At 49.8% G+C, this 555,409-nt stretch overlaps 8 protein-coding genes, 7 long non-coding RNA genes and 1 other non-coding gene across 44 annotated transcripts; 7 read left to right on the forward strand and 9 right to left on the reverse strand.

Annotated features, from left to right (window-relative positions):
* The first annotated feature begins 12,702 nt into the window (after positions 1–12,702).
* Positions 12,703–63,630, forward strand: LOC127490301 (uncharacterized). Its single transcript, XR_016229252.1, has 4 exons — positions 12,703–12,902; positions 28,295–28,389; positions 59,044–59,095; positions 63,377–63,630. It is a non-coding gene; the product is annotated as an uncharacterized LOC127490301 (long non-coding RNA).
* LOC103347637 (uncharacterized) lies at positions 60,403–62,892 on the reverse strand. Of its 2 annotated transcripts, XR_016229251.1 has the most exons (3): positions 62,757–62,892; positions 62,039–62,243; positions 61,504–61,837 (listed from the first exon to the last, which is right to left on the reverse strand). It is a non-coding gene; the product is annotated as an uncharacterized LOC103347637 (long non-coding RNA). The 2 variants fall into 2 exon arrangements; XR_516214.5 differs by lacking the exon at positions 62,757–62,892 and having other exon boundaries at positions 60,403–61,837; positions 62,039–62,428.
* A 303-nt stretch (positions 63,631–63,933) lies between the features above and the next one.
* On the reverse strand, positions 63,934–69,291 carry SH2D6 (SH2 domain containing 6). Its single transcript, XM_089327058.1, is given in 9 exon segments — positions 63,934–64,456; positions 64,458–65,032; positions 65,141–65,493; positions 65,846–65,876; positions 65,966–66,035; positions 67,314–67,463; positions 67,720–67,780; positions 68,853–68,997; positions 69,265–69,291. Coding segments are annotated over 9 exon segments (1,623 nt in total). The 3' UTR covers positions 63,934–64,245.
* A 4,600-nt stretch (positions 69,292–73,891) lies between these two features.
* LOC149128032 (uncharacterized) lies at positions 73,892–78,168 on the reverse strand. The gene is made up of 3 exons (XR_016229253.1): positions 78,031–78,168; positions 76,789–76,903; positions 73,892–74,030 (listed from the first exon to the last, which is right to left on the reverse strand). It is a non-coding gene; the product is annotated as an uncharacterized LOC149128032 (long non-coding RNA).
* Positions 78,169–78,242: 74 nt separating this feature from the next.
* CAPG (capping actin protein, gelsolin like) lies at positions 78,243–101,935 on the forward strand. 7 transcript variants are annotated; one of them, XM_070068851.2, is made up of 11 exons: positions 78,243–78,402; positions 86,668–86,723; positions 94,214–94,249; positions 94,419–94,588; positions 94,687–94,841; positions 95,000–95,167; positions 97,034–97,183; positions 97,498–97,590; positions 98,318–98,450; positions 100,430–100,518; positions 101,754–101,935. In XM_070068851.2, exons 3-11 carry the CDS (start codon positions 94,227–94,229, stop codon positions 101,817–101,819), a joined length of 1,047 nt encoding a protein of 348 aa, XP_069924952.2. In that variant the 5' UTR covers positions 78,243–78,402; positions 86,668–86,723; positions 94,214–94,226; the 3' UTR covers positions 101,820–101,935. The 7 variants fall into 7 exon arrangements, with proteins under 7 accessions (XP_069924952.2, XP_069924949.2, XP_069924951.2 ...); XM_070068848.2 differs by lacking the exon at positions 78,243–78,402 and adding an exon at positions 78,951–79,121; XM_070068850.2 differs by lacking the exon at positions 78,243–78,402 and adding an exon at positions 85,498–85,610.
* Positions 101,936–104,968: 3,033 nt separating this feature from the next.
* Positions 104,969–136,116, reverse strand: ELMOD3 (ELMO domain containing 3). Of its 10 annotated transcripts, none has more exons than XM_089326195.1 (13): positions 135,984–136,116; positions 134,558–134,720; positions 133,315–133,589; positions 128,090–128,167; positions 127,550–127,619; positions 121,328–121,396; positions 120,258–120,349; positions 118,675–118,798; positions 118,337–118,459; positions 112,130–112,260; positions 106,575–106,651; positions 106,269–106,396; positions 104,969–105,826 (listed from the first exon to the last, which is right to left on the reverse strand). In XM_089326195.1, exons 3-13 carry the CDS (start codon positions 133,366–133,368, stop codon positions 105,624–105,626), a joined length of 1,149 nt encoding a protein of 382 aa, XP_089182321.1. In that variant the 5' UTR covers positions 133,369–133,589; positions 134,558–134,720; positions 135,984–136,116; the 3' UTR covers positions 104,969–105,623. The 10 variants fall into 10 exon arrangements, with proteins under 10 accessions (XP_089182321.1, XP_089182325.1, XP_008252401.2 ...); XM_089326199.1 differs by lacking the exon at positions 135,984–136,116 and adding an exon at positions 135,597–135,719 and having other exon boundaries at positions 104,969–105,673; positions 106,575–106,648; XM_008254179.5 differs by lacking the exon at positions 135,984–136,116 and adding an exon at positions 135,597–135,719 and having other exon boundaries at positions 106,575–106,648.
* Positions 135,749–146,968, forward strand: RETSAT (retinol saturase). 2 transcript variants are annotated; one of them, XM_002709678.6, is made up of 11 exons: positions 135,749–136,092; positions 138,184–138,366; positions 138,698–138,939; positions 139,375–139,576; positions 140,233–140,430; positions 141,106–141,225; positions 142,782–142,920; positions 143,164–143,273; positions 143,374–143,540; positions 143,748–143,907; positions 144,150–146,968. In XM_002709678.6, exons 1-11 carry the CDS (start codon positions 135,927–135,929, stop codon positions 144,287–144,289), a joined length of 1,827 nt encoding a protein of 608 aa, XP_002709724.2. In that variant the 5' UTR covers positions 135,749–135,926; the 3' UTR covers positions 144,290–146,968. The 2 variants fall into 2 exon arrangements, with proteins under 2 accessions (XP_002709724.2, XP_089182320.1); XM_089326194.1 differs by lacking the exons at positions 135,749–136,092; positions 138,184–138,366; positions 139,375–139,576 and having other exon boundaries at positions 138,803–138,939.
* Positions 146,969–150,368: 3,400 nt separating this feature from the next.
* On the reverse strand, positions 150,369–155,330 carry TGOLN2 (trans-golgi network protein 2). 2 transcript variants are annotated; one of them, XM_008254181.5, is made up of 4 exons: positions 155,255–155,330; positions 154,213–155,021; positions 152,350–152,433; positions 150,369–151,061 (listed from the first exon to the last, which is right to left on the reverse strand). In XM_008254181.5, exons 1-4 carry the CDS (start codon positions 155,298–155,300, stop codon positions 151,056–151,058), a joined length of 945 nt encoding a protein of 314 aa, XP_008252403.1. In that variant the 5' UTR covers positions 155,301–155,330; the 3' UTR covers positions 150,369–151,055. The 2 variants fall into 2 exon arrangements, with proteins under 2 accessions (XP_008252403.1, XP_008252402.1); XM_008254180.5 differs by having other exon boundaries at positions 154,213–155,024.
* Positions 155,331–155,342: 12 nt separating this feature from the next.
* LOC127490299 (uncharacterized) lies at positions 155,343–156,173 on the forward strand. Of its 3 annotated transcripts, none has more exons than XR_016229248.1 (3): positions 155,343–155,461; positions 155,702–155,857; positions 155,944–156,173. It is a non-coding gene; the product is annotated as an uncharacterized LOC127490299 (long non-coding RNA). The 3 variants fall into 3 exon arrangements; XR_016229250.1 differs by having other exon boundaries at positions 155,793–155,857; XR_016229249.1 differs by having other exon boundaries at positions 155,343–155,453.
* Positions 156,174–164,032: 7,859 nt separating this feature from the next.
* On the reverse strand, positions 164,033–335,019 carry TCF7L1 (transcription factor 7 like 1). Of its 3 annotated transcripts, XM_008254182.5 has the most exons (12): positions 334,366–335,009; positions 334,218–334,281; positions 333,868–333,995; positions 189,949–190,032; positions 169,173–169,305; positions 168,269–168,371; positions 167,997–168,080; positions 167,267–167,410; positions 166,820–166,979; positions 166,622–166,729; positions 166,159–166,240; positions 164,033–165,429 (listed from the first exon to the last, which is right to left on the reverse strand). In XM_008254182.5, exons 1-12 carry the CDS (start codon positions 334,606–334,608, stop codon positions 164,996–164,998), a joined length of 1,767 nt encoding a protein of 588 aa, XP_008252404.3. In that variant the 5' UTR covers positions 334,609–335,009; the 3' UTR covers positions 164,033–164,995. The 3 variants fall into 3 exon arrangements, with proteins under 3 accessions (XP_008252404.3, XP_089182328.1, XP_089182329.1); XM_089326202.1 differs by lacking the exon at positions 189,949–190,032 and having other exon boundaries at positions 334,366–335,019; XM_089326203.1 differs by lacking the exons at positions 333,868–333,995; positions 334,218–334,281; positions 334,366–335,009 and adding an exon at positions 193,993–194,150.
* Positions 206,458–210,130, forward strand: LOC149128033 (uncharacterized). The gene is made up of 2 exons (XR_016229255.1): positions 206,458–206,544; positions 206,737–210,130. It is a non-coding gene; the product is annotated as an uncharacterized LOC149128033 (long non-coding RNA).
* Positions 335,020–389,765: 54,746 nt separating the features above from the next.
* LOC149128034 (uncharacterized) lies at positions 389,766–391,152 on the reverse strand. The gene is made up of 2 exons (XR_016229256.1): positions 390,297–391,152; positions 389,766–390,111 (listed from the first exon to the last, which is right to left on the reverse strand). It is a non-coding gene; the product is annotated as an uncharacterized LOC149128034 (long non-coding RNA).
* Positions 391,153–407,327: 16,175 nt separating this feature from the next.
* On the reverse strand, positions 407,328–493,575 carry KCMF1 (potassium channel modulatory factor 1). 5 transcript variants are annotated; one of them, XM_051842704.3, is made up of 7 exons: positions 493,281–493,575; positions 435,629–435,796; positions 431,252–431,391; positions 422,422–422,523; positions 419,323–419,497; positions 414,434–414,716; positions 407,328–409,389 (listed from the first exon to the last, which is right to left on the reverse strand). In XM_051842704.3, exons 1-7 carry the CDS (start codon positions 493,294–493,296, stop codon positions 409,128–409,130), a joined length of 1,146 nt encoding a protein of 381 aa, XP_051698664.1. In that variant the 5' UTR covers positions 493,297–493,575; the 3' UTR covers positions 407,328–409,127. The 5 variants fall into 5 exon arrangements, with proteins under 5 accessions (XP_051698664.1, XP_089182330.1, XP_051698665.1 ...); XM_089326204.1 differs by having other exon boundaries at positions 419,323–419,501; positions 420,681–422,523; XM_051842705.3 differs by lacking the exon at positions 493,281–493,575 and adding an exon at positions 492,514–492,933.
* Positions 464,381–464,512, forward strand: LOC127490455 (small nucleolar RNA SNORA51). Its single transcript, XR_007918404.3, has one exon. It is a non-coding gene; the product is annotated as a small nucleolar RNA SNORA51 (small nucleolar RNA).
* On the forward strand, positions 492,941–540,526 carry LOC149128035 (uncharacterized). 3 transcript variants are annotated; one of them, XR_016229257.1, is made up of 5 exons: positions 492,941–493,233; positions 518,289–518,672; positions 523,156–523,303; positions 531,078–531,181; positions 534,155–540,526. It is a non-coding gene; the product is annotated as an uncharacterized LOC149128035 (long non-coding RNA). The 3 variants fall into 3 exon arrangements; XR_016229258.1 differs by lacking the exon at positions 492,941–493,233 and adding an exon at positions 513,354–518,215 and having other exon boundaries at positions 518,450–518,672; XR_016229259.1 differs by lacking the exons at positions 492,941–493,233; positions 531,078–531,181 and adding an exon at positions 513,356–518,215 and having other exon boundaries at positions 518,450–518,672.
* A 7,181-nt stretch (positions 540,527–547,707) lies between these two features.
* TMSB10 (thymosin beta 10) lies at positions 547,708–548,754 on the reverse strand. The gene is made up of 3 exons (XM_017340446.4): positions 548,692–548,754; positions 548,292–548,402; positions 547,708–547,997 (listed from the first exon to the last, which is right to left on the reverse strand). The coding sequence occupies exons 2-3, from the start codon at positions 548,389–548,391 to the stop codon at positions 547,963–547,965; spliced, it is 135 nt and encodes a 44-aa protein (XP_017195935.1). The 5' UTR covers positions 548,392–548,402; positions 548,692–548,754; the 3' UTR covers positions 547,708–547,962.
* Between the last annotated feature and the right edge of the window lie 6,655 nt (positions 548,755–555,409).

Here is a 555,409-nt window from a genome sequence, read left to right on the forward strand (position 1 = left end):
GGCCCTGCACCCGCATGGGAGACCAGGAGGAAGCACCTGGCTCCTGGATTCGGATCGGCGCAGCGTGCTGGCCGTAGCGGCCATTTGTGGAGTGAATCAATGGAAGGAAGACCTTTCTCTCTCTCTCTCTTTCACTGTCTAACTCTGCCTGTCAAAAAAAAATGTATACAATAGTCCCCCTTTATCCATAGAAGATATGTTCCAAGACCCCCAGTAGATGCCTGAAGCTGCAGATAGTACTGAACTCCTTATTTACTTGTTTTCTCCTATACCTAAATACCGATGGTAAAGTTTAATTTATAAATTAGACATCATAAGAGACTAACAACAATAATAAAACATTTATAACAATATGCAGTTTGGGGGATGGCACTGTGGTGTAGTAGGCTAAGCCTCCACCTGCAGTGCTGGCATCCCATTGGGCACTGGCCCGTGTCCCAGCTGTTCTACTTCCAATCCAGCTCTCTGCTACCACCTGGGAAAGCAGAGGAAGATGGCCCAAGTGCTTGGGCCGCTGCACCCACATGGGAGACCCAGAAGAGGCTCCTGGCCCCTGGCTTCAGATGGGTGCAGCTCCAGCAGTTGTGGCCATTTAGAGAGAAAAACCAGTGGATGGAAGACCTCTTTCTCTCTCTGTCTCTCCCTCTCTGTTTCTCAAATAAATAAAATATTTTTAAAAATATGCAGTCACCTGCCACACAGTGTGTCAGTCAGCAATGGAGGGCATATGTAGTAGTGGTCCCATGTGATGGTACTGCCTAGTGACATCTTAGTTTGTGTAGGTGCACTCTGGGCATTCCATAAAATCACCCAGCAACACTTCTCAGAATGCACTCCTGTTCAGTGACTGACACATGACGTAAAAGTTATGCAAATCTTCCCTCTCAAAAACATGGCACTGTGCTCAGCCTCCTTGTGAGGATGTGAGATGCTACAACGGCTAGGTGATGAGAGGAAGTGCGGTAGGCATTGTGCGGCAGCACTAGCACTGGTCCTACTCTGTAAGGATGACTTGAACACAAGCTTTGCGATACCGTGAGAGTCGATTTGCTAACTGAGATGGCTACTAAATGATTAACAGGTAGGCAGCATATACAGAGTGGATACACTGGATGATTCACATCCTGGTTGATGGCATGATACTTGATCACATTACTTAGAGCAGTGTGTAATTTAAAATTTATGGGGGCCAGTGCTGTGGCTGAACGGGTAAAGCCACCAGCTGCAGCACCAGCATCCCATATGGGCGCTGGTTCAAGACTCGTCTGCTCCACTTCTGATCCAGCTCTCTGCTGTGGCCTAGGAAAGCAGTAGAAGAAGGCCCAAGTCCTTGGGCCCATGCACTCATGTAGGAGACCCAGAAGAAGCTCCTGGCTCCTGGCTTCGGATCAGCACAGCTCCAGCCATTGCAGCCAACTGGAGAGTGAACCAGAGATGGAAGACCGACCTCTCTCTCTGCCTCTGTGTCTGTAACTCTGCCTTTCAAATAAATAAATAAATCTTAAAAAAAAAAAAACACTTATGGAAGGTGCATATTATGAAAAAAGATAAAAATTTGTGCATTTTTTTATTTCTGGAATTTTTTATTTAATATTTTCAGGCCACAACTAACCACAGATAACTGAAACATTGGAAAGTGAAATTGTGGATAAAGGAGAATTAATGTATTTTGCTGCCAAAGTGTCTACCCCTCTTCCTATCTACTTTTCTTCCATTGCCACTTAAAAAAGCTCTATTTTCTTAAATAAAGTTTTTCAAAGCTAGAACACTTTAAGAACGAAAACTTTAATCCTTTGTTTTCTGCCCAATTTGATGATTTAAGGATAATTGTTAGCTGATAGATCATTAAGCAAAATTTTGGGCAGTAGATCACTATGTGGGCTTTATTTATTAACATTTAACTTGGAAGGAATTTGATTTAAAAATTAATAAAATTGCCCCGACAAAAAACTTCCACACTCTGGCCTCAGAACCAGCCCTTAAGACATTCTGGTCTGGCTGAAAAGCCCATGAGAGCATTTCAGACATGGAAAGGCAAGACACTGTGACAAAAAAAAAAAAAATGTCCTACATGAAGGACCTCTGTGGGTGAGACCCCAAGGGAAAGCAATGGCCATAAAAGAAGGATGTACTTTTTTCTGAAGGGAGGAGAGAACTTCCATTTTGCTTATGGCCTTGTCTAAATATTGACGGAGTTTGTGGTTTCAAAAGGCTTTTATAGGCCGGTGCCACAGCTCACTAGGCAATCCTCCGCCTGCAGCGCTGGCACCCCGGTTTCTAGTCCCGGGAGCTTCTTCCCAGTCTTTCATGTAGGTGCAGGGGCGCAAGGACTTGGGCCATCTTCTACTGCTTTCCCAGGACACAGCAGAAAGCTAGATCAGAAATGGAGCAGCCGGGTCTCGAACCGGTGCCCATATGGGATGCTGGTGCTTCAGGCCAGCGCTTTAACCCAATGTGCCACAGTGCCAGCTCCAAGATTCATTTTCAATTAATTTTAAAAACAGAAGACCAACTCTATACTAAGTAAAGATTTCAACAATTTGTACACACACCAGAAAAAAAGAAAAAGAAAAATCTACTTGAGAACGAATTTTACAGTTAACTCTCATAATACAACTTATTTAGGACAGAAGTCCTGCATGGGAAGCAAGTGCACAGTAACTCCTGTTTTATGCTCCTGTTTTATGTATGATGTCAGTGACCACCCAAGGCTCTTGACATGAGCTGCCTAGACTATAGAAGCCCTTTTTTTTTTTTTTTTTTTTTTTTTTTTTTTTTTTTGACATGCAGAGTTAAACAGTAAGAGAGAGAGACAGAAAGGTCTTCCTTCCATTGGTTCACCCCCCCAAAGTGGCCGCTATGGCTGGTGTGCTGCAGTCGGCACGCTGCGCTGATCCAAAGCCAGGAGCCAGGTGCTTCCTCCTGGTCTCCCATGAGCGTGCAGGGCCCAAGCACTTGGGCCATCCTCCACTGCACTCCCGGGCCACAGCAGAGAGCTGACCTGGAAGAGGGGCAACTGGGAAAGAATCTGGCGCCCCAACCGGGACTAGAACCCAGGGTGCTGGTGCTGCAGGTGGAGGATTAGCCTAGTGAGCTGCGGCGCCAGCCTGTACTTATGAAATTTATACGCATTAAATAAAAGGTTTCTTGGGGAGGGGAGAGGCTTCTGTAACCATCTACATATTCATGTGAAAGAGATTACTTAGTCCTTGCTTCTATGAAAGCAAAAATAAGATTGGAATCAATAATGAACCATGTCTTTAGCAATAGGTAATATTTTTCTTTTTTTTTTAATTTTTTTGAGAGGCAGAGTGGATGGAATATTTTTCTTTTTTAAAAAAAGATTTATTTATTTATTTGAGAGGCAGAGTCACAGAGAGAGGGAGAGACAGAGACAGAGAGCGAGAGAAAGAAAGAGGTCTTCCATCCACTGGTTCACTCCCCAAATGGCTGCAATGGCTGGAGCTGAGCTGATCCGAAGCCAGGAGCTTCTTCCGAGTCTCCCATGTGGGTGCAGGGGTCCAAGTACTTGGGTTGTCTATTGCTTTCCCAGCCGCATTAGCAGGGAGCTGGGATGGAAATGGAGCAGCTGGGACAGGAACTGGTACCCATATGGGGTGTCATTTCCACAGGCAACGGCTTTACCCCGTTATACCACAGTGCTGGCCCCAATATTTTTATAATAAATGATTTATTTTAACATAAATAAATTTATATGATATTTGTGTTCCATTGGGCATTGTGACAGCTGTGTTCCATTGGCACAAAGTGACAGCTTTATTTGAAATGCCAGTATTTACAATATGCTGAAAATGACAATCTTATCAACTGTATGTATGATGGGAAACTTTCTATGTCCACTTAAAATGTGGTGGATGAACCAGAGTTGTGCCATAGTGGGTAAAGCCACCACCTGTAATGCTGGCATCCTATATGCTTGCCAATTCAAACCCCAGCTGCTCCACTTGCAGTCCAATGCTAGTGTACCTGGGAAAGCAGTAGAAGATGGCTCAAGTGCTTGGCACCTGCACCTGCACCTGCACGGGAGACCTGGAAGAAGCTCCTGGCTCCTGGCTTTGGATCAGCCCAGCTCTGGCTGTTGCGGCCATTTAGGGGAGTGAACCAGTGGATGAAAGATCTCTCTCCTTCTCTGACCCTTTCTTTCCCCCTCTCTCTGCAACTCTGCTTTTCAAATAAATAATAAAAAATCTTTTTTAAAATGTTATGGTAGCATAATTTTTTTTTTTTTTTTTTTTTTTTTTTTTTTGACAGGCAGAGTGGACAGTGAGAGAGAGAGACAGAGAGAAAGGTCTTCCTTTGCCGTTGGTTCACCCTCCAATGGCCGCCGCAGCCGGCGCGCTGCGGCCGGCGCACCGCGCTGATCCGATGGCAGGAGCCAGGAGCGAGGTGCTTTTCCTGGTCTCTCATGGGGTGCAGGGCCCAAGCACCTGGGCCATCCTCCACTGCACTCCCTGGCCACAGCAGAGGGCTGGCTTGGAAGAGGGGCAACCGGGACAGAATCCGGCGCCCCGACCGGGACTAGAACCCGGTGTGCCGGCGCCGCTAGGCGGAGGATTAGCCTAGTGAGCCGCGGCGCCGGCCGGTAGCATAATTTTAAAAAATTTGTTTGGGGTAAAAAGCCACAATAATTTGAAGACCACCTATTTAGACACACTGAAAAGAGAAAATGTCTGAAGATTCAACCACAAATTGTTGAGAAATGGATTTCTCTGAGTTTGTGTGAAAGCAATTGTAAAAGATACAGCCCAGGATGGCGCAGGCAGAAATCACATGATACCTGGATCAGGAAGCCTGTAGAAATATGGTCAAAATTGTGATCACTCTCTGGTTCCAAACGACGTGAAGATGCTGTTCATCAGCTAATTCTCCAACCTTGACACAGTGCACAGTTCGTGTTGCATATTTCTTTTTTTATTTTTTATTTTTTTATTTGAAAGACAGAGTTACAGAGTGAGGTAGAGACAGAGAGATTGTCCATCTGCTGGTTCACTCCCCAGATGGCCACAACAGCCAGAGCTGCGCCAATCCAAAGCCAGGAGCCAGGAGCTTCTTCCTGGTCTCCCACTTGGGTGCAGGGGATCAAGGCCTTGGGCCATCTTCTACTGCTTTCCCAGGTGTATTAGCAGGGAGCTGGATCGAAAGTAGGACTTGGACTAGAAGCCCGTATGGGATGCTGGCACTGCAGACTATGACTTTATGCACTGCACCACAGAGCCAGCCCAAAACTTTTAATAATAGGAAGATTCCCATGTTTTCCTCTTGGATATTGAACAATCAATATAGATATCTTTTTCTATTTATTTATTTAAGGTTACTTTTTTTTTCATATAAAATAAAGCATTTTAGGGGCCAACACTGTGTCCTTGCAGGTAAAGCCACCGCCTGCAGTACCAGCATTCCATATGGGTGCTGGTTCGAGACCCAGCTGTTCCACTTCCAATCCAGCTCTCTGCTATGGCCTGGGAAAGCAGTAGAAGATGGCCCAAGCCCAGTTCTGGCTGTTGCAGCCATTTGGGGAGTGAACCAGAAGGTAGAAGATCTCTCTCTCTCTCTCTCTCTGCTTCTGCCTCTGCCTCTGCCTCTCTGCAACTCTGCCTTTCAAATAAATACATCTTTGTTTTTAAAGCACTTTAAAGAAAGTTTTGAGGAATAGGATTAAGAACCTAGAACTAAACCCACAGGTAGATTATGGTCGACTGATTTTGGAGCTCCTGACTTTGGCCTGACCTAGCCCTGCTGTTGCAGCCATCTGGGGTATGAACCAGCAGATGAGGGATGCCAGTGTTGAAAGCGGGTGACTTAACCTACTGCACCACAATGCTGGTCCCTTAACTTTTAAATAGTAGTCAAAATGTGGTATGTCCATGCAATGGACCATCATTGGCTGCAAGAAGGAATGAAGTACTGATACATGCCACAGCACGGAGGAATCTGTGTTCATGTTTCACCAAGGCTTGCTGTAAAAAGCCAATGACAAGGATGGTGCCGCGGCTCACTAGGCTAATCTTCCGCCTTGCGGCGCCGGCACACCAGGTTCTAGTCCCGGTCGGGGCACCGGATTCTGTCCCGGTTACCCGTCTTCCAGGCCAGCTGTCTGCTGTGGCCCGGGAGTGCAGTGGAGGATGGCCCAAGTGCTTGGGCCCCGCACCCCATGGGAGACCAGGATAAATACCTGGCTCCTGCCATCGGATCAGCGCGGTGTGCCGGCTGCAGCGTGCAGGCTGCGGCAGCCATTGGAGGGTGAACCAATGGCAAAGGAAGACCTTTCTCTCTGTCTCTCTCTCTCACTGTCCACTCTGCCTGTCAAAAAATAAAAAAATTAAAAATAAAAAAAATTAAAAAAAGCTAATGACAAAAGACCATACACTGTTAAGAGTCCAATTAGATGAAATGCTCAGAATAAGCAAACCCACCCATATAAAAACATAGATTAGTGGTGACCAGGGGCTAGGAGAAGGGATGGAGAGTGACTGCTAATGGGTATGGAGGTTTCCCTTGTTTTAGGAAACATTTACTGGGGCCAGCACTGTGGTGTAGTGGGCTAAACCTCCACCTGCGGTTCTAGTCCAAGCTGCTCCTCTTCTGATCCAGCTCTCTGCTATGGCCTGGGAAAGCAGTAGAAGATGGCCCAAGTGCTTGGGATTTATTTTATTCATTTGAAAAGCAGAGTGGCCAAGAGAGGGCAGGGGGGAGAGAGAAAAATCTTCTATCTGCTGGTTCACTCCCCAAATGGCCACAATGGTTGAGACCAGGACAGACTGAAGCCAGGAGCCAGGAACTCCATCAGGGTCTCACATGTGGGTGATAAGGGTCCAAGCACTTGGGTCATCTTCCATTGCTTTCCCAGGTGCATTGTGGGAGCTGGATGGAGAGTGGAACAGGCAAGATTTGAACTTGTGTGAGCTACATACAATATGGGATGCTGGAGTCTCAGGTGGTAGTTTAACCCACTTGGCCACAGTGCTGGCCCCAGAGGGTTTATTTTATTTTATTTTATTTTATTTTATTTTATTTTATTTTATTTTTGAGGTGATGAAAATATTCTGGAAATAGAGATGATGAATGTGCCATGATTTTGCTAAAATTTACTAACACACTAAAAAGAATTTTATGGTATATGAATTTATTTCAATAGAAGACTATTTTTTAGTTTGGAAAAATAAAAGAAAAAGCACCTAGTCAGTAGCTTTTTAGAAAATTACTATTAACATTCCCTTTGCTTTGCTTTTTAATTGTACTGTAAATAATATATATGCAAATGTTAGTTTCATCCCATGTTAAGTGATTTTCTCATTAGCATTTTCCATGTCCTCACCCAGTCTTTGTATTAACAAGTGCAAAGCACTCAATAATGCATACAGAGAACTGACTGATGAATTTCCTTCTTGTTAGACATGCAGGCTGAGTGTAGTCTTCCATTATGTAAGTGTTCATGAAGTTCTTGCGTATACATCTTTTTTAATATTTGGAATTCTTTCCTTAGGAGAGACTCCCCTAAGTAAAATACTGGGTGGAGGTAGAAGTTCAGGTTCAAGTGTATTGATCTGAGTCTCTTGAGGAGCCTGGCCAGTTTCCTTCCACGTGTTCTTGATGTTACGCAGCAATGGGGGAAGCAGAAGGAGGTGAGGGCTCCACGGTGAAGGGAGCAGGGAGCAGCCGGCTGGTCAGTGGAACACCAGTGGACAGAAAGTGCTGCGAGTGGTCCCGTCTTGAACTCTCTGGGGCTGCTCAGTCCTCTTTGCTTGCCTTCGGCCTCTACTTGGGCAAAGGTGAACTTCATGTATTCCTATCACTCTGTTAACTTCCCCAGGCGACAAGGTGACGGTTCAAACATCCAGACTTACTAACATAGCTATCCTACAGGGGATATGAACTATTTATGAGCAATAAGAATAGCCAATACATATGTGGGAAAATATCCACCCTCACTCATAGTCAAAGAAATGCAAAGTAAAACTAGATTCCATTTTTTATCAGATTGGAAAACAAACAAAAGTTTGGTAATGCCCAGTGTTTACAGGATTATGAAGAAATAGGCACTCTCCTACCTGATTGCTGGGAGTGTAAACAGATTGAGATCTTCTGCAGGGTAATTTAGCAATGTCTGTCAACATTTTGAAAACTCATACCCATTGACTCAGCAATTCTACCACTAGGAATGTGCCCTAGGGAAACATTGACAGAATTATACCAAAATCATGTGCAGGGATGTCCACTGCAACACTTTCGTAATAAAAAGCACATCCATCAGCAGAGGGTCAGACACCAACACTGATGTCATGGAAAAGTCTGCAGTCATTAAAACCTGAGGTGGAACCGCATATGCTGATCTGGAAAAGAACTTTGAAATATATCACGTTGGAAAAAAACCCAATGTACATGGCAATATGATTACATTTGTGTTAAATTTAAAAAATAGGTATACAGGTAAATGTAGACTTGTTTTCAAAAGGAATCCACAGCAAATGGTCATAACTTTTGGAAAATGACACTGGTGGTCAGAGGGAGAAGATAACTTTTGTTTTTTGTTTGACAATCCACCCCAATTTTTTTTATTAAGATTTATTTATTTGAAAGGCAGAATGATAGTGAAGCAGAGGCAGAGAGAGAGAGAAGGAAATCTTTCTGCTGGTTCTCTCTCCAAATGGTTGCAGCAGCGGAGCTGAGCCGATCTGAAGCCAGGAGCCAGGAGCTTCTTCCCAGGTCTCCCACGCAGGTGCAGGGGCCCAAGGACTTGGGCCATCTTCCACTGTTTTCTCAGGCCATAGCAGAGAGCTGGATTGGAAGTGGAGCAGCTGGGACTCCAACTGGCGCCCGTATGACATTCTGGTACTGTAGGCAGCGGCTTTACCTGCTACGCCACAGCACCAGCCCTGGCACTTTTTTTATAATACTTGGACTCTTACGCCAGGTGAATATAAGACTTCTAAAAAATATTTATATATTCATATTAAAGGTAGAGTTACACAGAGAGAGGGAGAGACAGAGAGAGAGAGAGAGATCCTCCATCTGCTGGTTCACTCCCCAAATGGCCACAACAGTTAGGGTTAGGCCAGGCTAAATTCAGAGCCAGGAGCTTCATCCTGGTCTCTCATGTGGGTTCAGGGGCCCAAGCACTTGGGCCATCTTCCACTGCTTTCCCAAGTGCATTAGCAGGGAGCTGGATTGGAAGTGGAGTAGCCAGGACTAGAACTGGCACCTAAACAGGATACCTGAATTGTAGGTGACAGCTTTACCTGCACACCACAACACTGGCCTTTATAAGACCATTAAAAAAATATAGAGATTTTGAAAACAGACAAGGAACGTATAGAGCTCAAGATGAGAGATCCCAGGACCGGCGCCATGGTGTAGTGGGTAAAGCCGCCGCCCGTGGTGCCATCGTGCCATAAGGAGACTTTGGAAAGTTTTTGCAACAGGGCAGGGCTCTGATTGGAAGGGATGGTCGGGGTGGGAGGATGGTCAGAAAGGGAAAGTGGTAGCCTTGGTGACGAAGAGGATGAGAAAGCGGCTGAATGAAGGAGGTGGCCCAAGCACCCGAGGAAACAGTCAGGAGGGGGCAGAGGGTTAGAGGCCAGAGGACGCAGGAGAAGCAAATATTGAGTTCACTTTTATTGCTTTTGTTTTTGAAAGGCAGAGAGACAGAGAAAGAGCACTCCTATGTGCTGGTTCACTCTCCAGTTGCCTACAATGGCTGGGCCGGTCCAGGCCCAAACCCTGGAAGTCCATCATGTCTTCCATGTGGGTGGCAGGCACCCAGTTGCTTGAGCCACCACGGTTGTCTCCTAGAGTCTGTGTTGGCAGGAAGCTGGATTCAGGAATTGAACTCAGCTCTCCGAGATGGCACATGTGTGTCTCAACCGGCATCTTAATCAGCAAGCCAAAAGCCTGCCTGCACCGTGGATTCACTTTTGAATGTGGTAAGCTGAGGGCCATGTTGAGTCCAAACTTGTTGCATTGGTGTGTGGATCTGGAGCGCAGAGAATGCTGGGTTGGAGAAGGACAAGCAGGATCAGGTGTGGGCCAGGCTGCTTCTGCAGACAGCAATGTCAGGTAGCGTGCAGTTGAAAGTAAGTGTAAGGAAATTGTGTACACCAAAACGAGGCCTAGTTCAAGGTGAGACTCTGGAGATCCCTGATCCTAAGGGTTGGATAGAGGAAGAGAAGAGGGGCTGAGAAGGCGGGATGAGAGCTGTGAGTGGAAAACCAGGGGCCCGTAGGGTCACACATGCCTGTTTTCTGCTCCTGGCTGGACACCATGACTGATTTTTTTTTTTAAGTTATTCTCCCACCAGTGCCAATTCTCCTGCTCTTGTCACATCCGCACAGTAAAATCCCAACCCTAGATTTTCTGCTTATATTCCTAAAGAGGCCACCCAACCAACAAGCGTGACCCCATGCTGGATTCACGGCTTATACCGCCATGCCACCTTCAAGCCTTTTTCTGATGCAACACTTCTCCTTGACGGTTCTGACTGACTCCCCAGCTAAATATTCCCTTGCTTCACTCTCATCTCTCACTTCCACTCTCATCTTTATGGCCGATTTCATCTCCTCCTTCAGGCTACTAACGAGACTCTTAGGAGTAAACACCTTTAACAGCTCAGCCCTCTCCCTGTTTATGTGGTTAAAACCCAGTTACACCCCACAACCCAGTGCCAGATGAGAAAACCAAGCTCAACCTCTCCCAGTGCTCTCAATATTATCCCTCTCTCCCCTACCTGATCTTTCAACAAGGGAGGTTCGTTTTGACTTTCTGTAAATTTTAAAAACAAAATAAATATAGTATGTACTGTTTTTTTTGATCTGCTTTTTTAATCATCATGGTGTTTGCCAGATACATCCATATTGTTTCATGCTGTCATTTCCCTTGCCACATAAACACTCCATTGTATGAATAGACCATAACTTCCGTATCCACGCAAACACAATGGCAGTTTGGGTAGTTTCCAGTCTGGAGGTATTGTATGGTAGAAGATACGGTGGAAGGTATGATGGAGATAAGAACAAAGTGGGTCAGACTTCATTCATCTTTGTGGGTCCAGTACCTCACACATGCCTGGTGTAATGGTTTAGGTATAAAAATGTGAGGGAGGTAAAGTGGCACTTGTCCACTGTTTGGATGGTGAGATAATTACTGCAATATTATGTTCATTCCTGTGGACCACGTTTAAATGTCTAAGAAGGCTTATTGATACCTTGACTTGCCTATGGAGGGCAGCCCTGGAGGTGTGTCTGGAAGCCATGCTATGTCAGGTGTGGTGGGAGGCGCTAAAGACAGTTCTCATGGAAATAAGAGCAAAGGGAATGAGATGAGGACTGGGTTCCTCTTGAAGACAGCCTTGGGCCAATGGCTCGAAATTTTGGGCAAGCAGCTTTCAGCTCAATAATGATACTGGGTAATATTTTTTGGAGTATCTGCCATACACCAGACCCTGGCACATGCTCAGGGCCGGGATCCATTGTTTCAGCACAAGAAGGGCTTTTAAAATGACGAGACTTGAACATGAGCTGCGTGGTGAAATGGTGATCACTTTGTAACGGCAGCTACGAGCCCCCCCAGACCCACTCGTCTCCCTCTCCTGACAGCACTACGTCTTACATCTCTCCAGCAGCCACCTGCAGGGCCTCCGCGGGCTCCATCAGCACCGGCACAGCACAAAGCGCCTCTGTTAGAGGAGTGGTTCCGGGCCTTTCCAGTCTCCCCAGGACGGCTCTCCAGCATTGCTCGGACTCATAACCTGCGTGTGCGTGTGTGTGTGTGTGTGTGTGTGTGTGTGTATGAGTAGTGGGGAGAAGCAGAAAACGTCTCTCATCGATCTGTCCAGTTTGTAACTTTCGGCCTCAGAAAGAAAAGCCCAGACAAGTAAATCCGGGAGGCTACATGCACAAAGTGTTTGTTAGAAGCAAAATGTTGCCGTCCTTGCAGGGGACACGGTGCTGCTGGCTCGGGGACAGGATACAGGACGCTTTATCTCTCCATTGGCGCCTGAGGCCTAAGCCTGGCGGCTGGCTGCAGGATCACAAACAGGCAGCGGCCAGACAGGGATGGGCAGGCTGTGGGGCGCTGGGCCCGCTGCCCATTCGCCGCCCCAGAACCCTGCTCTCTCATCACTCGTGTTTCTTCTGGGTCCTCTGGTTTCATTTGATTGCAAGTTTCAGGAAGCTGGGTGACAATGGGCAGACCCCCCCACCCGCTTCCCCTGCAAGTCTGGCTCCCCTCCTCTCCTGCAGCCCTAATTCATGGCTTATTTCACCTCCCCTGCTGGACAGAGCCCCACGCCCACTAACAGTGCTAGCATGATAAATATCAGCTGTGCTGACCTTTCGCTCTGGGTGCCGGAGTGGCCCCGACTCCTGAGCGCTGACTTCTTTGCGCTTAAAGTGGATTTAAGTGGCTGCAGGGCCCTGTACTCGGGCTTGATGGAATCAAATAGAGATTGCCTTATTTGACTGAAAAAAAAAATTTCCACTTGAAAGCTAGAGTCCTCCAGGGAAATTCACCCAGGGCATACACATATACAACTTTAAATTGGATTTTAAAAATACTTCGCCAGCTGTTTGCTAGGTCGTGCTTTAGGTTCTTGCTCTTGATTGCTGTTGGGTCCATTTGGGGTGGGGTGGGGGGAAGGCCAGGAGGGCGTGGAGTAGCTGCCAAGGCTGCAGGGCCCCGGATGCCAGCGGACTTTCCCAGGAGCCCTGGCAGCTGTTGCCATGGGCCTTTAGAAACCCTCAGACCCCTGGCACCAAAGTCTGCATCTCGCCCAGAGAAAACAGCCAGAGGGCTCAAGCCACCTCCCCCAGCCCTGGCCCCAGCCCTGCGTGGTCGCTCCTGAGCCAAGGCCTGGAAGAAAAGAAGTGAAGAAGCACTCTTCTCAGCTGGTAGGGGATTTTGCGCTTTCTGTGGCTAAATATTTCTTTCAGCTCCTTGTGTGACCTTCAAGGCTGCACAGGTGGGGCCTCTGTCTGGAGCCGTTGTCCCCCTCCTCTCTCCCTGCTTGACTTCCCGTCATCCTCCGGTCCCGGCCGGCTGTCACTGCCGCAGGGAGTGGTGCTGAAGAACTCCGGGGTGCTGGGGTTTGGGTCCTGGCCTAGCACTTAGGAGCTGTGTGACCTTGAGCTAGTCCCTTAACCCCTCTGTGCCACTCAGTGTTCTCTTCTGTAAAAGAGAGACGATGGGAGCACCTACCTCAGTGAGGCCATTGCAAGGTGAGGATTCAATGAGTTAATATACGGTGTGTAGGGGTCAGCACTGTGGCGCAGCAGGTTAATGCCCTGGCCTGCAGGGCCGGCATCTCATATGGGTGCAAGTTCGAGTCTTGGCTGCTCCACTTACAATCCAGCTCTCTGCTATGGCCTGGGAAAGCAGTAGAAGATGGCCCAAGTCCTTGGACCCCTGAAACCCACATGGGAGACCCGGAGGAAGCTCCTGGCTCCTGGCTTTGGATTGGCGCAGCTCTGGCTGTTGAGGCCATCTGGGGAGTGAACCATTGAATGGAAGACCTCTCTGCCTTTCCTCTCTCTGTGTAATTCTGGCTTTCAAATAAATAAATAAATCTTATATATATATATATATATATATATGGTGTGTAAATCACTGTTGTAAAATGCTCACAACGTGGCCTGGCACACACTATGCCTCCGTATGCCTCTCCTAAGTCCGCGTCGCCAGGCTGGGAAGCCAGCTGCTGCCCTGAGCTCTCCCAGCCTCCTGCACTTTTTCTATGCAGCACCTGCCCTCGTTCACCACCTCTGTCCCTTCCACCAGGGAAGGAACTACGTCTGTCTTGTGCTCTACTGTCCAGTCCTCCTGACCTAAACCATGCCTGGCGTATGAGAGCCTTAAGAAAGCCTTGTGACTGCAATAGTAAATGACACATAGAGAAGAAGAAACGCTACAAGGCAAATGTGATGCAGAAGGCCGAGAGACTCTGGGCTCTTGGGTCACGTTTTTCCATCCATATTTGCTCCATATATAAACTTGGCCTTTTCATTTTGTTTGTCTGACTGTTAAACAAAGAGAGAGATGATGAATTTTGAGTTTCGGGATTATAAGGACAAGGTTTTATAATCACATCCTTTGCCGGGAATCTCTGCCTCTATCTAGTTTTTCTAGATTTAATCAAATATTAAATGTATGCAAAAGAATAACGTGGGGCCGGTGCTGTGGTGTAGTGGGTAAGGCTGCCGCCTGCGGTGCCAGCACCCCATATGGATGCTGGTTTGAGTCCCGGCTGCTCCACTTCCAATCCAGCTCCCTGCTTTGGCCTGGGAAAGCAGTAGAAGATGGCCCAAGTGTTTGGGCCCCTGCACCCGTGTGGGAGACATTGAAGAAGCTCCCGGCTCCTGGCTTCAGATCAGCTCAGCTCCGGCTGTTGCAGCCATTTGGGGAGTGAACCAGCAGAAGGAAGACCTCTCTCTTTCTCTTTTTTTTTCTCTCTCTCTCTCTGCCTCTCTGAAACTCTGCCTTTCAAATAAATAATTAAATCCTTTTTTAAAAAAAGAATAACTTACAAAAGCAGAGCATGAAAAATGAACACCCAACGATGTACAACCCATTTAAGATGTGGATCACAATGCACACCCCCCCAAACCCCTCCCAAATTTTTGTTAGTCATCCTCTCACTTTTCTTTCCACTTTTAATCCCAAAATAGGCATCTCTGAATAATACGCTGGTATTGCTTGTCTTTTTTTTTTTTTTTTTTTTTTTTTGACAGCCAGAGGTAGACATAGATAGAGAGAAAGGTCTTCCTTTTCCGTTGGTTCACCCTACAAATGGACACTACGGCCAGCATGCTGTGATCCGAAGCCAGGAGCCAGGTGCTTCCTCCTGGTCTCCCATGCACGTGCAGGGCCCAAGCACTTGGGCCATCCTCCACTGCCTTGCCGGGCCACTGCAGAGAGCTGCACTGGAAGAGGAGCAACCGGGACAGAATCTGATGCCCCAACCGGGACTAGAACCCGGGGTGCCAGCGCCGCAGATGGAGGATTAGCCTAGTGAGCTGCGGCGCCAGCCATTATTGCTTGTCTTTTAACATTGCGTAAAATACCTCATGCTGTCTGTTTTCTTCAGCTTGCTGGAGACTCAGCAGGTTAAGCTGCCGCCTGGGGGTCCTGCATTCCCTATTAGAGTGCCTGGAATTGAGTCTCGCCTCTTCTGACCCAGCTTCCTGCTAATGTGCTTGAGAGGCAGCCGATGATGGCCCAAGTACCTGGACTCCTGCCACCCACCTGGGAGACTTGGGTAGAGTTTCTGGCTTTTGGCTTCAGCCTGGAGTAGCTCTGGCCTTTGAGGGCATTTGGGGAGTAGATCAGTAAACAGAAGACCTCTTTTTTTTTCCTCTCCCTCTCTCTTCCCTTCTTTCTCTGTTGCTCTGCCTTTCTAATGACGAACTGTTTTCAATAATAATAATAATAAAGTATCTTTATGCAAACTTTGCTTTGCTCACCTCCCCACATGACGTGTGTGGTATCTGTGACACTTGCTGTGGCCGTCCTGTCTCATGTTCCGATACGTGAGCACTCTGCGCTATCAGTGGCCGTTCGGGCTGCTGGCAGTTCTGGGTTTTTGCTGTTGCTTACAGTGCTGATGTGAACGTTCCTATGTGTGGCTGCTGGGCCCACGGTCAAGAGTTGTTTTGGGAATTTTCCTGCGTCCTCAAGTTTGCACGTTTTGAACTTGTCTAGACGAAGCTCAGTTGATTTTCTCAAGGAATTCCCCGGCTTTCCATCTGGTCCCAAGCCTCAGGTTCCGCTGTGTCCATCTTCTGGCTGCATCGGGTGGGTTGGGAAGCGGCTGTGAGCAGGGCCAGGAGGAGCCTATTGGTTGCGGCCCCACCTCTGGGGGCAGGAGGGGACGACTTGGCCCGGTGACTCAGAAGATCTGCACTTGAGGTCCGTTCCCTCCTGCCCACAGGCCCCACACAGAGCCGCACAGACAGGAGCAAACTCTGTTTATCCAGAGCCAAAATGCTCAGTGAAAACCAAACATAGCTGGGAACAGCAGTGCTTCTGAATAATCCATTTTTTTTCAAGCTCATGAAAGTTAACATTTTTCTCAACTAAGTGAAAGTGGTACCAGTAACTTCCTTTTGTAGCCTGCCTTTGAACCCATTGTTTTAAAATTCGAAAGTGCATTGTAGTAGGGTTTCAAGAAAGATTGAATTGTGCCTGCCTCTGTGTGTGTGTGTGTGTGAAGCAGACACAGAATTCTCTGTCTGCTGGTTCACTCCCCAGAGGCCTGCAAACCCAGTCCCAGTCTCCCACTTTTTTGGCAGGGATGCAACTATTTGAGCCATCTCTGCTGCCTCCCAGGGTGCACATTAGCGAGACGTTGGAATTGGGAGCAGAGCCAGGACTCTGAGATGCGATGCAGGCTTTCCAAAAAGCATCTTAACTGCTATACCAAACACCTGACCCAAAGTTTGTGTGTGTGTGTTTTAACGTTCATTAAATTATTTTATTTGAAAGGCAGAGTGACAATGAGAGAGCAAGAGACGGAGATCTTCCATGTAGTGGTTCACTCCCCAGATGGCCACAACAGCCAGATCTGCACCAGGCTGAAGCCAGGAGCCAGAAATCCTATTCCGATCTCCTATGTGGGTGGTAGGTGCCCATGTACTTGGGCCATCTTCTCTTGCCTTCCCAGGGACAACAGCAGGAAGCTGGATGGGAAGTGAAGCAGCTGGGACCTGAAGGAACTGGTGTTTCCACATAGGATGCTGGCACTACAGGCCAGAGCACGTGTGGCACCACAGCGCCACAATACCAGCACTTGAACTCTGTGGGGCTCAAAAATATTTTTTTGAGTTGTGTTGTCTCCGTCAGTAGTTCAGGGATCTATTTGCAAAACCAAAAGTAGTTCTTTCTTCCAGGCCAGCATTGTGATACAGCAGGTTAAGCCACGCCTGCAACACTGGCATCTCATGTGGGCGCTGGTTAGAATCCCAGTTGCTCCGCTTCTGATCCAGCTCCCTGCTAATGAGTCTGGGAAAGCAACAGAAGATGGCCCAAGTGCTTGGAACCCTGCCACCCACATGAAAGACCTGGATGGAGTTCCAGGCTCCTGGCCTCGGCCTGGCCCAGCCTTGGCCATTTTGGCCATCTGGGGAGTAAACCAAGGGATAGAAGACATCTCTCTCTGTCTCTTTCTCTCTGTAATTCTTCCTTTCAAATAAAAAAAAATTCTTTTAAAAAAGCACACACACACACAAAACAAAAGCAGAGGAGCTGACCTCCGATAGAGGATGAGGGCATCAGAGGCCGCAGCCTAACTGCTGTGCCAGACCCTGACCCCAACCTCAGTGAGGTGCAGAAATAAGCCCCAGGGAAGGCAGACATTTGGCTCAAAGGCTGCGTCGCCACTCGGGACACCTGCACCTATATTAGGGTGCCTCGTTCTAGTCCTGGCTCCTCCACTTCCACTAGTCAGTGCCCTGAGACGGCTCAAGTATTTCAGCTTCTACCACCCACATGGGAGACCCGAACTGAGATCTGGGCTCCTGGCTTCAGCCAGAATCAGTCCTGGCTGTTGCAGGAATTTGGGAAATAAACCAGCAGATAGAAGATTTCTGTCTCTTTCTGCCTCTGCCTTTCAAATAAAGTGAGAAGAAATAATTCAAAATAAAATTAAATAAATGAGCTATAGAAATAAGTACCAGGAGGGGTAGACCTTTGGTGCAGTAGTTAAGACCACTGGCAGCCATTGCAGCCATCTGGGAAGTGACCCAGTGGACAGAAGACCTCTCTCTCTCTCTGTAACTCTGCCTCTAAAGTAAATGAATACATCTTAAAAAAAAAAAAAAAAAAGGAAAGAAAGAAAAAGAAAAAGCCCCTCTTGGATGCCTACATCCCATATCACAGTACCTGGGTTTGAGTCCTGGCTCTACTCTCATTTTTTTTTAAAGATTTATTTACTTACTTGAAAGAGTTACACAGAGAGGAGAGGCAGAGAGACAGAGAGAGACAGAGAGAGAGAGAGATGTCTCCATCCGCTGGTTCACTCCCCAGATGGCCACAGCGGCCAGAGCTGCGCCGATCCAAAGCCAGGAGCCAGGAGCCTCTTCCAGGTCTCCCACGCGGATGTAGGGGCCCAAAGACTTGGGCCATCCTCCACTGCTGTCCCAGGCCATAGCAGAGAGGTGGATCAGAAGTGGAGCAGCCAGGTCTTGAACCGGCACCCATATGGGATGCCGACGCTTCAAGCCAGGGCATCAACCTGCTGCGCCACAGTGCCGCCGCCCCCTTTTTTTTTCTTACAGGCAGAGTGGACAGTGAGAGAGAGAGAGAGAGAGAAAGGTCTTCCTTTGCCGTTGGTTCACCCTCCAATGGCCGCCGCGGCCGGCGCACCTCACTGATCCGATGGCAGGAACCAGGTACTTATCCTGGTCTCCCATGGGGTGCAGGGCCCAAGCACTTGGGCCATCCTCCACTGCACTCCCGGGCCACAGCAGAGGGCTAGCCTGGAAGAGGGGCAACCGGGACAGAATCCGGTGCCCCGACCAGGACTAGAACCTGGTGTGCTGGCGCCGCAAGGCGGAGGATTAGCCTAGTGAGCCGCGGCGCCGGCCTCTCATTTTTAATTTATTTTGAAAGTCAGAGCTCCAGAGAGAGCGAACGAGAAAATCGCTTCTCAGCCTTTTGGCTAAGATCAAGTGAAGAGAGAGTGAGAGATCCTCCATCCACTGTTTCACTCCCCAAATGACCCCAATCGCTGGGGCTTGGCCAAGCCGAATCTAGGAGCCCAGAGCTTCTTCTGGGTCTCCCATGTAGGTGCAGGGACCCAAGCACTTGGGCCATCTTCTGCTGCTTACCCAGGCCATAGAAGAGAGCTGGATCAAAACTGGAGCAGTGGCCGGTGCCGCGGCTCACTAGGCTAATTCTCCACCTGCGGCGCTGGCACAGCGGGTTCTAGTCCCGGTCAGGGCGCTGGATTCTGTCCTGGTTGCTCCTTTTCCAGTCCAGCTCAAAACAAATTTTAGGGGCCAGCGCCATGGCGCAGTAGGTTAATCCTCAGCCGGTGCCAGCATCCCATATGGGTGCCAGTTCTAGTCCCAACTGCCCCTCTTCCAGTCCAGCTCTCTGCTATGGCCTGGGAAAGCAGTAGAAGATGGCCCAAGTCCTTGGGCCCCTGCACCCATGTGGAAGACCAGGAAGAACTGCTTGGCTCCTGGTTTTGGATCAGCACAGCACCAGCCATAGTGGCCATCTGGGGAGTGAACCATCGGATGGAAGACCTTTCTCTCTGTCTCTCTCTCTCTTACTGTCTGTAACTCTAACTCCTAAATAAAATAAATAAAAATTTTTTTTGACAGGCAGAGTTAGACAGTGAGAGAGAGAGAGAGTGACAGAGAGAAAGGTTTTCCTTCCATTGGGTAACCCCCCAAATGGCTGCTACGACTGGTGTGCTGCGCCGATCCAAAGCCAGGAGCCAGGTGCTTCCTCCTGGTCTCACATGTGGGTACAGGGCCCGAGCACTTGGACCATCCTCCACTGCCTTCCTGGGCCACAACAGAGAGCTGGACTGGAAGAGGAGCAACCGGGACTAGAACCTGGTGTGCCAGCAGTGCAGGCGGAGGATTAGCCAAGTGAGCCGCAGCGCCGGCCAAGAAATAAAATCTTTAAAAAAAAATTTAAGTTTCTCCAGTACAATTAAAAAAAGCAAGCCAGTATTGCACATAAATGTAGCTACACTTGCCCAGACTGTGTTCCTCCTGCCTGTCCCTTTGCTGTATCCATGCCTATGCCACAGGGACTAACATCATCTAAAAGCATTTCCCCACCCGAGCTGCTCCCCTCTTAATTCACCTCGCCTGGATCAACCTTAAATGATAAGAACCAAAACAGCAGCAACAACAAAGACACCCATATGCAAAAATTTCTTACCCATGATCCCTCTCTTCTCCACTCATCCCCAAACTCATTGACTCCCACAGAATAAAATCAGCCCAGGTATGCAAAGCTTTCTCCAAACTCCCTTGACCCCTTTGGCCATCTCCGCAGACATCTGCACAGACACCCCATTTAAAGCTGAGTTTCAGGGCTCAGGATCCCTGGAGCCGGCCACAGACGCTGGGGCCCGAGGCGCCGGGCAGCAGCACAGCCCTGCCTTCATGCCCTGTCATCAGCTGTCTGCACCTCCTGCTGCAGGCTTCAGCCACACCTGGCCCGTGTCAGCTCCCAGAGCTTCCCAGTGCCAGTCTCCCCGCCTGGAAGCCACCCACTCTGCTGTTTCCAGGCCCTACCCGTCCTCAGGGCCCACCTCCTCTAAACCTTCCCTGACCGCCATCCCCCTCCTCTAGACTTCAGAATCCAGGGCAGAGCGTGGAGCTAGGCTGAAACCCCAGAGGGCAGGAATAATGGCGTTCCCGCGCCCAGGGCCTTCTGCGTGAATGCAGACAAAGCTCACGGCATTTCAGCACAGGGTGGCGACGGTGATGCTGCAAGGAGAAGTACTGAAAATAAAAAGCAGGGCCGGCATTGTGGCGCAGCGGGTAGCCACACTGCCTGTGACAGCGGCATCCATGTCAGAGCCCCAGTTTGAATCCCACCTGACCCAGCTCCCTGCTAATGCGCCTGGGAAGGCAGCAGAGGATGGCCCCAGGAACTGAGCCCCTGCCCTGTCTGGATGGAGTTCCTGACTCTTGGCTTCAGCCTGTCCCAGCCCCAGCCATTGCGCCCATTTGGGGAGTGAATCAGCAGACGGAACATCTCTCTGTCACTCTGCCTTTCAAATAAATAAACAAAGAGAGAAAAAAAGAAAAGAAAGAGAAAAGGAACATTCCCTCTTTCTCTAGTTCCGATTAGGTCTTCCTTCCTGTCCTCTCCCCCTAACAGCACCTGCTGGAAAACACCCAGGGTACCTTCTTGATTCTATTACTTAAGGAAGCAAATAGAGAAGTTGAAAAAAGCAAACTAATACATTTCTTTTAATGACTCAGATAGCCTAGGAGAGGTAAACAAAAGGGCAATGCCCTCAGGGAGGCCGTCCAGGTGGCTCTGAGAGGAGCTGGCCAACGCCTGGCCCGCAGAACCACTCAGCCGCTGCTGCTCCCCAGGTCTGAGGGTGAGTCGGTAAAGGAAATGGGTCGAATCAGAGGTGGGCTCTGGCAGGGCCTGGCCTGTACTTGAGGCACCCACATCCCGTTTCAGAGTGCTTGGGGCTTGAGTTCTGGTCCTGCTCTCCGAGGTGATGGCTCAAGTACTTGGGTCCCTGCCACCCACAAAGGCTACCCTAACACAGTTCTGGGCTCCTTCACTCCTTTGCACCTGTGGCGTCTTAACCATTACGCCAAATCCTGCCCCTCCATCTGATATGGAACCTGAGGGCCATGTCAGTCACCTCACAATAGTCCATGGGAGCTTCTTAAGAGTAGCGTTTTTTTCTTTCTTTCCTTTTTAATATTTATTTGAAAGGCAGAGTTAAAGAGAGGGAGAAAGAGGAGGAAGATCTTGCTTCTCCTGGTTTACTTTTTTTTTTTTTTTTGACAGGCAGAGTGGACAGTGAGAGAGAGAGACAGAGAGAAAGGTCTTCCTTTTTGCCATTGGTTCACCCTCCAATGGCCGCCGCAGCCGGCGCACCGCACTGATCCAATGGCAGGAGCCAGGTGATGCTCCTGGTCTCCCATGGGGTGCAGGGCCCAAGCACTTGGGCCATCCTCCACTGCACTCCCTGGCCACAGCAGAGAGCTGGCCTGGAAGAGGGGCAACCAGGACAGAATCCGGCGCCCGACCGGGACTAGAACCTGGTGTGCCAGCACTGCAAGGCGGAGGATTAGCCTAGTGAGCCGCCGCGCCAGCCTCTACTGGTTTACTTCTGAAATGGCTGGCAAACCCCGGGCCAGGGTGAAGCCAGGAGCCTGGAACTCCATACTGGTCTCCCACTTGAGTGACAGGGACCCAAACACTCAGGCCGTCTTATGTGGTTCTCCCAGGCACGTTAGCAAGGAGCTGGAAGGGAAGTAGGGAGCCAGCACGGAACCAGCTTCACAGGCAGTGGCTTTACCTCTTTGCACCACAACTGGACTTACAGCCCTGGCCCATCTGACCCCATTCTACCTCCCTAAAATCATTGCCACCTCCCCACAGGCAGCACACCCCCCCTGCAGTCAGCCCTTTCCTGCTGCCCGAGGCAGACACCCCCCAGTGGAAAGACTGAGTGAACCCCACAGGCTAGGGAGTGGGACGGCCTTGGGGATCATTCTCCTTTCACACTGAGCTTCCCGGCCGAGGGCGAAGTCCTGGGGGGGGGGGGGGAGGAACTTTACTCAGTCACCTCCGGACTCACTTCTGCATCTGCACCACGGCCATCACAGTGTGCCTGAACACCCCTTCACTGCTGGGTCCCTGTGGACATCCGGCCCTCCTCCAAGACCCAGGCTGCCCCTCCCAGCCCTGGCCGTCACTGCCCCCAATAGCTTAATCAGATAAGAGTAATCAGAGCTGACCCTGTTTAGAGAAGCCTTGGAGAAGGCAATCACAATAGCCCAATTTCTTTTACAAAGGATCATTGCTTTAATCTCACCACAAACACTAGGGAGGCAACTCTTAGAGATAGAAACACAGGAGGGATTAACACTCTGCTGGAAGTCACACCGGGGCAGGCACTCACCAGGAGGCCAGGTCTGCAACACCTGACCTTGGCCTCTGTCCTACCCCAAGCTGCCCCTCATAATAACAAAGCTATCTTTATTTCCCTAAAATGAAAAATGTGCTAATATTTTAATTGGGAACTTTTCCTAGTAAAATGTTAATTTTACTAGAAATTAGTACTACTACCCTGCCAGGTTAAAATACTAAAAATGAGGGGCTGGTGCTATGGCACAGAGGGTTAAGCCACTGCCTGTGACACCAGCATCCCATGTGAGGCCCAGTTCAAATCCCGGGTGCTGCTCTTCCAGTCCAGCTCCCTGCTAATGTGCCTGGGAAAGCAGTGGAAGATGGCCCAGATGCCTGGGTCCTTGTCACCCACATGAGAGGTCTGGGTGGAGTTCCTGGCTCCTGACTTCCACCTGGCCCAGCCTAGGCCATTGCAGCCATTTGGGAAATGAACCATGAATGGAAGATCTCTCTCTCTCTCTCTCTCTCTCTCTCTCTCTCTAACTCTTTTTTTTTTTTTTTAAGATTTATTTATTTATTTGAAAGTCTGAGTCACACAGAGAGAGAAGGAGAGGCAGAGAGAGAGAGAGGTTTTCCATCCACTGATTCACTCCCCATTTGGACACAAGGACCAGAGCTGAGCCAATTCAAAGCAAGGAGCCAGAAGTTTTTCCGGGTCTCCCATATGAGAGCAGGGGCCCAAGCACCTGGGCCATCTTCTGCTGCTTTCCCAGGCCATAGCAGAGAGCTGGATCGGAAGTGGAACAGCTGGACTTGACCCGGCGCCCATATGGGATGCCAGCACTGCAGGAGGTGGCTTTACCCGCTACGCCACAGTGCCAGCCCCCCAAAAAAGAATTTTCTAAAGCAAAATATTGAAAATGTTTTTGTCTTAAGCTGTCTCATCTTCCTGAATTCAGGATAGACTTGAGGATTAAACCATGATTAGGCCACCTAATAATGTGTTTATATTTATGCTTATCACACTGAAATCTACTAAACCTTTTGGATATTTAATAAAAATGCAGGTACATTTGAGAAAAAAAAAAAAAGAAAAATTACTCAGTGTGCCTGCATATTGGCAACAGCAACTTGCCATACAAAAGATAGCATGTTATTTTTAGGCATTCCTGAAATTGTGAAACTCAGAAAGCACATTTATATTATAAAAACATTATGTTTGTTAGTACTTTATATCTATTATAATCCTCATGAAATCCCTCTGCAAGAACTGGCATTTTTGTCTCCACTTATTTATTTTATTTATTTATTTGAAAGGCAGAGTTACAGAGAGGCAGAGGGAGGGTGGAGGAGGAGAGAGGGAGAGAAGGAAAGTCTTCCATCCACTGGTTCACTTCCCAAATGGCTGTGACAGCCAGAGTTGGGCTGATCCAAAGCCAGGAGCTTCTTCTGGGTCTCCCACATGGTACAGGGGCCCAAGCACTTGGGCCATCTTCTACTGCTCTCCCAGGCCATAGCAGAGAGCTGGATTGGAAGTGGAGCAGCTGGGTCTTGAACCGGCGCCCATATGGGATGCTGGCACTGCAGGCAGTGGCTTTACCTGCTGCGCCACAGTGCTGGTCCGTGGTCTCCACTTTGAAGATGAGGAAACCAAGGCCACAGGGCCTCAGCTGTGTGACCTGCTCATCAGCGCACGAGTGGCTGCCACAGTCAGGGTCCTGGCAAGAAAGGTGCACTCCACTCGGGTGACTGCAGAATTCAGTAAAGAAACTGTGATGGCCGGGACAGAGGTACAGCTGTTTGGCCTACCCCAACTGGAACAACTGCATCCCATACCAGAGGGCCTGGGTTTGAGTCCCAGCTACATATCCTGATCCTGGCTTCCAGCTAACGAGCACCCTGGGAGTCAGCACCCTGGGAGTAGTTGGGTCCCTGCCACCATGTGGGAGACTCTGCTTAAGTTCTGAGCTCCAAGCTTTGGCCAGGTCCACCCCCAGTTGTCCCAGGCATTTGGGGAGTGAATCAGGGGGTGGGACCTTTAGGTCTCTCTCTTAGTCTTTCAAAAAAATAAAATAAAATAAATTTTTTTGAAGTAGAGGCAGGGTGTAGGGAAACCACGTGGGCAGTGTACTGTTGGGGGGAGCTACCCAGCCTGTGCGGGAGAGCAGACGTGGAGCAAGGAGGCCAAGCCCAGGGAAATCTGCAGTCCTAGGACTTGGGGGCCACAGCAGCCTCCTAGCTCTAAGAACTCAGGGGAATTAACTCCAGCCCCGCGGTCCCCCGACCCTTGGGCCCCCCGTGGGGTGGTCTCCTCGCCTCTCTGGACACCAGAGCACAGGAGCCCACACAGGTCCACAGACGGGCCAGCCTCTGGGGCACAGGGCGGCGCTCTGAGGTTGGGGGGGACAAGCAGAGCCCGCGCAGAACAGTCCATGCTTAGACCTCAGATTTAAAAAATTAAAAAACACTGAAAAAATGAATGACACCTGTGGGCTGACACGTTCACTGTCCTGATTCGTATGATCATAATGGACACCTGTATCAAAACATCCAGTTGTGCACCTTAAACATACCATTTTTATTGTCAATTATAATGCAATAAAGCTTTAAAAAAAAAAAAAAACTCAGACTTCCCGTCTCCTATTCCTGGGAGTTTTTACAACCCTTAGGCTTACGCACACTGAGCCCTGGCAGAAAATTCCAGAGAATTCCAGAGAAGATCCCTGGGGAGACCACCCCAAGGCCCACAACCTCCCTCAGCACCAAACGTGAAGCTGGTGTCCTAAAAATGCTACTGTGGGCATTAAGCTCCACGAGAGGATGGACAAGCAATGGCGTGGGAGCTGCAAACCAGAGGGTGGCAGGCAGCCGGCCCGCGAGCTGGCAGGCCGAGACGGCTCACTCTGAAGTCCTCGCTGGTTCTTGGCCACCACGCCCTGGCAGAAACACCCGGCAGCCTTGAATGCAGCCACAGTGGGCATTAGCCACAAGGCTGGCCAAGGCTCAAGGAGAAAAGAACCCCTTTTCCTATCTTTTTCGCCTGGCAATTAAATTATCCAGAAAGACAGACTCTCAGTCTTGTTTCTGACTTCCCGGTTTGCGCTTGGGCAGCCTGGGTTAATTTTCACGTAATGCCCCTGGCACAGGACTCCAGATCTTAATGACAAGGAAGCATCTGGGGGAGTTGGAGCTTGCTGTCTTGGAGAAATTCCTTTTTCACCTTTATCCCGGGTTCTCTGGGGGCGAAAGTTATGCCAGAGTTTAACGACGGTGACCTTTTCCAAACCCAGGAGCTATGCGGGCAGTGTAATGAGAAATGCAAAGCCTGATGTTCTCATGGAGCAGAAGCTTGCCGTGAGGTCATGGCCAAAGAATTCTCGGTTCCTATCCTAGCAGAACTGCTTCCAGAGAAATGAGGCGATGGTCACGTGTAGCCCTTATGGTCTGAGTGGCCACGTTCCTGAAAAAAACTGTAACTGCTGGAGTCTATGATGACTTCTCTACAAGGTTAACCAAGTCAGGTTCACTCCCCTGCTCCTTACCCAAGTGAGGCCCGAGCACTGTGGCTGGGAAGATTTTGCTCAGCTCCACGCTTCTGGAGCGCCAGTTTCCCCGGTTCTGTTGGAATTGACCAAAGCAGCATAGAGCCGAGCCAATGGGTTCTTGTGAAGATGACTCTGGCACAGTGCCCCGAGCATTGTGCCTGTCTCTGGACTTTTGCTCTTGCTCTTGGATCTTGGCATGGCTCACCTCCTCACCTCCTCACCTCCTCGCCTCCGCCAGGACTTTGCTCATATGTGGCTGCCTCAGTGAGACTTTTCCTCACCATGCCTTCCCCTGACTTACCCATTTTTTTTCCCATAGCACAACATCTAACTTACTCTCCCCTCTTATTTATTTACCTATTTTTATTGTGGTAAAGTATGCATAACATAAAATGTACTGTTTTAACCATTTTGTTATATTATTTGAGAGGCAGATGGCGGGTAGAGAGACAGATGGACAGACCACTCTCACCTGCTGGTTCAGTCTTCTAATGCTTACGATGGTGAAAGCCAGGAGTTAGGAACTCAATCCAGGTCTCCCACACTGGGGGCAGGGACCCACCTACTTGAGCCAAGTGCCTCTCAGCGTCTGCCTTGGCAGGGAGCTGGAATGAGGAGCTAGAGCTCCGACTTGAACTCCAATACGGGATGTGGTGTCTTAACTGCTAGGCCACTTGCCTGGCTCCATTTGAACCATTTTTTAAGAGTTCATTTCGGTGGCACAAAGGACATTCATATCACTGTGCAACCATCACTGTCGTCCATCTGCAGAACTTTGTCATCTTCTCCCAGCCGAAACCGTGGACCCATCAGACACTGCCTCCCTGTGCCCTCCCTCCCTTAGCCCTTGGTGCTATGGTCTGGATGTGGTTTGTCCCCCAAGGCTTAGTCCTCTGTGTGGTGGCCTTGAGGTTGTGGAAGCTTTAAGAGGAGGGCCCTACTAGGAGCCCCTTAGGTCGCTGGGGGCACTGCCCTCGGATGGGATCACTGTAGTTCTGACGGTACCCTTCTGCCAATTCTCAACAGAGGTTTTTCTGAAAGAGCAAGCCTGGCCCCACCCAGTCCTACCAGGCTTCCTGTCTGGCCATGTGATCACTTCCCCTGGCACACAGGTCTGTCATTGTGCTGCAGCTGACATGTGGTCCTCACCAGAGCCAAACTAATGCTGACATCGCACCTTTGAATCCCCAGAACTGGAGATACATAAATCTTTTTTTTTTTTTTTTTTTTTTTTTTTTGACAGGCAGAGTGGACAGTGAGTGAGAGAGACCATTGGTTCACTCTCCAATGGCTGCTGTGGCCGGCACACCGCGCTGATCTGAAGCCAGGAGCCAGGTGCTTATCCTGGTCTCCCATGGGGTGCAGGGCCCAAGCACTTGGGCCATCCTCCACTGCACTCCCGGGCCACAGCAGAGGGCTGGCCTGGAAGAGGGGCAACCGGGACAGAATCCGGCGCCCTAACCGGGACTAGAACCCGGTGTGCCGGCACCGCAGGAGGAGGATTAGCCTAGTGAGCCACGGCGCCGGCCAAATCTCTTTTCTTTCTAAAGTTACCCAGCCTCAGGTACAAGCGTTTTGTAATAGCAACAGAAAATGGACCATTGGTGACCATTATTCTAATTTCATTCTCCATGAATCTGAGTATATTATCTGACTCTATTTTCCAGTCGTGTGTGTTGTTTATTTCACTCAGCATAATGCCTTCACGTGTTTATATATATGCTGTAGCATGGGCCAGGATCTCATTCCTTTTTTAAGGATGAATAATATTTCATTGAATGTATGCACCACATTCTGTTTGTCCACTCATTTGTCAGTGGGCCCCTGACCTTTGGGCTATTGTGAAAAATGCTGCTGTGAGTGTGGGGCACAAATATCTCTGAGTCTCTGTATATATGGGGGGTGGATCTTCAAAAAGTTCATGGAAATGTATACTATGAAAAAAACTATGCTTGGATTTTCAAAAAATTTTTGCACCAAAATAAACTTATCTTTTCACTCCATTTTCTGTGAACTTCCTACAGTGCCTTCATATACCCAGAAACAGAATTGCTGGGCCAAATTCTACATTTAATTTTGGAGGAATTTCCATGCTGTTTTCCACAGTGGCCACACCATCTGCATTCCCATCGAGCCATCTAACCTTACTTTTGCTTCTGTTCTTTGTTTAGTGCTCCCCACCTTCACTGGAGTATAGTCCCATGAGGTTAGAGACTTGCTTCCCAAGTATGTGGAACCTGGCTTGGTGCAAGTCAGTCAATGACCGGTAAGTACGCGTGGGGCGAATGAGCTGACTCGGTGCCTCTGGCCTCTTTTGTACCACCCTGAACTCCTTCAAGGGCCAGGTGCCAACGGAGACTTGAGAGGCCCATCTCCCCAGACGACTCTGTCCCGCTGTGTGCGCGCCATTTACAACTCTTCCCCATTTCTGCTTCTCTTTCCGGTTGTCTGTGAACTTGCCCCATCTCTTCCTCTGAATTCTGACTTCTTTAATATTTGGGAGCTTGTTTATTTACTGTGTGTCTTTTCTTATCTTGTTTTCATCATCTCTCTGGCCCTTCAAAGCATGGAGACTCAACACATTATATTTTCTTAGTGCGTTTTCTCTTGCTATAACAAAATTCTTGGGCCCGGGTAACTTATAAAGAATGGAGATGTGAGCCGGCGCCACGGCTCACTAGGCTAATCCTCTGCCTTGTGGCGCTGGCACACCAGGTTCTAGTTCCGGTCGGGGCGCCGGATTCTGTCCCGGTTGCCCCTCTTCCAGGCCAGCTCTCTGCTGTGGCCAGGGAGTGCAGTGGAGGATGGCCCAAGTGCTTGGGCCCTGCACCCCATGGGAGACCAGGAGAAGTACCTGGCTCCTGCCATCGGATCAGTGCAGTGCGCCAGCCGCAGCGCGCCAGCCGTGGCGGCCATTGGAGGGTGAACCAACGGCAAAAGGAAGACCTTTCTCTCTGTCTCTCTCTCACTGTCCACTCTGCCTGTCAAAAAAAAAAAAAAAAAAAAAAAAAAGAGCCGGCGCCGTGGCTCAATAGGCTAATCCTCCACCTTGCGGCGCCGGCACACCAGGTTCTAGTCCCGGTCGGGGCGCCGGATTCTGTCCCGGTTGCCCCTCTTCCAGGCCAGCTCTCTGCTATGGCCAGGGAGGGCAGTGGAGGATGGCCCAGGTGCTTGGGCCCTGCACCCCATGGGAGACCAGGAAAAAGCACCTGGATCCTGGCTCCTGCCATCGGATCAGCGCGGTGCGCCGGCTGCAGCGGCGGCCATTGGAGGGTGAACCAACGGCAAGGGAAGACCTTTCTCTCTGTGTCTCTCTCTCTCACTGTCCACTCTGCCTATCAAAAAAAAAAAAAAAAAAAAGAATGGAGATGTGGTGCTGGCACTTGGTGCCACAGTTAAGGCACCACTTGGGACGCCTGCGACCCTCATTGGAGTGCCTGAGTTCGAGTCCTGGCTCTTCTTCCACTCTGACCCAGCTTCCTGCTGCATCCTGGGAGGCCACAGACGACGGCTCAGGTGCTGGAGCCCCGACACCTGTGTGGGAAACTCACATTGAGTTCTGGGCTCCCAGCCTCGGCCTGGCCCAACTCTGCCTGCTGTAGACATCTGGGCAGTGAAGCAGCAGATGGAAGATCTCTATTTCTGTCTGCTTTTCAAATAAAATGAAAATTAAGCCACTGGTTAAAAAAGTAGAATAGAGGTTGATAGTCCATGCTTCTGGAGGACTCTCAACTGGAGGACTATCTGGAGGTTGGTCCCAGATTATTATTATTGCCGCAACATACCACGGTGAGAGGGAAGGCGCATGCTAGCTGGAACCTCTCTTCCTCTTACTAAGCCATCATGGCCTCGTGACCTGCTCTACTCAAAACAACCTCCAGGCCGGCGCCGCGGCTCACTAGGCTAATCCTCCGCCTAGCGGCGCCGGCACACCAGGTTCTAGTCCCGGTTGGGGCGCCGGATTCTGTCCCGGTTGCCCCTCTTCCAGGCCAGCTCTCTGCTGTGGCCAGGGAGGGCAGTGGAGAATGGCCCAGGTGCTTGGGCCCTGCACCCCATGGGAGACCAGGATAAATACCTGGCTCCTGCCATCGGATCAGCGCGGTGTGCCGGCTGCAGCGTGCAGGCTGCGGCAGCCATTGGAGGGTGAACCAACAGCAAAGGAAGACCTTCCTCTCTGTCTCTCTCTCTCACTGTCCACTCTGCCTGTCAAAAAATAAAAATAAAAATAAATAAATAAATTAAAAATAAAAAAAAAACAACCTCCAAAAAGCACCACCTCCACACATGCTAACACACGAATGGGGATTAAGTTTACATACATGAACCTCTGGGGGACTCATTTAATGCACAGCACGCACGCGCGCACACACGCACATATCAAAGCCATGTCCTAAATGCCCAAGGTGAGTAGCGACACTGCAGACTGGGCTCAAGGCATTCAGAGCTCTCTGAAGCCCACCCCTCACAGGGTCCCTGGCTCCATGACCTTGGCATGAACCTCATCCTTCAAATCTGATCCTCCTGTGTCGGATGAAGGGGTTGGACCAGTGACCTCTCAAGGACACTGCGTGCGCTGTGGGGCCAACCCTTGGGCAGAAAGCAGGGCTATGGGGTCCTCGCCTTGCCTTTGGGAACCCCTTAGTCTGATGTGGATAAAACAAAAATGGAAAGCGAGGTTAAGGGACCCCAGAGGAGCCCTGTGCCAGCGCAGGCCTTGCCTGGGTGGGAGGGTGTACCCAGCTTCGTTCCCCATGGCTCGCACTACAGGGCATGGAACCCTCTGAAGTGCAGGGAGACCGAGAGGCTACATCCTTAGAACCCATGTGGTTTTGTTTGGTTATTTTAAACTGTTTGTCTTTCTGGCCCTGCCCCAGGGAATGAACATTTAGGGGCAAAACAAAATGGACTTGGGCCTCCCCTCCCCCCACACCCTTGGCACAGCTATTTGTGTATAAATAGGACTTAAGTGTAGTCTCTAAAGACTTGCGGCCCAGCCCCCACCGCACTCCCCTTCTTTCTGAGAGGCTGAGAAAGAATGAGTTTTACACCCAAGAGTGGAATGTTTCCACTAGTCTTACATATTTCAAAAATATTTACCGTTCAAGTTCATAAGCAATGCACTGACGATATTCACCGATTCCTTAAACGAGTCACAATCCAACAGCCCCAACGTGACTCTGCATTTTTACCAAGTGTCTTCCAGTTTTCCCCGCAGGAAGGCCGCGTCCACAGCGTGGAGACCAGGCCATAGTTCCTTTGTGGTTCACATTTTCTTACTAACATCAGTAATCCCACACGCTTTCCGAAAGCGTGTCTTCGTTCAATGTCACAGCTTGGTAAATCCAGGTGGACTCCATCACGGATGGATGGCCCTGGGCTAACTCTGGGTAGGCTATGGAGAGGTGAGGGCTGGCTCAGAGATAAGACATCCACCCATGAAACAAGCTGGGACAACAGCTAACTGTGGAAAATTGTGACCAGGCACTCACGAGGCAGCGTGCGCGGTGGGGGACGGCTGCCCAGCTCCGGGGAATGGGAGGCAGATACCTGGCTTTGAAGATGGGGGAGTTGATTCAGCTGTGGCCAGTAGCTTTGTAGGCAGGGAGGCAGGTCAGGTCCGGGAAACTGGAGGGAGGTGTAGAATACAGGGGATACACAGTTTGGGGCCCCCCACGGCAGATTGGCCCAACAGGCACTGGAAGGGAAGAAGGAAGAGGAAAGCGAGGGAGGTGCTGGGAATGAGAGAAAACTTCAGAGCTTCCCAAAGGGCTAGCGAGAAGGGGAGTTGCTGCTCTTGGCATCCCTGAGGGGCAGCGGGTGAATTCGGTCCTGTGGCCCCCGTTGGTCTGGGAGGGTGGCTGCTGTTTTGTTTTTGAACTGAAAAGGACCAGGGCTGGTGCTGTGGCGCCAGTGGGTTAACGCCCTGGCCTGAAGCGCTGGCATCCCATATGGGCACCGGTTCAAGACCCTGCTGCTCCACTTCCGATCCAGCTCTCTGCTATGGCCTGGGGAAGCAGTAGGAGATGGCCCAAGTCCTTGGGCTCCTGAGCCCGCGTGGGAAGACCCAGAGGAAGCTCCTGGCTCCTGGCTTTGGATCGGCAAATTGGGGAAGTGAACCATCGGATGGAAGCTCTCTCTCTGTCTCTCTCTCTCTCTGCCTCTTCTCTCTCTGTGTAACTCTGACTTTCAAATAAATAAATAAATCTTTACAAAAAAAAAAAGGACCTAGCCTGCTGTAGCCAGCCAACAGAGGAGATTTAAGCTGTCAGAGAGCAGGAGGTCAAAGGGGAAGCAGGCACCTCAGGCCTCTCACATACGGTAACACTACAGGTGGAGCGAGGACCTTGCCCTCTCCTCCCCGGCTCCTTCCTGGCCAGAACGGTGCCAGTGCAGAGGAGGTCCCGGTTAAGCATTTGCAGCCCGAGAACTGAATCACGCCTTGCTGTGCAGGATGTCTGCGCCCAGGTTGGCACATCGCGTCCTGCCCCAGGCCCCTTCGTCACTGAGGTCACACAGGGAGGCAACTTCTCATGGTCCTTTAGGGACAGGTCAGGCGGGCAGACCGTGTGAGTCTCCAGAGGCATAAGCCTAGCTTTGCTGAGCCGTGTAAGGCTTGGCGCTGGGAGCTGATGACTCGAGATCCCAGTTAGTCATCCTGGCAGCTGCTTCCCGCCCCCCTTCCCTGTCGCCTTCCGCCTTCCGCCGGGGCTTCTCAGGTGCTAAGCGGATAGTGCCTGGACTCATCCATTATTACTGCTGGAAGGCAGCTTACGCGGCAGCTCGTGCGCCTGCCGCAGCACACAGATGGACTGAGTCAGGCCCACAAGGGAGCAGGGCTGACCCAAATCGTGTGGCTGCTTGGTGTCGGCTGTGGCAAGAAGCCCATCAGCTCCACTCCAGCCTCCTTCGTTCAGGCACCTAATGAATGTCACTGAGCGCATGCCGTGTGTCAGGCGCCACCTCGGTACTGGCAACACAGCAGCGCGCAGACAGATTAAAAATGCTCGGGTGGGGCGACCAGCCATCAGTGAGATAAGTGAAGTGGACGGTGGGAGGTGCCCAGGGAAAGGCAGGAGACTGATAGGAGCTGGCAAGCGCAGAGGAAGTAGCTAAGGGTAGCCGGTGCCCGGCTCACTAGGCTAATCCTCCGCCTTTCGGCGCCGGCACACCGGGTTCTAGTCCCGGTCGGGGCGCCGGATTCCGTCCCGGTTGCCCCTCTTCCAGTCCAGCTCTCTGCTCTGGCCTGGGAGTGCAGTGGAGGATGGCCCAAGTGCTTGGGCCCTGCACCCCATGGGAGACCAGGAGAAGCACCTGGCTCCTGCCTTCGGATCAGCGCCTCATGCCGGCCGCAGTGCACCGGCCGCGGCGGCCATTGGAGGGTGAACCAACAGCAAAAAAGGAAGACCTTTCTCCCTGTCTCTCTCACTGTCCACTCTGCCTGTCAAAAAAAAAAAAAAGTAGCTAAGGGAGGCCTTGGTGAGAAGGTGGCATTAAAGGGGTTGGCACTGTGGCCTAGCAGGTAGAGCCACCACCTGCAGTGCCGGCATCCCGTATGGGCACCGGTTCAAGTCCTGGCTGCTCCACTTCTGACCCAACTCCCTGCTAGTGTGCCTGGGAAAGCAGCAGAAGATGGCCCAAGTGCTTAGGCCCCTGCATCTACATGAGAGACCCTGAAGAAGCTTCTGGCTCCTGGCTTGGCCTGGCCCAGCCTCGGCCATTATGGCCATTTGGGGAGTGAACCAACAGATGGAAGACTTTCTCTGCCTCTCTGTAACTCTGAGTTTCAAATAAATAAATATTTCTTTAAGATGACATTAGAACAAAGGGCTAAACAGGAAGTGGGAAGGAGCATGGGGCTATCTGGGTCAACAATGACACAAAGGCACCAAGGCAGGAGAGGCCCTGGCATGTTCTAGGTGCAACAGGGAAAGGAAGAGGCAATGAGCCGATGGGATATCAAGGCAAGTCAACATGGGGTCTCCGAGTCCACAGCGAGGACTTCGGTCCTCCTAGTTGCAGCCCAGGGACCTAAGTCATGACCTGCCTTTCCCTGTTGACTCTGCAGGAGCAGCAGTGAAGGGGGCCAGCCAGCAGGGCTTAGAGCAGTGGTGTGGGAAGCTACTGCCTGTACCCCCCGTGCTAGTCCACCCCCGTGTACCCGCTCCAGAAGTCCTCCGGGTACAGGGCGGCCTTCCGGCTCAGGTTAAGGAGCAGACGCCAAGCCAAGCCAAGCCGAGCCAATTAAGTACGCAGAAGCTACAAAATGCCTGCAGGGGGGCAAGTTCACAGCTGAAGTCAGTGAAAAGAGCTGAGTCAGAGCCCCGGAGCACCCAGGCCCTGAATGGGTGAAAGGCAGAAACGGATACGTGGACCTGCCTGGCTGACAGTGTTGTCCTTAGGGCTTTGCATTTTATTAGCCCAGGTTTCTAATTTCTCCCTGCCCCATGCTTCCTGCCAGCACTCCATGCCCACACAAGTGAAGGCCTCTTCTCGGGCTGGCTCGCTAGGGACCTGTGTGGATCCCAGGCCCTGGGTGGGCAGCTGAGGCCCTCGGTTGATTAGCTCCTGCCTGCCAGGAATCCCACCTCCCAGAAGAAGGAGTTACACCTGGGGCAGAGCCGGGTGGAGAGAACGTTTCCCTGGGTGTCATAGTTTCTCCAGGGGACCAGACCCCTCTGCTGTATGGGGGCTCCAAGGGTCTGTGTAGAGCCAGGCCGAGAGCAATGAGGCTGAACTTGGACTCTGGTTCTGGCTGTGGTCCTCATCTGCGAGGCCCCTCTTCCTCCCCCAACAGAGTCCAGAAGTCAAGATCAATTCCATTCCACTTTCACTTCCCGCGTTAGATGGCCACGCACACTGTTGCAAGGGGTTGATAAGGCATGGATCTTCCCTTCAGGGAACATTGAATCTATTGTGTGTTGGGGACAGGTGCACACACATGTGTGTGTATATGTGTGTGCACTAACTCACACATGCTTGTGGGAGGCAGCCCAGGGTGTTAGTAGGAAGGGTGCTGAGCTAGAGTGAGATGGCCTCGTCCCAAATTCTGGTTACCCAACCTACTTCCTGTGGGCCTTTGGATCAGCCACCTGTTTTCTTAAAGTCCGGCCTCCCACTGCTATCCAACAGGGACAATGACATTTGCTCCATCTGCACGGGGGAAGGATCCCGATGTAGCAATGTCTACACGTGGTAAAGTACTCGATACACATAAGAGGTGTACGCTCATGACTGTTAGCAGCACGTATGTTAGAAACATACAACGTATTAGCATTGGGCAAAAAGAACAGGCTAAAATGAAGGAGCAGAAACTCCAGAAGCTGCTGTGGACATGTGTGGATATGTTGGTTGATGCAGGGCTGTGCACTGCCAATTCTGCCAAAGACCCTCTAGAGAGACCCCACAGCTCTCTGGCAGAGCAAGAAAGCCCCCTTTCAGCACAGAGGAGGCTGCCTCCTTCCCAGACCATTGTCAAGGCCATCATTGTCGTTAGCCACAGACATTACATGCTAAGACTGAATGAGGCATTGGGCCAACAAGGAGAGCTAACATTTGTCTTTTTAAGATCTTATTTATTTATTTGCGAGGTAGAGTTACAGATAGTGAGAGGGAGAGACAGAGAGAAAGGTCTTCTTTCTGTTGATTCACACCCCAAATGGCCACAATTGCCGGAGCTGCGCTGATCTGAAGCCAGGAGTCAGGAGCCAGGAGCTTCTTCTGGGTCTCCCACCCAGGTGCAGGGGTCCAAGGACTCGGGCCATCTTCTACTGCTTTCCCAGGCCATAGCAGAGAGCTGGATTGGAAGTAGAGCAGTCGGGACTAGAAATGGTGCCCATATGGGATGCCAGCACTGCCAGCGGCAGCTTTACCCACTACACCACAGCGCTGGTCCCCCACGTATTTTATAGCTAACGAAGAACCCAGCACTCCCGCTCCGTTTGCTTGTCTTGTCGCTCTGCTGATGCCGCCTCTCCCACACGGCTCTCCACGCCCAGCTGACTTCCCAGTTACCCTGTGAGCCAAGAGCAAGTAGACCAAGCAGGCAACTCGCTTCTCAAGTGAGGGTACAGAACTCCTGCCCTGTTCATCTCCGTTCTCCAAGCGCTGTGGGGAGAGCTTATCTCGGGTTTGCACTTGCAGGACCCAGCAGAAACTGCGGCCGTCGTGAGCCAACTCCTCGTGCCTCCACGTGGAGATGAAGGGCCAGAAATGCCCAACCTCTCCCGTTCAGGAAGAGCACCCGAGAAATCGAGTGCCAGCTGCCTTCCCCGCTGTCGGAGTGCCGGCCGCCCGGCTCCCAGACAAAGCCAGCGAGGCGAGCCTTCCTTTACAGTTGTAAGCTATTTCACATACCTACCTTTTTAAATATTAGATTGTTGTGGAAATCGTGTATCTGTCAGATTTACCCTTTGGGGTTTTTGTGTTTGCAGTCTTGCCTGGGAAGGGCTTTCGTAATCACAAAAATTAAAAAAAAAAGTTTTGTTTCTAATACTTTACTATGATTTAGCTTCTGAATCCATCTGGAATATTCTGGGGTCTTTCCCCAAACTGATACGTCAGTCCCTCTAGGAGCATCTGCTGCTTTATTTGAAATGCCCCATATGGCAAGTAGAATAGTCTTTTTTTAAATTTTTCTTAGATTTATTTATTTACTTGAGAAGCAGAGTTACAGAGAAGGGAGAGAGGAGAGAGGGAGATCGTCCATCCACTGATTTGCTCCCCAAATGGCCGCAGCAGCTGGGGTGGGCCAGACCAAAAGCCAGGAACCAGGAGCTTCTTTTGGGTCTCCCATGCGGGGGCAGGGGCCCAAGCACTTGGGCCGTCTTCTTTTTTCTTTTTTTTTTTTTTTTAAAGATTTATTTATTTGAAAGGCAGAGTTACAGAGAGGCAAACGCACACACATAAACACAAACAGAGAGAGAGAGAGAGAAAGAGAGAGAATCTTCCATCTGCTGGTTCACTCCCCAAATGGCCACAATGGCCAAAGTTGGGTTAATTTGAAGCCATGAACCAGGAGCTTCTTCTGGGTCCCCCACATGGGTGTAGGGGCCCAAGGACTTGAGCCATCCTCCACTGCTTTTCCAGGCCATTGACAGAAAGTGGGATTGGAAGTGGAGCAACAGGGACTCATATAGTATGCCCATATGGTATGCCGGTGCTGCAGGCAGAGGCTTAACCTACTATGCCACAGCACCAGCCCCTAATTTAACATATATTGATTATTATGTCTCTTTGGTCTCACATACATTACTTATGTTTTAAAAATTTTTTGTGCTTTTTATTTTTTAATGAAATTGCTTCTTTAAAAAAAAGATTTATTTATTTATTTGAAAGTCAGAGCTACACAGAGAGAGGAGAGGCAGAGAGAGAGAGAGAGAGAGGTCTTCCATCCAGTGGTTCACTCCCCAGTTGACTGCAATGGCCAGCACTGGGCCAGGCTGAAACCAGGAGCCAGGAGCTTCATCCAGGTCTCCTACGTGGGTGCAGAGGCCCAAGCACTTGGGCCATCTTCTGCTGCTTTCCCAGGCCATAGCAGGGAGCTGGATCAGAAGTGGAGCAGCCGGGACTCAAACTGGCGCTCATATGGGATGCCAGCACTGCAGGCGGCGGATTTACTGGCTCTGCCGCAACAACTGCCCCTCACGTATGTTACTACTCCCAAAGAAAAAACATTCCTCAGCTCTGTGTCCTTGTTCTTCAGGGGACTTCTGGGAGCCCTGAGAGCTGACATGTAATGCTGTATGCATGCGTGCACATGTGGATGAATATGTGTGCTTTTTTCTGGGAAGGGAATTCAAAACATTCTGGGCCGGCGCCGCGGCTCACTAGGCTAATCCTCTGCCTTGCGGCACCAGCACACGAGGTTCTAGTCCCGGTCGGGGAGCCGGATTCTGTCCTGGTTGCCCCTCTTCCAGGCCAGCTCTCTGCTGTGGCCAGGGAGTGCAGTGGAGGATGGCCCAAGTGCTTGGGCCCTGCACCCCATGGGAGACCAGGAAAAGCACCTGGCTCCTGCCATCGGATCAGCGCGGTGCGCTGGCCGCGGCAGCCATTGGAGGGTGAACCAACGGCAAGGGAAGACCTTTCTCTCTGTCTCTCTCTCTCACTGTCCACTCTGCCTGTCAAAAAAAAAAAAAAAAAAAAAAAATTCCGTAGATTGCCTGGGTGATAATCCTCCAAAGGTTGAGAACCAGCAGTGCAAAGAGAGTAGACGATTGCCTTGAAGAGGGAGAAAAGCCAAACTCCACGGCTGAGCACAGTCGCCCATGAAGGGGCTTTTGGGGGGAATGACACGGTCAGGTGACGTGAAGTCTTTGTTTCTAATTTGGGGAAAATAATATCAGTCTATCAACCCCAGTGGAAAGATGCATATGGAAACACTCAGCACCACCAAAGTGCATTAAAATCAATGCCAACGTTAGTTACTAAGGCTTCAGAGAACCCGGACTTCTGAGACCTTGGCATATAGACCTCCATCACGGTGCAGTGAGGACATATGAAGTCTTGGGCTGGTTTTATTTTTTTGCAGTTCCCCCTCTCGTCACACTCTGGGTGATACAACACAAAGACAAGGTCTGGGCTGGTACCTTACTTGGGTTGACACCTGCATGCTCACTGCTCAGTCGCTCTTCCTTGTCTGACTGGGACCCGATTGGTGGCTGGCTGTGCTCCCGTCTACAAATGGGCTGGAACAGGAATGGGCTGAGCCTTGTCATTCACTTCCAGGGAAGCCCTTTCTCCGAGACCTCACAGCCCCGCTCTCACCAGAGGTACCTTGTGCAAGTTACCGTCGTCCCTCTGAATCCACACGGGCTTCGTTCTAGGACTCTCAGAATCCTTGGATGTTCAAGTCCCTTCTATAAAAATGGCTTCGTATCTGCAGATAACTACATACCTCCTCCCATGTACTTTAAATCATTTCTAATTGGCTGCCGCCGCGGCTCACTAGGCTAATCCTCCGCCTTGCGGCGCCGGCACACCAGGTTCTAGTCCCGGTCGGGGCGCCGGATTCTGTCCCGGTTGCCCCTCTTCCAGGCCAGCTCTCTGCTGTGGCCAGGGAGTGCAGTGGAGGATGGCCCAAGTGCTTGGGCCCTGCACCCCATGGGAGACCAGGAGAAGTACCTGGCTCTTGGCTTCAGATCAGGGCAGTGCACTGGCCGCGGCGGCCATTGGAGGATGAACCAACGACAAAGGAAGACCTTTCTCTGTCTCTCTCTCTCACTGTCCACTCTGCCTATCAAAAAAAAAAATCATCTCTAATTACTTACAATACCTCATGTGGTGTGTAAGTTATGTAGACAGTTGTCAGACTGTATTGCTAAGGGAATAATGACAAGAAAAAATGTGTGTATATGTATTGAAAACAGGTGTTTTCAACCTACAGTTGAATGAATCCTTGGAGCAAAACCCATGGATACAGAGGGCCAGCTGCACTTCAGTCATCTCCCCAGGGACAACGGCAAACTGACTCTTCCATGCTGTTCCTGGAGGCTTTGGAATACTGGGTACTTATAAGGGAATTTGTAGACAGGGCAGAACTCGGGGGTGAAGGGGCTGGAATCAGGGCGCTGGCTTCCTTGGCCGCCACTGCAGGCAGGTGAGGTAAAAATGACGAATGCCACGCAGCCTATGAAGCCAGAGCCTGCCTCCACTGGGGGTTTCGAACTGAGGAAAAAGCTATAAACCGTATGATCTTTGTTTCAATGAAAACACATTCCTTATTGATAATAAGCTTAGGAAGATTGCATTGGACGAATTCCTACGAATACTTCCTCCAAGTTCTATGCCAACTTTTGTTCTCCAATGCCTGGTGTGAATTTCCCAATGTGCTATCTTTAAGAAACATGACGAGTTTAAACACAGCCATTTCATTATTGCTCATGTCTGAATTCCAGTTTATGTTCTCAAAATGGATAAAAACAAAGTAATACCTTTTAAAAGGTGCTAATTAATCTCTCAATAGCCTTCTACTTAATAGCCAGGAACTTGACCAAGTTATGTGATCCTTATAAAACCTCAGACTATTTGGGAGCCAGTAGAAGATGAAGTCCAACAGGTGTGAGTTTGGATTAGCTGGTGACCTAATAGTTGGTAAGCTATTTAACATCTCTACGCCTTCAGGTTCTCACTTGCAAAAGCAGAACACAGAATTCATTCAACAAATACATTTTATTATTTAAAAAGATTTATTTATTTGAAAGGCAGAGTTACAGAGAGGCAGAGAGAAAGAGAGAGAGAAAGGTCTTTCATCTGCTGGTTCACTCCCCAAATGGCTGCAACGGCCGGAGCTGCACCGATCCGAAGCCAGGAGCCAGGAGCTTCTTCCTGGTCTCCCACGCGGGTGCAGGGGCCCAAGAACCTGGGCCTTCTACTGCTTTCCCAGGCCATGGCAGAGAGCTGGATCAGGAGTAGAGTAGCCAGGACTTGAACTGGTGCCCATATGGGATGCCAGCACTGCTTTCGGCAGCTTCACCCGCTACGCCGCAGTGCCAGCCCTGACTGTATGTTTTTAAGACCCATGGGCTACCATGTGCAGTCAGAGGGTCCCTCCTTTTCATTAATGAATTGTTCCAGTGTACGACTATGTAACACTGTATTTACCCATCCTCCTGATAGCAGTCATCTGTATGTTTCTAACCCTTTCTTTCTTTCTTTTTGAGAAAGAGATAAAGTTCCCATCTTCCATTTCACTCCCCAAATGCCTACATGGCCCCAAAGCCAGGGGTCAAAGCCACAAGCCAGGAACTTAATCCAGATCTCCCGTGTGGGTGACAGGAGCCCAGTTACTTGAGCCATCACCGCCTCACCTCAGGTCTGCATTAGCAGGAAGCTGGAGTCAAGAGTCAAACCCAGGTACTGTGTGTGCTGAAGGATTCAGACCCCTTAGCTGCTAGGCTGAACGCCTGCCCCTGCTTCCAGCCCTTGCTGCTGCAGGCAAGTTTCTGCACCTTGAGGAACCAGCACGACCTCAAATTGCTAAATAAAGAGAAGGGCACCGTTCTGGAGGGCCCAGCTTCACTGCCCATTGTTTGCGGCCAGAAGCCAGCAGCTGGATGACTCCAGAGAAGCCAGCTCCGCCTCCAGGACACAGGCAGTGGGGGAGGTGGAAATGGCGGAGCAGCCCTGTTTAGTTGCCATGGCAACTGCCTAGGTCCCAGCCTCCCGGGGGGAAACAGCCGAGGACAAGCAGAGGGAAGGAGAGAGCGGTAGCGACCAGCAGTCTGCCTTGGGGGCTCTGGCCGCACTGACCGTCAATATCCTGAAGACTGTGGGGAGATGGCCCCAGGCAGGACAGTGAGATTTAGAGGTTTATCTCATGCGGAAATTACTACACGAATGTTCATGGCAGCTCTTTCATAACAGTAAAAAGGAAAAACAGCAATACAACATGGTGGTTCTATTTAACAACAATGCATCCTATACCTGAAAACTGTCACAAGCATAGATAAGTGTTCTTACTCCAAAAAAAAAAAAGTATAATAATAAAATAAAGTATGTGGGATGAACATTTGGCAGAGCGGTGAAGTCACCACTGGGGTGCCCACAGAGTGTCTGGTTCGAGTCTTGGCTCCTCTGCTTCCAATCCGACTCCGGCTAATGTACACTCTGGGAAAAAGCAGATGATGGCTCAAGTAGTTGGGTCTCTGTCACCCACCTGTAAGATCTGGATTGAATTCTGGGCTCCTGGATTCAGCTTGGCCCAGCCCTGACTGTTGTGGGCATTTGAGGGGTAGACCAGCAGTTGAGAGATCCCCCCCCCCCCACCATGCCTCTCTGCTTTTCAAACAAAGTGAAAACAAATGAAAAAAAATCTTAAAGTATGTGAACTGGGGGCTGACACTGTGGCTCAGTGGGTTATCCACTGCTGCTTGGGGTGCCAACATCCTGTATCAGAGTGCTAGCTTAAGTCCTGGCTGCTCCACTTCTGATCCGGGTTGCCTGCTCAAGTGCCTGGGAAAGCAGCAGTTCATGGTTCAAGAACGTGGCCCCTGCTACCCACCTGGGAGACCAGATGGATATCCTGGCTCTTGGTTTCAGCCTGGCCCAGCCCTGGCTGTTGTAGCCATTTGGGGAATGAACCAATGGATGGAAAATCTATCTCTCTCTATGTCACTCTTCATTTTAAATGAAGAAATCTTAAAAAAGAAAAAAAAAGATAAAGTTGAAACACATTTTTTAAAAAAGTGACTCAAAAGTGCTAAATTTATCTTTTTTCCTAATTGAAAGGACTATCTTTAGGAAAGCTGTATTTCTTGCTGTCAAGAGAAATTTTCTGAAGTTCAAAAATTCCTTCAGTTTTTTCTCCTATTAAATGTCATGCTTTTGTTTTTTTTTTTTTTCAAGGAAATGTGATCCCATTTTTGTAGTGCTATTGTGAGTATTTCCATTCTCTGTAGAACTACTTGTCTTTTCACCCACATGCACAAACATTTTCTTTCATTATCATTCTTAACTGTACAGTTGCAAAAAGAAACATTTGGAATGGGCTACTGTTGTGGAACAGCTAGGTAAGCCACAGCCTGTGATGCCAGCATCCCATATGGGTGCCGGTTGGTGTTCCAGATGCTGCACTTCGGATCCAGCTCCCTGCTAATGCACCTGGGAAAGCAGCAGAAGATGGCCCAAGTCCCTGGGCTCCTGCCACCCACATGAGAGACCTGGCTGAAGCTCCTGGCCATTGCAGCCATTTGGGCAGTGAATCAGTAGATGGAAGATCTATTTCTTTCTCTTTCTGTCTCTCCCTCTCTCTCAAATAAATAAACAATTTTAAATGATTTATTTATATATTTGAAAGGCAGTTACACAGAGAAGGAGAGGCTGGAAGCACCGATCTGAAGCCAGGAGACAAGAGCTTCTTCTGGGTCTCCATGCAGGTGCAGGGGCCCAAGGACTTTGGCCATCTTCCACTGCTTTCCCAGACCATAACAGAGAGCTGGATTGGAAGTGGAGCAGCCAGGACTCAAACCGCCGCCCATATGGGATTCTGGCACTGCAGGCGGCGGCTTTACCCACTATGACACAGCAACAGCCTCAAATAAATAAATCTTTTTTTTTTTTTTTTTTTTTTTTTTTTTTTTTACAGGCAGAGTGAACAGTGAGAGAGAGACAGAGAGAAAGGTCTTCCTTTGCCGTTGGTTCACCCTCCAATGGCCGCCGTGGCCGGCGCACCGCGCTGATCCGATGGCAGGAGCCAGGTGCTTCTCCTGGTCTCCCATGGGGTGCAGGGCCCAAGCACTTGGGCCATCCTCCACTGCACTCCCGGCCATAGCAGAGAGCTGGCCTGGAAGAGGGGCAACAGGGACAGAATCTGGTGCCCCGACCAGGACCAGAACCCGGTGTGCCGGCGCCGCAAGGTGGAGGATTAGCCTATTGAGCCACGGCGCCGGCCCCAAATAAATAAATCTTTTTAAAAAATTCTGAAATAATGGTTGCTAAATATCAACAGTGAATTGTTTGAGTGGTAGCATTAGGATAAATTTATTTTTGTTTTCTTTTATTTTTATTTGGACATTTTTGATATGGCTCAAATTTTTTTTAAAGATTTATTTATTTGAGAGAGAGAGAGGGAGAGAAGGAGTTTTTTCTATCCAGTCATTTACTACCTAAATGTCCATAATAGCCAGAGCTAGACTGGGCTGAAGCCAGGAGCCAGGAACTCCACCTGCGTCTTCCACATGGGTGGCAGGAACCCAAGTCCTTGGACCATCACCTGCTGCTTCCCATCCACATTGCCAGGAAGCTGGACTAGAAGCAGAGGTGGGGCTTGATCTCAGGCCCCATCTGGTATGGAATGTGGGGAGTCCAAGCAGTGTCTTCTTCTTCTTTTTTTTTTTTTTTTTAAGATTTATTTATTTATTCAAAAGGCAAAGTTATAGAGAGGCATAGAGAAGTCTCCCATCTGCTCTTTCACTCCCCAAATGGCCACAACAGCTGGAGCTGGGCTGATTCAAAGCCAGGAACTAAGAGCTTATTCTGGGTCTCCCACTCAGGTGCAGGGGCCCAAACACTTGGGCCGTCTTCTACTGTTTTCCCAGGCCATAGCAGAGAGCTGAATTGGAAGTGGAGCAGCTGGGACTAGAACTGGTGCCCATACCGATGTCGGCACTGCAGGAGGCAGCTTTACCCACTATGCCACAGTGCTGGCCGCATCCCAAGCAGTGTCTTAATCAGTGGGCCACAACTCCTGCCTGGATATAATGATTTAAGTAATCCCTATCATTCTAATATTTGGTTCAGTTATACTGTAAATGTAATTGGATATAATAACAACAATGTACAATGCAGATTATAATTAAGAAGCCTTTAGGGACATCCATATCTCAGATATGAGTGCCTGAGTGCAAGTCCCAGCTCCACTCCCAGTTCCAGCTTCCTAGGAGGAGGCAGTAGGTGATGGCTCAAGTAGTTGGGTCTCTGTCAGCCATGTGGGAGACCTGGACTGAGTTTCCAGTTCCTGCTGTTGTGGACATTTAGGGAGTAGGTTGGTGGATGAATTCTCTCTGTCTGCCTCTTTTTGTCTCTCTGCTTCTCAAACAAATATTTCATATAAAAAGAGGTAAGTTGGGCCTGGCGCCGTGGCATAGTAGGTAAAGCCGCTGCCTGCATCCCCCATGGGTGCTGGTTCAAGTCCCAGCTGCTCCACTTCCCATTCAGCTCTCTGCTATGGCCTGGGAAAGCAATGGAAGGTGGCCCAAGTCTTTGGGCCCCTGGACCCGTGTGGGAGACCTGGAAGAAGCTCCTGGCTTCTGGCTTCGGATTAGCCCAGCTCCAGCCCTTGCAGCCATTTGGGGAGTGAACCAGTGGATGGAAGACTTCTTTCTCTCACTCTCTCTTTCTCTCTGCCTCTCTGTAACTCTGCCTTTCAAATAAATAAATAAATCTGAAAAAAAAAAAACAGAAATAAGTTTATTTTGTTGCAAAAATTTTTGGAAATTCATGCATAATTTTCATAATGTGCATTTCCCATGAACTTTCTAATGAAAAAAGTGTTCCTAGATTCTGAAATTTTTTGCATCCCCAAATTCATATTTTCTTGTTTGCATATTTATTTTTTATTTGAGCAACAGAGAGAGTTAGGAGAAAAAGAGCAATCCCATCTGCTGGTTCATTCTGCCAAAATGTTTATAATGGTCAGGATTGGGCCAGGTTAAACAGGAGGTGGAAACTAAATCCTGGTCTCTCCTGTGGGTGGCAGGAACCCATAACCCATACCTGGGCCATCACTGCTACCTCTCTACCTCTTAGGGACTGCATTAGCAGGAATCAAGAGTCAGGAGCCAGAGCCAAGAATGGAACCAGGCACTCAGGTATGGGATGCAGGCATCTTAACCACGAGGCTAGATGATTACTCATGATTTGGGTTCTAATTCCAATTTTCCACCAACATTTTGAAGTAGCCTCGTGTTCCCAAGGTGTATCGTGTTCGTATATGGCCAAATTGCCTTCTAGAAATATAGGGAAACGAGTGTAGATTGGTGCCTCCTCACACAGGGCATCAAAGTGTAAGAAATAGGGGCGTAGAACAGAGAGGAGACAGAATACGAACTCGCAGCCAGACCGAATTGATTCAGAGAAAATAAATCCGCAGAGTTTGACCCACTGCCATCAGGCCCACAGAGCGAACATGTGGCAGAGGCCTGGCCCCCAGCAGGCTGGGCCCTTTTGTATCTTAGGTGGGCTAGGGGTGGGGGTAGGGGAACAGTAGGCAGAGATGAGTTTCTCCGTACTGGGTCTTCAGGTTTGCCCCACCTGCTTCCAACCTGGGGAGGACTGCAGGGCTGGGGTGAGGAAAAGACCAGGGCGTGAGACAGAACTGACCTCCTGAAAGAAGGCGGGGGTAACAGGAAACCTAAAGTGGCGGAGGCTTGTGTCCTTGTTCCATCAAGAAAGACCTCGCTAACTGCACATTCTCACTGAGAAGTTCTTGGCTTCCAGCGCCATTGCTATCAGGAGACACTATTCAGGCCACATGAACTTTGAACTTTCTTCTCAGTTGGCTGGAGAGATGTCCACACAAATACAGACCTAGGGTATATGTGTGTGTCTACAGAACGGCCAGCTGGGGGGGGGGGTCATCTGAAGAAAGTTCAGTGCAGCACAGCGGCCCAGTGAATGGCCGCATGGACAGTCTAGCCCCAGCCCCCGGGCCTCGCTTCGTCCTCATCTCCCATTTCCTCCCCAAACTCGGCTTCTTGGAGTTGCCTCCACGTGGTTACCGCTTGCACCTGACCTGCACTGCGTTTGCATTGCTCAGTTACTTTGTGCCCCCAGTCTGGAGTTCCAGGAGGACCAGGAAGCACTTCTGCCTCGCCCACCATGGTCAGTGCCAGGCACGAGGAGAAGCCTGTGATGGACGCTCACTGAGAGCCAGAAGTCGGTGAGGAGTTAACCAGACACCTGCAGATCCTACCTGTCTCTGCCTTGGCTCTGTCTCTGTATCCAACATGTGATAAGTCAGCATTTCTCTCAAAACCATGCCCTCCTGCTCGTCTCGCACGGCCCCTGGCTAGTCCATGTCTTTAGCCCATGTCCCTTGAGCAACCAGCTGACCCTTTGGCCAGGTGCTTTGCTTCCCAGTTTCACTCCCTTGCATGGCTCTGTATTGACCACCAGAATCAGATTCCATGATGCCCCTGCTTATCAATTTAGAGCTCCTTGTTCCCTCTAGAATCACTGACCTCCGTGCTGCGGAGCTCTGGAGCCCATCACCACCTTATTTTGACCTTATCTTCCAGGAGAACGCTGCAGCCCTGTTTTGCCGACCTATACACATGAATCAGAATCCCCCCACCCCGCCCCGAGTCCATCTGTTTTTCTGCATCTCTCGGTGGATGCTCTTCCTGCACCTGGAACGCTTCCTCTTCTGCTCTGAGTTTCTGTTCTGTTTAAGGCCCCGCCTTGTCACCTGCTCAGTGAATCTTCCTGTGTCTCCCTAGGCTAGACTCGGGACTACTTCATTTCTAGCCCCACCATTCTTGATTCATAGGGCTACAAAATGTTTCTTTTTTAGCTTTTCCAGAAAGAACAGATCTTTCTTTTACTTTATTTTGTTGTTACTGTATTTATTTGAAAGACAGAGACAGATAGACAGACAGACAGACAGATAGACAGAGTGATCTTCCATCAGTTGATTCACTCCCCCAAATACTTGCCACAGCTGGGACTGGACCAGGCCAAAGCCAGAAGCCGGGATCCCAGTCTGGGTGTCCTACATGGGTAACAGGGACCCAAACACTTTTGCTGTCACCTGTTGTTTCCCAAAGCATGCGATAACAGAAAACTGGAATTGGGAGTGGAGCTGGGACTTCAACCCAGGCTCTCCGATGTGGGCATCCCAAGCAGCAGCTTAACCGCTGGGTCAAACGCCAGCCCCAGAATATTGTTGCTCGTTCTACAACATGCTGTGGACTGTCAGTGCTTCTTAAAAGCGGTGACTTCCTCAAGGGACTTCCTCAAGGGCCAGGACTGTGCTGCCTTCCTATTTCTTGAGCCCAGCAGTATTTGCCACATAGTGTTTGTTGCAGAAGCAGCCAACAGCTTTGCCACAGCGTTCATTCATGCACTCAGCTAAAAGGCTGCATTCCCCAGATGCCTTTGCAGCTAGGTGTCCATGTGACTACATTCAGGACATTAAAATGGCCACAGGAAGAGTCTGGGACTTCCTTAAGTTTGCTAAACAGAGAGAAACGCCCTTCTGACTCCTCACCTTTCCTTCTACCTGGAAGGCAAACATGACTGCGACAGCCGGAAAAGCCACATCTAACAACCAGGGACCTCAGGTCCCTGTCGACCACAAAGGTGCCACATGAACCCCAATTTCCCCCACGTTTTCTAGACTTCTTTTACCCTTAAAAGAAATGCAGTGTTTCTGGGTTTTCTTTTTAACATGGTCCTGATTGATTCATACTCCATAAAAGTTTGTCGAATGTGGAGTAACTGCAAAATTAAGTGATTTCCATTTTGTCTTATCTCCTAATGTACTTGGAAATAAGATTTAGCCTGTCACAGCACCAAGTTATCACCACAGGTTCCTTGAATTCTTCAGGCCCTTTAATTTGAGTTTTGGGTCTGTAGTTTAAGATGGATTGATTTATTTATTTGAAAGACAGAGATCGCCGGCGCCGCGGCTCACTAGGCTAATCCTCCGCCTTGTGGTGCCTGCACACCGGGTTCTAGTCCTGGTCGGGGTGCCGGATTCTGTCCTGGTTGCCCCTCTTCCAGGCCAGCTCTCTGCTGTGGCCAGGGAGTGCAGTGGAGGATGGCCCAAGTACTTGGGCCCTGCACCCCATTGGGAGACCAGGAGAAGCACCTGGCTCCTGCCTTCAGATCAGTGCGGCGCGCCGGCCGCAGCGCACAGGCCATGGCGGCCATTGGAGGGTGAACCAACGGCAAAAGGAAGACCTTTCTCTCTCTGTCTCTCTTTCTCTCACTGTCCACTCTGCCTGTCAAAAAAAAAAAAAAAAAAAAAAAAGGAGCGAGAGCGAGAGAGAAACAGAGATATCTTTCATTTGCTATCCACTCCCCAAATGACCACAATAGCCAGGAGCCAGGAATCCCATCCGAGTCTCCCCCGTGGGTGGCAGACCCCCACGTTTTGGGGCATCTTGCACTGCTTTCCCAGGCACATAAGCAAGGAGCTGGAGGCAAAGTGGAGCAGCTGGGACTGGAACCAGTGCTCCAATATGGGACGCTGGTGTCACAAACAGTGGCTTAGGTACTTGTCTTTGTTTATATTTTAATAACTTTGTAAAGTTGATTTAAATTCATTTAAGATGTAAGTGACATATAAATTCCTTTCAAAAATCAGCTTGCGATTTAAAGGTCAGGCAATTAAAGCTGGAATTCCAAAAGCGGGGAACAGTAGAATCACGCCTGAAGCCCACGATCCTGGGCTCTGTTCACCCAGCCCTGCCCCCACTGGTTGCCTGGGCGGCCCTCTACTCAGGGTTTCTCAACACCACTCACGGTGACACAATGCAGGGCAAGGGCACACACCCTCAGAGGAGGTTTAGTGTTGGTAAGTGGATGTGGCAGACGCTGGTAGAAGGCTGAGTAAGGGGTGGAGAGAGGTGGTGAACAGGTCAACTGGTGAAGCAGGTACAGACTCAGAAACCAGGCAGGTGCCTGTTACATGGGTGAGAAGCCCATGGCCCAGGGAGGGGAAGTGAAGTGGCTGAGATGATGACGCACACGTCTTGGCTGTGATTCTTTCCATTTCAAGCATAGAAGATACGTCTGAGGAGCGTAACCCATTAAGTCCCAAGTTTTCAATTCTGTAAATATTTTAGTGACATAATATTTATTTCAAAGTTACCGTACGTGCTTTATTTGTTGCTCAACTGAAGCCTTTATACACTGAGGATGATGGAACATAATGGATATCAGCAAAAGGGGGTGTATTAGAAAGCACGTGATACGGCTCTGGCTCCCAGGAAGGGTTCTGTGCTCGCCACTCCTGCTATGGAGGACAAGGACTGGCGTTTCACAGACCACATCCTGTCCCCTCCCCCAGCCTCCCAATCATCCCAATGGATTAGCTTTTCCTTCTGTTATCCTCCGAATTACTGAAGTCATGGTTTCCTTTGCTGGCTGTCTATGCACTTGTTGTTAGTTCAGCTTTCCCCTAGAGTGGTATAAATCTCCTCTCGGTAGGTTCAGAAGCAGTGAGTGTTGCATCCGTTTCATCATCTTGAAGAACTCTCTCCCAGGGCCTTTGACCTGCTCCCATCTGCTCAGGCCTGCTGTGCAAGGTGGTCCCGTGATCTCACTTGGTCACGATCGTGGGGACTTCTTGTCTGCACGCACATTTGAAAGTGGAGCACGGCACAGCTCCTTGAAAGCCCCATGTGCATTTGTGGGGCTCGTTAGCTGGAGACTTTACACAGTGATCTGGCTGGGCCAACTCATCGGGAAACCTCTGATGCCAGTATCTGTAGAGCCTTTTTTGGGCAGGCTTAGTCAGAGTTCCCAGAAACGTGTCTTCCAGTCTCCCACCCAGAAAGAATAGGTCTGCCAGCCAGAGCTCTGGTTGCTGAGTGGGGGAGAAGAGCCATAGGCAGCCTCATTTAGTGTGTAGTTGACCCTATTCCTATGCCCTCAACTGTGACTGATGTCTCCCAGGCTAGAAAATCCATTTTATCGTCTCCTAGTGGGAGTCTGTAGTGTTTGAGTTTGTTGATGGGGAGCAGTGACAATCACTCACTGAAGGACAGTGGGGGAGGGAGTAGGGCACCTAACTGCTAGCTAAACAGACACTTAGCTAGCTTCCTGTTTTTAGATCCAGTTCTTCTTCCTCTTCCTCTTCTTTTGAGAGGCAGAGAAATAAAGAGAGAGAAAGAGTGAGAGAGAGATCTCATCTGCTGGTTTGCTCCCCACATGTCCGCAACAGCTGGGGCTGGGACAGGCTGAAGCCGGAAGCCAGGCACTCAGTTCAGGTCGCCGCATGGGTGCTGGGCACTCCACTACTTGAGCTCCTCAGAGTCTGCATCTGGAGCCGGGAGCTGAGCCGGGTATTGAACCTCCGCACTCCGATATGGTTCCTGGGCATCCTAACTGGAGTCTTGGGTGCTAGGCTGCACGCACACCCCTTTAGGCCCACCTTTTAGCTTACTTCAGGTGATACCTGGTGCCTCCAATTGCATGCCTCCGGGAGGATCTGTGGTGTACATGAGTTGCTTCTGGGTTTTTCCTAGAGCCAACAGGATTCAGCCTGTCTTCTTGGATCTTTTAGCTCAGTTACCACTCATTTCCACCTTCCAAAATTCTGTTGCTATGACTCCTCCCAGGTTTCCTTCATTCTTATTCATTTATGCCTATTTCCAAATTCCTCTATCATCATTTTTAGTGAATTCCAAGATTGATACTATTCAATTTTCTGCTTCCTTTCTGTCACTGCCTTACATTTTGTGTGCAGAAATACACTCTCTTCTCTCTGTGGAAGTGACTCATTGGTCCAGTTTGGGTCAGATGTGCCCGCTAGACCAGTTAATTTTGGCAAAGGAAGTAGAGTTCCATGGTTGGTCTGGGAGTAGACCCCTGAAGCAGTAGGGCACCCAGAGCTGGCAAATTTGACAGCTCCTAGGGCCAAAGAGATGGGGAAGCACAGCTCCTAGAGAGTCCCGTAGGTTTGACTACAGCTAGGAAACAGGAGATTGAAACCTATGGGTTCCGGATCCAAGTTCAGGGCTCTTTCTAGTCTCCCCGTCTTGCTGCTTAGCCACAGTGAGGACCAGAATAAGGAGGGAGGACAGAGGAGGACAAAGGCCACTCGTTCCTGGGGTAAGAGCTGGATGGCCACAGGAAACTCCTGGTTGTCCACTGCTACTGGACTGGATGAGGAAGATGACAGGGCCTCCCTGTGACTGGCTGTGCAATCCTATTTGGAAATATCATTGAGTTTAAAATTGAGAGCCAAGTCCAGCTGACCTCCTGCCTCAAAGCCCCCTCCATGACAGGGGCTGGGAAGAAGCCACTGGGACCCGAGAGGGATCACAGCTTGAGAATCTGGTCAAAATATCCTCTCCTGGGAACTTATCCGGCTACATGGGTGGACAGGGGTGTTCCCCATCATGTTATCCTCAGTTGTCTAACAGATCCAGCAATTACAGCTATATGAGTAGCTCTCCACTCTCTTCCCCTATCTGCCTGCTCTGGTGAACCTCAGTCCACACTTCCACCAGCCTAAGGGACAGTTCCACCCTCTTGCCCCTCCAAAGTTGACCCCAAAGTTCAGACTTCATCATTCTTGCTCCCCCTAGGCTTGAAACATAGGAATTATTTTCAACTTCCACCCGCCACTTGGCATGGGTACCCCGTGAGTCACCACGGCGTAGTCCCTGGCTGCTGTTAATGGCTTTCACACTCATCCCATTGTCTCTAGCTCTGAGGTGGCTGTGGGTGTAAGCCTGCCACACAGAGCAGGCAGAATGGAGCCCCACCTGGAACAGGCTGGCGTCAGCACAGACGTCTGTTACAAACATCAGAAGCGATTTGTGTTGTGGGGCCAACAGGAGATGGAAAGACATGATTAAGGCCAATGCCAGCTGCTCAGGGTGACAGTGGACCAGATAATCAGGACAAGCGTAAGGACTGAAGTCAGGAGCCAAGTGCAGAAGTGGTGGGGGCTTATAGGACACAGCGTGGGACTATCCTCCACGGACAAAGCTGTGCTCGCTGAAGCTGGGGGTGATAATCCCCTAGAAAAGCCCAGCTCTGTGTTCTCTTACGTGTGTCACGGTCAGGCTTCACGGAAATGCGCGCCCCCAATGCATTCTCTTTTCAACCTCATGCCTCCACCCGTCTGCAGTGACCCCTTACTTGTCTGACATTGGGAACAGCCTCTCTTAGCAGTCTCCCTTCCAGGTATCGGACCATTATGCTTTGAACCCTGGGGCATCTGGAGGAAAAACAAGTGACAGTTATCGTACACCTGCTGAGCCAGCCACACCCTTTGTATATTTTATTTTTATCACATGCATCCTGGCAACAACACTTGAGATAGATGGTCAGTCTGACATTTGCTAAGTGTCTTTGGTTTCTGTTATATTTTCATGCACGCTAGCTCATGTGATCCTGTGATAACCAGTGAAATGGCTGAGCCCTGTCTGCTGGGTGAGAGAACTGGAACCTAAAGAGACCAAAGTAACTGCCCAAAGTCACCATGTCCTCATTACTGAAAGTATGGTCCACCCACATTGCCTCAGAGCTTGTTAGAAACATGGGACCAGGGCTGGCAGGGCACAGTGGGTTGAGCCGCTGCCTAGGAGGCCAGCTTCCAATATGAGCACTAGTTCAAGTCCTGGGTGCTCCACTTCTGATCCAGCTCCTTGCTAACGGACCTGGAAGAGCAGCGGAAGTTGGCCCAAGTTCTTGGGAACCTGCCACCCACGTGGGAAACCTGATGCAGTTCCTGGCTCTTGGCTTCTGCCTGGTCCAGCATTGGCTATTGTGGCCATTTAGGGAATAAACCAGCAGATGGAAGAGATCTGTCCCCGCCCCCTGTAACTCTGCCTTTCAAATAAATAAAATAAATCTTTAAAAAAAGGAAAGAAAGAAAAAACCAAGTCTGTACCTATGCAGTATGGATGCAACCATCATAGCACTACTGCATTTTCTATGCAGTCTTGGTTGAATCCACAGAATAGAGTTCACGCATACCAAGAGCTAACTGTATTTTGAAGGTAGAACCAAGAGTATCTGCAGATAGAGTGAATGTAGACTGTGGGTAAAGAAACATGTCAAGGAAGAGATCCTGGTCTGAGCATCGGAAGGCAGGGGTGTCATTCGTCAAGCTAAGGAAGGCTGCAGACGGGGCAGGAGTGGGTGGAAAGTGAAGGTGTGATTTTGGATATTACGTTGGTAATGTCTTTTAGACATCAGGTCAAGGTGTTGAACTGAATAGGCAGTTGAGTATTCAAGGAGGAAGAGACGTCAGCTTTGGAGCAGTCAGCACAGGGAGATGGATCTTAAAGCCGTGAACCTGAGGGAGGCCATCTAGCTTGTGAGCAAGGACAGAGAGAAGGAGAACTCAGGCCTGCCTGGGCTCACCCGGGTTTCAACACCAGGAAGACGAAGAGCAATCAGAAAAGGACGTGGAGAAGAGGGGAGTCCCAGAAGCCATGTGAGGGTGCGTTTGGTAAACGTGAAGCCCCGTGTCGCTGTTGCTAGGGTTGCTGAAGGACAGGCCAGGCCGGTAGTGGGAGGTTCCTCTGCAGGAATATGTCATCGTGGCAACAGACAGGCTGCCATGTTTAATGGCCAATGGTTGAACCAAGCGATTCCATCCGATCTGGTGCAGAAGTCATTCTCTTCCCCCGAGTGGGTTTATCCTGACGCACACAGCCTCCTGCAGTGGAAGTCAGGAGGGAAGAAAGCAAGGGGGGTGGGGCGGGGGCACACGGAGCTTCAGGCAGGCGGGCGGGCGGGATCCGGCTGTGGCCTAGACAGCCTGTTTAGGTGCCTTCCTGGTGAATTCCTGGCCCAGCAGGATGGTGACACCTCGAGCAGATTGAGGAAGAAGGAAGGGCAGCAAGTTGTTGGAGCAGATGAGCACTTTGGGGAGTGTACGATTTCCAGGTGGCGGCGGAACGCCCAAGCGTGCCCTCAGATGCCTTCTCCGTGACCCACGACCTCTGCGCCTTTGCTCCACCACGCCCTCAGCCTTCTCCGTGGCCAGGGACAGCCCTGACTCCCTCCTGTCCTCTTTGCAGAAGTTGCCAGCTCTCTGGTCCGCGGGCCTCTCTCCCTGGGGCTCCTCACCCCCACCCCAGACCTGAGCTTGAATTCACAAGAAAGAGGCAACTGAAACAAAGAAAACGCCTCCCACCTTGTTCCTGCCTCCTCACTAACCAGGCACAGCGCACACCCTCTGACGCCGCAGCCCTTCCTCCTCAGCCTGTTTCCTGAGCACCTAATCCTTCTGAGAACTCTGACTTTCAGAGGGACACCTGCTTATTGAACTTAGCCCGGACGTCAAAGGCAGAAAGGGAGGGTAGATGACGGGTCGCCCCAGCATTCCCCCAGGGATCGAGGTGGTGGAGTGAGGAGCGAGTGGCCGGTGGCAGGGGGCGGGGATCACCAAGAAGTCACCCCAGCCGCTGCTGTGCGCTTTGCGTTTCAAGGAGGCACAGTCTCTTTTTGCCATTCGCTTGTCATCGGCAACACTGTACAGTTCACGGGCAAGGAACAGAATGTTTCGCCACAGGGATTATCCTGCCCCCAGGGAGCAGCCCACGGCCTTGGCCTCCTGGATGGCGTTGACTGAGCCAACTGTGGGAAACAAGACTAGTGAGGCCCAGGGCTGCGGGCCAGTGAGTGTGGGTGTCTCAGATGTGAGTGCGACCAGATAGAAGCCTCGGGTGCACCTGGAAGAACCACAGACTCACTCTCTCTTTCCTCTGTTCAGCCAACATTGCCGACCCCGCAGATCGGCTGCTCAAGGGCTCAGCTTCAGAGTTCAGCTCATGGGAAGAAGGGGTGGGGGGAGTGGTGACAAAGGAACAGGAGTCCTTGATCCTGTCCTTGAAATGTCCATAGAGGGGCATGGAGAGGTGTTTTAAGAACTGGAGGTCAGCCGGCGCCACGGCTCACTAGGCTAATCCTCCACCTAGCGGCGCCAGCACACCAGGTTCTAGTCCCGGTCGGGGCGTCGGATTCTGTCCCGGGTTGCCCCTCTTCCAGGCCAGCTCTCTGCTGTGGCCCAGGAGTGCAGTGGAGGATGGCCCAAGTGCTTGGGCCCTGCACCCCATGGGAGACCAGGATAAGTACCTGGCTCCTGCCTTCGGATCAGCGCAGTGCGCCAGCCACAGCGTGCCAGCCGCGGCGGCCACTGGAGGGTGAACCAAAAAGGCAAAAGGAAGACCTTTCTCTCTCTCTCTCTCTCACTGTCCACTCTGCCTGTAAAAAGCAAAGCAAAACAAAAGAAAACAAACAAACAAAAAAACTGGAGGTCATGTACACAGCACAGAGAAAATATGAGGGAGTGGGTGATGGTCTGGGAAAACGGGGGGTGCCCTAGCCAGTGTGTGACCTTGGGTCTCCTTAATGTCAGCTTCCCTAAGAAACTCAGCTTCGCTAAGAAACGAGGCCAATGCCATCTGTCCTCTTTGCTTGTGCCTTGGCATCCAATGGAGTAACAGGTGGAGGGGCGTGGAGGTTGGGGCCAGGGGAGAGTTTATCCCTGGTCATTTCCTACTCATTCCCAAGGAATGTTCGCGGCGGAGGTACGTGTCCTCCCTCACCCCAAGCAGACAGTTAAGCACGATGTGACCTTGCTGTGTGTCCCCAGGAAATCCGAAATCCAGCAGTTGCTCTAGCCTCCATCTGAAGAGTCACAGGGAGCCCCATGACACCGCTGGCCTCTGGGGAGGAGGACGGGCAGCTGAGCGACCCACATGGGAGGCTGAGTTGCTTTCCTCTGTAGTATACTCTTTAGAGCCTGTTAGATGTATTGCCATGTTTTTGTAATACATATAACAGACAGAATTCGAATGTGAAAACGATGTCCTGGGGGAAGGGAGGAATGGGGGAGACGGATGAATGGGTACCGAGCTGCCGGCAGACAGGAGTAAGAAGTTCTGGGATTCCAGTGCACAATAGGGTGGCTCCAGCCGGTGATAGTGTGCTGAATAGGCTGCCCTGCCAGGATGAGAGGCTGATTCTGGGCGCGGCAGGTGCAGCTGGCACAGGCTGTACCCTCCACACAGGGCACTGTGTGCTTACTTGCCAATAAACCTGGACAGCCTGAACTCACCAGCCTCAGAAATTGCATCAGCTGCCAGAGCTGCTGATGGGAGGGTGGGAGGGTGGGCGAGGGGTCATGAAGGTGGGTGTAGGGCCACCTCCAGGAGGGTCAGCCATGGCTGAGGACAAAGGGGGCAGACGTCAGAGGGACACCAGTAATGGCCACTGCCGCTGGGCCTGGGCCGGAAGTGGAGGGGCCCACCGTGAAGCCAGCCTCTGTCCTTAGCCCCGCTGATGCCAGCCTGAACTTGGTGTAAGCAATGAGCAAATTACTCCCAATGCTCCTAGGAGCCCTCCCACAGACCCAAGTGCTCCCCTGAGTGGCTCCGGTCCCCTCCCCGACAGGCATGGCCCCAGCATGCCCATGCCCCAAACCTGGGAGTCCTGGCCTCCCAGCCTCCCCCACCTTTCCCCAGCTGGCCACGAGAAACATTCCTTTCCGCCCCTCTGCCTCAACTGGATCTCCAGCAACAGGCGAGCCTGCCCAGCACATGCTTGTGGGGCAGGATTAAGGGAGCGTGAGGATGAGCAAAAACCCCGCGGCTATGACTCCTGATTCTGCCGCGTCCACTCCCCGGGCCTCGGCTTCTCCATCTAGAGCCTGCCAACGGCACGCACTGTCACCCGGAGCCCCTGAAGCACTACTTCATCCTGAGAGCGCTTTGTAAGAGGCGGCTCACACGCAGTATCGTCATTTAGTTACTACCTGCCAAGTCCTTCCTGCTGGGCTGTTGGTAGATGGATGCTGAATACACAGTGGTCCTGAGCTGGGGACACCTTGAGGGCCAGCGATTTGCTGTAGGCCCTACCTTGGTCCCCGGCATCAGAAGTAAGAGAGGCCGGCAGGTGGAGGAAGGCCCCACCTCCTGGAGGAAGAAAGCCTGGAGGGTGCCCGGGGCTGTCTGACCTCTCCCTGAAGAGGGAATGGGCTGGCATGGACAGAACTGAGGGTCAGAGCCTGAAGCAGGGTTCAAGTCCTCCATTTTTCCTGGACAGGTTCCCTGGGGGATGGGGAGGGCCCCTGGGTTCCAGTGCAGGAGAGTAGAGTTGACTCAGAAGTCCCCATGGAGGAGCCGGTGTTGCGGTACAGTGGGTGAAGCTGCCACTTGGGGTGCCACATCCCATATCACAGTACGTGGTTTGAGTCCGGGCTACTCTGCTTGTGATCCAGCTTCCTGTTAATGCACCTAAGGTGGCAGCAGATGGTGGCTAAAGTACTTGAGACCTCCCCCACCCCCAACTTCATGGGAAACCCGGATGGAGTTCCAGGTTTCTGGCTTTGGCCTGGCCCTGCCTCAGCTGTCGCAGGCATTTGGGGAGCAAACAAGAAGATGGAAGATCGATTGATCTCTTTCTTTCCCCCAACCCCTCTAAATCTGCCCTTCAAATAAATAGTTGTCTAGAAAGGAAGGAAGGAAGGAAGGAAGGAAGGAAGGAAGGAAGGAAGGAAGGAAGGAAGGAAGGAAGGAAGAAAGAAAGAAAGAGAGAGAGACATGCTCAAGGATATCCCAGCCCTAAGACAGCTCGCTTCCAGAACCCTGGTTGCCAGGCTATGCTATCAGAGGAATGGAGCCGGGACCCAGCAGGCTGAGGCAGGGGGTGGCCGTGAATAGATGTGTTTTCCAGGGTGGACGGGTACGAGAGGCCCCAAGTGCTGGGGACAGGCTGAGCTCAGCCACCCCAGGCCTTGCATCAGCTGCAGGGCCAGCTGCCAGGCCTTGGGAATTCAGCAGGAGACTCCCAGGAGCTCCCTGGCCTTGCTTCTGGCTCTCAGGGAGAGGGTGGCAGAGGAGCAGGCAAGCCCAGGGCTCGGCAGCCACGCCATTCCCAGGCCTCCCAGCTGCCTCAGCTCCCAGCTTCAAGAGCCTGCACAGCTGGGGTCCTGGCCCGCACCCAGCCCGCCCAAGGCCTCTTTACTGGAAGCCTTCCGAAAGGCACAGCCGGCTTCTCCAGGGAGGATCTGGGAAGTGGGGGCCCGAGCAGGGACACTTGTAACGTGGCTTTGGCTTAGGGCTGTTGCATCTGAGACCAGGAGGTGACAGGGGATTCCCAGAAACGACATCTGGTTCTGCTGGTGTTTGGGATCCACAGCTGCCCTGCTGGCGACTCTCCTGTCCCGGATCCTCCGGGGGTGTGCGCGGGGGAGAGGAGTCTGCTCCAAGTGTGTGACCGCAGGAACAGTTCCCCGGGGCCACTCTCTTCCTGCAGCCTCTCCGCAGGGCAGGTTGAGCTCAGAGACTGAGAATCAGGCCGCTCTCACGGTGGCTCGACCTCTGTGGGTCCTCCTCACCCCCAGCCAGTGCTCTCGGGCCAGCCTCCTGCTCCAGGCCCACCAAGAGGAACCCCAAGGAGGGGCTGGGGCAGAGAGCAGGCTGGGGAGCAGGAACCCAGAACCCATCGGGGGCTGGGCCAGTCATCACTTAGGGTTTCTGCCCTCAGCCTGCAAGTCTCTCCCTCAATTCCGGCTGAACTGGTCCATACCCCTCCCCCCATCCAGAGACTGCTCTTGAGGCCTTAACTGTCTTGTCTCTAAGGGGGGAGACAGGATGAGGCGCCCAGGGGCTCCCCAGCTCAGGGAGCCCATGTTATTCTCCAGCCACAACGTCCATCGCTTCCCATGCCCTCTCCTGCCAGCCCTCACCCTGGTGTTTGTTGCCTGCCCTTCTGTCTTTTTTGTTCCCAGGCCCTACAGGAGGCTGGTGCCAATCCACGTCTGATCCCAGGACAAACACCAGGTAAGCTGTGTCAAGCCCACGCCCGCCTTTTATAAGCTCTGTCTCCTGGCTAATCATTTAACCCCGGGTGCCTCACATCTCCCCAGAGGGCTCACAGCGGCCAACCTGGTGGGGCAGAGCACGGAGGGAGGGGGCGGGGAGGCGGAGCCCAGGGACAGTGCTGGGAATACCAGAGTTGGAAGGCCCTCAGGGGACTGCTAAGCCAATCACTGAGCCCCTCTTATCCTATGACCAATCACCGAGCCCCTCTCATCCTACGCCCCAGCAGAATCAAGTACATTAGGCCCTCTGTATCTGTCGGTGCCACAACCATAGGATTGAGAAAATATAAGAAACAAAAATTGCATCTGTAATGAACACGCAAGCTTTCTTTCTTGCTATTATTAACATCAAAAAAAAAAAAAAAAAAAGGAGAGAGAGAAACAACTTGATTTCAAAGGAAGCCCTTTAAATGGAATGATTTTGCTTCTGGAAATGCTCACTTCATCAGTTGTGGGTTTTGGGTTTTTTTTCCTTTTTTTTTCATCATGGTCTACAGGTGGTCTGAGGTCCAATTTGGAAGCCATTGTCCTGGTATCTTTCTGCTCCCACTGGACCCCTCCTCAACAGGTTTTATTTTTAAATTGTTTAAAAAAAGATTTATTTATTTGAAAGTTAGAGTTACACAGAGAGAGGTCTTCCTTCCATTGGTTCACTCCCCAACTGGCCGCAATGGCCAGAGCTGTGCTGATCCGAAGCCAGGAGCCAGGAGCCTCCTCCGGGTCTCCCACGTGGGTGCAGGGGCCCACCAGGCCATAGCAAAGAGCTGGGTCAGAGTGATGCCGGCGCTTCAGGCCAGGGCTTTAGACCACTGCGCCACAGCGCCAGCCCCCTTATTTTTGAAATTTAAAACTCAACAGGATTTATTTTTAAATTTTTAAAAAGAATTATTTATTTATTTGAGAGGTGGAGTTACAGAGAGAGAGGAAGAGACAGAGAAACAGAGAGAGAGGCCTGCAGTGCCAGGCATCTTCTAATTAGCCACAACCTTGGCGGGAGCTGGGCCAATCCAAAGCCAGGAGCTTCTTCCAGGTCTTGGACTTGTGAGTGCAGGGGCCCAAACACTTGGGTCATCTTCCACTGCTTTCCCAGGCCATAAAATGGGAGCTGGATTGGAAGTGGAGCAGCCAGGACTTGAACCCGTGTCCATATAGGATGCAGTGGCGCAAGCAGAGGCTTAGACTACTACACCGCAGAGTCGGCCCCTCTTTTTATTTTTTTTTAAACAGTTTTCAAAAAAAATAAAGAAAGAAAGAAAGAAACACCCAGGAGATCAAAAGCCTTTTATAGGGTTTTCAAATAAATGAAAAATAAAAAAATTTTTTTTAAATGAAGAGATTGAGATTATGATTAAACAGGAGGTGAGCAACTTAGGCAGAATCAAACTTGAGACCTTCTACCCATGTTTTTGTCCAAAGCCAGCTGCCTCTTCAGAAACCAAAGCCAAAAATGTGCCGGATGGTTGTTTAGACACACTCTGAGGCCCAGCAGGTGCAGCTGTGCCCAGCCACGGCTTCCAAACCCTTCCCAGCTCCACGCCGCCTCGGTTCCCCTCGCCCTACAGGCCTTCCCTGGCCAACGGACCTATCAAAACCAGCGGCTGTCATGCAGGGGCTTCTTCACCAAATGGCTTCTCTCAGTTCCTTCATGCCCCAGAGGGTAACCTTGCCTAGAATCTTCTAGAATCTGGCCTGTTGGCTGGGAGGAAATGGGGATAGGGTCCTTAAGAGGAACACTAGCACGGTCAGAAAACAAAGAGCATCATCTCTTGCCTGATTGATGGAAATGCCTGCACCCCTAACTGTTCTTGCCTCTGCGTGCCTTTCTGGCCCCTGCAGCATACACAACTACACAACATATACAACACCTTAAAATGCCATCCCCTGGGGACGGCGCTCTGGAGCAGCAGGTTAAAGCCCCAGCCTGCAGTGCCGGCATTCCTTATAAACACCGTTCCAGTCCCGGCTGCTCTTCTTCCAATCCAGCTCTCTGCTATAGCCTGGGATGGCCCAAGTCCTTGGGCCCCTGCACCCATGGTGGGAGACCCGGAAGAAGCATCTGGCTCCTGGCTTCGGATCCGCACAGCCATTTGGGGGGTGAACCAGCAGATGGAAGACCTTGCTCTCTGTCTCTACCTCTCTAATTCTTTCAAATAAGTAAATAAAAATAAATCTTAAAATAAATAAAATGCCATCCCTCCTGCACCTCTCCCCCCCCCAGAACCTTAAGGACTCCCCATTACCTACACTCCTTAAAGGGACCACCCAAGCTTCTGCAGACCCAGCCCTTCCCCAGCTGTCTCACTACTGCCCTCTACACACACAAACACACACACACACACACCCTTAGGACAACAGCCACTAGCTAAATATGGCTAGTTAAATTTAAATGAATTAAATTATTAACAAACAGTTCAGTTCCTCAGCCATCCTGGTCACATGGCAAGTGCTCCCTAACCTCTTGCGGCTGGTGGCTACTGTACTGGACAATGCAGAAACAGGTTTCTATCGCCGCGCCGCAGAAAGCTCTGTTGGATAGGACGGCTTGTACTTTTAACAAAGGACGTCTTGATAAACGAATGTTACCAGCTTAGAGGAATCCAGGATAGACTTGACCTATTTTGGTGAATCTTTCAACAAAGATTCGCCACCCACAGTCCTCTGGGCCGGAATTCACAAAAGTGGGCAGTGGCGGCCGCTGGTCCTAGGAGTGAAAAGGCAGCTGTAAGGGAGTGCCCAACGCGCCTACACCCAAACCGGGGGGCCAGGGGCGGCTCCTGGAACCGGGAGTCTCGATGCTGAGTCTGAGCACCGTTCTGTCTGCCCTGGGGTCCCTAATGATGTATCGGCCCCACCGCCTGGACAGCGCCTCCCCGGGGCGGGTGTGAGGAGGAACTGAGGCTACCTTTTTGAAGTGAGTCCCAGTCGGCCATTACCCCCAGAGCTCTGGCCCTTGCTCTCCCAGCACAGGCGTCACGGTCAGTGAAGACAGGCCTCAAGGCTTTTGTGGCCTCAGAGCAGAAAACTCCCGCAGGGAAGTCCAAGGCTGGTGAGGGGTGCAACAGGTCTCACTGTACCCAGAGCCCTCCAACAGCCACAGCCACTGGTTCCTGCCAGGGGAAGCCGGGGAAGGAGGCAGGAGAGAGGCTACACCCACCGAGGCCCGGAGGGCGTCAGGACTGCATTAACATGGCCGAGGGAGGGTCTTGGGGGGTCTCCCGTCTGCCAGCTTCTACGAGATGGAGATGCTAATTCCCTCCTCGCCCTCCCGGCCCAGCCATCCGGCCCGTCCCCCGCCCCTTCCTGACGCCCGGGCCGGAAGCGACTTCCCTGCGGTGACTTTGACCGTGGCAGCTAATTGACGGGAATTCAGCGCGCGTTTACTTGCGAGCTGGCGGGCAGCCTTCGGCGCCTCCTTCTGTGGCACGCCCCACTTAGCCTCCTTCCGGAGGTCCATTGCGTAGGAGCCGTCAACCTCCCCACATCACGGGATGAGGAAGTGGAGGTCCGGGGAGGGGACCTGCCAGCGCACGGAGCGCGCCCCCGCCCCCGGCCTCGCACTTGGCTCTCACGCGTCCTCCTGGTCCGCTCGCCCTCCCTCCCCAGCTTCCCGGGCTCCGCACATCCTTGCCCGGCCAGAGCCCGGCATCTGTCGGGAGGCTGAGTGCCCTGGGTCGTGGGGCTGGGCTGGGGTCGGGGCCCTCCGTGCCAGCCCCAGCGTGAGGCCGGCGCGGAGCCGCCCTTTTGTTTCGCGGCGCTTGCGACTTCTGCGGAGTCACGGTCACGTGGCGCTTCCGGCACGGGGTGTTCCGGGCGCCGCGCCAGGGCCGGGGACCCCGCCCGGGACTTGCACAGGCCGCCGGCCTGTCTCAGCCCCCGGCCCAAGCTGGGCCTTCCGGGTCTCCACCGCCCCCTAGCTCGGGCGGCCTCCGGTCTTCGAGCGCCACGTTCAGCCGGCCCTCACTTTTGATCCCTCACTGGGGCGTCCAGACCCGATTGTCTGCTCGGTCCACTGTCTCCCCCCTAATCTAGACTACGCCAGGTGCTCACAGTCAGGCTCATCTCTCCCTCGGGAACACTGGACCGCAAGTGGGCGTTGGACGAGGAGTTAATGGGCTCCATTCTCAGCCTTAAGGCGGTGGTGGCCAGGGTGGTTCTGAGACTCACCCTTGATGGAACAGGGACATAAGCCTCAGCCGTTTTAGAGTTCTTGTTACCCCCCCACTTCCGTGCCTTCTTTCAGGTCAGTTCCACCCCCCCCCCTGCATTCTTCCCCAGGCTGGAAGCAGGTGGGTCAAACCTGAAGAACCAGTATGGAGAAGCCCATCTCTGCCTACTGTCCCCCTACCCCCACCCCTAGCCCACCTAAAATACTAAAGGGCCCAGCCTGCTGGGGCCCAGGCCTCTGCCTTGTGTTCGCTCTGTGAGCCTGATGGCAGTGGGTCGACCTCTGCAGATTTACTTTCTCTGAATAAATTTTGTCTGGCTGCGAGTTCACGTTCTGTCTCTTCTCTGTTCTGCACCCTTTGCCTAACATTTTGGTGTTTGAGAAGGCACCAATCTGCCTAACATCTCCCTTCCCCACCAACCCCCACAAAGAAAGCAAACATCTGCCGCCTGGCTTTTGTCCTCTTTGGCACAGACCATCTAAGGGCGGAGGGCCCAATCCAGGCAGAAACGGGACTTGGCGCTTTGTGCTGTGGCCTGGCCTGTTGCAGCTGCATGAGTGGCTGCCAATCAGTCGTCCCTGGCACACTTGAGAACCCCGGAGTCTGCTTCACTCGGATTCAAGGATTGGTTCGACAGATGTTTATTGAAAGTGTACCATGTGCAGAGCACCCCAGCCCCTCCCCCAGGAGAATGTGAAAGGGTACCTTTTACTGTCCCTGAGGCTCAGCTCCCAGGAGCAGGCCGACCTCTCTAGACCCCAGCAGTCAGGGAGGACCCCCTGCCATTCCTGGAGGCCTCTGGGTGGGGGCCTTCAGGACCCTTCCTCTCTCCCAAGGTTTCTCATGCAAGGGCTGGGGAGAGTTGGAGAGAGGGAGACAGGAGACAGGGAGACAGCTCAAGGTGCGACATGGCCAGGAGCAAAGGTGGATGTGTACCTGGCCCTCAGGGCTTGGTGGGGAAGAGCAGGCAGGTGAGCCCCCAGCTGCCACAGTGCCTGTCCACAAGGGGCAGGGGGCGCTGCTGGTAGTGCTGGACCTTGGCCACCACGGAGGAGAAGAGCTGTGCAGGGAGACAGGCTCTGGTGAGCCCCTTAAACCTCGTGTGTGAGAAACTTCCTGAGGCAATGGCATGGCTCTGGCCAGGGGGCTCGTGCACATTTGTTTAGATATTGTCCTTCCTGTTTGTCCCATGAAGCTCCAGTTCCAGCTGCCTGATTGCAGTTTTCCTTTAACCGTGCCCATGGGCAGGCACGCTGCTGGCCAGGCTCAGAGTCCAAGGAAACAACTTCAGGCCCCGCTCTGCCCTGGCTCTCTGGTGTGGGCTGACTGCAAATGCTGGGGTGCAATGCTGAGTTAGTAGACAAGAGCCTGGACAACCTGGATCCTGCCCTTCTCCCAGCTGGATTCATTCTAGGTACAAACACCCCCACCCCAACTGTGCAGCCTGAGCCATGGTGGGAGGAGGCCACCTCCCCCAGAGCAAGATGGGCCTCTCCCCAATGTGCCAAAGGTCTCGGGTGGAGTTCAGGGCTGTGGCCTTTGTCATTTTGACCCAGCCCAGGAAAACAAATGGAGTTTTCCCCTAGGCACATGCTTTTGGCTGGGCCCAAGGGGCTGCTCTGCTGGGCCAGGGCATAATGGCTCCTACCATCCAGGCTGCGGATGGGAATGTTGTAGACTGGGCCTCAGAGCACAGCCATGGTGAGGGGCTGGGAGCTGTAGGCCCCATCCTGCTCGGGAGAGCCCAGCTGTCTGGCCTTCAGCCCTGACCATGGGGTAGAGAACCGGCCGGCTGGCCCTCCTGCTCCTGCCAACTCATCCAGTCACGGCCTGGGAGCAGAAGGGATTTTAGAGAAGACCCGGGATCTGTGGCTGCCCACCTTGTGGAAGCAGAGCAGGGCACTCTCAACAGCCTGACGGTCTGAGTTGGTCGAGTACCAAGGCCGCCCCAGCAAGCCGCCATCCGCACCCGCGTGCACACGCACGCGCGCACACACACACACACACACACACACAGCTGCCGAGGGCACTGGGTCTGCCGGGGGAGCAGGAGCAGAGAACCCTGGTCCGCCCACCTCGCCCGAGTCCCATAGCAGAGCAGAGAGGCACAATGGCAGTGCTCCTCGCAGGGGCACCTGCCTCAGCCCGGGAGGGTCCCTGGGCGGGGAAGCTTGGCCTCTGCCCCCAGCTCCTCACCTCAGCAGCTGAGGTGCTGTGGGTGGAGGCTTCAGAGGGAAGAGACAGTCTCCTTCCTGCTGGAAGCAGCGATCCCGGAACGGGCGCTGGGAGGGGTTTTGGCAAAGGAAGTGAGTAGGGGATGGGGGCAGTTGTAGGCCTGAAGCCCAAAGCAGGGCACCTGGTGCTCCCCACCCGGCTAGGCCTCAAGTGACCTCCAAACGAGGAGTGATCTTGGGACACTGACTAGGGGCCTCCTGATTGGGTGCCGATGCTGGAAAATGCCCAAAACGCTCCCCTCGGGCCTGATCACAGCTGGACGTGGGCCCCAGGACTGCCCAGCTCATGCTGAAGGTGCCTGGACTCACCTTTGGAGGTGCTGCCCCCTGCTGCTGCCCCCTGGAACACAAGAGGTCTGGTCACAGCCGGCCTGCTGCCGGGGCTGAAGTCCCACCCTGAGCCCCCTCCTTCCCCCATTTCCAGCTCACTTCTCCCCCGACCACCAGCCTCTTCCATCCCGAGCTTCCTGAGGAGCTGTGGTGGGCTGCAGAGAGCAAACTGGGGAACAGAGCACAGGGGCTTAGCTCCCTCATGAGAAAGGGCCCAGTGAGCCCCGTACCCCAAGCCATCCCCTTCTTGCCACCACTGCCAGCACCCTGGGACAATGCAAGAAGGTCACATCCCAGGGTCTGGGCTGGGGAAGCCTGAGCTGCTCCTCTCTCTCTCTCATATGTGTAAACTGGATTGGGTCACTCCCCTGGGAGCATCAGGCCTAGGGAGCTCAGATCCCAAGTCAAGGCTGAGACTGAAACAGAGAGGGCAGGCTGCGCTCAGCTGGGTGCCGGGTGAGGAAGCCCAGGCGTGCTGAGAACAGCTGCAGAGGCCTGCTGTGAGTCCTTCCAGCTGGAGAGAGACCCCACCCAGGCCATGCTCCAGGGGTCACCTCCCTGGTTGATGCAGCTTAGGTCAGCCTGGACCAAAGGCGGAAGTGTGGCTGTCCACACAGGTGTCCGAAGGCCAATGTGTGACTGTAGGGTGGGGAGAGGAGAAAGGGAAGAAGACGGAGCCAGGAGTGTGTGGCGTTGCGGGCAGCTGACAGTCTCAGGGCCAGGGTGGGTCTGGAGTGGAAGGAGACGCTCACCTGGGCCCGGCTCAAGCCCCAGGTAGAGGTCCTCTTCGGGTTCCTTTGGAGGGCCTGGGCCCTGGGGAGGGGTGTGTGGGGCCATGGGTTTGACCAGCAGTGGGGCTCAGCTTAGGGTAGGGAGGGCTCCAGCAGTGAGGGCAGGACTGAGTAGGGCACTGCCTGCCCACAAGGCACCTCTCTTTCTGGGAGCCAGCGTGGTGACGAAGATGCTCCTCTGTATGAGCGGGGTCCCTTCAGAGGCTCCCGCAGGCCCCAGCTCTCAGCGAATGTGGCTTTCAGGAAGGAACGCTTGGGACAACTGGCTTACGCCTACCAGGGGCCTGTGGCAGACGAGGGGCTGTGCCCTGGGCCTTGTGCCTTGGTTTTAGGGGTATCTCCTTGCCTTAGGGCCCCACCCCGACAACTTCCTAGCCGGAACTCTAAAATGTGCACTGCGGCTGGAAGGGCCACTCCCCACTCTCTGGGAGGAAAGGGAAGGACCAGCCAGTCACGAACAGCAGGGCGGGGGAGGGAGCTCAGCGACACGACACGGAGGCTGCAGAGTGAAGGGTTCTCAGTGTGGCTCTGAGGGGCTCCCTGAGCCGTCTTCATCCGCTGGCCCACCACATGCCTGGCTTGACCTCCCAGCCCATTTGCCAGACTTGCTGCCAGGTGACTTCAGGCTGCTCCAAAATTAAAGTCACCCTCAAGGTCATTCAGGTTTACCAACCACTGGGTAGGAGGCGGCTTCCCTCCCTGGGGCCTCTTGTGTTGGCTCCCTGTCCTGACACAGGGGGAGGTCTCTGCTCAGCCAGGGCAGCGGTGACACGGATGGAACTGGAGACAGGTAGCCCGACGCGGCCCTGCAGGAAGGGTGAGGGCCCTTAGGAAGGACAGAGGCCCCACCAGGGGCAGGACAGGGCAGGGGGGTCAGGGACAGTGCTTCTGGGTGATCGTAAGCATAGTAGTCCATGTTTCCTCATTGGCACTGCCCACCTTAGGGGACTGGCAGGTAGGAGAGGGCCCAGCTGGGGGGATGCAAGGCAGCCTCACCTAGCTCTGCCCCCCTAAGGGGAGGACTCCCCTTTCCAGGGTGGAGAGGAAGGGTGGCCCCCTTACCTTGCTTCCCAACGATGGGCTCCTGTGTCCTGACCACCTGTAGGTTCATGGCTGCCTTCAGCTGTGGACACAGTGGGACCAGTGAGGGAGGTTGGGGGAGGGGAGCTGAGCAGGGGGGAGCGCAAGGATGGGGGGCAGAGGTGTGGAGGGCCGTGGGCATCTGTGCAGTTTCCAAAACCCACACCACAGCACTCGGGGAGGTGTGCACAAGAGGCGGTGCTGCTTGCCTGGATATTTTTCTTTTATTCCCACATAATGTATGATGAAAGCAGTAGCTTTCAAAGGCCGCAGCCAGGGAATGGAATGGTGGGAATGGAACGGCTGCACAGCGAGGGCTTCTGAGGCCCCAGAGTCTGGGTGAGGGACAGCAGAGCCCGCTCCCGGTGGTGGCGGTGGCACAAGGCCGGCTGAGAGGCCCAGCCAGGCGACGAAGGCTCCACACGCCTGGGAACGGCTCTCTGGCTCTCCAGCTCTCCGCTCTCCAGAGCAGACAGGGGCCTTTTGAATGCAAATACGGGCTTGTAGTAAAGTAGACTCTGCTAGGATCTACTCAGCGGGAAAGGGCAGCCTGGGGAGGGAGGGGCTGGTGGGGGGGTGCTCCTCACCACAGGTCCGAGGCAGTGCGGGCTGTTCCTGACTTGGGCCCAGGGGGCCAGAGGGATCTGGAAAAGACCACGTGCGTCGTGGGCTGCTGGGTTCCTCCCCCAGCCTCAGCCTCCATCTCCTCCTCCCTCTCCGGCTCCCCTGCCTTATTGGCTCCCTGACAGCCCCGTCTCCATGGCAACAGGAGGTGGCCAGCTTCCCAGCCCCCACCGGGCACCTCCGCCCTGGCACTCCTGCCCGGCCTGAATTTGTGCTGGGCTCTCAGAGGGGGACCATGTGAGGCCTCCGGCTCTCCCTCTGTTGCCTGGGATACGGCACCTCACAGGCCCCTCTCCCCTTCCCACACTCCTTCCTCCTTCCTCCCTCCCTCTCTCCCCTCTCCCTTCAGCCCTGTCCCCATGCCCAGCACAGAGGTGGTGGAGGCGCAGGCAGAGGAAGCAGAGGTGAGGCCTGTGCTCTCTTCCCTGGTGGGGACCCTCAGGCCCTGCCCAAGCACCCACCCTCCCTCCTTCTTGTTCCCCAGCCCTCACCCAGGTACAAGGAGCCCTCCTCGGTACCAGCAAGGTGGGCAGGGGCCAGACGGAGGGGCAGAGCCTCACATGGCAGCAGCTCATATTTGTCCTCCTCCTCTTCCTCCTGCTGGGCCTCCAAGAAGGGACGCTGAGTACAGGGAGGCTCCTCCAGACCAGGACTCCCGGCCCGGCCTCAGCAGCTGGACTTACCCCCCACACACACACCCTCCCCCTTTCCAGGCCCCTGGAGCAGCTGAAGAGCTGGGCTGGCGGCATCTTCTTTCCAAGCTGGAGAGTCTGGACAGACAGGCTGGCCTCACCTCCTCCCAGCACACAGGCCTGACTCTCCCCAGAATAAACCACCATCTGCACTTGACCTTGGGCTTCAGTCCTTCACTCAGAGGCACCCCTTGTGATGGGCACTCGCTACAGGGTAGCAGGCCAGTGAGGTAGGCATTCTGGAAGACAGAAGGCCTCCCAGCTAGCTGCCTGTGCCACCTATGCCAGTCCCTGGCCCCTGCACCCCATGTTGGACCTAGGCAGGTGGAAGAACCAGGCGCTGGTGACTTAGTGGTGCTGGACTCTGGTGAGCAGGAGCTACCTATCCAGAGGTACCTGAGGGAAACCCAGCTCGTAGTGGCCTACCCTGCCACTTGCCGGTGCCTCTTGGGGGTGGGCCACAACCTGCAAGCAGACTCTAGTCAACTGTGCCCAAGGAACCCCTGAGGTTATGCAAGCCAGACACTGCACTCCAGGAGCCCTGAGCAATGAGACTACGATTGGGGGCCAGGCGGTGACACAGAGCAGCAGGGCAGCAGCAGGAGGCTGGGAGAGAGCTAGGGCCCAGGAGGGCACAGCTGGACAGGTCGGTGCCCTGAGAAGCCAGGGGTGGGGAGCCCCAGTGCTGCTGAGGCGGGGGTGGGGGGCACTTGAATGCTCTCACTGGGCGGGGAGGCCGGGGCAGAGTCAGCCCAGCTCCTAGGATGGCCTTGTCCTGCAAAGAACGGGTGCGGGGTGGAGACCAAAGAGGGGGCGGCAGGATAGAGAGGAGCCCAAGGGCTCACCAGGGCTTGATCCTACTGAGCTTGTCCTGTAAAGAGCCAGAGAGGGAGTGGAGGCAGGGGCCAGTGCAACTGGGAGGCCTCTCCCTGCCCACAGTCGTGGGCCCCAGGTTCCAGTCTCACCACGGCAGAGGTAGAGGTGCAGTGCCTCCTTGGGACCTGGATCCACCATAAACAGCCTGCAGACAGAGACAGCCCCACTGTCCCTGTGATTTGCATCTCTAAGCACCAGGAAGGTGGGTCTACAGCTTCCTATCCCAGATCAGCCTTTCCCTGAACACTCCCAGGGCCTAGCCCCAGCTTTCCTGGAGCCCTCCCCTCACCCCCAGGCCTGCTTCCCCCAGCTATGGTCTCCAGGCTCTGCCTCGGGAAGAGCTAAGCTGGCCCAGGGCTCACAGCTCTATGCTGCCTTTCCCAGTTCACCAACAACAGAAAGTTAACGCACAGATCCGATTAGAAATGGCAGCTGTGGGGTGGCCACCATGGTACATGGGTTAAGTCACCGCCTGTTGCACTGGCATCCATATGGGTGCATGTTAGAGTCCTGGCTGTTCCACTTCTAATCTAGCTCTCTGCTAACGTGCCTAGGAAAGCGGTGGAAGATGCTGCACCCAAATGTGTGACCCAGATGAAGCTCCTGGCTCAGCCCTGGCTGTTGTGGCCATTTGGGAAGTGAACCAGTGGATGAAAACTCTTTCTCTCCCCCCCACTCTAACTCTGCCTTTCAAATAAATAACTTTTAAAAACAAAGGAAGAAAGAAAAGAACTGGGGGGCATGCAGGCCCTTTTCTTTTTCTTTTCTTTTTTTAAAGATTTATTTATTTATTTGAAAATCGGAGTTATAGAGAGTGAGGAAGAGAGGCAGAGAGAGAGGTCTTCCATCTGCTGGTTCACTCCCCAATTGGCTGCAATGGCCAAAGCTGTGCAGATCTGAAGCCAGGAGCCAGGTGCTTCTTCCGGGTGTCCCACATGGGTGCAGGGGCCCAAGGACTTGGGCCATCTTCTACTGCTTTCCTAGGCCATAGCAGAGAGCTGGATCCAAAGTGGAGCAGCCAGGACTCGAACCAGTGCCCATATGGGTTGCCAGCACTGCAGGCAGCAGCTTAACCCACTATACCACAGCACTAGCCCCAGGCCCTTTTCTTAGCCCCTTCACTACAGTTGTCATTTTCTGTGGATCAGAAATTAGTGATCAAGGAAAAGAAGGTTAGCAAAAAGCTAAGAAATGGGCTGTGACATTCAACGTGACAGCTGCCACTTCTGATGGATGAATTTATGCAGTGGGTATTTAGCGAACATCCACTGCAGACGAGACATTGTTCCAGGTGCTGAAGGTGCTGTAGCAAAACTAAACTGGCAGGCATTTCACATATATTTCCTCATTGCATTCTCAAAATAACCTGATGATGCAAGTATTGATTTTATCCCTGCTTTTCAAATGAGGAGACCAAGGGTTAGTCAGCGCCAACCGCCACACACCAGAAACTGCGGGGCTTACACAACAGAAATTTCACTTTCTAGTAGTCTGAGATGAAGGTGCCACGAGGGTTGGTTGCTCATGCAGCCTCTCTCTGGCTTGTGCACAGCTGCCTTCTCCCTGTGTCCTCACATGACCTATTGCCTGCAGGCAGACAGCAGCCCTGGGGACGCTTCCTCTTCTGTGAAAGTTTTATTTTCATCGTATTCGAAAGGCAGGTAAAGAAACACACACAAACATCTTCCATCTGCTGGTTCCTTCTCCAAACGCTCACAATAGCCAACAGCCCAGAGCCCAGAACTCAATCTGAATCTCCCATCACCTTCTGCTTCCCAGGTGCGTATTAGCAGAAAGCTGGAATCGCAAGTAGAGCCGCGACTTGAACCCAGATAGTCTGATATGGGATGTGGGCATCCTAACGCTCAGCCAAATGCCCACCCCTCTTCCTCTTCTTACAAAGATACTGGATTAGGGCTCCCTCTCGTGACCCCTTTAACCTTACCACCTCCCCTGAAGCTCTGCCTTTAAGTGCAGCCATATTGGGTGGGTGGAGCTTCCACACACAAGTGGGGAGAGAGGGTGCGGGGACACAGCTCAGTCTCCCAGAGGTTGAGTAACTTTCCCAAGGTCCTGCTAGAGACAACCTTCAGTCTGCGGTGTGCCTGGCCCAGAGCCTGTTTGCTAACCAGGGAACATCTAGCACCTCCTGTAGGGTCGTGTGGACCCTCCTGCTGGGGATAGCATTAGGCTCATCGGGACTCAAGCCTCCTTAAGCAGCTGCCTGTGACTTCCAGAGGCTCCGTCCCTCCAGTGAATTTTAGATGCCTGACTTCTGAGAAGCGCTGGGGGAAAACGGAGGACAAGGGTCCTGGTAACTAACTCTGCTTAACCCAGAGTGCGTATGTGAGGACAACACACCAGGGCCTGTGAGACCATGTAGGGCCCTGGGCCTCTCTCGTGCTTGTGACCTTGTGCTTGTGACCTCTGGCTGCCGGGCCAGAGGCGGCGTGAAGCCCGTGTGTCTGTGTCCTTGGGGGCCACAAGGTTGGGCCACTGCTGGCACAGCCTTAAGAGAAGACCAGCTGGCTCCTGGGACCTGCAGGCAAAGGGACACTTAGGAAGCCCTAAGGAGTCATTGTGCTGGCTTAACAGGGAGCCCAGGCAGCAGAGAGGGAAAAACGAGAGTCAGGGACTGGGCCCAGTCCCCCACCCCACAGCTGCCCTTTCTTCCATGTTCGGTGTGTAAGGCAAGGGGCGACTTCCCTCACCCAGGAGGACCTCCCAGTGGGCCAGAGTGAGAAGGCGGCTCTGGTCACCACCTCACTCCATGACAAATCTGAAAATAAGTTCCCCAGGCCCCACCACTATCTCCTCCCTCTGCTCAGGTCTTTGCATAGGCAAATGCCACAGCTGGGAAAATGCAAGGCCCCAGGCAGCGGATGCACTCCACCTGTGCCATCTGGGCAGGGGCATGGCCTGCACAGACCTGGGGGAGGGGGCCTGCTTCAGTGGCTGTGCCTCCCGCCAGTCACAAAAGTACATTTGGTCATCCTCTTTCCCCATCTTTGGCATCAGATTGGTTTGAATATGCCACAAATATTCCCTCGGGATGAATTCCTAGAAGTACAATTATTAGAAACTCACACTGAGGTCAGTGGTGTAGTGGGCTAAGCCTCTGCCTGCTGCACTGGCATCTCATATGGGTACCAGTTCAAGTCCTGGCTGCTCCACTTTTGATCCAGCTCTCTGCTCTGGCCTAAGAAAGCAGTGAAAGATGGCTCAAATGTTTGGGCCCCTGCTTCCACATGGGAGACCCGGAGGAAGCTCCTGGCTCTGGGCTTTGGATTGGCCCAACTCCAGCTGTTGTGTCCAGTTGGGGAGTGAACCAGTGGATAGAGGACCTTTTCTCTGTCTCTCCCTCTGGCTGCCTATAACTCTACCTCTCAAATAAATAAATAAAATCTTTTTTTAAAAAAATCACATTTTAAAATATTTATCTGAGAGAGACAGATAGAGATCTCCCATTCACTGGTTCACTCTCCAAATGCTCACAACAGTCAAGACTGGGCTAGTCAGGGGCCTGTAACTCAATCCAGGTCTCTCCACATGGGTGGCAGGGACCCACCCACTAGCGCCATCACTGCTGCTTCCCAGGGTCTGCGTGAGCAGGAAGTTGGAATTAGAACCAGGTCTGAAACCCAGCCATTCCCTCGTAGGAAACAAGTGTTCCGATCAGCATCTTTTTTTAAAAAAAGATTTATTTATTTATTTGAAAGTCAAAGTTACACAGAGACAGAAAGAGAGGCAGAGCGAGAGAGGTCTTCCATGCAATGGTTCACTCCCCAATTGGCCGCAATGGCCGGAGCTGTGCGGATCCGAAGCCAGGAGCCAGGAGCTGTGCGGATCCGAAGCCAGGAGCCAGGAGCCAGGAGCCTCTTTTGGGTCTCCCATGCAGTTGCAGAGGCCCAAGCACCTGGGCCATCCTCCACTGCTTTCCCAGGTCATAGCAGAGAGCTGGATCAAAAGTGGAGCAGCTGGGACTTGAACCGGCGTCCATATGGGATGCCCCTACCAATCAGCATCTTAACTGCTAGGCCAAAGGTCTGCCCCTCTTATTAGTGTCTTGATAGGTCAGTCCATACAGGGTTTCAACTTACTCTAAAATAAATAAGTAAGCAGAAAAGTGCCCAAAGCACATTAAATGAATGACTTCACTAGCAGAACTTGAATAGCACTATAAAATAATCAACATAGGTAGTGTCCAGTCCCTGTGACAGGCTGCTGGGGAACTGATGAGAGTCAAGGGGCCATTTTGTGCACTGTCACTGTGACGTCATGGTGTCTCTGAATCACAATGTTCCCATTATCTGACTCTAGACACACCGCAGAAACATCAGTGAGATCAGAGGTTGGTAGCTGCTTGCTAGACTAGAACGGACAAGTACATCACCGCAGGATGTGCAGCTGCACCCCGAGAAGCCCAGATTAAGTCCTTGTGAATCTGTTCACAGGACGCCAGCAGTGGGCCGATTCTTCACTGTGTCCTCGGTCACCTCGATCCCACCCAGGACCCCACAGCAGGTCCCATCCTGCTTCTACCTAAAGAATATATATTTGGGAGGACCGGTGCCGTGGCACAGCTGGTTAAGTTGCCACCTGCAGCATTAGCTCCCATGTGGGTGCCAGTTCAAGTCCCAGTGGCTCCACTTGTGATCCAGATCCCTGCTCATGCACCTAAGAAGCACAAGATGGCCCAAGCCCTTGGGTCCCTGCCATCCATGGGGGAGACCTGGACGAAGCTCCTGGCTCCTGGCTTCGGCCTGGCCCAGCCCTGGCTGTTGTAACCATTTGGGGGAGTGAACCAGAAGATGGAAGCTCGCTCTCTCTGTCTCTCGCTTTCTCTCTGTAACTCTTACAAATAAATACAAACATTCAAATGAATACATTTAAAAAAAAAAAACTCTAAAAAAGAACATATTTTTTTTGAAAAAGGGACATTTCTCTCATTTTAAAGATTTATTCATTTCATTTATTGGAGAGATGGACAGACATTAAAAAAAATCTCTCATCCACTGGTTCACTCCCCAAATGCCTGTAACAGCCAGGGCTGGGCCAGGCCAAAATCAGGAGCCCAGAGCTTCATCCGGGTCTCCCATGTGGGTGATGGGCTCAAGCCCTTGAGTCATCACTGCTGCTTCCCAGGGCGCAGTCAGCTGGGCACTGGGAGTGGACCTGGGACCAACACTCGGGCACACTCCCATGTGGATGCAGGCATCTCAAGGGGCATCTTAACTGCTGTATCAAATGCCCACCCTGTACAGAATTTTTTAAAAAAATTTATTTTCATCTACTAGAAAGGCAGAAAAACAGAGATCTTCCACTTAATAACTCACTCCCCAAATGCCAAAGCCAGGCTGAGGCCAAAAGTGCAGAAGTCAATCCAGGTCTCTCGTGTGGGTGGCAGGAAGCTAAGTACCCCCCTGCTGCCTCCCAGGGTGCATACTAGCACGAAGCTGGATTGGGAGAGGGGCCAGGACGCAAACCCAGGCACTCTGGTATGGGATGTGGGAGTCCAAGTGGGGGTCTTAACCACTGAGCCAAATGCTTATCCCAGAATATTTTTAATAACCTATTTTTCAGCCTAAACCAGCAAGAGCCAGGTTCTCTCCTACTCTGCCTGAACAAGTCTAATCCAGAGACGCAGTGGCAGCCTCAGTGGGATCACCAACAGGGAGACAGGTGTGGGTGTCTCCTGAGAAGGTGGGGCTGGGTAGAACTAGAGTTTTATATTTATATATAAATATGTATTTCTATTTCTCTACTTTTATGACTTTTTAATGAAATGCATGGATCACTTTTACAATTAGGTAAGTCGATCATGACAGATAGAAAGGGTGGTGTCCTGGATTTCCAATATGAGGAAGTACAGGGGGATTGTGCACTGGGGAAGGCGGCCCCTGGGAGAGGGAGGCCCGGCCATGGGCGTGTCACGGCGGTGAGGGCTGCTGCAGGACAGCCAGGCTCCCTTAGCCAGCAAAGTCGGGGAAGAGGAGGAAAATCGCAAAGGGTGCTACTGACGCAAGGGTGCTTCTCCAGGGTGGGGGGAACCCACAGGGCCTAGTGGCAGTTTAGCTGAGGGTAGAAAGGGTGAGGGAGAACTTTCTGAAGTTCTAACATGAAGTTAGGACCAAGTGGGTGGCATGGAGACAGGGAGAGGAGAGCCAGGGTAGACCAGGAGGCCCTGCAAGGGGTAAGCAGCCCTGGGTCCTCAGGATATTTTTGCCAGAGCAGGTGGTTGAGTTCAAGGCCCAAGACATTCCTGGCGGATGGGCCAGAGGCCATCTGAATTCTGCAGGGCGGAGTTCAAGTTCCCATCAAGGACAATTCTGGAGGAAGGCAGTTGGTTTGGGGACACGGGGCTGGTTTAGCACAGCCTGGCCGCTGCCCACCCAGGCCTCTGACTCAGCTTACTGGGGTGACAGCTGCGATGGGTGATGGAGGGCCAACAGACGGAGGGACTGACCACTTCCAGAGGGCTCCTTGGCCCTGGCCCTCCCTGGTGTGCTGCCATTTATGGCTGCAGCTTCAGAGGTCTGTGACAGGGCCTCCCTCCACTCCCCTGAACGTGGGCAGAAAGCCTCTCATGCCTGTGTTTTCCTGGCTTGCACTGCTCTAGCTGGGTCAGGTCCTCCCAGGGGCAGCTGCCACTCCTGCCAGGGCGGTGCACTTCCGTCCCATTCACCCGCATGCCCTGCCCTGTTCCCAACCTTTGCCCGTGTCCCAGCTCTGCCTAAAACACTAGGGCGACTCCCACGCTCCCTGAACGGAGAGGCCACGTGCACCTTGTGCCTCGCAAAATCACACCCAGCCTGCTTTCCCGTGGGGCCCTGCCATTGTTTCCCAGGGACTCACTCACATCACTCTCTGCAGCTCCAGGGTGAGGGGGCTCGGCGGCCCCTTCTGCATCCTGCTGACCTAAGGACATTTCAGGTGGAAGAAACTGAGATCCTTACTCAATCCTTAACAAGGTTCTGAAAGATAGCAACAGAGTAAACAGGGGTGAAAAAGCACTCTTCCACATGGGACCATACTTCTAACAATTCAACAACAACAAAGCGACCCAGGCAGCCTCCCCTCCCCCGCCCCAGCCCTCCTCAGCTGTCTTTTAGCTTGAGCCTATGGCCCAGATTCTACAGAGAGAGCGCGCCAGCAGGTGACCCAGTGGTGGGGGAGCCAAGGACAGGAGGCAGCAGGTAGGGGAGTCGGGGTTGCAAACACACAGACCGATTGATCCATGGCTTCCTTCAACCCTTTCCAGCCCCACCCCCACCCTGTCAGGCTCCATGGGAGGGGGGGGGCTGCACTCTTGTCATTATTCTGCAGCTCTTTGCCCCTATTCAGCAGGCCCCAGCATAGGAGGTAATCTTTCCACCGTGGCGGGGAGGGGGATGGGGGGGAGTTGGGGCAGCCCCCAGCCCCCACCCTCAAGACCCCCACTTTAATTAAATCCACAGGTTTGTTTCACAGCTAGAACTAGACGCCCACATGTGCCTGAAGGCTGTATAAACTGGCAGCCACTGTGTCCTGCGGGTTCACGTCACAGCCCAAACCCAGGCCCCAGCCCACAGCTGGCACCCAGCGGGCCCTCGATCAGTATTTGTGGAAGCTGCCTATTCAAGCGGCACTCATCGTCACTGCCTGCTCAGAGCCCGCCTCCCCACATATCCTTGGTCTCTCGTCTTCGAAAGGCCCATGTCTTGTTCCTTTCCTGTCCATATGTCACCAACCACCAGGCCCAGACGTGGGCACCATGCCCTGGGGGACTCCTCTGTCTGCAGAAAACAAGCCCCTTCTCTGAGTGCAGTCCTTTCCTCCATCTGCCTTCCTGAGGGGGCACCCACTCCTCCCCCACCCTCCCAGTCACCTAACGTGGCCCTGCCTGGACTTCCTCCTATGGTTCAGCACCCAGAGCCTTGCATCTCCCGCTCCCACGGCTTCCCTCTGGTTCCCTTCTCCCAGGAGAGGTCAGGAAAACAGGCTCAGTTTCTACCCTTCCCCCTTCACTCAGCAAAGACCAGACACTGCAGCTGACGGATGTGTCTCCATCCCCACATCCTTCCTGGAGGGGCGTGGAGGCCCCCGAGATCACCGTCCCCACCTTTTATCAACGGAAGAGGCGAGACGAAAGAGGCGATGGACGCTGGGCCTGGAGCCAAGGGCATCTAATTATGCACACAGGGCCAAAGCCAGCAGGCAGTCCTCTCGCCCTGCTCCCAGGCCACGGTAGGAACCTGAGCAGTCGCTCCACGGGAGAGGGCGACCCCTGGCGGTCACGAGGAGCGTGGCGGCATGTGGCTCAGTCCCAGAACTGAGGGTGACAGGAAGCAGCCTGGCCAGCAGGGAGATAGAGGCCCTTCGGGGAAAGAATTTAACCTTTGCTGCACCCTTCCCCACAGCCACATTCCCTGTACTGACCTACTTACACTGTCTCATGGCTGCAGCCTGTGCTCTAGATCTTCAGGAAAAAGGGGTAAGCGTTCCACGGCTCTTGGACATCACAAGTCACAGGAGCTCTTTTTGATTCAGGAGAATGGTGCTCTGAGCCCTGGAATGCAGATCGCTTTTAACTGCTAAGATTCCTAGTAGTTGTTAAAGAGCCCGGGTAATGCGGCAATGGCCGTCCCCAGGTTTCTATGGTAGCTATCTCTCATCTCAGTCAAGTGCTGGCTGCCTTAACAGAAATAGTCAGAAAAACAAGCCTTCAAGAACTCCCTGGGCAGTCATAGGCCCTTTGGAGACCACCCCTGCTAACCAAGAGTATCAGCAATCTGCTCCGACGACCCCCTCTGCAGCCGCGTCTAATTGTTTCGGGATTAAACGGAACACGTTTAGGATGTAGCTGGTCTCGACCTAGGCACGAGGGAAAGCTCGGGCTTTTGAGCCACAGCCGTAGCTCCCCGGGCCAGGTGCTTTCCTATACCCCCTTGGTGAGCAGGGATGCAACAGTGTATGCCCCACCAGGAAGTGCAGAAGCTGAAAAGGGGTTGGAGACAAAGTCCAATGTGTTCCCGGGCCACTGTGGTGTCACTGCTCCTGATAGGAATGTAACCTGAGTCCCCACCTGGGAGCCAGAAATCAGCTGAGACGAGGCCTCGGGAGAGGCTGCCCTGGCCCGAAGGGTGTGGATGAAGCGGGGGCCTCGGCACGGCGCATCCCACCGAACAGGCCGACTTGCACCTAAGGGTTTGGGTAAGTCCCTTCCGGGGCGCCTCCGAGGCTCCTGGGGCAGCCTGGGAAGATGCGCAAGAGTCGGACACCTGGCCTTAAGGTGTGAGCAGGGCGCTCCGAGACAGGGCGCCGCGGCAGAGTGCCGGCAGCCCCCCAACCCATCACCGTGGCTCGGCCCGGGAAAGCTGACCCCTGGGCACACGCGGGCTGCCCAGGCCGGGACCAGGTCCCCAGGACTTCTCCACGAGACGTGCAGGCCGCACGGGGATCCTAACAGAGCTATTCCTGCGGCAGGGTCCAGGAAGCAGAGCTCGCTCCTGGGGATGGAGAAGGGCCTGGGAGGCTCAGTACCAAGCCCCAGCCGCCCTCCTCGGCCCCGGCGTCTTCCGGAGGGCCGGGCGGGGCTCAGGTTCACGGGAGAAGGGGTCGGGCCCGCGGCCTCAGGGTCGAGCAGCGCGTGCAGGGGTAGAGGGCCGAGTTAGCGAGGAGGGAAAAGCCGCTCCTCCACAGCCGGGAGCCCCACCGCGCGAAAAGGGACTCCCACCACGTCGGAGCCGCACCCAACGCCCGCTGCCTGCTGGGATTTGTAGTTAGTCAGGGCGGGACCAGGGCGGCCGGAGCGCTCGCGAGACGGTGCGTGCGCGTGCGTAGTGCGTGTTCTAGGAGTGCGTCCCGAGGTCCGCTCTGGCGACGCGTCCTCCGGACCTCGTCCCCGAAGGTCCTTTGCCCGCTGCCTGCTGGGATTTGTAGTTCGTAGCGGCCTGGTCCTGGACGGGACCCCGGAGGCCAAAGGCTTTTGGCGGCGCCCTTCTCATGCGTTGTTTACTCCGCGAACCCTGGATCTGGACAGATGCTTAAGGAGAGGCGCGCTCTGGCCAGTTCATCCCTTGACAAAAGCGGAGTAGGATTGGAAGGCCTGGCCCAGGCCTGGAGGGCAAAGATGGACAAGGCAACGTTCCTGAGTTCTTTCAGTGGTTTAAAATTTACTGTATTTGTTTGAAAAGCAGAGTGACAGAAAGGAGAGGAAGAGAGAGAGAGAGAGAAGGCGAGAGAGGGGGGAGGGAGTGGGGAGGGGAGGGAAGAGGAAGGGGGAGAGAGATCGTCCACCTGCTGCTTTATTTCCCAAATGCCTAGAACAGCTACAGCTGGCTCAGGACAGAGCCACGAGTCAGGAACTCCATCCAGGTCTCCCATGTGAATGGCGGAGGCCTGAGTACTTGAGAGTTTATCTGCTGCCTCCCGATCCAAAGCAGAGGGGCTGGGATGCAATGGACACTCTGATATGGGATTTGTCACCATGCCCACCCCCAGTGCAATGCTTTAGTATATTCACAGGGTTGACCATCATCACAGCCTAACTTTGGAACATTTCCATCACACCCAAAATAAACCTGTACCCACTAAGCAGTGAGCTCTGCCAGACTGCCCCCTCATCTCCTCCAGTGTCAAGCACTAATGGACTTCCTATGGACTCTTTATTCTAGATATACAGTATAAATGGAACCATACAATATGTTTTGTGTTTTGTGACTGGCTTCCTTCACTTAGTATGATATTTTTGAAACTCCTTAAGGTTGTAGCATATAATTTTTTTAAAGATTATTTATTTATTTGACAGGTAGAGTTACAGACAGTGAGAGAGAGACAGAGAGAAAGGTCTTCCTTCCGCTGGTTCACCCCCCCAATGGCCACCATGGCCGGAGCTACGCCTATCCGAAGGCAGGAGCCAGGTGTTTCCTCCTGGTCTCCCATGCGGGTACAGGGCCCAAGGACTTGGGCCATCCTCCACTGCCTTCCCGGGCCACAGCAGAGAGCTGGACTGGAAGAGGAGCAACCGGGACAGAATCCGGCGCTCCAACTGGGACTAGAACCCGGCGCCTATATGGGATTCCGGCGCCGGAGGTGGAAGATTAACCAAGTGAGCCACGGCGCCAGCCCTGTAGCATATAATATGTCTTCCACACTATTTATGCAACTTTTTGTTAGTCTATAATTGTTTGGAATGAAACTGTCACGGGAAGTGAGTGAATTCACTAGATTCAGGACTGTGGACAGAGCTAGGCTTACTGAACACACTGCACACAGACTGTGATCAGCTGTGGTAATCAGGGGTATACCTGTAGCAGCAGTCCCTTCTTAGGGTGACTGCGACCATATACTTGCATCAGAGCAGTGCCCAGGACAGCCAGAGACTGTCCATTGTCCATATGGGCCACAACCCAAGAAACACTTGTAACTGCAGTATTTCCTAGTTAGGATGGGCTTTCTGTGGCCCAAGAGATTTTCTCAGGTAGGTGACTTGCATCTCTGCAAAAAACTGGGAATTTTATATATCTTAGCTTAGGGGACTCCCACCAAATGCTCTGGGGCCACCCTATACACAAAATTATTATTATTTATTTATTTGAAAGTCAGGGTTACACAGAGAGAGGACAGGCAGAGAGAGAGAGAAAGGTCTTCCATGCGATGGTTCACTCCCCAATTGGCTGCAATGGCCGGAGCTGTGCAGATCTGAAGCCAGGAGCCAGGTGCTTCTTCTGGGTCTCCCACGTGGGTGCAGGGGCCCAAGGACTTGGGCCATCTTCTGTTGCTTTCCCAGGCCATAGCAGAAAGCAGGATCAGAAGTGGAGCAGCCTGGACTTGAACCGGTGCACATATGGGATGCCGGTGCTTCAGGACAGGGCATTAACCTGCTGTGCCACAGTGCTGGCCCCAACACAAAATTATTTTTAAAAAATTATTTTACTGGGCTGGCGCCACGGCTCACTAGGCTAATCCTCCGCCTTGCGGCGCTGGCACACCGGGTTCTAGTCCCGGTTGGGGCGCCGGATTCTGTCCCGGTTGCCCCTCTTCCAGGCCAGCCCTCTGCTGTGGCCCGGGAGTGCAGTGGAGGATAGCCCAAGTGCTTGGGCCCTGCACCCCATGGGAGACCAGGAAAAGCACCTGGCTCCTGGCTCCTGCCATCGGGTCAGCGCAGTGCGCCGGCCGCAGCGCGCCAGCCGCGGCGGCCATTGGAGGGTGAACCAACGGCAAAAGGAAGACCTTTCTCTCTCTCTCTCTCTCTCTCACTGTCCACTCTGCCTGTCCAAAAAAAAAAAAAAAATTATTTTACTTTGTAGGCCAGCGCCACGGCTCACTGGGCTAATCCTCCACCTTGCGACACCGGCACACCGGGTTCTAGTCCCGGTCGGGGCGCCGGATTCTCTCCTGGTTGCCCCTCTTCCAGGCCAGCTCTCTGCTGTGGCCTTGGAGTGCAGTGGAGGATGGCCCAATTCATTGGGCCCTGCACCCCATGGGAGACCAGGAGAAGCACCTGGGTGTGCCGGCCGCAGCGCGACGGCCATTGGAGGGTGAACCAACAGCAAAGGAAGACCTTTCTCTCTGTCTCTCTCTCTCTCACTGTCCACTCTGCCTGTCAAAAAAAATTATTTTACTTTGTAAAAAGTTTATTTTTATTTATTTGAAAGGCAAAGTGACAGAAAGAGAGATCTTCCACCTACTGGTTCGCTATGCAAATGCCAGCAACAACCAGAGCTAGGCCAGGCAAAGCCAGGAGGAGCAGGAGCTCCAACCAGCTCTCACATGGTAGCGGGGACCCAAGTACTTGGCCAGCATCTGCTACCTCCCACAGTGCACGTTAGCAGGAACCTGGATCAGAAGTGCAGGCAGAATTCCATCCCAGGCACTCCAACATGGGATGTGACATCACCGGTGGCAGCTTAACCCACTGTGCCACAATACTAATTTCTTTATTTTACTTTTAAAAATTTTATTTGAGGGGTCGGCGCGGTGGTGCAGTGGGTTAACGCCTTGGCCTAAAGCGCCAGCATCCCAATGTGGGCACCCGTTCGAGACCCGGCTGCTCTGCTTCCTGTCCGGCTCTCTGCTATGGCCTGGGAAAGCAGTAGAAGATGGCCTAAGTCCTTGGGCCCCTGCACCCACGTGGGAGACCCGGAAGAAGCATCTGGCTCCTGGCTTCAGATCCACACAGCTCCGGCCGTTGTGGCTATCTGGGGAGTGAACCATCAGATGGAAGACCTCTCTCTCTCTCTCTGCCTGTCCTCTCTCTGTGTAACTCTGACTTTCAAATAAATAAATAAATAAATCTTTAAAAAAAATTTGAAAAGCAGAGAGGTAGAGACAGAGATTTCCCATCCATCTACTGGTTCACGCCCCAGATGCCCTCAACAGCAGGAGCTGGACCAAGCTGAAGCCAGGAGCCAAGAACTCAGTCTGGATCTCCTACTTGCTTGTCAGGGACCCAGTTCACTGTGCTGTCATCTGATGCCATTAGCAGGAAGCTGGGATAAAGAGCAGAGTCGGGACTCGAACCCAGGCCCTCTGACATGGGATGCAGGTGTCCCAAGTGGTGTTTTAATTGCTCTGCCAAAAGTGTGCCCCTGGGCTGGTTTTTTTTTTTTTTTTTTTTAAGCAAGGTATGTAGCATGCTAGCCTTAAGTTAAAGAACTCACAGCTAGTGCTAGCATTAAGACAAGCTCGGGCGGGCTCAGGATGGTATTCGATGGTGGGCCTTGGGAGTGGAGGTGGAGGGGAAGAGAAGAGCATGCCTGGGAAGAGTGGTGGGGACTGAAGTTTAGGAGGGAGGTGTAGGCCCCCGCCACATGGCTCCCACCCACCCTCTTCCACTTTCCAAGTGGGTCCGAGAGCAAGATTTCTTCATCTGCAAAATAAAGATAGTAACAGAATCTGTGTTAGGAAATGGTAGCATGCAATGAGAAAAATCATGAAGGTACTTCAGAAAATTGATGGGGAAAATGGAACTAAATGTATGAGTTTCCTCTGGTATTAACATTTTTGAAACTGGGGACCAGTGCTGTGACACAGCGGGGTTAAGCCGCCATCCCATCCCATATGGGTGCCGGTTTGAGTCCCAGCAGCTCCACTTCCAATCCAGCTCTCTGCTAATTGCCGCCTGGGAAATCAGCGGATGATGGCCCAAGTCCTCTGAAAGGGTTGTCTCATTGTCTCCTCACAATCACCCAAGGTGGGCGGGCTGGGGTTTCTGCCCCTGCTTCCCAGAGAGGAACATCTGGCTTGGAAACTTCAGCTGTTTCCCTAGGGTGACAGAGGCTGGGGCGGTACTGGAATGTGTGGAATTGCTTTCTTTTTTTTTTTTTTTTTTTTGGTAAAGATTTTTATTTATTTTATTTGAGAGTTAGAGTTACAGACAGTAAGAGGGAGAGACAGAGAGAAAGGTCTTCCATCTGATGGTTCACTCCCCCAATTGGCAGCAAGGCCGGAGCTGCGCCAATCCGAAGCCAGGAGCCAGGCGCTTCTTCCTGGTCTCCCACGCGGGTGCAGGGGCCCAAGCACCTGGCCATCTTCTACTGCTTTCCCAGGCCATAGCAGAGAGCTGGACGGGAGGTGGAGCAGCTGGGACTAGAACTGGCGCCCATATGGGATGCCGGCGCCACAGGCGGAGGATTAACCTGCACCATGGCGCCGACCCCATGGAATTGCTTTCTAATCTGCTACCACCTTCAGGAAAATTCTTCTGAGGGCCTGTTACCTGCTGTGTGCTCTGCTGAGTGCAGAGGTTTCAGGGTTGACTGGCCACAGGCCCTGGGCTGGAGGTGCTGACCGTGAAACGTGGTGGTGAGGGAACATTCTGTGGTGCTGGGAGTTTTGTATCTGGGTCAGGATGTGGGTTACATGGGTGTTCTCTCTGTCAAAACTCATTGAGCTGTACACACAGGATTTGTGCACTTGGCTGTAAATGTGGGGACTGTGGGAGGACCATGCCCAGCAGGGCCGTGCAGGGCCAGCTGTCAGGAAGCTGGCCAGCGGCCTACAGGTCGCTCCAGGATGTAAACCCACCCTTGCTAGCAGAGTGTGGCTGCAAGTTTCCCCAGGAGGTCTGTAGACCGACCGGCCGGCTCAGAGCACCTGGAGGAGACACTGTGAGAGGAGGGGTGTGCAACCTGGTCCTGCAGGGTGAGCAGAGGGGGTCAGAGCAGGGCAGTTTCGAAGCAGGCCTCAGTGGAGTGTGGTTACCCTGGGTTGACCAGATGGATAGGGCTTGGATGGTCTCCCCTGTGGTAGGCCCCATCTGTGGGCCTCAGATCAAATCATCCTGGTTGGACTTTTCCATGGTGCCTCAGAAGAAATGGAAAAAAAAAAAAAAAAAAGAGGGGTCTTGCCTCTGCACCCCAAGGCCACAGCCTGGTCCTGATGCTCTGGGTCAGCTGACTGCCTGCGTGGGTTTGCTGGCCACACTGAGAAGCCAAAGGGGAAATATGGGCCATGTGCTGTCCAGCACATGACCAGAGGGCCCAGGCAGGGGTGCAGACTAGAGAAGGCGAGGGCCGCCTCCTGGTTCTGGGGCCGCCTCCTGGTTCTGGGCCTCAGCCAGCATCCTCCCTGCCCTCTGTGAACCTCCCCCGCTTCCCCATCTAAGCAGCAGAAGTAACCGTGGTAGACGAGAGGTCGCACCAGATGGCATTTAAAGCACTGCGCACACAGTAGGTGCTCAAGGAACAGTAGCACACAGTAAGTGCTCAAGCATGACTGAGGCCAGGGCTTCGGGCTGAATAGGAAGTGAACTCTATTATAATCTCACAGCTTCCAGAAGGGCATGGCTTCCCCCGAACAGCGCCCCTACACCCCAAGCCCCCGGCTCGGCCTCTTTCGGGACCTAGACTTGCCCAGGACAGATGATCCCGGGCGGCGGACTCAGGGGCGCCCCCAGCCAGCTCCCCAGTCCTTCCCTGTGACTCACTCAGGAGGCTTCTGCCGCTCGGCCCCGGGGCGGGCAGGGGCGCGGCCGGGCGGCGGCGGAGACCGCCCAGAGCCCAGAGCCGGAACCGGGCTTGCAGGCAAGTGGCGCGCGCTCCGGGGTTGACACCGGGAGTCGGGGGCCGCGCCTGGAGATGGCTGCTGGGGACGCCCCATCTCCCGGCTTCCCGTAAGGAGGGGCGGAAGAGGCCGGGGCCGAGCCTAAGAAACACTTTGTTTTATTGAGTTTGGAAGAAACTGCTGGAGGGGCCGGGGAGCGGGAAGCAAACTGCGGTTCCGGTGAAAAGCAAATTCTGGGGTTCTGTTCCCAGATTCTTCTTTAGCGCGTGTGTTATTCGAGTGCCTGGCGGAATGGAGTTTTACCTGCTCTTTTGCTTTCGATGTTAATTTGCAAACCTCTTCCTCGCCCCGCCTCCACCCCCCGCGGCGATGGTGCCACCTCTGGCCTGGGAGATTCCCATTCATCCTTGTTCCCCGCGCGGGTGCACAGAGTCGGGACCCAAGAGCCATCCAGGTGTTCCACAGATGGGCACGGAATCCACCGGCCTCGCCAGGGCTGGGACTGCAGGAAGGTGTGGCCGGAGGAGGAGTGATCCCTGGCTTCACCTGCTCTCCCCGACGGAAACCCTGAACTGGGGGAGGGGCAGGGCCCTGGTGACACAGGTGCATTTACTAGACTGAATTCTCCACTGCGATGAGCAGACAACTACAGAGAAGAGAAGGAAGTCTGATTTATTGAGCACCTATTATTTGATCATTAATCATAGGGTCTTATTTAATCTTCACATTTCTCTGTATACCCATTTCACAGATCCTACACACAAAGCCTGCAGCGGGTGAAGTAGTTTGCCTGAGGAAGTGCAGCTGGTGAGTAGTGAAACTGTCCAACTGTTTTTTTTTAAAGATTTATTTATTTTTAAAATATTTATTTATTTATTTTTGAAAGAGTTAGACACAGGGAGTGAGATCCTCCATCCACTGGTTCTCTCCTCAGAAAGCCGAATTGGTTGGGGCTGGGCCAGGCAGGAGCCAGGAGCCTCCTCAAGTCTCCCATGTGGGTGGCAGAGGCCCAAGTACTTGGGCCATCCTCTGCTGTTTTTTCCAGGCCACCAGCAGGGAGCTGGATCAGAAGTGGAGCAGTCAGGATAGGAACCCGTGGCCATGTGGGATGCGGTGCTGGCCCCGAACTGTCCAAGCCTTACCCACTCTGCCAAGTTACCTGGTTCTCACAGGTCGAGGGCCCGCTGGAATCTGGATTTCAGATTGGCAGTCTGCCGGTGGAGACGCCGGGGTGCCAGCTGTCAGCTGTGTTCTCTAGGGAGAGCATTTCATTTCCTGTCTTGCTCTGAAGACATTTTGGCACGGATGAGAAAAGTTCACCCGGCACTCTGTTTTTTCATACTTTCTCGGCCAGTCAAATAATGAGGTTTGCTTTGAAGGTCAGCTTGCTGGGAAGCCTTGTTCCAGATTTTGCTCCACTGCCCCCCCCCACACACACACCTTGGCCCCTGGGTGGGGTCTCCACCTTGAACCCGCAGTTGAACAGCAGACTGGCCAGGGCCCTGGGCGGAGGAGCTGGCGTGTGGCTGCATAACTGGGCACTCGCTTTCTCACGACCCCCACAGGTCTCCCCTACCACTTTGTGACCATGGCAGTCACCTCTCCCAAGCTGTGAGTTCCAGCAGAGTAGCTCCTGGGCCCCGGGACTGTAGGAGGGGTGGCCGCCCTGGGTGCAGCCTAAGCCGGGTTCATTTCCATTGGCGTGGGCCAGAGTACCCAGTGCCCGGACTCTGGCAAACAGGCAGTGCGTGTCCTGCTGGCCGCCGCCGTGGTGTAGGCGGGAGAGACCTCCTGTCCAAGGAAGCCCCCCCCCCAGCCTTGCCCTCAGAACGGGGGCCTTAAGGACAATCAATGCCTGCATTCAGGAGAAGGCCGGGGGAGGAGGAAAAAGCAGTGGGGAGCCAGTGACCCCGCCCAGGACTTGTGACTAACCCAGCCCCAGCCGCAGAGTGCTGGCTGGGGCTGGTGAGTGGGATACGTGGCTTTGCCTGCCGGTCCCCAGCCCCAGGCGGTGTCCAGGGTGGCGTTCGGCTCGGGTGGGCCTCCAGCCCCGCTGTGGGCCCCTCGGAGGAGCCGGCTCTGCAGCACCCTCTGCCCAGGCCCAGTGCCTGCAGTGCTCCCAGCAAAGTCTGCTCCTCCAGGGTGGGGCAGGTGGGTGGGGCAGCCCGGAGAAGTAAGAGGGAAGTGAGAAGCTGGGGTGGGGCCGGCTGGGAGGAAGAGCTGAGGCAGAAGCGGGAGGAAGAGGAGTGTGGGAAGGTGTGAGCGGGACGCGGGCCTGGGTGGTGGCCCCTGGGAACAGGGCTGGCTGCCAAAGTCCAGAAACAAAGCCGGGAGCGGTGCTCCCTCGCCTGCTGTCCCTGGCGCCGTGCGCTAGGCTCCAGGTAGGTTACCTCGGAGGACGGATGGGCTTGGGTCAGGGCTGGCCTGGCTTCTGAGCGGTAGCTCCGGGCCTCCTGAAGGCCCTGCGCCGGCCCGGAGGAGGACCCAGGTTTGGTGATGCTTGTCCTCAAGTGGGCTGGAGGGACTCGGGGGAGGGGGCAGGCAGCCCGAGCCTGGCCATTTGAGCTCAAGCTGTTGGGGCACATTGACTAAGATCCCAGTGTGGGTGTGGCCTGGCTGCCCCAGCTGGGGTGGGAGAGGGAGGAGACCCACAGTGTGAGGGGAGAGCACTGACCCACAGCCCCTGAGAACTGACCACAACCCAGGTGGGGCGGGGGGTGGGGGGTATGGGGGCGGGAGGTGTCTGTGTAGTCACCAACCTCTCCACGCCTTGTCCAGGAGAGGGCCAGATGCTGTTTCCTCCTAGCTCGAGGCAAACAGGGTCTGTAAAGTGAAGGGACCCACTAGAACCAGGATCTAAACAAGGACAAAGACAGCACTGGTGCCTGGCAGGATTGTGTCACTCTGATAACCATCATCCATTTCCCCCCACCCCCGCCCAGTGTGTCTCCAAAGTGAAGGGTCAGGTGTTTGGTGCAGCCGTTAAGACGCACGCACATCCCACATCAGAGTGCTGAGTTTGGGGCCCGATTCCATCCTCCTGCTATGTGCACCCTGGCAGGCAGCAAATGCCACCCATGTGGGAGACCCACATTGAACTGTCTGCCCCTTGGCTTCCACCTGGCCCAGTCCTGGCTGTCCCGGGCATTTAGAGAGTAAACTAGAGGATGGGAGCTCTTAGTATCTGTCTTTCACATAATAAAATGAATGAGTAAATTGTGAAGAGACGGCCTTAGTGTAGCCAGCAGGGCGTGCGTTCTTCCCCACCCTCAGCGCCTCTGCCTCCAGGGCTGCTGCAGCCGGTCCCAGCCTGTTGACATCCTGGGCTATCCCACAGGACGGGTTCCCACAAGTCCAGTTAATCAAATGCATTTTTTTTGAACACCTGCAGGGTGCATGGGCCCAGCTAGATCCATAGAGGCAAAATACAGCCCCTGCACAAAAGGCCTGACAGTCTAGTTTATAATTCACCTGCTGTGGCCGAGGCTGTCTCGTAAGCGGTTGCTGACGGGGGGTGTGGGGTGTTCAGGAAGGATTTCTGCAGTGTGTGTTTATGAGTGTGTCTTGGGAGGTGCGTGTGGTATCCATCCAAGATGAGACCATCTACCATGTGTGTCAGAAAGCCAAAAACACGGAAGCTCTGATTTTTTGCAGAGAGCATATATTACAGGGAGGTCGAGTAAGGGGTCAGGGGTAGTGCTCAACTCTGGCCTCTGGCTCAGGGGCCTGGGGAAGGCTTTTGTGGGTTAGGTAGGAGGGAACTGGCGTGCAGGTAAGTGCTGGTGAGAGGACTTCCAGCTGGAGGGGCTCAGAGTCAGGCCCGCACAGTGCTGTTGTGTTTGGAGTAGGTCTCCCAAGAAAGCAGGGACTTAGGCACACATACGATTAGACCCATGGTTAAAGCAGAAAATGGAGGAACTTGCAGGAAAAGAATGGGAAAATATCACAGAGTCTTTTCAGGTTGGGCATCAGGGGAAACCCGGCCAGGGGCAGTGGGATGTCTGGGGGCAGTGGGCTGTCACGTGCCGAGCAGGACTAGATAAGGGCAGAGGATCTCGTGCAGCTGACGCTGCAGTTCTGTGGCTTTGCTGCCCAGGGGCAGTTGCTGTGGTCTTGAGGGTGTGCCTCCCGGCTTCATGGTACCCTCCAGCTGGTCCTCGTCACCCCAGCCTCCCCAGCCCTAGAGCCCCCTTAACTGCAGTTGAATAGACTCGGGTGGGCAGCTTGAGGACATGGAGGTGTCAGGTGTACCCCCTGCCCTGGTTGAGGCCTGAATGAAGCATTGCTCGTGCTAGGAGACAGCCCGTGAGTAGGGGCCGGGATGTGTGCTCCCAGGTGAGAGGGGGAAGAGAGAGAGGCCAGGTGCATGGTGGACACTCACCTGAAGAGTCTAGGAGGCTGACCTAGAGCTTCTGCAGGGTTTGCCTAGGGAGTCTGAGTTTAGCTGGTACAGTATGGAAGCTAGGCATTGTTTATATGTGAAAGGCAGCGAGAGCAAGAGAAGCAGACAGACACACAGATGACAGAAGAGAGCGCACATCAGCTGGTTCATTCCCCAAATGCCCTCAGCAAGTAGGGCTGGCCCAGGTCAAAGCCAGGAGCCTGAAACTTGAACCAGGCCTCCCAGGTGGGTGGCGGGGCCTCCGCTCCTTGAACCATCACCTAATGCCTCCCAGTTGCACATTAGCAGGAAGCTGGAATTGGGAGTAAAGAAGGGTCTCAAACCCAGGCACTGGGGCCGGCACTGTGGCATAACGGGTAGAGCCACCGCCTGCAGTGCCGGCATCCCATGTGGGCACTGGTTCAAGTCCTGTTCCGCTTCCGATGGACTGGAATAGTAGAAGATGACCTAAGTCCTGGGGCCCCTGCACTCATGTGGGAGACCTGGAAGAAACTCCTGGCTCCTGGTTTTGGATAGGCCCATTTGGGGAGTGAACCAGCGGATGGAAGACCTACCCCCACCCCCGCCTCTGCCTCTCTGTAACTCTGCCTTTCAAATAAATAAATAAATCTTAAAAAAAAAAAAAAAAAAGGCAGGCACTCCAGAATGGGGTGCAGGTATTCCAAGCAGCCTCATAACACTGCACCACCAAGCATTTACCCTGGTATTGGGTTTCTTTGAAAGCCTGCAGGTGACCCCAAGGTGCAGGCAAAGTATGAGATGCTGCTCTGGACAGAGAATTCACTGGCAACATCAGCATCCCTTTGACTGTATTTTCAGTATGCGGGCGCAAGCCTTCTCCCAGACCTGTGGACTCAGAATCTCCAGGTCTGGGTAAAATGCAGTCAGCTTGATGTTTCCCATTAAGGCACGGGAAAGAAGGCCGTATTCAGGGCCCTCGCTGCAGGTACAGAGACCCCTGCACCTCCCTGTCTTGCACTGGGGGAGACAGTTTGGGCTCAGCTCCAAGTGTAGCCTGGGCAACTGGGAATTTATAGCCAACGAGCCAGGGGCGGAGCCCCGCGGGTGAAAGTGGCTCAGCAGGAGCATCAGGATTGGGGAGTTGTGGGGGAGGGTCCTGGTCAGCCTGACCTTCCAGGATTCCCGCTGAAAGCAGGCGGGGGAGGTCAGCCCTCCCCTGGGGCTGGCAGTGGTAGAGGATGGGAGCCTGCTCCGATATCAAAGGTGATCAGTTCTGGCTGATCTGACTTAGCAGGGGTCTTCTGCTGAAGTTGGATGTTGTGGGTATATGCACAGAGGGGCCCAGGAGAAGGTTCAGAAGCCTGGCCAAGCAGACTAGGTTTTAATTAGGTCCCAGGTAATTCCTGTGAGCAGCCAGGGTGTCGGAGGAGTAGGCGGCGACCCCCTCGCGTGCAAACCCTGCAGCAAGTGGCTCCGTGCGTGGCCGGCCTGCTTCTGAGGACAGGGTGCGTGCTCATCTCAGTACCACAGAACGTAAAAGTAAAGCTGCCGGCTGGCTCACGGCTGGCTCACGGCATCCTCGGGCCACGTTCTCACCCCTTCACCCCCTCAGCCCGGAGTCGCCGCTGGCCTGCCCCATGCAGGGGAGGTGGGTGGAGCATGTGACCCCTGTCGCAGGGAAAACCAGTGGTTTCCCTTCTCCAGGCCTCCCCCTCACTGATTTCCACATCAGGGAAGTGTGGGGCCAAAAACGCCTCCTTGCAGGTGGGGAATGGGAAGGGAAAGTCCCAATGCCCACTGCTCTCAACCTCACCCTTACTTTCTGTTCATACTCAGCTCTCTTCCCTCTCAGCCAAAGATTGCTCTTCTCCCCTCCTGCTGCCCAGCCCCCAAGAACCTCCCAGTGGTGCTGATTTGCATTTTCCCTTCAACCCCTATCCCCCAAGGCTCACCTTACAAAAACTCTGTTGGCTGGATGCACAGCACACAGTCTTGTGGGTATGTGGTTGCCGCATTGTAGGCCAAAAAAAGAAACTGTCTGGTGATGGAGCCATGTGAAATAGACACTGAGTGAAGTGGCAGTGACTACACATCCGGGAAAAAATATTTTTAAAGATGTTTATTTGAAAGCCAGTGTTACAGATAGAGAGGGAAAGACATACATACACACACACACACACACACACAGATCTTCCATCTGCTGTTTCACTTCTCCTATGGCTACAATCGCTGTGCTGGGCCAGGCCAAAGCCAGGAGCCAGAAACTACATCCAGGTCTTCCACATGAGCGACAGGAACCTAAGTGCACCTTTGCTGCCTTCCCAGGTGCACTAGCAGAGAGCTGGACCAGAGGCGGAGTAGTAGGTCTTGAACCAACGCTCTGACGCCGGATGTGGGCATCACGTGCACCACTTAACCTGCTGTGTCACAACACCAGCCTCTCCTGAATATTTTTTAAAAAGATTTATTTATCTGAAAAACATAGCGACAGAGAGATAGACAGACACACACCCAGACACACAGACGGAGAGACCGAGAAGTGAGCACATACTTTTCTCTGCTGGTTTATTCTCCAGATGCCCACCACAGCTGGCTCAGGGCCAGCCCACAGCAGGAGCCAGGAACTCCGTCCTGGTCTCCCACGTGGGTGGCAGGGCCAGCATATGCTGCCTTCCCAGGTGCGTTAGCAGGAAGCTGAACTGGAAGCACGGAGCATGTGGGACTCAAGCCAGGCACTCCGATGTGGGATGGGGGCATTCCTAGTGGTGTGTTGAGCACTCTGCCAGATGCCCGTCCCGTTTTACTACTCCTCTCATTGGGGAAGCCTAAGTCATTAATTTTAATGTAAAATTAATTTTACATTAATTGTAAATAACGTAAGCAGTTATTGCTGAGAGAGCTGTGTCCCAGCCTTGTGCAATAGCAGAGCTCAGAGGTGGGAGGCAGAAGACAGGCGTGGCCAAGAGCTCCTGGCGCGGTGCAGACTCTGGCCCGGGGCACCGCTCTGATTTTTTCTTTCTTTCTTTTTTTTTAATTTAGTTGACAGAGGGCCGGTGCCACGGCTCACTAGGCTAATCCTCTGCCTAGCGGCGCTGGCACACCAGGTTCTAGTCCCGGTTGGGGCGCCGGATTCTGTCCCGGTTGCCCCTCTTCCAGGCCAGCTCTCTGCTGTGGCCAGGGAGTGCAGTGGAGGATGGCCCAGGTGCTTGGGCCCTGCACCCCATGGAAGACCAGGAGAAGCACCTGGCTCCTGGCTCCTGCCATCGGATCAGCGCGGTGCGCCGGCCGCAGCACGCCGGCCGCGGCGGCCATTGGAGGGTGAACCAACGGCAAAGGAAGACCTTTCTCTCTGTCTCTCTCTCTCACTGTCCACTCTGCCTGTCAAAAAAAAAAAAAAAATTTAGTTGACAGATAGAGTTAGACAGTGAGAGAGAGACAGAGAGAAAGGTCTTCCTTCCGTTGGTTCACCCTCCAATGGCCGCTACGGCTGGAGCTACATCGATTGGAAGCCAGGAGCCAGGTGCTTCCTCCTGGTCTCCCATGTAGTGCAGGGCCCAAGCACTTGGGCCATCCTCACTGCCCTCCCAGGCCACAGCAGAGAGCTGGACTGGAAGAGGAGCAACCGGGACTAGAACCTGGTGCCCATATGGGATGCTGGCACCGCAGGCGGAGGATTAATCAAGTGAGTCACGGCGCCGGCCCCAACAGCTCTGATTTTCTTGAGCTGCTCACCGCCTGTGTGACCTTGGACTTAGAGTCTGAGCCTCACTTTCTTTGCCTGCATCAGAGAACCAGGGATGCTCTCCTCTTGGGCTCCTGGGCATGGTGGAGTGGATGAATGTGGAAAGACTGGGCCACCAGGGGGTCCTCCCCAGACCAGCGTGAGAGAGGCTGCTGTTAGGACGTGTGTAATGATGCCGCCTTCTCTTTGCAGATCTGAGACCAGCATGTATACCCCTGTCTCCCAGAGGTAGGCTGTGGGCCCCATCCCCTCTCCTCCCATCAGCATTCTTCTCTCCCAAGCTCTGCCCCCCCCCCAGCCTTCCTTCATCCCCCAGACCCCTCTGTCCAGGGCTCCACTCGTGGGTCCATTCCCCATGGGCCCTGGCTGCCACCAACCCTCTCCCTCCCATTGGCAGCTCTCCGTTCCCAGCCTTGGTGCAGGATCCTGGCCTGCACATATGGCGGGTGGAGAAGCTGAAGCCGGTGCCTGTGGCACGGGAGAACCAGGGCATCTTCTTCTCGGGGGACTCCTACCTCGTGCTGCACAACGGCCCGGAAGAGGTCTCCCACCTGCACCTGTGGATCGGTAAGGTGGGCTGGGCTAGGCGGGTCGTCTGGTCTGGGTGGGGGCTGGAGCTGACGTGGGTCTCAAGGGCTTGCCCTGCCACTTCCCACCTGTCCCAGGCCAGCAGTCGTCCCGGGACGAGCAGGGCGCATGCGCCGTGCTGGCCGTGCACCTCAACACGCAGCTTGGGGAGCGGCCGGTGCAGCACCGGGAGGTGCAGGGCAATGAGTCGGACCTGTTCATGAGCTACTTCCCACGCGGCCTCAAGTACCAGGTCAGAGCCCGCCCCCTGGCCCTCCGCCCCGCCTCTGGCTGGTTCCTGCCCTCTCAAGCCCTGGTGGCTGGGTCCCTTTCTCCCATCTCCCAGTGGCACGGGGTTGGGTTGGGGGGAGGCTCTCTGGAATCCTCTTGGACGGACTGTCTGGGCTGCAGGAAGGCGGTGTGGACTCTGCGTTTCACAAGACCTCCCTTGGGGCCGCCCCGGCTGCCATCAGGAAGCTGTACCAGGTGAAGGGGAAGAAGAACATCCGAGCCACCGAGCGGGCGCTGGGCTGGGACAGCTTCAACACCGGGGACTGCTTCATCCTCGACCTGGGCCAGGTGGGCAAACCGGCGCTGGCCTTTAACGGGGCGGGGAGCAGGTGGCCAGGGGAGGGGCAGAGAAGCGGATGCGCCTGCGCATTCCTCCCTTGGCACGCCTGGGGGATGGGTTCCAGGACCGGCCTGCGTGCCCAATCCCTTCTATAAAGTGGCGCAGTGCTTGCAAATCACCTGTACCCATATATATATATATAAACATTTTAAGCTTTTTATTCAGTGAGAGAAATACATAGGAGAGTGAGGGCCCTGTCTAAAGGAGAGAGGAATCTGGATTCATACCGAGTACCAGGAGCCAGCCAGTGGAGGAGCATGTAGGCCAGGAAGCACGGGGCTGGTGGCCCAAAGGCCACACGCCCTGGAGGCACAGGGCCACAGGGACCCACACTGGCAAAAGGCCAGAAAATGAAAGGGCCACAGGGCCCATCTTCTCATATACTTTAAACCTTCCCTAGGTGACATTTATTTCAAATATTTATTTATTTGAAAGGCAGAGTTACAGAGAGAGAGGAAGGGAGAGAGAGCTTTCATTCGTTGGTTCTCTCCCTTAATGGCCTCAACAGCTGGAGCTGGAGCAGCTCAAAGCCAGGAGCCTGGGACTCCATCCAGGTCTCCCATGCGGGTGCAGGGGTCCAAGCACTTGGGCCTTCTGTTGCCTTCCCAGAAGCTAGATTGGCAGCAGAGCAGCTGGGACTCAAATCAACGCCGTATGGGATGCCATCATTGCATGTGGCGGCTTAACCCGCTGCGCCACAGTGCCGGCCTCCTTCAGTAAATGCTATGGCAACAGCTGCAATGCTGTACTGTTTAGGCAATAATTACAAGAAAAGACAACCATCCATGTTTCGTGCAGGCAATATTATTTTTTCTGAAGCTTTGTGGTCTGTGGTTGGTCAGGTCCACGGGTGTGGAGGTGCAACTGTGTGTGAGGACGGGGCCAGCCTTCCTCTGAGGCCTGGCACTGCCTCCAGACTCCGGGAGCTCACTCCCTCCTTCTCAGGGCCTCTGGGAAGTCACTGTGGCTCTGAGCGGCTCTCCAAGGCTCTCTCTGAGCCAGCGTGGGGAGCATCACAGCCTGTCCTGGGGAGACAGCCAGGCCAGTCTGGTCACTTGGGGTGGGCTGGAAGGAGGGCGGTGGCCATGTGCTGGGGCAGCTTGGGATGGCAGAGCGGGGGGCCTCTAGCCTGAGCCGACCTCCTGCCCCGAATGGGTGGGGGAAGGTTGCAGGCAGGAGCGAGGCAGCAGAGAGGGGTCTAGCGGGATGGGACCTGAGCCAGGAGCAGTGGGAGTGTGAATTGCTGGGGAAGGTGGGACTGGGTCAGGAGGACACTGGATTTCTGAGGGCTGGGGTGGGCTGAAGACTCGGGGGCGGGAGGATGAAGCTAGGAGGAGATTGTGAGGAGTGGAAGTGGGGGGGAGCCACAGGGGTCAGGGCGCACTGCTCACCATCACCCGTCCAGGAGAGGAGGGGAGGGCTCTGCCTGGATGGCCCTCGCTCTCTCACTCATTCATTTGTTCATTCATTCAGTCGTTCAGTAAGCATTTACCTTGTGCTAAATATCTTGCGCGTAGCAGTGAACAGAGGGAAACAAAGCATCTATGCCCTAAGGAAGCTTATTTTCTGGTTGGGGTGGTAGGCTCTACACAAGATACGGGTAATTATATAGTTACGTTGGCATACGCGGCAGTGAGTGACACAGAGAAAAATATAGAGGAGGCAGGTGTCATTATCGCCGTCCTCTGAGCGGTGTCTGAGGTCTGCCTCTGCCCCCCTGATCCCCTGATGGTCCTGCCCTGGGGACAGTGAGAGGGAGACGGGGCGGGACCCGGGCAGCTGGCTCTGACCTGAGCCGCCCTACTTCCCTGCAGAACATCTTTGCCTGGTGTGGCAGCAAGTCCAACATCTTGGAGCGCAACAAGGCGAGGGACCTGGCCCTGGCCATCCGGGACAGCGAGCGGCAGGGCAAGGCCCAGGTGGAGATTGTCACCGACGGGGAGGAGCCTGCGGAGATGATCCAGGTTGGGGATGCTGGGCTGGGCAGCGGGAGCCTCTGTGGGGATGAGCTGGGGGGACCCGAGGGTGGCTGGGGGATGGCAGGGGCACCTGGCGCGCGCGGGAATGTGCCTTTGTGTGCGGAGGATAAGGCGTCCCTCTGGCTGGATGCAGTCTTGAGGTGAGCAGCCTGGCTGACGGGTGCTGGAGCCAGGCCCGACTCACTTCTGTCCGGTGCCCCTGTGTAGGACAGGGTGCATCCCACAGAGGCAGGGGCTTGGGAGGTTTCGGGGCAGGAATCCCTGTCAACCCGGCCCCGGCCCCGGCCCCGGCCCTGCAGGTCCTGGGCCCCAAGCCTCCTCTGAAGGAGGGCAACCCCGAAGAAGACCTCACAGCCGACCAGACGAACGCCCAGGCCGCGGCTTTGTACAAGGTGGGTGTTCCGGGGCTGCCCGGGACCGGGTGGGGGTGGGAGCCAGCATACACAGCAGCATGCACATGGGGCTGCAGGGTGAGGAGAGACTGTGGGAGGGGTGAGGTTTGTGCTGGGCTTGGAGACTGAGGAGGGTGGGCAGTGGGCCTGTTCTTGGTGAGGGTTTGAAGTCAAAGCTGAGCTTTCCTTAACGATTTATTTATTTGAGAGAGAGGGAGGGAGGGGGAGGAATAGATCTGTGTCTTCCATTCACTGATTCACTCCCCAAATGGCAGAAAACAGCTGGGGCTTGGCCAGGCAAAGTCAGGAGCCTGGGACTTCTCCAGGTCTCACGTGGGTGCAGGGGCCCAGACACCTGAGCCGTCATCCACTGCTTTTCCAGGTACATTAGCAGGGACCTGGATTGGAAGTGGAGCAGCCTGGACCTGAATCAGGGCTCCTGTGGGATGCTGGCTTCACAGACAGCAGCTTAACTCTCTGTGCCACCTGTCGGCCCCTGAGCGTTCCTATTTTGAATCCTGCATATTTATCTGTAATTTTGGAATCCTCATTGCCAGATGGGCTCAGGGCCCTGTGCCACAGTGGTTGAGGGTGATGGGAGGGACCAGAGGCTATTTCTCTGGGTCTGGAACAGTGGGGTAGGGGTGAGGGCAGGGCAGAGGGAGTTGGGGAGGGCCGGTGTGTGTCAGGGACAAGGGTGAGGTCTGGAGCTGCCCTTGCTCCCCAGGTCTCAGATGCCACGGGACAGATGAACCTGACCAAGGTGGCAGACTCCAGCCCCTTTGCACCCGAGCTGCTGGTGTCCGATGACTGCTTTGTGCTGGACAACGGGCTGTGTGGCAAGATCTACATCTGGAAAGGTGGGTGTGGCTCCTGCACACTGGCCCCAGGTCCCCGCAACCCTCCGTTCCATGGCAGGGCCCACGCCTGCTTGGCCGCTTGCGAGAACGCCTCAGCTGCTCCGAGCTGAGTTTTCTTGTTGCCCTTCCCACCCCTGAAACCAGGGCAGTGGTTCTGGGACCACAGCAGGCCTCACACTCAGCCCAGGGCCTGTTCCAGCAGGCCCCAGGCCCCCATCCAGAGACAGTGATTCACCAGGTCCGGGTGGGGCCTGTGAGGCGCGTTTCTCACCCAGCGGTGCCTTTGCTGCTGGTTCCAGTGGCCATACATTGAGAGCCACTGTCCTGGCCCATTCCCAGGCCTTCAGGGTCACGGGGACCCCCGATCCGAGGATTTAACTTCGAGCTGTGTTGGGAGATAAATTTTAGACCACAAATCACTTTCCACAGTGTGTGTGTGTGGGGGGGGGGGGGGGGGGTGATGTGAACTTGCAGAACTTGTTTTTCCAAGAGATTCTATCAGCTGGAAGTAGAAATACCGCAAACACAAGCTGGTCTGATGATTCGAAAAAGGGGAAGTGACACTCGGAGTCTCCATGTGACCTGGCCACCTGGGGACTTCTCCACGTTGCCTTTTCTTGAGCATGTGTCTGGACCAGAACAGAAGCTTTTTGAAAGCAAGGAACATGCTCGCCTAAGGGTCTTGACAAAGTAGCATTTGCTCAATGAATAGTTGTGCAGTCAATGAAAGCCTAGAAATTGTCAGCCCCGGGTCTGGTCAGGGAGAGGGAGAAGTGGTTAGGGTCCTGGGACAGCTGCTTCTCACTCGCATACACAGAGGCCAAGGCGAGGGGTGTGCAGCAGCCAGCCACTATGCAGGTTACTAAGGGCTGAAGAGTGGGAAGAGAGAGGTTTGTGCTACTGTGGCTGCCTGGCTCCCGCAGAGGGTGAACGCCCCATAAAATCAATGCCAAGCATAGAAGGGCTCCCAGGGAAGCTTATAAAACCCAAGCAAGGAACGGAACCATTATGGAAAGAGACACAGAGAAGCAGGAAGTGTAGGAGGCCAGGAGGAGAAGTGTTAGCAGTTAGGATTTGGAGTGCAGCTGGTTAGCTCACAATGTGCCCTTCAGGGGGGCTTTGTACCCTGGCTGGAGAGCCAGCCACTGGTCACAGCATTGGTTTCCTTGGGAAAATGCCTTCAGTGGCAGCATAGCTTGCATTCCAGGGCCAGCCTGCAGAAGCAAATGCATTGCATATGGTCTTCATTTTTTTTTTTTTTTTTAAGATTAAAAAAATCTACTTGAAAGGCAGAGTGACACACACAAACACAGAGATATTGTTTTGCTTATTCCCTCCTCAAATGGCCACCAGAGCCAGGGCTGGGCCAGGCCAAAGTTATGAGTCAGGAACTCCATCTGGGTCTCCCACATGGGTGGCAGGAGCCAAAGCACTTAGGCCATCCTCTGCTGCCTTCCTAGGCAAACAGGAAGCTGGATCTGAAGCAGGGATCTCAAATGGCAGAGTAGCTTGTGCCAAAACACTGGTCCCTGGTCTTTATCTTCACAAGCATCCAGCTAGCATCAGCACTGGGCCAACGTGGGTTTGCTGGCATTTTGGGAGTCAGTTCACCTCTGTCATAAATTGCACCCTTTGTCCTGATTCTGTGGAAAAGGTGTGATAATAGTACATGGGGGGACAGGGGGACCTGACCCTGGAGTTGGATGCCAGGGAGAAGATCCCTTTTCCTCCCTGAAGAGTCCCTGGGTTATGGTGATGAGACCCTGGCAGGGGAGCAGTGATCCTGCAGCTTGGAGCTACCAGTTTGGGACCAGCCTGAAGGGACTGACCTCACAGCTCCAAAGAGCCCCTCGGCAACCTCGGGTCCACTTGGATTAAAACTCCAGCTACTCTGCAGGCCCCCGGAGATTTTCTCATGAAAAATAGGATGGGTGCTAGAGGTCCCTGCTCTTTCTGGAAACCTTTTTCCTGTGACCCAGGACGGAAAGCCAATGAGAAGGAGCGGCAGGCGGCCCTCCAGGTGGCTGAGGGCTTCATCTCCCGCATGCGGTACGCGCCCAACACTCAGGTGAGTGGACGCCTGTGCCCCCAGCCCTGCTCCTGGGACTCCTCTGGTGTCTCCCACCCCTCCAACTGGCCATGGGCACAGTCAGGAACAATCCGGCCTCCGTCTCAGACCCATCCAGTGGTTGGAAACCCTCTGGATCTTTAGATTTGTAAGAGGATGTCGGCTGTGCTGCCCTGGGAACCCAGGGAACTTCCTGAGCCTTGGGCAGCTTGGGCTCCTCCTCTGGGCTCTTGTCTTTGGCTGGTGCCACCTCTTCGAGTTCAGCCCAGGGCATCCACAAGTCCTTGCCAGGGGAGCTGAGGCTGCTCATCTGTAACTGGGGGCATCTCTCAGACAGTGCACACAAATTTTTGAAGCAATCTGTTTTCTTGGCTTTGTCCCAATGGTTTTTTTTTTTCTTTTTTTTTCTTTTTTTTTTTCCTTTCTCATTATTATCTTGAAAGGCAAAGAGAGAGAGAGAGAGAACCTGGTTCACTCCCCAAATACCCTCAATGGCTGGGTCTGGGCCAGGCTAAAGCCAGGAGCCTGGAACTCCACCCAGGTTCCCCATGTGGGTGGCAGGGGCCCAAGCACTCAAGCCACCTTCCACTGCTTTCCCAGGCACATGAGCAGGGAGCTGGAAGGGAAGTGGAACGGCTAGCACCTGAATCAGTGCTTGGATATGAGATGCTAGTGATGCAGGCAGCGGCTTAGCTCTCTGCGCTACATCACAGGCCCCTGTAATCTTTTTTTTTTTTTTTTTAAGATTTATTTATTTATTTGAGAGGCAGAGGCAGAGAGAGAGACAAAGAGAGAGGTCTTCCATTCGCTGATTCACTCCCCTCGCTGGTTCACTCCCCAAATGGCTGAAATGGCTGGAGTTGGTCCGATCCAAAGCCAGGAGCCAGGAGCTTCTTCCTGGTCTCCCATGTGGATGCAGAGGCCCAAGGACTTGGACCACCTTCTACTGCTTTCCCAGGCCATAGCAGAGAGGTGGATCAGAAGTAGAACAGCTGGGACTTGAACCAGTGCCCATATGGGATGCTGGCACTGCCAGAAACGGCTTTATGCACTACCCCACAGTGCCAGTCCCAGTCCCAGGCCCCTATAATCTTGCTGCTTGTCCCTGGCACATTGCTGACCTGGATGGTGTGTGAACTCAGTAAGGCCTGATGCCCTGCACCCTCCCCTGTTCTCCCTGGCTGGGGCAGAGGTGGCAGCCTGTGAGCCCGACCTCTCTCCCGCTGTTCTTGCAGGTGGAGATTCTGCCCCAGGGCCGTGAGAGTCCCATCTTCAAGCAATTCTTCAAGGACTGGAAATGAGAGCACCCCTGTCCTCTTCCCCAGCCACCCCCTCCTGCCTGCTTTGCCCTCCTCTGGCTGCGTGGTCAGTGCTGAGGCGCCCCCAGCAGATGTTCAATAAAGCAAATGAGAACTTTCCCAGCCCTCCTGCACTGACCCTCCTGGGGCAGAGGACACAGCTGACAGTGTCACAGCCTCCAGGCAGCCAGCACTGGCTTTGTGCGGCTGAGACTAAGAGGCCAGGAGTCCCAGCAGGACTGGCACGGTGAACCTGATACGGAGGGGGCACCATGCCAGGCCTCAGGATCGCTTTCAGCCGGGAGCTCAGCTCAGTGTCACATTCCCACCCAGGAGCAAGGGTGGCCATGGGCTTGGGATGCATCCCCATGGAAGCCAGCCTTCCCTCAGCTGCCCCAGGCAACCAAGGAGAAGCCATGAGCAGGACCACACGAAGCCTGGCTGTTCCCCTAGAGGCGGGCTGCATCGTGTGCTTGGCTGATGGGCCCAGGGCTGCTGTGCAGTCGCGGGGAAAGCGCTGCGCTAGGGTGGGGAGTCCTGGGTCTGGTGCCCACTCTGCGCCTATGTGACCTTGGCCAAGTCACTTTCCCTAGGTCATGCCCTTGTATAATGCGGAGGTGGTGGACTATCAGAGGCTGCGGAGCCAGGGAGTGGGGAGAAGGGAGAGCTAGGGAGGCACGAGCAAAGTGTGAGCCGCAGGGCCTGGCAGGGCTGCAGCTGCCCTCACACATCCTGCCCCTGCATCCTAAAGGCTACGTGGCTGCCGAGCTCTGACACGCTGGATTCCTGCATCTCCAACAAAACCAAACCGAGCCGCTGACCAAGGCTACCTTCCTGATTTTGTGCCAAGAAGCCTAGGAAAATCAGCTCCCCTGCATATCTCCCTCCCTCTCTTCTCTGCACAGACCTCCTAGCCGTCACCATGGGCCACCCTCTGCTGCCCTCCCAGGCACATTAAGGAGCTGGATCAGAAGCAGTCAGGACTTGAACATGCTGGTGTTGCATGTGGCAGCCTAACCTGTGGTACAACTAGCAGGCCAGGCCCTAGGGATTTTTTTTTTTTTTTAATTTGACAGGCAGAGTGACCAAGAAGGAAGCAGAGACAGAAACAGTTAAGTTCTTCCACCTGTTTATTCACTCCCCAAATGGTCACAACAGGGCTGGTCCAGGCCAATGCCAGGAGCCTGGAACTCTATCTGGGTTTCCTACATGGGTGCAGGGACCTGAGTACTTGGGCCACCTTCCACTGCTTTCCCAGGTGTATGAGCAGGGAGCTGGGTCAGAAGTGCAGCAGTTGGGACTTGAATGGTGCCGACATGGGATGCCAACACTACAAGCAGCAGCTTAACCTGTTGTGGCACCATGCTGGCTCTGGAAGTAGTTTTCAAAAGTGGCAAGAGTAAGTGCTGTGCTCAGTGGCTTTGACAATATTTTTAGATTTATGGAGTATTGTTAAGTCTCCCGTGAAGGACCTAAGCCCTTTTCTTTTCTTTTTTTAAGGTTTATTTGAAAGGCAGAGTTATAGACAGGCAGAGGCAGAGAGAGAGAGAGAGAGAGCGATCTTTTATCCACTGGTTCACTCCCTAAATGGCCACAACGGCCGGAGCTGGGCCCATCTGAAGCCAGGAGCCAGGAGCTTCTTCCGGGTCTCCCACGCTGGTGCAAAGGCCTAAGCACTTGGGCCATCGTCATCTGCTTTCCCAGGCCATAGCAGAGAGCTGGATCAGAAGTGGAGCAGCCGGGTCTCAAACCGGTGCCCATATGGGATGCTGGCACTGCAGGTGACAGTTTTACCTGCTATACCACAGTGCCGGTCCCTAAATCCCTTAAGAAAAATGTGCAGATTGGGGCCAGCGCTGTGGCATAGTAGGTAAAACCACTGCCTACAGTGCTAACATCCCACATGGGCACCAGTTAGAGTTCTGGCTGCTCCACTTCTGATCCAGCCCTCTGCTATGGTCTAGAAAAGCAGTACAAGATGGTCTAAGTCCTTGGGCCCCTGTACCTGTGTGAGAGACCCAGAGGAAGCTCCTGGCTTCGGATCAGCACAGCTCTGGACGTTGCAGCCATCTGGGAGTGAACCAGCGGATGGAAGACCTCTCTCTCTGCCTCTCTGTAACCTGTAACTCTGCCTTCAAGTAAATAAACAAATCTTTAAAAAAAAAAGAAAAATGTACAGATTAAAATTTCTGCACCTGTTTTCAGAGGGTCCACACATCTCCTCAAACCAGTCTGTCCACCAAGATGACTACAACTTAAAAACTTCAGCCTGCATTGCTGTTGATGTCCCAAGGTCTGACGCCATGAGCATGATGTGGTCTGGAAAATATTACCCAGGGCGTGCCCAGGGCGCTTGCTCCTCCCCTGCAAGGGGCTCCCAGGACTCCTGTGGACCATGAGCCAAGGGCAGCACATTCAGGGCTGGGCGGCTGCGTTAGCCTCACAGGCTCGGCAAGCTATGGGGATTTGGGGGAAAGGAACCACCTGACTTGACACTCACCCCAGAGTGGAGGCTGAGCTGCAGCTCCGCCTGCCCACCCCACCCCACCCCAGCCATCTCATTGTCAGCTGAAGGCCAGGCTGGAGAAAGTGACAGGAATGAAGGATTAGCTCAGGCTGGGCAAAGATGGCCCAAGGCCACCTGCAGGGTTTGGCAATAGTGCATGCCCGAGGCATCCAGACACCAGCCAGGGGTTCCTTTCCATCCCCGGGTGGCCGTCGGTGGTCCCTGCCTCTGTGATGGGTCTGCCTCCCGTGAGTCAGACTTGGTAACAGTCTTCCATAGCTCCACTTGAGGACAGGACAGGGGAAGTACTCTGGCCTGGAGGCCCTTTCATGAGGGAGCAACAGAGCCAGGCTGCCCCAGAAGCAAGTGCAGGGAAGGCCCTGTGCGGTACCTGCCACCGTGTGATCCTAGCAAGAGCCAGGGCCTCCTCAACCGCCAGCTGGCGTGTGCGGGGAAGCTGGGGCCTGCGAGGGCAACCAAGGTGGGGTGGACGTCACTTGAACTCAGTGGGAATTTGCCCACGGCATAGGCAGCTTCTCTGCTGGAGCACACGGCCGGGCTGGGGCCTCCATACACCCCATGCATGCAGTACCTGGCTCTAGCCCGGCCCTGGAACGACGGGGCCAAGGGAAAACACTTGTGACCCTTAAACGAGAAGAGTTCTTTATTGGAAAAGTGCCGGTGTGCAGACTTCCTCTTCCCTCCACCCACTGGAAAGACGCCCTCCTGACACAGTGCCTAGCCTCCATGGGAGGAAGCCCCAGCTCCTGGCTTGAGGACAGGGCAGCCCCCAGGGGCTGAAAGCCCATTTCTAGATGGTAAGTACTGGAGGGGGGGGCTGAGAAAGAGCAAGGTGGGAGGTGTGAGGCCTGAGGGCCCAGAGGGGCCCTGATGCTGCCCTGTGGCTGCAGGAGAGGAAGGCCCACGCTCACTGGAGCTCTCAGCACCTTGCCCTGGGCTATGCTGCCCCCTGCTGGCTGCTGCCACTGCCCTCTTCCCTGTCTCAATTCTACCTAATGCCCAGCTGCCAGTCAGAACTGTGGCTGCCTTGAGAATCCTTTCTGTGTGGGGCTATGTGGAGGATGCACACAGTGGTATTGCACCTCATGGCTTGGAACCCACCCTGCAGCTGGCAGCCCCACTGATACTGAGGCAAGATTCTCCCCGCCCCAGAGGCAGGTCTGCCCTCATGCCTCCTGCCGGCCCAGGGTGTTCTGGACATGGCCTGCCATGCGCTGCTCTGAAAGCCCCTGCGGCCCAGCCTTCAAGTCTTTCCGTTGCTCCGCTGCGGTGGGGCAGCGTCAGATCAGCCCGGAGCCTTCGGCTGAGTGAGCCTGCAGGTCACACACGCCTGTGAAGGTGAGGTCCTTGGCGTGAGGGGCTTGTGGCCCAGGGCACTTCTGGGCCCCCAACAAGGAGGCCTGGCCCTTTGACACCCCAGCCAGGTAGATGTCCAGGGTCTTGAGCAGCCGTCGTGGGCTCTTCTTGGCCAACACTTCCAGGTCTGGAGCAGAGAGGATTAAGGGAGGGAGGCTGGGGAGCGCTTTGGACAGCACAGTCGTCAGAGCCTCCAGCCTAGCACTTCTAGGGAATAGCCACAACCCCTACCAAGAGAGAGAAAGGCAAACAAGTCTCCAAAGACAGAGGGCCCACTGGAGAGGGAGGAGGAGGACACTGGCCTCGGAGACCACACACTCCACGTTGTCCGGGAAAATCGTGACTGAACGGTCAGGCTGCCTGCCAGCCCCTGGCTTCCAGGTTAGATTCATGCGATCACCTCCTCTTCATCAGGCCCGAAAGGGAGGAGGGTGGTGGTGGACAGCGGCCAAGGGCAGACTCCAGAGGAGGCCGGATGGATGGAGTGGGGTGGGGAACTGCAGCTCCAGACAGTGGCGCACCCGCCCTGGGGTGTCTGAGCCTCGGCCACCGCAGGAGAGGGAGCTCACCTTTGAGGACAAAGCCCGAGTCTGAGATGGTCTTCTCCTGGGTCCTCCAGACATGGGCGAGCCGGAGGAAAGTGGCTGCATAGAAGCTGTTCACTACGGGGATGACCTTCTGCTGCCGGTTACACTCCCTAAGGACAGGGAGATGTCTGCTCAGCTCCCGCAGGGGAGCCAGCCCGGACCCAGGACACCCCCTCCTCTGGGGCCGGGGTGTCCAGGCCCCCCAGTTCCTGCAGGTGAGGAACAGGCTGAGGAGCTGGAAGCAGGCAAGGGAGCGAATCAGGTTCCGCTGGGCCTCTCACTACTCACCTGGACAGACACTCCTCCCTCAGGGCCTGGATGGCGATGCGGGTGATGTTCACGGACATCAGACAGAACGGGAACTGCTGCAATGGAGGGGCTGGTGTGTCAGTGGCAACCCCAGCCCCAGCTCTCACTGGCAGCCTCGCATGGCCCGCAGGGAGTCACGGCCCCAGAGGCCAAGCCGACATTGTTGTTGCTCGCACTTAGTTTTCCAAATAATCTTCCCGTCTTCCAGAAGGGAAGCTAAGGCTCCATGCCCTTACGTAACTTGTGCAAGGTGTGGGAACCGGGTTCCACCCGGGCTGGTTGCTCCGCCGCAGGCACGCAGGAGCCCTGCGGAGCTCTCCAGCCTCCTCAGCAGCTCCGCTCCTTAGCTCTCCGTGGCCGTCCCCAGCTGTGCTGCTGCTGGGACCAGGCCAGCTCTCGGCGCTGGGATGAACACGGAGGAGTGGGACTCAGCCCTTTAACTCCGCAGTCCTCCAGGTGATTCTGGTGATCTGGCTGCTCAGGGGTGCCCCATGTGGAAGCACACAGAGAAGATGCAAGCAAGCAGAAAGCCAGTCTCACTAAGGGCACCCCACCTCTCCACAACACACACAAGGGCTATGCAGGTCCAGCCGGGAGGATGTGGCAGGGAGCATGGCAGGGGTCTTCACCAAGACGGCCTCGGCATCCCCTGGGAGGGTCCACTTTACTGCTTTAGTTTTGGAGAGGCAATTTCCTTTATTTTTTTAAAAAAATCATTTTAGATGCGTGGGGCAGAGGGTGGGGGGCAGGCTGCTCCTGTCCTCTGGTTCATTCTCCAAATGGCCACAACAGCCTGGCTGGGCTACACATAAGCCAGGAGCCAGGAGTTTGGTCCAGGTCTCCCACAGGAGGGGCAGGGACCCAACTATTTGAGCCATCATCACTTCCTCCCAGGGTCTGCATTAGAGGTAGCTGTAGTTAGGAGCTGGAGCTGGGTACTGAACCTGACATTGACATGAGACATGGTGTCTTATGCAGCATCTTAATGGCTAGGCCTAATGCCTGCTTGACAGGTTCCTTCTTATTCTTTAACAACAATGAAACAAAGTAAGCATGATTTCTAAATGGAAGAGCTTCCCCTGGGGAATCTGTAGACCTGACTTACTAGCTTCCTCTGGTGCAAATAAACAAGAACGTCCACTGTGAGGGCCATGTGGGTCAGTGTATTCCTGGGTGCAGAAGAGAGCCAAAGTCTATGTACCCCACCTGCTTCCCAAAAGAAAAACCCACTATATACGACACAGAACTAGGCTGTCCAGTAAGCCAGTACCTGCTAATGTAGTTATATAAGAGTAAACTAATTAAAATTAGGGCTGGCATGGTGGTGTGGTAGGTAAAGCTGCCACCTGCAATGCTAGCATCCCATAAGCGCGCCAGTTCAAGTCCCAACTGCTCCACTTCCGATCCAGCTCCCTGCTAATGGCCTGGGAAAAGCAGTGGAAGATGGCCCAATGTTTGGGCTCCTGCCACCCACATGGGAGACCCGGAAGAAGCTTCCGGCTCGGCTTCAGTCTGGCCCAGCCCTGGCTACTGCAGCAATCTGGGGAATGAACCAGCAATGGAAGATCTCTCTCTCTCTCTGCCTCCCCCTCTCTTGTAACTCTGACTTTCAAGTAAGTTAATCCTTAAAAAATTAAATCAGGTAAAACATCCAGCTACTGAGTTGCATTACTCAAATTTCAAGTACTCAGTAGTCTCATGTGCTTAGTAACTATTCATTTACTTAAAATGACATTTATTAACATATTTATTTACTTAAAGGTTTTATTTTACTTTTAAAGATTTATTTTGAAAGAGTTATATATATATATATATATATATAGAGAGAGAGAGAGAGAGAGAGAGAGAGAGAGAGAATTTTCCATGTACTGGTTCACTCCTCAGTTGGTCACAATGGCCAGGGCTGGGCCTGACCAAAGCCAGAAGCCAGGGTCTCTCCCATGTGGGTGGCAGGGGCTCAAGAAGTTGGGCCATATTCCACTGCTTTTCCTAGGCCATTAGCAGGGAGCTTGATCAGAAGTGGAGCAGCTGGGACTCAAACTGGCACACATATGGGATGCCGGCATCATAGGTGGCAGCTTTAATCATTACAGCACAATGCTGGCCCCTTTAATGCTTTAAATATTAATTTATTTATTTGAAAGGCAGAGTAAAAGAGACAGGGAGAGAGAGAGACAGACACAAATCGTTTATCTGTTGGTTTATTCCCGAAATGCCTATAAAAGCCAGGGCCAGGCAAGGCTGACCAAAGCCCAGGGCCTAGACCTCCATTCGGGTCTGCCATGTGGGTGGCAGAAACTCAAACATTTAGGCCACCATCTGCTGCCTCGCAGGTGCATAGCAGGATGCTGGGTCAGAAGTAGAGGAGCCAGGACTCAAATCAGCACTCTGATGGGTTTTGGGAATCCCAAGCATAACCTGCTATGCCACACCCCCATCTCTAGATGGCGCACGTCTGTCCATCAAGTAGACAGAGCATTTCGATACTGCAGAAAGCTCTAATGAACAGCCCCGGATGCAGGGCTGCTGGCTGCACAGCCTTTCTCAGGCTCTTCCATGACACCCTGGTTCCAGATCTTGGCCTGGCGACCTGCAAGCTATGTGTCCCTGGGAAGGCCACCTAACCCCTAGGGCCCTCAGCCTTCCCATCTCTAAAAATCAAAAAGGAAATAAACTGAGGGCCATGTAGGAAAGAGTAAAGGCTTGATGCAGGAGATGTGAGACTGCTATCTTTAGAAAGCCCTGCTTACAAGGTTGGTCCATGGTGGCATCTAGGTGCTTGGACTCTGAGATGGCTCCCACCATTCCCCAGCTGATAGGCGTGGCTCACTGTTCCTGAACTGCTTGTACTGGACACCTGCCTTCCCTCTGTGACTCTGGAATTCTGGTATGTACTAGGCAGAGACTGCCGACCCAGGCAGACCCCAATAAAAACCTTGGGGACTGGGGGCAGGCATTTGGCATAACAGTTAAGTTGCTGCTTGGGACGCCTGCATCCCATATCGGAGTGCTCCTCTGCTTCCGATCCAGCTTCCTGCCAACCTGTACCCTGGGAGGCTGCAGGTAACAGTTCAAATATTTGGGTTCCTGCCATCCACGTGGAAGACTAGGATTGGCCTCCAGGCTCCTAGCTTTGGCCTGGCCCAGCCCTGGCTATTGCAGGCATTTGGGGGGTAAGCCAGTGGATGAAAAATCTCTCTCTTTCTGCCTTTCAAATAAACAAAAAATTTAAAAACAGATTTTTAAAAAAGATTTATTTGTTTATTTATTTGAAAGTCAGAGTTACACAGCGAAAGAAGGAGAGGCAGAGAAAGAGAGGTCTTTCATCCGCTGGTTCACTCCTGAACTGGCCGCAATGGCCGGAGCTAAGCCGATCCAAAGCAAGGAGCCAGGAGCTTCTTCCGGTTCTCCCACACAGGTACAGGAGCCCAAGGACTTGGGCCATCTTCTACTGCTTTCCCAGGCCATAGCAGAGAGCTGGATCGGAAGTGGAGCAGCTGGGACTCATACCGGTGCCCACATTGGATGCCAGCACTGCAGGCAGTGGTTTTACCCGCTATGCCACAGTGCCGGCCCCCATAAAAACAGATTCACTAGGTGTTTCTCCCAAAAATATAGAAATAAAAAATTATCTAAGTGGCAGAAACTGTATGACTATTTGTTTTGCATTCAAGAAGTTTTGGTTTCAAGAAGGGATCTACATGGCCGGCGCCGCGGCCCAATAGGCTAATCATCCGCCTGCGGTGCTGGCACACCAGGTTCTAGTCCTGGTCGGGGTGCCGGATTCTGTCCCGGTTGCCCCTCTTCCAGTCCAGCTCTCTGCTGTGGTCCAAGAGTGCAGTGGAGGATGGCCCAAGTACTTGGGCCCTTCACCCATGTGGGAGACCAGGAGAAGCACCTGGCTCCTGGCTTTGGATCAGCGTGGTGCGCCAGCTGCAGCGGCCATTGGAGAGTAAACCAATGGAAAAGGAAGACCTTTCTCTCTGTCTCTCTCTCTCACTGTCCACTCTGCCTGCCAAAACGGGGCCAGCGCTGTGGCACAGTGGGTTAATGCCCTGCCCTGAAGCGTTGGCATCCCTGGGATAGCAGTAGAAGATAGCCCAGGTCCTTGGGCCCCTGCACCCATGTGAGAGACACAGAAGAAGCTCCTGGCTCCTGGCTTTGGATCGGCACAGCTCTGGCCATTGCGGCCATCTGGGGAGTGAACCAGCGGATGGAAGACCTCTCTGACTCTAGCTCTCTCTGTAACTCTTTCAAGTAATAAATAAAAAATAAATCTTAAAAAAAAAAAGAGAAGGGATCTACTTTACTAATGCATGTATTTGTGCAGACTTGTATCCAGCTGATTTAAAAAATATAAGATGTGGGGCTGGTGTTGTATTGTAGTGGGTTAAACCGCTGCACGTGACACAGCATCACATATGGGCTCGAGTCCTGGTTCGAGTCCCGGCTGCTCCACTTCCGATCCTGATTTATGCTATGGCCTGGGAAGGCAGTAGAAGATGGCCCAAGTACTTGGGCTCCTGAACCTACATGGGAGACCCAAAAGAAGCTCCTGGCTCCTTGTTTTGGATTGCCTTAGCTCTGGCCATTGCAGCCAATTGGGGCATGAACCAGTGGATGGAAGACTCTCTCTCTGCCTCTCCTCTCTGTGTAACTCTTTCAAACAAATAAATAGATCTTTTTTTTTTTTTTTTTTTTTTTTTTTTTCCAAAAAGCTTACTGCCTTGTGGCTGGCGTGTTACAGTAGATTAAGCTGCTTCTTGCAACATTGGCATCCCGTATTGGAGTCCCAGTTCAAGTCCCGGCTGCCCCACTTGCCGATCCAGCTCCCTGCTAATGTGCCTGGGAAGGCAGTGAAGATAGGCCCTGGCACCCATATGGGAGACCGGGATGGAGCTTCACACTCCTGGCTTCAGCCTGGCCCAGGTCTGGGCATTGTGGCTATTCAGGGAGTGAACCAGTGGATGGAAGATATTTTTCTCTTTGCCTCTATCTCTATGTCAATAAAACTTTCAAATAAATAAAACGGAACTTGACTGAATGAATTCCAGGTCCCACAAGTCTGGGATAGATAAATGGAAGGAACACAGGTCAAATCTGTTTCCTAAAATGGCGGCACCATCCCCTCTTACCGCTTAGGAAAGCTATCAGACCCAACCCCAAAGGCAGGTCCGGACAAAGCCCCAGGGGCTCCCTCTCCTATGGAGTCAGGAGGAGCTCCCAGCGCTGCCAGCACTTCCTCAGGGAGGGCAGAGAGCTGACACAGCGACACCCCTGCTGTGCCCAGTGCTTTCGTGCACTGGCTCGAGTCATTTTCCCAGGGAGCCAGCTGAAGTCTCTATACCCACCTTGCAGGTGAGGAACCAAGGCTCTGAGGAGGTAAGGGACTTGCTTCCACACACAGGTAATGAGTGGGCAAGGGCAGAGTCCAACCCAGGTCAGACAGGGTTGGTTTTCCTCTGCTGTCCTCAGAGCCCTCAGCAGCCACAGCTCCCCCAGTGCTCAGGTCCTGGCTCCCCACCAAAGCCCACCTGGATGTGATGCCGAGACAGGCGGAAGATCTCCTGTGCCATCAGCCAGGTCTTTGAGTCCATCACCAGGTAGAGCAGATGCAGGAGGGCAAGGAAGCCTGCCCCTCTCAGGTCTGTGGCTGGATTTGCTCCTGTGAGAGAAACCACAGGACGCGGGATGCCAAGGTGAGCAATACTTAATGAAGTTCTGCTCCCTTGACCTTCAAGGGCTTGATCTGGAAGGCTGCCCTGACAGTGGCCTCTTCCCTGCCCTATAGGAGTGCAAGAAGTACAGGTCCATACAGCCCTGTGGGACCAAACAAGGGGTCGCCCAGAGCTCCGCGGGCAGCCTCCTGCAATCTTCTTGCTGCTACATGTGATCCCATGCATTCTTTCTCCATACAACGGGGCACATCCTTCACAAAGCAAGACTGAACTTCTGGTTCTGGGGCAAGATGAGGAATGCAGTTCTCCCTATTCTCTTGCTGCTACAAGCCGCGGACACTAATACAGGAAGCAGTCTTTCAGACGACTCTAAAAGGTGCAGGAGGAGGCCAGCCTGGCTGGGGACCTTGAGAGCTGATACACGACATTGAGTTTCCCGGGTCTCATTATGTCTGATATGTCCTGACTGTGCCAGAGAAGGCAGCGACCCAGGAATGTCAATGGAAGCAGGCTACAGCTTGAATGTGGAAACGTAACCCCTAATTCATCTGGTCGTAACGTTTGGAGTGCGGCCTTTGGGAAGCAACTGGGATCAGATGAGGGCTCCCTGGTGTCTTAGAGGAGGGCAAAGTGGAGCTGACACAGTTGCAGTCTCACCACGTGATGCCCTCTGTGTGTTATGATGCAGTAAGAAGGCCCTCACCAGGTGTGTAATCCCCTCCCTCAAGATATCCATGTCCTAAGGGGTCAAAAAGGATAAAGACTGCAGGGAGAATGAAGGCTGCAAATCAGCGGTTTACCCTGGATTATCTGGGTGGATCAAGGTAATCAGAGGGTGCTTCAAAGTGGAAGAGAGAGGCAGAAGCATAGAGCCAGAGAAAGACATGAGGAGAGAAGGAATCGGGCCCAGAGACACTGTCTCTGGCTTTGAGGATGGAGGAATGCAGGTGGCGCTCAGAATCTGATCTGGAAGACAAGAGCTTCCACCCAGGAACCCAGCGCTGCGGGATCTGTGTCAGGTTTCTCCACTACAGACCAACAAGCTAAGCAATAAGTTTGTGTTGTTCCATTTATTTTATTTTATAAAAATATTTATTTATTTGAAAGGCAGAGTGACAGAGAGAGGGAGAGAGATACATATATATATAGAGAGAGACAAAGAGTATAATCTTCCATTTTGCTGGTTCATTCCCCAAATGCCTGCAAGAGCCAGGGCTGGGTCGGGCTGAAGCCAGGCTGAAGCCAGGAGCCAGGAGCCAGGAGCACTATCAGGGTCTCCCACATGGGTGCAGGGACCTAAGTACTGCGGCCATCATCCACTGCCTTCCCAGGCACATGAGCAGGAATGCTGGATCAGAATCAAACAGCAGTCTGATCTGGGGTGTGAATGTCCCAAGTGGTGTGATACTCAGCTCTGGCTCCTTCAGCTTCAGCTTCCTGTCAGTGTGGCAGTGATGGCTCAAGTAATTGGATTCCCGTCATCCATAATCCAGGAAAACCTGGATTGATCCTCACAATGACCCAGTCCGAGTCACTATGGGAATTTTGGGAATGTACCAGCAGATGGAAGCTCCTCAATCAATCAATCAATAAACAGTCAATGATTTAGCATTTGTGTCAAAAGTAAACACAGCTGAAATTTTACCAAATTTCGCAAGACATTAAATCTATAGATTCAAGAAGTTGAGCTGGGGCAGGTACTGGGGCACAGCGGGTTAAAGCCCTAGCCTGAAGCACCGGCACCCCATATGGGTGCCAGTTCAAGACCTGCCTGCTCCATTTCCAATCCAGCTCTCTGCTATGGACTGGGAAAGCAGAAGATGGCCCAAGTCCTTGGGCCCCTGCACTCGTGTGGGAGACCCGGAAGAAGCTCCTGGCTCCTGGCTTTGGATCAGCACAGCTCCGGCCGTTGTGGCCAATTGGGGAGTGAACCAGCGGATGGAAGACCTCTCTCTCTCTCTCTCTTTCTCTGCCTGTCCTCTCTCTGTGTGTGTGACTTTCAAATAAAAATAAATAAATCTTTAAAAAAGAAGTTGAGTTAACCCCAAGCAGGATAAGCCCAACGAGGTCCACACAGTGACCACTAAAGACAAAGAAAAGAGGCCGGCGCCACGGCTCACTAGGCTAATCCTCCACCTTGCAGCCCCAGCACACCGGGTTCTAGTCCTGGTCGGGGCGCTGGATTCTGTCCCGGTTGCTCCTCTTCAAGGCCAGCTCTCTGCTGTGGCCAGGGAGTGCAGTGGAGGATGGCCCAAGTGCTTGGGCCCTGCACCCCATGGGAGACCAGGAGAAGTACCTGGCTCCTGCCATCGGATCAGCGCGGTGCGCCAGCCGAAGCACGCCAGCCGTGGCGGCCATTGGAGGGTGAACCAACAGCAAAAGGAAGACCTTTCTCTCTGTCTCTCTCTCTCACTGTCCACTCTGCCTGTCAAAAAAAAAAAAAGAAAAAAAAAAAAAAAAAGAAATCAATCTTAAAAAAAAAAAAAAGACAAAGAAAAGATCTTGAAAACAAGGGAGAAGAAAAGTAACTCCTTACCTGTGAAGGACAAAGCAGTTACAGGGAAATGAGTTTCTCAAATAAATAAATCTTTAAAAAATTCTTAAATAAAGAAAACTAAGATGATTTATTGCCATTAGATCAATCCTAACAGAACAGCTATTCTTTTTTTTTTTTTTCCAAGAACAGGAAGTTCTTGAAGGAAAATGAAGATAGGATCTTGGAATATCAGGAAGAAAGAAAGAACATGCAAATAACTACACAGATAAATACAATAGACTTTCAGGCCGGCGCCGTGGCTCACTAGGCTAATCCTCCGCCTAGCGGCGCCGGCACACCGGGTTCTAGTCCTGGTCGGGGTGCCGGATTCTGTCCCGGTTGCCCCTCTTCCAGGCCAGCTCTCTGCTGTGGCCAGGGAGTACAGTGGAGGATGGCCCAAGTGCTTGGGCCCTGCACCCCATGGGAGACCAGGAGAAGTACCTGGCTCCTGCCATCGGATCAGCGCGGTGCGCCGGCCGCAGCGCGCCAGCCGCGGCGGCCATTGGAGGGTGAACCAACGGCAAAGGAAGACCTTTCTCTCTGTCTCTCTCTCTCACTGTCCACTCTGCCTGTCAAAAAAAAAAAAAACAATAGACTTTCCTTCTCTCCCAGAGTTTTAAAAATTATGATTGATGATTGAAATACAAATCATAAAGCATTATATTTCTTTTTAATTTATTTATTTTTTAAATTTGAAATTTATTTATAAGGCAGAATAACAGAAAAGAGGACACAGAGACAGCAAGCAATCTTCCACCTGCTGGTTCTCTCCCCAAATGGCTGTAATGGCTGGGGCTGGGCCAGGCTGAAGCCAGGAGCCAGGAGCTTCTTCCGGGTTTCCCACATGGGTGTAGAGGTCCAAACACTTGGTCCATCCTCTGTTGCTTTTCCAGGTACATCAGCAGGGAGCTGGATTGAAGTGACACAGCTGGGTCTTTGGGTCTTTTTTTTTTTTTTTTTTTGACAGGCAGAGTGGACAGTGAGAGAGAGAGACAGGGAGAAAGGTCTTCCTTTACCGTTGGTTCACCCTCCAATGGCCGCTGTGGCTGGCGCGCTGCAGCCGGCACACTATGCTGATCCAAAGCCAGGAGCTGATCCGAAGCCAGGAGCCAGGTGCTTTTCCTGGTCTCCCAAGCGGGTGCAGGGCCCAAGCACTTGGGCCATCCTCCACTGCACTCCCGGGCCACAGCAGAGAGGTGGACTAGAAGATGGGCAACTAGGACAGAATCCGGTGCCCCGACTGGGACTAGAACCCGGTGTGCTGGTCCCGCAGGCGGAGGATTAGCCTATTGAGCCGCGGCGCCGGCCACAGCTGGGTCTTGAACTGGGGCCCATACGGGATGCTGGCATCGTAGGTAGAGGCTTAACCTGCTATGCCACAATGCCGGCCCCAGATCATAACATTATCTAAAGTGAGTTTAAATACAGAGAGGACATATTTAATATAGTTACATTATAGAAGAGGGAGAGGACAGGGGTATAAATATGCTGCCAACATGAATAGATTACCATGAAGTATGAGTGTCTAAATTAAGATATTTTCTGGGGTGGGGATTTGGCACAGTGGTTAAGATGCCACTTGGGATGTCTGCATCCCATGTCAGAGTTGCTGGGTTCAAGTCCAGGCTCCACTTCTAATTGCAGCTTCCTGCTAATGTGCACCCTAGGAAGCACTAGGTGACGGCTCAGCACTTACATCCCTGCCACCCACATGGAAGATCCAGATTGAGTTTGGGGCTCTTGGCTTTAGTTTGGCGCAGCCCTAGGTGTTGTGGGCATTTGAGTGGTGAACCAGTGGATGGAAGATATTTCTTTCAGTCTGTTGCTCTTTCTCTATAACTCTTTCAAATAAATAAATCTTAAAAAAAAAAAAAAGGAATTCCAGGTGGGTAGGTATTGTGATGCAGCAGGTTAGGCTGCCACTTGGGACTCCTGCATCCCACGTTGAAATGCCAATCTGGGGCCGGCGCTGTGGCGTAGCGGGTAAAGCAACTGCCTGCAGTGTTAGCATCCCACAAGGGCGGGCGTGTTCGAGTCCCGGCTGCTCCTCTGCCAATCTAGCTCTCTGTTATGGCCTGGGAAAGCAGTGGAAGATGGCCCAAGTCCTTGGTCCCCTGCACCTATGTGGGAGACCCAGCAGAAGCTTCTGGCTCCTGGCTTTGGATCAGCAGAGCTCCAGTCATTGCAGCCAGTGGAGGAGTAAGCCAGTGGATGGAAGACCTCTCTCTTTCTCTGTAACTACATTTCAAATAAATAAAGAAATCTTAAAAAAAAAAAAATGGCAATCTGAATTCTGGATACTTTGCACTTCTGTTCCAGCTTCCTGCTAATGCTCCTGAGAGGCAGCAGATGATGGCCTGGTGACTTGAGTCCCTGCCACCCACATGGAGACCTGATGGAGTTCCTGGCTCCCGGCCTTCGCCTGGCCCACCCTGGGATGTTGCAGGCATTTGGTGAATGAATCAGTAGATGGAAGATTGGTCTCTCTCTTTCTCCTCTACCTTTCAAATAAATAGGTAACTCTTTATAAAAAAAAATTCTAGAGACTGGCATCAGGGAGTCAGCTAACTGGCTGGATAGATACGGGGCAGGTGTTTGGTACAACAGTTAAGTTACCACTTGGGATACCCACATTCTATACTGGAGTGCTTGGGTTTGAGCCCTGGCTTCATTCCTGAATCCGGCTTCCCAGGAGGCAGGAGGTGATGGTTCAAGTAGTTGGCTCCCTGCCACTAATGAATTCTGAGCTCCTGGCTTCAATCTGACCCAGCCACAGATGTTTTTTGGGCATTTGAGGAGTGAATGAGTGAATGAGATCTCTCTCTCTTCCTTTTAAATAAATAAAATAAATATATACATACATATTTAAATTGCTGGACCTCAGATACAGAAAGACTTTAGGGCACCAGCCTTAAATAGTCAAGCTGAACACAAAAGGAACCATTGTCTGGCCTGGAATTCACGACCAGCAGCTATAAAGGGCAGAGGTCAGTGACAGATAGGCTACCACCTGGCCAGTCTCAAGACGCTTATCAGAACGGACCAGGGGAATCTGCCCACAGCCAACAAAGTGGTTATCTTCCTGGAGCCCCCCTCAACCACCCTCTCTCCTTTAACAAGTCCTCCTGCTAACTAGAGAACCTGAGATGGTCTTTGGGATACAGAGTCCACCATCTCCTCAAGTGGACAGCCTCTTGAATAAGCCATCAACCTTGTCCCTCGAGTACTGGCTTCAGTACAAATCATTTTAACTCAAAAAATACTATATAATAAAATTTTCATCAGTATTCAATAACAAAGAGGAAAAAAAGCCTCCAAATAAGCCAAATTCTGTCCATATCACTAGATATGCTTCACAATGGCCTGCAGGGCATAAGGAGACCTTTCTGGTCTCAAGAATGCTGTACCTCAGGGCCTTTGCATGCGCTGTGCCCTCCTCCTGGAACTCTCCCCCCCAATCCTGGCCTCTCACTCCAGCCCTGGAATGGGGGCAAAGGAGAGAAGATGAGCCGCTCCTCCTCTCTTACCCTGAAAGCCCAGGTCTTCCCAGTGGTCTCCGTGCAGGGCGCAGTCAAACTTGGAGCCAGTCAGCTTCTTGTAGATGGTCTGCAGGACTCGGCCATGCATTGGGTCTTGGCTATCCAGGCCACCTGCCTCAAAACATACCCACAGTCTGCTAGATTTCCCGTCACGGAACACTGGGTGCTTCTCAGAGAGCGGTCGATGTGGACTCTGCTAAAGACCCTTCTTAGCTCCCCTCTCACCCACCAACGAGGCACATGCGAGAGCCCTGGTTTTGCCTTAGCCACAGGGTGGACAGACAGCGCTCTCCGCCTGACCACACATGCAGCCCCCACGCACTCACACTGAGCAATGGTCAGAACCAAGTCCCTTTCTTCCCGAAGGCCCTGGTGGAGCTTTGGAGGCCCGAAGAGGCAGTGCCGGAGGGCAGCGAGCCCAGTCCTTCGAACGGTTGGCTGGATTCTTTTCTGGGGAGGAAGGAGCAGGTAAGAGGCTGAGTGCTGGGTCTACCCGCCTAAATGAACTCACCCACCGCCAGGCTTACACCAGCTAGCCCCCCATCTAAGCGGCTGGTCACTGGACCAGGGAAAGGGGGAGGGTGCTGTGAAGCACAGGCTGAGTATCTGGAGTCAGGTCAGGTTCCTCCAGGCCCCAGATTCTGCTTCTTCTTCTTCTTTTTTTTTTTTTTTTAAGAAAGAAATTTGAATACAAATTTCATAGGTACAGCTTTAGGAATACAGTGGTTCTTCCCCCCATACCCACCCTTCTACCCTCACTCTCATCCCACTTCCTACTCCCTCTCCCATCCCATTCTTCATGCAGATTTGTTTTTAATTATATACAGAAGACCAACTCTATACTAAGCAAACATTTCCACAATTTGCACTCACACAAAGTATAAGGTATTTTTTGAAAACAAGTTTTACAGTTAATTCTCATAATACAACTCATTAAGGACAGAGATTCTACATGGGGAGTAAGTGCGCAGTGACTCCTGTTGTTGACTTAACAATTGACAGCCCCCAGGTTCTTTGCAAGGAGGCAGACATGGCCCCAGCTGTAGGCATTACCAGCCAGTTCTTTTCACCTGGTTTTTGGGCTTTTCCACAGCTACCTATTCCGCTGACTCCTTTGGAGGCTACAAACACGCAGGTCAGGGTTTCCCAGCGCGGATACTGCCACTCTTTGCAGGTCTCTCTTTTTCTCTTTGTGAAGGACATCAACTATACAATCTAGCATCCCTGTCAACTTCCGTATGGACAGGGCCCGTGGGGGAGGGAAGTTTAGTGGGGACTCACTAGGGTGAGATGCCTCTGAGGGGTGGCTGGAATCTTCTGGCCATGACCAGCACTTCCTAACTAGGCTAAGCCAGTTCTCATGGCTCAGGGCCACTGGTGCGGGCTTTAGAATATTCCATCTTCTCAGCCTCTCTGTCCTGAGCAGGATTTTAGGTTGAAGATCTGAAATCGCATTCCTCTAAACTTACTACTGATCACTCAAAATGTCACCAAAAGCCTTCCAACTCCAAATATTCTTTCTTTTTTCAACTCCATGTCTTTCATAAATTTCCAAGTGGCTTCCGGCTCCTTGAAGGAATGGAAGATTTTCCTCCACTGGCCATAAACTATGACAGTCTGCCTGGCCTGCCCAGGGAGCCACCTAGTATTTGACGCCACACCTCCCCACCCTTAAGAAAGAAGAGTAGGGACACAGCCACAAGAGAGCTATGAGCTCAGTCCCACAAAAGTGACCAAGGCCCTGCACGAAATCATGATCTTTGGCTATCTGTGATTCTGTCGCGAAGATTTTAGGTGAGGCACAGCCCTCAACTGGAAGCTTCCATCTTGCATGGTGCATCTGGTAGGATGGAAACCTGGCTCCTGAAAGACGGTGCTGTTTGCAGCCCCAGACCCCCTACTGCCGTACCTTGAAGGAGGAGAGGTCCACTGTCTGGAAATGCTGCAGAGCCTCACTGAAAGAGACCAGCTGCCCAGGCTGCTCTGCGCGGGCCCGGCTCCCTGTGGCAAAGGGAAGACACAGCATTTGTGATGGAAGCCATTCTGTCAGCAGCATTCACCAAGGGTCCTGGTTGTCACCTCCAAGATGAACACTGGCTTCCAGCTGAACATTCACATACCTACAGCCACAACCAGTCCTTTTTCAAGGGGCTGGCATTATCTCCCAGGCTGACTCTTTTTGGATGAGGTTGTTCAGGGTCTTGCTGGGCTGATCTCTGTAATGAGGAGCAGACAGATCTGCCTTGCAAGGGACTCCCTAACCCACTCATCTGAGCAGACAGGACACTGCTCAGAGCAGGTGTGCATGCAAGAACATGCCACCAGACTGTTTGGGGCCTTTCCCAATTTCTACTTTTCCCCCTCTCACATCCTGTGCAGGATCCCACTCCCTAGCCTCTGTTAGAGCCCATAGGATGAAGTGACCAGTTAGTGATGCAGATCATGGCTGATACTGTTAAACATCACATCTCTCCAGGAGCTCCAGTGGAGCTCAGGCCAGATCCAGGTCCATGTTCTGCCCCTCCCAGAGCTCTCTCCAAGCCTCTCAGAAAGGGTCACAAGACAATCTCTGCCCAGCCTTCAAGCCTTCCCGAAGAAGGTTTCAGACCCCAACCCCAGAGCCTTCTTAGTGCAGTGGGCAACCCAAGCAGCCTTGCACAGGGTCCTCAGCTCCCTGCCGCATCTTCTGCCTTGTCACCCTGCAAGCTGACCCTGAACACTCTGTCTTCTCTCAGGAATGAGTGCAAGATGGGCATGGCAGCAGCCCCTGCCTGTCCCCGTGCCCATTTCCCCCAGAGGTAGAACGTAGCTATCACTGGATTTGGAAGAGAGATTCTAGGCTGTGTCAAGTAGCTACAATGAGAACACTCGCGAATTCTGTCTCTTAGTTGCAGAGTCCCAGAAGCATTAGGCAAATGTGTGGATGGTGCCTTCGCCAGCAGCTGGGCTACGCGAGGACAGTGACACGCTCACCGTTACCTGTCTCTGGCTGGATGGTGTCCACAGCTTCCCATTCTTCCTGGGCTCTGAGCACCTCAGTATTCACACCTGCAACAGTGATGAAAGGAGTCTCTTGAGACCCGTGTGTCTGGAGCACTACTGCAGACCCCAGCCTCGTCTGCCTTCTTTGGGACTTGCCAACCCCCCCACTGCTGCCGGAGTGAGCTTCAAAAGTACAGAGCTGATATCAGCCACCCTGTTTGCAAAACCCTCCATGGATTCCCAGTAACTCCCAAGATAAACCCATGCTCTACAGCAGAGCACCTAAATCCCTTCACAATCTGGATCCTTCTTATCTCTCTAGCACTGCTCTAGGGCCATACAGAACCACCTGGTGCTCCTCAGCGTGCTCTGCATCCCCCGCCCTCTGTGCCTTTGCACAAACCGCGCTCCCTCTGCTGAAGAGCAGGGCCCCGGACTCTCATCAGACACCCCCCCCCCCCGCCTTTTTTTTTTTTTTTAAAGATTTATTTTATTTATTTGAAAGACAGAATTACAGAGAGAGGTACAGACAGAGAAAGAAAGAGAGAGAGAGAGGTTTTCCATCTGCTGATTTATTCCCCAGATGGCCACAATGGCCGGAGCTGCACCGATCCAAAGCCAGGAGCCAGGAGCCTCCTCCAGGTCTCCCATGTGCGTGCAGGGGCCCAAGCACTTGGGCCATCCTCCACCGCTCTCCCAGGTCACAGCAGAGAGCTGGATCGGAAGAGGAGGAGCCGAGACTAGAACCGGTGCCCGTGTAGGATGCCAGCGCTTCAGGCCAAGGTTTTAACACGCTGCGCCACAGTGCTGCCTCCCCTCCTTTTTTAAAATAAAAGATTTATTTATTTATTTGAAAACAGAAATACAGACAGAGGAGAGAAAGAAAGATCTTCTATCCGTTGGCTCACTCCCCAGTAGACACAATGGCCAGGGCCTCGGGCCAGGCTGAAGCCAGAAGGAACTTCTGTTCCCAGGCACATTAGCAGGGAGCCGGATCAGAAGGGGAACAGCTGGGACTAAAACCTGAGCTCCAATGGGATGCTGGAACTGCAGGTGGAGGCTTAACCTTCTACATCACAGCACCAGCCCTTCCAACCTCCTTTTCCTCCTCTGGTTAGCTCTGACATCTCCCTCTCCTGGAAACTTTTTTTTTTTTTTTTTTTTTTTTTTTTTTTTTGACAGGCAGAGTGGACAGTGAGAGAGAGAGAGACAGAGAGAAAGGTCTTCCTTTTGCCGTTGGTTCACCCTCCAATGGCCGCCATGGCCGGCACGCTGCGGCTGGCGCATTGTGCTGATCCGAAGTCAGGAGCCAGGTGCTTCTCCTGGTCTCCCATGGGGTGCAGGGCCCAAGCACTTGGGCCATCCTCCACTGCACTCCCGGGCCACAGCAGAGAGCTGGCCTGGAAGAGGGGCAACCGGGACAGAATCCGGTGCCCCGACCGGGACTAGAACCCAGTGTGCCGGCGCTGCTAGGCGGAAGATTAGGCTGTTGAGCCACGGCGCCGGCTTCCTGGAAGCTTTCTTTAACCTCATTAGTCTCCATTAGGAGCCACTCCTCTGTGAGACTTTGATACCCAGTGCTTATTAAATTGTGACTGACTCTCCCATTACGTTACTACAGGTGTGTGTCTAGTGCCTGATCCGTGAAAGATGCTCAAAAAATGTTTGGTGGGGGGTAGCGCTGTGGCATGGCAGGTAAAGCCGCCACCTGCAGTGCCGGCATCCCATATGGGTGCTGGTTCAAGTCCCAGCTGCTCCACTTTTTTTTTTTCTTTTAAAGATTTATTTATTTATTTATTTGAAAGTCAGAGTTACACAGAGAGAGAAGGAGAGGCAGAGAGAGAGAGAGAGGTCTTCCATCTACTGGTTCACTCCCCAATTGGCTGCAACGGCTGGAGCTGTGCTGATCCGAAGCCAGGAGCCAGGAGCCAGTTCCTGATCTCAGCCTGGCTCAGCCCTAGCCATTGTGGCCATTTAAGGCGTAAACCAACAGATAGAAGGTAACTCTCTACTTCTCTGTATTTCTGCCTTTCATCTTTGCTACTTACCAGCTGTGTTTCTACCAAGTTACTTAATCATCCCTAACTCTCATGGACTGTTGTGTGGATATGGTAACTCTCCAGGTTCTTAGAAGGGTATGTAGCCCAAAGTTAACAGCTCAAAAAATGTTAGCTGTGGGCTCAGGCCCTGTAGTGCAGAAGAGAGTAGGAGCAAGTGGCAAGGGTCCAGGGTCTTGAATGTCTGAACCTCTAGGAAATTCTATCTTGCCAGCTCCAGTCTCGGGGAGACATTGAGCCTCAGGGCTTCTAGGCTAGACACTCACAACAGAATATTGGACCCTGAATGATGAAGAAAACAAAACTCGCCTTTATCATGCACGCTAAAAGGAGGTGGCAGAACAAAAAGAAGGTGGGTGTAAGGCCTGGCTGTTAAGCTGCCAGCACACCCTCATGCAAAGTGAGCCAGTGGATGGGAGCTCCCTCTCTATCTCCTCTCCATTTTTCTAATAAATACAAAAAAAATTTTTTTCACTTTATTATCTGAAAGAGAGAAGCAGAGAGAGAACTTTCAAATGCCCAAAAGAGCCAGGGCTGGGCCAGGCCAAAGCCAGGAGCTTGGAACACAATCTGGGTTTCCCACACGGCTGGCAGGGACACAAGCACCTGAGCTCATCTGCTGCCTCCCAGGGTACACATTGGCAGGAAGCGCGAAGCAAAGGACCTGGATGCAGGTGTCCCAAGCAACATCTTAACTGCTATGTCAAACACCCACCCCAAAATGAATAAGAACTGCTTTCATTTTTAAAGAGAGAAGAATGGGGCAACTCTTGGAATGCATGTTATGCAGCTGATCAGGGTCTCTCTACCCTTCCGTCTCTCACCTACAGGTAGATTTACTGTTCTTCACCCACCAAACCCTCATCTGCAAGCAACTCCATACACTCTCACCTACAAACAGTTTGAACAAAGTCTGTGAGCCAGGAGTCAAAACTCCACAGCCAAGATGCTGGGGTTTGCTGTCACAATAGGTTAGGAGACAGGAAGTACAAGGTCTCAACTAGCAATAGCAAGCTGGGACCTAAAAACAGGAGACAAAGGTCCAAACCATGCAAAAGCATCTTTTCCTTTCCCCTCAGCACCAGGAAAAATCATCTTGACAGAAATACTATTTTCCTCTAACCAAGAGAAGAACCAAGAGACAAAGGACACGTCTTCAGGATGATTAATATTGCTCATATTAGCAAGAATCTTCAGATTTTTTTCCTTTAAAAATTGTTTAAAAATACTTATTCACAGGCTGGCGCCGCAGCTCACTAGGCTAATCCTCCACCTTGCGGCCCCAGCACACCGGGTTCTAGTCCCGGTCGGGGCGCCAGATTCTGTCCCGGTTGCCCCTCTTCCAGGCCAGGTCTCTGCTGTGGCCAGGGAGTGCAGTGGAGGATGGCCCAAGTACTTGCGCCCTGCACCCCATGGGAGACCAGGAGAAGTACCTGGCTCCTGCCTTCGGATCAGCGCGGTATGCCGGCCGCAGCGCGCCGGCCGTGGCGGCCATTGGAGGGTGAACCAATGGCAAAGGAAGACCTTTCTCTCTGTCTCTCTCTCTCACTGTCCACTCTGCCTGTCAAAAATAAAATAAAATAAAATAAAAATACTTATTCATTTGAAAGTCAGAGTTATAGAGAGAGAAGTAGAGACAGAGAGAGAGAGAGATCTTCCATCCATTGGTTCACTCCCTAAATGGCGGCAATGAGCAGGGTGGGCCAGGCTGAAGCCAAGAGCTTCTTCTGAGTCTCCCGTGTGAGTGCAGGGGCCCAAGCACTTAGGCCATCTTCTACTGCTTTCCCAGGCTGTAACAGAGAGCTGGATCAGAAGAGGAGCAGTTGGGACTTGAACCAGAGCCCATATGGTATGCCAGCAATATCACAGCGCCAGCCCTAAACAAACTGTTAAGAATTATATACTATTATAGTTTTAATGATTTTGTGATTTTTAAAATTTTACTTTATAGGAGTGAAGATAAAAATCTTTTCACTGGATTGTTTATAGCCCTTGCCTACTTTCTTGCTCAACTATAGTCTTTTTACTTTTATCTGTTGAACTCTATTTAGTAGAGCCATTAAGTATTTGCCTATAATGCTACCTCTTGGAGCCGGTATTGTAGCATTGTGGGGTAGCGGGTTAAGCTGCTGCCTGCAATGTTGGCAATCTCATATGAGCACGGGTTGGAGTCCTGGCTGCTTCACTTCCAATCCAGCTCTCTGCTATGGCCTGGGAAAGCAGCAGAAGATGGCCCAAGTGCTTGGGCCCTTGCATCCACATAGGAGACTTGGATGAAGCTCCTGGCTCCTGGCTTTGGTCTGGCTCAGCCCTGGCCACTGTTGTCATTTGGGGAGTGAAAATGTCTCTCTCTGTATCTCCCTCTCTTTCTAACTTTGCCTTTCTTTCTTTTCTTTTCTTTTCTTTTTTTTTTTTTTTTTTTTTGACAGGCAGAGTGGACAGTGAGAGAGAGACAGAGAGAAAGGTCTTCCTTTACCATTGGTTCACCCTCCAATGGCCGCTGTGGCAGGCGCACTGCGCTGATCCGAAGGCACGAGCCAGGTGCTTCTCCTGGTCTCCCATGGGGTGCAGGGCCCAAGCACTTGGGCCATCCTCCACTGCCTTCCCGGGCCATAGCAGATAGCTGGCCTGGAAGAGGGGCAACCGGGACAGAATCCGGCGCCCCGACCGGGACTAGAACCCGGTGTGCTGGCGCCGCTAGGCAGAGGATTATCCTATTAAGCTGCGGCGCCAGCCTCTAACTTTGCCTTTCAAATAAATAAAATAAAACCTTTTAAAAAATGTTATCTCAAGAATAATATTAAAAATAAACAATACATTCCAATGATCACTCACTGTGATTTTGTGTTTTATGCGGCTAAGCACTTTATCTACACAATCTCATTTATTCTTTACACAATTTCCATTATATTCTGATAAAATTCCTGTTTCATAAATGGGGAATGTGACAGAAGGTTCAATAACTTGCTCAAGTCACATAGGTGAGAAAGCCAGAATTTAAACAGAAATATCTGACACCAGAACAGATGCTTTTGAATTGGCAAGTGTGCCTTTCTCCACAGTAAGTCAGCAAGTGGAATGAGCTTTCAATATAGTACAGGAGGGCCAGCCGTTTGGCAAAGCTGTTAAGATGCCACCTGGGATATCTACATCCCCTATTCTAGTGCCTGGGTTTCAGTTCCGGCTCTACTCCCAAATCTAGCTTCCTGCTAATACACACCCTGGGAGACAGAGGTGATGGCTCAAGTAGTTGGGTCCCTACCATCTACCTGGGAGACTCAGACTGAGCTCTTGACTTTGGTCAAGTCCTGGCTAGTCCTGGCTGTTGTGGGCGTTCACAGAGTAGATGGGAAATCTCTGCGTCTGTCTTTCTGCTTTCAAATAAATAAATTTTTAAAAAAATGTTTAAATATATAGTATAGTAAAATGTCATGTAAAGCAAATTAAGTAGAATACTTTCACAAAGTCTTATCACATATACTGTGTCATTTTTCATAATATTCTTTTGAGGATGCAAGAGATATTAATATTTCTTTTTTTTTATTTTTTTTTTATTTTTTATTTTTTGACAGGCAGAATGGACAGTGAGAGAGAGAGACAGAGAGAAAGGTCTTCCTTTGCCGTTGGTTCACCCTCCAATGGCCGCCGCGGCCGGCGCGCTGCGGCCGGTGCACCGCACTGATCCGATGGCAGGAGCCAGGAGCCAGGTGCTTTTCCTGGTCTCCCATGGGGTGCAGGGCCCAAGCACCTGGGCCATCCTCCACTGCACTCCCTGGCCACAGCAGAGGGCTGGCCTGGAAGAGGGGCAACCGGGACAGAATCCGGCGCCCCGACCGGGACTAGAACCCGGTGTGCCGGCGCCGCTAGGCGGAGGATTAGCCTACTGAGCCGCGGCGCCGGCCCGAGATATTAATATTTCCACTAACAAAGATATCACATGGCTCGCCCAGAAACACACAGTAAACCACCTGCAGAGAAAGATTACAACTCAGGTCTTTTGGTTCCTAATCTAATGCTGATTCTAATTTTCTGTGAGGAATGATAAATCTAAAAAACTCTGAAGGATGAAGAGCAAGAGGAATCCAAACAATCAAAAGCAGATGCCAGGGCAGGTCTGACCTGGGTCCTACCCAGGCTCTAAGTGTCCTGAAGGGGCCCTTACCAGCTGGCTCCCATCCGTTAGCTTCTGCTGTCAGGGCCTGGAGAATGCTCTGGTTCTTCAACTCTGAGATCTGTAGGGGCACTGACATTTAGAGTGAGGGAAGAAGCCACATCTCCCAGGCACACAGGCTCTTCCCACCCACTGTATTCAACATCCTTGAAACTGGAGGCCAGAAGGATCTGGCAGGCCCTAGGAGGTTGATTAAGTCAACCCAGAAGTGGGAGACCCGGCTGACATGGGGACAAGTGGATATCCTACTGGAATAATAACCAAAATCCACACCGCTCATTTCAGACCTAGTGAGCCTTTGCTGTTTTCTCTTCATTTCTCCCTGGGCTCCATTACAGCATTTCTCTGATGAGGCAGAAGTTGTCATGCCTGTTTGTGCCCCATACCCCCTCCCCACCAGTGCGCACTCCCAGAGGGCAGGGTCTATGCCATCCTTGTGTCCCTGGTGCCTAGCACAGTGCCTGGCACCACCCAGCAGCATGCAACAAAAGCTGGTATAGCAGGAGGCACTGAGGTGTGGGTGACACATACAGGAATTCCTCGGAAAGCCTTCAGAGCACTGTTGTCCTTATCACATGATGGAGAGTACTCAGCAGACACCCTTTCAACCTGTAAGACAAACCAGGGTCAATTTCCCAGGCACATACGAATCCCCTACACACCATAGTTTAAAAGTCACATCTTTTCCCAATATCACACACAAAACAATAAAAAACAGATGATCTCCAGAGACATCAATCATAAGGAATACTATACACACACACACACACACACACACAAAAACTTGGTTAACCTGGTCTTAAGTAAACTGCAGGGGCCAGCGCTGTGACACAGCAGGTAAAGCCACCACCTGCAGTGCTGGCATCCCATATGGGCACCGCTTCAAGACCCAGCTGTTCCACTTCCGATCCAGCTCTCTGCTGTGGCCTGGGAAAGAGTAGAAGATGGCCCAAGTCCTGGGCCCCTGCACCCACGTGGGAGACCCGAGAATCTCCTGACTTTGGATCGGCGCAGCTCCAACCGTTGCGGCCAATGAAGGAGTGAACCAATGGATGGAAGATCTCTCTCTCAGCCTTTCCTTCTCTCTGTATAACTCTGACTTTCAAATAAATAAATCTTTTTTTTTTTTTTTTGATGGGCAGAGTGGACAGTGAGAGAGAAAGAGACAGGGAGAAAGGTCTTCCTTTGCCGTTGGTTCACCCTCCAATGGCCGCTGTGGCCGGCACGCTGTGGCTGGCGCACCACGCTGATCCGAAGGCAGGAGCCAGGTGCTTCTCCTGGTCTCCCATGGGGTGCAGGGCCCAAGCACTTGGGCCATCCTCCACTGCACTCCCGGGCCACAGCAGAGAGGTGGACTAGAAGATGGGCAACTAGGACAGAATCTGGCACCCCGACTGGGACCAGAACCCGGTGTGCCGGCGCCGCAGGCGGATGATTAGCCTATTGAGCCACGGCGCTGGCCTAAATCTTTAAAAAAAAACTGCAAAAGACTTAGTTAATGCTATCTCAAAGATACTATAAAGAGATCAGTGTCATTCACAGTGAGTTAAACCACTGCCTATGATGTCAGCATCCCAGATGAGCATCACTTTGAGTCTCAACTGCTCCATTTCCAATTTAACTTCCTGCTGATGCACCTGGGAAAACAGCAGAAGATGGCCCAAGTGCTTGGGGCCCTGGAATCCATGTTGGAGACCGGGATGGAGTTCCTGGCTCCTGGTTTTGGACTGGACCAGCCCTGGTTGTTGCCGCCTTTTGGGGAGTGAACCAGTGAACAGAAGATCTGTCTCTGTAACTCTGCCATTCAAATAAATAAATTAAGTCTTTCAAAAAATATTACACAGATTTCTTGGACCCATAAAAGGTCCTAGGGCTGTGAGTAAGTGAAGTTCAATGAGGGAGTTTCCTGTAGCCTTTCAGCTCTGCTAGACCTTTCCTCTACTAGAGTTAAAAATTAAACAGCAAAACTAACCCGATTATCTGTTTGCAATTCAAATCACAGATACACAGCCACTTTTTTCAATATGCTGAAAAAAAAATCTTACAAATCAGGAAGCTGGGGCTGGCGTTGTGGTATAGTAAGTGAAGCATCTGCCTGCAGAGCCAGCGTCCCATATGGATGCCAATTTGAGTCCCAGCTGCTCCACTTCTGTCCAGCTCCCTGTTGATGGCCTGGGAAAGCAGTGGGAGATGGCCCACATGCTTAAGAAGCTCCTGGCTCTGGATCAGCACATCTCTGGCTGTTGTGGACATTTGGGGAGTGAACTAATAGATGGAAAACATCTCTCTCTGTCTCTCTCTCGCTCTAACTCTGCTTCTCAGGTAAATAAATATATCTTTTAAAAAAATCATTAAGTTAAAAAAACCCAAAACCAAGAAATCAAGCCAATAGAAAAATGGGCAAAGGATATGAACAGTTTAGCTCAAAGGAAAACACCTAGCAGGCGCCGCGGCTCACTAGGCTAATCCTCCACCTTGCGGCGCCGGCACACGGGGTTCTAGTCCCGGTTGGGGCGCCGGATTCTGTCCCGGTTGCCCCTCTTCCAGGCCAGCCCTCTGCTGTGGCCAGGGAGTGCAGTGGAGGATGGCCCAGGTGCTTGGGCCCTGCACCCCATGGGAGACCAGGAAAAGCACCTGGCTCCTGGCTCCTGTCATCGGATCAGCGCGGTGCGCCGGCCGCAGCGCGCCAGCCGCGGCGGCCATTGGAGGGTGAACCAACGGCAAAGGAAGACCTTTCTCTCTGTCTCTCTCTCTCACTGTCCACTCTGCCTGTCAAAAAAAAAAAAAAAAAAAAAAAAAAAAAAAAAAAAGGAAAACACCTACCATTCTTAAATATACGAACAAAGGATCAACCTCACTCCTAGGAGAAAAGTCAAATACTAAACAACTACTCTGAGGTACTATGTGTCATCTGTCACATTATCAAAAGTCAACATTTTGATGACAGACCATGTTGGCTAGAGGGCCAAGGGTCACAATACATGGGAGAATAAATTGCTCCCACCTCTATAGCTTAACAACATCTGACAAAATAACACATGTTTTGTGCATCTTGGGCCTGCAATTGTGTAGGACACAGACACACATACACCCATGTTAAAATGACACATTTACAGCAGTCATTCATTGCAGCAGTTTATAAAGCAAAAGACTGGGACAATCCAAAATGTCTGCTAATAGAATGATTAGACAAATTAAAATATATCCATTCCGTAGGATACTATATAGCCAGAAAGAAGGAGAATGCTTTATGGGCAATATGGGACCATATTATATTCATAACCAGTTAAATGAAAAAACAAGGGACAGAGAAGACTCACTATTTTGCCATTGTATTTTTACAAAACATCTGCTTGTCTCTGCAGATTACTTCCGGAATTATATGCCCGAGGAACGAGAACTTCGCCTCCAGCAGGATGAGTGGCCTATGCACAAGAGTAGTTTTCGTACTGTACATACATTGTTTTGTGCTTTTCAGACTTTAAGCCGGGGGATATACTATTTCCTCTGAAGTAAAGAAAAATACTAATGAAGAGAAAATAACTAATAAAGGAATTATTGCTTCTGTCAAGGCTCTGGATCCTGGATTATCTTGTTATTCTAATCCAACTGTATATCTTTGTAATTCACATTCTTTAATTCCTTTAATGTTTGTTGCCAATTTATATTCTTTTAATGTCTTAAGCATGTCTCTGATTGCTTTCCTTTTTTTTTTTTTTTTTTTAAGATTTATTTATTGGGACCGGTGCTGTGGCGTAGCAGGTAAAGCCTGCAGTGCTGGCATCCCGGTATGAGTCCCGGCTTCTCCACTTTCAATCCAGCTCTCTGCTAATGGTCTGGGAAAGCAAGAAGATGGCCCAGGTCTTTGGCCCCTGCACCCGTGTGGGAGATCTGGAAGAGGTTCCTGGCTCCTGGCTTCAGAATGGCTCAGCTCCGGCTGTTGCAGCCATCTAGGGAGTGAACCAGTGGTTGGAGGACCTCTCTCTCTAATTCTCTCTCTCTCTCTGCTTCTGCTTCCCTGAAACTCTGCCTTTCAAATAAATAAGTAAATCTTTAAAAATATATATTTAGTTATTTATTTGAAAGTCAAAGTTACAGAGAGAGAGGGAGAGATGGCGAGAAAGAGCTTCCAACCACTGGTTCATTCCCCAGATGGCTGAAACAGCCAGGGCTGGGTCAGGCTGAAACCTGAGCCCCAGGCCATGAGCAGAGAGCTGGATCAGAAGTGGAGCAGCTGGGTCACGAATGGTGTTACAGGTTGGGGGGTCTTACTCGCTGGGCCACAACACCAGCCCCCACCTTTGATTTCTTTCTTATTTTTTTTAAGATTTTAAGATTTTATTTATTTATTTGAAAATCAGAGTTCCACAGAGAGAGAAGGAGAGGCAGAGAGAGCTCTTCCATCCACTGGTTCATTCCTCAGACGGCTGCTACTGCCGGAGCTGTGTCAATCCGAAGCCAGGAGTTTCTTCCAGGTTTCCCATGCTGGTACAGGGGCCCAAGGCCTTGGGCCATCTTCCCCTGCTTTCTCAGGCCACAGCAGAGAGCTGGATCAGAAGTGGATCAGCCGGGACTCAAACCAGCACCCATATGGGATGCCAGCACTGCAGGCAGTGACCCTACCCAGTATGCCACAGCACCAGCCCCCACCTTTGATTCCTTATTGTTCCAGATGTGAGAACAGATGCCTAAACACACCATGGCTAGGCACACTCCCTGTAACAGGCCTCACGATGCACGAACACCATTGTTTCTCGCTGCAGTCTAAGGAACACCATGGCCACCCTTATTCATGCGGTTTGCCTCCAGAATACAGCCCCATCCCCTCCTCCATCTTCTCTGTGTCCTCTGGTTCCTTCAAGATCAGTTCTGCTTCCTCAGCACAGCCTGCCTTACCCGTGGGGCCTCAATGGTGTTTCACATCTCCCAAGTCCTGCAGTCTTAGGGTGCAGCACAAGCTCCCCTCAAAACCTCTGCATAGGGACCCTCTCATATTTCTTTTACATTCCCCACATCTTTTAGCATGGCTCTAGGCACAAAATATTTGTCTCAAACTTTTATTGCTATTTTACATAAAAAAAATAGTTGGTGATTCATAGTGCTAAACAACTCCCTGTTAGGGTCTATGCACCAGGATTCATTTCAACCTTTGTTTCGCTCTCTAATGCAGTCCCTGGCAGTGTCTATAAGGAAAAGTCACCTGTCTTACTACCGTGAAAAAAACTTCCTAGGGTTCCAAAGCACAGGTTTGTCCCCCATCTGACTACTGAATCCTACAGACTCCATGTAAGACCATTTCTGAAATAATTAATTAATTAATTAAAAAAAAAAGAGGCCATTTCTGGGTGAGCAAGGTAGGGTAAAAGGTAAGGAATGCAGGGTAAGCTGCCGGGCTCATACAAAGACCTACCGCACTGAGCCAGCGTCCTGAGGATAATCAGGTCAAAGCGGGTGTTTGATGGGAAGAGGCCAGGCCAGAAAGGTAAGATAAGCAGATCGATGAAACACAGATTTCTTGGGGGATTCCTCACTGAAATGATGCCCCTTGTCCAAGCAAATCTACAACAAAATTCTGAACCCATTTAGAAAGCAAGCAACCAAGAAAGGTAATTAAAAATCTACTAGAACCAAGAGAATAATCAGAGAGGCTTTCCAGGAATATTTAGAAAGTTCCACATTCTTTTGATATAGATTCTCTTACGATTAAGCATATAATCCAACCCAACACTTTGTTTTCTCAAAGAGCAGTTGCTTACCTGTTCATCACTTAATTCCTCCTTGTTATGGAAAGAGCACGATTTTTCATTCATGACTCAAAAGCATCTGTTTAGGCGCTTTGTTTTTGCGCCCAAAACAGGTCTGAGGTCAGGAGCCACGGGGAGACCAGCAAGCCAGGTGCTCTATCTTCGCCTTCCCTCTTGGCAGTCATTCAGACCACGAGGAAGAAAACAGTCCCTTTGTGCCATCACCAAGGTGCAGGAGGTTTCTGTGAGTACTGAAGGAAGTCCCTGAGGTCTGTGAAGCCTTAGCTCTGGAAAAACAGAAAACGAAAAAGAAAATGGATTCATCATTCAGTCCTTTTGTTGAGAAAAAAAAAATGACTTAAAATCCTTAAGCAGCTGTGAACTTATTCTAAATAAACATGCTCCCTTAGACACATTCCCACCTCTTACCACTCATGGCGCTGGCTGGAGAGAAAGGGGCCCTACGGGAACTAGGGGGCTCACTTCTCCTAAGGGGCAGCAGCACCATTCTGAAGGACTGGGTCTGTTTGTGGTGATGAAGTTACTGGGACCTGGGTCAGTTTGTCAAAGGCTAATAAATGGCACCTAAGACCTTGGTCTTAGCTGAAGTGCTCAGGCCTTGCTTAGGTCCAGATACAGGCTGGGTCTGGGGGCTTATAATACTAGCCCAGGGCCCTAGTCCTATGACGACAGAAACTCGAAATGCAACATCATGTCCTAACCTTAGTTATCACCAATGCTGTACAAGGGGCGGCTGGCCAGCCACTTTGGCCGGCTCTAAGTCTTTCATCTCACATTGCCTGCCTCAGGAAAAAGGCTGGACAAGGCTTGTACCTTATCATGGGGGAACTGAACATCATGATGCCTTTCACATCAAAAGCCCAGATCACAAGCAGGAAGACGGTCCCCATGCAACCAACAACTATACTTCACCAACTCAGCTGACCACGGAAGGAAGGTGGCCTGTCCATGAGGCTGGCCCTCCACTCTGGGAACACCAGCTTGATTCCTTAAGAACTGGCTGCTGGTTAACAGACTGGGATCTTTGTCAGGCTGCACTGACTATTAATCCAGAGAAGGACCACCTCCTGGCTGGCAGGTTGGACAGGCGGCACACTGTAATCTAGGGGAGACGCCAGCTGTGACCCCTCAGCAATTAGCCGGCTCTCTCTGGGACCTCAGCCTCGGCCAACCTTTTTCCTTCCCTGCACTTTGGCCTCTGTGACAGCACATGACAAAACACATATCAGCCAACCTTGGCAAAGCGATAGGCAGGAATGGCACCAGCAGTCTCATCTCAGGAAGGCTCGTCTGTCGCTGTGTGTGGAACGAAGCCAGCGGCACAGAAGCACGAGCAGTTTTACACACTTGGCTGGCACACTGCTGAGAGCTTCAATAGGGGCAGCTGCTGTCTGTACCTGAGAAAGAGAAGAGCGCCAAGTGTTGAGCAAGTCCAGGCTAAGCCACCACTCGGGATGCCGGAATCCCATACTGCAGGGCCTAGTTCAAGTCCTGGCTACTCCACTGTTCTGATTCAGCTTCCTGCCAATGCATCCTAGGAGGAGGCAGTATGTGATGGCTCAAGTCCTTGGGCCCTTGACATCTACCCAGGAGACCCGGATGCAGTTTGGGGAGTGAACCAGTGGGTGGAAGCCCTGTCTCTCTTTTTCAATAAAAATGTAAATAAAAGTTTTAAAAAGTGGATCCTACTCAAATCAAGTTTTAATCGTGCACCCACTTTAGGCAAGACGCGTCTTTTGGGGATCTGAGTTTTCAACTGCTTGAACGCTGAACAGGTCTATAACAGAGAAGCCGGGGCTACCCTGAAACACAAATACGCACAGAGCTGGACAGTCCTTCGCCGATCCTAGCGTCAGGCTTGCCCCGGGAGGCCCCCGCTCCCCGCGGCCCCCACCGCAAGGCTGTGACTGCGGGACCCGCAGAGGCCGGGGGCGCCCCTCACCCCCTCCGCAGACAACGTCGTCCCAGGCGGGCGCCGCAGCCCAAACTCAGGGCACAGGGCCGGGTGCTCGCCAGCTGTGCTGCGCAGATCCCAACAGATCGGGAAACAAGCCAGTCAGACGCGGAGCGGGGCTTGGGAAACTTTCCCACGGCTTGGAAGGAGACGCGAAGGGCGGCAAACTTGCCTCCCGGTATTCGGCGAGTGCCCAGCAGAGCTCGGAGCAGAACAAGGTCTCCTGCCTCCCTGTCAGAATTCTCTCGGTCCTGCCTCACCGCGGTCATGTCTACCACCTCCTCCCCCTCCTCGGGCCACCCACTTGTCCCACCGTTACCAGAGCTTTCCCGGCTGGGGTCTCGCATCCCCGTGTTGGGCCTCACCCGCGCAGGCGCACAGCGCCCGCAGCGCGGCCTCCCTTGGCCGCGAGGACTACACTACCCAACAGGCAATGGAAACTTCGCGCGGCAAAATAAGTACGAAGAGCCAGGAGGGTCAATCTCCTCCCCGACCTCGTGACTTCGCGCTTGAAAGGCTCTGATTCACCAATGGCTAAAAGCGGTCTCCACCCCTCAGCCAGGGAAGGGCAAAGTAGCCGGACCGAATCACTACCCATTCAGCTGGGTGTAGTTTGAGCAGACGGAGTCCCTGGACCCTGCGCGGCACGATGTGGCTTTGGCTGGTGCTGCTGGCTGTGCTGCTGGCGGGCCTCCGCAAAGTTTACCTGGGGCTGTTCGCTGGCAGCTCCCCGAACCCCTTCTCCGAGGATGTCAAGCGGCCACCGGCGCCCCTGGTGACCGACAGAGAGGCCAGGAAGAAGGTTCTCAGACAAGGTCAGAGGAAGCGCCCCTGGGGTCCCGGGCTGAGCTCGGGCGTTCTTGCAGGTTGCGTTCCCCGTTCTGCGGGGCGAGACGCTGCCAGACTTGGGCCTCAGTTTCCCCCTGTGTAAAGCGCCGGAGAGAGCTTCTGTGCACGTGGAGGCGCCTCTTTGGCAGGTCTGCCACTCGCGAGAGCCTTCACCCCAACAGACCCGGAAGACAGTAGCCCCAGGGCGCGAACAGCGTCCTCATGCCAACCTCTTGGCATAGCCCAGACGTGGCGCTGCCAGTCGGAATCCTCACTACAAACGGGGCAGGTGAAAGACCTTTCCCTTACTTGGTTCTAGGACCTTCGCTTTTTCACTGTTTCAGGGCTTGAGGGAGCCGCTCAGCAATCCCCCCCACACACACCCCCCACAACAGAATAGGAAATTGCGTTTTTCGATGGGTTTGACGGGTTAAGCCTGGTTCAAAGTCATAGAATTAAGCCTTGGTTTTTAAAACTTCGGGAGACATTCAACAGCCTCAGGCTCGGAGCCTGCTCCTCACATTTGCCTTTTTTTTTTTTTTTTTAATTTTTTTTTTCACATTTGCCTTTAAAACATGTTTTGAGGTTGTTTCTTAAAGAAAGACTTCTGCATCTTTAGAAACAAAGGGTTCCCCTGTTCGATCTCCAGGGTCCCTCTCGAAGGAAGAAAACATTTTTTTTTTTCCCTGCGTGACATGCCTTGCTATGCAAAGATAGTACCAAGTGGAAGTGGACTTCCTGAGATCAAAGTTTTATCTTGAACTCTGTCACTGATTTGCTGCATAACCATTAGCAGGTCACTCCACCTATCTGAGCTGGCCTTAAAATGAGGTCACTCATTTTAACTGTCACTTAAACCTGGTTGTGATCCATGAGTGGATTATGAAATCAAGTTGATGGGTTGCAACTAGCATTTTTAAAACAGAAAAAATATCAGAGTGCATCATACATATACCAGTAAGTATTGTATGGTGATGCTTCTATTTCAGATGCTTATGTTATATATTTATACATGTTTGCGGTTGTGATATAAAATGCATTTTTCACTATGGGGCTCTAAAAATGTTTGAAAAGTAAAAGATTTGCCAAATTGTCTTGAAGCTTTAAAATTCCAAACTTCAGTTCTTCAGCAGTAAATTTTAAAGAACAGATCTTGGGGCTGGTGTTGTGGCACCACAGGGTAAACCACCACTTGTGAAGCCAGCATCCCATATCAGAGTGCTCGTTCAAGTCCCAGCTGCTCCACTTCCAATCCAGCTTCCCACTAATGTGCCTTGGAAAGCAATGGAAGATGGCCCAACTGCTAGAGCCCCTGCTACCCATATAGGAGACCTGTATGGAGTCCCTGGCTCCTGGCTTCAGCCTGGCCCAACCCTGGCTGTTGGAGCCATTTGGGGAGAGAACCAACAGATAGAAGATATTTCTCTCTCTGTCTCTATCTCTCTCTGTTGCTCTGCTTTCCAATAAATACATAGATATTTTTAAAACTAAATAAATAAAGGACAGATCTTGTGTTGAAAGTGCTGTCCGGTTTTGTCTTCTCTTGCGGTGCTGTGTCTCCCTGCCCCACAGCCCCCAGCTCTGCCCGAGACTTCCCTGAGGATAGGGGGTGGTGCTGCGGTTCCTCCGAGGAGCAGCCTCTGAGCAGCCCAGTCCTGTCCAGGCCTCCGCATCAGGGTCTGGAAGAGCCGCCATACAACCCAGTTGCCCCAATGTCGCCTGTAGACCCTACGTCCTCCCAAGACACGGGGCTTGTGAATGGATGGCTGCTGAGCCACCAGCCTGGCCTCCAGCAGGCTTCCTGTGTCCTCTTTCTTCCCTAGCTCTCTCTGTGTCTGCACTTAGCTTTCCCAGCCTGTACCGTTGCCACCTTTCTGTTTGCGTCCCTGTAGTAGTTCACCCATTCTTTCTCTGAAAGCGGGGGAAGTCTGCAGGTTCATAATGGCTTTGGGTAAAGAGTATGCCCAGGTGAAATAGTTGAGACATCTCAGCCCAGAGCTCTGTGCCGCGAGAGAGGCCTTCTCTGACTTGCCCAGGCCCTGCCTGGAAGCCCACCCTCCGCCTCCTCCCTTCTGCAGTTTTCTCAGCCAGCCAAGTGCCGGAGAAGCTGGATGTGGTGGTGATTGGCAGTGGCATCGGGGGCCTGGCTGCAGCTGCAATCCTGGCTAAAGCTGGCAAGCGAGTTCTGGTGCTGGAGCAGCATGCCAAGGCAGGGGGCTGTTGTCACACCTTTGGAAAGAATGGCCTTGAATTCGACACGGGTAAGGCTTCTTGAAAAGGGAGCACAGTTGTATGTTCAGGCAGCATGGGGCAGCCATTGGATGATATCGTGCCATTTCTGTGGATTTGGGGGTGCTATCTTCTTTCTGTGCACCTCTTTCCTTGTCTCACAGCCACATCTGGGGGCGGGGGCTGAACTAGGAAGGGCTCTGGTGGTCTCTGCTGTGAAACCTCCTTGCAGAGAGGGTGGCCAGCCCCCTCTGGGCATGAACTTGGCAGACTGGGCAACCTCTTCTGCCTTCCTCCCTCGTCCACCTTTCTAAGGCTCGGTCCCCCTATCCCCAAGCCACTTATTTTTGTGTCTCCCACCAGGAATCCATTATATTGGGCGCATGCAGGAGGGTAGCACTGGCCGATTTATCTTGGACCAGATCACGGAAGGGCAGCTGGACTGGGCTGCCATGTGCTCTCCTTTTGACATTGTGGTACTGGAAGGGCCCAATGGCCGAAAGGAGTTCCCCATGTATAGTGGGGAGGAAGCATACATCCGGGGCCTCAAGGAAAAGTTTCCCCAGGAAGAAGCAGCCATTGACAAATATATGAAACTGGTTAAGGTAACGTGGATGTGTGGAGGGCCCCCAGTTTGTTCCCAGCCAGGCTGATTTCCATCATTAGAGGAGTGACTATGGGGAGGCAGGAAGGGAAGAAGAGTCACATCTGCCCTGAACTTGGCCACTACCCTGCCCACCTCTGACCCATGAGCTCCTGGCCCTGGAGCCCTGGCTTAGTACTAGTTGCTCTCACTGTGGCCTCTAGGGGGCACCCTTCCCTTTTCCCTGACTAGGCTGGGTTCCCTGAGATCTGATCACTCTCATTTTTACCTCACTCTAGACTGGGATTTTTGCTAAGGGATCCGAGCAGAAAATTAACTAAAAAGCAAAGGAAAAAAAGAAAAGAAAAGAAAAAAACACCCACCACGACAAAGCACTTCTCTGAGCTGCTGCCGGCTGTTGTGACTGTCACAGCAATGACAAGTCCTTCTTCCCCAGGTGGTTTCCAGCGGAGCCATTCATGCCATCCTGCTCAAGTTCCTCCCATTGCCCTTGGCTCAGCTCCTCAGCAGGTGTAGGCTGCTCATTCGTTTTTCTCCGTTTCTCCGTGCGTCCACGCAGAGCCTGGCTGAGGTCCTGCAGCAGCTGGGGGTCTCCCCTGAGCTCCACGCAGTGCTCAGCTACATCTTCCCCACTTACGGTGGGTACTGATCCCAAGGCCTCTGGTGGCTCCTGGAGCAGGAGAGGTTGCCTGCCCAGCTCTCAATCTTTCTTCCCAAACGAACCTGCAGGGCTGATGGATCTGCTTCTGATCCAGCTTCCTGCAAATGCATCCTGGGAGACCGCAGATGATGGCTCAATTCCTTGGGCCCTCCCTCCCACATAGGGGACCAGGATGGGGTTCCTGGCTCCTGGCTTCAGCCTGGCTCAGCCTTGGCTGTTGCAGCCATTTGGGGAGTGTGAACCAGTAGGTGAAAGAACTTTCTCTCTCTCTTTCTCTCTTTAAAGTAGATGAAAATACAAATAAATAAACAAGCCCCGGGCCCTGTAGAGCCTGTGATGAGGAGTCTGTCTACCTGTTTGACCCCCTGGTAGAAATTCCCTTCATCCACACCCTAGATGATTTTTCTCTTCAACCAACTCTGTCCTTTTGGTCTTGGGAGCACGGCAGTTTGCAGGCAGGATATTCCCGCTGGCCCTGAGGTCTGTAAGGCACCCCATGTTTGGGCGGAGACAGCTGCCCTGGCTGCCTTGGCCCCTGGGGGAACACGTGGATCCAGGGGTAGAGGCAGGTTGGGTTACCTTGCAGGAGACCACACTCCTGAATGACGCCTGAATGACTTCCTCCCTCTGCAGGGGTGACCCCCAGCCACACCACCTTTGCCATGCATGCTCTGCTGGTTGACCACTACCTCAAAGGAGGATTTTATCCCCGAGGGGGTTCCAGTGAAATCGCCTTCCACATCATCCCCGTGATTGAGCGGGCAGGGGGTGCTGTCCTCACGAAGGCCACCGTGCAGAGTGTGCTGCTGGATTCAGCTGGGAAAGTGTGTGGTAAGAGCCCTGCACTCTGCGCTGGGGGCCCTGGACTGGGGTGGGAGAAGCCTGGGGCCTCCCTGAGGGCAGAGGTGCAGAGAACTGACTTCCTCACAGCAGGGGCTGAAGGATAGGGATGAGTCTGGAGATAAAAAAAGGGAGCAGGATTACCCAGTAATCCGTGACCTTCCACTTGAGTGTAGAGGCTATGTCTTTACTTTTGATGTCTCTAACAATAAAATCAAGGAGGCAGGGCACCGATGGTGAGAGAGTACCTTTGCAGAAGGGACCGAGACATTGCGGGGTGGTGATGGGTGGCTGGCTGTCAGAGGTCTCTGATGTGTGCAAGCAAGTTCCTCCCGTTGAAAGGGGCCCATGAAGCCAGGTGGGTTGGCCACACCATGCCAGTTTGACACAGAATGTTTTTCATGTGTCAGGTGGTGAAGGACGGAGATAAGAGATAAATCAGTCCCAATCTCCATTTCAGGAAGATTCTAGAATGATAGGGAAGATCACTGACAAGAAGCAGCATGTACTGAGGGAGACGGCAGAGGGCGCGCGGGCACAGGGGAGCCCTCACAGACGCGGAGGTGTTTCAGCCACCCCAGGAGTGAGAAGCAGCGTAGGCTGGTGGAGGTCCCCGGGTGATGCAGGACTTTCTCTGCTTCTCGGGCCAACCTCTCGTGCCTGCAGGTGTCAGTGTGAAGAAGGGGCCACAGCTGGTCAACGTCTATTGCCCTATCGTGATCTCCAGTGCAGGGCTGTTCAACACCTATGAGAAGCTACTGCCAGAGGGTGCCCGCTCTCTGCCAGGTAAGACTGTGCGGCTCCCCTTCGGGTCGCCCACCGTCTCTTCCGCAGCAGCCAGCTCCACCTGGGGCATGCTGCTCCCTCTCTGAGCCCCAGGTGGGGCTGAGACAGGCCACCATGTGGTTATCCGTTCCTCTTGCCCCCTGCTCACAGTCCAGTTAGTTTTCAGTGTTCTTGTGTTCTTAGCCCTGAGAATAATGTCATGGTACTGGTCCAACATGGCTCAGGGCCGTGTGCCTGCCTCAGGTGGGCAGAGGGCTGCTGCCCCACACGAATCCCACGTTAATGTTCCAGGCGGGGCCAGACCCCAGAAGCTGGGATGCCTTCACTTCCAGCTGTTTGGCATTGGGGATTCTCTTAGTTCTGTCTGCCTCTCAGATGGGAATCAGACAACCAGGGTCCCCTGGGAGGCAGGGTCAGCTGTGGTCACACGTCGGGGTGGGGTGAAATCCGCTACTGGGTGACGGGATGCTGTGGAGAGGAAGGGATATGGCTCCTTGGCCCCTTCCTTCTAGCTGGGGAGGGGTGGGGTAGGCTGAGTGGGGGTACCTGCTGTTCTAAGGGGCCTTTGAAGACCAGGGGCGGGGTATGTCTCTGTCTAGCCACACCCTAGCTAGATGCTGGACCCAGGACTTGAGTCTGAGTGCGTGAGGTGGGGCTGTCAGATGCTCCGCCTTCCCTCAGCGTGCTCCACAGCTGGGCGTCCATGAGGACGCTGATGGCCGCTGTCCTGCTGCCATGACTGGTGGCAGTGCCCCCTTCCCTCTCAAGAGCAGCCTGCTTGGGATGGGGGACTCTGTGGTCGCACTGCCCAGAGCCGCTGTTAGGATCGCCAGCCTTTTTCAGGAAAGCCTCTTTCCCAGTGGACAGGCATCGTGTCTGAGTCCTGTTGTAGCCCAGGGCCTGCACACACACACAGTTCAGCACATTTTAGGTCCTCAACCAGTATCTGTTACATGAATGAGGCAGAACAGCCAGGAACAAGTCATTCTTCAAGCAGAAAACTGGTCTGGGATCACCTGTGGAGAGGTAGGGACGCCCAGCCACTTAGGTCCACACAGGAACTCCTCTCCCCAAGTGCCACTTAATGTGACTTGCATTAGTCATACGTGTCACTTATCATATGAGAATTACACATATTCACTCCTTAGGTGGCTTGTGTTAATATTGAAATCAAGGCTTGGAACAAGCTATCGTTCATGTGCATGGTCTTTTACAGCTTGGAGCCCGCCACTGGTTAATACCTTGAGGACTCTAAGGGGAAGATGGGAGGTTAGCCTGACTGGAGCTAGCTGGAGGCCAGGGACTGGACGTCACCTGCTGAGAAAGGTGCCCAGAGCAGAGCTAGGGTGAGCTAGGGGAGGGAGGAGGAGTGTGAGGTTGTGTCGTTCACAGGCAGGAGACAGGCCTCTGCCAGGCTCAGGGTGAACGGCTGAGGGTCCTAGCTGGCAGCTGGGTATCAGGCAGCAGGTCAAGTGAGCCCTCCCGGAGCGCAGGGGGTGGTGGTGGCAGTCCCTGGGGCCACAGTGTCAGCAGTCCCCACCCATTCCCTCTGGCAGGTGTGCGGCAGCAGCTGCGGATGGTGCGGCCTGGGCTGGGCATGTTCTCTGTCTTCATCTGCCTGCGGGGCACCAAGGAGGAGCTGGGTCTGCAGTCCACCAACTACTATGTTTATTTTGACACCGACATGGACAAGGCGTAAGGCCTGCGTGTGTGCCTGGGGGAAGAGGGCGTTGGCGGGGCTCTTAGACATCTGGGCTTCTGCTTCTTCCTTCAGCGCTGGGGATGGAGCAGCAGGGTATGGCATGGGAGGAGGAGGGCTATTGCACGCCCAGGCTGTGCCTCAGCCCCACGCCTGTAGGGAGGCCTGGCATGAACCGTGCTGGCTTGGCTCTGAGGAAGGGCCTGAGGCCGGGTAGCCACAACTCCTTTCCCCTGCAGGATGGAGCGCTACATCTCCCTGCCCAGGGAAAAGGCTGCAAATCACATCCCCCTTCTCTTCATTGCTTCCCCATCAGCCAAGGACCCGACTTGGGAGGACCGATTCCCAGGTGGGACTAAAGGTCCCGGGGAAGGGGACAGTGGTGGGAGAGAGGCTGGCGGGCAGGGGCCAGGGACCAGGCAGGAGTAACCATGGCTCTGCATCCCCAGACCGGTCCACGATGATCGTGCTGGTGCCCAGCGCCTTCAAGTGGTTTGAGGAGTGGCAGGAGGAGCCGAAAGGAAAGCGGAGCCGTGACTACGAGACCCTCAAAAGCGCCTTTGTTGAAGCCTCTATGTCGGTGGTCATGAGACTGTTCCCGCATCTGGAGGGAAAGGTAGGGTGGGAAAGCATCCCTTGGCGCTAGCAGACCTAGCTCGCGGGGCTACTTCTGCCCGTTCCTCAGCTCAGGGGAATGAGGCCTTGAGAGATGGAGCCCAGGGAAGGAGTGCCAATCCACCCAGGCCACCAGCTCATTCAGCAGGAGACAAGGATCTCACAAGTGCCCACTCTCACCCCCTGGCTGCCATTTTTGCCTCCTCAGGTGGACAGTGCGATTGGAGGATCCCCACTGACCAATCAGTTCTACTTGGCTGCTCCCCGGGGTGCCTGCTATGGGGCTGACCATGACCTGGGCCGCCTGCATCCTCATGCGATGGCCTCCTTGAGGGCTCAAAGCCCCATCCCCAACCTCTACCTGACAGGTACACTGATTACCCCATCTCGCCAGGATCTCAGACCCTGGGCCCTGGCACCCTAGTTCCTTTGTTCCTATCCTTAATCATTAACCCCTGCAACTCTCATACTGACTGGGCTGCTCAGCAGGCTGCGGCTCTGGCCCTGACCTGCAGACATCCAGGGTGGCCCTAGCATGGGGGCCTGCACACGGAGCCCCTGCCCCCCACCATGTGGTAGACGTTCACAGGCCTCTGCTCTTGCCTCCTAGGCCAGGATATCTTCACCTGTGGGCTGATGGGGGCTCTGCAAGGGGCCCTGCTGTGCAGTAGTGCCATCCTGAAGCGGAACTTGTACTCAGACCTCAAGGATCTTGGCTCAAGGATCCAGGCCCAGAAGAAGAAGAATTAACTTGGTCAGAGATGAGTCAGAAGAATTTGGCCACTGGCAACGCACATCCTTTGATTTGCCTACAGTGCCTTTGTGCATTAGCTCCTTGCACACGTAAAGCACTCTAAGTTGTTTGATTTCCGACAGAGGCCCAGTGTAACTCTCAGCTCTTCAACTGAAGCTCCTCGCGCCGGGGCACGTGATGATCTTATTATAATACACACTGTCCCTGCCAACAGCCTGCATGGGACCACTGCTGCAAACAGGTTTTTTTTTTTTTTAACAGATTTATTTGAAAGGCAGAGTTACAAAGAGGCAGAGGCAGAGAGAGAGAGGTCTTCTATCTGCTGGTTCACTCCCCAAATGACCACAATAGCCAGGAGCCTGGAGCTTCTTCCGGGTCTCCCACACAGGTGCAAGGGCCCAAGCACTTGGGCCATCTTCTTACTGTTTTCCCAGACTATAGTAGAGAGCTAGGTCAGAAGTGGAGCAAGGACTGGCACTGTGGCGTAGCAGATAGAGCTGCCGCCTGCAGTGCCGGCATCCCATATGGGCACCGGTTCAGGTCCGGCTGCTCCACTTCCAACCAAGTTCTCTGCTGTGGCCTGGAAAAGCAGTGTAAGATGGCCCAAGTCCTCGGGCACCTGTACCTGTGTGGAAGACCCAGAAGAGGCTCCTGGCTCCTGATCGGTGCAGCTCCGGCCATTGTGACCAATCAGTGGATGGAAGACCTCACTATCTCTCTGTGCCTCTCCTCTGTGTAATTCTTTCAAAAAAAAAAAAAAAAAGTGGAGCAGCTGGGACTCGAACCAGTGCCCATATGGGATGCTGGCATTGTAGGCAGCGGCTTTATCCACTACACCATAGTGCTGGTCCAGTTTTGATGCCTAACCCTGAGCATGCTCTTTTTTTTTTTTTTTTTTTTTTGACAGGCAGAGTGGACAGTGAGAGAGAGACAGAGAGAAAGGTCTTCCTTTGCCGTTGGTTCACCCTCTAATGGCCGCTGTGGCCGGCGCACTGCAGCCAGCGCACCCCGCTGATCCGAAGGCACGAGCCAGGTGCTTCTCCTGGTCTCCCATGGGGTGCAGGGCCCAAGCACTTGGACCATCCTCCACTGCACTCCCTGGCCACAGCAGAGAGCTGGCCTGGAAGAGGGGCAACCGGGACAGAATCTGGCGCCCCAATCAGGACTAGAACCCGGTGTGCCGGCGCCGCAGGCAGAGGATTAGCCTAGTGAGCCGCGGCGCCAGCAAGCATGCTCTTCTGCATCCTCTGCACCTGCCCCCTAACTGAACAATCACAGTGAATATTCTCTGGGTCAAGTGGGCAGAGTCCCTGAAGCTGAAGTTCAGCTGAAGCAGGTTGGCTGCCTTCCTCTCAGTCACTTAAAGTTCTACAGTCGAGGAAGGGTAACTAAGGGGTTTTAGTAAAACCCTGAGCTTGCTTTTGGCTGTAGTTTCATAGTTCAGAGGGCCCCAGTTCCCACATTCCTGGTCTCAGTGGCTCTCTGAGGACAGGAGGGGTTGGCGTGGTGGCACACAGGTTTAAGCACCCCATATGGGCACCTGTTCGTGTCCCCACTGCTCCACTTCTAATCCGCTCGCTGCTAAAGCACTTGGGACAGCAGCAGAAGATGGCTCATGTGCTTGGGTCCCCGCATCCATATGGGAGACAAGGATGGAGTTCCTGGCTCCTGGCTTCAGCCTGGCCCACCCCAGCCATTGCAGCCATTTGGGGAATGGACCAACAGATGGAAGATCTCTCTGTATCTTTCTGTAACTTACTGCCAAATAAAAAAAAAAAGACAGGAAACACCTGTGGTAGGGTCCATCTGTGATAGGGTCCACGTGGTTCTGCAGATAGGGGCCCCACTAGTCAGCAAGGTGTTATGTTAGAATATGTGGTTTGTATGCAGCCACGCCTCAGCTTCATCTTCCTTTTGGTGGGGGTGTCAGTGAAAAAACACCCTCAGGAAGCTCAGAACCCAAGCCTTAAGCCTTATCTTCTAAAACACGCAGGGAAGGGGGAAGACAGTCATCTATGCTGGGGTTAAAGCAGACTGAAGGATCATTCCAGGCCAAGGGCACAGCACAGGACAGTACCAAGGCAGAGAACGCACTGTGACAATGCGCCAGCTTACCACCTCAACTACAAAACAGGCTCCCAGGCAGGGAAGAGTGGGGGTGGGAGTGGAAAGTCAGAACTGGAATACAGAAAGCCACAGAATGTGTTCAAGCCCAGGAATGGCCAGAATACAAGGCTGAGAATCCCTTCCCCAAGAAGCTTGGGACTTTGGAATATTTTCATATTCCAAACGAGATCTAATGTGCTATCCTGGGGATGGGATTCAAGTCTAAAGAGAAAATTTATTTAAATTTCAGACATATATTGTATACATAGCTAAATAATTATATATAATATTTTTAATAATTTTGTATTTGAAACAAAATTTCAGAGCCTGGAATTTCTCACTTGTGGTTTTCATGTCAGTGCTCAGAAAGTTTCAGATTTTACAGCACTTTGAATTTTGGGTTAGGAATGCTCAATCTGTATGAAGGTGGGATAGGAAGGTGAATAAAGGCTAAAGGTTAAGAAAAATGACCTCTGCTTGTGTTAAACCAAAGTACTAAGGGCCTTATTCTAGCCCGTTTTAATGTAATATTAATAAATGTATTGGCTTCATTGCTTTATTATTTGAAATTTACTTTGGTTTCTGTCCATTGACACAAAACTATGAGATGGCATTTATAGAAGCTCAGTAAAACATGCACTAAAAATACTTATCATCAGACCACAATAAGCTTTAAAAAATAATTATAGTTGGCCGGCGCCGCGGCTCACTAGGCTAATCCTCCGCCTAGCGGCGCCGGCACACTGGGTTCTAGTCCCGGTCGGGGCTCCGGATTCTGTCCCGGTTGCCCCTCTTCCAGGCCAGCCCTCTGCTGTGGCCAGGGAGTGCAGTGGAGGATGGCCCAGGTGCTTGGGCCCTGCACCCCATGGGAGACCAGGAAAAGCACCTGGCTCCTGGCTCCTGCCATCGGATCAGCGCGGTGCGCCGGCCGCAGCGCGCCGGCCGCGGCGGCCATTGGAGGGTGAACCAACGGCAAAAGGAAGACCTTTCTCTCTATCTCTCTCTCTCACTGTCCACTCTGCCTGTCAAAAAAAAAAAAAAAAACAAACAAAAAAAAAATTATAGTTAACATCACAAAAAGCTAAAAATATGAAACACTGCAAAGTAGTGGCAAACGACTAACTGAGTAAACAAAAAAGGGAAACCATTTCCACAGTCATTTACTGAACGCGTAGTCTCAGGAATCAGAGGAGCATATGCCCGAGTGCAAGGGCCGGTTCTGCTGGCAGCTTGAAATACCATACAGCTCAGACCCAGACCTTTCAGAGGAGTTTCCAAGTTGGAATATGTGGGAAATTTACATCCGACTGTGGAGCTGAGTTGAGAGTCATGTTTGGCTCTGGGTGTTAAATTAAACCTGAAAATAATCCAGGATTCTTAAGACAAAGCTAAACTCAACCTTCCTGGTGAGAGATTTCAGGAGACAGCCTTGCAGGAGCACAGGCTCTGGCGTACGACGCCCCTCCTCCACCTCCATGTCCAAATGGTTCAGAAGGCGTGTGCAAGTCGCTCTAGCTCACCACACACACAGCACTGTTTGTCAAATTACCATGTGAAAACAGGAAACAGTGAGTGTTGCCAACGGGGACACCAAGTCAGGGGGGAAATGTCAGAGTGTACACATCTGGTTGTCAAGTCTGCCAATTCTCTTAGCTCTTCTGGATGGACTCGCCTTTGACTCTCTCAGAGCCCCTGAGTGTAGATTCTTTAAATAACTCTACTCAGTAATCTGTAGCAGGCAGGAAGGCAAGTTCCTCTCTTAACATCTTTGACAGAAGCAGATTTCCTCCTAAGAGAAATCACACTTCAACCACAAGCTGGGGGCAGGAAAGAAGCCCACGGTTGTCTACAGAGGGGTGCCTCTTGTGCCTCTGTGTGTTTCCTACACACTGCCACCCAACCGTGTCCTGAGATGCCTCAGCCACTTCACCCTCATCCCCACAATCTCTAGGAAAGCATGCTTCAAACGCTGGTACCTTCAAAAAGACAACCATCCTGGAAATGAGTGTTCCTTTGGTGTGTGGTATTTCCTTCAGTGCCATTTCTAAAGTTAACCTTAAATTCCATCATATTCTTTCTGCCCAAGAAGAAATGGTGTGCTGAAAAAGTTGAGCTATGTGGACTCAATGACAATACTTGCATATCCACTGGCTGCCAGCTCTCTTCGATTCTGAAACCAAGCTGACTTCCTGTTCTCCTCTTCAAGAGCGAAACGCAGCAAATATAAGGTCACAGCAACCAGCAGCCAGAAAGAGCTCTGTAAGGCCTCATCTAAGTCACACCTGGACACCATGAAGAAGGAAAACAACTCCTCGGCAGGGAGTAACGGAACTGAGTCCCCGAGGAACGTCACTGTGCTAGGCAGATGTGAAGGTGGTGCCGAGCGCTGTCCCTCAAGAGCTTCATTTTTGGGAGAGACCAGAGAAACATCAGATCTGCCTGCCCTGTTTTTTTTGAGGTTCCAAAATGAGCAAGTGGCATTACTTAGAGTTATCAGAATAGAATGGAAAGAGCCTCACAGCATGGGGGCAGACAGGAAAACTCAGGGTGAGCCTGAAGAAACTGATAGATTTGGGGAAGGCAAGAGGAGGAGGAGAAGGGCAGAAAACCTAACTGAGAAATAACCATGGAAAGCTAGGAAATCGAAGGATGTAGCAAGAATAAAGGCACAGAGGCATGGATGGGTGCAGGACAAGACACGTCTGGCCTGGGTGGGAGGCAAAGACATGGAGGAAGATACCGATGTGCAGAGTTGTGAATACCCAACAGCCCATAAGCTGATTCTCTAAGCCATGAGAGGTACAGAACAGCTTCAGAGCAGATCAAGAATTCTGGGAAGAATAATGATTCTAAGGTTGGTCTTCTTTCCAACATAAGGGGCAGAGAGATGAAGAACAGACACATTTCTGAGGACAGTCAGAAGGCCCTCTTCCGCATCAGCATAGGACAAGGCAAACAACAGTTTGTCAGCCCTCAAGAAAGTGGCATTTTGATCTAGATGGTCAATAGTGCCCATTCTATCAAGGACAGGCTAGCTAATGGTTTGGTGATCTGATAACTGGTAACCTTTGGAAAAACACATCAGAAAGACAGGGACCAGAGTGAGTCTGCAGAACCACAGAGAGTGACTGACAAGGTAAAAGAAGCAATACTTACTGGAGAAGTGAAACAGCAGAACACACAGGAGAGATGGGTGTGCATGAGGAAAGTGCAGACAGACATGAACACTAACAGTAGCGACAGAGGGCGGAGGTGGAGACGGGATGGCCTTAGGGGAGGCTAGAGGAGCCTGAGGGAAGGTTCCTCAGGTCGGAGGCAATGATGACAAGCCTGGTGCACAAGGAGAGAAAATGACACCAAGAAGAGTCTGATTCATCCTGAATCCCCATCAAGGTTGCTGACTGCCAGGGCAGTTCTCAGCTAGGTGAACATAGGACAATCAGGATGCCCCTCCTTCAGAGTGGCTTCTTCAGCAGCACAGAATTCGTATTTCCCTCACCTCCACATCCTTTCCACACACTTTGTAGATCCCTGAGATCAGCTCAGACACAACTCTCACTGGACTCTCTATTATAGGTAGCACAGCTAGGACAGGCTGAAGTAAAACTTCAAAGAACAGTGTCATCCCAGGGGGATTCAGGAAATTTCTTGAATTTTAAAAGAACCTCTGACACGGAATGGAAGAATTTTTAAATTACTCTCAGCATCTTCTATCAGATACAAGGATCATTAAAAAGATTAAGATAAAAGGATCAGAGACTACAGCTGGCTTCTCAATGTCTCTTGTCCATTTTTAGGCAACAAGGGCAAGAATGCAATTGATAAGCCCTTTGAAAAAAAAAAATGCAAACCCAAACTGAAACCCTCCTACATATGTTCTTGCATGAAGCACCAACTTGCCTTATCTCAGAGTTCCTATTGACCATGACTATATGAATCAATAATCATAACCACACTTAAAAAAACAAATCTGATGAGAACAGTGGCTTTACTTCCAGAAACCCAAAGTTCAATTTTACACTCAGTACAATCAAAGGGAGTTGATTCACTTTGTCTCAAGGAATACAAAATATAAGAAAAACAAGAAGAACTTATGCTAGACAGGTTAGCATGTTTTAACCTGCTATTTTGGTTTGCTGCTGAAGCCTCTAATAAAAATCACGTGTTCAATGCAGCCTCTGCCCATCGTGCTTCACCATCTTCTATTTCTTTGTAGGGCACATCCCCCAGAATAAGAGACTTTAGTGGAAAAGCACCTCTACCTTCAGTCTTCTCCTAGGTCTGCAGAGACAGACTGTGGAGAGGGCAATGCCATGGTCAAGGGCTCCCTCACTACAGTCAAGGCCCAACGGAGCATGGTCAGCGGCACGGTCTGCCCAGGGCTGGGGTCTCCCTTTGGTCATAGTCGTTTCCACATGCTCCCTCCACTCACACTCGGGAGAAGAGGACAAATGACACCAGCATAAATAAAGGGAACACAGGAGTACAACATCACCAAAGTGCAGGTGCAAAACCCAAGTCAGTCCCCTGCCTCTGCCAGCCCACACTTGCCACCAAACCCCCAAGCAGGGTGGCTCTGAGGTCACAGTACTTGTCTCCTCATTTCTCGAATTAGAAACAAATCAGCAGGGAGGACAAGGTTCTTGTGGACAGAAGTCAAAGCTGGAACGAGAGAAAACACAATCCACAGGTTAACATTCATCCTTGTTCATGGGAACACACTGTACTTTTACAACTGGGGTAGGGCTGGAGACCTTATAGGAGCTGCAGTTCAGGGAAAATTTGTAGAATTAAGACAAGCCAGCCCACCAGCACACAAACAGCAATTAATTAAAATAACAGCACATGAGATGGTTTTTAAAATCATTCTGAGATAAAACATATACTAGAAAGATAGACTTGACAGAGGGGCTATGGGAATCCAGGCCTCTGTAGCACACTGTTCTGTGTTGATTACATATGTATTTCTTTTCTGGTTGAAAAAAATAAATTATAATTGAGAAAAAAAAAATCCTTAAAGTCAATTATCAGGAAAGGCAGTAGGCCAGGGGTGCTGTGAAGTTTACTTATTGTTAGGATAGTCAGCATCGCTCCTTGGAGCTGAGTGGCTTCTGCTGTGGCTGCTATGAGCTGTGCAAGTCACCTGTGTCCCCTGCAGGAAGTCTGGGAGGAACTCACAGCTAGGCCACTGACTAGGTCTTTGCCAGTGCCCTCCCTGTTACTCGACAGAACAGAAAAGAGTGAGTGCAGGCAGACATGCCGAGGGAGGCACTCTTCTTGCTTAGACAGTTACTTTTGGGAGAACCTTGCTCAGCTCCTGCTGCTGTGGGGTGGGAGGAGCGCTTCCCTCTGAGGCACACGCTGGGTGCACTCAGGCAGCCTGGCCTACAGTGTTCATGCAGGGCTCACCCGGGAAGCTGGAGGCCTATGAGCTTCTGGGCCATGTATACTCAGGGAGCGCAGTTCCAGCAGCACTTGGCACCCCTGGGGAACTACCTAGAAATGTGGAGACGGGCTCCATCCAATACCTAGTGAGCCAGATTTTGTTTTTATCACAATTCCCAAGGTGAGTCATGTGCCTACTGAAGTTTGCGAAGCACTGGTGTGGTGCAAAAAAAGCTTAGGAGTGGGAGTCTAGGGAGTTGTTCCCAGGTCCTGACTGTGCCAGTAACTTGTAGTGAAACCTTAGAAGAAGAAAATCACGTTTCTGAACGGGTCTGTTTCTGCATCTGTCTGGTGGGAGCTGCTGTAGAGAACTCGAACGTCTCTTCTAGCTCTAACATTGCAGGAACAAATAGAGGTCATGAATTTTTCTAGTTTGTGGTCTGCAAAGGGTGGGGGTGATGGCACCAGAACCCCTGAGTTGGCTGCTCTCGCCATGCTGAATTCTGCCACTGCCAGGCCCATCTGAGGCTGCAGACCCTTCCCACCGACCTGCCTCCTTCCTCACCTTCAGGTCCAAGCGTTGGTACTCACTGGCCTTTGGCCGCCGAGTGACTCTGGATCTTTTTCCTTCCAGGACAAAAGCAATAATCTGGGGAAAGGGAGAAGAAAATGAAGAACAGGTGGTTCTGAAATGACACAGTTCAGTGTCTGAAACCACAGTCACCTGTAGGACATTTGTTAATGATTATAGAAAGAGCAGTATACCCAGAGAGGCCCACTCAAGTTAAAAGGTTTTAGCAAAGACAGGGCCTAGTACATCAGAATCCTTTGTAGTACTTTACAGGAAATGACAGATGGAGGAAGGATGTTCTGGGCTCTAGCTTGCGAAAGTCTGTATGATTTATTCAAGAGTACTCAGTCTGGGGCAGGTGTTCGGCCTGGCGGTTACCAGCTAGATGCCCTCATTCCCTACTGGAGTGTCTGGGTTTGAATCTGCGCTCTGCTCCTCATTCCAGCTTTCTGTTCAGGTGCACCCTGGGAGGCAGCAGGTGGCGGCTCAGGAAGTCAGGTCCCTGCTGCCCACACTGGAGAGCTGGACTGCGTTTTGGCTCCTGACATCAGCCTGGTCCAGCCCTGGCCACCGAGAGCATTTGGGGAGTGAACTAGTCCACAGAAGCACTCGCTGCCTGTCTCTCTCTCTCAAAAAAAAAAAAAAAAAAAAAGTACTCAAAGATCTGCCAACTCTTCCTCAGAGAGCTCTAGGATGGCACGTTCCTTTTTTTAAAATCATAATCAAAAAGTACTTCCTATCCACAAAGTACTCTTTTGGCCCCCCCCTTTGCATCATCAGCTACATTATCACTGTCATTTCACTGCTGAGGTTACTCTCCATGATAAACCACTTGGATGTCCTCATTCTTTAAAAAAAAATTTATGTATTATTTTTTTTTTTTTTGAGAGACAAACAGAAAGAGATCTTCCTGCTGCTGTTCACTTCCTAAATGCCCACAACAGCGAGAACTGGGCAGGCTGAAGCCAGGATCCCAGAACTCACTCCAGGGCTCCCACCTGGGTGGCAGGGACCCAAGTCCTCAAGCCGCCATCTGCTGCCTCCCAGGGTGCACAACAGCGGGAAGCTGGAATTATAAGCAGAGGCACCCCAACATGGGATGTGGGTACCCCAAGTGATATCGTATCCTAACTGCCCTGCCAAAAGTTCGCCCCATTTCCTCATTCTTTATAGCTGAAGATCTTATGGCCACAATTAATTGAACTCTCCCATTCTAACCAGAGTACTGAAGCTATCTTCAAAATTCTTAGGACTTAATAGGAAATGCACTAATTTTGTCATTAGGGTTGGTTGCTACGGGACACACCATTATTACTTCATACCAAATGCTGACAAAGTAAAAGATGTATGGATCTGTGCAATTTCTGGGTTTTCTTCTAGTTATGACTGTACAAGAGGTTCCCTGGGCTTCTTGCTGTTGGTATAGGAGACTATGTCACTGAAATCATTCCTTCTGCCACCGCAGATGGAAGACAGGAGGTTGGGGGAGGAAGTCAGAAGTGCTGCACTGGCTCCAGAGTGGAGACGCGGGCAGAGGAGAGTTTTTCCTGCCAGCTCCCCAGGTACTCGGAGGCTGTGAAGGACCACGTCCAGGTTCTGGGAGGCAATCCCATTTCAGGGTGTGTCATAACACTGTCCTAACGTATAACCTAATGCAGGAGCAGAGGACACTGGGAACAGGAAGAGACGCATAATTTACGAAACCAGAGTAAAGAGCCCTTGCAGAGTCTTCAGGAAACACAGACATTTGTCTTAAAACCCCGGTGCTCTCCGGCGGCAGATGGGCGCCCAAGCTTGCGTTTGGGGGAGGAAGGACTGCGGAGTGGGGACAGGGCCCTCGGGCAGCTCCTCACTCACCTTGCGCTTGTTGTGATAGGCAATGTAGAGGACAGCCACGAGAACGGCCGCGGTCACCAGATAGGCAAAGAAGTGGCTGCTCTCTGCGCGGGAACTTCCAGGGCTGTCCTTGAAAAGCTCATCCTTCTCCCTGCTCATGGGATCCAGAAGCAGACCCTCGCGGGTCTCCCCGGAGGCAGGCCCCGGCATCTTCTCCTTCTCTTCCTCCAGGGGTGAGTCCTCTTCAGGAAACGCCTCACCTTCTCCAGCCTCCTTGGGCTCCGCACCTTCAGCAGGCTCTAAAGGCTTGTCCTCCCCCTCCTGCTGGGAAGAAGGGAGCTCAGAGTCCACTATCAAGTCCTCCGTGGACTCAGCTCTGGAAGCAGGCTGCGAGGTCCCTGCTTTGTCAGCCTGGCCGCTTATGCTGCTCTCGGGCTGAGTGTTACCAGGGCTGGGGTTGGAGACTGCCTTGCTGGACTGGTATTTCTCTGCCGTGGTCTTCGGCAGAGCAGGAGGCGTAGAAGCGCTGATTTTCTGGGGCTGCTCCGTAGTCGAAGTGCCAGTGTTTGCGCTTGTCCCCTGCTGCTCCTGGGATGAGTTGCCAGTGTTTGCGCTCGCGTTCGGCGACTCGGTATTTGAGTTGCTAGAGTTTGCGCTAACCTTCAGCTGCCCTATTTGTGAGCTGTTAGAGCCTGCGTTATTGGAAGACGGGTTCAAAGCGAGTACCTTTTCCGTACTATTTATCTCTGGCTCCATGTTCGAAGAGGAGGCTCCAGAGGCCGTAAGGGTAGTGTTTACGTTCTGATTGTCTGCCGAACTGGCATCGTCAGCTACTGAAATGGGAGAAACCAGGCCATTAGGCTTTCAGAGCGCAGATCGGGAAAAGCGGACTCCTCGGAGCAGGAAAGGATCAGGCGCAAAGGGGCGAAAGGGGGCAGGGGGGCGGCGGCGAGCGGAAGGGTAGGGGGAGCAGGAAAGAGGCGAGCCCAGACAGCGGCTGGCCGAGCTGAGGGTGGTGGGCTGGGGGGCGAAAGTGGAGTGGGCGGACAGAAGGGGGTCTTACCCGCCACTGCGACACTCAGCGCGACCAACACAACTAGGAACCGCATCCTGCACAGACTGTGCTTCCGCTCTCTACCAGTCTCGCGAGAGTCGCGCGCGGGACTCCAAACTCGTAGCCACGCCCCTTCCTGCGCGCGCCTCCGTGCCTCCGCCAGGTCTCCCCATTCGGGGGCGGGTCCTGGGGCTCAGCCTTCGGAGAGGTTGGAAGGTTATTTTTTTTTCCTTTTTTTGGCAGTGGCGGTGACTTAGACCCCAGTGGCGGGAGAATCTACCTCTTCCTGGTTTCCAGTCCCCATAGCAGCCATAACAGGCCATCCATTTTTGCTTCTCGCCCGTCGCACCAAGCGGGAGCTTTCTCGCCTCCCGTGGGTCGCTGGGCCCGGCAGCTCCTCGCCCCATCGTTTGCTCGCGTTTCTCGCCCCTCGCTTTCTTGTTCTTTCCCATCTAGAAACAAGTCCAGCCCATCGCCTTCGTCTGAGGTTGCCCAAGATCCTTTCCAAACAAGATCCTTTCCAAACAAGTGTTCTTGTTCTCATCAGAGTTCTAGAAGGAGAAAATAGAACCTTAGTTCCATCCTTCCGGCATAATCTGCAAATGTTTTAGAGTATGTGTTTGCCTTGCAAATATTTAATGTTTTTAATTAAGTAACACTAGTACATTCTTTGTTAATTAAAACTATTATTTGACCAGCTCTCTGCTATGGCCTGGGAAAGCAGTGGAAGATGGCCCAAGTCGTTGGGCCCCGGCACCCACGTGGGAGACACAGAGGAAGCTCCTGGCTCCTGGCTTCGGATTGAGGCAGCTCCGGCCGTTGCAGCCATCTGGGGAGTGAACCATCCATGGGAGATCTTTCTCTCTCTGCCTCCGCCTATCTATAACTCTGCCTTTCAAATAAATAAGTAAATTTAAAACAAACAAAACATGTGAGAGTGTGTATACAGACACACAAATTCCCAAGAATTGCCAGAAAGAAAAGTACGGAAACCATTAACTTAGTTGAGGAAGGACCCTTAAACCGAGGACCAGAGTTTATAGGTGTGTCTCAGATGAGGTTGAAGGGAAGATGAGCTTAGCTGCCCGTAGGCGGGATCCTGGCATTTTGTGCAAATGTAAAGACCAGGATTGTTGGATCACAACAAGGACAGTGGCAGGGAATGAGGCTGGCGCAGAGCCAGATTAAGAAGTTGAGTGATCTGGGAGTTGTCCAGAACATACATCTTTATTGGACACACAAGTACAACGGAAAATATGCCAGTTAACTCTGGTTGAACTGTAAACTGGTGCCACTCCTGCCCAAAAGGGCGACAGCTGCTAGGGCAACCATTCTCTTCATTTGTATTTGTTTATGGGACACGCAGTCCTAGTCAGTCAAAACTCTTAAGAATTTTAAGAATACTACACGGCACAAATATGATTTTCAGGCACAAGTGCTTTATTATTTAAAAACCTATAAATGTGATTCTCAATATTTCTCTATTGTAAGAAAATCTCTTACATACGTGTGCATTATTGATATGAGACCAAGACTCCAAGAGAAGTGAGGACTCTTCCAAATTGCTCCAGAACCTGGATTCTGCTTTGGCTAAAGGAAGTGGACTGGGGGACTGGTACTGTGACTCAGAAGGTGAAGTGCCTGCAGCACTGGCATTTCACCTGGGCGCTGACTCGAGTTCTTGGCTGTTCCACTTCCAACCCTGCTCCCAGCTAATGTGCCTGGGAAAGCAGCGGAGGATGGCCCAAGTGCTTGGGCCCCTGCGCCCGCGTGGGAGACCCGGATGAAGCTCCTGACTCCTGGCTTTGGCCTGGCCCAGCGCTGGCCATTGCGGCCATTTGGGGAGTGAATCGATGGATGGAAGATCTCTCTCCCTCTCTCTTTCTCTATAACTCTGCTTTTCAAATAAATATAATAAAATCTATATTTAAAAAAGGAAGTGAGTTGTTAAATTCAAAAGAAAATTCTCTTTACTCCCTCTAAATACATGTTTGAGTAACATTTAAGAATGTTGGTTTAGTGAGGGCGTGTGTGTGGGGAGAAGAATGGCCAATTGTTAAGCTTAACCTGGTGTCCACATCACCAGGCAGGAGAGGAAGCGAAACCGGGTCATGTGGGCAGTGCCCAGGGTTTTGTATTTTATCTTAATGGTAATGGGAAGCTATTAAAGAGGTTTAAGTTGGGAATTTTTTACTATTACTGTGGTTCTGTTCTATATTGAAGAATCTGCCAGGGTAAGGAGGGAAGAGTAGACCTGGGAGTTAATCAATTGGGAGACTGTTGCAATAGTCCAGGTAGTACTAGTGTAGGGACAGGGAGACCGGAAGGATGTGATTGGACTCAAAATAAACTTGGGGTTGTTGGTGTTGTGGTGCAGTGGGTTAAGCTGCCACCTGCTATACTGGTATCCCCTAGGGGTGCTGATTCAAGTTCCACCTTCTCCACTTCAGATCCAACTCCCTGCTAGTGTGCCTGGGAAAGCAGCAGAAGATGGCCCAAGTGCTTGGGCCCCTGCCGCAACGTGAGAGACCCAGAAGAAGCTCCTGGCTCCTAGCTTCAGATCAGCCCAGCTCTGGCTGTCGTGGCCGTTTGGGGAGTGAATCAGTGGATGGAAGACCTTTCTCTTTATCTTTACCTCTCTCTGTCTGTAACTCTACCTCTGAAATAAATAAAATCTTAAAAACAAGCACACAACAAACAACTACCACAAAGCTACAGTAGTTAGTCTAGTGTGGTACTGGCATAGGGACATAAAGATGATATTTATTTTTACCATCATGTTTTTTTAAAATATGGATTTAAGCTGGGAAAGAAAACTACCTATTTTTTTAAAGATTTATTTTATTTATTTGAAAGAGTTACAGAGAGAGGTAGAGCCAGAGAGAGAGGTCTTCCATTCCGGGCCATCTTCAACTGCCTTCCCAGGCCTTAGCAGAGAGCTGGATTGGAAGTGGAGCAACCGAGACTCGAACTGGTGCCCATATGGGATGCTGGCACTGCAAGCTGGGCTTTAACCCACTGCGTCACAGCGCTGGCCCCCAAAACTACCTGTTATTAAGATATTGTTATCTCCAGGGAAATCTTGGTTGTCTGGATACTCAGATGGATTTTTCTTTTATACTTCTAAGCAGTACATTGAAAATTAATGACACAGATCTTAAATTGTCCAAACTACACAAGACATCTCTCCATTTGGTGTATCCAATATTTTGAAGAATATTCAGGTAATGCAAGTGTTCAATACAGAAACCATGTAAACTTAGAGGAGGATAGAATCAATGCAGATGATCTCCCAAACAATCTGTAGAAGTCACAGGGATTTTGATTTTTAGGAATGTGTATATTTTCTGCATGTTTAATCGCAATCACTACAGCCCAAGCGGTGGATTTCACTTGCAACTCTGAAAGTGAAGAGTTTATAAGGTCACTGCTGAAGTCCTGTTAATCAATTCCTTAAAAAAAAAAAAAAAAAGACATAAAGATGAATAGAATTGAGAGCCCAGAAATAAGCTTATACATCTATAATTAGCTGATTTTTGTGGATATGGTTCATTGGGGGAAAGAAGAATTTTTTCTCTAGTTGGTGCTGGCACAGCTGGCCAATATGCACAGGAAAATACACCCAGCATCGTCAGGATCAGGGAAATGCAAATCACTGTCTCGGTGAGCTACCTCCCCATGCCCACAAGGATGGCCGGAACAACGGGAAAGTGTTGAGGATGTGGGCATTGAAAGCCTCGCACGGTGCTGATGGGAATGTAAAATGCTGCAGCTGCTGTGGAAAAGTTCAGCCTAAGGGAGGGTGTTGTGGGTTCAGCGGCAGCTTGTGATTCTGGTATTCCGTATCAGAGCACCTGGTACGAGGCCTGGCTATTCTGTTTCCAGTCCAGCTTCCGGCTAATGCACCTGTGACGCAACAGATGATGACTCAAATAACTAGGTTCCTGTTACTCCCATGGGAGGCACAGGTGGAATTGCTGGTCCTGACTTCAGCTGGCCCAGCCCTGGCTGTTGTGGGCATTTGGGGAGTGAACTAGTGGATGGAAGGTCTCTCCCCCTTCTCTTTGTTTCTCTCCCTCCATCAAATAAATAAATAAAAATTTTTAAAGAGGAAGCTAAACATAGAATTACTGTACAACCCAGCAAGTCCACTCCTAGTTATATGCACCAAGGAATTAAAAATATGGACTCAGAGCCAGCACTGTGGCGCGGCTGGTAAAACTGCCACCTGCAACACTGGCATCCCACATGGGTGCTAGTTTGAGACCCCGCCGCTGCTCCACTTCCGATCCAGCTTCTGCTAACGCACCTGGGAAAGCGGTGGAGGATGACCCAAGTCCTCGGGCCCCTGTACACACATGAGAGACCCAGATGAAGCTTCTGGCTTCGGACCAGCCCAGGCCCTGTATAACTATAAGTAACCATTTTGGGAGTGAACCAGTGGATGGAAGCTCTGTCTGTAACTGCCTTTCAAGTAAATAAACAAGTCTTTTTTAAAATTTATTTTTAAAAATATTTACATAATTTATTTGAAAGGCAGAGTTATAGAGAGGCAGAGGCAGAGAGAAAGATCTTGCATCTGCTGATTCACTCCCCAAATGGCTGCAACAGCTGGAGCTGCGCCGATCTGAAGCCAGAGCCAGGAGCGTCCTCCGGGCCTCCCAAGTGGGTGCAGGGGCCTAGGACTTGGGCCATCTTCTACTGCTTCCCCAGGCCGTAGCAGAGAGCTGGATTGGAAGAGGAGAAGCTGGGACTTGGACCAGCACCCATGAGGGATGCTGGCACTGCAGGCAGTGGCTTTACCCGCTATGCCACAGTGCCGGCCCCAATAAATAAATCTTAAAAAGAAAATAAGTACAAAAACATCTGATTTGTATGTGACTGTTCATAGCAGCATTATCACAATAATCAAAAGGTGGAAATAATACATTTATCAACAGATAACAGGTAACAGAGAAACAAAAACGTGGCTTATACATACAGAAAAAATTCTTACAATTTTACACTGCCCTGGCTCCTGCTTTGAATGTACATTTAAGTTTCTCATGCCAGAAGCCGGCTGTCACCCTCAACACAGTTTCTAGTTCTCTATCTTGTCCCAGTTCCTCAAAGTGATCCATCGAAACATCTGGCTTATTTGCACAACCACCGCATGTGGCCACCTCCCCACAGGATGAAACCAAACAAGCCAAAGTTCAGGCAATGCAAACGGTTCACCGCCCCTGAGCCCAGCTGCTCCCGGTCCGGCTTTGGGGGTGAGTAAGGATTGCCCAAGATCTGCTACAGTGACACCTCCCGTCACAGTGGGACCCTGCTTGCCCTAAACCCACCAATTAATGCTCCCTGAAGGAAAGCAGCTGTGGTAAGGCCCTGACCCCCGAGAAAGGCTTTGGCCCCGGGGATCATCCTCTCTGTCTTGCTCCTGGCCTGCTGGTTCTGTGCAGGTGCCCCTGATGGTCTGCCCTGGCCTGGTGGCCTGGCGGGGCGTGCTGCCCTCCTCCCTGTGCCCCTGGAATCCTACAGCTTCTGCTATTGCACGCATTTGGTTGAGTTGCCTCCTCTGCGTCTCACCTGACCCACACACCTGAACCCTTCCTCTTTCCCCACTGGGGCTCTCTAAGGGAGTGGCTGTCCTGCCGGAATAAAATGGATTGAGGTCAGATAAAACCGCTGGAGCGGCTGCCAGTATAAACAAGGTTCCCGGAGAGGGACATCTTGTTGCAAGTTGGACTCTTGGGGCTTAAGGGCCGCCTGGCCGGATGAGGAAGTATCCTGGGGAGGGCATTTCATCACGGTAAACACCCAGGGCAGAGCTGGGGTCGGTAGCCACCCTCCAGAGCAAGATCTCAAGACCAAATTTGCAAAATACACAACTCTATTGTTGAGCAACAAGATATTGCACCATAAAACAGAATGAAACTGATAGTACATGCTAACAATACAGATGGACCCTGAAAACATGCTCAGTGAAACAGGCCAGACATGAAAGGTCAAGGACAGTGTTGTACCACTTCTGCGAGGTGCCTGCAATAGGCAAATTCAGACACGCAAAACGCGAAGTGCATTAGACATCCCTGGGACTGGGGCAAGTGAGAAATGAAAAATTATTATTTAGGGCCGGCGCCGCGGCTCACTAGGCTAATCCTCCGCCTAGCGGCACCACTGGCACACCGGGTTCTAGTCCCGGTCGGGGCGCCGGATTCTGTCCCGGTTGCCCCTCTTCCAGGCCAGCCCTCTGCTGTGGCCAGGGAGTGCAGTGGAGGATGGCCCAGGTGCTTGGGCCCTGCACCCCATGGGAGACCAGGAAAAGCACCTGGCTCCTGGCTCCTGCCATCGGATCAGCGCGGTGTGCCGGCTGCAGCGCACTGGCCGCGGCGGCCATTGGAGGGTGAACCAACGGCAAAGGAAGACCTTTCTCTCTGTCTCTCTCTCACTGTCCACTCTGCCTGTCAAAAAAAAAAAAAAAAAAAAAGAAAAAGAAAAATTATTATTTAATGGGCACAGTTTCTTTTTCTTCCCTTCCCTTTTCTTTCTCTCAGAAGGATTTATTTAACTTATTTGAAAGACCAGAGAGACAGAGAAAGAGAGAAAGAGATCCTCCACCCACTGGTTCACTCCCCAAATGGCTGCAAGTCAGAGGTGGGTCAGCCAGAAGCCAGGAACCTGGAACTCCATTTGGGTCTCCCACACGAGTGGCAGGAGCCCAACCACTTGGGCCATCTTCTGCTGCCTTCACAGGCATATTACCAGGGAGCTGGATCGGAAGTGGAACAGCTGGGACTGGAACTGGCACTCACGTGGGAGGCCAGTGTCACAGGGGGTGGCTCAACGCACTGCGCCATGTTGGAATGGGCAGTTTCTGCTCAGGGTGACATAGTTCCAGGAACTGCTGATGGTTATGGCTGGACAACATTGTGAATGTACTTAATACTACTTAGAAATGGTAACAACTACTACTACTACTAAAATGGTAACTTTTTCATTACATGTCTTTTACTACCATAAAACCAAAGTAGTGAAATACAGACACATGCTATAGATGGATGAATCTTGAAACATGAGATCTTGGAAGGAAGTGACTAAAGAACACATTTTATTATTCCAATTATTTTCAGTGTCCAGAATGGACAAAATCATACACTGAAGATTGGTGGTTGCCTAGGACTTGTTGACAGGTGGGAAAATAGGGAGTGACTTCCAAGGGGTCTTTTTTGGGTGAGGAAAATGTTCTAAAATGGTGGTGGTGGATATGCATCTCTGAACAGCTAAACACCATTTGAATTATAGACTTTAAATGGGTCAAGTCTATCTCCAAAAAACTGTTCTTAAAAAAAGGAGTTGCACGGCTAGATCCTATGGAGAGGACACAAAAGATGCCCTTTGTAAGACCAACTAATAGAGGGCCCACGTTGTGTAGTGAGTGAAGCCATGGCCTATCCTGGCGCTGGTTCCTATACCGGCTGCTCCACTTCCGATCCGGCTCCTTGCTGATGGCCCAAGTGTTTGGGGCCCTGCCACCTCTATGGGAGACCCCTGGTTCCTGGCTTTGGCCTCACCCAACCCTGGCTGTTGTGGCCATCTGGGGAGTGAACCAGCGGATGGAAGATCTCGCTTTCTGTAGCTATTTCAAATAAATAAGACAAAAACAAAACAAAAAGACCAAACGGGTGTCAGGAGCATAAGCAAGGGGGAGGTAGCAGGAGTTTAGCACAAGACGCTGCTTGGGACGCCAGTGTTCCTTGTCAGAGTGAGTTCGAGTCCCAGCCCCGCCTCCAAGTCAAGCTTCCTGCTAATGTGCACCCTGGGAGGAGTGGTGATGGCTCAAGTAGTTGGGGCCCTGCCACCCATGTGGGAGGCCCAGATGGAGTTCTGGGCTCCTGAGCTCCTGCCTATCATGGACATTTGGAAGGTGAACCAATGGGTGGGTGCTCTCTCTCATTCAAATATAAATAAAAAGATAAATAAATAGAATGTCTTCTGGGTGACAAATTGATTTTTTAAAGAATAAATTTATTTTACTTCTTTATACTTTAAAAAAAAGATTTATTATTTATTTGAAAGGCAGAATTACAGAGAAGCAGAAGCAGAGAGAGAAAGAGAGAGAGAGGTCTTCCATCCGCTGGTTCACTCCCCAAATGGCTGCAATGGCCAGAGCTGGGCTGATCTGAAGCCAGGAGCCAGGAGCTTCTTCCGGGTCTCCCACGTGTGTGCAGGGGCCCAAGGACTTGGGCCATCTTCTGCTTTCCCAGGCCATAGCAGAGAGCTGGATCGGAAATGGAGCAGCCAGGTCTTGAACTGGCACCCATATGAATGCATGCACTGCGGTGGTGGCTTTTACCCACTACACCACAGTGCTGGCTCCCAATAAACTGATTTAAATCAACTGCAGAATGATTTCACACTTTGGGCCTCAGTTATTAATACTGCGAGATCTGGGGAGGTCTCCCATGCACTGGCTCACTCCCCCTATGGCTGCAACAGCTGGGGCAGGGTCGGGCTGAAGCCGGGAGCCTGGAACTCCATTGGTCTTCTATGTGGGTGGCAGGGGCCAAAGCACACGGGCCATCCTCTGCTGTGTTCCCAGGGAGGTGTGTTAGCTGGATTGGAGCGGGCCCCGCGGCCCATCTGGGATACCAGCATCACAGGCAGTGTCTTAACACCTTGTGCCACAGCACAGCCCCGGAAGGCACATTTTATGTTCCCCTCCAACAACAGGCAACCTTTTGTGCATGGCTCGCTATGGAGAAGGTGGCTTGACTCAACAAAAGCACCAAAGAAACATTCAGGAAAGGTCTTGCAACTGCAATTTTATTTTGTGAAAATAACCAACTGGGAGTTTAAATTGCTCCAAAAACCATAAAAACAAAACAAAATACACATGGAAGAAGCATGTGAAGTGAGGGGGCAGGGGGGAGGGTCCTTAGACTTTGGCAGATTGTGCCAGCACTGACCCAGATGGCAGGAACCAGGCCCTGCAGCCAGGGCCCGTCTGCCGCACTGGGACCGTGAAGGGCAGACCCCGACAGGTCAGGGGCGGGGGGAGGACGCAGACCTCTTCGCTGAGGAAGTGGCAGGCACCTTGAGTCCCTTTCATTGTGGTGGGGGGACCGGTTCAGAGGACCTCCTTCCGCACCCACAGCTGGGGGCTGGTGGGGTGGGGCCCACAGAGGGAGGAGGGACGCTGGTGGAAACCAATCAGGCCGAGATGTCTTCTCACAAGGTGACGCGGCCTCACACTGGGCAGGGGACAGAGAGGACACGGGGGAAGGCCCCCGCTACTGCGCCCATGGTAAGAGCCTGGGCCAGGAAACAGGAGACGTCCAGGAATGGATCCGGGCTAGAAATCACAGCACCGGCAAACATGCAGATGGAGTAGGGGGAGCCGAACAGGTGGGGCGGATGAGAAGAGAGGGCAGCGGGGAAGAGAAAGAGGTAGAGAGAAGGTGTCTTCTGCCCAGGTCCATCCACCACAGCACGCACGGGAAGAATAACACACTACTTTTCCGTTCTGTTTCTTGTAAAGATTTTTTTTTTTTGTTGTTTTGTTTTGTTTTTTAAAAAAGCCTTGAGATCAGCTACTGGTTACATCTACAAAACGCAAAGTGCTGTTGTTATCAGTCACTTTACACAACAGTCCAGAGTGGTCAAATATTGACCAATAAAGTTTTCCTTTTTTTTTTTTCTTCTGAATCATTACTACTCGATGAGTCACGTGACAGCCTGCGTAGGTTGGCGGGGGTGGGGGTCAGCTTAGTGGGCAGACTTGGTGACCAAGGAAAGAGGCTGGGCCTGGAGTACGGGGAGGGTCTGGTGGGCGTGGAGCGTGGCTGGGAAAGAGGGGGGAGAGGTCAGCAGAGCGGTGGGCACGGACCCCAGTGGGAGGGGCCGGGACAGGAGGGGAGGCTGGCTGCCCATCTGGCCGGGGGACGTGGCTGCAGCCTTGGCTGACAGGAAGGCAGCCGAGTGCAGAGCCAGCTGGGCCCGGGTCTCTGGCTTGGTGGTGAGGGACAGTGGCTGGGCTTGCTCGGAGTGGGTGGCAGCAGGGGCAGCTGGTGAGGCCAAGGCCGCGGAGGGGGTGGCAGGGGAGTCCAACATGCTGCCGTGGGAGGAGGCAGGGCTGTCGCAGGGCTTCTCGGGGGGCAGGTACTGGACACATGGCTTCTTGCTCTTGGAGGCCAGGGCACCTAGGGGAAAGAGATGAGACAGGAGGTGAGCAGCAGACAGCGCCGGGAGGGGCAGCCGAGGACCAGGCCTGGCCGTACACATGAACAGCTAGCCCGCTGCATTCACGGGGTCCACGTGCATGGACCCACCCACCCAACCAAAAATGTTCCCAAAAAGTCAAGTCAAAAAAAAAGAAACCCCCCGCATCTCATATGAACACGTACAGACCTCTTGTCATTATTCCCTGAACGATGTACCAAGTCTTTACATGATACATCATATTAGGTGTTAGAAGTCATCCAGGGATGACAAAAAGCCTGGAGAAAGGTGTAAGTTCGATGCAGATACTCCACCATGGCTGCACGTCAGGGACCTGGGCATACCCACATCCCACATGGACACTCAGAGTGGAGACAGAGGAACGCTTAAGGCGTGGACCTGAGTTTACTGCCAAGAAAGCAACACCAAGCGCTTAGAGAAAGGGCAGGGCCCAGACGGGCAAAACTGGTACCCGCTGGGTACCCGCTGGGCGGGAAGCAGCTCAGCCTTTCATACCATCATCTTCCTCTCCTAGAGCTCCCAGCTGTTGGGGTGGATCTCCTCTCAGCTTGCTTTACCATCTCTGGCGTATGGTGCTTCAAAAAGGCAGCTCTTCCAAGACGGCACGAGCCACCCGGGGGAAGGAAGCCCAGACGCACAGCACACGCAGGCGGGAGCGGCTGGGCCCTCGGGAGGGCGCCTCGACTCACCCTCTGCCTCTTGGACGTGCTGCTGGGACTGCGTCTGCGTCTGCGACAGCTGCTTCTCTCGCTTCCTCTTCTTTTTCTTACCCTGGGAAACGCAGCCAAAGGGAGAGGTCACTGGCGTGCCGCGGGGCCTCCCGGATCGGAGGGGAAGATGGGACGTTGTCCCTACTGTTCTTGATCCTGCGGTGCAGATGCCAGAGCAGGAAGCCCACCAGGATTGCATGCTGACAGGATTAAGCCAGCCGGGAGGAGGCACGGTGCGCGTACCCTCTTTTCCCCTGCACACGGTCTCCCCTCCCCCCGCCTTCCAGGTCCAGTCGCCGTGGAGTGAGCCAGTGAATGAAAGATCTGTCACTCTAGCTTTCAAATAAATGAAACAACTCTTCTAAAAACGACGCGGTTGCCTTCCTTCTGGCAAACACTGCTCCTGGGGTCGGAGGGCGCCCTGCCCAGAGCAGGCACTTACGTAGTTGTCCCGGGCCGACCAGGTCGGGTAGAGCTGGGAGTGAAGCTGCCGCTCTTTCCGGGCCAGCTCGTAGTACTTGGCCTGTTCTTCCCGCGACAGGTTGTGCCACTGCGGGAGATGGGGTGAGAGACACAGAGCGGTGAGCGCAGGGGCCATGCTGCGGGCAGCCCGGGGGGGCAGGGCAGGGCCGGGCCTCACCTTCCTCCCCAGGATCTGGTTGATGGCGGCACTCTCCTTCAGGGTGCACTCGGCCACCACCTTGGCCCTCATCTCCTTCATATACAACATGAAGGCATTCAGGGGCTTCTTCACGTGGGGTTTCTTCTCCTCCTCCTTCTTCACGGTCACGGGTGACTTCCTGGAGGGCACAGGGGCAGCTGTCACATTGCCCAGCATCCCCAGGTGAGCTCAGCCTGCCGGTGCCCTCACTTGACCACGTCCTGGCAGAGGAGCAGCCGGGGAGGGACTCCGGCCTGGGTGGGCCCAGGGGATGAGGAGGGGTCGCTCCTAGGCCAGGAAGCCTGGCTCTGGCTTGCCAGCCGCTTCCATGGCGCTCGTCCCCGTCCCCCCGGGAACAGAGGCCCTCCCTCCTGGGCCTCACAGTTGTGAGGCTCCTGCACGGCTGGGAGGCTGCAGCTTACTTACGCGCTCACCGCGGGGCTCAGGCTGGGCGGTGCTGGCTCCTGCTTGACAATCGGGGAGACGATGGCGGGGTGCGGGATCCCTGAGGTGGGCAGGCCAGGATGGGCGGGGGCCACCATGTGAGGGGAGAAGCGGCTGGAAACCAGGCTGCACGCAGGCGGAAAGAGACGACAGACAGAGGGGTGCTGGCTGAGTGTGTGTCCTGGGACAGAGGGCCCGCGTGGGGCTGAGGAGTGGGAGGCCGTTCCTGGCTTCTGGGGAACCAGGCTGGGAACGGTCACCTACTCTGCCTACTCCACAATACACAGGGCCCCAGCATCTGGTGTTGGCAGCAGGGAGCAGGAAAACCACAGGAGAAGCCATGGAGGGTCAGAGGCAGGGGACGCGGGCCAACAGGGCTCCTGCACTGCGCGCACGCCCCAGGTCGCTGGAGGCACCAAGGTCAGACAGGCCTGGCCCTGGAGACTGTCTTCTCTCCTGACATCATCTCGGGAAAATGCACCCCCGCCCCCAGCCTCTGACACCAAAAATGCACCTGTGGCACAAAGCCCAGCATGAGACTAGAGGGCCAGGGCTCCCAGGTCTGTCTCATGGGGAGACGGGAAAGAGCTGCTGTGGACTGGGGAGCAGAGGGGAGCCCTGTGCCTTCCCACCGCTTCCTGGTCAGGAGCGGCACCGTTGCCAGCACACACTCCCGGGACTGCCACCCTCCGCTCGAAGCCCCAGCGCTCACCTGGACATCGAGGCATTCATGGCGAGGGCAGGGTAAGGGTGCCGGAAGCCACCAGGCGGAAGGGAGTACATGGGCTGTCCTTGCCTGTGAGGGCCAGGGCGAGAGGATGGGGTCAGTGTGGCAGGAGCATGCAGGGGAGCAGAGGAGAGGGTGCGGGAGAAGGGCTGAGGGTCGGTAGGCAGGAGCAGGGAGGCCAGGACCAGGCCCCGGGCAGAGGGCAGAGCTCAGCACAGGGCAAGGGTGAGGGCAACAAAGACTGCAGGTTTCCTTACTGTGGGACGAGCCAGCCGAGTGGGTGGGGGATTTGTCCGACAGCTCCCGGGGACAGTGGGTAATACGGTGACAGCTCGGACGGGTGAGGGGGCCGGGGAATTCCTGCTTTCAAAGAGAGCGGTGTCAGGCTGCCCCCTTGCCCCAACTCAGCACCTTAAGTAGCACCCAGTGGGAGGGGCCTCCCCTCCATCCCTGACGCCGAGCCTGGAAGGCCCCTCTCTCTTGTCCTGGCCTCTCTCACCTGCAACGGCTCTGGCCAGTCCATCAGGGACACACTCAGAAAGAGGGCCAGTGCACCTCCTCTCTGCCTATACAGACTCCATCTCTGGGGGCAGCGAATCCCGATGCACAGAGATGCAGGCTACCACTCAGAGCTTTCTAGAAAACCTGCCTCATCCGTGGAGCCATACATGTTGGGTTTCTGCTGCACATCCGTCTTCCTTATTATCTCTAACTTGCAGGAACTGTTCTTCCTCTAAAGAGGGGGGCTCCAAACAGCCTCTGAGCCGTGGAGATTCCGGGGGGATGGCAAGAAGACCAGGGTGGCTCCTGGGGTCAGGCAGGGCTGGCGGGTGACTTGCAACACAGCCAGCGTGGCCTGGGGAGCCTGGCTCAACAGATGACCGCCTGTGAAAACGTTCCCTTTAGGGCACAGCCTGCAGCTGGGCTCGACCTAGATGGAGCCAGGCCCTTGCTGAATTCCCGTTAATCCTCACAGGGGCCCACGGGGGTGGGAGACATGGAGCAGGTGCAGGTGAGAACACTGGAAAGGCTCACGTGACCGAGAGAGGTGGAGGCGTGGCTTGAGCCCAGGGCTGCCTGATTTGAGGGCCCTCGTCTTTTCCCGGGAAGAACAGCCTAACCCCACGTGCGGGCGCGCTGCCCGAGAGGCGGGCGGCTCACCTGTCTTTGGATCGATCTCCGGGGAGAGGTGCGTCGGCGGGGAGCCGGGGGAGAAGTGGTCATTGCTGTAGGTGATGAGCGGTGTCAACGGGTGCATGTGATGCGGGTGCTGCACAACAGGAACTTTATTGGACTGCAGGACAGAGAGAGAAAACGACTAGGGACAGCTGCCGAGGAGACGGGGAGGCCAGTCAGCCGGCGTTCACGGAGTCCGACGCGCGCCATCTCACGTTGGTTTTCCCAACGGCCCTGGAGAGAAGGTGGCGGTCCACACGGCAGAGGAAGAAGCAGTGGGATTACGGGAGGCCTCGCGCCCCCCATCATTCCCTTCACGCACACTGTGCTGTGCTATCTCAGCAAGGCGGAAACGCTGCGCGCCATGTGCCACACGCCCTTCGCAGAGCCACGAGCTCTCAGCTCGCCCGAGGCTGCTGCCCCAGCAGTGGGGGAATGGCCCCGATCCCGCGGCCCGAGACTGCTGCTGGTGCCCTGCGGACCTAACGCTTGCATCTTGTGGACAGCATCATCATGCGTGGGGAAGACCTCTATTTTAGATAACTACGAAGAAAGAAAAATCACCAGGGGCCGGCGCTGTGGTATAGTGGGTTAAGCCTCCGCCTGTGGCACCAGCATCCCATATGGGTGCTGGCTCTAGTCCCGGCTGCTCCTCTTCTGATCTGGTTCTCTGCTGTGGTCTGGGAAAGTACTAGAAGATGGCCCAAGTGCTTGGGCTCCTGCACCCATGCTCCTAGCTCCTGGTTTTAGGCTGGCCCAGCTCCAGCAGTTGTGACCATTTGGGGAAGGAACCAGTGGAAGGAAGACCTTTTTCTCTGTCTCTCCCTCTGTCTGTCTGTAATTCTACCACTCAAATAAATTTAAAAAAGAAAAGAAAACCCACCAGCACGTCATGAGTGCATTGTTTTAAAAGCTCTATCTATTTATTTGACAGAGAGGAGAAAGAGGTCTTCTGTCTGCTGGATCACTCCCCAAATAGCTGCAATGGCCGGGCCAGTCCTGGCTAAAGCCAGGAGCCAGGCACTTCTTCTGGGTCTTCCACACTTGGCCATCTTCTGCTGCCTTCCCACACACATTAGCAGGGGGCTGATTTGGAAGCACAGCAGCTGGGGGCTCAAACCTGAGTTGCAACCCCAGCCCCCACAGATGCATCTTGATTTCAGAGATGCTAAATGGGAAGACCCTGTACATGCTAGAACTGGTAAACTGAATGAACTTTTGAACTGTTTTCACCTACTCTGACTCAAGAAAAGGTTCATCTTTTAAATTTTTTAAATAAAAAAATTAAGTTTTAAAAAAGATTGATTTATTTCAAAGGCAGAGCGACAGAGAGAGAGATCTTACACCTGCTGGTTCAGTCCCCAAATGCCTACAACAGCAAGGTCTAAGCCAGGCCAAAGCAGGAGCCAGGAACTCCACATGAGACTTCTACGTGGGTGGCAGCAATCCAAGCACTGGCGCCATCATCTGCTGCCTCCCAGGTACATTAGCAAGGAGCTGGGTCAGGAGTGCACAGTGCTGAGACACAAAGCAGGCACTCTGATACGGCACGCAAGGGTCCTGAGCAGTGGCTTAACCTGACACACCACAATGCCTGCCCCAAGATATTTTAAAAGTATTTATTTATTTATCTGAGAAGCAGAGAGACAGATTGGGGAGAGAGAGAGAGAAACATCTGCTAGCTCACTCCCTAAATACCTGGGCCAAAGCCTGAAGCTGATAACAATCCAGGTCTCCCAGTTGGGCTGGAACCCAGTTATGTAAGCCGTCACCACTGCTTCCCAGAGGCAACAAGCTGGAGGCCAGAGGCGGAAACAGAGTCCAGGCACTGTGATGGGAGACGGGGGCTCCTAACCAGCATCTTAACTGGGAAACGCCCAGCCCAACGTCAAGGATCTTTATTACAGAAATGGCCACGTGTTACTGAGCACCCCTATGGCAAGCACAGCACTGGGCCTAAGATCCAGTCCTGCTATGCCTAGCACGGAAACTCTGCTTCTCCCACCTCAGAGGCCAGGAAGCTGAGCTTAGAAAGGTCAACCTACTTAGCCTGGGACACAAGAGAACAGGCAGCAGGACTGGGCTCACTATCAGCTCCTCATGGCTCTAACAAACCAAGGAGTTTTCTCTTGCACTGCTGGTCCCCCCAAGAGCCTGATCAAAATGTATCTGTCCTAGAGAAAGTGCAGATGAGGTAAAAAAGCTACAAATGGAGAAGAGATTTGTTTAAAAATGAGGCTTGTAAAAACGATGATTTAGAGGTGGTCCAAGAGGCTGAACAGCCAACAGCTGTCTTCCCATTTGGATTTTTCACCCCGTACGGTGCCTCCTTGGCGCTTAAAACGCAAGCCCCGGCCTGTAAGTTTCCTAGATACCCTTGCACTGACAACAGTAGAGGCTGCAAACTCAGCCTGTTCCTAACCATGGCCACTAGGTGGTGCTGGCACGCAGCTGGGCCCCACTGCTGGAAAGCCCCTCACCTTGAACAGCTTCTAGTATGCCCCCCTCATTTGACGCTGCATAACAAATCTAAAAAAAGTTTTCTTACATTCCTCTTACCGTTTTCACCTCTTCACATACTTGTTTTCAAAAACATAATAATGCAATAGAATTATTGCCAAAGGGAAAGCAAATGATAAAAAACGCGTAAAGAAAGAACAGGGCAGGTGTTTGGTCCTGTGGCTAAGACACCCATAACCTACACCGGATGGCCTGGGTTCAGCACTGGACTCCAGCTTCCTGTCAGTGCAGCCTCTGGCTGAGTTCTCTGTTCCTAGCTTTGGACCCTGGTCAAGCCCAGGCCATATGGGGAGTGAGCCAGAAGACAAGAACTCTCTATTTATCTGTCTCTCTGCCTCTTAATTAAAAAAAAAAAAAATTTTAAAAACAAACTTCGAAGGCCGGCGCTGCGGCTCAACAGGCTAATCCTCTGCCTAGCAGCGCTGGCACACCGGGTTCTAGTCCCGGTCGGGGTACCGGATTCTGTCCCGGTTGCCCCTCTTCCAGGCCAGCTCTCTGCTATGGCCCGGGAGGGCAGTGAAGGATGGCCCAAGTACTTGGGCCCTGCACCCCATGGGAGACCAGGAGAAGCACTTGGCTCCTGGCTTCGGATCAGCGTGGTGCGCCGGCCGCAGCGTGCCGGCCACGGCGGCCATTGGAGGGTGAACTAACGGCAAAAGGAAGACCTCTCTCTCTGTCTCTCTCTCTCACTGTCCACTCTGCCTGTCAAAAAATAAAAATAAAAACAAAACAAAACAAACTTCGATTAAAAAACTAAATAGAAGCACACCAAAATGCAGATAGAATTTATGCTTTGGTGGTGAGCTGTGGATGATGTTTTTTAAAAAGATTTATTTATTTGAAAGGCAGAGTTAGAGAGAGATATCTTCCATCGGCCGATTCACTCCCCAAATGGTTGCAATGGCCAGGGCTGGGCGAAGCCAAAGCCAGGAACCAGAAGCTTCCTCAGGGCTCCCACATGGGTGCAGGGGCCCAAGCACTTGGGCCATCTTTTGCTCCTTTCCCAGGCACGTTAGCAGACAGCTGGAATGTAAGTAGAGCAGCCAGGACTCGAACCAGTGTTCATATGGGATGCTGGCACTGTAAGTGGGCAGCTTTACCCACTACGCCACTCTGCTGACCCTGGTATGGATGATTTTGTTTTTATGGTCTCCCTTTCCCTATTTTCCCATTTGTTTTAATTGACACTTTCCACTTAAAAATATACCATGGGTGGGTGTTGTGGTAGAGCAGGTTAAACCACCACTTGCAAGGCTGGCAGCCCATATCTGAGTGCTGGTTTAAGTCCCACCTGCTCCACTTCTGATCCACCTTTCTGCTAAGGCACCAAGTGCTTGGGCCTTTGCCACCCACGTGGACCAGGGTGGAGCTCCTGGCTCCTGGCTTTGGCTTCATCCAGACCTGGCTGTTGTGGCCATTTGAGGAACGAACTAGCTGATGGAAGATCTGCTTGTGTATGTGTATCTTTTACTCTTTCAAACAAGCAAATAAATCTTTTTTACAAAACAAAAAACAGTATGAATAATATATATTTTCTAAGAAAGACATATAACCCATATCATAAGCAGGTAGAAAACGCAATCCCACCGTCTAAACCAGTCACTATTATCATCTGAAATACCTCCTTTCAAACAGACTTCCCATGCATTGGTCTTTCATGTACACGTATTTGCATCATTGATAACCATCTTTTAAGATTTATTTATTTATTTTTTTGACAGGCAGAGTGGACAGTGAGAGAGAGAGACAGAGAGAAAGGTCTTCCTTTGCCGTTGGTTCACCCTCCAATGGCCGCTGCGGCCGGCGCACCGCGCTGATCCGATGGCAGGAGCCAGGAGCCAGGAGCCAGGTGCTTCTCCTGGTCTCCCACATGGGTGCAGGGCCCAAGCACCTGGGCCATCCTCCACTGCACTCCCTGGCCACAGCAGAGGGCTGGCCTGGAAGAGGGGCAACTGGGACAGAATCCGGCGCCCCGACCGGGACTAGAACCTGGTGTGCCGGCGCCGCTAGGCGGAGGATTAGCCTAGTGAGCCGCGGCGCCGGCCTAAGATTTATTTTTTAAAAATTTATTTGAAAAAGTTACATAGAGAGGAGGAGAGATCAGAGGTCTTCCACTTGCTGGTTCACTCCCCAAATGGCCACAATGGCCAGGACTGGACCAGGACAAAGCCAGGAGCCAGGAGCCAGAAGCTTCTTCCAGGTCTCCCATGTGGGTGCAGGGGCCCAAGCACTTGGGCCATCTTCCGCTGCTTTCCCAGGCTGTAGCAGAGAGCTGGAGAGGAACTGGAGCAGCTGGGACTCCAAGCGGCACCCATATGGGATGCCAGCGCCGCAGGTAGAGGCTTCACCTACTACACCACAGCGCCGGCCCATTGACAGCCATCCCAAAGCAGGTACTAGCACTGTGAAATCATGACTGCCAATGTGCTGTTGAGTTCGGTATTATCAGAAATGGGCAAACAGCATCAGACGGTACTGTTAGTATAAATGGGAACGTGCGTTCTATTCGGGCACACTCCCCCAACTGCTGAGTCATGACTGCTCCCCTTTAGGGGGCACCATTGTCCAGAAAACGAACTGGGAGTAGAAGGTGGGAAGTAGAGAGGCCTCCAGGACTATTGGGTGAGGACTGCTCTTGGAGGCTGACCGGAAGGAAGGTTCTTCTTGGAGGCTGGAGCCCAGTGAAAGCTCCTGCTCTTTGATCTTGGCCTCTTCCCCCAGGGGCGGGAAGTGCACAGCATAAACTCACACCAGGGGTCAGGAAGGTAGAGAACCACTGCACCCCTCTCAGCGGGCAACCCCGGTGCAAACACGCAACAAGTGCAGGCTCGCATGCCGGCTCAGCGAGGCCTCATCCCTGAGCAACCTCGGACCCAGGCCCTCTTGCAAATCACACGGACCGCTTCTTTCTCTGCATGGGTGTTTCCTATCTATTGCAGTCTTTCTGGATTGGTCCTTGCGGAAGCTCTTCTTTGAGCTCCTGGTGCCCACAGCAACGTGTCCCCTCTTACTCTTCAGGGTGCCCTTCCAAGCTCAAGGTGAAGCCAACTCCAGGCAGCTCCTCCGCAGAACCACGCAGCCGCCCCTCCACAAATCACCCCCCAAAGCATAAGCTCCGCCTGCCCCATTCCAGCTGGCTCTCTGAGTACCCCGAGGCCCTCTCAAAGCCACCAAGCTCCAGCTGTGCACTTACTAATTGTCTATTCCTGACCATGACGCCAGGGCTCAGATGCATACGGTGTACAGCTCTGGCAAAGATGAGCCTTAACACCTGGGCCATCTGCTGTTGCTTTCCCAGGCACATTAGCAAGGATTTTGACCAAAAGTGGAGCAGCTACAGGTGTGGGGTGGTGTTGTGGCACAGCAGGTCAAGCTGCCGCCTGCAATGCCAGCATCCCATGGCTGGTTTGAGTCCTGGCTGTTCCACTTCTGATCCAGCTTCCTGCTAATGGCCAGGGAAAAGCAGTGGAAGATGACTCAGGTGCCTGGGTCCCTGCACCCATGTGGAGAACCTGGAAGAAGCTCCTGGCTCCTTGCTTTGGCCTGGGCCAGTCTTGGCCGTTGTGGCCATCCGAGGAATCAATCAGTGGACGTAAGATCTCTCTCTCTGTCTCTAAATGAAAGAAATCACTTCTATCCACATTTGATTGTCTGTTTATTTTTGGAAGCAATTGTGTCTTTGGGGGGCCAGGAAAGTTTTCCACAGACTGTGCCTAAAAGCAGGGTTTGGGGGAAAAAGGAAGCTAGAATTGTTCTGCAAACACCCACCCATTCATAGCCTCGCAGAGCCCACTGGGAAAGGCCGGGGGTTTGAAGCAGTCAGACTGGCCGCAGCAGACCCACCCCCCTCCCAGCGGCTGCACTGTCGAGATTGCACAATTGCAGAGGGAGGGGCTGCAAAGAGGATCTCCAAGGGGCTTGTGGCTCCAGCTGCGGCGTTCACTGTTCACTTACACTCGGGCGGACGCCAGCAGTTCATGCTTTGTTTTGATCACACGATCCAAGCAAAGAAAAGTGCCAGTTTTGCTAGGCTCTCTGGTGTTTGTTTATGCTCTTACTAGTCATATTTTTCAATCTAAAGTTTGTTGCAGGAATCTTTCCAAGCTTTTTGCACATTTTCTTTGAGGGTTATTTTAGTTAAAACTAAGTAACCTGTACATCTGCTTCGCTGGGCTCTGGTAAACTGAGGCCAGCTGCGCTATGCTGAAAACCGCCCTGCCCCTTGCAATGAAAGTTCTCCCATTATTCTTTCCCTCTCTTACATTTTAAAGGTAGAGTTATTGGGTGTGTGTGTGTGTGTGTGTGTGTGTGTGTGGTGGGGAGAGACAGAGCGAGAGAGCTTCCATCCATTGGTTCTCTTCCCAAGCAGTAGCAATGGCTAAGGCTGGGCCAGGCCATAGCTAGGAGCCTGGAACCCCATCCAGGTCTCCCATGTGGACAGCAGGGGCCCCAGACCTGGGTCATCTTCTGCTGCTTTCCCAGGTGCATTAGAAGGAAGCAGTACTGGAAGTGGAGCAGCCAGGACTCAAACTGGCATTCATATGGGACGCCGGCTTTGCAGGTGGTGACATAACTCACTCCACCACAATGCTGGCATGGAATACCCCCATCTCCCTCCAGCACACTCACAATGCCATACGTTTTTAGATTAAAGCAGATCTCTGGGTGTTTCTCTTCCTACTCACCCCGCATCTGTAGCTCAATGGGACATCTCGTTGCCTGCGTGCCTTCCTCAAGACGACCAATCAGATCCATGGCTCCAGCTTCCTGAGCAGAACTTTGCATGCACCCCAATCCAGTCCTCCACGCTCTAACCTGAACGCATGCCCACCATGTCTCCTTGCACTTCCACTGGCTTTTCTACTTACTGAGAAGCCACCAAGCACTCTAAGAGGGCAACCCTATTCCCTATTTTCTGGCTTCTAACACCTCCCCCTTGCCTTTCTTAAAATATTCCAGAAGGAGCTGCCTGTTGCAGAAAGTAAGGCAGGAGTGGGACAGACAGAAACACGAAGTTGGGAGAGGGAAATCCCCCTCTGCACACACACACTCAGCCCATCCTTTTGCAAACACCACTTTAAAGGCAAAGTAAGTTTGCTGAGTTTGCTACCCAGTCCTCACAAAGAAAGGCCTGTTGAACAAAAATCTCCTATACAGAATTTTCCCTATCAAGAGAAGTGGGATCTCCCATTTTCAGATCTTGGTTCGGTGTCTGGGGGGAATGTGTATACAGCAGGCACTGAAAGGGGCGGCTGAAGGGGGAGGAGGCTGACAAGGCACAAAGAGCCACAAAGAACCTGGGGCTCTAACGACATCGCTGAGGTGTCGAGGTACAGGAGCCTGCAGAACACACAGATCGCGATGTAGGAGTAGCTGTGCACCTACTGTGTGCCACGCACTGCTTCCGGTCTTGGGGAGGCAGCAGAGAAAGCTGTCTACTCAGACACGGCTCCTAGCCTGTGCGCTGACACTCCAGCTGAGAGATGGACAATCAACGAGGTTAATAAGGGACACTTGAGGGCACTTGAGTTCATAGGAAATGGGATTTTAAAAAATAAATAAATCTAAAAATGGAATTAAAAGATAAGTCTGCATTGCTGCAAAACTATATGAAGTCCACGCTTTTTTTTTCTTAATATGTATTTTCCATGAACTTTTTGATTAAATGGTGGTAAACGCTAGAGAGGAAAACTAAGTCAGATAAAGCAGAGAAGAGACGTAGGGTAGGGCAGGCATTTGGTGTGGCACGGAAGCACGCATTCCATATCTGGCTTGAGTTCTAACTGCTCTGCTTCCAACCTAACTTCCTGCGAATTCGTACCCTGGAAGGCAGCAGGTGACAGCTCAAGTACTTGGGTCCCTGCCGCCCAAGCGGGAGAACCTGAGGCAGTGCTGGGCTCCTGGCTTTGGCTTGGGCTTTTGAGAAGCGAACCAGCAGACTGCAGATCTCTGTCTCTGCCTTTCAAATAAAATGAAAACACATAAATAAAAAATTTTAAAGCAGAGGGAAGGCAGGGGGGAGGGGAGACAGTATTATACATTATGCAGGATGACCAAAGGCCTCAAGGAGAACATGACTTTTAAATATATTAAATAGACATTGGGGCAGGGCATGGAGGATTCCCACAGGAGGAATACTGGTGCAGTGGCTTCGGGTGGGCCGTACGGCTGGCTTGCTGCAGGGACCCCAGGAGGCCAATGGGCTGCAGCAGAGACAGGAGTACAAGGGGGAGGGTCTGCCCTAACGTGTCAATAGCAACACATGCTGTCTGGCTCCCAACACATGGCGGACAGGGTGCTGCAGGCTGTGAAAGACGCAAAGATAAACCAACCTCTGCAGGCCAAGGAGAGATAACAAGCCTGGGGAACTGGGATGGTCCTTGTCCAGAGCAGTGATGTGCCGTCTTCCCAAGGTTGGATGGAGCAAGTACTCCTGGGACAAACCTCTTCTTGTCACAACTCCCCTTTTCCCACTGATGACTGGTGTTAAGAAGGGCAAAAGGGGGGCTGGTGCCATGGTGTAGCCGGTAAAGCCACCGTTTGCAGTGCTGGCATCCCATATGGGTGCTGGTTTGAGTCCCAGCTGCTCCACTTTTGATCCAGCTCCCTGCTCATGGCCTGGGAAAGGAGCAGAAAATGGCCCAAGTGCTTGGGCCCCTGCACCCATGTGGAAGCCCTGGAAGAAGCTTCTGGTTCCTGGCTTTGGATTAGCCCAGCTCTAGCCATTTGGGGAGTGAACTAGCAGATGGAAGACCTCTCTTTCTCTCTGTAACTCTACCTTTCAAATAAATCTTTTAAGAAGATTTGGCCTACAGTGCCAGTTTGAAAATCTTTTAAAAAGATTTATTTGAAAGTCAGAGTTACACACAGAGAGGAGAGGAGGAGAGAGAGACAGACAGACAGACAGACAGATGTCTTCCATCTGTTGATTCACTCCTCAATTGCCTCAATGGCTGGAGCTACACCGATCTGAAGCCAGGAGCCAGGAGCCAGGAGCCAGGAGCCAGGAGCTTCTTCCGGGTCTCCCATGTGGGCACATTTGGGCCATCTTCTGCTTTCCCAGGCCATAGCAGAGAACTGGATCAGAAGTGGAGCAGCCAGGACATGAACCGGTGCCCATATGGGATGCCAGCACTGCAGGCGGTGGCTTTATCTCTTTATCTGCTATACCACAGCACCAGCTCCAATAAATAAATATTTTTTTTTTAAAAGAATTGTAAAAGGGAACTCTAAGGTCACCTCTGTTTTGTTCCTTTTACATTAACGTCTTCATTCTTAGGAAATGTAATGGACATACTTAGGTGTACAGGGTCACAAAGTCTCCAAGATACTCTCAAAGCTTTAAGACAAAAACTGTGTATATGTGTGTACATATACCTTCACACACACACACACACACACACACACAGTTTGTGTCTTAACCACTGTGCCACATGCCTGGCTGATCCCTCCACACGATTCTGAGGCCTATTAACATTTGAGAGCCACTATGGCTGTAAATTGGAATTGCCTTGTGTACTTTTTTTTTCTTTTAAAAAATATTTTTATTTATTTGAGAGGTAGAGTTACAGAGAGGCAGAGGCAGAGAGAGAGAGAGGTCTGCCATCTGCTGGTTCACTCCCTAGATGGTGGCAATGGCTGGAGCTGCGTGAATTTGAAGCCAGGAGCCAGGAGCTTCTTCCGGGTCTCTCACACGGGTGCAGGGGCCCAAGGACTTGGGCCGTCTTCTACTGCTTTCCCAGGCCATAGCAGAGAGCTGGATCGGAAGAGGAGCAGCCGGGACTAGAACTGGCACCCATATGGGATGCCGGCACTTCAGGCAGTGGCTTTACCTGCTACGCTACAGTGCCAACCCCTGGAATACTTTTAAATCTGCCTGCTCTCAGGCCACACCTAAATTCCTCCAGAAACTCTAGGGGCCGGGCTCAGCAATTTTTGCTCTAACAAATCTTCCAGATGATTCAGACGACTGCTCAACCAAGGTGGAACCCAAGAGAAATCCTGCACTGATCTTGCTGAAGATGCTGACAGGAACATCATCGTGTGAATGAGGCTGTTCACAGTAGTAACAATCGATTATTGCTGTTTCAGCATCAATAGCCCAGGATGTCACCGATGTGTCAGGTTTCATTATTTATTTGTAATTCTTCCTTCTCCTGTCCCACTGATAACAGGCTTGTCCTCCTAACTCACTTTGATCAAAGCAGTATTGGCAGAAGCCAAGGGCGGGAAGGCTTCAAGTGCTCCCCCCTCCTGTGCCTCTCCGCATGCCAGGGACACGTACATGTACACATGTTCTGGACACATACATGGCTGCTTGAGAGCTGGGGTGACCTGCCCACACCTGTCCCTAAAAGAACCACTCCAGCTGACCACAGGGTAGAAAAGCGGATGTCTGCTGTAGAAGCCACTGCAGGATCCGATCCCCAGCACTGTCAAAGGAATAGTTGACTTAACCCAGACATGCACAAGTTATTTTTTGAGAAATAAGGAAAAGAATGACACCACATCTAAAATTTGGAACTTAGCGGGAATTGCTTTTCTTTCTTTCTTTTTTTTTTTTCCCTTTAAGATCTACTTATTTGAGAGGGAGAGACAGAGAGAGGGAGAGATCGTCTGATCTCTGGTTCACTGCTCAAATAGCCGCAATAGTCAGGGCTGATCCAGGCTGAAGCCAGGAGCCAGGAGCTCCTTCCAGGCCTCTCATGTGAGTGGCAGGGGCCAAGCACTTGGGCCATCTTTCATTAGCAGGGAGTGGGATCCGAAGTGGAGCAGCCTAGACTCGAATTGGCACTCATGGGATGCAGGTACTGCAGACAGCAGCTAAACCCCCTGCGCCATGACAGCCCCACTTGTTCTCTTTTTTTAAAAGTTAAACAACACAGGGACCAGTGCTGTGGCGTAGCGGGTAAATCCGTGGCCTACAGTGCCAGTTTGAGACCCAACTGCTCCGCTTCTCATCCAGCTCTCTGCTACGGCCTGGGAAAGCCGTAGAAGATGGTCCAAGGGCCTGGGCCTCTGCACCCACATGGGAGACCCAGAAGAAGCTCCTGGCTTCGGATGGGCCCAGCTCCGGCTGTTGTGGCCATTTGGGGAGTGAACCAGCGGATTGAAGACCTCTCTCTTCTCTCTCTCTGCCTCTCAAATAAATATTAAAAGAAAAAAAAGATAAAAACATCACAGAAAACTAAATGTTTAAACACTCCACTAGTCCACTTCTCCTCTCCACTTCCTAAAAGCAGACACCATTTCCACTTTTCCTTTAAAACACACGTAAATATCTTATAACTCATTTTGTATTTTATATAGTAAGTATAGCTGTCTTATAGATATTTGAAGTCAAGTAAAATTAGAAAGATGGACGCCAAATGTCAGCCACGGCATGGAACAACTGGAAGGTCTGTGCATCGCTGGAAGGCACATAAAATGGCTTGGAAAACAGTTCGGCAGCTTTTTATGAAGCAATCCCACTTTTAATTATTGAGTCAAGAGAAACAGAAATTTATTTCGTGAGACTATATTTCCATCTTATAGAAATATACTTATAAAATCTTCATTAACTATATTGTTTATATATTTATAATGTTTATTCACAGTCACCCAAATCTGAAAAATAACACAAAAGCCTTTCCATGGATGAATGGCTAAGCCAACTGTAGTATATCCATGTAGTGAAATAGTCAGTCAACAACAAGAACAAGCTACACACAACAGCACAGACGACTCTCAGATGCACTCAGTTGCTGAATGGAAGCCAGACTCGAAGGGTTAGATGCTGCATGACATCCTGAGAAGGGCAAACGTCACAGGGACAGAAAACAGGCCAGGAGTTGTCCAAGGTAGGGACCGGGGAGGAGCTGACACAAGGGCACGGGGAATTTGATGGGGGCAGTGGAGCTTGTCATGGGATGAACTGTGCGCCCAGGAAGGCCTAATCCCCAGCATGCGAGAATGTGACTGTATTTGAGGACAGGGCTTTTACACCAGTGATTAATTTAGGGTGAGGGCTTTAACCCAGTCTACTAGTGTCCCAGAAAGAAGAGGAAATGTGGACACACAGGAGACCCCAGGAATGTTCATGTCCAAAGGAAAGACTATGTGCAGGGCCAGCATGTGGCCTTCTGCAAGCAAGAGCGGGCTCAAGGAGGAAACACACCTGCTGACACTTGCCTGGGGACTTCTAGCCTCCAGTGCAGAGAGAAAGTAAAAATTTCTGCCGTTTAAGCCCTCAGTGAGTAGCATTTTATGATGGCAGCTCTATCAGGCTAATACAGATTCCAGCACCATGAAGTAGGGTACTGCTCTAAAAATACCTTAAAAAGTAGAAATAGGGGTCAGTGTTAGGCCGCCACCCGCAGCACCAGCATCCCATATGGATACCGGTTCAAGTCTGGGCTGCTCTACTTCCTTCCAATACAGCTCCCTGCTAATGTGCCTTGGAAAACAGCAGAAGATAAGATGGCACAAGTACTTGGGCCCCTGCCCTACCCAGGTAGGAGACCCAGATGAGGCTTCTGGCTCCTGTCTTCAGCCTGGTCCAACCCCAGCCATTATGGCCATTTGAGGAGTGAACCACGGAATTAAAGATCTCTCTCTCTCTCCCCTTCTCCCTGTAACTCTGCTTTTCAAGTAAATAAATAAATCTTTTTTTTTTTTTTTAAAGATAGTGGCTTTAGAAGCAACTAAAGCATAGAAGTTGGAAGAGTTCTTTTTTCCTTCCTTCCTTGTTTGTTCAAAAGGCAGAGTTACAGAGAGAGACGGAGAGACAGAGCAAGAGATCTTCCATTTGCTAGTTTACTCCCCAGATGGCCACAAAAGCTGGGGCTGGGCCAGCCTGAAGTTAGGAGCCAGGAACTCCAGTGGATCTCCTATATGAGTGGCAGGTACCCAAGCACTTGGGCCAGCTTCTGATTTCCCAGGTGCACTAGCAGGAAGCTGGACTGGAGGTGGAGCAGCAGGGACTCCACCTGGTACCTCTGATATGGGAACCTGCTGCACCACAATGCATGTCCCAGTTGGAAGAGTTTTGAGATAGATGTAGGAAAAAGTTCAGATTGCCTTGAAGGGGCTGTTGTAGAAACATGGACACAGAGGTCTTCCAGTGAAGCTTCAGGTGGAAATAGGGATTACGTTATTGGACACTCAAAGAAAAGGGAACTTTGTTAGAAAGGACCTGGCTGAATCGTGTGCTAGTGTTTTGCGAGGGGCAGAACTTGTGAGTGATGAATCTGGATATTTGGCAGATTTTTTTTCTTTTTTTCTTCCTCCCACTCTTCCAATTTATTTATTGAAAATTCAGGGCAACCATCCCCTCCTAGTAGGCTGGAAGGATACAGATAGAGTCAAAGAGGCTCAATCTTAAGTCTTAAAATCTATGCAACTCTGGGGCCGGCACTGTGGCGTAGCAGGTAAAGCCGCTGCCTGCAGCTCTTGCATCCCATATGGGCACTGGTTCAAATCCCAGCTGCCCCACTTCCAATCCAGCTCTCTGCTTAGGCCCAAGTCCTTGGGTCCCTGCACCCACATGGGAGACCTGGAAGAAGCTCTTGGCCCCTGGCTTAGGATCAGTATAGCTCTGGCCATTGTGTCCATTTGCGGAGTGAACCAGCAGATGGATGACCTCTCTCTTTCTTTCTCTGCTTCTGCCTCTCTGTAACTCTGACTTTCAAATAAATAAATAAATAAATAAATCTTAAAAAAAAAAAAAATCTAATGCAGCTCTGCCACCAAACTGCCATTGGATTTGGACTATGGCTCTTCCCTATGTCTCCAGCTGCCAGCCTACTATACAGATTAAAAAAAAAAGACTTATTCATTTTATTTGAAAGGCAAAGTTACAGAGAAACAGAGAGAGACTGAACTTCCATCTGTTGGTTCATACTTACAAGAGCCAGTAGCCTAGAACTCCATGCTGGTCTCCCATGTGGGTGGCAGGGGACCAAGCACTTTTGCCATCTTCAGCTGCTTTCTAAGGTGCATTAACAGGGAGCTGGATCAGGAGTGGAGCAGCTGGGACTTGAACTGGCGTTCATATGGGATGCTGTTGTCTCAGGCAGCAGCTTAACCCACTGGGCCACAAAGCCAGCCCCTACCCTGCAGACCTTGCATCTACACCTCTACAATTCTAAGCCAATTCCTTAAAATCTCCCCCCAACCTCACATGCATTCATACGCTTGTGTTCCCACCCACGTACATACACCCTTTTGGTTTTATTTCTGTGGAGAACTCTAACAGGGAACGGTTCAACACCTTGATTATATGAGTTCGTCAAAACTCATGGAACTATACAATTGAGTGTATTTCAGTATATGTAAATTTTTTCCTAAAAATGGGAGAAAAATACATGTGCACATAATTATATATACAAGGATGCTAACTTTAGCACACAAACTGGAAACCACTTATGTCCATCCATTTAAAACATATTTCAATAAAGACAACCAAGAAGAAAGAAATGACAGATTTTCAAAGTGGGTCAAGGATCTTGCCTTAGTACTTGGCTTGTTGAGATTGGTTCTCCACACCTTCCAGTACCTCCAACTCCTCACACCCTGTATGCCTGAACCCTCCTCTTTGAATTTTGGCTATTCAGTCTCATACCTAAAATTTATATTAAGTCAGAAGCCTGAAAATCTAAATCTTGTTGGTTCTAATCTCGTTGGAGAATGAAGTCTTTAAAATGACCTGGATTACTGCCCTTGTGATTTCTGGTCCCCTTTACCTGTGACTCAGTAGAATTTACTAAGCATGTATCAGGACAGGAAGTATTGGGGCATTACACAAAAAGCAAGTTACAGGTGTGTACACACACACACACACACACACACAGGCTACACAGTCAGCTCTCACACCCTCAGTTTCCATGTCCATGGATTCAATTACATAAGGATTGAAAACATTAGGGAAAAACCTGGCCCTGTATGGAACACGCACAGAATTTTTCCTTCAACATTATTCCCTAGTTAATTCATTACAAGAACTATGTACATTGTCTTAGATATTGTAAGCAATCTAGTGATGATTTAAAGTGTACAAGGAAGGGGCTGGCACTGAGGCACAGCCGGTGTTTAATGCTTTAGATGCCTGTATCCTGTATCTTCAAGAACCTGGGATTCAGGCCCCATTCTGCTTCGGGCGCAGCCTCCTGCTGATGTGCAGCAGACGGTGGCTCAAGGACCTAGGTCCCTGCCACCCACATGGGAGATCTGCAGTGAGTTCGGGGCTCCTGGTTCTGGCCTGGGTCAGTACTGGCTGCTGCCAGACCTTGGAGGAGTAAACCAATAGACAGAAGATCTCTTTTTCTGTCACTCTTTCAAATAAATAAATTAAAAATCTTAAAAATATACAAGAGGAACAAACATAACACCATTTTCTATCCATGGATTCCTAGTAGGGGGTCTTAGACCAATCCTTGTGGTCACCAAGACGCAACTGCACAGCTGAAAGGATGCTGGACTGTGAGGCTACAGGCCTTTTTCTGCACCTTTTGGGATTTTCCAAAGTACATGCATACAGTTTGATGGCTTTGAAAATGTTCCTTACTTACAAACAGAATTCTGAGAAGGTCCTGGACCATGGGGTAAAGAGGAGCTCATCTAGGGTCTCATCCTCTGAACAGCCCATTTATTCTTCCATTCATTCAACAAATGCTCCTTGAGCATCGACAGGTAAACAAATGTGAACAATCCAGATATGACCAGTTATTAGATGGCTGTGTGTGAGGGGCTGGCGTGGTGGCTCACTTGGTTAATCCTCCACCTGTGGTGCCAGCATCCCCTATGGGCGCCAGGTTCTAGGCCCGGTTGCCCCTCTTCCAGTCCAGCTCTCTGCTGTGGCCCAGGAGGGCAGTGGAGGATGGCCCAAGTGCTTGGGCCCCTGCACCTGCATGGGAGACCAGGAAAGAAGCTCCTGGCTTCAGATCGGTGCAGCGCCGGCCCTGGTGGCCATTTGAGGAGTGAACCAACAGAAGGAAGACCTTTCTCTCTGTCTCTCTTTCTCTCACTGTCTATAACTCGACCTGTCCCCCCCCCCAAAAAAAAAAAAGCTGTGTGTGAAATATTACATTTAATTTTAGAGCTTGTTTCGAAGGAGTACAATGCAAATAACAATAATACTTACGCCACCCCGACCCTGGCCCAGTTGTGAATCCTTACACACTCAATCTCTGTATGCACGAAGGCTCTTCGCCTCCTCACTCTACTCCCAGGACAAATTTCATCTTATAATATTTTACTCCTAGAGTCTGGTTTGAGTCCAGGCTCCTCCCCTTCTCATCCAGCCTCTTGCTAATGCACGTGAGAAGATAGCAGACCGTAGTTCAAGTGCTTGGGCCCCTGCCACCCCTGTGAGACACCTGATGGAGCCGCTGGCTTCTGGCTTTGATCTGGCCCTGCCCTGCCGGTGCAGGCATCTGGGGAGATAACCAGTGGATGGAAGACTACTCTGTCCTCCCCTGTTACTCAGACTTTCAAATAAACAAGTGAATCTTACACGTTTTCTCCCTCCAGATTCTAAAATAAATTTCACATTCTCAAGTGCTTTAATTTATCTAATAAGAAGGCCAGCTCTCATAGCCCTAGGATGATTTCCTGGGGGCACTCAAGTCCTGCGTATGCCTGGAGAGAAACCTACACCTAGTCACGCCACCCCCTTCGCCCCCTTCGGTGTCTCTTCCCCTTTGCAAACTTGGGATTTGCAATTACAGCAATGATTCTCAACTCTGGCTGCCCCTTAGAATCTCTAGCAGAGCTTAAAGAACTAAGACACCAGCCCCGCCCCAGACCAATTAAATCATATCCTTGGGGGATTAGATGCTGAATTCTATAGGCTCATTATCTCTATTACCTTTACAATCTGCCCATTTGTTCTGGCTCCTAATTCAGGCCCTCATTACCTCTTAGTTTGCTAATTAAACAGGATTTTAATTGTTCACTCCCTCTGTCATTTCTGAGTAATAGTAATGGCAGCAAGGGTAGTGGTGGAGACGGTACAGCAGCACGTGAAGAGACTGAAGACTGTGTTAGGCACTAAACTCATTACAACACTTCAAAAAGTGCATGGAAAACGGAATTAGAAGGCAAGTTTATCTTGGTGCAAAAAAAAAAAAAAAAATTCCCTGAAATTCAGGCACATGTATTATGAAAAATGATGTGTGGCTTCATAGGTGTGTGTGTGGTTTTTTTTTGGCATCAAAATAAGTTCAGCTTTTAATTCCACTTTCCATGAATGCTGTGAAGTGTGCTCACACGCTGGCTCACTTTGGTACCACTTTGAGGTCCGTCCTCTTCTGAGACCCACTTAAGAGGTGGGGAGAGTGAGGCCACTTCCCCCACTGAGTTGCCTGCAATTGCACAAAGAGAAAGCGGTGAGGCTGAGATGGAAACCCACAGCATTTTGCAGCCTCCGCCCTCTGCCCCAGGGAGCTTAGGTTTAGCTCCTGAGTGTACACAGGCATCGGAATGAGATACTTGGACCCTAACAAACAAAAGGGCGGCGGTCTTCTCCCAATCTGTTGACTCCCTCATTAATGTTAAGGTTTTCTTCCATAGCTGTTTCCTAAGTGTTTGCGGGCTGTTTCTGCTTGGCCATATTTGAATACACAGCAAATACAGGTAATGCACAGTTTGCTAGAAAATTATCCACTTTGCTGCCTACAGAAGTAATGCGTATCAACACTTCATGCTCCTCTGCCCTCAGACAAAATAAGGGGCCCCTGCTCTACCACCATGCTGAAGTGTTATTTACACAAGGCGCATCTGCCATGGTTGGATGTTTGTTTGACGGCTGTAGAATCTGCCTGGAAGCAGGGATTTCGTATCTCTGTCACGCCGAGATGCTCAGTGACGACAGGGAGCTGATTTGAGGAAGAGTATAGAAAGAAAGTGGAACGGTAGGACAAAGAAGTGATACAGTGTATTAATACGGTAGAGGACAGTAAGTACTGTCAGAGGCCACCCATGTTGAGAAAAAGCAGGAAGCTGGCTGGCCTTGGTTATGGGGTGGCAGCTGGAGTGCAGAGCCAGGCTGCCGTGGATGGGCAGAGGTGGCACTGTGGCAGTGATGGAGCTGCGAGAAGTCAGGGCCAACATTAGATGAGCACCAGGATCCTGCTCACAGGAGGAAAGTCAAGACACAGGGGGTCTGTGTAACAGGAGCAATGAGAAGCTCAGCGTCCATGCAGCCTTTTTTGTTTTGTTTTGTTTTAATATTTATTTATGTGAAAGGCAGAGAGAGAGCTCCCACCCACTGGTCCACTCCCCAAATACCCACAATGGCCAGGCCCAAGCAGAGAACCCAGAACTCAATCCAGGTCTCCCATGTGGATGGCAGGGGCTGCTGCCTCATGGGTGGGCAGCGATGGGAAGGTACAATCTGGAGTAGAGCTGGGACTTGAACCCAGGCGTTCCGACTTGTTTGCAGATGTGTCTCAAGCTCCACGCCAAACACCTGCCCCCATGTGATCTCTAAATTAAAGAGCACTCATGTCCTTTAAAACTAGCTGGACAGGAGGTGATAGATGAGACAGATGGACAGTCTGGATGGCAGAATGCACAGCAGGCTGAGCTCTCTTGGGATGAGTGGGATAGGCAGAGCTGGGAAACCCAGAGATGCTGTGCCTGGGAGGGGACAAGCCAGGTTTGCGATGGAAGTCCTTGACTGTGGCTGATTCACACCACCAGGGGGCACCTGTACCCCGCACCTGACTATCCCAAGGAGGACTCTGGGGGCCAGAAGCAGAACTGTGGCCTATTCCTGGTGTGCTTGTTCAATGAGCTGCTCATGTCTTCTGACACAGAAGCCACAGAACCTGCCACCACGTACCTCTTGGGGCAGCCTGCCCTGGCTGGCTGGTCCTGTCACTCGCTCACAGTCATCTTTGCCTGCCTCCCTGTGTATGACATAGCCACGTAAACTCCCATCAACTCCAGTGGTCTTGTGATTACTGGAAGACACACAGGCTCACTGCATCACTGTGTTTCTCTGCTCATCTTCTTTCTCCTCAACTACATTCCATCTTTTTTTTTTCCCCAAGATTTATTTTATATAGAGAGATCTTCCATCTGCTGGTTCACTCCCCAAATGGTCACAAGAGCTGGGCCTGGGCCAGGTCAAAGCCAGTGGTCAGGAGCTTCATCTGGATCTCCTACATGGGTACAGGGGCCCAAGGACTTGAGCTAGTCTGCTGCCTTCCCAGGGCATTAGCAGAGAACTAGACCAGAAGTGGAGCAGACAGGACTTGAACCAGGCATTCTTGATGTGGGATGTAGGTGTCCCAAGCAGTGTCTTAACCCACTGTGCCATAACACCGCCCCTACATTCTTTTACTCCCAAGGACTAAGGGTATATTGTGGGATATCCTTTGGGAGGAAATACTATGTCTGGAATTTGCTTTAAATCTCATATGGTGGGAAAGTGGGTGAAAGAAACATAGTGGGAAGTCACAGCATAATCCACTCTGCTTTTACATAGCCTTATCATTTTCCATAATAGAGTTTTATAAAAACACACACCCCAATGCTGCATACTTAGCTCATGGCAGCAGGCATGAAGCGCTAGTTCTCCTTGTCTGTAAAACAGACAGGTCATGTCGGATTTGGGCCTGTCTATGATTCTGAGAATCACGGGGCACCTTGGGGGCGAGTGGGGTAAGATACACACGGCCTCGAGTGCCTGTGAGAAGCCCAGCAATGAGGAACTGAGGAGTGTAGGTTCCACTCCGGGAGCCCCACCTCTTCCCTGCTTTGGACCTCAGCCCTCAGCATATCCTGAGGTGAGGAGACCTGCAGGGACCCCACTCCCCGCCCGGCCACCCGCAGGGCTTTTGTCTGCACTCCTGGACAGCAGGGCCTTTTCAGCTGTTGCAATGCTGAGGGAGCTCCAGCAGGAAAGAAAGGAGCCCGCCCCCACCCCGGGCCCATGTGAAGTGGGTAGAGGGCTTGGGAAGGCAGTGGGAAAGGATCCGAGGTAGGCTTCCAAGACCCAGGGTTAACAGCCAGGGCAAGGGGACTGGGAGCAACATTTCCCTTCAGTCAACATCTGAGGTGGCCCATGCGGAAGCCTAGCAGTCACATCTGATCGTTCACCGCCCCCATCACCAGCCACGGGCCTCCCTCCTCGTGCTCACACACTGAGGAAACATCGTTAGACGCCATCAGCTGCCGGGAGTCTGGGGGAAGCATGTGGCACAGGCTGAGGCCAGTAAGGTTGCCCCTGCGGTGCTTGGAGGTGAAATGGACTTACCAAGTGTGCCGGAGACGGTGACCTCGCGTCCTTGACTGTGGCACTAGAGGGGACGTCGAGGAGGGGCCATTTCATCTGCAGGTACTGCACAGGGGACAACAGAAAACACATAGCGAGTGGTGAGACGAGGCGTCACAAGTGCCCAGGTCAGCAGAGAAAGTGCTCCAGTGAGCCAGGCCTGCCCTTTGACCTCCAGAGGCTCTGTACAGGTTCAGTTTCCAAATGACCAAAATAAGGTAGAGTATATATCTGTAATTACCACCCCACTTTATTATTATTATTTTTTGGTTGGGAGGTAGATACAACAACTAAATTGAACTGTCAGTGGGGAAGGGCACTGATACCTTCTAGAACAATCCATCAAAGTAACAAAGAAGCTCTCGGAGATGCTGCCAGATTCCTTTAAATCCCCTCCAGCCTCACACACAGTGCCCCCGAAGAAACGGCCACTCCAGAAGCATCGGGAGAACAAACGCATAAAAATCATCTGTCTTGTGACTCCCGAGTAATTGTCTATCCATACGCAAAGATGCTGGTCTTCTCCTGAAAGCAAGTGCTTGGGCCTCAGTACTCACATGAGAGACCCAGAAGAAACTCCTGGCTTCAGATCGGCTCAGCCCAGCTCTGGCCACTGCAGCCATGTGGGGAGTGAACCAGCAGATGGAAGACCTCTGTCTGTCTGTCTGTCTGTCTCTCTATAACTCTGTCTTTCAGTTACACATAGAGAGAAGTAGAGACAGAGAGAGAGGTCTTTCATCTGCTGCTTCATTTTCCAAAAGGCTGTAATGGCCAGAGCTGAGCTGAGCTGATCCGAAGCCAAGAGCCAGGAGCTTCTTCCAGGTCTCCCACATGGGTGCAGGGGCCCAGGTATTTGGGCCGTCCTCCACTGCTTTCCCAGGCACATTAGCTGAGAGCTGGATTGGAAGTGGAAAGGCCAGGTCTTGAATTGGTACCCATATGGGATGCTGGGGCTTTAACCCACTTGCGCCACAATGCCGGCCCCAGATAAATAAACCTTAAAAAAAAAAAAAAAAAAAAAAGATGCTGGTCTTCACTGCAGTGTTTCTCAGTCTTGAAAAGGTCATCTTTTACCCAGCAAAAGTTCACCTTTTCCCAAGTGTCACTGCAAGAAACCCAAACCCAACCAAACAGTACATACCCCCACGTGTGCCACACACACACAACTTTCCTCAACCCTGTGCCATTTGGTACAGTCTTTGGTAAGGCTCTGTGACCCTGGCAAGTGACTTAACAACTCTGAATGTCAGCTTTGTCAACCGTAAGACAAGGCTGTTATCACTAACTCTACAGGTTGTCAGCACGAACGGGGACAATGTCAAGTGCCCAACACAGTGTCTCGCACGTGGGAGACAGTTGATAAATGGCTGCTATTATTTTCATAAGCAAACCATTAGTCTTTGCCAGGAGCAAGAGCGCACGTGTTGTCTTAATGTCAACACTGATAGGGCGCTTCTGGGCAGCAGAGCGGAGGCAGCTCTGCGCAGAACTCGAGACTTTGAGAATGAAAGCTCTAGTAGGAAGTGGTGGCTCCAGGAGCAGCTTCGCGGAGCAGCACACGGAGTCTCGCTCTGCTCGTCCGATGTCAGGAATAAACGCTCCTGCTCTGGCTTTGTGCTGTGTGTACGGGAGCAGCAATGTCCATGGACAGAGCTCCAGAAGGCTCTCTGCTCTCCAACATGGCCTTGACCGAGGCGGCAGGCGCTGGCTTCTCAAAAAGGTGTCTGCAGGCAGGGACAAAGGAACCCCAAAGATAATTTGTGAAGTAATAGTGAGTGGAGCGGACAGCAGGTGTGACAAGCCAAGCAGGGCTGGGGGGGCGCAGAGGGAAGCAGGCAAAGGGAGCTCTGTGGGAAAGGGCAGCCTTTTCCCCATGGGCCCCTGGACACTGCCCTCACCCCTCCCAGGGAGCCTCACTCCTTGTCCCGGTCATTTGCTGACCCTAATTCTTCTCTCTTTCCCAGCCAAACCTCTCTCTCCCATCCAGAGCCCACACTTCCTAGGTGAACTAACTGGGATTTCAATGCCTTTGGCAAGTTAAAAGCACTGAACACATAACCCGTTTCCCTCAGCGAACAACAACCTTTACGCCACGTTTGCATTTTTGAAACATCCTCACACACACAGATTGTGGTTTAATCTGCACAACAACTCAGCTACTGCAAGCAGGGGTGACTATTTCCATTTTTCAGATGAGCTAATAAGGGTCATTAACACAGGCTGAACAGCTCGCCCAACTTGATGTATGTGAGCTGGAGGCGGAGCTGGGTCTCCAGAGCCCAGATCCCACACTTCCCACAACCCCGTGAGTCACAAAGTTGTTCTTGGTACCATCTTCCTGAAGACCCTGCCCCCAATGTCTTCTTTATGCTGTTGGGATTTCACCCCCTTGCCTGTCCCACCACCTAGGGACATCCAGGTTCTCCTGCCACGATGCTGGAAGCAGCCACGGCTTACCTTTGAGCACCAAGCATCTTCTAGAAGCAGTTGGTTTTTGAAAAACTGAATATTAGGTACTAAAGATAAGTAACAGCTCCATGACATGGGGACACCATGGAAGACACTCCACCAGGATTGGCTCCCCACTTACAGTCACCAAGACTGAACACTCTCCCTTCTTGTTAGCCGTGCCAGACACATCTTAGATCAGACCTACGGGAACCTGGATCCTAGTTTTTGGATGCTGTTGGAATTCTGGGCCTCAAACAACACCATCAGGTAGCTTTTAGGGTGTCTGGCATAGCAGGTTGCAAGGGCCGCACTGTAGGGTTTGCCAACCTTGGTGCAACTGACAATTGCCTGCTGTGGGGGAGCCTGTCCTGTGATGTTTAGCAACACCCCCTGGCCTCTACCTACTAAATGCCAGGAGCCTCCTGCCAAAGCCCCACCCCAGGGTGATTGCTCAAGGGTGAAGCATGTCCTGAGGACTTAGTGACGCAGGCACAGCTTAGGTTCTTCGCACAGAAATGTCATGTGGGCAGATGAAAACTGCTGATTTCTCTGCCCAGTCTAGGCCCCACTCAGTCTGCCCCACGAGGCCCAGCTCCTGAGCAGGGCAGCAGCACATACACACGGTGTGCACCCGGGACAGTCCTGCTGGCTCCCTCCTGGGGATGCTCACTGGCCTGCCAAACACGGGATGGCCTATGCAGCATCAAGACAGTGGATGGCCGAGCAACAGTGATGGCTTCCACTTCTGCGGTGCTGGCTACAAGACGGCACTCACTTCTGATACTCGTAAACACCAATCTCTCTCTCTCTTTTAACTTATTTATTTGAAAGGTAGAGTTATAGACATAGAGAGAGAGAGGTCTTCCTTCTTGGTTCACCCCAAGTGGCCGCTATGGCTGGAGCTGCGCTGATCCCAAGCCAGGAGCCAGGTGCCTCCTCCTGGTCTCCCATGCGGGTGCAGGGCCCAAGCACTTGGGCCATCCTCCACTGCCTTTCCCGGGCCACAGCAGAGAGCTGGCCTGGAAGAGGGGCAACCGGGACTAGAACCCGGTGCCCAACTGGGATGCAGGCAGAGGATTAGCCAAGTGAGCCACGGCGCCAGGCCCAGCAAAGACTAATCTCAACAGCAGGCTACCACCGCCATTGACTTCCAAAGCCACCTGACAGGCTGTGGTGCTGTGCCACCGAGACAGAGCAGAAAGGTGGTTTTCCGGCCTGAGCAGTGTGCTGGGGCCTGGGGTATCGGCTGCTGTGGTTCCCAGCCAAGCGGAGCTGAGCTCTCTTGCTGAGGCAGGATGATTCCATTCCTATCTTTACATTGTTTTCATTGGAACGGGTGTTTTCTTGGCCATCCACCGAAACAGTCCTGCGGTTTCTCTCACTGGACTCATTCGTGAGATGTAGAAATAGTCACAGATTGCCTTACACTAACGCACCTTTGCATTCCCCAGGTAAACCCTATTTGGTCACGACGATTTGCTGGTTCTTGTATTATACTGTGGAATGCTAATCGGAGCACTTAAAAATGCTCACTTATACATTCCTGAGGGGGAACAAAAGCTTTCTGTTGCTGACCTCCTTATCAAGCGCTGCTATCAGTGTTATGTTGGCTTCATTATTTAGAGGGGCGTTGCTCCTCCTTTTCTCCCCAACTCTTCCGTGGCGCGAGCTCTCCGCCAGGTGTGCCGTTTCCGCTCAGCCTGGGCCCGGGGCGGGGTCCTTCGAAAGGATGCTCTCGCTGGAGAGCTACAGCCCCCTTCCTGCAGGGGGGTGGGGAGCTCGCCCCGCACAATCCCTGCTCCTTCTCTTGGCGACCCTGCAGCAGATTAACTGCAGCTGTGCGCTGGAATTTCCCCAACACGCAAATCTTCGTGATGTAAAACAGCTGGGAGGAAATCCCAGCATGCCCTGTCGGAGGCAGAACTGCCCATGAGCTCGGGACGTTAACCCTCCGGCCCCCGGAAGGGAGGGAGGGAGGGAGGGGCCCTGCCCCTCGGCTCTGGCTGCTCGCGGACGGGACTCCAGGGAGCACCCACTTTCTTCTCACACGCTCATTCAACAGCAAACCCCTTAGAGTGGCCCAGGAAGAGGGGGACAAAGCTTCACGGCACAGAATCTACAGCCGTGCTCCTCAGAGGGGCGTGCGACAGCGGGAAGCCCGGAACACAAGGCGTCCCCACGAACTCCCAGGTGAGAACGCTCCAGCCCGGCATGGCGGGATGGACAGGCTCTGAGTTCAGAGAAAAGTGCCCTTGGTTCTAATTTCATGTTTTTCTGCTTGCGAAGCAGAAAATGAGGTGTCCGAGTTAGTCCTTCCTGCCTCCCCAACCCTGGGTCAGGAGGGGATGGAGAGGTGAGGCTTCCCCAGGCCTCTAAGGATGCGTGGTGCGCTCTGCCGCCCCCACCCGGCAGAGCAAGGCCAAACACCCACACCCTGCCGGCGGATGCTTCACCACAGGGGTGGTGACACTGTTTAAAATGCTCTCTTTCTTGTAACACAAAGCATTGTATTATACACTCTGCCATAGCTGGGAACCTAATTGTTTTTCATCGGCTTACAGCTCCAGCTTTTCCAACACCTAGAAGTTTAGCCCTTCAAAAACTAACCTCTCGCAGGTGCTTATTAGCCTAATGGTTAAGACGCCAGCATTCCCGCTGATGCTGACCTTGGGAGGCAGAAGATGATGGCTCAAGTGACTGTGTCCCTGCCACCTGTGGGAGAGACCTTGATTGAATTCCCAGCTCCCAACTTCAGTCTGACCCAGCCCCACCTGGCTATTGTGGGCATTTGCAGAGATGGCCAGACAGTGGGAGTTCTCTTTCTCTCTCATAAACATACCAAAGTAAAGAAAGAAAAGAGTAACCAATCAGGTCTCTGCTTAAAACCTCCCCTGGTTAGTTTGTGGAGCACAGGTTTAAGTCCCTTAACTCACAAAGGGCACCAGCCCTTCCCCAGGCTCTGACCCAGCTGTGCCAGACTCTAGCGCCCTGCCTGCTGTGTCCTTTAATTGAGGTAAATTCTGACACCTTTTTCAAAAGGCCCGAGGTCACCTTGCCTGACTCGGGTCAGCCAGTCCCCTCTGTACCCCAAGCTGTGCTCGGGGTGTCCTGTGGTACCTGTGTGGTGGTATTGCCCTCCATTTGCATACTGTCTGTCCTTTGGGCTGTGAGCTCCTCCAGGGTTACACCTGCAGCTCAATTCTTTGCCCAGTAATGGTGATGTGTTGCAACCTGCCCCACCTATATAACGTAGTGAGCTTAAGCCCCAACTTTCATCCCCATCTGTAAGTGGGGTTGTCCTGTCTCTCCCCATATCCATTATACAGATGTTGACCCACAGCAGTGGGACCACTTCACTCCGGAACAACTGTTTCCCACTGGCTTTGTACCCCTGGGAATCTGTAAAGGCAGCAGGGAGGCCAGGATGCCCAACCCTGCCTGTCCTGGATGTGTTGCACATTTCGTCTTCTGCAGAAACAGATGTACACTGATCTCACTTTGAAAAGACACCAACCCTGAGCAGTGAGCACAGCAGTGGGGGATGGAACAGGTGTTCCCAGTAGCATTTTTTTTTTTTTAAGTTTCAGGAATCACTGAAGAACAATCAGTGTTAGAAGCACTGGGTTCAAGACAAGATGCGTTAGACCAAGGACCAACGATAAGGCCCCAACCCTCCTGCCCTCCTTTGTCTTAAAAATGAGTAATTCAATGTGTTTGCATAAGTTTTCTGGATGTCACAAATCCTTAACACACTCTGTTTTACCCGATTGTAGAAGTTTTGGGTTCCATCTTGAGATTCTGTTCATAGGTGAGTCCTTGCAAACCCAGCTAATAAATCCATGATGCCCTATAATAAGCTACTTTTGAATTTAATGTGACAGATGTGCTTTTCTATGGAAAAGTGATCTAGAACCATACTTGTGCAGAATTTTAAGGGTTTTTGAATGATAGGCAGAAAGAACTCAAGGACACACACCCATCAGCTGTTTCACTCCCCCAGATGCCTGCATGGAGGTGGGTGCCACGCCACATGAGCTGTCACTGCTGCCTCCCAGGGTCTGCAGTAGCAGAGCCAAAGGTAGGTACTGAACCCAGGTTCCCCAATATAGGAGGCAGGAATATTAAGTGAGGCCAAATACCACCCCTCGTACAGTACTTGAAACCTGTGAAGTGACATTTTTTTCTCTCTAGCACTTAACATTTTATTTTATTTTTATTTATTTTTTTGACAGGCAGAGTGGACAATGAGAGAGAGAGACAGAGAGAAAGGTCTTCCTTTGCCGTTGGTTCACCCTCCAATGGCTGCTGCACTGTGGCCGGCGCACCGAGCTGATCCGAAGGCAGGAGCCAGGTGCTTTTCCTGGTCTCCCATGGGGTGCAGGGCCCAAGTACTTGGGCCATCCTCCACTGCACTCCCTGGCCACAGCAGAGAGCTGGCCTGGAAGAGGGGCAACCGGGACAGAATCTGGCGCCCCGACTGGGACTAGAACCCGGTGTGCCGGCGCCGCAAGGCGGAGGATTAGCCTACTGAGCCGCAGAGCCGGCTTATTTTATTTTTTTTGACAGGCAAAGTGGACAGTGAGAGAGAAAGAGAGAAAGAGAGAAAGGTCTTCCTTTTTCTGTTGGTTCACCCCCTAATGGCTGATGTGGCCGGCGCACAACGCTGATCAGAAGCCAGGAGCCAGGTGCTTCCTCCTGGTCTTCCATGCAGGTGCAGGGCCCAAGCACTTGGGCCATCCTCCACTGCCTTCCCAGGCCATAGCAGAGAGCTGGACTGGAAGAGGAGCAACCGGGACAGAATCTGGCACCCCGACCAGGACGAAAACCTGGGGTGCTGGCGCCGCAGCTGGAGGATTAGCCTATTGAGCTGCGGCGCCGGCCGTCATTTATTTCGTCAATAAATATTTTTGGAGGTTGGACCCTGACACTAGGCAGTGGCAACAGAGGGGCTCCAAATAATCTTAGGTTTTAATCCCCCCCATACCTGTTTCCTTCATGTCCCCCACCTTTCCCCTAATTGTTCCATTTCTGTCCCCTCTCACTCCAGACAATCTGGTACTTTTGTCTACAAGACATGGGGCATACGAAGCAAGAGACTGGGGTTCCAGGCTCTTTCTAAACTTCCCTGGACTCTACTTTGCCACCTTTAAAATGGGGGATATTTTCCTTCTCAGCTGGAAGGCGAGGCCTGGACCAGATGGCAGCCTATGGAAGAAGAGACCAAATGTAGCTGCTGCTCAAAGTGCAGTGCAGTGGGTTCTGGGGTGGAGACCATGCTGAGGGGCCCGGCCGTGTACCTTTCAGAACCTCTGGCTTCTCATCTGTGAAATGGGAGGGTGAACACTCACCTCCTGGCAGGGCGATCATTTTGAGGGTGGTGGGCAGAGCCAGGCAGAGTGCTGGGCACATGGTGAGAAACCTGTTCAGTCATTACATTTCCAAGTTATTCTTGTGCAATGAGCCTATGACCTGCACTTCACCCGGGACAAGGAAGAGCTAATTAACACTCACTCGCCGGCAGCACTCTGGAGAGAGATCCCACTTAGTGGTAGTTGGCTAAGTGCTTAACAATCGGCTCTGCAATCAAAACACAAAACAGAACACCAACCCTGCTCTGTAGCATTTGCCGGTATCCATGGTGTCAATGCTCCCACTCTGGCTGATTTCAGGGTGCCACGATGAGTCACTGAGGCAGAGCTGGGAAGAGATGCGAACAGCTGGCCTGGTATCAGCTGGCCCAAGCGCCACTGCCTGTGGGCAGGAGTGCAGGGGCCTCGGTCTGCCCTGACTTGCTGGGACTGCTGGCCCTGCTCACAGACAGCTGGAGAGCTGACACACCCATGGTCCTTGGCCTACATGGGCAGGCACTTCTTCCAGGCAGCTGTGCCCCCAGAGCGCTGGGTGTGGGCACTGAGTGGTGGTCCTGGCCATGGGGACCACTGGGACAGAGTCCTGGGCTTCCAGGCCTGCCCAATCCCGAGCTGCCTTGGCTGTCAGCGGTGACCTTGGGTCTGCTGGGCTCAGGCAGTGTCTGTGCTCACTGCCTGGCCACGATCACACCACAGACTTTGCCACACCTGACTTTGGACACCTGGTCCTTCTGAGCCGAACCCTGTGGGCTCCTCCCTCCTCCTCTCCCTTCTGGCTTGCACCTTGTCACTGCTGTATCTGGGAATCTACCTACAGCACTGCCCGCCCCTCAGGTGAGGTGAGGTTACCTGCCCTGGCCCCCACTAGGTACAGAGCCCACCTGCTGGCTTCCGACCGTGAGCTCTGGTCTTCACATATGACCCTGGCTGTTCACCTGCAGCACAGGAGACCTGGTTCCACACCACTGCCTAGGGAGTTGCCTCATTCCCAGCAGTGGCTGCACCATACCCGCCGTATGGCGGTGCCAGGATTCACTCAACAGTCCCTACTCACAGGCATGGAGCAGTTCCCTGGTCGTCGGTGCAGCGAACACACATCATTTTGCTCAGGTATGAGCACAGCTGTTGGACACATTTCCAGCTGTGAGAGGAACTGCTAGGTCAAAGGTGCATCTGCTTCGGTTTGGAGACGTATTGCTAAATGTCTCGCCGTCTACACCGCTGCCACTGCTGCCAGCAGGAGACAGCTCATTTCCCACTCCCTGGCCCGCACACAGCCATGCAACTCTTTCATCTTTGCCAACAGACAGGTGAAAAACAGTCCCTCATGGGTGTTTCAACGTGCACTTCTCCGGTTCTGAGACTGGGGCTTGACATAAGCAGAGGAGAGGAAACAGGTGTGTGTGGCAAGCAAGAGTGAAGAGGTGGGCTTCCCACCTGCTGGGGTCGGGGCTGGGGGAGAAGGAGTGTGAAGTCACCACAGGTAGCAAGCTGAGACACACTCCAGATGGAAAGGGCTGTGTGCCTCGGATGGGAGCCGAGGGCTGGGTGGTGATGGCTGTGTCCTTGCACGAACAAGGGCTGCTCCCACTTTCTCACGGCTTCCTGTCCACTGCTTGGCACCCTGCACACAGGCTAGCTTCTGGTGCAGTCCATCTGCTGTCTCGGTGGGACCACAGATGACTTCAGGGAGAAAATGTAGGTAACGGACTTTTTAATGCCACACGCTACGGGCACTTCTCAGGTCTGGGTGTACTGGCAGCTCAGGGGAAATTAGCTCTTGCCTGGAAGCCCTCTCCGCGCTTCTCTGCAGTGGTTTTGGGCTCTGTGAGTCCTCTGATTGAGGTCTTACATAGATTTCTCAAAGGACGGTCACCAAAATGTTGTCACTGGGTTTTAGCATTCCAGGTCACTGTATTAGTTTTTTCTTAGTACTTTTCTTCTGCACTTGAAATCTTTTTTTAAAGATCTATTTTACTTATTTGAAAGGCAGAGTTACAAGACAGAAAGGGAGAGATAGGGAACTTGAATCTGCTGGTTCACTCCCCACATGTCTGCAATGGCTGGAGCTGGGCCAGGCTGAAGTCAGGAGCCAGGAGCTTCAACTGGGTCTTCTAGTTGGGTACAGGGGCCCAAGAACGTGGGCCATCCTCCGCTTTTGTCTCAGGCACATTGGCAGGGAGCCGGATAGGAAGTGGAGCAGCCAGGACTGGAACATGGGATGCCAGCGTTGCAGACAGTGGCTTTACCCACTATACCACAGCACCAGCTCCTGCACTTGAAATCTTTACAGTGGCCAAGTACGATATCGTACCAATAGTAAGCAAAGTATTAAAGGCAAACCTGTACCTTTAAGTTTCCCCAACCAGAAACCTCAAGATCTGCCTACAGTTGTCTCCCCTCCTCCTGTTGCCAACCCTGTTCCGTGGTTTCTGGACAACTGCTGGGCCACTCCAGCAGTCTTTCACCTGCACCCAGTTCCCTGAAGGCTCTCCGTCCAGCAGGGAACTGGGTGTAGTAACCTGGGTTCAGGGGCTGGGGCTGGCTGCAGGTTCCTTTGCCTCAGACTGACGACACACCTGTTGTCCGCATGGAAGAATTGGGGCGGTGTACAGCAGTGACGGGCCCCAAATCCCACTCTGCACGATGTGCAGTGTCTCTTCTCACCCGCCCTTCGCTTGCCCACACTATTCACAGCTGGCAAGGACCCTGCCCACTTCCAGGAAGCTGCCTACCCGCTCGTCTAGATGCAGCGGCAGCTCTGACAGAGCGTTTCCTCCATGTTTTAATGAGCACTGCATACCGAAGTGACTGAGAGCACGATATGCCACAGGGGGGATTTTAAAAATTATTTTACCTGAGCCGGCGCCGTGGCTCACTAGGCTAATCCTCCACCTTGCGGCGCCGGCACACCGGGTTCTAGTCCCGGTCGGGGTGCCGGATTCTGTCCCGGTTGCCCCCCTTCCAGGCCAGCTCTCTGACGTGGCCAGGGAGTGCAGTGGAGGATGGCCCAGGTGCTTGGGCCCTGCACCCCATGGGAGACCAGGAAAAGCACCTGGCTCCTGGCTCCTGCCATCGGATCAGCGCGGTGCGCCGGCTGCAGCGGCGGCCATTGGAGGGTGAACCAACGGCAAAAGGAAGACCTTTCTCTCTCTGTCTGTCTCTCTCACTGTCCACTCTGCCTGTCAAAAAAAAAAAAAAAAAAAAAAAAAAAAAAAAAAATTATTTTACCTGGAAAGACAGACAAAGACGGTCAGAGATCTTCCAGCTGCTGCTTCATTCCCTAAATGCCCACAATAGCCAAGACCAGGCCAGGTCAAAGGTAGGAGCTAGGAATGCAATCTGGAACTCCTCCAGGGGAGGCAGGGATGAACTTGACTTTAGCCATCATCTGCTGCCACCCAGGGTGTGTGCAAGCAGGAAGCTGGATGGGAAGTGGAGCCAGGAATTGAAACAGGCCCTCTGATACAGGATGTGGCATCCTGAGCAGCATCTTTACTGCTGCTTAACTGACCCCCGGGAGGATTAAAAAAAAAAAGACCAGCAAATGACAGATTCCAAGAAAAGAGGGCTCATAGTGGGCAGGGATTATCATGGGAAAAACTAGAACCCTTTATGTGGGTGGATCCAAGCTGGGTCATCTAGGCAAGATATACTTCTGTGGTCATTTTACCTTTTTAAGCGTTTTATATGATCAGATTTAATCTTTTTGACCCTGGATATAGTTAAGGAAATATCAGCCTCATGTTAAAATCAGAAAACTGGGGCCAGTGTTGTGGCACTGCTTGCAATGCTGGCATCCCGTACTGGGGTGCCAGTTCGAGTTCCCACTGCTCTGCTTCTGAGCTAGCTCCCTGCTAATGTGCCTGGGAAGGCAGCAGATTATGGTCCTGCCACCCACGTGGGAGCCCTGGATGGAATTCCTGTCTACTGGTTTTGGCCTGGCCCAAATTTGGCTGTTGCAGCCATCTGGAGAGTGAACCAGCAGATGAAAGCTCTCTTTCTCTCTCTCTCTGATGCTCTTTCAAATAAATAAATCTTACAAATTGGGAAACTGAGCTTGCTAAAAACTCCTGAATTTACCCAAATCACCAAAACTGTTGATGCTGGCATCAGAATACCAGGCTCTGGACTTTTATACTTTAACCAAAGAGCACAAAAGTATGACTTTTGCCTTTTAGAAGCTTCAATTTGACCTTGGAATCTGGGGATAGCACAACTGCCGCCACACCCCTCTTTGTGTCCATGGCAGACATTGCTAATAGATCACAGCACTCTTTCGCACTAAAGCTGGATAAGACCTCAGAATCCTTAGCACAGTAGAGCAGGTAGCTATTAAAACCAGCATGTGACATGCAATCTATTATTTTCTCTGACTTGGGCCCAAAGGTAGACACAGATAACTTATCTGGTGAGAAGGACGGGCAGAACCCTGGCTGGCACCAAGAGGAATTCAGTTCCTAGACAGAGGTGCAGGCCCCACAAAGAATGTGACTGGACAGCAAAAAAGCATGATTTGCAAAAAACCCATTGACCAAAAGCAGGCCTGGGAATTCTGAGGTTTATGGATTTTCCCTTGTGGGAGGAGAAGCTGGAAGGCATCCCAGGTATTGAGGAGAAAGGAAGCAGGATCTGTGTATAATCAATGGGGAACAGGAAGTGCTTATCTGGGGTCAGTAAAATACACAACACAAAGGAAAGCCAGGCAGCCCGGAGTGGCCTCCCAGTGCATGGCACCTCCCGGGCCCTGTCAGAGCTCTTCTCCACGGCTCCTGGGGCAGGTCAGAAGCCCCTGGGCTCAGGGCCAGGGCACGGCTCCGACCCCACAGGTGAGAAAGGGCTCTGACAAGAAGGGCCTCACCAGCAGCCTCCCAACACAGGGCCCAAAGTGCAGGCTCCTGCACCATTCCGGTGTGTGTGTGCATGTGCAACTGTGTGTACGTGCACAATAAAATGATTCTGCAGGAAGGGAGGGCACAGGAAATCATGATGGACACTGGAAGGGGCTAAGGAATTAACATTTCCTATGGGCACGCGGTGTGTCGGATGCTTTATATGCATGATCACAACACTCAACACTCACCAGGCCTCTTCTCCTTGCTTCAGCAACACGCTGTTCCCAATTCTCATCTTGATTCTAAAAAATAACCTCTCCTATTTTTTAACCTAAAATATTCATTTTAGTAGTCATTAAAATACATATGTATTCTGTGTGCATATATAGTCATATACAAACATAGGAAAACTTATTTTTTGGACATAGTTGTTTACAATGATGCCCCCCCTTTAAATGATTTATTCACAAACTGGTGCCAGTATGGGATGCCAGTGTCACAGGTTGCAGCTTTACCACCAGAACACCGGCCTCTGAAGCTACATTTTTAAAAACAAGGAAGACTGAATTAATTCAAAGAGAAATATTAAGTAAACAGGACAGGTAGTATGTAAACAAACGACATTTGGGAAACATTAGTCTAGAGTCATGGATTTATGCATTCAGGGGCTATGCCAACTTTGGGGTGAGGGTGACCCTAGGAACTGCACAATGAGGCTCTGCACACAAACCCAAAGGTAACATGTCCTAGGTCACACTGCTGTTCTCCTCCCAAACCGCTGCTCACCCAGATCCACTCCTAGGTCACCACCTCGGACACGGGGTGGGCACTGGTGCAGCGGGCTAAGCAATGCCTGCATCCATATGCGAGTGCTGGGTTTGAGTCTGGGATGCTCAGTTTCTCAGTCAGTTTCCTGCTAATGCATCCCGGGAGGTAGCAGACGATGGCTCAAGTACTTCGGTCCCTGCCACCCGTGAGGGAGACCAGGACTGAGTTTCTGGCTTCTCACTTTGGCGTGGACTAGTGTGGGCATTTGGAGTGAGCCAGTGGATGTAAGATCTCTTTCAGTCTCTCTGTCACTCTGCCTTTCAAATAAATAAACCTTTAAAAAAACACCTCTTCCTCACTTTCCACCGTCTCGCCAGGCGCCCACCACGCAAGCAAGGGCTCCACGTGCTCTCCTTGTCCGCCCTCAGCCCTTCCTCCAAGTCTGTCTACGCCCTGCTGCACGCTGACGCCTGCAAACAGCCAGCGTCACCTGCCCTCCCTCTCTCCCTCTGAGCTTCTTGTGGACACAACTCCAGTGTTAGCTGTCCCGGGGCGCCAGCTCTCGGCACAGCACGTCATTTGTGAGATGCCTGATGACTCCTGCAGGGAGCTTCAGGGTTAAGTGCTCCTCCTGGAAATGCTGGTGAATGGTATCGCCACAGTCCCAATTCAGCTGACCTAGGGCGAAGCTATAAGCTCTTGGGAGGGCAATGGGTCAGCCCCCTGCCACCAGCCAGCCAAGACTACATTTACTTAATACAAGGATATTGATCAGAAAAAGGAAACATTTACTGACTTCCCATCTGCTTCTGATTCTATCTTCCCTATAGTACACGTGTGTGTGTGTGTGTGACCACCAGCTACACAAGCCTGCCCTCACAACTGCAGATTCCACCAACCACAGATGATACACGTGGTCAGGCCTGGGATGGTTGTGGCCTCACTGAATATTATTCTCAAGGCTTTTTTTTCATGGTATGATTCCCTAAACAATATAGGGTAACAACTATGTACACAGCATTCACATTATATTAGGTATTATAAGTACTCTAGAGATGATCTGAAGTCTACAGAGGGATGTGTGTAGGCTGTATGCAAATCCGCATCATTTCACTTAAGGGACGTGAGCATCATGGATTTGGATTTCTTCAGGGGCCCTAGGGCCCACCAGCTGCCGGTAACCAAGAGCTGACTGTATGTCCTAACTCTTCTAAGCTAGGGTCCTGGAGGCTGGGGCGGTGCCCGTAAGTCTTGCTGAGGAATGTAGCAATTTTGAAATTCATATTGTAACATTATTATTCCAGGTAAGCAAATAAATACGTGCAAAAGGCAAAGTCAGCAAACTGTGCACAAAATCAACAGACTTCTTCAGAGACAACATTTGCTGCTCAGTTATCCTGTGCCCACTCCACCAAGCCATGTCCATGTATTACTCAATTCTCACACTCACAGATTTATAAGTTAATGCTATCATCACCATTTAACAGACGAAGGGACTCAGGTACAGAGATGTTCAATAACTTATCGAAGTCTTCTATCATCCCAATGGCCACCTTCAACACTCCATGATACTAGTGCTGGAAGAGGAGGGGCCAAGCCCTTAGGTAAGGCTCTCGGGCCTGCAGGGGTGAGTCTGCCACCAGGGTCACACAGGCAGCCAGCAGAGCTGTGATTAGAACCACCCAGCTCCAGAACAATGATGGATCTTTCACAACCAACATGTAAACTAGAGGCAAATGTAAAAATGATTGGTAGATGAAATATTAACATAAGCAAATCACTTCTGTGAATGCCAGTCTGCACAAGTCCTAGAATATACAACAAAAGAGTAATTGTATTTTTCAAATTTCATTACAAATAAACTGGAAGGCAGAGGACGTCTGTAACTACACACTGCCCCCTGGTGGTTCCCAGGCACCTACAGGAAGCAGGCCTGGCCAGTGGGAACAAAGGCCCCAGCTAAGAATACCTGCCACACTGAGTATCCCAGCAGGCAGTGACCTGGAGGGTGCTGGGCACCAAGCCATCAGAGAAAACCTCAGCTCCACTCCCATTTGTTTGCAGAACCAGAGATAAAGAAGTTAGGAGCTCAGTAATGAGTTAGCTACTTTGAGACTGTGAAATTAGCACATCCCCCCTTTAATTACCACAGGCAGTTCTTCATACCATGTTGGTGGGTGAGTAAATTAGCAAATCCTTTCTTGAGCAATTTGGAGTTATGTATCAAGTCTTCCCAAGACACACCACCTCTAGGAATGTATCCCGGGGAATAATTAAGGAAGTGAGCAAAACGGAGCTACAGGAATGCTCACCGAGACTGCGCAGGATAGGAAACTTTGTGCTACAAGTATGATATCTAAATTTATGTAGTAAGTGGATATTTACAGACAAGAAAAGGTGCTTCCTACACAGAGTTAAGTGAAAAAACAGGATACGAAACACAGAATCTCACTTTTGCAAAACAGGTATCTTTGTTGAGGAGAGATCTGAAAGTATGTACACTAAGGAATGGGTTGAAATGATCTCTGGACGATAAGCACATGGGTGTTTTCGTTTTCTTTTGGCTAAAGGCAGGTCACCTTTTAAAATGTAAAAACAAACACAGGCAATGAGAGTCACCTTTTAATTAAAGAAATTTAAAGACATAAAACCACATAGCGGGTAAAGCTACTGCCTGCAGTGCTGGCATCCCATATGGGTGCTGGTTCGAGACCTGACTGGTCCACTTCTGATCCAGCTCTCCTCTGTGGCCTGAGAAAGCAGAAGAAGATGGCCCAAGTCCTAGAGCCCCTGCACCTGTGTGGGAGACCTGGAAAAATCTCCTGGCTCCAGATTGGCCCAGCTCTGGCCGTTGCAGCCATTTGGGGAGTGAATGAATGGAAGATTCTCTGTTTCTCTCTCTGCCTCTCCTTCTCTGTGTAACTCTGCCTTTCAAATAAATAAATCTTAAAAAAAAAAAGACATAAAACCAGTAAAAAAAAAAGAAAACAAAAAACCAGTCAAGTCTGTATTCCAATCTCCGGCCTCTCATTGCTGAACGTTTAAGCGCTGTCTTCCTTTGAATGGAGTCCTGGCAGCTCTCTCTAGACAGTCCCGTCAGAACACGAGAAGTGTGACCCACAGTCCGTGCCCTTCCTCCTGTGACTGCCCGGCAGGTGGGTACCCTGTGCAGGAAGGCTTGGGTGCCAGACGTGAAGGGCAGCAGACAGCTCAGCTGCCAGTTCTCACACCTCCCCAGGCATCAGGGCTGGCTGGAGGAGCTTTGAGAACAGACTCATGGCCCATCCCCATTTTGCCTTTAGTGCTCCAGAGTGAGGCTTACTCATCTTTTTTTTTTTTTTTTTGAGGGTTCTCCAAATGATGGTAATGTGAGGTCAGAGTTGTCCCCAAATGCTCACACACACCCCTCGGTGTCTTTCTGCACTTCCACCCGCTGCTGGCTTCTGCAAGCATGACTCCATGGATCTATGGTCCTGGCTCTTTTATGTTCTCACCTGCCAAAGCTAGCACCCACCCACCTGACCCAAGCATTTTTTTAGTGCTTCTGTATGCCAGCCACTGTGGTCTCTCCCTTGCCTAACCCACTGCCCTGGAGACTTCTCTGCATTAGAGGATCCTTGTAAGATCACACGTGGGGGCCTGCGCTGCGGCCTAGTGGGTAAAGCCGCAGCCTGCAGTGACGGCATCCCATAGGGGCACCAGTTCTAGTCCCAGCTGCTCCACTTCCGATCCAGCTCTCTGCTGTGGCCTGGGAAAGCAGTAGAGGATGGCCCCTGGCACCTGTGTGGGAGACCCAGAGGACGCTCCTGGCTTCAGATCGGCACAGCTCCAGCCATTGTGGCCAACTGGGGAGTGAACCAGAGACCTCTCTCTTTCTGCCTCTTTGTAACCCTGCCTTTCAAATAAATATATAAATACATAAATATTAAAAAAAAAAGATCCCAGGTGGAACCTTCTGGTAGATATGGAGAACCTATAACCTGAAGATAGTCCGTTGAAGGGTCTCCTAACATCGGACAAATTCACCATCACCACCAATGTTGCTTTAACAGTCTGACAGCGCTAGCACACGCCTTATTTCTGGGTTGGGAGAGGGGCTGCATTCCCCAACCTCTTCAACCAAATCCAGGGCTTGGTTTTCATGGAATTTCAGGCATCCAGGCCAGGCTGGTTGGGCTGGGGAGGAGGGCACATTTCTGAGCGCAGAAGCTTTAAAAACATTTCTCAAGTCGCAGGGACCTGGTAGCACACTCTGGGCAGAGCCCCCGTGTGAGGCTGGCTACAGGGCTCTCACAAGCAGCTTCACCGGGCAAGACTGGGAGGGGGTCAGGCCTTGCCCAGGGCCTGCCTTGGATGACCTGGAGCCCATGTCTCTGCTGCTTCCCTTCTGAGGCCCCTGTTTCCCATCCACTGACGCTAAAGGGCAGCAACTCCAGTTCCATGTCCCAGGGTCCGGAATGCACACGCAGGGCCAGACTTGGGAGGGGTGGTCCACTGGTGGCTTTGAGCAGGTTCCCTGGGAGAATTCTCCATTCCCTACACCTTGATTGCCTTTACCCATTCTTCAATGCCCCAAACTTCTCACCAATTTCTTGAGGTCAAAGGTTTCCCACTCAGGGTCACTCAAACATGTGGTGGATTAAACACAAAGTCCTGGGCTGGCACTATGGGGCATGGGGTTAAGCTGCTGACTGGGATGCCAACATCCCATTCTGGAGCACTGGTTTCAGTGCTGGCTGCCCAGCTAATGAGCCTGAGGAAGGCACGGAAGATGGCCCAAATACTCGGGCCCCTGCCACCCATGTGGGAGAACCAGATGGAGTTCCAGGCTCCTGACTTCTGCCTAGCCCCGCACCTGCTGTTGCAGCCATCTGGGGAGTGAAGTAGCAGGTGGAAGATCTCTGTCCTCTTTCTCTCTCTCTGTCTCCCCTCCCCCATAACTTTGCCTTTCAAATAAATAAAATACATCTTAAAACAAAGCAAACACATCCCCGGCTTAATGGGCCATTGACATCTTCCTCCTCAATTTCCATCCCCTCCTCTCCCACAAAACACAAAAGGGGCAGTCCGTGCAGCTGGCCGAGTCCCAGAGTCGGGCATCTCCCATGGTGTGTGTCACTCCTGGCCCTTCCACTCCTTCTGATCCCTGGGCCCACTGCAGCGTGGCATCCCTGTCCCTGCGACTGTGCTAGCTAAGGCCTCCACTGACCCCCCAGTGCCCAAATGCAGGGCCATCCTGCTTCCTCCAGCTCTCTTCCCTAGGAAGCCCTTCTAGACATGGCTTTCAGCTGCTTTTCCACTTGCCCTCCAGCCAATCGCTAGTGCCCTGGTGGCCTCCCCCGAGGGCTGGTGTTCTCAACCTTCCCTGCACAGCTCACCACCCCCCACCCAGCAGGTTGGCACCCACATGGTGGCCACTCTTGTCGTTGTGGCTGGTCCCACCTTACTCCTCGTTTCCAGCTGCCTCTTTTACACCTGGCCACATCCCAAGTACACTCTTCAAAGTCCACACGGACTCAGTTTCTCAAGATCCTATAAATGGCCTTTCTGAAAGTGGGAGGGGTCATTGTGACCGTGACACTGGGCAACCAACAGAACCCAGGACACAGGGTCACCCTGACTACTGTATCTCTGGAGTGATCTGGTTTCTTCTCTCCTTCCTGCACATCCTGCATCTGACGGGGACCAACTCCCGACATGTGAACTCTGCACCGTGTCCCAGATTGCTCTCCCTGCTCCTCGTTGCTACCCTGGCCCTCTGTGGAGCTCTGAACTGAGCTCTGGCCTGCAGCACCCTCTGGGCCCAGCCTGTCTTTCACGCTGCCGACTGTCACCAAAAGCTCTAGGGGTGGTTCCCCACCGCTCTCAGGGAAACCCCGCCTGCTCAGTGGCCATCACGGCCCAATCCTTCCTTCCCAGCTCCAGCCACCAGCCCCAGTCTCCAGCACCACTTTCTACCAGGTTCCAGCCATCAACAGCTTTGGCCTCTGAGTATGTGGCTGCTTAAGCCCCCTCACTTTCACCAGGGGTTGCACTACCAATGTGGACAACCGTGGCCAGTAAGTAAGGGCTTCTGAGGACTTTGGCTCTCCTCAGCTGCATCTGGAAGGTGAGCAGTCATCGCAGTCTAGAAGCGGATGGGAGAGAGGGAGAGAAAGGCACCCAGACCCTTCTTACACGGCAGACAGAACTCATGGTGTTCTGTCATTTATGTTTTTTTTTTTTCCCCCAGTTTCTAGCTTGGTGCGATCATGGGGTGAGAACAGGGTACCTGAAGCCACAGCAGTTCCCCACTTCAGACACAGCTGGCCCCTCAGTCCTGGGTTCCAGTAGGAATCTCTGGAGGACTTACTCTAGTTGGGCACTGGGACCTCTTGTTCTCTACTTGTGTGCTAACTGGCTGCAGGCATCACCTGTGTATATATCTTGTTCTTCTGCATGGTTCCATCTCTTCCCTCTGGGCAACATCCTGGAAAAAGTTTTCCTTAGAGATACTGAACTTGAACCTTGCAGAAGTACTTAACGAAATTCCTGTAACCATCTGCATCTTTACCCTGGACTGGAGGCAGTCTCCTCTCTCACTTGTTCCATGAGGCTTGGCAGAGGCCACAGGGACCAGGAGATGCTCAGAGAGGATGTTCGAAGCCTGCATTCTGTTCTTTTTGGCTCTGGCAACATCAACTACTACTACTTTTTGCTTAGGGTGGCTTTTATGTCAACTAAAGTGCACCTGCTTATCCCTGCAACATCTGCTGCTGGCAGAATCAGCCACTTTCCAAGTCTTCTTCCTTGGCTCCATCCTGGGAGGTGTGGACTGCAGGCCCATCCAGCACACACAAGCTTCGTAACCAAGAACCCACTGAGGATGCGCTTTCCTTGAATGCCTGCCTGGAGAGTGGCCACTGGTGCTGGGAACCCACGGGTTGGCTAATGTGATGCACCTCACAGAAACCAAAGCCCTCAGGTATGGGCCTGCAAGCCTTCTGTGATTACAGTTAACTTTAATTTGGCTTTAGGGGCTGACATAGTTCTACTAATATTATTGGAAATAAATTTTAAAGCTATGGCTTTCATATACCAAACACACACACTCACACCAGCAATGATTCCATAAGTAGCTGAAAACTATAATAATGTTCCTGAGTAAACATTCAACTACTACTCAGTAACTGCAAGCCACAAAGGTACTAATTAGAGATGATAGAAAGGTTACAGTAGGTAAGACAGCAGAAGGTGTTTGCAGGGTCTGTCATGTGCCTAAGCTCCAGGGACACCAGGTCCTGGGGGGAAGGCCCAGGTGACTGAGGAGAGGCTGGTGTTGTGTGGCCACTTGCAAGGCCAGCATCACATATCCCTGTAGGCTTGAGCACAAGATGGTCCACTTCCAAGCCAGCTCCCTGCTAACTGTGCTTGGGAAGGCAGCAGAAGACGGCCCAAGTGCGAGGGCCCTGTCACCCATGTGGGAGGCCAGGATGGAGCTCCTGACTTGGCTTTGGCATGGCCCAGCTCTAGCTGTGGCAGCATTTGGGGAGTGAACCAGCAGATGGAAAATCTCTCTTTCTCTGTCAGTCTGCTTTTTAAATGAAAGAATGAATGAATGAGTAAATGATCTCTTTTTTTAAAAAGAAGACCTGGGGAGGGTAGATGCTTAGTAACTGCAGGAGGAGCCCCGAGCCCCAGCGGAGGTGAGGCCACTCTGGAGATGTTGCCAGGAGGACCTGCAATGATGCCGGGCTTTCTGGAGGGGATGCCTTTCTGACTTTTGTTATCTGGGGACCGGAACAGTGTACGCTCCCGAATCACCACAGGTGCACCATTCACACAGCTGTGGACGCGGTCAGACCCTCATCGGAAACTCCCGCGCAAAGGCTCTTAAAATGATGACTCAGCAACACAAGCATTTCTTCCTTGGTTTGAATTCTAGGGCCCCTGCTGTGAAATAGGGGTGGCACCACTGCCCGCTGCACATGGCCCCCGGCTGAGGGTCAAATGCGCCTGGCTCCCTGCGGGCCCTTCCATAGCTGGGAGCCACTCTTCTTGGCCAGCAGAGCAGTGTCTGCCTAAACCAAGGACCCGTCTTGGTGCGATGTGCGGTCCTGGAGACGGACACAGCAGCTACGACTGCAGTTTGGGGCTGTGAGATCTGTGAGAGACCTCAGGGGCTCTCCCTGACACAGTGGCAACGTCTGGGGTCCCAGGCAGCCCTTGGCCACAGCCCTGCCCTCCTGCCTCCTCTCTCCCTCCAGCAGCTCAGGCGTTCCACAGTCCTCCATCAGCAGGTCTTTGTCCATTGTTTAGAAAAAACTGAATCAAGCCACGACTTGAGGCTTGAATTCAACTTAAAAAAAAAAAAAATCGTGTGGCTCTAAGAATCTGCATCCAAGTTTTTCCCAAAAGATTATTCTCCAAGGAAAAAAGACAACAAAATGGCTAAATCTCAACATTTTTCCGACTTCATTATCCCACGGCTCTCTGTACCCCTGGAGACACAATTTTCAATAGTGAACGGGGCTGAAGTTTGAGGGCAAGGCTGAGAGCAGCTGTTTAATTTCTACCACCAAAGACAAACTTGGATTCTTTCAGGCCAGCTCTCCCCCCAGGCCAGCCCTCAGTTTTATAGGGCCAAACCACCAAGAGAATAAATGAATGCAAAAAATTTGCCTCGCAGCGGTGAGCACTAAGATTTTCTACAGATACAAATTCCCAAGCAAACCCAGCCCAAGGATAATAAAAGCGAAGGTTGGGTTTACTGGGTGTGCTGGCGGCTGGCTGCCTGCTTTTCTCTGGGGCCTGAGCATGTTTACACGGGGGTGGGGGCTGCCAGCCACGCCGCTCCAGAAAATCAACAGAGGCCTCAGAACGCTGCTGATCAGTCCTGGCGGGCGCAGCCTCTCGTTCCACAAATATTCACTGTGCACCCACCATGCTCAAGACCGTGTAGGGTGCTGGGGGCGATGGCCTCGGCAGGGTCCCCCGTGATGAACCTGGGGGAGTGCACATAGGGAGCCGAAGCCCAGAGGTGGACCTCGTGCAGGGCTCCACTCTGCAACAATGCATCACCAAACACAGACTTTCTGCACCCAGAGGCATTGCTTTCCCATAAACATTGTGAAGGTAAACTGCGTCTGGCTCTCAGGCAGTTGGGGTAGGAAGGGTCCAGGACAAGAGGGTAGGTGACATCTCAGGCTGGAACTCTGTCAAGTTATTCTGCCCTCCTAACTTGACCAATATTGGTATGCACGCAGTTCAAATTTTTTTTTGCACCTAAAAAACCCTTACCTTTAATTCCATTTTCCATAAACTTTCTGAACTGTCTTCCTATGCCTTGGAATGCCTGGGCCCCAAATTAGAATCCCCAGGCTTCTGGGCTCTGAACCAGACTGTGGTGGTGGTAGGGAGGGAGCCTGACTTGGTAGCCCTTCTCCCTTCCATCCACAGCTCTGTCCTGTCCCCCACAGCCTCGGGAGCACACACGGGAACACCCCGACACTTCATGCCCGTGGCCTCCTCAGCCTGGGCATGTGCACACAAGTGGCTCACTGGGTGCAAACCTGGGAGGAGGCACCCAAGGAAGAGCTCCATTCTCTGGCTTTTCAGCTCCAGGGACACCATGCCCTGGGGGAAGGCCAGAGCCACCTCTAAAGGGTGGGGGGCTCTGCTGAGGTCTAGGGGTGCGGTCACAGGGAAGCATTCAATTTGCTGGACTGAGAGGCACACTGTGTCTTGGTCCTGACCCAGCACGACAGAGGCCACCCTTTATCCCACTAGTCTGGTTTCCACTCATGGGAAACCTAAGCCATGAGGTCAGGGCCATTCTAATTCCCATTTTACATATGAGGAAACGAAGATTACAGAGATTTTAATTTACCCAAGGCCACATGGGTAGGGGTGGTAAAGGCAGGATTTGAATATCACACTGAGCCTAAAGCCTAAAAATACTCTGAGGAAAATCATTTCCTGATCCTGAATCACGGAAAACCAGGAGCAGGAAGGAGCCATGAATTTTCCCTCACAAGGTGATCTGGTGGGTGGGCAGCAGCAGAAGAGGAATCCAGGGCCCTGAGCACGGTGGCCCTCCCAGGGGCAGGAAATTGACCTCACTCCAGGGGGGTGGGATGGACTTACAGTTCTCTGCCAAAGTTGCTGCCTTCCAAGCTTTCTCCAAAGCCCATGAGCCAGGTGCTGGGCTGGGACAGGGAAGCTCTGGAACTGGGCTGCGGGGCAACTTCATTCTATTTCCAAAGCCCAGAGTGGTGTGGGACATCCTGCGGCTGGGCCTGAGACCCCTGTTCCCTGCATCTATGCAGGCCACGCAAAGCTGTGCAGGTCAGGAGGGACCTTTTGTTATAAACTGACTTTTTTTTTTTGGTAAAGCAAACCTCTTTTTAAAAAGTCTTATTTATTTGAGAGAGATAGAGAGACAGAGAGAGAGAGAGAATGAACATGAACCCTATTCCATCTGCTGGTTCACTCCCCCAAAAGTCTGCAACGGATGGGGCTGGGCCAGGCTGCATGGGCGGCAGGGACCCAAGTTCTTGAGCCACCCAGGCTGCCCATTAGCAGGAAGCTGGATCAGAAGGACTCGAACCCAGGCACTCAGATAAGGGATGCTAGTGTCCCGGGTAGTGGCATTACCCACTGTACCACAACACCTGCCGCTAAGTTGACTTTTTAAAAAAGTTTTCAAACTATGGTATAACATTTATACAGACAAGTACACAAATCTCTGTGTACAACTCAATGAATTTTTGATGTGTAGATGATCTGTAATGAACACCCAGACCAAGATAGCACTTTAAGCTGATTATACACTGCAGAAGACACAAACACACTCTCCTTGTGAAGTGTCAGAACCTAACTTGTGAGTTGCCGGCTCCCTGACCCTCTCCTGGGGGCACCCTCTAGCCCTGAAGACCCCACTGTTCCCACTGATCCTGTATCTAGAAGCAGGGTTTCCCCCTCTGCAGTCCCAGGCCCCAGGGCAGCTGAGCAGCCTGACCAAACAGGTTTAAGGGCTTTCTCCTGTGGCATTCTCTTCTGCCCACCTCTTCCCCACCCAATTCCTGCAGTACACAGACAAAGTGCCCGTGGCCTCTCCCACTGCCCACCGCACAACTGCCTCTCTGTGCTCCCTCCCTAGGCAGGCACGGCTTGCGGGGCCTCCCATCCGCAGGACTTACAGCAGCCTAGCTAGGACTTCCTCTAAGCTCTGGCTGCTGCAAACAAAGAGCAGCCCTGGGAGCCAGGGCAGCGGGGCCGATGCAGGTAGAGGCTCCAGGGGGCGGGGGCACCAGCCTCCCAGCACACCAATGGCAGAAAACTGCCCGAACTGGTTACATTCCAGCAAGATTAGCACAAGGCTGGGCCTGCTCCTGCGCCCACCCCCTCCTCCCCTCCTGGGCCGTGAATAGGATTTTTAACCATTTCCCTCCTACTTGCTGTCCAGCCTCACACACTGACAACACTCCCTGCTGTTTGCACATTAACCTCCCATTTGCCAGGCAGCTTCTCCAAGGCTGCGGATTAACACCCACCAACTCAGACAATGGTCCCCCCAGGAGGGATGCAAGGAACTCAGACAAAAGCTCCAGGCTTGGGCCCAGTCAATCATAGCACAGTGGCCACAGGCCAAAAGCATAGAGGCTCCTAAACCCAAGACAGGGCACACAGGAATCCCCCTAACGGGCCCACTCCTGGCTCCACACACCCGACCCACATGGGAGGGGCGGCAGAGTGCGCTCCCTGTTAAGGGAGCTGCAGGAATGGGGACTCCACCCTGCACCCCATGCCCCGCGCCATATTCTCCCCAGGGAAACTCTGGCCTAAAGCCCTGGGAGTGGGGGGAGGGAGGGGACAGGGCAGTCTTCAACAGGCCTCAGGGCCCCATCCCACGGAGTTCAGCCTTTCTCCTTCCTCTTGGCAAAACACAAGCACGGACTTGCAGAGGCGGCAGCAGCTCCTCGGAGGGGAGATAACTGGAGTGCTAGGCGAGGGGTGGGGGTGGGGGGTGCCCTTAAATGTCCAGGACCTGAGGCTCCTCCACTCTGCTACGTGGTAATGGTCTGGCGGCAGTGCATTCAAACTCTCCTCCAGGTGGTTCCAACGCAACCAGAGCCTCTCAAAGTGATGATCCTGTGAATGAGCTACACTGCAGAGACTGGGTCAAGAGGTCTGTGGTGGGCCTGAGAGGCCTGGAGGCACTGGGCAGAGCTCACGAAGCAACAAGGTCCAGGCTGCTGCCATCTCCACCCTTAAGAGAAAGGCAGGACAGCTGTCAGCTGTTCCAGCAGTGGGATCCCGCCCCCTTTCAGCGATGCCCTCCCCCTGTGAATCTGAAGTCCGATTCCCTGGACTTCCCTTAAGGCTCCCACCTGTTTTCCCTACAAACCTGGGCCGCCTCCTCTGGGCCAGGGAGGTCGCTGTCCTGAGCCCCATCCAGTGGCTGCACTGAGAGAGAGCAGACAGGGCGGGGCGGGGGGGGGGCAGGGAGCAGACCTCAGCGCACACCCAGGAGGCTGCTGGGTGTAAGGGTAGGAATAGGGCCCCCACCGGAAACAGAAACCAGAGTCCCAGCCCTCGGGCAGTTAACATACTAGAAAGGACAATTAAAAAGCAACAACCACAATTAATATGGTTTACACAGGCAGAACTCATTAGTGTGGGTTGGGGTGCTCAAGTTTACCTTTGCTGGGCAAACTCTTTCTTTACCGGCAGCGCGCTAATTGCAAACAAGGCTCCGTGGGGGAATATTTAAACGGCTGGGAAACAACCTCCCAACACTCCAGATGCAGGGCAGCGCGCCGCTGACCTCCAGTGGACCCATAAAGGACCTTGACCAGGGAGCCCCCCCTTGCCAGCCTGGCTCAGATCCCTGGCAGAGTTCAGATTGCAACGAACCTACAGCCTCTTGCAGAGGTTTTAGAGTTCAGAAGTCTCCCTAATTCCCACTGACTGCCACCCTAAGTCTCAATGGGCTCTGTGACCAGACAGTGCTGCCAAGGTCCCCCGAAGGCTGCTGAAGGGATCACCCCAGTAGAGGAAATTTGAGCAGGGGCAGGGGGGTGTGGTTTGCAGCGGCAGCAAATCTACAAATGATTCCTCCTAATCATCAGATGATGTGCTAGCAGCCTCAAATAAAGCACTCATCCGGCTGCCCGGCCTAGGCTTGGCTTCCTGCCCTTCCGCCTGCTCCAGGCCATGAGCCCTTTGCCAGACTTCTCACAGCAAGGGGGGGCCCAGAGCTTTGAAAGGCTGGACAGTCCCAAGAACCCAAAGGTTCCCTTCCCACTCCACCTCCTTGGCCCCTGCAAAATCAGAGCCGACAGTGGGGTTTGGCCACACCTGGACTGAATCTGCACCCCTTGTTAGTGCTACCTTGATTGAAAGGTACTCTTTGAGCCTCAGTATAATCCAATTCATAAGGTTATGTTGTGTTTTCATTGAACGAATGTTTAGTGGGCACAGGGCTTGGACTAGGTAAGAACTTCTGATGGTAATATGAGGTAGGAAGGTTTTTCAAATTTAAGGTAATGGGAAATGAGGCCTTAGATCATACTGTTCTCTTGTGACGCTACCTTTGCTGCCCTGAGATCAGTTCAACTGCCTGTCTTATTGCCTGGTAGACCTAAGGCAAACAGAAAATTCTTGCACAACACTATGGTCTTACTCATCTTATCCTCACCTTCTGTAATGCTCAATTGCAATTAGTAGGAGTCGGATTGATATCGCATTGACTTGTCCATCACAGGACAAGGTGTGGATGCCGTTAGAACCACATAGGTCAGGAAGCCACAGAGACCTGCTCTCCCATCCACTGCAAGCAGGTTCCAATTCTGTTTTTGGAGAATGTGGGAAATGAATTTTTTTACAAAATTTACTTATTTGAAAGGCAGAGTGACAGAGAGTGACAGAGAGAGAGAGAGAAGGAGAGACAGAAAGAGACTGTACAGCTGCTGGTTTACTCCCCATATGGCTTCAACGGCTAGGACCTGGAACTCCCTCCAGACTTCCGATGTGGGTAGCAGGGACTCAAGTGCTTGGGACATCTTCTGCTGCTTTCCCAGGTGCATTAGCAAAGACCTGGATCAGAAGTGGCGCATCCAGGACTTGAACCAATGCTCTGATAAGGGATGCCAATGTCACAAGCAGAGGCTTCACCTGCTGTGCCCCAGTGCAGGCCCCAGGGATTGCATTTCCCACCAGCTGCCAAACTCTGTGAAAATAACTACTAACACCCTGCCTTTTCATGAAATGCTACGTGACACGTCTGCCACACAGTGAGCGATCATAAACCTATGCGGCTGAGTAGTGTTCTCAACACACCTTCAGATACACGGGCTCTGCATGCCTCTTGCACATGACCCAGGCTCCCAGTGCACTTTTTGTAAAATTTAATTTAATTTATTTAAAAAACTTATTTATTTTATTATTTTTTAATTATTTATTTATTTTTTTTTTGAGAGAGTTACACAGAGAGAGGACAGGCAGAGAGAGAGAGAGAGAGAGGTCGGTCTTCCATCTGATAGTTCACTCCCCAGATGGCTGCAACGGCTGGAGCTACGCTGATCTAAAGCCAGGACTAAGAGTCAAAGGGAGCACATAAGCAAGTCTAGTACCTGCTAACACTAACCGATAGAATAAATAAAGGGGAGAGTGATCCAACATGGGAAGTGAGATACTCAGCAGACTCATAGAATGGCAGATGCCCTAAATAGCACTCTGGCCTCAGAATCAGCCCTAAAGGCACTCGGATCTGGCTGAAAAGCCCATGAGAGTATTTCAGGCATGGAAAGCCAAGACACTCTGGCAAAAGATCTCTGTGAGTGAGATCTCAGTGGAAAGAACAGGTCTTCAAAGAAGGAGGTACCTTTCTCTGAAGGGAGGAGAGAACCTCCACTTTGACTATGACCTTGTCTAAACAAGATAAGAGTCGGAGAACTCAAGGGGCTTCCATAGCCTTGGAAACTCATGACTGGAGCATAGGGAGATTACTGATGCCATAGACAGGAGTGTCAATTGGTAAAGTCAACAACAGGAGTCACTGTGCACTTACTCCTCATGTAGGATCTCTGTCCTTAATGTGCTGTGCATTGAGATTTAATGCTATAACGAGTACTCAAATAATATATTTCACTTTGTGTTTCTATGGGGGTGCAAACTGTTGAAATCTTTACTTAATGCATACTAAACTGATCCTCTGTAAAAAAAAAAAAAAAAAAAAAAAAAAAAAAAAAGAAAGAAAAGAAAAGAAACTATCAACTCCCAACTTGACTCTCACTGGGATTAAACATGACAATAGGTCTGATCTGATTTCATCATCATTAAAAAAAATCATCTATTATTTTTCACTTTATGTTTCTGTGTGGGAGCAAACTGTTGAAATCCTTACTTAATGTATACTAAGCTGATCTTCTGTATATTAAGATAATCGAAAATGAATCTTGATGTGAATGGAAGGGGAGAGGGAGTGGGAAAGGGAAGGGGAGGGTTGTGGGTGGGAGGGACGGTATGGGGGGGAAGCCATAGTAATCCATTATTCGTACTTTGGAAACGTATATTCATTAAATAAAAGTTAAAAAAAAAAAAAAAATAAAGCCAGGAGCCAGGAGCTTCCTCTGGGTCTCCCACGTGGGTGCAGGGCCCAAGGACTTGGGCCATCTTCCACTGCTTTCCCAGGCCACAGCAGGGAGCTGGATTGGAAGTGGAGACCAGAACCAGTGCCCACATGGGAAGCCGGCACCACAGGTGGAGGATCAATCTACTGTGCCACTGCGCCAGCCCCGCCCAGTGTACTGTTTAGCAGCCCTTCTGCGCTGTCCACCCAGCCTACCTCATTTTTACTGAAATGGGCCATTAGGCCCAGGACCACTTCCTTCCAGGTCACGACATGCCTTGGCTGGGAGTGGCACAGGTCTAATTTTAGGTCTTCTGAGAAACTGCTGTGCAGTTTTCCCAAGTCTGAATTCCTAGGGTAGGCAATAGAGATGACCATTTAGGAGGCCTTGGGCTGTCTCCCATTCAGTCCTGGAAGTTACAGCCTGCCCTCCTGGGCCCTGACGGCAGTGACCTGGCTCTCAGGAAAGAGACACTGGGGAGCTGGATACCAGTGGCTGAGCAGGGGCTGGGGTGGGGGCTCCCTGGCTGGGTGGGCCTGGGGGAACGCATTGGCATCGTGAGGAGCCACACGATTTCTGCAAGGCAGTGTGTGGGCAGACATTTCTAGACTCTTCTTTGGGTCTGGGCTGGCGGAGAGCACTTGCTCCATGGCACACACACTGTCCCGTGACCTTTTCCTTCTCCCTCTTGTTCTGTCCTGCCGCTATCTTCCAGGGACAGTGACTCCCCAGACTCCTAGGGAGGGGTCCTCTTTTGGAGGGGCTGTGCGGATGAGGGCGTCACAGGACGCAGACTAGTAGCGCTCACTCGTCGCCCCTGTTGGGCTGACTGGCAACCATCGCAAGGGTGCAGATGCTTGCAACAGTGGAAGGGAAATCCCTATAGGTCTTGTCTGCACAGGGCTGGGTCCTGGAAACCACTGGGAATCCAGAGGGTGAGGACCAGCGGGCATCACCCACTTACTGCAGGGTCCTGTGATACCTGCCCCCTTCAGCCCTCAGCACTCCCCACACCCCCAACACACACACAACCAGTCTGTGGCATCTCAATCCTAGAAGCAGCCAGCCAGACTCTTAGCAGCAGCCTAAACGTGGATGGAAACCATCAGCTAGTTTAAGGGACATGCAGACAGCTGTTTCTTTTTTTTTTTAAAGATTGATTGATTTGAAAGGCAGAGCTGCAGGAGAAGGGGAGAGACACAAAAATAGAGATTTTTTTCATCCACTGGTTCACTCCCATAATGGCTGAAATGGCCGGAGCTGGGCTAGGCCGAAGTCAAGATCCTAGAACTCCATCTGGGTCTCTTACATGGGTGGCAGGGGCCCAAGCACTTGGGCCACCCTCCACTGCTACACTTGCAAGCAGTTGGGTTGGAAGTGGAGCAGCTGGGACTCGAACCAGTGCCCATATGGGATGCCAGCATCACAGGCAGTGGCTTAGGCCACTGTGCCACAACGTTTGCCCCAGATGGTAGTTTGTTATTGTGACATTTTTCACTTATTTATTTATCTGAAAGACCAGAGCTCCCACTTGCTGGTTTACTCCCCAAATGCACACAATGGCTGGGACGAGGGCCAAGGCTGAAGCTGGGAGCTAGGAACACAATCCAAGTCTCCCTGGTTGAGTGGAAGCAGCCAATTACTTGAGCCATCTCCGGTGCCTCCCAGAGTCTGCACTGGCAGGAAGCTGGAATCACAGGTGGGAGATCTGGGAATGGAACCCAGGTATTCTTTTTTTGGACAGGCAGAGTGGATAGTGAGAGAGAGACAGAGAGAAAGGTCTTCCTTTTGCCGTTGGTTCACCCTCCAATGGCCACCACGGCTGGCCCGCTGCGGCCGGCGCACCATGCTGATCCAAAGGCAGGAGCCAGGCGCTTCTCCTGGTCTCCCATGGGGTGCAGGGCCCAAGCACTCGGGCCATCCTCCACTGTACTCCCTGGCCACAGCAGAGAGCTGGCCTGGAAGAGGGGCAACCGGGACAGAATCCGGCGCCCCGACTGGGACTAGAACCCGGTGTGCCGGCGCCGCTAGGTGGAGGATTAGCCTAGTAAGCCGCGGCGCCGTCCAGAACCCAGGTATTCTAACAGGAGACATGGGCCTACCCCTCGAGACAGTTCCTGAATCAGATGTCAGGTCAAGGGTGCCATCAAAAGCGGGCGGGAGCGACCAGAGACAGAATGGCTACCATAATGCTCACATCTGCTGCTCTCCCCCTTCAGACCTGGTGACTGACTGGTCCCTTCTTTGGCACTGAGAGAAGTTCAGCCAGGTCCCCACCAGCTTCAGGCAGCTCCCTCCTCTTGTTAGCACAGCTGGTAGAGAAAGTCTTCAGGGAGATAAACATGTATTAAGCTCCTATTGTTTACCCTATATAGGGTGCATAATAAAAGCAGAGGTTTTTCTTCCCTTACCACAAGCTTCTCTTTGTGTGCTGGGGGTGGGGGGATCAGCACCAACTGTCACTTTGACATCATACTACCCGGCTGTGGGTCATTCAGCAGGCCACTGACCTAGTACCCCGACCTAGTCTCAGTACTTGCAAAACGGTATTCAGACAGCAAAATAAACTGGGAAAGTTTTCTTTCTACTCCTAAATCATTACATTAGTTACAGAAAAAAACCAAAACCAGTGCCCTGAGCCTGCCATCTGTCTTACTACTGAATGGGGGGGGGAGACATCTCTCGCCTCCTCCCCCTTCTGTGCCCTTAGGCCCCTGATCCAGGCATTTGGGCCCAGGCTAGAATCCAGCTGTTAATTACTTTTCTCACACCTTTTGCTGCTCAGTCTGAGCACAAAGTATCCTCCACAGAACACGGCTTCTCCTTTTTCTTTCCCAAAGCGGCTCCAAAGAGTTCTCAAAGGTCACCTCTCCTGGAGATGTACTGCATCCCCCACATCCTGAGGGAACTTAGGGAGCGTCACACACACACACACACACACACACACACACACACACACCCACCCCACAGACTAGAGCAATGAAAGGATACACGGGCTTACTAAAAATCCTGCCTTTGAACTAGGCTATATTTAATATGTTATCACTAAGTGCTTTGTAAAAAGGCCAAATTACCATTTCACACGTTGGTAGGGGGAGAAGGCCGGTTCTGCCATCCTCCATGCCTTTCAGTGGTGCACTGGAGCAGCTGGCACTGGCCAACAGAGGTTCTTCCAAACTCCAGGCTCAGTGAGGTCACAGTGGTGACTTGAGTCCTGACACCAGGGGATTGGCAAGCAGGATCAGGGCACATTTCTCCACCCCCGGAGTCAGACCCTGAATAGCTGCCAGCATGCCATTGCTTGTAACCCTCTTCCTAGCATGGACTTTTGCTAATTTCATTTTTTCCTGTATTTTATTTAAAAGGCAGAGAGAGAGAGAGAGAGAGAGAGAGAGAGAGAATATGAGATTTTCCATCTTCTGGTTCACTCCCCAAATGCCTAAAACAGCCAAGGCTGGGCCAGTTCAAAGCTAGGAGCCCAGAGCTCCATCCAGGTCTCCCACATGGGTGGTAAGAATCTAAGTACTAAAGCCATTACCTGCCCTCCCACCCCCTACCCCGACCCCGGGTTTGTATCAGCAGGAAGCTGGATCAGAAATGAAGCACCGGGGACTTGAACTCGGGCACTCTGATATGGGACACAGATGTCCCAAGAGGCTATTTAACCACTGTGCCAAACACTCACCTCAGTCATGAATTTAAAGGATCCATTATGGAGCACATGGACTTCGGAACTAGAAAATGGAACCCACAGACTACAGGAATTAATTCATAATCGATAACAAACAATTCTAATGACTCCCCAAACATCAACAACAGCTACCTTGTTCTCTGCCCAGTACAGACTGTGTCTCCCCACATGCACACTCCCAACAGCACTGCGGATAAGGAAGAAGAGGAAACGGAGGCACAGAGAGGCCCAGAACTGATGCTTCCAGATGCAGAATCAGGGGCTTGCCTCACCTGCCAGAGCCCCCTGGGAGGAGACTCCAGGCACGCTCTCCAAGCTAAGACTCAAGGGTGAGTAGTTTTATGAAGGGTTGTACCAAGACTGCCAAAGCTATGCAGGCCGGAGAGCAGCGGCTGAGTGGCCGCAGAGCCTGGCTTGAGAAGAGGGGTTTGGGGCACAACAGGTCCTTTGGTCATCACCCCCTCCTCCCAGCACACTCGGTCAAGGTAGGGAGGAGAGGCAGCGAGAGGCGCAAGAGGTACCCGGCAGAGGACAGAGACACCCCAGTCTCACAGCTGAGCAGTGGCAGGGAAACCCCAGCGAGCAAGCCTTCAGAAACGGCTGTGGCCACAGCACACAGGGCCCCGGCCCCCAGGGGACAGCGGAAGAGCCGCTTCCTCCGAGCAGCAGCGGCTGCTGGGCTCTCAGGAATTCTGCAGGGAACCAAGTCTGCCTTCAGTCTCCAAAGAGAGAAACCGCGATTAGCGGGTAATGCAAATGAAGTCCCTTAGTACTACTCCATGGGATGAAAACAGCCATATCCTGCCAACAGCCAGGCGCTAGGCTGGGCCTTCCCTGAAGATACTTGGGAGAGAAAGAAAACCCTGTCCACCCCCCCCTTTCCTTTCTTCCTTCTGTCCCCCCCTCTTTCCAGGGAATGAGTCAAGTCAGTCAACAAGTATTTCTGGAGAGCCCACAGCACTGCAGAGTCTGGGAGGAGCCCAGGAGAGCTCTCCCAGTGAAAGGAAATGTCAGTCCTCAGGCCAGGTCTAAAGAGGGCGGTGAAGAACCGACTGCCACCCGGGGTGGGTTTATTCTGGACCCACCGCTCCCTCTGGCTGAGCTGCCTGTGTTATCGGAGAGGCCACAGTGGGTGGATGAGCCCTGGTGAAGCACATTTTTGGAAAACTGCGAACACAATGCTATCTCCATGGGGTGGGGGAGGGGCGGGGGCCGCGCTAGTGGCTGGCCAAGACACTTGTCCCAACTCCCAAAGGGCCTCACAGCAACACAATTAAACAAATGTTGTCACATGTTCTCCATTTTCTCCTCGGAAATGTAAATGTGTGAACTGGACAGGGCCAGGCTAGGAAAATCTTCCCCAGGCCTGACCCTCTGTACTTTGGCAACTGGGTGCATCTACTTGGCTCCAGACCCTGCTATGCTAAGTGTGCTCCATGGACCAGCAAGCAGCAAGAGCAATTGCCTGGGATTCTGTTAGAAACGCAGCGTTTTGAGCCCCACCCCAGAGCTTCTGAGTAGAATCTGCACAGAGTTCAGCTCCTGGCACACTTTGTCAGGGCAGGGAAGCCCCTTCCCCCTCTGGAGGAGAGTCCCAAGCATGGGCAAGTTTAGGAAGTAGCCATCCAAATAATCCAGGCAACTGTTTGTTATTAAATGCTGGGGAGCACCTGCCTTCCACATTGCAGTGACTGGGGAGGGGTAGTGAGCGGGATCCCTCGATTTTGTTCACAAAAAGCAAGTATTAGGAAAGCCTGAAGATTTGCAACATTAAAAACAGGTCACCAGGGGCCAGCGCTATGGCGCAGTGGGTAAAGCCACTGCCCGCAGTGCTGGCATCCAATATGGATGCGGGTTTGAGCCCCAGCTGCTCCATTTCTGATCCAGCTCTCTGCTATGGCCTGGGAAAGCAGTGGAATATGGCCCAAGTCCATGGGCTCCTGCACCCACACGGAAGACATGGAAGAAGTTCCTGGTTCCTGGCTTTAGATCAGCTCAGCTCCTGCTGCTGCAGCCTTTTGGGGAGTGAAGCAGTGGATGGAAGACCTCTCTCTACCTCTGCCTCCCTGTAACTCTTTCAAATAACTAAATAAATCTTTAAAAACAAAACAAAACAAAACAAAAAAACAGGTCACCTGGAAGGACCCAGGTCCGATGCACGTTCGCTAATTGACACAGAAAGAAAATTTCTGGACCCAACAGAAGTGAACTCTACATGCCATAAAGGATCTTTTCACTTCTACACGGCACTCAGTGAACAGTGCACGCTGGCCTACATTCTCATTTTAAATACCCACGTTGTGTTTGAATAACCTGTATGGTTACAATTAGGATCACTGCATCTAGGGAAGTCACCGCAAACCCCCACGCATAAATATGGTGATTTTAATAACAAATAACACATTGGGAGACTGGTGTAAGTATGCTGGCGGAGGGAGCCACCGAAGATGTTAATTTGCATGTTCACAAAGGAATAAAATCCAGCTGCAAACATTAATGCTTAATTCTGCAGAGCCAGAGGACACGCAACTCCACCATGGGCATGCTCTAAATTTAATGCCAGTTCTCAAAACCTCACAAATTTGGGGAAAACTTAAATTCAGCTGCTTGAGGAGGGGCCTGGATTAAATTTTTTTTTTCAGTGAATCCTAAAACAGTGCAAGTAGAAAACATCCATTTGCTTAAGTTTTGCAAGCTAAATACAACCATCTGAACAGGACTGATGCAAAGTTTCTCAAAATGTTCATCTTGGAGCAGAAAAAAGAAAATAATGTTGTCTAATCAGAAGACACTTCTTGGAAGACTTTGGGATTTAAGGACTGGGTTCTACCTTAGTTACTGTTTTCCTGGCCTCTTACACTTGTTGGCAGTGTTACAAGTAAAATGTGAAAAATCATATTGGTCTTTAAGATAAACTCTGGGGCTGGTGCTGTGGTGCAGCTGGTGAGGTTGTCATGCACAGCACTGGCATCCCATATGGGCACCTGTTCATGTCCCTGCTAAGGCTCAAGTGCTTGGCCCTTGCTACCCACGTGGGAGACCAGGAGGAGGAAGCCCCTGGCTCCTACTTAGGCCTGGCTGGTCCTGGCTGTTGTGGCGATTTGGGGAATGAACCAGTGGATGGAAGGTCCTTCCCACACTGTAAATCTGCCTTTCAAATAAATAAATAAATAAATATTTTAAAAAACGGAAGATACATCTTCTGAAATAGGATGTCTATGAGAGAAGCTGTTAACAGTGCTTGCAGCAGTAGTAACGGGTATCCTGGTAAGCTTTGTTCACAGGATCAGTTTCCCCATGAATATGGAGTTTGTTGAATTCGTCCAAGCATCTGCAAAAAGACAGAAGGGGCTCTGCTAGGGATATGAACCCAGTGGGGCAAAAATATAGTACTTGCCACTAGCATAGTCCACTGAATGCTTCAGCCACAACCGCCTCCCACTCTAAGGGAATATGCTTGTATCTCTTTGAGGGCTTTGGTGGTCACTCTTCACTGAGAATGCTGGGCAGCCAGGACCTATGGTGACCTTGGCCATAGGGCAACACCCGTGACATATGCATTAGAAGGAAGGCAGGTCCTTAGTCATCTACCAAGCAGAAACCCCTTGTGTATCATGATCAGATCATGAGTAGAGAGCATGATTTCAGCCGATAAGGGAAAACGTCTTGAGAGCCCTTAGGACTTCTGATAACGGGTGGGAGTCCTGAGCCTGTTACTCTGAGAGTGTGTGGGTGGGGCTTGTGAGTTGTGGGGTTCACCAGCACATGGGCATGTGTCACTCTTCATAATGATCGCCCCCTCCCACACTCCCCACAAGCTCACCTTTCAATTTCGGCACATTTAGACTTCGTTAAGTAATTACATCCTTTCTGATCAAATTGAGCTTTCCTCAGGGCAGATCAAGGCTCCCCCTAAGCCGGTGGAGCTGAGGAGCAGCTGGAACCCCGCCCCACTCACTCATGCTGGGTTGTCCTTTACCAATTTTCTCCCAACCCATGGCTGAGGCTCCTTGTTTGGCACTGTCACATCTGGAAGCCAAAACCAGGCCCACCACCAGCAGCAACAATAAATAACAACATTCCATGGAGTCCGCCCTGTGCATGGTCCCTCCCTAAGCTGTGGTCAGGAGGAACACCTGCCCACTATTCAGTGGGAGATACTGTATGAAGGACAGTCACTCAGTCGGTGACTGAAGCCAGCACTGCACTGCCCAGAAAGAGCATGGCCGTCCTCTAAAATACCCTTCAGTGCACGGACCTCCACGGCTCCATTTTAAAGATTTTATTTAGAGAGGTAGAGTTAGAGAGAGAGGAGAGACAGAGAGGTCTTCCATCTGCTGGTTCATGCCCCAAATGGCTGCCAAGGGCTAGCACTGGGCCCATCTGAAGCCAGGAGCCAGGAGCTTCTTCCGGGCCTCCGACGTTGGGGCAGGGGGCCATCTTCTACAGCTTTCCCAGGCCTTAAGAAGAGAGTTGGATTGGAAGAGGAGCAGCTGGGACATGAACTGGAACCCATATAGGACACGGGCGCTGCAGGCGGAGGCTTAGCCTACTACGCCACAGTGCTGGCTCCCCATTTTGAAGAGGTTGTTGGACCTGGTCCTAGCTCGAAGACTAGGTCCCTGTCCAAGGTTCTCTGTTGGCACCTTTTCAGCCCACCCACTCATCTAAGGTGGGGGAGCATGATGATGTGATACCTGGGAGGGAGGCCTGCCTTCACTCTGCCACCCCCAGGAGGGGACTCCCAGGGTCCAGGCTACAAGTACCAGCCACTGGACCACTGAGCTGCCGATCTCCCCTGAGCAGGGAGGCTGGCTCAGGTTCTGAGGACTCTCCTGCATCTCCTCGGTGACCTGACAGGCTTGGTGCTTGGGAGAGGAGCCTCTTTGCCTGGTTGGAGTTTTGTTTCCCTAAGGCAGCAGCTGTGCTGGCACCTGGGAGAGGGTCAAGTTCACCTTCTGAGGACCACGGTAAAATCGGTAGTTGTTCCTGGCCCTCACTGTACTTGCCCTCCAGCAGCATAGACTCGGGGTACCCCGCTTTCTTCCTTCATAGGCTCGCCCCCCAGGATGCTATTTCTCAGCCACCTACACCAGTCCCACTCCTGTCTCCACCCTGCACAAGCGGCAGGGCCCTCAGCTCCACCCCCTCGGGATCTGCTCCAGCCTCATGGCTTCAAGGACCATGGATCCTCTCTCTCCAGACCCAGGTCACCTCCCTGACACACAGACTCAATCACTCACGCCTACACCATCCTGGACCTCCACAAGGCATCTCAAAGGCCCATTTCCACCCAGCCTTGCCCCTCCCACTGCCTTCCTCACTTCGGCCCTGGCACTTCCTTCCTGCAGATCAAGAGCCATTCTGGACTCTTTTCTGCCCCTCGCACCCCACCAATCCTGCCCCAGTGCCTTCCAAAGGGATCCAGAGCTGACAACCTTCCCACCCCCACTGCTCCCTCCCTTGGAGCCACACCATCCCCACAACTTGTCCCCAGCGTCCCACCCTTGCCCTCCTTCTATTCTTATCACAGCAGCCAGAGAGCTCTGTTAGGACACAGGTCAGATCATGTCACCTCTCTGCTCAAGACCTCCAAGGCTGCTCCCATCACACAGGTAAAAAGGCCCACGTCTCACTGTGCTCCACGAGGCACCTGACCCCTCTTTGACTGCACCTCCTTGGTGCCCCCACCCCAACCCTGCCCATTCCGCCCCAGCCACACTGTTCCCCGTGCTTCCTCAAGCACATCAGGTATGGCCTCATGTGGGGCCCTCTGCACTTGCTGTTCCTGTACCAAGAACACCTACCCATGGATCTGCAGTGTATGTTCCCTTGGGTCTCTACTGAAAAGTCATCTCCCTATGAGGCCCTCGAGATAATTATTAAGTGAACAAATGAGCTGAAAGCTTTACTCTGACCTCCACTGGTAGGCTGGGACCCCATGGTTTGCCCAGTCCCTGTGCGGTTGGCTCTTGAACCTCTGTTCACTGCATCTGACACCTCCAGGAGGTGCTGTTCACGCTAAGATCCTTGGCAGCAGGCGAGTCTCGGGTGTCTCTTTCAAAGCAATCCTGCAGGCCTGCACTTCCCATGAAACAGCGAGCCCTGTGGCCTGTGCATCACAGTATACTCACTCAGCTCCACCAAGGCGACCTTGCATCTAGCAGGTGCCTGACCTGGAAAGACTGTGTGAATGTGTGAAGTAAGTCCTGCCTCCTCGCCTCACTGAGGCTGCCACAGGTGTACCCAGGGCTGCTGCTGGCCAGACAGCTCCCCGTGGCACACCTCTCCTCCAGCCTCTCTGCCGGACTGCACCCTACCTTCCCTTGTTGAGCTTCCAGCACCTCTAAGGCAGTTCAGACCCCCACAATTTCCAACACTGTGTCCTCGGTGAGACACCGGGCATGTCCCCCAATCCTCTTTTCTCCAAAACCCATCCAGAGGTGGGCACCGTGTCACGTGAGGTCTGCTCACAAGTAAGGCACAGAGGGCACTTTGGGAACTCTAAGTAAAGCGCGGGTGCCCCATTTGAGTTACAAAAGCCTCCATTCAGCCTCACCCATGGAGGGCAAGACCCTAAGACAGCCAAAGTTTCTGCACCTGCCTCTGGGTGGGTGTGGGAAACCCCAGGGTGTGCCCTCAACAAAAACAGAGACAGAAAGGGGGTCTCATGCACTTAATGACACCAAGGAGTGGCTACAACACATTACAGAATTGGCTCTTTTGATACCCCATGCCAACTGATTAGCTCTGGCATCCCATATGGGTGCTGGTTCGAGTCCCAACTGCTCCACTTCCAATCCAGCTCTCTGCAATGGCCTAGGAAAGCAGCAGAAGATGGTCCAAGTCCTTGGGCCCCTGTACTCATGTGGGCGACATGGAAAAAGCTCCAGGCTATTGGGGCCATTTGGAGATTGAACAAACAGATGGAAGATTATCTCTGCAACTCTGCCTCTCAAATAAATAAATCAATCTTGAAAGAAAGAAAGAAAGAAAGAAAGAAAGAAAGAAAGAAAGAAAGAAAGAAAGAAAGAAAGAAAGAAAGAGGTAGAGAGAGCAAGAAGAGAGAAGGAAGGAGAGGGAGAGAATTTTCCATCTGCTGGTCCACTCCCCAGTTGGCTGCAATGTCCAGGACTGGACCAAGCCAAAGCCAGGAGCCAGGAGCCAGGAGCTAACACTTGGGCCATCTTCCACTGCTTTCCCAGGCCATAAGCAGGCAGCTGGATTGGAAATGGAGCAGCCAGGACATGAATCAGTGCCCAAATGGAATGCTGGCATCACAGGTGGTAACTTAACCCACTATACCACAATGCTGGCCCCAACTCATTATTATTAGACTTCAAAAATTCAGCTGAAGGAGGACTAATTGTAGCTAAAGGTATACCGATTCTACACACGTGCAGCAAGATGCAGTGGTACGCAGTCCAGCTAGAAGCAAGGGACTTACTGGAGATAGCTGCACAGATACTTTGTGGCAGAGCTGAGGTCTGGAAGACTGGGTTGGGACAGCCCAGCAGGTGAGAAGGGGGTGCATTCTCAATGGGGATAGAGAAGAAAAGCACATACATTTCATTCAAGAGTTTGAGAAACACACACACACAGCATACTAGGCTGCCCAGCAATATGGAGGCAAAGAGAGTAGACGAGGGTCAGGGAGATTTTCGGAAGCAGATGTGCAAGGAGAACAAAGGAGGAAGCAGCACTTTCCCATGCACAAGGGGGCTGCAGGGGGAAGAAGTCCTCAGGAAGACGAGGCTCGGGGATGAGGCTGGCTTGCACCCATGCCACCTGTGCACTGTTCCTTTCCCACGCAATGCTGAGCCCCACTCGAGAAAAAGAAGAACGCAGTGGACGGACCTCAGTGCACACAGAGCGCACGTCTCAGGTCGGGGAGAAGGCGTTTATGCCAAGCTGTCATGACGACAGTGGTCAGGTCTGATGAGAAAGGTAACCTGACAAATCCGCTTTCTGTTATTTGAGGCATCCTGCAGAGGGGTGCGGATTCTGAAGTGTGGTGTGCTCTTCACTCGGACACACGCTTCCTCTGTCGTGGGCTTCGTGGGCTCGTTGTTGGCAGCCGGGTGTAGTACGCTTGCCCTGGGGCAGCTGGCAACCTTAACATTCCCATCACGGGGCTGGTGTCGTGTAGTGAGTGGGTAAAGCTGCTGCCTGTGATGCCAGCATCCCACATGGTTGCTGGTTTGAGACCCGGCCGCTCTACTTCTGATCCAGTTCCCTGCTAGTGCTCCTAGGAAAGCAGCGGAAGATGGCCCAAGTGCTTGCACACCTGCCACTCACGTGGGAGAATCCGAAGAAGCTCCTGGCTCCTGGCTTTAATCTGGCCATTATGACCATTTGGAGAGTGAACCAGTAGATGGATGATCTGTGTGTGTGTGTTTCTCTCCTTTTCTCTCTCTAACTGTGCCTTTCAAATAAATAAAATATATCTTAAAAAAGAAAAAAAAAGGAGTCCCAGCTCCCAGTACCGTGGGAAGAATTACAGGGTCACAATTATAGGGTCACAAATGTCAGAGATGGGATGAGACTCACTGGGGACATCTAAGCTCCCCTCCCAAGGATCCTATATATAAAAGTGATTTGATTCTCAATGCTCCAGAGAGTGGTAGAAATTATCACTGGTTCCCTTGTCAAAAGAAAAAAAGAAAAAGAGAAAAAACCCAAAAAAGAATATTTACTAAGATAAAAGCTACTCCTGGATCCTTGGAATTTTTCAGGTCTTCAGAAAGCACAGGGGGCTGGTGCTGTGGCGTAGCAGGTAAAGTGGCTGTTGTCAGTGCCGGCATCCCTTATGAGTGCCAGTTTGAGTCCCAGCTGTTGCACTTCTGAACCAGCTCTCTGCTATGGCCTGGGAAAGCAGTAGAAGATGGCCCAAGTCCTTAGGCCCCTCACCCGCGTAGGAGACCTCAAGGAAGCTCCTGGCTCCTGGCTTCGGATCGGCGCAGCTCCAGCCGTTGTGGCTGACTGGGGAGTGAACCATTGGATGGAAGACCGTCCCCCCCGCCCCCGCCTTTCCTCTCTCTGTGTAACTCTGACTTGCAAATAAATAAATAATTTTTTAAAGGAAGCACAGAGAGTTTAAATTCTAAAAGTACATAGTGGGTATATTTAATTTCTTTTCTTTTTGAAGCTTCAAAAAGAGTCAATAAAATATATCTGGGGCATTAATTATCTTAGAAGAACAAGGACTACTTTTTAAAAATGTTAATTAATTTTTATTTATATGAAAGCAAAGAGAGAGAGAGAAGAAAAGAGACAGAGATGGAACTTCTATCTGTTGGTTTACTACCCAAAGGCTCACAACAGCTAGGGCTGGGTCAGCCCAAAGCCAAGAGCCAGGAACTCTATCTGGGTCTTGCATGTGAGTGCCAGGGATCCGGGTGTGCATCAGTAGGATGACGGAATCAGAAGCAGTACCAGGACTTAAAAACCATATGGGGCCAGCGCTGCGGCTCACTAGGCTAATCCTCCACCTTGTGGCGCCAGCACACTGGGTTCTAGTCCCGGTTGCCCCTCTTCCAGGCCAGCTCTCTGCTGTGGCCAAGGAGTGCAGTGGAGGATGGCCCAAGTCCTTGGGCCCTGCACCCCATGGGAGACCAGGATAAGGACCTGGCTCCTGCCATCGGATCAACGCGGTGCACTGGCCGCAGCACGCTGGCCGCGGCGGCCATTGGAGGGTGAACCAACGGCAAAGGAAGACCTTTCTGTCTGTCTCTCTCTCTCACTGTCCACTCTGCCTGTCAAATAAATAAATAAATAAAAAGAAAACCATATGGGATATGATATGCTATGCAGGTATGCCAAGCAGCAGCTTAACCCACTGTGCCACCATGCCTTCCCCAAGGATTGCTTCAGGATGCACCCAGTTGGGGACAGCACTGTGGTGTAGCTGGTTTGAGTCTTAGCTGCTCCACTTCTGATCCAACTTCCTGCTAATGCACCTGGGAAAGCAGCAGAAGATGGCCCCTGCCAGCCACGCGAGAGACCTGGATGGATTTACAGGCTCCTGGCTTCAGCCAGCCCTGGCTCTTGTAGCTATGTGGGGAGTGAACCAGTGGATGGAAGAACTCTCTATCATTTCTGTCTGTAACTCCTCCTTTCAAGTCAATCAGCAAAATCCTAAAAAAAAAAAAAAAAAAAAAAAAAAAAGTAAAATAGTGTATTCAGTCCTCTGGGCCAAGAGAGCAGGAGGAGGTCACTCCTTGCAATGCCCCCTTCTCATCTAGGTTCCACTGGGCAGTCATTCGGCAGACTTCCACAGAGAGCCATCATGCAGAGCGCAACGAGGGCCGGGCATACCAAGCATCAAGAGAGAACCGCTCACGTTCCAATGTCCATCCCACACAGAGAAAGAAAATGAGCGAAACGTGCTGAGCTCTAGAAAGCGCACTGTGTAAAAAATGTCAAAAAGGAAGACAAGCCCTTTAAAAGGGTGACCTTGGGCGTGCCCTTCCCAATCAAGTTAAATGTCACTGCTCTGAGAACTTGTGCTTTCTGATTTCCTGATTTTACAGAATCCTAAGCTAGCATAACCCATTTAAACCCTCCAGCTTCCTTCCTTTCCCCGTTTCCTTAAAAACAAAAACAAAAGACACAGATTTAATATTTCCATTAAAATACAACTTAACAAAAAGCATTTCACACTCTTACTGTTACCATGGTATAGGCAGAAAATACACAGCTCTCTTAATTTTGCTGCAAGATTATCTTTACAAATTTCAGCAGGCACTAAACTCTGCCTTTGTGTAATTTAGTTCATAAATACAAGTGCTATTTTGGGCACCTGATGGCTTTGTCTGCCTGTGTGTATATCTCAGTCCTCTCCCTCACCTCTCACACGGTAACTGTCAGAAGCAGGATGGAGAGGCCTACATGACCCCATTAGCTCTCTCCTGTTTTGCTATCCGCACCTTTTGGGACCACAGTCCGGTCTCCACGGCCGTTCCAGGCTTCCTCTCCTTTGTATTCCCAGCAGCCGTGGAGGGAGGGAGGTGCAGAGATGTGATCATCTCCATTGTATAGGGGAGAAAAGGGGGGCCTCCAGAGCAGCTTGGGGCAGTACGGTGGCCACCTGCCACCTGTGGTCCCTGAGCACACCAAGGAGTGCCCGTATATGAACAACACACATCGGAAGTGCAGCACAGAGAAAGAATGTGGTAACAGCTTCTATGGATGACATGTGGAAAAGATAACACTGGTAAACTGGGATAAATAAAAGTATTAATTTATGTGTTGTCTTTTCATTCTTCTTTGCATTTTTCATTTTATTTGAAAGGCAGAGAAACAGAGGTATCTTCCATCCACTGGTTTATTCCTCAAATGCCCACAACAGCCAGGGTGCGGCCAGGCCAAAGCCAGGACCCTGAAACTCAACTCTGGGTCTCCCATATAGGCAGCAAGGACCTAAGCACATGAGCCGTCACCTGCTGCCACCCAGGAAACTGGACTGAAGCGGCGTTACAGGGACTAGAATCGGATACTCCGATGTGGGATGTGGGCATGCCAGGCAGTGTCTTAACTCCTGCACTAAGCACACACCCCTTTTTCATTCTTTTTAAATTATGGCCACTAGAAAATCTCAAATCTCCGCTGCGGGCCTGTTGCGCTTTTATCCTTGAGCAGGCCAGGGCCAGACCAGGGCCAGACCCGACCCACTGCTCCCACTGCATCTGGGGAACAGCGATTCCCCAGGGCAGGATGAGTCAGCATGGAGGAGACACAGTCTGACTGTGCCCAGGGTGAGGGGGCCCCCCTGGCTGTGTCCACAGCAGGTGGGGAGCAGGGAAAGGACCAGAGAGAAGCTCCCCCTCACCCCTACCCCCGCAGTCTGCCTGGGGAGGAGCCTGTTCAGAGCCCACAGGGGAACCCTCAGCCCGATGGGCTGGTCCAGCAGGGGAAGTGGGGTGTACACACCTCCAGACCAAGGAGGCCCTATGGATCCAAGGCTACCCCCCCTCCCATCTTGTTGCTATGACATTCAAAGAATTATTTTAAAATTTATGTCCAATGAAGCCACCAGCCATGCTGAAAATCCTCTGGTAGATTCTTCTCTGTGCACCCAGTCTGAAGTAACCCTTCAAATAACACCAAGCCTCCTGTTTGTTCTCCACATGGTGGGGCAGGCCTGCTGGGGTGGTTTGATTTGTCCTTTATCTCGCCCCCAGTAGACTGTGCTGTCCAGGAGGACACAGAAGTGGCCAGTCTGGTTTTGTGCCCCATCCTCAGATCCTGGAACAGTGACAGCCTGCAGGTAAGTACTGAGTGAAGGAACCCAGTGGTGGCCGTGGATGACCAAGTTCCTACCCCATGTGCAAGGTGCTTGGTGGGATGGCCTGCATTTCAGAGGCGATCGAAGTCTCCGTTGCTCTCCTCTCCTTCCACACCTGGAAAACAGGCTTGCATGACCCAGCAGAAGCCCCACAGCCAATGCCAAGCTGCCTTGACTTCGCATCTCCTGGCGGGACCCAAAGGGCAGGGGGGCTGGGAGAGATTTGTGTGCCTGCCTTTCTTCCCATCCTGCTAATGGATCTTTGCAAATAGAAACCATGTCTTACACAACTGAATCTCCATGCCCTTTGCCTGCCGCTACTCTGCCAGAATTGCTCTGGGTAGACAGCAGGAGCCTAATCATTGCTTGCTACTTGAACTGAGCCCGAGAACGCCACCCTGGCCCTGGTGAGCCTGTGCCACCTTTCTCCATCAGGACAGCCCAGACTCCAAGTTTTAATGTCTAAAGTGAGCCCACGGCATGGGGAAAACCTGGGGGCCTTTGCGTGCCTCTTTATGCCTCCTGCTCTCACCTGCCCCTCCTCCACCCGCCTGCTTGGGCAGCCCCCCAGCACCCTCCCTCCTTCCCCACCCCCTCCCCTCTGCCCCATTATCCTTAGCTTGGGGCTGTCTCCCCCCAGACTGTTTACACAGCTGCAGAGGGAAAGGATGCTCGCTACTGCCCTCCCCAACCCCAGGGTTAATATATGTGGATTTCCGGCTGCCCACAACTCTGGGCAGAGGGAATGCTACCCCCAACCCGAGCCCTTGTAAATAGGCCGCATGTTGACAATGGCACTTTCTGAGGCGGGAAAGGCACACGGCCTCACTTAGTGATCCCGTAGATGCCTGCACAGGCTGTGCACAGCCTTCCTGCAGCGGCCCTACACGACATGAGCAGTGGCTACACTGCAGGCCTGGGACTCAAAGGGTGCCCACTGAGGACGCTGACTGTAATGCTGAGCCTCGATGTGAGTGCCGGATTCAGGCTTGGCCAAGTGTTGCGGGTAAGCTGCAGGAAATGTTACAGAGACGCACTGTCCAGTTCTAGCAGATACCTTAGAATTGAGCTAAATAAGGGCCTTGGAAGGATCTGGGGCCTCTCCAGTTCACAGAAGCGCAAGGAAGTGCCCTGGACACTCACCACCAGGACCACGCACACCTCCCCTTAGACTACAGCGGGGATGCCGGTATCTCAGACTAAAGCGGCTCATCTGAGATCAGAGAACCACCAGAGAATCAGCAGGCTGATCCATGTCTGAGGATCACGGAGGATGAGCCGATGCACCGGCACCCTGTGGTGGCACCACCCCCTACAGCTCCTCCTCATGCTGCAGTTCCTAGTAGGCCAGGGACTCTGGGGGCTTCAGTCTCTGACGCCGAGTCACTGCTTTGCCTTCTAGGAGCTCAGATGGGGCCCTGGCCTCCCCTTCAGCACAGTGCATGACAGTGTCTGAGCGGTGGTGACCTCTAACCGAGGCCAGGCCAAGGGTTCCTGCCTTTTCCACTCACAGAAGGACAATTCTGCATGAGATTCTCACTTGTCTCCAGACAAGTGGCCCCAGCCAGAAGCCCGCCAAGTCCAGCCTCTGCCTGTCACTTTTCTCCTGAAACATTCCTTGTCACATTCTGGGTCCCCAGGGACACACCAGTCGGTGCACACACACACACACACACCCCCATGCCAAGGCCTGCAGCTGGGAACCGGATCCAGGCCAGACGGGCTTCCCCACACGATGTCTCCTAGGGTCCAGGGTGATGGCTCGAGATAACGGATGGGATGTGGAGGAACCTGCCACAACACAGCCGGCCTGAGTTGCGGTTCCCCCAGGGCAGCTACTGCCACCTCAGCCTGGCTTGCAGAGGGAGCCATGCAGCCAGGCTTTTGCTGTGGTCTTTGCCCGAAGGCGCTTGTTCTACCCTTGCCCCTGAGGTCCTAATGCCTTGGTCAGTGTGGTGTGTCACAGCTTAAGGCCCCGGCTGCCTCTTCCCATTTGGCCCTCAAGAGGGTTCTGGGTTGCAGGGCGAGTTTTGCTCTCTTGTGCAGGTGCACAAGTGTTCCCAGGGCGGCAGCACCTGGAGGCTCAGGCTCCCGGCACAGACCCTGCACCCCTTCGAACTCCATCCCCAGCATCCCCAGTGCATGGCGACCAACCAACCCCATTCACAAGGCAGAGCTCTGCACTGCAGGGTAAGGCCTGGGGCAGACAGGTGCAGCAGCCAGAACTGATCATTAAAACACCCTCATTCGTTTATTTTCCGCCTTGAATCCACACTGATGTGTTATTTCTACTTAGTGTGGACCCAGGCCCCAGCGAAGAGAAAATGGAAACAGCTCTGACAGCCATTTCCTTGCTTTCTTTCTCCACCCAAGAGGCACCAGTGGTTAACAGTATGGTGGCAACAAGTGGGTCAAAGGTCAGCCCCTCCGCCAGGGCCGGTTTCCATGGAGACGGGGCCTATTCATCCAGCACACAGAGCCTCTTCACAGCCACTTACACACAATTGAGCTATTACTGGGAGACCAGGAGAGCCATGTCTGGAGCACAGTGCACCAGACAGGGCAGGGTTTAATGAAGCTGACTAAATGGTCGTCAGGGATTTACCCAGAGCGGGATTTGGGAATACCCTTCGGGAACAAGTTAAGTCCCCGCACCTGGGCCCGTTCCCAACAGCCTGCCCTTTCACAGATTCCAGAAACTTCGACGGCTCAGGGCGGGGGTCGTACCGGTGGTGCCACACGCAGGACCACCTCACCTTGCTTCCCACAAGGCCGGGCGAAGGTAAGAGGTAGTAGGGCCCCTGCCCCGAGACCCTGGACGCCTGCCCCGTCCGCATCCTCATCGTTTGCTCAGCCACATGGGGCTTTTGTGATTTAGACAGATGTCCACCCAAAGACAAAGAATTTCCAGATAAGTAGGTGATCCACTTAAGCATAAAATAAATTCCAGAGGATGGGGAATGTAGTTTAAGCCCAGTATTTCTCGGAGGAGGCGGGAAATTCTTCCGCGTGTGTTTAGGAATTCTTGAAATCCCTCTTGGAGAGAAAGGGGAAGTTCCCTCAAGAGATGCACTGCTGACTGCAGTCTTCGGAGGTCCCACCCACATTCCCGCAGTCTGGATCAGCAGAGATGGAAAATAAAATTACCCAAAGGGTGACGTGCCTTAGCAAGGTTACTCACCCATAGAAAAACTTTTAGGTGAATGTTTATAGCAGTTTTGTACACATTCACCCAAAACTGGAAGTCAGCCCAGTGTCCTCCAACAGACAGATGGATGAACACACGCTGGGTCATCAACATAGTGGAATACTACTCAGCAAGGAAAAAGAGCTGGCACCTGCAGTCACAGATGAATTTCAAATGCACCTTACCAGCACAGGGAAGCCGGACTCCAAAGGACCACTCACTGCAAGAAGCCACTTATCCATTATTCTGGGAAAGGCAGAACCATAGGGCTGGGGACGAGACAGGGGGGTGCAGCGTTTGGGACTGACCTTTGGGGGAGATACTGACTGCCACGGGGTGGGGGGGGGTAGGGGAATTTTAGGGCAGATGGGACTGCTCTGTATCATGATTGCGGTGGTAAAATCTGTCAAAACTCAAAACACGAACTTTATGGTCTGTTTAAAACATTCTTGGAGTTCTTGGAGTTCAGCCCTTCAGAGAGCACAGAAGGACAATGCACTTACTCTTGAGGACAGGAGGGAACAAGAAAGCAACTGCTTTGTTTTCTGGCGTCACACCTGCCAAGCTGTAAGTGCAGCCCACTGCTTTTAATTCCTGCAGTCTAACCAGGTTAAAATATTGAAGAATCTATTCAAGAACTGAAGCACTTGACGGAAAATAGACAACCCCTCTGATGATAAACACGACGGCATGGAGAACATCAAAAGGGTATTTTTTAATTTTTGAGATTTTGATCTTCCTAAGTATGGGATGAGAAGAAAAAAAATAGTAGGGGAGGAGGTGCTCATTGATGAGAACGCAAAAACGCAGCTGCGATCCTATGTGGTTGAATATCCATGTGCTCAACAGGGCTGAGCAAGCTCAAGATCCATCACACACAGGGTCAACACGACCCCACAGAGGGCATCCAGACGTGGTGGAGGACGACGTGTCCCTGGAAGGTCAGGTTCACAGGACACTCGTCACTGCTGTGGCCTCAGTGCCCAGAACAGTGTCAGGCCAGGGAGGTGCACAACCAGTATCTGAATGGTGAATACATCTAAGCAGAGGAGCTCAGGAGAAAATCTGAGAAAAGAGAAATGGAAAAGAAATACGTGCAGAATTTATACAGGTCACTGTCCAGCCTGCGTGTCAGGGGTGTTCCTGAGAGATTTAAGGTAACGATCAAAAGAAAATGCAAAGAACAAAATAACTGCCCCAAACAACAGAGGAAAAGCAGGTGAGAGGCACGAATGGAGTGGACGAGACTTTGGCCCCCAGCTTCTGCTGGCCTGCTGCCCTGTCCTGACCTTATCACCACGCTGGGTGTTGATCTGAGAGGCTCTCTGCTCAAATCTGGGCATCAAGACCCCGGAGAACCACAGAAAAAACCCGGGCCAACATTTCTGTTACAACATGCCAGGTGCAGTCAGTCCTACGTACTCTGCTAGCACTAACTCATTCAATCACATGACCATGATCTGAGGTGGGGGCTAGTAAGAGGCTCATTTTACAGATGAAGGAAATGGAGGCATGGGGTGGGCTCTTCAACTAGCCCGAAACAGGATCTGAACTGACCCCGACCACAGGGTCTACACACCTAATCCCTAGACCATCCTAGAAAATTAGGATGAACCACGAAGGACAAAGGTCAACAAAGTCCTACACCCATGGACGTTCCACTGCTAAGAGTGGGACAGCACGTGTCAGAAGAGGGAATGGCTGAACTGATAGCAACACACATGGACAGGAACTCTGGGGGAGTCAAGTCTGCAATGTGGGTGCCTGGAAAAGGAAGCTGCGCCCATGGCTGAGGTACTCCATCCAACAGTGCCCAGGGAACAGTGCTCTGGCCTTGGCTACCCCGAGTGGGGTGGCAGGGCTGATGACGCCCAAAGGATGTTGACCAAGACCTTCAGCATGAAGGGGAAGAAGGCAATCTGAGAGTGTAGGCGGTCATGTGGACACGAGGAATCCCATTTGTTCCGGGCTGCTCCCAACCCTGCAGGTGTTCGGGCAGAGGCCAGACAGCAAATTGTTGGACCAGATAACCCCGTGATCGCAGTCAGTGACTGATTATTCTCAGATGTGAAGTGGTTCTCAGCTCTCCTGGAGCCACTCAGGAGCGGACAAGCCCAGTCTAACCCAAAGAAGAAACGTACACTAGGGTGCTGGGAGCGAGCATCAGAAAGACCAGCACTGCACAGACCTTCCCAAACACCCGGCATCCCCAGGGGCACGCACCAGAGCTGGCCCATCCTTTTGGCTGCCTTAGCAACCCCGTCCCTCTGTGAGATCCCTACAGCCTACAGATGTTTCAAAGGATTTCCAATGTACCTAATATCGTTTCTGGGAACATTTCTGTGTTCTTCTCCTCAAAATAGAGCATTAATCCTGAAGGGACCAGGATTCACACATCAAGGGCTCAATCCAAGCTTGGACTTGGAAAGCTTTGGACATTTGTTCCTTTATGAAAAACCAGCGGCGAATTAAAAGGCGCTACCCACCCATCCCCTCAGGCTTTTTCTCTGGCAACACCTGATGGAGTAGGGGCCTCAGAAAGAAGTGAGGTCTTGAAGCTATTACAGTTTTTAAAAGGACTTGTAATTGTACTGGTTATTCACCATTAAAAGACTGTGCCACAGAGGGATGCACGAGAAGATGGGTGCCCTGGGTAAAAATTGGCTCAGCTCCTTGCAAGGAAACCTGGACATACGATGAGGACCTGTGGAATGTTCCTGGACTTTTACTCAATGAGCCCAAGTCTGGGAATCTACTCTAGGATAACTCTAAATTCAGAAAACGCTTTACACACAAGAGACACTCACTGCACCATTGTTTATGAGAGTAAAATACCAGAAAAACCAGAGTTTCTAAAAATAAGGGAATGGTTAGATGAGTCAATTGGAGAAAACGCTTACAATAAAATATTAAGCGAAGAAAGCAGGATCAAGTTGCACCTCGGTATGGAGACACTGATGTTTGAACGAGAGAGCAGAAAACAACCAACCCATCAGAGGCAAAGATGGACAGAAACTGGACGAACGTGATTAGATGGGTGACAGGATTCTAAAGAGACATTTGAAAAAGTCTCCCAAACTCCATGTTTCTTTAATAAACGTACTTCTCCCCTTCGCTCTCTGCAGTAGCTCAAGTAAGACAAAGAGACACTCCTCTGCACTTGCTTTCCCCGACTGGTGTGAACCCATCCCTTCCAGGGACACAGAAACACACACACATCTCATGGCTCTGTTTCCATTGCTGCCTGACAAACTTTTTTTGGGGTATTTATTGAGAAGCAGAGAGACAGAAAGAGCTCTCTGGTTTGCAGCTACACTCCTGAAATGCCCCATTTAGCTGAGGCCTGGGCAGGCCAATCCATGTCTCCCACATGTGCAGGAACCCAGCTACATGAGCCATCACCCACTACCTCCCAGGGTGTGCAACAGCAGGAAGCTGAACTGGGAGTGGAGTCAGGACAAATAAGGACTTAATTTCTAAGAATAGCAAAGAACAGAATTGGTCTCTGTTCTCTCCCCTAGCTCATCTCTCAATATGCCCTTCCTTGCTTCCTCTTAAGTCAGTCACAACCATCGTTAACTCCTTGGGGATCCCATGTGAGCTTTAACTCCATGAAAGGATCCCACTCCTCCTCTTCAAGATCTACCCTTTGCTTTTCTGTTTTGTTTTCTTCTTGTAATTTGAGGGAGAGACAGATAAACAGGTAGACAGACAGAAAAAGCTCCTATCAGTTCGTTCACACCCCAGATGTCTACAATGCCAGGGCTGGAACCAGGAGCAGGAACTCAATCCAGGTCTCTTCATGTGGGTGGAGGAACCCAACTACTTGAGCCATCACTGTTACTGTCCAGGGTCTGCATTAGTGGGAAGCTGGGGTCAGGAGCCAGAGGTGAGAATTAAGCCCAGGTACTCTGATACGGGATGTGGGCATCTTAACCAGAATCTTCACCATCAGGCCAAACACCTGCCCCAAGCAGGCTGCTTTGCATGCGCACAGTCCTCACCTGTGACTGGACACTCATCCATTGCCCCTGCTCGAAATGCCTTCTTTCCAGGGCCAGGACATTATCTTTTTTCTATCCCAGTCCTTAAGACATGGCTGGACCACTGGGATCATCTCATTAATTATTAGTTGAGTGAAAAGCCAATACCTGAATTCCATGAAAATGTTTTTAACTGACTTTAAACGAATCTAGTATCAAACATTAATGAAGAAACTTCTCAATATGGACAAACTCCTAGATACCAAATAGCGGATCATGAAGATGGGAAATAACACATAGATGTTTTCAAGGATGCGGCACACACCACTTACTTCTATCAGAATGGTAGCAATAAGGGCTAAGAGGCAAGGTTTTATTGATAAATTGACACAAAGGACTATCCTTACTTGGGGGGGAGGTGAGCCTGTCTCCCTCCTTTACTATTATTTCCATTTCATTAAAATGTTCTTTTTGAAATGAAATTATGGAAACAGGAGAGCATAGCTGTTTCTTTTCATATCCTAACTTGGTAAAAACAAAAGCTGGTATTTCTCTTTCGGTGCCTCTGCAAGTTTCCTGAGAAATCTGAGTGGTCCAGGAAGCCCAGAAGTGGGGTCCAGCTGTCAAGTGCCCTATTGGCTGGCCTGGGTCTGAGGGGCGGGTCTTCTCACTGAGCCCTGTAGGTGGGTTTGATTTTGTAGGCAGGTGAGGAAACACTGATGAGGGCTGCAAGTGCCAAAGGGCAGAGGGCAAAAGGGGAAGCCCATTCTGCAAAGTTTCTATATGGTAGGAGCTGGAAAAACAGCCTGGGAGGGAAAATTTATTAAGCATCAACTGAGTGTGGGACCAGGGACCACGGCTTGTGTTGTCTCAGGCTCTGAGGTATGCTCCAATTTCCACACCAAATCACCTCCAAGCCTCCCTTAATAGTCTCAGCCCCATTTTACAAAGAAGAAACCACAGACTGGTCTCAGGGTAAGAAAGTGGCAGAGGTGGTATCTGAACCCAGGACCAAATCCCTACCCTTTCTACTCACTGCCGTAAGTAACTGGGCTCCTGCTGCCCATGTGGGAGGCCGGGCCTGCATCCCCAGCTCTGGGGCATTTGGGAAGTGAATCAGCAAATGGGAGGCCTTTCTCTCTGTGTCTCTCAAATTAGTAATAATAAAAAAAAATTTAGATTTTCCCAGGTTCAAGTCAAGACTTAAGAGTAAGTAATTTATCTGCCTTTCACGTTGCTCAAACATAAAACAAGTCAACAATAGCACATCTGTTATGGGGGTGTTGCTTTAAGGAACTAATTTGGAAGGTTTCAGAGCATGCATCACCTAGTATTAAATCACATGCTTTCCCACATGTTGCTGTTCTGGTTGCTTTTGTGCCGTTTTCTCTGGATTTTGTGTCCTTCTTTAACTTCCTTCCCATCCACAGCACACTCACATCCAGCTTCCCCCACCCCGGGAGGCGCGTGCCCGACACATGCTTCTTTGGGCAGCTCACCTGCCAAGGACGCCCCGCCCCTCATTTCCCACCCCAGTGGCTGGGTCCTGCTCTGACCATCACCTATCACTCAACACTTCTATTCTGTCTCTGAGATTCTTCCAGGTGAATAAAAAGGGGGATATTTTAAGCTTCTTATTTTGGAAAAAAAATCTCAAAAACATGCAAAAATAGAGAGAATGATGCAATGCAACTCGTTCAGCCAGCACCCAGGTTCCAGGATGACTGGCCCACTTTGCTCAGGCTACCTCTAAGCCCCAAGCTACTGTGAAGCAGATCCCAGACAGCCCATCACCTCACTGGTAGATATTTCCATGTGCATCTCTAGAGAGCGGGAACTCCAGAGACTCCTCTAAAAGACTGCCACATTTCAGAAAGTTAGCAGTAATTCTCGAACAGTGAGAAATAGCTACTCATGCATTTATACATTGCCGCTTGTCTCAGAAATGATTTTTCCACTATAGCTTATTTCAATCAGGACCCAAATGTGCACCATATATTGTTATTGGTCAATAAAGCCTTTTAATCGTTTTCAGTCTCTTTTGAAGTCTTTCATCTTTTCTAGCCTTTTAATATTTACAGGTCTTTCTCTTTCCCTCCTTCTTCTCCTCCTCTTTCCCATTATTATTAGTAGATGAAATCAGGTCATTGCTCCCAACACAGGTTTCTAAAGTCTGGATTTGGCTAATCAGATCTGCACAGTGTCATGTAGCATGTTCCTCTGAAATATATATACATATATATACACATACACACACGTTTATATATGTATAAATCCTAATGACTGATCAAATTGAAGTTCTTTTATTAATTTAGGGGAGAAGGAATAAGATTATTTCTTCTTCGTGTATCAGCTGGGACACTTCTGTAAAGAAACATTTTCCTCAAATGGCAAAGAGCACCTCAAGGAGGCAGGAGAAATACATGATACTTGCTCTTTCTTTACCAGGTTGAAAAGAATGACTTGGCTCCCTACTGTCCTGCAAAGGAGACAAGTGTTGGTTGGTTCTGATTTGCAGTGTTACTTTGAAGTTAAGCATTTAAACAAGTAGGTCTATTACTGACTGACCTGCCTCTCGGGTTGGCTCCTGAGCCCTCTGGCCCCAGGAGTCTGGGTCCTTGACTTCCTACCGGTGCAGTGGACCTGAGTCTCCATGAGCTTTGGCAGTTTTCATGCTCTCTTGGGCAGCACACTCTGGGCTGGCTTTGTACCTCAAATCACCTATTTCTCCCAAGAGCTCTGTTTTGTTTTGTTTTCAGTGGGGTATGGTACTTGGAGATCACAATACAAACACTGGAGTTGGTCAATGCTTTTGAGATGACCAATGTTCCACTGGACAGAGCTGGAAAATATTCTCTCTCTCTCCACACACACAAACATACACATACACACACACACACACACACACACACAGGAGGGTGCTTCAAAAAGTTCATGGCAAAATGAAATGAATAATCAATGCATATTTCCAACAAATGCCTCATATATTCATACACACAGTATATTATAAATATAAAAATATATTATGTATTTATTTTGGTTGCTCCAATGTGCATCAGGAGTACCGGATTTTTTCACAGCCTCACTGACCTTCCCCCAGTACCTCCTTTCTCCCATATTGAAAACCCTTATTTTCAGTGACACCCACATAATTACTTATTTACTCCTTCCAAAATAACATGCAATAGACTCAGAATAACAACACTAACACTACCATCAACAATGTGGTTAATCAAAATAGTTTACGATTTCATTTTTGGCCAGTTCTTTTGGTCCTTATGATATACCCCACTAGGGATATACAAATGACTGTGTTTGTACCACTGGGGTTTGCCTGGTCTCCTGATTTCCAGTCTGGAGAGTCCTTGGGCTCAAGCCTGTCCAGCCACCAGCTGAGCCACAACATCCTGCCCAGTCTTGGTCAGCTCTGCTCCACAGCTGGATCTGGTACAGACCAGAGAAGGAGCCCAAACCACAGCGGACACTTGACTTCAGACTGGTGTCCTTGAGAAAGCAAACGTGGTCGGACAGGCGTGGCCATGGGATGTGAGGAAGGCTGAACGAGCCCCATCTGTTTGATAGCAACATGGACCCGTGGAGGCTCCTCACGAGGGCTACGCCTAACGCCGACGGCCTCCTTGCAGATCTGGTGCCTCTCGTTCTGCACGGGGAGCCTGCTCAGCCCCAGCATCTCTTGGGACGATTGTCTCCAAGGTCTCTGACAGAACGAGATGCTCCACAATTTTTAAAGCACCAATACCTATTATTGATAACTTATTATCTTTTTTTTTTTTTTTAATTTGAGAGACACAGAGAGAGTGCTCCCACCTGCTGGCTTACTTCCCCAGTGTCTACAATGGCTGAGGTCAGGCTGCACCGCAGCTGGGAACTCAATTCAGGTCTCCGACGACGCAGTCAATCGAGTCATCTTCATTGCCTCCCAGGGTCTGCGTTCCTGAGAAGTTGAAGGCAGGCCCTAGAGCCAGGTATTCACATTGGGAACTCTGATGTGGTGCACAGGCATCTTAACCGCTAGGGTCAATGCCCACCAGATGTCCAACTTTACAAGACATTGCTGTGGGGAGCAACTCGGACTAGACTGTTACTGGAATTAAGACTTATTCTATGCATCTGCTCTCCCACAATATGGCGCTGGGAGAGGAGGAAACAGCTTCTACACAGCTGCCTCCAGTTCAACCAATAAACAGCAGGACCTGCTCCTGATTGGAGGAGAGCAGCACACTCGGCGTGTGGGTAGCAGAGTTGGGATTGGTGGAAGAGGACTATAAAGGAGGAGAGAGACAACATGCACCGGGAACATCTATCTGAAGGAACACCTGTGCAGCCCCCGAGAGAGCCGGCCGGCGGTGTGCCGCTCCCCCGCGGAAGTGGGGAATGTGGCAGGGGGAACCGCCCCTCCACGGAGGTGGAAGGGTCGGTAGCCAACCTGGGAAGAACCAGCAGCAAACCCGGGGAGGGCCGAGCAGACGAAAGAACAACGCAGGGTCCTGTGTCGTTCCTCCACGAAGACGGGGAGCGACAATTGCAAATTATTCCTCAAAGTAGTTATGCTCATTTAAGCATCATTTATTAATCTACATTCTTAGCAACATCTGTATCCTCAAACTTTAATTTTTGCCATCTTATTCTTGGTTTAATTTATCTACTTTTTTTTAAAAGCAAAAGCTTAAAGCAATGTTTTATTTCAATAATGAATGAATCTCCATAAAAGACATTTTTCACACTGGCAAACACAGTGTAAATGTCTCAAGAACTTTGTGTCTCCCAAAGGAGCCTGCCAATCCCTAAAGGAAGGGACACTACCCTTATTTGAGCATTCACTGATAAAATTCAAACATAGCTAGATACCCCAATTCCAGACTAGCACCACAGCCTCGGGCCACTCGACAAATATCATTACATGTAGACTCCAAGGTTCCATTAGAGTTTGTGGTATCCATTACAGAACAGAACCCGATTTCTCAGGGACAAAGGAAACAAAAGCCAGTGTTCGTTTTGTCCCCTGCTAGAGTGAGCCTAAAATCCTGACCTAACCTGAGCCCTGTGGTTTCTAGATTGGACAGGGTCAGGCCCTGGAGAATGAGAGCATCTGGCAATCACTCTGATCCTGCTTCTTTTCAACAGAGAGCACAGAACACATTTAGTCACCAACATAACCTTACATCACAAGGTACCCTCTGCATAACTACAGCACAGCTTTCCTAATAATTAGTCTTTCCACCTATATCGACAATTTAATCCTAGAAAATTATGCTTTTTGTTGCTATTATACAGGTAATTTTTAAAATAATGATCTCATTAATTCATTTAATAGTGAGTAAAAATGCCTAATAGGTTTAGAAAATAAAGTATCATGAAAATCAGCCACAGCCTTTAAACCTCGATTTCAACAAACAACTACAAAATCAAATAATGTGTACTCCATTTGGGTATCATTGTCTCTTACACTCAATGCAAGCATTATCATATTAGCCACTGAATCCTGACATTTAAGCTCCACCAAACATCATTTCAGTCATTCAGAATCTTAGACCTTTCAAAATGTGTGTTGGAAATTCAGTGACTATGACCTAAAATTGTGGTAACTTGGCTACATTCAGCTGCAACCCCTGGTCTATTTCTGTACTTTCCCCAGTCTGCTCTCTGCATACCTGAGTTTCTCACCAGGCTGTGGCCCCACTCCTGGGTTGGCATGGCTCACACTTGGCTTTGTTTAGGAGTTTGGCCACAGACTACCCCCAGGGCCTAGAATCAACACCCAGAACCTAAGAAACCCCAGACTCAGTCCAGACCCATACATCACATCCACCCACGAGGACCCACAGGATGTGTTCCACAGGGAACCAGAGCCCCAATACTGGGCATCCATCTGGAGTACCCTTCTTACCAGAGCTGGCTTGGCAATGGTCCTCCACGTGTTTCCTTTTGCCTAGATGTTCAGCTGTCACTTAACTGAAGGTGACTGAACTATCTGGTCCTAAGTCAAGTCAGGACATTCTGTGTAGAAGTACAAGGTCTTGGGGCTGACACTGAGGTGTAGCGGGTAAAGCTGCCACCTGCAGTGCAGACATCCCATATGGGAACCAGTTCGAGTCCCCGCTGCTCCACTTCTGATCCAACTCTCTGCTGTGGCCTGGGAAAGCAGTAGTAGATGGCCCAGGTCCTTGGGCCCCTGCACCCGCGTGGGAGACCAGGAAGAAGCTCCTGGCTCCTGGCTTCGGATTAGTTCTTCTCTGGCCATTATGGCCATCTGGGGAGCGAACCAGCGGATGGAAGACCTCTCTCTCTCTCTTTCTGCCTCTGCCTCTCTGTAACTCTTTCAAATAAATAAAAAAGCAAATTTCTTCGGGGATAAATGATATATACAAGCAAAGGTGCTGTAAGCTCCAATGGCAGCATGACACCTGTTGTTACTGGAACATGTCTTCATTCCATCGGCCTTATCCATTTTACACGAGGACCTTGGAAATGAAGTGTCAAACACCTTGACTTCCCTCTTCTATAAACAGCTACCTGCAGCTCCCTATCCTGCCCACAGAGCAGGTTAAGTTTTCCAGGGCTCTCCAGCTAGAAGTCTGTATGACTTGCGGGCTTTGCTTCCAGATTAGGAAATTCACTGGATTATTTGGTCAAGTCATTTATGAACATTTACTGTGCAGTCAAAGTGCCCACCACACACAAGCTTGTTTTAAGCACACATGTCAGCGTGTGGACATGGTGCAGACAGAAGGCGTCCACACCATGTATTATGTTCATCACGCACGGGATTCACCTTCTGAACTGGGGCTGCCCGGCTCTGAAGACATCTGATGAATCACCACATTCCAAGGATGATCGGTCATTAATAAGAAGGTAACTCCTGTCCACAGGGGACAGTGGGGAAGGAGACGCCCAGGATCCACATGGTGCCAGAGCCCAAGTCTGGCGTTCTGCATGGCTCAAATCCAGTATCTCTTCCTGGGGGCCTCTGCTGGCCCCTCCGAGCTGGAGTGGCTCCTTTCTCGGGTGTTCCTGGTGACATTTGATTCTGCTTTGTCAGCTACTCATCACACATGTTGTAAATGCTCGTCTTCCTGTGGGTTCCCCTGTGTTTTAACTGGAGGGCCAGCACCCTAGCACATTCAGTGTGGTACCCATGGAAGGGGTTCAGTAATCCTCAGATGGGTCCAGGGATGCACACGCAGCAGGCATTCATCCAAGGGGGGAGCAGGGTGGGGCTGATAACGCTGGCCGGCTTAATTTCAGGACAAGCAAAGGAACCCTGGAAAATGCTTGTGGGCTAGTGTGTTTGTTTTAATTTTACTGTGACTTTCTGAGGCCAAAGGAAGAGGGTAGGGGGAACTGAGTTAATAGCGCTAACTGATCACTGTGAGTTGTTTGGAATCCGTTGTATCCGCAAACCCCTGAGCACAGCAGGACGCGAGGTTCCCAGATGGCAAGTGGGCCGCCGGGTCTTCACGGGCAGCGGAAATGGGCAAATTGCATTTTGCACAGTCACATACCTTCTCAACGGAGCCCAACTCCTATTTCCGCGTCACTCCAGTAACCCAAGGAAGGGGGAGGTGGGAAGAAAGGTGCCTGGAGCCAGGGTGTAGGGGCCAAACCTGCTCAGACTTTGTCAGCCTCCTTTCTTCCCCAGTGAATAAAATCCGCATTCCCTTTCTGGGAGAAGGGCTTGCCCCGCATCCCATCGCATAACAGCGCCTGAATGTGGAAGACTCGGTGCCCCCAAAGCCAAGCTCCTACAGGGAGCTGAAGCCAGGCCAGTGTTAGCACAAGAGAAAGGGCGATTGTCCCCCATGCACAGCTCAAACACTTCATTCTCTTCCGAAGCCTCAAAACCTTAATTTGACCACAAAAACCTGGCCTCTGGTGTTTCTGTTATGAGTATCGGACTCCTTCGGCTGAACTTGGCTGTTCACTGCCTGAACAAATTACATTAACAATACAGAGAAATGTATACAGGGCCTTAAAACACTGCTGAGCAGGGACCAAAACAAAGACGGTGGTGTCCTAGCAACAAACCTCACCCCCCAGCAGCCTTGGGTCCTGCCAGGGACTGTAAGCCATTGAGCTCCTCTCTTCTCTGCAAACAATTAGGGACAGAGAAGTCACAATTACAGATGGGATTTACAGCCAAAGGAGCAATCTATAAATCATGGCGCTCCCACCCCCAGCCATTCCCAGCCAGATAATCAGAGCCAGATGTTCACCACAGCTGCTTCAACGTGGGTACACTGTTGGCCAACTCCACCATGCTCCTGCTCTGAGAACCAACAGCATTCAGGCCAAACAAGCTTGCCAAGCCTAGGGGGGCCTCTGCACCCTGGAGCTGGCCCAACTATATGAAAAGTTGGGTTGTGTGGGAACTGTTGGTTGGAGCAGTTAGAGAGGTCCCAGGCTGTATCATTGGTGAGCAATTGTGGCTCCCCAGGGTTCTCTCAAACCTTGCACAATTTGGTGACAGTGGCAGCAATGACAACCACCAAAAGGCAGCAGCACTTGCTGTGTACCAGGCTGGACTTGGTACTTCTCAGAGACTCTTGAACTGGAAAACACTCTTAAGTTTTTCCATCCAATTCAAAAAGGAACGAGCAACAATTTTCTAGAAGGCCTCAGTGCCAGGAAGTGGCACAGCAGCAATTCAAAGTCGGGTCTCAATCTCGCTGTAAGACTTTCATTTGGCGGGTGCAAGACTGGCAGTTTCCAAACTACTCTACTCTGAATCGCAGGGACTTGCTATTCGCCTTCTCCACAGGTGGTTGGTGTTTTAAACATCTGGACTGATCTAAGGGTTTTTAGGACCTAGAGCATGGACTAGCAAACTCCAAGAATGGTAAAAGCTGTGTTACTCAAATGTTGCCTGGGTGTTTCTGTGTGCGTATCTCCTTTATACACCTTTTTCTTTATTTGTTTATTAAGGCATATGCATTGTAAGATGCCACACACATCTTAAATGTACAGCTCAATAAATTTTTACATACTTATAATAAACCCAGATCAGAGATACGGAACATTCGAGAAGCCTGTTCCCTCACACTAAACATTCTTCTGCCCCCAAAGTAACCACTATTCTAACCTTTATCACCACAGACAGCTTTGTTTGTTTTTGAGCCTGAATACACATTTTGTTTGAGCAGTTTTGGCTATTCTCAGGGCCATCAAGGTGCCCAATAAGGAAACCCTGAGACACACCCTCCTCCCTGGCCTTAGAGACTGCTCTGTGACACTTGCAATTCCTTGTCACAGAACCCTGATCCTAGTGACTGACTGCCCTCGGCCTCTAGGGGCGGAGAGGCCCCTTGGCCATCTGTCTTCAAGCATCGAGCATTGCCTGGTAATCGAATCTGGTAGTAACAAGCTGGGCTTACCCCACTTGCCACCCATCATCCTGTACACGCTGACAGCCACCATCGCTCACTGCTCAGGAAGTGCAGCAGGGCATGGCGGATGGGGCTGTGACTCTGCATGGAAGGAGGAGGGGGAAGCAGCAGCCTGGAATGCCTGAGCTCCTTGGGACCCAGCGGATCGCTGAGCAATGCACTCTGCTCATCCCTCACAGCTCTCAGCACCCCAGGGTCTGCCTGCTCTTCATCCACGCTCAGTGGAAACCCTCACCCCCTACCCCCCACCCCCTTCTTGGGTCTAGCCTTTAACCTAGAAATGTGGGCAGAAAAGCTGTTGCAGAATAGGGGGCCCTGGGTTGGGGCTGTGAGATATTCCAGTTGGAGTGACGCAAAAAGACCAGCACAACAGAAAGAATCTGAGAAAAGCAATCCCACTCCCAGTTGCCGGAAGGAGCGGGGGCAGGATTTTCTCCCCATAGTCTTGACCCCCCCTTAAAGCACAGCGCTGCCCACCTTAGCTCCTTGGCACTGCCCCCAGTTTCATTGCCCATGGCAGTTATTTTTAGCAGCACTGAGCACCTGTTGGTTTCCATGACTGTTGAAAATTCTAAATCTGTTGGCATATCAGGACACAGGACACTTCCAAAGGATCTGATGCTATCAGCCGGAAGTGGCAAATCCGTAGGCATCCACACTCTCATCCAAGTATTTGTGGCTGGCACAGAAATACAGTGACCTTACCTTCCAAGCAAAACGTCAGGGCATGGGATTCTTCAAAGGCTATTTTTAGGTATTAAGTCTACAGGGAAGAGACAATCGGGGAGCTGCCGTTTGGATATGGAAATAGTGGAGCGACAGCATATTCCTGATCTGCACGGAGCCGCCTGACTGTCTGCGATAGGACTGCTGGGGGATTCAGAGCTTAACACTGGCACAGCCACACAGCATTTGCAGTGCTGTCTCCTGCCACTGCTGCTCTGACAGAGAATTGAGCTTTGGTCCATGTACACAAACTCAGCCCCAAGCCCTGCCCTGCCCCCTGCCCCAAATCCAGAGAAACTGGACACTTCTCCACCTGCCACTTTGTTCTCCCCTTCATGGCATCTTCTGGGCTCCCTCCCTCCCTCGAACCTATGCCTGCACACCCCCTTCTCACCAAACCTATCCCTCTGGCCTGCAAGACTCCTCCTGTTCTAGTCCTGGGGTGAGGGTCTTAAGGCCAGTATTTGTTTATTTTGAAAGTCAGAGTTACACAGAGAAAGAGAGGCAGAGAGGTCTTCCATCCGCTGGTTCACTCCCCGATTAGCCACAACAGCTGGATTTGCACTGATCCGAAGCCAGGAGCCAGGAGCTTCTTCCGGGTTTCCCTTGTGGGTGCAGGGGCTCGAGGAGTTGGGCCATCTTCCACTGCTTTCCAAGGCCATAGCAGGGCAGGATCAAAAGTGGAGCAGCCGGGACTCGAACCTTCAGCCTTCTCAGGGGCTGAAGTTTCAGCAAGGCCCAGACCCTGTACAGCTCACATGAAAACCCTCAACAGAACAAAGGGGACCAGGTACACTTACAGCCCTTTTTCTAACTCGGATTTCTGACTCTGGCTAATTCCCAGCCTCTCTGGCCTCTTGCACTTCATGTGCAATTCCAAAGCCACCAGCCCCCAGGCTGCCTTCCTCAAGCTCCCAGATCAAACATGTGGATGAGAGTCGTCAAGATAGTAACAACAGCCACAGTAATAGTTATCAGGCACTTTGCACGAGCCAGATGCTGTGTCCAGCCTCTCATGCAAACTGACTCACTGAATGTCACAAGCCTAGGAGGCAGGCACTGTCGTCCAGTCATACAGAGAGGATGGGTAACCTGCCCAAGGTCATCAGTGTGAGTGGTGGGGTCCCTGCTCTTAGCCCAGACACAACATGGCTCTGCAGGAGGTGTGCCCAGAGCCCTACAGAGAGGGGCTGCTGACCCTTGTCACAGAGGGATTTGAGCCCAGCAATGCGATACCTCCTGATTTGTATAGATAGTCTGGATTTATACCCGAAATTTTTCAACTCTGTAAAAAATCACTATTCCTGCTCCAAACTAAGGCTCAAAGGGGACTAGGCCAGTGGGCACAGGTCATGCCGGCTATAAACAGTGCATCGTGTACCTGAGCAGACACTACCAGGAGTGTGGGGAGGGAGAGCCGGGGGAGGGTCTCTTCTTCCGCGGCCTGCCTGGAATTATGATGTCAGCGTTTGTCTCATGCCTAAAGTACAAGCTAAGTGAAGACAGGGGGCAGGTCCCACCATTCATCATGCTGCATGGAAGCCCACGTAGCCTCCTGCCCTTCTGGGAAGGACAGAGACCCTTCCCAGGAGCTGTCTAATTCAATCCTCACAGCGACTGCTGAGCTCGGTCACACTGACCGCCTCGTGAAGATGGTGAAGCTCGGCGAGGGTCAGCTCACAGCCGTCAGCAGCAGCACTGTGCACAGCCCTTCAGCTCCCGGAACTGACATCCAGGGCTGTGCACGCACCAGCCTCTCAGTGCTTCCAGACGGAGGAAGCAGGTCCTAAATTAATCAATATGTTTGAAAGGATCCCACTTGAGACATGCCTGGCTTCAGGTAGACAATAACACACTTACATTCCCAGAGCTCTTTGCGGTAAAGACACAACGCTGCCCTACAGAAGGGCACTTATTGAAAACATTTCCTGAATTCCTCCTCCGGGGCCATCCTAACATGTGTCAGAGAACAGCCTCTTGGGGCTCCTGGGCCGTCTCTACTGGGAATGAAGAGACGATACTCAGAGGGTGGAGTGTGAGATTATTTGGGGTGTATCTTTAGAACGATGGCTGGCATGCGGCAAGTATCCCAGAAGCATGAAATGATACAATTTGGAGCCTCAAGTCACGCTTGTCATCTCCTCTGGAGGGAGGAGCTTGCCACAGTTCAGGACAAAGGGTGGTCACGAAGCTGGATGACCCCAGCAGTCCACACGGCCACCTGAGCCTCCCTTCAACAGCCCTGTGACACTCTTCCTCTCCCGGATAAGCCTTGGCTACACGGGTTTCCACTGAAAGCACTTTTTTTTTTTTTTAAAGATGTATTTGAAAGAGAGTGACAAAGAGAGAGGAGAGGGTGAGGGAGAGGGATCGAAGGCGAGAGGGGGAGAGAGAGAGGGAGAGAGAGAGAGAGAGAGAGAGATCTTCCATCTGCTACTAGTTCAACCCCAAATGGCTTTTACTGCCAGGTCTGAGTCAGGCTGAAGCCATCAGCCTGGAACACCATCCAGTCTCCCATGTGGGCAGCAAGGGTCCAAGCGCTTGAGCCATCTTCTGCCACTTTCCCAGGTGCATTAGCAGGGAGCTGCATCAGAAGTGCAGTACCTGAGACTGAACCTGCACTCCAATATGGGATACCAGCGTTGCAAGTAGCAGATTAACTCACCTCACCACAATGCTGGCCCCTTCACAGGACCCCCTGCGGGTATCCAGTACACAATCTGAAAGTGATCACTGTCCATGTTCTTGTGCAATCTTTACTGTCTTGGCTACGATGCCAATGCAACCACCCCGTTCCCCTTCCAACTTGTCTTTTGCTGAGTCCTGGCAATGACCCTGCTGCCTGCCAAGGGAAAAAACACTACAGGGCTCCAGCCAGGGGCCAGGTCTGCAGTGGGACCTCCCGTAGACTCCCCAGAAGGGCAGGAGAAGCTGGAATGACAATGAGGATGCTCACGCATGCGAGGAAGGAGGCGGGCAGAAGCGGGGATATTTCAGGAACCCGGGCACAGGCAGAGCTGGGTCACTACCAGGAGCCAGCAGTGGTCCTTTAGCGGCGCATATGCCCCAAGGGGCTTCACACAGGGCTAGGACTGAAGTACTGTTGAATCAGCATTGACCCGTGTGTCCAATTCCAGATGGGCACAACCTCGGTCAAGCCCTTTAAACCCCCCTCCCCCGCCCGGTTCTTCTGGATTTGAAATATGCGCAGATCCAACTGCATTTGACCAAGAGACACCGTACCTCAGATAGAAATCCCTGCCCAAAAAACCCCCGTAGTTTCCTAATTCATTAATGTTCTAACAGACTTCCCTGTCCTGCTAAATTGAGTAGGCTCCCTGGGAACCGGGCTGTAGGACACTTTAGTGGGGGGAGTGGAGTCATCTCCCAGTGTGGAAATGAGGTCGCTGACGCAGAGGGTGTCTGCAGGTGCTGCTTTCCACTGCCTTCCTGGGTGCACTCTCCATGTCAGTCCGGGGAGACAGCCCAACGCCCGCTGCTCCCAGGGGCAGGCCCAGCACCGAGATGCTTCTGCAGCAGGGCTTTGAGAAGCACTGCCCGGCCTTTCACAGGCCAGAACCCCTGAGCATCCTCCTTGTACTTTCCAGCCCCTCCGTGGACCCAAGAGATCCCAAAGGACACTGAAGGTCCAAGTAGCACCTTTTTTTTTTTTTAACAAAAAATATTTATTTTATTTATTTGATAGACAGGGTTACAAAGAGTGGTACAGCCAGACAGAGAAAGGTCTTCCATCTGCTGGTTCACTCCCCAGATGGCTATGACAGCCAGAGCTGAGCTGATCCGAAGCCAGGAACCAGGAGCTTCTTCCAGGTCTCTCACGTGGGTGCAGGAGCCCAAGGATGTGGGCTGTTTCCCACTGCTTTCCCAGGCCATAGCAGAGAACTGGATCGGAAGTGGAGCAGCTGGGACTGGAACCGGTGCCCATATGGGATGCCGACTTGTGGGGAGCAACTGGGAGCAACTCGGACTAGACTAAGTTACTGGAATTAAGACTTATTCTATGCATCTGCTTTCCCACAATATGGCGCTGAGAAGGGAAACAGCTTCTACACAGCTGCCTCCAGTTCAACCAATAAACTGTGGGACCTGCTCCTGATTGGAGGAGAGCAGCATACTCGGCGTGTGGGTAGCAGAGTTGGGATTGGTGGAAGAGGACTATAAAGGAGGAGAGAGACAACATGCACCAGGAACATCTACCTGAAGGAACACCTGAGCAGCCCCCGAGAGAGCCGGCCGGCGGTGTGCCGCTCCCCCGCGGAAGTGGGGAATGTGGCAGGGGGAACCGCCCTTCCACGGAGGTGGAAGGGACGGTAGCCAACCCGGGAAAAACCAGCAGCAAACCCGGGGAGGGCCGAGCAGACAAAAGAACAGCGCAGGGTCCTGTGTCGTTCCTCCACGAAGACGGGGAGCGACACCGACTCTTTAGGCTGGGGCTTCAATCTGCCATGCCACAGTGCCTTTTAGAAGCACAAGCAACAAACAGATCACAGGAAAGCAGCGGGTCTCCCAGTTAACTGTGGCCCTGTGAGCACGGGAACTATCCAGAATGGGGGAGGGCTGCAGAATGGCCAACCAGGCCTCTCCATCTCATGCATGTCCCCAGAGAACACAAGTGTCCACAGCTTCAGGCAAAGAAAAGTGAAGATGTCACTTGGGTTTCCATGTCTCTGTGGCCCCCTCTGGGCATCTGGATTGGTTCACTGCTCTGTCTGCTCTCTTCCCTATCCACAGAGGCTGGCTGCTTCTGACAGCCTCCTTGGCTTACCTGCTGCTACCTGGGCTGGGCCCGGACACGCATCTGTCCCACTGGGAGGGAGCTCTCATAACCAGACCACCCTGTTCCAATGTGGCGCCTCTCAGATTCAGAGAAATATTTGACCCTGTCATTCAATAATTCCTGTAAAATTGTACAACAGATGTGGAGAGGGAAAAATAAAGAAATCAACAACACACAGCAGGGCTAAACCTGCCAAGCCCGGAATAGTTCTGCAAAGTAATTGTATTCATATGAACATCACATTGACTCTCAAGGGAAGAGAGGAGAAAATTCACATTTTTTATGATCACTTCCTCAAGATAATAAAAAAATGAACTGAAGATATAAAAAGTGTGGCCCATAAATATCTTTCGTCCCTGTGAAATTGTCCCTTCCACAAAAATGCAGGTCCTCTCACCCCTCAAAGGTCGCCCTCCACTGAGCCTGGTGAACTGAGCTTAGATATGTGGCAAAAACGAGTGCTGCTCTGGGTGACGGATCCACACACAACTTGAAATCACCCTGAACACAGCGAAGGGAAAGGATTTAGTTTCTTGGCCACAAACTAGCTTTGGCTCTTCCTTCACTTCCTTTAGATCTCTGCTCAAATGCCACCTCCTCTGGGAGGCCTTCCCAGGCCCCTGGGGGCACCCACATCCTCTCCCTCCCTGCTCTGCCCTCAGAGTAAACCACCCCGTGGTGCACCGTGCGTGTGCGCACTGTCCCTCCCCAGCTCACGGAAGCCAGCGGAGGGCTGACGTTTTATTCACTACAGCACTCAAGGGTTGGTTCAGCGCAGGAATCATTCCACTTGCCCCTGTCCATCCCCCATCCTCCACCTGCTCTCTTGCCTCCATCCACACACCCTGTATGAAAGCCTGACCATGACAGACACGACGACAGACACTGTGTAAGTGGCTGAAGAGAAGAGACACAGGTTTAACTCTTGGGGGAGCGTAACACACAAAGCCACGTTTGAGATTAGTGGCTAAGGGAGCCATGAGGAAGAAAAAGGAGGGCCTCATCCGAGATGAGGAAATGGAGGAGGTCCTCTCCAGGAAGAGGTCCGCCAGCAAGCCTGGGGACTGAGGGAGTCACCGGGCGGAGAGAGCGTTAGGGAAGCTGGTGGGAAGCGAGCGCTGCGGTGTGAATTTAGGAGAAGGCGGCACCAGTGACAAGAAGGGGTCAGAGGCACAGCACCAGCAACCCTTGGGCGCTATGCACACGGCAGGCTGGCAGATGTAACATGCCCAGAATTCCTCAGGGCCGACGAAGGGTCAACGTTGTCTGTAAGATTTGCAAGAAAGAGACGAACTTATAGGAGTACTAAAATTAACTACCAAAATGTGGATTAGGGGCAGTTCTTTGGTTCAAGTCATGGTTCAAGCTTCCTACTTAATGCATACCTCAAGAGGCAGCAGGTGATGGCTTAAGTAGTTGAACTTATGCCCGACTCCTGGCTTTGGCTAGGCTCAACTCTGGCTGTTGCAGACATTTGGGGAGTGAACCAGCAATGGAAGTGAACTAGCAGATGGAAAAACTATATCTATCTGTTTTTCTGCCTGTCAAATCAACAAAAAAACCCTTTTGAATTGGGGTTGAAATGTCTTTGCATTTATGCATCAATGAAGATGTTTCCTAAGGATCTGAGAAAAGCTCAGCATGAAGAGCAAAGGTAGCTAAGACAGTTTTGGTTACAGCATCGTTCATGAATAGGCCAAATCCGAGCACAGATGCATCCAACAGTCTTCTACTTGGGAATCCATCATGAGCACACTCAGCCTTTAGCTGACAACAGGTCCTGCAGTCGTGTGTTTTCTCTACTGCAAAAAGGCTTTCACTATAAAGCTCTCTGCCTTTCAAATAGATTTTTGAAAATATGTGGCACAGTGGATTAAGCCACCGCTTGGGATACCTGTTTCCCATATCACATTGCCTAGGACCAAGTCCCACTTCTGCTTCTGATCCACCTTCCTGCTAATGTACCTGGGAGGCAAAGATAATGAGACAAGGGTTGGGTTCTTGCCAGCCTGATTGAGTGCCTGGTTCCTGGCATTGGTCTGGCCCAGCTCCTGCTACTGCAGCCATCTGGGGAGTGAACCAGTGATGGAAGCTCACTCTCTCTCTCTCTCCTCTCTCTCTGTCTGGCTCACCCTCTCTCTGTTCCTTTACCTTGTTTGTTGTGTTGTTTTCAAAGATTTATTTATTTACTTATTTGAAAGTTAGAATTAGAGAGGCGGGGAGAGACTTTTGGTTCCTCTAGCACCTTAAGGCCAGTATTTGCCCCTGAACTGAAGCCTTATGGTACCCTTTGCGATATGGGGCTGGGGCTCTCAAATCCCAAGGCTTGTCCTAATACCCTAACATTACCAAATGATCTTGCCCAGAACGAAGCTGCACATTTGCCATCTGGGGGTAATGAAATCTATTTCACTCTATATACAAGAATGAACTTGGGGCCGGTGCTGTGGCATAGCGGGTAAAACTGCTGCCTGCAGTGTCGGCATCCCATATGGGCTCTAGTTCAGGTCCCTGCTGCTCCACTTCAGATCCAGCTCTCTGCTACGGTCTGGGAAAGCAGCAGAGGATGGCCAAGTCCTGCACCCTCATGGGAGACCTGGAAGAAGCTCCTGGCTCCTGGCTTCAGATCGGCGCAGCTCCAGCTCTTGTGGCCATGTGGGGAGTGAACCAGCAGATGGAAGACTTCTCTCTCTGCCTCTGTAACTCTGCCTTGCAAACAAATAAATAATTCTTTTTTTTTTTAGAAAAAGAATAAACTCAAAATTGACCAAAGACCTATAATGTATTACAAAAAAAATCTCAATTTAGGATTAGGCAATGGTTTCTTACACATGATACCCGAAGTACAAATGATAACAGATTAAAATAGATAAACTGAGCCGGCGCCGTGGCTCAATAGGCTAATCCTCCACCTTGCGGCGCCGGCACACCGGGTTCTAGTCCCGGTCGGGGTGCCAGATTCTGTCCCGGTTGCCCCTCTTCCAGGCCAGCTCTCTGCTATGGCCAGGGAGTGCAGTGGAGGATGGCCCAGGTGCTTGGGCCCTGCACCCCATGGGAGACCAGGAAAAGCACCTGGATCCTGGCTCCTGCCATCGGATCAGCGCGGTGCGCCGGCTGCAGCGGCGGCCATTGGAGGGTGAACCAACGGCAAAGGAAGACCTTTCTCTCTCTGTCTCTCTCTCTCACTGTCCACTCTGCCTGTCAAAAAAAAAAAAATAAATAAATAAATAAATAAAATAGATAAACTGGACTTCAAAATTGAAAACTTTTGTGTTTCAAAAGATACCATAAAAGAAAGTGAAAAGATAACCCACAGACGGGAAGAAAATATTTGCAAGTCATGTATCTGGTAAGGATCTAGTATCCAGAATGCATAAGGGAATTTCTACAACTCAGTGATAAAAAGACAACCCAATTCTAAAAGGTCAAAGACTTGATTATGAATTTCTATGAAAAAAAAAAAAAAAACCACACCCACAGCCAATGACCACAGAAAAAGAAGCTTAATATCAATAGCCATCAGGCAAATGTAAACCAGACATGACGACAAGTGCTGGATGGGGACTAGAACCTTCATACACCACTGGTGGGAATGTTAGAAGGCATGCACTCACTTTGGAAAATATGCTGATAATTCCACAAATGGTTAAATCACAATTACTAACACAGCAGTTCCACTCAGAGGTATATACCCAATACTACCATGTGAAAACTTGTACATAGATGTTCATATCAGTACTGCTCATATTCATCAAAAAGTGGCAACAATCCAAATGTCCACCAAACAATAAACGAATAAACAAAATGGGTTTTATATACAGTGGAATATCATTCGGCTGTACAAAGGAATGTGTATTGATTCACATTACAATAAGAGGAAATCTTGAAGCAAAGATGAAAGAACTTGTATGATTCCATTTATGTAAAATGTTCAGAATAGGCGATTCCATAGAGACAGAAAGTAGATTAGTGGTTGCCAGGGCTGGGAGAGACAAAGGACAGTGACTGCTAATGGGTGAAGACTGCTTTTTGGGCTTGATAAGAATGTTCTAGAAATGGATAGTGGTGACGGTTACACAACTCTGTGAATATACTAAAACCGCTGAATTGCATGTTTTAATAAAAGGATGAATTTCAGCATGTGACTTTTATTGAAATAAATAGGATACTTATTTTTTAGTCAACAGGGGAGAGAAAAATTTATCTTACATAATATTTCTGAAAATAATCCTGAATCTTTCTATCCAACTGGCATACCCCAACAGTGGTTCCTAACCCTGGCTGCCTGTTAGGACCACTCGGGGAGTTTTAAAAACACACAGATGCTTGGTCCTGCTTCCAGAGATTATGATTTAATTGGTCTGGGGTGGAGTTTGGGACTGGCGCTTTTCAAAAGCTCCCCAGCTGATCCAATGTGCGGCCAAAGTTGAGAACTGCTGCCCTAGAATTTGAGCTTTTAAAAGAGTCCCTGGTGTTGGTTTAGGTATCTGTTACTTTATCCTTTCTCATAAACATGAGACAAACAAAATTGTAAGCGGCTCACAGTTTCTGGTTGTTAGAACTTAGCAGAACTGGGATTTTATTTTATTGTCTCTTCCACTTTTCTTTAAGATCAGCAGATTGCTGCTTCACAGAACCACAGCTGAGTTCACCACCTTGCACTGGAGCGGGGGTCGAGTCACAATTCCCTCCTTGGGAACCTCACGAGTTCTTTTTCTAGTTCCTCCGTTAGTGGCACTGGGAATACCTTCTCAGCACAGGTGTCAGGGACAGGCAGCAGCACCTTGTCACTGGCAGAAGAGACAGGGCAGCTGGGCGGATCCTCATAGCTTGGGAAGACTCCACATGCTCAAGTCCACCAGCTGACTGGGTAAAATGGAATCTCTCATCTGTATCTTCTCCTCCCCGCTCCTTGCCCACATCAACCTATTCTCTTCACAGGCAGGGACATTGCGGTTTACGCTGCCTCCCCATCACATGTTAGCACCCCCCAAAGCACTCACTTATCTGGACCAATGCTCGCCGTATTTTCATTATTTCCCTGTAAGCGGGTGAGACCCACGCTGGGTTTGCGTTAGGCCCCTCATTCACTCTGGAACCCCAAAGCTCTTCATAATTGCCAGTGTCACGGTCCATGCAGATTTAGTCCCAGCCTGTGGGAAATTCCTGGACCAGAAACAAGGGAGACGCGGACACGTCTCCCTGGGCTCATGCTCTCTCTGTGCTGCTTCCCCAGCTCAAAGCTGGCTCAAGAACACCCACACACAGTGGTGCTTGGGTTCTGACACCGGTGGGTGAGCTCTCAATGCTTTTCTATGCAGTTCCCTGGCTCCTCCATCCCACTTTCTCACTCACTCAGCCGTTTTATAAGTTGAATTCTGAACCGAGTTTCTTCACAATGTGGCCTTTCACGAAAAGCTAATAAAACTCGGACGGGAAATTCAGGAGGAGTAGTGGGGATGCCACGTGACTGCAAAGGAAGGCTGCTGGTCAGCTAGTTTTCAAGCTTCTACACCCTCTAGGGGCGTCAGCTCCGCAGAGCCATCAAGAAGGCCCAGGTCTTTCCTTACACACAGGACTCCTGCAGACGGCTGGAAAGGCTCCAGGACCATGGTGCCCTCCGCTCCTTCTCTGCTTGATGCGCTGGCCGGAGGCACCTCTGCTCACCCAGGTAGCTGCCTCTACCAGAGCCAGGCCGATGCACTCACTGCCCTGGCCACAGGCAGGCTCCCTCCCAGAGCCACTTCACACCTGCGTATACTCAAGGAGTTTGCTCAGACTCGCAGCAGGGGAAATGTTTTCATTACTGAGCAAAATCTCACACAAATCCTCACCCCACCTCCCAAAAATAAAACAGAGAAAACAGAAAGAACCAAAGAGTTCTGTTGCATCCTGAAAGCCTTGCTTATGGTTGAGAGCTGTCTTATATAGGAATGTATTTTTGAATTTTCTTTTGATGGCCAAGAACTTAAACGAATCTAGATTTCCTCAAATAAGTGATAGCAAACAGTAACAGATTTTTTTAGTGGATGGCCTTTTGGTCTTGGGAGAGAGGTCAGTGAAATCAGTGTATGTTGGCCTTTCTTGCAATAATTATCGACCAAGGGGCCTTCATAGACACTGTGCCCATCTGCGCCCCTGTCCCCCAAATCTCAGTGCCACAGACTGCATCTGTCTATGTACACTGGTCCTTTGGTAATCATGTACCACTGTCAGATCTAGACAGAGAGGCAGAGAGAGGGGGAGAGAGAGAGAGAGGCAGAGAGAGAGAGAGAGAGAGAGGTCTTCCATCCGCTGGTTCACTCCCCAGATGGCTGCAATGGCTGCAGCTGAGCCTATCCGAAGTTAGGAGCCAGGAGCGTCTTCTGGGTCTCCCAGGCAGGTGGAGGATCCCAAGGACTTGGGTCATCTTCTACTGCCTTCCCAGACCACAGCAGAGAGCTGGCAGAAATGGAGCAGGTGTCTACGCCACAGCACCAGACCCCAGACCTAGACTTTATCACTCTCATTGTGAATGCATGAATTCAGGGGGCCAATGCCGTATATAAGTGAGTTAAACTGCAGCCTGCAGCACCGGCATCCCATATGGGCACTGGTTCGAGTCCTGGCTGCTCCACTTTGGAACTAGCTCCCTGGTAAAGCACCTGGGAAAGCAATAGAAGATGGTCCAAATGCTTCAGCCCCGGCAACTGGCATGGGAGACCTGGAAGAAGCTCCTGGCTCCCAGCTTTGACCTGGCTTAGCCTCAGTCATTTCAGACATTTGGGGAGTGAACCAGAGGATGGACAATCTCTGTCTCTCCTTCTCTCTCTGTAACTTTGCCTTTAAAATTAAAAAAAAAAAAAAAATCTTGAGAGAGACACACACACAGAGACAGAGAGAGAGAAAATGTATGAATTTAGTTGATCCAAAGCTTGAAAGAATGGCAGAAAAATTTTGTTTCAAAGCAAAAATAATTACAATAATACAAGAAATAACAATGGGAATTAATGTTATTTATTATCCTAATTATTGTATCATAATTATTATATCTTAATTATTTTCTAGACACCATTCTAAGCACTTCACCTACACCTACTCATTTAAGCCTTATTATGCCATTGTTATGCTCACTCGATAGAAGAAAATGAGGCAGAGAAGTTAGCTGACTCACCCAGGGTCACACAGGAGGCACATGGCAGCACCTCCACCACCCCTGAACCATTAGGCATTGCTGCCTTCGCACCCCACGGAACAGGCTGCTCATGGTCCCTTATAAAAATCCAGCAAGATGCACCCAGAATTTGCAAGAAGCATGAAACCAGCCACCATTTAACAGTTCTACCAGGTGATATGTCACACATTGGCAAACCATTGAGCTGCAATGACTTCCCAGCCAAGCCCAGGAAGGGCACGCGTGAGCATCTGGGCACTGCTGTGAGAGGCGACATATGCATGCCTGAACATTTAACAGAACTGGAGCTTGGCTCCCTAACCAGCACCACATTTACAAGAAATTCCAGTGGAGACAGAAAGTGGTGGGGGGTTATATGCCCCAGTGTGAGCCACTCTGGCAATACTGGTTCACATCCCGGTGGTCTTCGGTATGCTGACATGTGGGGTATTTAACCAGGCATGGTTTAGTTTTGTTTCCCACTTTCACATGTCAAGAATAGAATTTGAAAGAAAAAAAAAAAAAAAACCTCCAATGTTTGAGAAGCCCCCAAAGTCCTGGACCCACAGCAGAGAGTCTGAAACCAGGCGACGATGTTCCAGGACCCCCGTGAGTGGGTGTGGCTCACACAGGCTGGGACAGTGCCAGCTCCTACATCCATGTCCCTCAGCCTTGCCACCAAACAGCCTCTCTACCACCAAATAGTCGTGCCTGGCACCTGGTCAAGCCGAGCCTGGGGTGATTCCAATGTGCAGCTGGGCTTCAGAACTACAGCCCTGGTCCCAATTTTCATCTGCATTTCGGAAGGTAGCCCCAACCCTGAGCAAGATCACCTCCAGCTGGTCCAGGCCCCTCGGCTGCACTCGCGGACAAGGGCATTCCGCCTGCTCTTCCTCCCCACCCTGTGGAGATGGCAGTCTTGGCTTCCCGCCTGTGGAGGTGGGCATGTTACTTCCTGCTTTCTCCCCATTCATCCCTTTAACGAGCACCTACTATGTGCCAAGAAATCAAACCACAGGCTGTTTCCAGTGTTGTGAAGGAAAAAGGACAAGGGGCCTAATTTGGAGTGGGGGCAGACAAGCGGCAACCATCCAAGTGAGGAGTGTGGGTAACACCACTCTGGGCAGAGAAAACCCTGGAGGGTGAGACCCTGAGAAGGCTGGATCATGTGATGGAGGCTGGGGAGGTCAGGGGCTAAGGAAGAGCCTGGCTTCTCCTCCTCTCCCTGGGAGGCAGCAGTGGCCACTGCCGCAGGGGTGTGCGCTGGGCAGGAGCCCTTTCTCAGGTTTGGTTTCCAACCTGTAGATTTGGAATAGTATCATCTAGCCCAGATGGAGGTGGTTAGTAAATGCTGCCACCCTAGAAGCTGTGGCCCTTGACTGCACACTGGAATCTTCTACAGTGCTGATGCCTGGGACCTACCACCAGGCCTGGCTGGGCCTCTCTGATTCTCAGAGCTTCACAGACATCTGTAACGTGGGGGAAGATCCCTGCTCAAGAATCGCAAGTGGGATCTCCAGTCTCTTGCTCCCGTGGTCTGTAACACTCAAGCTCCCAGGACAGGCACTGGTCTCATGACTAAGATGCCTGCATCCCGTGTAGGAGTGTCTAGGCTGCAGTCCTTGCTCCACTTCCTGCGAATGCAGACCCTGGGAGACAGCAAGTGATACAGCTCAAGAAGTTAGGTCCCGAGCCGGCGCCGTGGCTCAATAGGCTAATCCTCCACCTTGCGGCGCCGGCACACCGGGTTCTAGTCCCGGTTGGGGCGCCGGATTCTGTCCCGGTTGCCCCTCTTCCAGGCCAGCTCTCTGCTATGGCCAGGGAGTGCAGTGGAGGATGGCCCAGGTGCTTGGGCCCTGCACCCCATGGGAGACCAGGAAAAGCACCTGGCTCCTGGCTCCTGCCAGGATCAGCGCGGTGCGCCGGCTGCAGCGGCGGCCATTGGAGGGTGAACCAGCGGCAAAAGGAAGACCTTTCTCTCTCTGTCTCTCTCTCTCACTGTCCACTCTGCCTGTCAAAAAAAAAAAAAAAAAAAAAAAAAAAAAAAAAAAAAAAAAAAAAAAAGAAGTTAGGTCCCTGCCATCCGCATGGGAAACTTGGATTGACGCCCAAGCGCCCGGCGTTGGCGTGGCCCAGGCCCAGCTGTTGTGGGCATTCGGAAGCAAACCAGCAGATGGGATCTCTCTCAAACTTTGTGGTGCAGCAGTGGCTGGTGAACCCACATGACCCAGCTCCAGGCTCCACCCAGTCCAGCCACTACGCCACAGAGCGAACGCTCTGAAACAGGACTGTGGGGCGACAAACAGTCCACTGCTGTTCCCTCGGGAGGGGCTGGAGCTGGGGAGGGCTCTGCTGTGCCCCTGCTGTTTGCTCTGAATCCTCTCTATCAGAACTATTCGTGCATGACCTTCAGATAAAGCAGCGCTTTTGCAGTGATTAACTTGAACCCTGCCAGGGGTTTCCTCCTGTTTGCCCTGCGATAATCTACTCCTCGAGTGTCTACAGTGACGCGCTGTGACTACTGGGTGTTTTAATCACACAAGCCATTTACCCTGTGCCCTGGGGCTCCCGGGGGCACAAACCGTAACACAGCATTCCTCAAGTTGGACCGGATCCCGGTCACACTCACACGGTCCTCTGACCACGCGATGGGGTCTCTATCCATCTACTGCTAATTCTCTTAAAACTTGCATTCTCCAGTGTCCAAATTACAGATATTTTTCCTGGCAGCTTTGGATTCTCCTCTTCTCCTGGCTCAGGCTAAACCTCCTGAATTCCAGCCTGGCAATGCCCTTGGAGTCTGTCCGATAATTTCCATTATGGTGGGAAGGTACCATGTTCAGGGGACGTTTTACACTGGTGTGTTCACCCTCTTCTCGTCACTCTTCACCCTGTTACCCCTGGGGAGGGGGTCATTGTCCTGAATCATCCCACCCCTACACACATACACATGTACACACACACACACACACACAGACACGCACAGGCCTTAGCCACATGAGGGATCTTATTTTTTAACTTTCAGTTTTAAAATAATTCCAGACTGACAGAAAAGTTGCAAGATCAGTAAAATGAATTCTCATATATGGTGCACCTAAGTACCACCAAATGTTAATATTTAAATAATTTGCCTTCGCCTTTTGTGTCTCCACATATGCAGCTACTTCAAAAAGTTCAAGGGGGCCGGTGCTGTGGCCTAGTAGGTTAAGCACCCGCCTGTGGCAACAGCATCCCATATGGGTACCAGTTCAAGTCCCAGCTGCTCCTCTTCCAATCTAACTATCTGCTATGGCCTGAGAAAGCAGTAGAAGATGGCCCAAGTCTTTGGGTCCCTGCACCTGCGTGGGAGACCTGGAAGAAGCTCTTGGCTCCTGGCTTTGTATTGGCCCAGCTCTGGTGGCTGTGGCAATGTGGGGAGTGACCCGGTGGATGGAAAGCCTTTCTCTCTGTCTCTCCCTCTCTCAAATAACAATAATAAAATATATTTTAAAAACTTTATTTCTACTTATTTGAAAGGCAGAATGAGAGAGACCTTCCATATATTGCTTCACTCCTCAAATGTCCACAATAGCCAGTAGCAGGCCAAAGCAGCAGCCTCCAACTCTATCCCGGTCTCCCAAGTGGGTGGCAGCAACCAAAGTCTGTGAGCCATCACCTGCTGCCTCCCAGCACGCACACCAGAAGCCTGGATCAGAAACAGAGGCAGGACTTGATCCCAGGCACTGTAATATGGGATACAGGTGTCGACATGTCAGCTTGACCTGTTACACCACAGCACCCACCCCTCAATATCTTTTAATTCTATTTTTCCTCCCACTCTTTTTTTTTTTTGGACAGGCAGAGTGGACAGTGAGAGAGAGAGACAGCGAGAAAGGTCTTCCTTTGCCATTGGTTCACCCTCCAATGGCCGCTGCACACCGCGCTGATCCGAAGGCAGGAGCCAGGTGCTTCTCCTGGTCTCCCATGCGGGTGCAGGGCCCAAGCACTTGGGCCATCCTCCACTGCCCTCCCGGGCCACAGCAGAGAGCTGGACTGGAAGAGGAACAACCAGGACAGAATCCAGCGCCCCGACCGGGACTAGAACCCGGTGTGCCGGCGCTGCAGGCGAACGATGAGCCTATTGAGCCGCGGCGCCGGCCTTTCCTCCCACTTTTTGAAGTGCCCTTGTGTATTTTTCCCTGAACCACTGAGAGTAAGATGCATACATGATGACCTTTACTTCAATGTGCTCCGAGGAAAGTATGTTCCTAGGAAAAGACATCTTACCTCACCAGGTGAATTAGCTAACCAAGATATTAACAGTGATACAATCCTATCATCCAATCTACAGGCTTTATTCAAATGTTGGAAGTTGTCATAATAATGTCCTTTAAGGTGTGAATGTGGGGTGGTGGGGGGAACAAAATCATGGTCCAGGATCCTGTCCAAACTGATCATGGCTCAGACTCAACTTGCCAACTTCTAGACCTACGCTGAGACCCACTCCTGCCCCCACTTCCCCAACCTGTGCAAAGAGTCTTCGATGGAGAACGGTCACAGTCTACCCAGACTGGATGAGTTACTTTCCTCTCAGGGCTCCACCCTCTGATACCCACAAGGAGAAAGGGACAGAGAAGCCACAGGCACTTTGGCCCAAGGGCGCGTCATATCAAAGGTGATCAGACAGCCTGGTCACAACCACCAGAGCAATCTTTGGCATCTCCCGGTAGAGATAAAATTCCTTCCACTGGAAAAACATGAAGCGAATTTTATTGGGTGATTACTCAACCAGATTAGCCACAGCTCCACCTGTGCTACCTGTGTCACCGCTGAATCTCCACTGTTTCCTGTTAGCCCTGTGTCGCGCGCGGGGCCACCGCTGTGGGGCCTCCGGTTGAGTTGCTGCCTGTGAGGCCCGCACCCCATACTGGAGTGAAGGTTTGAGTCCCAGCTGCTGAACTTGTGACCTAGTTTCTTGCTAATGTATCTGGGAAGGCAGTGGAGGATGACCCAAGTACTTGGGCCCCCCGTCGCTCATCTGGCATCAGCCTGGCCCAATCCAGCCTTTGCTGCTATTTAGTGAGCGAGCCAGTGGAAGTAAGGTCTGTCTGTCTCACTCACTCTGGATTGTAAATGAGTAAGTGTTTACAAAAAAGAGAAGGAATGAGAATGGAGTCATCCGCTGTGGCCTCCCAGGGCATCAGCAGGAAGCTGGAATTGACAGTGCAGCAGGCTGGAACCCAGGCACCACGATACAGAATGTGGGTGTCCCAAGTGACGTCTCCACCTCGTGCTGTTTTGGTGATACTTCAAACTGAGGTAGGAATGATAACGTGGTTCACTGCACCAGAGTAATTAATGCTCCCAGCAGTCCTTGCCTCAGTGTTAATAACAGCCTGAGTCTATTTCCATGGACGCGCTGCCCTCATCTTGGGAACCCATTTAACATTTCTGGCATCAGGTACTGCACCTGTACATGGGAACAATCCTTGCTACCTTTTAAAAGAAGTGCTTCACAGCACTTAAAATGCATTTGTGGATGTACGCATATGTCTGTATATATAACAACAAGATTAAGTCAAATGGAGCACAAAGCACTTCAGTAAGTTCCCAATAAGCAGAAGATTCTATAATTTCTCCTGCTACTATGGTGACTGCTGCCGTTGCAACTGTCAAGCATAATTTTGTAAAACTGGGAAACACAAAAGTTCTGCATTGAGGCCTCTGCTCTTCCTTACCCCTCACCCGACCACTCCCATGTTCCCAGCATGGTCCAAGGGTACCTGACCCACAGCAGGGACACAGCTGGAGCTGAGATCACAGGTCCAGAGTGCTGTTTAACAAATGGTCCAAGAGCACAACTCCACCCCACCACCAACTGGTTCCAGGTGAGCCCACGGTATTGCCCCTTTGCTGCCAACCAGCCTGCGAAGCTGACCTCCTCAGAGGCCTGAGGTGCCCTTCCATCGCCTCTCACATGGCAAGTGCAGATCCCTGGCTCAATAGCCACTTCCCACTTGCAAATGGCCCTTCCTCCAGAGGTTGGTATCATGGCACTGCTGCTTGTGACACTGGCATCCCATATCAGAGCTCCACTCTGAGATCCAGATGCGCCAATTCTGACCCAGCTCCCTGCTAAGGCACCTGGGAGGGCAGGGGAGCATGGCCCAAGTGCTTGGGCGCCGGCCACTCACGTGGGAAACCAGGATGGAGTTCCTTACTCTCAGTTTTGGTCTGGCCCAGTCGTAGCCCTTGTGGCCAGGTGGGGCAATGAACCAGTAGATGTGAGATCTCTCTGAGTCATTTTGCCTTTCAAATAAACAAATCAATCTTGAAAAGAAAATGTTCTCTGTCCCTCCAGGATCTCAACCCCACTGTCTTTGAAACATGCGGTGACCCCAGTCTTTCCAGTGGGCCGTTCACACCCCAAGAGGCAAAGTGTTCCATGGCCTCAGCTAAAGACAGTAAGGAGCACCTGTGTGCCCTCAGGCTATAAGAAAGGCGCCATGACTTAGTGCACTCGTTCCACAAGCATTTATGAGTGCCTTAGGTAAGCAGGACTATCCAGACAAAAAAGACAAGGATTCCACTCTTCAGCAGGGGACCAGAGAGGCGAAACCACAGATAAAAGCTGACGGTTGGAGCCAACAAAAAGCCCAGGCAAGCTGGAGCTTGCTCGCAGCTCCCTCACTGTGAGGTGTGCCCAGCCCTGCCTTCCACAGCCCCCACTGCACAGGACACTGGAACCCCACACTGCCGCCCAGCATCAGCTCTCTGGGCTCACTCCTGGGCCAGGGGCTCCTCCCAGCAACCGGGGGATCCTGGAGGCAGGCAGAGCGGGCGCATTCTCCTGTGCGGGGCCCGCAGCGCCCCTCTCAGCTGATTGTGTCCGGGCGGCCAGGGTCTCGGAGGCGCATGAATGCCCCTGAATGGGGCCATTCAGCCTGATGGACAGGAGCTGAAAGCTGCATGCACACAAAAGCCACTGGGCAGCCGGGAGAGCTCTGCCCAGGGAACGGAGGCCATCCCACCACAAAGCGCAGCGCCAAGACTTCCCACTTGTTCAATGGCATGCTCTGGCCGCCAACTGTACAGTGCCCCCCACCCCACCCCCAACACCTCCTGTGGGGGTCACTGCTGCAGAGGATGGCACAGCACGGAGAAAAGCCCGAGAAGGCCAGCGGCAGAAATTAAAATCCCACAAATACGCAGAATGAAGACGGGGATCCAGGCCACGGGGGCCGAGGGCGCCTCCGTGTGCCCGTCTGGGACATTTGTTAGCTGCATTCCTGACACCCACGGTGACCTTTAAGGACTCCGCTGACCTGAAATTGTTTGACATGTCACCAAGAAAAATGATCTCCAAAGGACACGGCCAATATTTAAATGAGGATCGGAGAGAGGCAGCCCCATTCTTGTGTCACTCACTTGGCATATCCTGGGAGGGGGCGGGGGGAGGACCTGCAATGACATTTGTATTTTTAAACAGGATCAGGAAGGGAGAGCCACCCACCTGGGATTCCTGTAAGTGCTCCAGGGGACAGGGAGGGCTGGGCGGGGGGGCGGGGGGGGGGGACGACAGGGAAGTCTATTTACACTGTTGCACACCCAAGTTTGAAGTTCACAGTCAGGTGGCCACTGGGCAAGGGAGGACTCCTGTCTCTCGGGATCACATTCCTTTAGAAACAATCTCCCCAAAAGATAATTAAAGATAGTTCCTCCTCATCATGCCATACCATAATGAGCAATTAAAATTAAATTAGCTTGTCATCATAAAGAAGACAGATGATGCTTTCGGGCCTTCCAACCCAGAGGCAGTCATTCCTGGGGAGACATCGGGGCGAGGAGCGGCAGTTCTGCTTTTGAATATTCAGGCCAATCTTGTGAGCAGACCAAGGGAGGAGGGAGATCTGTGCCCCGCCATAATAATGGCTTTTATTTACATTTACTTTATTTTCTAAAGAATGAACTAATTCAAACTTTAAAAATGGAACAGGCAATAAATCCATTATCCCTAAGTCACCAAATGTGAACATTTTGTCCTGTTTGCTTCAAGTCCAGTATTTTTTTCCCTTTTCTTTTCTTTGTCCCTTTTTAAGAAATAAAATGTGATGGAACCACATGGAGCCACCCGTCCTGCTTAGGTGGAGGAAACTGTGTGCCTCTATTGTTAGAGGTTTGTCACTGCCGACATGACAGAAACAGAATATCATTTTTTATAAAAGAAACGTGCAGAGAGGTCCCATGTGCCCTTCCTCCAGCCTCCCCCAGGATCAACACGCTGTATAACTGAGCAGGCTGCTGACGCACCTCCCAGATCCTGCTCGCATCTTCCCAGCTGTACAAGCTCTCATGTACGTGGCTGTGTAGCTCTATGCAACGTTATCACATGTGTGGCTGTGTGCACCTTCTGCAACCGAGACACTGAACTGTTCTGTCACCACCAGACCCCAAGGGCTGCCCCCTGATCGTCACGCCCATCCCTTATCCCTGGCCACCAGCTGTCTGCTCCCCTTCTCAGCATGTTATATAAGTGGAGTGGTATAGTATGTAACCTTTGGGGACTGGCTTTTGTATTTAGCATAATCTCCTGCAGGTTCATCTAGGTTGTTGCATGGGGTCAAGAATTTGTTCCTGGGGCTGGTGCTGTGACATAGCAGGTTAAGCTGCTGCCTGCAGTGTCAGCATCCCATATGAGCACCGGTTCGAGACCCAGCTGCTCCACTTCCAATCCAGCTCTCTACTATGGCCTGGGAAAGCAGTGGAAGATGGCCCAAGTCCTTGGGCCCCTGCACCCACATGGGAGACCTGGAGGAAGCTCCTGGCTCCTGACTTCAGATCGATAGAGCTCCGGCAGTGGAGGCCAATTGGGGAGTGAATCAGCAGATGGAAGACCTGTCTGTCTTTCTCTGCCTCTCCTTCTCTCTCTGTGTAACACTGAGTTTCAAATAAATAAATAAGTCTTTTTAAAAAAATGTGTTCCTCTTTATTGCTGAGTAGTATTTCATGGCAGAGATATGCCACAGTTTGCTCAGCCATTCAACCACAAAAAACACCTGCACAGAGTCTAGTTTTGTTGGTATGCTGAATAAAGGTGCTGTAAAGCTTCATGTTTCTGTTAATTTTTAGCTTTTATTTATTTAACTTGAAAGCCAGAGAGATAGTAAGACAGAGAGGCAGGTGGAGAGAGATCTTTCTTCTGCTGGTTCACTCCCCCCATGGCTGCAACAGCCAGGGTTGGGCCAGGCCAAAGCCAAGAGCCCAAAACTCAATCCAGGTCTCCCATGTGGATTGCAGGGCTAAGTATTTGAGAGACTGTCTGCTGCCCCTCAGGGTGCACATTAATAAGAAGCTGGATTGAAAGCACAGCCATGGGGCACTTGAACCAGGCACTTCCAATATGGGATCCAGGTGACCCAAACAGCAGATTAACCATGTGTTGGTATCTTTCTTCTGAGGTTAAGGTTACTACACAGCTATAACAATTGTGACAGTGTGGACTTGGAGGAGGGGTAGATACACAGATAAGTGAAACACACAGAGAACTCCAAAGTAGCCCCACGCAAATGTGACCATTTGATTCTTTTATAAAAGTGTAAACGCAATTCAATGGTTAGGGGCAGCCTTTTCAGCAAAGAGTGCTACGGCAACCAGATGACTGCAGGTCATAATCCCAAAAATGGAAATCCCAAATGATCAAAATCCCTGAAGCCGAAAACCTGAAAAATCAAAATCTCAAAAATACAATTCCAGCAAAAAAAATTCAAAATTTCTGTTTTTTAAAAACGATGTTTATTTATTTAAAAGTGAGAGTTACACAAAGCATGCGTGAGAGAGTTATAGAGATAGATCTTCCAGCCGTTAGTTCACTTGTCAAAGGGCCACAATGACCAGGGCTGGGCCAGGCAGAAGCCAGAAGCCTCGAGCTTCATCCAAGTCTTCCACCTGAGTGCAAGGGCCCAAGCACTTGGGCCATCTTCCGCTGCCTTCCCAGGTACCTTAGCAGGAAGCTGAATCAGAAGTGGAGCAGTCTACAAAGCGCTCATGGTATGTTGGCATTGCAGGCAGCAGCTGTTAACCCACCGTGCCACAAGGTCAACCCCTCAGAAATTCTTTAAAAGGCATGTATTTATGTTTTTAGGAAATATCTGAGAAACACATAAAAAACAGAACACTTGAAGTCAGTGTTGTGGCACAGCAGGTAAAGCTGCCATGTGCGGGGCTGACATCCCATACTGGAGTGCTGATCTGAGTTCCAGCTGTTCAGCTTCTGAATCAGCTTCCTGCTAACGTGCCTGGGAAGCAGCGGAAGACACTCCAAGCACCTAGGCACCCAAGTGGAGACCCGGATGGAGTTCCTGACTTCTGGTTTCTGCCTGGCTCAGACCTGGCTATTACAGCCATTTGGGGAGTGAACTAGTGCATGGAAAAAAATCTTTCTGGGTGTCTCCTTCTCTCTGTCGCTCTGCCTTTCAAATAAATCTTCAAAATAAAACAAAACCAGAAAACTTCACAGGTTATTTTACTCAATAAAATAGGCAATCACAGCTTTTTTTTTTTTTTGCACAGGCAGAGTAGACAGAGAGAGAGACAGAGACAGAGACAGAGAGAGAAAGGTCTTCCTTTTCCGTTGGTTCATCCCCCAGTGGCTGCTGTGGCAGATGAGCTGCGGCCAGCGCACCACGCTGATCTGAAGCCAGGAGCCAGGTGCTTCTCCTGGTCTCCCACGCGGGTGCAGGGCCCAAGCACTTGGGCCATCCTCCACTGCACTCCCAGGCCACAACAGATTGCTGGACTGAAGAGGGGCAACCGGGACAGAATCCAGCACCCCGACCGGAACTAGAACCTGGGGTGCCGGCACCGCAGGCAGAGGGTTAGCCTATTGAGCTGCGGCGCTGGCCCCAACATAGATATTTTTTAAAGCACAAATACTTGGGTTTAACAACAGTCACACAGGCATGACAGTTTGGGCAGACAGTGCCAGCATCCATATAGGCACCGGTTTGTGTCCTGGCTATTCCTCTTCCAATCCAGCTCCCTGCTATGTGCCTGGGAAAGCAGTGGAAGATGGCCCAAGTCCTTGGGACCCTACATCCATAGGAGAGACCCAAAGGAAGCCATCTTTGGATCAGCCCAGCTCCAACCGCTGTGGCCATTTGAGGAGTGAACCAGCGAATGGAAGACTTTCTCTTTCTCTTTCTCTCTCTCCCCCCGCCTCTGCCTCTCTGTAACTCCGCCTTTCAAATAAATAAATCATTTTAAAAAAGAAATATATAGCATGGCAAGTTGCAAAAAAGTAATTCTAGCAATTTAAAATAGTGAGGGATACATTTTTAAAAGAAAAAAGACATGTCAAATAATCTGTTACAAGCTTAGAATATGGGCACTGGCAGGGAGGGGGTCCACTAGACCTGGCCAACTGTCAGAATCATTAACCTATCCTGAAGTCTCACAGCACAATGAAAAGCTGGTTTCTCTCTCTCTCTCTCTCTCTTTTTTTTTTTTTTTTTTTGAGGCTATGGCTCTCTTTGGAGCCTAAGCTCATGTGTATTTTCTACACAATGCTGTTCTTTCTGAGATTCTTCTGTGATTTGCTATACGCTCACATGAGAATTTCCTAGAGTTTTCCCATCTTCTGAGCCACGCTTCTGTGCTGTCTGGGGAATGCAGGGATCCGTTCCACACACTCTCATTCACAGAGCACAGATTTGGCAGATGTGAGACCGGTGATCAGACACCAACACTGGGTGCAGTGAGTATCTTCTTATTCTGCCAAGCACATAATTAGTTTTGAACCAGTCAGGAACTTCACTGGTGTTTCTGGGTGAATGCAGCTTTGATTCATTAAAAGGTCCTGGGATTTCATTGGCAGGAACGAGCGCCAATGCAGACAAATGAAGTGTAACTCTGGTTTTCCCACTGCCGTGCTGCACAGCCAATCCCTTCCCCAGAATCCAGCTGCTGCCCCTTCATGGGTATTACAGTTTGCAGGATTTTGGCTTTCAGGGCTTCAGGGATTTTGATCTTTTGGAATTCGGGATTAGGGTTTTGGGATTGTGCCTTGGGATTATGACTGCTATCACAATTGGACAACCACAGAGGAGAAAATAATCTCAGTCTTACACTTTACATCGAAAAGTAACTCAAAATGGAAAATGGACTCAAATGTGAAACACAAAGCTATGGGCCGGCGCCCTGGCTCACTTGGTTAATCCTCCACCTGCGGCACTGGCATCGCATATGGGCGCTGGGTTCTAGTCCCGGCTGCTCCTCTTCCAGTCCAGCTCTCTGCTGTGGCCCGGGAGTGCAGAGGAGGATGGCCCAAGTGCTCAGGCCCTGCACCCGCATGGGAGACCAGGAGGAAGCACCTGGCCCCTGGCTTCGGATTGGTGCAGCGTGCGCTGGCCACAGCGGCCATTTGGGGGGTGAACCAACGGACGGAAGACCTTTTCTCTGTCTCTCTCTCACTGTCTAACTCTGCCTGTCAAATTAAAAAAAACAAACAAACAAACCAAAAAAAAAAAAAAAAAACACAAAGCTATGTAACTTTTAGCAAAACCGGGACATGGAGATGCATCTGAGTTCTGTGATCCACAGAACCCAGAAAGAGCCTCTGCCTCTGGACTGCCCCGACAAGCAAAATTCTACTACAGAACAGTGGTACCCGGGGCTTAGGGGCTCATCCAGAAATGAGCGCAATGAGCACTTTGAATCTCGGGGTGAATCAAAGTGTGGAGTCCTCTCGGCAGACAGCTGAGGGGCTCTGAGAGGAAGTAGCAGAAGGGATGAAGAACAAAGGAGGTGAACGTGGACAGAGGGAAGAGCAGACCTGACACATCCCGCCGACTTGCCGACACCGGGGTCAGGGCTTCCACTCTACCCGGCTCAGCTACTCCCGGGCAGCACTGTGCCCACACGAGGCACCCCCCAGCCGCTGTGCAGGAAGAGGGGAGAGCACCGGGGGAAGAGTGGGCATTGTTACCGATGTTTCTTCACTAGTTTGTGGCGCAACTGCACCAGGTCACTTTCTAGTGATCATTTCTACTGAAATACATTCTGACTTCCAAACAAAGGGATTACAAAGAAACTTCTGAAAAGTAACTTGTTTCTAAGATGACTTCTACCTTTATACCATTTGTGTTAACAAGAGACAACAGCAGTGGAATACCACTTCGACCAGGATAACAGCATGGAAAACACATTTGCTACTGACCTAGTATTTTCCTTCCTGGGTTTATGATTTCCTTTACACGGATGTGTTACAGAACGACGCAGGCAGGCGCCTTCCTTGGGGCTCGTTCTAGCTCTCTGTGTGTGGTGTGGGGTATTCTAGTTACAGACACCTTGAGCCTAACCCCAACTTCCAGCAAATCGAAACCAATCAGGTGTCTTAATCCCCATACTTCCTGGAAACAAATGTATCAGCTGTGCTAATTCAGAAGACAAGGTGGGAACCATTCAGCTGTGGTGAGCCTAGATCCCAAATCAAACTCCGCTGTAATTTCAGGACTAGGGATGAAAAGGCAAACCCAGCAAGTGTGATCCCACCCGCTCAAGGGCTACGGCTGCTTTCCTGTCCCATTCAGAGGAAGCCCCAGCTCCTGACGGCAGCCTTCAGCTCCCCCAGGCCACTGTGAATGGGCCCTCAACACAATCCCCTGCATTCTCTCCTGGGAGAAAGGTAATCGCCCATCACAGGCTGCTCAGAGGATAGCATGCAGCGGGGGAGGGGTGGCAGTGCTGTTTAGCACAGCGGTGCAGACACTGCTTGTGACTCCCATCAGACTACGCAGGTTTGAGTCCAGGCTTCTGATCCAGTTTCCTGCTACTGCAGACCCTGGGAGGCAGCAGGTTAGAGCCCCAGCTCCTCCACTATTGTTCCACCTCCCTAACTAATGTATCTTGGGAGACAGCAGACAATGGACTAAGTGCTTGGGCCCCTGACTCATGTGGGAGATCCGGATGGAGTTCCAGGTTCCTGGCTTCAGTCTGGCCCAGCCCTGGCTGTTGAAGGCATTTGGGAAGTGAACCAGTGGATGCAAGAAATCTCTTTCTTTCTGTTGCTTTGCCTTTTAAGGAGATTTAAAAAAATAAAACAAAACATAAAATAGATGATAGATAGATAAACAGAAAGAACTAGCAAGCGAGCAGAGAACATAGACAGGTCAGGCTGCAGGGCTTCACCAATGAGGAGCATCCAGCAAGGGCCCTCCCAGTTCTGATCATCTTCTTCTCCACCAGCTAAGGTTACAAAATCCCATCCCAGGCCATGAGCTCCTGCAATTGAAGAAGTGCTAGGCCCTAGGCTGGGGCTGGGACCACCTCAGTGCAGGGCGGGCCTGTGGCTGAGACCTCCAGGGCAGCCCCCTGAGAAGCCCTCAGGCCCAGCCAGGACATCACTCTGGCTTAGGCCGCCCTGACCGAGCAGGCCCCGGGGAGGCACCTTGGCTGCCCTGTGCAACTCCAGGCACAGCCTTACCCTTCCACACGCCCGGGTCCTGTCCGTAAAATGCTGTCAGGCAGGCTCTGTCCCTGTGCTGCTGGGCACTTGCTGGCGATTATGGCCTCACTTCTCGTTAACTCTGAGTGTACACTCGCCGGAAGCTGATTTCTCCGGCATGCTGGAACCCCTGCCCAGGCAGCCGCATTCCTAAGGAACATGAAATTCTTCATCAGAACTATAAAAGATCCCGAACAATGGAAGAGAACTGCTCCAGCTATGCTGTCGGGGAATGGAAACTTTACTGAGAGGCCTTGACCTCTCAACTTGTTACCCGGCTCTGGGGAAGAACTGAGCAGAAGGTAGAAGTCTGCCTATAGGAGTGGCATGAGGACCAGGGATAACTTGTCTGTAAGAGCCTGGCACCCTGGCCCTAACAGCAGTTCAGGGTCCAAATCTAACAGCAAAGACCTCACTTCTAGACACGGGCAGGCCTAGGGAGGAGGCACAGGACTCGGAAGACAGGAAGCACAGGCCTCGAGAGTGGCCGTCACGTGTGCCATCCCCATCTCAATGGCAGGGCCACCCTCTCGGTCCAGGTGCACCCGTATCCACCGGAGAGGTTCAAGTGCTGCAGCCTGGTCCTGGACACACCTCAAGGACACACAAGAAAGGGGCAGTGTAAGGGTCAATTGTAGATGTCCACTTGACTGAATGGAGCACTTAGAAATCTAGAAGGGAAAAAAAGCAGGGGGAGGGATTTTGGAGAGGAGGAGCCCTAGAGGAACGGTAGTGAGGGTGTTTGCAGAGGGGATGAGCATGTGAGCCCGGTGCAGGGCAGGGGTTCTGCAGAGAACCAATACAGAAGGCAAATTGGCCAAGGCTCTGCAAGCTGGGACACACTCGGCTCCTGCCCTGGACATCAGGGCTGGCCTCTGCACTCCAGCTTCCCAATGTGAACTGACAGTTCCATCTTTGGCTTCCGTGGTTCTGAGGCCCTTGGATTTGGACGAAGCCAAGCTGGCAAAGTCCCAGGGTCCCCAGGCTACCGAGGGCCTATCGTGATCCTGCTTAGCTGCCATCATCGCATGAGCCATGCCCCATGAGGAATGCCCCTGCCCAGACCAACATACAAATACCTAGTGCATCTGTCTCTCCGGAGGTTACTCCGACTCACCCAAGCAGGCCTGAGATCACCTTCTGCGGGACTCCACAGATAGGGAACCTGGCCTCCAGTCTTCAAACTCTGCGGGCCGGGGTGGCAAAGAGACTTTTCCATAATCAGCATCAGCAGACACGAGGACCACCAAGAACTGGAGAACTTTCCCTGCAAGTGGGCTTTCAGGTTTTCCCCTTGAGCCTCACTTCCCCTCCCATACCCAGTCTGGGTACTGACAACCAAACCACAAAAGCCACCTCTGGGTCACCCTCAATCAGATTCCACCTTCCATAAGGCTGCCTCTGCCTTGTAGGCCCAAGTTCTGATACCCAGCCTAGTCTAGTCCTTCTTCCCAGCCATCAAGGCTGGCTCAGGCCGTTTCTCAGCCCTCTGCTTCCTGTCCTCAGCCTCAGTACCCACCACCTCCTTCTATCTACCCAGATCCTGCCTGGACTTCACAGCCTGCCTGCAGAGCTACCCCTTGTCCATGGGAGAGGTCCTTCTCCATTTCTAGCTCACACAGAGGTACTTCCTTCTTCTTGTCTAATACGCCTCCCAAAACATGGAATCTGAGGCTGGCATTGTGGCACAGTGGGTTAGGCCACCCCCTGTGGCACTGGCATCCCATATAAGTGACAGTTCCAGTCCCAAACAGCTGTTCTACTTCTGAATCAGCTCCTGCTGAAGCCCTAAGAAAGCAGCAGAAGATGGCCCAAGTACTTGGGTCCTGCCACCCATGTGGGAGACCTGAATGGAGTTCTAGGCTCCAAGTTTAAGCTTGGCCCACCCATCTGTGGCCATTTGGGGAGAAAACCAGTGGACAGAAGACCTTTCTCTCTGTAACTCTGCCCTTCAAACAAATAAATAAATCTTAAAACATCAACCAAAAAAGACATGGAATCTGCCAAACTCCATGTGAATGGTTCTGGCGCCCTGCACTAAGCTCACCTCATTTGACTCCCACTTAGAGACTTAGTTCGCCCTCACCTGTCCAACCCTCTCCCCACAAGCACAGCCAACTTGACAAACACCAGGGGCCGACATGCCTCATCACCTACTCTTAGTGCCTAATCACTTACCTCCCAGTCCTCTGCCTTTGGCCGGGTATCTATGTCCTTTTGAAACCACAGCTCCAGGAACTAAGCCTGAAGTTCCAGCAGTGGGTTGAGGAGTGCACAGTTATTGGGGCCACTCTGGACCCTGGGGGCCACCACACTTGCGGTCCACACTGAGCCCTCACCAATTTCATTTGGGAGGATCTGCAACTGTAACTGTTGGGTGAGTTCATTGAAAACACCTGGAGTTATGCTCTGTTCCATCTTTCGCCAGTGCTGGGTACCAGCAGGAACAACTACCTGCTGCTCTGCCCAGTAATTCCCTTAAATCAAGACTGAGCTGCAAGATGCTTATCCACTGTGGCCAAGACCCTGAAAACAAAAAATACCCACCCGGGAAGGGTGTAGGCTCTGAGTCACCAGGCAACAAAGACGACAGACACCAGGAAGGAAACGGAAATGCTGGAAGAAAAGCCCACGATGTACAACAGTCCACTGCCTAATGTCGGCAGTGCTCTTCTTAGGCCTAAGATCTACCAGTGGGCCTGGGATGCCACAGACCACCGGTCTCAGACGACCCACATTTGCACTGGTACAGTGGGACCAGTTGCACATTCATGGTCTGCCTTTCCGAAAGGCAATCATGCCTGTTGGCAAATGAAACTCTGGGTTGTCTTTCTCTGTCCACATGAGATGCCTGCTGAAGTCAGGAGGGCAGGCAGGGACCAGGTCCGAGTTCAGCCAGGCTCTGTGCTGCCCTTTTCAACTCTGGCAGAGACAACACATACTATTTTCCTCCCACGCGCACAAGAGGACTGTGTTTCTTAGGCTCCCTTGGCCTTAATGGGGCCGCTGCACCTGACTTCCTGCTCTTAACTCCTCATCCAGCTGGAAGCAGAAGCTCTGGGGAGAATGAGGAGGCTCCCAACATGGGCTCCCTACACGCGTTCCCTGTGCCAGCAGCAGTAGCACAATCCAGGAACTCATGGGCAATGCACACTCCCAGGCCCTTCACTGTGGTGTGGGGCCCAGCAACCCATGCTGTAACATGGGTTGATTTGGGTGATCCTGAGAGGGAACCATGGCTCGGCAAGAAGGCAGAGCTTATAGAAAGCTCTGGGTCCCTGAATGGATGGAGCAGACCTGCACTGGAATGTGGCAGAATAGAGAAAAACTCGCCTTGCATGAAGCAGTTTGGGGAGCTGTCTTGCATAGTGATTGTTCTGTCCCAACTACAAGAATCATCGCCGGCTTCAGTTTTCATCTGCTTATCAGGGCCATTTCCCACCTGGGGTTTCCCAGCATCGAAAGCTGGCAATGCAAGCTCTCTGGAGCAGAGAGCCAGGGCTATTTTATCCTCGCAGTGAGGGCCTTTCTACCCACTTCATTCATTCATTCGCAGTCTGGTTGGTATGCTAACAATGGGCGAAGCGGAAGTTGGCGGGGGCCAGGATCAGATAGCAGCCAGCTGCTGGTGTTAACACATTCCTGTGTCCTGGCTCTCCCGGGCATGCAAGGCCAACGGCTGTCTGCTTCTCAGGTTAAGGGTGTCCCGGGGCTGCCTCTGGGCCTTTGCTCACAGAGCAACCCACATCCCAGGCTCTGCTGGGAAGGCTTGGAGGTCCAGGTGCCCAAGGACAGGCGAGTTCAGTTCTGAGGACCTGGTGTCCCCCGGCCATCTTCCTCTTACTCTTCCAACATCCCCCTTCCGCCTCCAGGTCCCCGGAACATCCTGCCCTTCTCCGTGCCCCCTGACTGCCCCCTCTCCCACATCCTCTGGCACTGCCCAGCTGAGACACGGTGTGGCCTCAGGCACCACTGGCCCACCTTGGATGTTTAACTGTTTTACACAGAGCTCTGTACCCACCCCACCCCCACTGCAACATGCTTCTTGAGGCTGGGGGGGTCGCATCCAGCACGCCTTCCACATGCCCCTAATCTTGGCACAGGACACAAGGTGCTCAGTAAATTGGCCCCAGCTAAATGCTTTCTTACTGATCGATGAGTGATGGACTTGGGACACCCTGAAATCCTCCCCGATGACACTGCACAGCAGCCCAAGGGACCCCGGACCACCTATGCTGGGGGCATGGCTGGGCCCCACACCTCCACCAGCAAAATCCCCCCACCCCCCCCAGCTTGCTTCCCTCAGGCCAAAAACCAAACAGAAGGTGAGAGTTGCCTGGGCCACTCCTGTTCTATTCAGGTCTTTCCCCTGTCACCCTGGGTTCATTCATTCCCTTTTGCGGCTGTCCCAAGCAAGTAGGGCCTGGGCCCAGAACAGAAGCACAGGGACCTGAACATCCCAAAGATGGGCCTTTCCCACACAGCAATTTTCAAGGCAGCGGCTTACTCACTGGCTCTGACCACACACCAAACTGAACCAGGAGTACGTTCCCTCCACACTGTGTGCACACACCCACATGCACACGCTGGCCACTGCTATTGGGCAGTGCTCACTGCCCACCATGCCTGTCTCCTGCAAGTTTCTTCCCCAGGCCCCCACCACAGGGCCACAGGGCAGCTGGCCTCTGGGGTCTATGAAAGCTGAGACCAGAGCCTCCCGGCCTCCCTTCCTGGTGACTGCACAAGACAGTTACTACCCGGCCAGCAGAGCTACGCAAGGACACCAGGGCAAGGGGACCATCCAGTGGCCCTGAGCAAGCTGGCCCTTGTGCTGGGGCTGAGAATCCTGTGCCTCAGTCCTGCCGGTGAGGAGGCCGTCTCGCTACCTGCTGTCTGCGCGGATGACGGCAGGCACTTCAGTGTCCCCAGCTGTAACACGGGGCTAACAGACACTAACGTGCCAGCCAGGCGGCTGTGGTCACCGCAGGGGCTGGGAATGGCACCTGGCACACAGGAAACCACGGGGGTCGGCTGTTAACACTATGGCCGCGACTGTACCCTCGCCCCTCACTTCCGGAGGGGAAAGGCAGGGGGTGGAGGCCACTGCAAGCCAGGAGGTATGAAAGCTTCCAGGGAGTTCCCCAGTGTGTGAGCGACAGAAACAACTCACTGGGGCCAGCGCTGTGGCACAGTGGATAAAGCCACTGCCTGCAATGCTGGCATCCCCTATGGGGGCCAGTTTCTATCCCGGCTGTCCCACTTCCTATCCAGCTCCCTGCTAATGGACCATGAAAAGTAGCAGAAGATGGCCCAAGTACTTGGGCCCCTGTTACCCATGTGGAGACCTGGAAGAAATTCCTGGCTTTGGCCTGACCCAATCCTGGCTGCTGTGGTCATCTGGAGAGTGAACCAGGGAATGAAAGTGCGTTCTCTAACTCAGACTTCCAAACAATAAAAAAGAAAGAAAGGAATCACCAGGATAGGAATTACAGACTCTGGGGGTGGGGGACAGATTCCAAGGCACACTGGAAGGGGATAAGAGGGAGCTAGCTGGGGCCCTGATGAGGCCAAGGTCGCCACAGGGCAGGCAAGAGGGCACATCCAGCAGGCAGCTGGGCTCTTGGCAAACACAGCACTGCTCCCAAGTTAACCAAAGAGCACTTCGCACGTGGGAAAGCTTGAGGTTCAACATCAGGTTTGCAGGCTCATTTCTCATCTCTCTCTCTCTCCCCACCTCTTTCCCCTCAAAGGGAGTCTCCTTTACCCTCTCACCCACCCTGGCCCATTCAGCCTGGGAGCTGCTGAGCCATGTCCTGGGGACACACACACACACACACACATAGATCCATAAGACCATTAAAACTTAACTCGGGAGATCTTAGGGGGCCAGAAAAGTAACCCAGAGAGAATTGTTGGAAACAGAGGATTAGTGATCTTTTTTCATTTGCATCTAACAATACTTATGACTTGAGAAAAAGGATATATCTTTCCTTCAAACACGGATAAGAAATCTTTTTTATGCACTTGCCACAAAAATGCTTAGCTCATCAAATTCCATGTGCTTAAAGGAGCTAAACCAACACCACAGCAGGGTGCTTGTCAGCTCAGCCCACTCAGCCCTAATCTAATCCCCACACTGCGGCAGGTAAGACAGGCCTCAGCCTTAGGGCAAGGGTGTGCGCAGAGCAGGGGGGCAGCTCAGCTCCAAGACTTGGCCACAATCCCGATGGCTCTGTGCTTGGGGGACGGGGGTACTCTCAAGCACACATTCTGGGTTATATAAAGTTTTGAGGGGTGAGGATGAGAACAAAAGCCTATGTCGGGGATGCCATCTCATGTTCTCAAAAGTCTGGTCTTGGGGCCAGCACTGTGGCTTAGCAGGTAAACCTGCCACCTGCAGTACCGGCATCCCATATGGGTGCTGGTTCAAGACTCAGATGCTCCACTTCCGTGCCAGTTTTCTGCTATGGCTTGGGAAAGCAGTAGAAGATGGCCCAAGCGCTTGGGTCCTGTACCCATGTGAGAGACCTAGAAGAAGCTCCTGGCTCCAGCTCTGGCCATTGCGGCCACCTGGGGAGTAAACCAGCAGATGGAAGATCTCTCTCTGCTCTGCTGGTCTTGCTTGGACCAGCAGCAGCAGCAGCGTTACCCAAGAACTTGTTATTAGAGACACAAGTTCCCGGGGCCCCGGCCCAGACGTCCCCAAGCCCGTGGCAGGGTATGTGTGTAAGAAATGATTCTGGGCAGGTGCTGTGGCTCACTAGGCTAATCCTCCGCCTGCGGTGCCGGCACCCCGGGTTCTAGTCCCAGTTGGGGCGCCGGATTCTGTCCCGGTTACTCCTCTTCCAGTCCAGCTCTCTGCTGTGGCCCGGGAGTGCAGTGGAGGATAGCCCAGGTTCTTGGGCCCGCATGGGAGACCAGGAGGAAGCACCTGGCTCCTGGCTTCGGATCGGCGCAGTGCGCTGGCTGCGGTGGCCATTGAGGGGTGAACCAATGGAAAAGGAAGACCTTTCTGTCTCTCTCTCTCACTGTCTAACTCTGCCTGTCAAAAATATAAAATAAAATTAAAAAAAAAAAAAGATATGATTCTGTACCCGCTGGTAGGAGACAAACGACAGGTGCTCCCAGTTCCCTGTCCTAGGTCAACATCACTCTGAGCTGAAGGCCACGGTTCTGTTGGGTTTAACTTGGCCGCCAAGGCACCACATCTCTGCCATGACGCCGGAAGGAAGACAAGGGCTGCAGGACAGCACGGAGGCAACGCAGCTGGCGGTCGCAGTATGAGGACATCAGCTTGGCCTTGAGGGACACTTCCGACTCAGCACTGGGGTCATCTCAGATTAACGACCTCCTTGCTTCTATCCACCCACTGCTGCCCCCAGACACAGGCAGTGGTCAGCAGACCAGTCTGAAGGCGGCTGGAGGAGGCCCAGAGCGGAGTTATAAACCACCCCAGGGGTCCATGCTGTGGTGTAGCAGGTAAAGCCACCACCTGTGACACTGGATCCCATGTGGGCACAAGTTCAGGCATTGGTTTGAGTCCAGCTCCCTGCTAATGTGCCTGAGAAAACAGTGACAGCCCAACGCTTGAGCCCCTGCACTCACGGGGGAGACCCGCACAAAACGCCTGGCTCCTGCCTTAGGACTGGCCTAGCTCCAGCTGTTACAGACATTTGGGAAGTGAACCAGTGGATTGAAGATCACCCTCTCTCTGTCAGCCTGCCTTTCAAATAAATAAAAACTAAATCTTAAAACACACACACACACCCCAAACCAACTCTGCTGTTCTAGAAGCTCAGACAGGACAGGGTGACCACAGGCCTGCAAGGGCTCCAGGGAGGCCACACCCACCTCAGAGTCTAGTGACTCAACCGGGCCTTGGAAAAGTCTCAACACCAGAAGGCCTCAATTTCCCTGCCCACAAAATGGACAAATCACTGTGTGGTGGGCACTCCTGGCCTGGAGATGAGCACTGTGGAGGGGAGGGTAACAGCCCCCCTGACCCTCGGCCCCTCCTGGGGACAGACAGAGCGAGGGAGGGGTGGGAAGAAGAAGGAAAGAGATGTGGTGTGTGACTCGGGCAAGGCAGAACTGATCAGGGATGGTATTTGAGGGAAGGAAACGGCCAAACAAACACTGTTTACTACCCTGAAAGGAAGCCAAAACAGAAACCAGGAATGGGAGGTGGTAAGACAGGAAATTCTGAAAAGTGTGTAAGAAGGGCATTGCGTGCTTTTTTCTTCTAAAGGACTAAAATGGTTCAAAAGTGTGTTCCTTTCCTGCCTGAAGAGCTCCTGTCCACCAGAGGGAGGTGCCCCCAAGAGCCCCAGAGCGTGGCCCGACCTCACACCGCTTCTTCCCATCTGACCTGGCCTGCTCAACTCCGGGGCGTGGGCCGTGCTCCCTCTTCTGTGACCTGCTCTCTAGTCAGGGTCACCAGTTAATGAATGACCCTGTGTCCACTCCACAGCGAGATGCTGGCGCTTAGTCTCCACGGGCCTAGAACTTATTCTACAATGAAATGGAGAAACCACCAAAATGTGCATCAAGTCTGATTGTAACTACATGAAATACAGATTTCTCAGGATAAAGACCAGGAAAATACAGGAGTATAACCTTCTTTTCCATTTTTTATATTATGTCATGGACACATTCTGCAGTATGGTAAACATACCAGGTGTGATGGACTGAAGGTCTGTGCTCCCACGTGAGGCTGGGTCATGAGGGTGGCGTCCTCCGGGATGGGACCAGGACCCTGGAGCTGGCCGGTCCTCTTGCTGCCATTTGAGTGCACAGTGGGAAGTCGGCATACTGTGACCTGCACCAGCGTCCTCACCACAACCTGACCATGCCGGCCCCCCAACCTAGACAGCCATCCTCCAAAACTGTGATAGATACACGTCCGCGGCTTACAAGCCATCCAGCCTACAGGCCTCTGAAACAGCAGCCCCAACAGACAAAGAGGCCAGGCCAGGAGCAACTGGAACGTGGATCGTGCAGTGGGACCACTACGCTTCCAAGTCTTCAGAGCCAGGGCCACAGGAGAGGGTACCGAGTCCCCCATAGGCTCCAGACAGTGATGCTTCGCGGAAGGAAGACACTGTCCCCACGTGGAGCTGTCCAGCACCAGAAGGAGTCGCCAGGGCCGCCTCCTGACCATGAAGCCATGCAGGAGGTGGCACTGAATAAGCACCTACCTGCGGGAACTGGGGACCTCGGGGGTTTCCAGGCGCCACTCCTCGCCACAACTGGCTGCAAGGTCAACGCGTGGTCAGCGGAGTACTGGCTACCCCGACCAGGGTCTCCCATGGGTGTGGGATGTGCCTCACAACGGGCTGGCACCCAGCATCATTTCCACCCCTGTCACGAGACAGGAAGGGTCAGAGAGCCTCGCGCTGCAGCAGAAGGCACAAGGGGTGAGGTGGCTTCCCAACAGGCAAGTGAACAGCTCAGCAGAAAGAAGCTGCCTTCGTGGGAACGGTCCTGACTACCTCCGATTCCTAACCCGGACGTGCAGGCATTCATTTGATCGCCTCCCTTTTCCTTCAGGGACAGGAGCCGACCTCATCATGTCTGCTCACAGCCAGGGAAAGAGACGCACGGGTCCACGTGACACGGCTCAGGGCCTGCATGGAGACCGCCAGAAGCCCCTGGTGGCACTTCCACATCCTGGTTCGGGTTACAGCCAACTTTTGTTCACCAGGCCTACAAACTCTCTCTTCCTGCCCTTCCCAGCTTCCTGTTTTAATTTTCTTTTCTCTGTGCTCGCTACTATCTCAGCCGACAATGGACCCAGACAACAGTCAGTGAAAAACTCAAGTTACCTCCCATCACCTGATCCATGAGGCACTCAGAGGTTGACAAGTGGACAAAGAGCAGGGCAGACCTCATGGTTATCAATGTGGCTATCTTGAGTCACGCCCACCCCCACCCCAGGGAGGGGAAGGGTCTGCCCCTGTGGTTCCTCGCAGCAGGGGAGCTGCCAAAGGCCCCCAAGAATGGGCGCTGGCACCTGCTGCTGTTCTGTAGAACCGACACAGATGGGCAGAGTCAGAGAAGAAATCGAAGGCTGGAGTTTGGATCAAAGCTGGGGTTCTTCTTGCTGCCAGTTCAGCCATGCGCTTGCAGGAAATCACTCTGAAATGATGTGAACACGATCCCCCTGTGCACAAGACCATTGTGCAACTGAACACGTGCTTCCATTCACACCTTCCTCCCTCTCCGGTTACAAGGCAAAGGGCTCGCGGCTCCCACACTCCCAACCAGCCAGCATTCACAGCCAGTCAGCCACCGGGAGCCTCGCCAGGCAGGCCAGGCGGGCCTGGGGACAAACATGTCACTAGGCACAGTCTGTGCCAGGTCACAGGTAAGGTTTGGTGGAGGCCACAAGGCAAGACAACAACTTGACAACAACTTCACAGACCCAAATAACCCCTATAGGCAAGGAAACATACATTTAAGTGCAGGAAACAAAAATAGAGACAGCAATGGCACACAAGCCTGGGGGAGCGGGCCTAATGAGGGTGAGGGAGGTGGGGCTGGCAAGAGACCTGAAGGTGTCCCAGCAGGGAGGTGGAGAGAAGTGAGAGAGGCCCCACGGGGAGGCTCTCAAGCGCTAGGCCACTGAACTCACAGGTCAGAGCAGGGGAACACGCTGCCCATCTCACACCTGGCCCACAAACACAGAAGGGCCAGAGGGGGGCAGCTCTGTGATCAGTGCAGATGACAACCAGGGAGACGAGGTACAGGCACCATCACCCAGCTCCACATCTGCCAGCTGGGCAGCATCGCCTGTTTTAGAAGAGGAGAAGCCTGCCGGCGCCGCGGCTCACTAGGCTAATCCTCCGCCTTGCGGCACCGGCACACCGGGTTCTAGTCCCGGTCGGGGCGACGGGTTCTAGTCCCGGTTGCCCCTCTTCCAGGCCAGCTCTCTGCTGTGGCCAGGGAGTGCAGTGGAGGATGGCTCAAGTGCTTGGGCCCTGCACCCCATGGGAGACCAGGATAAGTACCTGGCTCCTGCCTTTGGATCAGCGCGGTGCGCCGGCCACGGCGGCCATTGGAGGGTGAACCAACGGCAAAAGGAAGAACTTTCTCTCTCTCACTGTCCACTCTGCCTGCAAAAAAAAAAAAAAGAGGAGAAGCCTCACTGGCAGCAAGCCTTTCGTTATTGTGGCTCAGCAGAAAGAACCCAAATGGTCATCAACTGACGAATAGATACACAAAATGTAATGTATCCACACAACGGATTAGTGTTTGGCCAATAAAACGGAATGGTGCAGTAGTTAAGCCATTCCATGCGACACCGACATCCCGTAACAGAATGCCTGGGTTCAAGTCCTGGCTGTGCTCTGGCTTCCAGCTTCCTGCTAATGTGCACCCTGGGGAGCAGCAGGTGATGGTAGTTGGTTCCCTGCTCCCACAAAGGAGACCCAGACTGAGGCCCTGGCTCTTTGGCCTAGCCCAGCCCCAGATGCTGTGGGCATTTGGAGATTGAACTAGTGGATGGAAGTTCTCTACCTTGCAAATAATTAAGTAAGTAAGTAAGTAATTTTACCAAGGCATTCTGTTTAAAAAGGAAGAAGAAAGGAAGTGCTGACAGATACTATAATACAAACAGACGCCAAGTGAAAAATGCTGGGCACGAGGACCACGTGTTTTATGAGTTCATCTATGTGATAGTCCCGAACACAGAGGAAGGTTAGTGGTTGCCAAGGGTTGGAGGGAAGGAGAATGCAAAGGGATTGCTAGTGGGAGGAAGAAAATGTCCTAAATTTAGATAAGATGGATGGCTGCATAACTGTGAATACATTTTTTAAAAAACCACTAAATTAGGGGCCGGCTCTGTGGCACAGTGGGTAAAGCCACCACCTGCAGCGCCAGCATCCCATATGGGTGCAGGTTCGTGTCCCAGCTGCCCTACTTCTGATCCAGCTCTCTGCTATGGGCTGGGAAAGCAGCAGAGATGGCCCAAGTTCTTGGGCCCCTGCACTCTCGTGGGAGACCTGGAAGAAGCTCCTGGCTCCCGACTTCGGATCAGCGCAGCTCTGGCCATTATGGCCATCTGGGGAATAAACCAGCAGATGGAAGACCTCTCTCTCGTTCTCTCTCTCTCTCTGCCTTTCAAATAATAAATAAATCTTAAAAAAGAAAAAAACTGAATTAGAGCCTTTACCATTTTTAAATTTTTGTTCATTTATTTTCACTTGAGAGACACAAAGAGACAGAGAGAAATCTACCACCCATCCACTAGGTGACTCACCAAGCACCCACAATAGGTGGGGCTAGGACAGGCGAAAGCCAGGAGCCCAAAACTCCATCCAGATCTTCCATGTGGGTGGCATGGACTTAACTACTGGAGCCATCAGTGCTGCCTCCTAGGGTGTGTAGTAGCAGGAAACTGCAATCAGATGTGGTGTCAGGACTCAAACCCAAGCACTCTTGATATTGGACGCAGACTTCCCATGCAGTATTTTAACCACTGAACCAAACTGTACCATTTAAAAGGCTGAATTTTATGGTATGCAAATCTCAATAAAGTTGTTATTTAGAAACTGACTTCGGGCAGGTGTTCGACCCAGCAGTTCAGCTGCCAGTTGAGAAGTCCACATCCCACATCCAAGGGCCTGAGCTCAAAACCTAGCTCCATGGGGGCCAGTTCTAGTCCCGGTTGCTCCTCTTCCAGTCCAGCTCTCTGCTGTGGCCTGAGAAGGCAGTGGAGGATGGCCCAAGTGCTTGGGCCCTGCACCCCATGGGAGACCAGGAGGAAGCACCTGGCTCCTGGCTTCGGATCAGCGCAGCGTGCCGGCCACGGAGGCCATTGGAGGGTGAACCAACGGAAGGAAGACCTTTCTCTCTGTCTCTCTCTCACTGTCTAACTCTGCCTGTCAAATTAAAAAAAAAAAAAAAAAAAAAAAAAACACACAAAACCTAGCTCCTCTCCCAGCTTTAGCTCCTGCTGATGCACACTCTAGGAGGCAACAGGTGACTGCTCAGGGACATGGGTCCCTGCCACCCACATGAGAGACCTGGATGGAGCTCCCAGCGCTGGCTCTGATCCCCCATTGTTTTGGGCATTTGGGGACTGAACCATCAAATGACAGCTCTGTCTATCTGCCAGTCTCTTTCTCTCTCTGTGTCTGTTTCTCTGCCCCTCAAATACAGAAATAAAATTTAACACCATATCTTGATAACTGGCTTGATAGGAGTTTTTCTAAATGTATTTGCTATTCCTCTGGCTTCTTACATGGGCACATTACATTCAGTTTACTCTGTATCAGTAATAGAAGGGCACTGTTTTAATTATCAACCAATGAGTACCATGTGCTATAATTAAAAGTGTGCCCACTCCCCCACCAGGAAATGCTTCTAAATACCCCCCCCATGGCGCCTGCTTGCTGTTTCTGTCTCCAACAAGCTGCGGGGAGTCTCTGCTCAGCAGCAGCCCCCCCAGCCCAGCCCCCCCTGCAGCTCAGTTAGGAAGGGCAGGTCAATGGTTGTGCCTGTGTTCAGAACAAATCGTTTCCGTCAGGCAACAGGAGACGCACCTCTGCCAGGGAGCCGATAACCTATGCTCCTCGGTTTCCTTTTAGAAGAAAGATTTATTTGGTGAGGGAAACTGGGGTCCTCCAAAATACTGCTGCCACTTACTTATTCATGAAGACAATGCTTCTTGGGCGTGGAGAACGGGCCTGGCACCTCCCAGGCAGGGGCTGATGCCACGAAGGAGCCGCGGCGGAGCTGAATGCAGGATGACGTCGGTGCGTGCAGGGGAGCGGGAGAGAGGGCTGGCGAGGGCAGCACTGCAACTGTAGAGTGGGCCCCAACGGGGTGGCAGTCAGCCCATGGAGGGGTCAGAGGGAAACGAGCTGTGCAGTGATGGTGAGGAAGGTTCTGGGAGAAGGAAGCACAGACGTGCAAAGGCCCTGCGACAGGAAGGATGGATCATAGGTGGGGAGAGGACGGGCATCATGCGAGGTAAGCTCTGCCTTCCTCTCGGAGAAGATGGACTGGGGCCACCTCAGTGTTCCCGTGACAGTCACGTCATCACCCTGTGCCTGTCCCTATGGCCCTGCTGGGAGCACGGAGCTGCGTACACTGAGGGTGTCGTGATGTGTGAGGTGTCTCAGGGCTTTCATGGGGACACATGGCTGGGCTCGGCGCCTCTGGAGGCAGCACAGAGGAGGAGGTGTTTCAACCAGGCCCTGAGGGAGGGTGCTGCCCATGTCACCAGAGGACCCAGAGGAGTACATGGGTCTCCCCTGGTGGCACCAGGATGAGGGCAGAATGAGGGTGTGCTTCGTGTGCGTGACATCTGCACTTCACAATAACCTGGCCAAGGAGCTGTCACAATGCCCACTCTAGAGATGGCAAGACTGAGGCTCGGACAGGTCCATTATTCGGCCAAGGCTTCAAAGCTAGAAGGCAGGAGTTGCTGGGTGGGCCTTACTTCCTGGTTGTGTCAATCAGAACACATGCAATAGCTAATCAACCATCTGCCACTTACAAAAATGGCAGCTGCCTATGGACCCTAAGGAGAGGCCGGTTTCTCAGTATCTACTCACTCCAGAAGCCCCAAAGGTCTTTGCCAGAGGCCGATCTCTGCATTCTAGCTGCCTGCCGGTCCAGATGGGAACATCCTGGGGTGAGGCCTGGGGGCCTGCACCTGGAAACAGCACCCCTATGTCATTCTGATACAATCTGCCCTCAGAGTCCCAAAAACCAACTGCCTTGGGATTCCTTTGGCACGCAGATCCCGAGCTAATGCAGGACTCTTTCTCTTCCCAAAGTTTGATCTTACAGTCAGAAATGGCTCACTTTGTTGATGCCTCTAAGTCCACCTACAGGAGACACAGTCTTCCTTCCAACCCCTAAACAACCCAGCAGCATACAGCTAGCTCCCCTGTCGGTGCTGAGGGAAGGCGGAGTCGACATCACCGCTTTCTGGGCTGGGGGAGCTGTTCCAGATAATCAGCAAACGGCTGCCCCCGGGCCCGGGCACCCCCCTCCCTCTGAAGCACTCCTCTTTCACATCTACCCAGCCAAGCCTGAGACCTGAGTGTGCAGAAAGCAGTTTTCTGCTACAACTATTTTTAGTAACACGAAAATACTATTCATTTTGATTTTTTTTTCAATTCTGATCTTTCAGAGTTATCTCAAAATGGGCTGAACTGAGTATTCTGTGGCTGAGCAAAACCTACACATTAGTTAAAAAATATCCTCATCGCCAGCCCCTTGCATTCCAGGCTAATGACAACTGCAACAATAAATTCCAGCCTGCTGTGGAAGAGCCTGTACCGCAAGGGCCCAGAGCAGGGCCGGCTGGTATTCTGTGATAGGAGCTGGCCACACCCCTCACTCAGCAAGCTCTGATGGACAGGGCAGACACAAAAACACGGTGCAGGTGCCTGCCCTCCCCCGGCTGGGGAGATGAGGCATGCAAAGAATCAGGGAACAGCACAGTATGCTCCGTCTTGCTCACAAATCTCACGCAGAGAAGTGACATGTAGAAGTTCTAAGGCAATACTACTACCAGACACACCCGCTGTGTACGACTGTCCATACGGACTATGTGGACAGCAGGCTAATCGAGTTCCAGTCACCAAAGCCACTGGGGTTAGAATGGGGCAGAATGCTGGGTGATAGGCTGGAGGGAAGGGGGCCGGGACTCAGGCAGGTGCACGAAGGAATAGGTGAGAAGTCGGGGTGAGCCAACTGGGGAGGTCTCAGGAATTGGCCAGGGAAGTGAGGTCTCGGTGTGTGAAATGAAGGGAGTCTCTGCAGCTTTCCTAGACGTGAAGTCACACATGATGGTGTTTGTGGAAGATGGAACTGATACTAAGGGGCGGGAAGTTGAGTACAGGAAACAGAGACAGGATGTTTTCCATCAGATTTCTGACCTGGGACTGTGGCAACCCTGGCCTCATGCCACAAGTTTAGTTCCAAAAATTACAGGGGTGGGCATTTGGCCGAGGGGGTAAGATGGGAGTTAAGATGCCTGCATCCCAGGAGTGCCTGTGTTCCCTGCCCAGCTCAAAACTCCTGACTCCAGCTTCCCTCATGTGTACCCTGGGAGGTGGCAGGGATAGTTCACATGGATGGGTCCCCCTTCCACCCACATGGGAGACCTGGATTGCGTTCCCGGCTCCTGCATGCTGGACCTACCCTTGCAGGTGTTTGAGGAGTGACCATCAGATGGGACATGGGAGCTCTGTTTCTCTTTCTCTCTCTGCCTCTCGAATTAAAAAAACAAAATCAGTATAGAGGCAAGTACTGCAGCACAGCTGGTTACACTGCCACTTGGGATGCCCACATCCCATGTAGGAGTGTCTAGAATGGAGTCCCACCTTCATTTTTTTTTGAAAACTCACAAGTATGTGGAAAATAAGCATCATCCTCTTTTTTAAAATATTTATTTGCAAGTCAGAGTTACAGAGAGAAGAGATGGAGAGAATCTTTCATCTGGTGATTCACTCCCTAAATGACTACAATGGCCAGGGGTTTGCCAGGCCGAAGCCAGAAGCCAGAAGCTTCTTCAGGGTCTCCCACACAGAAGCAGGGGTCCAAGGACTGGGGCCATCTTCTGCGCTTTCCCAAGCCATTAGTAGAGCAGCCAGGACTCGAACCTGCGCCCATATGGGAGGCCAGCACTGCAGATGGCTGTGCCACAGCACCAGCCCCCACCTTTGTTTTCAATCCAGCTTCCTGCTAATGCCCCCAGGAGGCGGCAGATGATGGTTCAAGTACTTAGGTCTGTGCTACCTATATAGGAGACCTGGATGCAGTTCCTGCCTCCTGGCTCTGGCCTGGCCAAGCCCTGGCTACTGAGGGCATCTGGGAGTGAACTAGCAGATAAAAGATGAAAGATCTCTCTCTCTCTCTTCCCCACTTGGTCCTCCCCCCTCCTTCTCTGTCATTCTGTCCTTCAAATAATTAAGAAAAAAATTAGATGGAGCCAGCACTGTGGCTTAGTAGATAAAGCCACTGCCCGCAGTGCCAGCATCCCATGTGGGCGCCGGTTCAAGTCCCAGCTGTTCCTCTTCCAATCCAGCTCTCTGCTATGGCCTGGGAAAGCAGCAGAAGATGGCCCAAGTCCTTAGGCCTCTACACCTGTGTGGGAGACCTGAAAGAAGCTCCAGGCTCCTGGCTTCAGATTGGCCCAGCTCCAACCGTTGCTGTCATCTGGGGAGTGAACCAGAGGACAGAAGACCTCTCTCTCTCTCTGGCTCTAGTTCTCTCTGTAACTCCTCTGTCTTTCAAATGAATAAAAAATTTTTTTTAAAAAATTTAATATCTACAAGAGGATCTGAGGCCCTCCACTAGAAACCTGCCCATGGATTCTGCTTCAATCCCAGCCCTCCCAGGCATGCACAGCGCTCAGTGTGGCAATGCCTGGCTCCCTGGTCCCAACACCGCACAGGCTCCTCATCCGGGCTCTTGCTCCCACACCGCCCAGGGTTCAGTCCCCTTCAGGGGCTGGGGTTGGATCTGCCTCTTCAAACCCTCCCTCCTTCCCTCTGCCCTGTCTGGTGTCCCTACAATTGCTCCTTATTCCCCTGCCCCCAACCCCACCACCACCACAGCTTCACTGAGATGTGACTGCTATACCCCCAAACTGCACATATTTCATATACACAGTGGAGGTGCGGCACATGTACCACACTCATGATTCCTTTACCAATGTCACCTCCAGAAGTCTCCTGGGGTTCTTGGGCTGGGGCGGGGGGCAGGGGGTGGTGGGGTGAGACTTAACCTGAGAGCTGCCTTCTCAGCTTAGCTGCCACCTAAGCGCACAGCACAGTGCATTGCTAACTGCCCACACCGTGTCACTCACCTTGTGCAACTGCAACTTTACAGCCCTCAAACAACTCCCACTGCCTTCCCATCCCTTACCCCGCTATGCCTGGCAGCCATCATACTACATCGTGCTTCTGTAAGCTTGACTACTTCAGATTTCTCTTGTAAGCAGAATAACACAACATTTATTCTCTTGTGATTGGTTTATTTCACTTAGCAGATGGCTTCCAGGTCTAACCACACTGTCACAAATGGCAGAATCTCCTTCCTGTTTAAGGGTGAATAATATTCCCTATAGCTGGGATGCTGATGTGGGATGTGGGCACTGTGGCCATCATCACAACCCCTCAGCTGAATACCCGCTCGCTGTGAACAGTGGTGCAATGAAGCTTCAACCCTGCCCCACAACGTCCACCATGTCTGCCCAAGCCCACCTGGGGAACCTCTTTTTATTCCCCGCCTGTCTTCTCACCACCTCTCAGCCAAGAGCCCTTCTCTGAACCCCAGAGAGCTGGGCAGGGCCCCTGTTTCCTGACTCTCCCTTGCTTTTTGCCTCCTCTACAACTATGGCCCCAAGAGTGCTCAAGTGTACAGAGTGTAAGAGCCAGGGCCCCCTAAGAGTCTCCCCTCTGTGCTCCAGGCCACACACACTGCAGGCCACGCCCCTCCTAATACTCCAGGCTCTGGGGCCCAGTTCTGCAGTCAAATCACCACCCGGGGCTCTGCGACCTGACAGACAGGTGACTCAGGAGAAGATGTTTCAACCTCCATGGTGCCCTCAGGCTGATAACTGAACTGATAAGACTTGCTGTACTATTTGCCTTGCAACCAAATTTTTTAAATGCATTCCACTATACAGCTCTGGATCTTGACGGTGGTGGCAGTTACACAAACTTATGCAGGGGATAAAACTTCACAGAACTGCACGCACACACACTTACACACAAAGACATGTGACAGACGGTAAGAATGGAAGGTCTGTAGTCCAGCTAACGGGAATGTGCCATAGTCAATGTCCCATCTTGGGTACTGAGCTGCAGATCCATAAAATGTCACCCCCGGGAGAAAGAGTTCCCAGGACTCCAAGATACTACTGTCACATGGTATGTAACTATTTAATGTGAGTTTATAATTTTTTAATAATAAAAGTTGGGGGCCAGCAGCAGCAGCAGCAGCAGCAGGTTAAAGCCATGGCCTGCAGTGCCCAAGTCCTTGGGCCCCTACACCCACGTAGGAGACCTGAAAGAAGCTCCTGGCTCCTGGTTTCGGACCAACTCAGCTCTGGCCGCTGAGGTCATTTGGGGAGTGAACTAGTGGAATGGAAGACCTCTTTCTCTATCTGGTTCTACTTCTCTCTGTAACTCCTCTTTCAAAAAAAATAAAATAATTCTTTAAAAAAAAGTTAATGACAACCAAGTTCCACAAACACACACACACACACACACACACACACACGGCTTAACACCAAGGAATCAAAAAGAAAGCTGTCAATATTAACCAAATCAGGTGACTCTCCATTGATAGGATTTAGTCACTAATGGGGATAGGAAGCAGTAATTACCACCCAAACCAAGGGTCCCTAACCTTGGTGCCACAGACCCCACCTTGGCAGCCCAGGGAAGGAAGCCCAGGAATCCTTTTCTGAATGATGTTAAATGCACAAATTAAATACACGGTACTACAAAGGAAATAATTAATTACAGTAAAATGAAGTTATCAAAATTAAGTTTTCGGGGGCCTGCGTTGTGGCGAGCAATGGATAAACACCCTAGCCTGAAGCGCCAGCGTCCCATATGGCCACCGCCGGTTCAAGTCCTGGCTGCTCCTCTTCCAATCCAGCTCTCTGCAATGGCCTGGGAAAGCAGTAGAAGATGGCCCAATTCCTTGGGCCCCTGCACCCGCGTGGGAGACCCGGAAGAAGCTCTTGGCTCCCGGCTTCGGACTGGCACAGCTCCAGCCGTTGCAGCCAATTGGAGAGTGAACTATTGGATGGAAGACCCCCTCGCTGCGCTTCTCCTTTCTCTGTGTAACTCTAACTTTCAAATAAATAAATCTTAAAAGATTAAGTTTTCACTATGGTAATCTTCAATTACAGATTAAATAAAATCTAGCGATGGGTCTCATAATCACCTTAATTTTGAAGTAGTGAAAAAGATAACAATATTTCAAGATATCTGCAATGATTCTAACATGTTGAAAAAATTAACTTTGCAATTCCTATTGATGGTAGCCTCAGGTACCAGTATGGTTTATTGCCAACATCCACCATTGAAAGAAAAGCAAGTTTCCAGTGGGTGAAAACAAAATGAAACTATGAAACTTTTTTCCCAATCAAGTATCTGTTGCCCCCCACCCCCACCCTGCCTTCCTGCTAAAACCTGACTTCTGTCCCTGGGGAGACTTGGATTAAGACCTGCTGGATCCAAGTGCTGATACCCAAATACTGCGGGAATCCAACACTGCTTCCTCTCCACACTCTTTGCATTCCCTCATCTGTCTACTAATGATAATGCATCAACCCTCTAAACAAGTGCCATCCCTTTAGAAGACACGCCTCTTGGGGAAGGTATTGTGGCACAGGGCGCTAAGCCTCTATCTGCAATGTTGCCATCCCACACCAGAAGGCCAATGCAAGTCTCAGCTGCTCAGTTACCGATCTAGCTCCCTGCTAATGAAAGCAGATGATGGCCTGAGGCCTTGGGCCCCTGCCACCCACGTGGGAGACCCAGAGGAATTCCTGGCTCCTGGCTCTGGCCTGACCCAGCCCTGGCCATTGCAGTCATTTAGGGATTGAACCAAAACACAAAAGATCTCTGTCTCTCCCTGTCGCTCTGCCTTTCAAACAGATAAAAAATATATATATATATATATCTATATATATTTTATAAAGTAAAGACATCTCTCTTATTCCAAGAGTTTTCACACCCCACCCCAGCCATTGTTCAAACAGCCTTCAAGGTGGCAGGGGCGTCCCTTGTAGTGACCTCTCAATTCAGCCTCTCAGATGCTCCTGCTGCTATGAAGAACTGTATTCCTCTCTGGGGGAGCCTGACCTCCAATTATAGTCCAGAGTATGCAGGTAGTCAGGGGAGCAGAGCTCAGCCAATGGGCAGGTGCACGCTTAGTGTCCTGGATCCCCTGTGTTGAGCGATTTGGGAGCAAGAGTAGGTAGAAAGAAAACCGAACACAAGCCTGGATAACCCTTGTGTGTGGAACTGTATGCCCTCCCAGAAGACACAGATGCTCCTCCACGTGGACCGGGATTATGTTCCGATAAACCCCTGTAAGCTGGAAAAGCACTGAAGGCGCTCACTCAGGGAATGGTACAGCTCAGCGGCACAGTACACCGGAGAGTCGGCGGCTGCCCTCACGACCCCAGAGCTGACTGGCAGCTGCGGCTCCAGCATGGCAATGGAGGAAGAGCCAGCCAGGAAACGATCTAAATTTGAAGTCTGAAGGGGCTGGGACAGGCTTTGTGGTGCAGTGGGTTACGCTGCTGCCTGGGACGCTGGGATGCTGGGACATCCCACAGGGCAGTGCCTGGGATCGAGTTCCACCTCTGCTTCCTACCCAGTTTCTGCTAATGAGCACCCTGGGAGCAGGATGCTGGCTCAATACTTGGGAGACCCAGGTGGAGTTCCTGACTCCTGGCTTTGGCCTGGCCCAGCCCTGACTGTTGCAGCTACTTGGGGAGTGAACCAGAGAATGAAAGATCTCTCTCTCTCCCTTCCCCAACCCCTCTGTCACTCTGTCTTTCAAATAGATAAATAAATCTTTTAAAAATTCAAAGTACGGTTTCTAGTGAGTGTGTATCACTTTTCAACTGTAAAGTTGAAAACTGTTCAGTCGAACCAATGTTAAGTTGGGGTCCATCTATCAGCATCCTCCAGTCCTAACCCCAGGACCTCAGACCATGACCTTATTTGGACACAGGGTCTTTGCAGAGGTAATCAAGTTAAGAAAAGTAATGAGTGTGGGTCATAATCCAACAGAACCGGTGTCCTCATGGAAGAGAGGAACTCTGACCCAGACTCAGAGAGAAGATCATGTGAAGGCAGGGAGCAGACAGCCACCTGCAAGCCGAGGAGAGAAGCCTGGGACAGAGCCTCTTGACCCCAGCCTCTAGCACTGTGAGACAGTGAACGTCAGTGGTGGAAACCATGCAGCATGTACTGCTTTGTTAGTAGCAGCCAGTAACAGCTCTAGCAAATTAATGCAATAGTCAGAATCAAATGTGTGGGGGTGGGCACATGGCTGAGTAGTTAAGTTGCTGGTTAAGATGCCAGCATCCACACTGGATTACCTGGATGCAAGGCCCAGCCCTGGCTCGCAATTCCAGCTTCCTGCTAAAGCAGACACTGGGAGACAGCAGCGATGTCTCAGATAACTGGGTTCTTGCCATCCACGTGAAAGACAAGGTTGAGTTCCTGACTCCCAGCTTCTGACCCAGTCCCACCCCAGACATTGCAAGCATCTGAAGAGCAAACCAGGGTCTGTGTCTGTCTCTCCCTTTCTTTGCTTCTCTGCCTCTCAAACTAAATTAAAAAAAAAAAAAATCAAATGCATAGCATGAAAACACATGATCTGAATTGGGGACCCATCACACTCTTGCCTTGAATCAATGTGAAGTGAGATTCTGTTCAGAGTGTGCGTCTGGTCTCCGGGCAGGAGGCACGGTGTGAGGCCAAGGTCTGCTGGATGGCAGGGCTGGACGAGGACTTGGGATGAACTGGCAACTCTGCCAGTGGCCCCTGGTCTCACGGGGCAGGGCCGCCACCTCGCCAGGCAGCCAGCTTTTAAATCCTCTCATTCAAGTGTTCGGCGTGGAGCTTTACACCAGAGCACCAGTTCACAAACTTGGCTGCCTGGGAGAAGCCCCTGGGGAGCGCTTCAGAACATTCCACCCAAGCCCGAGCCCCAGCCCAGGTCAGCTGAAGCAGAACCTTCCGGGCTGGGGGCTGGGCATGAGCGTGCTTGAAAAGCTCCCCAGACGATTCTGATGTGCAGCCCGGGTTGAGAGCCACTGGACCCCATGACCTCTGAGGGCCTTTCCTTCCCGAATGCGGCGAGAGTGCAAGCTGTGTTTATCTTAGTGGTTCCCGGGAGTGCGCTCAGGGTTGCCTGGAGTCTGGTTTCCCTTCAGGTTCAGTCTCAGATGCCCTTACTGGGAGTGAGCGGGCGAGTGGTTCTGGTGAAGGGGAGATGGTGGCACAAAGGGAGCTGAAACTGCCTTTGTCCTTGCGTTGACTCATCCATTCACTAAGTTTAGATTGGGGCTCGCGATGGTGCAGCAGGTTAAGCTGCTGCCTGCAACACCGACTTCCATGAGCACTGGTACAAGTCCCTACACTGTTCCAGTTCTGATCCGGCTCCCTGCAGCTGTGCTTGGGCCCCTGCCACCCCTGTGGGAGACCAGACCCAGACCCAGCCACAGTGGCCACTTGGGGACTTCCAAAGGTTGGAAGATATCTCTCTCTCTCTCTCTCTCTCCCCCTCTCTCTGTAACACTGCCTTTCAAATAAACCTATCTTTTTTTTTTTTAAAGATTTGTTTATTTATTTGAAAGCCAGAGTTACACAGAGAGTGAAGGAGAGGTGGAGAGGTGGAGAGGTGGAGAGGTAGAGAGGTAGAGAGGTAGAGAGGTAGAGAGGTAGAGAGGTAGAGAGAGAGAGAGATCCTCCATCTGCTGGTTTACTCCCCAGTTGGCTGCAATGGCCGGAGCTGCTCCAACCTGAAGCCAGGAGCCAGGAGTCTCTTCCAAGTCTCCCACACGGGCGCAGGGGCCCAATGACATCTTCTACTGCTTTCCCAGGCCATAGCAGAGAGCTGGATCAGAAGTGGAACAGCCAGGTCTTGAACCGGTGCCCATAAAGGATGCTGGCACTGCAGGCAGCGGCTTAACCCACTATACCACAGCGCTGGCCCCAACAAATCTATCTTTAGAGGTTGGCATTGTGGCATAGTGTGTTAAACCACCGCCTGCAACTCCAGCATCCCATTCGGGCACCGATTCAAGTCCTTGCTGCTCCACTTCTAATCTCCCTGCTATGGCCTGGGAAAGCAGTGGAAAACGGCCCAAGTGTTTGGGCCCCTGAACCCACGTGGGAGACCCAGAAGAAGCTCCTGGCTTCAGCCTGGCCCAGCACTGACCATTGCTACTACCATTTAGGGAATGAACCAGCGATGGAAGATCAATCTCTCTTCCTGTCTCCTTTATCTGTAATTCTGCCTCTGATGTAAATAAATATATATCTTGAAAAAAAAATAAATCTTTGAAAACAAAACAAAGGTTTGGTTACAGAGCTCCTGCATGCTGGAATCAAATACCCAGACTCCTCAAAGCTCAGTCTCATTCTAGAACCAAGCTGACAGCTACTGTGCAGTGAGCAGCACATGTGGTGTGTGTGTAGGTGGTTCCTGGGGTTCTAGAGCACCACTACCACCTGTGGGGAGCAACTGGGAGCAACTCGGACTAGACTAAGTTACTGGAATTAAGACTTATTCTATGCATCTGCTCTCCCACAATATGGCGCTGGGAGAGGAGGAAACAGCTTCTACACAGCTGCCTCCAGTTCAACCAATAAACTGTAGGACCAGCTCCTGATTGGAGGAGAGCAGCATACTCGGCGTGTGGGTAGCAGAGTTGGGATTGGTGGAAGAGGACTATAAAGGAGGAGAGAGACACCATGCACCAGGAACATCTATCTGAAGGAACACCTGTGCAGCCCCCAAGAGAGCCGGCCGGCGGTGTGCCGCTCCCCCGCAGAAGTGGGGAAAGTGGCTAGGGGGAACCGCCCTTCCACGGAGGTGGAAGGGATGGTAGCCAACCCGGGAAGAACCAGCAGCAAACCCGGGAAGGGCCAAGCAGACAAAAGAACAGCGCAGGGTCCTGTGTCGTTCCTCCGCGAAGAGAGGGAGCGACATAATGGTGCCGTGACTCGGATATGAAGCCTAGGCAGGGTTTAATGTCGTTCCTCCACAAAGAGGGGGAGCGACACCACCCCCAAGGCCACTGGCGATCTTAAAGGAGAAACAAGGACACCTTCCAGGAAGATGAAAGAGCCTGGGGAAGGCAGGCCTGATCCAGGGAAGGGGTATTGATTCTGTTTAGCTGGAAACAGGGAAGCGATGTGTTTAGAGACCGGGAAGCTCTGAGGGGCCTGCTGCATTTCACAAGGGGCGTCCCGGATTGGGCAAGGCAGGTCCTGGCCTTCCAGCCACATCTATCTGGCTCTATCAGCAGAGGAGCCTTGGATTCCATTGCTGCCTGAGGCGTGGGTCTCAACCCTGCCCTGCCTGTGTACCCACTTTTTAAAGGGAGCTTTCAATAAACCCATACCCCAGGGCTGCACAACCCAGAAAAAAGCATGGGTGCCAGGGAATTGAGTCAGCAGTAACCTTCGGGCATGTGGAGGTTCTAACCCCCAAACCCCTTTACAGGAGGCGAGCCAAGGAGCCTGTGGCCTGACACCATTTACCCTACCGGGCCTGCCGCCCACATGGGAATGGTTTCCACCCAGGCTTTGGCTGACCACCACCAACCTCTGAGCTCTCGCTGGAAGCACTTAAGCAGGCTAAGTTCCCCTTCCAGTCCTGGCTCCTGCCCTCAGGCCAAGGTCCTGGCACCAACTGAAAAGGGGTAATACCCCCAGGGTGCAGGACCCACCAGAAGTGAATCACCACAACCCTCGTCCAGGGTAGAAAATCATTCTCTTCCTCCACGAAGCACTGCATACACACAGAAGCACAAACAGGGACTTCTCTGCCTGGCCCCACGGACTGAAGACCAGCAGCACAGGAGAGGAGCCATCCTCTGCAGACAGAACACTGTCCCTTCCGCCTGGGCACAACACCCCCATCCCAGGAGGCAGAAGAAGCCAGCCCATGGACCCAGTGCCTCCAGCCCCCACAGCAGCCCCATGTCACTCACAGCTCCAAGCCCAGCGTCTCCAAGCCCTGCAAAAAACCTCACGCTGGCACCTGCTCCCCTCTTGCAATGGCGGATCACTTTAGTTCTGGTGCCCAAAACCAAGCACCCGAATCACCCTTCATAGATTTTATTTGCCCTAGACAGTATGCTGAGTTTATTCATCCCTGCAAGCCACCAGAGCATCTGAAAATTCACCAGGAAATTGGGTAAAACTGTACATTATCCTGGAGCCCCCAGATTCAGTCCTTCACGAAAAGAGAAAAACCTTCATGAGCTGAAGCTGCTGCAATTATCAGCAGGCCATGAGCAGGGGCAAGGGGGTGACGATTCTTAGCCGCCAGGATGGGAGCACATTCCTGGGGCCAGCCCCCTAGGAGTGCTTACAAGCGTGTGTGCTGAGTGACTGTGGTCCTGCCTCTGCCACGCAGGCTAGGGGTGCCCAGCCAGATCCCGGCAATGACCCCTTGCGATGAAACAGGAGTGAGCTTGCAAATGATCTTCTGGAACAAAAGTAAGCTTTTTATTTTTTCAAAAGGTAGACAAAGACTTCAAAAATACAGGATCAGCTCAAACCCAGGAGGTGAGTATTTGGTCCAGCAGTTAAGACACTCAACTGCTGCGGGCATTTAGGGAGTGAAACAGTGGGCCAGAGTGAGCTTTTGCTCTAATAAAATAAAACTCAATTAAAAAATGAAGCTTGCTGGCTCACTAGGCTAATTCTCCACCTGTGGCACCGGCACCCCGGGTTCTAGTCCCAGTTGTGGTGCCGGTTCTGTCCCAGTTGCTCCTCTTCCAGTCCAGCTCTCTGCTGTGGCCCAGGAGTACAGTGGAGGATGGCCCAAGTGCTTGGGCCCTGCATCCGCATGGGAGACCGGGAGGAAGCACCTGGCTTCTGGCTTTGGATTGGCGCAGTGCGCTGGCCATAGTGGCCATTTGGGGGGTGAACCAACGGAAGGAAGACCTTTCTCTGTGTGTGTCTCTCTCACTGTCCACTCTGCCTGTCAAAAAAAAAAAAAAAAAATGAAGTTTGCTACACACTTTTCCCCCACTCCTCTTTCCCTGTTGGGCAATCTCTAACTCAGGGTGATTACTACAGACAGAATCCTTTAAACTTAGAATTCCCCTAATTCTTCCTATGCCTGCAATGTTGAATCTCAGGGATAAGAGAAGCATTCTGAACGGCACAGGAAAACCGAGATGGAATGATCTAGAATACTGCAGAGTAGATGTGGCTGCAGGGGTGCAGAGGAGAAACAAGAGGTATTGACAATTCTACTCAGGCACAGGCTGTGTCAGAGCTCAGTGTGCTTAGAGCAAGGGGCAAAGGAAGACAGGCACTTCCAGGAGTGTGGAGCTGCTCTCCAGGTCTTTACCCTAAGTTTCTGGGAAGATACACAAGATGTGACCTGGGATCTTTGGGTGGAGAGTGGAGGACAGACAGAGGCGGTGGGAGGTGGTGGGATGGAGGAGGGTACACCTGCAGGGGAGTTTTTGAGAAACTTGGATCCATCATGGTAGTGAGATGAATCCATGTATCTATTACAATGCATATAGCTGTATTCCAAAAAGAGACAGGACTTGTGACAGTGCTCCAGGGTGTGTGTGGACACCCTTAGTGGTCGGCCCCCGAGAGCCAGCACTGTTCCCAGGCAGGAAGGCAGGCAGGCTCTGAAACCCAAAGAACCAAGGGGCCAGCAGTCAGGGTGCCTAGGGTGAGCTGAGACAAAAGGGCAGCAGCAGAGGTGCGTGGCGAGCAGGCTGGGCCCTGGGCAGCAGGAGGAGAAAGCAAGCAGCGAAGGAGACGGCCATGGCAGAGGGGCCTGCGGGGGTCCTGGCCGGCAGGATGGAGACCGGGTGGCTGTGACACGGGCTCAGAAGAGCCGGATGCTGTACTTGTCCCAAAGCGGCTCCTTGATTGAGGCTTCCCATGGCCAGAGATGTCTGACTGCGACCTTCAATTTCTTCAGGGCTTCTCCCCTCTCTGGCAGACCAAAGGACACACCCCCCATGCAGGACACAGGGCCGCATTGTTAAGGAAAGCAACGAGGGCCGCCCCACTGACGGCCCTTCAGCTTCCCACAGGCGGGCAGCCAATGAACGCCCTTCCTGGTCTGTAGGGCTCTCTCTGGAGAAGCTACACGACAAGCAGACAATGACCACCACACGGACTGAAGGAAAGCCAAAGGACAGGTGTCTGCCCACCTGGCCCCTGAGGAGCTGCCCCTACGCTGTCTGGGTGGATGATCTGGGACAAAGGGACCACAAGGAGGTGGAGACGGGGTTCCCAAGGTGCAGGGTCTGTCCCGGGAGGCAGCAGGAGAACACAGGCTGCAGGGCTGTCCGGAAGCACAGGAAAGGAGAGCCAGGCTGGAAGCAGCCGCCCAGGCTGCAGGACCCCAGGAAGCGCTTCCTGTCCTGCGCGCCAGGCGTGCCCTTCCCCGGCAGCAGGGGCCCGCTGCTATTTATTTACACAGCGCTGCACCCCACCTTCCAGGGGCAGTGAGCTCCTGCACCACAAAGCGCGATTGTGCTCCCACCTCCTCAGAGCAATGCTGACACAGAGGCTGGCACGAGGGAGCGGAGATGAAGAGCAGGCAGAGTTAAAGAGCCATTCTCCCAGGGCGGAAACCTCTCTTGGAACACAGCACGACCTTTGCAGGTCACAGGGTGGGTAACAGGGGGCTCCAGCAGGTGAGCCGTGGCCCTGGGGTTTGGGACCAGGCCATCTCCAAAGGACCAGGCCTCACCACAGGCCTGACTTGGGGGCCAGTGGGCAGGCTCTTCTGCTCAACCCCCGTCCCCCCACAGAGAAGCAAAATGCCATTTTCTTTTTTTTTTTTTTAAATTTTTTGGCAGGCAGAGTGGACAGTGAGAGAGAGAGACAGAGAGAAAGGTCTTCCTTTGCCGTTGGTTCACCCTCCAATGGCCGCTGCGGCTGGCGCGCTGCGGCCGGCCCACCGCGCTGATCCGATGGCAGGAGCCAGGAGCCAGGTGCTTTTCCTGGTCTCCCATGGGGTGCAGGGCCCAAGCACCTGGGCCATCCTCCACTGCACTCCCTGGCCACAGCAGAGAGCTGGCCTGGAAGAGGGGCAACCGGGACAGAATCCGGTGCCCCAACCGGGACTAGAACCCGGTGTGCCGGCGCCGCTAGGCGGAGGATTAGCCTAGTGAGCCACGGTGCCGGCCCAAAATGCCATTTTCTAAAAGCAGGATGCAGGGCTGGTGCTGTGGTGTAGCGGGTAAAGACACCACCTGCAATGCTGCTCAAGTCCCGGCTGCACGACTTCCAATCCAGCTCCCTGCTAATGCACCTGGGAAAGCAGAAGGAGATGGCCCAAGTGCTTGGGCCCCTGCACCCACGTGGGAGACCTGGAAGAAGCTCTTGGCTCTTGGCTTCAATTTGGCCCAGCCCCGGCTGCTGCAGCCATTTGGAGAGCAAATCAGCTGGTGGAAGATCTCTGTCTTTCCCTCTAACACTGACTTTCAAATAAAGAAAGAAATAGGCAGATGAAGGATGCATCCTTAAAAGAAAACTCCAGGGCCGGCACCGTGGCTCACTAGGCTAATCCTCCGCCTGCAGCACCTGCACCCTGGGTTCTAGTCCCGGTTCGGGGCGCCAGATTCTGTCCCGGTTGCTCCTCTTCCAGGCCAGCTCTCTGCTGTGGCCCAGGAGTACAGTGGAGGATGGCCCAAGTGCTTGGGCCCTGCACCCCATGGGAGACCGGGAGGAAGCACCTGGCTCCTGGCTTCGGATCGGCGCAGTGCGCTGGCCGTAGTGGCCATTTGAGGGGTGAACCAATGGAAGGAAGACCTTTCTCTCTGTCTCTCTCACTGTCCACTCTGCCTGTCAATAAATCAATCAATAAATAAATAAAAAAGAGAAAAACTCCAGAATTGTTTTTTCTCTAAAAAAGGAAACAGGAAACTTTATCCTCTCCTCAGAACTAAACTAGCCTAAGCTACTAGGGTCTTGGCAATTCAAACACAGTGCTTTTTCTTAGGATTGCACTTCAGCCTTGCTTCCTGCCCCCTCCCCCCAACCTCTCTCAGCCAAAGGTTTGGTCAGAAACTGTTTTTAAACAGATCCAAGCCTCCCCACAACAAAATCCACCCAAATAGCGTTAAAACAGCCCGCAGAAGTCTGGACCTCGGTGCTCTGGGCAGGCTGCAGCTTCACACAGGGTCCTGAGCGTGGTCTCCCACACATCAAACTCAAAGGCAAGGGATGTGCTGGGCAGAGACGCCGGGTCTCTCAAGGTCTTGAGCCCCGTGCCTGCAGGGACACAGAAGCCAAGTGAATGCCACGCGCCCCGGCGGGCTGCTGGGGTCTCTGGGCGGACATGAAGGGCTGTGGGCCCCAGTGCTCGCAGCACAGGGACCTGGCCCCTGTTTCCAGTGGGGAGTCACTGAAGCAGAGCTGCTCGCCTCGTCCCCACACTGCCCGCTCTCCTCTGTCCTCCACACAGCACGCTGCTGACCCCAGGCTCCGGCCGACCCAGAGGCACCTCTAAAAGCCATGGCCCCTCTCCGCACAAATGATGAGTAATTACCACTAATTGCCCCTCACCTCCCACTAACCCAAGACCTCCCCTGAGCAGGGAAGGAGGGAGACGGAGGGGAGGTCAGCACGGTGCTGCACTTCTCCCGCAGTCCTCGGCAGGTGCTGCAGTACTGACACGCCTGCAGCTTCTGCGCTCAGGGCCCACTGACCATGCACCAAAGCCTCAGAACGCAACTACTGAGGGGGTCCAGCCTTCACTGCAGAGCCCTGGTCCCTCAGGCTCACACAGGGGGAAGCGGTACCCTGTGGAGAGGCTGGGCAAACCTGGATTCTAAACCTGTCCTAATCACTGCCCCCAGATTGCTGAGTGGCCTCAGGCAAGGCTCTGACCTCTCTGAGCCTTCAGTAAAGCCCACCTGCAGGCCATTCCGAGGATTAAATGAGGTTATAGATGCAATCTCCTCTGGGACGCAGGGAACAGAGAAGTTATCACTGCTGCAAAAAGCACAGTGCAGAGAGAGCAAAGGCCCGGAGTTCTGCTCCTACCACACTGCTCACCAGCCCCGTGAAGTTAGGAGCTCGCCTCTCCTCTCGCGGCCTGTTTCCCTTTTTATTTATTTATTTATTTTTTGACAGGCAGAGTGGACAGCGAGAGAGAGAGAGAGAGAGAAAGGTCTTCCTTTGACGTTGGTTCACCCTCCAATGGCTGCCGCGGCTGGCGCGCTGCGGCCGGTGCACCGCGCTGATCCGATGGCAGGAGCCAGGTGCTTCTCCTGGTCTCCCATGGGGTGCAGGGCCCAAGCACTTGGGCCATCCTCCACTGCACTCCCGGGCCACAGCAGAGAGCTGGCCTGGAAGAGGGGCAACCGGGACAGAATCCAGCGCTCCGACCAGGACTAGAACCCAGTGGGCCGGCGCTGCAGGTGGAGGATTAGCCTATTGAGCCCTGGCGCAGGCCTCGAGGCCTGTTTCCTAAACCACAATGAAAACCCACTAGTATCTCCACAGTCCCTTATAAAGAGTAAGTACACCTATGCTTAGATTTACTCTTGTAGGAATGCAACGTGTGTGTGTGTACACCAGGGTTTCTCAGCCTTGATGATGGACCCAAAGATGGACCTCCGGCTTTGTGATCGACTGCCGCGAGTACCACAGGAGGGTTAGCAGCACCTGGCCGGCTACCCATGGCACCCCCAGGTAGAACCGCCCAAAATATCTCCAGATGCGGCCAAGTGTCTCCTGAGGAGCAAAAGCGCCCCAGCTGAGAACTACTCCTGAGACAGCTGTGTACAGAGCGCGCACGCGCACACACACACACACACACACACGGAGAGCGTGATGCAGACTCCAATACGGTAAAGGCTAAGGAGGCTGTGAGCAGAGCAATCTCCGTGGACGCAGCCCCACGGAAACCTGCCGGGGCCGGAGGCTGCACACTCGCGCAGGACTTCTGGGCTTCTTGAGGTCTGTAAATGGGTTACTGTGCTCAGCACGGCGGCCTGCAGACCTCGTTTGCCGTGGTGCAGACAGAGTCCCATTTAGAGCGGCACCGCGCCGGCCCCAGAGCTCCGGCGTCTGGCAGGAATGTGCTCGGGAGCCCGGCCCGGGGCTGCAGAACACAGGGGATTCTGTTGCTCCCTCCTGAACCTGGCCCGGAGCACGCTGTAGGAAAAGGAAGCCACGCCGGGGCGGCAGGCCGGGGCGGCCATTCCCCAGGCATTCTGCCAAACGTGCCGTCCCCCGGACTCCCGTGTGGATCTGACCAAACTGTGCACACTGACCTGAGCCCATCCGTACGCCCTTACCTGCCTTGCTAATGCAGCGAAAACGAACACGAACAAGAAGATTGAACACTGAAGTTCCAAAGGGGCCACAAGAGCAGAGGACTGGGGCGGGGGTGGGGGAGAGGCTGTCTGCCTTTAAGAGAGGTCTGTTTACCCCGAATGTTTAAAAACAACAATCCTGAACTCCCTTTCTACCTCATTATGACTTCTTTAACATTTGTTTTTAATTTATCCAAGATCATAATCTTCACTAAGGACCACATATGAGCCAAACTTGAACTTGAAAACCAAGCTGGGCCTTTTGTTCTGCCTGTGTTAATTAGTGTACAAAGGGGCATCTGATTTCTCCCCTCCCCCAACTGCCTGAAACACTGGTTCCCATTGATGTGACTAACAGCGTTCCTCTGGGCGCAGACGGGCCTGGTGGGGAAGGGGCCCTAGGACAGGTATCAGGAAATCAAGGTCCTAATCACAGCCGATTCACTGGGCACCACTGAGACAAGTTATTTCAAGCACTGGGCCTCATCCTTAAATAAACTAACAGCTAGCTGTATGCCCTGACTAAATTAACCAGAAGTATGAAGAGCCACAGAATCCTAGTTATTTGCACTTAAAAATGAAGGAGCAGAGACCTAGCACTGCAGTGCAATGGTTTAAGCGACTACCTGTGACCCCAGCATCCTATGACAGTCCCAGCTGCTCTGCTTCTAACCCAGCTCCCTGCTGATGTGCCTGCAGAAGAAGAGGAGGATGGCCCAAGTACCTGGACCCCTGTTACCCATGTGGGAGACCTGGAGTGAATTCCAGGTATCTGGCTTCAGCCTCGACCCTCCCAGGCTGTTGTGGCCATTTGGGCAGTCAACCAGCGTTTCTTTCTCTTTCTCTCCCTAACTCTGCCTTTCAAATAAATAAAATAAGCTTTTAAAATAATCATAAGGGGCTGGTGCTGTGGCATATTGGGTAAAGCCACCACCTGCAGTGTTGGCATCCCATATGGGAGCTAGTTCAAGTCCTTGCTGCTACACTTCCGATCCAGCTCTCTGCTATGCCTGGGAAGGCACTAGAAGATGGCCCAAATCCTTGGGCCCCTGCACCCACGTGGGAGACCCAGAAGAAGCTCCTGGCTCCTGGCCATGGACTGGTGCAGCTCTGGACATTGCAGCCAACTGGGGAGTGAACCAGCAGATGGAAGACCTCTCTCTCTCTCCCTCCCTCTCTCTCTGCTTCTCCTTCTCTCTCTGTGTAACTCTGACTTTCAAATGAATAAATAAATCTTTAAAATAAATAAAAAACAATCATAAAAATAAAGGTGAAGAACAGCAGCATCACGGATCCATTTGTAGCTCTCAAAGCGGGTCTATGGAGGGCTGGCCCCAGGAGACACTACTTGGCAGAACAGGTTCTGTGGTTCCCGGGCTCCTTCAGCAGACACTTACTGAGAGCTTCCGCAACACCTCCGGGAATGGGAGTGCGACAGGAATCCAGATTCACCCCCGGCCTCCTGCAGGAAGCCTGGATCCAGAGAGGCTAAGTGTGCACCGAATAACTGAGATGGGCTCCAGCGCAGGGAACTGACGCTTACTAGCAGCGACCCACAGGCCTGGGGGGAGGGAGGCAGAGGGTGGACGGTAGTATTCCAAACACATGGAAAACCCTGGTCAGCTGAGCTCGAGGAATCCTGCCTGGTAGGCTCCCCGGAGCACGCCGGCGCGTCTGAGGCCTGACTGCGAGATCCTGCAGAAACAAAGTAGGCGCGTTCTACCTGTCAACATCCTGAGGATGTTACCCTGGGAAGCGCTGACAGAGGCGCGATTGTTCTCCCAGCCTATAAGAAACTCCAGCCTATAAAACAAAAGCTCTTGTTCGTCTGACTGGAAAACTATCGTGTGTCCCCTCAGAACAGCCCAAATACCTTGGAGTTGCTAATGTAATTCTACAGTATTTTCCTTGGCACAGGCCTATAAAAACCAAAGGCCTCCATGACTGCTCACACACTCCCAGTATTGCAGATGAAGGCAAGTCCACAGACACAAGCCAGGGGGCCAGGTTCAAGGGCCTGCCTCCTGCACAGACCTCCACTTTATTTATTTTTAAAAGCACATACAGCCTCAATTCTGGGATGAATTGAGAAACTGTCCATAAAAAGCAAAATAAAAGTTATCAACTTATCAAAAATTACCCACTGAAAGATCCTAGGAAGAACAATGATTTGCCTTGTTAGCCTAGAAACATCCAGAAGAATGGAGGCCTTTGCTGTTTATTTTATCACTACTGCATATAAAACTGACAGACATGTAAATAAACAATCGAGATATCCACACGCACAGAAAGAAGACAGACTCTGTAGGCAAGGCGCTGCTTTAGGGGCAACGACCATCAGAAGGGAATTATGACAGCCCAGATCTTAGGAAACCAGCCATCCAAAATGAAACGAAGTACGTGCCCTGGGAATGCAGTGGAGACTAAATCTCCTAGGGGCTGTGAGAGGTGAACACTGAGTCCCTTCATGCTGATAATGAGTGTACCTTCATTAAGCCCAAACATGTTCCACCTGCCACCAGGTAGGTCCTGGGAACACTTCAGGCATGGCCTCCGTCCCAGTATTCAACATAAATCTGTACTTCAGCTTGGATTTTAATCTTCTGAGACCTGAACTACTGCGGGATCAATGTCACAAAGGCACCATGTCCAGTTAGTGTCACCACACGAGAAACAAGGAAATTAAGCTGTTGTTTTGGATTTGCTGTCAACGCCTGAGCCCTTTCAGAATTAAGTGAAATCAGCACTGTAGCTCAGTGGGTGAAGCCGCTGCCTGCAACTCCAGGATTCCACACAGCGCTGGTCCATGTCCTGGCTGTTCCACTTCCGAGCCAGCTCCCTGCTGACGCGCCTGAGAAGGCAGCAGCTTAATGGCCCATGTACTTGGGCCCCCACCACCCATCTGGGAGACCTAGATAGAGTTCCTGGCTCTGGACTTCAGCCTAGTCCATCCCTGGCCGTTGCAGCCATTTGGGGAGTGAATTAGCAGATGGAAGACCTCTCTCTGTGCCTCTGCCTCTCTGGAACTCTACCTTTCAAATAAATAAATCTCAATAAATTTTATTACTAAAATTCATGCATGTTTTCCACCAAAATAAGCTTATTTTTTAATTCTACTTTCCCATGAATTTTTAAAGTACTCTCATATATATTTACTTCAATTGAAATAATCAAACATGAAAGACATTTTCATATAGAAGATAATCATGTACAACTACAATTATTAAATAAACTACAGAATTTACAGCATTAGTAATATTGAGTACACTTAAAGAAATAACATCATATATATTTAGCGTAAATAAGTGCTTATCCAAGGTGTTGTTTTTTTTTTTTTTTTGGACAGGCAGAGTAGACAGAGAGAGAGAGAGAGAAAGGTCTTCCTTTTCCATTGGTTCAGCCCCCAAATGGCTGCTATGGCTAGCACACTGCGCCGATCCGAAGCCAGGAGCCAGGTGTCCCCTCCTGGTCTCCCATGCGGGTGCAGGGCCCAAGGACCTGGGCCATCCTCCACTGCCTTCCTGGGCCACAGCAGAGAGCTAGATTGGAAGAGGAGCAACCGGGACAGAATCCCACGCCCCAACCAGGACTAGAACCCAGTGTGCTGGCGCCGCAGGCGGAGGATTAGCGTATTGAGCCAGGGCGCCGACCCCAAGGTTTTAAAATTATAACAAGCATATCATTTTCTACCTCTGACCCCTACAGAATTCCTTGGTGCATTCATAGACAGCAGAGAGAACAACCTTTGGTAGTTCTATGGGCAGGCACCTCTTGTGTTCTGATGGTGGCGTCCAGATAGTGTTTTCCACAAACAGGAGTCAGAGCTCCTTCTAGAAGTGGCAACCCCAGGGTTCAGGCAGGAAATGCATGATAGGCCTGGAACATCCTGCCATGGCAGTAAGAGGGGATGCATCAGAGATGGCCAGGACTGCAGAGGGCACTTGGTCTCGGGGTTAAGATGCCTTAATCACACATGCGAATGCCTGGGTGGCAAGCCCACCTCCGGCTCCCTGACTCCAGCTCCCTGCGGCGCAGACCCTGGAAAGCAGTGGTGATGGCTCAAGTAATTGGGCTCCTGCTCCCAACATGGGAGACGTGGGCCATCATCCGCTGCTTCTCAGGCCCCTTAGCAGGGAGATGGACTAGAAGCAGATGCACTGACAGGAGAATCAGACATCTCAGGTGGCAACTTACCCTACTGCACTACAACACCTGCCCCCAAATAAAAAATTTTAATAACCAATTAAAAGACCACCAGAATTATATCAAAAGGACTCGGAGCCAACTTAAGGAGGCTCCAGTTAGGTAACAACGGGACAATGTGAGGATCAATAAGGATAATAAATTAAATTATAAATAAATTAGAGACATGAAGTTGGTTTAAATCTATGAGTTGCTAATACTAACACATACACACACAAACACACACACACACTTGAAGCAAAACAAAAAAACTTTCATTGTCACCTTTATAGGGTGACAGGAAACCAACTAGAAACATAAATAAAGGGACAGAGGCAAGCCTTTAAACAGCTTCTTCCACATCTACGGCAGGGTCGGCAAACTTATTCTGTAAAGGGCCAGATAATAAATCTTCCTGGTTCTGTGGGCCACACAGGACTTCAATCACAGCTACCCAGTGGGAACCTTGTAGTGCACGATGGCGGCCCTAAACAGTATGCAGAGGAGCAAGCATGGCTGTGTTCCTAGTGACACTCTATTTACAAAACTAAGGGGCAGGCTGAATTCAGCCTGTGGACATTAGTTTGCTGACCTTTGATCTAAGGTAACTAAATAGTTGATGGGGGCAGTTTCTCTTTGTAAACATATCACAGCTGATAGATGGTGAAGGAATGATAGGAACAGCCCATGCTGTTTTACACCTGCCAATGAAGATATGGATGCCGGTGCTGATCCCTAGTGGTTACCAGCACAGACACAAACACACCTAAAGGGTCTTCTGATGGAAGAACACCACCTATGAAGCAGTTTTGCAAACAATAAACTACAAAGAGGGCAGTGTGGAGGGGAGAGAACTCTGAAGCTTGATCAAGAATCCAAACCTGGGCCAGTGTTTTGGCAAAGCAGGTAAAGCCACTGCTTGCAGTGCTGGCAAACCATATGGGTGCCGGTTTGAGTCCCAGCTGCTCCACTTCCAATCCAGCTCTCTGCCATGGCCTGGGAAAGCAGTGGAAGATGGCCCAAGTCCTTGGGCCCCTGCACCTAAATGGGAGACCCAGAAGAAGCTCCTGGCTCCGGATCGGCCAGCTTTGGTCATTGTAGCCATTTGGGGAGTAAACCAGTGGATCGAAGACCTCTCTCTCTAGCTCTGCCTCTCTGTAACTCTCTGCCTTTCAAATAAATAAATAAATCTTAAAAAAAAAAAAAAAAAAAAAAAAAGAATCTGAACCTGGGGCCAGTTTTGTGGTGTAGCAGGTAAAGCTGCTGCCTGCAATGCCAACATCCCATATGGGCCCCAGTTCACAGCTCAGCTGCTCCACTTCCAACCCAGCTCCCTGCTAAAGCAGAAGATGGCCCAAGGGTTCGAGCACCCGGCACCCATATGGGAGACCTCTGATGAAGCTCCTGGCTCCTGGCTTCTACCTGGCCCAGCACTGGTCCTCGTGGCCATTGGGGAGTTAATCAGCAGGTGAAGATCTCTGTCTCTCCCCTTCTCTCTAATTCTTCCAAAATAAATAAATTAATCTTAGGGGAAAAAAAATAGAGTCCAAACCTGGGGCCAGCATTGTGGCACTGCAAATTAAGCTGCCTCCTGCAATGCAGACATCCCATATGGGCAGTGGTTCAAGTCCCCACTGCTCCATTTCAGATCCAGCTCCCTGCTAATGCACCTGGGAAAGCAGTGGATGATGGCCCAAGTGATCAGCCCTACCACCTATATGGGAGACCTGGCTGGAGTTCCAGGCTCCTACCTTCTGCCTGACTGAGCCCAGTTGCTGTGGCCACTTGGGGAGTCAACCAGCAGACAGAAGATCTCTCTCTCTTTCTGTCTCTCCCTCTCTCTCTGTAACTCTGCCTTTCAAATAAATAAATCATTTTCAAGAGGGAAAGGAATCCAAATCTAACAATTTTCAAGAACTACAGGTGACAGAATGGATAGAAAAACATGTTAAAAGACATCGTGGTGGCCGGCGCCGCAGCTCACTTGGCTAATCCTCCACCTTCAGCGCTGGCACCGCGGGGTTCTGGTCCCAGTTGGGGCACTGGATTCTGTCCCAGTTGCTCCTCTTCCAGTCCAGCTCTCTGCTGTGGCCAGGGAAGGCAATGGAAGATGGCCCAAGTGCTTGGGCCCTGCACCGCATGGGAGACCAGGAGGAAGCACCTGGCTTCTGGATTCGGATCGGCAGCGCACCGGCCACAGCACACTGGCCGTAGCCTACAGCCATTTAGGGGGTAAACCAACAGAAAGGAAGATCTTTGTCTCTTTCTCTCTCTCTCTCACTGTCTAACTCTGCCTGTCAAAAAAAAAAAAAAAAAAAAAAAAGACATCATGGGGTTCCATTTAACAAAATCCAGACTGTGCGGGACTCCACAGGACTCTACAAGCCACAAACCTAACACTTAACTGGGGAGTTCTTTACATCCTGTGAAGACTGCAGAGCACTAAGTCAGTTCTGCAGTCTCAATATTTCACAAGGGAGAAAACACTCCAAAAACAAGTAGCCTAATTTTTTCATACATGTCTCTGATCCAGACATAATAAAGACTACAAAACAATGAAGAAGCTATTATTTTTTTAAATGAAGGGTCAAAAAACCCCTTGCAGCCCTCATCTTTAGAATTCACAAATATACTGTCACAGAAACAATCTAACAACGTGAGAAATTATGGATTCTGCACAATGTCAAGTTTTTAAAAATCTGACCACAGTGCACGACAGTGTCAGATTTTTAGAGTCAATGTGGCAACTATCACAGTAAAAATTATTCCTGGCATGATGACTCAAGGCCTACTAAGGCTCCAGGGGTCAAAGTGTGATGAAGAATGGGATATTTTACATAGTCTCAGAGAGGATCTCCCCTGAGACACTTATTAATTACAAAGAAGAAAAATAGTAACTTTCTTGGAAACATTGGCAGATAGGATTTTAACCAAGCCATCAAATGCAGCACAACCTACAAAGAGGGAAACAGATGGCGCTCCTGAGGGGGGGGTGGGACAGTGCAATCCCTGCTCGAAATCCACCACCGGAATCCCCTCACCGGGAAACACCAGAAACAAAAACAAAGTCAACCTCCTTCTACAAGATAGAAGCTTTGTGATCTTCAGATAAAAACCAAGACCATGAGAGACGCAGTGTGAAGAACTTGACCAAAGGACAAGACAATAGATGTGACAACACGACCTAGGACTCATCCCAAAACAAAACAAAAACCAGCAACTATTTTTAAATGTTTCCCTTTTGCTACAAAAGACATTAATAAGACAACTGGCGGGGCCAGGGTTCTGGCACAGCAGGTTAAACTGCCACCTGCTTGATGCAGGCATCCCATACTGGAGTACCGGTTCTGGTCCTGGTTGCTCTGCTTCTGATCCAGCTCCCTGCGAATGCTCCTGGGAAATCAGTAGAAAATGTCCCAAATGCTTGGGCCCCTGCCAACCATGTGGGATGCCCAGATGGAGTTCCAGGTTCCTAGCTTTGGGGACTGACCGGTGGATGAAAGATAGAAGATATCTTTGTCTCTAACTCTGCCTTTCAAATAAATAAATACATACATCTTCAAAAACAGAAAAGACAACAGGCAGAATCTGAGTAAGGCCTGTAGGTGAGACATTAGTACAGCGTCTATGTTAATTTCTTGACTACACTGTGGTGAAAGTCCTTGTTTTTAGAACACACCCTATCCCTCGTCTTATTTAGCAGTCACAGTGACGGTACAGTGTCACAGTAACAACCCAGCAACTCAAGAACCTGAGCCCTCCCTGGGGCACACAGGTTAAGCCACAGCTTGTGTGCCAGAATCCCAGGATGGAGCACTGGTTCAAGTCCTGGCTGTCTGCTGCAATCCAGCGCCAGGCTCCTGGCTCCTGGCTCCTGGCCTGGTTCGTCCCCAGCCATTGCAGCCATTTAGGGAGTGAACCTGGAGCTGGAAGATATTTCTCTCTCTCATCTCAATCTCTGTTGCTCTGCTCTTCAAATAAATAAATTTTAAAAATAAAAAATAAATTTTTTAAAGTGTGCCCTGTAAAGTAATAGAGAATTGTGTCTGTGACTTACTCTCAAATGGCTCAATTATCTTGTCAGTTTTATTAAAATAGAAGGATAAAGAAAATATACTGAATATTAACATATGGGTAAATCTAAGGGAAAATACACAGAAAATCTCTGTAGTTGTTTTGCACCTTTCTGTGTTGGAAATCATTCCAGAATTAAAAGTACATTTATGAGGGTACTTCAAAAAGTTCATGGAAACTGAAATCCAAAAATAAGCTCACCTTGGTGCAAAAAATGCTGAAATCCATCCAAACAAGAGGTCTTCAAAGTTCATGGAAAACGCATGTCATGAAAAAGCTATGCATGACTGGGGGCCAGCGCTGTGGCACAGCAGGTTAAAGCCCTAGCCTGAAGCACCAGCATCCCATATGGGTGCCAGTTCTAGTCCTGGCTGCTCCTCTCCTGATCCAGCTCTCTGCAGCTCTCTGCTATGGCCTGCGATAACAGTAGAAGATGGCCCGAGTCCTTGGGCCCCTGCACCCATGTGGGAGACCTGGAAGAAGCTCCTGCTCCTCCTGGCTTCGGATCGGTGCAGCTCCGGCCATTGTGGCCATCTGGGGAGTGAACTAGCAGGTGAAAGACCTCTCTTGATGTCTCTACCTCTCTCTGTAAGTCTTTCAAATAAATAAAATAAATCTTAAAAAAAAAGAAAAAGCTATGCATGGGTCTCAAAAATTTTGCATCAAAATAAACATCTTTGAATTCCATTTTCATGAACTTTTAAAAGTATCCTCACAGGGTTCCGCACTGCAGCGTAGCAGGTAAAGCTGCCGCCTGTGATGCCAGCATCCCTTATGGGTGGGTGCCAGTTTGAGTCCCGGCTGCTCCACTTCAGAACCAGCTCTGCTGGTTGCGCATGGGAAAGCTGTGGAGGATGGCCCATGTGCTTGGACCCCTGCACCCACATGGGAGACTGGGAAGAAGCTCTTGGCTCCTGGCTTCAGTCTGGCCTAGCCCGGGGTTGTCACAGCCACTGGGGAGTAAACCAGAGGATGGAAGGTGTGTGTGTGTGTGTGTGTGTGTGTGTCTCTTTCTCTCTCTCTGCCTTTCAAACAAATAATCAAGTCTTTATGGGACTGGTCCTATGGCACAGCGGGTTAAAGCCCAGCCTACAGTGCCAGCATCCCACATGGGTGCAAGTTTGAGTCTTGGCTGTTCCACTTCCGATTCAGCTCCCTGCTAATGGTCCCGGGAAAACAACAAAATCCTTGGACCACTGCACCCACATGGGAGACCTGGGAAAAAGTGGCTCCTGGCTTTGGATCGGCTCAACTCCAGCCGTTGCAGCCATTTGGAGAGTGAACCAGCAGATGGAAGATCTCTCTCTTTCTTTTCTCTTTCTCTCTCTCTCTCTGCCTCTCTCAAATTTTTAAAATTGAAAAAAGTATTCTCACATATTTTATACTACTTAAAAACAAAGTGACTTCAGCAAACTCTTACATTGAATTAATGTAAATTTCCCATGAACTATCTGAAGCCCCCTCACATTTTATATAAATTAATTTTAACCTATCTATAAAGGTGAAATGTATCCATGTATACCATATATAAACACACACACCATGCTGTTGATATCTGACTAGGAATGCACACAAATTGGGAATTAAGTTAAATTGATATGTACATTTTTCAAAGTGAACTGACATATAATTCAAAACCCATACTAAATACTAAAGCTATATCAAATACTTCCATTCAAGTATTTTTGGCTTCTCCCCATCTATACTATTTAATAATTACTTATAAAAATAATTTAAGATACTAAGAGAAAATATCCACTTATTAAATACTGGTTAAAATTTTGGCTGCTAACCATCTTAATGAAGATGCAATACACTGTAAATCATTTTGATGACATTTCTTATGTCTTTTTATATCCCAGGGATTCATTCTAGGATGCTGATGATTCATGTCACCCTTGGACAAATCCTCATTTTCAAACTCAGTTCATTCAGCCAAAATGTTAATTCAGTGCTTCTCAACATACTCCCACGATCTCACGGTGCTGGAGAGGGGCCTGGAGCTCCAGGGCACTAGGCCAGCCCACAGTGGGATGGGATTCAAGGCGGGGCAGGCAGTGGCCAAAACCCAAGGCCCAGACCCCCGTCACACTGCCTTCCCTAAAAGAGAAGGGGGCTGTCAGCGGAGTGTTCTCCCCTACCCCTCAAGCCTCACCCCACACAAGTCCTTTCCTCTTCAGTGTGGGGTCAAAGGAACTGCACACTGGGGTCAGTGCTACGGTACAGAGGGTTAAGCCGCTGTCTACAGCGCCAGCATCCCATATGGGTGCTGGTTCGAGTCCCGTCTGCTCCACTTCCCATCCAGCTCCTTGCTCATGCAGCTGGGAAAGCAGCAAAGTCCTTGGCCCCTGCATCATCCACATGAGAGACTCAGAAGAAGCTCTAGGCTCCTGGCTTCTCTGTGTGTGTGTGTGTGTGCATGCATGTGTGTCTTCCTATCTCTCTGTAACTCTCTTTCAAAGAAATAGATAAATCTTTCGCTCCACACTCTCACCGGCCCAGCCCCTTCTGCCGTCCCTATCCTTAGGAACTCCATTCCCTACTCCAAAGCTTCAGCATCAGTGTCTCCTGGCCAAGGAGTCCAAAGTGTTGCCACCTACGTCCTCTAATTCCTCCCCGTACCCTTTCTCTGTGCCACCGACCCAGAGAAGTTTCAACAGGTAATATTTATTACGTAAGCATCGTCTATGTTCAACTTACATGGGTACACAATAATACTCATACACATACGTAGGACCTTGAAAAACTTTGTGGGAAATGTGACTTATGAAAACACTACACATGGCTTTCCAAAAATATTCTAAACTAAAATGAACTTACCTTTTTAATTCTATTTCCCCACAAACTTTTGAAAGTCCCCTTTTACAAGAAAACAAGGCTAATCAGGAGTACACAGCAAGCAAGAGATGAAGTCAACAGAGGTAGGTAACTAGTGCATATGATGATATTTAAGGAACCAAGTTTACCACTTCAAGATGTCCCAAGAGGGGCAGGTGTTTGGTCTAACAGTTAAAATGCCTACAACCCACAAAGGAGAACCTGGGTTCGATTCCTGACTCCGGCTCCCGGCTCCTGGCTCCAACTTCTTGCTACTAGAAACCCTTGGGAGGCAGTGAATCAAGGGACAGGATTCCTAGCACCCTCACGGGAGACCAGGGTTAAACTCCTTGTTCTCAACTTCAGCCTGGCCCAGTCCCAGCCATCGCAGGCATTTAAGAAAAGAACCAGAAAATGAGAGCTGTCTGTCTCTTTGTCTCTCTTCCATTCAAATAAATCAAATTGAAATTGATGGTTAGAAAACAACAGCAACAAACATATTTCAGAAGAAAAATAAAAGGGAATCGGGGGTGGGGGTGGGAACAGAACTCTATGTAGCATACAGAAAAGCAAAGAAAGATTAAGACAGCAATTAACACCATCTCTAAGACTGCAAATAGACCAGCAGTCAGGTGCTAACTCCACCCCAAGCACCAAAAGTGCCTCACAGAGAATGGCATGGAAGTGCTCCTGAAAGCAAGGAATGTGTAAGATGTTACTCATCGCTTACTTGCACACCCAGGTTCTTTGAATCTTGCTCCAAATGGCCTTTTCACATTAATTGGGCAGCGGACTGTGCAGAGTGAAGCTTCAGTCTTGTAGAACCAGACCCCCACCCCAAGGCTGGAATGTTGGCTCTAGTACTGGAATGGAGACTTTGGGCCCCTTGCTTCCTCCACAGTCTCAACTTCCTCAAGGGTAAAACAGAGATTACAATATCAGATGCACAAGAGTCCAGCCTAACACCTGGGAACAGTTGTAACACCACGAGACAGTGCCTGGGAACACGGAAGGTGCCTACAGGCCTGGAGTTGGTTTTTTTTTTTTTTTTTCCATTATTGATGTTTAAATATTCACGCTGTCAACATTCAACAATTGAATCTCTTATCACAGGCCAGGTGTTTCTCTTTAGATAAAGCAGTATTTGGTGGTGCATTGTCTGGAGTAGCTGAGGACTTTTCTAATGGTAGAGAGAGGACAGCCTCTCTCTCTACCACTCTCAGGTCACAACCCTCTTGAGCTGCCCTCGACAGCTGCGGGATACACAGGTGCCTTCCGGATCTGAGGACTACTGGGCACTCATGGGAGGATCCTTGATTAACAACCCCAGGAAGGAGGCCAGCATTGTGCCTTAGTGATTAAGGCTGCAGCCTGTGACACTGGCATCCCATGTGGGTGCCCATCCCAGCTGCTCCACTTCGGATCTGGCTACTTGCTAATGTGCCTGGGAAAGCAGCAGAAGATGGCCCAAGTCCTTGGGCCCGCGGGAGACCTGGAGGAAGCTTCTGGCTCCTGGTTTCTGCCTGGCCCAGCCCTGGCCATTGCAGCCATTTGGGGAGTGAGATGGGGAATGGAGGATCTCTCTATAACTCTGACTTTTAAATAAACAAATCAAATCAATCTTAAAAAAAACTCAGGGAGGACCATCCAGCACCCCACCCCCACCATGGAAGGTCTGTCTTACAAATCCAACTGATTTTAGTGACCCTGATACATCCTTTTCTGGAATTTAGAGAGGGGAGTGCAGTCCCAGCCATCAGAAATCACCATTGCCAACTCTGGACTTACAAACTGATCCAATTTTCATGCCACTCATTCCGACCCCTTGTTTTTCTCCCTCAGCATCAGACCATCTGTTTCTTAATCTCAGTCCCCATCTCTCATACTCAGACCTTCCTCAATTTTTTCCTGCACATTTTCTATAGCCATCCTACAAATAATGGCCCCATTCACTTTCTGAGGCCTAAGGTATTTATCTCACAAAGATTTAGTGCTCAGCTAGGACCCCCAGAGCCTCCCCAACTTCTAGCAACCCTACTCAGAGAGGCCTCATCCACCCTGACATTGTTTTCAGAGACCACCCACCTGGGAGATCATTTGCGAAGTGAAGGCAGAATTACTGAATTTCATGATTTTCAATTGCAAATCTTTTAAACACACACACACACATACACACACACACTCAAACACAAACACAGAGGAAAGGAGACTAACACCTCCTCTGCAATTCCCAAAATACCATCTGGGTAAATGTGTAGTATTTATTGCTTTAATACTAAGTTTACACCAAAATAGATTTTTTGTAGATGACTGGGACTGATTTTTGATTTGTAGACAGCTTAAAGAAAGCAACCAATTTATAAACATATTTTATAAAATGAACCACAAGGAAACAGTATTTGCACACTTAACTGGAGCTTGACTTGTTAACCAAACTATGTTGTAATCCACAAGGCAGGCAGAGAGAGCGAGCCGACTACTGTGGCGCCTTCCACACCCAAGACGCACGTGTGCATTCTTCCAGCCCTCACTGATTTTAGCAAGGAGCAACAGTTCCCAACTTCCAAACAAGCCAAAATGTAAGTGGGTCCCACTCCAACCCTGCATGGTGAAGGAGGTTCCTGGTGCAGCCCACCACAGGGTCTTGCCTCCTCTGCAGGGCAGCACAGCTGGGAGGACGGCCCCCACCCAGTGACACAACTGTCCACCTGGAAGGATGCACTTCCAGGCCCAGTTTGTAAAGCTGGAAGCAATCTATCCACCCTCCGCCCCAACTGACAGCTCTCGCTGGGATTTCTGCGCTAATAGAGGTCAGCTGTCCTTCTCCTGAGAGGAGGAGGAGGAGCCATGCTCACCAGGCATGTGTGTGAAGGTAGAACGACAAGACCAAGACTTTGGCCTCACAACGAAGTTCAACTCTTGGGGCTGTCGATTACCAGTAGCGTAACCTTGTTCAGGACACTTGACGTCTACAAGTCTGTTTGCACAGCGGCAAAATGGGAATAGCAAGCATCGACTTCCTAGCAGGTCAGAAGCTGTGAAAAATACTAAGATTTGTGTAACCATTGCCAAGTGTTTTCCAAATGGGGTGGAGCTATTTACACCCTTTAAGAAGAGCCAAAAAGAGCAGCCATTTTACCACACACTTGCCAGCATTGAAAAGCCTTAGTCAGACAAGCTCTTAACGTTAGTTTCATGGGCCAAAAATGATCCTTGCCTTCATTAGCATTTTTCTGGCTACAAAGGAGGTTGAACATAGCTTCATACACTTACGAACCGTTTATAGTTTGCTCTTTTGTGAACGTCACGTTTAGTTTCTACAATTAGGGTAAACAAGAGGCCTTGTGCCTCCTCTGGAATAGAAATGAAAATAGATTTCCAAAAATGCTGTAACAGTTTGAGAGCATGCGTGTGAATTCATTTCCTGTCCTGAGGACTCCCAGTAACAATTATCACCTTGTTATGATTCCATAAGAACTCCTAAAGTGGGACATGTTTATAGAAACATTTGTATGATTTTAGTATCAAACTTTGAAGTGTACTTCTAAATTACATGTTCATTTTCCCACGAGAATCTACAGATTGTGCATATGGAAGATTTTGAAATTTGCTTTAGAACCTTAAAGGTAACGGCCGACGTGCCTCAGAGCATCTCCGATATCCCGCGAGTCTCGGGAAGCAACTCTGCAGTGTCCCAGGGCTCTTCCCTGGGCAGCACCTGCAAGCAGAGGGGAAAGGCCAGTGCCCTTCACTCCTCGCAAGTTCTCTTCCTCCTGAATGCCAGGGTTTTGGAAACTGCGTTTATTTCACTGTTTTCTAAATCCAATCCAGTGTGGGTGGGAGGAGAGAATATAAAACAAAGGACACACAGGCCGATGTTGCGGTGTACCAGGTAAAGCAGCCGCCTGTCCCATCTGGGTGCCAGTTCATGTCCCGGCTGCTCTTCTGTTTCAGCTCCTTGCTAATGGCCTAGAAAACGCAACTGTTTGGGCCCCTGTCACCCACATGGGAGACCTGGATGAAGCTCCTGGCTGGCTTGAACCTGGCCCAACCCTGGTCCTTGTGGCTACCTGGGGAGTAAACCAGCAGATGCAAGCTCTCTGTGCCTGCCTCTCTCTAACTCTTCCAAATAAAATAAATTAATCCTTTTTTTTTTTTTTTTTTTTTTAGTCAAAGTTAGAGAGAGGGAGAGGCAGAGGCAGAGGCAGAAAAAGAGAGGTCTTCCATCTGCTGGTTCACCCCCCAAATGGCTAAAACAGACAGGGCTGGGCCAGGCTGAAGCCAGGAACCAGGAGCTTCATCCAGGTTTCCCACGTCAGTGCAGAGGCCCAAAGACTTGGGCCATCTTCCACAGCTTTCCCAGGCATATTAGCAGGGAGCTGGATTAGAAGCAGAGAAACGAGAACTCGAACTGGTGTCCATATGAGATGCCAGCACTGCAGGCAGCGGCTTTACCCACTATGCCACAGAGCCAGCCCCATAAATCAATCTTTTTTTTTTTTTAATTTTTTTTGACAGGCAGAGTTAGAGAGAGAGAGAGAAAGGTCTTCCTTTTTCCATTGGTTCACCCCCCAAATGGCCACTATAGCTGGCAGTGCACCTATCTAAAGCCAGAAGCCAGGTGCTTCTTCCTGGTCTCCCATGCGGGTGCAGGGCCCAAGCAATTGGGCCATCCTCCACTGCCTTGGCGGGCCACAGCAGATTGCTGGACTGGAAGAGGAGCAACCAGGACAGAATCTGGTGCCCCGACCGGGCCAAGAACCCAGTGTGCCAGCGCCGCAGGCGGAGGATTAGCCTAGTGAGCTGTGGTGCTGGCCATAAATCAATCTTAAAAGAAAACAAACCCTGAATGCTCAGGTTTGAACCCCAGATCAATTAAATCAGCATCTCTGGGTGAGCATCAGTAGTTAAAAAAAAAAAAAAGGACATGTAAAAATGTCCTCAAAGAATAAATTTGATTAGAAAATCTGGGATAGTTTTCTACATGCTCTTAAGTAATGAATCTTTGCGCATTCTCTCAATTAACTCATCATACATTCCAAAATCTGCTCCCTACTGCAAAAAAACACATTGCATTTTGAGTCCCACTTCTATCCCCCTTCAAAATCAGCCAGCTCCAGACAACAGAGGAAATGTTTCCCAGGTGTGCCTTATCTTTCAATCAATGCACAAACCTTTCATTATTTAACAAGTAGCTAAAAGGTACCCAACATTTTCAGCTACGTAGCAGGTAAAGAAGGGCCTACAGTCTCCCTGCTGCCAACAACTCTCCAGGACCACCCCTCTCCTCCAGCCAACTTGTCCTGGGTCTCACTGAGAATGCACACTGAGAACTCCACCGCCTTGCAATGCACAGTCCCCTTTCCGCCAGCTCCACCTCTGCGATGTCTGATAGCGTTAACTCTTGAGCCAGTGTGTAAAGCCGGGAACTGTAAAGCGTAGGAAGAAGTCTTCCTGCTGACACTCGCAGTCTCATTCCTCTTCCTCTCTGTCTCCTCCACTCATCTCCAACCCTGCCCTCGAAAGCTCTACCGCAGCACCCTGAACACGCTTTGTCCAATGCCTGCAGTTCTTTCCTTCCCTCTTCTCTCTGTGGGTCTGGTTTTCCAACATCTTTCAGGTTAGCATGGACAGAAAGTGAGGTGTGGAAGGTGTGGCAGGCACACTTCCCTTTCTTTGCCATCAGCCTCCGGGATGCTGTAGCCCCTGGATGCCGCTCCCGGTCCGCCCCCGCCCTCATTGCCAAGTTCTCCTTTCCACCTTCCTTCAATGCAATGACTTGGTCGCTGTGAGCTCTCCCCACTTCCCTAGCTCCTTTGCATCTTCTAGCTGCTAAAATCTCAGCCACACCTTCAACATCCCCTCAACCCTAGATTGCCTCCAATTAAACTGAGAGTCTTAGGCCGGCGCCGCGGCTCACTAGGCTAATCCTCCGCCTAGCGGTGCCGGCACACCGGGTTCTAGTCCCGGTCGGGGCGCCGGATTCTGTCCCGGTTGTCCCTCTTCCAAGCCAGCCCTCTGCTGTGGCCAGGGAGTGCAGTGGAGGATGGCCCAGGTGCTTGGGCCCTGCACTCCATGGGAGACCAGGAAAAGCACCTGGCTCCTGGCTCCTGCCATCGGATCAGCGCGGTGCGCCGGCCGCAGCGCGCCGGCCGCGGCGGCCATTGGAGGGTGAACCAACGGCAAAAGGAAGACCTTTCTCTCTGTCTCTCTCTCTCACTGTCCACTCTGCCTGTCAAAAATAAAAAAATAAATAAAAAAAAAATAAATAAACTGAGAGTCTTTCCAAATGAGAGCCTCTCACAGCCTGTGCGGGCCCTATTATTGCCAAAATATTTGGGGGAGCATCTGTCCAGCACTGGGGAGGCAGGGACGGGAAGCCAGAGCACCACCCCCAGAACCCATTCCCCAAGTCAACTAGGCTCAGACCCAGCAGTTAACTGAGACATCACCCACTTTCTGCCTTTGATCCCACACCTCCCCACGCACATGCAGGCCTACTCACCCCTCTCTTCTGATACTCCTCAGTCCTGGCCCTTGTGAGCCCCCTACCTGCTCTACTCCTTCCAGTCATCCCCTCCGAACTACCACTGTCCTTGTAAGCATAGACACAAGTCATTTCCAGCACAATTTTTGATGGTTTTGTGCTGCATCTTCAGCAGGACCAGATTCCCTGCCTGGCATCCAAGGCATCCCATGCCCTGGCCCCTTGGCCTTCCAGGCAAATGAATCAAAGAAGCTATATTCCCCCTAGTAACCCTGAACTTTTCCTTCCTGCATGAGTTTGCTCTGCCTCTACTGGCTTCCACCTTAAGATGGGAGTGAAGGGGCAAGCACTGTGGTGCAGCAGGTTAAGCTGCGCTTAGAAATACACCTGCATGCTGTTATCAGTCCTGGCTCCTCTGCTTCCAATCCAGCTTCCTACAAATGCATTTGTGGAGGTAGCAGATGGTGGCTCAAGTGCTTGAGTCCTTGCCACCCATGTGAGAGCCACTCTGCTGGTGTTCCGGGTTCCTGGCTTTGGCCTGGTCTAGCCTCAGCTACTGTGGGCATTTGGGGAGTGAACGAGAGAAAGAAGAGCAATCTCTCTGTCTCCCTCGTCACCTAGCCCCACCACCTGGTCATTTTGCCTTTCAAATAAATAATCATTTTTTTCTTTAAAGATTTATTTACTTATTTGAAAGACAGAGTTACAGAGAGGCAGAGGCAGAGAGAAAAAGAGACAGAGAGAGAGAGAGAAAGGTCTTCCATCTGCTAGTTCACTCCCCAAATGACTGCTACAGCCAGAGCTGCGCCAATCTGCACCGATCTGAAGTCAGGAGCCAGAAGCATCTCCCAGGTCTCCCATGAGAGTGCAGGGGCCCAAGGACTTGGGCCATCTTCTGCTGTTTTCCCAGGTCATAGCAGAGAGCTGGATCAGAAGTGGAGTAGCTGGGACTTGAACCAGCACCCATATGGGATGCCGGCACTACATGCCGCAGCTTTACCTGCCATGCCAAAGCGCCGGCCCCAAATAAATAATCATAAGAAAAAAAGACAGGAGTGAAAGAGGACTTTCACTTTTCACTCTAAATACCTACATATCACCTAATTTTAAAAACATAATTAACAAGGGTTACTTCAAACTTAAAAATCAAACTTAAAAATGAGTCAGTTTCAAGGACTAATTTAATACTACCTTCTCTTCCTGCCTTCCTGGATCACTCCTGCTCAAAGCAATGCTTCCAGATTTCTCTCTTTATTCTAAACACTCTTCTCTGAACTTAATGCCTCTTAACACTACTAACACTCCTCCTTCCTTAGTTTTCCAATCCTCTAGGACAAAAACCGGATCCAACAATCTTATCTCCCATGCTCCCTTAGCCATTGTTCATGATACACACCCAATAAATATCAGCCACAGAAATCGAGGTGTTACAAGTGAATCTTAAAAACATGCTGGACCACACCGAGGCTCACTAGGCTAATCCTCCGCCTCTTCCAGGCCAGCCCTCTGCTGTGGCCAGGGAGTGCAGTGGAGGATGGCCCAAGTGCTTGGGCCCTGCACCCCATGGGAGACCAGGAGGAAGCACCTGGCTCCTGGCTTCGGATCGGCGTAGCACGCTGGCCGTAGCGGCCATTTTGGGGGTGAACCAATGGAAGGAAGACCTTTCTCTGTCTCTCTCTCTCTAACTCTGCCTGTCAAAAAAAAGGGGGGGGCCTAAATTTCCCCAGTTTAACAAATAGAAGTCATCTGAACACTGAAACATAAGTAGGGCTTTTCAATTACAGAAGATTTTCCAGTGGGCTAATCATTTGAATTCTTTTTTCATCCTACAATTATTTTTGTAATATTGCACAATAAAGGCTGGAATATTCTTTTGTTAAAGGTTAGATCTGTGTGTATGTGTATGTGTGCACGCGCACGGGCGCAGGAGCTAGCCTGCTTTTTTCTGAAATCAATGAAGAATGAGACCAAACTCTAACTTTCCCAAATTACAACCAACCATGTCAGATCCACCCACCCAAAGAAAAATGATGGATGGAGTTCAAAGTCCTCCCTAGAGTCTGTCACCAAATGTCATCCCAGCCATCCAAATGCCAAAACTCCAGCAACAGAGGCAGGGCCTCTCCAAAGCTCCCTCCATGTGAAAAGCCCTCATTAAACTGGGAGTTATATTTAGAAAAAAAATGGAACAGAAGTTATATTTAGATGAAACGTCTCAAAAGAATTTTACCAAAAGCAGCATGTTTACTCTGATCTTCTAGAAGGAAAGGTTTTCCTTAGCTTTCATGTACAACTCCTGACAACAATCTCTCTATGCACACACAAAGGTTGCTGCTTGGGCCCCTTTGTGTCTGGGAACAGGAGCATCCAGGACATGGCAAGACTGTCCATGGGAAACAGTGGGACACAAAGGACTTCAAGTGAGCCTATGGCACAATTTCATACGGAAATCTGAGTTGAGGGGGGTCTGAGAAAGGCACGCGCAACGTGTGCTTGGGGTACATGACAGCAACTACTTCATTCATACACCGGACAGAAAAACCAGACACCCCCGGGGTGGCTCTGCCCGGATGTGTTCCCTTTCTAAATGTCACCAGCACGCTCCTGCGGTGCACACACGCAAACTGCTGTCCCTTGGCAGCAAGCTTGTGGAATCACAGTCCACTTTTCTTTTTGGCTCTTTTTCATCTTCAAATTATTTCTGACACCCAGTTTCTAATGTGCTCATTGACATTTTCCTGACAAAATTCTAGCTAATGGCACAGAGGTGGTTGGTAAACCTGTGAAGCCTCTTAGTGAATGAATGGATGATTTCGGGCGATTACATTAAATAGTGAAAAATGGTTGGTGGCAGTTCCTCCTCTCTTCAGAGGCCCCAGGGTCCCAGGGGCTGCAGATAAGAAGCACACAGCTGACAGGCTTGGCACACACCCCAGGTTAAGGGGACCTCTTTTCTAAAGAGCCTCAGGAAGACGCCACTTCCCAGCATCCCAGCCAAGCCAGAGTGGAGGGCAAAGGTGCTGGGGCCTGCTGCCTGCTGTTCCCAAGGTCCACCAACACCCTGAATATAATCCAGCCACGCTCCACTTTTGCTTCTGGCTGGGTATTTCCAGAAAGTGTTAAAGCAGCAGAGAATTGGGGCTACTCAAATTTATACAGCTTACAGATCTTATAGCAGCAAAACCTAAAGCTGTATAATTTGGACCTACGATACCAAAAAGAAACACTGGGTCATGTATTATGCCAGGCACCTTTCCCCAAAAAAGCCACCAGCTAATGCTTCTTCCCCATCCCTATCTATGCACATCATCTTAGCAAGCTGAGAAACCAAATGAGGGCCACTTCCTTGGCACTTACATTCCGTCTACAGTGAGAATTACATTAATACAAACACCCAGAGGAAAAAACCATCATCTCAGCCCTGCAGTCCGGACAATCAAGCGCTTACGTGTTTCCTTACTGGCCATGATCCCCACGGACAGCACCCAACATTAGAAGGTTTACTGCACTGAGCTAACTACCCAAAACTTCCCAGGACATCAGTGACCAACAGGCTGGGCTTTGAACACAGCAAGAGGCATGAGACGCACAGAAATGCTAGGGAAATTCTTCTGCAAGAACCACTCACCAGGGCACAAGACAGAGCTATAGGAGCGGGATGCTAAGTCCTCAAGAGAGGGCATGGTGGGTGTCGTGACTGCCCCAAAAGGGAGGATGGCGACACTGGTCTGTGCAGGGAGCAGTCGCATGGATGAGTGAGGACGCAGAAAGGAAGGCTCGGCTTCCCCAAGGAGGGTCTCCAAATCCCACCCAAGCCAGGATCTGACAACCAGGAATTCCATTGCAGCCATCAGGGGAGTGAACCAGCAGATGGAAGAACTTTGTCTCTCATACTCGATGTCTGGAACCCTACCTCTCCAATAAATAAATAAAATCTTTAAAACAAAGAAATAAAGAAAATGTTTCACTTGGACTGTTTGATCGCGGGGCAGCAGACAAAGCAGTTGTCGCAGTCATGGTCCTAGATGTGAACTAGAAAGCTGGGAAGAATAAAACGCCCTCAAGGGAACCGGGTGTTAGAGGAACAACCTGCTGCAGAGGGACAGTCACAGCTGGCGACTTCCCCATCACTGGGACCTGGCTCAGGGCTCACACCCAAAGCTGGCGCTTGCTGGTCCCTCTCCACCCCCCTCACTCCCCGCTTCCTTCCTAATGGTAAAGTTAAAGCGGCACCTTAGCGGCACAGCTCTCCCTGCAGCCCCCAGCCCAGAAGTTTCAGCAACTCTCCATCACCATTTGCAGGCACCAGTACCATAGCTGCCACAGCCTGTTGGGTTCCACTTTTAGGTGCACTTCTTTTCATCCGATTGGGAAAATGCAACAGCCCTTAGGCCCAAATGCAGCTTTCGCGACAAAACGACACACTCAGAACTTCCCGGGATGCCCCAGTCCAGCAGGCCAAAGCGGTGCGGGCCATGGTGTACCACCCACTCGCCCTCCAGCAGAGCTTGTTCCCACACCCTATCTTGCAACAAGAGCGCCTAACAGAAACCCGTCCCCGCGCCCCCCAACCGAGAATGGACTGGCACGGGCCCTGAGAAGCAAGGTGCGGAGCGACCCAGCGGCAGGACTCCGGCGCCGGGCGCACAGTGGGCAGGCGCTCACCCAGTTATCAGCCGTCGGCCCCAGCACCTGGGCAGGGAGCCTAGGGACGGGTTGGCGGCTCCGGGGACACAAAGGCTTCGCCCGTCTCAAGCTGTGCCCCTCGCAACGCGGGGGGCGGGAGTCGAGCGCCTGAGAGGGGGCGAAGGAATCCGCCCTCATTTGCACGTCGTCTGGGGCCCGGTCAATTTGCTTAATCACCGCTCTAAATGCCAGCGCGCAGCACACAATGCGCGCCCATTAACAGGTTTAAAGTGTCCCAGCGCTCGCTTTAAATGAGAAAAGCCGGCAACAAAAGGGGGAAAAAGCCAAGTTCCTCAACTTGAAGAATGCTTCGGGTCGCCCTCGGGATTCTCTCGGCCAGTTTAAAATCCAGGGCTCCGCCGCAAAGTTGAGGCCCCGGGAGCGAGGGCTTGGGGGCGGGAAACGGGGTTGGGAATAACCCGCCACCACCACCGGGTTTCTTAGGAACCAGCTCACAGCCACCCAGTGAACTCGGGGAGCCGAAGCAGCGTCGCCAGCCCGGCTTCCCCAGCCCCCTGCCCAGCTGCCAAGGAAAGCTGACCGAGTTCTAGAAAGGAAAACGAGACCCCCAAAGCAGACACTAAACCCAAGCTCTCCTCTGCGGCGGGCAGACTCCCAGAGGTCAAGGAGGATCCCACAGGTGGGGCCCCATAGCCTCAGCCCGCAGCAGGGGAGAAGTTACAGCAACTTTCCTTCCATCCAGGCAGCGGCCAGCGCAGCCGCCCCAGAGCCGCGCAACTCCGCAAACAAGTTCTGCCCGCGAGCGGCGCAGGAGGCCCCATCCCCCACGCCACGGCCGGGCCGGGGGCGCATCCCACGGGCCCGGGTCCCCAGCCGCCCCGGCGCAGCTCGACGGACGCTTACCGTGCGCGCTCCTCCCGGAGACAGGGGTCCGTTGGAGAGGTAGGGGCTGCTCAGGTCCGGGATCATCAGGAAGGGGTACCCAGGGTAAGGGGGGCCCTTGAAGAACGCGCCGTCCTGGGGCCTTCTCACTGAGGACAAGACCAAGGTGGGGTGAGGCCCGGGTCCCCCGGACAGCGCCACGGCACGAGGAATCCCACCCCGGCCCCGCAAACCCAAGCGCCCCCGACGCGCGATCCAAGGAGGCCGCAGGGCAGGGACTGGTCACTCCTGCAAGGGGAGCGTGGGCCGCGCGAACCGAGGTGCGCGGCGCAGCGGCGCCGGGAGTCGAGGCTGGCCAGCCGGGCACGTACCTTCGGCGAAATAGTCCCGCGGCTTCTGGAAAGCGTCCCGGGAGGGCTGCGGGCGCCTCTCCGCCTGCGGAGGAGACACAAAGGCGAGGGCGGGTGAGCGAGCGCTGGGCCGGGGTCCCCCGGGGGCCGGCCGCGGGCGCCTCCTTACCTCCGAGTCCGAGCTGCTGCTCTGGTTCTCCGACTCATTGACCAGGGACGACTTGACCTCGTCTAGGTCCCGCTGCGCCGAGGCGCTGTCGCTGCTCGGCTCCTGCTCCTCGCCCCCCTCGTCCTGGAAGGGGATCAGCTCGTCGTTCGCTCCGAGGTCGTCCCCTCCGCCGGCCGCACCGGCGCCCGAGCCGCCGCCTCCCCCGCCGCCGCCGCCGCCGCCACCGCCGCCGAGCTGGGGCATGGTGGGGCCGCGCGGGCCGGGGCCGCTGCTCTCCGAGCCCCTGGCCGCCCGCGCCCTGCCCGGCCCGGCCCGGCGCCCCTCCTTCCCGCTGGCCGGCCCGCTCCGCTCCGCTCGCCGCCGCCGCAACAAAGTTTTGACAGGGCGTGGCCCCGCGGGAAGCGGGCCCGGCGCTGCCCGGCCGGGGCGGGGGCGGCTCGGCTCGGGCCCCTGCGGCAGCGCCGAGCCTGGGGCTCCCCAACTCGCCGCCGCCTGCTCCGCCGGGGCGTCCCAGCGCCTGGCCCGCCGGGGAGGGGCGAGCGGGGAAGGAGGGAGGGACCGCGCGGCCGGCCAGGGGGGCCGGAGGGAGGAGCCCGGCTGCAAGCTGACACCCGCGCGCCCGCGGAGCCCGGAGAGCCGGCGCGCACACTGGCGCTCGCCCTGGCTCCCCGCTCGCTTGCACCTTCCGGGGGCTGCGTCGACCGCGCCGGCGCCCCCTGCCCGCCAGCCCCAGAGCCCGGACGGCCCCGTCCCCGCCCCTTCGCAGCCCCTCAACTTTCTTGCCAAGAGCCCCCAGACTTCTGCGCGAAGTCGCGCCCCTCCCGCCGTCCGAGCGGCCGGCACTGCCCCCTGCGGGAAAGCCTCGGCCGCGCAGATCCGCCCCAGCGCCCGGCGTCCCGGGAGCGCGGGGTCCCGGCAGCCCCGGGCGCCGCCGCCGGATGCGCAGAGCCGGGGACGGAGGAATTCCTGGCGCTCGGGAACGTGGCGGGCGGCCTCCCGCCCCCACCCACCTTTCCTGACGGGGTCTCAGCGCGCCCCTCGCCCCAGACCGGCTTTCCCACTAGATCCGGGTTTCCACAGTCAGCCTCGATGAGGTCCCCAAGATGACTCTTTCCTCTGTGGTTGGGAATTAAGTCCTAAATCGAATAATCGCTCTCTTGGGTTTAGAAGGGATTCGAATTCGCTTCATTACGAGGGAGAATTATCTGACCAGTGACTGCCGAAGCCGTGTACTTGGCTAACTCGGCAGCACGTGAACGTGAAGGAGGCTGCCCAGACGACTTCCAGGCAAAGAAACGCTGTCACAATGAATGATAGTAAGATACCAACCCTCTGCAGCCAGTTCGGAAAGTCTGAACAACACTTTCCCTCAACCGGCACTAGCCTTGCTCACCGGCATCTATTGCTGAGAGCAGACTGGAAGGCAGCGGGGGAAGAGCCGAGACCGCTCCAGACCCAGCCGACAGAGAGGACTTCCCTGCGCGTGGAGAGAGCCAGGTCACTCCGAGGGAGACAGGGAAAATGAACCCTGTGACTTCCTTACAGTGAGAATCCACGTGGAACCACCCAGGCAGAAGGAGGCCCCTCGGCATGTGGGCCTAAAATGGTTTTGAAGAAATACCCCTGAGTGAAAGACTTTATTTAGCACTCACTACTTCATTTTTGTTTCTCATTGATTACACACAAACGATTTGTCTCTACCTAGGAAAAAAATCTGAGAATGGAATGCTTTTTAAATTTATTAAAGATGTATGTATTTGAAAGGCAGAGTTTCAGAGAGGCAGAGGCAGAGAGAGAGAGAGAGAGAGAGATCTTCTACTCACTGGTTCACTCCCCAAATGGGATGGCAACAGGCCAAAGCCAGAAGCCAGGAGCTTCTTCCGGATTTCTCACGTGGGTGCAGAGACCCAAGAACTTGGGCCATCTTCTGCTGCTTCTCCCGGCACATTAGCAGAGAGCTGGATCAGAAAAGGAGCAGCCAGGACCCGAACTGGTGCCACAAGTGGAGGTTTAGCCTACTACGCCACTGCATAATGCATTTTTTTACACCATATAAGAAGGAAGTCTCAGAATGCTGCAAGGCGCTGGCATGAGGGCATAGCAGGGGACGCTGCCGCCTGCCTTTTTTTTCAGAAAGAGCAATAACTCTCATCCACAAGTTCACTTCCCAGATGCCCACAAATAACTGGGGCGGGGCTTGGGCTGCAGCCAGGAATTAAATCCAGGTCTCACATGTAGATGACAGATACCCAATTACTTGAGTCATCACCACTGCCTCCCATGGTTCACATCAGCAAGACGCTGGAATCAGGAGCCACCAGCCCACAATCAAGCCCAGGCACTCTGATGGGGGATGCAGATGTATTAACTGCTAGGCCAAACACCTGCTCCCTTGAATTGTATATGCTTTTTAAAAAAATTTATATGTATTTTCATTGCATTTGAAAGGCAAAAAGAAAGAGATATTCCAACTGCCAGGTCAATCCCCCAGAGGCCCACAAAAGCCAGGACTGGGCGTGGCAGAACCCAGGAGCCTGGAACTGTATCTGGGTCTCACACATGGGTGGCTGGGGCCCAGTCTCTTAGGCCATCAACTACTGCCTTCTCAGGTACATTAGCAGGGAGCTGGACGCGAAGTAGAATACCTAGCACGCTGATATGGGATGCCAGTAGCTTACTCACTGTGTCACAGCACCAGCCCCAGAACTGTCTTCTGTCACAGGTGTGAGGAACAGATGTCCAATATCAGTTTCCCTGCATTGTAGAGACAGGTGTTGTGGTGCAACAGGTTAAAGCTACTGCTTGGGATGCCCGCATTCATGTCAGAGTGCTGGGCGAGTCCCAGCACCTCTGCCTCTGATCCAGTTTCTTGCTAATGTGCCTGAGAGGCAGAGATAATGGCTTAAGTTCTTAGGCCCTTCCACCCACAAGGGAGACTTCCATGGAGCTCCTGGCTCCGGGCTTCAGCCTAGCCCAGCCCCAGCTGTCACAGGTATTTGAGAAGTGAACCACAGGATAGAAGATCTGTCTCTGTGTGTCTCTCCCTATCACTCTGCCTTTCAGATAGATAGATAAATAAATCTATATTTTAAAAAAGAAAAATAAACCAACTCTCCCTGAGGGCTCCACAGAGACTGTGTCCCTTGCTTCTTCCTCCTAGCAGTTGCTCTCTTAACCTGTGATCACATCACTCCAGTCCCTGTCTCTGTGGTCAGGTTGCTGTCTCTTGTCTGTGTCAAATCTCCCTCTTTTGCAGGCTGGCATTGTGGTATAGCAGGTTAAGCTGCTCCCTGCAACATCAGCATCACATATGGGCGCTGGTTCGAGTCCCGGTTGCTCCACTTCCAATCTAGCTCCCTAATGCACCTGGAAAAGCAGCAGATGATGACTCACGTGGTTTGGCCCTTGTACCCTCGTGGGAGCCCCAGCAGAAGTTCCTGGCTTCTGGTTTCAGCCTGGCCCACCCTTGGTATTTGTGGCCATTTAGGGAGTGAACCAGCAGATGGAAGATTTCTCCTCCTCATGCCCCCAGTTCTGCCTTTTGAATAAATCTTTTTAAATGTTTTTAAGAACCTCCCTCTTTGGTGGGGGGAGGGGGGATAAAGTATCACTATATTTGAAATATATGAAACTTGTACAACTTAATAAAAAATTTTAAAGATTATTTGTTTATTTGAAAGTCAGAGTTACACAGAGAGGCAGAGAGAGAGAGATAGAGAGAGAGAGAGAGAGGTCTTCCACCCGTTGGTTCATTCCCCAGATGGCTGCAACAGCCGGAGCTGTGCTGATCCAAAGCCAGGAGCCAGGAGCCTCTTCCTGGTCTCCCACACGGGTGCAGGGGCCCAAGGACTTGGCCCACCTTCTTTTTTTTATTTTTTTGACAGACAGAGTGGACAGTGAGAGAGAGAGAGAGAGACAGACAGACAGACAGAGAGAAAGGTCTTCCTTTGCCATTGGTTCACCCTCCAATGGCCGCCGCGGCCGGAGCACTGCGCTGATCTGAAGCCAGGAGCCAGGTGCTTTTCCTGGTCTCCCATGCAGGTGCAGGGCCCAAGCACTTGGGCCATCCTCCACTGCCTTCCCGGGCCACAGCAGAGAGCTGGACAGGAACCAGGACAGAATCCGCCGCCCCGACCGGGACTAGAACCTGGGGTGCTGGCGCTGCAGGCGGAGGATTAGCCTATTGACCATGGCACCGTCCAGCCCATCTTCTACTGCTTTCCCGGGCCATAGCAGAGAGCTAGATCGGAAGTGGAGCGTGCAGGACTCGAACCGGTGCCCCTATGCGATGTGTCACCTCAGGTGGCAGCACAGCGCAGGCCCCGATAAAATTTCGAAAAATTTAAAAATCCTTCCTTTTTTCCTTATTAGGAAGGACACTTGTGATGGCACTGGGGGCCCACCACACTAATCCTGGATAACCCACCAGTGTCAATAACCTTAATTTAATCAAGCCTTTTCTTAAACATCCACATGTTCCAGGGATTAGGTCACTGACCTTTCTTCAGGGGTGAGCCATTATCAGCCTACAACTGTCAACCTCAAAGAAATGCAAATTAAAATGGCAGAGAGAGACTATTTTTCATCTATCAGATTGGCAAAGGCAGCCAGAGAACGACAGCAGCCAGCATTGGCCTCGGGTGCTGAGAGGCATGTGTGGCTGCTGGGCGTGCCATTGTGTGAGTTTTCTGGAGGGAATTTCGGCAATACCTGTGAAAATCTTCTAAAAGTAGGCCGGTGCAGCGGCTCACTAGGCTAATCCTCCACCTGCGGCGCCGGCACACCGGGTTCTAGTCCCAGTCCGGGCGCCGGATTCTGTCTCGGTTGCCCCTCTTCCAGGCCAGCTCTCTGCTGTGGCCAGGGAGTGCAGTGGAGGATGGCCCAAGTGCTTGGGCCCTGCACCCCATGGGAGACCAGGAGAAGTACCTGGCTCCTGCCTTCAGATCAGCGCGGTGCGCCGGCCGCAGTGCGCCATTGGAGGGTGAACCAACAGCAAAAGGAAGACCTTTCTCTCTGTCTCTCTCTCTCACTGTCCACTCTACCTGTCAAAAAAAAAAAAAATCTTCTAAAAGTATAACTGCTTTGACTCGTCCATGTACTTCTGGGATTGTGTACTGAGAACGTAATCAGCTTCACAAGGAACCTGCAGAAGTGTTTTCACACACTGAGAGGCGACGCACAACCTCGGAGTCCTCAAAGAGGAAACTGTGACATAAAATCAAGGTGTATTCATCCAATGAAATGCTGTGACACCGTGGAAAGAGGCTCAGGATGGTAAGTGAATGTAGTGGATTAAAATTAACATAGAGGGACAGGTATTGTGGCACAGCGGGTTAGGCTGCATCCCATCAGAGTGCCTGGGGTTGAGTCCCACCTCCACCTCTGCCTGTGATCCAGCTTCCTCCTTCTTTTTTTTTTTTATTTTATTTTTTGCCAGGCAGAGTTAGACAGAGAGAGAGAGAGAGAGAGAAAGGTCTTCCTTCCGTTGGTTCACTCCCCTAATGGCCGCCACAGCCAGCGCACTGCACCGATCCGAAGCCAGGAGCCAGGTGCTTCCTCCTGGTCTCCCACACAGGTGCAGGGACCCAAGCACTTGGGCCATCCTCCACTGCCTTGGCGGGCCACAGCAGGGAGCTGACTGGAAGAGGAGCAACTGGGACAGAATCCGGTGCCCCCACTGGGACTAGAACCCCCGGGTGCCGGTGCCGCAGGTGGAGGATTAGCCAAGTGAGCCAAGGTGCTGGCCCCAGCTTCCTCTTAATGTGCCTGAGAGGCAGCAGATAACGGCTCAAGCACCAAAGCCCTGCCATTCATGTAAGAAACCCGGATAGAGTTCCTGGCTCTTGGCATTGGCTTGGCCCAACTCCAGTTGTTGCAGGCATTTGGAAAGTAGCCAGCAAATTGAAGATCTCTCTCTCTCTCTCTCTCTCTCTCTGTTGTTCTGCCTTTCAAATAAACAAAAATGAATAAACATTTTCTAAAGTTTGTGGTAAATGGAATTAAAATAATTTTTAAATATTTCAAAATTTTTAAAAATAATAAATAAATAAAAGTAACATGGGCTTCTGCTTCCTGTTCTAATGAAGTGTTGCGATGACACTGACCCTTCCATCAAGAACAGCTATAAACTCTGGGTAAAACACCAGCACAGGAGCAGTGTGAGGAAGAAGAAATAGAAGCAACCCCTGGACCCATCAAAGCCTGCACACAGCCCCACACCCGGTGCTGCCGCCATGCCCAAGAGAAACACTGAAGGGGATGCTGGAGCTAAAGCCAAGAGAAGATGCACAAGGCTGTTTGCTGGCCTGCTCCTCCACAGAAGAAGGCCCTGCAGAGGGGAGAGGTGGTACCGAAAGGGGAAAATGGAAAAGCTGATGCTTCAAGGATGGAAGCAACCTGCAGAAAACGGAGACAAGGAACAGCCTGGGCACAGAAGGCGACGATGCTGCGGTGCTGCAGGTGCTGAGTGAAGCGTGTGCAGTTGGAAATTCTCTCTCTCAGTGAGTTTTATAAAATGCAGAATTGTGCTTTACTTTTTTTAAAAAAAATCTATGTATTTATTTGAAAGAGTTGCAGAAAGAGAGGGAGACACAGAGAAAAGAGAAATCTTCCATCTGCTGGCTCACTCCCCACATGGCCACAATGGCCAGGCCAAAGCCAGGAGCCAGGAGCTTCATCCAAGTCTTCCACACGGGTGGCAGGGGCCCAAGCTCTTGGGCCATCTTTTACTGCTTCCCCCGGCCATTAGCAGGGAGTTGGATCAAAAGTGGAGCAGCTGGGACTCCAACCGGTGCCCATGTGGGATGCCAGCATTGATGGCCGCAGTTTTACCACCAGCCTGTTTTACTTCTTTAAAAAAATGGTATTGAAATGCTTTTGTTAGCACACAGAACACTTCACTGTTGTGGGGGAAGGGACATAGGTCACTAGGAGAATATCTGTGAGGCTAGATTGATGGGGAAAACACCTCTCCCTCCGGGTGTTCAGAGATTTCCTCTTGGCTCCCAGGGGGATGGACTCCATGCTGTTGACACATGGAGCTGCCACGGTGGCACAAACACCTTGAGGTGTGGGAAAACTAAAATCTGTTTTTATGTCTTCCACCTATTTTCAGCATAGACTTAACTCCCTTAAGCCCAGATACCTTTTGGGGCCTGGCCCCCAAAACTTGTGACCAGCGTATCAAGCAATCTGGACCTCACAGTGACACCATGGAGATGGCGTTCCTCCGAAGAGCAACAGTTCCTTCTCTAGACTGGATCTTCAGACTGATAATTCTGCCATTTTCATTTCATTTCCTGAAAGTCAAGGTCAGCTCATGAGAAGTCCTTCAGCAACAGGCTAAGTGTGAAGTGGCAGCCCTCTCTCCAAACCCTCCCTGTTCAGAACCCAAGATGAAGAATTCTTGGGATCTCGTGGCGGCATTCTGCTGTTGGTAGAACATTGAAGAAGGTAGTTAGAACATTGATGTGCACTGTTAATGATCATCTCCCCGTGTCCTGCCTAAAATATCCTATGATTGTTTATGAAGAGAATTGTTAATAAAGCTGAATACAGTTTGCCTTGGGGAAAAAAATACCAAACTAAGAAGACCACAATAAGGACCAGCTGATTTGAAGGCAGGACTTGGAGAGCCAAGGAACCAGAAAGGAGGGCCAGGGTTATGGTTTAGCCAGTAAAGCAGCTGCCTGTGATGCTGGTGCTGGTTCAAGTCCCAGCTGCTCCACTTCCAATCCAGCTCCCTGTTAATGGCCTGGAAAAAGCAGCATAAGATGGCCCAAGTGTTTGGACCCCTGCTACTCTCCATGGGAGACCCTGATGAAGCTCCAGCTCCATCTGACCCAGCCCTGGCCATTGCAGCCATCTGGGGAGTAAACCAACAGATGAACGATATCTCTTTCTCTGTGTATGTGTGTGTGTGTGTGTGTGTGTGTGTGTGTGTCTGCCTCTCCCTCTCTCTAACTGCGACTTTCAAATAAACAAATGGTGGGCATTATGGCACAGTGGGGTAAGCTGCCACTTGGGATGCATGCATCCCACATCAGAGTGCTTGGGATCAAGTCCCACCTCCACTCCCCACTCAGTTTCCTACTCATATGCCTGGGACATAGTAGATGACAGCCCAAGTACTCAGATTTATACCCACATGGGAAACCCGGATGGAGTTTCTGGCTATTGGCTCCTGGCTTTGACCTGGCCCAGCCCAGGTTGTTGCAGATATTTGGGGAGTGAACCAGCAGATGAAAAAATTGCTGTCTCTCCCTCTGTCATATGTGTGTATATATATATATATATATATACACACATATATATATACACACATATATAATTTTTATAAAGATTTATTTATGTATTTGAAAGGCAGAGTTACAGAGAAGCAGAGGCAGAGGCAAAGGCAGAGAGAGAGAGACAGACAGACAGAGACAGAGAGAGATCTTCCATCTGCTGATTCACTCCCCAGATGACCACAACGGCTGGAGCTGGGCCAACCCGAAGCCAGGAGGCAGAAACTTCTTCCAGGTCTCCCACGTGGGTGCAGGGGCCCAAGCACTTGGGCCACCTTCCACTGCTTTCCCAGACCATAGCAGAGAGCTGGATAGGAAGTGGAGCGGCCGGACTCGAACCGGCGACCATATGGGATGCCAGCACTGCAGGCCAGGGCTTTAACCTGCTGTGTCACAGTGCCAGCCCCTCAAGTGAGTTTCTATCTATTGCTGTGCTGTCCCCTTGGAGCATTTGGTAATCTGCAGCATCAGGGAGGATGGTCAAAAAGACAAAAACTTTCTACAGCAGGCAAAACGTATAGACAGTTACCTATTTTTGTATGATCTGTGAGCCAAGAATGTGTTGGAAAAAAATGTCAAAGAAGGATAATATTTTTTAGCATATGAAAATGATACAAAATTCACATTTTAGTGTTGACAAAGTTTTATTAGAATGCAGCTGTGCCCATCAGTTTACATATTATCGATGGTGGCCATCACGATACAACACAGTGTTTAGGAACTGTAACACAGACCATCTGTGATGCTCTCCTTGGATGATATTTCCATTCAGCACACTACAAATGCAGTGACACATATGCTGTATGTATCTCTGTACTGCAACGTTTTATGTTAGTTTTTCACTACCAGTGCATTCAAGAAAGGTAGACTGTGAGTATTGTGCTATTTAAACACAGTGAATCATAGATTATTTTGTTATCAAATTAGATGACAAAGCATTGTCTTTGTTATGCAACAGTGCCAGCTATGCTAAAAGAATATATGTCAACATTCCAAGATAAAGCACTCATCACAGTCTTCCCAACATAGAGGAAACAAATGATCAGAACAATTAGCAAATTAAAATAAAAATATCTCATCAAACCAAAATTCATCACAAAGTTTCCTAGATGCTCCTTTGTTAGTCAGGCAAGGAAAGCTATTTACTGATGGCGAGTTAATTACATTGTATTTGATTGCAGTAGCCACAGAAATGTGTCCAGAGAAAATAAACTTGTTTAGCCTTTCATCGTTGCTTAAAGAATTGAGGACATTGGAAATAATAATAGTCAATCAGAAAATAAGGCAGATAATTGCAAGTGGTTTTGCTTGGTTATTTTTTATTTTATTTTATTTATTTGACAGATAGAGTTAGACAGTGAGAGAGACAGAGAGAAAGGTCTTTCTTCGGTTGGTTCACTCCCCAAATGGCTGCTACGGCCGGAGCTATGCCAATCTAAAGCCAGGAGCCAGGTGCTTCTTCCTGCGTTCCCATGTGGGTGCAGGGGCACAAGCCCTTGGGCCATCCTCTACTGCCTTCCCAGGCCACAGCAGAGAGCTGGACTGGAAGAGGAGCAATTGGGACCAGAACCTGTGCCCATATGGAATTCCGGCACCACAGGCAGAGGATTAACCAAGTGAGCCACGGTGCCAGCCCTTGGTTCTTTATTTTATGTAAATTTTTTCCATTTTATTTGAAAGGCACAGAGACAGAAATAGAAGAGATCTTCAACCTGCTATTTCACTCCCCCAAAAGCCTGCAAAAGTCTGGGCTGGGCCAGGCCAAACCCAGGAACCCAGAACTCAATCTGGATCTTCTATGTGGGTGACAGGAACCCAAGTAGTTAGCCCATCATCTGCTGTCTCCCAGGGTGTGCATTAGCAGGAAGCTGGATCAGAAATGGATACAGGATTGGAACCCAGGTACTCAAATAAGGGATGTGAGTGTCCCAAGTGCCTACTAATCACTGCACCAAACAACTGTCCCTTTGCTTCTTAATAATTGACATAGCTGAAAATTTAGCTTACTTATAGAGTCGATTATAAACTTTTAAAAAATGTTTGAGAGTGAGGGACAGAGTGCTCTCATCCTTTGTTTTCTACTTAACTGCCCACAATAGTCAAGATGAGTCCAGGCTGAAACCAGAAGCCAGGAACTCCATCTGTGTCTCCCAAATGGGTGGCAGGAACTCAAGTACTTGAGCTACTGCTTACAATGCTGGCATTCCATATTGGAGTGTCAGTTCAAGTCCTCACTGCTCCACTTATGATCCAACTCCCTGTTAATACATCTGAGAAAGCAATGGAAGGTAGTCCACGTGCTTGGGCTTCTGTACCCATGTGGGACACCAGGCTGGAGGTCTAAGTTCCTGGCTTCCTCCTGGTCCAGCCCTGGCCATTGAGGCCATTTGAGTGAATCATCAAATGGAAGATCTCGCTCCCTCTCTCTCTCTCTACTGCTCTGCCTTTCAAACAAATAAATAATTCTAAAAAAAAGGGGGGGGGCAGTGCTGTGGTGTAGTGGGTAAAGCTGCTGCTTGCAGTGCTGCATCCCATATGGGCACCAGTTTGAGTCCCAGCTGCTCCACTTCCGATCCAGCTCCCTGCTATGCACCTAGGAAAGCACTGGAAGATGGCCCAAGTCCTTGGACTCTAGTACCCACACAGGAGACCTGGAAGAAGCTCCTGGCTCCTGGCTTCAGATCGGTCCAGCTCTAGTTGTTGTGGCCATTTAGGAGTGAACCAGTGGATAGAAGATCTCTCTCTTTCTCTCTGCTTCTGCTTCTCTTTAACTCTGCCTTTTGGGTAAATAAATCAATCTTGGAAAAAAAAAAAGAATTTGGAACCCTCATACACTACTGGTGACAATGTAAAATGGTGCACCCAGTTTGTAAAATTGTCTTCCAATTCATTAAATAGCTAAACATAAACTCATTGTATGATGCAGCAATTCTACTTCTGATTATATATTCGAAGAAAGTTGAAAATACATTAGCACCAAAACCTGTCTATGAATGTCCATAGCAGCTGCTCTGGATTGAACTTCTAACATTTATATATTGCAGCTCTAACCCCCTTTATGACTGTATTTGGAAATAGGACTTTTAGGAGGTAATTAAGGTTAAATGAAGTCCTATAATTGGGCTTCTAATTTCATAGGATTGGTGGTTTTATAAGAAGAGAAAGACTCCCTTTCTGTGAACACACACAATGGAAAGACCATGTCAGCACACAGTACAGTCAGGAGGTAGCCATCTGCTAGCCAGGAATGGGATCCTCACCAGAACCCAATTGTGTCGGCACCATGATCTCAAATTTCCAACATCCAGAACTGTGAGGAAGTAGATTTCTGTTGTAAGTCACCAGTCTATTTGGTTATGGCAACCTAGGGAGACTGAGACAGCCTCATGACTCATAAGAGCCAAAACATGGAAACAACCCAAATGCTTATCAGCAAATGAATGGATAAACAAACTCTGCTATATCCACACAATGGAATTTTTTTACAATAAAAAGAAACGAAGCATTGATATATGTTACAGTGTGTGTGATCCTTATGCTCAGTCAAAGCAGTTCGCGCCAAAGGACACATATTGTGCAATTTCCTATGTATATGAAATGTCCAGAAAAGGCAGGACCTTAGAGACAGGAAGTGATTAGTGCTTACCTGAGGCTAGAGAGGTGGGAAGCAATGAGGGATTGGAGAGGCACAGGTAAGGGGTATGGGCTTTCTTTGTGAGACTGAGAAAATAGTCTTTTACAAAAACACACAAGATATATGTATGCATTTATTTATTTATTTGAAAGGCAGTGCATTGGGGGGGGGGGAGGGATCCCTCTTCCATTTGCTGGTCCACTCCCCAGATGGCCAGAACCACAGGGTGTGGGCCAGGCTGAAGCCAGAACCCAGGAGCTCCATCCCAGTCTCCCACATGGGTGGCAAGGACCTCAAGTACTTGGACCATCTGCTGCCTTTCCAGGTGCACTGACAGCAAGCTGGATCAGAATCAGAGCAGCCAGGACTTGAACAGCACTCCAATATAGGATACCCCCATTGCAAGCGGCATTTTAACCTGCTGCACCAGAATGTTCTAAAATGTATTCTGGTAAGGGATACACAGCTAAATAAACTGAAACCCACTGAATTGTACATTTTTTAATTTTTAAGTGTTTTATTAACAATATTCAAACTATAACAAAATATGATATATTTTAGTATTCTTTTGTGATATAACTCTACTCAAAAGAATGAATTTTCTTTTTGTAGGATAACATATCTTTTTTTACAGATTTATTTATTTGAAAGGTGGAGTTACAGAGAGAGAGGGAGAAACAAGAGAGAGAGTGGGAAATATCTATATTCTGGTTCACTCCCCTTTAAAATCTGCAATGCCAGGCTGAAGCCAGGAGCAGGAACTCTGTCCAGTCCTCCCACATCTGTACATTTTTGAATACATGAATTGTATAGTATGTGAATTACATCCTAATAAAGCTGTTAGAGAGGTTTTTAAAATCTCTTTTCAAATTGTGCTTGATAGGGGCCAGCACTGTAGCACAGTGAGTTAAGCCACCGCCTATGATGCCTGCATCCCATACCCTAGTACTTGTTCGAGTCCTGGCTGCTCCACTTCTGATACAGCTCCCTGCTATTGTACCTGGGAGAGCAGCAGAAGTTAGTCCAAGTGCTTGGGTCTTGCCACCCATGTGGGAGATCTGCATGTCAAGTTCCAGGTTCCTGGCTTTGGCGTAGTTTAGCCCTGGCCATTGTGGCCATTTGGGAGTGTGAACCAGTGGATGAAAGATCTCCTCACTTTCTGTGTGTGTGTGTGTGTGTGTGTGTCGGTGTGTGTATGTCTGTCCTTCTTGCTCTGTAACTCTACCTTTCAAATAAATAATAAATTTTTTAAAAAAGAGAATCAATGGAAATCCTAGAAATTAAAAAGATAATACATGTATTAGTAATTCAATAAGTGGTTTTGTGTGTGTGTGTGTGTGTGTGGTGTTTTTTTTTTTTTTTTTTTTGACAGGCAGAGTGGACAGAGAGACAGAGAGACAGGTCTCCCTTTTGCTGTTGGTTCACCCTCCAATGGCGCACTGCGGCCTGCGCACCGCGCTGATCCGATGGCAGGAGCCAGGTACTTATCCTGGTCTCCCATGGGGTGCAGGGCCCAAGGACTTGGGCCATCCTCCACTGCACTCCCTGGCCACAGCAGAGAGCTGGCCTGAAAGAGGGGCAACCGGGACAGAATCCGGTGCCCTGACTGGGACTAGAACCCGGTGTGCTGGCGCCGCTAGGCGGAGGATTAGCCTAGTGAGCCGCGGTGCCGGCCCTCAATAAATGGTTTTAACTAAAGATTAGGCACATCAGAAAAAACTGGTGAGATGGAAGATCTGTGTTAATTTTACATAGCATAACCAACTACCACAAACTAGTGGCTTTTAAAAAAAAGTCCATTTAAAGGGCTGACGCTGTAGCATAGTGGGTAAAGCCACCGCCTGCAGTGCCAGCATCCCATATGGGCGCCAGTTCAAGTCCTGGCTGCTCCATTTCTGATCCAGTTCTCTGCTATGGCCTGGAAAAGCAGTAGAAAATGAACCAAGTCCTTGGGCCCCTGCACCCACATAGGAGACCTGGAAGAAGCTCCAGGCTCCTGTCTTTGGATTGGTCCAGTTCTGGCCATTGCAGCCATTTGGGGAGTGAACCAGAAGACGGAAGACCTCTCTCTCTCTCTCTCCCTCTGCCTCTCTGTAACTCTTTCAAATAAAAATATATAAACTTTTTTTAAAAAGTCCATTTACTAGCTTACAGTTCTATAAGTCAAGCTTGGCCTTTAAAAAGTTATACCTGGGGGGCAGGCATTTGGTGCAGCAGTATCTCTAGGAGTGCCTACATCCTATATCCGGAGTGCCTAAGCTTCAGTCCTGGCTCCACTCCTGATTCCAGTGTTGTTGCTAATGCACACCCTGGGAAGCAGCAGGTGATGGCTCAAGTACATGGATTCCTGCTACCTCCATGTGAGACCAGGGTTGAGTTCTCAGCTCCCAGCCTCAGTCCTGCCCAACCCCTGCCACTGCAGGCATTTGAGGAATGAACTAGCAGATGGGGGGGGGGGGGCTCTCTCTCTCCCTCCCCCGCCTCAGTCTCTCTCTGCTCCTCTGCCTCTCAAATAAATATATTTTTAAAAGCTATACCTTTAGGCCGGCGCCGCGGCTCACTAGGCTAATCCTCCGCCTAGCGGCGCCGGCACACCAAGTTCTAGTCCCGGTCGGGGCGCCGGATTCTGTCCCGGTTGCCCCTCTTCCAGGCCAGCCCTCTGCTGTGGCCAGGGAGTGCAGTGGAGGATGGCCCAGGTGCTTGGGCCCTGCACCCCATGGGAGACCAGGAAAAGCACCTGGCTCCTGGCTCCTGCCATCGGATCAGCGCGGTGCGCCGGCCGCAGTGCGCCGGCCGCGGCAGCCATTGGAGGGTGAACCAACGGCAAAGGAAGACCTTTCTCTCTGTCTCTCTCTCTCACTGTCCACTCTGCCTGTCAAAAAAAAAAAAAAAAAAAAAAAAAAAAAAAAAAAAAAAGCTATACCTTTAAGGTAATATCAAATCAGGTTGGAAGTAAAAGTATGAACAAATTTAAACATGCAAATGCTAACCTAAGGAAAACTGACTTATCTATACTAATATGATACAAAGTAAATTTTAAAACAAAAAGTAGAGATAAGAGGGCTATTTCATAATGAAAAAAGGGAGATGTAATAATTAAAAACTGCAGTTACCTAATACTTGCTTCAAAAAATATACCAAAAAAAAAAGAAAAGAAAAATAAACAAACTACAATCATAGCTGGCAATTCCAACAGCCCTCTTCCTGTAACTGATAGGACAAGCCACAAAAATTCAACAAGGATACAGAAACTTCAGGAACGCAGTTCATAAACTTGATTTATATAGAAAGCATTACACCAACAACTGCAGAATCTATACGCTTTTAAAATGCACATGCAAATTTCAAGGAATTTGCCATGCAACGTATGTTCTTTGACCGTAGCGGAGATAAGCTTAAAAAGCAATCTTTTTTTTTTTTTTTTTTTTTGACAGGCAGAGTGGACAGTGAGAGAGAGAGACAGAGAGAAAGGTCTTCCTTTGCCGTTGGTTCACCCTCCAATGGCCGCCGCGGCTGGCGCGCTGCGGCCGGCACACCGCGCTGATCCGATGGCAGGAGCCAGGAGCCAGGTGCTTTTCCTGGTCTCCCATGGGGTGCAGGGCCCAAGCACCTGGGCCATCCTCCACTGCACTCCCTGGCCACAGCAGAGAGCTGGCCTGGAAGAGGGGCAACCGGGACAGAATCCGGCGCCCCGACCGGGACTAGAACCCGGTGTGCTGGCGCCGCTAGGCGGAGGATTAGCCTAGTGAGCCGCGGCGCCGGCCTTAAAAAGCAATCTTAAAAAACAAGCAGAAGAGGCCAGCAATGTGGTGCAGTGGGCTAAGCCACTGCCTGTGACACTGGCATCCTAACTGGGGCTTCAGCTTCAGCTCCCTGTTACTGTGCCTGGGAAAGCTGTGGAAGATGGCCCCAGTGCTTGGGCCCCTGACACCCACATGGGAGACCCCGATGGATTCTAGGCTCCTGGCTTATGCCTGGCCCAATCCCAGCCATTGCAACCATTTGGTGGGGATGAACTGCCAGATGGAAAATATTTTCTCTCATTCATGCTCTCTCTCTCTCTCCCCCTTCCTCCCTCCCTCCCTCCTTCTTCCCTCTCTCTCTCTTCCTGTCATTCTACTTTTCAAATAAATAAATCTTTCTTGAAAAAGAAAATTTGAAAATCCCCAAATGTTTACAATTAAACAATATGTTTTTTTTAAAGATTTATTTATTTATTTGAAAGTCAGAGTTACACAGAGAGAGGAGAGGCAGAAAGAGAGAGAGATCTTCCATCAGATGGTTCACTCCCCAGATGGCCACAATGGCCGGAGCTGCGCCGATCCAAAGCCAGGAGCCAGGAGCTTCTTCCAGGTCTCTCATGCAGGTGCAGGGGCCCAAGCACTTGGGCCATTTTCTACTGCTTTCCCAGGCCATAGCAGAGAGCTGGATTGGAAATGGAGCAGCCGGGTCTCAAACCAGCACCCATATGGGATGCTGGTGCTTCAGGCCAGGGCATTAACCTGCTGTGCCACAGTGACGGTCTCTAGACAATATGTTTTTTAAGGAGAGAAGAAACAGTATAGTAATGAAAGGGAAGCATCAGATGTTAAACATATCTTTCAAAGTAAGGAGCAGTGAGTGTTGTATTGCAGTCAGTTAAACCACCATTTGGGTCCTCTGCATCCCATACTGGAGTGCCTGCTTCTAGTCTTGGCTCCTCCATACGTTGGATCCAGCTTCCTGCTTATGCCCCTGGAGGTAGTGGATGATGGTCCAAGGACCTGAGTTCTTGTCACCCATGTGGGAGACCCAGATGGAGTTCCTGGCTCCCGACTTGGCCCTGGCTGTTGTGGGCATTTTGAGAATGAACCAGTAAATGGATGACATCTCTATCACTCTGCCTTTCAAGTTAATTAAAATAAATATTTTTAAAAGGAAATAAATATGAAGCATCATGCTAATATGAGCTGCACTAATTATCTTGAAAATTTGTCTTGTCTTTTAGTTCTTCTCTTGAACTCAGGTAAACAATATTTCTTTTTTTTTTTTTTTTTTTTTTTTGACAGGCAGAGTGCACAGTGAGAGAGACAGAGAGAAAGGTCTTCCTTTTGCTGTTGGTTCACCCTCCAATGGCCGCCGCGGCCTGCGCGCTGCGGCCGGCGCACCGCGCTGATCCAATGGCAGGAGCCAGGTGCTTCTCCTGGTCTCCCATGGGGTGCAGTGCCCAAGTACTTGGGCTATCCTCCACTGCACTCCCTGGCCACAGCAGAGAGCTGGCCTGGAAGAGGGGCAACCGGGACAGAACCCGGTGTGCTGGCGCCGCAAGGCAGAGGATTAGCCTAGTGAGCCACGGCACCGGCCTGGTAAACAATATTTCTAACATATGTGTTTCATGGACTTTTTGAGGACCCCTCAAATACAACATGAGAACTTAGATTTATTCCAGGAATACAAGGTTGGTTTATTATTCAAAAATTCAGTCAATATAATTTGTAAAAAATTACAGAAGAAAAACTATATGATCACTTCAATAGGTATCTTTAAAGTATTTTATAAAGTTAATATCCATTTCTGATTTTTAAAAATTTTATTTTCATTTTATTTGAAAGGCAGAGAGAGACACAGAGAAATTCTCCATCTGGTTTACTTTTTTTTTTAAGATTTATTTATTTATTTGAAAGACAGCGTTACAGAGAGGCAGAGGCAGAGAGAGAGGTCTTCCATCCACTGGTTCACTCCCCAAATGGCCGCAACAGCTGGAGCTGGGCCAATCTGAGGCCAGGAGCCAGGACACAAGAGCATCTTCTAGGTCTCCTACTCTGGTACAGGGGCCCAAGGACTTGGCTCATCTTCTACTGCTTCCTCAGGCCACAGCAGAGAGCTGTGGAGCAGGATAAGTGGAGCAGCTGGGATTCGAACTGGTGCCCATATGGGATGTCAGCACAGCAGGCAGTGGCTTTATCTGCTATGCCACAGTGCTGGCCCCCCATGTGATTTACTTCTAAAATGCCTGCAACAGTCAGGGCTGGGCCATGCGTAAGTCAGGATCCTGGAACTCAATCTGAGTCCCCACATGGGTGGCTGGGACCCACGGACATGAGCCATCACCTGCTACCTTCCAGGGTATGCATTACAGGAAGCTGGAATTGGAAGCAGAGCCAGGACTCAAGTCAGGCACTCCAATTATATGTTGGCATCCCACGTGGTGTCCTAGCTGCTGTGCCAAATGCACACCCGACTTGTGATTGTTGTAAAATGTTCTTAGAAAACTAGAAATATGAGCAACTTCTGTAATGTGATAAATGTTGCCAACCCAAAACATTTACAATAAATATCACGCTTAATGGCGAAATATTGAAAAGTTTCCCTTTGAGATTGGGAATGAAAAAAGGATGTCTGTTAGTATCACTTCTATTCAGGTTATAGCAGAGATCCTAGACAATATGACAAGCAAAGGCATAAAGTACATGAATTGGAAGGAAAGAACAAAAACTATCATTATTTCTAGACCTGTTGTGTATGTAGGAAATTCAAAAGAATTGGAAAAAGTATTGAATTACTAAGTAAATTTAGCAAGATCACCAGATGTATCAATACAACAAAAATCAATTATATTTCTTCATACTAGCAATAAATAAATAATGCAAAAGTGAAATAAAAGATACCTTTTTGATAGCATTAAAATTTACCTAGATGTAAGTTCAACAAAAGATGTACAAGTCCTGTACATAGAAAGCTGACAAATATCACTCATGGAAATTAAAGACGCTCTGAACTAGAAAGAATGGGGGGCTGGAGTTGTAGTGTAGCAGGTTCAGCCACCACCCATGATGCGGGCAACCCATATGAGCACTGGTTTGAGTCTGGCTGCTCCACTTCCAATCTAGTTTTCCCGACCAATGCACCTGGGAAAGCAGCAGAAGACGCCTAAGTACTTGGGCCCCTACCACCCACAAGTGGCTGACCAGATGGACCCAGATGGAGTTCTCGTCTCCTGGCTTTATTCTGGCCCAGCCCCAGTCACTGCAGCCATTTGGGGAGTGAACCAGTGGGAGGAGGCCCTCCCTCTGTTCTCTCCCTCTCTCTAACTCTGCCTTTCGAATAAATAAATAAAACTTTAAATAAAGAGGTGAAGATATTTTGTTTTCATCAATGGGAAGACTTAATATTATTAAAAATGTTAATTCTTCTCAAATCGTTATATAGAGTTAAGTACAAGGACAACAAAAATTTGCACCAAGTAACTGACAAACTGGTTCTTTTTATTTTTATTTTTTTAACTTTGTTTTTATTTGAAAGGCAGAGAGAGAGAGAGAGAGAGTGAGTCTTCCATCCATTGGTTCATTCCCCAAATGGCCACAATGGCTAGGGCTGGTACCAGGCTGAAATCAGAAGCCAGGAGCTTCATCTGGGTCTCCCACGTGGGTGACAGGGGTCCAAGCACCTGGACCATATTCTGCTGCTTTTCCCAGGCCACCATCGGGAAGCTGGATCAGAAGTGGAGCAGCCAGGACACAAACCAGCAGCTTTACCTGCTACACTACAATGCTGGCTCTCATAACATTGTTTGTAATGTTAGGAACATGGTCTCTTTGGCCATACCTGCTTCATGTATATGTTTTTCAGAGCTTTGGGCTCTCCTTGGCTAATAGCCAGGGTGTATGTTATGTAGAAAGCTAAGGAGACACAGAGGCTCCTGAGTGTTTTCCTTGTTAGACATGCAGATAATCTCAAGGTGTCCTTGTTGCCCCCCTCCCCGATCCATCAGCAGAGTTCACCAGCACCTCACACCTGTATCACGAGCCCTAATGTACAAACTGTTCTAAAATAGAAATGGTATCAATCACGTTTTTTTAAGCTCTGTATTTTTGACCTCTAGGAGGCCTTGCTGAGCTGTGAAAGGCCCCTCCCAGTGGTAGATAATTCCCAGAGATAGCAACTGATTACGCTGTGAGCAAACCTTTTGTATGCAAACCTACCCTTCACTGGCCTCTTTTATTGGGCTCTCACAGGTCACCTACACCCTGGACCAATATTCCCCTACCCTAATCACTCAGGGCCAGGTATCAATCAACTCAGGACAGCCCCTATACTCTGCAGCTGGCTGAAAGTTTTCAAAGTAGCCAGAGCTAAACCTGCTTAGCCAGTTTACCTGCCTTTCACGTTGCTCCCAGTGAAAACCATGATAAGGCTGTCAGCCAAGCTTTGTCCCAACTCCTTTTGCCTGCTGACTGACCCTGGGACTTCTTGGCGTGGCCCTGCATTGTATGGCATGCCCCTTCCCCTTGGGTACTGAAGGTAGCAAACTACCTTTCCCATAGCAATTGCTGCCTGATCTGTTGGCTTTACCATACCTGAATAATAACAAAACCTATTTGTTAAAGCAATATGGCATTTAAAAGGCTAAAATGGCACTGATAGTCTTAAAAAGCAAAGTAGTTGCACAAACAGATGAGACTTGCTATACATGTGCAAGGTGATACTATTGCTAATTTAGACAAGCAGACTGAGGGGAAAACGAGGGACAAATGCACACTTACATGGTACCTGGCTTAGGATAAAGGGGCTGTGTCGCCGAAAAGGGTGGCACTGGCAGTCTCTCCTGTGGAGGGGAGGACCTTGACTTCTAACTCAAGTCACACACAGTAATACATTTCAGATGGTTAGTACATCTAAACTTAAAGCAAAACAAAAAGCTTCCTAGGAAAATTTATGGAAAATGTCTTCATAGCTTCAGCAACAGCAAAGATTTCTTAAGAAGGACCCAAAAGGACTATAAAAAGTGAAAAATCGGGCTACAAGTACTTTAAAAGTTCATAGAAAATGGCATTAAAATAATTAAATAATTTGTTCATTCTGGGGGAAAAATTTGGAATCTATTCAACAACGGATCTTCAAAACATTCCTGGAAAATATACATTATAGAATAACTACATGGATTTTCTAAAAATTGCACTTTTGGTGGGGGGAGGGGCTGGGGCCTACAGTGCCGGCATTTCATATAGGTGCCGATTTGAGTCCCCGCTGCTCCACTTCCCATCCAGCTCTCCGTTATGGCCTGGGAAAGCAGTGGAAGATGGCCCAAGTCCTTGGGTCCCTGCACCCACATGGGAGACCCAGGAGAAGCTCCTGGCTCCTGGCTCCGGATTGGCCCAGCTCCAGCCATTGCAGCAAACTAGGGAGTGAGCCAGTGGATGGAAGACCTCTCTTTCTCTCTCTGCCTCTCCTTCTCTCTCTGTGCAACTCTGACTTTCAAATAAATAAATAAATCTTTAAAAATTGCACTTTTTTTAAAAAAATAAATTAAGCTTTAATTTTTTAAATGAAATTTTGGGGCTGGTTTTGTGGCATAGTAAGTTATGCTACCACCTGTGATGACAGCAACATTTTATTCTTTTTTAAAGTTTCATTTTTTGTAGCTCTTTGTGTCTATAAATAACTTTTCTTTATAAATCAGCAACTTACTCATTTTTAAAAAAGGAATTTCTGTTCTTCAAATGACACCATTGTTGATTAAAGTGGTAAACCACGAACAAAATGAAAAATCTGCATTACACACATATGACAGGAGACTCATATTCAGAATACATAATGATCTTATACATATCCATAAGAAATATAGAGACAGGCATTTGGTAGAGTGGTTAAGCTAGGATGCCCTTGTCCTATATTGGAATAGCTGCGTTTGAGACCCGACTCCACTTCCAATTCCAGCTTCCTGTTAATGTGCACCATGCGAAGCAACAGGTGGTGGCTCAAGTATTTGGGTCCTTGCCACCCACAAGGGAGACCAGGATTGAGTTCCAGGTTTTCTCATTTTAGCCTGGCCTTGTCTTGACTCTTATGGCCATTTGGGAAGTGAACCAGTGGATGGAAGATCTCTCTCTGCCTTTCAAATAAAATCAAAAAACAAAAAAGGGACAACCCAAGGGAAAAAGAGATAAAAGACTTGAACAGATATCTCATTAAAAAGTATATCCAGTGGCTGGTGTTGTGGTACAGTGAGCTACCTAGATCCCATATTGGAGTGCTGGTTGGAATCCCTCCCAGTTTCTCCACTTCCAATCCAGGTCCCTCCTAATACTCCCGGGAATGCAGCAGCAGATGGCCAAAGTGCTTTGGCCCCTGCCACCCATGTGGGAGACTTGGGTGGAGTTCTGGGTTCCTAACTTCAGCCTGGCCCAGCCTTTGGCGGTTGTGGCCATTTGGGGAGTGAACCAGCAGATGGAAACTCTGTGTGTATGTGTGTGTGTGTGTATATATATATATATGTATATACACACATATACATAAAATGAAATGGATAAACTGCACAGAAAGAAATGTTGAGCAAAAAACGTCAGACATGAAAGAACATATAAAATTTTTGGTGCCATTTCTACAAAGTTCAAAACCAGTCAAAACTAATTGATGGTGTTAGGGATCAGAATCGGGACTGCTTTTCAGGAACAGTGGAGACCAGGAAGAGCATGAGGGAGCGTGTTCATAAGGTTTGAAGACTTCATTCGTGTGGTACTTACACAGATGTGTTCAGTGTGTGAAAATCTGTCCACCTGTATATTTATGCTTTTTGTACTTTTGTGTGTGTGTGTGTGTGTGTGTGACTTGAATAAAAACTTATTTTGAAAAGGGACTCTCGGCCGGCACCGCGGCTCAATAGGCTAATCCTCCACCTGCGGCGTCGGCACACCGGGTTCTAGTCCTGGTCTGGGCGCCGGATTCTGTCCTGGTTGCTCCTCTTCCAGTTCAGCTCTCTGCTGTGGCCCGGGAGTGCAGTGGAGGATGGCCTTGGTCCTTGGGCCCTGCACCCGCATGGGAGACCAGGAGAAGGCGCCTGGCTTCTGGCTTCGAATCAGCGCGGTGCACCTGCTGTGGCAGCCATTGCCAGGTGAACCAACAGAAAAGGAAGACCTTTCTCTCGGTCTTTCTCTCTCATTGTCCACTCTGCCTGTCAAAAAAAATAAATAAATAAAAATTAAAAAAAAAAGAAAAGAAAAGGAACTCTCATCATTGTTTATAACCTTTAGGCTCCTCCTCTTGGTTTTCTATTTGTTGGTGCTATGTATTTCTCTCAGTCATCCTTGACTCAAAAGTTCTAGAAGATTCTCTTTCTCTCAGTGAGTAAATTCTCTTTTAAATAAAATAGGGATTATACTTGGGGCTGGCACTGTAGTGTAGTAGGCTAAGCCTCTGCCTGTGGTACTGCTATCCCATATGGACATCGGTTCATGTCCCAGCTGCTCCTGTTCTGATCCAGCTCTCTGCTATGACTTGGGAAAGTGGTAGAAGATGGCCCAAGTGCTTGGGCCCCTGTACCTATGTAGGAGACCCAGAAGAAGCTCCTGGCTATAGACTGGCCCAACTCTGGTCTTTGCAGCCATCTGGGGACTAAACTAGCAGATGGAAGACCTTTCCCTCTGTCTCTCCCTCTCTCTGTCTGTAACTCTACTTCTCAAATAAATAAATAAATAAATAATCTTTTAAAAATAATGATTGTGGGGCCAGGGCTGTGGCATAGCAGGCAAAACTGCTGCCTGCAGTGCTGGCATCCCATATGGGTGCCGGTTCGAGTCCTGGCTGCTCCACTTCTGATCCAGCTCTCTGCTATGGCCTGGGAAAGCAGTAGAAGATGGCCCAAGTCCTTGGGCCCCTGCACCTGTGTGGGAGACCCAGAAGAAGCTCCTGGCTCCTGGCTTCAGATCAGTGCAGCTCTGGCCGTTGCGGCCAACTGGGGAGTGAACCAGTGGATGGAAGACCTCTCTCTCTGCATCTCCTTCTCTCTCTGTGTAACTCTTTCAAATAAATAAATAAATATTTTTAAAACAAACAGCAATTGTACTTTTCTTTTTCTATTTTTTTTTTTGACAGGCAGAGTGGACAGTGAGAGAGAGAGACAGAGAGAAAGGTCTTCCTTTGCCGTTGGTTCACCCTCCAATGGCCACCACGGAGGCGCGCTGAGGCCGGCGCACCGCGCTGATCCGGTGGCAGGAGCCAGGAGCCAGGTGCTTTTCCTGGTCTCCCATGGGGTGCAGGGCCCAAGCACCTGGGCCATCCTCCACTGCACTCCCTGGCCACAGCAGAGAGCTGGCCTGGAAGAGGGGCAACCGGGACAGAATCCGGCGCCCCGACCGGGACTAGAACCCGGTGTGCCGGCGCCGCTAGGCGGAGGATTAGCCTAGTGAGCTGCGGCGCCGGCTTTTCTATTTGTTTTTAAAGATTTATTTTATTTATTTGAAAGACAGAGTGATAGAGAGAGGAGAGGCAGAATGAGACATCTTCCCTGGCTGCAACAGCTGGGGCTGGTCCAGGCCAAAGCCAGGAGCCTAGAACTCCATCTGGGTCTCCCATATGGGTAGCAGGGGCCCAAGCACTTGGGCCATCCTCTGCTGCTTTCATTAGCAGGGAGCTGGATCTGAAGTAGAACAGCTGGGACTCAAACCAGCGCTTCAATATGGGATACCAGTGTCACAGACATTCGGTATTACAGTGGCCCCAAATTCTTTCTTTTTTTTTTTTATTTATTTACTTACATTGTTAGTTATGTGTTAGTTATTTTGTTGGTTACTTTATTTTATTGATTTATTCCTTTAGAGGCAGAAACACAGAGGTTCAAATGGACAGAGCTCCCATCCACTAGATCATTCCCCAAATGCCTGCAACAGTTGGGACGGGGCCAACCTGAAGCCAGGGACCCAGAATTCTATCTGGGTCTCCCATGTGGGTGTCAGGACCCCAGGCACTGAGCTGTCCTCTGCTGGCTCCCAAGGTGCCCATCAGGAAACAGGATGGGAAGCGGACGCAGGACTCAGTTCCAGGCACTCGGATACAGGATGCAGGCTTCCCAACTAGCAACTTGACCCACAGCGCCACAGCACCCGCCCCCATTCCTTGGATTTCAAAAATACAGTTGTGCAGTAAACCCATCTTTCCTGTCATTTTAAATGTGGAGAACTTGGCAAATTGAAAGTTATGAATATTGAGTTTGCGTCTGGGTTCTCTTAATTACTAAATGACACTGGACAAATCCTTGATTTCCTCATTTTTGAAATGGGAAGGCAGAACCACATGTGCCTGTGTGGTCTTGATTTTACAGATGAATCAGCTGTAAAGGACACTGTTCCAGCTGAGGAAATCTGAACAAGGTCAAGGGATAGAGGAGATGACAATTTATCAAATAGTCTTGTTATTTGGGATTTCCCTCTAACAAGTCAATTTTCCTTTCTCAGCTCACTGCGGAGTTTCTGGCTTCTAACCATTTTGTGTTGCTCTTTTTGGCAAAATTAAAAGTGCCTCATTTCTTTTTCCATCTGAGTCTGAATGAAGAGATGATACCCCTAGCACTTTCCTCTAATCACAGCTTTAAAAGTATTCCAGGAGCCAGAGTTGTGGCACTATGGGTTAAGGCGCACTTACAACACCAGTATCCCATATCAGAAGGCTGGCTGAAGTCTTGGCTAGTTGCCTTCCAATCCAGCTCCCTGCTAATGGGCCTGAGAAAGCAGCGGAAGATAGTCTGAGAACCTGGGCCCCTGCCACCCATGTAGGAGACTTGGATGGAGTTACAGGCTCCTGGCTTCAGCCTGGCCTGAAACTGTTGTGTCCATTTGGGAAGTGAACCAGCAGATGGGAGCTCTCTCTCACTCTGTCTCTCCCTCCCTCTCTCTCTCTCTCTAACTCTGTCTTTCAAATAACCAAATACATCTTTAAAAAAAAAAAAAAAGACAAGAAAGAAAAGAAATCTGAAGCAACACCCACCAAGCAATGAGCAATACTGCTTTCTGGAGATGGACTAATAGGGAGCTTCTAACTTCCACATTGTGTGTGCATGTGCAAGAGGGTGGGGTGGGGGGTGGCAGGGTGGGGCATAAGGAAAAGTTGAATGGAAAGGAATTGCAACAGAGGGCTCAGCTGATCCCATGGAGAGTTCTGGAGCTGGAGTTGCCCTGGATTGAGGAAGGGCACTGGATATATGTACTTCCACACTGATGGGTCAGTGACTACGGACAGACACCAGAGTGGGGGCAACATGGCGGGCCAAGCAGCTCCTCGCTCAGAGCAGTTTCTGGAGAAGGATCTGGCTGTTGAGCCACCGGCAGTCAACACCCCGGCAGTGGGGAAGTGAGCACTCAGCTCTGTGTGGCACTCCCCAGCACCCAGCAGAGTTCACCCCTTGCACCACTTGCATCTGTACAGCCATTCATGTCATCTGGGGACAGCTCCAGGATTCTGCATGAAGGCTAGCGGGATAAACTACAGCCCCCTTTGCTTTGCTAAGCCTGAGCCCCAGCCTCCCTTTTCTGGAAGGCATTCCAGTCCAGAACTCTCTAGATTTCTCTCACCTTCAGCTGCCACCTCTGCTTATCTGATGGGTGGAACTGAACCTCCCTACTGAGTGGCCTGACCCATGGTCACCATGCTCCCCTCAGACTGTGGTTACTTGTCTATTTCCCATTAATCTTGGCCAGGAGTACCAAGAGATTTCTCAGCTAAGTCCCTTTAGTACAAGATGTATTCTTCCCTATCCCGATGAACAGCAATCCTATCTCCTTCTGACGGTCAAGATCTAGTAATTATCCATCGCATGTGGTTGCTCCTTTCCTTCCTTGCTAGTCTCTTGGCCGAGGAACCCAAGATGACTAGACAATAGCTATGGAGAATTCTTACTATGTCCCTGAGTGGAAGCATCCCCTCTGGATACCAGGATCATTAGACTTTAAACTGAGGGGCAGAAAACACAGATTCCCCAAGAGGACCAATGGGAGAGACAGTAAGTGGAGACACTCCAGCTTAGATTCTCTGGTTTCCACATGCATGTAGTCTGTCTCTATCTGGAATGGTCATCAACTGAGGGTGTATACTGCCTCCTGGACGATGCATATCACCTCCAAGCCAGTACCTTAGCCACAGCTTCAAAGGGTTATTTCATCACTTTATTAGTCCAGAAACTTCCGAGTGGTGTGGTATGTGATGGGACAAGTGGGTCAAATTGTCATGTGGCCACTGCCACACTTTCTCACTCTAAGTCGAGTTTCTTGGTCACAGGTATTGTAATGCAGAATTCTGAACTGGTAGATCACTCTGCAAGTCCTCAGTTAAGATGTTGCCAAAGGCAGACGCAGCAAGACTGCATCTAGAACATGTATTCATTCCAGTGGGATGAAACAATGCTCCTTCCAGAGAAAAAGGGGCCTAATCGCCATCCTGGCACGAAGTGGCTGTCCAGTCTTCCTGAGGAATGGCCCTGTATTAGGGACTCGGCAGTAGCAGCTGCATCAGCCTTGCTGGGTAGGAGCTCGTGCCTGGGCTCCAGTGCTGCCACGGTGGCTATTCCATCCGTGAGCTGACTGTGCAGGGATGTGATAACAGAGGCTGGCTGACAGCAGCTGTCTGAGTCACTCTGTCTATTTGGCCGTCTAGTCGCTCTTCTGTGGGTGGATGCTCTCATGTGGCCAATGAAATGCAGTAACAAGACAGTCACACTTTTTTTCCCACGTTCTTAAGTCTATCTATACCCAGGGTTGGCAAACCAAAACCCACAGGCCAAATCCACCCACTGCCTATTTTGTGAATAAAGTTCTATGGAAGCACAGCTATGTTCATTTATTTATTTATGGCTTGAATATGGCTGCCTTTGTACTGCAGCAGTGGAGCTGTGTGGTTGCATCAGGAGCCGTCTGATCTGAGTCTGAAATATTTACTCCGAGCCTTTGTGGTAAGGATGTGCAGACTCTTCACCTACATGCTTCTTTCCAAGATTGTCCTCAATCTTCCCATCTTGTTCCTTTCAGGTCCTCTGTCAATCAGGCCATTTAATACCACTGCCTTCAAGCCTATGTATCCTTTGATGTTGGGCCACTTCTCCATCCACACAAAGTAAACGCCCAGGTGTATTACCCAGAACCCTCCCATTAGGAGGACTGCCCTTTGATTCTCTTTCAGGATCGCTCTAGTAACACAGTACCGTTTTGGAGTTCTCTTTTAGTTTATATCAAATATCAGGCTTGGATCAAGCTTGGGGAGTGGGTGTTTGGCACAGTGGTTGAGTCACCACTGGTGTCCCTGCACCTCAAATTTGAAGTGCCTGGTTCAAATCCGGGTTACTCTGCTTCGGATCCCTCTTCCTGCTAATGTGCGCCTGGGGAGGCACAGATGATGGCTCAGGTACGTGGGTACCTGCCACCCATGTGTGAGATCCAGATGGAGCTCTGGGTTCCTGGTTTTGGCTGGCCCAGTCCTGGCAGTTTCGGGCATCTGCGGAGTGAGAGAGTGGGTAGAAAATCTCTCTCTTGCTTTCTCTTTGCCTAATAAAAAATACAATTTTAAAAAGGACTCAAATTTGAACTTGCCTGCTGCTCCATCAGCAGGTCACAAGGCATCCCCCATGTGGACATAAGTGTGGTCCTAGAGGGACACGTCAGTGCCCAGTGCTGGATAACTGGCAGACTAGGACAGTCGCTTGTATAGCTTCCTCTTGGCCTTGGGCACTACTTGAGACCCCTCCTTATGTGCTACTGCAGTTTGTAATGGACTGCTGCTGGCCCACTCAGCCTCACGACCTCTGGGTCTGGCAGACTCCAGCTCATGATGGCTAACTCTGCCATGTGCGCATTCGATGTCCACAGTCAGGAGGATGCCAGGAATTTCTCAGTGAGCAGCATGTAGCTGTCTCCTGTTTACCACAAATTCTTCACAGGGCTTTTTTTTTTCTTTAAAGATTTACTTGTGTATTTGAAAGGCAGAGTTATGAGGGAGGGAGGGAGAGAGAGAGAGAAAAAGAGAGAGGGAAAGACAGAGAGATCTTCCATCTGTTGGGAGAGAGAGGGAGAGGGAGAGAGAGAGAGAGAGAGGGAGGGAGAGAGAGAGAGAGAGAGAGATCGATCGATCTTCCATCTGTTGGTTCACTCTCCAAATGGCAACAATAGCCAGGACTGAGCCAGGCTGAAGCCAGAAGCCTGGAACTCCGTGTGGGTCTCCCATGTGGGTAGCAAGGGCCCAAATACTTGAGTCATCTTCTGCTGCCTCCTCGGGCACATCAGCAGGGATCTGGAATAGAAGTGGAGCAGCCAGGACTCAGACTGGTGCTCATGTGAGATGCCGGGGTCCCACGTGGTAGCTTAACCTACTGCAGCACCACACCAGTTACTTCACCACAGACTCCTACTATCATGAAGTCTTCTGTGTCTCTGCCCTAAGTGGCAGGGTTGCTTGTGATACAGCACGGACCAGCTGAAGAGCCATTTCTTGCCCTGGGACCCACCCAAAGTTGTCAGCCTTCTATGTGATCCAATAAATGGGCCTGAGAAAAGTTTCCCAGTATGAAACATACTATCTCCAGAAACTAGAGGCTACACTCCGCCCAGATCCCTAAAAGCCCAGACCCTTGCTGGGATTTAACTCCTGTTCTCTGGGGTGTATATATCTTACCATGCTGGAATCCAGCTATCCTGCTCCTGATTCAGCTTCCTGCTAACGCATCCTGGGAGGCAACAGAAGATGGCTAAAGTGCTTGGGTCCCTTGCCCTCATATGAGAGATCTGGATGGAGTTCCTGGTTTTTGGCTTCAGCTTGGCTCAGCGCTGTCTTTTGTGGGCGTTTGGGGAGTAAACCAGGGGATGAAGATTTTCTTTCCCCCCACCCCCATCACTCTGCCTTTCAAGTACATGAAAATAAATAACATTAGAAAAATTAAGATGTCAATCCTCCATAAGTCATATATTTATTTTATAAAGTCATGCAGGTTTATTATGTAAAGCCTTTTGGAAGAATAAACAAGCAAGAATAACTAGTAAAACCTTTTTAAAATGCTTATTTATTTATTTTTATCTACTTGAAAGGCAGAGTAACAAGAGAGAGACTGTCTGTCCTCTGGTTCACTCCCCAAATGTCCACAACAGTTAGGGCTGAGCCAGGCTGAAGCCAGAAGGCTGGAACTCCATCCAGGTCTCTCACATGGGTGGCAGAGGCCCAAGTATTCAAGCCATCATCAGCTGCCTCCCAGGATCCATGTGCAGAAAGCTGGATTTTTCTTTAAGATTTATTTATTGATTTGAGAGGTAGAGTTACAGACAGAGAGAGGGAGAGACAGAGAGAGAGGTCTTTCATTTGCTGGTTCACTCCCCAAATGGCTGCAATGTCTGGAGCTGTGCCAATCTGAAGCCAGGAGCCAGGAGCTTCCTCTGCGTCTCCCACACAGGTGCAGGGACACAAGTACTGGGGTCATCTTCCACTGCTTTCCCAGGCCATAAGCAGAGAGCTGGATTGGAAGAGGAGCAGCTGGGACACGAACCTGCACCCACAGGGATGCCGGCACTGCAGGCGGAGGCTTAGCCCACTATGCCACAGTGCCGGACCCAGAAAGCTGTATCTGAAGTGGAGTAAGCTGGGATTCAAACCAGCACTCCAACATGTGATGCAGGCATTTCAAGTGGTAGTGGAACCTGCTGCACTATAAAGCTCACCTCAGGTAAAATTCTTTAATAAAGAGAAACAAGGAAAGACTAGCCCTCTGAGATGTTAAAACGTTACAAAGTTTCTACAATTAAGAGAGTGTAGTATTGACTTAAGAATAGACAAACAGATCTAATGGAACTGAATAGAAAGTCCAGGAATAGACCTAAGTCCAAAAGGAAAGCAGGTTTACAACAAAGGATGCATCTCAAAGCAATAGGAAAAGCCAAACTTTTAAATAAATGGGATTAGGACAGCTGTGTGCCCACATGGAAGGCAGCAGATGGCATCAGATTGATTCTTCTCAAATACTTAGTGAGTAAGGGACAGGATCTGAATGTGCAAAATGAAGACACAGACGTACCAGGAGGGAAACTAATACAGGTCATTATATCTTGGGAGTGGGGAGAATATTCCTAGCTTTACAAATCAGAAGTAGGGGCTGGTGCCACAGCTCACTAGGCTAATCCTCCATCTGTGGCGCCAGCACCCTGGGTTCTAGTCCCAGTTGGGGCACCAGATTCTGTCCCAGTTGCCCCTCTTCCAGTCCAGCTCTCTGCTGTGGCCTGGGAGTGCAGTGGAGGATGGCCCAGGTCCTTGGGCCCTGCACCCCATGGGAGACCAGGAGGAACACCTGGCTCCTGGCTTCCAGTGCAGCATGCTGGACATAGCAGCCACTTGGGGGGTGAACCAACAGCAAAAGGAAGACCTTTCTCTCTGTCTCTCTCTCTCTCACTAATTCTGCCTGTCAAAAAAAAAAAAAAAAAATCTTCCAGGCCAGCTCTCTGCTGTGGCCAGGGAGTGCAGTGGAGGATGGCCCAAGTGCTTCGGCCCTGCACCCCATGGGAGACCAGGAAAAGCACCTGGCTCCTGGCTCCTGCCATCGGATCAGCGCAGCGCGCCGGCCGCGGCGGCCATTGGAGGGTGAACCAACGGCAAAGGAAGACCTTTCTCTCTGTCTCTCTCTCACTGTCCACTCTGCCTGTCAAAAAAAAAAAAAAAACAAAAAAACAAACAAACCAGAAGTAGGGGCCGGCGCCACGGTGTAGTGGGTAAAGCCACCGCCTGCAGTGCCAGCATCCCATATGGGCACCAGTTCGAGACCCGGCTGCTCCACTTCTGACTCAGCTCTCTGCTATGGCCTGGGAAAGTAGTAGAAGATAGATGATTCAAGCCCTTGAGCCCCTGCACCTGCGTGGGAGACCCGGAAGAAGCTCCTGGCTCCTGGCTCCTGGCTTTGAATTGGCACAGCTCCAGCCGTTGCGGCCAATTGGAGAATGAACCAGTGGTTGAAAGACCTCTCTCTCTGTCTCTCTCTCCTTCTCTCTCTGCCACTCCTCTCTCTGTGTAACTCTGACTTTCAAATAAATAAATCTTTTAAAAAAACACATCAGAAGTAATAGAAGATTGATAACTTTTACTACATAAAGGTAAACATGCTTTTGCAGATGAGAGAGAGACAACTATACATTTTCTAAGACAAATTAACAAGCTGGGAAAAGGTATTTATGACTTAAATCACAAAGAGTTAACACCCTAGTATATGTAGAGTTCCTGGTTTTAAAAATGGGCACAAAATAAGAACACAGCTAATAGAAAAGGAAAGGCAAATGGCAAAGATGCTCATCTTTTTCATAGCATGGGAAGTGCACATTAAAATTACCCCGAGATAACATTTCTCCCCTATCAGATTGGCAAAACTCTAAAAGTTTGACAGCATACTCTGAAAAGGAGATGCGGAGAGTCAGGATCTCTCATAGACTGCTTGTGGAATGCAAAACGATACAATCTTTATGGAAGGCAATTTGGCAATACTTAGCAAAATAGAACATGCATTTACCCTTTGGGTAAACAATTCTACTTCTAGGAATCTGTCCCAAAGACAACTGGCATTACTAAGAAACAGTGTACAAGCAAGAGGATACATTGCAACACTATTTGTGGTAAGAAAAGACTGGAAATGACCCAAATGTTGTTTGGGAACTGGTCAAATGCTCATCCACGCAGTGGAGCACTATATAGATGTAAAAATTACTGAGGAGAACCACAAGCTGCCTGTGTGGAGTGATCCCAGGATAGGTTGCTAAATGGAAGAAAGCAAGGTGTAGAATTACGTGGTATGGTAAGAAAGAAGAGTGTGAGGAGACAAGTATATAAATGTATCTACTTATATATTTTCATAAAAAACAAATGAAACATAAATGGTTACCTATAGACCAGCCTTTCCCAATCATTTTACTCCAGAGGATCTATTGAAATGAATTTCAGGTCTCAGAGACTCTTGCAAAAGTTTTTGCCTATGGTCTATTAGCATGATTAATAAGCTATAGCTATAATCATCAATAATTAACAGTAATGTTTTGAGTAGAGAATGTTATTTTTTCCTGTGAATTGCACATTTTGCTTAACATATTGGCCCACTGCTTTTGTGTGGTTTCTCTAATCCACCAAAGATATCGGTGCATACCAGTACTGCTGTTTGCAATGAGGGTGATCTCGGTTCTTGTCTCACGTTGAAGAATTTAGAATTTCCATGCAGACAGGAACAGTAAGCAACGTGAGATTTATTCCTGCCACAGAGGTCAGGAAGGGGACTCCAAGAGAGGAGCTACCAAAGAAGGTTGCCAGTGCTGGCTCTTTTATACAAAGTGGCTCTCTCTGATTGGTGCCTTTCTGAAATTTGGATCCAGATTTAACCAATCAACGTAAGAGCAACCAATCAGAAGGCAAGGATAGCAGCAAATCTAAAGGCAGGGATAACAACCAGTGAAAGGAAAGACTATGCTAATGAAGCAGGCTATGTGAACCAATCAAAGAACTGAAAGTGCATGCTAACGAGGCAGGCTATGTGAAGCAATCAGGGAACTAACATGGCAGTAGCCTGTTTTGCACAGAAGTGGGCAGTGCTCTCAATTAGATCCCCTCAGCAGACTCAAGGACAATCTGAAGATTGCATTATAGATGTCTGCCCGCCACACTCCCCTTCCAGTCTCCCACTCCCTCCTGGAGGGTGACATCATGTGTTTCTTCTTTGCTATGCTTTTCTTTCCTATCCAAGAGCCCCTGGAAACCCTACAATTGCAGGTAAAGGAAACTTCAGCTTTAAAGAACTGTTTCCTAATTGATTATTTGACTTCATCCAAGAAGATCTAAGTCTTATTACAAACTTCTGCTAACAAGAGGTTAATGAGGTAGATACGTAGTATGTGCTTTCACCCACTGAAAACTAAAAGTGACTTTTAGCCAAATTTTCTTGGAAAAAAAAGTTAATAGTTCAGCTTAGCTTAACTTTCTTGAATTTAATCTATTTCTTTCCTTTACACAACATATTTAGACAAATTTATCAATGTGTAATTCATATAACATACAACTCACCAACTGAAAGGATACAATTGAATGGTATTTCATATATAATATATTAGCATCACCACAATATTTCATCACCCCAAAAAGAATCCCTGTGTCCTTCAGCTACGACTCCCTTTCTCCCCCATACACCCTAGCTTGAGGCAACTACTAATGTAAATTGAATCATATATGTGGCCTTTTAAAAATATGTATGTTATTTGAAAGTGAGACAGAGACAGAGAGACAGACAGACAAAGATCTTTCATCTGATGGTTCACTCCCCCAAATGTTTGCAATAGTCAGGGCTGGGCCTGACTAAAGCCTGGAGCTGGGACCAAAGTCCAAGTCTCCACAGGTGGCAGCACCCAAGTACTTGAGCCATCCTCTGCTGCCTCCCAGGGTGCACGTGCAGGAAGCTGGAGTCAGGAGCAGAGCCAGGCCTCAAACCTAGGCACTCGGATATGGAATGTGAGTGTCCTAAGCGGCATCTGAACCACAGCGCCAAATGCTCTCCCCAACACGTGGCCTTTGTTACTGGCTTCTCTCACCTGGCATGTTTCAGTTTCACCCATGTTGTAGCATGCACCAATGTATTTCATTCCTTCTTATGATCAATTAACATTCTATTATGTGTATTTATCGTATCACATTTTGTTTATGGATTCATGAGTAGACAGACATCGAAATTGCTTCTACCTTTTGGCAATTATGAATACTGATGTTATAAACATTTTATAAAAGCTTTTATGTGGGACTATGTTTTAACTTATCTTTGGTTTATGCCTGAGAGTAAAACTGCTGGGTCATACATTATATATATATATATACACACACATATATATATATGTATATGTATATGTATGTGATAGATAGATAAATAGATTTATCTATATGAAAGGCAGAACATCAGAGAGAGAGATTTCCATCCCTAATTCATTCCCTAAATTGCTGCAACAGCTAGGGCTGGGCCAGGCCCAAGCCAGGAGCCAGAAATGGCAGGAGCCTAAGTATTTGAGCCATCTTCCAGGTGCATTAGCAAGAGGCTGGATCAAAAGCAGAGCAGCGGGCCAGCACTGCGGCTCACTAGGCTAATCCTCCGCCTACAGCGCCGGCACTCTGGGTTCTAGTCCCAGTCGGGGCGCCGGTTCTGTCCCATTTGCTCCTCTTCCAGTCCAGCTCTCTGCTGTGGCCCAGGAAGGCAGTGGAGGATAGCCCAGGTACTTGGGTCCTACACCCGCATGGGAGACCAGAAGAAAGCACCTGGCTCCTGGTTTTGGATCAGCACAGTGCGCCGGCCATAATGGCCATCTGGGGGGTGAACCAATGGAAGGAAGACCTTCCTCTCTGTCTCTCTTCTTTCTCACTGTCTAACTCTGCCTGTCCAAAAAAAAAAAAAAAAAATCAGCTAGGACTCAAACTGGCCCTCTGATATGGGATGCAGATGTTGATAGTGATGGCCATAATGCTGGCCTCCATCTGTGGTTTTGACTTGGATTTTCCTGATGCTGATGATGTCAAGATGTCAAGTATCTTTTCATGTACTTAGTGTCCATTTCTATATCTTTGGGAAAATGTCTATTCAAAACCTTTGTCTATTAATTTTTTAAAAAATTTTAATATAAAACTCTTATTTAATAAATATAAATTTCAAAAGTACAACTTTTGGATTATAGTGGTTCTTCCCTCCATAACCACCCTCCCACCAGCAAACCATCCCATCTCCTACTCCCTTTTCACATCCCATTCTTCATTAAGATTCATTTTTAATTATCTTTATATACAGAAGATCAACTCTATACTAAGTAAAGATTTCAACAGTTTGCACCCACCCAGACACACAAAGTATAAAGTACTGTTTGAGTAATAGTTTTACTGTTAATTTGCATAGTACAACACATTAAGGACAGAGATGCTACATGGGGAGCAAGTGCACAGTGACTTGTGGTTGATTTAACAATTGACACTCTTATTTATGATGTCAATGATCACCCGAGGCTCTTGTCATGAGCTGCCAAGGCTATGGAAGCCTCTTGAATTCACAAACTCCGACCTTATTTAGACAAGGCCATAATCAAAGTGGAAGTTCTCTACTCCCTTCAGAGAAAGGTATCTCCTTCTTTGATCGGACCATAAATTTTTTAAAAAAAGATTTATTTATTTATTTATTTGGAAATTCAGACTTACACAGAGAGAAGGAGAGACATCTTCTATCTGCTGGTTCACTCCCCAGATGGCTGCAACAGCCAGCACTGGGCCAAGCAAAGCCAGGAGCCAAAGCTTTCCACATGGGTGGCAGGGTCTCAAACACCTGGACCATTTTCCACTGCTTTTTCCAGGCCATTAGCAGGGAGCTGGATCAGAAGTGGAGCAGCTCGGACCTGAACCAGTACCCATATTGGATGCCAGCATCGCAGGCGTCAACTTTACTGCTTTATCGCATCAGCCCAAATTTTTTTCCATTTTCCCATTTGAGAAGTTTAGTGACTGACAGAGATAGAGACAGATAGAGACAGTTCCCTAGTGCTGGCTTGCTTACCAAATGCCTACACTAGTAAGGGCTAAGGAAAGGGCTAAAACCAAGAGCTGGGAATTTAACACAGGTGTCCCAGGTGGGTGGCAGGAACTAAATTACTTGAGCCATTGCCACCACTTCCCAGGGTACATTAGCAGGAAGCCAGAGGTCGGAGCACAACCAGGGATTGAACCCAGGTAATCTGATATGAGAAACAAGCATCCTAATCAGGGTCTTGGCCTCTAAGCCAAATACCTGTCCCCCACCCAGCCACTCACACACACACCAATTTTTAAAACTCGTGGTAAAATATACAAACATAAAATTTATCAGCTTGATCATTTTACAGAAGTGTTAAACACATTCGCATTTTTGTGCTTTGCACATAAAAAATGTTATTTGTACGTGTTTTGTGATTGAATTTGAGTTGTAGGAGTTCTATCTTCTTCATATATTTATATCAAATCTCTTATTAAATGTATTGTTTGTATCCCATATCACAGTGCCAGGTTGAGTCTTGGCTACTCCACTTCTGATCCAGCTTCCTGCTAATTCATGCTGGGAGGCAGCAGATGGTGGCTTAAGTGATTGGGCCCCTGCCACTCATGTGGGAGACGTAGCTGGAGTTCCAGGCTCCTAGCTTTAGCCTGGTCCAGCCCTAGTTTTTGTGGACATTTTGGGAATGAACCAGAACATGGAAGATCTTGCTCTGTCTCTCTATCTTGCTCTCTAGTGCCTCTCTCTCTGCCTTTCAAGCAGATGAAAGTAAATAAATTTTAAAAATCAATTGATTATAGACAGATGATTTTATTTCTGGACTCTCTAATATATTCCACTGATCAATACATGTCTGTCAATATGTCAATATGCCAGCAATAGTCTTGCTTACTATTGCTTTGTAGTAAGTTTTAAAATTGGGAAATATGAATCCTACAATTTTGTGTTTCTTTTTCCAAGATGTCCTAGCTGTTCTGGATCCCTTCCAAAGCCAGTAGCCTCAAACTCCATCTGGGTCTTCCTTGTGGGTGGCAGTACCCCAAGCACTTAGGCCATCTTCCTCTGCTTTTCCCACGCCATTAGCAGGGAGCTGGATCAGAAGCAGAGCAGTCAGGACTCCAACTGGTGCTCATATGGGATGCTGGGCTCATAGGCAATAGCTTAATTCATCATGCCTCAAGGCCAGCCCCGGCTTGCCAACTTCTACAAAGAAATCAACTAGAGTTTTTATATGAATTGCGTTGACTCTAGATCAACTTGGAGAGCACTGTCATTTTAACAAAATTAAGTCTTCTGACCTAAAACGTGCAATGTCTTTCCTTTTTAAAGGAATGTTTAATTCCTTTCATCAATATTTTGTAGCTTTCAGGGTATAAATTTTATTCTTCTTTTGTTGAATGTATTCCAAGTATTTTTTTCTATGTTATTGTAAATAGAATGTTTTTCTTAATTTAATTTTCAGATTACTCTGTGAATGTACAGAAATACAATTAATTTTTGTATATTAATCTTGTATCCTGCAACCAAACTGATGGCTTTTTACTGGATTCCTTAGGATTTTTCTAAATGAAAGGTCTGCAAATCAAGATAATGTTACTTCTTCCTTTTCATCTGGATGCCTTTGTTACATGTTCTCCCCTAATGTCCCTGGCCAGAACCTCCAGTGCTATGCACACCTGCTGAGAGTAAGCACCTTTGTCTTTTTCCTGGGGGAAAGCATCCAGTCTTTCCCCACTAAGTGTATTACTAACTGTGGATTTTTCATAAATCTCCTTTATCACATTTCAAAAAGCCCATTCTTAATTGTTAAATATTTTTATCACAAAAAAGGTGTTGGAGTTTGTCAGATGCTTTTCCTGCATCTATTGAGAAGACAGTTTTATAATTTTGCAAAAATATTTTACAGTCAACTATGGTGACTTCTGATGACACAACATGAAAAAGCAAGGAGGATCCGAAACCTGGGTTTGCACAACCTTCTGATCAAGTTAATGGTGAGGAATTTCAGTTTTCTAAGTTGGCATTTCATTGATCTGCATATGGTATACACATTACATTCACCGATTTTCATATATTGAACCAACCTTGTGTTTTTGGAATAAATCCCAGTTGGTCACAGCATATAAGCCTTGTTATGTGTTGCTGGGTTTTGTTAGTACTTTGCTATGGAGTTTTGTGTCTATATTCTCAGGAAATATTGACCTGTAGCTCTCTTGTGTTGTCTGGCTTTGGTATCAGGGTACTACTGGCCTCACAGAATTATTTAGAAAGTGTTCTACCCTCTTCTATTTATAAAGAAATTTTCAGAAAAGTCACTGTTAATTCCGTAAATATTTGGTAAAATTCACCTATGGAACCACATGGGAGCTCTTTAATTGCAGACTCAATCTTTTCTTAGAAGTCCATTCAGATTTTCTATTTCTTTTTGACAGTTTTGATCTGTCTAGAAACTTGTCAATTTCATTTTTTAAAAAGATTTATTTATTTGAAAGTCAGAGTTACAGAGAGGCAGTAGTGGGGGTGGGGAGTGGGGGTGGGGTAGACGGTCCTTCTATCTGCTGGTTCACTCCCTAAATGGCCACAATGGCCGGAGCTGCGCTGATCTGAAGCCAGGAGCCAGGAGCTTCTTCTGGGTCTCCTATACAGGTGCAGGGGCCCAAGGACTTGGGCCATCTTCTACTACTTTCCCAGGCCATAGCAGGGAGCTGGATTGGAAGTGGAGCAGCCAGGACTAGAACCGGTGCCCATATGGGATGCGGCACTGCAGGTGCTTTCACATGGGTGGCAGGAGCTCAAGTATTTAAGTCATTATGTGCTGCTTCCCGGGGTGTGTTAGCTGGAAGCTGAACTGGAGGCAGAGGAGCTGGGACTCCTATTAGGCATTCCAGGATGGGGTGCAGGCATTCCAAGCGATGTCTTGTGCAAGACATCCATGCCAATATTCCATCTTTCTTTAAAAAAAAAGATTTATTCATCTGAAAGACAGAGTGACGGGGCAGAGGTGAGAGGAGATCTTCCAACTATTGGTTCACTCCCCAAATGGCTGCAAGAGCCAGGGCTGAGCTAGACTGAAGCTGGGAATCAGGAACTCCATCCTGTCCTCCCACGTCGGTGGGCGGGTTCCGAAGCACATTATCAGGAATCTGGATTCCAAGTAGAGCAGCCAGGACTTGAACCGGTGCTCTGATACGGGATGCTGGCGTTGCAAGCAACAGCTTAACCTGCTGTACTGCAGTGACAGCCCCCAATATTCCACCTTTAGAATAAAATTTCCCTCTTATTTTATACTGCACTGGGAAGGCTTGCCCTGTAAGATGGCAGTGCATAAGGGGAAGTTGGGGAGGGAATTTGAGTGGGAGAGTGTTTTTTGTTTTGTTTTTTTTTTTTTTTTTTTTTTTTTTAAACAGGCAGAGTGGACAGTGAGAGAGAGAGAGAGACAAAGAGAAAGGTCTTCCTTTTCCGTTGGTTCACCTTGCAATGGCTGCTGCGGTCAGCGCACCGCGCTGATCCGAAGCCAGGAGCCAGGTGCTTCTCCTGGTCTCCCATGCAGGTGCAGGGCCCAAGGACTTGGACCATCCTCCACTGCACTCCCGGGCCACAGCAGCAGAGAGCTGGACTGGAAGAGGAGCAACTGGGACAGAATCCGGCACCCCGACCGGGACTAGAACCCGGGGTGCCGGCACTGCAGGCAGAGGATTAGCCTATTGAGCTGTGGCGCTGGCTCGAGAGTGGTATTTTAAAATACGTCCACAGGCAAGAGGCCAGGCAGGTTTTCTTCTCCTCTGTGCTTTGTTCTGAGGCTGATGGCAGAGAAAGCAAGGCCTGCAGGGACTGGAAAGGGCTGTTCCTGGAAGCAGGGGAAGGCGGAGGCAGCTAATGGCCCTTCCACAGCCCCATGGTCTCTTTGAAAGCCGAATCTCACCTGTCAAGACACTTTTTTGAGGAATTCTGGGAGCAGAAGCCCTTCTCATCCAGAGAGGTGACCCTGCACTTGAGCAGGCCCTGTTCGGGAGAACACATCTGAAGAGTCTGGACACCTGTGTGTGTACTAAGACGGGAACTCCTGCCTGTGTGTCCACGGGAGGAAGGTTCTAAGTGGAGATGGCAAAGCTCGCTTTCTTCAGCTGAGAAAAGAATTTGACCAGAAAAGGGCAGCAATTCAGTGTCCCCGACCTTGGAGATCTAAGGCAACACATTTCCCCACTGCAGAACCCTCACACACATTAAAGTGCTTGGTTCACTCCCCAAATGGTTGTAGCAGCTGGGGCTGGGCTAGGCCAAAGCCAGGAGTCTGGGACTCCACCCTGGTCTCTCACGTGCATGGCAGGGGCTCAAGTACTTGGGTCATCCTCTGCTGCTTCCCCAAGAGCGTTACAGGAAGCTGGACTGAAGTGGTATAGCAGGGACTTGAACCTGCTGCTCTGATATGGGACACTGGTGTCACAAGCAGTGGCTTAACTGACTGTGCCACAACGCTGGCCCCACCTGTTCATCTTTAAGCGTATTCTGACTTAGGAAACTCCATGTTAGCTTTTGGTTAGAATCACCAGTAACTCAGGTGGACGTTGTTAGATATCAAGGAGCTGCAAAAACTAAATTATATTGCAAGTTTACAAAACTATCAAAGTAGCATTTACCTTCAGGAAAAATAATGTCCACAGACTTTCTATACTTATCCCTTCAAAAGGTGGAACCTAATTCCTTTCCCCTGAAGTGTGACCTATACTTAATGACTGCTTAATGAACAGCGTGTGGCAGAAGTGACGTGTGTGATGTTCCCGATTAGGACAGAAAAGGCTTTGAGGGGACAGCGCGTTCAGCAACAGCAGCTACGGTGCCTCTCAGGACAGACGTACACGGAAGTGCCTGGATGTCTGTCTCAGCTCTGCTTTCCGTTCTAGTTTCCTGCTAATGCGCGCCCTGGGAGGCAGCAGGTGACGCCTCAAGTGTTTGGGTCTCTGCCACATGCCTGGTAGACTCAGACTGAGTTCCTCACTCCTGGCTTCAGCTCCAGCCCCGGCTGTTGTGGGCATCTGGGGAGTAAAACAGCACATGGGAGATCTCTCTGTCTCGTCTGTCTGCCTATCGAATAAACAAACATTTTCAAAAGAAGGCATTGTGCCTTCCTTCCTGCTCTCTCCCTGGTCACACACTGTGAGGGAAACCAGAAGCCATGCTGTGAGGAGGCCCAAGCAGCTCTACAAAGAGGCCCATGAAGTAAGTGACTAAGGCTTCAGGAAGTCATCTTGGACGTGGGGCTCCCAGCCCCTGGCTAGGATGACTGAATCCCCTGATGACACATTTTTCATGTTTATTTTTTGTTTGAAAGACGGAGCAACAGAGAAGCAGGACATCTTGACTGCAACCTTATGAGAGGACGAGCCAGAACCGTTCATTTAAGCTGCTCCCAAATTTCTGATGCATGGACATGGGGAGGAGGAAATGCGTGCTGGGTCGGTTGTTCTACAGTGACAGCTGATAGCGCTGATGAGGGCTGAGGGCGTCCGCTGGCCAGCCTCCTCTCCACACAACGGACATGCATTTGTTCTCAGCCTCCCCAACCCCGTGTCCAAGCTGGCACCACCAATAACGCCTGCTCAACCAAAGCAAGTCCCATGGCCACGTCCAGATCCAAAGGGAGGAGACACAGACTCCATTTCTTGATGGAGAAGTGCAAAGGGGCTTGTTTACAGGAATGAGAAGAATTTATGGCCATTTAAAAATATCTGCTGGCAGGGACATCCTGCGTCAGCAAGCTCAGGAGCTGTCAAAGGCCGATGGAGTCATTTCAAAAGGACACGGAAGGCAACCTGAAGGGCCTCACGTGGGACAGCTAGGAATTGATTTTTAAATAGTTCAGAAAAAACAACGTTGTAAATTGGCTGTAACTGGTTGTCAAGAACAGCTGAAGCTAAGTGAAGATTTGTGTTTTTTGAGTCTCTCTAAATATATATTTAAAACTTTTAAAATTTGTTTATTTTAATTAATTTATTTATTTTGAAAGAGAAAGATTTTCCATCCATTGCTTTGCTACGCAAATCCCCTTAAAAGGCAGATCTGGGCCAGGCCAAAGCCAGGAGCCCAGAACTCCATCTGGGTCTGCCATGTGGGTGGCAGGACCCCCATTACTTGAATCAACACCTGCTTTAGCAGGAAGCTGGAATCCAGAGTGGAATCAGGGCTCTAACCCAACCATTCTGATAGAGGATGTAGGTATCCCAAGCGGTGTCTTAATTGCTGTGCCAAAAGCCCACCCCTACTTTTACAAATTTCACATTTTTATTATTTTTTAAAGATTTATTTTAAAGTCAAGACTCGAACCCAGGCTTTGATATGGGAGGCCGGCGTCTCAAGCTGCAGCTTAACACTGCATCACAACATCGGTCCTGACATTTTTCTTAACAGAAAAGAATTTAAAAAAATATTTATGACAAAAAGTTTAGAAAATGCATAAATGTTGAAGAAAAATAAAAGAAGTGGTTAATGGCATTACTCAAAGTGAAGCATTGGTCACACTGCCCCTTTCTTCTAGGCTATTCCTGTTTGTATTTGCAGAAGCCCTGGCCTCCCCAGCATAGCCCAGAGTGTCAGCAACCACTGCTAAGTCAACACAGCCCCCTGCTCCTCTCCAGGAAGCCACACCTCATGTTTATCCTTGGGAAAAGCAACTCACTTGCAAATTGGCACCTGCAAATTGGAGCCGGTATCCTTGGCACCGTGTGGAGCACAGTTCTGAAACCAGTTTTTTGCCCTGACTCAGGACCTTAGCACTTGGGCAGGGCCCTCCTGGCCCTCACACAGCCTCTCCTTGAACCTGTTTAGCTGCTTGTCTCTGGGCAGCTGTCAGACCCACACCTGTGAAAGGAACGGTGAGTGAATTATAAGCCTGTATTTGAATTCAGCCCATTCAGCCCATCCTGAATGGTTTACACATTGGACAGGCGCTGCCCCACTTCCTATTCATCATATTAGATCATTAGAAACTTGATGTTTAATTTATATGGACTTACTGGGCAAACTTTACAAAATCAGGAGCATATTCAACTTCTCTTGCTTTACGTATACTGGAAATACTTTCCTGTCCCTTAAAGTATACTTTTATACTGTGATATTTAAGGCTGGCATATTTTTCTGAAGGTGCATGTTATACATGCAAATTACTTTCCACAGCAATTTTCACAGCTCTAATATTCTGCCCCCACCCCAGTAAGTATTCTTGTAAGTAGAATTTCTGCTACCTCTCTATCTCCTTAGGATGAGCTCCTTGCAAAGGAATCAGTGAATGAAGGCACCTGAACATCTAAAAATTTCACATGTGTGTGGACACTTTTTAAAAATTTACTTTATTTTTTGAAAGAGTTACAAGAGGGAGAGACACACACACACCGAAAGACCTTCCATCTGCTGGTTCACTCCCCAGATGACAGCAACAGCCAGCGCTGGGCCAGGCCAAAGCCAGGAGCCAGGAGCTTCTTCCAGATCTCCCACGTGGTGGCAGAGACCCAAACACTTGGGCCATCTTCCTCGGCTTTTCCCAGTCTAACAGCAGGTTGCTGCATCAGAATTGGACCGCAGGCCGCTGCTATGGCTCACTGGGTTAAAGCTGCAGCCTGCAGCGCCAGCATTCCACATGGATGCTGGTTTGCGTCCTGGTTGCCCCTGTACCCACGTGGGAGACCTGGAAGAAGCTCCTGCTCCTAGCCATTTGGGGAGTGAACCAGTGGATGGAAGATCCGTCTGTCTGTCTGTCTGTCTCTCTCTCTCTCTGTAACTCTGCCTTTCAAATCAATAAAGAAATCTTAAAAAAGAAGAAATGCAGCTGCCAGGACAAGAACCGATACCCATATGGGATGGCAGCGTTGCGGGAGGCTTTACCCAGTGTGTGGACATTGTAAAATGTTCTCAGTGTAATATATGAAAAATGACTTTTTTGCTTTGATTTTCTTTCCTTTGATTGTTAGTGAAACTGAATAAGGTTTTTAACGACTGGGGGAAAGCTTAGGAGGTCGAGTGAAAAGGATCTGGAGCGCTCTCTGGGAGGACGGTTCCTGTGAGGTGAGGCTGCAGCCATGTTAGCAGCTGGTGTGAATTCATGGTAGAACACTGGAGCCCGACAGACTGGGACGCGCGGTCCAGCAGCGTCAGTGTGCCGCGATGGGCGGCTTCTTGCCCCTGCTTCCTCACCTCTAGTTACAGGGTGGTATGTGTCCTGCCCCCTGTGCCCTGTGCCAATCTCATCAGGCACTAGATGCAAGGCTCAGCTTTTGACCACCTTGGAGAAACACTCAACAACACACATGGCCACTTGGAAACACAGTCGTGTGTCCCGTACGATGTTCCGGTCCATGATGGGCTGCAGGTACCATGGTGGTCCCCTGAGATTGTCACCTAGTGATGATGTAACCATCTCCATTGTTTGTGTATGTGCACTCTGTGATGTTCGCACCACGACAAAGTCCCCAGATGGCGCGGTTCTCAGCACAAACCGTTCAGCGATGCACAATTGCATTCTAACATGCTAACCAAGATTATTGGCTGAATGGTGGTGTCTGGGTGATTTTCAGCCATGCTTTCTTTCCCCCTTACCTGGCTGTGTTTCTGAAGTTTTTAATATAATGATCATGTGTTACTTTAATGAAGTCAAAACCTTTTTCTAAACATGTTCCTTTAAAATGCAGCCCCTCCCAGATGGAAGCCCTGGCTCCCCAAGGTTTGCAAATGCTCCGGCACTAAGCTCGCCCCCCAGACAGCTGACTTCCCAGCCCACCCGCAGCTGCCGGCACAGTGTCTCAGAGGGCTGCGTGGATCAGTGTGGTGGGGCCGCCTGCCAGGTGCACAGCTGTGACCCCTTACCATCTGAGCTGCCCTCGCCTTTGTGAATTGGGGGCCTGGCCGGCGGGGGAGAGGGTCGTGCTGGAGCTGAGCAGAGATGGGAGAGCCCAGAACTGTTGTAGGGCCCCAGCCCATCCGGTACCACCATCTGTGCCAGTGGCCTGCAAGTCCCTAGCAGGCGTTACAGTAATTTTAGAAGTGACGGAGGTTTCTAGATCACCTAGCTGGCAGCACAGGAAAGTCATGCAGGAGCATCTTGAAACAAGCCCATTCCTGGGCTCTACTCCAATCCCAGGATCAGAATGTCCAGGGGTGGGCCCTGACCTTGGCAAGTGACCCTAATGGGTAGATGGGGTCAAGAACCACTGGGTCCAAACCCTGCATTTCATCTTTGGCGATGCCAAGGCCTGAGACCAAGCATCCCTGTAGCATCACAAAGCACCTTGTAAGCACTCCAGTGCAGCAGCAGGCTTGCGGTGAGGCCGATTAAGCCGCTGCCTGTGACACCGGATTCAATGTGAATGCCAGCTCGAGTCTGTCGCGGCTGCTCCACTTCTGATCCAGCCCCCTGCTAATGTGCTTGAGAAAGCAGTGGAAAATGGCCCCAGGGCTTGGCTTCCTGCCACCCACATGGGAGACCCTGAAGGAGTTCCAACCTTCAGTTGGCTGTGGCCATCTGGGGAGTCACCCGGCAGACGGATGATCTGTCTCCTCTCTCTCTAAATCTGCCTTTCAGGTAAATAAATACATCTTTAAAAAGAACAATGTCAGCTCCAGTGTGGACCTCAGCTAGGAAAGCAGCACCTCGTCTCTTCTGTAGGCAGAGGGCTGGGTGGCTCACAGAGATTTCCACGTATTACAGAGAGGAAGATACTCTCTCTGCCTTGCACCCCAAGGAGACTGAGGCCTGGAGGGTGATGTGACGTGCAGGTCTGAGAAGAGCCAGAATTTTCATCTAATCCCCAAGCCACCCAGGGATGGCACTCCTTCCAACGCGAGCTAAGGGGCTCATTCCCAGCCTGGCCCCCTGGCCCACTGCAGGCAGGGGGTAGAGGGTGGGGTCTAGGTGTGCAGATCACAGAAGATCCACAGGGGGTTATAACGGGCACTACAGCTGGAGGACCATTTCAAGTGCCTGCCCTGCGCTGGCCTGGGGCTACACAACAACAGTGTGTGACTGTCTAAAATGAATTTGAATCATGGGAGGAGGGACTGCTGAGTTCAGGATGGTTGAGAGGCAGAAAACCCACTAAAAGTGTAAATAACATTCTTAGATAAGATACTACATCTTTTGGGGCTGACTCTGTGGAGTAGTGGGTAAAGCTGCCACCTGCTGTGCCAGCATCCAATATGGGCGCAGATTCTAGTCCCGGCTGCTCCACTTCCGATGCAGCTCTCTGCTATGGTCTGGGAAAGCAGTAGAAGACGGCCCAAGTCCTTGGGCCCCTGCACCTGCTTGTGAGACCCGGAAGAAGCTCCTGGCTCTTGGCTGTGGATTGGTGCAGCCCTGGCCACTGTGGCCAACTGGGGAGTGAATTAGCAGATGGAAGGCTTCTCTCTCCTTCTCTCTCTCTCTCTCTCCCCCCCCTCCCCCCTTCTCTCTCTGTATAACTCTGATTTTCAAATAAATAAATCTTTTTTAAAAAAAAGATACTACATCCTTGAAGCTAGAACAGGATGGCTGTCTAATTTTAGATAAGAGTGACAACACTGAAAAATAAAAGGTGACAGAGACACACTGAGGAGATTCTGAATGATGAGGTATTTTAACCCAACACCCCCTCCACGCCTAGTCGAACCACCAGTTATGTGCACGTGAAACGTGAGAACATACTTGGACTTGCAAAGTAAAAAATGAACCAAGCAACAAATAAGCGAGCAAGAGGATGTGGGCTTCCCCAGAAGCCACTGCGCAGCACAGCTAGGTGTGGTTCAGCCTGGAGCAGGAAGATGCAGGCTGGGTCCCGAGGATGGAAGAGTAATGGAAATGGGCGGCCAAATCTACGCAAAACCATACAAAGAGGCATTTCATAGAGCTGTAGGAACATGGAGGAAGATGTGGCCAGAGAGTCTGAAAAACCTATACAAAAGAAAGAGAACGAGGGGGCAGCGTTGTGGTGCAGTGAGTTAAGCCACCATGTGTAACACTGGCATCCCACATGAGCACCAGTTTGAGCCCTGGGGATGCTCTGCTTCTGACCAGCTCCCTGCTAGTGTGTGTGGGAAAGTAGGGGAAGATGGCCCAAGTACTTGGGCCTCTGCCACCCATATGGGGAGACCCAACTGGAGGGCCTGGCCCAGCCCTAGCTGTTGGAGTCATCTGAGGAGTGAACCAACAGATGGTTCTGTCTCTCCCTTTCTCTGTCACTCTTTCAAATAAATAAAATAAATATTTATTTAAAAAAAAAAAGAAAAATGAAAGAGAATGAAGCAAACACAGTTTTGTCAAAAAGGAAGCAGACTCGCAGGGCCACCTGCTCAGCTCTGACAGTGTTTCATGGGCACATCATGGAAACTCTGGGTACGGATTTCACTCTACATGGCGATATACTTAGGGGGCAGGGGGCCAGGGGTAAATGTAGGTTTAAGAGAGTTAAAGCTTGGTTTTGCCGTGCTGGGAAGTCAGTAGACAATGAGTAATAAGACTGATTATCAAGAGATGGCAGAATGTGAATGCTATTTCAAAATAGAGAGGTGAGCGGTAAAACAAAATGAAATCAGTTGACAGAGACTGGAGAGCTGGGGAGAGGAGAGTGGGAGGGAAGCAGCAGACTAATGATTTTGTGAGGGCCTTTTGGCTGTTGTTAGACCTTTACAAATTATTTGACACTCAGAGAGAGAGACCGAGAGAGCCCCCATCCACCGGCCCACTCCCCAAATATCTGCAATAGTCAGGGCCGGGTCAGGCTGAAGCCAGGAGCCTGAGCTCGGTTCAGGTCCACCATGTCGGCGGCAGGAACCCATCTGCTTGAGCTATCACTGCTGCTTCCCAGGGTGCACATAGCTAAGGAACTGGAATAAAGACCGGAGCCGAGATTTGAACCCAGGTACTCTGATATGGGATGCAACTGTTCCAAGTGGTGCCTTAACTGCTGTGCCAAATGCCCATCCCTGGGAGCTCCCTTTAAAAGTCCACCAGGGGGGCCAGCGCTGTGGTGTAGCAGCAGGTAAAGCTGCTGCCTGCAGTGCCAGCATCCCATATGGGTGCTGGTTCAAGTCCTGATTTAGCTCTCTGCTATGGCCTGGGAAAGCAGTAGAGAACGGCTCAAGTCCTTGGGCCCCTGCACCCACATGGGAGACCTGGAAAAAGCTCCTGGCTTCGGATTGGCGCAGCTCCAGCCGTTGTGGCCATCTGGGGAGTGAACCAGCAGATGAAGACATCTCTCTCTCTCTCTGTCTGTGCCTCTCTATAACTCTGCCTTTCAAATAGAATAAATTAAAAAAAAAAAGTCTACCAGGAGGGGCTGACATTGTGGCACAGCAGGTTAAGCTGCTGCCTGCAAGCTGGATCCCATACCAGAGTGCCAATGAGCCCAGGAAGGCAGCAGCAGGTGGCCCAAGCACTGCCACCCCTATGGCAGACCAGGATGGAGTTCCTTGCTCCTGGCTTCAGCCTGGCCCAGTTCCAGCTGTTGTAGGCATTTGGGGAGTGAGCCAGCAGATGGAAGATCTGTCACTCTGCCTTTCAAATAAATAAAATCAATTTACAAAAATGTTCACCAGGTACATACTTAAGAAAGTTTGAAGTTAGTACCTTATCACTCCTGAAAAAATCCAAGAATCTTGTGTTTTACACAGTGTTTGAGACTTTTAATTCAACAAATTAGTCATCATCATCATTATTTATAGGACAGTGTGGGGTGTGTATGTTCAGACGCCCCAAATAGTGATGGATTTTTCCCATCTCAGATCATTTTCTAGGGCGTGGGGACTCTATTCTCTAGGGAGCACAGCTGTAGACACTGTGTGTCACATGGGAGGTACAGTCACAGACGCTGTCAGTGTCCCTCCCAGACCCCTTCCCTGGGCAGCTGCACCAGGCCCCCAGCTGCCAAGGCGGAAGTTGCCTCCCACTCTGAGAATTGCCAAGGGAGCAACCTCGCCTGTGGGTCCCTGGGGAAGTCATGCGTCTCCGACTGAAAGCCAACGATAAGGGGACGCTCTGGCCCACCTCCCTTGCCTCCAAGTGGGACCAGTCCCAAGTGCCGTGAGTGCTCAGAGTTCCCTGGGTATGAATCTGAGGCTGCACGCTGGGGGAAGCCTCCCGCCTCCCGGCCTCTCCTGCCTGTCTCGCTTCCTTCCGCATTCCTCCTGAGAGGTCTACCTGAAGAAGCCACATGCACAAGGCTCCGTTTTGAGGGATTCCCATTCAGCATCCTTTACAAGCTCCTTCTGTGTGGGTCTCTTACGAGTGGACAGGGAGAGAGAGAGACAGAGAGAAAGGTCTTCCTTTGCCGTTGGTTCACCCTCCAATGGCCGCCGCGGCCGGCGCACTGTGGCCGGTGCACCGCGCTGATCCGAAGCCAGCAGCCAGGTGCTTCTCCTGGTCTCCCATGGGGTGCAGGGCCCAAGCACTTGGGCCATCCTCCACTGCACTCCCTGGCCACAGCAGAGAGCTGGCCTGGAAGAGGGGCAACCGGGACAGAATCCGGTGCCCCGACCGGGACTAGAACCCAGTGTGCCGGCGCCGCAAGGCGGAGGATTAGCCTAGTGAGCCCGGGCGCCGGCCACAAGTGACTTTTGTTGTTCTTCCTTGTTTTTGGAAGGTGGTTTTGCAAGACACGATCTCGGGCTGACGTGTACTTTCTCCTCCACACTTGCACGAGACCGTTTCAAACGTGCGTGTGAAAAGTTGGTGGCTGTCTCATGACTCATGAGGGAAATACAAGTCACAGAACACAACGAGACCATGCTTCACTTCCACGCGGACGGTAATCGCACGGATGAACAGTAACAAGTGTTGACGAGGATGTGAAGTAATTGGAGCCCTTCTGCATTGCTGGCAGGAATGCAAACCAGCGCAACTATTTTGGAAGACAGTCTGGCAGTTCCTCAAAAATTTAGAGTTATCATAAGACCCAGACATTCCACCCCCTAAGTATATACCCAAGCGAAATGAAAACGTGTCCACACAGAAACTTGGATGCAAATGTTCATAGCAGCATGATTCACAGCGGCCTAGAAGTGGGAGCAATTTCAGGGCCCTAGGGTTGCAGCAAGGGGAGTAAGTGTACCCTCGCCTCCCCCCCCCCCCCAGCCTTGAGGGATCATCCCCGGCCTCCCGCAGAAAGTACACGCGGAGAGGCAGGAAATGAGAGGATGCACTGAACTAACAGATCCTCCAAAGGGGAGGCCCAGCAGCCACAGAGGACCACACAGTCACCCAGGAGGGTCTGTACGTGGCCGCAGGGTGGGGGGTGCAGGAGGACCTGTGTGGGGGCGTGGCAGGAGGGGCCACAGGACGAGGAGACGTCTCAGGCCGTCTGCGCAGCTCTAAGAAACTTACTTTCTGCCGGTCCCGAAGGCTGGGCAGGCCAGGATCAAGGGAGGTGACGGCAGCGGCAGCGGTGGCAGAGGGCTGCGCTCGGCCCCCAAGATGGCGCCCGGTGCTGCAGCCTCCCTCCCGGAGGGCCTGAGGAGCGGGAGAAGGGGGCCTGCGCCAGTTCCTCCAGGTCTTGTAAAAGGCCCTTGTCAGGGCCTGCGCTGTGGAGCCTCAGGTTAAGCCCACACCTGTGACACGGTGTGGTATCCTGGATAAGCCCCAGTTTGCAATCCTGCTGCTTCACTTCCGACCCAGCTCCCGGGTTGCGCCCGGGAAAGCAGTGAAGATGGGGCCTTGCCACGCCCACGTGGGAGACCCGGATGGAGTTTTAGGCTCCTGGCTTCTGCCTGGTCCAGTCCTGGTTATTGCAGCGTTTGGGGTGTGAACCAGCAAATGGAAGGTCTCTATCTCTCTATCTCCCCATCTCCCCCTCTCTCTGCCTTTCAAATAAATAGAATACTTTTTTTAGAGAGAAGGAGAGGCAGAGAGGGAGAGAGAGAGAAAGAGAGAGGTCTTCCATCCGGTGGTTCACTCCCCAATTGGCCGCAACGGCCAGAGCTGTGCTGATCCGAAACCAGGAAACAGGCAGGAGCTTCCTGCAGGTTTCCATTGAGTGTGCAGAGGCCCAAGGACTCGGGCCATCTTCTACTGCTTTCCCAGGCCATAGCAGAGAGCTGGATCGGAAGTGGAGCAGCCGGAGTACAAACCAGTGCCCATATGGGATGCCGGCACTGCAGGCGGCGCTTTACCCACTAGGCCATAGCGCCGGCCTCCAGAATAAATCTTTATCCTATTTATTTGAAAGGCAGAGTGACAGAGAGAGGGAGTGACAGAGAGAGAGGTCTTCCATCTGCTGGTTCACTCCCCAAATGTCCACTATGGCAGGAGCTGCACCGATCTGAATCCAGGAGCCAAGAGCTTCTGCTGGGTCTTCTTTGTGGGCACAGAGTCCCAAGGACTTGGATCATCTACTGCTTTCCCAGGACATAGCAGAGAGCTGGGTCAGAAGGAGAGCAGCCAGGCCTCTAACCAGCGTCTATATGGGATGCTTGCACTGCAGGCAGTGGCCTTACCCGCTATACCACATGCCACAGTGCCGGCCCCTGAATTGCATACTTTAAATAAAAGAATCATATGTAATTTAGCTATTGAAGGCTTCGGTTTTTTTTAAAGATTTCTTTAATTTATTTGAAAGGCAAAGTTAGAGAGAGAGAGAGAGAGAGAGAGAGGTCTTCCATCTGCAGGTTCACTCACAAAATGGCTGCAATGGCCAGAGCAGGGCTGATCCAGAGCCAGGAGCATCCTCCATCGCTCCCACACGGGTGCAGGGTCCCAAGGACTTGGGCCATCTTCCACTGCTTTCCCAGGCATTACCAGGGAGCTGGATCGGAAGAGGAACAGCTAGGACTAGACTCAGTGCCTATATGGGTTGCTGGCACCACAGGTGACAGCTTAACCTACTATGCCACAGCGCTGGCCCCCTGAAAGCTTTTTTTTTTTTTTTAATAACAATCCAGCAGTCACCGTCCTTGATATTACCCAAGTAAGTTGAGAACTTCTGTCCACACAAAGACCTGCATGCTGATGCTATGGCAACATTTTCCTGTTTTGTTTTTTTGAAGATCTCTATCTTAGGTGATCTGCAGTTTCATTGCACTGTTTCTAGAAGTGTTGATTTCTCTTTCCTTCCTCCCTCCCTCCCTCCCTCTTCCTTCTCTCTCTCTCTCTCTTTTGTTCTCTCTCTCATTCCTTCACAGACAAACAATGAGAGAGAAGTCCCATCCACTGGTTTGTTCCCCAAATGCCCACAGCCAGGGAAGCCAAAGCTGGGTGCCAGGAACTTAATCCAAGTCTCCCACAGGGGTGGGAGGCATCCAGTGACTTGCGCCATCCCTGCTGCAGGGACTATTTTGAGGAGCACGTTAGAGAAAGCCTAAACCAACTTGAATGGAGGTCAGCACAAATCTGCACTTCGAGGAAAATATTCTTAGGGACTAGAGGGAGGGTGGGTGTGTCTGCTGCATTGTGACAGCTTCCTGACGCCGTGACCTGCAGTTCTGTGCAAAGTAGAGTGTGTGGCTAACCTAGTCAAGAAGATTTCCAAGCAGGGTATTGGGAGTGCCTCCTGGTTTCTTGTGTCGTACATTAAAACACAGCAGGAGAAAGATGAATTGAAGGAAGAACCACCAAACAGAAAGGAGCCAGGACTTAATGATTCTGAAAGTTCTCAGTCTCCCTAGATGGCAAACTGTGCTAAAGAAATGACTTTTGGGGCTGGCGTTGTGACATAGTGGGTAAAAGTGCCACCTGGGATGCTGGCAGCCCATATTGGGCACTAGTTCATGTCCTGGCTGCCCCACTTTTTTTTTTTTTTTTGACAGGCAGAGTGGACAGTGAGAGAGAGAGAGAGTGATAGAGAGAGAGAGAGAGAGAGAGAAAGGTCTTCCTTTTGCCGTTGGTTCCCCCTCCAATGGCCGCCGCCGCGGCCGGTGCGCTGTGGCTGGCGCACTGCGCTGATCCGATGGCAGGAGCCAGGTATTTATCTTGGTCTCCCATGGGGTGCAGGGCCCAAATTGGTCCATCCTCCACTGCACTCCCAGGCCACAGCAGAGAGCTGGCCTGGAAGAGGGGCAGCCAGGACAGAATCCGGCACCCCGACCAGGACTAGAACCCAGTGTGCCGGCGCCGCAAGGCAGAGGATTAGCCTATTGAGCCACCGCGCTGGCCCTGCCCCACTTCTGATCCAGCTCCTTGCTAATGGCCTGGGAAAAGCAAAGAAAGATGGCCTTGCTAACCATATGCAGGATGGGAGAAAGCTCCTGACTCCTGGCTTCAGCTTGGTCCAGCCCTGGCTGTTACAGCTAGCTGGGGAGGGGTTGGCGCTGTAGTGTAGAAGGCTAGACCTCCACCTGAGCCAGTTTGAGTCCCAGCTGCTCCACTTCCAATCCAGCTCTCTGCTATGGCCTGGGAAAGCAGAGGAAGATGGTCCACGTGCTTGGGCCCCTGCACCTGCGTGAGAGACCTGGAAGAATCTCCTGGCTTTGGATCAGCCCAGCTCCACTGTTGCAACCATTTGGAGAGTGAACCAGTGGATGAAAGACCTCTCTCTCTGTCTCTCCCTCTCTCCATCTGTAACTCTACTTCTCAAATATGTAAATAAAGATCTTTCTAAAAAAAGTAGAAAGAAATGACTTGAGCACTATCATAAAAACATGCAGTGGTTACGTCACTGCTTGGGATGCCCACATTCTGTATAGAGTATCTGGTTCAAGTTCACCTGCTCCACTTCAGCTCTAGCAGTCCTGCTAATGCATGGCACAGGAGGCAGCAGGTGGTGGCCACTCTGCCAATGGAGACCTGGATTGAGTTCCAGGGTTCTGGCTGTTGCAGACTAAACTAGTGGAATATCTGTATGTCTGTCTCAAATAGAAATGAAAATAATTAAGATTTTTAAGAGAAACATGATCTGGCAATAAATAAAGGTGTGACTATACAGTTTTCCTTCTGTTAAGACCTCAAAAAGATCAAAGAAGCAGACTGTTATCCAGTCACATATAGGCTCTTTCAAGAGAATGAAGGGAGGCTGGTGCTGTGGCATGGAAGGTTAAGCCTCCTTTGTGTGCTGGCAACCCTTATGGGCATCAGTTCAAGTCCCAGCTGCTCCACTTCCCATCCAGCTAATGCGCTGGGGAAAGCAGTGGAAGATGGCCCAAGTGCTTGGGCTCCTTCACCCATGTGGGAGAGAGACCTGGACGAAGCTCCTGGCTCCTGGCTTCAGTCTGGCTAAGCCCTAGCCATTGTGGCCATTTGGGGAGTGAACCAGTGGATGGAAAATCTTTCTCTCTACTTTTTTCTCTGTATCTCTGCCTTTCATATAAGTAAATTAATATTTTTAAACAAGAAAGAAAATAAGGGGTTCCTCTCAGATCCTCCCCAGTGACACACAGCCTCCAGGAAGTTTAAGGGCACTGTTCCGCAATGGAAGAAGCCCAAGATAGAGGAGGGCTAATTATTAAACATTTTTAATGAATTTAGTTGAGAGGCAGAGAGAGCAGGAGAGCTCCCATTCTCTGGTCCACTTCCCAGATGACAGCAACAGCCCTGCGCCAGGCAGCGGATGAAGCTGGGAGCTAAGCACTCCATCCAGGCTGCTACGTGGTGGCAGGGCTGCGAGCACTCGAGCTGCCACCACTCCTCCCAGGTCTGCATCTGCAGAAAGCTGGAGTCCGGAGCTGGCGCCGGACATAGAATCCAAGTACCTTTGTGTGCGTTGTGGGCATCTGAACCACTGGGCCAAGTGCCCAGAGAAGGGCTAACACCTTAAAGAGCTCCACGGGAATGGCTTTTGACAAGTGGTGTGAACCCTGCTGAGACCCGCAGAGGGCGCACAGCTAGCCTGGACTAAAAGGGTCAGAGATGTGCAAAGGGAGAGAGGCCCATTGCCCCCTGAACTGTTGCTGGGGGGCACTGGGCTGAGAAGGCTCTTCAGGTGTATGGACATGTGTTACCTTTTACAACAGAAGACGGGCGGCCCTGAGGCCCCCAGGAACCCAGAGTCATGGAGAAGCATTCCCAGGCTTGACCCCCGGTGCAGGAGCTCGTGGGCGTGACCAGCCGGAGTGCAGGATCCTGGGGACAGCGCCACTTTTGCCTCTCATTTCGCAGTTTTTGAATGGGAATGTCTATGGCACATCAGGTGGGCGGGTAGGCCTGTGGGTTGGGGCAGCTGTTGTGTCTCTTTAGTTCACAAGTCCACAGACAGAGACGGACCACATCTAAGGAACCCTAACCCCTCCTGGACCTGCTTGAGATGCAGGAAAATTGGACTTTGAGCTGATGTCTAGGTGGGAGGAGACTGGGGGTGCTGGGAAGGAGTGGCTGTTATTTTGCATGTAAGAGGGGCCTCTTTGAGCCCACTGGGTTAATCCTCCCACCTGCAGCATCCCATATGGGGGCCGGATTCTGTCCCGGTTGCTCCTCTTCCAGTCCAGCTCTCTGCTATGGCCTGGGAGCACAGTGGAGAATGGCCCAAGTCCTTGGGCCCTGCACCCCATGGGAGACCAGGAGAAGCACCTGGCTCCTGGCTTCGGATCGGCGTAGCTCTAGCTGTAGTGGCCATTTGAGGGGGGTGAACCAACGGAAGGAAGACCTTTCTCTCTCTCTCTCTCTGTCAAATAAATAAAAAAAAGAGGGGCCTCTTTGGGGGCTGGAGGGTGGATGGTGGAGGGCACCCCCAGTGTCCCCCACCTCGGAGTGTTCACATCCTATATCACCCCCACTCCCAGAGGTGCTGGACATAATGAGCCTTCCAGGAACCAAGAGCCCACGAACAAGGCACTCCTCACTCCTCACCTGGCTCCTGCGCTTCCGCACGTGACCTTGCAGCAGCCGTGACCTCTGCGGTGGCTGCTAAGATGCCGTGCTCTGGGTCCCGGGGTTCTCACCTCCTCCCAGCTCATCTCACCTCCTCCCAGCTCACTCTGAGAGCACTGCCTGGCTGTGCTTGGCCTGAAAACTTGCTTCTCTCTTCCAGAAACCTCACACTCAGGGCGGGGGAGGTGGAAGGCGCAGAAGAGCCAGGAAGGCGGAGGCTTTGTGGAAGTGCCAGGGAAGGAAGAAGAGACTGTCTGTTGAGGGCCCCGCCTCCCTCGGGAGCCCAGGATCCTCCCCACGGAGGTTGTGCCCGTCCTCAGTCACCCGCCGCCATAGCTACACCTGGTCACCTCATCTGAAGGCTGTAGGCGCCTTTGGGCTGTGCGGGAGCTGGGATGATTGACAGCTGGAGCTCCTTGTGGGGCTCATTAAAGGAAGCTGGGTGGGGGGTCTTGGAGAGCTGCTCCCGCCTGCCAGCCCCCAGTTCAGGCAGTGAGCTGGGCAGGGGCAGGAGAGGGGGTCGGAGCCCCCGAGGCCGGATGTCCTGTGCAGCCTGCCAGCTCGGGCCCCAGCTGGGCGCGTGGCAGGCCTGGAATATTCATGAGGGCAACCCTCCTGCTGCTGGGCCTCAGAGCCCCTGCTCCGCCCTTCCCCGCCTTCTGCTGCACAGACCCCGTGAGCCCTGTGCTCTGCACCCAGCGCTTCCTCCTCCTTGTCCAAGGCCCCACTTCCCACCTTGCCCAGGCCTGCCAGACCCAGGCCTGCCTGCCCTCGATTGGATTTCCAGCTCTCATTGCCAAAGAGCTGGGTGTAATGAGTAGTGTTAAAAAAGCAGACGTGGCCGGCGCCGCGGCTCACTAGGCTAATCCTCCGCCTAGCGGCGCCGGCACACCGGGTTCTAGTCCCGGTTGGGGCGCCGGATTCTGTCCCGGTTGCCCCTCTTCCAGGCCAGCCCTCTGCTGTGGCCAGGGAGTGCAGTGGAGGATGGCCCAGGTGCTTGGGCCCTGCACCCCATGGGAGACCAGGAAAAGCACCTGGCTCCTGGCTCCTGCCATCGGATCAGCGCGGTGCGCCGGCCGCAGCGCGCCGGCCGCGGCGGCCATTGGAGGGTGAACCAACGGCAAAGGAAGACCTTTCTCTCTGTCTCTCTCTCTCACTGTCCACTCTGCCTGTCAAAAAAAAAAAATAATAATAAAAAAAAAAAAAAAAAAAAAAAAAAAAGCAGACGTGGACCCCTCCTTCCCTGTCTCTGTCCTTTTGTCCTGCGCACAGATTCTTTAGTAAATTTCCAACTCGAGAAGAACAACGAATATTCCCAGCTTGGAAGGAGAAAAGGCTGTTAATTAGCACAAAAACTCCCGGAGCCTGTTGAACTGCGTTTGAATCTCTATCCCTGGTGACCCCGGGCAAACCACTTAACCTTAGAGTTCTCACGTGTGAAATGAGTGAAGCACATTCCTCACTCAGGGGATTCCAGGATTAAACAAGCCAAGGTGCATCGAGTTCTTCCTGATACACAGGAGGTCCCACCTACGTATTTAAGTGAAAATTTGAAATTGAGCTCACTGCCCTGGAAGGCGGCAGGTGACCCAGGGTGCGATGGCGTCCGTCTCAGCCCCTGCTCTCATCTCCCTCTGCCCTGGCCCTTCCTTCCCAAGGCCCACACATTGGAATTTGGGCCGCTCCTAGTGCCTATTCCAAGCTACTGCCCAACCCCCAGGTCCCTGGCAGGTGCTGTGTGCCTACAGTCACCCCAGTCCTCTGCTCTGGGCTTCACCTGTGGGTCATCAGGGCCTGAGGACAGGCCACCCACACCCACCCCAGTTTCTCTCCCTTTCAGTATCGTTGAATCCCACGCTGGCTGGACCACCTTGCCCTGCTGTGAAGACAGCAGTTCCTTCCCAAGGGCCTGATCTCTGTCACCGTCCTGTCTCAGCCCTTGCGCTACTTCTCTTGGGACACAGATGAACGTGAGGGTCTGTCCTGGCCCAGCCTGCCTCTGGCTGCAGAGGTGTGTGGGCAGAGCCAGGGGCAGTGAGAGGGCACATTGAATGGTCAGGAGTGTTTCCAACAGGAGAGATGGGGCTGAAGGCATACGAGGGCGAGCAATTGGGCAGGGCAGCTGGGAGAGAAGACAGCTAGCGAGGGAGAGCACTTCCGGGCTCCTTGCTTGAGAATTGATTCCTCTTCTTTGTTTTTCTTTTCTTTTTAAAAAAGATTTATTTATTTATTTGAAAGAGTTACACAGAGAGGAGAGAGAGAGAGAGAGAGAGAGAGAGAGAGAGAGAGAGGTCTTCCATCCAATGGTTCACTCCCCAACTGGCCGCAACGGCCAGAGCTGCACCAATTCGAAGGAAGGAGCCAGGAGCTTCCTCCAGGTCTCCTATGTGGGTGCAGGGGCCCAAGGACTTGGGCCGTCTTCTGCTACTATCCCAGGCCATAGCAGAGAGCTGGATCAGAAGTGGAGCAGTCAGGTCTCGAACTGGCACCCATATGGGATGTTGGTGCTTCAGGCCAGGGCATTAACCCACTGTGCCACAGCTCCGCCCCCCCCCCTTTTTTTTTTATTTTTTTAAAGATTTACTTATTTTAAAGGCACAGTTATAGAGAGAGAGGGAGAGGCAGAGGAGAGAAAGGTCTTCCATTTGCTGGTTCACTCCCCAAATGGTTGCAACAGCCAAGGCTAAGCCAGGCCAAAGCCAGGAGCCAGGAGCTTCTTCTGGGTCCCCAACATGGGTGCAGGGGTCCAAGGACTTGGGCCATCTTCTATCACTTTCCCAGGTACCTTAGCAGAGAGCTGGGTCTGAAGTGGAGCAGCCAGGACATGAACTGGCACCCATCTGGCGAATTTACCTGCTACGCTCCAACACTTGCCCCAAGAAGTGATTCTAGAAGCATCTGTGTGACAGGTATCCTTGGGCAGCCAGCGCCTCTGAGCTTCAGTCTGCTCACCGTGATATGGGATGCTGACGCCTTCCTCAGAGACCAGTTGAGAAGATGCAGTGAGATGACGCTGTGCTGACGATGAAGGGCTTAGCGCAGTGCTTGGCTTTGATGGGTGTTTAAAAACGAACACGGGTCGGCACCGTGGCTCACTAGGCTAATCCTCTGCCTTGCGGTGCCAGCACACCGGGTTCTAGTCCCGGTCGGGGTACTGGATTCTGTCCCGGTTGCCCCTCTTCCAGTCCAGCTCTCTGCTGTGGCCCGGGAGTGCAGTGGAGGATGGCCCAGGTGCTTGGGCCCTGCACCCCATGGGAGACCAGGGTAAGTACCTGGCTCCTGCCATTGGATCAGCGCAGCGCGCTGGCCGTAGCGCGCTGGCTGCAGCGGCCATTGGAGGGTGAACCAACGGCAAAGGAAGACCTTTCTCTCTGTCTCTCTCTCTCTCACTGTCCGCTCTGCCTGTAAAAAAAAAAAAAAGAACACGGAAAACGTTTGGGGAGCAGGCCACTTGGGATGCCTGAATCCCATATCGGAACATCCACTCTGTGTTCCAGCTTCTGGCACTGTGGGAGGCAGCAGATGATGGCTCGAGTCATTGGGTCCCCTGCCACCCACATGGGAGACCCAGGCGGAGTTCCCAGCTCCTGGCTTTGGCCTGGCCCAGCCCTGACTGTTTCAGGCAACTGGGGAGTGAACCAGAGGAGAGGAGAGGTTTCTCTATCTTTGCCCTTCAAATAAATGAAAATAAATAAAAACTAAAAATAATTTTTGATTGTTACAAACAAGGCCTGGGAAGTGGGCCCTAGAATCAGACACTGACTGTGAGGGAGGCGGCTACAGGCCAGAGATGTCACAAAGTCTAAGAGGTGGGAGGTGGGTCTGGTAATGGTGGCAGCTCTTTTTTCCCCTCCCCTCCCCTCCTCTCCTATTCTCTCCTCTCCCCTCCTCTCCCTTCCCCTTCCTTCTCCTTCTTCAAGATGTATTTGTTTCTTTGAAAGGCAGTTAGAGAGAGAGAGAGGCAGATGGAGAAACAGATCTTTCACCTGCTGGTTCACTTCCCAAATGGCTGCAATGGCCAGTGCTGAGCCAGCAGGCGGAGCTTCTTCTGGGTCTCCCATGAAGGAAGCAGGCGCCCAAGTACTTGGGCCATCCTCTGCTGCTTTCCCATGCACACTAGCAGGGAGCTGGATCGGAAGTGGAGCAGCCAAGATTCGAACCAGTGTCCATGTAGGATGCTGGCAATGCACATGGCAGCTTGCCTAGCCACAATGCCAGCCCTGGCAGCTCTGTTTTCTTGACATTAGCTCCCCAAGGCATTCTCTGCCCCCAGATTCCTTCTGCTCTCTTTCGATTGCAGTTAAGGGATTGCTGCGGCTGAGCTGGGACAAGCGTTCCCAGGCTGTGTGAGCCCTTTCCCCCTTTGGTGCTCACGCGGCACTGAGCAGGCTGCTTTCTCTGGGGGACAGCCCTGCCCTCTCTTGAGGAGGCACAGGCACAGCTTCCCCTATCACCTGAATGCAAATCTACAGAGACATGCAGAGGTGTTGGGAGGAGGAAGGAGAGGAAAGGGGGAGATATATATTTTTTAAATAGATACACAGTTTCTGTTTGGATAATGAAAAAGTTCTGCAAATGGATAGTGGTGACAGTTGCACAACCTTGAAATGACACTGGAGAGAGAGAGAAAGAGAGAGGGAGAGAGAGATCTTATTCACTGTTTCACTCCCCAAATGGCTGAAAAGGCCAGGGCTGGGCCAGGCAGAAGCCAGGAGCCTGGAACTCCATTTGGGTCCTCCATGTGGCTGGCAGGGGTCCACGCACTTTTGCTTTGCTTTCCCAGGCACATCAGCAGGGAGCTGGATTGAAAGTGGAGCAGCTGGGACTTGAACTGGTGCTCATATGGGATGCTGGCCTCCCAGGCAGGTGGCTTAACCTGCTGTGCCACAATTCTGGTCCTGAATTGGATACTTTAAAATGATCAATTTAATGTTATGTGTATACTTGTATATATACATACACACAGTTTTCTCAAGTGCACATAGATCATTCCCCAGGATAGAACATGTTAGGCCAAAAAAGAAATTTTAATAAGTGTTATTTTTTATTAATTTTGAGAGATGAGAATCATTGGGTAGGTGTTTAGTACAATGGTTAGGTAGCTTCTTGGGACACCCTTGTGCCATATTGGAGCTTCTGGGTTTGAGTTCTGGTTCTGTTTCCTGCCACGATACACTCTCAGAGGCAGAAGGTGTGGGCTCAGGTGCTTGGGTCCCACCAGCCACACGGGGGATCACCTTGAGCTCCAGACTCTTGGCTTCAGCCTGGCCCAGTCCTAGCTATTGCAGGCAATTGGGGAGTGAACTTGTGGATAGATCTGTCTTTCAAATAAAAATAAAAATTAAAATAATTGTTTTAAAAGATAGAAATCATATACATACCTTTTAAAAAGTGTTTTTAGTTTAAAAATATAGCTTTTAATTCATTTGAGAAACAGGGAAAATGAGACAGAGCAAGGCAGAGAGAGGGAAAGAGACTTTTTGTTGGTTCACTCCTCAAATGCCTGTAATTGCTGGGACTGGGCTGGGTTGAAGCTGGGAGCTGGGAATTCAATCCAGGTCTCCCACGAGGGCAGCAAGAACCCCATTACTTGAGGCACCATCACTGATGCCTCCCAGGGTCTGCATTAGCAGGAAACTGGAGTCAGGAGCCTAAGACAGGCATCAAACCCAGGCACTCAGATATTGGATGCGGGAATCCCAACTGGTGGCTTAACTGCTTGACCAAATGCCTGTCCCACAAAATGTCTTTTCTGAGCACAATAGAATAAAAGCAGGAGTCAATCACAAAAGGAAAAATGGAAAAGACACAAATACTTGGGAATTAAACCAGACTTTTAAAACAACAGGGCCCAGGACTGCCCTGTTTCTGAACACCGACTACAGGCAGCTTGCTTCTCCTACAGCCCCAGGCCAGGCCTTCAGAGCTCCAGGCTGAAGCAGGTTAAGGAAGAAATTAGAAGGGCTGGAGGAGACTGTGCCAAAGAAGATGTCCAAATGGGCAATAAGCACATGCAACCATGCTCAACATCATTAGTCATTAGTGAAATGCAAAACCACAGTGAAATGTCCTGTCACACTCACTCATGTGGGAACAATATAACCAAAAAACAAAACAAAACAAAACAAAACAAAAACCACAAAAGAGCAAGTGTTGGTGACAAAGTGAAGAAACTGGAATTCTTGTGCGTTGTTGGCATGAATGCAAAATGCTGCAGCCGCTACGGCAAACAGTTTGGCAGTCCTTCCAAAAAGCTAAATACAGAATTACATGACGTAGCGATTCCAGTCCTAGGTACTTACTCAAAAGATTTGAAAATAGGTATTCAGGGGGCTGGCAGTGTGGCACAGTGGGCTAAGCTCCTGCTTGCCTTACTGGAGTGCCAGTTTGAGCCCTGGCTACTCTGCTCCTGATTCAACTTTCTGCTAATGCACCTGGGAAGGCAGGAGGTGATGGCCTGAGTGTTTGGGCCCCTGCCACCCACGTGGAAGATGCAAATGGAGCTCCTGGCTTTGGCCTGGCCCAGACCTGGCTGTTGCAGCCATTTGGGGAGTGATGATTCCTTGTTTGCTCGCTCTCCGACTCTGCCTTTCAAATAAATAAATACATCTTTTTTTTTTTTAATTTTTTTTTTTTGACAGGCAGAGTGGACAGTGAGAGAGAGAGACAGAGAGAAAGGTCTTCCTTTGCCGTTGGTTCACCCTCCAATGGCTGCCGTGGCTGGCGCGCTGCGGCCAGCACACCACACTGATCCGATGGTAGGAACCAGGTACTTATCCTGGTCTCCCATGGGGTGCAGGGCCCAAGCACTTGGGCCATCCTCCACTGCACTCCCGGGCCACAGCAGAGAGCTGGCCTGGAAGAGGGGCAACCGGGACAGAATCCGGCGCCCTGACCGGGACTAGAACCTGGTGTGCCAGTGCCGCTAGGTGGAGGATTAGCCTACTGAGCCGCGGTGCCGGCCAATAAATACATCTTTAAAAAAAGAAATACTACATGTACCATGTGCACATGTTCAAAGATGGAGACAACCCAAATGTCCCCCACATGGATGAATGGATAAACAGATTGTGGCATATAAATACAAGGAGATATTCAGTCGTGAAAAGGATTGAAGAAGTACATAGCTGGTTAAACCACCACCTGCCAACACTGGCATCCCATATGGGTGCCAGTTCAAGTCCCAGCTGTTCCACTTCCCATCCATTTCCCTGCTAGGCAACTGGGGAGTGAACCAGCAGATAGATCTCTGTGCCTGAGAAAACAGTAGGAGATGGCCCAAATGCCTGGGCCCCTGCCACTAACGTGGGAGACCTGGAAGAAGCTCCTGGCTCCTGGCTTTGGCTTGGCCCAGCCCCAGCCATTGCAGCCATTTGGGGAGTGAACCAGCAGATGGAAGACTTCTCTCTCAGCAACTCTGCCTTTCAAATAAATAAAAATAAATATTTTTTAAAAAGGGATTGAGGAACTGGTCCATGCTACAACATGTACAGAAGGCCTTGAAAACATGCTAAGTAAAAGAACACAAAGTCAAGGTCAGTGTGGTGTAGCAGGTTAAGCTGCAGCCTATGGCGATGACATCCCATGTTGGAGTCCTGGCTGCTCTGCTTCTGATTCAGCTCCCTGCCACTTTGCCTGGGAAAGCAGCAGATGATGGCCCAAGTACCTGAGTCCCTGTCACCCATGAGGGAGACCTGGATGAAACTCCAGGCTCCTGGCTTCAACTTGGCCTAGCTCTGGCTGTTGTAACTATTTGGGGGAGTGAACCAGTGGATGGAAGATCTCCCTCTCTCTCTCTTTCCTTCTGTCACTCTGCTTTTCAAATAAATAAATCTTAAAAAAAAAAAAAAAACCCACAAGGTCACAGTGTATGATTCCATTTATGAGCAATATCTACAATATGTCAATCCATAAAAACAGAAATCAGAGTGGTGGTGCCCGGGGTTGTGGGGAAGGAAGAAAGGACAGTAACTGCCCGTTGGGCACTGCAGCAATGAAGATGTTCTAGAAATAGACAGAGGTGAAGGTTGCTAACATTGTCAAGCTGCTAAATGCCAATGGTGGTTAATTTTATGTTACGGTAGTTTAAATTCAATAAAAATGTAATTGTATAGTTTTTGTTTTTTTTTTTTTTTTTTTTTTAGGTCTGACAGGCAGAGTGGACAGTGAGAGAGAGAGATGGAGAGAAAAGTCTTCCTTTGCCGTTGGTTCACCCCCCAGTGGCCGCTGTGGCCGGCGCGAATTGTATAGTTCTTGGGTGAAGAGATAGAATTTGGTGGTAAAATAATTTTGATTACAGATATAAATGCGTAAAGTAAAACTAAACTTTGGAGAAAAGATAACAAAATCTTCCTGATCTGGATTGAGGCAAAGAGTTCTTAGACATGAAGATGGGATCAGGACACCAGACGCCAGCTGGAAAAGAACAACTGAACATCATCAAAAGGAAAACATTTTTCTCTCTGAGAAACACCACTGGGAAAATGAAAAGAGAGGCCACATTTTGGAACAAATTGTCTGCACATCGTATATATTCTTGTATACAGAGTATATAAGAGAACTCAACCGAGTTAAAATACGGGTAAAACCAAACCAGATATAGATGGCTAATAAGCACGTGAAGGATGCTCAACTCCGGTTGTCAGTCTGGAAAAGCAACTGCAAAGCACAGTGAGATACCGCGACACACCTGTGAGCAGGTGCATTAAAAGGAGTATAGATGTTCGGCCAGCCACCAAGAACCTCTATTCCAGATTTGCATTTGGGAACTGGGGGAATGACCACTGAGCAGGGAAGAGCCTCAGTGGACCCTGGACTTCGCCCAGAACTCCACTTCTTGCCTCGCCTCCCCAGGTCCCTCGCCTAACCCATGGCCAGAGTTACACGTTGGGTCTAAGACTATCAGTATCAGCTAATGATCTGGGTCCAATTGTCCTCAAAATGCTTCAGTATCTTCCTTTTCCCAGTGGGTTCTGGGTTCCAAAACTGACAGTGTAGAACTGGGCCAGGAAGTGTGATTTTCCACTGGGGCAGCTGCCCTTGGCTTCCTCATCACCCGCCCTGGACTGCCTTTGATGGCTCAGTTTGAGGAGCACCCTTGTCAGCTAACTGGCCAAGTTCCACTCACCAGCTCCGGATCTCCCCTCTGACCTGACTCTGCAGGCTGCTGCCGTGGCGACACTGCTGCTCACTGACAGGGGTCACCCCTGGCTCTAGTAGTCAAGTGCTCCCCGAGTCCTCGGGGTGTCCCAGCCGGCTACGGCTGAGGTCACACAGCCTGAAGTGGTGGCTGCAGCACCGACCACAGGGCACTGCACTTTCACCCATTTCCCCCTGCTGCCTGGGAAAGGTGTAAATGGATGTTCAGATAGAGGCTTCCAAGGGCTGAGCCTGGGCAACGGGGTGTGTTTCCGTTTTCATGTTGAGCCGCTGCCCCCACGTGGCCACATCCTGAACGTCATCCTTGTTTGGTCCCAAACTGTAGACTCTCACCCTGCTGGTAACACCCTCACCCCCCTCACCTGGCCTCAGCCTGGGACAGCAAGGTGTGACCTGTGGCACAGGGATAGCAGATGAATTGAAAGGACGAAATAAAATCATCCATCTAAACTCTAGTTGGAACTAAGAGTCCAGCAAACACCAGTGGCGGCCAGGCTCGGCTCCTTTCTCTCTGCAACGGGTGTGGCCTCGCTCCCTAGCACACGTGGGCTGTGAAGTCGGCTGCAAGCAAGCACAGGGAATCCCCAGGGTCCAACACAAGGCCACACCATTTTCAAGGCTCCATGAAAAAAACACATGGCTGGGCTAGCCTGAGTCAATCGCAAGGGAGTAAAAGTGATCAAGAAGAGGAGGGAGGGCCTGGCTCAGTGCACCGAGGTCTCTGAGTGTTTAAGAGTACAAGTCCCTGGCCTGCAAGGCCCTGCTGGAAGATCAGTGGTGGTATTTGTTACAAGGGTTAAGCCATGGCTTGGGATAACCGCATCCCAGGTTGCTCCCCCAAAGGGTGGCAGAGACCCAAGCACATGGGCCATCATCTTCCACTGCTCTCCCAGGTGCACTAGCAGGGTGCTGAATCAGAAGTGGAGCAGCCTGGACTTGAACTGCTGCTCCTAATGGGTGCCAGTGTCACAGGTGGCAGCTTAACCCATTGCACCACCATGCTGGCCCTCAATGTATCTTTTAATTCCATTATCCCACAAACATTCTGAAGTCCCCTCATACAGTGGTAAGAGACAGCCCTGCCCTCCTGCCGCTGGTGTTTGTGTGATGTGCTGACGCGAGGTATGAAGGAACAAGCAGGTGGGGCCGGGGGACCAGAGAGGGCTGTGGGGGCGCAGGCCCAGGTTTCTGATGGGGTAGTCAGGTAAGGCCTCTCTGACCAAGAAAAGGGAATGAGGGAACCGAGAAGGCAAAATCTCCGAGTTGGGGTGTGCCTGAGGAACAGCAAGGTGGCCATGAGGCTGGGACAAGAGGAGGGACATGGAAAAGCAAGAGGAACCCTCCTGCAGGTCCCTAGGCCAGGGACAGGATGCTGGCCTGGACCCTGGGAGGGAGCCGAGGTACAACCGTGCAGCTCGGGGACAGCTCAGGGGCAGGCGTTTGGCACGGCGGGCTCAGCTGCCTCTTGGGATGCCCATACCCCATACTGGAGTGCCTGGTTCAAGTTCTGGCTCCTCCACTTTCTGATTCAGCTTCTGCTAAGGCACTGAGGGAGGCAGCAGAAAATGGCCCCAAAACTTGGGTTCCTACCATTCACATGGGAGACCTGGAAGGCCTTCTGGACTCCTGGCTTGGACCTGGCCCAGCCCTGGCTGTGGCGAGCATTTGGAGAGTGAACCAGTGGTTGGGAGATCTCTGTTTGCCTCTCAAATAAAAATAAGAAATAAATTGTGAAAGATGAGCCTGCTGCTGTGTGGACATTGAAGGGCTGTCAGTGGGAGAACAACGGTGGGAGGAAGGGGACAGCCTGGGCCGGGGGCAGTGGTGGAAATGGTGAGAAGGGGGCAGTGCCCGGGAAGGTTGTGGAAACAGCAGAGAGACTTTGCTGATGAAGTGGATGCGTAGCGAGAATAAAAGTAGGAAAAGAGAGGAACGGTGTTGGAAGCAACCACAGAGAGCAAAGCTGCACTGTTTAGTGAGCTGGGGACATATTATGGTTTGTTTTGTTTAAGATTCATTCAATTATTTGAAAGGCAGAGTTAGAGAGAGGGAGAGGCAAAGAGAGATCTTCCGTCTGCTTGGTTCACTTCCCAAATGGCTGCAATGGCTGGGCCTGGGCCAGTCCGGAGTTTGGGATTCCATCTGGGTCTCCCACGTGGGTGGCACCGGGGTCCAAGTACTTGGGCCATCTCCTGCTGCTTTCCCAGGTTCATGTGCTAGGAAGCTGGATTGGAAATGCAGCAGCCAGGACTGAAACCGGTGCACATATAGGATGCAAGCATTGCACATGGTGGCTTAACCCACTGTGCCACAGCACCCATCCTGGGACATCTATGTTTTGTTTACTGCAGGACCCTGAGGTTCCCAAACAGCGGCTGGCACTTCGTAGGTGCTGAGGAGGTGGACTGAAGGTGGCAGGACCTGTAGGAAAGCCCACTTCCTTTTTGACACCTACGGTCACGCCACCTAGAGTGTGACATTTATCCCCATGCTCTCAAACTCTTCAGATTGAGAATCATGAGCTTTTGTGGTTTATACCAGGACACCGATCCTCATGGAGAGCCTTGCCACAGCTACTTAGAAGTGTTTGAAGGAGGTGGGGCTTGCACTCCCTGGGCTGTCTCTGGCCCTGGCTTCAAATCCTATTCTGTCTCTTGGCCACATTTGGGTGCCTGCTAGGCTGGCTGCCTTCCAAGCTCTTACCCTCACTTTGCACCAGGCCGTGTGTGTCGCACACTGTTTAATTACAGATAATCAACTTGACCGAGATCACACACAGCAGAATCCCACTGCCCCTTGCCCTCCCTGCTCTGGATGGATGTTCCCAGTCAGGAATGTCTCTTGGGAACTCCTGCATTAGGAGGGCAACTGGACCTTTTCCACTGCAAACTCTTTTAACTACAGAGTTCCCTCCTCCAGGTTTCCAAGTTTCACCTTTAACCCAACTTGACTTTGAGCCCCATTCACTGCCCTTAATACAACAGTGCACATCTCCTGACCACTGCCGAGAATTTCGGGTTTGAACACCATGGCTTCCCTGCTTCCTCTCCTGGGGCAAGCAATGTCAGTAATCCGGGGAATTCTGCAGACTCAAGTCCTGTCCAGAGCTGACCTTACAACTACTGCCCAGGATTTGGCTCCTGGTCCAGGTGGCTTGGGCACCTTTTTGGTGGGAAAGGACCTCAAGATGGCTAGCTGCACCCTCATTCCCAACGCTGAGGAGCCACACCTATGCTGTCAGCAGCCCAGCCACTTCTTGTCAGCAACCTTGTTGCATGCTTTTTCCCAACTGCCACCTGTTGTGGCTGGTTATACAATTTACAAGCATCTAAGAACTGAGTGTTCTCCAAATACTTCACCAAATGCTCTCATAAATTCTAAACTGGAATGCCTTGAGACAATGTCTGAAACAGTATAGTAAGGCATGAAAACCGGTGTTCGATAGCCCTTTAACAAACGTCAGATGGAGCTGGTGTCCATTTGGAGTAGTGCTGCATGAAAAGAATTCCTGGCCCCAGAGCCCCGGACTAGTGCCTGGGTGTTAAGTTTGGCAGGTAGACTTGTTTGGGGGCTCTGTAGTCACAGAATGGTGAATACCTCAAAACACTATGGGGCTGGTATTGTGGCTCAAAAGGTTAAGCCACTGCTTCTGACACTGGCATCTCATATCAGAGTACTCTGCTGCCAATCCAGCTCTCTGCAGATGCGCCTTGGAGAGTACGGGAAGAAGGCCCAAGGGCTTGGTAACGCCATGCACGTGGGAGGTCTGAGGTCCGGATGCAGTTCCTAGCTCCCTCCTGGCTTTGGCCTGGCTCAGACCTGGCAGTGCTTGCCATTTGGGGAGTGAATTAGTGGACGCAAGACCTCTGTTGCTCTTTCAAATAAATAAAAATTAAAAACATTGAGGATTAAAAGATTCACCCAAACATGCTCAACCCACCCTCCCCCAGAACACACTGGCTTAGGGGACAGTCCTAGAGCCCTAAGCTAAAGCGAAAGGCTTTTTGTTCAGGCCAGATGTTAAAATGTGATTTTCAATCACTTTTAACCCTACCCATTCACTGAAGGTAGCTGTGTGTTCAACAAGAGAAAAACCTCCAAAAAGTCAAGGGGAACTCTGAAGCAGGGAGGAATAGGTGAGCAACAAGCCTTCCCCTCTGGTCCTGCAGGTGGGGGCGGGGCCCATGGCCACTCTAAGGGAGAAGCTCCCACTCAAGGCCTTCTAGCAAACACAGCGCAGCCCTCCAACTGGGCCATGCTCCAGGGCAGCTCCAGCCCTCCTGTAATTCAACAGACACTACACTGATTAGCAGGGCTTTTATTGGTGCAACAAATGCCTTGTTAATTTGGAGTCTCTCACAAATGCCTTCAATACTGGCCAGAATCATCCCCCCCCAACCCCCAGTCTCCCATGGTCCCCAGGACTGTGGTTGAAGGTTGCAGTCCAGTAGTCATAGAGCCTGTCTTTGGGGACCCTGCTGCTCCCAACGTAGGTCAGCCTCCTGCACAGGGTGTGCTCAGAACATCTAGCCTCACCTCACCTAGCCGACAGCACAGGATGTGCCAACTACTTAATCTTAGGCATGAGGCAGAGCCTCCAACCTTTTCATTCTAACCTGGTAGACTTAGAGGGGTAGCTCACTTACCAGCCTGCTCACCTATCTACCAAAGGCAATAGGCTTGTTGGTTTTCTGAACACTGCAGCTGGGGCAGGTACTGTGGCACGGCGGGTTAAGCCACCACTTGCTATGCCGCATCCCATATTAGAAGTCTGGTTTGAGGACCCACTGCTCGGGTTCTGATTCAGTTTCTGGCTAATGTGCTTGGGAGGGCAGAGGAAGTGGGGAGTGAATTCGTGGATTAATTCATACACTAATTCACACCCTGCCACCCACATAGGAGACCAGATGGAGTTCCTGCTCCTGGCTTTGGGCTGGCCCAGCCCTGCCCATGTGGCCATTTCGGGAGTGAATCAGTGAATGGATGGTCTCTCTTGTTCTCTCCCCCTCTCTTTCAAATAAAATGGTGGAGACAAGGAATCAGCCTCCAAAGGCTACCAATCAGGCATGTGCACCACCTGCACACTCGGGAGAGCAACCAGACACATAAAATCAGACTTTAGGTTCGACTGAGATCAGTCCTCCCCTTTGCCATTGGAGAAGCCTAACCATGCACTACTCACCTGATGCACCTGACTACGATGTGATGTAGACCAGAGCTTCTGAAATAAATACTTTCAAAGCTGAAACTGTCAGGTTGAGGAAGTGGCAACAAATGCCCACGTCTTTTCATGAGGTTTGCCGCAATATCCTTAATAAGGAACTCCGCTACCCTGTGTGGCTGGGAGCACCGTCTGACAGAGAAGGGTCTGAGGGGCTAGCGGATCCAAGAGCTAGTGCTAACCAGAAGCAAACACTGCCTAGGCACGGGGGAAACTGATGGACACGCAGGATTGGCTTTCTACTCTATTCTGAAAAACAAAGTCACATGAACTTGGCTTTGGAATACTGCAATGCGCTATTCAGATATGGCCATGTTTAGTGCCACAGAATTTCACAACCTACTCACAAATACCTGAGAAGTCTGCAAACTGCTGCTCCATCTTGCATTCTAACCCTAAGCTTTCCTCACTTCAAGCTGGCTTCAGAGCTACTGGGATATTTCACACACGCCCTCTCCAACCCCTGCCCTACACCAGCATCAGGGAGAGAACTATTTCACTATCTTGTGCCTGTGTTATCAACCTTAAGGGAATTCTGGGAAGAATCTCAGGCTTTACTAACCTGGACAGTGCTTGCTGCACCTCAGGCTACAGGGCTGTCGGGCCTTCCTAAACCCCCACCATGGCAGTGCCGTGTCCAGGCTGACCGGATCAGTTGCAGGGCTCCTCTTCCCTTACCCCTCCCCTAGAACTCCCCCTTCCATACTGATCCTTAGGACTATGAACCATGGACATCTATGCCACGCTGCCAGCCATGGAGTATTAGGTGGGACGCTTTGTTCTGAGAACTAAGGTTTAGACCTACCCAGAAAACTCTTATCTAAGTATAAATGAAGTTAATAATCCACTATCCCTCTAGTAGCAAACCTAGGATCCTATTCTGAGGATTAAAAAAAAAATACCAGTGTCATCTAAACACAAAGCCAAAGGTGATGTGGCACAGCAGGTGAAGCAGCTGCTTGGGATGCCTGCATTCCCTATCAAGAGTGTCTGGTTCCAGGCTGGGTAGCTGGTAAAGCTGCCGCCTGCAGTGCCAGCATCCCATATGAGCACTGGTTCTAGTCCCGGATGCTCCACTTCCAATCCATCTCTCTGCTATGGTCTGGGAAAGCAGGGGAAGATGGTCCAAGTCCTTGGGCCCCTGCACCCACATGGGAGACCCAAAGAAGCCCCTGGCTTCAGATTGGCAAAGCTCTGGCCATTGCAGTCATTTGGGGAGTGAACCAGCAGATGGAAAACCTCTCTCTGGCTCTCAAATAAATACATAAATATAAAAAAAAAAAAAAGTTTCTGCTTCCAGTCCTGGATACTCCACTTCTGATCCAAGTTCCTGATCATGTACCTCCTGGGAAGCAACAGGTGATGGCCAACTGCTTGGACTCTGCCACTCATATGGGAGACTTGGATGGAATTCGGGGCTCTTGGCTTTGGTCTGGCCCAGGCCCAGCTGTTACGGGGATCTGGGGCATGAACCAATAGATGAAGACTTCTCTTTCTCCTTGCCTTTATAATGAATAAAGCTTAATGCAAAGCCAACCACAGCAACTGTATCTATGCCTGCAGCTCTAACAGGCAGAACAGCTCTATCTGTTTGTTCAAACACTTTTAGGAGAGTGGATGAGAAACAACCAAGGAAGCCATGAGCCAGATTCAACTACTTGGGTCAAACTCAAATTCCACCACTCTCTGTGCCTCAGCACAGGACAAGGATGCGCGTGGGTATTCTCACGCAGTCACGGCTCCCAGGGTACTGGAGGGGGTGTGAGGCTCTTTAAACGCACTGCATATTCCATTCCTAAGGGTACACAAAAACATTCTCAGCAGATCTCACCCTTCACTGCAAAAATGTTGGATTCTCTATGAGTCAGCGAGGTTAACTTCTTGCAGAATACCTTGAGCAAAAAGATTTACATTATTTCCACACAGGAAGTAAAGACAAAGCACTGCAGAACATTTACAGACCCATACCCGAAACATTCAAAACTCAACCAAAAAAAAACTCTCAAAACTTAGGATCTGGGCCTTAGGAATCTGAAGGTGTAGTCAAAATAAACAATAGTATATTTTGACTTTGTCCCCTCTCCATCAAAGTCTCTGATTTATTTTTATTCAGTAGTACATCCAGGAGTAGTATGTTGTTGATTCAGAAACTAAAGAAAAAGGACACAAGGATTTGAAGGACTTAAATATATTTTATATTGATATTCTGTGTCTTTCTAAACCCTAAAATAATACATTATTATTGATTACATACAGGATGAGGTGAGGTATTTGTAAAATATCTGGTAAAAAATAATTAATATACAGTATTCTACATGAGATGGAATTTTATGAACCTTTAGGTCTTCTGAGTGTTAAATTGATCATCTAAATTAAACTGCCCTGAATGGACTTACAGTTGTTCCCCAAAACCATGTTAAAAAATGAAGGATCTTACATTTTCCCAAAATTTGTGCAGAAAAGGGAAAACACATAATTGGCAATTTCTTTTTCTCACATCCAAAGTAATGCATTCACACAAAATCAGGATCTTCATGTTTAGCATAAGAAAAAAAATACTGGATTAGAGATATAAAATCTCTGAGTAATACTTAGGCTAATTTACCAACACCAAAGAAATTCAAGTGGTCAACAGTCTTGAAAATGCTTTATTGAAATGTGTGACTTATGTGCAGAAGATGTGTTTGAAAAGACCACAGTTTGAAAAATGGTTTTTTGAAACTTCTCAACAACCAATTGAAAAAAAAAGAAAATCCTTACTGGACTCGACTCCTAGTTTAACTAGAAGCCTGGTGTCAAATCTTCCTCTAAAACATCTTCCGTTACAGAAACTAAGGAAAACAAGGCTATCAGATTTGGAAATGCTTGGGGGTCTGAAGTTTCAGAGGAGAAGCAACAGTTCTTGAGACATGTAGGGTGACTTCTTTTTTGGTTACATTTGGATGAACATGGATTTCACAGTTCTCGGAAGAACACCAGAGGGGTGTTCAAGTCTGTATGCTTGTCATGTGGAGGAAACAGACAGACAGGAGAGGAGAGGGAGGTTCAGGGACAGAGAACTGGAACAAGGCATGATCAGGTGAAGTCTAGTTATGAATTTATCAGAAGCTGTGCGCACCTTTTTGTAAAGTCTTAAATGTACATTCCAAAAACTGCCCCCCAGCCCAGAAACCCGTTGTTCCTGCCTTGGAGCTATTGTGAAAGTCTATGCACAAAACTGGAACAGAAAATAAAAAATAACCCAGCCCTTGCAAACCCCAAAACAAAACCAAAAAAGCTGTACATTTTTTTTTTTTTACACACAGGATTAATAATATAGGCATATAGGTGGCATGATTCAATTAAAAGGCTTTACTTTTTATGCCAGGAAAAAACCCCAATAAATAAAAGGTGCTAAGGTTAGCAGTAAGAATTTGGTTGTAATATCATGACAAGATCTGGGAAGGCAAACCCTCGAAGCTCCCCTGATACTGACCTGTCTCAGCACACTACAAAGCAGATACATAACGCAAGGTATGATTGAGAATGTGAGATTTTTAAAAACAAAGACAACATAATTCAGGTTAACTTTGTTGAACAGTGAATAAATGAAATTCATCTACACCTGAATAAAACATATTTAACAATTGAAAAATTTTAAACAACCACAAAAAATAAAAACTTTAAACAAACATGAACAGGATTTGTTTTTAGGGCACACAAACGCCCCTGCAGCAGATTCTGACAGCAGCTGGACTGGCTGGTGTGTCTTCCACAGACTGAGTTAGAGACAGGTCGAGCTCCACATGGGCAGATGACTGACAGGGCGACAGGACAGTCACACAGGGCAGAGCGCCACACCAGGCTGCGACCCCCAGATCCGCTGCAGAGCCGGCTTTGTGCACAGGAGGCACACAAAGAAAGGGGATTCAGGCAGACATTATTCAAAAGCTACTTCGTCAGGCAGCCATTGAGTAATGTGCAGGAAAGCTTTGGGCTTTTTTTTTTTAAGTTTTACTCCTTGTATTTAATTTTTTAAATAACAAGGTCACTAAAACTCATGCACGCTGCAAAAAACCTCATGCAGTAGTTAAGGTAAACCATCCAAGCAGTTTTTATTCATTAATATTCATAAATACACACAGCAGCTTCATTAGAGATTTCAATTTTCCTCTTCAGTTTGAATGTGGAGTATTAGGAGAGCCTTTTGCATGTCAAGGTACAGGAAGCAGAGATCACCCCTGCACTGCTACCTACATTTACCTGCTAGAAGTAAAAATTAGTTAAGTGGAAATGATTATCGTATATATTCTCTCTTCCTTTTGCATGTACACAATGTAACAAGAGTGACAGACCTGAAGTTACAATCACCAAACAAACCCAAGACAGTTGTTGTCCACTTTCATTGGCAAATACAGCACAGAGGACATCGTCTGCGGATTGGGAGGTCATCAAAGAGGAGGTGGTGGAGGCTCATTTCCTTTATTACTCTCTTTGAGATTGAGATTTTCTAAAGCAACATCTAAAGGCATAATATCTACACAGCCCATAGCACCAAAATCTGCCATCTCCCCCCGTTCCTCCTCGTCTGAGGACGAGCTCTCTTCACGCACTAAAGTGGACAGAAGGAGCTCTTGGACAAACAGGCTGCGGTCTGCTCGCTCGCTTTCCATGGACTGACGCTCTGTTTCAGACATTTTAGGATCATTCAACCTGTGTAAGTTAAAAAAGAAAATGCCTTATTGGTAATAAGTCAATGAACAAGGGCATCGTCAATTTCTGCAGCGTCCTCTACTGTGCAAGCTTAGCACATCACAAAATTCAGAATCGCAGACATATTCCTGGAACACCTGGCTCTGGTTTATCCCCTTAATTATGCTGAGATGAATTCCCCACTCTGGTGGCAATATTGTTACCCTGAAGTGTGAATTTGTGCCATAATTAGATTGAACAAGAAAAAACACAAACCATTTAGATTTCACCTACTCCCCCCCTCCAGAGAAAACTGCTGAAAATTCTGAGGAAAATAGTATTTTTAATAGGTTAGATGCTTGGGAAAGCAGTGATTTCCCTAACAGAACTTCACCTGTGGATAGCAAAAATAGGACAGCAGCAGCTGGTTCACAAAAACAAAATCTGTAGGGAGCAGAACAGTCAGCTGAAAACACTTGCCAAGAATCTCCAACACATCCACCTAACTTCCTGGAATGAAGAATGGCCAGAAGCCTGAGAGGGCAAGAAAACACATCCTCTCCTGCATCTCTCCTACCAGGGACCTACAGCAGAGCAGGGCTGGCCCATCTGAACAGTCTAGACATACCAAGAGTTGAAAATTCTACTTACCACTTACTAAATGGCTTAAAAGCATCAATTCTGGGGCTGGTGCTGTGGCGCAGTGGGTAAAGCCGCCACCTGCAGTGTTGGGATCCCATGTGGGCACTGGTTCAAGTTCTGGCTGCTTCACTTTCAAACTAGCACTCTGCTATGGCCTGGGAAAGCAATGGAAGATGGCCCAAGTCCTTGGACCCCTGTACCCACATGGGAAACCCGGAAGAAGCTCCTGGCTTCAGAACAGCTCAGCTCTGGCGTTGTGGCCATTTGGGGAGTGAACCACTGGAAGGAATCTCTCTCTCTCGCTCTCTGCCTCTCCTTCTTTCTCTGTGTAACTCTGACTTTCAAATAAATAAATAAATCTTAAAAAAAATCAATTCTCCAATTAAAAAAACAGGCAAATTCTGCTTAGCTTCAGTATCACTCTATACCTTCTATGGCAAAGAAAGGGAAACCAGTGGGAATAGCAGGGGTCAGGAAAAGTAAGGGAAAAGATGGGAGGCCTGGGCGAGGACGCCCACTGGTCACACATGACAAGCACTTCTTTCTGACTCCATGCTCATCACTGACCAGCACTCGGCAGAGAAGCAGCCCAAAGTCAGCATGAATGAGTCTTACTAGGCCCTGACCGTGGGCCAGGCTCTGTTCTATGAGCTTTTTGGGTGTAGTAGCTCTTTAAAAAAAAAAAAGATTTATTTATTTATTCGAAGGTCAGAGTTAACACACAGAGAGAAGGAGAGGCAGCGAGAGAGAGGTCTTCCATGCGCCGATCTGAAGCCAGGAGCCTCTTCCAGGTCTCCCATGTGGGTGCAGGGGCCCAGGGACTTGGGCCATCCTCTACTGCTTTCCCAGGCATAGCAGAGAGCTGGACCAGAAGTGGAGAAGCCAGGACTCAAACCGGTGCCCATATGGGATGCTGGCACTGCAGGCAGTGGCTTTATCTGCTACACCACAGTGCCGGCCCCTGTATTAGCTTTTGTAATTCCTATCAGTTAGGACTTGTTATTACTAACTTTTTTGCAGGAAAAGGAAACTGAAGCAGAAATTAAGTGACTTGCTCAAAATCTTAAAGCTCGTAAGTATAAAACCACAACTGATTATATCTATGGCTCAGAAAACAAAAGATCAAAAATTTCAGAACTTAAAGCAAAGAATCTGAAAGGTAGTTACATAAAAGCCACTAAATCCATAGTGAAAGGTAATGATTGGTGATATTTATGGTTAAAACTAAATGAAGAGGGGCCAGTGCTGTGGCACAATGGGTTAAAGCCCTGGCCTAAAGCACTGATATCCCATATGGGTGCCAGTTCTAGTCCCCAGCTGCTCCTCTTTTGATCCAGCTCTCTGCTATATCTTGGGAAGGCAGTAAAAGATGGCCTAAGTGCTTGGGCCCCTGCACCCATGTGGGAGACCTGGAAGAAGCTCCTGGCTCCTGGCTTTGGATCAGTGCAGCTCTGGCCGTTGCGGCCATCTGGGGAGTGAAACAGCGGATGGAAGACCTCTCCTTCTCTCTCTCTCTGTGCCTCTCTGCAGCTCTTTCAAATAAATGAATAAATCTTAAAAAAAAAAAAAAAACTAAATGAAGAGTATCACAAGAGAGTATCTAATAGGATAGGAGGTTAGGCAGTTTATTAACACACTCTCAATCCAAAACTACAGACGTGTTAAAAACTGAAATACACTGCATGTTCTTAGCTTTGGAAAAGGCCTTTGGTAACAAGGAAAAATCAAGAGAAGTCAAATCTATTATAGAAAGATTACAGGGTCTATAGAAGACTACCTACAAAGTGATCAGGCAAACTGGAAACATACAGACTAAAGCCTTCTGCCCTTTAAAGAAAGCACGTGATTCTAATATTACTGTTCTGATTTTCAGGGAAATAATTTAGAAAATGCTCCATTCCCAGAGCATGTAAAATCTGATTCCCTGATGTGCCAAACTTCACTTGGGATCTAAAAAGGAATGCAAAGTGGTGAGGGCCTTTAATTTGGGGTTGGTAAAACTAGGTGGCTCATGGGGCCAGTGCTGTGGCCTAGTGGGTAAAGTTGCTGCTTGCAGTGCCGGAATCCCATATTCGATATCCCGGGTTCGAGTTCTGGATGCTCCACTTTAGATCTAGCTCTCTACTATGGCCTAGGAAGGCAGTGAAAGATGGCCCAAGTTCCTGGGCCCCTGCACCCACGTGGGAGATCCAGAAGAAGCTCCTGGCTCCTGGCTTTGGATCGGCGCAGCTCTGGCCATTGCGGTTACTTGGGGAGTGAACTAGCAGATGGAAGACTCCCCTCCCTGCTTCTACTTCTCTCTCTGTGTAACTCTGACTTTCAATTAAATAAATAAATCTTTAAAAACTAGCTGGCTCCATTACAAATCTGACTTATATTCTGAATCATTTTCTAAAAGGTCAACTATCTTGGACCCCCAAAAAACTGAGTATCCATCATCAATTCTAGGGCAACATGAATAGCAACTGTTGTGGGTCAAAGAAAAGATGAAAAATAAGACCCTACACATAACAGAAGAGCTTTGTGGCCAGAGACGAGCATTCCCCTGCAAACACTGCAGCTGTTCTCTTCCCTTGGAAATTCACAGTGCAGGTTAATACACTCGAAGTCCTAAGAAGTGCAATGGTAAGCAAATTCTTTAGTTTTCCTCTAACTTATTTGTCAGGAAAAAAACAGATATATGTAAGACACTATACATTTTCCTTAGAATATATACACTTTTAGACAGTTTTTGTGGAAACACTGCCTTCACTGAACCATGGATTAAATGATGCAATAAATGATGTGGAAAGCAGTCTGCAAGCTGCAAGATACTATGCAATGTACAATATCAGGTAACAGAAGGAGGCTTCCAGAAGCTACAACAGAACCCAAGGAAAGCACAGGGGCTACCATGCCCTGGGAGCTGGATGTAGAGCACAGAACAGCTGCACAGAAAAAAATCCAGAGCGGGCCACTGAGCGGGGTGGATTCAAAGAAAAACAGGGCAAGAGTGGGAAGACTGTTTTTCCAAAGGGCACCGGCAAGACATTCCACCTGCAGTTCACTGAATACATGCATCGGTAGATCTGCCTAGACCTGGCAGAATAGTTAGTCCCTAAAGTAAGTAGTTCACATGGCAGCAAGTGGATCCATTTACGATCCTGTGATTTCTGCACATCGAACCAGTATTTTCCAGTAGTAATCACAAACAATTACTGAGCTTGCAGAGATAATTCAAAGTTAAGTTCCCCACTTGAAACGTCCTCCTCAGACTCATAACAAACGAAAGCAATGGGTACCATTAATTGAGCCTTTACAAATGCCAGCAGCAGAGCCAGGCCACATACATACCAGTATTCCATTTACTTCTCAAAATAATTCTCTCATGAAGAAAAGCTGCTGGGATACTGAAGAGGACGCTGAGGTGTGGGGAAGTAAAGCGACATGCCTGTGGCCTGAAACCAGGAAGCAGCAAGGCCAGGGCTCTGGACCAGAGCACTCAAACACCTCGCATTCTGCCCCTCAGCACATTATCCTAACTACATACATATACCACTGAATCGGCAGGGACATAAAAGCATGAGATAAAGGAAATATAAACGCAATTATAACACTTTCTTCTAACATTCCAACCAGTAGTCACACACATTGCAATTTGGAGATAACAATGCACTATGCTAATGTCTTTTTCACTTCTTGGTTTTACTTTACATTAGACTATTTCAGTAAAAGCCCAAATTAGTCCAGGTTCACTGTTGAGCTTAAGTGTCTCTCTACATCACTGTTCTTTTGAAAACTCTTTATAGGCATTTTATGGTTTTTAAGTATATAAAGTTTTGGCAGGGGAATATATTCCCCTGCTAAAAGTAGTTTCAGAAGCAATTAAGAACTCCACGCAGTGGAGAGGTTTACTGTGTGTACTGGATATTAATTACATTGAAGTAAATAATTTAAAAGTTATTTTTGGTGCCAACCATAAAAATTTAAATCCAGCTTATTTAGAAATCTTTTGGGAAAAAGCCCCATTGTATTACAACTTCTCTTGTATCTTTTACTATTTCACAGGAGACTGAAATGGGCAATTAAAAGCCAAGTTGGTTATGCTAATAAATATATCTAAAATGACCTCTATATATAACGATATGGTGTTTATGTTTTATGTGTAGTATGGGAAAGAAATTTGTATTAGATAATATCTACTTAGAGACCAGGAAGATCAGCATTCTTACGTTATCTAAAATAATAATTACCTTTCATATTCTTGGGGAAATATACTAAATACGCAGTTTTGATCAGGGATCTGGGAGTTTTAGTGGTTTGATCAAAGGTAAAATTTTTAAGGACATAATATTTGCACAAAAGAGATGATTACAGACTGCACAGTGAGAACAAAACACTATTATACTATCATGAATAAAATTATATTAATAAGCAAGCTAACCTTGTTAAAAGAAATTGGGAATTCTGTAGAGTTTGCTGGCTGCTTTCTGTATTGGCTGTGTTGGTTGTTGCTGTGGACTGCGTAATTGTAGTGGTGACACTGCTTGTGTTAGTACGTCGGGTTGCATTGCGTGCGGTCTCCAGTTGTTGCCGTGCTGCCTGGGCATGCTGCCGTTCGAGCTGCAGCTGCATCTGCAGTTGCTGTAACTGAGAAGCGGAAGGGCCAGAAGAATTAAGCTGTCCTCCTGCAGAACGTCTCACTCCTGATAACTGAGATAAAAGCTCTGCCAATGGAAATGAAGATAGTTAATGTCTACTTAATACTGAGCAAAACAAAATGTTACACATCACTTTTACACTAGAGGACTAGAAGAGAAGCATTGTGAACAGGCAGGTAACCAGGAACAACGTGGTTTCACTTAAGAGCTCCATACCCTGTTGAATGCCTCTGAGAGGCAGGAGTTACTAACTATGGGAAACTCAAATATGCAGGCACTTCAAAAAGTTTGTGGAAAAGAGAATTAAAAGATCTTAATTTTAGTGCTCCAAATTGTGCAATCTGTGCAGATGTGGGGTTTTCAAGAAGCTCCTGGAGGGGTGGGTGCTGTGCCACAGCAGGTTACGCCACCAGCTGGGATGTCTGTACTTCATTCTGCGGTATCTGGGATCAAGTCCCAGCTCTGCCTCCAAACCAGCTTCCTGCTAAAGTGCCTGAGAGGCAGCAGATGATAGCCCAAGTATTTGGGTTCCTGTCACATGGGAGATCTGGATGGAGTTCTCGGCCGTGGCCTGGCCCAGCCCTGGAAGTTTCAGGTATTTGAGAAATGAATCAGCAGTAGAAAATCTTTGTCTCTTATCTTTAAATTAAAAAAATAAATAAATACAGCAGATCTTAAAAAACAAGTTCACAGAAAACACCTCTTATAAAAGATTTTTGCACTAAAATAAATGTACACTTTTAAGTCCATTCTTCTGTGAATTTTCTGAAGTACCCTCATGTAGTCCATCACTAAAATAAACTGACAGGAAAAATCTTTCACTGACAGAAAAAAAAATAAATCAAAGTAATGGAGAGAATTCCTCAACTTTTAATTTTGCTCCCAGAAATTAATTTAACTTTCAGACTCTCCTTCCAAAGATAACAGGTAAACAGTCTCTTTGGACTAAGAAATATTTTTTTAAAACCCCCAAACTCAGTTTATTTTTTTTTTAGTTGTTGCACATGCAAATACAAAAAGCACATTTGGAATTCTACTGCGTACCTTACATTTTTAAGATTATTTTTTTAGTAAGGCTGTTCTGAGTTTGTAAAACAGATTACACTTAGAAATACTTCAGGTGTTCTGCAAAGTGCTTTGTGGCTCCCAGGTGCACATTCCATTTTCATAACAGTTTTTTTTTCTTTTTTTAAAGATTTATTTATTTGAAAGAGTTACACAGAGGAGCGGCAGAGAGAGAGACAGAGAGGTCTTCCATCCAAGGCTTCACTCCCCAGGTGGTTGCAACAGCTGGAGCTACACCGATCTGAAGCCAGGAGCCAGGAGCCAGGAGCTTCTTCTGGGTCTCCCACGTGGGTGCAGGGGCCCCAGGACTTGGGCCATCTTCTACTGCTTTCCCAGGTCACAGCAAAGAGCTGAATTGGAAGTGGAGCAGCCGGTCTTGAACCGGCGCCCCTAAGGGATGTCAGTGCTTCAGGCCAGGGCGTTAACCCACTGCACCACAGCACCGGCACACATTCTGAGTCTTTCTACCTGTCTGCATCTTGCAGATCCTCAGTGACTTTTTTTTAAATTTTATTTTTTATTTGACAGGTAGATTTATAGACAGTGAGAGAGAGAGAGACTGAGACAAACGTCTTCCTTCTGTTGGTTCACTCCCCAAATGGCTGCTATGGCTGGACTTTTTTTTTTTTTTTTTAAAGATTTATTTATTTGAAAGTCAGAGTTAGAGAGGGAGGGAGAGAGGAAGAGAGGGAAAGAGAGGAAGAGAGAGGGAGAGAGAGGGCAAGAGAGGAGAAGAGAGGGAAAGAGAGAAGAGGAGAGAGGGAGAGAGAGAGAGGGAGGGAGAGGAAGGGGGGGAGAGAGAGGGAAAGAGGGAGGGAGGGAGAGGGAGGGAGGGGGGAGAGAGAGGGAAAGAGGGAGGGAGGGAGAGGGAGGGAGAGGGAGAGAGAGAGGGAGGGAGGGGGAGAAAGGGGAAGAGAGAGGAAGACAGAGGGAGAAGGAGGGAGGGAGAGGGGGAGAGGGAGAGGGAGGGGGGGGAGAGAGGGGAAGAGAGAGGAAGACAGAGGGAGAAGGAGGGAGGGAGAGGGGGAGGGGGAGAGGGAGGAGGAGAGGGGGAGAGGGGGAGAGGGAGAGAGATCTTCCATCTGGTGGTTCACTCCCCAGCTGGCCACAACGGCAGGACCTGCACCGATCTGAAGTCAGGAGCCAGGAGCTTCGTCTAGGCTCCCCACCTGGGTGTAGGAGCCCAAGGATTTGGGACATCCTCTCTGCCACAGCAGAGAGCTAGATTGGAAGTAGAGCAGTCAGGACTCACACCAGCGCCCATATGGGATGCTGGCACAGCAGGGGTCGGCTTTACCTGCCCTGCTACGCCACAGTGCCGGCCTCTCTCTCAATGATTTCTGACATGTTATTTTTTTTTAAAGATTTATTTTATTATTTATTTGAAAGTCAAAGTTACACAGAGGAGAGGAGAGGAGAGGAGGAGAGGCAGAGAGAGAGAGGGAGAGGCAGAGAGAGAGAGGTCTTTCATTGGCTGCTTCACTCCCCAATTGGCTGCGAATGACCGGAACCGCACAGATCCGAAGCCAGGAGCCAGGAGCTTCCTCGGGGTCTCCCACATGGGTGCAGGGGCCCAAGGACTTGGGCCATCTTCCACTGCTTCCCCAGGCTACAGCAGAGAGCTGGATTGGAAGTGGAACAGCCGGGACTCAAACCGGCAGCCACATGGGATGCTGGCACTGCAGGTGGCGGCGGCTTTACCCGCTGCGCCACAGCGCCAGCCCCCCTGACATGTTATTTTGACCCTGACATTCTGCTGCTAGCTTTCCAGGTTTGTCATGCACGAAGTAGGCTTAACAACTTGGTCATCAATTATAGGTTCAAACACGTTTAAATAAGATTTTCCAAAGTTATTAAAATATGTTTCTTTCAGTAATGTTCTACAAGAATACAGCTTTCAAATCAAGTCAAGGAATGTTCAGAAATTCCTACTGGGGGGGGGGGTAGTGTTGTGGCATAGCAGGTAAAGCTGCCACCTGCAGTGCCGGCATCCCATATGGGTGCCGGTTCGAGACTTGGCTGCTCCACTTCTGATCCAGCTCTCTGCTATGGCCTGGGAAAGCAGTACACCTGCATGGAGACCTGGAAGAAGCTCCTGGCTCCTGGCTTTGGATTGGCCCAGCTCTGGCTGTTGCAGCCATTTTGGGAATGAATCAGTGGACGGAATACCTCTCTCTCTCTCTCTCTCTGCCTCTCCCTAACTCTGCCTTTTGAATAAATAAATCTTAAAAAAAAAATAAAAAAGAAATTCCTATTTTATAGTGGTTCCTCTTATCCAGGGGGATATGTTCTATGACCCCCAATGATGCCTGAAACTTCATACAGTGCTGAACTACAAATATGCTTTTTCATACACAAACATGTACTGACTTAATGCTTTTTCCATGTTAACCAAGAACTTATCGTACACTATGGCTCTAACTTTTAGTTTGAGGTCCAAGAATCGTTAAATTCCTTTACAATTTCATGATAGGTTTGTTTTTACTATAGATCTTAGCAACCTCAGCATAATTTCCTCCCCATTCCTTGTGAAGTCAATTAACTTTCACCTTTCACTTAAAGGAAGCACTTTATGATTTCTTTTGGGCCCACTCAAATTTCCAGCATCACTACTCTTGTGCTATGGAGGCCACTGTAGGGGTTACCTCAATACAAGAATTGTGGATCTGATAAGCTGTGACAGCTACTAAGTGACTTACAGGCAGGTAACATACACAGTGCGGATATGCTGGACAGAGGAGTGCTTCATGTCAAGGCCCGTACAGTGTGAGGTTTTGTCATATTATTCAGAAAGGCCCGTAACTTAAAAAACTATGAAAAATTTTTTTTTGAGATTTTCATTCACAATTTCTGGACCATGGTAACTGCAGGTAACTGAAACCATGTAAAGTGAAACCAGTGATAGGACAAAACTCATGTACTTTTTTCCATGAAAAGAGATTAATTCTTTAGTCTCATCAATTAGCTTTTTTATCTGTGTACTTCTGGAGGTTGAACCATGGAATTTTGGAGGTCTTCCAACTTTGGACATCTTTTACGCTTTTCTGGGGTTACAAATATTACATAAAGTCATTTATTATTAAATTATGCTTTTAAGGACTTAAAGAAATGCCAAAAACAATGAATTAAATTGTTTAGTTTTAGGACAATTTATAAAATAATTGGGAATTCCTACATTAGGAACATAGGTGTACTATGAGGTACATAAGAGGTAAGACTAAATGGACAAATCCTTGGGGCAGGTACTTGGACTAACGGTTTAAAACTGCAGCTGGTTACGATGCCCATTTCCCACATCAGAGTACCCGGGTTCAAAACTCAGCCCTGGCTCCTAATCCAGCTTTTTTATGAAGACCTTGGGAGGCAGCAATGCCTTCTCAAGTACTTGAATCCCTACTATGTATGTAGAAGTCTTGGCTTGAGTTGCTTAGTCATGGTTTCAGCCCTGGCTGCCCCCCTGGACATTGTAGGCATTTGGGGGAGTGAATCAGCAGACAGGAGCTATCTTGCTCTCTCAGATAAAGAAAAAATTTACAAGAAATAATTTAAAAGGCGCTCTCCCCACACTCCTGCCCCCATTTCTTCTATTAATGAGAAACTAACTTACCAGCTATAGGATCCATGGCTTCCCTATTGCTTGGAGAATATGAACTCTGAGAAGAAGAAAGTCCACCAGTAGAACTGCTAGTAAAGTGCATGTTTGATCTGCGAGCACGAGGGCCTCCTAATCCCCGGCCAGGGTGAAACATTCTACGTACATGTCGAACACCACTCGATTCATCATAACTCAAAAGTTAAGGACCACAGTGCTTGACAGCAAGGAAAAAAAATGATTATTTCCACCTTTGTGAGACACACAATTTCCTGAACTGTATGCATTTTAAAATGGCACATTTATTTTACTATGTAAATGTGAACTCTATGAGGGCTATTAACTCTAAAAGAAGACTCAAACATAAAGCTGTGTGTGTGTAGGAGGGGGGAACATTTCTTCCTGGGCTCCAGCTATGGTGACCATAGTTATGCTGCCAGTGAGGCCAAATGTTTGCTTGATCAGACAACCAAGGCGAGATTCTCCCTTACTAGCATCTCAGTGTTGAAGCTCATATAAATTTATATATAACGAACCACAATTATTATTCATTTTTACATCTGAGGAGAGTTGTACTAACATATAGCTAATGAAACTTAAATTATAATAAAAAAGGAACAGCATTAATAATTGAAATCTAGGAGATGAAAGGCTCCTTACGAATATTAGTTTTAATCTGTCTTCACTTCCTTTTACCCAATGTTGCTGACAGTAAGAGATTCAAATTTCTCGCACTCCCATCTATGAGACACAGCTAGTGTGAGTAAAAAGGTCTGGAGTAGGTAACAGCTGTCAAAACTCACAAAGACAACTTCGCACTTTCCATGTGTGTGGAGGGGCAAGTCCAACAGTGCGGAAGGAACTTCTCTCTCACCGCAGCCAACTGTGGCTTCCCGTTTTCCAGCTGGTGGCTGTGGAGTCATTCAGCAGCCCTCAGGTGCCACTGGAATATGCAGTTTCACAGAGCTTCCCGACATGGGCTTGCAGTCCCAAGAACGTGGCATTAGGATCGCCCTATTGTTTTTAAAAGGCAGCTGGGTGTGAAGTCCACTTTAGAAGAAATCTATCCAAACAGTGAAAAAAAGAAGGAAAGTTCTGGTGCTGAGGTAGCTTACCCAGAAGACCCCTCCTGAAATCACACAAATAAAGCTCCTGGTCAGTAACACTTGAGAGACCTGACCAGGTTGTATGTTTTCAGGATAACAGCCAGGCACACCATTTCCTAGAACTTAATGGTAAGGCTCTAAAATGCAACACGCCTTTTATTGTTATGAAACACTTTATGCCTTTCTTATTGTCTTGCATAATTTAACTTTTTTCTTGGTAAGCACAGACACACAGATCTTGTGAAAGTGGATGTAGATTTGGGATACTCTACTGAATGGATACAGGTATCACTACAGGTCTCTGAATTTGCAGTACAAGCTCAGGATGTCAGTTTGGTTCCAAGTTATTTGCTTAGTTTCTCTGTGAAAATGGAGTGATGTGCGGATGAAGCATACACTTCTGGGTGATTATTAGGCTGCCACTCTTGATTCCTTAGTTGGGTGACAATTCTTCATCTTCCCATTAGTTTTTGCTTATCTTCCCCTAAATCTAAGGAGTCATATTTTCAATTAGTAAATGAGGAACTCTGAGCAAGGGATGCAAGCTGCAGGACAAGAAAACCGCCAGTTTCTTCTTCAACACGTCCAAGGCTGGATTATGACTGCTGGGAGGCAATCCAAAGAATCAGAATGAAGTCTGGCAGAGAGAAAAGTTCTGATTTGAGCTCTTAAATTGCTTCAACTGCAACAAACATGGAAATCTTACAGGAAAACAGCACCCTAAGTTAATAGGTAATAGTTTTAGAAAAACAATTCATAACCTGAGACCGAAAGCAATGAGTCTACAAAATTAATTGCTCCAGTGGGTCAACCATCTCAGAGAACACTGCTGGCCACTGTACACAGGGAAGGAATGAAGAAATGAAGGCAGGAAAGGAATTCAGAGCAGGGCTTGACTTCATTATGCTACTCAGAAACCAGGCAAGATATGGCTCTCTAGAGAAGAGGACTCCAAAGACAGAAAGGTCCCAAAATTTGACACTTGTCCCACCACACCACCACACCACCACACCACACCTATAACAGGGTAAGGCGGTCGAAGAACAGAGAAGGTAAGTGACTAAAGAAACTTTGTATTCAACAAAACAGATTTTGATTTCCTTCTTTTGTATGAAAACACTCTCCTGGAAGACCTATAACCTGATCAAACTGCCTTAAAGAAATCTGATTGTGGGTAGTGGGTACCAACAGAGACAGACAGACAGACAGAGAGGGAAGGAGGGAGGTAGGGAGGGAGGGAGGGAGAGAGGGAAAGGAGCAAGTCCCCAGTGTTACACAGCATAATGGAGTGACTGTGGTTCACATACCTACTATATATTTTATGAGAAAATACAAGAGAAGAGCGCTAAGGCTGTAACCCTAGAGTAGTGTCAAAGAGGAGGAAATGTTAACTACACCTGATCTGATCAGTACACATTGTACACATATGCCAAAATGTCACACCCCATGCCCCATAAATATACATCATTAAATTGTTTAAATTGAAGAAAAAAAATCTGATGGGCAAGTCAACTTTCACTTAATGAACATGGTTCATGTAATAGTCATACTTGTGTAAAAAGAGAAATAAGAAATCACCTTTTAACACTGAGTGACTTCCAAGAAAAAGAAAAAAAAAAAAAAAAAGAGAGAAGAAAAGAAAAGTTGGAGGGTGGGCATTTAGCACAGAGGGTAAGATATGGCTAGGATGCCCGCATTCCATATGGGAGTGCCTGGGTCTGAATCCCAGCTCTACCTCCCGCCAGTGCAAACACTGAGAGGCAAGAGAATGCGGCTCAAGTACCTGGGACCCCACCACTCACCAGGACCCAGACTGAGTTCTTCCCAGCTCTGTCTGGCCCAGCCCTGGCTGTTGCTCATATTTGCCTGCCTCTCTGCCTTTCAAATAAAAATAAATAAGTTAATCTGGAGGTTAATTTTTCTCTCCTGTAAGATATTATCCTTAAAAATAATCAAAATGACAAATGTTACAAACATTTCTTTCCCTTGTTGCCTCATAAAAGGATATTAAATCTCTAGGGGCTCTGTGTTCAAGTGTAAGATGAGCTGCAAAGTCATCTGTGACATGATTAGGATCGCCTCCAGGTAACGCTGCACAAATTGGACAAATCTGAAACGAAAGTATAGAGAGCAAGTTTAGTAAATGAAGACTGATCAGACATTTTTCTGGATCAATATTTTGCACAAATTTTACTATTATCAAATTTTAACCAGGCAAAACCACAGCAGATCCTGAACTAGTGAAAAATAGTAGAGGATTCAGTAAGAACTGTAGCCCATCAATTCTGTCAAACTTGATTTCTGGTAAGGCTTTCTAACAGCCTGAATCATCTAGAAAATGCGGTGTCACAAAAAAGTTTCAGAGGCGGGTGTCTGGCATAGCAGCTGTGTCACTTGAGATCCCTGCATTCCACAGGGATTAGAGCCTGGTTAGAGTCCTGGCTCCTCCATTTCTGACCCAGCTTCCTGCTAACGTGTGCTCTAGGAGGCAGCAGGTGATAGCTCCAGTACCCGAGTCCCTACTACCCATGTGGGAGAGCCATACTGAGTTCTGAGCTCCTGGCTTCCGGCCTGGCTGTTTTGGGCATTTGTGGAGTGAAAAAGTGGATGACTTCCAAATAAAATGAAAAATAACTAAACATTGAAAAGAAATTTTTAAATTTATTATTTAGTGTACATTTATGTCTAGAATGCCAAAGATACACAGAAGTCTGTGGCACACTTCTCCAAAGCAGCCTTAAGAGACAGCAGAGGTCTGATTACAATGCAATTGTGCAACTTACTCTCTAATTCAACTTTTCTTCTGTGTAACTCATCATTTTTAAAAGCAATTAAGTGCTGGACTATGCGTAGTTTTACTGCAGTATCGTAAGACTGTGTAAGATTTTTATCCAAAGACAAAAGAACCACCAAAAGGAAAAGGCATTCTCCTTCTGAGATACTTCCCTTTAGATTGGCTTTTGGATAAAATCTATGCACAACCTGAAATGCACAAAGATAGCTGTAGAGCTTCAGTACTTTCAGGGCACATGCATGTTCTTAGATGAAACACAGTCACCTCGAGGATATATTTTCCTAGGAGAAAAACAGATAGCAAGCACAAATGCCAAATGTACTAAGAATGGCCAATAACCCTAAGTAACCTACAAACCAGAGAAGCACCTTTGAGTTGCGGATGTAAAATAAGAAAATCAAGATCTTTCATTAGTGTGTATTAACTTCAATTCTATGCTCAAAATCTTCTGGATTTCATTATAGCAACTATGCTAAGACAGCAGAATAAGGTATACAGAGAGAAGTAATATAAAACCAATAAACCAACTTCCGTAATGACCAGGATCAAGAATTGATCAGGATAAGGAATTACTAGGGTGCATTGAATACCTAAGTTTGGCAGCTGGCACCAAATATGAAGAAACTGGGTTTAGAAACAAGGTGTCATGTTTGGCCTACAAGAAGTTAACTCGGACTCAGGAACTTGGAAAGGAACACTAAGCTCCAATGCCAGTGGGATCAGAGGCCTGTCTTAAAATTCCACACCTTTTAAACTAAGTGGATTCATGTTTTAGTGTAAAAACTCTAGTAACTCAAGGTTGTAAAGCATTCTCTGTGAGGTAATGGAGGGAATGAGGAGGAGGAAAATGAGAGCAAAGTGGGGCAGGAAAAACAGTGGGGCATCTCAGTGGCACAAAGACTGCTTAATTCTGAGTTTGTTCTTTATTTCCACACCCCAGTATCTAAAACCTTTCACAGGAGGAACAGTCTATGCAAAGGGTAAGCTGTCAGCCCTAAAATTATGTCATCCTGTCAACACTCTTATTTATCAGACGTCCAGTGTCACACGAGACAGCAATATCTACGAGGCATGCTGGAAAGTTCCATATAACATCAGCTTAAAATTATGGTAACTTGTGAATAACAAGTCTTATTGAACTGGTTTAAGTCAGTGTTGTTCTAAATGTAGCTAAGAATACAAATCATCTGGAGCGCTTGTTGAAAACACCTTTTCTTGGGGCTGGTGCTGTGGCGCAGTACCTTAATCCTCTACCTGCGGCCCCAGCATCCCATATGGGCACCGGTTCTAGTCCCAGCTGCTCCTCTTCCAGTCCAGCTCTGTGCTGTGGCCTGGGAAGGTAGTGGGGGATGGCCCAGGTCCTTGGGCCCTGCACCCACATGGGAGACCAGGAAGAAGCACCTGGCTCCTGGCTTTGGATCGGCATGGCTCCGGCTGTCGCGGCTATTTGGGGAATGAACCAACGGAAGGAAGACCTTTCTCTCTGTCTCTCTCTCTGTCTGCAACTCTACCTGTCAAATAAATAAAAAAGAAAATACCTTTTCTGGTGGGCTAGTGCTATGGCACAGTGGGTTAAGTCACTGCTCGTGACACTGGCATTCCATACTGGAGCATCCTTGGATGCTCTGCTTTCAATCCAGCTCCCTACTAATGAACCTGGGAAAGCAGCATAAGATGGCTCAAGCTCTTGAGCCCCTGCTTCTCATGCAGGAGAACTGGCTTGAGTTCCAGGTTCTGGGCTTGGGTCTGGTCCAGCCCCAGCCATTGTGGTCACTGAGGAGTGAATCAATGGATGGAAGACCTCTGTCTCTCCCTCTCTTCTGTCAACCTGCCTTTCAAATTAAAAACAGCAACAACAAAAACAAACCACAGTTTCTGTGGTGGGTGGTAGGTGTAGGTTAAAATGCTGCTTGGGGCACCTGCATCCTATATGAGTACTTGGTTTGAGTCCTGGCTCCTCTGCTTCTGATCCAGTTTCCTTCCAGTGGGAACCCCTGGAAGGTAGCAGTTGATGGCTCAGGTAGTTGGGTCTATCCCCTTGTGAAAGACTTGATTTGAAAACTTGATGGCCGCACCGTGGCTCAATAGGCTAATCCTCCGCCTGCGGCACCCGCACACCGGGTTCTAGTCCTGGTCGGGGTGCCGGATTCTGTCCCGGTTGCCCCTCTTCCAGGCCAGCTCTCTGCTATGGCCCGGGAGTGCAGTGGAGGATGGCCCAAGTGCTTGGGCCCTGCACCCCATGGGAGACCAGGAGGAAGCACCTGGCTCCTGGCTTCGGATCAGCGTGATGCGCCGGCCATGGTGGCCATTGGAGGGTGAACCAATGGCAAAACGGCAAAACGGAAGACCTTTTTCTCTGTCTCTCTCACTTTCCACTCTGCCTGTCAACAACAACAACAACAACAAACAAACAGCAACAACAACAACAACAACAACAACAACAAAAAAAGGAAAGACAGACAAAAGAAAACTTGGCACTTGGTTTTGGACCAGCCCAGCCCTGGCTACTGGGTACATTTGGGAAGTGAACCAGCAAACAGAAGATCCCTGCCCATTCTCTTCTTCTCAAATAAATAAGAATTTCAAAAAAAGAATTATATTCAAAATTGTCTAAAGTTAGATTATAAAAAAAAATCACTCTTTTTGGTTTTTTTATTTCTTACGAAATTGGCCAAACTGGCATATACCACTATGTTATTTCAAAAGTACATTCATAAATAAAATTCAAAAAAATGTAAATTCAGTGTGTTACAAACACGTCCAGGTTTTTATTAAAGAGGGAAGGAATGTACCACCAACATATATGGAATGAATTTAAAAGCTGCAGACAACCCTAACTCCTTTTCTGAAAGGTAATTAAAATAAGGAGTAAATCAAATGAAAATTAGAAAGCAAAAAGTTCCTCGAGTGGAGTAATAGAAGACTGCTGATTTATGGACCAAACAATGTGTTAGAATTTTCTAGAAGTGCAATGGAACTACTAATGAGTCAAAAATATTTTATCTTTTCAGCATAATTTTCTTCATATAAATTGCAAGAAATTAAACAATGAACTAAGGAAGACTGATTACACATCACTAGTGAATGGTACAGGCATGCATGAAGGCTTTCAAATTAATTGCAGTGCAAGTCAGTTTAAATCCCATATATCAGAAAAATCGGGGAGCCCCTCTTAATATCCTTTTATGATAAAAAATAGATGCTAAAACAAAGCATAGCTTCCCTAACCATGTTTGCACATCTCCCACAACCCTGGAGTTTCCTTAAGAGGTCCTTCCCATCTGCAATCCCATCTGAGCTATATTGCTCACTTCCACCATCAGCTCAATGGATTTTGAAAATTACAAACTATGCTACTCCTCCTTTAATTCTTCCCCAACCTAACAAATTTTGTGATAATTACGAAGCTTTTTAAAAAAGACTAATGCTTAATTTCAAAATCACACTGTTCATCACATTTGGTGTTCATGTAGATTCCTGGGACTAAGCACCATACTCAATCTATACCATACTAAATTTTACTATGCAGTCTATGTCAGATGCTGTTGTATCACGGTTATTTGGTTTTGAAGAGTTCTCCGTATCCTAAAATTCAGTCCCAAGTGAACTTAAGTTAATCTTAAGAAGGTGAACAAATCCTGTGTTGGAGTGTAGTCTCAAGATAAAAATGAGGCAGGGAAAATATAGAAAAGGACTATAAAGTTGCTTTAACACCTACCCTTCAGCAGTCTTTCTTGCTATGTCAGGTATCAGTAAATATTTTTTTAAAGATTTTTAAAAAATTTATTTAAGAGGTAGAGTTACAGACAAAGAGACGGAGAGAGAGAGAAGTCTTTCATCTGCTGGTTCTCTCCCTAAATGGCCACAACAACCAGAGCTGGGCTTCTTCTGGGTCTCCTACATGGGTGCAGGAGCCTAAGCACTTGCGCCATCTTCTACTGCTTTCTCAGGCTATAGCAGAGAACTGGATTGGAAGAGGAGCAGCCCCAGGACTTGAACTGGCACCCATATGGGATGCTGGCATTGCTAGCAGAGGCTTAACCTACTACACCACAGTGCTGGCCCCTGCTATCAGTAAATATTTACTAGTGGTGACAGTGTTATCAGCAGTGATATATCGGATTGCCCCTGAATGTCCCAAAGGTATGCTGTTTAGAGGGGTGAGATTTTTAAGTCCTACAGGGAAATACTAATTAACAGTCAAAGGACACATGCAGGAAACATGGGTGGGCGGGGTGGCAAAGCAAGACAGCAAACTGAGCATTTAGGAAGGAGAATGTTCAGAACAGAAAAGGAGATACAGTAAGTTGTTAATCCCTCACCAGAATGACATGAGTTGCTCTTGAACTTCATAAAAAAAATGTTTGATTCACCATAACTGGTGAACCACAGTAGGGTGTGAGGCTGTGCTTGGACACTGATATCTGTGAATCACCTGGGTACTGACATACAAAAGCTGGCAACATGTGTGTGTGTGTGTGTGTGTGTGTGTGTTTTTTTTTTACAGGCAGAGTAGACAGTGAGAGAGAAAGAGAGAAAGGTCTTCCTTTTGCCGTTGGTTCACCCTCCAACAGCTGGTGCACTGCGGCCGCCACACCGCGCTGATCCAATGGCAGGAGCCAGGTACTTATCCTGGTCTCCCATGGGGTGCAGGGCCCAAGCACTTGGGCCATCCTCCACTGCACTCCCTGGCCACAGCAGAGAGGGCTGGCCTGGAAGAGGGGCAACCGGGACAGAATCCGCCGCCCCGACCAGGACTAGAATCTGGGGTGCTGGCACCGCAAGGCAGAGGATTAGCCTAGTGAGCTGCGGCGCCAGCCAGCATGTTTTACGTATAAGCATGCTTCAAAAACTTTGCGGAAAATGATGGGCATTTGGCACAATGTTTAAAGTGCCACTATAGTTGCCCACATCCCACAGAGTACCTGAGTTTGAGTCCTGGCTCTGCTTCCTGGTAATGTGTATTCTGGAAGGCAGCAGGTGATGGGCCAAGAACTGGCAACCCTGGCACCCATGTAGGAGAGCTGTACTGAATTTCTAGCTCCTTGCTTTAGCCTGGCCTTGTCCTGGCTACTGTGCACTGAATCAGCAGAAACGAAATCTCTTTGCCTTCCAAATAAGATAGAAAAATTATATATATAGTTTATACACACACACACACACGTAAAATGGACATTTACCATAAACTTTTTGAAGAGTTCTTGTATACACAAACAGGCATTTGAAACACTTAACAACTGGTATGGCATGGGAACCAATCCTTCAGAATGGACAACAGTCAGTAAACCACACTGTGTACTAGCAAGATGCTAGCCCTAGCTCTAAGACACAGGATTCATGTGATTCAAAGAAGAAAAATCCCTTTCCAGCTTTTATTAAAGATTCTTGTGTGCTTGCTATTTCTCAGGTTGAAATGTCTGGGTGTGTTATGGGTGGGAACAGAGGTAGATGTGGTATTCATGCAAAGACAAGGTTAACAAGGAGGGAGAAATCCTCAAACTATTCCACAAAATCAATATGAAAAACCAGAATGGCAACTGCCTCGGGCTATGGATCAGAAGCCTAAGAACTTAATGAAGGCATACAACCGAACACAACTACAGAAGACAGGCCACAAAACCATTTGGAAAGGCAATTTTCAAACTCTGTATCAGGTATTGAGGAAGCAGAAAAATTCTGACATCTATTCTCGTGGAAAAAAAATAGGCAATGCTGCTAGGGGTTGAGTTCTATTTCATAAAACTAAGTAAAGTGGGGCAGCAATTGTGATGCAGCAGGTTAAGCTGCCAGCTGGGATGTGTGTATCCCCTGTCAAGAGTGCTGGTTCAAGTACCAGCTACTCCTCCATTAAAAAAAAAAGTTATTTTTTGAAAGAGTGACAGAGTAAGGGAGAAGTGTTAGTTCTTCCATCTGCTGGTTCACTTCCCAAATAGCTATAACAAATGGGGTGAGGGATTCCACTTCAGGTCTCCCAAATGGGGGGGGGGGAGATGGAGACAGAGGAAAGGGAGAGGGAGGAGAGAGGGGGAGGGAGAGGGAGAGAGAGGAGTGGGGAAGGAAAGAGGAGAGGCGAAAGAGGCGGAGGGAGAGGGGGAGGGAAAGGGAGGTATCTTCTAGCCACTGGTTTACCCCCCAAATGGCCCCAACAGCCAGGGCTGGGCCAGGTCTAAGAACTCTATTCCAGATTTCCTAAGTGGGTAGTAGCAGGAACTCAGGTACCCAAGCCGTCACCTGCTGTTTCCCAGGCACACTACTAGAAAGATGGATCAGAAGGGGAGCACTCAATATGGGGTGCAGGTGTCCCACACAGCAGCTCAGCCTGCTGTGCCACAACCATGCTGTGGCTACTACTCTTCTGATCCAGTTTCTTACTAATGCATGCTGGGGGAGTCAGAGGAGTTTCAGGCTCCTGGCTTTGGCCTGGGCTAGCCCTGGCTGTTGTGGGCATTTGGGGAGTGAACCCCACAGACAGAGGATCTGTCTCTGACACTTTGCCTTTTTAGGCAAATGGGAGAGAGATACCTTCCATCTGTTGGTTCACTTCCCAAAGGGCCCCAATAGCCAGTCTGAGCCAGGCTAAACCAGAAACCAGGAACTCCATCTGGGTCTCCCACATAGGTGGCAGGGGTCCAAGCAATTGGGCCATCCTCCACTGCCTTCCCTGGCACATTAGCAGGGAGCTGAATTGGAAGCAAAGCAGCCAGGATTTAATGATTTTAAGAATGCTTAATTCACAAGGGAGATTTCTTCCTCCACTCTTTGTTTTAATGTATCTAGGTAAATCAAGTGCCCAAACTTAACAAAAATTAAATCAAAGATAAATGATCCAAACAACCAGGATGATATGAAATTGAATTGGGATATGTGGGACTATACCAAATAAAAAGAACTTTCCAGAATAAAAAACAAACTAAGAAGAGTGGTAAACATGATGGTAGTGATCAGAGGTTCTCCTGGGTTTAAGATGAGAACTCTCCTGAGCTATTAGTAAAATCTGGCTCAAGGATTACATAAAGCAAGCTTACCAACTGTTTAAATCTTAGAACAATGTAACATCACACTAGCAGTGTCAATGGGAATGAAGGAAGATTTGTATTACTTATGACTGCAAAAGCAGAGCTGTAGCAGAGTTACAGAGACTCTAGAACCTAGAGAGACTTTGGCTGACTTTAGATACCTGCTGCTGCTGCTACTTACTAGCTGCATGTCCTTGAACATGATGCTACTTTATTTTTTCTGGATTTCAGTTGATTTGTTTTAAGTACATTTAGGGGCTTATTAGTTGACACATGTACAATTGTTTTTGTGTCAAAGTTCTCCAAATTCATTATTATAGTTCCATACAGAATCTTCACTTTACCTATTATTACCAATGGTAAAGAGGTATGGGAGAGAATCTTTTGGGTGGACTTTATCATTTCTTGAAGTTGGATGCATGCTGACTCAGATGTCAAGTAAACAATCCAAAAAGTTTTCAAGTAAGACTGTGCATTATTCTGGATCCTTGGCTTTTAGCCACTGGAAAAGATCAGGGAAGGAAGAACTTCGGGGGACCTCAGGGCCTTGACCTAGGAAGCAAGAGATTTGACCTGATAAAAACCAAGAAAGGTCAGGGATAGGCTACAATGAGATGTGGCAATGGATTACTACTTAATATATGACCAAAATTAAAAAATCTTCTCATAGAAGAAAAATCAAGAAGATAGCAATAGCAAGAATACAATAAAAAGGTGTGCTGCAGGGGTGTCCTCTTAACTTTTTCACAACATATTTAATGAAAGTTCTTCAAATTTGTTCAAGATTCCATGCTGTGCTCTTAGTCATAAGGCAAAAAAGGCTAGTGTGGACAAATAAAGGGCATTCTTCTAGTATAAATGCAGCCTCCAAGAATTGTAAAATTTGCTATATAACATCATTTTAATAATGATTTTGCAAACAATATCAGTATACTGAGCAGAAGACTGATGGTAGTGACCTAGCTTGATTAGTGTTAGGAATAATGTACTTGACCACAGCAGTTTAGACACGAGGCTGCTTCACTTACCACCTCTGTCGATGTTTCTGCATGTTCAGAAGTAACATGTTCTTGAAGAGATGTCTCCGTATAGCCCATTTTTCCACAATAGGGACAAGTAAAAGACTGTGGCTGCTCTACAGAGAAAGCTTCCCCACCATAGTACAAATCTGAAAAAATAAAGTGCAATTGCATTGAGAAATAATTATTTTCAGTTTTTATAAAAATGTAATAATATGGTCAACAATGTAAAGTAAAAAGCATGCCTGAAGATTCCGCCAATAATCTCACTGTCAAGGAGTGCTTAGGTGCCTCTCTGTTTACATTTGTAACATCTTTATTCTCACAATGATTCCATGGCATTTGCCAAAACTCTTTACCCAGATAGCTGCTATAGGCTTAAGAGAAAACAACATAAACAACTGTACTCCCTTTATTTAACTTTGAAGCATCACTCATTTCATTTCTGGCTCTAATTCTACTGTAATTTATTTTTTCCTGAATAAACTGTATACACTGCTATCAACAGAAAGAGTCAGCAGAGCGCACCACATACAAGGTCACAGTGCTCAGAGGGAACAAGAAATGAACACGAGCAACATGCCAACACCCAGGTGCAGCGATTTGTGCACAGAACACCCTGTTCTCAGAGTAGGAAGGACCCTCACAATCAGTTTTTGCAGATGCTAACTTGAATGGGCACTACCACAACACACTCTGCCAAACTGGGCAACTAAAGAACTAATCTTATGGGGAAGAATTAGCTCACCTTGTTAGCACAGCACAGGGATTAACTCTATTTTTCTCTATGGGCAACGTAAGGGAAAATGAAACTGCAAGAATAGTCAAAGTGCTATGTTGCTTCACTACAAAGAATTATTTGACCCTTTAAAATGAAACAAATTCCAAATTTTTGGAGCACATGATCAACTTTTATGTAAAAAAAAAAGTGTTTACAATACAATAGATTTTAGAGATTAAACTATCTTAAAAGTATTTGCCATCACAAATAAGTTAACTATTATATGCACAAGGCCTGTCATGTAGACTTTGGGCTAGGTGGTGATACACATACAAAGAAGAGCTGGAGGAGGACTTGGCCTAGCAGTTACAATGCCACTTGAGATTTCTGCAGCCCATCTCCAAGTGACTGCCTTCCAGGCCTAGCTCTGCTACCAATTCCAGCTTTCTGCGAATGCATTTCCCTGGAGGCAGCAAAGGACAGCTCAAGAAGTTGGGTCCCTGCCACCTACCATGGAGGTCCAGACTGAGTGCCTGCCTCCTGGATTCAGCCTTGGTCACTGCAGGCACATGGGGAATGAACCAATGGAAGGAGGTTTTTTCCATCTCTTTCAAATAAACTAAATATATATATATTTTTAAATTTAAATTAAAAAATTAAATTAAAAAAATGTATGCATATATTTAGTTTAAAAAGAACAGAACCTCCTCGGTTGGTAAAGAACGTCAACCAAAGACTCACAGCTAACATCATACTGGTGAACGACTGGATGCTTTTCCCCTCAGAAAGGAGTAAGACAAACCTGTCTACTCTTGCCACTTCTATTTAGTATTTTACTGGAGGATCTACCCACAGTAAATGAAAGACACTCAGATGGGAAGGAAGTAAGATGATTTCTGTTTACAGATGACATGACCTTGTATACAGAAAATGCAGAAAATCCTAAGGAATCCACTGAAAAGCTATCAGAAATAATAAACAAGGTCAGCAACATTACAGGGTGCAAGATTCATACACAAAAATTGTTTTTCTGTATCCTTGCAACAAATATTCCAAGAATACAATTTTAAAATTTCATTTACAACAGCAAAAAGAATAAAATACTTAGGAATACATTTAAAGAAAGAAATCAAAACTTACACTATGACTTTGTCAAAAAAATTTAAAGAAGATGTAAATAAATGAAAAGATATTCCATGTTCATTGATCAGTGGATTTAATATTAAGATGGTGATACTCTCCAAACTATTATACAGATTCAATACAATCCCTATCAAAATCCCAGCTGGCTTCTTTGCAGAGATTGACAAAATGATCCTAAAATTCACACAGAAACTCAAGGGACCCAGAACACCCAAAATAATCATGAGAAAGGATACAGCTGGAAGACACACACTTCTTAACTTCAAGGCTTGCTACAAAGCTAAAGAAATCAAGACAGTCTAGTACTTAGATAAAGACGGAAATAAAGATTAGTAGAATTGATTCAGAGTCCAAAAATAAACCTTATGGTCAACTTATTTTCAATAAAGAGTATCAAGACGATTCATTGGCTGAAAAAGTCTTTAACAAACATATCCATGTGCAAAAGATAAAGTCAGTCCTCTACCTCACACTATATATAAAAATTAATTTTTAAAAAAATTTTTAGGGACTGGTACTGCGGCTGCCTGTAGTGCTGGCATCCCATATGCGTGCCGGTTTGAGTCCTGGCTGCTTCACTTCTGATCCAGCTCTCTGCTGTAGCCTGGAAAAGCAGTGGAGGACGGACCAAGTCCTTGGGCCCCTGTACCCTGTGGGAGACCTGGAGAAGGTTCCTGGCTCTTGGCTTTGGATTGGCACAGCTCCACCCGTTGTGGCCAATAGGGGAGTGAACCAGCGGATGGAAGCTCTCTCTCTCTGGCTCTCCTTCTCTCTGTAATTCTGACTTTCTAATAAATAAATAAATCTTTAAAAAGTTTTAAAAAATTAATTTATTTACTTGAAAGTCAGAGTTACAGAGGTCTTCCATCTGTTGGTTCACTCCCCAAATGGCTGCAAATGACCAGCGCTGGGCCAGGCAGAAACCAGGAGTTTCATCAGGGTCTCAAGCACTTGGGCCATCTACAGCTACTTTCTCAGCACCTGCACATTAGCAGGGAGCTACATCAGAAGTGTAGCAGCCAGGACTTGAATTCATAGCTATATGGGATGTTTGCACTGCAGGTGGCAACTTAACCTGCTATGCCACAATGCTGGTCAATTCCAAATGGAACAAGAGCTACATGTAAGAGATAAAACTATAAAAATCATAAAATACCATATAGGCTTAACTCATGACCTTGAGTTAGGCAGTGCTCTTCTGTGTATGATACCCAAAAATCATGAAAATGGAAACTTAGATATATTCTATTATCCTGACATTATTGTTACTGTTGTACAGCAAGTAAAGCTGCTGCTTGTGATGCTGGCATCCCATGTCATAGCACCTGTTCAGGTCCTGGCTGCTCCCCTGCTAATGTGCCTGGGAAAGCAGCAGAAGACAGTCCAAACATGTAGTCTCCTGCCACTCGGATGAGCTCCAGGTTCCTCGCTTCAGCCTGGCACAGCCCAGGCTACTGCCACCATTTGGGCAGTGAACCAGCGAATGCAAGAACCTCTGTCTCTCACTCTCTATTATTCTGCCTTTTAAACAAAAAAACTTTAAAAACTTCAACATTATCAAACTTTTGTGTTTCAAAGTACACTAACCAAAAAATGAAAAGGACAACCCACAGAATGGGAGAAAAATTTTGTAATTATCTGATAAACAACTTATAAGGAAAATATATGAAGAAATATTATAATTCAATAATTAAGATGCCTCATCCATTTAAAAAGTGAGGCAAATGATCTGAACAGACATTTCTCTAAAGCAGAAATACAAATGGCTTATAAGCATAAGATGCTTAACATCATTTGCCATCAGAGAAATGCATATCAAAATCCCTCAAGATTCCACTTCACATCTAACTAGCATTGCCGTAACCAAAAAAACTGTGACAAGTGTTGGCTACATAAGAAATGATAGCCTGGAATACAGATATTTCTTACAGACTCCCAATGTCCTCTAACCCATGGTAGAAATGATCTGCTTTCTATAACCAGAGCAAGAACAGTTTGACATTTTTTTTTAAAGATTCATTTATTTATTTAAAGGGCAGAGTTACAGAAAGAGAGACAGAGAGCAAGATCTTCCACCTGCTGGTTCACTCCCCAGATGGTTGCAACAGCTGGAATTGGGCCTATCTGAAGCCAAGAATTCCCTCCAGGTCTCCCATGAGAGTGCAGGGGCCCAAGGACCTGGGCCATCTCTGCTGCTTTCCCAGGAAATTAGCAGAGAGCTGGATAGGAAGTGGAGCAGCTGGGACTCGAACCAGAGTCCACATGGGAAGCCAGCACCAACACTGCAGGCAGTGGCTTTACCCTGCTATACCATAGTGCCAGTCAACTTTACTTGTTCTTTATCGAGGCAATCTTCTGTTTCTCATCATTGTGTATATTCTGGAATGGCTTCATAAACAAGTAAACTGATTAAGGGACAGAGTTGCTTAGAATAGAAAAGCAAGATTCATTGCATTTTTAATAAACTTTTAACCTTGCGTATGCCATTGGGTATAGCTTTAGAATTTTCCTCTAATACTTACCAAAATCTACCCTTGTTAATATGCACTGCATTGGGTGGTCAGTTGTATGTCTTGTTGTCGTTGCACCACTTTCATAACAAGATGCACAAAGATCGTAATCGTAGCAAATTAAACACTTGTATCTGCGACCTCGAAAGTTTCCTTTTAAACATGCATCACAGCTGACACCTATGAAAAAAGAATTATCTTTAATTAGTCATTTCATTTTTGTAAATGTGTAAGGTGCTCATCTAACCCCGTATCCTTTTCAAAATGACTAGCAACGACATATGAAATGATAAGGGAATTTCCAGCAGTATGGTACATTTGTTGCTCTGATTCATATTCCTAATGTAAATTAACTTACAATGTTACAATGTAAAAGCCCCTTTAAAAATGTTTTGCTAAGTTAGCAAAGTGGAAACATTAGGTGGCTTTTATACTGAGGGCATTTATTAAAGTAGGTAAGAATCCAGGCTTAGACATCCACAGTATGGCAGGGCAAGCACAGCAGCACGGCCAAGGCCCACCAAAGGTGGGGTGTTTAACAAGAGTTTCCTCATGAGGCTGAGACCTAAAGTGCCCTCAATGTGGCATGAGCTAGAAATTTCAAGGGATTATAAAAAGTACCCTGTTAATCCCCCTCAACCCTGAGGGGGAGGGGCAAAATAACAAAGAAATCTGTAAAAGTTATAATCATAAACGCTCTTACAGGCTGATAGCCCAATTTCTACCCAATGGTCCAAAAACCTTGGGTCAACAATTTGGTTTAGAGTGTTCTTAAATTAGTTTACCCACCAAGAATCTGGCCAACATAAACTTAAAAGGAATGATTTCCATTTAAATCATAAAATATACAAAAAAGCACCACCAAAGAGTTAGCAGAATCAGACTGTAAGAGTTCCTATCAGAACAGGATACAAGTAACAATTCCCAATAGGTTAAAAGAAATAAAAGAGAAGTTCGAACAAGGCAACCAGCAGATCCAAAAATGAACTAATCAATTTCTAGATTTCAAAAAATATGTAGCAAAAATTGAACTATAAAAAATCATGCCATTTAGGATTCCACCTATATTAGTCACATTCATAAAGCTGAATAGCAGTTACCAGGGGCTGGGAAAAGCAGAATTGAGTTACCACTTAATGGATACAGTTTTCAGTTTGAGATGACAGAAAAATCCTGGAGCTGGATGGTGGTGATAGAGGACAAAGATATGAATGTACTTAATGCCACTGAATTACACACTCAGAAAGCATTAAAATGGTGAACTTTCACTTATGTATCTTCTATAAAAAATGTTATTTGCAACAGCATTTTTAAAAAGTGTCTATGAACAAATCTAACCAAAGACTTAGAAAAATGTATTCAAAGACATTAAAAAATATTCAGGGGCCAGCGCTGTGGCATAGGGGGTAAAGCTGCTGTCTACAGTGCTGGTAACCCATATGGGCACCAGTTTTAAGTCCTGGCTGCTCCACTTCTGATCCAGCTCTGTGCTATGGCCTCGGAAAGGAGTAGAAGATGGCCTAATTCTTTGGGCCCCTGCACCCACGTGGGAAACTTGGCTCCTGGTTTCGGATTAGCCCAGCTCCGGCCATTGTGGCCAATTGGGGAGTGAACCAGCAGATGAAAGCCCTCTCTCTCTCTCTCTCTCTCTCTGTAACTTTTACAAGTAAATAAATAAATCTTTAAAAAACAATTTAAAAAATCCAGATTCATGGACTACTAGGTTCTTAATAAAGGACAAATTATTATTATTATTTTTAAAGATTTTATTTATTAATCTGACAGAGCTACAGAGAGAGGGAGGGAGGGAGGGAGGGAGAGAGAGAGAGAAAGGACTTCCCTCCACTGGTTCACTCTCCAAATGGCCGTAACAGCCGGAGCTGCGCTGATCTGAAGCCAGGAGTCAGGTGCTTCCTTCCTGGTCTCCCATGTGGGTGCAGGGCCCAAGGACTTGGGCCATCCTCCACTGCCTTCGCAGGCCATAGCAGAGAGCTGGATTGGAAGAGGAGCAGTGGGACTAGAACCAGCGCCCATATGGGATGCTGGCGCCGCTGGCGGAGGATTAACCTAGTGTGCCATGGCGCTGGCCCCCAAGGATCAATTCTTAAGTTGATCCATGAATTAATATAGTTCTAATTAAAATCACAAAGTAATTTTCATAGAACAAGCTGACTCAAATTTCTCCACAAGTTACAAGAACAGTCAAGACACTCCTGAAGAAAAAGATGGAGGGACTTATTTAACATTATCAAGAGCTACAGTAACAAATACAATGTAAGCTGCAGTGATTAAGATAGAATGTATTTGTACGAAACAAAATGACCTATGCAATACAATAGAAAGAGCAGTAACAGAAAGTGCTGAAAATTTTCATGACATCAGGGTCACTACAGATCAGCAGGGAAAAGAGGGACTAGACAATAACTGGTATCTACAGGTGATAATCCACATGTAGGAAAAGCAGAATTAGATCTCTTCCCTATATCCTATACACAAAAGTCAACTCCAGATAGGTTAAAGACAAATGTAAAAGAAAAATTAAAAACTCTCTAGAGAACAGAGGGAAATATTTTCATGAGCTCAGATTATAAAGCATTTTTAAATCTCCCTTTGCCTCAAACATACAGTCTAAGCCACTAAAAGAAATACAACCACATTAAAATGAAGACTTTCCTCCCAGCTTTTAGCACCTTGGAGTGACTGAGAAGATGAGGCTCAGAAACTAGTGATATGTACAACACACATGGCAAGCAAAGCTGGCATTCAGAATACATTAGGACATCTGCCATATCAATAAGAAAATGGGCAATCATATCAATGGGCATTATAGAGAATATAAAACACAAATGGCCAATAAATTGAAGAAAAAACAATCTCATCTGTCATCAAAGAAGTGCAGATAAAGCCATCATGAACTATCATTTTATCATTTTACATCTACCGGTTTGGCAGAAAACTGTAAGTCTTATGATATCAAGTACTAATGGAGATAAAGAGCAACAGAAACACTCATTCCTTGCTGGTGAAGTGTACATTAGAACATCACTGAAAAATCTGTTCACATTCTAGCCTAATTAAACACATATACTTCCTGGGGTGGGCATCTGGCCTGGCAGTTAGGACATACTATGTTCCACAGAGTACATGGGTTCAATTCCTGGCTCTTGTTCCTGATTTTTTGTCATTTTGTTAAAGATTTGTTTTTATTTATTTGAAAGGCAGAGTTACAGTGTGTGGGGGGGTATCTCATTCACTGGTTAACTTCCCAAATGTTGGCAACGGCCAGGGCTATGCCAGGCCAAAGCCAGGAGCCCAGAGTCTTCCAGGTTTCTCACCTGGGTACAGGAAGCTAGATGAGAAGTGGAGTAGCTGGGATTCCAATTGGCACCCATAAAGGATGCTGGTGTCACAGGTGCCAGCTTAACTGCAATACTACAATGCTGGAACCTCTGGTTCCTGATTTTCTAATTGAGGCAGTGGTGATGGCTCAAATGACCAGATTCCCGCCTACCATGAGGGAGGCCTGGATTGAGCTTCCAGCTCCTGGTTTTGGCCTGTGGCACTGTGGGCATTTAGGAAGTGAAGCAGCAGCTGGGAACTCTTAAATTAAAAACAGAAATAAAACAAAAGTCTCCAGCTGTTAAATTTTTTTCCCCAAACAAACATGCATGCTTCTTATGACACTACAAGTCTACTCAATTAAATTTCCTGAGCAATCTTCTGTTCGTGGACCAGAAGAAAAGAACAATGTTGACAGAATTTTTTTTGTAACTGGGAAACAAACTGTTAATGACCTAAAGCCTTGTCAACAGTTCATATTCATAGAATGAATAGAAAAAGAAAAAACAAAATGAATGAGTCATACCATGGGGGAGAACCATCTAGGAGACTCAGGTAAGTGAAAGGAAGTCTCAAGAGAACACACATAGTATTCGAAAACAATAATAATCCAGTTTAAGTAATCAAACATGCAGTGAGACTATAAATAGGAAATAAGGAACTGACAAATTTTTGATCAGTGGTTCCCTGAGGAAGATAAGGGGGGTAGAGGTGGGCTAAGAGATCCTTAGGGATCTTAAAAATTAACTTTCTTTTTATATGTAGCAAAGGGAATGTGTTCGTTTCAAATATTCTCATACACTCTATGTATACATAAAACTTCCTTTCTTCCAACCAAGAAAGTGGGGGAAAAAAAAAAAAGAAGCAGGGACTGTTTACAATACAACCAATGGGCTGTCAGTTCAAAATAGAAAACCATCCACATTTAGTTTTGGCAGATTACAGACCCTCAGTGTTTGCTGAATGAGTATTAAAAAAAAAAAAAAAAAGCATGGGATTTTTTGTTTCTTGATCAGTTTCTTTATCTATCAAGATGTGGAACTTATGAATATGATGGGTCAACTGTGTATAATTTTATTTCAGTAATACTCACAGCCTTGGGAAGGACATTTGGCCTAGTAATTAAGATGTCAATTGAGATGCTCATGTCCCATATTCATGATTCAATGCTTGGCTCTAGTTCCTGACCAGCTTCCTGCTAACAAAGACCCTGGGAGGCAGTGGTGATGGTCAAGTAGTTGGTTTCCTGCACCCACATGGGAGACCTGGACTGTGTCCCCAGCTCCCAGTTTCTACCTGGCCTACTTCCTGTCTTTGTGGGCATTTGGTGGAGGTACCACCGATGGGAACTGTTTCTCTGCCCCTCAAATAAATAAAAAGAAGTTTTAAAAATATACAGACCCGGGGCCAGCACTGTGGTGCAGTGGGTTAATGCCCTGGCCTGAGATGCTGGCATCCCATATGGGATCCAGCTTTCTGCTATGGCCTGGGAAAGCAGTAGAAGAAGGCCCAAGTCCTTGGGCCCCTGCACCCACGTAGGAGACCTGGAAGAAGCTCCCTGGCTCCTGCCTTTGGATCGGCGCAGCTCCGGCTGTTGCGGCCAATTGGGGAGTGAACCAGCAGATTGAAGACCTTTCTCTCTGCCTCTCCTCTCTCTGTGTAACTCTGACTTTCAAATAAATAAATAAATCTTTGAAAAAATTATACAGACCCTTTGAAATTAGTTCTCAAAATATTCTTTAAGTTTTCCAAAGTAACATTGAGATTCCACCAAATTACGAGAGTCAAATGATGGCATCAAGGCAGAAATTTTTCAGCAAATTCAGCAGATAGTGATGACCTAGTAAGTAATATGTTCTAGGTGTTGGGGATCAGCACTGAACAAAACAAAGCCCCTCCCCCCCCAACATTTTGGTGGGTAAAGACAAGAATAAAAACAAAGTTACAGGGGCTGGTGTGCTTGCAGTGTCGGCATCCCTATGGGTGCCTATTTGAGTCTGGCTGCTCTACTTCTGATCCAGCTCTTTGCTATGGCCTGGGAAAGCAGTAGAAGATGGCCCAAGTCTTTGGGCCCCTGCACCCATGTGGGAGACCTGGAAGAAGCTCCTGGCTCCTGGCTTTGGATCGGCACACCTCAGGCCATTTGCAGCCAATTGGGGAATGAACTAGCAGATGGAAGACCTCTCTCTCTCTCTCTCTCTGCCTCTCCTTCTCTGTGTAACTCTGACTTTCAAATAAATAAATAAATCTTTAAAAAAAGTTACAAAACATGTTAGAAAATTAAGTGCTACTAAGAAAATTAAACGGAGGATAAACAGTTGACAAAAAAAAAAAAAAAAAAAAAAAAAAGAAAAAAACTTCACTGAGAAAGAAAATGTGAGCCAGGAAAGATGGAAGGCTTCAAAACTAAACTACTTAAAATTAGCTTCCAAGTATAAGAATGTTCTAAGCATAACAGTAAAAAGTATGGACAGAAATAAATGGGGGGAGTCTTCAAAAAATTCATGGAAAATGCATATTATGAAAAAACTACACGTATTTAAATTCTTTAAGAGCAAAATAACTTTTAAATGGTTAATTCCATCTTCCATGAACTTTTGGAAGTAACTTCATATTTATCTGAATTCACAAATCAAAGTTTAATACGACTGGGTTACAACAACCTTGACAAGCAGACGTAGTGTGAACTTAGGTGCAGGGAAGTGAACTCAGCTCTGAACCCTAACTATGGGTGTGGTCTGACATCAGTCTAGCCAGCCTTCTCTTTGGTGGTGGGCTGCTGACTGGCAGTGCAAAGAAGTCCTGGACTGAGCACAGCAATCCTGCCAAACGCCGCATCATTTTCAGTAGGAAGATGCTGGCGGTGCTTTCCCCTTGTCTGCTATTCTAATTCAAAGCTCTCTAAATGGTTCATGTGAAGGGTGGGAATGGTGGTCTCAGGCTTCACTTCTAATACAGTTAGATCCTTTATGTTGACCCTTTATGGATAAGAAGTCAGGGAAGCAAAAATGTCATAAATGTTCTTCATAGCCTGCTATCTTTTCTCACTGTTTTGCTAAAAGCTCTGTCCTCTGATTTCCTTTTATCATCATAAACTTGTTAAGTCAATATCTAACTTTATGGAAGGTTTCATACCACCTCTCATCTGAAAGTAGCTCTAAGTCTCTACATAAAAAGTACAAGCCATGCACAGCCATGGGCAGTTTCTGAACAGCAGTCTCTTGTCCCCCTCTGCCTGCTGTTCTCATTTAGCATTGAAAGGGACCTCAGGCCCTGTGCAAACCAGAGTCCCTTCTATGTATGGCTATCAGAATTTATTATCATTTTACAGCACAAACTAACAAAATTGGCTCCTTTAGTGTCAACTACAGGTAATCTACAGTTCCTTCCATAAGCAAGCTCTTTGCTGCTGTTCCTTGAGTGACAACAGGATTTCTGCCTGGTCACCAGCAGGCTCAGGGAAATCACAACCCAAACAGAGAGGTGCCATAGGAAAACTAACGACTCCTTCACAGAAAGAACGGAGCTGCTTCGGAAGAGATACCAGGAAGTTGTATCCAAGATAATAATCAAAGCTTCTACAGAAAATTATCATGACAGAAGTAAGAGTTCAGTTATTGAGTGGCAAGGCTGGAAGACCACTACTTGTCTAGATAGCATTGAGATCTATCAGATTTTTAAAAGTTTAGGTTTCTCTTGTCCTAACTGCATACATCCTGTAAAACCTGAGTTAGTCAAATAACAGAATATGCAACTTATTGTTAAATAATCTAGCTTTAGTCCTACTGAATCACAAAGAAGTTCAGACAATCACTAGTTTGTAAAATGCTAACTAGCAAAAACCACATCATAAATTTATGGTGGGTTTTTTTTTTTTTTTTTAAAGATTTATGTATGTGTTTGAAAGTCAGAGTTACACAGAGAGAGAGGTCTTCTATCTGATGGTTCACTCCCCAATTGGCTGCAATGGCTGGAGCTGTGCTGATCCAAAGCCAGGAGCCAGGAGCCTCCCACAGGTCTCCCACACATGTACAGGGGCCCAAGGACTTGGGCCATCCTCCACTGCTTTCCCAGGCCATAGCAGAGCACTGGATTGGAAGTGGAACATTGGAACTGGCACCCACATGGGATGCTGGCACCTCAGGCCAGGGCGTTAACCCACTGCACCACAGTGCGGACCCCAAGGTGGGATATTTATGATCCCTAACCACTTAGCAAGATAAAATGCTCAATTTTGACACAGGTAAAACCTAATGATAACAATGGTGTATACAAAAATGGCTTTCTGAAATTTTTATCTGAATACATCCATATCCTCAGCATTTACTGTGTTTCTAGCAGTTCTGAAGCATACATAAAAGGTATCAACAAAAGTTAAGAGAAAAGGGGGGTCTGTGTTTGGACATAGCAGATAAAGCAGCCATCTGACTCTGGCATTCTATATGGGCACTGGTTCGTATCCTGGCTGCTCCACTTTTGATCCAGTTCCCTGCTAAAGGTGTGGGAAAAGCAGTGGAAGATGGTCTAAGTCCTTGGGCCCCTCCAGCCATGCTAGGGACACAAATGAAGCTCCCGGCCACCATCTGGGGAGAGAACCAGTGGATAGGAGATCTCTCTGTCTCTTCCTCTCTCTCTTTCAATCTGACTTTTCAAAAGAAATGATTTAAAAACAGAAAGAAAATTTGAGGGAGGAGTGGGCGTTTAGCCTAGTGGCTAACATGCCTGCATCTCACACTGAAGTATCTGAGCTGGACTCTAAGCAGTTCCTTACCCCAGCTTCCTACTAATTCAGATCCTGGGAGGCAACAGTGATGGCTCAAATAATTGGGTTCTTGCTACTTGGGTAGGTGATATGGATAGTGTTCCCAGATCCTGGCTCCAGCTGGAGTCCAGCCCGGGCTACTGTATGCATCTGAGGTGTAAAGCAGCACATGGGAGCCCACTGTCTTGGTTGTTCTGCCTTTCTTCCTCTTGGAGAAAGAAAGAGAGAAAGAGAGAGAATATGAATGAGAATATGCCCTCTAGTGAGAACAGATTTGTTTTTCTTTTTATTTATTGGAAAGACAGAGTTACAGAGAGAGGCAGAGAGAGAGGGGTCTTCCATCCACTGGTTCACTCCCCAGATGGCCACAAAGGCTGGAGCTACGTCAATCCGAAGCCAGGAACCAGGAGCTTCTTTTGGGTCTCCTACGTGGGTGCAGGGGCCCAAGGATCTGGGCTATCTTCCACTGCTTTCCCAGGCCATAGCAGAGAGCTGGATTGGAAGAGGAGCAGCCGGGACTAGAACCGGCGCCCATATGGGATGTCAGTGCTTAAAGCCAGGGTGTTAACCCGCTGTGCCACAGCACTGACCCTTAGATTTGTTTTTCATAAAAGAAAAAATTATGAAAGAGGTTTTGATATTTATTTCCTTAACTTTTTTTTCCTGACATATTATTTATTCATACATTCAAAAGGCATAGGCCAGCGCCGCGGCTCACTTGGCTAATCCTCCGCCTGTGGCACTGGCACCCCGGGTTCTAGTCCTGGTTGGGGTGCTAGATTCTGGCCCGGTTGCTCCTCTTCTAGTCCAGCTCTCTGCTGTGGCCCAGGAAGGCAGTGGAGGATGGCCCAAGTGCTTGAGCCCTGCACCCGCATGGGAGACCAGGAGGAAGCACCTGGCTCCGTATCAGTGCAGTGTGCCGGCCGTGACAGCCATTTGGGGGGTGAACCAACAGAAAAGGAAGACCTCTCTCTCTCTCTCTCTCTCTCTCTCTCACTGTCTAACTCTGCACAAAAAACAAAAAACAAACAAACAAACAAAAAACAAAAAACAAAAAAAAAAAGGCATAATGATGGGAGGGGGCAGATATTGAGATTTTTCCACTCATTGGTTCACTCCCCAAATGGTCACTAAAGCCTGGTCTGGGCAGGGCGAAGCTAGGGGCTAGGAACTCCATCTGGGTTTCTTACATGGGTGGCAGGGACCTAAGGACTTGGGCCTTGCTTTCCTAGGCACATTAGCAGGAAATGGGACTGGAGGCAAAGCAGCCAGAATTCACCAGTGCTCTGATATGGGATGTAGGCATCATTAAGTGGCAGCTAAACCTGTTGCACCACAGTCCAGTCCCTCCTGATAGCTTTTTTTTTTTTTTTAAGATTTATTTATTTATTTGAAAGTCAGAGTTACACAGAGAGAGAAGAGGCAGGGGATAGGGGAAGAGGTCCTCCATCTGACGGTTCACTCCCCAATTGACTGCAATGGCTGGAGCTGTGCCGATCCAAAGCCAGGAGCCAGGAGCTTCTTCTGGGTCTCCCACAAGGGTGCAGGGGCCCAAGGACTTGGGCCATCTTCCACTGCTTTCCCAGGCCACCGCAGAGAGCTGGATCAGAAGTGGACTGGCCAGGACTCAAACTGGCGCCCCTATGGGATGCCAGCACTTCAGGTCAGGGCTTTAAGCTGCTGCGCCACAGCGCCAGTCCCCCTGATAGCTTTTTAAAGGGGAAAATACCATTTTAGTACAGCTTTTACTTTTTATTGGAATTAATTTTTAGGTAAGGAATAGAGAGTTGGTGATAAGTAAAGATCAATAAAGGACAAGTTACCGGTCAACCCAGTGAAAACGAATACAGCAGGAAATTGACCCTATTTGAAATGTGAAGCCCGGATTCTAGAGTATATACAGCATTTGTCATGACAACAATTTTGACTTCTAGATACCACGTTGTGGTGGAATGAGAAGGCCATGCCAAGATGGCCGCTGGCAAGTGGGCGTCAGTTACTCAGGAATCGTTTTTTTTTTTTTGGACAAGCAGAGTGGACAGTGAGAGAGACAGACTGAGAAAGGTCTTCCTTTACCATTGGTTCACCCACCAATGGCCGCGGCGGCCGGCGCACCGCGCTGATCCGATGGCAGGAGCCAGGTACTTATCCTGGTCTCCCATGGGGTGCAGGGCCCAAGTACTCGGGCCATCCTCCACTGCACTCCCTGGCCACAGCAGAGAGCTGGCCTGGAAGAGGGGCAACCGGGACAGAATCCAGCGCCCCAACCGGGACTAGAACTCGGTGTGCCAGCGCCGCAAGGTGGAGGATTAGCCTAGTGAGCCGCGGCGCCGGCTTCAGGAATGGCTTTGAATCCCACCTGGCAATGGAGCCTGCCTGGCAACAGGCTGTGATTCGTTGGGGCATAGACCGCCCCTTGACCGGATTGGCTGGTCTTGACTATATAAGCTGTTGTACTAACTGAAATAAAGGAGTCTGCGGGCTGCTTGCCTCAAGCCCACTTTCACCCGACTCCCGGGGTCTGTGTGGTGACTCCGCGCCTCTTGCCCCCACCACGCTCCCTCCACTCAGAAACAAATCCACTGCAACACTGTTGAGAAATCAACTGCAACACCACGTCATTTGGAGTCTTTTATTTTTATGAAATGTCAGAGTATTATCTCTTTGAGTCCTCTGTATCTTTCCAGTTGCCATGACTTTTCCAAAAAAGGGTAAGTCCGTATATTACATATATATGCTATAAAATACTCTTAACAAACTGCATAGAGAACTATACTAAAAGAACTACAACAATAAAGATAATTCCCAAGAATGGGCTCTTTGCATTTAGGCATTTGGAAAATCTATAACCCTTTGAAGAGGACCTCAGATGAACACAAAAACAAATAAATGAACTGCAGCAGCTCAGTGAAAAGCAGAAGTAGCCAGAATTACCTCATATAAAGATAATGATCAAAGGATATTTCCAAAAGGAAAACTGCTGTTAGGAAGAATCTAATTTTTTTTAAAGATTTATTTATTCATTTGAAAGGCAGAGTTAGAGAGAGAGAGAGTTAGAGAGAGAATATCTTCCACCTGCTAGTTCACTTCCCAAATGGCTGCAATGGCCTGAGCGCCTGAGCTATGCTGATTTAAAAGCCAGGAGCCAGAGCTTCTTCCAGGTCTCCCACATGGGTACAGAGCACAGATACTTGGGCCAACCTCTGCTGCTCTCTGGGAAACATTAGCAGGGAGTTGAATTGGAAGTGGAGCAGCTGGAACTCGAACTGGCACCCAAATGGGATACAGGCATTCGCTTTACCCACTAAGCCACAGCACTGGCCCTAGAAATTTAATTTTATAATTTTTCACAAGCTGGGTGCTTAGAGTAGGAGTAGCTCTAAGTTGCTTACCTTTCTACAGAGAATCAAAGTGAAAAAAGAAGCCTGCCTTGCAAAAATTATAAAGTAGCTTTAGGGATTTCTTTAAAAAAACAACAACAACAACAACAACAACAACAACAACAACAACTCAACTTTACTTTTATTTTATTAGAGATTTATTTGTTTTACATGAAAGGAGTTACGGGGGTGGGGGGGATCTTTCATGTGCTGGTTCACTCCACAAATGGCTGTGATGGGCCCATCTGAAGCCAGGAGCCAGGAGCTTCTTCTGGGTCTCCCACGTGGGTGCAGGGGACCAAGTACTTGGGCCATCTTCCACAGGGAGCTGGATCAAAAGTGGAGCAGCCAGGTCTGGAACCAGCACCCATAAGGGGCTGCCGGATATATACACCATTTTACGTATGTATTTTAAAACTCTGCCATGTTTTCAAGGGAGAGACTCGAGAGAAAATAGGGTAATAGGGTACAGTGATCCATACAAATATAGCTAAAGAGATCCCAGGAACAGGGAAAGGAAAGCAAGAAAAGCATATGTAGTCAGAGGAGAGGAAGATCATGAAGAAAGAACTGGGCGACTGAGAAGAACATTAGGGTAGGGCAAACATGGGAAGCTTGGTAAGCAGATTTGCAATGCATGCTCTTCACACTTAGTCCGAAACTAAGTGCAACAACCTCGTTGCACAGCAGGTTAAGCTGCCCCCTGCCACGCTGGCATCCATATGAGCACAGGATCAAGTCTTGACTGTTCCACTCGTGATCCAGCTCCCCAGTAACGTGCTGGGGAAAGCAGTGGAAAATGACCCAAGTATCTGGATCCCTGCCAGACAGAGACCCAGATGGAGTTCCAGGCTCCTGGCTTCAGACTGGCCCAGTGCCGACCTTTGTGGCCACTTGGGGAGTACATGAGTGGATGGGAGATCTCTGTCTTTCAAATAAACAAACAATCCTTAAAAAAAAAAAAAAAAATCCCACAACCTTTTCCATACTGGGAGTCAGCTTTTCTACTTTATTCAGGTGCAATTTTGCAGGTTCTATGAAACATGACAAAAAGAAGCATTCACCCATTCATTCTTTCATTATTTATAGAGTATCAACTATGAGGGTTCTTCAAAAAGATTGTGGCAAATGCATACTGTGAAAAAATCATGCATGAATTTCAAATTTTTTTTGCACCAAAACAAACATGTTTTACTATGAACTTTCTGAAGTATCCTCATTTGTGCCAGGATACAAAAATGACAAACAACTTTGCTGGAGTTGGCAGCAGGAGGACTGGGCATTTCGTCTAACAGTCAAGACACCCAGGCCCCACACTGGCATGCCTGCATCTGACTCATGGCTCTGGCTCCTCATCTCAGTTGCCTGCTAATGCATGCACTGGGAGGCAGCAGTGATGGCTCCAATTGTTGATTTTTTTTTAAGATTTTATTTGAGAAATAGAGTTACAGAGAGAGTGAGAGACAGAAAGGTCTTCCATCTGCTGGTTCACTCCTCAAATGGCCGAAAAGGCCAGAGCTGAGTAGATCCAAAACCAGGAGCCAGAAGCTTCCTCCAGGTCTCCTGCGTGGGTACAGGAGCCCAAGCACTTGGATCATCTTCCTCTGCTTTCCCAGGCCACAAGCAGAGAGCTGGATCAGAGAGGAACAGCCGAAGACATGAACCGACGCCCATATGGGATGCTGGGGCCGCAGACAGAGGCTTAGCCTACTATGCCACAGTGCTGGCCCCGATGGCTCCAGTTTATTGGTTCCTACCACCACATGGGAGACCTAAACTGAGTTCCCCACTACCAGTTTTGGCTCAGCCCAACCATAGCCAATGTGGACATGATGTGGAGGGTGAACCAATGAGTGGGAGCTTTGCCTTCTCTCTAAACAACAACAACAACAAAATTCTGGGGGGCATAGCAATGAATAAAAATATTTGCCACACACAGCTGACACTTCAGTGGTATTAGCAGCAACTTCCTTCATTACTTATGTGCCAGATGCTTTACATACATTACTAATTCCATCAATTTCTACAGGTTTGGAGATAGGTGGAAAGTGATAGAAGTTTTGTGGCTGTAGATGATTCAAGGCTGGTTTAAACCTACCCAACAAAGTGGATGGAAAGACAGGGGCTGCATATTTAAGAAATTCCTTATGAACTTTGTCAAAGAAGGAAGTTAATTCATTTTTAAAAGTTGACAATGCAGAGGAAGTTAGTCCATTTTGGAACAGTCACTTGATGTGCTTGATTGTAAAGAACTGCTCTATACTTAGTTCATAGAAATGCATCCTTGGCCTGCAAACAGAAACCTAAGTAACAGTGGGCTTGCTCATGAGTGAGCTGAGAACAGCCTTTCAGAGGCTCTTATCTGTTAACAGAGAAGTTTCTATAGCACTCCATCTACTGTTATACTCAGCCATAAGTAGAGCTGTTTTCTGACTCACAAAAAGAAGGTGAACAACATGGCTATAAGGAGCCTGGGATGATGTGTGGACTCAATGAATACCTGCTGAATGAATGAAGTGTGAAAGAGAGAAGGGGACTTTTTTTCTGTAGTAATTAGAGAAAAGGGAAAGGGGGATTAATATCTGTATATAACACATTAATTTAAGATTGATTGAACAAGGAAAGAAGAGAAGGAAAAAGAAGGGGGTGAACAACAGGTACTCTCCCCCTACAGGTGGAGAAATTATGTAGGTTAAAACCTTGTGCCAGGTACTTCTAGGAAACAGCAGCCAGGCAGCCACATCGGCCCAGGAAAGCTCGGTTTCAAGTTTTAACAACGTAGTAATGGGGTGGTTGGTGAGAAACAGGCTTTTAAGAACGGAATCCATGGGCCGGCGCCGCGGCTCACTAGGCTAATCCTCCGCCTAGCGGCGCCGGCACACCGGGTTCTAGTCCCGGTCGGGGCGCCGGATTCTGTCCCGGTTGCCCCTCTTCCAGGCCAGCTCTCTGCTGTGGCCAGGGAGTGCAGTGGAGGATGGCCCAGGTGCTTGGGCCCTGCACCCCATGGGAGACCAGGAAAAGCACCTGGCTCCTGGCTCCTGCCATCGGATCAGCGCGGTGCGCCGGCCGCAGCGCGCCGGCCGCGGCGGCCATTGGAGGGTGAACCAACGGCAAAGGAAGACCTTTCTCTCTGTCTCTCTCTCTCACTGTCCACTCTGCCTGTCAAAAAAAAAAAAAAAAAAAAAAAAAAAAAAAAAAAAAAGAACGGAATCCTTTGTCAGCCACAGTTTTGTGATTACAATTTGGTAGAAATAAGAAAACCAGTATTTTCATGTACAACTCAATTTACTTGTTTTAAACAACGTACTCTGGACAGAAAACTGCTCCTTGTTGAAGACAGGTCTGTGGTGGAGTGTAGACAAGGCAGACAGAACTTGCTTTAAATTCTCGTTCTCCCAAAACACAAAATTCTTTAGGGAATGCAATAATTTTTGTGAAAGTATGTAGAGCCTACATGAGCAATTCATAATACTTTGTAGGGCAGAATACTAGTTAAAAATAATACATTTTTGGGGCCAGCACTGTGGCGCAGTAGGTTGCTACTCCTCTTCTGATCCAGCTCTCTGCTATGGCCTGGGAAAGCAGCGGAAGATGACCTGGACATTTGGGCCCCTGCAACCATGTGGGAGACCCAGAAGAAAACTCCTGGCTCCTGGCTTTGGATTGGCTCAGCTCCAGCTGTTGCGGTCATTTGGGGAGTGAACCAGCAGATGGAAGACCTGTCTGTCTCTCCCTCTTACTGTCTGTAACTGCATCTCTCAAATAAATAAATGAAATCTTAAAAAAAAAAAATACATTTTCAAACTTGCACTGTCTGATTTGAAAATTAACACACTTAAAAAACCTGAACATGGCACAGGATAATCTTTTGCCAATCATCTTTGCACAGCAGCATTCTCTCAATAACCAATTGGTGAAGCAGGCATTTTGCAGAGCTGTTAGTATGCCAATATCCTACCAAAAAAACGCCTAGGTTCAATTTCTGCCTCTGGTTCCCAACCCTAGCTTCCTGTTAATGAAGAATCTGGGAGACAGCAGTACCAGCTCAAATAATGGGGTTCCTGCCACCCATGTGGGAGCTTCAGACTGAGTTTAATGCAATAGCCTGGGCTCATCCCCAGATGGCATGGGCATCTGGGGAGTGAATCAGCAGACAGGAGTTCGCTGTCTCTTTCTGCCTGTGCCTCTCAAATAAAAAAAATAAAATAACCAACTATTGTTTAATGATTTGATGCCCAAGGCACCTGCTAAAGACTTAATCAATCAACTGTTGTTCTTTTACTAATTAATAAACTGAGACACACAAGGGTATACAGTCATATGAGTGGTTACCTATTAAAACTTAAAAAAAAAAAAAAGATTTATTTGAAAGGCAGAGTTATGGAGAGGCAGAGGCAGAGAGAAAGAGAGGGAGAGAAAGGTCTTTCATCCACTGGTTCACTCCCCAAATGGCCATAATAGCTGTGGCTGGACCAAACCAAAGCCAGAAGCTTCTTTTGGGGCCAAGCACTTGGGTCATCATCGGCTGTTTTCCGAGGTGCATTAGCAGAGAGCTCGATCGAAGTGGAGCAGCCAGGACTCAAACTGGCACCCATATGGGATGCAGGTACCACGGCTTTATCAGCAGCACCACAGTGCTTGTCCTGAAACTTACCCTTTTTTTTCTCAAGGTTTTTACATTAATTTTTTTAGTTATAATTTGATTTTTTTTCCTCAAGACAGTTTTGACCCATTACTTCCAAGAGTCACTGCTAAAGTCATTTTAGAATTGATACTGATCAAAACAGGTTTCAAATATTTACAGCTTCAGAGTCACTGTTTGCTTTTTTTAAATTTGTATTTAAATTTGTTTTATTTTTTACTTAAGTTATACAAGTTTCATGTATTTCATATATACAGATTTAGGAACACAGTGATACTTCCCTCCATGGCACCCATGTTTCAACCCTTCTTCCTCCTCCCTTTCCCATTAGAGTGGGAATGAAATGTATCTTTTACAAAAGGTTTTTTATTTATTTGAAAGGCAGAGAAAAAGAGCTCTCCCATTCCTGGTTCATTCCCAAATGTTTGTAACAGCTGGGGTTGGATCAGGCCAAAGTCAGGAGCCTGGAACTCAATCCAGGTCTCCCACATAGGTGGCAGGGATCCCAACTACTTGAGTCATTATCTGATACCTTGTGACAAATCAGCAGAAAAGTGGAATTGGAAGCAGAGCTGGGACTCAAACCCAGGTACTCAAATATAGGACTCAGGCATCCCAAGTGGCATCTTAACCACTGGGCCCAATGTTTATCCTGGAAACCTATCTCCAATAACAATCAGACATTTCTGTTTTCAGAAGTGGATGTCTTCAGAATTTTTAATTTATCATGGTTTAAAGATATATATTTAACATCATGTTTATTATTTGCCCCAACTTTTTAACTTTTTAATACCTTAATACCTTTTAATACCTTAATTTCTTTAAATTTTTTTTAAAATTTATTGGAAAGACAAATAGAGAGAAGGAGGGAGAGAGATCAATTTCCAATCCACTGGTTCACCCCTGAGATGGCAACAAATGAAGCCAGGAGCTTCATTAGCGTCTGCCACATGGGTACAGGGGCCCAAGCACTTGGGCAATTCTTGCTGCATTTATAGGCACATCAGCAGAGAGCTGGATTGGAAGTGCAGCACTCGAGACACAAACTGGCGCCTATATAAGATGCCGGCACTGCAGGCAGTGGCTTAACTTTCTTTGCCACAGTGCTGGCCCCGCCCCTTAACACCCTAATTTCATCAATCATATAATGTAGAATGGAACCTGAAGTTGAGGAGTTATTCTTAAAGCAGGTTTTAATGTTTTTCAAAGGTTGATAATCAAATATAACTCTACCTAAATTATTCTTTTCTTTTTATAAAAATATTTATTCATTTGTTTATCTGAATGGCACAGCAACAGAGAAAAGTACCTTCAGGCCACTGGTTCACTCCCCAAATGGCTGCAACAACTAGGCGAGGCAGGGCTAGGCTGAAGCCCAGAGCCTGGAACTGGGACTCCCACATGGGTGGCAGGGGCCCAAGCACTTGGGCCTTCTTCTGCTGCTTGAAGTTACAACTATCTGTGTTTTTTGTTTTTTTTTTTTTTTAAGATTTACTTATTTATTTGAAAGTCAGAGTTACACAGAGAGAGAGGAGAAAAAGAAGAGAGAGGAGAGAGAGGTCTTCCATCCGATGGTTCACTCTCCAATCTGCCACAATGGCTGAAACTGTGCTGATCTGAAGCCAGGAGCCAGGAGCTTCTTCTGGGTCTCCCACGTGAGTGCAGTAGCCCAAGGACTTGGGCCATCTTCTACTGCTTTCCCAGGCCATAGCAGAGAGCTGGATGGGAAGTGGAGCAGCAAGGTCTCAAACCGGCATCCATATGGGATGCCGGCGCTTCAGGCCAGGGTATTAACCCGCTGAGCCACAGTGCCGGCCCCAGTTACTACTATCTTTTAAGTTCCTTCTCTAGTGTAGCATTTTCTCAACTCAGAAAATCCATGTCCCATACTGCAAACGTTTTCTAACCTTGCCATCACCTTATCTACAACTTTCTCAGTAGGCTAGAAATACAACTGGTACCCCTTCAGATCACTACAGAGTAGTAATCAATATATTATCTCTTTCTCTTTTTTTTTTTTACATTTTAAACTTTTATTTAATGCGAAAGATGCAAAGGAGAAAGCATGGGGCGGAGTGGGGCGGGGCTGGTAGGTCAGGAAGCCACCTGCCCTGGAGGCGCAGGGCTATAGCCAGTCCCCTCCTGGCAAGAGGCCAGGGAGAGGGAAATGGAGGAAAAAGCAATATATTATCAAATACATGATTTTAAAATTTTTGTCCCTTTCAAACAAATAAAGAAATATGGAATATCCACATCTTTGGACATGAACAAACATGGGAATCAACAACCTATGACACATGACATAATCATATAAAGAAATACTAGGGGGGTCGGTGCCGTATTCTGTCCCGGTTGCCCCTCTTCCAGTCCAGCTCTCTGCTGTGGCCCGAGAAGGCAGTGGAGGATGGCCCAAGTGCTTGGGCCCTGCCCCTGCATGGGAGACCAGGAGGAAGCACCTGGCTCCTGGCTTCGGATGGGCATAACTCTGGCCATGGCAGCCATTCGGGGGATGAACCAATGGTAGGAAAACCTTTCTCTCTGTCTCTCTCACTGTGTAACTCTGTCAAGTAAACTAAAAAAAAAAAAGAGAGAGAGAGAGAGAGAAATACTAGGATACTACACTGCAATGGACTAGACTTATACAAACAAGCATCATGAAAACAAATCACAAAAGATGAATACTCCATTTAAGTATATTTAAAAATACATTACAGAGGTCACTGCTGTGGCATAGTGGGTTAAGCTGCCACGTTGCAATGCTGGCATCTCATATCGGTTCTGGTTCAAGTCCTGGCTGCTCCACTTCCAACCCAACTCCCTGCTAATGTCCTGGGAAAGCAATGGAGGATGGCCCAAATGCTTGGTTCCCTTCACCCATATAGGAGACCTGGACAAAGTTCCTGGCTCCTGGTTTCTGCCTGGCCTAGTCCCGCCTGTTGTGGCCATTTGGGGAGTAAACCAGAGGATGGGAGACCTCTCTAACTCTGCTTTTCAAATAAATAAATAAATCTTAAAAAAAAAAAAAAAAGAAGAAGAAGAAAAAAGAACCAATCAATTTCAGGTGCCCCAGATGCAAAATCCCATGATCCTTTAAAAAAATACACAAAATAAAAATACATTACAGGGGCTGGAGTGGTGCAGAGGGTTAAGCTGCTGCCTGTGTTGTTGGCATCCCATGTGAACACTGGTTAAGTCCTGACCACTCCACAATCCAGCTCCTAATAATATGCCTGTGGAGGCAATACAAAGTCTGAGTACTTGGGCCACTACCACACATGTGGGAGACCCATACAGAGTTCCAGGTTCCTGACTTCGGCCTGATCTAGCCCTGGTTGCAGCCATTTGGAGAGTGTAGCAGTGCTTGGAAGACTACTCTTCCTCTCCCATCCCCACTCCCCACTCTGTAACTCTGCCTTTCAAATAAATAAATATACAAGTCTTTAAAAATATATACCACAATGTACATAACTGTTGATGGGCACATATGTATATAAAAATATTGTGAAATGTGGATAGGAAGGATACATATCAACAGCAAAAAGTGATCACCTCTGGTAGGTAAGTAGGGAAGGAAATCAACTGGAATCAAGAAATCAAGAAAGGATGTATAAAGCAGCACTTGCCTGTAACTGCAATGCTTTCTTTTTTTCCCCCTATATTTTTTAAGTGTTTCATTAAGAAGAACACCAAACCAATGTGGACAAATTCCCCTTCCCACCCAGTGGAAAATAAAGTAGCATGTAAGATGATTTATGGTGACAGGATGGCTGACTGTATGCAGGGGGATAAATGGGTAAAATAGCTGACCACAGGGACTGGCATTGTGGCATAACAGGTAAAGCCACTGCCTGAGACACCGGCATTGGTTCATGTCCTGGCTGCCCCAGGTCTGATCCAGCTCCCTGCTAAAGGCTTAGGAAAAAGCAGCGTAAGATGGCCCAAGTACTTTGGCCCCTGCCACACACATCAAAGACCCACATGAAGCTCCTGGCTTCTGGCTTGGCCCCATCAGCCCTGGTCATTGTGGCTACTTGGGAGTGAATCAGCAGATAGATATCTCTGTCTCTAACTCTGACTCTGGAATAAATATATCTTTTAAAACAAAATAGTTGATATAACAAATTGATTAAATAAAACTGTTTTGTGTGTGCCCTCAGAAATGGATCCTATATTCCGCATTTGTTAACTTCTGTGTAGTCACTGAGTTTCCATCTAAGTACTCACAGATGATTTCTCCCAAGAACATACCATCTACGTACGCCAGAAACTCACAGGCAACATGACGACTGTACTCCTGGGCAGTGGCAGCATAGTCTACAGCTGTTCAGAGTGCTAACAGTTTGCAGACAACAGTAGGCAACTTCTGGCCTCCAAAGACAGATTACATACATTTGTGAGAAGAATGCCATTTCAAACAATTTAGGGTTAAACATTTTTAACGGGATTTCCCACCCCTTGAAACTTCTGGGTCTAAATGTATTTAAGCACATTTCAAGTGATTTTCCGTAACTGTTGAGACCAAGAGGAAGAAAAGGGAAAATCTTCAATTTTCCACAAGATGTGTCAGAAGGGACAACACAGTGTTTACCTAACGATATCTAAGCTAGAAGTGGCTACATATGCATGTGTGGTAAGAGTCTCAGTCATGTAGGGCACATGATGGCTTTTTCTACCGTAATGGAAAAAGATCTGTCCTAGATCTATATTAGGACACCACTTCACATTGACTTACATTACTTCAATCAACAGAATACTCTGAGCACTTACAGGACCCATTTAGTGCTTAAAGCCTAATGGGGAATAAATACAGTATGGAGATGAAAGGGCAGATTACTGCGGAAACGCAGCCAACACAGGAAAACAATAAAAGATGACCTGCTGCAGGGGCAGAGGCAGTGAGGTGGGGGCAACAGCCTCACCCTGACACAACTCTTTCTCCTGAGCCGTCCCTGAAGTATCTCCTCTTCAGAACACTGAGGTACAACTTCAGGTCTCTTTGCTATGTGTTCCCTACACACACAGCATTTATCTAAATCTAGTCTCAGAAACCCACCATAGACAAAAATAAAGTTACTTGCTCCTCTTTTACAGACAAAAGCAATCTAAAATCTAACTGGTTTTCCAAAGTCCTAACTCCAACTGTTGACATCATTTTTCTCTATATCTGCTCCAGTGTCTTCATGGATTTTAAACTGAAGGGATCTACAGCAGACATAAAACCCTGGTCAGGACTAGCAATAACCAAGACAAAACAGACGGGGCTGCTGCTGTGGTGCAGCAGGTAAAGCCGCCACCTGCAATGCCAGAATCTCATATGGGTGCCAGTTCGAGACCCAGATGCTCCACTTCTGATTTGGTTCTCGGCTATGGCCTAGGAAAGCAGCAGAAGATGGTCCAAGTCTTTGGGTCCCTGCACCCACATGGGAGACCTGGAAGAAGCTCCTGGCTCCAGATAAGCCCAGCTCCAGATGTTGTAGCCATTTGGTAGTGAACCAGCACATGGGGGATCTCTCTCTCTCTCTGCTTTTCTGTAACTCTGCCTTTCAAATAAATGTCTTAAAAATTTATATCTATATCTATATCAAGAGACAAAACAGACTACTCCAGGACTGGGCAGTTTCTATCTATCTTCTAGCCTGATTTTGTTTGTTTGTTTGTTTGTTTCACAGGCAGAGTTAGAGAGACAGAGAGAAAGGTCTTCCTTTTCTGTTGGTTCACCCCCCAAATGGCTGCTACGGCCGGTGCACTGAGCCAATCCGAAGCCAGGAACCAGGTGCTTCCTCTTGGTCTCCCATGCGGGTGCAGGGCCCAAGGACTTGGGCCATCCTCCACTGCCTTCCCAGGCCACAGCACAGAGCTGGACTGGAAGAGGAGCGACTGGAAGAGGAGCAACTGGGACAGAACCAGCGCCCCAACCGGGACTAGAACCAGGGGTGCCGGTGCTGCAGGTGGAGGATTAGCCTAGTGAGCCGCAGCGCTGGCCTTCTAGCCCGATTTTGGACATGGCTAATTTGAGGTGATAAGAAGACATGCAAGGGGAAAGGAACAGTAACCATCAGGCTGCTCAGTTCTTTGGGAGACTTCCTTTGAGAGAGGATGTGTCACTGACAGTGACATAGAATAGTATGGAACAGAAAATGGAAAGGACTAAACAAAGAAAATGAAGGAAATGGAGAGTGCTTGTACCAGTTTAACATGACTGTGAAGGAAATCAAAGTATACAAATGTAAGTATCCAAACTTAAAATCCTAAACACTCACTTTAATATAAATAGTGCTCTTGATTCTTTATCCCTCCATTTACGAATATTTTCAGCCATGCTTCTGAGCAGTCAGGCCACCACAGGGCACCATACAGAAAACTAACCCAGATGACAATGTATCAATAAAGATTTTGAAACAACATTCAAAATAGCAGTTCACCCACTTAAAAAATAGGGTAACTCGGCCCAGAAAATTCCAGAGCAAATTCTGAGAGCATTGCAACAAATATGAACTTCATCAGCAAGGATCTGAAACCTGCCAGAGTATAGAAATTACTGCTTCATTCATATTTGCTTCCCTTGTCAATTAAAAAGAAAAGAATGGGGATGGACATTTGGTACAGTTAAGATACCACTTGGGATACCCACATCCCATATTGGAGAGCTAGGATACAGGTATCAGCTCTGCTCTTGATTCCAGCTTTCTGCTGATGTGCCTCCCGGGAAGCAGAAGATGGTAACTCAAGTAGCTGGGTTCCTACCACCCATGCTGGAGACCTGGACTGAGGTCTTGGCTTCAGCCTGGCCCTGCCCTAGCTGTTGTGAGGGGAGTGAATTCGTTGAATGGGAGATCTTTCTCTTTCAAATAAAATAAATATTTAAAAACGGAAAAAAAAAAGAAGGAGCAGGTCTCACAATAAAGTGTCTGGCTTCAGTTCCTGGCTTTGGCTCCTTACTCTAGCTTCCTGCCAATGCAGGCACTGGGAGGCAGCAGCAGTGATGGTTCAAGCACTGCCACACACGTTGGAGACCTGGCTTGAGTTCTCTGCTCCAGACCTGACTGTTGTAGATCTTAGTGAATCAGTGGATGGGAGTACTCTCTGTCATCTTACTTTCTCTCTCCCTCCCTCTGCTTCTCAAATAAATTAAAAAAAAAAAAAAAAAAAAATTTAAAGAGGCAGGAGTTTGGCCTAGCAGTTAAGACACTTGTGTCCCTTATTACAGTGCCTGTGGTCTGAGTCCTGGCTCTGGCTCCCAGTTCCAGCTTCCTGCCAGTGCAGACCCTGGGAAGCAGCAGTGGGGGCTCAAGTAGTTGAGCCACCCATGTGGGAGAGAGGCATTGAGTTTCCAGCTCTCACCTTTGGCCCAGTCCAGTGTAGGCCACTGCAGGTATTTGGAGGAGTGAATCAGCTAATAGGAACTCTCTCTCTAAAACAAAACAAAATAATAAATACAAATGAAAACCTTCATAATGTCTATCTTAGGGCTGTCACAAGCATATAAACATAAATTTCTTCCTCTTCCTTCACATTTCAGGTATTGCTAATGATTACTCAGCTTCAAGTCTACTCTTCTATATTCTGTTATGCAATGGTTCTCAACCAGGAGCTACTGCAATGTTTTCAGCCATTCTCAGTTTTGACAACTGGGGGAAGGGTGGGAAATACTGGCATCAATTCTGCAGAGGCCAGGGATGTTACTGAACACCCTACAAAGCACACAAGAGCCCCCTGGCCTAATATGTCAATGATGCCAACCTTAAGAAATTATAGTCCAAGTTATGCCGATTTAATCAGATTCCCTTGGCAACTGGCTTCTGGTTTATGATCTGCCAAAGATGAGAAGAGGTCGGCATCCCTCAAGCAGCACAGTGGCCCCAGTACCAGCCTTAGCAGGAATTTCTCATCACCAGGCAGCTGTATCCAACCCATAAGACCAAGTGCCAGCTGTGTGGAGATGGGTGGTGGCCTTTGAGTTCCTAAACTCTAGGAATCCCAATACTCCCCTTTTTGTGACAACAGAAATGCTCCACATCTGTATTGTCTAATATAATAACCACCAATAATTACAATGCTTTCTCAGCTGTGAGGACCTAGAAGCAGTAAGGCCCCAGTAGCAATGAGTTACCAAGAAGTACCCAAACCTTGGTGTCCAAATAGCCTCCTCCACTCCACTAAGAACTGGGCTCCTTAGAGAAATGGGTGGTTCCAGATGGGATAAGGCAAACACATGAGCTGTAACATCCATTTTGAGAGTAAATGATCCAGAAATAATCCAGAATGAATGGTAGGACATGGAAGAAACCTTGACAGCATTCCTATTGGCCAAACCTGGGACAATCTGAGCATGAAAGTATGTAGTAAAAGTCACAGATTATAGCCCACTGAATGTAAGAATCCATAAGCTCATAATATAAATCACTAAGTTAAAAAATCAGGTAGAATGAAACTAGATAAATCTTCCTTAGGATGGAAATATTTACTAGAACTTACATTCCAGCTTCTACTTCCCCAGTACTGGAACTGCACTATCTAGTATGGTAGCTATTAGCCACATGTGACTATTTATTAAAAGATTAATGTATTTACTTGAAAGGTAGAGTTAGAGAGAGACCGAGAGACTTTTCACCTGCTGTTTCATTCCCCAAATGGCCGCCAATCAGCCAGGTTTGACCAGACCAAACCCAGGAGCCTGGAACACTACCCAAGTCTCCCACGTGGCTACAGGGGTCCAAGGAATTGGGCTGTCTTTTGTTTTCCCAGGCATATTAGCAGGGAGCTGGATCACGAGTGGAGCAGCAGGGACTTGAACTGGAGCCCATATGGGATTCTGGTGTCACAGGTGGCAACTTAACCCACGGTGCCACAACTCCAGCCCCCTCACATATGACTATTTAAATGTCATCTATTAAGATTACATAAAATTTGAAATTCAGTTCCTCAGTGGCACTAACCACATTCCAAGTACCTGTGTGGCTAACAGTGGCTACTGTGTGGCATGGTATTGCACTGGGCAATGCCACTTAACACCTTGAGCCATGTATTTGTGGAGATAAAGTCTAGAACAGTTTTAAGGCATGATCTAATTTTGTTCAAAACTTTTAAAATTTTGTAGGAAATAAAAAGCAATTTCTTAAGGATAAGGAAAGTCTAAAAATATGAACAAATTTTCGAAGCTGGAAAGCTGAATCAGATAATTGAATTAGAAGAATGTTTATGAGCAAGGGGGAAAGCTAAGAAACAACCCAGTTACAACACAGCTTCAACAAAATGTCCAAAGTGGCACCATTAGGTACTGCTAAAACTAGGGTCAGGGTAGAGAAATGGTGAGAGGGACAAATGGGGAAGGCTCTCTAAGAAGCAGTTAAATTACTACACGGCCTCTCCAAAGTTATACTCCGCTTGAAGTAGAAAGCGGTTTATTCATTAAAAAGGGTAAACAGAGGGTCTCTGACCTTGGGGACTCAAGGCATCACTGAGAGTACAGAGCACACTCACTTCTGAGGGGCTGACATTGTGGTGTAGTGGGTTAAGCTGCTGCCTGTGATGCCAGCATCCCATATGGGCATCAGTTCGAGTCCCAGCTGCTCTACTTCCAATCCAGCTCTCTGCTAATGTGCCTGCGAAAGATGTGGAAGATGGCAAGCTCCTGGCTCCCGGCTTCAGCCTGACCCAGCTCTGGCTGTCGCGGCCTCTGTCTCTCCCTCTCTTTCTGTAACTCTGCCTTTCAAATAAATAAAACAGTCTTTTAAAAAAAAATAGAAAAGAAAATCACTTCTGAGAAGACATGACATAAAATACAGTCAGAGACAGAGAATAGAAGTAAACTGGAATACTAGGGAATTGGGTACCTTGGAAGCGAGAAAATGGAGGGGAGGAAATAATTAACAGACTAATTCAAGAAGAATTCTGAGAAAAGAGACTAGACAGACTTACGGTGCTCACAGAGTTCTCAACGCAAGAGATAAAAAGGTAAAATACTAATGTCATCCAAGTTTCAAAGAAGAGCAGGCAACTGGCCTAGTGGTTAAGATACCTGCATCTGATATCAGATTTGGTTCTGGATCTTAGCCCCAGATTTCCTGCTAATGTGCACACTGGAAGGCAGCTGGTGATGGCTCAAGTGGTTGGGTCCCTACCACCCACATGGGAGACCTGGACCGAGTTTCTGGATTCTGGTTTTGGCCTGGCCCAACCCTGGCTGTTGCAGGCATTTGGGGAGTGAACCAGTGGATGGGAGTCTCTCTGCTTCCTAAATAAAAGCAAACAAACAAACAAAAAACCACAAAGTTCCAAAGGAAATAATTTTCAAATTAAAATTCCATATCTAGGAAAATTCAAGTTTGAGAGCAGTAGAACATTTTTGGACATTTAAGTTCTGAAAAAAATTACTTTCCATGTACCTTTCCTCCAAAAGCTATAAAAAGCATGTGCACCAGAAGAGTGAGAGAGGAAAAAATAGGGAGGGAATCAAGGAATGAAATGCAACCTGAGAGCTCAACTTGACAACAAACAGGAGGGAGAACCTCAGGACAGCCAGCAGCAGAAGTGGGTAGCAACTCCAAATCGACACAGATGCTCACACAGGAGACCCTACTGGAGGTGAGGATTTATCACCCAGATCCTGTAGTCGCAATATTGTTTCACTCTGGACAGAAATCATAAAGGCATAGCCTGGTTTTTACAAAGGGAAAGCACCTGTGTAACCAATGTCCTGCATCAAGGAACAGAATATTACCAGAACCCTAGAAGTCTCTCCCATACCCCTAGTTATTCACAACTCCAAGTTCTTATTTTGAACATCCCAGATTAATTTTATCTGCTTTGTTTATGTAGATGTAAAAACATTACAAACACGAATACATGAGGCTGGTGCTGTGGCATAGTGGGTAAAGCCACCACCTGCAGTGCTGACATCCCATATGGGCACTAGCTCAAGTGCTGGCTGCTCCACTTCTGATCCAGCTCTCTGCTATGGCCTAGGAAAGCAGTAGGAGATGGCCCAGGTCCTTGGGCCTCTGCACCCACATGGGAAGACCCAGAGGAAGCTCCTAGCTCCTGGCTTTGGATCGGCACAGCTCCGGCTGTTGCGGCCAATTGGGGAGTGAACCAGCAGATAGAAGGTCTCTCTCTCTCTCTGCCTCTCCTTCTCTGTGTAACTCTTTCAAATAAATAAATAAATCTTTAAAAAAAAACATGAAATACATTTCAATACTTGCAAACTCACTCTGGTACACACAAAGAACAGCAAAAAAGTTGAATCACCTAGTATGCACATTCCCAGCTGAGGTCCCCAGTACCGGTAGAAGAAAAGGCCTGACTTCCAAGTTCAGCTCTCACAATGTAAACAAGTTTTGTTCCATAAACAAAGTCAAATGGTGGCCGGCGCCGTGGCTCACTAGGCTAATCCTCTGCCTAGCGGCGCCGGCACACCGGGTTCTAGTCCCGGTCGGGGCGCCGGATTCTGTCCCGGTTGCCCCTCTTCCAGGCCAGCTCTCTGCTGTGGCCAGGGAGTGCAGTGGAGGATGGCCCAGGTGCTTGGGCCCTGCACCCCATGGGAGACCAGGAAAAGCACCTGGCTCCTGGCTCCTGCCATCGGATCAGCGCGGTACGCCGGCCGCGGCGGCCATTGGAGGGTGAACCAACGGCAAAGGAAGACCTTTCTCTCTGTCTCTCTCTCTCACTGTCCACTCTGCCTGTCAAAAAAAAAAAAAAAAAAAAAGATATCTGCTATAAAAATAACACTGGGTTTTGATAGGGTTGATAAATCACTAATTTATTTGATCAAGAGTAGAATTTCTTCTTAAGAGCAGAACAGAAATGAAAATTATCAGACTATACTGAAAATACGATATTATTTCATGAAACACTTGTTTTCATTATGTGGTTACTTTCTAGGTGCTATCATTTGTTTTTTTCTGTGAGTTTTTACCCTGTGAGTCAGGGTAAAGTAAGTTTGCAAGCCACTGTTAATGCTCCCCAGCCTCAAGGTCTTTCAACACTTAGAGCCAAGACATAGCAATTTAACAACTACGACTCCACAACTCTTCTGAAGGCCCTCCCCCTTCCTGCTTCCTTCACAAAGTCTGCACCTGCCTGAGCTAGGTATTCCTCTGCAATCCTTTTCCCACCTCTCATTCCCCCGAGGGCTTCTCCTTTCCCTACAGTGCATGCTCTCACCTTCTCTATTCCCTATGTGTATGCCTTCTTCAAGTCACTCTCAACTGCTTTTCTATCCTAAAAGCAAACAAAATGCCATGGTAATGGCAGTGGACCTTTTAGGCACCTGAAATCCAGAAGGCCTGAAGAAAAGGAAGAAGACATGCCTAAAATGAAAATCTAGGGCGGGGGGGAATGTTTGGCGGAGCAACTCAAGGTGCTGCTTGGGATACTCACATCTCTTATCACAATGGCTGGGTTCAAGCCCCAGCTCTGCTCCCAGCTTCCTGCTAATGTATACCCTGGGAGGGAGCAGGCCATGGCTCAAGGAGTTAGGTCCCCACCACACACATGGGAGACCCGGATGGAGTTCCAGGCTCCTGGGTAGGGGTTGGCCAAGTCTTGACTGTTGGTGGCATTTGGGAGTGAATTAGCAGATGGGAGATCTCTGTTTTATCAAAATATAAAATAATAACAATTTTAAAATGTATGAAAATCTTGGCCTCCTGGTGCTTACCAAAGGCTATGTTCTTACACTGACTATATAGAAAGAGGAGGCAGAGAAGGCCTTCCCTATGTACACCTCAACTCAGGCCTTGTGCCTGGGCTGTACTGTGAAAGGGAAGCCAAGGAATTGAGGGAAAAAAAAAAAAAAATCTTTCAGGGGAGCCAAGGTACCACATACAAGCCAAATAAGAATGGAAGAAAAGTTCCATAATATAAAATGGTTTGAGGGCCACGGCATTGTGGTATAGCAAGATAAGCTGCTGCCTGTGACACTGGTATCCCAAACAGGAGTGCCACTTCCTGTCCTAGGGCCCCACTTCCAATCCAGCTCCCTACTAATGTGTCTGGGTAAACAGTGGAAAGTGGCCTAAGTGCTTGGGCCCCTGCCTATGTGAGAGACTCATCTGGAGTTTCTGGCTCCTGGCTTCACCCTGGTCCAACCCTGGCTGTTCTGTCATTTGGGAAGTGAACCAGCGGATGGAAGCTCGCTCTCTCTCTCCTGTCATGCTGCCTTTCAAGTAAATGAAATAAATGAGAGAGAGAGAGAGAGAGAGATCGATCGATCTTCCATCCACTGGTTCACTCTCCAAATGGCTGCAACAGCAGAGTTGGGCCGATTCAGAGCCAGGAGCCTCTTCAGGGTCTCCCACACAAGTGCAGGGGCCCAAGCACCTGGGCCATCTTCTGCTGCTTTCCCAGGCCATAGCAGAGAGCTAGACTGGAAGTGGAGCAGATAAGACTCGAACCAGCACCCAAAATGGATGCCAGCACTGCAGGCAGCGGCTTTACCTGCTACGCTGCAGTGCCGGCCCCAATGAAATAAATCTTTTTATATATATATATATATATATATATATATATATAAGCTTGCCATTCCTAAGAACAGCACCAATTGCAAAGAAACAAGTGGTTCTATGAGAAGAAAGACAAAGTACAATAAAAATTTTAACATGAAAATTAAGTTGTACACTTAGCCTGTGACCTAGAAACTGTTACATTTAGGTGTATATCCAGCCACTTTTAATTATCTCATTAATTCTAATAATTTTAAAAATTCTTAAGAATTTTTAGAATTCTTTTAAGATATAAAGTAAAATAAACAAAAAAAGAGATGATTTTTATCTCCTGTTTTCCAATGTTTACATTGGTTATTTGATTTCTTTCCTTATATTTGCTTGATCAGTGGTTCTTAATTTCTTAAGTGGCTCCCAGAGGGTCTTTATGAAAATGTGGTTGTCACAACAACTTGGTGTTGTCTTGGCATTTGTGAGGTGACTCAATGTGGTCTGCAGTGTGATGGATATTACTATACTCTCTCACCTTTCATAAGGCTTTCAAATATCCCAGCAGAAAAACTTGCTCAAAATTATTTGAATTCAGACACTGATTCAATTTTATGTATAGGTACTAAGTACTTCTGCATGCTTTTTATTTTTAAAGATTTAATTTATTTATTTGAGAGGTAGAGTTACATATAGAGAGGGGCAGAGACAGAGACAAAGGTCTTCCATCCACTGGTTCATTCCCCAAATGGCCGCAGCGGCCAAAACTGAGCCAATCCAAAGCCAGGAGCTTCTTGCACCCACTTGGGTGCAAGGGCCCAAGGACTTGGGCCATCTTCTACTGCTTTCCCAGGGCATAGCAGAGATCAGGATCTGAAGAGGAGCAGCCAGGACTAGAACTGACGCCTATATAGGATGCCAGTGCCGCAGGTGGAAAATTAACCTATTGTGCCATAATGCTGGCCCCTGCATGATTTTAACGTACACTGAAATTGCCAGTAATAAAATTGTTTGGGTAAATTATTTGCAATAGACACCATAAGTTGTTCAAAAAGAAACAACATTGATGACAACATTGCAGTGATACTGCATTTGAAATTGATAGTGATTCTAGGTTCCAGTATCTAACCTCTTCATTGTTTCCTTTAAATAACCTCCTAAGCCATTAGATCTTGAAAAACATTAGATATTATTGTTATTTTTCCTTTATATTACAGCATTTTTGTGATTTCTTAAAAATACAGGAATAAGAGTTGTTCACAGAATTCAAATGAATATATACATACAAAAAATACTAAGAATGAAAAAAATCAAAATCTTGAACATGAAACAATGGATCCTGGAAGCTCACATCAGTGATGACCAACAGACCCCAGCATCTGAACTAACTGAGATAACCAGAGACATGGTCTTCTCCATGTGATCTAATAAAAAGAATTATAAGATATTTATTGGGGCTGGCGCTGTGGCTTAGGGGGTAATGCCATTGCCTGCAGTGCTGGCATCCCATATGGGCACCAGTTCGAGACCCAGCTACTCCACTTCCGATCCAGCTCTCTGCTATTGCCTGGGAATGCAATGGAAGATGGCCCAAGTCCTTGAACCCCTGTACCCACGTGTGAGACCCAGAAGAAGCTCCTGGCTCTTGGCTTCAGATTGGCATAGCTCCAGCTGTTGCGGGCATGTGGGGAGTGAACCAGCAGATAGAAGACCCCTCTCTCTCTCTCTTTCTCTGCTTCTGCCTCTCTGTAACTCGGTCTTCAAATAAATAAATCGTTTAAAAAAAAAAAAAGATATACTTGGCCACTGGGAACACTGAACATGAGCTGGGTGTTAGATAATGCTACAGAATTACTGTTCATTTTGTGAGATGTGATGATATTGTAGTTTCTCATACACATACCCCATGCTGTAAGAGTATTGTATCCCTACCAGTTACAGATAAACACTGAAATATTTGTGAATATAATTATATGCAGTCTGAGATTTGCTTTAAATGGCCCAATCGAAAAAGGAGAGATGGGGCAAGACGTTGCTGTATGGAGACTAGGTAACAGGACAAAGGACTATATTAACTATGTGTTAATCTCAGTCAATTAAAAAAAAAATCTTACAACAGAAAAAACAATCATATCAGTGGTCCTTTCTTTACTGCAGGTTGATACTAATCTATGGCTCAACACTCTGAGTAATTTGGTCAACAAGTGAGGAGTTCATATCATTATCCAACACATCTATCATGTCCAAGAGGACAATGACAGTCCTTAACGCACTTTAAGGAAGACAGTGTCAATGGTGCCACTTTGATAGACCTATGAACTGAGAAGCCAAATCAGAAAAGATAAAAGCCCAGTTATACCTGCTGTTGGTACATTCCTGATGGATCCTAATCACTACTATCTTTGAGGGCCTTTTCCTTGGCACATCTGTTCTTTTCACTGTCCACAAGCCCCTCTCCCTCCTTGTTTCCCTATCTTAGCTGCCATCTAACACACTTGCTGCCTTCAATGTCTGCTTCTAGTCTATCCAGGCAAGCCCCCTCTGTAACAAAGCTTGCTCAGCCCTGTGGCCTTCATCTGAACTCATTCTCAAGTCACAGACTGACCGAAAAGGAAGAGACTATTCATAGCTCTCACTGCCCTATTATTTTAAGTAGGTAAGCCCTATAGCCCATATTTTTACACTTCCTCTCCCATTAGAATGCGAATTCCTGGAGGACAAAGATCATACTTTATATAAGGAAATATATACTGTGAGTCCTCAAATTAAGATAGGTCCCCACAAAGACTAAGTATGTGAGGTAATATCTATGTTAATTAGCTTGGTTTAGCCACTCCACAATATATACATATTTTAAAATATATACATTAGTAAATATATATAATTTATATGGCAACTTGAACATATATAAAAAAACCTTTAAAAATTATAAGTGTTGTAAGTAATTACAATAGTAGGCACCTATTTTCTTTGCCCAAGATAAAAATAATGACAATTAGGGGCCAGCACTGTGGCACAGCGGGTTACGCTGCAGCCTGTAGTACCAGCGTCCCATGTGGGTGACAGTTTGTGTCCCGGTTTCTCCACTTCCGATACAGCTCCCTGCTGATGCACCTGGCAAGGCAGTGGAAGATGGCCCAAGTTCCTGGGCCCCTGCCACCTGTGTGGGAAACCTGGAGAAGGCTCCTAGCTCCTGACTATGGCCTGGCCCAGCTCTGGCTGTTGTGGTCATTTGGGAGTGATCCAGTGAATCTGTTTCTCCCTCTCTCTCAAAAACAAAAAAGAAAAAAAAAAAGACAATTATTAACAGTGAAAACAATGAGTGCTTACTATTTGCCAGGTATTACCACAAACATTTTCTCTGTTAACAACCATAAAGTACAACCACTCTGAAGTTATTTACATTCATGAAATGAGGCAGAAAAATAAAACACACTTATCTAAGTTTGTAGGTGACTAATCTGGGATTTGAACCCAGGCAGTCTAGCTCCAAAGTTCTACTGCTAACTTCACAATTCAGTATTTGAGGAAAAAGAGTGAACAGGAAAATTTCATTCACTGTGGACATCTGACCTCAGGGCAAGAATTAATCAATTCTCGAGGAGCCCGCAGCCTGGGATCTCCCAGTCCAGCAGTATACACAGTAGAAAACGGGCTGAAGAAGTTAGGAGGTTTGTCACCTTTCTAGACCACAGCTGGAGGCAGAGGAGGATATGGGGAGAGGAGGAGGCTGCTGTAGCTGATTTCCTTCTGGACCAAGTGGTCTACTATTCCATCTTCCCCTTGATCTTACTGGAGAGAAAAAGACTAAAGTAAACTAATTCATTCCCCAGCTGCCAAACTGGCCTAATTCCCAGCAAGATCTCCAAGCCTGGATGTGCTCTGCCACTGGCACAGAAGAATCGGCAGGCTGCTCTCCACCTCCAGCTAGTGTGGGAAAAACAAGCTTCATAGGCCAACAAACTGCAGTTACCTAACCAAAGACCTGGGAACTCAAGCCCAATAAACTGGAGAGACGTGCAACATAATCTCATCAAATCTTGACTTCAAGATTCAGCATGTGTTTATTCATTTTCATTCAACTAACTAAACTCCAGTTGGTTCACCAAATGGCCTACACACTTCCACTGGAACATCTCTAACTGGACAGGTCTGAAACAGGACTCTTGATCCCCGCCTCCAGAGGCTTTTCCCCCTCCCTCTGCCTGCCACACCTTAGTAAATGGCCTTCTCCTCTGGTACATGCCTTCACAGTGAGGACCTAGTATCATCCACAGCTCCTCCTTTCCCCCGTGCTATACCAACAAGTTCTGTTGGCTCTACGTTCAAAAGAAACTCAGGTTCAGAGCATCTCTCTTCACTTCCATGCCTTCATTCTAGTTTAAGCCATCTTCTTCTTTTGCCTAAAGCCCCTAGCAACTGGTCTCCCTGCCTTCACGTCTTTCTTACTTCACTTTGTCCTGCAGACAGAATGATCTCTTTTTTTTTTTTCTTTTTATTTTTTGACAGGCAGAGTTAGGCAGTGAGAGAGACAGAGAGAAAGGTCTTCCTTCTGTTGGTTCACTTCCCTAATGGCCGCCATGGCCGGCACTGCGCTGATCTGAAGCCAGGAGCCGGGTGCTTCCTCCTGGGCTTCCACGCAGGTGCAGGGGCCCGAGCACTTGGGCCATCCTCCACTACCCTCCCGGGCCACAGCAGAGAGCTGGACTGGAAGAGGAGCAACCGGGACAGAATCCGGCGCCCCAACCGGGACTAGAACCCGGGATGCCAGCGCCACTGGCAGAGGATTAGCCAAGTGAGCCACGGCGCCGGCCAGAATGATCTCTTAAACACAAATCAGATTAAGTCACTCATTAAATTTCAATTCTTTATATTGCATATAATGCCCCATGTAACATGGATCCATCTTATTCCTACCTCATCTTCTCTATGTCTCCCCTTTGCTTAATTAGCTCCAACTACCCTGCTACTCCTCAAACCACCTACCTTCCTCCAACCCCATGGTTTTTATTTTTCAGAGTCTCTATTCCAATGGCCCTCCTCTGAAAGGCCTTCTCTTCCCTAAAGTAGCTACAAAGATCATTCATATACCTTCTGTGGTTACTGAATCCTTATTCTCTCTGCTTTATTTTCTTCAGCATATTTACACCATCCAAAGTTCTATGGTGTGTTTCATTTCTGTCCTCTGTCTCTACTAAGATTTGAGTTCTATAATGAGAAATTCTCTATCTTTCATTGCTCTGTCTCCAGCTTCAGTAACAGTGTCTGGCACAGTATTTGTTGAATGAGTAAATTCCCTCCTTCTCAGTTATATGCCAAACTCTATACTGGGTGCTAGAGACCTCCAGCTGTTGTCATCTCTCATTCTCTTCACAGCCAAATCTTTGCATAGTGTCCCTAATTTCTCACACTCATTTAAGATTTAACACATTGCAGCCCGGGCCCCAACCCACTCCTATGAAACTGCTCATTGAATTCCACATTCTTCTCCACTCTAGTGGCCCAGGCCAAAGAACACTTCATTCCTATCTTTGTGACCTTTTTTGTTTTTTAAAAAGATTTATTTATTCATTTGAAATGCAGAGTGACAGAGAGATTCACTCCCCAAGTGGTCACAACAGCCAAGGCTGAGTCAGGAGCCTCACTCAGGCCTCCCAAGTGGACGACAGGTGCCCAAACACTTGAGCCATCTTCCACTGCTTTCCCAGGCCGTCAGCAGGGAGCTGGACTGGAAGTGGAGCAGCTGGCACTCAAATCGGCACCAATATGGGAAACCAGCATTGCAGGCTGGGGCTTTACCCTCTGCACCACAATGCCAGACCATCTTTCTGACCTTTCTGCAGCAATCCTAACCAAACTCTCCTTCCAGAAACCACCTTCCTAAATTTCAACATCAATACTCTCCTGGTTCTTCTATCCTCCAGGCTATTTCTAATTTCAGTCTCCTGTTCTTCAACAATAAGTGTTCTCTAGGGTTTGAAGATTGATTTCCTTGTCTTCTCAATCTGTAGCCTCTCACCATCCCTGCACAATTAGCTCGCCTATCATGGATTTATCTTAGCTCAGATCTCAAGCTCACATGTTCCTATCTACTCGAAGGTCTCACAGGCACCTCAACTCCAAGTGCTAAAAACCAAAGTCACTTCTCTTGCTCTGCTTCCCACATCCACCCTTGAAGCAGGCTTCTCTGGCCTCCACATGCATCAGGCCAGAAACCTGAATATTCTTTGACTTTTCATTCCTCCACAATCCCCACGTCTAATAAGTCATCAAATATGCCTGTTTTACCCCAAAACTATCTTACCTGCCCCACCCCTACCTTCCTCCCTGCAAATCCATCCTCCAGAGTGTAACTTTCTAAAACACAAAAGTCAGATGTTATTCCATGGCTTAAAATGTCCTAATTTACCCTACCCTCCTGTTAAGATCATCTCCTAAAATTAGTCTCCTTTTCTGCCTCAGTATTGCTATGCCTTCTCCTACACCATAAGCCTAGCAATCCATTCTTTGTAAACTCACCCATGCAGCCGAGGCACTTCCTCTATCTATTCTTCCAATTTAAGAGTATATTTATTACAGTTATTATCCCACAGTATAATCACTTGCCTGATCTTAGAGTGCTAGAACTCATCAGTACCCAGCATATCTCCACAAAGAGCAAATACTCAATAATGTTAATTAAATGAATAGATTAAGGTAAAGGTCAGCAAACCATGGCCTGTGGGCCACACTGGGTTCTATAACCACATTCAGTTTTACGCAGTCTGCTAGCAAGAATGGTTTTTACATCTTTAAATGACTCAAAAAGAAAACCTTTAAAACAATATTTAGTGATGCCTAAAAGTTAAATGTTAGTGCCTATCAAGATTTATTGGGTCATAGCCATGTTCATCTGTTTACGTACAGGCTGCTTTCACCTACAACAGTGGAGTGAAGTAATTGCAATTGAAACCACATGGCCCACAGGCCACATCTGCTATCTGGACCTGTAGGAAAAAGTTTCCCAACCTCTGAGTTAAATATAAATGAATATGGGCTTTGGTTTCTGAAAGAAACTTGGTTTAAAATTCTAGCTTTAGCATGCACTATCTGTGTAACTTCGGATAACTACCTAACTTCTCTGAGATTCAGCTTCCTAATCTGTAAATAGCATATACCTTTCTGGGTTGTTCTGAAATTTTATTTATTTTTTTAATTTATTTTTTATTTATTTGAAAGTCAGAGTTACAGAGAGAGCGAGAGCGAGAGCGAGAGTCTTCCATCTGCTGGTTCACTCCCCAAATGACCACGACGGCCAGAGCTGAGCTGATCCAAAGCCAGGAGCCAGGAGCTTCTTCTGGGTCTCCCACATGAGTGCAGAGGCCCAAGGACTTGGGCCATCTTCTACTGCTTTCCCAGGCCATAGCAGGGAGCTGGATTGGAAGTGCAGCAGCCGGGACTCGAACCAGTGTCCATATGGAATGCCGGCGCTGCAGACCATGGCTTTAACCCACTGCACCACAGTGCTAGCCCCTGTTCTGAAATTGTAATATGCTTTTAAACTGAGGTCTCTCCTGTAGGAACCAGTCTATAAAGTGTCTACCAGAGAATACAGCTTAATGGTGAGAACCCGGATCTGGAATTTTTTTTTAATTTATTTTATTTATTTGAAAGTCAGAGTTACACAGAAAGAGGAGAGGCAGAGCAAGAGAGGTCTTCCGTCTGTCTGATGGTTCACTCCCCAGATGGCCACAACAGCTGGAGCTGCGCCGATCCAAAGCCAGGAGCCAGGAGCTTCCTCCAGGTCTCCCACATGGGTGCAGAGGCCCAAGGACCTGGGCCATCCTCCACTGCCCTCCCAGGCCACAGCAGAGAGCTGGACTGGAAGTAGAGCAGCCGGGACTAGAACCGGCGTCCACATGGGATGCTGGTGCTTCAAGCCAGGGTGTCAACCAGCTGCAGCACAGCACCAGCCCCAGATCTGGGTTTGAATTTCCTCTCTCACATACTCTGTCATCTTCAGCAAGGTTCTTAACTTACCAGCATATAAATTTCCTCATCATTAAAACTGGGATTTTATATCTATACACCTATATATCTTACACTACTACTATGAGAATTAAATAAGTTGGTACATGTGAAATGCTGAGAACAGTGCCTGGCATAGAGTAAGCACTCAATAAATATCACTACTAATATAGCAGATGATTGGTTAACAGTAGTTTCTCCCCATTCTGCCTGTTCATCTACTCCACCCCCAACTCTATTCCCAAGAAACCTACACTTTAGGGAGAAGACAGGCCAATAAGTCAATACTTGCATGACAGGTACTACTACAGAAGAGTGTCCAGGTCAACATACAATCATGATTCTTCCTCTTAGCTCTCTAACTTCTACCCTGACTCCTTGCCTGTTCTCTGCTCCTAAATATGAATTCCTTCTTCCTTCTCTATCCTTCCTTCCTTAGGAAGGAATCTAGCCAATCCCCAAGTAGCAATGCTGAAGGCGATAACATTCTTTAAAAAAAAAAAAAAAAATTTAGGGGCCTGCACTGTGGCACAGTAAGTTAAGACTCTGCCTGTAGTGCCAGCATCCCACATGGGTGCAAGTTTGAGTCTCAGCTGTTCCACTTACAATCTAGCTCCTTGCTAATGGCCTAGGAAAACAGTAAAAGATGGCCCAAATGCTTGGGTCCCTGCACCCACATGAGAGACCTGGAAGAAGCACCTGGCTCCTGGCTCCTGATTGGCCCAGCTCTGGCCATTGTGGCCATTTGGAGAGTGAACCAGTGTATGGAAGACTGCTCTAAGTCTGCCTCTCAAATAAATGAAAAAAAAACAAAAAAAAAAAAACAAAAAAAACAAAACTTCCACCGCGGCTCACTAGGTTAATCCTCCGCTTTGCAGCGCTGGCACACTGGATTCTAGTCCCGGTCGGGGCACCGGATTCTGTCCTGGTTGCCCCTCTTCCAGGCCAGCTCTCTGCTGTGGCCAGGGAGTGCAGTGGAAGATGGCCCAAGTGCTTGGGCCCTGCACCCCATGGGAGACCAGGATAAGTACCTGGCTCCTGCCATCAGATCAGCGCGGTGCGCCGGCGGCAGCCATTGGAGGGTGAACCAACGGCAAAGGAAGACCTTTCTCTCTCTGTCTCTCTCACTGTCCACTCTGCCTGTTAAAAAAAAAAATCTTCAAAAATATATTTTTAAATTTATTTATTTATTTATTTGAGAGGCAGAGACAGAGAGAAAGCAATCTCCACTGGTTGCTTCACTCTCCAAATGGCTCTGATGCTTGGGGTAGGCCAGGCCAGGCCAAAGCCAGGAGTCATGAACTCCATCCATCTGGGCCTCCTAAGTGAGTGCTGTGGCCCAAATATTTGGGCCATCTTCTGCTGTTCATGCAGGCCCATTAGCAGGGCTCTGGACTGGAAGTGGAACAGCTGGGACTCAAACTTGCACTCTGATCTGGGATCCGGCATCACGCGCAGTGGCTTAACCCCTTGTACATTAACACTCGCCCTAAAATTCTTACGTTTAATGCTGATCTCTCTTTCCTGACAGGTTCAGTGTAGTACTTTCAACTTTTGATTTGTATATAATGGCCTACCACCAACTTAAATTCAAAATATCAGAAGCTAAAAGTCACTCTTTCTCCTGTCTTCCTAATTTATACAAGAACGTGCTATTCCAGCACCCTGACTGGACCGTCCTGCAATGAGACTTAGACCCTAAGTCATCTTTTTCTCCTCTGTTCTTAGAGTCACTAATTCAGATCCTGTTTATTCCAAGCTCATTCTAGCAAAAAGCCTCTGATCAATCCCTCACATACTACCAAACTCATCTTCCTAAAACACACATTTCAATGTGCCCTTTCTCTGCTTCAAAATGTTTGATGTAACTCTTTGCCCCCATCCTGTAATACAAGACAACCTCAAAAAGTTCATGGAACTATTTTCCATCATTTTCTAAAGTTCCTTTTTATGCAGAAAATAACAGAACTGACCTTAGCATGTCAATCAAATTCCTTCAGTTATGTACCCTGGCCAACCTCTATCTCTAATCTGATCTCCCATAATAAAATGCCATTGCCTTATATTTATGCCATGCTTTATCTACCTTTGAAACCTTCCATACACTGGCATTTCATCTCCACAATCACCCTACAAGAGAGGTTACACAGGCCTCTTTCACAGATGAGAAAACAGACTTCCAGCAATAAATGTGAAGTCAAAACAAATGAGTCCTTGTGCCATTCCCTACTCAGAACCTTACTTAAGGTAAACTGGTCAATCTTGCTAACATACCTCACTACTTAAGTTTCTGTTCCAGAAAATGTGGGCTCCTCAGTGCTGACCTGCCCACCTCCCTCCAACACACTTCGTGTTTTCTTAGCTCTGCCCCTTCCTCCAACCTTTCTCTCACTGGCTAGATACCCCCACCCCAACTCTTACTATAAAAACACAGTATTTCTTCACATCTTAAGTTTAAATGACACCCTTTTGGAAATGCCTTCTCTGACACCCAAATAGCACCTTGTTTTACTTGTCAACACCATGGAACTCGCAGTAATCGACACTTTTTACTGCTCTAGTTACACTTCAGCTGTTTTATTTTACATACTTAGATCTTCCTGCTTCAGCTATACTCTCCAAGAGGAACAATTTGGAATTGTCTATGTAACTTAGCATCTAAGCACTCAAACTTTTAGGTTAGACAGCCTAGGCCAGTGGTGTCCAAATAGCAGGTTACAAGCCATGAATAGAATGTGAAAACAATCTAAAAGGTAACAAAGTAATTGTTTAATTTGTTTCTTTTTCTTTTCTTTTCTTTTCTTTTTTTTTTAAAGATTTTTTTATTTACTTGAAAGGGAGAGCTACAGAGGGAGGGAGAGCAAAAGAGAACAAGCTTCCACCCGCTGATTCATTCCCAGATGGCAGCAACTGCCAGGGCCAAGCCAGGCCAAAGCCAGGAGCTTTATCTTGGTCTCCTAGTGGGTGCAGGGGGCCCAAGCACTTGGGCCACCTTCTGCTGCTTTTCCCAAGCCATTAGAAGAGAGCCGGATTGAAAGTGGAGCAGTGGGGACATAAACCAATGCCTATTTGGGATGCTGGCATCTCAAGTGGTGGCTTTAACTGCTGCCTCACAATGCTGGCCCCATTTGTTTCTCTTAAAAAAAAAATGTTTCAGGACTCAAACACAGGCATAAGGCAAATGTCCACTCCACTAATTTTTCTTTTTCTTTTTTTAATTTGACAGAATTATAGACAGTGAGAGAGAGAGAGAGAGAGAGAGAAAGGTCTTCCCTCCATTGGTTCAGCCCCCAAATAGCCGCCACGGTTGGCGCTGTGCCCATCCAGAGCCAGGAGCTTCTTCCTGGTCACCCACGCGGATGCAGGGGCCCAAGCACTTGAGCCATCCTCCACTGCCCTCCCAGGCCACAGCAGAGAGCTGGACTGGAAGAGGAGCAACTGGGACTAGAACCTGGTGCCCATATGGGATGCTGGCGCCACAGGCGGGGGATTAACCAAGTAAGCCATGGCACCGGCCATAATTTTTCTAATTAAAAAGAAAACAAAGTAACTCCTTCAAAATAAAAATAGAAGTATCTGGTAAAACTCTCATTTAATCACACACACAACTAACATCATACATTTCTGCATGTTATATTTTTCTAAAATGTGAAAGTTTCTAATTTAGATGACTCCATTTCTAGGCTCAAGGGTTTAACACTCAAACCAGGGAGATCTGTTCTCCACCAAAATCTACACCATCCAGGAAACATCAGCTAAACAGAGAACAGAGATAGATGGGGGCTGAGGAAAATGAGAGTGAAGGATGCAGGGGAAAGTTTGTAAAGAAATGTTTCTTACAGATGTTTGGAACACAACACGGGTATTCACTTTCCAGCTTTTGCCATCTGGCCAAAAAGACTCCTCATAGAAGCAAGTCTTCTGACATGTGTGACTCACAGTTAAACTGTCCTTTGTGCAGGATTCATTACACAGGAGTGCATGAGCTGGCCACAACCATGCCAATTTCATTTCCTATCCCTTTCTACCTGAATCACTGTCCTCTAGCCACACGGCCTCTGTTGTTCCCAGAACGTTCCAAGCTTTAGGCCTCAGCACTTACCATGTCCTCTCTCCTTTAAATAAGTATATCCTTCTCCTTTAAATATCCTCCACTTAATTCAGGTTTTTCTTTAAATATCACATCTCTACATAGGCCTTCCCTGACCACCCTGTCTGTCTAGCCCCACTGACTATTCCCTGACCCTGCTTTATGGGTTTTAACAGTGCTTGTCATCTTCTAACATGCTATTACATAATCTTCAACAGACTATCCCTGGGATTCCGTAAAGAGCCTGGTGGTAAATTTGTTCAGCATTCTGTTTTCTGCCACTGTAGCACAAAAGCAACTTAAATGAATGATGTACCTGTGAACAACACTTTATTTGCAAAAATGGGCAGTAGTCTAGGGATTAAGACACTCAAGTCTCACATCTGAGTGCCTGGGTTTGCTACCTGGTTCCAGCAAAGTGATGCCCAGTTTCCTGCTAACGCAGACCCTGAGAGGCAATGGTGATGGCTCAAGTGATTGGGTTCCTGCCACCCATAAGGGAGACCTGGATTGAGTCCCCAGCTCTCAGCCGGGCCCAACCCTGGCCAACAAAGGCATGTGGGGAGTAAACTTACAGATCAGAGTTCTCTATTTGCCTCTCAAGGAAAATAAAAACATAAACAGAAAGCAGTCATGAACCATAGCTTGCCAACTCATGGTATACATCCTTTCTACTACAATGTCAGTATCACAAGGATAGGAACTTTCTCTGTTTTGTTCATGGTGGTGTCCCTGTGGCCAAAAGAGTACCTGACCCCAAGTATGTATTCAATAAAAATATACAGTGAATGAATAGTACTAGACTGGAGTGGGGAGTATGTGCTTCTGTTGCTTCCTTGGGTGACAATTCCACGTGCTCAAGCAGCATGAGGCTAAGGCCAATTTGGAAACTGGCCCTTTCAGCATCAGTGTTCTAGTCACCAGCAATAACCATCTTAAACATAAATGCCTTTGGTCCAGTATGGGTTTAACAAAGAAATTCCAACTCAATGGGAATCAAAGAATCTGCATTTCTAGTAGGTTCCAGATCATACTCACACTGCTGGTCCTGGGACCACAATTAGGGAAATATTCTATAAGAGTACCCATCTATAGTTCTAGCATTTTTGCATTTTTTTTTTTAAATCACTCCAGGGATGCTCCAATGACTTGGTTAGTGGGGACCGAAACAGAACCATAAAACCTGACTGTCCAGTGGAACTGTTGCTTAGGTAAAACAAACAGAGAAAAACACTAGACCTAGGCCTCTAATTTTCCTCATGTGGTATGGATGCATAAGGGCAAGTGCATGCTGAAAGAAGTTACACATTTCAGTGTCTTCTGTGCTCTTCTCTGTGCATGTTAATATTTATATTTTTTAAAGACTTATTTGAGGCTGGTGCCGTGGCTCACTAGGCTAATCCTCCGCCTTGCGGCGCCAGCACACTGGGTTCTAGTCCCGGTTGGGGCGCTGGATTCTGTCCCGGTTGCCCCTCTTCCAGGCCAGCTCTCTGCTGTGGCCAGAGAGTGCAGTGGAGGATGGCCCAAGTGCTTGGGCCCTGCACCCCATGGGAGACCAGGATAAGTACCTGGTTCCTGCCAGCGGATCAGTGCGGTGTGCCGGCCGCAGCGCGCCGGCCATTGGAGGGTGAACCAACTGTAAAGGAAGACCTTTCTCTCTGTCTCTCTCTCTCACTGTCCACTCTGCCTGTCAAAAAAAAAAAAAAAAGACTTATTTATTTGAAAGGTAGAGCCACACAGAGAAAGTGCGAGAGACAGAGAGAGAGAGAGAGAGAGAGAGAGAGAGCAAGCGAGCTCCTCCATCCAAATGGCTGGAGCTGGGCTGGTCCAAAGCCAAGAGTCAGGAGCCTCCTCCAGGCCTCCTTGGTGGGTGCAGGGGCCCAAGCACTTCCCAGGCCACTAGCAGGGAGCCAGACTGGAAGCACAGCAGCTGGGATCTGAACTGGTGCCCACATGGGATACTAGCATCGCAACCAGTGTTGCAGGCAGCAGTCCCAATATTCTTTATTCACTTGCATTCCTTCCTTATTTTACCTATTTCATTTTATTCTCTTACTGCTGTGATACTTATCCTATTGAATGATCTTATCATGTTTTCTCTTAATAATCACTTACTCTTTTCTTTTTTTTAATCAAAAGGCAGAGAGAGGCAAGCAGGCAGAGATCTTCCAGTTCACTCCCCAAATGTGTGCAACAGCAAGGATGGGCGGGCCACAGCCAGGAACCTGGAACTCAAACTAGGTCTCCCACGGGGGTGGCAGGGATTACTGCTGCCTCCCAGGGTGCACAGTACAGGAGGCTGGAATTAAAAGCAGAGCTGGGACTCAAACTAGGCACTCTGATAAAGGATGTGGGTGTTCCAGGTGGCATCTTAACCGCTGTGCCAAATGCTTGCCCCCAAAGGCCTCTATTTTTTTTTTTCAAGATTTTATTTACTTATTTGAGAGAGGAATTACAGACAGTGAGAGGGAGGGAGAGAGAAGAGAAGAGAGGGAGGAGGAAGGAGAAGGGGGAGGGAGAGAGGGAGTAAGGCAGGGAGAGGGAGAGAGAGATGGAATGGGGGAGAGAGAGGGTAGGAGGGAGGGATGTAGGGAGTGAGAGATGTAGGGAGAGAGGGAGAGAAAGAGGGAGGGAGAGAAAGAGGGAGGGAGAGAAAGAGGGAGGGAGGGAGTCTTCCATTCACTGGTTGTTTCACTCCCCCAAAAGACCACAATGGCAGGACACCAAAGCAGGAGCTTCTTCTGGGTCTCCCACACTAGTGTAGGGGCACAAAGACTTGGGCCATCTTCCACTGCTTTCCCAGACCATAGCAGAGAGGTGGACCAGAAACAGAGCAGCTGGGACTTGAACCGGCACCCATATGGGATGCTGGTACTGCAGGTGGTGGCTTTACATGCTATGCCACAGTACCGGCCCATGAATCAGTTTTCTTAAAATTAATTTAAAGAATCATCATCACCATCTGCTTTTCTATTGCTACATGTCAAGAACCTTCACAGGATAAATAATAGAGATCAAATACACCTACAATAAACTACCAAGCTTGGAGGTCAGTTTATTCAAATGATGAAAGTTCTATCTCCACCAGGTAGAACGCCCAACTGCCCTCTGAACTTACCATACAACTCGCACCTGACTGGTAACACTTAATTCAAATGATGGAGCACGGGACTTTAGAATACTTACAAACTCACGCTGAATTCACCCCAAAGACATTACTTACTCTTCCAACCTGAACCACCCATAGGGGATTAAAATTTAAATACATGAGTAGCTGTTTGTAATTTTTATATGGTAATGGTTATTTCTTGCTAAAATAGGTTTAAAAAACAAAATGAAAAAGTAACATAAAAAGTAGGTTCTTGGGGAAAGAAATAGAAGCAGAAATCCAAAATAGTAGTGAATAGGTCAAATAACAGAAGGCAATACTGTATCAAAATGTACCTACAAAAACATGCAACATATGATGAAAAGATGAACTAGCAGATCCTTAACCCACAAGTCTAAAGACGTTTTCCAGCTAAGATCAGGTATTTCTCATGAAAACTTAGCATCCAATTTAAAACATGCTGAGTATGTAAAATGTACACCAGACTTAAAAACTTTGTTAGTGAAAAAAAATCTCATTAACAATTCTTATGTTACAAATTGAAATGATATTTTGGATATACAGGGTTAAGTTACTAAATTACTAAAACTAATTTCACTTCCTTTTAATTTTTTAAAATGTGGCTATCAGAGACTTTAAAATTACATTATGTAGCTTACATTACATTGTTATTGGATAGCAGTGTTCACCCCAATTCTGCAAGTAGATTTACTTTGATGAGGTGGCTTTAAAAAAGCTCGTAGGAAATGATCTGGAGCAATGAAGGAATGTAAAGATCTACAGTAAGTCTCACATGGAGTGAAGATCCTTGATCCTACCCTTTTGGGGTCATCCACTGTCACTTAAGGTTTTAATGACCATGTTTCCTAGGGAAGGGAAAATTCATCCTACCTCTTCCACCATCATGTATGTGCGTATCTATAACCACAAACAAGCACACTGCACAGTTCACATTTATTTCAAATTGCAATGAACTGTATAGGTGGGTTAAGTCACTGGTTGGGTCACCTGCACCTCGTTCGTATCAGAGCGCCAAGTTGAGCCCCAGCTACTCCATGCTTCCAATCCAGCTTTCTGCTAATGCACCACCAAGAGGCGGCAGATGATGGTCCAAGTACTTGAGTTCCTGTCACCTACATGAAAGACTTGAAGTTTCTGGCTCCTGCCTTTGACCTGGCCCAACCTGGGCTGTTGCGAACATTTGGGGAGCGAACCAGCAGACAGATATTCTCTCTCTCTGTTCCCCTCCCTTCCTCTGTATCATATTGCCTTTCAAATAAAAAAAAATTAAGAAAAAAAAAAAAAAGAATCCCCAACAGTGGTTTTTTTTTTGTTTGTTTTTTTTTTAAGATTCATTTTATTTATTTGAAAGAGCTACAGAGAGAGGCAGAGAGAGAGAGGTCTTCCATCTTCTGGTTCACTCCCCAGATGGCCACAACGGCCGGAGCTGTGCTGATCTGAAGTCAGAAGCCAGGAGCTTCTTCCGGGTCTCCCACATGGGTGCAAGGGTCCAAGGACTTGGGCCATCTTTTAGTGCTATCCCAGGCCATAGCAGAGAGCTGGATTGGAAGAGGAGCAGCCGGGACTAGAACCAGTGCCCATATGGGATGCCAGCACTTCAGATCAGGGCTTTAATCTGCTGTGCCACAGCGCCGGCCCCCCGAACAGTGTTAATAAGGCTGAACATCAAGCTCTCTGAAAATGAAAACTACCTAGTTCCCTTCCATGTAGTTCTCCACTATCACCTAACCATTTGCAGCTCCCAACATATACTTCACACCTACAAAACAAGGTACATTTTTATATAATACCTGCCTGCTTTAACGTCAATGTCCTTAACTCCTAACCTAGAATACTTATCATTTGCTTGCCCTGCCAAATATCTACAACCAAAGGGCTCTAAAGGAGAATTTGGGTGGTCCAAGAATTAAAAGAAGTAGAGTCTAGCTAATCACTCCAGCTGTTAACTATATAACCATTAAGACTTTACAAAACCCTATAATACAAAAACTATACTGAACACAAAATTAAACATTTAATCTTCTGGGCTATTTTCTAGGCATCAAAAGATAATTACAGGGGCCAGCACTGTGGCACAGCAGGTAAAACGGCTGCCTGTAGTGCTGGCATCCCATATGGGCACTGGTTTGAGACCCGGCTGCTCCGCTTCCGATCCAGCTCTCTGCTATTGCCTGGAAAAGCAGCAGAAGATGGTCCAAGACCTTTGGCCCCTGCATCCGCGTGGGAGACCTGGAGGAAACTCTTGGCTCCTGGTTTCGGATCAACACAGCTCTGGCCATTGCAGCCATCTGGGGAGTGAACCAGTGGATGGAAGACCCCCCCTCCCCGTATCTACCTGTGTAACTCTTTCAAATAAATAAGTAAATATTTTTTAAAAAAGATAACTACAAACTTGTTAGGAATCTACGTGAATGTACTTTTTTTTTTTTTTTTTTTTTTTTTTAACAGGCAGAGTGGACAGTGAGAGAGAGAGACAGAGAGAAAGGTCTTCCTTTTGCCGTTGGTTCACCCTCCAATGGCCGCCGCGGCCGGCACACCGCGCTGATCTGATGGCAGGAGCCAGGAGCCAGGTGCTTATCCTGGTCTCCCATGGGGTGCAGGGCCCAAGCACCTGGGCCATCCTCCACTGCACTCCCTGGCCACAGCAGAGAGCTGGCCTGGAAGAGGGGAAACCGGGACAGAATCCGGCGCCCCAACCGGGACTAGAACTCGGTGTGCCGGCACCGCTAGGCGGAGGATTAGCCTAGTGAGCCGCGGCGCCGGCCGTGAATGTACTTTTACACATACAGATGTGTATTAAGATTTCGGCATGACATTGTAGTTGAAGGGCAATATTGTTAAGGAAAGAAATGTATTGCTGGACATGAAATGTAAAGGAAAATAAGCTCAAAGTGGGAGGGGGGAAGGATGCATATACAAATATTGGCAAAACATCAAAATACTCACATGATTTAATTACCCTGTTGTGAAACAAACTCCAAGCACTAATTCCACCAAACTGGCAAAGAGTCACTGTCTATGCTACAGAAAGGAATTTGATTTTCAAACACACGTTCCAAACCCACTGAATATTATCCTCCAGCAAGGGTCAACAACTTGTGACAAGCACTGGAAATGACTTTTGAGTGGTACATACTGAATAAACCAAAAAACTCAATTAATAAGCAGAACCTATGGCCAGCGCCGCGGCTCACTAGGCTAATCCTCCACCTGCAGCGCTGGCACCCCGGGTTCTAGTCCCGGTTGGGGCACCGGATTCTGTCCAAGTTGCCCCTCTTCCAGGCCAGCTCTCTGCTGTGGCCCAGGAAGGCAGTGGAAGATAGCCCAAGTGCTTGGGCCCTGCACCTGCATGGGAGACCAGGATAAGCACCCGGCTCCCGGCTTCAGATCAGCGCAGCATGTCGGCCGTAGCAGCCATTTGGGGGGGTGAACCTACGGAAAGGAAGACCTTTCTCTCTCTCTCTGCCTGTCAAAATAAATAAATAAATAAAATAAGCAGAATCTAGAGTGAGTTCTGAGATCAGAGCCAGTGATAGAACAAAATAGTACTCTCCATCTTGACCCAGGATATTCCCTGAGGGGTCAGCTCCCCTAAGTTATTTTTGATCTATGTAGCTTAGTCACCCCTCATAGATCTTTGAGAGTTCCAAGTCTTCTTTCCCAAAATCCCCTCCCTTTTGACTAGCTTCACCAGATAAAAAACAAAGGAGAGAATTTTCCAGTCTCACCTTTTTTTCTAGACAGGCATTAACATATCTAACAGTCACCCTCCCAAGGTCAGACACTAAGTTAGGTGGCAGGTACAAAGGTAAGTGTAACACAGTACCTGTCACTCAGCTATCCTATCGGGAAGGCAGACAAGTAAACAATAACAGCTGGGAGAACAAGGCAGGAGTGATGCTGGAGGGACACACAACTTTCTGAGTGGAAAGGAACAATAAGAAAAACAAAGGTCATAACCAACAAATAAAATCACAGAATACACCTGTGACTGTTCTAACAGTTAACTCAGCAACTTGGCACTCTAAAATGTGACTCTCTTAATGAAAATCCTCTTACTATATACAAACCAACAAACAAACAAGTTGAAGCTCATGACACAGGCATGGAGTTCCAGGAAGATAAAGAAGCTCTCCCACGCCCAATTTGACAGAGGATAATGTACAAATCTGAATAGTCATCATGTCAAGAGGCTTTATCCACTCTCTGGTCCATCCCTTCTAGTTGAAATGGACACAGTGACTCACTCTGGTGATCTGTTGTTTCTTTCTAGCAGTAGAATGGATTCACAGGGATCCACCCGTGCTTCCCTCCACCCCATACTCCTTTTGGTTATTGGCAAAGTCTGCTGGCACTGTGGAAGAGACACAACCAACTGACAGTGTACATGAATTGCTCTGATTTGCTACAATTCAGAAAGACAACTAAAAACAATCTCATAGGCAGCGGCCATGAAAGCCCATGAGGAGGGAGAAGCCCATGAGGGAGGGAGGAGGGATGGCACTGTGAAGGTGTCCAACCAGGCAATTCATTTCTTGTTCATTTCACTGAACCTCCAGTCTCTCCTCCTGGTAGCCAGCTATCAGGGCATTCCATCACACTTGAGAAGTAGGTTTTCCATTTCGGACACTGTGTAGTTAAAGACCATTTCCAAGCTTCACACCCACCTTGCCTGTTTCCCTCTGCCAACACCTGCCTGGCCTTTTGTCCTTACCATCCTAAGATCACCCAGTCTTTTCCTAACTACTCATTCCCTTCCTGTGTAATCTAGATATTCCTTTAGAAATTGTCTGCTTCATCCCACATCTCCAACATGAATTAGGGCATGACTAACATGTAAAAACTACATTTAAAAAACGCTGTGATGGGGCTGGCGCTGTGGCAAAGCAGGTTAACGCCCTGTCCTGAAGCGCTGGCATCCCATATGGGTGTCTGTTCGAGACCTGGCTACTCCACTTCTGATCAGCTCTCTGCTATGGCCTGTGAAAGCAGAAGATAGCCCAAGTCGTTGGGCCCTTGCACCCACGTGGGAGACCCGGAAGAAGCTCCTGGCTCCTGGCTTTGGATCAGCGCAGCTCCAGCCATTGCGGCCAATTGGGGAGTGAACCAGTGGATGGAAGACCTCTCTCTCTCTCTCTCTCTGCCTTTCCTGCTTTCTCTGTATAACTCTGACTTTAGAATAAATAAATAAATCTTTAAAAAATGATTTTATTTATTTATTTGAGAAGTAGAGTTACAGAGTGAAGGAGAGACAGAAAGCTCTTCCATCTGGTGGTTCATTCCCCAAATGACCGCAATGGCAAGAGATGGGCCGATCTGACGCCAGGAGCTTCTTCTGGGTCTCTCATGTGGTTGCTGGAGCCCAAACACTTGGGCTATCTTTTATTGCTTTCCCAGGCCATAGCAGAGGGTTGGACGGAAAGAGGAGCAGCCAGGACACAAATCAGTGCCCATGTGGTATGCTGGCACTGAAGGCAGAGGCTCAGCCATGGCACTGGCCCCTTTTTTATTTTAGTGACTAAAAAGAAATAGCTCATCATTTTAACGAAAGAAAAAAAAATCAAGGCCCTCTGCACAACAATAAAATATAAAATGAAGTTTCTATAAACACATAAGAAAATGCTTTATCTTAGGAAAACCATTTTACTTTTGGTGCCAGCATTATGGTATAGTGGGTAACCTTCATTGCTGGCATCCCACATGGGCGCTGGTTTGTGTCTTGGCTGCTCCACTTCCAAACCAGCTAACTGCTAATGGCCTGGGAAGAGCAGTGGAGGATGGCCCAAGTACTTGGGCTCCTGCATCCACATGGGAGACCCATATGCTCTTGTCTTTGGCCTGGCCCAGCCCTGGCCAGTGCAACCATCTTGGGGAGTGAACCAGCAGACGAAGACACCTCTCTCCCTCCTCCCCCTTCTATCCCGATCTCTGTAACTCTGAATTTAAAATAAATAAATAAATAAATATTTTTAAAAAGTGTTCTACTGTCAACTCCTGTTAATGTTTCCCCAGAGTCCATACTCATCAAAGCAGCCCTATAGTAATATTTATAATTTAACAAAAAAATTGCTTGGACAATTCAATGATACTGGAACTTTTACTAAAAACAACTTTGGAACCACTAGTTTAAAAACTAATATTGAGGGTGGTTATTTGGCATAACAGCTAAGAAGTTGTTTGGGGGAGCTGGTGCTGTGGCACAGCAGTTTAAGCCACCTCCAGCAGTCCTGACATCCCACATGGGCACCTGTTCAAGTCCCGGCTGCTCCACTTCCAATCCAGCTCTCTGCTATGGCCTGTGAAAGCGGTAGAGGATGGCCCAAAACCCTGGGCCCCTGCACCCGTGTGGGAGGCTGGAAGCAGCTCCTGGCTCCTGGCTTTGGATCAGCACAGCTGCAGCCGTTGCGGGCCAACTGGGGAGTGAACCAGTGGATGAAAGACTTCTCTCTCTCTGCCTCTCCTCTGTGTAAATCTTTCAAATACATAAATAAATCTTAAAAAAAATAAAAAGTTGCTTGGGACATCCACATCCTGTGTCAGAGTAGCTGGATTCAAGTAACTGTATCCTTACGTAAATTCCAGGTTCCTGCTAATGTGCACCCCTGAAGGTAGCAGGTGATGGCTCCCGCATTTTGGTCCTACATGGGAGATCTGGATTGTCTTCTGAACTTCCAGAAGACACCTGGCACAGCCCTGGCTGTTTTGGGCTTCTGAGAAATAAACCAGTGGATGGAAGCTCTCTCTCTACATTTCAAATAAAATGAAAAATCTTTTTAAAATCTGGGCTAATATATATTGTAGTTATTACAAAGCTGATGTTTTAGAAGTTAATCTATGATCTGTAAATTTATGGATCTCTTTTTTAAAAGGTTGCAAGTCAAATCTGAAGGGATCTGTTTGACCATTTCATATAAGATGCTTAAGTTTCAACTGTGAAAAAGTTTACTAACTTTAAACAAGATTGCTGCTGATACACCTTAAAGTTTTAAAACCACTAGGCCAGTGTTGTGGTACAGCAGGTAAAGCTACCACCTACCATAATGCCAGCATCCCATGTGGGCACCTGTTCAAGTCCCAGCAGCTTTACTTCCAATTCAGTTCCCTGCTAATGTGCCTGGGAGAAGAGTGCAAGATGGCCCCTGCACCCACGGAGACCCAGAGGAAGCTCCTGGTTTAAGTCTGCTCCAGCCTAGGCCACTGAGGCCATTTGGAGAGTGAATCAGCCAACAGAAGATCTGTCTCTACCCCTCTCTCCCTCTCTCTAGTACTGCCTTTCAAGTAAATCTTTAAAACAAACAAAAAAAAACCCTCTAAAACTAAAAGGATTTTCTCCCAAATTACATTCCCAACCTAAAACAAGAAACTTGTATTCTACTACATTTTGACTTAAGCACAAATGTCAAAACAGAGGAAAACAGACTTCAAAATGAACTTTATATGAAGTCATGGAATCAAAGACCTCAGGGCTGGCGCTGTGGTATACAAAGTTAAGCCTCCACTTGCAGTGCCAGCATCCCATATGGGCACAGGTTCCAGTCCTGGCTGCTCCACTTCCCATACAGTACCCCACTAACGGCCTGGAAAAGCACAGGAGGATGGCCCAAGTCCTTGGGTCCCTGTACCTGCTTGGGAGACTCAGAAGAAGCACCCAGCTCCTGGCTTCAGCCTGGCCCAGCCCCAGCCGTTGCGGCCATTTGGGGAGTGAACCAGCAGACCGAAGATCTCTCTCTCCCCTTTTCTCTCTGTATCTCTGCCTTTCAAATAAGTAAATAAACCTCAAAAAAAAAAAATCACAAACTTAAAATATGATGTATTTCCCTCTAAATTTACATTCTCACCAATCCTTTATTCAAAGTCAAGCTAAATGTAATTCATGATTTATTAAGAATGTCATAATTTTTAAAAAAGATTTATTTATTATTTGAAAGGCAGAGTTACAGAGAGGCAGAGGCAGAGAGAGGAGAGGTCTTACATCAACTGGTTTACTCCCCCAATGGCCACGGTGGCCAGAGCTGTGCCAATCTGAAGCCAGGAGCTTCTTCTGGGTCTCCCACGTGAGTGCAGGGGCCCAAGGACTTGGGCCATCTTCTACAGCTTTCCCAGGCCACAGCAGAGAGCTGGATAGGAAGTGGAGCAGCCAGGACTCAAACCGGCGCCCCCATAGGATGCCGGCATTGCAGGCACCGGCTTTACCCAGTATGCCACAGTGCCAGCCCCGAATGACAATCTTTTAACAGATTAAAGTAAAATAAATTTTAAGAGGACATGATGGTAAAGATCTTTTCAGTGGAATCAATTTACTTTGCTACAGAAGTTACTTCTGTTACTTTGCAAAAGGCATATTAAAAACCATGTGCTAATCACCAATCTTGGCTTCTCTGTCTCCAAGTACTGAAAACAAAATTATTGCAATTCATTCTGGAATTGTTCATGTATGTGCCCTTAGTGTCAGAGAGCACTTTTTGCGAAAAGAAAATTAAAATTTACTGAGAGTACAACAGTTTTCAAAATCTGAGGACTACCATTTTTCTATATGTATGTCAAAAACTCATACTATTCATGATAAATATACATAATTTTTGTCGATTTAAAAAATAAAAAATGTAGAGATTAATCAGATTAATGACTTCTACAGTCTTGTACTTTACATTTTGAAAATTAACAGCTTCAGAGGCATCTGAATTCAGACCAAGCATACACCACCTATCCATTTATCCACTATCATTTCTACATGTGAAAACCTACAAACACTGGGGAATTATAAATCACGTAAAGGTAAGTACTCTACTTGAAGTCTCAAAGAATTTTACTTAAGATTAAGAGGGGTCAGAGAGAGTTAAGAAGGTACTCAGGAAAAGTGTTAGGATCACTGTGCAAAATTAGTAAGAAAAAAGTTGGTAACTATTTGGTCATCATTTTGTTTGTCACTTCCTTACAGTACATCTCACTTTGTGCTGTAAAAGATGTATGCAAATGCATCTTCCTCAACGGCTCACATGAGGAGCCCTGTACTCCCTAGGTTCCTTGTGCCTACCGCAGTCCTTATACATAGTAGCGACTGAGGAAAGGCTGAATGATTGAAGGAGGTAACTGATAAACTGGTAACTTCAGGTCATCAATTATGCACCAATTCATGCAAGAAGATTCATAAGTTCATTTTATCTCATAAAAATTCAATGACTTGATGAGTTTTTTTTCTTAAATCTGTAAATAGAATGGGTCTTAAGCTATGAATAACATACTTATATTAGAAATGTATTTAAAAGAAAGTGGGGGGTGGGTTAAACTGCTGCGTGTGGAGCGGGACTGCTGCGTGTGCAGCCAGCATCCCATAAAGGTAGCAGTTAGAATTGTGGCTGCTCCACTTCCAATCCAGCTCCCTGCAAATGCACCTGGGAAAGCAGTGGACGACAGCCCCAGTCTTTGGACCCCTGCATCCACGTGGGAGTTTCAGATGAAGCTCCTGGCTTTAGCCTGTCCCAGCCCTAGTACATGCTGCCATCTGGAGAGTGAAACAGCAAGTTGAAGATCTCTTTCTCTGTTTCTCTCTCTCTGCAACTCTTTCAAATAAATCTTAAAAAAGGCATGGCAGTTTGACATTTTAAAAATACACAAATAAAATAGAACTAGACAGTGGTGGTATGAACACAAAGTGACTGAGCATTAGCGTTTGTAAAATATTAACATGACAGGCATATCACAAAGCAAATCAAAGAAGCTGTGGAATTCTAGCTGGCAAAGCCATACCAGACTAGCAGGGCAGTTAACTGATGTACAGTACTGCCATCTCCACTCAGGGTCTGGACAGCAGGGAGCTGTTCCTCATTCTGAGGAACAATTACTTGGATCTTAAGATTGGAACAATTACTTGTTGCTGGAAACCACAGAGAAGAGTTCGTTCAGCCCATGGGCTCAGCTCTGAACAGCTAAAGGAAAGGATGGAGCACCAGGCAGAGTGGCTACTTTTGCACCTAAAAGTTCCAATTCCAATGATTCTCTCAAGCTCTCGAGAGCCAAAGTAGGCAAACTACAGCCCTCAGGCCTAATATGGCCATCATCAGTTTTTGTACTGCCTGCAGGCTAAGAATGATCTTTACACTTTTAAATGATGGAGGGGGAAACAAATGAAGAATCATGACATATGAAAAAGTACATGAAATTCAAATGTGAGGGCTCATAAATACTGTTTTTAACTGGAAGGAGGCCACACTCATTTGATGACACGCTGTCTTACAGCGGCTCTCACACCATGGTGCTTACCACCTGGCCCATGACAGGGAAAGTACACTGACCCCCGAGCTAGAGCATTTCCGTATGTTCCTAGTTGGATCTCCTTTCTCAGAGGTGGTCCACTGCTTCATAAGGTTGAGTCTCTAAATGCAACAGGTGTCCTGTCCATCTTGGGGCTGTACGATCCAAAATTACAACACTAATAACAATGATAGGATATACTGCAATTCATTAGAGTGGTCACAAAGACAAAGTAACAAATTACTTGCTTAAGGAAGGTCCTGAAAAGGAAGCACGATACAAGCACAACCTTACAGGCTACACAGTTTGGACCTTCTACCAGACTGCCACATCCAGTTCTGGTCACCTTACTGAAAGGAAGGTGAGAAAGGTTCTAAAACCACACTACCAAAGCAATGCTTAAAGAAATGGGATTAGTTGGCCCAAGGAAGAAAAAAGTGAAAAAAGAACTGATAACAGCATCCTACTGATGAAAATAACAGCAGTCTAAAGTAATATTCCACAAAACACTTATCTGATAAATGTGATTCATCATCCTGCCATTCCTGTTTTATGCCATACCCTAGACCCTTAAGAGACAATTACTCCTCAAACATTGTTACTGTACGTCTTCAACAGAGGAACTGAGGAACGCTTCTTTTTCAGAAACACTTGGCATTAATATAAGTTACCAGACTCTTATGCTCTTACTGCGCTGGGCTTCAGTAATAATCAAGTACCTAAAAGGCAACATGAGCATTGTAATTACACGCTTTTCCACAGGACCAAATAGGGGTAAAAGGATTTAAATTACAAAATGTATGTTTCTTCTGAAAGTGTCCCAAGTAGGGGATGTTAATGACTCTAACAGAGCTCTGAGGGCGAAGGGCTCTTCTTCCCAGACTGCATTCAGCTAGAACACTCAGCCTGCAACTTTCTGCATGTTTTTTCAGCAAGGAGGAAGGGCTCAAGCACTCTTTCCATGGTTATAATTCTGTAATTTTAACTCTCCCAGTGCTTATGAGCAAGGGAGCCTGCAGCCATTGCTCACTTTCATTTTGTCTTGAAGGTGGTCAACCTATACATGACTACAGTCTAAGACAAACTTTTAATAGCTCCAAATGAACCTTAACTATAACTTTAATCACAACTTTCAGAAATTACAGAACTAGGGGATACATTTCCATTAAGTAGATGAAATGGAGAAACAGGCATAGCTTCCAAGTAGTTCTCTATTTCTTTCAAGGAGGAATACCTTACTATTTCAAAATGCCCCACCCTTGGACAGTTAATGCTGTGTTCAGAGTGTGATTTCTTACTAGTTCTGTAACTTTTAAAATACAGAATTCTTCTCACCGTCACAATTAGCGATGCAAATCTTGAAACTTGCTCCAAATATAATGTTAATCAATCTGAGACTTTCAACCTTGAAATTCTAAGGTCTGTTTTTCCCTAAGAATACCTTTCCCACCGCGTGAAGCACATACTAACTGAGCTGACTCCCTTAACTTTCTCCACTCCTACATCACCTATGCAGATTTTTAAAATCCAGAGTGTACAACACTTACAAGCCACTTCTACAACCCTGCATTAACCTTACCAGGGTAAACTTTTCGCCAAGTCTCTCAAACACGTCTTATTTAAAAACCTGTAGTAGGGAAACAAAGAGAGCACAACCCCCTCCCCTTTTCTCAACCATATGGCAGTGAATGGAAGTTAACTTATTTTTTTACCAGCTCACATCTATACATTGGCCCTACACGTTTCGCTCTTTGTGCCCTAGGACTGGGCTATACTAGAGCTGCCTGCTTATTTACAGCTCTACCCTAGCCGTGTTTTTAAATTGTACAGCAAAGTACAGAGCAGCCCCCCGGACCATTCACAGACCTCCCCACGGTCCTTCACCAAAGCCGGGTCTGGTAGGCAGCGCACGCCGGCGAGGGCCCCGGGGCCGACAGGGAGCAAGTCCCGCTCTGGCGCGGTGACTGAGCAGGGAGTTTGCTGGCCGCGGCCGGGCCGGATCCGCCCCGGGAACTTGGTTACCCGAGCCCAGGGACGCGCCGAGGCCTAGCCGCGAGGCCGGGGCGGGCTCCAGGCGGCGAGAGCTTCCCGTCCCCCGGCCGCAGTGTCTTCCCGCCCGCCCCACGGGCGCTCGTCTCCCGGCGACCGGACGCGCCTGCTGGGTCCCGGGTCCGCTTCCCTGCCTCCTGCCGCCGCCCGCGGCCCGGCTCTGCGACCGCGCCGGGCCCTTCCGGGGCGGCGGGAGCGCTAGGCCGCGCCAGGGCCCGCGGCTCCGGGGCCGACCGGGCGGGCCTGGGCGTCCGGTATCAGTCCCGAGGGCCCGGCTCCCGCCGGTAACGGGCCCCGCTGCCTCCCCTCCCCCTCCCCCGCCCCATGACAGTGCAAACCCTCCGGCCGCCCCGGCCGCCCCGCCTCCGGCACCAGGCCCAGCTCAGGGCCGCGACCACGGCCGTGGCGGCAGCGGCAGCGGCGGCGCGACTCTCCGCCTTCGCTCGCTCCTGGACCCGGAGCCTCGGGCCCGGCTCGGGCTCGGTCGAAGTCTCCGTCGCTTCCCGGCCGCCCTGCGCGGCGCCCGGCCCGGGCGGGGTAGGCCGAAGCCCGGGCGGTGGGGTGGGGGCGGGGGCTCCTCTCACCTTCATGTCGGGACATCCTAGTTCAGACGGTGGCGGCGCGGCCCCTCCCGGGCTCCGGCTGCAGTGTCCCCCGCGGGGTCCCGGCGCTGCCCGCGCCGGCCGGCCGACTCCCACTCGACTCCCGGGCTCGGCCGCGGGGGCGGGGTGGGCAGGGGAGCGCTCCCGCGGCGGCGGCGGCGGCGGCGGCGGTGGGGAGGCGGCGCGGGGTGGGAATGGGGCCGGGCCTGGCCGGGGCTGAGCTCCTCCAGGAGGCGGGTCCGACGCCGCGGCTCCGCCGGCGCCCGCCGTGACTCGGTCACTCTCGGGCCCGCCGGCTCCCGGCAGCGGCGCGGCGCTCCGCAAATCCCGCTCCTCCCCTCCCCCGGCCCACCCCCCCCCCGCCCCTCTCCCCCGGCTCCCGGCCGCCGCCTCCTCCTCCTCCTCTTCCTCCTCCTCCGCCTTCTTCCGCCGCCCGCACGCCGGCCCCGCCTCTCACTGCCCGCGCCGGGCCCAGCTGCCCGGAGGCCCCGCGGCCGGCGGGCGCGGCGGGGGCGGCGCGGCGCTTGCCCGCGCTCGCCGGGAGGCCGCGATCGGGCGCCCGAGCCCAGCCTCGGCCTGGCTGCCGCCGCCGCCGCCGCCGCGCGACGCGGCGCGCAGGGAGGAAGAGGAAATGCCCCGCGGCCGGCACCCGGCTGGCTGCTCGCACGGGCGGCGTCTGCCGGCCCGCCACCCCCAACCCTGCCTGGTGCCTGGACGAGTGCGGACTCGAGGGGCTCCTGGGCTGGGCTGACTGCGGGCGGCGAGCCGCGGGGGCCCCGTCCCCGGGCGCATGGCTGCCGGGCCGGCTGCGGACCATCTGGGAACGTGTTTGTGTTTCTTAGCCGGCTGCCGAGAAGGGAAGGGCGGCGGGCTCGAGTCGCGGCCGGGAGGGAAGGCGGCCGGGCCGCGCCGCGTCTCCGACACCGGCTCCTCAGAAACCGTCTCCTTTTCCGACTCGGCGCCGGCGGGGCCCGCGCAAAGTTCGCTCCAGCGCCGCGGCTCACCGTGAAGGCACTTCATTGACAAGTTGGCGGTTATTTTTGTTTGTTTGTTTCCTGCCGGTGGACTACCTCACTGTTTTATCTGTCTTTAACATTTGTACCTTCCTATTGCCAACTTTGTTTTCACGCATTTTAAATTCAACGGATAACTTGCACTGCCTCGTACCACGTGGTAGCTTTGGAGGCGAGGCCGGACGTGCAATTCTGTTTCTGATCTCCGTGTAACCTTGGACAAGTTATTTAACCTTGCTGAGCCTCCGTCTGCTTTTGTTTACCTGGTTGATATTGGTGGTTATTTTAATGTGTCCTTTCCTATTTGAAGTTAATCTGGGTTTTTGCATGACGTAAAGCTGTATTCCTAGGCTAAATCTGGAATTGGGTGCCGAGGTACTGCCTGCTTTGGGGTTACTGTTACCCTGGCCACCCTTCACTGGCTTTGTCACCTTGGGCAAATGACCTAACTGCTCTGTGCTTTGACATCCTTATCTTTAAAATGGGCATAACAACTAGTGTTAAGAGATGTTTGGAGGATTAAGTGCTCAAATGTATATAAAATATCTAGCACCAGACCCAGGAAAAACCGACTTTCGTTGACTCTGATTTTAAGATACTACCTAATATGAAAGATGTTTAAGTTAAGAAAGCAGATATTATTGGGTCACTCAGATGTCCCCAAGGGCCTTCATTTGGTAGAAACCAATGATCAGTATACTAGGATTTAAGTAAGGGCTTGGCCACTAGAAATATGAGAGCTTCAGAATTTTTATTGAAAAATGGAATTAAAGATGATTTTATTTTGGTGCAGCAGTTGAAATCTGTGCAGAGTTTTTTTCCCAGGACACATTTTGCATGAACTGCTGAAGACCTCATTTCCATCGCATGTACGGAGCTTTCTCCTAAATTCATTCCCACGCGGCTGTTATGGGACTCCCAGCCTGGTCATGAATGGAGTCATGGAAAAGAGGGAGCAGTGCTGAAGGCTCACCCGGTGTTGATCCCTCTTTTTTTTCTGATGCCTGGCTAAGCCCTGTACAGTACTGGTGTCTGTGACCCTGTGTGTCAGTCACATGGGAGCCATAGTCTCTGTGACTATGATGACTGAATGTCTAAATACATCAAGAATAAGACATTATCGATAATGTAGTCAAGTGAAGTTCTGGAGCAGAGAAGAATAAGTACAGAGGTTTAATTTGGGTTGTTAAAGGAAGCAGATACAAGTGTAACCGTCTAAACCCTAAGGGAGTTTCAGATCTTTTTTAAAAAATTAAATTTTTTTTGAGAGCAAGCTCCCATCTGCTGGTTCACTCCCTGAATGACTGGGCTGGGTGGGAACCAGAGCCAGGAACTCAATCCAGGTCTCCCAAGTCCGTGGTAGGAACCCAATGACTTGAGCCGTCACTGATGCTTCCCAGGGTGTGCATTAACCGGGAGCTGGGAGCCCGAGCCAGGTATCTGAAGCAAGTACTCTGATGCGGGACGTGGATGTCCTGAGCGGTAGGTTAAACACCTGCCCTGGAATAGCTGGTCTTTTGACAGTTATTTCATTGTTTTTAACCAGGCAAAAGTAAGAAAACAAAGGAAAGAATTGTCTTCCTGTTTAAGTGGGAATTTTATGGTTATTCTGGGTTTTCACGACCTTCATTCATTTAGATTCAGGCCTTTCAATCTAAACCTCTTGCTGAAATATAAATCCAGATGATTTATATTCCATTCCAGAAATATTTATCTCTAGTCCCTTCTTCTTGCTCCACGCTCTACCTCAGGAACCGATACCTCCTTCCATACCATGGCCCAGTTCCATTCTCTGTGTTCTTTAAAACAAGCTAAGGCATGTAAACATTGATGCAATGTGAGGTCTCCCATCTAGCTGACAGTGTTGTACTGCTGTCAATTTCCTAGCCTTGCTAGTTCCCAGAGTTTTGTAAGATGTTACCACAGGGCGAGTGCAGCTGCAGCTTCCTGTGGTGTATTATCATTACACAGTAAAAAATAATAATAATAATAAAACCATGGGGATAAATCAGATCAATGGTTATCTGTGTGGGGGCACTGGATTGAGTCGAGAACTTTGTGGCATGAGAATATTCTACATCTTGATTGTATTGCTTACATTACTGGGATGTTTGCCAAAACTCAGAACCATCCCCCTAAGAGTGTGCATTTTCTGTGTGAATTATACTTCAGGAATATTTTAAAATAAAATTTAAAAATATCTAAGAAAAGCAAGCAGTTGTCACCCCATTCTCTGTGGCCTATGAGTTAAAATTTAACTTCCCGTGTACGGTTTTATGTTTTTTGTTTTTTTTTTTTTAAGATTTACTTATTTATTTGAAAGAGAGGGAGAGAACATCCTCTGATTCACTTCCCAGATGGCTGCAATGACCAGGGCCGGTTCAGGCTAAAGCCAGGAGCTTCATCCTGCTCTCCCAAGTGGTGGCAGGGGCCCAAGCACTTGGGCCATCTTCGGTTGCTTTTCCCAGGCCATTAGTAGGGAGCTAGGTTGGAAGTGGAGCATCTGGGACATGAACCAATGCCCATAGCGAATGCTGGCATTGTAGGTGGGGGCTCCACCCGCTGTACCGCAGCGCTGTCCCCCTCCCTCACCCCACCCCCTGTAAAGTTTAACATGCTTTCCAGCATGCTGACATTTCCTTCTGCTAATGCACCCCATGCCTGCTTCTTGTATACAGTGACACTTGCCTCTGGGCCTTTGCACAGGCTCTTCTGCTTAAAGGTAGCATAGGAAGTTCAAGCCATAATTGAAATTCCCTGTACTCATGTAAGCCTTCCCTGTTTCTCTTACACACACTGCTAACTTCCTACCTTCCTCCTCCGTGGTCACTCATACTGTTTAGTTTGTTTTCATTTATTTTCTCTCAGACTCCCGCAAGGCAGTAACCACATGATTCATTTCTGTCTCTGGGATGTACTGAATGAGTGAGCGAATAAATGAATTATTTAAGAGTTGGAAGAAAGCTTCAAGAAATGGTCTACAAAGTGTGGCTCAGGGTCTCCAAGATCCTTTCCAGGGGCCTGTGAGATGTTAGGATTTTCAGACTTCTAGCAAATACACCTCCACAGACTGCAGAAGCAGATAAGAGAATCCAGCTGTCTTCAGTTAGGCGAACTTTAAAAGAGATTTGCAAAACTGTAAAACAATGACACTTTGACCTTTTTTTAAAAAATTATTTTTCTTAAAAACATTTGTTTCTAGGTAATATGTTGATTGTTTTAAGTGACTAAGTATTTTTAAAGTATTTGTTTTAATTTCTGATATGTAAAATATACATTTTTTAAAGTTCTTTGGATTTTTTTTTTTTAATATTTGAGAGGCAGAGAGAGAACTGCATTTGCTGATTCACTTCCCAGTTGCCAGCAATGGCTGGTGTTGGGCTGGGCTGAAACCAGGAGTCAGGAACTCAATCCCAGCTACTCTGCTTCAGATCTAGTTTCCTCCTAATATCCTTAGAAGCCAGCAGATAATGACCCAAGTACCCTAGTCCCTGCCACCAATGTGGGAGACCCACATGGGGTTTCTGGCTCCTGGCTGCTGCCAAGGCATACGGGCAGTGAATCAGCAGATAGATCTGTCTCTCCATTGCTTTACCTTTCAAATAAATCTTTAAAAAAAAAAAAAAAAGGCAAGGCTTTCTTCCCCTTCCCACTAGGAGCCTCCAAAGCAATCTCCGTGTGTGTCCTGCTGCCTCGCCCTCACTCCCACCTCGGGAGAATGAAGATGTTCTTTCTCCCGACTAGACCCACATCGGTGTGTGATCTCCCTTCATCCCATCTCTGGGACCTCGCGCCCCACCCTGCCTCCCCCCAGCTACTCTCAAGCATTTGTACTTCACTTCTCTCAGCCAAAAGTCACTCCAGTCCTACAGCCCTTCTGGTTACCACCCTAAGGTTTCTTCCTCTCCATAGACAGTGCTTGGAGGAAATTGCCACTCCTTTACCTCTGCTTAGTCACCTGACAGAGGGGAGGGTCAGACCTTCGCTCTGAAGGCTCGCTAACTGGGTCCGCTGAAACCAGCTGTCAGTGGGTAGGTCAGCAGGAGAGAAAAGCAAAATGCACTTAACTTGTGTAAGAACAGGAGCCACATAAAACACAGGACTCAGGCCCAGCTGGCTGAGGTTTAAGTACCCCCATCACAGGGCAGCTGGAAAGGAGTGAGAGGTGCAGGCAGTTTAGAGAAGGAGTAAATGGATTTTAGGGGAGACAGGTGGGCCCAAGGAACAGACTGTGGCCTGGTAAAAAGGACCTCTAGGCTCCTGCTGTGCTGGTTGGTTTTCAGTACCTTCCCTGGTTAATGAAATTGCGGACACTTGGGCTCCTCTGTGGTGTGCCTGTAGGCAGATAAAGGAAAGCCCTTTTGCCTGAGGAGAGGAGGATGGAGGACGGGGAAGGGGAAGTGGAGAGACAGTGTGGCAGCCGCAGCAGTCCCTCGTGTCTAAATGCTTTCCTCTGGGGAGTCATTTTCCAGTGCTGGCTCTTGGGGCCCCTCCACTGTTCCCTTCGTATTCTGTCCCATGCCTGTGCTCGCCCCTGTGCCATTGGGTTCATTCACCATCTATTGGTCAGTTGCTCAAGATGAAGCCCAGTGGTCAGCTTAACTCCTGCCTGCCATTAATCTTCCACAGCCAATCAGTCACCGAATCCTATAGACTGACCCCTTTTTACTGTCAGCTTCCCCTTTCATCCATTTCTATGGTAATCAAATCTTGGCTGTGAGCATCTCACCACCAATCATTCTGCCTTCTGTAGTCCTTTGTACCACCTCCAACTACCTTTCTTTTTCTTTTGCACTATCTTTTTTAATCCTAAAAGTAATACATGCTGAAGGCAGGCAAGTAGCATAGCAATTCAGACATCACTTGGAACACCCATGTGTCATTTCACAGTGCTTGGATTGAAGTCAGCTCTGCTTCTGATTCCAGCTTCCTGCTAATGTGCAGCCTGGGAGGCAGTAGTGATGGCTCAAGTAATTGGGTTCCTGCCACCCATATGGGAGAACTGGATTGAGTTCCCAGCTCCTAGCTTTGTCCTGACCCAGCCCTGGCTGTTGCAGGCATTTGGGGAGTGAACAAGTAGATGGGAGATTCATTCTCTCTTCCCCCACCTCTCCCTTTCAAAGAAATTAAAAAAAAAAAAAGTTAAAGTATTACATGGTCATTGAAGAAATCTTGGAAAATACAGAAATGCATGAAGAAAATAATAAAAGTAACTCATTATCCCCTAGAGATAAACTTTGTCATACTTTGAGCTGTTGTTCAGAGGCACATTGGATTGCATCATTCCACTGCTCAGAGTTCTTCAATGGTTCCCACAATGCTCCCTGTTTCTTCCAGACTGTAACTCAAATTTCTACCAACATCTAAAGTCCCTGGAGCGTGTGCCCCTGCTCACTCTGCCAGCTTATCTTCTGCCACACATAGATGGTCAGTGGCTGCTGCAGGGTCTCCTTTCTCTTCTACCTCAAGGCCTTTGCATTTGCTTCGTTCCTGATTCTTCATATGACAGGCTTATCTCCAAGACGATCTCAGAGAAGCCTTTGCTTACTATTTAAAGACTCCCTCCACTATTTTTTTTTAGATTTATTTATTTATTTGAAGGAAGAATTACAGAGAGGCAGAAGCAGAGGCAGAGAGAGGTCTTCTATCCGCTGGTTCGCTCCCAAGTTGGCTGCAATGGCCGGAGCCGTGCAGACCCGAAGCCAGGAGACAGGATCTTCTTCCGGGTCTCCCACATGAGTGCAGGGGCCCAAGAACTTGGGCCATCTCCTACCACTTTCCCAGGCCATAGCAGAGAGCTGGATCAGAAGTGGAGCAGCCAGGACTCGAACCAGCACCCATATGGGATGCCGGCACTGCAGACAGCGACCTTACCCGCTATGCCACAGCGCTGGCCCCATCCCTCCGCTATTTTTTTAGAACTTTTTTTTATATAGTATTTTAATGTTTTCTTAATGTTTATTCACTCTGTGTTATAATTTTGCTCTATTGTTTGTCTGCTGGCTTCCTCCACTGCAATATAGACTCGTTAAGGCAGAGACCTTTTCTATCTTGTTCGCAGCTCAGGACCGGCATTCAATAAACATTTGTTCAGTAAACAAATGGATGCTTAAAGTATAGGATTGGAGAGGGAGTATAGGAGAGAGATGATGAGAGCCTGAACAGGAGCCATGAAATGCCTTGAAGAGGAAATTATCAGGCTTTGATGGCTGAGAGGATATGGTAGTAAGGGAAGGAGAGAAATCTAGGGCCACTTCCAAGGTGAGGCTGGAGATCCAGAAGATGATATTGCTACTAACTGAGCTCCAGGCTCTGAGGAGGAGCAGGTTGGGGTGGGATACATGGAGTGTGAGAAACCTGTGGCTTATCCAGGAAGACCCAGGGGAAGGGTCAGAGCAGCGACTCCTGTTTGGGGATCGTCAGACTACAGGTGGCAGTTACTACCACGAAAGGAGACAAGGTCTAAGGCAGAAGTCCAGGGTGGGTCACAGAACACACCTCGGGCAGTAGTGATTGATGCTGGAGGGGCCTCTGTGCCAGAGAACCAGGGCGGTTACAGAAGCCAACGATGCAGTCTTCAGGAAGGAGGGACCAGTGGCTCCAAAAAATGAGCCAAAATAAACCTCATTTTAATATTTAAAAGTGGAGACTACCTTAATAAACTGTGGTCTACCCAAGCCCAAAGCAGCAATTATAAATGAGATTGTAGGGGCAGGCATTTGACACAGCAGTTAAGACACCACTTGGGATACCTACATCCCATATCAGAGCTGGGTTTGAGTTCCAGCTCCGCTTCTGTTTCCAAATTCTTGCACTCTGGGAGACCGCGAGGAGTGGCTCAAGTAGTTGGGTCCCTGCCAACCATTTGGGAGACCCAGATTGAGTTATGGGCCCCTGACTTCAGCCTGGCACAGTGAGAGGCATTTGGGGAGTGAGCCAGTACATAGGAGTTCTCTGTGTCTCTATTTCTATGCATCAAATAAACAATAAATACATTTTAAAAGACTTATTTATTTGAAAGGCAGAGTTACAGAGAGGCAAAGGCAGAGAGAGAAAGAGCGATCTTCCATCCACTGATTTACTCCCCAGAGTGAACGGCCAGAGCGAGGACCATCTGAAGCCAGGAGCCGGGAGCTTCTTCCCAGTCTCCCTGTGTGGGATGCTGGCACTGCAGGTGGCAGTTTTACCCACCATGCTACAGCCTCGGCCCCAATAAATACATTTTTAAGGAAGAGATGAGCTTGTATGATACAGATAGGCAATGGACTAAAAATACATTTGTATCCAATAAATATATTTTTAAGGAACAAATGAGCTTGCGTGATAAGGATAGGCAGTGGACTAGAAACATTTTTGTGTGTGTTTTTAGTGAAAGAAGCAGGTTGCCAAACACTTCCCTTTTCTAAAAAACTTATGTGCAACATGATGCCATGTTTACACTTTATAAAGCAAGTATATAAAATAAAGACTGGATAATACCAGACGATCTGTTTAGGTGAGGCGCAATATAGATAACTTGTGATGTTTCTTAGTTAGCACACATTTTTGGGAGTCTTCTGTGTCCAGCAAGAACACAGAAACCATGCCCCACCCTCCAAGGTATTTGGTGACAAAATTGAAGCAATTCTGATGAGTGTTTATGATGGAGATGTGAAGTGCCTTTTTTTCCCTTTAATTTTGAAGTTTTCTTTGATGAGCATGTTACTGGTTGTATATAGCCTGTCCCTTCCTGTCTCTCTCCCTCCATTCCTCCCTCCCTCCGTCCCTCCCTCCCTCCCTTCTTTCCTTCCTTCCTTCCTTTTTTTCCTCTTGTTTAAAGAAGCTTGGCAGAGAAGTAAGTGGGAACTAGAAGGTAGTAAGCAGAGGGGGCCCACAATGAAGACTCCAGTGTGTTTGGAAGTTTAGAGAAGGATCTGGGTGAGAATACAGGGTGTGTGTGTGTGTGTGTGTGTGTGTACACGCACATAGGTGGGAATGGAAGAGTGAGGAGGGGCCCAGTGGAGGTCAACTTTTGCCAGCAGGCAGGACACTGCATCCTCACTGACACTAGAAAAGGTTGTAAGTGGAGAGGAGATAACAGCGCCCGTTTGGGCAGGGCAGGAAGCTGTGGCAATCATGCCTCAGAGAAGAAGGTGAGGTCAGGCTGTTTCATGCCTCTGTCTGCTAAATGTCTACCCTTTCCTCTTTTAAAACTGAGCTGTAGCCCCCTGCCTCTGTGAGCCATTTCATGAAGGAAGGTGGACAGAGGTAGGCATTTGGGACAGCAGTTAAGTTGCCGTTTGGAACACCTAAACTTCCTATCAGAGTGCCTGGTTTGAGTATCTGCTCCACTTCTTCCATTTTTTTTTTTTAAGATTTATTGATTGATTTGAAAGTTAGAGTTACAGAGAGAGAAGGCGAGACAGAGATTTTCCATCACTCCCCAGATGGCCGTGATGGCCATGCTTAGGCCAGGCTGAAGTCAGAAGCCATGAGCTTCCACATAGGTAGCAAGGGCCCAAGCGTTTGGGCCATCTTCCGTTGCTTTTCCCAGGCCATTAGCAGGAAGCTAGATCAGAAGTGGAGCAGCTGGGACACCAACTGGCGCCCATGTGAGATGCCCGCATTGCAAACAGTGACTTCACCAGCTGCCCCACAGCATGGGTCTCTTAACAGTGCTTGCAATAGGGTCAAGCCTTTTGGTTCAGAGGTTAAAACACTGATTGGAGTGCCCACATCCCTTATCAGAGTTCCTGGATTCAAGTATCAACCCCACTTGCAATTCTAGGGAATGCTATCCTGAGAGATAGCAGGAGATGACTCAAGTAGTTACATTCCTGCCACACACGTGGGAAACCCAAACTGAGTTCCTAGCTGGCTCTCGGCTTTGGCTTGGCTAAACCCAGCTGCTGTGGCCTGCTCCACTTCTGATCCAGCTTCTTGCTAATGAGCATCCTGGGACGCAGCAAATGATGGCTCCCATACTTGAGAGACCCACGTAGAATTCCCAGCTCCCAGTCTCGGCCTGGCCTAGCCCTGGCTGTGGCAGACATTTGGGGAGTGAAGCAGTAGATAGATCTCTCTCTCTCTCTCTCTCTCTCTGCCTACCTGTCTCTCTGCCTTTCAAATAAAATTAAATAAACTCAAAGAAAGAAAGTCCACTGATACTCGCAGACCAAGTGCGTTAGCATCTCTGAGGGGTGGGCCGCAAGGATCTGCAGAGAGAACACATCCGTGGGGACACTGTTGGTGCAGTAAAGTCGGAGAACCACCGAGCACTCCCAATTCCTTCCACAGTTCTCCACTGTTGTGACCAAACCATTCCCTTCCCCAACTGGGCTCCCCCTGGGTTGGAGTCAGTGTTTATTTCCACACTTCTGGAGTAGCCCTCCTCTTGGCTCCCACAGTGGGCTTTCGGCACTTGTTGGTTGTGGGGAGCAACTGGGAGCAACTCGGACTAGACTAAGTTACTGGAATTAAGACTTATTCTATGCATCTGCTCTCCCACAATATGGCGCTGGGAGAGGAGGAAACAGCTTCTACACAGCTGCCTCCAGTTCAACCAATAAACAGCAGGACCTGCTCCTGATTGGAGGAGAGCAGCGTACTCAGCGTGTGGGTAGCAGAGTTGGGATTGGTGGAAGAGGACTATAAAGGAGGAGAGAGACAACATGCACCAGGAACATCTAAGGGGAACATCTATCTGAAGGAACACCTGTGCAGCCCCCGAGAGAGCCAGCCGGCGGTGTGCCGCTCCCCCACGGAAGTGGGGAAAGTGGCAGGGGGAACCGCCCTTCCACGGAGGTGGAAGGGACGGTAGCCAACCCGGGAAGAACCAGCAGCAAACCCGGGGAGGGCCGAGCAGACAAAAGAACAGCGCAGGGTCCTGTGTCGTTCCTCCACGAAGACGGGGAGCGACATAATGGTGCCGTGACTCGGATATGAAGCCTAGGCAGGGTTTAGTGTCGTTCCTCCACGAAGAGGGGGAGTGACAGTTGGTGAGATGCATGAATGATGTGTCCAAAATTGAAACCCAGGCATTTTTTAAGAAGAAAAATCCCTTTTTAAAATTTTTTTCCAGAAGATTTATTTACTTATTTGAAAGGCAGAGTTATAGAGAGACAGAGGCAGAGAGAGAAGTCTTCCACCTGCTGGTTCACTCCCCAGATGGCTGCATCGGCTGGAGCTGGGCCAATCCAAAGCCAGGAGCCAGGAGCTTCTGCTGGGTCTCCCATGTGGGTGCAGGGGCCCAAGGACTTGGGCCATCTTCTACTGCTTTCCCAGGCCACAGCAGAGAGCTGAATCAGAAGTGGAGCAGCCGGGTCTCGAACCTGCACCCACATGGGATACCAGCACCACGGTCAGCAGCTTGACCCATTATGCCTCAGTGCCAGCCCCTGACCCACGATTTGCCATCATATCCTGTTTTATCTGCAGAAGTTGCTGAATTTCTCATGAAGGCATCTTCTGCTTCAACTATGCTTAAAAAAAAATCACATGCCGTTTAAAGTCCCGACACATCCACCTAGAAAGATACTGGGAAGAAGTGGGGCTTACTGTCTGGAGGACTGCTTACTGTAGGCAAGGAAGCTTAGGAAATGAAGTCACCTGAAAGTGCAGGCCATAGAATCCCCACGGAGTAGAGGAGCAAGCACCTGCAGCAGGTGTCTGTCTGCCCAAGACCTATTACAGAGTGAGAACTACCCCGGGAAAGGGCCTCAAAATATAACAGCTGGGCCGACGCTGCGGCTCACTAGGCTAATCCTCCGCCTGTGGTGCCGGCACCCTGGGGTTCTAGTCCTGGTTGGGGCGCCGGATTCTGTCCCGGTTGCTCCTCTTCCAGTCCAGCTCTCTGCTGTGGCCCGCCAAGGCAGTGGAGGATGGCCCAAGTGCTTGGGCCCTGCACCCGCATGGGAGACCAGGAGAAGCACCTGGCTCCTGGCTTCGGATCGGCGTAGTGCTCCAGCCACAACGCACCAGCCATAGCGGCCATTTGGGGGGGTGAACCAATGGGAAAAAGGAAGACCTTTCTCTCTGTCCCTCTCTCTCTCACTGTCTAACTCTGCCTGTTAAAAAAATAAATAAATAAAAAAAAAGCTGATAAAGAGGATGCTTGGGAGACAACGAGTCACAGCTGAAGGCTTGCATGTAACTGCCTAGAATGTAGGAAAGGGGAAACCTTAGATTAGAAATTGGAGTCTCTCGGCCTATCCAAGGATAAAGATGCTTTGATGCTATTGGCTAGTACTGTTAAGGTAGAGAGAGCGTGCCTAAGCAAATGCCCATCCATCTTCGGGGAAACGGGCATTTCTCCTAGCAGCAGCTAATCCATTCAGTAAGTACAGAGAATCTCCCACGGGTCAGGGGCTGTACCAGCTGCTGGAGAAGTGACACTGGGCAAAACAGTCACAGTCCCTGCCCTGAAGCAGTCACAGGATTATTCTTGTTCACTCTTCACCTTGTCAACCTGTCATTTCATGTGCTTTGTGGCATAGTACTCTGAGCAGGTGACCAAAGCCAATTATTCTGCCTGTTAGGCCTCTTCTCACATTAGTAACGCTCTGGTTTTGACTTGTTTGTGATTTGGGTGAGTTAAACAGCTATTCCCCCCCCCCCCCATATATCTTCCTGATTACAACACTGGGCCTGGTTACGGTAAGTGGACATAATGGGGCTAGTCTTTGGACTGGCTGCACCTGTGACTGTGACGTCAGCCCCCTGCCTCTTAGATCTCCTAAGGATCCCCACCCTGGGAAGCCCTGCCAACCGCCATCCCCAAGGCCTCAATCACAGCCCTGGGCCGACCCAGGAATGTGTGTGTGTCCTTCTTTCCAGCGCCCCACCAAGAGGGATTGAGGAGGTTCTTGGAGCATTGGATTCATGGGTGTCTTGAATTCCAAAGAGCTTGAGTCAGCAGAAACTACAGGTCCTGTGGCCATATTTTAAAGGAAGAGGAGCAAAGGCCAGTGATGGTAAATGGAGGGGAGTGGACATAATGGGAAGAGGCTGTGGACAGGCTGGGCCTGTACTGTGAGGTTCGCCCCCAGCTGCTTAGCTCTCCTAAGAGGAACCCCTGAGGGCCGAAAACAGGCTCCTCGGGCCCTGGTAATTGCTGAAAACAGCAGGTGCGTATCAGACCTGACTCTGAAAACCATGCACTCAGGTGGATGCAGGTTTGGGCCTGAGGCTTATACGTTCAGGACAGGTAACTCTTAAGAAAGAAATGCAAAATTAGACCCAGAGCTTCAGAAGCGTTGTTTCAGGAAGCAAGGGACTCTGAAGCTTAGGATTCACTTGTTGCATGATAAACCCACCTGTGTGTCCATGCTGGCGAGCAAAAACACCAGGTGGCTGTGAGCCCCAAAGGTCAGAGAGCTCTCTCTGGATGCTTCGAGGAAGGAAGCAGTGAGTGCAACCTTGCTGTTTTACTTTCTTGATCTTGTTAATATATAACACTCTTTTTTCCATCCCCCCACATGCAATTATAGATGTTGTTGTTTTCTCAAAGATTTATTTATCTGAACAGCAGAGAGGCAGAGACATCTTCTAACCCATGTATTTACTCCCCCAATGGCTGCAACGGCTGGAGCTGGGCCAGACCGAAACCAGAAGCCAGGAGCCTCTTCCGGGTCTCCCACGTGGGTGCAGGGGCCCAAGCACTTGGGCCATCTTCCGCTGCTCTCCCAGGCACATTAGCAGGGAGCTAGATTGGAAGTGGAGCCTTCAGGACTTGAACTGGGATGCTGGCACTGTGGAGGCTTAGCCTTCTACACCATAGTGCTGGCCCTTTGAGTCCCAGCTTTGCCACACACCGTCTGTGTGACCCTGGGCTAGTTACCCAACATCCCTCAACCTCAGGTTCCTTATTCATAAAAGGGGGCCAATAACACATCCCCTGTTAGGCAGTTCTAAGAATCAGGAATAATGTCTTTAAGGTGCCTGGTTTATAAGTCATAGCTGTTGTAGGAATATTATTGCTTTAGGTCCAGGGTAGGCAAACTGCAACCCATGGACCCAAACTGGCCCTCACTGCGTGTTTTTTTTTTTTTTTTGTAAATAAAGTTTTATTATAACACAGCCATGCCTGTTTGTTCCTTATGGCCTATGGCTGCTTTCGTGGCCCAAGAGCATAATTCAATAAGAGACAGTATGGCATGCAAAGGTGAAACTGTTTATCATGTGGCCCTACAAAAAGTGGGTCAACCTCTGACTTAGGCCTTCAGCACTTCACTCTCAACTGCAGTGGCCTCCTACCTGGTCTCCCAACCTCTGGTCTTCCTCCTGTGCTGCTCACTCTCTGCAGCCCATTGCCTTTCTAAAACATAAACACCACTGTTCGCTTCCACTGCTTGTAAGACCTTAGCCGACCTCCCAGTCTTTGCACTTCTCTGGTGTAGTTTTGCAGATTTGTCACAGTCTGGCCCCAGTCTTCTGCAGGCTCCTGTCTTTTCCTCCCTCCCCATGCTGTGTCCCGCATCCAGCCGCAGCACCGATGGGTGGCTTGTGCAGTTCTATGACTCTGCATGCCCAGCCCCTCTCTGGGATGCTCTTCTCTCTGTTCTCTGCTGTTCCAATGGGCTGCATCTTTCCAAGTTTTCTGCAAAGCCCCCTCTGACCTCCTGCTACTGTACCCTTGCACTGCAGCAACAACTAACCTCAGACTCTCAAGGACCTAAAACTAAAAATGATTCGAACGGAGTCTGCCCTCCAGAGTGCTCAACAAGCACCGATGGTGGTTGTCATCTTCCTAAGAATGGGAAAAAATAGCCCAACCTTTCCTTTGTAATGTGCACACCGCTGATTATCTTATTAATAGATATTTGTCATTTTGCCTAAGATAAATGTCCTGGTAGAGGTTGTGGTTGATAAGCAGTTGTAACGAGAGAGCTTCACTTGGAGAGGAAAGATTGGAAAGCCTGGGTAGGTAAACCCATAATGAAAGGGTCATACAACCGCTTTCAGCCATAGTCTAGGTCCACAGCCACTTTCGGGGGTGCTTGTACCCGTAGTTTCCTCTGTGGGATGTAAAACCACGCATTAAGTGCCTCAGTTGCTCAGAAGTCTCTCCAGGGTGTCTTCCATCTCCATCCCCTGTGCCCTGCTCTCTCCTGGCAGCTCCAGGGCTTGTCTTGCCTCCTGATAGTTGGTTTCTGCCCAGCCCCTTCAGCCTGACGCTGCGGGAAGAGAGTCGACCAGGCTTGCCCTGTGTTTCCTGCCAGGCTGTGCTGCTGTCTCACCAGCACCCTGATAAGTGGTGCACAGGCCCACCTACACTCCAAGGAGCAAGGTGGGAGCAGATTCAACTGTTAGTCAGCCCCAGCTGATACCAGACTTCCTGTGTGGATGTTTCCCAAACCCATGCTCTGTATTTCGGGCCCAGGAGCGGGCAGCCACTGAGCCACTGAACTTACCTGTTTCGGAAACCATCGCTTGCTCTGCCTGCGCTCCCCCTTGCTGGCTGTGCTGCTGCGTCTTGCTGTCTTCGTTGCTCCCCCTAGAGACTGGATCTCTGCCTCTGAGCGCTGCCCCAGGTTCTGCATCCTACCTTCCTTCTCCTGCTCAGCCAGCACCCCAGCGAAGCCCAGGGTTGGAAATCTCACTGCCCTTATCACTGCACTTCTCGTCCAGTTCTCTGCCTCGCCCCACATGTCTTGGCCTCAATCTGATTTCCTGTTCATTGCCTGGAACCCTTAACATGGACCTGGATTAAATTTACTGTGCTTTGCAGGGATTTGGTGTAGCGACATCAGCCTCTCTGTGGCATGCTGAACATCTTCCCCTTTTGGGAACTCACTCCCCACTCTGATTTCTTTCTTTGTCTTTTGTTTTTAAAAGATGTATTTGTTTGAAAGTCAGAGTTACAGAGAGACAGAGAGAGGGAAAGAGAGAGAGAGAGAGAGATCTTCCATCCTCCAGTTCACTACCCCAGATGCCCTCAACAGCCAGGGCTGGGCCAGGCTGCAGCCAGGAGCCAGGGGCTTCTTCCAGATCTTCCACATGGATTCAGGGGCCCAAGCACTTGGGCCCTCTGCTGCTGCTTTTCCCAGGCCATAAGCAGTGAACTGGATTGGAAGTGGGGCAGCTGGGACTTGAAACGGTGCCCATAACGGATGCCAGAGTGACAGGCGGCAGCTTTACCCACTGTGCCAGAACCGCCCCTTCCGCCCACTCTGATTTATTTATCAATTCCAATCTGCAACCTGGATTCTGATTTTGAGCTTCACTTTGTCCCTCTGTTGATGGGCACGGTTCTGGGCTATTCTCTGTAAAGTTCTGAGTTTGAATTCTTTCGAACTTGATGCCTCAAATGTTCTAATATGTAAGATTTTGAGATGAAACACTAGGGCAAGTCATTCATGAAAATGGCTCACTGGTATAACAATATGTAGCTTTTTTTAAATAAAGATTTTATTTATTTATTTGAGAGGTAGAGTTACAGTGAGAGGTAGAGACAGAGAGAAAGGTCTTCCTTCCGTTAGTTCACTCCCCAGATGGCCACAACGGCCGGAACTGCGCTGATCTGAAGCCAGGAGCCAGGAGCTTCCTCTCAGTCTCCCATGTGGGTGCAGGGGCCCAAGGACTTGGGCCATCTTCTGCTGCTTTCCCAGGCCATAGCAGAGAGCTGGATGGGAAGTAGAGCAGCCAGGACTCGAGCCGGCGCCCATGTGGGATGCCGGCACTGCAGGCCGAGGATTAACCTGCGCCATGGCACCGGCCCAATATGTAGCTTTTTAAATTTTATTCATATACCATAAAATTCACATTTCTAAAGATATGTTTTTTAAAAAATGATTTATATATTTATTTGAAAGAGTGACAGAGAAGAAGAGATACACAGAGCAAGCGAGCAAGAGAGATCTTTCATCTGCTGGTTTGCTTCCCAGATGGCTTCAGTGACTGGAACTAGGGCTGGGGCTGGGACAGGGCAAAGCCAGGAGCCAACAACTTCATCTGGGCCTACCATGTGGGTAGCAGGAACTCAAGTACATGGGCCGTCATTTGCTGCCTCCCAAGCACATCAGGAAGCGCAGTAGCGAGGACTGGAACTGGTCCTTCAATGTGGGTTGCAGATGTCGTAAGTAGCAATGTAACTAGACAGGCAACAATACCAGCCTTCTAAAGGTTTTTAGTAAATTCACAAAGTTATGCAACCATTGCCATTAACTAAATCTAGAACACTGGCATCACCTTGTATCCGTTAGCAATCACTTCCCCAGTCTCTAGTCACCAACTAATGTTTCAGTGTCTATGATTTTGCTTATTCAGCACATTTCACACAAATACAATCATAGAATATGTGGCCTTTCAAGTGTGTTCTTTCACTTAGCATAATGTCTTTTTTTTTTAAGACTTGTTTTATTTATTTGAAAGACAGAGTTACAGAGAGGTAGAGCCAGAGAGAGGTCTTCCATCTGCTGGTTCACTCCCCAGATGGCCGCAATGACTGGAGCTGCGCCGATCTGAAGCCAGGAGCCAGGAGCTTCTTTCAGGTGTCTCCCACGTGGGAGCAGGGGCCCAAGGACTTGGGCCAACTTCTACTGCTTTACCAGGCCATAGCAGAGAGCTGGATCAGAAGTGGAGCAGTCAGGACTCGAACCGGCATCCATATGGGATGCTGGCACTGTAGGCAGCAGCTTTACCTGCTATGCCACAGCACCAGCCCTTGCGATGTGGTTGCAAGTTGCAGCTTAACCTGCTGTGCCACAATGCCAGCTCCAAGGGTTCCAGTTTCTTCACATCCTTGCCAACACTTGTTGTGGTCTGTGTTTTAATTCTAGCCCTCTAGCAAGTGTGAGGTTCCCTCTGGTTTTGATTTGCACTTCTTTACAGACTCACAATGTTGAGCCCATTTGTACCCCTTCTTTGAAGCAAAAGATATGGCAATGTATGACTTTAACTCAACACGCACACACACACACACACATACATCCATTTTGCCTAGCAAAGTCTGAGGCTGCGTGAGCTGCCTCCTCAGGCACTGCTGGTGGGTAGAGTGGAAGGGACACTCCTGAGGCTGACTTGGAAGAAAAGGATTTCTGTTAGGCTTGGTATTGATCTTCGGTGTTGCTGTTTCTGCCAGTCAGGTGGCACAGTATTGAGAGGGTTAAATAAGTATTGAATACACGTAACGTGTTCTTCAGCAGCTCACAATGGCTCGGTGATGCCAGTTATTGAAGGTCTGCCTCTGTTCTGATTGTCTGTGCCATCGCATGGACGTATCATTTGGAACACCATGCCTGCACAGAGAGTACACATGCCAGGCACATGCTTATGCTTGTCCATTGCCTTTCTTTCCTTACCTGCTCTTTTTGGCTTCTTTGTGTCTCTGTTATTGACAGTGGGCTATTGATGGTCAGTATCTAATTTTTATTGTCTGCATCCCAGAATTTTCACCTCATCTTGGACCATGGAGTGTGCTTTGATGTTCTTTGGTGAGTGTTCTAATACTTTATTATGAAAGTGAGATCTTAGTTTTTTAAATTTTTTAAAAGTTTATTTGTATTTATTTGAAAGAGAGAGAGAGAGAGAGAGAGAGAGAGAGAAATATCTTCCATCTGCAGGTTTGCTCCTCAAATGCCCACAATAGGCAGGACAGGGCCAGGCTGAAGCCAAGAGCCAGGAGGTCCACCCATGCCTCCCATGTGGGTGACAGGGACCCAGGTACTTGAGCCATCATCTGCTGCCTCCCAGGTGCACATTAGCAGAAAGCTGGATTCAGAGAAGAGGTTCTAGGCATTACACTGCACCACACAGCCTACACCTAGAAGGAGCCCTTGCTGGTACAGCCCTTCATTTTGACAACTGTGGCAGTTACTGCTATTCTGAGTCACCCTTGAGATATGCCATCTATTCATTTGAAAGTCTGTTTGCAAAGGGAGTCTTTGTATATGGACACATTGGGATCATATTCAGTAAAGTTCTCAACCACTGATACCTATGGTGGCCATCCACCAATCTAATGTTGAAAAAGAAAATGTTCGGGACAGGCATTTGGTGTAGTGGTTAAGATGCTGCTTAGGACTGTGTCATCACATATCACAGGCCTGTGTTTGAGTCTCAGTCCATTCCTGATTCCAGCTTTTGTTAATGAGCACCCTGGGAAGCATCAGGTGATGGCTCAAGTAGCTGGGTCCCTACCACCCATGGGAGACCTGGGTAGAGTTCCTGGCTCTTGAATTTGGCCTGGCCCAGTTCTGGTTATTGTAGGCATTTGGGGAATGAACAGCAGATAGTAGATATTTTTCTCTCTCTCTCTTTCAGTTTTTCTGCCTTTCATATCAATATAAATACATGCAAAGAATTTTAAAAAAGGAAAAGAAAGTGTTGCTTGTGGGACTGTTTGTAATGCTGAACAAATGCAAATAATTTAAATTTCCTTAAAAGAGAACTGGCTAAATAAAGCTGCATTTTGCGGGGATTGGCAAACTTTCTGTAAAGGGCCAGATAATAAACACTTTAGGTTTTGTGGGCCACAGGAGTCTCTGATGCAACCTCTCAACTCAGCTGTGGTGGTGCAAAAGCAGCCAGAAATATTATGCAAGGGAAAAAGCATGGCTGTGTTCCAGGTAAACTCTATCTAGGTGGTGGGTTATATCAGCCTGCAGGTCATAGTTTGCTGACTTCAATATAGTGAACTTTTACTGTGTGATCATTAGAAAGAATCAAATAGATTGACAGGGACTGAGACATCTGTACATCAAATTTTTTTTTCTTTTTTTGAAAGGCAGAGTGGACAGTGAGAGAGAGAGACAGAGAGGAAGGTCTTCCTTTGCCGTTGGTTCACCCTCCAATGGCTGCCGCGCTGCGGCCAGCGCACCGCGCTGATCTGATGGCAGGAGCCAGGGCTTCTCCTGGTCTCCCATGGGGTGCAGGGCCCAAGCACTTGGGCCATCCTCCACTGCACTCCCTGGCCACAGCAGAGAGCTGGCCTGGAAGAGGGGCAACCAGGACAGAATCTGGCGCCCCGACCGGGACTAGAACCCAGTGTGCCAGTGCCTCAAGGCGGAGGATTAGCCTATTGAGCCGCGGTGCCGGCCAAATTTTTTTCTTTAAAGATTTATTTATTTGAAAGGTAGAGTTACAGAGAGGGAGAGACAGAGAGAAAGGCCTTCCATCTGCTAGTTCATTCTCCAAATGGCTGCAATAGCCAGAGCTGGGCTGGTCTGAAGCCTGGAGCCAAGAGCTTTTTCCAGGTCTCCCAAAAGATTCAGGTGCCCAAAGATTTGGGCCATTTTCTGTTGCTTTCCCAGGAGCATTAGCAGAGAGCTGGATCAGAAGTGGAGCAGCTGGGACTCAAACCGGAGCCCATATGGGATGCAGGTTTTGCAAGCAATGGCTTTACCCTCTGTGCCACAATGCTGTCCCCTCAAGTTGTTTTTAAAACAAAGAATATATGGCTTTCAAATGTTATTAAAATTATTATTTAATTTATTTGAAAGGCAGAGAGAGAGAGCCCCTCATACACTGGTTCACTCTCCAAATACCAGCAACAGTCAGGACTGGGCCCAGCAGAAGCCAGGAGAACAGAGTTCCATTTGCATCTCCCCCATGGTGGCAGAGACCCAAGTACGTGATTGTCATCTGCTGTCTTCCAGGGTGTATATAAGCAGGAAGCTGGAATCTAATATGAGATGCAGGCATCCCAAGCAGCATCTAGCCATTACACTCAACCTCTGTCCACTCTCAAAAATTTGGGGCACCCAAATAAACTTGTCTTTTTATTCCGTTTTTCGTGAAATTTCTGAAGTGCATGTGTGCGTGTGTGATTTTGACACACACAAACATGCTTGTATAGGTCTGAGAAAGAGTCTGAGAGGACACACACTCAGCTGTGGACAGCGGTTATGTCAAGCCTGGACAAGTGGGCACTTTTCCTCACCTTGCTATTTGAATATTATGCAACGAAAGAGACTTGTCTTTGAAATAATAAAATAAAATTTAATTGTGATTTATTTTTACAATCCAAAAGAATTTTACTGGTCTTACTCATAATATGTACAAACCAGCATTCCACATAAAATCTAAGTCTAATAACGTCACAGTCATAATCACACTGCACGGTAGCCCAGAGCCTCTTAGAGTCCTCAGAGGGAGTTTCCTCCCGTTGACAGTCACGGGGAAGGGAGCTTTGGCTGGGAGCCGTGGGCTGCACCAAGAGCTGGGGTCAGTGGGGTGCCTAGGACAGAGGGACCCAGTGTAGGTCTTCTCCCAGCAGCCCTTTCTCGGCCTGAGCAGTCTCAGCTCCTGCATTCCTGGACATCAGCTGCATCACCTGCCAGGGGCCTCTGCCCCTCTTTTGCGGACAGACCCCTGAAGGCCACGTCCCAGTGCCCGGGAAGGAGGTGGGCACCTTACAGCCGCAACACGAGGCTGTGTCAATAGGTAAAGTTCACGCTCTGGAATCCCGGCACCCAGGAGGTGAGCGTGAGTGGGAGGGGCCTGGGTAGAATAAGTCACCTCTGAGTCACTCTGAAACCTGAGTAAGAGTCCACCACATCCACCAAGGCACGGCAGGAAAATCTAGGCAGACAGAAGCAAGGGAGGGAGGTGCAACGCCTGGAAACACCTTAGAAGGTGCCGTAAAAAAATGTATGAACAGAAGTGAGACTAAGAGACTGCGTGTGGATCAGGAAGGGGAACCAGCAGAGGGTCACAGGCAGGGGAGACAGGAAGTCAGATCTGACCTCTAGAGGGGATTTTTTTTTTTGGTGGTAGGGGAGGAGAGTGGGTGGGGAGAGCTGCTTATGATCTGTTGTCCAGGTAGGGAGTCCTATGGGAGGCGGGCATTGCGACATATCAGGTTCAGCAGCTCCTTGGGTTGCCCACATCCCACATGGGAGTGCCTGTTTGAGTCCCGACTTCTCTGCTCCCATTCCAGCCTCCTGCTAATGTGCCTACGAAGCTGCAGCTGATGGCTCAGTACCTGAGTTCCTGCCCTCCAAGAGGGAATTCCAGATGGGGTTCATGGCTCCTGGCTTCAGCTTGGCCTAGCCCTGGCTGTTTTGGTGGCCATTTCTCCTTCTCTCTGTCAATCTGCCTTTCAAATAAATAAATAATAATAATAATAATAATAAAGAAGTCATGTGGGCCACAAATGGATTCAGACCTCTGCTAACAGTGTCTTTTCGTCTCTTGGTGTAGCCAGCTTTCCTTCAGCTTTTAACTTTTACTTAACTAAAAAAAAAATTATTTACATTTTATTTGCAGAACACACACGCACACACACACATACATGACTGTCTTTTCTGATTTGAGAATGGGGGAGAATGGGATCTGTTTTTACTCATAACACGTCTGACACCAAACTCGTGGGTTTTTCCCTTATACCAATCAGTTGCCCACTCTGGATACCACCTGGGGTCTAAGAATTCAGTGCAGTCCTGACACTGTGTACCTGGAATTAGCATCAGATCCCACAATATTCCCTCATTTGAGATGCTACTCAGTAGTTCCAGATTGCCGTCTGCGCTTCTCACCCCATTGGCTATAGATCATGGGTTTCCACTACTCCCTTACAGTCAATCACCGGCTCACAGAATCCAGGGGAACACTCCTGTTAGGTTTCTGTCAAGTCGGGAGCAGCCCACACTTCCCGTGAGATGCCTGGGCTGAGGCGTGGACTTGTGGTGGCTGCGGGCAAGGCAGGGAGAAAGCGTGCAGCCTCCAAGCCCTCTCGACACAGGCCACCCTCCTAGCACCCTGATATGCTTGCCAGCCTCGAAGCTCCAGAGATCATTTAGGGGTTTTGGTGGTGGTTTCCTTATGTGGCCATGACTGAGTCAATCAATGGCCATGGATGATTCACTTGATCTCCAACCCCTTTCTCCTCCCAGAGAATGGGGGTGGGCCAAAGTATCCAACTCTTTTGTAGGACCTAGGTCTTTCTCATGACCAACCCCACATTCTGAAGCTCCCAGACACCCAGTCATCTCATTAGCATACAAAGGACATTCTTATCACCTGAGAGGTTCCAAAGGTTTTCCTAGCTGTGTTGCCAGGACCAAGGACAAGGACCAAACCTTGTGTCTGCTTATCACAGGAGGTGAGATGGGAGATCCAGGGGGAGTAGATATGGGACAGAAGAGTGATTCTCTTATCTGTTGTGGGTTTATTATGACTGCTGATGACAAGGTGATGGAGGTTGACTGGCACGCCCATCTCCACCCCCGGACTGAGCTGACCCCGTCCCCACTCTCTTCTAAGTGTTCACACATCCACTGTCTGTCGGTGGCTTGCAGAATGCCTCTGAGCAACCTTCCACTGTGTGTCAGGGCATCTTTTTGTCTTCATAAGGGGTCTCTCTTAACCTGTGTCTGGTCCTAGAGCTCAAGTTTCTTGGCAGCTTTGTGAAACCAAGTTTCTCACACGGCCCGTTCTCTGCTCACAGGGGCTGGAGAATAAGTTAGGGCTTTTTAATTAAAAAACAACTATTTTAAAAAATATTTGTTTGCAAGTGTTACCGAAAGGGAGAGATATCTCTATCAGATGGTTCACTCTAACAGATGGCCACAACAGCCAGGGCTGGGCCAGGCTGAAGCCAGGAGCCAAGTGCTTATTCCAGTCTCCCACGTGGGAGTGCTGGGGCTCAAACATTTAGGCCATCTTCTGCTGCTTTCCCAGGTGTTAGCAGGACGCTGGATTGGAAGTGGAGCAGCCAGAACAGGAACCGGTGACCGTATAGGATGCTGGCAATGCAGGCAGCAGCTTTACCCACTATGCCACAAGGCCGGCCCCAAGCTACAGCTTTTTCTTGCATGTAACCAAAAGCGTGGCACACATAGATTTAAGCAACAAGGGAACTTATTGGCTCACATAACTAGAAATTCCAGAGGACAAACCCAGCTTGAGGCATGGCTGAATCTAGAGGCATAAATGTTGTCTGGCCCTTGATCTCCCTTTCTCCCTGATGGTGCGGTCTCACTTCCTGTCTACCTTCGGAAAGTTGTCCACCTGCAGTGGCAAAAAATGGCTGTAGTAACTCTAGCCTGTGCCTTTTATACCTAAGCCAAGCCAAAACCAGCAAGGCTCTTACCCATAAGTGCCAGCGAGAGTCCCAAGAGTCCCTCTGATGGGGCCAGGAGGGTCATTTTCTTGGCCCCTGAGTGGACTGCTGAGGCCAGGGTCCCACAGCAGGAAGATGGATGGGTCCCGGGTTGGGGAACAAGCAACAGGTATTCACCATGGTGGGGGGCCATGCTTGAAGATGCCCTGCCCACCTGCCACCTGCCACCCCCAGTAGAGCTTATGCGGCTCTGGCCCAGTGACTGTGCTTTGTATCACATGGGAAATATTTCTACAAGGCCTGAAAAATAGGGTACCACGGAGCTGTGACCCAGGATTCTGAGACTGAAGCTATGTCCTGGCTCTAAAGGCAGCGTAGGCCCGCAATGCATGCATTCTGGGTCAAGACACACCACACTCTCACAGGCCCTTTTAGTTTTATGTGTTTAATTACCAAGCTCTCTAGGGAAATGCTGGTGGCAAGAAGACAAAAATTCCAAACATGGAAACTCTGTAGAGTCAGGAACTCTCTTAAGGTTGTTAGAACCCTTGTCCTTCTGTTAGGTTCTGATTCTTTTCCCTAAACAGAACCTAGAAGCCCAATATATGAATTTGTTCCCTCGCCTGATAACCAGTTATTGATCACCGACTCTGGGCCAGAGCCTGGAGGTTCAAAGGTGAATAAGGCACAGTCAACAGCTCTTGAGAAAACTGCAGGCCGAGTGGGGTGACTCCCAAAACCAGTGGCCGAGGGGTAGGGGATGACATCAAATAATAGAGGTTAAAGGCAGAGCTTTGGAAGGAGGGAGGAGCCCCCTCGCCCTCTGTCCTGGAGCCGGTTCACCTGTGTGTTCCACGGACCTCTCCCTCTGAGAAGCAAGTTCCTTGGCACAGTGGTGTTGAAATCCGGAGAGATCAGAGAGGGTAAGTTGACATAAACTTTATGGAGGGCAATGTGTTCATTGCTAGCAAAATTTTCTGCCATTTTCTCTTCTAGGGCTGTTTTTCCGTGCACGTGTGAGGATTCCTGTTATTTATACAGCTTTTCGCTGCCACATTGTTGGCAATCGCTAAGGCTGGAAATAACCTCAGTGCTCAACATAAATAACAAAGACAGCACAATCTCTGAACTGTGCTACACTATGTTGCCTTTTGCAGGAAATAAAGAGGGAAGACGTTATATATTTGTACAAACACACATCCAGACAAGGGGGCTTCAAAAAGCTTGTGGAAAAGTGGGATGAAAAGATAACACGGATTTTTCATGAACCGTCTGAAGTTTGCTGCTACATACACGGCACTTGAAAATATACAAACTGGCCCTGGAAGGAAATAAAAGAAACGCATGGGTCCTCTGGGGAGAGGAACTGAACTTCACCAGGTACTCTTGTTGCATTTGAACTTTGAATGTATTGAAAAAGCCCCTCCCTACACTCCCTCACTGGGGACGAATGGGGAAGGCGATCTGGCTCCCGGAAGGTTTGCCAGGCTGGCTTCATCTGCTGGCACGAGAAAGGCCATCTCCGGACATTTCTTCCTCCTCGTTGATTGGCATGGACTTTCACTGTTATCACCAGCTGCTGCTGTTGCTTTGCTTTTTAAACTGAGTTTTTTTTTTTCTTTAAGATTTATTTTATTAATTTGAGAGGAAGAGAAAGGGAGGGAGGGAGGGAGAGAGAGAAAGAGGAAGAAAGAGAGAGAGGGAGAGAGGGGGGAGAGGGGGAGAGAGAGGAGAGAGAGAGAGAGAGAGAGAGAGAGAGAGAGAGAGAGAGACTGATCATCTATCTGCTGGTTGACTCCCCAAATGGCTTCAAATGTCCAGGGCTGGGCCAGGCGGAAGCCAGGAGATGGAACCCCATCCAAATCTTCCACATGGGTGGCGGGGGCCCAAGGACTTGGGCCACCACCTGCTGCTTTCCCAGGAGCATGAGCAGGGAGCTGGTCCAGAAGCACAGCAACTGGGCCCTGGACCCACGTGAGCCCCAGCCGCAGCCGCCATCAGGAGCTTCTTGACCTGCTGTCAGCTTTCATTTCTGTTTCCCCTCCGTGAAACACTTTGCGCCTTCACACGCGTGTGGGTTTCGTCCATGGAATGCATGGGTCCCGTGCTGGCAGCTGAGTGGACACCCCAGCACCCCAGCCTCCATTGCTGGCCAGTGGGGGCTGTTTTTGGCTACATTTGTTCCTCCTTTGGGAGCTGTTCCAGTTGTCAGCTCTTCTTGCTGCTCCCAGGGGCAGGGAAGTCCCCTGTACAGCCATGTGCTTAAAACTGAAACCAAAGCGTTCGGGCAGGCCACCACAGAGGCGGGTATCCACACCCATCTCCACCAAACCTCCCAAACCCTCGCAGTGGCCGCCTGCAAAGGAAGTTCAAGGCTGAGATGGCCTGAGGATCCCAGCGCCTGGCAGTTTCTAAATCTAGATTGGTTTTCCCTCTAGATTTGTCCCTGCCTGCTCTCCCCACCCTGCCTTTTCTCTTGTGATTCACATTTTAAATTTAGCCAAGAATGACAGAATATTTTTCTAAAAGCCAGCAGGTGATCTTTCTCTCTGCAGAGAGTAGGTTCCCTTCCTGCCTTTGGAAACCTTAAGGGGGCGCTGGGGGATCTGCCAGACAGGGGAAGCAAATGAGAGCTAGAGTGGTGGCGGTGGGGGGTGGGGGGCTGGACGAGCTGGGGGCTCCTGGGCTCACCAACCCCCCCCCCCCCCCCCCCCCCCCCGGCGGCGGGGTGGGGCAGCTGCCCACTCTGTTTTTCTCCAGACCTGGGATTTTCCTGGTGGGGGAGGAGGCCGAGGAGAGTCCGATGTGAAATTCCATGCATATTTTAATGCACTGTGAGTGCCCAGATCTACCACACGCCTCCTGGGGACACACTCGAAAGTCTGCACTTCTGGGTGTCCCTCACTCGGAAACCTGCAGTCCCTTGGGGTTTCCTTAGGGCGGTTGCACAGTACTTGACCTTGTACTTCGGAGGTCCCCGCCTGGTGTAACCAGAGGTTGTTTGATCAACAGGGCCGCTCAAGGAGAGGCCTGCCTGGATTGGAATGGTTTAAATATTTGTTTTGGTTGTTTTTACTATTTAATCTGTGTCCTTACCCTTTAGCATTTCAACATTATTTAAAATTGCCTTTGCCTTTGTTGATTATTTAGATTCCCCTTCCCTCTCCCCGCCTCCCCGACTCCCCCACTTACTGTCAGTACCAGATTTATTGAGGCAGAATTTACATGCCATATAGTCCGTCTGTTTAAATTCTATGATTCATGGCTTTTAGTGTAGCCATGGAATTGTGCAACCCTCCCCACAATCAATCTTAGAACATTTCCTCACCCCTGAAAAGAAACCTTGCCCTCAGTGCCACATTGTTCTCCCAGGAGGAAAGTTGCCCAGCTCTGGCTTCTGTCTCTACAGATTTGCCTACCCTGGCCATGGCATATACCTGGACTCATGCAACTGTGGCCTTTTGTATCTCTTCTTCCACACAGAATAACATTTTTTTAAGGTTCATCCAAGCTGTAGTGTGTGTTACACTTTTTAATGCTGAATAATATTCTATTATATGCATAGACCACATTTTGCTGACACATCAGTCAGTGCACATTTGGGTTGTTTCCAGTTTGTTTTGTTTTGTTTTGTTTTGTTTTTGTTTTTGACAGAGTGGACAGTGAGAGAGAGAGACAGAGAGAAAGGTCTTCCTTGGCCATTGGTTCACCCTCCAATGGCCACTGCAGTCGGCGCGCTGTGTACGGGGCACCGCGCTGATCAGAAGGCAGGAGCCAGGTTCTTATCCTGGTTTCCCCTGGGATGCAGGGCCCAAGGACTTGGGCCATCCTCCACTGCACTCCCTGGCCACAGCAGAGAGCTGGCCTGGAAGAGGGGCAACCGGGACAGAATCCGGCGCCCCGACCGGGACTAGAACCCCGTGTGCCGGCACCGCAAGGCGGAGGATTAGCCTAGTGAGTCGCGGCGCTGGCCTTGTTTCCAGTTTTTGACTATGGTGAATAGTAGTGCTGTGGATACTCATGTAATTGTTTTAAAGATTTATTTGAAAAGCAGTTACAGAAAGAGAGAGAGAGAGAGAGCGAGCTTTCTGCTGGTTTAGTTTCCAAATGGCCAAAATGGCCAGGGCTGGGCCAGGTGGAAGCCAGGAGCCAAGAGCCAGGAACTCCATCCAGGTCTCCTGCATGGGTGGCAGGGGCCCAAGTACTCAGGCCATCCTCTGCTGCCTTCCCAGGAGCACTAGCAAGGAGCTGGATCTGAAGCAGAGCAGCCAGGACTTGAACTGGTGCTCCAATATCGAATGCCAGTGTTGCAGGCAGTGGCTTAACCTGCTGCAGCCACAATGCCAAACCCTCAGTACTTTTTTTTTTTTTAATTGTGGTAAAATATACTTAACAAAACTTACTATATTTTGATTACAGAGTATCATTAAATATATGAACTATTTCACTTAAATTTATAGAACTGTACTTGTATTTGTTATAATTTCCATTTCTTTGTTTTAAAAAAATTCTGGGGTGATTTTTAAACATGGTGGTAAAATATATGTAACACAAAATATATGTAACCATGTTGGGAGGTGGGGCCCAGGGGAGGTATTCCGGTCGTGAGGCCTGGGTTAGTGCTGCTATGAGAAGAGCTGTGGGAATGGGCTCTGTCCTGCTCTGAGCCGCCTAGTGCTCTGTCCTCTGCAGGATGCAGCATTCAAGGAACCATCCTGGAAACAGACTGGGTCCTAGCCTGCTGGCACCTTGATCTTGAACTTCCCTGCTAACAGAACTGTGAGAGATCCATTTCCATGCTGTTATAGCAGCACAAAATGGACCAGGACAGCATCCTATTTACTTCTGTAAACAGTTGGAATAAATAGTAAATAGCTGGTGCTGTGGCTTCAATGCCTGCATCCCATATGGGCGCCGGTTCTACTCCCGGCTGCTCCTCTTCTGATCCAACTCTCTGCTATGGCCTGGGAAAGCAGTGGAAGATGGCCCAAGTGCTTGGGCTCCTGCACCCATGTGGGAGACCCAGAGGAAGCTCCTGGTTCCTGGCTTCAGATCAGCACAGCTCCAGCCATTGCAGCCATTTGGGGAGTGAGCCAGTGGATGGAGACTTCTCTCTCTCTGGCTCTACCTCTCTCTCTAACTCTGTCTTTCAAATAAATAAAATAAATCTTAAAAAAAAGTACATGTGAGAAAATAAAAGCCACCTCTAATCCTACCATTTTGTCACCAGAGATATCTGGGTTTAACTTTTAGTTTTCATCGTTGTCATCATTTTATATAGAATAAAATGTAAAATACATACTGTGCATACTATTTTGCAATCTGCTTTTATTTATTTTTAAAAAGATTTATTTATTTATTTATTTCAAAGGCAGAGATACATAAAGAGAGGGAGAGACAGAGAGAGATCTTCTTCCCTCTACTGGTTCACTCCCCAAATGGCCACAATGGCAGGGACTTAGCCAGACTGAAGCCAGGCGCTTCATCCAGGTCTCCTACGTGGGTGCAGGGTGCAAGGACTTGGGCAATTCTCTGCTGCTTTCCCAGGCCCATTAGCAGGATGGGAGCTGGATCAGATGTGGAGCAGCAGGGACTCGAACCAGTGCCCATATGGGATGCAAGTGCAGCAGAGGGAGGCTTAGCCTTCTAGGCCACAGCGCCGCCCCTCTGATTTTATTTAGCTCAACAATATGCAGTATATTTTCCTCTAGTATACTTTATTTTGTAATTATTCTACAATGTAAATGTAGTGAGGATGCCGTATGTAGCTGTGCCCCTTCCTATCTGGGGAGAATCTCCGGAAGCAAGTGTTTTGAAAGGAGGCAGGGAAGACACTGTCTGACCCTTTACTTCTTTCACGCAGGGCACTGTCAGGAACCAGTCTCAGCCGATTCAGAGCTTCCCCTGATAGAAGGATCTGGAAGGACTGACCGGGGGTGCCAACTATGTGCAGAGACATCTAAGCAGCTGTGGTGGTGGGGTCCGGACTTCAGGGAATTGACTGAGATCTGGTGAGTGGCAGGCCTGCCTGACTCCGGATCTCCAATTCGTAAGGACTGTCCCACTTAAGGCTCCTATGCAGGGCTGCTCCGCCTTTGTCTCTGTGGCAGGAACCACAGTGCTAAGCAAGTAGGGTGTTCCTGGACCATCTCTGATGGTGGTGTCGCTATATTTTTAATGTCGTATGGTGACATGACAGCTGTTAGTATTAAACCCAAAGGCATTAGGGAACTTACATGAAGTCAAGGCTGGGGGTGGCATTTTTAGGAGCTGGCTCCCAAGCCAAACAGTAGGTCAGCCTTCCCATCCCCTACCCAGGGACAGTCCCATGCCTGCCTCCCAGAACTTAGAGCCCCGTTCTTGCCTTCATGCACACAGAAACACGGCCAGGACAGCCAGCAGCCTCGGGACAAAGCAGTCGGGGCTTCCTGAGGACTCTTGGGAGGTACGTCCCACTGTCCTTCCTTCCTTTATAACTTGCTTCCTAGTTTCTGAAACAGCTTTGCAAAACCTGGGAGCATTGCTGAGGTCAGAAAGACAAGCTCTCACCCACAGATGAGGTGGCCACAGAGGAGGGGGCCCGGCTGCGGCAAAGAAAGGCCCCCAGCTCAGTGGGTCTGAAATGCAAGCTCTGATTTGGGGCAGATGTGCCCCATCTCTCGACTGGTTTAAAAATGGCAACCTAAGCCAGGGTTTGGCAACTGATGGTTTGAGAGCCAAATCTGGCCTGCACCTGTTTTCATAGGACATGCAAGATTAGAGTGGTTTTCACATTGTAAGTGGTTGAAAAAAAAAGAAAGAAAAACGACAAGAGAATTAGATTGCAGGACATGGGGGAAAATTACACATAGCTCACATTTCGGTGTTCAAAATAAAGTCTTACTGGAACACAGCCATGCAAGTTCATTTGCATATGGTCTGTGGCTGCCTTTGCCCTACCAGAGCAGGGCTGGATCCCTGCAAGTGTTGAAATAGCTGCAGAAGCTGCAGAGCCCAGTTCCCAGCTGCACCTCTGCAAAGTCACCAACCCCTGGTTTATGCGATCAATTTACCTTTAATAATTTTTATGTTTTTATTTTTTTATGGTATGCTTTTATCACATAGAACATGACATTTTGAAACATATATGCACATAGGGGATGGCTAAATCAAGTTAATTAACATGCATCACCTTATTTACTTGTCATATTTTTGTGAGTTTTTAAGCCACATTAAACATTGTTATTAACTTCTTTTTTATAAAAGATTTATTTGTTTATTTGAAAGATGGAGTTACGGGGGGAATGGGAGAGATCTCCTATCTACTGGCTCACTTTCCAAATGGTTGCATCAGCCAGAGCTGGGCTGATCCAAAGCCAGGGGCCAGGAGCCAGGAGCTTCTTCCAGGTCTCCCACATGGGTGCAGGGGCCCAAGGACTTGGGTCATCTTCCATTGCTTTCCCAGGCACATTAGCAGGGAGCTGGATCAGAAGTGGAGCAGCCAGGACTCAAACAGGTTCATATGGGATGTGGGCATTGCAAGAGGCAGCTAAACTTGCAGTGCTACAATGCTCGCCTCACATCGTTGCTGTTATAACCTTGAAGAGTTATTTTTTTAGATCAAATAAGAAAAATAAAAATTGCTTTATCTTCATTTATCCTTTCTATAATGCTATTCTTTAAAAAATGTGAAGGTGAGTTTCTTATTTATATCATTTCTCTTCTCTCTGAAGAACTGCTTTTGAGATTTTGTTGTTGTGTCTGGTCTCATGTGTCCCTTAGGTACTATGTTATTTGGTTTTTTCCCCCTACTTTGTCCAAATGTATGGAATGGAGTTGGAGCAATGTAGAAAGTGGGGCTGATGTTTGGTCCAGCGACTGACACAGCGGTTGGGATGCCTGTGTCCCATAGCAGAGTGCCTGGCTCCAGCTCGGACTCCAGTTTCCTGTTGATGCAAACCCTTGGAAGCAGCAGGCCATGGCTCAGATGGCTGGGTCCCTGCCATCCGTGTGTGAGACCTGAAATGAGCTCCTGGCTCCTGGCTTTGGCCTGGCCCAATTCTGGCTGGTGCGGGCATTTGGAGAGTGAACCAGCAGAGGGGAGATTTCTCTGTCTCAGTAAATGAGTTTTGGCATGGGCATTTGACCCAACAGTTAAGAAATCTGCCTGGGACACTTTTATCTCACACCGGAGCACCTGGGGTTGTTATCTGGCTCCAGCTTCCGACTCCTCCTTCCTGTAAAAGCAGACCCTGGGAGGCAGTGGTGATGGCTCCCGTAACTGGGTTCCTGCCACCCACAAAGACCTGGATGGAGCTTCTACCCCTGGGGGTGAAGCAGTGGATGGAAGTGCCATCTTCTCTTTGTCGCTGTCTTTCCGGGAAGTAAACTAAAAGAGAAAATAAAAAGCTGTTCCGGTTCTCCGCTGCCACTCCAGAAACGGACACCAGGTGGCGAGCTTTCCAGCTTTCTAAGGCGCCTGGTCTGAGCCCCAGCAGCCGGCAGGATCTGCACCCTGGTGTATCCGGAAGCCGCTTACCGCAGCTTGCAGGCTTGGTGGTTTGAGTTCCTCCGTCTAACTTTGAGTTCTAACTCTCTCTAACTTCAGTGTCACCTGGAGGGGGTACAGAGAATTCTGGCCAAAGGAGGATGAGAGAGTCTTTGAAATGGGAGCATCCAATACAGTGTTGATTGGAAGAGGGGGCAGGAAAGCTGGCCCTGTGGTACTTAGCTCTGTGCCTGGAGCGTGCTGGGGCCAGGCCACAGCCTTGCCAGGAGCCCAGGCACCTGGCTGATGATGCTGGGGCCAACCCGTGCTGCCGCGGGCGGCAGAGTCACCCATGACCTTATGGGGTTACAAATGTATGTGCCCCTAGGCCCAAGGACTCCCAGGGAAGTGAGCTGGGGATAATTAAGGCTTTGGGGTACAGGGCAGTCTGGTGGGGGAGCCCTTTACTTGGAGGCATTCAGAATTGCTTAAAATAGTGTGCTGGCCCCAGACACCCATCTGTGAGCGCCTTTAAAATGCACACCTGTAGGCTGGCGCCGCGGCTCACTAGGCTAATCCTCCGCCTAGCGGCGCCGGCACACTGGGTTCTAGTCCCGGTCGGGGCGCCGGATTCTGTCCCGGTTGCCCCTCTTCCAGGCCAGCTCTCTGCTGTGGCCAGGGAGTGCAGTGGAGGATGGCCCAGGTGCTTGGGCCCTGCACCCCATGGGAGACCAGGAAAAGCACCTGGATCCTGGCTCCTGCCATCGGATCAGCGCGGTGCGCCAGCCGCCATTGGAGGGTGAACCAACGGCAAAGGAAGACCTTTCTCTCTGTCTCTCTCTCTCACTGTCCACTCTGCCTGTCAAAAAATAATAAAAAAATAAAATAAAATAAAATGCACACCTGTGAGCGCCTCACTTTGAAAGTCTACACCTGTGAGCTCCTCACCATTAAAACATCTGGCTCAGGATGAAGTCCAGACCCCTTAGCACGGCTCCAGGGACCTCACAGCTAGTCCTACCTTCTTTCCCATCCCTGTCCCTGGCCAGACTGAGCTGCCACGCCCCTCCGCCCGCTGTGTCTGGACCTTTTGTCTGGAAGGCTTTCCTCTCCTTTCCCACCTCATTCAAGATCCAGCTCACGTGCAGCGCAGTCAGCACCGCCGCTCTGCTTAACCCCAAGATGCTCCTGTTGGATTGGAGTCGGCAAAGCCCTCTGACCCACTGGGTCCCCGGGATCAGGGCAATGCCATCCCTGGGCACGTGGCAGGCAGGTGCTCAGTGCAACCTAGGTCGCGGTGCTCGCTGCTCTTTGGGTCCTCGCACCAGCGGCGCGCTTCCCACTTCCAGGGCCTCCGCATTCCCACGGGGCTCGAAGACGAGGAGCTGGTTCCTGCCCACGCAGGTGGCGCTCGTGGGTCTCAAGCTGTCCGTTGCTCCACATGGACAGCTTCTGCAAGGAGGAGCCCAGCTGGAGGTGCACTGTCACCTCCTTCTGCCCCCTACCTGCTCCTGACCACCCCTCGGCCACAGTTCCTGCCCATGTGATGATGTGGGCTCAGAAATCAGCCCCTTTCTGATGCTCAGGCTGCAACAGAGCCGCCCTTCCCACCCCGTTTGCTTGGACCTTCCCTGGACCGTCAGCTTGTGCCCTCTTGGCTTGCAGAGGCCGACAGTTGGGCCTGTGAGTGGGCAAGCCAGGCAGAGAGCATCCCAGGGTCAGGAAGAGGAGGGAGAGGCTCCCTCGGCCTGTGGGCAGAGGAGAGGAGCCAGGTGCGGGAGGGCCTTGGCAGCCCCAGCACCACCCAGGAGAGCGGGGCATAAGGGATGGAGGAGCTGTGGTTAAGGACCCTTTATCTGTCCTGGTTCATGTTATCAATAGCGTTCCTAGAATGTCTAAAAAGAAGGGGTTCAGGGCAGCATCCGTTGGGAAGTGAGTGGTCTGTAAGGTGGGGATGAGGGCGGCTCTTCCAGATTTGCCTTGAAGATTTGTGTGTCCAGTTTGGATGTGCCAGTGTTGTGGCACAGCAGGCAAAGCCTCTGCCTGCAACACCAGCATCCCATATTGGAGCATGAGTTTGAGTCCCTGCTGCTCCACTTCTGATCCTGTTAGATGGCCCAAGTACTCTGCCACCTATGTGGGAGACCAGGGTGGAGGTCCTGGCTCCTGGCTTCAGCTTGGCCCAGCCCTGGCTGTTGCAAATATTTGGGAAGTGAACCAGCAGATAGAAGAGCTCTTGCGTGCTCTCTCTCTCTCTACCTTTCAAATAAATAAATCAGGACATCTTTTTAAAGAAACATTTTCCAAATTAAAAATGATTTATTTATCTATTTTGAAAGCAGAGTTACAAAGAGAGAGGGAGAGACAGAGAGAGATCTTTCATCCACTAATTCACTCCCCAGATTGCCACAATGGCTAGGGTTGGACCAAGCCAAAGCCAGGAGCCAGAAGCTTCATCTGGGTCTCCCATGTGGGTGCAGGGGCCCAAATACTTGGCCATCTTCTGCTGTCGGGGAGCTGGATCAGAAAAGGAGCAACTGGGACTTGAACCAGTGCCCATATGGATGCTGGTGTTGCAGGCAGTGGCTTTACCCACCATGTCACAATGCTGGCCCCTTCATTCATATTTAAAAAAAATATTTATGAGGCTGGCACTGTGGCATAGTGGGCTATGCCTCCACCTGAGGTGCCAGCATCCCATATGGGTGCCAGTTCAAGTCCTGGCTGCTCCTCTTCTGATCCAGTTTCCTGCTATGGCCTGGGAAAGCAGTGGAAGATGACCCAAGTGCTTGGGCCACTGCACCTATGTAGGAGACTTGGAAGAAGCTCCTGGCTCCTGACTTCTGATAGGTGCAGCTCCAGCCATTGTAGCCATTTGGGGAGTGAATCATCAAATGGAAGACCTTTCTCTCTGTCTCTCCCTCTCTCTGTCTGTAGCTCTACCTTTCAAATAAATAAATAAAATCTTAAAAAAATAAAATATTTATTTAATTGAAAGGCAGAATGACAGAGAGAGGGAGAGAGAAAGAGAGTGAGACACAGAGAGATCTTCCATCCTGTGATCCACTTCCCAAATGACCACAACTGGTACTAGGCCAGGTCAAAGCCAGGAGCCAGGGGCTCCATGTTGGCCTCCCACATGGGTGGCAGGAACCCAAGCAATTGGACCAGCATCCACTGCCTACCGGCTGCATAGCAGGGAGCTGCATTACAAGCGTGGAGTAGCTAGGACTCAGAGCAGGTACTCTGACTTGGGATGCAGGCATCCCAGGCAATGGCTTGACCTGCTTTTCTACAATGTTAGCCCAGCCATTCTTTCTTAAGCACAGTACAAATAGCAAGAGCCACAACAAAATTATGCGCAACTTCAGAAGGTAGATGACATCACAGAGTCAAAGGATAAGCAGTTGTCTGGGGGAAAATAGCTGCCACACGTGCCGACTTGGTACCATCCAGAGCCCTTGCACATCAGTGATGGAGGTGCAGAGAGCCCAGGTGAAACAGAGGGGATATACAGGGCCAGGTGAGTCATAAAACGAGATACAAGTGGCCCAAAGCTTATGGAAAATGCTCAACCGCAGTGCTCGTCATGGAAATGCCAAATCAAATGATACACTGTGATGATTAAATATGTTAATAAAATAATCTTGGTTTCACAAAGATTCTTTTAAAATTTTTTCCATTAATTTTCTTTGTTTTTGAAAGGCAGAGAGGCAGAAGGGGAGAGAGAGAAAGAGAGAGAGAGAAAGAGAGAGAGAGAGAGAGAGAGAGAGAGAGAGAGAAATTTCCCATGTGCTAGTTCATTCCCCAAATGCCCATAACAGCTAGGACTGAGCCAGGCTGACCTCAGGAGCCAGGAACTTTATCTGTTCTCGCATGCAGGTGGCAGGAAGCCAGTTACTTGAGTCATTAGTGCTGGCTCCCAGGATGTGCGTTAGCAGGAAGCTGGAATCCAATGCAGAGTTAAGGCTTGAACCCATGTGGTTGAGGGTATCCCAAGCACTGTCTTAACTGTTGCACCAAATGCCTGCTCCAGATTATTTTTCTTAAAGTGACAATAATGAAAGATTTACAGTGCTGGTGACGCACGGGATAAAAAGGCATCCTGGGGCTGGCACTGTGGCGTAGTGGGTTAAGCCGCCGCCTACAGTGCCGGCATCCCATATGGGGGCTGGTTTGAGTCCTGGCTGCTCCACCTCCCATCCCGCTCCCTGCTAATGTGCCTGGGGAAACAGCAGAAGATGGCATAAGTGTTTGGGTCCCTGCACCCATGTTGGGGCCCAGAAGAAGTTCCTGGCTTCTGACTTCAGGTTGACCCAGCCCCGGCCATGGCAGCCGTCTAGGGAATGGCCAATGGCAGATGGCAAATGGATGCCAGAAAAAAAGGCATCCCCATGCACAGTTGGTGGAAGGGTTAACTTGCCTAACTTGTTTGGAGGGTGTGTGTCAGGGCAGTAAATTCAATCTGAAGAGCACACTGAGAGGAAGCCATTCTACAGGACCCAGGCTCCCGTTTGCAAAGGCTGATAGACATGGGTGTACTTGGCAGTAGTATTTATTTTTATTTTTATTTTGACAGGCAGAGTGGACAGTGAGAGAGAGAGAGAGACAGAGAAAGGTCTTCCTTTTGCCATTGGTTCACCCTCCAATGGCTGGGGAGGATCACACTGATCCGAAGCCAGGAGCCAGGTGCTTCTCCTGGTCTCCCATGGGGTGCAGGGCCCAAGGACTTGGCCATCCTCCACTGTACTCCCGGGCCATAGCAGAGAGCTGGACTGGAAGAGGGGCAACCGGGACAGAATCCAGCGCCCCGACCGGGACTAGAACCCGGTGTGCCGGCGCCACAGGCAGAGGATTAGCCTATTGAGCTGAGGCGCCGGCTATTTTTATTTCTTAAAGATTTGTTTACTTGAAAGGCAGAGTTACAGAGAGAGAGAGAGAAGCAGAGAGCTCTTCTATCCTCTGGTTCACTCCCCAGATGTGTGAAACAGCTGGTGTTGGGCCAGGCAAAAGCCTGAAATTCCATCCAGGTCTCCCACATGGGTGGCAGGAACCCAGTACTTGGGCCATCCTCTGCTGCCTTCCCAGGTGCATTAGCAGGGAGCTGGATTGGGAGTGGAGCAGTTGGGTGTTACCTTAATCCACTGTGCCAGAAAACTGGCCCCAGCAGTATTTATTATGGTATAGGATTACGATGCTTTTATATTCGTCACCGGTTGGTTGCTGGTGGGATTTTAAAGGAATAAAATGATTTAAAAAAAGAAAAAAACAAGATTGATCTACACATATGGAGGTTGAAAGATGGTGTTTTGTTACAGGAAAAAGCAAGCTGATGAATGTGTCTTCTACTGTGACCCCTGTGATGGTGATGCCACCTCTACCGGTGTGTGCCTGTATGCAAGGTGCTCATGAACAGCACAAGGTCTGTTCACACTCACACTCTGCAGTAAGGAAGGACTCCAAACCAGAGCAGTGAGACAGGGGAGAAGCTCAAGCAGCTTTTGTTCCATCTGTGCTGCCTTTAATTTTAGCAAGAATGAATCCACAGTGTGTTTATTGAAAAATAAATATTAAAGGCACATGGATCACAATGAGACAGAATAGGAAATCCAGACATTATCCCCTGTAATTACAGTCTACTGATTTTCTTGTGTATGTAAGTAAAAAATTTTCATGCCTGTGCCGTGACACAGTGGGTCCAGCTGCCATTTGCAGTGCCGGCATCCTATATGGGTGCTAGTTCGAGTCCTGGCTGCTCCACTTCTGATCCAGCTCCCAGCTAATGTGCCTGGGAAAGTAGTGAAGGTTGATCCAAGTGCTTGGGCCCCTGTGATCCATGTGGGAGACCCAGATGAAGCTCCTGGATCCTGGCTTGGGCCTGGCCCAGTCCTAGCCATTGTAGCCACTTGGGGAGTGAAACAGAGGATAGTAGATCTCTCTCTCTCTCTCTCTCTCTCTCTCTCTCTCTCTGTGTGTGTGTGTGTGTCTGTCTCTGTCTCTCCCTCTCTCTCTCTATAATTCTGACTTAGAAATAAATAAAGCATTTAAGAAAAAATCAGCACATGATTAGAACAAGAAATTAAAAAAAAAAAAGAAAGTAAAAAGTTTTTGGTTGATTTCTCAATGTATAGTTCAATGTAATGCCACTTTTTTAAGGCAATAACTTTGGTTCTACGGAAACTTTAGAATGCTACAGAAAGCGACAACTTTTTCCAGGAAGTGGGCAAGCAGTGGAAACAGAAAGTGCAACCTTTTAGCAGCAGGGGCAACCCATCAGGTCTACAAGTTTTACCTTTAAAATGACTCAAACCTTAGCTGGTGATAGTCAACTAACTTTTTAAAAAGATCTATTTATTTATTTGAAAGGCAGAGTTACAGAGAAAGGGAGAGAGAGAGAGAGAGAGAGAGATCTTCTATCTGCTCGTTCAGTCCCCAAATGAACACACAACAGCCTGGGCTGGGCCAGACCAAAGCCAAGAACCAGGAGCTTCATCCAGGTCTTTGACCTGGGCGGCAGGGGCCCGAGCACCTGGGCCATCTTTCGCTGCTTTCCCAGGTACATTTGCTGGGAGTTCCATTGGAAGTGGAATAGTCAGGACTCCAACTGGTGCCCATGTGAGATGCCAGTGTTGCAGGTGGTAGCTTAACCTACTTATGCCACAGTACCAGCCCCAGTCAACTGAGTTTTTGCAAAGGTGCCACAGTAATTCAGTGGGGGAGGGATAGTATTTTCAACAAAGGGAATCCACATGCAAAATAAATAAATAAAATAAAAAAGATCTTGAGCTAAATCTTATACCAGACACAAAAATTAGCTCAGAATGGAGCATGGATTTAAGCATAAAATGTAAAGCTATAAAATATTTAGAAGGGAACATAAGAGAAAATATTCAGAACTTAGGACTCCATCAGAGTTCTTGGACATGATCTTAAAACACATGTCACAAAAGCTAAATTAATAAATCAGATAGCATCAAATTTTGAAGCTCTTTTCTCTAGGAAGAACCTTCCCAAGATCAAAAACAAGCTACAGGTGGGGTGACAATGTTTGTAGACCACGGCGTTGGATTCCTGTTGTTACCTTAACTACTTGCCATAAACTTGGTGGCTTAGCATGAATCTACTCTCTTGGGGTTTGGGGCCTGGAGGCTGGAATGCAGGTGCCTACAGGACTGGGCTCCTTCTGGAGTCTTCCCGGCCGTCCATTTCCGTGCCTTTGGAGCCTTTGGAGGTGGTCCGTGTTCTTTTCCAGGGCCACATCTCCCACTCTGTCCCTGAACTTCCCACCCCTGTCTTCTAAGGACTCTCGTGATTGTCTTGAGCACACTTAGATAGTTCAGGATCATCTTAGGACTCCTCACTCAGTCACACCTGCAGAGTCTCTCTTGCTGCACCAGAGAACAGTGTCCCAGGTTCTGGGAGTCTGGAGTGGGCGTTCTTGAGGGGCCATTATGTTGTCCTGACACACGACTCATAAGTAGAACATAGGAAAACCACTCAAAACTCAGCAATCTGAAGAACGAGCAGGGCTGGGCACCGTGCTGCAGTGGGTTAAGCTGTCGCTTGGGAAGCTCACATCCTATATCAGGTTGCTGGTTTGAATCCTGGCTCCTCCGCTTCTGACCCAGCTTCCTGCTGACACATCCCGGGAGGCTGCAGATGATGGTGCTGGTGCTCAGGTCCCTGCTACCCGTGTGGGAGACTCAGACGAAGTTCCTGGCTCCCAGCTTTGGCCTGGCCCAGTCCTGGTTATTGTGACAATGAGGGAAGTGAAAGAGAGGATGGAAGATTCTCTCTCTCTCTCTCTCTCTCTCTCTCTTTCTCTGTCTTTCAAGATGAGAATAAACATTTGAAAGTGTACAAGCAATCTACTTAAAATGGGCAAATCACCTGAGACTTTTTATTGAAGACACATACAGATGGAAAATAAACCCATGAGTGTTCAACATCACTAGCCATCAGGGAGGTGAAATAAAGACTATGATGAGATAGCAACACATGGAACACACCTGATAGAACAGCTGAACTAGAAAGTCATTCAATCCAAATGCTGGTGAAGATGTGGAGAAATTGGGTCTTTCATACATTACTCATGGGAATATAATGAAGTGCAGCCACTCTGAAAATTAATTTGGTAGTCTCTGTAAAAAATTCTTTATGCACTCACCATATAACCCATAGAACCTGATTGTACTCCTGGGCATTTGTCCTGGAGATGTGAATTTAGATCTACATGAAAATCTATACATGTTAATGTCTACAACCTCCATTCTCATAGCTGATATTAAACAGTCCCTTTGTTTCCTTTTACCAATTAATGTGATGACAATAGGTTTCCTGATTAAAACTTCCTTGCATTCTTGGTGCCTTACTTTGTTTTCTGTTGCTGTAACAGAACACACGGCACTGAATGATTTATAAGAGAAGGGGTTTCTTTTGGCTCATCACTCTGGAGTCCTGGAATGCCAAGACCATGGTGGCACCTGCTCAGTTTCTGGTGAGGAATTGACCTGCAGCGTGAGTTTTGGTGGGGACACACCATATTCAAACCACTGAGTTTATAATAAGCCTTAACTGACAATGTTGTAGTAGTACTTTATTATGCTTTTGCTTAAATTTATTAGTGTAGAAATTATGTTAAAATAGTATTAAACCTTTTAAAAAAGCATTTAAAATTTTTTTTATGTATTTGAAAGGCAGAGTTCCAGATAGAGGGGGAAAGACAAGGGAGAGAGAGAGAGAGAGAGAGAGAGAGACCTTCCATCCTTTGGCTCACTCCCCAAATGGCTACAATGGCCAGGTTTGGGCCATACTGAAGCCAGGTGCCTGGAACTCTGTCTGGGTCTCCCATGTGGACAGCAGGAACCCTCATAGGCACAGGGGCCCAAGCACTTGGGCCATCCTCCGCTGCTTTCCTGGTGTATTAGCAGGGAGTTGCATCAGAAGTGGAGGCAGGACTCAAACCCAGCACTCTGATGTGGGATACGGGTGTCCCAAGTGGTGCCTTAACCCTTCTGCAATACACCATCCCCACTCTAGTATTTTATTTAGAATGCCATAGCAACACGCACAGTGGATTTTGTTTTCAGGATCATAGTGGCTTTGTGAAATGTACTGGGAGCCAGAATCAATATCTGGCTTGTATTTAGATGTGAGCGGGGGGGATTTATTAGGGGAATTGGCCCATGTGATGATGAAGGATGACAAATCCCACTCCCGGCCATGTACAAGCTGGAGACCCAGGGAAGCCAGTAGCATGGCTCAGTGCAAGTCTGAAGGCCTCAGAATCAGGAAACCCAAGCGCGTGACTTAGTGTGAGGCCAAAGGCCCGGGAACTGGGGGCTGCTGCTGCAGTTCCTGCTGCTTTCTCTGGGGTTCTGATGTTCAAGGGTGGGGAGAGAGCATCTCAGCTTCAGGAAAGAGAGAAAAGAACGAGTCCTTCTCTCCCTTTTTGTTCTATCCGAGCTCTCAGAGGATTTGAAGGTGCCCACCCCTATTAAGGGCAGGTCTTGCCCACTCAGCCCCATGGGATGGACTGGTGCCCGGATCCAGACAGGCCAGTCCTCTAGTAACATCCTCATGGACGTACCCTGAAAGGATGCCAGGCCGCTTCTCTGGGCACCCAAGATGAACTAACTCTCATGGGAGCATATGTCCTGTTCTAGCTGCTGAAGCAAATTTTGAGGGGTTGAAATTGTTGCTGTCTCGCAGCTATGAAAGAAATCATCTGTGAAACCATCTGGGCCTGGCACATTTCTACGTGGTGGCAGTGTGTGTGTGTGTGTACGTGTACCCATGCATGCATGCCCAGGAACACCTGTGGGTGTGTGGGTGTGTGTATGCATGCACGCATGCCCAGGAACACTTGCGTGTGTGTGTGTGTGTGTGTGTACGTATGCACACATGCCCAGGAGCACCTGTGGGTATGTGGGTGTATGTGTGTGTGTGTTTGTGTGTACGCATGCATGCATGCCCAGGAGCACCTGTGTGTGTGTGTGTGTGTGTACGTATGCACACATGCCCAGGAGCACCTGTGGGTATGTGGGTGTATGTGTGTGTGTGTGTTTGTGTACGTGTACCACACACGCATGCCCAGGAGCACTTGTGTGTGTGTGTGTGTGTACATATGCACACATGCCCAGGAGCACCTGTGTGTGTGTGTGTGTGTGTTACTCAATGTGTAAAGACTCATGGCTGATTTTAGGTAGTGCACTGCCAATATTAAACTACCCCTTTAAAGTGTTTCCTGTTTTCCAGCTGCAATTCTACTTGCTGGATTTTTTTAATAGCCCAATTTCACCTTTATGAAAAGAAGTGTGACAGATGTGCCTTTCTGCAAAAAACGTATGATTGAAAATGATTTTGACCCAGTCTGAGAATCTTCCACAAGGATTTTAGAGAAAAGCAATTTATATTCATGGTAGAAACATCTCTTTAGTCTCATTTCTGTCATCTTGAGTTATGTTCTTCAAAAATGCTTACTTGTTCAGTCCTTTGTGAATCATCTTTCTAAATGAGCTGTACTTTCCTTGATTTTTACATAGAATTGGGCTCAGCTGCATACAACAGAAGCCCCACTAAAATCCAGGGACTTGAATATCGCAGAAGTTTAATGCTTTCTCTGATAAAGATGTCCCAAAGTAGCAACCTAGGCCTGATATAGTGGGGGCAGAGTGGGGGGGAGAGGGAGAGAGGGAAAGGGGGAGAGATGGAGAGAGGGAGAGAATGCTTCTATCTGCTAGTTTACTCCCCTAAATGTCTGCAATGACTGGAATTAGGTGGGGCTCAGGTCAGGAAACAAGAATACCCCCGCCTGGTGTTCTGCACAGGTTTCAGGAACCCAGCCTCTCGTGTGCGGTTGCTGCTTCCCAGGGTCTGCAGTGGTAGGAAGGTGGAACTGGGAGTGGGCCAGGTGTGGACCTCAGGCGCTCCTATAACAGACAAGGGCATCCTTACCAGTGTCTCAATTGCTATGCTAAATGCCTGCCCTGGTGTGGTGACTTTGAAGTCCCAGACTCAAAACAGGGGCCTCTTTCCAGCATTCTGCTCCTTCATCCAGCTTGTGGACCTGGCTGTCAGAGTGGTCCAAGTCCTGGCTCTCCTGCTTCTGACCCAGCTTCCCTCTAATGTGCACCCTGGGAGACTGCAGAAGATGGCTCAAGTACTTGGGGACCTGCCACCCACATGGGAGACCCAGATGGAGTTCCAGGCCCCTGGCTTCAGCCTGTTCCAGCCCTGGAGGTTGTTGGCATTTTGGCATTTGGGGAATGAGCCAGTGGATGGAGAAGTTCCCTTTGCCGGCCTTCTTTCCCTCTTTCCCTCCCTCCCTTCCTCCTTCCCCTTTTTCTTTCTTCTTCTTTTTTTAAGATTTATTTTATTTATTTGAAAGGTAGAGATAGAGATAAATAGGTAGAGATCTTCTGTCTGCTGATTCACTTCCCAAATGGCTGCAATGGTCAGGGCTGGGCAGGCTGAAGCCAGGAGCCAGGAACTTCATCAGAGTCTCCCACGTGAGTGCAGGGGCCCAAGGGCTTGGGCCATCCTCCACTGTTTTCTCAGGAGCATTAATAGGGAGCTGGATTGGACATGGAGCAGCTGGGACTCAAACCAGTGCCATATGGGATGCTGGCATTGCAGGCAGAGGCTTTACCCATTATGCCACCATGCTGGGCCCCTCTCTTTCTTTTCTCTATCTCTCTGCCTTTCACATAAAATAAAAATAAATTTTAAAAATTTAAAAAATCTTAAAAAAAGAGGAAGAAAGAAACCTTTGTGTGGATGTGTATCCCCTTGGTTCTTCCCTGGAAAACCCCAAGTGCTATAAACACTGAACACTGTTCTGAGAGCCAGGAGCAGCCTCAGCCACTGCTACTGCTCTCACCCGATTCTGAAGTCCGTTGACGCATCCCTGAGACCCAGCTTCCTTACTCAGCGTGCCCAAGGCGGGCCTCTGAGTCCCACCCCTCGTGACTGTGGTAACTAAGATTGTGTCTATGGTTCAGTTCTCTCTTTGCTTTAGTGGATCATTGTGAAAGTAAGTATTCGTGGGACTGGCGCTGTGATATAGCGGGTAAAGCCACTGCCTGCAGTGCTGGCATCCCATACGGGCACCGGTTTGAGACCTGGCTGCTCCACTTCCAATCCAGCTCTCTGCTATGGCTTGGGAAAGCAGTAGAAGATGGCCCAAGTGCTTGGGCCCCTGTACTCGTGTGGGAGACCTGGAAAAACTTCCTGGCTCCTGGCTTCAGATCAGAACAGCTCTGGCCGTTGCAGCCAATTGGGGAGTGAACCAGCGGATGGAGGACCTCTCTCCCTCTGCCTCTTCTTTCTCTGTGTAACTCTGACTTTCAAATAAATAAATGAATCTTAAAAAAAAAGAAAATAAGTGTTCATAAATAGCTCAGTTCACTTTACTAGTGTTTTAACAATGTCTTTTATATTCTAGCACAAGATAGAATTTTGTGATGAGTGAAATCTGTTGTCTAGTCTTCCATGGAGTTGGACTCATAGAGTAGTACTTATATATGACTCTGTTCTTTTCAAAAAATTATCTTCTGTGAATGGAGATATATATTCTGATTCTTATTTTTCTAACTGTGAATTTTGAAATGCTTTCAAATGTACAGAGAACTTATAAGAATAGTACAAAGATCTCCCATACACACTGCACCTGGATATATCAAGTACATTATTAACATTTTTGCTGCATTTGCTTTTCTCTCTAAACACACACACACACACACACACTTGCACACACATATATACACACTTGGTTATTGTTATTTTGTTGAACTAATTGAGAGTAATTTGCATACATAGCCTCCTCTCTCCTAAATCCTTCAACCTGTATTTTAGGAATTCTCTTATAAGACCACAAGTCAAAGATCAAGAAATTTCAAATTGACAGACCAACTTTTTTTGAAAAAAATAATTCATTTATTTATTCGACAGGCAGAGTGATAGAGAAGGGGGAGAGAGAGAGAGAGAGAGAGAGAGAGAAAGATCTTCCATTTACTGGTTCACTCTTCAAATGGCTGCAAGGGTGGGGCTAGTTCCGATGGAAGCCAGGAGCCTAGAACTCCATCCGGGTCTCCCATATGGATGGCAGGGGCACAGGTCCTTAGTACATCTTCCACTGCCTTCTCAGGTACATTAGCTGTTTTTCCCACGCAAGTGCAGGGGATCAAGGACTTGGCCATCTTCTACTGCTTTTCCAGGCCATAGCAGAGAGCTGGGTCAGAAGTGGAGCAGATGGGACTTGAACCGTCACCCGTATGGGATGCTGGCACTGCAGGCAGCAGCTTTACCTGCTACGCCACAGTGTTGGTCTCCTAATAGACTATTTTTAAAAAAATTTTATTTTTTTATTATTTTTTAAAATTTGAGAGGTAGAGTCACAGACAGTGAGAGAGAGAGACAGAGAGAAAGGTCTTCCTTCCATTGGTTCACTCTCCAAATGGCTGTTACAGCCGGCACTATGCCGATCCGAAGCCAGGAGCCAGGTGCCTCCTCCTGGTCTCCCATGCAGGTGCAGGGGCCCAAGCACTTGGGCCATCCTCCACTGCCCTCCCGGGCCACAGCAGAGAACTGGACTGGAAGAGGAGCAACCAGGACTAAAACCAGCGCCCATATGGGATGCCGGTGCTGCAGGCGGAAGATTAACCAAGTGAGCCACAGTGTTGGCCCTCCTGATAGACTATTATTAGCTAATAGTCTGCATTGAAATTTCACCAATTGTCCAACAATCTTCTTTACAGCATTGCATTTGGTTGTCATGACTTTTTTATCTTTTAAAATTTGAGCCTTTCTTTGTCTTTTGGGACAAAAGACTTTTGAAGAAGAGCATAGGCCAGGGGCTGGCACTACAGCATAGCGGGTAAAGCTGCCACCTGCATTCGTGTGGGTGACCCAGAAGAAGCTCCTGGCTCCTGGCTCCAGCCTGGCCCAGTTCTGGCCATTGCGGCCATCTGGGAAGTGAACCAGCAGATGGAAGACCTTTCTCTCTGTCTCTTCCTCTCTCTCTCTGTGTAACTCTGCCTTTCAAACAAACAAATACAAAAATCTTTTTTTTTTTTAAGAGTATCGGCCAGTTTTTGCAATGTCCTTAAATTGGATTTGTTTGATGTTTTCTCCAGATTGGACTTGGGTTGTTCATTTTAGGCAGGAACAGCACGGGTGTGATGCTGAGTTCCTGTCCCTGTATCATATCAGGAGGTGTGAGACCTGAGCCTGGATCAAGGTGTAACTATTTTAAATTAGGCCTCCATCTTGTAACTTGGGCCTGACCAGGCCCTGAACCCTAAGCCAGAAGCTCCTAAAAGTAAATAAATGAACTCCCCTTGCGATAAACTCTTCTAGCAACAGCCGATTAGCAGAGAACAGAGAAATACCTAGAGTTCCTGGTGTCTTCTCAGGGCAGATAAGGTCATTAATAGCTTCCTGAGACCCTGCAGTTTGGCAAGTTCACCCCAGCAGCTCGGACCCTGTGCTTTGGCCAATCAGTTTAAAAGGCATCAACCCCAAAGCCATCCAACCACCTTTACTAGGTCCGTTCCTGCTACTGGATGCACTAATCAGTTCTAAGAGATGTCCTTTGAATTTCCTGCGGGATGAGATGATTTGCTAAATGGTACCATGATGTATCGAATGTCTCTGAAAACCCTATAAAAACCCTGTTAACTGAAGGGCCGGGGCTCTCGATTCAGACCCACTGTGTCGGTGTTGATTGAGAGTCCAGGCTCGGACCTGCAATAAAACTCTTGTGTGCTTTACAGCGGTATCGGCTCCTTGGTGGTCTTTGGGGACAACTGAATGGGCATAACAGAGGTACATCAGGAGGTTCGGTCTGTTACTGGTGATGCCAATCTTAATTAAAAAAAAATAATAGCATGTGATCTAAATCAATCTGTCTACCTTTGCCCTAGCCAGCATGCTTGGGTCACGATAGCGAAAGTTAGGTGCAGGGTTTTTATATAAACTGCATATAGAGAAGTTCTCTCCTGCTGTTCTTATACTCAAGAGGGGTGTGGTCTCTGAGCTGCCACAGTCATATTGTTCCTGTGAGGGGAGGGCGGGCCCAGGAATGCAGAAGCAGAGCTAAGGGGTGAAGAGAAGTCAGGTCTCTGTGACGTCATTCGACTGTCTCTATCAGCCAGCAAAACCTACCCCTTGGACTTCTCATGCACATGACCAAGTGAGCCCTTTTCACTTAAGCCAAGGCAGAAAAGGTTTTTAGTTTCTGACACAAACCAAAGAATCCTCACTGTACAAGTACTCACCTTACTGAGTTTTTCCTAAGAACAACCCGGATCAAATAACCTGGATACCTGAGTGGCAGGAAACAAAATAAATGACAGCATGGCAGGAGATAACATTTGGTCAAAAACAAGTACTTCAAAGAATAGGTTCTTTTTAACCATAAATGATTCAGATGAAGATTTTGGGGCTGCATTAATACAAGAGTGAGTTTTTCTCAGCAGAATGATTTTCCTAGGGAACAGACTTTCCTCATTATGTAGAAAAAAAAATTCCTAGCATGGTTTGGGTGCTTGATAACCTTCCATAGCATTCCTGGGCCAGTGGTGTTTATCTTCCCACCGACAGCCAAGTCCTTCTGATCTCATGAACGTCTATGAAACCCACCAATTCAACATTTTAGAAAACAGAAATGGACGTCACAGAATTCAACACAAATGTTGAATAAAGCCAGGGCTGAGCCAATACAGCCATCTCTCACGCAATGTTTACGGCCCAATTTTCTGAATTTCAATGGGGAGATTAAAAAAAACTTAGTGCCCTTTTAGTTTTGAGTCAGGACAAAGAATTCTATTATCTCATATTTGATATTATTTTTGTTGTTATTTGGGTCATCTGTTCATTTTACTTGAGAGACACTGGGGTTCAGAAGAATCTATTTGGTTTATTCTGAGCAACTATTTGACCTAGAATCTAGTCCTTAGTGTATGTGTGTGTATGTATATAGTATATATGAATATATATAATATATAAATATATATATTATATATATATATAAAACTTGAGAGAGAGAGAGAGAAATACACAGAGGTGATAACAGACAGAGCAAACTCCTATCATCCACAAATGCCAGTAATGGCAGGGGCGGGGCCAGGCTAAAGCTGGGAGCAGCCAACTCAATACAGATCTCCCGCATGGGTAGCAGGAACCCAACCCTTTGAGTCACCACTGCTGTCTCCCAAGGCCTGCATTAGCAGGGAGCTGGATTCAGGAGCCAGAGCCTGGTATTGAACTCGGGTACTCCAACGTGGGATGTGGATGTCTAACTAGCGTCTTAACCACTGGGCAAAATTTCCACCCTGGCAGATGTGTAGTAAGTTGTGACTGAACAAATAAAGCAAGCCATGGGTCAGTGAATAACTACAGCGCCTGCAGTTGTGCCCCCACTGGTTGCTTATTCCCACCAACCCAGACTGGGTTTCACCCACCATGTGTTTCTACCTGGATGCTCCCTGAGGTTAGCTCCCTGCCTGATACATATTTGGGAACATGTAAAGACATTTTCTCCTTCCAAAGCCACATTGTGCCTCCCCATAGGATGCTGGCAGCCTTCCCTTTCAACTTGAAGCAGAGAAATGAAGTCACATAGACAGACATAAGTTTCTGTTTGCTTGTCACATTACAATTTCTATAATTGTCCAAATAATCTGGAGTCTTGCTAATTCTCTCTATGCCACATCTTTTACATCTGCCACACTTTCCTATCTTTAGTCAGTGGTGTGCTGGAGCCAGCTATCGGAACACAAAGGCGCAGTTGTTAAATTTTTAGAAAGCAGGCAGGTTGGTTTTTGAACCATTGGTAGCTTGAAGTTGGCAATATTTACATGACAGAAATTGGCCGACACTTATCAATCAGCTCTTCCCACCTCTGCCCTGATTGGAGCAGGTTGTTAGACATAGCAGCATCCCATTATGTGCAGCTCTTTCTGCAGTTTAAGCCTTCCTTACCTGGTGCCTAGACTCTTCCAATATCTCACCAACCAGCATCTCTGCCTGCGGATTCTTCTCGTTCCAGTGGATCACTGTTGGAGTACTTCTGACTGCAAGTCACAGAAAACACAACTATGCGTTTTTTTAAGAATTCTTTTTTAAAAAAGATTTATTTATTTGAAAGTCAGAGTTACACAGAGAGAGGAGAGGCAGAGAGAGAGGTCTTCCATCCAATGGTTCACTCCCCAGATGGCCGCCACAGCTGGAGCTGTGCAGATCCTAAGCCAGCAGCCTCTTCCAGGTCTCCCATGTAGGTGCAGGGGCCCAAGGACTTGCGCCATCTTCTACCGCTTTCCCAGGCCACAGCAGAGAGCTGGATCGGAAGTGGAGCAGCCAGGTCTCAAACCGGCACCCATATGGGATGCCAGTGCTTCAGGCCAGGGCGTTAACCCGCTGTGCCGCAGCGCCAGCCCCTACATTTCTTAAATACAAGAAAAATGTATTATTTCACATAAAATGTGATAAAGCACTTTCAGGAAAACTCAATAGCTCAAGGGCTCACCAGGTCCCCAGTCTTTGAGTTTTCATCTTTGCCATCCTCCTTATGTTAGCATTTCCCCTAATGGCTTTGAGATGACTGTTAGGGTTAGCCATCACACCTGCACACACACAGTGCCATTTGTATTCTTTTTTTAAGAGTAAATGCAATCTTCCAAGAAGCCCCTAGCAAGCTTCCTCGTGGTTTTCTTGGCCAGCATTGAAACCCACACCTGTTCTTTCATCAGTCACTGGTAATCGTCATGGAATTGTCGTAATTGGTTCAGACCATTGGTTCTGAAATCTTTATTTAAGGGTTTATTTTTTCAAAGTTTATTTTATTCATTTCAAAGGCAGAGAGCGAGTGAGCCAATGAATCTCCTATCTGCTGGTTTACTCCACAAATGCCTGCAACAGCCAAGGATGGGCCAGGCCGAAGCCAGGAGCCAAGAAACAGAACTGCTTGGGCCATCAGCTGCTGCTTTCCAGGAGCGTTAGCAGGGAGCTGGATTGGAGTTGGGTAGCTGGGACTTGAACCAAGATCCCGACATGGGATGCGGGTGTCCTTGGGTGTCTCAAGTGGTAGCTTAATTTGCTATATTATAATGCTAGCCCATAATATCTTCTTATATATGAAATATTTTATAACATTCCTCTTTCCTGAGATGAAAATCAAAGATAATGTAACCTATTCACATGCATACTTTTGAACCAAATCAATATGAGCCCTAACTGGAATATAAGTGTGAAATAAAGCAAGGCAATTTATGAAAAATTATGCACATATGCATTTTAACGTTGACGGTAAATTGTACTGTGGGTCCCAATTATTTTCTGTTCTCTTTGTAACAGAATAATACATCCCAGCCTGGTGCCTTGTGACTTGCAGTGCCTCACTTAATTGATGGCAGGTTTGCTCTCTGATTTTCTCTGGCCAGTGTAACATGAACAGAAGTGGCACCTGTAAGCCATCACATGACCCTTTTCCTTTTCCCTTTGCCATAACAACAGCATGTCAGCTTTAGCCTAGACCTCACGGTGAAAAAGACACATGGAACAGAAGCAGAGTAACAAGTGATACATGATATGAACAAGAAAGACAGGTTTGTTGTAAGCCATTAAGATTTGGGAGGCTTGGAGCGAGTGCTGTGGTGCAGTAGGTTAATCCTCTACCTGCGGCTCCAGCATCCCATATAGGCATCAGTTCAAGTCCTAGCTGCTCTTCTTCTGATCTAGCTCTCTGCTATAGCCTGGGGAAGCCATAGAAGATGGCCCAAGCACTTGGGCCCCTGTACCCATGTGGAAGACCCAGAAGAAAGTCCTGGCTCCTGGCTTCGGATCAGCCCAGCTCTGGCCTTTGTGGCCATTTGGGTGTGAACCAGTGGATGGAAGACCTCTCTCTCTCTCTAACAGTCTGTAACTCTACCTCTCAAATAAATAAATAAAATCTTAAAAAAAATGTTGGGGGCTTAAAGTTGTCTATTACTGAGGCATAACCTATCCGAAGCTGACTCATGCAACATGGCATGGTGACATTCTGACTTATAAAGAAGCAGTGTGCACTTTATGCTTATTTTCACCTATATGAGTATATGGCATTACTATGACTCAGCAGTTTTGAACACTGACACAATTGTATTATATGAAACAATTCATAAATCAAGAGGGCTATTGGTATCAGTGCCATGACTGTCTGCCATGGTGATCAACTCTTAGTGAAGCTCTGAGTTTAAAAAAGAGACATCTCTCAATTTACACAGTAGTTTGCATTCCTGGGAAATGAAGTGTATAATAAAATTGGGTGAAATTAGTAGTTGGTAGACTCGTATATAATTATAAAGAGATGTTTCACCTACATGAATAGAAGCTGTAGGTCTCCTAAAATGTTTAAAAAATGTATACATGCTGTCAGAACTTATATAGGTGTATGACTATAAGGAGGAATTAGGGGTGTGTACATTTTGATGAATATTCAGAAACTGAGCTGGGTATTTTTCCATACGTATGTTACGCTGCAGTAAATTTTTAAAAAAGTTATGCTGGGCATTGGACAAATCTTTGATGTGAGAGGCTGCCCTGTGCATGCATGCGGGATGCTGAGTATTTTTGAGTATTTTTGATTTATGAATTGTTTGATATCTAAATAAAACTGATCTTCCCTTGGCCATTCCTCATAGCCAGGGTTGGAGGGGATGAGTGGGTGCTGGTGCTGTTGGTGATGGCATTGTTCTTGGTAGTGGTAATGGTGGTGAGGGGCGATGATGGTGGTAATGGTGATGGTGTGATGGTAACGGTGTTGGTGCTGGTGATGATGGCGGTGGGGATGGTAATGGTGGTGGGGTGGTGGTGCTGGTAGTGATGTCGGTATGATGGTGGGTGATGGTGAGCGGGGAGAATGGCAGTGGTGGTGATTGTACTGGCGGCAGTGATTGTGATAGTGGTGTTGGTGCTGATGGCGGTGATTTGATAGTGATGACGGTTGTGGCGGTGGTGGTGAGGATGTTAGTGATGTTGGTGATGGTGGTGGTTGGGTAGATGACCCTCATGGGCTCTCCTGTACATCTCAGATCACTTTGCCTCAACCCTCTAAATCTGCAGTGGCTCCCAACTGTCTATAGGATAAAACACTCAATTTAACATTCCTAGGCTAACTTTGAGCCTGCTTCTGTTTTCGCTGAACCACTGCCTTTTCCCTTTGCTGAATGTGCTGTGGTATCGCCATGTATGGCTCTTCCCTCTCGTGGGAAATCCCTGCTCCCTTATCACGGCTCTCTGTCTGCACTCAGGTGACTCCTCCTCCGTGATGCAGGCCCAGTCAACCGCTCCTTTGTTTACCTTCCCAAGGTGCTTTCCTTCTATCCCTCTTAAACATTCTCTTTATTCTGCCTTTTGTGTAGTTGGTTGGCAACATGTCTTTTATGGCCTCTAGAGTGATAGGCACTCAATGGATGCTCAAAAAACATGTTGAGCTACACTGAGTGAGAACATAACCTTTGCAATTCAGAAATCAGCCACCTAATAAAATCTTGTAACCGGCTGAGTTGTGTAGTTCCATCAGCAGCCTCCATTGTGAATTAACTGCACTTCCTTCCCCTCATTGTATTAAGATTACATCCTGGACCGGGCTCAGGGGGGGAAATGAAGCTGTCTGGCTCCCGTAAACCATGGTAGTTTCCACAAGTTCAACGGGCTCAGGCCCTGTCGGTGTACAATAGAACCAACAGCTAGACAGAGGAGGAGGAGGCACTTGGTGGCAGCCTGGTCTTAGCACGGCACGTGAGGCCAGCTATTTCAGTTACCATTCCACAGGCATTTCATGAAAGCCTACTAGGGCGCAGGCTACAGTGAGAGTCACCGGTATCCACGAACAGGAATCTCTCCCCATCCAGTCTAACCAGGAAGGGGAGGTATGTGTCCAGGTAGCAGCAAAGAGATCTCTTTGGCACAGGTCTGTCCTACCACTCCTTTATGCAAAAACAAGGACCGACTATCTCAGCCTGGGGGTTCCCCCTCTTTGGTGTGCTGTGGCTGCCTGTCTCCTTAATTTTTAATTCCCCACGTCAAGGGACGGCACCCCTGGGATCGGGCAGAACGTGGGACAAATCCCAAAGCAATATGTCCTCCTCTTCTCCCCCTCCTGAAAACTCCACCCCTAGAATCCCAGGGTCTTCCTTTTGCTCCCAGCACCGCGCAGCCCCAGCTCCCCCAGCACTAGGCCCCTGTGGGCTGGTCCCACCCCTTCCCTCTGGGTCCACGGGGTGTGACCCGCGGGGCTCAGCAGCCAGCCAGCGCCCTGCCTCCACCCTTCCGCATCCCCACCCTTCCTGCCGATCTCAGCACTCCCTCTAATGGCTAACGCTTTTGTGGAACGTTCCCAGCTAGGGTTAAAAGACAAAAAGCGAGGCTGCCCCCGCAGCTCCGGTTCTGAGGTCCCTGTTGCTGTTTCCCTAGCGCCCGCCTTTGTTTCTCTTCTCCAGCCTCCCTCTCTGAGCTTTGGCAGGCAGCCTAGGGGGAGACTTCCCGACCTCGCCCCATTTCCAACATTCCAGATTGGAGTCTTTCCTGCTTTCTCCCCAGACGTCCTATCACTGTTCTGTCCTGGTATGAATCCGAGCCAGGAGGTGGGCAGGGGGAACACACTGGGATTCTAAAGACTCAGCACAAACGTATCTTGTTCATTTGAAAAAAGCATTTTCCAAAGCAGCTTGCGGGAGACAACGTGGGGTGACATTTTACATGGACAGCTTTATGAGCGAGAGCCCAGCAGCCAAGAACCCATGAAACCTGATGGAACGGCAGGTAAAGCCAAAATTAAAAAATCGGCCCCCGGGGGCCAGCCAGCCAGCCAGCCTTCTCCGCGACCCCCTCCTCCGCTCTGCGGCGGAAGGGGGCTCTGCGGCAGCGGCACCGCCCACGCATACTCAACGAAGAGACTCAGACACGCCAGCCATGCCACGAGGTGTGTTTTATTTTCATTAATCATACAAATAATTTTCTATAATATCCCAGGGCAAACCGGATAAATTTGGCAGTCCGATTGGGGGAGGGTCCCCTCGGAGACCCACAGGCCGGTGGCGGCGGCGCGGAGTGCCCGGGGTTCACAGTGCAGCTTGTGGCTCGCGTCCATCTTGCAGGTGGGTCATCTTCCACATCACGACTTGGGGTCTCCAAGATGACGGGGGTGGGGACTCCTCCAAGCTCTTAGGAAATTTCACTCCGTTTCTCCTGCTCAATGGCTGTGGAGAGCGGGAAGCGGGAGGGTGAGGCCACCTTGCAACCCCACCCCCCACGGAGGCGCTCATAGACCTGCCGTGGGCGAGGCACCCACGAGATCCGGGGATTGAGCAAGAGGCTCGGGGCTGGGGAGCACCCGGGCGTTTTGTGTCCCTGGAAGGGTGGCTGGGGCCGCCCAGACCGGGGTCCCTGGCCATTTTGTGTCCCTGGGGCAAGAGGCTGGGCTGGCACAGGCAGGGCGGGGTGGGTGGGGGTGGGGGTGGGCGGGGGAGCCCGCGGTTCCGGGGCGCACTCACTCTCTTTGGTCGGCAGGGTGTTCTTCTCCTGCGTCTCCGTCTTCTTCAGCTTGGCCTTATCGAAGCTGGCGATCTCCCCCATGTCCGGCTTGTCTGCCATTTTCTTAAACCCTAGTGTGCAAACCAAGACGGTTGGCGTGGGGCTGGGGGCCAGAAACCCCCTCTGAGCTGCCCGCCCGCCGACGCCTTCTCGACGTGGCACTCCCGCCAGGGCGTTCCCGGCAGCCGCCCCAGGCAAAGGATCCGGGCAGGTCCCGCACCCCGCTCCAAAGCCCCAGGGCGTGGTCGGCCAGCCTTGTGTCCGGTCGGCGAAGCGCACCCCGTTGCGGCCTCAGCGAGCCCGCCCGCTGCACTAGCTCCGACCCCACCCTGCCGGCCCCCGCCCCAGCGCCGCGCTCACCGCGGCGTCTCGCTCCGGTTCCCGGTTGCTGGAGATCCCACTCGCGTCGCTGCAGCAAGAGACAAAAGAGCGGCGCCCGCCCCTCGCCTTATATACGCCTTGCCCCGGCCCGCCCCTCGCCCGCCGCAGCGGGGGCGGCGCTGGCAGCGGAGGGCGGGGGCCGCGCGGGCGCCTGCTCCGCCGGCCGCGCCCTGCGCCCCCAGCGCGCAGTGTGCAGCGGTGGCGCCGCCTGGGTGGGCGCCGGGCCCGTGGGGGCTTTTCTGGGGGCTGCGTTCGCCAGTGTGCGGGAGTCTTCAGCTCAACCCCCGCAGACAGCGCTTAGGGGCTGGAGGGGGAGGGGTGTTGGTTTTGGCGTGTGCTTGGTGTGTCGTGTGGGTGTGCGGGCGTGCACGCGCGCTCTGCAGCACTCCCAGTTCATAGGACACACCCCACCAGTGTGTCGCCGCCACAAGCTTGCCTTGGCCCCCTCCGCCCTCCAAATCTCTTTCCCTGCCCCCTTTTCCTCTTTTTTTTTGGGGGGGAAAGCTGTGTCCTTTCGTGGTCTCACGCTGCCGGAATCCAAGCCGAGGGTCCCAGGGGTGTGAGTGGGGGAGAGTGATGGACAGGTTCCCTGGGCTCTTTGCCCATTGGGGACCCAGCGGCCCTCTCTTCCTGGGCCGCCTACCCAGGGCTGGGCGGCTCCTGCGGCGGCGCGGCGCGGCGGCTGCTGCGGAAATGAAACCTCCAGCTTTGTCTGGCGGGCGGGGGCGGAGCGGGAGTTCGGGGTGAGCTCGAAGTGTTTGTTCCCTCGCTGGGTTCCTGGGAACAGTGTATCCAGGCTGCAGGCTTCCTCCTTCTAGTTAACCTTGGAAATGGCAGGCACCCGCGTGCCTACAAACGCCCTTGTGCAATGCAGTTACTCAGATCTTTTCTTAGAAAAGATGTATTTTCAGCCGGTGCAACAGCTTTTGGTAGTTAATTTCTGGGGGTGAAGCAGGTCGTTCTTTCATTCGTCCTTAACCTTTCCTCTTTTTCCAGCATCAAGGGGGTATCCGCAAGCTCTGTGAAAGTGGGATTTGGAAGAGACAGCCTGAATTCTGCCCAGTCCCTTCCTGCTTTTATCTGGTCCCCCCCCCCCCTTCGTGTGCTTAAGAATGTGATGTGTGAAACTCCTGGGAGGCCCTGCACCTGTTTCTTCATCTGTAAATCGGGTTTAGCATAAGCTTAAATGACAATAAGAACAGGCATCAACAGGGTACTTAATATGGCAGTTCCGTTAGAGGGCCACCCTATCATTTTATTAGCGTGAGTCACCATGCCAGAACATGCCATGTAACAAACCACCCCCAAACTCAGTGGCTTAAAAAAAGATTTAGTCTCATAGCTGCAGATCACATGGTGCTCCCCTGGGTGTGGCTGGGCTTCCAGGGCCTTGCATCTGAACTTCTGGTGGGGTGCAGGTTGGTTCCACAGGTGTCTTGTCCTCTGGCCCGGGCTAGCTGGAGCTTGTTTTTGTAGGACAGCATGTGGGCTGTAGTGCAAGAGAGTGCAGAAATGTGAAAGCAAAAGTTTGTCATATCTGATAACGTCCCGTTGGCTAATCCCAGTGTCCATGGAATGAGGAAACGTGTTCTCCCTGTGGAGGAGAAGGAGGGAAGGGACTGAGCATTTCTGGAATGAAGAATTTTCATGGTCAGCGTAGGTGAACAACTACAACAAGCAGTGCCCAAGATGGCTTAGGGCTGGGACCAGTGTTGTGTTGCCTGGGTTAAGCTGTTCATCACCCTTCCGATCCAGCTCCCTGCTAATGCACCTGGGAAGGCAGCACGCGATGGCTCATGTGCTTGGACCTCTGCCACCCATGTGGAAGATCCGGATGGGGTTCCAGGGTCCTGGCTTTGGCCTGGCCCAGCCCTGGCTATTGCAGCCATTTGGAGAGTAAAGCAGAGGATGGAAGATCTCTCTCCCTCTCTCTCTCTCTCTCTGTAACTCTGAATTTCACATGTATAAAATGATTCTGGAAAACAAAAGATGGCTTAGGGCAACACAGATTTATTTTCCACTCCTGTGCTGGTGCTCCCAGTCAGGCACATCTACTCCATGTGATGACACAGGCACCCACACTCTATCTCTCTTGTCACTCAGTCCTTCTCTGGGTCCTGGAAGTCCACTCCATGCAGTGAGTGGCGAAAGAGGAGAGAAGAGGGGACCACGCTAGAGTGTTGGTGGGCGGAGCTTACCTCTGTCCTCCTCTCCCCAGCTAGGGCTCGGTCACATGATCTCACCAGACTGTGAGGGAGGCTGGGAGATGCAGTCTAGCAGTGTCCAGGAGAAGAAAGCAGGGTTGGGTGGACTTGGGGCAGACTCCACCATATGCTGTTGCAGAATCTGCTAAATCTGAACATAAACATTTCCAGACATATGGAGACAGCAACATTTGGAGGAGTTCACTGACCCTTTGTTCCTTTTCAAGTGCAATGCCAGGCATTATTTTACGGAAATAGCCAGTTGTCCAAATTTAGACCCATGAGGGGGTCTCCAATTCCAACTTTCCTTCATTGAAGAAACAAATGGATCTATTTTTTTCTAAATAAAGCTATAGAGACTCATATTTGAAGATATTGCAAATGTGAGGAATGTCAAGCAGACATGTGGACATTGTTTATCCTTGGTCAGTGCACCTCTGCAGCCCATCTCTCTCTTTTTATTTAAAGATTTATTTATTTATTTGAAAGTTTGAGTTACATAGAAAGAAGGAGAGGCAGAGAGAGGCCTTCCATCCACGGGTTCACTCCCCAGCTGGTGGCAACGGCCAGAGTTTTGCCCATCCAGAGCCAGGAGTTTCTTCTGGGTCTTCCACACAGGTGCAGGGGTCCAAGGACTTGGGCCATCTTCTACTGCTTTCCCAGGCCATAGCAGAGAGCTGGATCAGAAGTGGAACAGCCAGGACTCGAACCCAGAACCACATGGGATGCCAGCACTGCAGGCGGCGGCTTTACCTGCTATGCCACAGCGCTGCCCCCCCCCCCCCATGTAGTTATTCAATAAATGTTTGTTGAATGCCCATGAAGCATCTAGCAGTGGTCAGTTTCTGGTGTTACACATTTAGTGTAGTAGGTGAATGAGTTAACAATGCTCATGCTTTGCATTGACTTATGACTTCGGGCGTCATTTATATGTGATCGCCTTTCAGCCTGCTGCTTGGAACAGACTGTGTACTGTTCACAGACAGTATAGGAAAGCTAAAGCTCTCAACTCCAGCTGCGTGTCCATCTTTGTTGAGAAGGAAGGTCTGCAAAAGCTAGATGGACCTGGGAGCGTGTTGATGACTGTTCATCTGACAGGGGAGGTGGCAGGTTTCCATGGGAGAAATAGACAAAATATGGGGAAATGAACCTGATATGAACAGATATAAAGTCTTCTTGGCCCTCAAATCAGGCCCACAGTCTATACTGTGGCACAGGGGGTTAAGCCTCGCCTGAGACAGCATCCATATTGGAGTGCAGGTTTGAGTCTGGCTACTCTGCTTCTGAGCTAGCTTCTTGCTAATGCACTTGGAAAGGTAGTGGATGATGGCTCAAGTGCTTGGGCTCCTAACGTTCCTGCTACCTATGTGGGAGACCCAGATGGAGTTCCTGGCTCCTGGCCTCAGGCTGGCTCATTTGCTGTTTGTTTCTCTTTCAAATAAATAAATCAATCTTTAATATAACTAAGTCTTTAAAAAAAAAATCAGCCCTACAAGTCCTGGGAGACAAGATTAACAGTTAGCTCTCAGTGACAGTGAGACTAGAGGCTATATGGATGGGAAGAAGCGCCAGTCTGGATTTCCTTTGAATGTGACGATGCCACCCCCTCCTGCTGCAGGGCCTCTGCCCTTGCTAATGCACTTTCTTCTTTTAGGGATCTGCTTACGTGCCCCTCTCCCCAGTGGCCCCTTCCTGGCCACCCTTGTCATTCTCCAGTCCTGCACATGTTTTCTTTTTCCCCATGGAATACTCATCTCTAACCGATATATAACCACATGTGTTATATGCTGACTTATCTGTTTCGTTGTCTGTGTCCTGCAGCAGGAAATGGGAGGCCTAGGATATCTCATCCACCCCAGTATCCCCAGCATGCCGCATGCTTGGGTTCCCTGTGTTTGGAGGCATTCAATGGGAAGTGGATAGCCAAGTGTTGGGACTGTTGCAGATGGTACGTGGGACCAAAATAGGCTCACAAGTGAGCAAAATATCTTCTCCCTGGGTGACCTCCCTGGCGCTTCTGCTGCTGTGGTTCTATCTGTGAGGTAGCTTCCTTGTGGGAACCAGTTTTTCCAGTCCATGATGACTTTGTCGCAAAGGAGGTACAGGAAGCTTGTGACATCTGTTTTCTGCACCATCAAAATGTTGGCTGCGTAGGGGATGGAATTTAAAGGCCTCATCCAAGGTAAAATTATGAAGCAAGGCTTGTGAGGGTCAGACCCAGGAGTGATTGTTCTGCTCTTTGATGTGTGGATTAACTCCTAAAGAAACCTTGGCAGGTGCTGAGGTTGCCCAAATGGCTAACAGCCATTTTCATCTCTGCTGTTAGAACAGCAATAGTGGTAGCAAGTAGTATTACCAAGCAGTTATGGCATTTCAGAGCCTCTGCTAAGGACTTGACAGGTTTTTTTTTTTTTTTGACAGACAGAATGGACAGTGAGAGAGAGAGACAGAGAGAAAGGTCTTTGCCAATGGTTCACCCTCCAATGGCCGCCACGGCTGGTGCGCTGCGGCCAGCGCACCTCGCTGATCCGAAGGCAGGAGCCAGGTGCTTCTCCTGGTCTCCCATGGGGTGCGGGGCCCAAGGACTTGGGCCATCCTCCACTGTACTCCCGGGCCACAGCAGAGAGCTGGCCTGGAAGAGGGGCAACTGGGACAGAATCCGGCGCCACGACTGGGACTAGAACCCGTTGTGCCAGCGCCGCTAGACGGAGGATTAGCCTGTTGAGCCGCGGCGCCGGCGACAGGTTTTACCATCACCCAAATAGTGTGAAATAGCGCTGCTTTTAGCATTTCTCCTTTACAACATAGGGATCTAAGGCTTGGTCACGGCCACACAGCTGGTCATTGGTATTTCTGGGCCTTGAATCCAGGTCTGCCTGATTCCAAAGCCGAGCTCTTAACTGCTGCACCCAACCTCCTTGCCTCGATCTTACAGCGGAGTTCACAACCTGGCAGTGTGGATCTAGTTTGCATTCCATGTTACAAAAAATTTCAGTCAACACTCAAACATTGGAAAGGAAGTTTTCAAACTTTGTTTGACCTTTGACCTCAGAGACCACATGCCCCACCCCTGGGAAGTACACGAAGTACTTGAGCATACAAATGGAACAAAAGTTCCCTCAGAACAATACTCTCACTGTGAATGAGACATTCTGGCCTTCTCTGTTCTTCTTCTTTTTTTTTTTTTTAATTTTGTTAAACTATTTTGAAATAATTACAAGTTCATAAAGTAGCATATTGAGGTTCCCTGTCCCGTTCTCCTGACATTCCCCACTGATAACATAATTATAATGTGCTATCAAAACTAGGAAGTTGACATTGCTGCGGTCCATCGACTTTTTCCAGATTTCACCGATTTTACATGTACTCCTTGTGCATCTCTCTCTCTGTGTGTAGTTCCATGCAATTTTATTTTAAGATAGAGTTGTAATAACTCCCACCAGAAATCCCCTACACACCAGTTCCATCAGCACATAGGGTCACCCTTTGTGTTAGAGTACTAAAACCCCCCACCGAGAACCCCAGGAAGCCACTAATTTGTTCTCCATCCTGGGAATTTTATTATTTCAAGGATGTTATATAAATGGAATCATGCAGTTTGCAATTTTTTGAGATTGACTCTTTTCTCTTTTGCACAATGCCTTGGCCATACATCCAAGTTGCTGTTTTCTGAGTCCTGTTCCTTGGTATGGATACACCACCTATTGCAGGATGTTTTTGTTTTGTGTTTTTAAAGATTTATCTTATTTATTTGAAAAGCAGACTGATAAGGAGCAAGGAAGAAAGAGCAAGAGAGTGAGGTATTCTTCCATCTGCTGGTTCACGCCCCAAATGGCTGCAATGGCCAGGGCTGGGACAGGCCAAAGCCAAGAGCCAGGAACTCCATCCGGGTCTCCCATGTGGGTGGCAGGAGCCCAGGCACTTGGGCCATCTTCAGTTGCTTTCCCAGGCACATTAGCAGAGCAACTGGAATGCTGGTGATACAAGTGATGGCTTAACCCACTGTGCCACAATGCTGGCCCCAGGAACATGTGTAGATTGTTTCTAGTTTTGGGATATCCAAAATAAATCTAGGGCTGGGCGCTTGTCCAGGGGTTAAACTGCCTATTGGAACACCTACATCCCATATCGGAGCACCTGGGTTTGAGTCTTGACTCCACTGCTGATTCCAGCTTCCTGCTAATGCGCACCCTGAGGGGCAGCAGGTGGTGGTTCAAGTAGTTGGGACCTTGCCACCCACATGAGAAGCCTGAGTGAGTTCCTGGCTCCAAGCTTCAGCCTGGTCAGTCCCAGCTGTTGTGGGCATTTGGAGAGTAAACCAGTGGTTGAGAGCACACTGTCTTTGCTGTCTGTTTTTCAAAATAAATAAATAAAAAAATTGACAATGAACCTCTGTGTGCCTTCTTTGCGTGTATGTACAGAACTTTTCATTCCTTTGGGTTAAATGCCCAGGGAGGTGACTGCTGGGTCATATGGCAGGTGCATGTTGAATT

Source organism: Oryctolagus cuniculus, chromosome 2, assembly GCF_051225735.1.
Source record: "Oryctolagus cuniculus isolate XC-2025 breed Fujian yellow rabbit chromosome 2, ASM5122573v1, whole genome shotgun sequence".
NCBI classification, from domain to species: domain Eukaryota; kingdom Metazoa; phylum Chordata; class Mammalia; order Lagomorpha; family Leporidae; genus Oryctolagus; species Oryctolagus cuniculus.

Excerpts from the sequence above, each read along its gene's own strand:
- CAPG (XM_070068851.2), top strand. The coding sequence starts at position 94,227 with ATGTATACCCCTGTCTCCCAGAG. Across the intron at positions 94,842-94,999 it reads CACGCGGCCTCAAGTACCAG|GAAGGCGGTGTGGACTCTGC; the intron begins GTCAGAGCCCGC and ends TCTGGGCTGCAG. Across the intron at positions 97,184-97,497 it reads AGCCTGCGGAGATGATCCAG|GTCCTGGGCCCCAAGCCTCC; the intron begins GTTGGGGATGCT and ends CCGGCCCTGCAG.
- ELMOD3 (XM_089326195.1), bottom strand. The coding sequence starts at position 133,368 with ATGAATGAAAAATCGTGCTCTTTCCATAACAAGGAGGAATTAAGTGAT. Across the intron at positions 127,620-128,089 it reads AGGCTTTCCGAGGAATTCCT|ATCTCAGAGTTGAAGAACCA; the intron begins GTATGTGTCACC and ends GTGCCCCTACAG. Across the intron at positions 106,397-106,574 it reads AGGGAGGAGTGTCTGTCCAG|GGAGTGTAACCGGCAGCAGA; the intron begins GTGAGTAGTGAG and ends CCCTGTCCTTAG.
- RETSAT (XM_002709678.6), top strand. The coding sequence starts at position 135,927 with ATGTGGCTTTGGCTGGTGCTGCTGGCTGTGCTGCTGGCGGGCCTCCGC. Across the intron at positions 138,367-138,697 it reads TGGCCTTGAATTCGACACGG|GAATCCATTATATTGGGCGC; the intron begins GTAAGGCTTCTT and ends GTCTCCCACCAG. Across the intron at positions 143,541-143,747 it reads TCCCGCATCTGGAGGGAAAG|GTGGACAGTGCGATTGGAGG; the intron begins GTAGGGTGGGAA and ends TTGCCTCCTCAG.
- TGOLN2 (XM_008254180.5), bottom strand. The coding sequence starts at position 155,300 with ATGCGGTTCCTAGTTGTGTTGGTCGCGCTGAGTGTCGCAGTGGCGG. Across the intron at positions 155,025-155,254 it reads GCTGAGTGTCGCAGTGGCGG|TAGCTGACGATGCCAGTTCG; the intron begins GTAAGACCCCCT and ends CTCCCATTTCAG. Across the intron at positions 152,434-154,212 it reads CCTATCACAACAAGCGCAAG|ATTATTGCTTTTGTCCTGGA; the intron begins GTGAGTGAGGAG and ends CCCTTTCCCCAG.
- TCF7L1 (XM_008254182.5), bottom strand. The coding sequence starts at position 334,608 with ATGCCCCAGCTCGGCGGCGGTGGCGGCGGCGGCGGCGGCGGGGGAGGC. Across the intron at positions 166,980-167,266 it reads CTGAGCCCCGCGGTGAGCGC|GAAGTCACCCGTGACCGTGA; the intron begins GTAAGTAAGCTG and ends TGTGCCCTCCAG. Across the intron at positions 165,430-166,158 it reads GCACGTCCAAGAGGCAGAGG|GTGCCCTGGCCTCCAAGAGC; the intron begins GTGAGTCGAGGC and ends TCTTTCCCCTAG.
- KCMF1 (XM_051842704.3), bottom strand. Across the intron at positions 431,392-435,628 it reads ATTAACAAGGGTAGATTTTG|ATTTGTACTATGGTGGGGAA; the intron begins GTAAGTATTAGA and ends TTATTTTTTCAG. Across the intron at positions 422,524-431,251 it reads CAGAAACATCGACAGAGGTG|ATTTGTCCAATTTGTGCAGC; the intron begins GTAAGTGAAGCA and ends CTTTCGTTTCAG.
- TMSB10 (XM_017340446.4), bottom strand. The coding sequence starts at position 548,391 with ATGGCAGACAAGCCGGACATGGGGGAGATCGCCAGCTTCGATAAGGCC. Across the intron at positions 547,998-548,291 it reads CACCCTGCCGACCAAAGAGA|CCATTGAGCAGGAGAAACGG; the intron begins GTGAGTGCGCCC and ends CGCTCTCCACAG.